At 36.9% G+C, this 506,754-nt stretch overlaps 56 protein-coding genes, 4 long non-coding RNA genes and 1 other non-coding gene across 101 annotated transcripts; 40 read left to right on the top strand and 21 right to left on the bottom strand.

Moving 5' to 3' along the window:
• Positions 1-930: 930 nt before the first annotated feature.
• On the bottom strand, positions 931-4,663 carry LOC149709369 (ornithine decarboxylase-like). Its single transcript, XM_089864731.1, has 8 exons — positions 4,409-4,663; positions 3,669-3,745; positions 3,414-3,589; positions 2,575-2,712; positions 1,851-2,016; positions 1,420-1,567; positions 1,269-1,351; positions 931-1,202 (listed from the first exon to the last, which is right to left on the bottom strand). Exons 1-8 carry the CDS (start codon positions 4,512-4,514, stop codon positions 990-992), a joined length of 1,107 nt encoding a protein of 368 aa, XP_089720857.1. The 5' UTR covers positions 4,515-4,663; the 3' UTR covers positions 931-989.
• Positions 4,664-5,051: 388 nt separating this feature from the next.
• On the bottom strand, positions 5,052-9,187 carry LOC149709370 (ornithine decarboxylase-like). Its single transcript, XM_089864730.1, has 9 exons — positions 9,099-9,187; positions 8,903-9,011; positions 8,348-8,424; positions 8,103-8,278; positions 7,880-8,017; positions 7,049-7,214; positions 6,760-6,907; positions 6,620-6,702; positions 5,052-5,826 (listed from the first exon to the last, which is right to left on the bottom strand). The coding sequence occupies exons 2-9, from the start codon at positions 9,009-9,011 to the stop codon at positions 5,614-5,616; spliced, it is 1,110 nt and encodes a 369-aa protein (XP_089720856.1). The 5' UTR covers positions 9,099-9,187; the 3' UTR covers positions 5,052-5,613.
• A 2,447-nt stretch (positions 9,188-11,634) lies between these two features.
• LOC149709371 (uncharacterized) lies at positions 11,635-15,264 on the bottom strand. Its single transcript, XM_089864734.1, has 6 exons — positions 15,026-15,264; positions 14,862-14,955; positions 14,018-14,330; positions 13,306-13,523; positions 12,625-12,929; positions 11,635-12,003 (listed from the first exon to the last, which is right to left on the bottom strand). Exons 1-6 carry the CDS (start codon positions 15,082-15,084, stop codon positions 11,766-11,768), a joined length of 1,227 nt encoding a protein of 408 aa, XP_089720860.1. The 5' UTR covers positions 15,085-15,264; the 3' UTR covers positions 11,635-11,765.
• Positions 14,796-20,710, top strand: Gmppa (GDP-mannose pyrophosphorylase A). Of its 2 annotated transcripts, XM_089864733.1 has the most exons (10): positions 14,796-14,965; positions 15,040-15,145; positions 18,211-18,605; positions 18,687-18,746; positions 19,527-19,657; positions 19,721-19,855; positions 19,912-20,056; positions 20,116-20,208; positions 20,279-20,450; positions 20,517-20,710. In XM_089864733.1, the coding sequence occupies exons 3-10, from the start codon at positions 18,330-18,332 to the stop codon at positions 20,615-20,617; spliced, it is 1,113 nt and encodes a 370-aa protein (XP_089720859.1). In that variant the 5' UTR covers positions 14,796-14,965; positions 15,040-15,145; positions 18,211-18,329; the 3' UTR covers positions 20,618-20,710. The 2 variants fall into 2 exon arrangements, with proteins under 2 accessions (XP_089720859.1, XP_089720858.1); XM_089864732.1 differs by lacking the exons at positions 14,796-14,965; positions 15,040-15,145 and adding an exon at positions 17,131-17,277.
• A 904-nt stretch (positions 20,711-21,614) lies between these two features.
• Positions 21,615-23,533, bottom strand: RpS3 (ribosomal protein S3). Its single transcript, XM_089864738.1, has 5 exons — positions 23,414-23,533; positions 22,952-23,176; positions 22,174-22,268; positions 21,923-22,110; positions 21,615-21,837 (listed from the first exon to the last, which is right to left on the bottom strand). The coding sequence occupies exons 1-5, from the start codon at positions 23,444-23,446 to the stop codon at positions 21,650-21,652; spliced, it is 729 nt and encodes a 242-aa protein (XP_089720864.1). The 5' UTR covers positions 23,447-23,533; the 3' UTR covers positions 21,615-21,649.
• A 481-nt stretch (positions 23,534-24,014) lies between these two features.
• Positions 24,015-27,303, top strand: LOC149709374 (uncharacterized). Of its 2 annotated transcripts, XM_089864736.1 has the most exons (4): positions 24,015-25,223; positions 25,698-25,723; positions 26,393-26,521; positions 26,887-27,303. In XM_089864736.1, the coding sequence occupies exons 1-4, from the start codon at positions 24,263-24,265 to the stop codon at positions 27,229-27,231; spliced, it is 1,461 nt and encodes a 486-aa protein (XP_089720862.1). In that variant the 5' UTR covers positions 24,015-24,262; the 3' UTR covers positions 27,232-27,303. The 2 variants fall into 2 exon arrangements, with proteins under 2 accessions (XP_089720862.1, XP_089720861.1); XM_089864735.1 differs by having other exon boundaries at positions 24,017-25,223; positions 25,698-26,521.
• An 882-nt stretch (positions 27,304-28,185) lies between these two features.
• LOC149709375 (LETM1 domain-containing protein 1) lies at positions 28,186-30,742 on the top strand. Its single transcript, XM_089864737.1, has 9 exons — positions 28,186-28,362; positions 28,512-28,699; positions 28,791-28,903; positions 28,963-29,045; positions 29,116-29,302; positions 29,382-29,483; positions 30,175-30,318; positions 30,383-30,479; positions 30,573-30,742. Exons 1-9 carry the CDS (start codon positions 28,319-28,321, stop codon positions 30,650-30,652), a joined length of 1,038 nt encoding a protein of 345 aa, XP_089720863.1. The 5' UTR covers positions 28,186-28,318; the 3' UTR covers positions 30,653-30,742.
• A 1,065-nt stretch (positions 30,743-31,807) lies between these two features.
• Positions 31,808-38,760, bottom strand: LOC149709376 (uncharacterized). 2 transcript variants are annotated; one of them, XM_089864740.1, is made up of 10 exons: positions 38,609-38,760; positions 38,179-38,347; positions 37,911-38,087; positions 37,602-37,840; positions 36,204-36,627; positions 34,674-35,549; positions 33,469-33,551; positions 33,215-33,377; positions 33,001-33,149; positions 31,808-32,401 (listed from the first exon to the last, which is right to left on the bottom strand). In XM_089864740.1, the coding sequence occupies exons 2-10, from the start codon at positions 38,237-38,239 to the stop codon at positions 32,165-32,167; spliced, it is 2,409 nt and encodes an 802-aa protein (XP_089720866.1). In that variant the 5' UTR covers positions 38,240-38,347; positions 38,609-38,760; the 3' UTR covers positions 31,808-32,164. The 2 variants fall into 2 exon arrangements, with proteins under 2 accessions (XP_089720866.1, XP_089720865.1); XM_089864739.1 differs by having other exon boundaries at positions 37,911-38,090.
• Positions 38,761-38,851: 91 nt separating this feature from the next.
• Positions 38,852-42,207, top strand: LOC149709377 (U6 small nuclear RNA (adenine-(43)-N(6))-methyltransferase). The gene is made up of 7 exons (XM_089864741.1): positions 38,852-39,238; positions 39,781-39,921; positions 39,999-40,257; positions 40,329-40,398; positions 40,466-40,558; positions 40,639-40,770; positions 41,741-42,207. Exons 1-7 carry the CDS (start codon positions 38,929-38,931, stop codon positions 42,158-42,160), a joined length of 1,425 nt encoding a protein of 474 aa, XP_089720867.1. The 5' UTR covers positions 38,852-38,928; the 3' UTR covers positions 42,161-42,207.
• A 1,523-nt stretch (positions 42,208-43,730) lies between these two features.
• On the bottom strand, positions 43,731-57,145 carry LOC149709378 (lissencephaly-1 homolog). The gene is made up of 11 exons (XM_089864742.1): positions 56,987-57,145; positions 56,132-56,327; positions 54,295-54,373; positions 54,135-54,209; positions 53,766-54,069; positions 53,521-53,695; positions 51,450-51,546; positions 50,942-51,073; positions 50,753-50,854; positions 49,665-49,821; positions 43,731-48,474 (listed from the first exon to the last, which is right to left on the bottom strand). The coding sequence occupies exons 2-11, from the start codon at positions 56,167-56,169 to the stop codon at positions 48,401-48,403; spliced, it is 1,233 nt and encodes a 410-aa protein (XP_089720868.1). The 5' UTR covers positions 56,170-56,327; positions 56,987-57,145; the 3' UTR covers positions 43,731-48,400.
• Positions 57,146-57,794: 649 nt separating this feature from the next.
• On the top strand, positions 57,795-64,491 carry LOC149709379 (uncharacterized). Its single transcript, XM_089864743.1, has 5 exons — positions 57,795-57,976; positions 60,836-61,384; positions 61,556-61,762; positions 62,977-63,039; positions 63,106-64,491. Coding segments are annotated over exons 1-5 (1,794 nt in total). The 5' UTR covers positions 57,795-57,975; the 3' UTR covers positions 64,080-64,491.
• A 2,915-nt stretch (positions 64,492-67,406) lies between these two features.
• Positions 67,407-70,430, top strand: LOC149709380 (uncharacterized). Its single transcript, XM_089864019.1, has 3 exons — positions 67,407-68,843; positions 69,228-69,547; positions 70,193-70,430. Exons 1-3 carry the CDS (start codon positions 68,802-68,804, stop codon positions 70,428-70,430), a joined length of 600 nt encoding a protein of 199 aa, XP_089720145.1. The 5' UTR covers positions 67,407-68,801.
• Positions 70,431-71,422: 992 nt separating this feature from the next.
• Positions 71,423-79,920, top strand: LOC149709381 (uncharacterized). 2 transcript variants are annotated; one of them, XM_089864744.1, is made up of 6 exons: positions 71,423-71,602; positions 71,948-72,057; positions 72,128-72,559; positions 72,636-72,999; positions 73,396-73,713; positions 79,530-79,920. In XM_089864744.1, the coding sequence occupies exons 3-6, from the start codon at positions 72,159-72,161 to the stop codon at positions 79,899-79,901; spliced, it is 1,455 nt and encodes a 484-aa protein (XP_089720870.1). In that variant the 5' UTR covers positions 71,423-71,602; positions 71,948-72,057; positions 72,128-72,158; the 3' UTR covers positions 79,902-79,920. The 2 variants fall into 2 exon arrangements, with proteins under 2 accessions (XP_089720870.1, XP_089720871.1); XM_089864745.1 differs by lacking the exons at positions 71,423-71,602; positions 71,948-72,057; positions 72,128-72,559; positions 72,636-72,999; positions 73,396-73,713 and adding exons at positions 76,835-77,660; positions 78,133-78,549; positions 78,696-79,059.
• Positions 73,911-76,689, top strand: LOC149709382 (uncharacterized). The gene is made up of 3 exons (XM_089864747.1): positions 73,911-75,407; positions 75,469-75,832; positions 76,290-76,689. The coding sequence occupies exons 1-3, from the start codon at positions 75,007-75,009 to the stop codon at positions 76,668-76,670; spliced, it is 1,146 nt and encodes a 381-aa protein (XP_089720873.1). The 5' UTR covers positions 73,911-75,006; the 3' UTR covers positions 76,671-76,689.
• Positions 79,921-79,929: 9 nt separating the features above from the next.
• Positions 79,930-84,151, top strand: LOC149709383 (uncharacterized). 2 transcript variants are annotated; one of them, XM_089864749.1, is made up of 4 exons: positions 79,930-81,136; positions 81,520-81,947; positions 82,095-82,458; positions 82,876-84,151. In XM_089864749.1, the coding sequence occupies exons 2-4, from the start codon at positions 81,547-81,549 to the stop codon at positions 83,254-83,256; spliced, it is 1,146 nt and encodes a 381-aa protein (XP_089720875.1). In that variant the 5' UTR covers positions 79,930-81,136; positions 81,520-81,546; the 3' UTR covers positions 83,257-84,151. The 2 variants fall into 2 exon arrangements, with proteins under 2 accessions (XP_089720875.1, XP_089720874.1); XM_089864748.1 differs by lacking the exon at positions 79,930-81,136 and having other exon boundaries at positions 81,389-81,947.
• An 837-nt stretch (positions 84,152-84,988) lies between these two features.
• LOC149709384 (uncharacterized) lies at positions 84,989-87,311 on the top strand. Its single transcript, XM_089863534.1, has 3 exons — positions 84,989-85,462; positions 85,984-86,347; positions 86,451-87,311. The coding sequence occupies exons 1-3, from the start codon at positions 85,062-85,064 to the stop codon at positions 86,829-86,831; spliced, it is 1,146 nt and encodes a 381-aa protein (XP_089719660.1). The 5' UTR covers positions 84,989-85,061; the 3' UTR covers positions 86,832-87,311.
• Positions 87,312-88,187: 876 nt separating this feature from the next.
• LOC149709385 (uncharacterized) lies at positions 88,188-90,927 on the top strand. The gene is made up of 4 exons (XM_089864746.1): positions 88,188-88,487; positions 89,184-89,608; positions 90,084-90,447; positions 90,510-90,927. Exons 2-4 carry the CDS (start codon positions 89,208-89,210, stop codon positions 90,897-90,899), a joined length of 1,155 nt encoding a protein of 384 aa, XP_089720872.1. The 5' UTR covers positions 88,188-88,487; positions 89,184-89,207; the 3' UTR covers positions 90,900-90,927.
• A 2,535-nt stretch (positions 90,928-93,462) lies between these two features.
• Positions 93,463-97,062, top strand: LOC149709386 (uncharacterized). The gene is made up of 7 exons (XM_089864020.1): positions 93,463-93,863; positions 93,935-94,298; positions 94,680-95,877; positions 95,997-96,088; positions 96,165-96,207; positions 96,472-96,557; positions 96,921-97,062. Exons 1-3 carry the CDS (start codon positions 93,463-93,465, stop codon positions 95,070-95,072), a joined length of 1,158 nt encoding a protein of 385 aa, XP_089720146.1. The 3' UTR covers positions 95,073-95,877; positions 95,997-96,088; positions 96,165-96,207; positions 96,472-96,557; positions 96,921-97,062.
• Positions 96,498-99,881, bottom strand: LOC149709387 (uncharacterized). Its single transcript, XR_016381361.1, has 2 exons — positions 98,903-99,881; positions 96,498-97,034 (listed from the first exon to the last, which is right to left on the bottom strand). It is a non-coding gene; the product is annotated as an uncharacterized LOC149709387 (long non-coding RNA).
• A 1,256-nt stretch (positions 99,882-101,137) lies between these two features.
• Positions 101,138-117,388, top strand: su(f) (cleavage stimulation factor subunit su(f)). Of its 2 annotated transcripts, none has more exons than XM_089864754.1 (20): positions 101,138-101,336; positions 101,433-101,639; positions 105,444-105,476; positions 105,543-105,640; positions 106,994-107,095; positions 108,539-108,665; positions 108,737-108,895; positions 109,611-109,692; positions 109,754-109,863; positions 109,928-110,044; positions 110,490-110,564; positions 110,645-110,788; positions 110,881-110,983; positions 111,043-111,112; positions 112,100-112,196; positions 112,279-112,383; positions 113,799-113,979; positions 114,048-114,142; positions 114,234-114,297; positions 116,655-117,388. In XM_089864754.1, the coding sequence occupies exons 1-20, from the start codon at positions 101,322-101,324 to the stop codon at positions 116,870-116,872; spliced, it is 2,202 nt and encodes a 733-aa protein (XP_089720880.1). In that variant the 5' UTR covers positions 101,138-101,321; the 3' UTR covers positions 116,873-117,388. The 2 variants fall into 2 exon arrangements, with proteins under 2 accessions (XP_089720880.1, XP_089720881.1); XM_089864755.1 differs by having other exon boundaries at positions 101,139-101,336; positions 112,100-112,184.
• LOC149709389 (uncharacterized) lies at positions 117,371-120,173 on the bottom strand. Its single transcript, XM_089864779.1, has 2 exons — positions 120,058-120,173; positions 117,371-118,466 (listed from the first exon to the last, which is right to left on the bottom strand). The coding sequence occupies exon 2, from the start codon at positions 118,372-118,374 to the stop codon at positions 117,475-117,477; it is 900 nt and encodes a 299-aa protein (XP_089720905.1). The 5' UTR covers positions 118,375-118,466; positions 120,058-120,173; the 3' UTR covers positions 117,371-117,474.
• Positions 120,174-120,995: 822 nt separating this feature from the next.
• Positions 120,996-132,262, bottom strand: LOC149709390 (nitric oxide synthase, inducible-like). Of its 3 annotated transcripts, none has more exons than XM_089864752.1 (19): positions 132,129-132,262; positions 131,623-131,763; positions 128,428-128,573; positions 127,967-128,221; positions 127,561-127,702; positions 126,783-127,097; positions 126,122-126,223; positions 125,693-125,887; positions 125,482-125,561; positions 125,148-125,397; positions 125,017-125,078; positions 124,403-124,792; positions 123,707-123,882; positions 123,463-123,626; positions 123,178-123,388; positions 122,972-123,056; positions 122,506-122,857; positions 122,082-122,273; positions 120,996-121,654 (listed from the first exon to the last, which is right to left on the bottom strand). In XM_089864752.1, exons 2-19 carry the CDS (start codon positions 131,761-131,763, stop codon positions 121,448-121,450), a joined length of 3,465 nt encoding a protein of 1,154 aa, XP_089720878.1. In that variant the 5' UTR covers positions 132,129-132,262; the 3' UTR covers positions 120,996-121,447. The 3 variants fall into 3 exon arrangements, with proteins under 3 accessions (XP_089720878.1, XP_089720877.1, XP_089720879.1); XM_089864751.1 differs by having other exon boundaries at positions 131,961-132,228; XM_089864753.1 differs by having other exon boundaries at positions 132,113-132,217.
• Positions 132,263-139,487: 7,225 nt separating this feature from the next.
• On the bottom strand, positions 139,488-150,612 carry LOC149709391 (ATP-binding cassette sub-family C member 1-like). The gene is made up of 21 exons (XM_089864021.1): positions 150,236-150,612; positions 149,965-150,141; positions 149,727-149,840; positions 149,538-149,675; positions 149,333-149,470; positions 146,614-146,672; positions 146,194-146,487; positions 145,729-145,903; positions 145,420-145,674; positions 145,127-145,330; positions 144,797-144,943; positions 144,120-144,347; positions 143,536-143,934; positions 143,229-143,396; positions 142,850-143,025; positions 142,674-142,779; positions 142,060-142,615; positions 141,420-141,639; positions 141,175-141,301; positions 140,015-140,781; positions 139,488-139,949 (listed from the first exon to the last, which is right to left on the bottom strand). Exons 1-21 carry the CDS (start codon positions 150,278-150,280, stop codon positions 139,838-139,840), a joined length of 4,605 nt encoding a protein of 1,534 aa, XP_089720147.1. The 5' UTR covers positions 150,281-150,612; the 3' UTR covers positions 139,488-139,837.
• Positions 150,613-151,738: 1,126 nt separating this feature from the next.
• On the bottom strand, positions 151,739-162,113 carry LOC149709392 (ATP-binding cassette sub-family C member 1-like). The gene is made up of 21 exons (XM_089864022.1): positions 162,069-162,113; positions 161,825-162,001; positions 161,568-161,681; positions 161,364-161,501; positions 161,078-161,296; positions 160,586-160,644; positions 160,213-160,476; positions 159,685-159,859; positions 159,370-159,624; positions 159,063-159,266; positions 158,400-158,546; positions 157,979-158,069; positions 157,445-157,815; positions 157,127-157,294; positions 156,733-156,908; positions 155,806-155,911; positions 155,205-155,729; positions 154,511-154,710; positions 154,233-154,359; positions 152,860-153,629; positions 151,739-152,790 (listed from the first exon to the last, which is right to left on the bottom strand). The coding sequence occupies exons 1-21, from the start codon at positions 162,111-162,113 to the stop codon at positions 152,679-152,681; spliced, it is 4,443 nt and encodes a 1,480-aa protein (XP_089720148.1). The 3' UTR covers positions 151,739-152,678.
• On the top strand, positions 159,577-169,614 carry LOC149709393 (uncharacterized). Of its 8 annotated transcripts, none has more exons than XM_089864789.1 (5): positions 159,577-166,684; positions 166,761-166,878; positions 167,220-167,452; positions 167,521-167,786; positions 168,443-169,614. In XM_089864789.1, exons 3-5 carry the CDS (start codon positions 167,273-167,275, stop codon positions 168,678-168,680), a joined length of 684 nt encoding a protein of 227 aa, XP_089720915.1. In that variant the 5' UTR covers positions 159,577-166,684; positions 166,761-166,878; positions 167,220-167,272; the 3' UTR covers positions 168,681-169,614. The 8 variants fall into 8 exon arrangements, with proteins under 8 accessions (XP_089720915.1, XP_089720917.1, XP_089720919.1 ...); XM_089864791.1 differs by having other exon boundaries at positions 159,577-164,943; positions 164,994-166,684; positions 166,761-167,452; XM_089864793.1 differs by having other exon boundaries at positions 159,577-164,740; positions 164,847-166,684; positions 166,761-167,452.
• Position 169,615: 1 nt separating this feature from the next.
• On the top strand, positions 169,616-173,373 carry LOC149709394 (putative glutamate receptor). Its single transcript, XM_089864778.1, has 9 exons — positions 169,616-169,950; positions 170,009-170,488; positions 170,626-170,742; positions 170,920-171,020; positions 171,536-171,629; positions 172,284-172,448; positions 172,508-172,625; positions 172,688-172,920; positions 173,078-173,373. Exons 3-9 carry the CDS (start codon positions 170,704-170,706, stop codon positions 173,348-173,350), a joined length of 1,023 nt encoding a protein of 340 aa, XP_089720904.1. The 5' UTR covers positions 169,616-169,950; positions 170,009-170,488; positions 170,626-170,703; the 3' UTR covers positions 173,351-173,373.
• A 12,773-nt stretch (positions 173,374-186,146) lies between these two features.
• LOC149709395 (uncharacterized) lies at positions 186,147-190,714 on the top strand. The gene is made up of 3 exons (XR_016381365.1): positions 186,147-187,815; positions 189,320-190,112; positions 190,190-190,714. It is a non-coding gene; the product is annotated as an uncharacterized LOC149709395 (long non-coding RNA).
• A 1,392-nt stretch (positions 190,715-192,106) lies between these two features.
• Positions 192,107-193,817, top strand: LOC149709396 (glutamate receptor ionotropic, kainate 2-like). The gene is made up of 7 exons (XM_089864023.1): positions 192,107-192,115; positions 192,263-192,427; positions 192,500-192,617; positions 192,685-192,908; positions 193,205-193,470; positions 193,532-193,730; positions 193,806-193,817. Exons 1-7 carry the CDS (start codon positions 192,107-192,109, stop codon positions 193,815-193,817), a joined length of 993 nt encoding a protein of 330 aa, XP_089720149.1.
• Positions 193,818-194,917: 1,100 nt separating this feature from the next.
• On the top strand, positions 194,918-199,619 carry LOC149709397 (uncharacterized). The gene is made up of 8 exons (XM_089864024.1): positions 194,918-196,956; positions 197,017-197,313; positions 197,373-197,501; positions 197,557-197,837; positions 197,909-198,025; positions 198,079-198,295; positions 198,358-198,713; positions 198,795-199,619. Exons 1-8 carry the CDS (start codon positions 195,449-195,451, stop codon positions 199,616-199,618), a joined length of 3,729 nt encoding a protein of 1,242 aa, XP_089720150.1. The 5' UTR covers positions 194,918-195,448; the 3' UTR covers position 199,619.
• A 319-nt stretch (positions 199,620-199,938) lies between these two features.
• Positions 199,939-201,117, top strand: LOC149709398 (uncharacterized). The gene is made up of 2 exons (XM_089864777.1): positions 199,939-200,495; positions 200,550-201,117. The coding sequence occupies exons 1-2, from the start codon at positions 199,939-199,941 to the stop codon at positions 201,115-201,117; spliced, it is 1,125 nt and encodes a 374-aa protein (XP_089720903.1).
• Positions 201,118-203,014: 1,897 nt separating this feature from the next.
• Positions 203,015-203,580, bottom strand: LOC149709399 (uncharacterized). The gene is made up of 3 exons (XM_089864799.1): positions 203,446-203,580; positions 203,229-203,372; positions 203,015-203,151 (listed from the first exon to the last, which is right to left on the bottom strand). The coding sequence occupies exons 1-3, from the start codon at positions 203,563-203,565 to the stop codon at positions 203,053-203,055; spliced, it is 363 nt and encodes a 120-aa protein (XP_089720925.1). The 5' UTR covers positions 203,566-203,580; the 3' UTR covers positions 203,015-203,052.
• A 4,072-nt stretch (positions 203,581-207,652) lies between these two features.
• On the top strand, positions 207,653-208,957 carry LOC149709400 (uncharacterized). The gene has a single exon (XM_089864026.1). It carries the CDS (start codon positions 207,653-207,655, stop codon positions 208,955-208,957), a length of 1,305 nt encoding a protein of 434 aa, XP_089720152.1.
• A 281-nt stretch (positions 208,958-209,238) lies between these two features.
• Positions 209,239-211,279, bottom strand: LOC149709401 (uncharacterized). 2 transcript variants are annotated; one of them, XM_089864797.1, is made up of 3 exons: positions 210,591-211,279; positions 210,331-210,521; positions 209,239-210,267 (listed from the first exon to the last, which is right to left on the bottom strand). In XM_089864797.1, exons 1-3 carry the CDS (start codon positions 210,832-210,834, stop codon positions 210,214-210,216), a joined length of 489 nt encoding a protein of 162 aa, XP_089720923.1. In that variant the 5' UTR covers positions 210,835-211,279; the 3' UTR covers positions 209,239-210,213. The 2 variants fall into 2 exon arrangements, with proteins under 2 accessions (XP_089720923.1, XP_089720922.1); XM_089864796.1 differs by having other exon boundaries at positions 209,239-210,521.
• A 56-nt stretch (positions 211,280-211,335) lies between these two features.
• On the top strand, positions 211,336-215,533 carry LOC149709402 (glutamate receptor ionotropic, kainate 2-like). The gene is made up of 9 exons (XM_089864027.1): positions 211,336-211,439; positions 212,643-212,736; positions 212,958-213,122; positions 213,194-213,311; positions 213,383-213,594; positions 213,869-214,134; positions 214,193-214,396; positions 214,457-215,355; positions 215,429-215,533. Exons 1-8 carry the CDS (start codon positions 211,336-211,338, stop codon positions 214,506-214,508), a joined length of 1,215 nt encoding a protein of 404 aa, XP_089720153.1. The 3' UTR covers positions 214,509-215,355; positions 215,429-215,533.
• Positions 215,534-215,713: 180 nt separating this feature from the next.
• On the top strand, positions 215,714-217,322 carry LOC149709403 (glutamate receptor ionotropic, kainate 2-like). Its single transcript, XM_089863543.1, has 5 exons — positions 215,714-215,785; positions 216,024-216,188; positions 216,246-216,363; positions 216,442-216,674; positions 216,761-217,322. Exons 1-5 carry the CDS (start codon positions 215,771-215,773, stop codon positions 217,085-217,087), a joined length of 858 nt encoding a protein of 285 aa, XP_089719669.1. The 5' UTR covers positions 215,714-215,770; the 3' UTR covers positions 217,088-217,322.
• A 1,889-nt stretch (positions 217,323-219,211) lies between these two features.
• On the top strand, positions 219,212-220,590 carry LOC149709404 (uncharacterized). Its single transcript, XR_016380302.1, has 3 exons — positions 219,212-219,756; positions 219,823-219,923; positions 220,360-220,590. It is a non-coding gene; the product is annotated as an uncharacterized LOC149709404 (long non-coding RNA).
• A 342-nt stretch (positions 220,591-220,932) lies between these two features.
• Positions 220,933-239,620, top strand: LOC149709405 (putative glutamate receptor). Of its 5 annotated transcripts, XR_016381363.1 has the most exons (11): positions 232,993-233,193; positions 233,267-233,438; positions 233,502-233,602; positions 233,752-233,845; positions 234,088-234,252; positions 234,891-235,011; positions 235,093-235,316; positions 235,670-235,935; positions 236,439-239,126; positions 239,419-239,489; positions 239,563-239,620. XR_016381363.1 is itself a non-coding variant. In XM_089864768.1 (9 exons), exons 2-9 carry the CDS (start codon positions 233,400-233,402, stop codon positions 236,707-236,709), a joined length of 1,281 nt encoding a protein of 426 aa, XP_089720894.1. In that variant the 5' UTR covers positions 232,993-233,193; positions 233,267-233,399; the 3' UTR covers positions 236,710-239,448. The 5 variants fall into 5 exon arrangements, 3 of the variants coding, with proteins under 3 accessions (XP_089720896.1, XP_089720894.1, XP_089720895.1); XR_016381364.1 differs by lacking the exon at positions 239,563-239,620 and having other exon boundaries at positions 236,439-238,753; positions 238,868-239,448; XM_089864768.1 differs by lacking the exon at positions 239,563-239,620 and having other exon boundaries at positions 236,439-239,448.
• On the top strand, positions 222,170-223,632 carry LOC149709406 (uncharacterized). Its single transcript, XM_089864798.1, has 2 exons — positions 222,170-222,453; positions 222,515-223,632. The coding sequence occupies exons 1-2, from the start codon at positions 222,278-222,280 to the stop codon at positions 222,762-222,764; spliced, it is 426 nt and encodes a 141-aa protein (XP_089720924.1). The 5' UTR covers positions 222,170-222,277; the 3' UTR covers positions 222,765-223,632.
• On the top strand, positions 224,431-225,815 carry LOC149709407 (uncharacterized). Its single transcript, XM_089865007.1, has 5 exons — positions 224,431-224,559; positions 224,617-224,734; positions 224,813-225,045; positions 225,132-225,397; positions 225,608-225,815. Exons 1-5 carry the CDS (start codon positions 224,431-224,433, stop codon positions 225,813-225,815), a joined length of 954 nt encoding a protein of 317 aa, XP_089721133.1.
• On the top strand, positions 227,318-232,195 carry LOC149709408 (putative glutamate receptor). Its single transcript, XM_089864750.1, has 9 exons — positions 227,318-227,424; positions 227,475-227,599; positions 227,678-227,778; positions 228,135-228,228; positions 228,961-229,125; positions 229,198-229,315; positions 230,385-230,617; positions 230,675-230,940; positions 231,116-232,195. Exons 2-9 carry the CDS (start codon positions 227,561-227,563, stop codon positions 231,339-231,341), a joined length of 1,242 nt encoding a protein of 413 aa, XP_089720876.1. The 5' UTR covers positions 227,318-227,424; positions 227,475-227,560; the 3' UTR covers positions 231,342-232,195.
• Positions 239,621-240,529: 909 nt separating the features above from the next.
• On the top strand, positions 240,530-242,984 carry LOC149709409 (uncharacterized). Of its 3 annotated transcripts, XM_089864787.1 has the most exons (6): positions 240,549-240,653; positions 240,725-240,836; positions 241,206-241,323; positions 241,393-241,622; positions 241,681-241,946; positions 242,574-242,984. In XM_089864787.1, exons 4-6 carry the CDS (start codon positions 241,422-241,424, stop codon positions 242,824-242,826), a joined length of 720 nt encoding a protein of 239 aa, XP_089720913.1. In that variant the 5' UTR covers positions 240,549-240,653; positions 240,725-240,836; positions 241,206-241,323; positions 241,393-241,421; the 3' UTR covers positions 242,827-242,984. The 3 variants fall into 3 exon arrangements, with proteins under 3 accessions (XP_089720911.1, XP_089720912.1, XP_089720913.1); XM_089864785.1 differs by having other exon boundaries at positions 240,530-240,836; XM_089864786.1 differs by having other exon boundaries at positions 240,530-241,323.
• Positions 242,985-243,124: 140 nt separating this feature from the next.
• Positions 243,125-247,105, top strand: LOC149709410 (putative glutamate receptor). 5 transcript variants are annotated; one of them, XM_089864776.1, is made up of 9 exons: positions 243,125-243,436; positions 243,487-244,327; positions 244,393-244,486; positions 244,545-244,709; positions 244,909-245,026; positions 245,547-245,785; positions 246,386-246,462; positions 246,551-246,766; positions 246,830-247,105. In XM_089864776.1, exons 3-9 carry the CDS (start codon positions 244,472-244,474, stop codon positions 247,101-247,103), a joined length of 1,104 nt encoding a protein of 367 aa, XP_089720902.1. In that variant the 5' UTR covers positions 243,125-243,436; positions 243,487-244,327; positions 244,393-244,471; the 3' UTR covers positions 247,104-247,105. The 5 variants fall into 5 exon arrangements, with proteins under 5 accessions (XP_089720902.1, XP_089720900.1, XP_089720898.1 ...); XM_089864774.1 differs by having other exon boundaries at positions 243,487-243,613; positions 243,705-244,486; XM_089864772.1 differs by having other exon boundaries at positions 243,487-244,486.
• Positions 247,106-248,524: 1,419 nt separating this feature from the next.
• On the top strand, positions 248,525-254,133 carry LOC149709411 (putative glutamate receptor). 4 transcript variants are annotated; one of them, XM_089864766.1, is made up of 9 exons: positions 248,525-248,661; positions 248,739-248,836; positions 248,902-248,995; positions 249,059-249,223; positions 249,753-249,870; positions 250,030-250,262; positions 250,329-250,594; positions 250,946-251,996; positions 252,081-252,129. In XM_089864766.1, exons 1-8 carry the CDS (start codon positions 248,623-248,625, stop codon positions 251,217-251,219), a joined length of 1,287 nt encoding a protein of 428 aa, XP_089720892.1. In that variant the 5' UTR covers positions 248,525-248,622; the 3' UTR covers positions 251,220-251,996; positions 252,081-252,129. The 4 variants fall into 4 exon arrangements, with proteins under 4 accessions (XP_089720892.1, XP_089720893.1, XP_089720891.1 ...); XM_089864767.1 differs by lacking the exons at positions 248,525-248,661; positions 248,739-248,836; positions 248,902-248,995; ... (2 more) ...; positions 250,030-250,262; positions 250,329-250,594 and adding exons at positions 252,555-252,719; positions 252,931-253,048; positions 253,208-253,440; ... (1 more) ...; positions 253,643-253,766; positions 253,845-254,133 and having other exon boundaries at positions 251,229-251,823; positions 251,899-251,996; positions 252,081-252,174; XM_089864765.1 differs by lacking the exons at positions 248,525-248,661; positions 248,739-248,836; positions 248,902-248,995; ... (2 more) ...; positions 250,030-250,262; positions 250,329-250,594 and adding exons at positions 252,555-252,719; positions 252,931-253,048; positions 253,208-253,440; positions 253,501-253,766; positions 253,845-254,133 and having other exon boundaries at positions 251,229-251,598; positions 251,657-251,823; positions 251,899-251,996; positions 252,081-252,174.
• A 488-nt stretch (positions 254,134-254,621) lies between these two features.
• LOC149709412 (putative glutamate receptor) lies at positions 254,622-257,888 on the top strand. Its single transcript, XM_089864761.1, has 9 exons — positions 254,622-254,684; positions 254,822-254,920; positions 255,006-255,103; positions 255,387-255,480; positions 255,546-255,710; positions 255,927-256,044; positions 256,221-256,453; positions 257,022-257,281; positions 257,605-257,888. The coding sequence occupies exons 1-9, from the start codon at positions 254,646-254,648 to the stop codon at positions 257,876-257,878; spliced, it is 1,380 nt and encodes a 459-aa protein (XP_089720887.1). The 5' UTR covers positions 254,622-254,645; the 3' UTR covers positions 257,879-257,888.
• A 2,346-nt stretch (positions 257,889-260,234) lies between these two features.
• On the top strand, positions 260,235-264,061 carry LOC149709413 (glutamate receptor ionotropic, kainate 4-like). Of its 2 annotated transcripts, XM_089864763.1 has the most exons (9): positions 260,235-260,377; positions 260,445-260,542; positions 260,879-260,972; positions 261,031-261,195; positions 261,746-261,863; positions 261,930-262,168; positions 262,433-262,698; positions 262,774-263,103; positions 263,964-264,061. In XM_089864763.1, exons 1-8 carry the CDS (start codon positions 260,339-260,341, stop codon positions 263,081-263,083), a joined length of 1,329 nt encoding a protein of 442 aa, XP_089720889.1. In that variant the 5' UTR covers positions 260,235-260,338; the 3' UTR covers positions 263,084-263,103; positions 263,964-264,061. The 2 variants fall into 2 exon arrangements, with proteins under 2 accessions (XP_089720889.1, XP_089720888.1); XM_089864762.1 differs by lacking the exon at positions 263,964-264,061 and having other exon boundaries at positions 262,774-263,951.
• Positions 264,062-264,307: 246 nt separating this feature from the next.
• On the top strand, positions 264,308-269,068 carry LOC149709414 (putative glutamate receptor). Of its 5 annotated transcripts, XM_089864782.1 has the most exons (9): positions 264,308-264,441; positions 264,800-264,897; positions 265,036-265,129; positions 265,193-265,277; positions 265,616-265,724; positions 265,797-266,023; positions 266,594-266,686; positions 266,755-266,868; positions 267,384-267,405. In XM_089864782.1, exons 1-6 carry the CDS (start codon positions 264,403-264,405, stop codon positions 265,933-265,935), a joined length of 564 nt encoding a protein of 187 aa, XP_089720908.1. In that variant the 5' UTR covers positions 264,308-264,402; the 3' UTR covers positions 265,936-266,023; positions 266,594-266,686; positions 266,755-266,868; positions 267,384-267,405. The 5 variants fall into 5 exon arrangements, with proteins under 5 accessions (XP_089720908.1, XP_089720907.1, XP_089720906.1 ...); XM_089864781.1 differs by having other exon boundaries at positions 266,755-267,522; XM_089864780.1 differs by lacking the exons at positions 264,308-264,441; positions 264,800-264,897 and having other exon boundaries at positions 265,094-265,129; positions 265,373-266,023; positions 266,594-266,868; positions 267,384-269,068.
• Positions 268,872-274,054, top strand: LOC149709415 (putative glutamate receptor). The gene is made up of 8 exons (XM_089864771.1): positions 268,872-268,998; positions 269,339-269,433; positions 269,526-269,619; positions 269,681-269,845; positions 269,901-270,018; positions 270,291-270,520; positions 270,726-270,994; positions 271,589-274,054. Exons 1-8 carry the CDS (start codon positions 268,960-268,962, stop codon positions 271,809-271,811), a joined length of 1,233 nt encoding a protein of 410 aa, XP_089720897.1. The 5' UTR covers positions 268,872-268,959; the 3' UTR covers positions 271,812-274,054.
• LOC149709416 (putative glutamate receptor) lies at positions 273,512-276,792 on the top strand. Its single transcript, XM_089864028.1, has 8 exons — positions 273,512-273,550; positions 273,738-273,835; positions 274,196-274,289; positions 274,355-274,519; positions 274,993-275,110; positions 275,183-275,412; positions 276,128-276,393; positions 276,469-276,792. The coding sequence occupies exons 1-8, from the start codon at positions 273,512-273,514 to the stop codon at positions 276,725-276,727; spliced, it is 1,269 nt and encodes a 422-aa protein (XP_089720154.1). The 3' UTR covers positions 276,728-276,792.
• Positions 276,793-277,942: 1,150 nt separating this feature from the next.
• On the top strand, positions 277,943-446,368 carry LOC149709417 (protein king tubby 1-like). 5 transcript variants are annotated; one of them, XM_089864759.1, is made up of 11 exons: positions 277,943-278,261; positions 285,612-285,855; positions 437,254-437,455; positions 437,518-437,631; positions 443,111-443,547; positions 443,633-443,745; positions 444,047-444,176; positions 444,246-444,344; positions 444,931-445,018; positions 445,095-445,178; positions 445,877-446,368. In XM_089864759.1, the coding sequence occupies exons 3-11, from the start codon at positions 437,302-437,304 to the stop codon at positions 446,008-446,010; spliced, it is 1,353 nt and encodes a 450-aa protein (XP_089720885.1). In that variant the 5' UTR covers positions 277,943-278,261; positions 285,612-285,855; positions 437,254-437,301; the 3' UTR covers positions 446,011-446,368. The 5 variants fall into 5 exon arrangements, with proteins under 5 accessions (XP_089720885.1, XP_089720882.1, XP_089720884.1 ...); XM_089864756.1 differs by lacking the exon at positions 277,943-278,261 and adding an exon at positions 280,066-280,238; XM_089864758.1 differs by lacking the exons at positions 277,943-278,261; positions 285,612-285,855 and adding an exon at positions 305,934-306,749.
• On the bottom strand, positions 317,638-321,364 carry LOC149709418 (uncharacterized). Its single transcript, XR_016381362.1, has 4 exons — positions 321,078-321,364; positions 318,986-319,076; positions 318,240-318,359; positions 317,638-318,124 (listed from the first exon to the last, which is right to left on the bottom strand). It is a non-coding gene; the product is annotated as an uncharacterized LOC149709418 (long non-coding RNA).
• Positions 325,955-326,753, bottom strand: LOC149709419 (uncharacterized). The gene is made up of 2 exons (XM_089863557.1): positions 326,674-326,753; positions 325,955-326,365 (listed from the first exon to the last, which is right to left on the bottom strand). Exons 1-2 carry the CDS (start codon positions 326,741-326,743, stop codon positions 326,043-326,045), a joined length of 393 nt encoding a protein of 130 aa, XP_089719683.1. The 5' UTR covers positions 326,744-326,753; the 3' UTR covers positions 325,955-326,042.
• Positions 328,452-330,173, bottom strand: LOC149709420 (uncharacterized). The gene is made up of 3 exons (XM_089863564.1): positions 330,128-330,173; positions 329,081-329,174; positions 328,452-328,947 (listed from the first exon to the last, which is right to left on the bottom strand). The coding sequence occupies exons 2-3, from the start codon at positions 329,145-329,147 to the stop codon at positions 328,625-328,627; spliced, it is 390 nt and encodes a 129-aa protein (XP_089719690.1). The 5' UTR covers positions 329,148-329,174; positions 330,128-330,173; the 3' UTR covers positions 328,452-328,624.
• On the bottom strand, positions 355,210-357,029 carry LOC149709421 (uncharacterized). The gene is made up of 3 exons (XM_089863569.1): positions 356,709-357,029; positions 356,179-356,255; positions 355,210-355,734 (listed from the first exon to the last, which is right to left on the bottom strand). The coding sequence occupies exons 2-3, from the start codon at positions 356,246-356,248 to the stop codon at positions 355,412-355,414; spliced, it is 393 nt and encodes a 130-aa protein (XP_089719695.1). The 5' UTR covers positions 356,249-356,255; positions 356,709-357,029; the 3' UTR covers positions 355,210-355,411.
• LOC149709422 (uncharacterized) lies at positions 392,727-394,339 on the bottom strand. Of its 2 annotated transcripts, XM_089863581.1 has the most exons (4): positions 394,049-394,339; positions 393,801-393,925; positions 393,600-393,676; positions 392,727-393,209 (listed from the first exon to the last, which is right to left on the bottom strand). In XM_089863581.1, the coding sequence occupies exons 1-4, from the start codon at positions 394,169-394,171 to the stop codon at positions 392,905-392,907; spliced, it is 630 nt and encodes a 209-aa protein (XP_089719707.1). In that variant the 5' UTR covers positions 394,172-394,339; the 3' UTR covers positions 392,727-392,904. The 2 variants fall into 2 exon arrangements, with proteins under 2 accessions (XP_089719707.1, XP_089719702.1); XM_089863576.1 differs by having other exon boundaries at positions 393,801-394,339.
• LOC149709423 (uncharacterized) lies at positions 395,326-397,030 on the bottom strand. Of its 2 annotated transcripts, XM_089863593.1 has the most exons (3): positions 396,763-397,030; positions 396,343-396,467; positions 395,326-395,770 (listed from the first exon to the last, which is right to left on the bottom strand). In XM_089863593.1, exons 1-2 carry the CDS (start codon positions 396,966-396,968, stop codon positions 396,431-396,433), a joined length of 243 nt encoding a protein of 80 aa, XP_089719719.1. In that variant the 5' UTR covers positions 396,969-397,030; the 3' UTR covers positions 395,326-395,770; positions 396,343-396,430. The 2 variants fall into 2 exon arrangements, with proteins under 2 accessions (XP_089719719.1, XP_089719714.1); XM_089863588.1 differs by lacking the exon at positions 396,763-397,030 and having other exon boundaries at positions 396,343-396,570.
• Positions 404,068-405,342, bottom strand: LOC149709424 (uncharacterized). The gene is made up of 2 exons (XM_089863602.1): positions 405,084-405,342; positions 404,068-404,562 (listed from the first exon to the last, which is right to left on the bottom strand). The coding sequence occupies exons 1-2, from the start codon at positions 405,163-405,165 to the stop codon at positions 404,285-404,287; spliced, it is 360 nt and encodes a 119-aa protein (XP_089719728.1). The 5' UTR covers positions 405,166-405,342; the 3' UTR covers positions 404,068-404,284.
• A 4,611-nt stretch (positions 446,369-450,979) lies between the features above and the next one.
• LOC149709425 (kinesin-like protein KIF2A) lies at positions 450,980-455,644 on the top strand. The gene is made up of 14 exons (XM_089863609.1): positions 450,980-451,130; positions 451,792-451,886; positions 451,958-452,036; positions 452,703-453,158; positions 453,523-453,685; positions 453,757-453,847; positions 453,916-453,979; positions 454,053-454,359; positions 454,425-454,671; positions 454,728-454,795; positions 454,850-454,955; positions 455,016-455,208; positions 455,332-455,394; positions 455,464-455,644. The coding sequence occupies exons 1-14, from the start codon at positions 451,061-451,063 to the stop codon at positions 455,538-455,540; spliced, it is 2,079 nt and encodes a 692-aa protein (XP_089719735.1). The 5' UTR covers positions 450,980-451,060; the 3' UTR covers positions 455,541-455,644.
• A 587-nt stretch (positions 455,645-456,231) lies between these two features.
• Positions 456,232-460,916, top strand: LOC149709426 (neuronal acetylcholine receptor subunit alpha-7-like). The gene is made up of 9 exons (XM_089864029.1): positions 456,232-456,289; positions 456,357-456,496; positions 456,566-456,624; positions 457,302-457,502; positions 458,257-458,468; positions 458,530-458,655; positions 459,072-459,239; positions 460,752-460,839; positions 460,910-460,916. The coding sequence occupies exons 1-9, from the start codon at positions 456,232-456,234 to the stop codon at positions 460,914-460,916; spliced, it is 1,059 nt and encodes a 352-aa protein (XP_089720155.1).
• On the top strand, positions 460,801-463,796 carry LOC149709427 (acetylcholine receptor subunit beta-like 1). The gene is made up of 6 exons (XM_089863618.1): positions 460,801-461,408; positions 461,520-461,629; positions 462,328-462,528; positions 462,601-462,812; positions 462,883-463,008; positions 463,442-463,796. Exons 1-6 carry the CDS (start codon positions 461,385-461,387, stop codon positions 463,747-463,749), a joined length of 981 nt encoding a protein of 326 aa, XP_089719744.1. The 5' UTR covers positions 460,801-461,384; the 3' UTR covers positions 463,750-463,796.
• A 154-nt stretch (positions 463,797-463,950) lies between these two features.
• Positions 463,951-464,021, bottom strand: TRNAG-CCC (transfer RNA glycine (anticodon CCC)). The gene has a single exon. It is a non-coding gene; the product is annotated as a tRNA-Gly (tRNA).
• Positions 464,022-469,318: 5,297 nt separating this feature from the next.
• Positions 469,319-475,054, top strand: LOC149709429 (uncharacterized). Its single transcript, XM_089864030.1, has one exon. The coding sequence runs from the start codon at positions 469,319-469,321 to the stop codon at positions 475,052-475,054; it is 5,736 nt and encodes a 1,911-aa protein (XP_089720156.1).
• Positions 475,055-506,754: the final 31,700 nt, after the last annotated feature.

Consider the following 506,754-nt stretch of genomic DNA (forward strand, 5'->3'; position numbering starts at 1 on the left):
GCATAAAATACAATTAAACAACATAAATACATATTAAACAGCATAAACACACATTAAACAGCATAGAGCACAATAAAAAAGCAATAAAAAAATAAAACAGCATAAAACACAATAAAACACCTTAAACACACAATAAAACACCTTAAACACACAATAAAACAGCATAAAAACACAATAAAACTGAATAAAACAAAATAAAACAGCACAAAACTCAATAAAACATCTTAAACACACAATAAAACAGCACAAAACACAATAAAACAGCACAAAACAAAATAAAACAGCTCAAAAACACATAAAACAGCATAAAAACACAATAAAACAGCTCAAAAAGACATAAAACACCATAAAACTGAATAAAACTGAATAAAACAGCACAAAACTCAATAAAACATCTTAAACACACAATAAAACAGCACAAAACACAATAAAACAGCTCAAAAAGACATAAAACAGCATAAAAACACAATAAAACTGAATAAAACAGCACAAAACTCAATAAAACATCTTAAACACACAATAAAACAGCACAAAACACAATACAACAGCTCAAAAACACATAAAACAGCATAAAAACACAGCTTCTGGTGATAAAAGTGGTAAAAATGTTTTAATGAGTATGACTTTTCCCATCACACGAATGACAAGCTACTAAATATAATACAAAGAGGATTTTGGCGCCTAAATTTAATTCAAAAAGCTGAAAGATAAAACATGTGAAATTGAAATTTGGAAAGTGGCAAAGTATGTCCAAAAATTATATCATTTTAGTGATTTCTACCATATCATATTAGTGATTTCTACAATATCATTTTAGTGATTTCTACTATATGATATTAGTGATTTCTACAATATCATATTAGTAGTGATTTCTACAATATCATATTAGTAGTGATTTCTACAATATCATATTAGCGTTTTTTACTATATCATATTAGTGATTTCTACTATTTCATATTATTGATTTTTAATTTTCATATTATTGATTTTTAATTTTCATTTATATAACGCAATGTTGGATTTGGACATCCAGAGAATTCTGGTGATTTCCTATTGAAGATGTAAGCCCCTGCATTGGTTATTCGAATTGTTTCTCCGATTTCAATCAGAGGCCATTGCCGTTCGACGATCCAATCCCTTGGGTCGCAAGTCGGTCCCCATAAAACAGTCTTTTCAACTATTGGACCCTTTGAACGCCTTGGCTAAAATTTGCAAAAGGTGTTGAAAACGGAACTGGTAATATTTACTTAAATGAACGAATTTGTTACCTCTATAATTTCAACTTCAGCGGAATACCAATCAAGCATATCTTTAGTAACGCAACTAAATATTCCGCAGTTAAGAAATACGTCTGGAAAAAAGAAATTGTTCGGTGAAACAAATCGAAAACCATACCCTTTAAAAGTTAGGCCTAAATACCTTGGTGTTTAAAATTTCTTTGACGGACTCCAATAACTTTGGCGATGACAGTGATGCAACTGCAGACCAAAAATAGTCCAGGTTCACCGATAACTTTGACGCCTTCTGGATGTACTTCTTTTATGATACGTCGGATTTCCGGAGCTATCTATGAAGAAAAACAGGTGTAAACACTGGTTATTGTGAAGAGAATAGGCAAACAAGTAATTGGATGTGACCATAGCACAGGGAGCACCGAGGAAGTAGAGTAAGCGGAGACAGCTATGAGTATGATATTGGTAACCCCCTAGCATGTTTTGATACTCAAGGTTGCCTACCGCCGTTTTTAACATATAACAGGCTTATTTCGCCTCTCTGTTAGTGCTCATTGCACAGTGCCTTGAAATGTCGTGTGGCCTTGTGCTAATGTACTACTAACAAAAACGACCTACCTTGATAAAAATATCTTCAGTTCCAGTTTGCCCTGGAAATCCTCCACCGATATCCAATAATTCCATTGAATGGCCAAGCAGTTTGCCTTGGTCGAAAACAACTTTCGATTCTTTAATAGCAGCTTTGAAGGGCTCGGCCGAAGTATTGCAATGTCCAACGTGAAAACTACGTTTAAAGAAAAAAGACAAACCATTATCTGGAGCTGTGATTGATGTATGTCCTTGTTCTTGGAACAGTACAATAGTACAGATAATTTTAGCTATAACACCCCTAAAGCGTTGTCCTTTAATCTATTATATAAAATAATTTTGACGCCTCAAAGTTTCATCACATTCTGGCCAGAATTAGTGGAGGGGGTACCACCATGCAAAAGCGAATAACCCTATTTAAGTTTCCATCATTATCCCGAGCTGTGATTAATGTATGTCCTTGTTCTTGGAACAGTACAATGGTTCTGACAATTTTAGCCATAACACCCCTAAAGAATTTTCGTTTAGTCTATGAAATAAGAGTTTTGACGCCTCAAAGTTTGAAAATATTCTGACCAGAATAAGGGGAGTGGGTACCACCATAAGCGATTAACCCTCTTTAAGTTTCCATTATTATCCCGAGCTGTGATTGATGTATGCCCTCGTTATCCGTTCCTAGGGATCTTAAGGGTTCTCGCGTAGAAACATTTGTCCATAGTGGAAAACCACGAGTATCCTATAAGCTCCAACTTACCATATTCCATGGACATCCAATCCTAATTTTGACGCAGCTTTCAGAAGTTCTATCGCTTCTTTTGTAGTACAACCAAACTTTTTGCCCATGTTCACGCACTTGGTTGCCTCAAAGCGTGGGACTATTCTAATTAGACATCTGCATTTCGAAAAAAATAGAGAATATTGTAATAATATGTTAATTTCAGTCATTGTTCGAGCCAGTTTCGTAAAGTACTTAATAGTCTTTTAGCTAAAGGTATGACTCGTTTGTTAATTAAACACAAACAAAGGGTAGTAGAATGGAAATACAGTAGTTTTGGGGGGGGGGCGATTTTGAGTCTAAAATGTTCTATGACTATTCCCACGGAACGTTCACCCCCTAAGACAAGTAATGATCATTCAAATGTATTACTTATGATTCCTTAAATTTAAGTAATAAACTGAAAGACAATGTGAATCATAAGGCAAAATGTCATGGAACATTTTAGACTCAAAATTGGCCATAGAACCTTATATACTTCGGTCCTACCAAAATATCGGGAAACACACTGTATTAGTAACTGAAAGTCTGAAAGTGTGTCACTTGAGTGACTTTCAGAAAACGTGAATCAGAAGTCATCGTCGTTCACGCTTTTCTTATTGCAGTGATTAACAAGATGTTCAGATCAAATTTAAATTTAAACACAAAACTGATTTACTGAAACCTCCCATAATTCATTAGTCTATTATTGGTTCACAGTTATCGGGAGTCAATAGATGGCGAGCACTAAAGAGGCATACACACAGACAGACAGACACGTCAAGTGTAATGCCTCTCCGTGACGCCATCGTCACTAGGAGAGATAAAAATCTTCTCACCTTGGTTTTCCTTTAAAATTGTTTTTGATTTTCATCATTTCTTCCTCGCAATCAAAGACCAATCTGTCAACTCCAATTTCACCCGCGTATTGGATATGAGTGGCGAATTTTTGAGGAGCAGTGAAAACCATGCGGTCCGGTGATACACCCATGTTGAACAAAACCTCCATTTCGATCTTATGTAAGGAAAAAGGGTCTTTGGTTCATGGCGGAATGTACCGAATGTTATCTTTGGTAATCGTTATCGTTTCTTACCTTACTGGCACAATCAAAATTTGATCCGAGTGAGTTCAAATGTTTCAGAATAATCGGATCATTATTGGCTTTCACAGCTGATAAAAGACATTACACGCGTTGAGTGGCTTAATTGGTTCACAAATTTTAATTCATTGCTTTTGGTGTATATTATAGCAGAAGTATATAATACTTCTCTTCGAGAGAAGTTTACCACCACAAAGTGGGCTAATTGTAACATGATTCTTCCCAACATCAGAACTAAAACATTTGGAGTTCACAAGGTTACTAAACCGAATCACATACGCCATAAATAGTTCTCTCATCATTACTATATCTATTAGCGCTGAACTATTTGCCAAGGAGCATGCGCTTGTGGATTAATTTTTGCCCCACGTCAAGACAATCAAGGTTTCTGGGTTGATTGTTGAGGATTTAGTAAATACCAAACAGTTGTGATAGAATTCACCCTAGCACGGCGCGATAGTTACCCATCTGAAGTTTGATGAGCGGGAGAGCAAACCAAAAGGGTTCCCTCGCCTGGGAAGAATCATGTTACATACAAGAAAACAGAGTTTCATCCTTCTTCTATTATCCCCTTCTGATTTTTACGTATCTAGTCATTTGTGGTGAACGGGAATCGGGGGGAAAACCATTTTGGGGCAATAGGTAATAATTTTGGGTGAAATATAACGATTTAGGAATTTAATGCAATTGAGAGGAACACCAAAAAGGTTATTGAGCCTTTCAACGTGTCTTACCATAAAAGCATTCAATATCGGGCAAATGTTGCTTCCATAACTGATATCTTTTCGTAACTTTGTCAAGGTCACAGACTGCAAATGGTTCCTCTTCTTTCTCAAACATCTATTCCAATATCGAATTAATTGTTAGAGATGGGCCGATACCGATACCATTCGGTATCGGTTTAAACTGGTATCGAACCATCTCTATTAATTGTTTCATATATAATTATGGTATTGAAATTACTGACACATCAGTTTGCCGTTCAAAATTGGTGTATCGTGATTTAATTTATCTCAAATTAAAAATTTTTGACCAAAAATTTATCTCAAGTTACAAATTTTTGACTAAATATTTATCTTAAATTACAAATTTTTGACTAAATATTTATCTTAAATTACAAATTTTTGATTTAAAGTGCACCTCAAAAAATACCTCAAATTGCGAATTTTAAATTAAAACTGTAGCTCAAAAATATCTCAAATGGGTTTTAAATCAGATATAACCAAAATTCTTACCTCGAAGCACAACCTTTCAATCTGAAAATTATTTTAACAAAAAAAAAATCTTCTGATCTCACTATTAAATACTAATATGTCCAAGCGCTGACTTCTACTACAATGAAGGGCAGAATAATCATCTCACGGGAAAATATTCCATTGTATAGGTGCATTTTTTAATGTACACGTCTGTATTTACATAATATGTAGATCAGAAAAAATGCATAATTATTAGTGATTATACCAGTGGTTTTCAAAGTTTCCCACGTTGCGAGTCCCAATATTTTGCAATATTATAAATATATGACGTATCTTGTTTACTAGGGAGAAGGTATACATTCGCCACATTTCTAGCTTTATCTCCAGTCCAAACGTATAGTAGGTCCGGAGTTAATCCCCGCCCCTAAATTACAACCAGCACCTCATTGGTTCTTGAAAATACGTTTTTTTCCGACTGGGGAGAGGCGAAATAGCCCGGCCTCCTTTTACGTGTCCCCCTGGTATTTTGAAAGGGGGACTGGGACTATGGTGCGCGAATACTTGGGCATCTTATACCTTCACCTTCTCCCTAGTAAACTAGATATCCCTTCTTGATAATAGTTTATAGATTTTTAACTCGTTCAATCTTTATTTTCAAAGTGATTTGCCAAAATTCCCCGTGATTAAGTTACGCAAAATGCTAGTATGTGCAGCTTTCGAAATACATTTGAATCAATTAATTTTTAATTTTCATTGATATAACTCAAGGTTGGATTTGGGTATCCAGAGAATTCTGGTGATTTCCTATTGAAGACGTACGCCCCCGCATTGCTTATTCGAATTGTTTCGCCAATCTCCATTCGAGGCCATTGTTTTTCCGCAATCCAGTCTCTAGGGTCGCAAGTGGGTCCCCATAACATTGTCTTCTCCAGTAGTCGATCATTTGAACGCTTTGGCTAAAAACAAAGGTATTTTTCAATGCTTAATTTGAAAATAGTAAGAGTAGGTTTTGAAGGATCTATGACATTTTGCCGTCAGGGATAGATTCAATTTTAGAAGTATAGGAATGGAGAGCAGAGTAATCGGGGCGCGTCAAAGTCCGGGACTCCCTTCCACGGGACGGAGGGGGAGATATGAAAGAAGAGGCGGGTGGGTCATAGCGACAGAGGTAAAAAGGAATTACGTACGTATTTTTCGCCGTCTCCGTCAGCAACGTCATCAAAACGTAGTTTAAGTGAGCCAATAAGATAATTTAAACTTTTCGTTACGTGTTGGAGGGAGGGACTCTATGGGTGGTCTATGAGTCGGAATAACTGAAGTAATAATAATAATAATAATCTAAGCTTTGTCTATGAAGGTATGTGTCTACACTAAGCCTGAGGCTTATTTACAGGTGGGTCCCTTTACAATGCATAGAGGGGTGGTGGCTAGCCCCTATGCCACAGCTAACCGACAGCGCCCTATACTGACTATTACCGTTAACCTCTGCAAGTTTTGATGGAAAGGAGAAACCGGGTTAGACCGCGGAGGAAAACTCCTTTTAACAAGCGGGGAGAGAACTTGCAAACTCTACGCAGAAGGATTTGTTCCCAGATTTTCACCCGGTGCCACAGTCCGGGATCGAACCCGGGATCCTCTTGCTGCGAGGCGAAAGCGCTAACCGCTACGCCACCCCACCTTAAGTAAATACTAACCGTTACGTTCTCCATTCCTACTTGTAAAATTAAATCTATCCCTGACTAAGCCTACCTCAATAAGTTCAATTTCTGGAGTATACCAATCTAGTAAATCTTTACTGACGCAACTAAACATTCCACAGTTAAGAAATACGTCTGAAAGATTGAAAATGCTCAGTAAAACTAATTTAAAAACAGACGAAAATAAAGTACCTTGGTGTTTAACGTTCCTTTGACGGACTCCAATTACTTTCGCGAAGATAGTAATGCAATTGCAAACCATAAAAAGTCCAGGCTCACCAAAAACCTTGATACCTAGTGGATATACTTCTTTAATCGTCTTTCTGATTTCCGAAGCAATCTATAAAGAAAAATTATGGATAAGTAGATCTTTCACCATGAACTTTCAAGAGACCAGCAAAGAATAATTTTTTGTGACACTGTACCGTTCTTGATTGAAAATGGCTGATGGTAAGTTATGCTACTTATAAAAATGACCTACTTGGACAAAAATATCTTCAGTTCCCGTTTGCCCTGGAAATCCTCCACCGATATCCAATAATTCCATTGAATGACCAAGCAATTTTCCTTGGTCGAAAACAAGTTTCGATTCTTTAATAACAGCTCTGAAGGGCTCGGCCGAAGTATTGCAATGTCCAACGTGAAAACTACGTTAGAAAAAAATACTATTATCTCGAGCTGGGATTGATGTATGTCCTTGTTTGTAGACAATTTTAGCTATGACACCCTAAATGCGTTTTCATTTAGTCTATAAAATAACAGTTCTTTCATATTCTGATAGAACTATAGGGAAAACTACCATAAGCGCATAATACTCTTTAAGTGTCCATCATGGGTGTTTTGGTGGAACATGTTCTACCCCCATCCTAAGAGAAATCGGATGCCAAAAATACAAGAGGGATTTTTACTTCCCTGGCACATGGCTGAGTGAAGAATATATGGGGGTGCAATGACTCTCTTGGGTGGAATTTTTAGTTTTTCGTGGGCTCTTTCTCCCGCTATCTCCAACCTGTCTTTTTCATCAGAATCATGCGGTAATTTTCTACCTCAACTGATTTTTTTACATTTCAAAAGCAAAACCGCGCAATAAACAATTTTGGTGGAGAATATTTCGGAACGACAATCTCCCCGTCAATCGAAGGAAGGCTTTCGATTAATTTAATACCAGTTTCTGGTGAGACGGATTCTAGTCAGTAGGGGGGGACAGACTAGTCCTCTACAGATCGCATTCAGACATAGAAACATAATGGTAAATGATCAACTTATGGCTCTACTCTGAAATATGTACATAAAAATAGATTTAATTTTGTACCATATTCCATGAACATCCAATCCTATTTTTGACGCCTTTTTCAGAAGTATTATCGCATCTTGTGTCGTACAGCCGAACTTTTTAATCATATGCGCGTAATTAGTCGATTCAAAAGGTGGAACTATTCTAATTAGGCATCTGCAATTCAGTAAAAATAACACACATGAAAAAAAACCACATGAACTATGATTATGCTCTGACACAATGCGAACTGAAAACTAACTTCGGTTTTCCTGCAAGGTTTTCTTTGATTTTCAGCATTTCTTCCTCGCAATCAAAGACCAATCTGTCAACTCCAATTTCACCGGCGTATTGGATATGACTGGCAAATTTTTGAGCAGGAGTGAAAACCATGCGGTCTGGTGATACGCCCATGTTGAACAAAACCTCCATTTCATTCTTATGTAGGGAAAACAGTCTTTGGTTCAGTACCGAATGTTATCTTTGGTAATTTTTAACGTTTCTTACCTTACTGGCACAATCAAAGTTTGATCCAAGTGAGTTCAAATGGTTCAGAATAATCGGGTCATTATTGGCTTTCACAGCTGAAAAAAATATTACACGCGGCTTAATTGGTCTCAAAATTTTAATTGATTGCTTTTTGTGTATCTTGTCATTTGTGGTGGACGGAGAATCGGGATCAAGTGGTAATAAATAATTTTGAGTGAAGTCAGGGATAAATTTAATATTAAAAGCAGGAATGGAGAACAGAGTAATGTGGGCGCGCGTCAATGTCCCGGACTCCCTTCCACGGGACGGAGGGGGTATGAAAGAAGAGGCGGGTCATAGCGACAGAGGTAAAAAGTAATTACGTATTTTTCGCCGTCCCCGTCAGCAACGTCATCAAAACGTAGTTTAAGTGAGCCAATAAGATAATTTAAACTTTTTGTTACGTGTTGGAGGGAGGGACTCTATACTGGGTGGTCTATGAGTCGGACTGAAGTAAATACTAACCGTTAATTCTCCATTCCTACTTCGAAAATTAAATCTATCCCTGATGAAATCTAACGATATAGAAATTACCGTAAAAGCATTCAATTTCGGGCAAGTGTTGCTTCCATAATTGATATCTCTTAGTAACTTTGTCAAGATTGCAGACTGCAAGTGGTACCTCATGAGAAAGCTCATACATCTATTTCAACAGTGAAATAATTTTTCATATATTTATTGTCAAACGTTTTAGTACTACTAATTTAAATTTTTTTATCCAAAAAAGTACCTCAAATGGCAATTTAATTATTTTTTATATGTATTTGGTGTCCAATTTGTTAATCTCAAATTACAGCTTTTTGATCAAAATCTCAAAGGACCTATTGAAGCAAAAGGTACCTGAAAGGTACCTGAAATTACGATTTCTTGATCTAAAAAGTACCTGAAATCATTAATTTTGATCTAAAAAGTACCTCAAATTACTAATTTTGATCTGAAAAGTACCTTAAATTACTAATTTTGATCTAAAAAGTACCTCAAATTACTAATTTCGATCTAAAAAGTACCTCAAATTACTAATTTTGATCTGAAAAGTACCTCAAATTACTAATTTTGATCTAAAAAGTACCCCAAATTACTAATTTTGATCTGAAAAGTACCTCAAATTGATAATTTTGATCTAAAAAGTACCTCAAATTGCTAATTTTGATCTAAAAAGTACCTCAAATTACTAATTTAGATCTGAAAAGTACCTCAAATTACTAATTTTGACTTAAAAACAAAATCAAATAACTAATTATTTAATTTTTCCATAAATTTGGTACCCATAGTTTTACCCCAAATTACAGCTTTTTAATGAAAATTTTTATCTCAAATAACCTATTGATCCAAAAAGTAGAGGCCTACCTGAAATTTCGATTTCTTGATCCAAAAAGTAAATGAAATTATTAATTTTTGACCCAAAAAATTATATTAGCCAACAAACACGCAACAAACAGATGAGTTAACCGCGTATAAACGAATCACAACACTGACGTGGGTTTGTAAAGTAACACATGTACCTTACCAAGCGCATACATTTACATTTAAACAGACAGATTATAAACCTTGAAAAAAATTTTCAGTAAAGTGCATTTAAAACATTACAACAACGACCAATGGAAGATATTAACAGATCTAATAGATTTAGATCTTACATTCAAAATTCTCACCTGAAATTACGGATTATAATAAAAAAACTTGTTCAAATGCGCGTAAAGAAAGAAAAAATGTAAACGTGTTTACTGTTCATTGCGCAACGGCTAAACTTTGAATTGACATCTAACCTTGTACATACCACTTGTATTCTTCATTTACATTCAAATGTAATCCGACGCACTTACATTGTTCTAAAAGGTAGATGGTAAAGTATATTTATAAACCTTCCGTTTTTTACCATAATTCCTGACTCAAGCGTTATTACAACTATACAACAAATTATACAGAAAACCAAAGCGTATATACTGAAGTTACTCATTATGTTTTTCCAGATAATCGAGTTAGTACACAAGAATATAGGTCGAGTTAAACAGTGTCTTTATTATTACACTTATACACTTACACAAAGAAGTGATATCTAGTTTATTAGGGAGAAGGTATTCGCCTGCACATTTCCAGCTCTTTATCTCCAGTCCAAACGTAGCCTGTCCGGTGTTAATCCCCGCCGCCTCTAAATTACAACCAGGCAGCATCTCATTGGCCCTTGAAAACTAACGTCAGCGCGGCGACGCGAATGACGAAAAATTACAGTCATATTATCCGACTGAGGAGAGTGTAGCGAAATAGTCCGGCCTTCTTTTACGTCCCCCCTTGTATTTTGAAAGGGGGACTGGGGACCATGGCGCGCGAATACTTAGGCATCTTATACCTTCTCCCTAATAAACTAGATATCACTTCTTGGTAAAGCTATATACTGAAGTTACTCATTATGTTTTGCAAGGTATTCGAGTTAGTATACCGGTATACAGTGTCTTTATTATTACACATATACACTTATACATTGTGTTTTTGACATAAATTATTGGGCGTGTGCTATGGGTTAATCCATAAGTTCATAAGATACGTTCCATAAGTTTGTCACTGGTTACTGATGAAAGTTTGTTATGAAGTGACGTAGGCGTAGATGCGAGGTAAAGTGACGCCTAGTGAAGCGCTGTCAAAGGCTTAATGCAGACCTAATAGGAAAATGGACTGCAAAATAAACAGAGTGTAGGACTTCAATTCTCGCTTCCGTCGTTCTCGAACTAGCTCTCAGTATGCCTCTAGCATTACGAAGTATAGGTATGTGTCATACTCATGGAACATATCTTATAAACTTACGGTTAATCTGAGTTGAAAGTGTCTAAAACATTTGGTGTTGGAGATATATGGGCTCTCAAACATTAACTAGTTCCTAAAACAAGGAAATAGTAATAACACACGTTGAGTAATTAATAAGCTTTACTTTACCAACATACGCGTACTTCTAACCATTAAATAGTACACTTCATCATCGTGACCTGTGAAATCAAAATGTGTCATAGCATAACTTCTTAAGATATGTTCCATAAGTTTGTCACTGGTTACAAACTGGAGCTTGTCATGAAGTGAGTGAGGTAGGTCATAGATTCGAGGTAAAGCGACGCCTGGTGAGGCGCTGCTGTCAAAGGCTTAGTAATGCAGACTAAATAGGAAGATGGTAGTCCTGCAAAACTCCGTGTAGTCTTCAATTCTCAAACTAGCTCGAACTGTAAGTCTCTCAGTAGCATTACGAAGTATATGAAGTGTCGTACTTATGGTTAATATCTAATAAACTTATGATCGTGCTAGTTTCATTTTCAACAGAAAATTTATTTCTAATATAGAACCGTTCCACCTTACTTCGATTTCTAGAATTAATCTCCATTTTTGGAGCACCCAATTAACGTTATTGATAAATTCAATTTTTCAAACAAATTCTTAGAATTAATCTAGTAATGGTTTCAAGAACCAGGGTAGTTAAAGCCAGCGAAATACCGTACAACCAGGCGTAAAATATCAACGACAACTCGGCGATACTCATCTTATTGAATTCATTGACGTCGACTGATTTTTCATGCAATAAAAACGGACTGATGTTCAATTCATCAACCTGCGAAATTCGGTAGTATTGAGCGGTTTCAAAGTATCGGCAGATCCTAAAAAAAAATAACATTGCTCTGTGCTAAATTTCTTAAGAAATTAAGGTTTTTAGTTGTGCATGAAAACCAGAAAATTCTAAGTAAAACAAGTTGGTAAACCGAAATTAACCTCTCCAAGTCGAGACGTGGGCTTTGGGTATCTACCCAATTAAGAGGTTCTTCTTAAAAATTAAATAAATGTATGATATTAATTATTTTAATCATTAGTAACTTGCCTAAATGCTAGTTAAATGCTTTTAAGAAACGTTATTGCTAAAACCATTTGAAACATAGCTAATTTTAACGTTTGAATTCTAGCGAACACCTTTTTCACAAATTTTGTAAATTTAGGTTATTGATTCCCAGTAAATGATAAGAAGAGCCACAACAGCGTGAACCTTTGGTGGAAGCCCTGTCATTGGGAGGCTAGACGTTTCTCGTAACCCTAGTCCATCGCCGCGTACATCTCAACCCTAACGATGATAATGGAGTAGAAGCCAATTGCTTTCTGTGAACTGCGAAACGCGGTCCGGATATTGCCAATACGTTTGCTCCCATTTGCCAACTGCGAACGCGGTGACAGACACACAGATATCCAGTGTAATACCTCTCGGAGAGGTAAAAAAAGTATGCACTTACAAATAATCAATGCTTTCCAAGACGCGTTTGGGCATTCTTCGGTTGAAAGGCATAACCCCGTAAGACGAGGAAAAAACCTCTTTCCCGATGTATAACTTTTGATCGGTCTCCTCCAAATGACTTCGAATTTCGTCATAATGAAAGGCGACACCTTTGATCCCTGCAACACCATCCATGACGGCGAATTTGCTCGTGCCATTGGTAAAAGTATCAAACGTTTTTGGGCTAAACTCTGGATACCGATATCCTCGGGAATCCACGAATTTAGCCATCTCAAACATTGGATGATCTGGAATTTCCGCCACCTATAATTTTAAACCATCATTGAAACGTTTCAAAAAAGACTAAAACAGTTTTTTTTCCATTTTTTTTCGAAATTTAAGGTGCGCATTTTTTTAGCTGATTCCGTGGGAACTGTTTAGTTGGATTTCTTAATTAAATTAGCATTGTCTTTCAGTTTTTTACATAAATTTAAGGGATCATTGACCAAATAGCCCATAGAAGTCGCTGTAACGCGGTCCTACCAGCCTTTTTGCAAACCCTGTATTTTCTGTTTGTCTTTGCATTAGGCATTTACGATAATTTAAATGTTTGGTAAGAATATGATTTTGTAGCTTAAGTTTAACGAATTCGTTTTTGGTAGAGTATTTTTAGGTTAGGGTTTGTAGTAATTAGGCCTACCTGTAGTACAAGATCCAGGAAAGGAGAAGGTTGTCTGACGGCTGGTCTTGTCCCAAGACTCTTCTTTAAATCGTTCATGGTGTTGATTCGAAATGATTTCGTAACGGTCATTTCACTCTTCATGTTGCCCGAGTAACCTTTCATCACTACCATTGACCCCAGTAAAAAACCACTCAATAGAAACTTAGCAGACAATTGTCTTGGAAATAGATCCGGTGCTGAGAATGTTACAAAACGGGAAACGTAAGTTTAACAGAATTTTAATGAAAGTGCCCAATAAAATTACGTTTACGATCGACTTAGACCAATCAAGTCTTTTGATAAATCAACCTATCAGCTCCCTGATTCAGCTCTCTACTTTATTGTTATCTTATCATTTTTAATCTGTCTCCCCAGAAAATAGCAAATAGACCATTCCCGTAATTACTTGTAGAGAAACCAACGCTCAGGGACGGGTCTCTTCCGACTCACCAAGAGGAAACGCCAGAGGATAGCCAACTCGCATTGCCTTTAACGGTGCGTCTTGACTCACCTCTACACCCTGTAGTAAAGTTCACCCATCGTTTACGTTCCCACCCCCTCATACGTAGCAGGGGGGATAGACTATTCTTCTATAGATCCCCTTTAGACGCATAAACTTAATGGTATATTATCAATTTATGATAAAACATATTGTGGAAAATTAAATTTAAATTTAACAAAAGTACTCAACGGTTTTGAAGTACGTAGGAGGCGTAAAACCAAATATAATCCAACCACATGTGACGTTTCAGTCGTCCAAGCGGTGATTTGATGAACCTTTGAAATAGCATCGAGAAGCAGGACAATGCTAGAACAGAGCCCAACAAGGCTATCCAAACGTCGTCTTGAACTCCACCCAATGAAAACGTTTTATGGTAAACGACTTCACTTTTGGAGTTGACAGTTGTCACAATTCGAATCTCTTCGGCGCTGAATGTCGGGGAGAGGTGGTATTGCTCCGGCACCACCGGAGAGCATATTATAGGTCCATACAAGTCCAGTAACTAAGGGAGATTGAAAAATTCACAACATCGCGAAAGTCCTAATCCAGTTTGCGTGACACGTGACTTTTGAGAAATTAATTTTGCGTGACCTTGATATTTCAGAAAAATACAATACTAAAGGGACTGTAAAGAAGGCAGTGGTGGGTGGGTAAAAATTATTTGAAACACGTCAGAGGCACGTGACTGAGGAAAGGCGACGTGGTTCATAGGAACTTACTTCGTTTATTTGGAAAAATTGGACTTTGGGGAATTGGCACTGGAGTTTTGCGAAAAACAAGGACATGGTGACTAGTCCCACTCGCCACTCCATACGGAGTCTTTCAATCTTGACGTCACGTGGTGCCTGTGACGTATTGAACTAATGTTTACCCACCCAACGATGCCTTCTTTGCAGTCCCTTTAAACAGTGATCTCTGAATGGCCTTGGTATATTAAAATCCCTTTCTTAATTTTAATTCTGCGCATTGTATTTTAACATTGACAAAGAAGTCACTCTCCCCCTGGGTTTATACTATCCATGGTTAAACTTACCCCATCTCTTACGGTCCAGAATGGATTGGCATACTCGTCTTTATAATAACCATCTATTAAGGCTTGGAGAGTTTTCGTTTTAAGGAATGTAAGACTGTCTATTGGTTAGTATAGTGACACCATATTGAGAAATGTGCGTGCATGCTTTCAAAATGACAACTTACTTCACGTTACGCAGATTCGGTAAAACAAATTGGGCCACTGACTTTGGCATTCGTGACATGAATTTTCCTGATAAAAACTCGTGAATTTCTCGTTCAGACCAATCATAGGCAGTCTAAAAAGTAAGAGTACCAATACGAATATTACATGCAGGGAAAAAACTGGATAATTTCCTTCGCGTCAGAAGATACCGCAAGAGGCATGCCCGAGTAGGCTATCCTCTCACATGCATTGTGCTGGTAATGGTGTCTTCGTGACGTGTGGGAAATTATGCAGCATGGACGTGTGCCCCTGAAAGTTTGTTTATCTGTGTGTAATATTCGTATTGGTCTAATGGAACTTTTGCTTACACCAATTTTGAATTGGTATATTTCTTGCTCATCCATGGTTGTGTTCGTGTTATCGTTTTAAAGTTCAGATTTTAGCAATCAGGGCTAAGTCCGGAATTTACACAAATAAGACAATAGGGCGCTTTGAAATACAAACACGAAAATGGCACTAGAGGCCGATTGGAGTTGGTATTTGCTGTTTAGGAACATCTTTAGCTAGGCTTATCGAGCGGCTTGGAAACCCTCATTTCTGCGAAAAACACTGGAATACTCCAAGGAATAATTATCCTAAAATGTTAATGTCGGTTTTGTATTGCTTGGAAACTAGTATCTGCTACCATAAGTTCATAAGATATGTTGTAAAGTCTGGTTACAAACTGGAGCTAGTCATGAAGTGATTGAAGTAGGTCAGCGATTCTCGTAAAGCGACGCCTGGTGAGGCGCTGTCAAAGGTTTAGTAATGCAGAATATAAATAGAAAGATGGAAATTCTGCAAAATTAACCACCGAGTGTAGAACTTCAACTCTCGCTTCCGTCGTTCTCGAACTAGATCGAGCTGCAAGTCTCTAGCATAACGATGTAAAGGTATGTGTCATGGAACATATCTTATAAACTTATGCTGTTGCTAAGGCGTACTTTGCGTCCTTTTTGTTTAATTATGAAAAATCCAGTCTTTCCATTTTTGATGAGCGTTTTACAAAAATACTTATGTACCTAGCTATTATCGACCAGAGAACTGTGCCAAGCGAAATCTTTCTTTAAACAGATTTCAAAACCATTGATGAAACTTGGAAAAATCTTAAAATCTTTGAGAAAATAATGAAATTGTGGGGAAAATCCCGAAATCTTTGAGAAAATCATAAGATCTTAGGGAAATCATGAAAAACTGATTTACCTACTACTTCTGTTGCTAAGGGCCGCTTTGTGTCGTTCATGATTAATAATGAAAAATCTAGTCTTTCCATTTTTGATTAGTTTTTGATGAGCGTTTTTTATAAATACTTATATACCTAGATATTATCGACCAGAGAACTGTGCCACGCGAAATCTTTCTTTAGACAGATTTCAAAACCGTTGTTGAGATTTCTGGAAAATCAGGAAATATTTTTAAAAATAATGAAATCTTTCAGAAAATAATGAAATCTTTCAGAAAATAATGAAATCTTTCAGAAAATAATGAAATCTTGGGGTAAAATCACGAAATCTTGGGGGGGGGGGGGAAGAGAAATCTCGAAATCTTCGAGAAAATAATAAAAACTCTGATAAAATAATTACACATTGAGGAAAAAAAATTGGAGGAAAAATCACGAAATCTTTGACAAAATCATAAGATCTTGAGAATAATTATATAATCTTTGGAACAGCATTAAATCTACAAAACAAGACGGCTTAAGGCCATAATAAAGTACATCACATTGTCCACCTCTTTGGCGTATTACTGTGTTGAAAACCACCGCGTCATAGTGCGATTGGTGATAAAATGCGTCATGCTTAGTAAAAATTTACTACAGTTACTAATAAAATACACTAAAATCATTAAAACTGATTATTTTCGATAAAACTTCAATTGATTTATTTCTGGCGATTTAGATGCTAAACAACTGGACAAATTTTGTTAAAAAATTATTCATTATTTTTCAATCGCAAATTACCGTTTTCTATACTTTGCTTTAAATAGAATTAATTATAGCTTAAAATAAATATTATTCTATTTTTTTTAGTTTGGTCTGAAATTAGTTTATACCTATTATTACCACACCGAGTCGAACCCGGAAATCTACTTCTAGCACTAGCAGACGACGTTGAGTTTGTGCGTATTAGTGATTTGTTTCGGTAAAGGCAGTCGTTAAATTATACCGACCTTAATTAATAAAATTAAGTTAAAATGTTGAAAGCAGTCATATTGATCGGCGGACCGCTTAAAGGTGCCTTGTGAATATTTTTTTCCCGTTCATACATTAAAGTTTGGCAAATAAAACTAAACAAATTATAGCGCTATTATTTTAGTAGAAACTGTAAAGCAAGTCGCGGCCGTGCTTTAATTTAAACTAATGCCAGTAGATGATCCCATAGTCGAGGGGTGGAGTTGACAGGTCTCTAAGGTTAGCGAAATCTAGTTTTAGCTCCGCCCTCAGAGTCGGGACGAGCTCTGATTGGTGCCTGCTTTTTGGCAAGGTAAAATTGGTGGGTAGAAGGTTAGCCAGCATGTTAGAGGCGCCGTACGAGCCGACATATGCTTTAAAAGATGGCGCCATCTTTTAACTCATTTAATAAATATTCCGTAGCGATGTCACCACTAATTAAAAACTGGTTTTCTACTGACCAGCACACCTACCCTTTATAGAAAACTACTTAAAAATCCCTTTCCCCATTAATTACTGCCTTCTCTTGGTTACTGATTAACCTTGCCCCTTTAAAATTAATATGACCTTTTGTCCTCAAATCCTTTAAGAAGCTTACATAAAGACCGCTCTTATGGTTCAACACACAGAACCACTTTAACAGAATTCTGCAAAATTGCCAATACTTGCATTAAAAAAACTAACAATGACTGTGGTTTAGTTGAAACAAATGCCACCAGATGGCCCCATAGTCGAGGGGTGGAGCTAGCTCGGCAAAGGCTAGTTTAAGCTCCGCCCATGAGGACGCGTTATGATTGGTTTTTGTCTTTGGCGAAGTAAAATTGGTGTATAGAAGATTAGCTAGCATGTTAGGGGCTCCACAGAAGCCAACACTTGCTTTAAAAGAACTGACAAAAGAGCAAAACGTGTTCCTAACCCCTCCCCCCGTCTTTGAACCAATTAGCATTCACTTGTGAGCCCCTTTAATTTTTAACAACAATTTTCTTGTTCTTATAGGAACCCGTTTCAGACCACTATCATTTGATGTTCCGAAAGCGTTGTTCCCAGTGGCGGGGGCGCCAATAATTCAGCACTTAATCGAAGCGTGTATTAAAGTGCCAAACTTGAAAGAAATTATGATTATTGGTTTTCAACAAGCAGACGACGCCCTAACCAAATTTATACATACCATGACGAAAAAATATAGCATTAGCATAAGATACCTGCAAGAATACGCGTCCTTGGGCACGGCAGGGGGTATCTACCATTTTAGAGATCTGATTAGAAGCGGAAATCCCGAAGCCTTCTTTCTAATCAACGGAGATGTTTGCGGAGATTTCCCATTAACAGAAATGCTGGAATTTTCCAGGAAATTAGGGAATCAGAATCTAGTTACCGTTCTCGGCACAGAGGTTATAGTCCATCTTTTATGAATGAACTGCTCGATAAAATTGTAAAAGATTTTAGCTAAATCTTTATTTATATAAAAATAGGCAACGAGGCAACAGTCCCTTAACTATGGATGTATCGTTGAAAATAAAGAAACACACGAGGTAGTGATGGCAAAATTTTAAAATTCACACTGTGGATTCTAAAATAACCACAGAACACCAAAACTCTCTTTGAAAACCTGCATTAAAGGGACTGTAAAGTAGGCATCGGCGGGTGGGTAAAAATTATTTGAAATACGTCAGAGGCACGTGACCAAGGAGAGGCGTGGTTCAAAGAAGCTTAGTTCGTTTTATTTCGAAAGCCACCACTTCATGGAATTGGCACTGCAATCTCGCGAAAAACAAGGACTAGATGTCCAGTTCCACTCCATGAGGAGTCTTTGTATCTAGGCATCACGTGATGTCTGTGACGTATTTCAAATAATTTTTAACCGCCCGCCGATGACTTCTTTGCAGTCCCTTTAATGCTAATGTCTGCGCCCTTGGCGCCCCCAACATGTTGACTAATCTTCTACACACCAATTTTACCGTTGACAAAGGCAGGAGCCAATCAGAACTCGTCCAAGAGGGCGGAGTTAAGCCTTTGCCCTAGACTATGGGGCCATCTAGCGGCATTTGTTTGAACTAAACCCAGGCCGAGACTTGCTTTAAAGCAAAGAATGGCAACATTGTTACTTTCCAGTTACACAGAAGGTTAAGCTTGGCAATGGCTAGTTTTAGCTCCGCCCCTGTCCTCGTATACGAGTTCTAATTGGTTCCTGCAAGGAAAAATCGGTGTACGGAAGATTTGCCAGCCTATAAGGAGCCATGATTTGCATTAGAGATTATTTTGGTGGCTTTAAAGTTGCTCAAAGACTAAAGTACCCGGTATTATATTAACAGATTGAACATTACGTTGAGAAACCATCAACATTTGTTAGCAATATAATTAATTGCGGTGTATATTTATGCTCCCTCGATATATTCTCGGCTCTCGCTACCATCTTCAAGAGCAAGCAAGATAACAGCTTTAGGTACATACAAGGCATACACCCCAATATAATAAAAGCAACGAATTAGTAGTTTCTTAATTGCAGCGAAGACTTTACCCAAGACACAGTCAATAAGGACTGCATTCGTTTTGAGCAGGATTTACTTATGCCTTTAGCAGGCTCAAAATGTCTTTACGTTTTTCAAACCACTCGCTGGTGGAGCCAAATTAAAACTGCCGGGTAAATGTCCTCCTTACTGAAAAATATCTTATATTTAACAGTTGTCTCGCGTAAAGGTCTGCCATTTACGCCAATCGCCATTATCTGGAGTTATATCGACATCATCACAGTGAAAGACTTGCGCAACATAGCGATAAAGGTCCCATAATTATTGGGGACGTTTTTGTGCATCCGACAGCCACCGTTGACCCGTCTGCTGTGGTAAGACTAAAAATACTTGGGGTGTTTTCATTTGTTTAATATGGGAACGCCCATTTTAGCTGGGACCTAATGTAAGTATCGGAATTGGAGTTACTGTTGGTGCCGGAGTTCGAATCAGAGAGTCGGTTATTCTCGGTAATGCAGTCATACAGGTAATATCGTGGGCATCGGAGGAAATTAACGAAATCGCGGGCCCCTATCAAGATTTATTACCATTTGCAGGATCATACGTTAATCCTGCATAGCATAATTGGTTGGAACAGTACAGTAGGGTGTTGGGCGCGTGTTGAAGGCACTCCTTGCGACCCAAACCCGAATAAACCTTTTACCAAAATGGAAAACGTTCCACTTTTCAATTCCCAGGGACGTTTAAACCCTTCCATTACTATTTTAGGTTTGCGTGACTTGAACAGAACTTTAAACGCGTTTCACGAATGTATAATTCACCTTTTCTGTTTAGGATGTAATGTTCAAGTTCCAGCTGAGGTTGTAGTCCTCAATTCCATTGTTTTACCACACAAGGATTTGGGACAAAGCTACAAGAATGAAATTATCCTCTAATTCGAATTACGCTAAAATTAATTAATTAATTAATATAACTTTGAGACTTTGTAAAAGAGCTGGGGGTTTTGGTAATAAACATTTTGTAAAATATCAACGTTTATTATTAAACAGAGTACCCTAAAAGTTGTAAGGTCTTGTCTGTGGTTTAGTTTAAACTAGTGCCACTAGATGTCCCTCATAGTAGAGGGGTGGAGTTAACTGGCCCGCTAAGATTAGTAAAGGCTAGTGACGTTAACGAGTTCTGATTGGCTCTCGGTTTTTGGAACTGGTAAAATTGGTGTATAGAAGATTAGCCAGCATGTTAAGGGTGAAACTGGAGCAGACATTTGCTTTAAACTGGGGGTTGTGAACCAGTCTGGGAAATAGCACACTTCCTCTGGTCCAAAACCAGTTTATTAATTGCTTGGACTAGTTTTTAATTCAAGAAGTGGGGGTTACTGGTCCTCAGGACCAGTTTATTAATTGCAAATCGATTGGAGAGCAAAGGCTGGGACCAGTCCGGAGACCAGTTAATTATTTCGGGGACTAGGGGTGTCACTGGTCCCAAGCAGTCTGGGAAATAAGGATAATTTTTAAACTAGTCCTTGGGACCAGTGACCCCCTAGTGTCCTAAATAATAAACTGGTCTCCGGAGTGGTCCCAGCCTTTGTTCTCCAATAGATTTCCAATTAATAAACTGGTCTCGAGGACCAGTAACCCCCACTTTCTGAATTAAAAAACTAGTCCAAGCAATTAATGAACTGGTTTTGGACCAGAGGAAGTGTGCTATTTCCCAGACTGGTCCCAAGGACTAGTTTAAAAAATATCCTTATTTCCCAGACTGTTGTGAACACACTTGTCTCAAATCAAGTGCGACGTCACCCATGTTATTTGCCCATAGAACCAAAGCGGTAGTAACCAAACATGGCCGCCCACTGCCTAAGCTAAGCCCATGACGTCACAATTGAGAATGCAACTCTCTTTAAATAGGAAGGCCAAAGAAAAAACAAAAATGTTTTGACAAAAGATCTTTTATTAGTCTTCTATAATTTATTGAACAAGAGGTGGCGCCACTTTAGGGACCGCCTTCTCTCCCTTTGGTTCACTGTAAGGGGCCAATGGTTGTTCCTCTTCCTTGGGTTCAATGATGTTAACATTATCAGGCAAAGGTTTCTTGGGTCCAGTTTTGCCATTAGGATCAAACGGCAACATGATTTTAACCTTAATACCTAAAACACCTATTCACCAATAAGAAAACAAGACTCCTGGTTCAATTCAGTTCATCCTGGTGTTAGAGACAAAGAATACGGAACTCTTTCTTACCTTGCCTGAGCAAAACGTGCCTTACAGCAGTATCTACATAATCATTAGTGGGTTCACCACTGTGAATCATCAAACCATCGACGAATTTCATGGATTTGGCTCTCTGGCCTCTCAACTTTCCACTGACGACAACTTCGCAACCTTTAGCTCCACTTTCCATGATAAAACGCAAAACACCATAGCAAGCCCTATTTTTAAATTTAATTAGTGTAATTTTAACTCAGTTTAAATTTAAATCGGTTTAAACAAACCTCCTGACAGCCAATCCTCCAATCAACTTGTAACGTAACGACTCGCACTGAGCGATAGCGCAAAGTCCACGAGCCGCTACTTTTTCAGCATAAAGCTAAACACAAATAGTAATATTTATCTTAATGTTAATTTTAATTTTAATTTGACAGCAATTAAATGTCACTTTTTGAAACATTACAACATATTTTTTCAAAAAACTTATTGCACGGGAAACTGGCCATAGAGTAATGGCACCTTCTTGCCTTTGACTGTATTAAGCTCTATGGGTAGTTAACATGGAGTGCCACTACTCTATTTAAATGAACCAGGGTTCGTACAAAACTTTTGGAATGAAATTCCCTGACTTTTCCAGGTTTTCCCTGACTAAATTTAACAAATTTTCCCTGACCATTGCAATAACGTACATGGCAAACGTATATGAAAACCAATCTATATTCACTCAAATAACTTTTGCACGAGTTATTTTTATAAAAATTAGCCAATTAATTCGTTTAAATTTAATTTAAAGTAAATCATAAATAACCTGAGCGAGCGAAGCGAGCTCCGTGAATTTGGGGCTTTGCTCAAATCTCAGACAAAACTTTTTCTGATCACCATTATACTTTAAATTTCCCTCCAATATATTTTTCCCTGACATTTCCCTGACTTTTTAGGTCCATTTTAAATTTCCCTGACTTTTTAGGCCCATTTTCAATTTCCCTGACTTTTCCAGGTCGTGTATGAACCCTGTGAACATGCACATCCCCACTATGTCTTAAAAGTTGTTTAGATTCTTACTTCAACGGTTCCTTCTGGAAAGCTGAATCTTTTTTGGACAACAGACGTCAATTCTCTGATCCTACGTCCCTTCTCTCCGAGTACACTTTGGGTTCTGGTAGCCAAAATGATGATTTCGGTGCGTGCTGGGGTAACACGAACTTCAACACCGCTGTACCCATCTTCGGCTAATTCTCGCCTCAAAAATTCGTTCAATTCGGCTTTGAACACTCCATCAGCGACAAACTAATCAAATAATTAAATTTAAAACCATCAAATTAATCATTTAAAACACTTTAAGTGATGAAACCCGAATCTAGCATAGATAACCCTAAGCCTTGTTCATTTTAAACATCACATTACATCGTTAGCCCTAACTTCAGTAATTATATAAATAATTCTTCCAATAAATTTATTAATATTTAAACTACATTTTCTGGGGATTATTTGTGTTAAATTATTTAGGATTTTAATAATCTTTACCTTGCGCTTTTTAGAAATCTGCGTTGTTGCCATGTTGGAAATGATTTACAAACCACCACGTTCGTTTGCACGCATAAAAGGGATTGGAAGAATCGTCTGCTCTTTATATGAAAAGGCAAGGAGTATTAAAACTCGTAAACAGGATTTAAAGCTATAATCATTCTCCACAAGCGATTCAACACATCGATAATTTTCTAGTGTTGTTAATAATTTTTAAGGAAGATGAATTTATCAAGAAAATTTTAATTCTTTATTAAAATATGTTTTTGTTCCTTCTTTCAATTCTTACTGAAGCTCAGGGCCGGAAATAAGGGAAATTTCTTATAGGACAAGTGTCCAGTGACGCCCCTTTGACTGGAAAAATTATAGGACATTGTCCACTGGAGTGTGCAAAATAGTGTCGCATCTTCATAGTCAAACTATCAAAACTTCGGAAAATTTATTGGTCAAAATGTCCAGTGACCCCCTTAGTTTTTAGAAAAATTATGGGACATTTTAAAAATTTATTGGACAATGTCTAGTGTCCTGTGCTTATTTCCGGCCCTGCTGAAGCTGTTCCCCATTGGCTGCCTATGTTGGCTGAAAGTTTTTGCCACCACGGAGTAATATTAGTATTAACAAAGCTTTATTTGAACCTTCTACCGAGCAATTTTTCATTTCAACTCCACTAATGCTACTCCACGTAAAAGCCGATGGAAAACGACCCCTATCCTTTCTCTGCTGTTGTCTAGCCCCCATTAGAAAGTTTGACAGTATATGTGCTCATAGATCTGCTCATGTATCTGCTATAAAAAGGCTACTCTCGTCACGTGGTTCGGTTATTTTTGAACGAGATTTCGGTTAAGAATAATGCCAAGTGATCCCGGGAAAGAAAGAATCGCGATTTCACATTTTGTGGACTCGCTTAGAAATGAATTTTCATTATATGGTGGGCCACCGGCAAATTTGTGCGTAACAGGAGGCATATGGAACACTTTACCAAAAGATATCCAAGGATACATTAGAAAGGAATATGTTTCGCCTGTCGTTCGAAACTTCCTCGAAGCTCATCCCAAAATATTCTTCATTAGTGGTTCCGGAAACGCAACCACTATCGACGTTGCCTCGCAAATCGAGGTTTATGAATATTTGAAAAACATTTTATCGACGCCTAAAATTGTCAAAATCCAAAATGATAATATCGAAATTGAGGTGCAAGCGATTAATTATTTCACCTGCGTCATGCAAATGCTATGGACCGATTCGGGTGTTGTAATGAAAACGAACTTTGGTACAATATATTGCAACGCTCCTCAGTATATCAAAAACTTTGTTCAGAAAGAATACGGAAATTTAAACGAATTCGTAGCCACGCACCATGAAATTTTCCCCGAAACTCGAAGTGGCGCTGGTGTTCGAATTAATCCAAAAATCCAAGAATACATTGTACAATTGCGCCAAACCAAAACATCAGAATGGGAATCTAAGTCTACGCAATCCGAATCTGGATCAAATTCCACTTACGAAGATTGCGATGAAAAAACGGCCATTTTTCATTTCGCTAACGAATTTCGCAAATATCATTTAGTTTGGATAAAGCACGAATATTTGTCGGTTTTTTTTAACAGAGCCCCGAAAGAAATTATTGATTATTTAAAACACGTTTACGGCGAACGATGCTTTGCTAAATTCCTAGAAAAGCACAAATCTATATTCCCCAAATCGCCTTGCAGTATTTTTGTTAGAGTCGTCTCGGCTGACGTCGTATCGAATTATGTAACTAGGCTGCCAAGTTGGAGCTCAAGTTCTTCAAATTCTTCAAGCTCTAATGGTTAGTATGGAACCCAAATCCCCCCACTAGTTCACGTTACAGTGCCAAGATGACGTCAAAAAGAAACAGAGCTATCTCAGTTGTGACGTCAGTCCCTAGGTAAAACGTCAGGGGCTTAGCTCTGGCAGTGCGCGGCCATGTTTGGTACCACTTTGGTTCTACGGGGAAATAGCATGGGTGACGTCACACTATGGCTTCTGAGTGCATCATGTTCTCGCTTATTGGCGACAGGTGGCGTTCGAACCCGATACTATGAAGCGCCACCTATCATCAATAAGCGGAAGTGTGATGTGTTCCCAGTCCTTATCCAAAATAAAAGAAAGTACTGTGACGTCATTGATGGTCTATTGGCACTACTCGGTCTAAAGATACTCTAGTTCACGGGAGCGATTTTTACAAGTGTCTATGACGTAGTGATAACGTTTCCACAATTTATGCTAAATATTAATTTCTTTATATTTGGTTTCATTACAGAACGAGGCGCAACAGCCTCTAATGCGGTAAATCTTGAAGATTTCTTAGCTCCTACCCTAAACACTAAATCACCGAATAGTTTACTTGGACCGCCCCCCAGTATTAAACCAACAATTACTTCAGTTCCTCCATTAACTAGCTCTCATGGTATTCAAAACGCGTTCACTTATAGTTCAGGGAACAGCCATACATTAGCTGCAACCAGGAACATCCATACATTCGCTGCAACAACACTAACTAACACCACTACAAGTAGTTTACTCGGACAACCCCCCTTAAATACCTCTGTTAAACCCACAAATACCACAGAAATCAGCTCCTCCGCCTATAATAGCGCTGCCAACACCTTCTACTATAAATTTGGCAATTTTAATGCAAATACAGTCGCTGCAACAACACTAACTACCACCACCACTACAAGTAGTTTACTCGGGCAACCCCCCTTAAATAGCGCTGTTAAACCCACAAATACCACAGAAATCAGCTCATCCGCCTATAATAGCGCTGCCAACGCCTTCTACTATAAATTTGGCAATTTTAGTGCAAATACAATCGTTGCACCTCCGTTAACTAACACTGGCAGTTTATTAGTTCATTCACCAGTCATTACCCCTGGTGTTGGTACCGCGCAAAATAACGCAGTGTTGACAAATCCAATGAACACTCTTATTTTCACGCCACTCGCTACAAATCAGGTTAATTCAAGTACCATTGGTCAGCGTTTACCAAGTTATGGAGCGTTTGTAACTAGCACGCCATCTGTACTTCAAAATTCCAGTTACAATCATCAGAAACAAATTAATTCTACTAGCAACAAGTCATGTGTAAGTTTTATAGTACGACGACGACATGCTACTTTTCTATTCAAGGCTTATTTTAGTTACTCTGTCTACTAATGATAACTATAAGTCTCGGCTGTGGTTTAGTTTAAATAAATGCCACTAGATGCTCCCATAGTCGAGGGGTGGAGTTTCATCGCCCGCTAAGCTTAGCCTATAGTCCTAGACTTGTTTTAGCTCCGCCCTCGTGGATGGGTTGCGATTGGTTCGTGCATTTGTCAAGGGGGTGCCGAAGATTAGCCAGCGTGTTAGAAGCGCCACTTGCTAGAACTTTATAAATTTTTCCACGAAATTTACAGTTTCTTGCGTAGATGTTATTCGTTAACTAATTAACTGTTTGTGATTAACAGGCGAGTTCCTCAACTAACCCTCTAACAACAACAAAAGCGAATTCAGTTGAGAAGGTTAAAACATCGTTAATTAATTTTAGCGAAGCGCCCTCGCAACCCTCCAAGTCTATATTCACTTCTGCTTGGAGTTCTGATAAGACTTCCGATAATGCATCGCATTTGCGCAAGGACAAAGATTCTTTTGTCGATGGCAATTATGAAATTGATGATACGTTGCTAGATCTTTATTCAAAGCTAATAGTGGCTACTGATACTGAAACGTCTGCCAAGCCCTCAGTACACAAGAACATTGAATGCCAAACTATCTCATCGGGAGAAGTATTCAGTTTAAAATTGTTTCATTGAAAAAGAAAATTGTGTATTTTCTTAATAAAAATATTTGTTTGATCTGAAAATAAATTGTTAAAAACCGCTTAATGAGTGATTTTTATTGAGAAATCAGGGTCAAAACCACTTTATTCCCGATGCATATGCCAAGGCTTAATGAGTGATTTTAATTGGGAAATCAGGGTCAAAATTGTGCGTCGTCTGCTTCAGAGTCGAAGATATTGGAACATTTCGCCTTTCAAGCAGGCGCCGCCTCATTTGGACCAAGATTTCTCAGTAAAAAATCGCGTCTAAAGCCTCGGGAAAAAATTGGATTATATGAAGTTTAGAGTATTCTTATTTGCCTCAATTCTTTACATTCTATTCCAGGCTTAGTTATGGTTTCTAAAAAAAAAAAAAAAAAAAATTGACTTAACGACAATGACATGCGAAAACATGCTAGTTCACAGTTCCAGCTACATTTACCCCGCAGTTGTGAAAAACTGAACCGACCTAGTTTTTTGTAGGCGAAATTAGCCAACTTGTTTTAACTCTTCACATTTTATTACAAACTTCTAGGCTGAGAAGCTAAAAATGGTTTTAAGAAATAAAAAAAAAAATTAGGCTTACCAATAATGACTTGGTAAAGCCTGAAAATTTATAGTTTCCCAATCAAAGATGCTCCTTGACTTCAGTAAGTTCAGTGATGAGAACTGAACCGACCTCGTAGTTCGTAAGGCCGTATGCTGATTGGCTGCTTAAGCAGTCTTGGAAATAAGTATTTTTTTTTTTGTAACTAGTCCTCAGTACCAGTGACCCACAACCTCTACAAAATTAAACTGGTTTTTGGGACTGTCTATTTTTTTCCAATCCTATTACAAGATTCATGGTCCCATGGAGTATATTTTTGTAGCAAGAAAGGCGGGAACCAGTCAAGGCTAGGAGTGTATATCCATGAAGTAGAAGCTGAAGCCGACTATGCAAATATCGTCTGCTACAGTGTCTGCTAAATGGTGAAATATAATTGGGCGTTGGTTTATTTAAAGAAATGTTAAATTCCGTTAATAATAATAATAATAATAATCAACCCGTAAATTATGAATCTTAAGAATTTAAATACATCGATATGATTAAAAGTTTCTACGCAAGATCAACTGCAAAAAATGCGTCGTAAGTTTACCTAAGTATTTAAGCATATCATAAGTAAATATTTTAGTCATCGTAATAAGTATAACATACCTTAACATTTTATTGCAATAATTAATCCGCAAGGGAGCGCTTTGAAAATTGAAAATAAATTTTTATGAAATATTCTTTAGGTTGTTGTTCTATCATGGCAGAAATTTGTCACAAAAATCGACAGTACCAGGAAGTCGATATGTGAAACCTCTAGTCGGAATTAAGGAATATTTTATCCAGAAATGCTTTAAATTTATACGTAGCTATGAATTAATTTTAGAGAAGAAATTTCCTAGGGCTTTTAAAGTTTATCAAGTATTTTCCGTAGGTACGTGCATATTTTAAGTCTAACGAGTGCTCTGCGTAGGTTTTAGGTCTCTTTCCGCAAATAATAAATATTTTGGTAATATCGGTTATAGGAACGAAAGAACTATATAGCGATATAAAAGAGTATATTAGAATATCGCAGGAATTGCGAAAAGGCAAAGCTGTTAGGGATCTTAAACGCAGAGAATTAGAAATATATTTCCAGGTAAAACAATGAAAAAAAAAAAGCCAAACACCGAACCCTAAACAACATTATCTCATTAGGTTCCTAAAGATCTGTTAAAAGTTTCTCCAACACTAGCAATTGCCGCGTTTCCATTTGCCAATTATGTTATATTTCCATTAGCGTAAGAATGCATGGTTTAAATTGAAATCTGACGCAATCTATTTAAAAAAAATTAAAATTATTAACTTCAGATACGCCTTTCCCAAACAATTTCTTTCATCCCATTACTGGAGTTTGCAACAAAAACTAGATTTTTCGTTAAAATCGCAACGTCGAAAATTACTTCACTATCGACCCGTTTTCCGTATTATTCAAGCTAAAGTTAAACAAGTGCAGGATGCGACTCTTAATGACGTCTGCTCAAATATATTCTATAAGGTTGATTAACTTACGTATTTCTTGTGGTATAAAATTGGCCTATTTTTCCGGCACAATGTTTAATGATTTTCATTAAAAGATTGGAAGTGGCGATCATCCAACAATTGCTGATATTATCAGAGTGAAGCCATTATTTGAAGGCCGTCCTTATTCGTTGTATTCATTAACATCAATGCACTTGGTATGAAAAAAAGCTTCCTTGAAGTTTGCTTCTGTTAGGGCACATTTTGATGGTCACTGTACTTGGTCAATGTTGTCTACTTATTTGAATTTTATTCCGATTGCTTTATGTTGTCAGCTTATATGACCTTCTGAGTGGTCTGTGTTGTCGTCTAATTATTTTACCTTTCTTCTGATTGGTCTGTGTTGTCGTCTAATTATTTTACCTTTCTTCTGATTGGTTTATGTTGTCAACTTATATGACCTTTCTTTTGATTGGTTTATGTTGTCGACTTTTATGACCTTTCTTTTGATTGGTTTATGTTGTCGACTTTTATGACCTTTCTTTTGATTGGTTTATGTTGTCGACTTAGTTGACCTTCCTTCTGATTGGTTTATGTCGTCGACTTAGTTGACCTTTCTTTTGATTGGTTTATGTGGTCGACTTATTTGACCTTTCTTTTGATTGGTTTATGTTGTCGACTTAGTTGACCTTTCTTTTGATTGGTTTATGTTGTCGACTTATTTGACCTTCATTCTGATTGGTCTAAATTGACGTCTATTTATTTGACATTCATTGTGATTGGTCTAAATTGACGTCTATTTATTTGACATTCATTGTGATTGGTCTTTGACCTTGTAAACGACCTTGACCAACCGTGAAACGGACCTTCCTTTCACCAAAAACCTTAATTGGTATTCTTTCAAATTAGGCAGGGCTTTGTCGAATGCACGACTTAAGTACTAGATTAGGGAAAAGGCACAGATTATGGAACCACGCTGGTATTATGCGAGAAATGGATCTAGCCATTCTTAGAGAGGGTTTAAATGAAATGTCATTGGAGGAGTTACGAAGAGTACGCTAATTACTTTCAATTCCTCGCGATAATTTGAAAGTAAATACAAACTTAACTATTTTAGGCTTGTTTCCTTCGGGGTTTAAATCCACTGGGGCAAAGTAAAGAGGAAATCTCCGCTTGGCTGCAACAATGGATAGACGTATCTATTAACCTCGATAGTAAGTAACCTTCACGACTAAGGTTATTTTTAAGGGTTATTGGGTACATTAATTTTTGTGGGTTTTCCGTTCTCTCCTCTTTTACGTTTTTAGGAAATAGCTTGTCCTTGCTTCTGCATTTGCCATTGTTCTTGGCCTACAATCGGCCAAGTAATTGGGGTTTGATTCATTGAGAAAATTCTGCCATCTTTTAGCGTTTCTTCAGTAGCTTATTACTGTACATATGAGTCATGTAAAATAAAAAATATTTATTTGAATGTTTCTATCTTGAGTCCTGATTAATAGTTTTATCACCAAATTCCGAGAAATGGTGAAATGTTTAGCAAAATTCCGAGAAATGGTGAATGTTCAGCAAAATTCCGAGAAATCGGGAAATGTTTCGCAAAATTCCGAGGAATGGTGAATGTTTGGCAAAATTCCGAGAAATGGTTAATGTTTAGCAAATTCCGAGAAATGGTGAAATGTTTAGCAAAATTCCGAGAAATGGTTAATGTTTAGCAAAATTTCGAGAAATGGTGGATGTTTAGCAAAATTCCGAGAAATGGTGAATGTTTAGCAAAATTCCGAGAAATGGGGAAATGTTTAGCAAAATTCCGAGAAATGGTGAATGTTTAGCAAAATTCCGAGAAATGGTGAATGTTTAGCAAAATTCCGAGAAATGAATTTTTAGCAAAATTCCGAGAATGTTTAGCAAATCCCGAGAAATGGTGAATGTTCAGCAAAATTCCGAGAAATGGTGAATGTTTAGCAAATCCCGAGAAATGGTGAATGTTCAGCAAATTCTGAGAAATGGTGAATGTTTAGCAAAATTCCGAGAAATCGGGAAATGTTTCGCGAAATTCCGAGAAAACGTAAAACGTTTCGCGAAATTCTGATAAATTGGGTGATGTTTCGTAAATCCCGAGAAATGGTGAACCGTTTGGCAAAATTCTGAGAAATTGGGTAATGTTTCGGAAATCCCAGGAATGGTAAAACGTTTCGCAAAATTCCATATCGTTAAAAGTTTCGCAAAATTCCGAGATACCAACGTTTAGTGTAATGCTATTCCTATGGAGGGGGTTGTTGGTTTACGTTTTGCTCAATTACTCGGCCCCTGTTTGTCGTAGCCCTAAAATTTTAGTATGGTTGGATGGGGACAAATTGGACTATAACATACTCGGCCCCTATTTGACGCAAATTTCCCTGAGGTTTTTGTCAACTCTTTATTTCCCTGATTTTTCCAGGTTTGTATGAACCCTGTTTGAAATTGAGAATGTCAAACTCGTGTAGAAATTGCAGAGACAGCATCATTTCTAAGGACAAAAAAAATTGTAGCACAATCAGAAAAATAATTTTGAATATATTAATTTAATATTTTATTTACAATTAACCCTACTACGATAATCAATTTAATTAATTCCTTTAACATTATAGTTAAATTTATATATATATATATACACAATTATGCAATAATTAACTCTATCCTTACCAATAAGTTTCTCTCCTATAGTAATAACGCAAGCAATCCCTAAAAATCAATATCATTTACACGTTACTTTCAAATCGAATATATATATACAGAAATATAATATAATATATATGTGTCAATTGGTTAATATATGTCCTAAAAAATAAACCTTAACTATTAGTAGTAGGCCTACTATCGCAGCAGCGTTACAATTATAATCCATTAAAAGAAATCTTTTTCATAAAAGTTCGGCATTTTGCAAAGCTGGAAGAAGTAAATCGACGCAATTGACCCAAACATTGGCGCAACTAGAATGATATTGACGACCACCGTACGTTAATTTACCGCATTCATCTTCCCCAAATATTCCGCAATTAGCGTCAACGTCTAATAGACAAACGCCGCATGATTTACACAATGATTCTGTTGTTGGGCTTAAAACGGCTGAAGAAAAGTCCAATTTGATCTTTTCGGGCTGAAAATATTCAAGTTATTTTTCAAAAACTGAAAGCAAGGACATGTTAATTTTCACCCCAAATCGTCCATGTTAATTTTCACTCCATATCTTCCATGTTAATTTACACCCCATATCATCCGTGTTAATTTTCACCCCATATCTTCCATGTTAATTTTCACCCCATATCTTCCATGTTAATTTTCACCCCATATCTTCCATGTTAATTTTCACCACATATCTTCCATGTTAATTTTCACCCCATATCTTCCATGTTAATTTTCACCCCATATCTTCCATGTTAATTTTCACCCCATATCTTCCATGTTAATTTTCACCCCATATCTTCCATGTTAATTTTCACCCGATATCTTCCATGTTAATTTTCACCCCATATCTTCCATGCTAATTTTCACCCCATATCTTCCATGCTAATTTTCACCCGATATCTTCCATGTTAATTTCCACCCCATATCTTCCAAAGTCGAGGGTAAGTCCGCACAGCAACGTAATGTTTTCGTGATGCAAAAGTTATCATAGACAATGATTTTTTTTAGCTCGTAACTGAGAGCCGGAATAGATACGCAATGATTTCTATCAGCTGCATGTTATAAACTTACCAGTTTATAGAAAGACGAAATTCCACCGGCTAATTCCTCCCAAATCAGATCATTTTCGTTGAGCGAGGCTTGAATATTACCCAAGTATCGGCCAGATGCCAACGAAGATGCATAGATGCGTCGAACAATGCAGAAAACTTCAGTTACATCTGAAAGATAGGCCTGCATTTACGATCTACTTCTTAGTAAAGTCGAAGACATCTCCCGCACTTACTTTCTAAATAATCGCCAATTTCGTCCGTTTCAAAAAGTTCCTCTAGACTTTCTTGGGAAAGTTCGTTACATGCAAAGTAAAACGTTGATCGAGCTTCGTCTAAAATATCCCTACATTTTTCAAGACATCTTATCCAATCCGTCGCTACTTTATCTAAACACACCTGATTTTTGAAAAGATAATAATCATAATTCCTTCAATACCTTATGCTTACTACTATTATTTTGAATTTAAAGATCGTTTTTTTAACATACCGGGGTTTGACTTCTAATATAACTATAACGATCAGTTATTGGAAATGTATTTACACTAGTTGAATCGAAATTGACTTGTTCTCCTGCGAAAGAATGCGATAATTTGCGTCAAAAACACCATAATTTGCGCGGAAAAACGTAAAAATTTGCGCTGAAAACAGTATGCGTGAAAAAATACTAAAATTTGGGCGAAACACGGAAGAAGTTGCTTTAAAAAGGCGAAATTTGCAAATTAATCAACGAAATTATATTGGTTTGCTTTGACCTTCAAATAATCTCAAGGTTATTATTTCCTATACATAAAATACGAAACAGTGCACTGATTTCTTCAAGACTTCATCGTAGTGCTTCAAAAAGTCAAATTTCGATAATCTAGCTGAAAGCTAACTTAATACCATCATGACCTTGAAGTGACCGGGGTAAATGAAGGTCATATATATAAGTTACTAATAATTTTGCTCAAAACCAACTCGTAATCAACACAATTACGAATTTGCATATTCTGTCAAATTTGAAAGAATAAACCACTGATAGTTCATGGTAAAAAGCCATCATGACCTTTAACAGGTTTAAGAATCATAATAGCTATACGCAAAAATTCGCTCAATTAAAATCTCACCTAAACATTTTACAACTATAAATCAAGGTCAAAGATGCATTTAGACTGAACTTTAACCCCATCGCAAAGAGCCGTAAATACCTATCAGCAAAGTCATAGCTAACTCAACTTCCCGAGAGTCATCATGACCTTGAAGGTCACAAAGCCTTTGTAAACAGTAATAGCAAACAAGCACAAATAAGGGCAAAGACTTTAACCCGATTGCAAAGTCTAATTCCCTATCCACAAGGTAACTTAACGTCCCGAAGGTCATCATGACCTTGAAGGTCACAAAACCTTTGTAATCGCAAAAGCAGCAGCTGCACTAAGACTGAACTTCAACCTTATCGCAAAGAGTCGTAATTCCCTATCAGCAAGGTCATAGCTAATTCAATGTCCCTATAAGGTCATCATGACCTTGAAGGTCATCATTACCTTGAAGGTCACTAAATCTTTGCAATCGCAAAAGAAGCAACTGCACTAATACTGAACTTCAACCCTATCGCAAAGCGTCGTAATCCCCTATCAGCAAGGTCATAACTAACTCAATGTCCCGAAGGTCATCATGACCTTGTAATCGCAAAGAAGCGCAAATAAAAGCACGTACCTGTCTCAGTTGAGGACGACTCGTGGGAGCTAGTAGAAAACGTGGCACTATGATCATTACTACCATCCCCACCAGCAGGACCCATACTAATCTTATCAAAGGATATATCATCCTCGGCATACACTTTCCGACTCCGACTCGGACTATGATGAAACGAGGATATGGACAATGCGTCCAAGTTATCGGACTCGTAAAGATAAACGGGTGACTCTAAACTGTTAACGGAACCCTTATCGGAGAAAGTTGACTTCAAACCGTTACCAAGATTTAAATGGTTGTTTGTTTGGGGGTAATTATGAAAGCTTTCATCAGACGACCGATTTGTAGTTTGACCTATGAACTCTAAGGGAGAATCGCTCGATTGCAAAACGGTAGGTGTAGTTACGTCAGCGCACAGAAAATCTCCGAACTCATCAGCATGTTCTTTCACGTCACCGACTTCATTCGGGACTTGGGGGATAGTTTGAAATTGCGTCACCGGTTCTGGTTCAATCGTGGCAATTGGTGGATCAGGTTCAGATGTTACCTCTAGTGTCTTAAAGACGGCGTATTTATCTTCAGTCGCGTTCAGTTTCACCGTGCCGTTAAATTGGGCAAAGTTGTTAACGGGTGTTTGGTTTATGGGTGGGAACACGACAACCATATTGTTAGATTTGAGACTAGAATCCGCAAGCGGGGGTATTTTAGATTGGGAAGGTAGAAATTGCTGTTGCTGATGTTGTTGCTGCAAAGTTGTAGTTGGTTGATAGGAAGTTTCGATAGTGTTAGTAGGAAAGGATGAAGTCATATCGGCCTGTTTGAAATCGTCAAAATCGTCGGAGTTGCTTTGGTTTATTTGCGCAGGAGCGCTAGATTGAAAGTCTGCGAAGTCGTCCTCTGTAAAGAGGATTTCACACTATTAAACCGGGAGAACGTTACGGCGCGCCTTTAAATTACCGGGAGAACGTTATAGTAAGTTTAGATTACCGGGAGAACGTTATAGGGAGTTTAGATTACCGGGAGAACGTTATAGGGAGTTTAGATTACCGGGAGAACGTTATAGGGAGTTTAGATTACCGGGAGAACGTTATAGGGAGTTTAGATTACCGGAAGAACGTTATAGGGAGCTTAAATTACCGGGGTATCGTTATCGCGCCTTTAGATATTGTTATAGCGCCTTTAAATTACCGGGATATCGTTATGGCGCCTTTAGATATCGTTATAGCGCCTTTAAATTACCGGGATATCGTTATGGCGCCTTTAAATTAACGGGATAACGTTATGGCGCCTTTAAATTACCGGGATAACGTTATGGCGCCTTTAAATTACCGGGATAACGTTATGGCGCCTTTAAATTACCGGGATAACGTTATGGCGCCTTTAAATTACCGGGATAACGTTATGGCGCCTTTAAATTACCGGGATAACGTTATGGCGCCTTTAAATTACAGCGATCACGTTATGGCGCCTTTAAATTACCGCGATCACGTTATGGCGCCTTTAAATTACCGGGAGAATGTTATAGCGCGTTAAACAAGTCCAAATTCTTACCTGACGCATTTGTTGTATTATAAATGCTGTTCGTTTGCTTGGCAGCAACACCATTTTGATAATTAAGTACATTTGGTCCTCGATCATGAATTGGCAACTGTTGAATGGAACTAGCCATTGACACTGAGTTGGTCCTAACGTCAGGATGGACTAGGTTTAATCGCGGACCCCCACTTAGTCCCACTTGAGCATCAGTTGGAAGATGAGCCGCAAAATTAATTGGAGGTTCCATTGAAGGTACTTGCGGAGGTTGGACAACCATATTTGGTTGGTTATAAGGTTGTTGAGGAGCTACAGCAAGAGGGGGAGATTGCGCCATAACATCTGGACCTCCTTGGGGAGCCAAAAGTGGAAACCTCAGAACTGGTACAGGAGGACACGGTAATAAATGTAGGGGGTCCAAAGTCTGCACAGGGTATCCAGCCTGTTAAATAAATATTTTGTTTGTTAAATTAGGAATTCCCTGACTAGTCCCTCCTTTTGATTTTCCCTGAACTATTTAGGTCAAAAGACAGTTGTCACCGTTAACAGGGATATTTGATAAGAATATTTGTTTTAAATAAACAAGTCAATTCTTAATTTGGACAATTATCTGTTAAAAATTTCCCGGACCTTTTTGGGCTATTTTAAAATTCGCGGGACCCTTTTGGGCTATTTTAAAATTCGCGGGACCATTTTGGGCTATTTTAAAACCCCCGGGACCATTTTGGGCTATTTTAAAACCCCCGGGACCATTTTGGGCTATTTTGAAATTTCCGGGACCATTTTGGGCTATTTTGAAATTTCCGGGACCATTTTGGGCTATTTTGAAATTTTAGGGACCATTTTGGGCTATTTTGAAATTTTAGGGACCATTTTGGGCTATTTTGAAATTTCCGGGACCATTTTGGGCTATTTTGAAATTTCCGGGACCATTTTGGGCTATTTTGAAATTTCCGGGACCATTTTGGGCTATTTTGAAATTTCCGGGACCATTTTGGCCTATTTTAAAATTCCCAAGACCTTTTTGGTCTATTTTAAATTTCCCAAGACCTTTTTGGTCTATTTTAAATTTCCCAAGACCTTTTAGGTCTATTTTAAAATTCACCAAGACCCATTTGGTCTATTTTAAATTTCCCAAGACCTTTTATAACCCGTGACCTTTTTGGTCTATTTTAAATAACCCGTGACCTTTTTAATCTATTTTAAATAACCCGTGACCTTTTTGGTCTATTTTAAATTTCCCAAGACCTTTTTGGCCTATTTTAAATTTCCCAAGACCTTTTTGGTCTATTTTAAAATTCCCCAAGACCTTTTTGGTCTACTTCATAAATCCAAGAAATTTTTGGTCTATTCTTAAATTCCCAGACCTTTTTTGGTCTACTTTTAAATTCCCAGAGTAAGAAATAGCGGACTAACCTGGTAAAGTGCCACAACAGCCAAAGTTGCATAAAGTTCCTCTCGAGTCAAGACACCAAGATGAGTCTTGTTTGTCATTTCCCAAATGAGCCCCAAAACTTCCCTAGTAAGTCCAGATGATAAAAGGACTGGTAAAAGAAGATTATTGGCAATTTCGTGAGCTCCATTGGATGTAGTGTAGTTCTCAATATGGCGGTAAAGTGCCGGAACCATCTCGGTACAACACCAGGGTGGTAATCCTTTAATCATGAGATGAGAAATTTAGGGTCGTATCTTCTCTTTAAACCTTAAAAACTAAAAAAGGCTAACCAGTAGGCTTTAAATTTTTACTGGGCATTGCTGCAAAGTTAGAATTAGCGGAACCACTCGGCATCATATGCACTCCGTGATGGTGTGAATCAAAAGGCACCTTTCCGACTGTTGTTCTATGCTGGTACTTTTCTTTCGCTATTCTGTTAGTACATTCTTGCATCATCTGTTCTAAGGCTGCTAACATATTTTAAATGTATTTAAATACATTATTTTAGAAGGTACTTTCAATCCCAATTTAACGGAGATAAAGTGTTCTATGGCTTACATTTTTTATCTTTTTGCTTAAATTCCTCATTTGAGAAGCCAGATCCCTTATTGGCTGACATGATCGTCTATTTTAAATTACTTGTTCTACAATATTTAATTAACTTAAGCCGCTTTTAACAATCATAGTGAGTCATTGGTGATAAAAGCATGATGAATTGAATACATAACTAAAAGAGAAATATATAACAGTTGGACTGTGTAAATTAATGAATTGGTTTATGTTTTGTATCTAAATGTAATTATCTTTCTAACGGTAAGCCGAAAAAAGTAATTAATTCACTATTTTAGGGAGCAGGTGCAAATGCAAATTAAGTGATTCAGAATTTAAGTTGCCAAAGTTGGTAACAGATGCTAAGCCTTGGCTAAAAATACTATGCTATTTTGGTTTCGGTACCGTTTAACTTCGTAAATAATAATTATATTCGAACCTTCATTTTCAGGATCACTAATATAGATAGAAGAATCAATTCTTGTTTATCTTATCTCAAAAATGTAATCACAATTATCTTTACATGACCTCAAAATTACATGAACTTTCGCCCACAAAAAATAATTTTTATATGAAAAATTCTAGCAGGCAGGAACGGAAATAAGCAAGCTACGTTGTATAACAGACGACGCTAAAATGTGTCAGAATTGTCTGCTACAACTTCTTTAAGACTAAATATTGCTAAGCCTTATCTCACGTGTTTACGTTACGATTTATTTCGATGCTGTTAAGCCTGTTATTGTTAAACTCAAAATAACAATGCATCCCCGTAATAAATACAAAGAACAGCCTGATTTTAAGGAATTAGCGTTAAAATTCCCTGATTTTAGACAATACGTTACGCAAGACATATCGGGGAGATTTAAAGTTAATTTCAAAGATCCTCTAGCGTTACGAAGTTTGACTAAATGCCTCTTGAAAATGGATTTTGGTCTAGAAATTGATATTCCAGAAAATCACCTAATACCTACAGTGCCTCAAAGATTGAACTATTTACTATGGGTCGAAGATCTACTAAATATTTTACCAAAAATGCCCTCCGACAAACCATTCCACGTTATAGATCTAGGTATAATTAAGGGAAAAGTTCAACTAACATAACGTTATACCTTAAAAGAACGGCCTTTTTCTAAATATAAAAGGAATTAAATATTAAGAACAAAATAAATGAGCTCTTATTACAAAATAATAACTAGCAATTAATTAGTCTTAAAAACGAGGACTACTGAGCCATCCGCCATTGGTTTAGTGGCGTCTGCTAGCCCGAACCCCTTAGACTTGCGTGATTGGTTTAATTCTCACAGGCTAAAGAGAGGTTCGTTTTAGCACACCCCAATAAAAAAATGGCGGCGCAGTAGTCCACATTTTTAAGACTAATTAAATGCTAATTATTTTATAATAAGAGATCATTTATTTTTATATATATATATTTAGAAAAAGGCCGTTTTTAAGGTACAATGTTATGTTACCTGAGATTTTCCTTTAAATCTTAGTGCTGTTTAGTTAAATGTACATTAGATTGAGTTATTTCAATCCTAGCGCCATCTAGTGCTAAATAAATTTACACGCAGTAATTAATTAACGATACAGCTTAATTATTAAACGTTTTAGGAACTGGACCCAGTTGCATTTTCCCATTATTAGGAAGTAAAACACAGAAATGGAAATTCTTAGCGTCAGAAAGCAATGATGAGGGTTTTTATTGGGCCAGTAAAAATGTAGAGAAAAATAATCTTCAAGACTTAATTAACGGTAGACTCAAACAACCTGAATTTGAAACTGAAACTAAAACTCACGCAACAAGTTCTAAAAAAATCATGTTATTGTAGTTGTTAAAGTAGAGCGAGATTCTTCATTGCTTCAACTATTGGAAAACGATGAAACTCAATATGACGCAACAATGTGCAACCCTCCATTTTTCACTGACGCGAATGATGCTAATTGGGAAGCCAAATCCCGCACGAAAAAAAGACCTCCTCCTAACAGTTGCAACCCGGCTCACAAAGAGGAAATCATTTTTGACGGAGGCGAAGTGGCATTCGTCAAAAAGATGATTTCTGATAGCCAAATATTGAAAGAGAAAGTTAGGTATGATATGAAGCTGAGGCACCCAACAAGATTGACAACACGGTTGTAAAACAACATTGATTTTTAAATAGAATCTACACAACTATGTTGGGAAAGAAATGCAGTTTAAAGGAAATTAAACATCACTTGAACGAACTCAAAGTATAATGAAATCAGGCGTTGTTTAATTCTGATGTCGTAAATGCGTTTCAAATCATGTTTATTGTAGATACCTCATTTTACGACGACGGAGTTTCATCAGGGAAAAACCATGAGATGGGGAATAGCTTGGTCTTACGTCAATAACATATCTTTCAATAAAGTAATAGCACCAACCATATATGATGAGTTTTGGACACATGGGAAATTAGCTAGATAGTATCTCAACAAATTTTTTCACAGGTTTTCAGACCAGAAGTTGCTGTTAAAAAACCGACACCCGTCAGTTTCTTCATACCAAGCAACCTAAAATCAATTGATTATACTCTAGAGGCGTTAACGAAGAAATTACTCCAGCATTTTGTCGAAATAAACGTGAGAATTTGTAATTGTCTTTTTCCAGGTTGTTTTCCCATATATTTCCCCAGGTTTTTTCCCATACATGGAGTACCCCATGGAGCGAATGTTAACAAACATTTTGCTTAATTACTCGGCCTCTGTTTGCTGTAGCCCTAAGTACTTAGTATCGTTGGAAAGGGAACAAATAGGACTATAACATACTCGAAGGAAATCTCCGTATCTCTAATAGAAACAGAGTTATGGTCCTTCAAAGTTGCGTGTAATTAAGCCCATGTTAATCCCTTGGAGGGAATGTTAACGAACATTTTTCTTAATTACTCGGCCGCTGGTTGCTGTAACCCCAAGTTTTGAGTATCTTTGGAAAGATGGCAAATAGGACAATAACATACTCAAAGGACATCCCCGTATCTCTAATAGAACCAGAGTTATGGTCCTCCAAAGTTGCGCGTAATTAAGCCCATGTTAATCCCTTGGAGGGAATGTTAATGAACATTTTCCTTAATTACTCGGCCGCTGTTTGCTGTTACCCCAAGTTTTAAGTATCTTTGGAAAGATGACAAATAGGACAATAACATACTCAAAGGACATCCCCGTACCTCTAATAGAACCAGAGTTATGGTCCTCCAAAGTTGCGTGTAATTAAGCCCATGTTAATCTCTTGGAGGGAATGTTAACGAACATTTTGCTAAATTACTCAGCCCCTGTTTGAGATAACCCCAATTATTAACTGTCGTTGAAAAGAGGACAAATAGGACTATAACATACTCGAAGGAAATCTCCGTATCTCTAATAGAACCAGAGTTATGAATGTCCAATGTTGGGTGTAATTAAGCACATGTTAATAACAAAGAGTTTTGTGTAGTTGAAGCAACGCCTTCAGAGCAAGCTTACTCAAACCTCAGAAAATTCCCTGATTGTACTAAAAACTGTAAATTTCCCTGAGTTTTCCCAGATATGAACCCCTGAGATACGTTTTTCTTTACAGTTGCAGTTTCAGTTGCTGAAAGGTTCAGATACCGAAAATGTATGGAATATCAAAGCCAAAGAAAATACCTGGTCACATCAGAGACGTAAACGTAGACAAGAAAAGAGATTACAACAAATGACCGTATCGGCGGAGGAAGCCAGTTCCTCAACTTCTAGAATGGATAACGGAATTAACCAATCAAATAAGAGGGAAAATGTCGACGATGATTTAACAAAAGCGGGCCCAGCAACGAAAAAAGCTAGAGTTGAATTAAATTCTGTTGTTGATTCGGAACAAGATGAATTCATTTTAGATTGTACTTTAACACTCAAACTTGTCGGGAAAAATTTTGTTCTGGAGTTGCTGGCTTTGAATAACAGCGTTAAAAAAGAAGTGGTTCATCAAGTTTTACAGTTTTTCAAGAATAAATTCCCTTGAAGTTTGCCTGGAAAAACTATGTTTTAAATAAAATGAATCTAAATGCCTCTTGATGTTTTTTTACCCATGGAATATTATTTTAGGCCAATAGTTCTAGGTTTTGAATTCAAGACAAAATTTCATTCAAGGTAATGTATTTCCGTATAGGTTTTATGGTAATTTTCCCAACCAATGGCAATTTCGTCCATGTACCTGCATTTACTTTTCCTGGACGCTATATCGTTTTTTCCTGGACGCCATATTGTTTTTCCTGGACGCCATATCGTTTTTTCCTGGACGACATATTGTTTTTCCTGGACGCCATATTGTTTTTCCTGGACGCCATGTTTTTCCTAAACGCCATATTGTTTTTCCTGGACATATTGCATTATTTTGTTGGATTTACTTTTCCTGGTTGCTGTATATTTTTCCAGGATACTGTTTTTACATTTCCAGGACGTTTTACATCCTTTTCTCCAACAAGTATTATAACACTGGAAGAAATATACCATAATCTAAAAATCTGAAATAGAAACAGCTTCAAAACGATGTTCTATTCATTTTTCCAGGTTGTATTTATTTTTCCTGGACGTAGGCTAGCATTTATTTTTCTTGGAAGTATATGCTACTATTTATTTTTCCTGGACGTACGTTAGTATTTATTTTTCCTGGACGTACGCCAGTATTTATTTTTCCTGGGCGTACGCCAGTATTTATTTTTCCTGGACGTACGCCAGTATATATTTTTCCTGGACGTACGCCAGTATTTATTTTTCCTGGACGTACGCCAGTAATTATTTTTTCCTGGACGTACGCTAGTAATTATTTTTCCTGGACGTATGCTAGTATTTATTTTTCCTGGACGTATGCTAGTATTTATTTTTCCTGGACGTACGCGCCAGTAATTATTTTTCCTGGACGTACGCCAGCAATTATTTTTCCTGGACGTACGCTAGTAATTATTTTTCCTGGACGTACGCCAGTAATTATTTTTCCTGGACTTACGCTAGTATTTTTTTTTCCTGGAAGTACGCTAGTAATTATTTTTCCTGGACGTACGCCAGTATTTATTTTTCCTGGACGTACGCTAGTATTTATTTTTCCTGGACGTACGCCAGTATTTATTTTTCCTGGACGTATGCTAGTATTTATTTATCATGGACGTACGCCAGTATTTATTTTTCCTGGACGTACGCCAGTAATTATTTTTCCTGGACGTACGGCAGTAATTATTTTTCCTAGACGTACGGCAGTAATTATTTTTCCTAGACGTACGGCAGTAATTATTTTTCCTAGACGTATGCTAGTATTTATTTTTTTCCTGGACGAATGCTAGTATTTATTTTTTCCTGGACGAATTCTATAGTATTTATTTTTTCCTGGACGAATTCTAGTATTTATTTTTCCTGGACGTTGCATTTATGATCCTTGCCGTTGAATTTAAATTTTCCAGGACATCATATTTAATCTTTCAGGACACTGTACTTACTTTCGTGAAATAATTTTCACGCAGGAACAAACAAACCTTTGCTTACTTTTAAAATCTAAAAACCTGAAATACAAACAACATTAAAACAAAACGGAACACGCATTTAAGTATTTCAGTAAATAATTTTATTAAGGTACATGAAAACTTGTTTTTCTTCTGGCTTACTTTTTTTATAGTAGTACCAATGTGTATAATACATGTACATTGAGACAGCTGCTATTTGTCAATAAAAGAAATTAATAAACTCCAAATCAATAAATTAAAAAAACAAAAAAATAAACTGACCATAAAAAATAAGAAACATAAGCGGCATTTTTAATTTACAATTTGTTAGATGTTTTGCTTGCTAATATCAAGATATTTTATGGGGGGCAACAATAATTAATATCCACGTATATACGAACGAACTTTATATAATAGACTTTAATTAGGCCTAGAAACCACTTACTTAATTACAAGGTATTTTATTTAATTATTAAAGAGATGTTTTACTTCTATTTAAGCTAATATTTCTTTTATCCAACATTTTAAGCATGCAGCGTTATTATATGTATATATTTGTATGTACCTAGGTATGTTTTAAAATCGACTTACGAGGTTATTTCTACACCTCATTTCAATAAAAAGAATTCTAACGTTAAGTTGTTGTATTTTATTTTGGGTTTTTTATTTGTAAATTAAAGTGAAAAACTGTGAGATGAAAATTGTTTTAATTTTGGTGTCTGAAACGATCTATTTCAAATAAAAATGGGTCTCGAAGCTAAGCCTTGGACAATATTTCGTATTCGTATTTGAATTTGATACAGGTTTATATTACTAGCTAGAAATATAGGCCTAACCAGTTTAAAATTCTGTATTTTATTTTTGATTGTTAACTTAAGCCTAAGCAAATGGAATTCTGCATTTCAGAATTTAGCTTAAGCAATTGAAGTTCGTTTCAGACTTAAATAACAGCGAGCCAATTAAAATTCAGGCTTTCCGACCAAAATTTGATATAACCAATGAAAACGCGAGGTTCGAACTCGAAATTTCGACGTAGCCAATCAAAATTCAATGTTTTAAACGGAAATTCCGACATAACCAATCAAAATCCAACGTTTTATACCGAAATTTTGTCTTATCCAATGAAAATGCGAGGTTTGAACTCGATATTTCGAAACAACGAATCAGAATTCACTGTTTTAATTTACCCGAAATTCCGACATAACCAATCAAAATCCAATGTTTTAACCCGAAATTACGACACAACCAATCAAAATCCAATGTTTAAACTCGATACATCGACATAACCAATGAAAATTCAATATTTCAGACGTAAATTGGCAAATTAAATATATTTGACCTTGACCTCACCTTGAAAAAAAGTCTCCGTCCTAGACCTTAAATCCACCAATCACAAGCGGAACTTTACATTAACCCGCCCAAATAATCAAAATCGGCATTTCAGAGATCACAATTGACAATTTTCAGCTCAAATTTCAACACTTAATTACATGATGATGTTTTTTATTTAATTGTTAATATGGTAAATAGGCTTAGCGTAGAACGGCAATAAGCTGATAATATAATATATATATATATTTCTAACAATACCTTGGCAAAATTTTGCGTTATCTACATCAAAGACACGCTTAAGATGAAGGTTTATAGATAGGTGCTTATAAGGGGACCGTACTTTAAGTGCAGTTTCACCGTTACGTTTACAATGGGGGGAATTACGTTAATTAAGTTTTAATTTCGACTATATGGTACAGTATATGATGTTTAATTATAATTAGTTTGTTGGTTTTCTAATCACCAGTTATTTATTAATTAGGGGGATTTAAATTAAAAGTTTATTCTAATTAAGGTTTCCGTAACCATTTTGATCAAAACCTAATTTCTTTTGACATAATGAAAACTATACTTTTAAAGATCCTATGTATATTAACTTAAAATTAAAATTAATAAAAAAAATATTTAATTGGCAAAATTTTAATTACTTAAATTATATCACTTGAAAGCTCGGGCTAAATCATGGCGAACCAGTTGACAAAAAATATTACTGTAAAAGTGTAACCCTACCGTTGTGAAATTTTTCTTGCGTTCGTTGGTAGGCCTAGTTACTGCATGATTGCGATAGGGTTTAAAGTGGGTTTCAAAATTCGGCAAATATGGTCAAAATCAGTCAAAAAAGAGCAAAAAAATTATTTTTTTTATTTTCACAGAAAAATTCCCTGACTTGATAGTTAACTAAGTAGGCGAGTAGCTTCTCCTGATAATTTTCCCTGATTTTATTTTCATAACTTCCCTGATTTTGTTAATTACTGAAAAATCTAAAATATTTCTCTTGATTTCCCTGATTTGAATTTATTTTTTTTAAATTTTACTGAATATCTCAGTAATTATTTTTCTGATAACGTCCCTGATTTCACTTTTCCCCTGAAGAAATTTGATTTTGACACAAGTAAACTGATTTCGCTTAGAATTTGCCTGATCTTGAAACTGATTTTCTAACCAACTAATAAAAATATTCTAATACTAAAGTAAAGATTCCATTGTAATTTTTGACTGACTTGGATTATTTTGATGAAAATTTAACAGACTGATGTCGCTTAAAATTTACCTGATCTTGAAACTGATTTTCTAACCAACTAATCCAAATATTCTAATACTAAAGTAAACATTCCATTGTAATTTTTGACTGACTTGGATTATTTTGATCCAATTTTAAAAGACTGATTTCGCTTAGAATTTACCTGATCTTGAAACTGAATTTCTAACCAACTACTCCAAATATTCTAATACCAAAGTAACCATTCCATTGTAATTTTTGACTGACTTGGATTATTTCGATCCAATTTTAACAGACTGATGTCGCTTAAAATTTACCTGATCTTGAAACTGAATTTCTAACCAACTACCCCGAATATTCTGGTACTAAATTAAAAACATTAAATTGTAATTAATTTTTGACTGACTTGGATTATTTTGACCAAATTTTGACAGCCTGATTTCGCTTAGAATAGACCTGAACTTGAACTAGAATTTTAAACCCAACTTCCCTGAATATTGAATATTCCGTTAGTAAATTCGGGCAATTTAACTTTTGACTGACTTTGATTACTTTGGTCGAATTTTGACAATAACTTTAAACCTTTTCACAAATCAGCAACTACACCTAACCCCACAATATATTTCACAAACTTAATTCGAAATTTAATATCAACGTTGAATTTGTTAATATTATATGGCTGCAGTGATTAATAATTTCCGAAAAAAAATAATTAAGTTTGTTTCTTAATCATTGTACCTTAATTAACTTAGTTTAATTAACAGCTCCAAATTTTTTTAAATTTGATTGGAACATTGTAGCCGTTGCGAACATTAAGCGCTTAAACATAGGAGTAAGATTTCAAACGTTCCCAGGATGATTAACTTATTTAAATATTGTTAATGTTAATTAATATTTATATTTATTATAACGGGTGACCAAAATTCTCGATAAGACTTCAAGATTAATATAGAGATAATTCCAATGGCTTTAATCTTAATGACTTATTATTTTAATTAACTTAAAAATGATGTCATCTCTATGAAAACCAATAAACTTACTCCAAAATGTCACTTTTAACATTAAATATATCATTTCCTACTACTAAACCAATCAGGCCAAGGCTTAACTTAAAACTGAGCCCTCTCTATGGAAACCAATAAACATTACTCCAAAAAGTCACCGTTAACTTCAAATACGTAGATGACATCTTTTCCTACTAACCTTTAACTTCAAATACGTAGATGACATCTTTTACTACTACTAAACCAATCAGACAAAGGCTTAAACTAAAACTATTGAAACAGAAAACCTTACTCCAAAAGTCACTGCTAGCTTTTAAACCAAGTGAGCAAAGGCTCAACTTAACCAATCAGACCAAGGCTTAAATTAAAACTACTGAACAGAAAACCTTACTCCAAAAGTCACTACTCACTGCTGGCTTTAAACCAAGTGAGCAAAGGCTTAACTTAAGCAATCAGACCAAGGCTTAAATTAAAACTACTGAACAGAAAACCTTACTCCAAAAGTCACTGCTAGTTTAGTTTGAACCAAGTGAACAAAGGCTTAACTTAAAACTACTGAAACAGAAAACCTTACTCCAAAAGTCACGGACTCACTGCTAGCTTTAAACCAATCAGACCAAGGCTTAACTTAAAACTACTGCCTGAAACGTAAAACCTTACTCCTAAGCTTAGCGTAAAATATTCGCGTCGCGTCGTAAACCTATTAACACGGGAAGGGAAGATAAAATAAAATGTTATTTAAGCGACTGAAGAAAAACAAATAATAAAAAACAAAGGCTTAGTATATTTACATAAAAAAGAAACCTTAATCTACAATATTCCAACTTTAATTTTATTTTATATCAATAATAATTAATTAATGTTCGAGAAAATTTAAACTTATTAAAGTTTCATTTCGTTTGGTTTTCCCCTTTTTTTTAAACCGATGTTCCTATAAATCGCTGAAGCCAACCAATAATATTAATTTATACTGAAGCAGACGACAAAGGAACAAAAAAGTTTTTTTTTTTTTTTTGACTAACAAAATCGTTCTCGGGGCCAAAAGGGCTAAAAACCAAAAATTACTTCTTTTAACTGTTCGGTTTTTTTTTTGACATTCTCTAACGATGAAAGAGAATGAATTAATTCATTTATTTTTTTTTCTTAATTTTTCACACCCCCCTTTTTTAATAATATTTCTAAATATTAAACGCGTTCTCTCCGTTATAATTAGTTTAGCGGCACTCCCAAATTTTTACCGTTTGGTCCACGCTGCCAGTCACAACGTAGGGTGACACGCGGTGGAAATCTGTACACGAGTAATTAATAAACATTTGATAGTTATGCATAATATTGAGGAACATGGATTGTGACCAATGTGAAAGGCATTTTGTCTAGACAATCGCGAACAATTTTTTAAAGCGCAAGACTGAAAATTTGTGACCAATTTGAAGCGCAAGTCTAAAATTTGTGACCGATTTGAAGCGCAAGTCTAAAATTTGTGACCTTTCTGAAGCTCACAAGTTTAAAATTAGTGACCTTTCTGAAGCTCACAAGTTTAAAATTACTGACCCCAATCTAAAGCGGCGCACGTTTAAAATTTGTGACCACAATCTAAAGCGGGGCACGCCTAACATTTGTGACCACAATCTAAAGCGGGGCACCCCTAACATTTGTGACCACAATCTAAAGCGGCGCACGTCTAAAATTTGTGAACACAATCTAAAGCGGCGCACGTCTAAAATTTGTGACCAATCTGAAGCGGCGCACGTTTAAAGTTTGTGACCAATCTGAACCGTAAGTCTAAAATTTGTGACCCCAATCTAAAGCGGCGCACGTCTAAAATTTGTGAACACAATCTAAAGCGGCGCACGTCTAACATTTGTGACCAATCTGAAGCGGCGCACGTTTAAAGTTTGTGACCAATCTGAACCGTAAGTCTAAAATTTGTGACCCCAATCTAAAGCGGCGCACGTCTAAAATTTGTGACCCCAATCTAAAGCGGCGCACGTCTAAAATTTGTGACCCCAATCTAAAGCGGCGCACGTCTAAAATTTGTGACCCCAATCTAAAGCGGCGCACGTCTAACATTTGTGACCACAATCTAAAGCGGCGCACGTCTAAAATTTGTGACCCCAATCTAAAGCGGCGCACGTCTAAAATTTGTGACCCCAATCTAAAGCGGCGCACGTCTAAAATTTGTGACCCCAATCTAAAGCGGCGCACGTCTAACATTTGTGACCACAATCTAAAGCGGCGCACGTCTAAAATTTGTGACCCCAATCTAAAGCGGCGCACTTCTAAAATTTGTGACCAATCTGAAACACGAATCTAAAAACTGAGACCAATCTGAAATGTACTGTTATTATAAGAGCCATAAAATAAATATTACGAAAACTTAAAAAATAAATAACAATAATAATTGGCTGGTCACAACTCACAAAACATACCAAACCCAACAAAATCATGATAAAATAGTTAATAGTGGCGGCGTCTTACCAACGGATGTGCAAAAATGAGTGTGAGCTTCCAAAGTTTTGCAACATCTCTTGTTTTTGACGTCCCAAATTCTTAAGGTTTTATCGTCCGAAGCACTGACTATATATTTGCCACCGGGATGGAACTTTACACCGCGAACCCAATTGTCATGTCCCACCTACACCCACAAAAATAGACAAAAAAAGAAGAAATCAACAAAACGAGACGAAAAGTCGTCATCGTCAACAGAACAAGACAAAACCATGGACAAAACGAGACAAAAAATCGTCGACAAAACGAGACAAAAAATCGTCGACAAAACGAGACAAAAAATCGTCGACAAAACGAGACAAAAAATCGTCGACAAAACGAGACAAAAAAGTCTACAAAACGAGACAAAAAAGTCTACAAAACGAGACAAAAAAGTCTACAAAACGAGACAAAAAAGTCTACAAAACGAGACAAAAGTCTACAAAACGAGGAAAAAAGTCGACAAAACGAGACGAAAGTCGACAAAACGAGACAAAAAAGTCTACAAAACGAGACAAAAAGTCGACAAAACGAGACAAAAAGTCGACAAAACGAGACAAAATCGTCGACAAAACGAGACAAAATCGTCGACAAAACGAGACAAAAAAGTCGACAAAACGAGACAAAAAAGTCGACAAAACGAGACAAAAAAGTCGACAAAACGAGACAAAATCGTCGACAAAACGAGACAAAATCGTCGACAAAACGAGACAAAAAAGTCGACAAAACGAGACAAAAAAGTCGACAAAACGAGACAAAAAAGTCGACAAAACGAGACAAAAAAGTCGACAAAACGAGACAAAAAAGTCGACAAAACGAGACGAAAGTCTACAAAACGCGACAAAAAGTCTACAAAACGAGACGAAAAGTCTACAAAACGAGACGAAAAGTCTACAAAACGCGACAAAAAAGTACAAAATTGTCTACAAAACGCGACTAAAAAGTCAACAAAACGAGACAAAAATGTCTACAAAACGCGACGAAAACGTCGACAAAATGAGTCGAAACCGTCGACAAAACCAGACAAAAACATCAACAAAACCAGACAAAAACGTCAAAAAATACCTTTTCAAACTTACCAGGGTAAATAGACAAAGTCCAGTGCTTACGTCCCAAATTTTGATAGTTTTGTCACGAGATCCGGATACTAAGAATGGCCCTGTTCGAGCCCCGCGTTTGTTCTACTCAACAATTACACAAGTACAAAAATATCACCCAATTAATTCTTAATCAGGTTAACAGCAACACAACAATCTTCCTGATCTTACATCAGCTCCGACAGCTTCGTTAATTACAGGAGCGGCTGATTCGGGCGCCCAAGCGATACACTCAACAACATGATCGTGTTCTCGCAATTCCAGCTTACATTCCTTCGTGGCAACTACCCAAACTCTCACAGTCTAAAATGAGAGAGAGAGAGAGAGAGAGAGAGAGAGAGAGAGAGGGGAAGAGAGAGAAAGCGAGAGGGGGGAAGAGAGAGAAAGAGAGAGCGAGAAGGGGAAGAGAGAGAAAGAGAGAGGGGGGAAGAGAGAGAGAGCGAGAGGGGGAAGAGAGAGAGAGCGAGAGGGGGAAGAGAGAGAGAGCGAGAGGGGGAAGAGAGAGAAAGAGAGAGAGGAGGAGAAGAGAGAGAAAGAGAGAGAGAGAGAGAGAAAGAGGGGGGAAGAGAGAGAAAGAGAGAGAGAGGGGGAAGAGAGAGAAAGAGAGAGAGATACGAGGGGTCACTTAGAGGTCAATTTCAACAGGAATGTGTGGTCAACCTGAAAGAAGTCAACTTACTTGATCATTAGAGCAGGTTGCGATTATGGAACCATCTGGATGAACTCTAACCATTCTGACCCAGTCACGATGACCCGTAAATGACTTTACGCAATAGCTGCAACATTAAATAAACGAAACAAAACCTTCAACATAAACTAGGGCAAAAATCGTCTTGCAATATATACTGTATGGTTTCCAATATGTTCCGTAAGCATGACACTACCTATTTGTGGTGTTAGAGGCCTACTGAGAGCTAGTTCGAGGGAGAACGAAGGAAGCGAGTCAATTGAAGTCCTACACTCGGTGGTGGTTAATTTTGCAGGACTTTCATCTAGGTCCTATTTAGTCTACATTACTAAGCCTTTGTCAGCGCCTCACGACACTACCTATTTGTGGTGTTAGAGACTTACAGCTCGAGCTAGTTCTAGAACGACGGAAGCGAGTCAATTGAAGTCCTACACTCTGTGGTACTTAATTTTGCAGGACTTCCTTCCAAGTTCCATCTAGTCCTATTTAGTCTACATTACTAAGCCTTTGTCAGCGCCTCACGACACTTCCTATTTGTGGTGTTAGAGACTTACAGCTCGAGCTAGTTCGAGAACGATAAGGGAGAATTGAAGTCCTACACTCGGTGGTACTTAATTTTGCAGGACTTTCTTCCAAGTTCCATCTAGTCCTATTTAGTCTACATTACTAAGCCTTTGTCAGCAGCGCCTCACCAGGCGTATGTCGCTTTACCCTGAATCTATGACCTAGGCTACCTCATTCACTTCAAAATTACAAGCTCCAGTTTCTAAGTTACCAGAGATTAATTAAACAAACTTATGGAACATGAACATATCTTATGAACTAATCTATATCTATATAAATCAAAGTCCTGACTGACTGACTGACTGATAATCAACGCCCAGCCCAAATTCAACCGCTTGCCCTAGAAAGCTGAAAATTTGTAGGAACGTTACTCGTAAGTAGTAGGCGTGTACTAAGAAAGATTTTTCCAATCCGCCGCCATCTTAAAAAATGGTGCCCAGAAATGTAAAAAATCTTCTCTATGCAACCAAGTCCGCGCCGCGTTTCAACCGATTTCGCAAATATTTAGTACACTGGTTTCCTAAATTTAACCTATAGACGGGCTGAATAGTCTTTCAGGTTCGATTTGTCGCCATCTTTTTAAATGGCGGCCAGAAATTTAAAAACCCTTCTTTATGGAATAATGTCCGCGTGAAAAGTAATAATAATAAAAAATGCATGCCTAGGGGCTGACGGGCAACGCCGAGTGCCTTCGCTCCTAGGGTGCTACAAAAATATTAGTCATCGGTAAAATCTACCCTTTCTTTATATCATTTTGATGGAAGTTCTTATTACACGCGAGCGACGCCGCGGGTAAACAGCTTGTGGTGTTATAAAGCAACCAACAATGTGCTAAGGCTATACTGTGGCTCGTGTACATTATGTGTGCAGCGTGCCACATAAACTTGATAAATGCCTGACTCGCGGGATACAGTAATTGTTCTAAGCAAAATGCCTTGTGGAACCCATACTATATTAGTGTTCAACACATATCCATGTTGTTACATAATAAAGAAAGTCATGTCTTACCCAGTTGCTACTTCCCACATTTTAATGGATTTCGGCCTATTTTTAAATTCCCTGACCTTTTCGGCCTATTTTTAAATTCCCTGACTCTTCCCTGACCCTTTTGGCCCATTTTTAAATTCCCTGACTCTTCCCTGACCTTTTCGGCCTATTTTTAAATTCCCTGACTCTTCCCTGACCTTTTCGGCCCATTTTTAAATTCCCTAACTTTTCCCTGACCTTTTCGGCCCATTTTTAAATTCCTTAACTTTTCCCTGACCTTTTCGGCCCGTTTTTAAATTCCCTGACTTTTCCCTGACCCTTTTCGGCCTATTTTTAAATTCCCTGACTCTTCCCTGACCTTTTCGGCCCATTTTTAAATTCCTTAACTTTTCCCTGACCTTTTCGGCCCATTCCCTGACTTTTCCAGGTTTTCCCTGACCCATGGCAACCCTGATAATTATCCACCCCTTCTAATAAAGGTTTGTTAATAACAAAGAAAGTCGTATCTTACCCAGTTGCTACTTCCCACATTTTAATGGATTTATCTCTAGAGCAGGAGATTATATGATCACCGCTGGGCATAAAACACACCGAGGAAACATTATGGTCGTGACCCTGCATGGTCCTGATGCACTCGTACATTTGGAAGTCCCAAAGCTTTACCGTCATATCAGCCGAGCATGAAACTGAAAACGACGGCTCAATCTTTTAAAACAGCTGTCCAAGGCTTAACGGAATTGTAAAGCATCTTCATACCAAGCCATTTCCCAGTGTGATCAAACGCAACGTCTTGAACGGAATCAGTATGTCCTTTCAGCGTCTTTTCAAAATCTCCCGTTTCGTAGTCCCATACTTTGATGGTGGCATCTTCGCTGGATGAGATGACCAGACTGAATATTGGGTGGAAGATGACCTTAGTAACAGGGGCCCGATGTCCCGTCAAGGAATATCTCTCTGGAGGTCTCGGTATCCATTCGGTTGGTGATCTCTTGTCCCTAGTCGGGGCCCCGGTAATGAATTCCTTCTCGGCCTCTGCCAATTTTGCCTCCAGATCCATTACCTTCATTCGAAATGGGAGACCAAGGCTTAGCGACGCGTTTAATCTGTGGTCTTTGTTTAAGCTACCTTCTTTTGTAACCTTATCACAGACGTCCATTTCTTTTCTAAGAGACCAGAGTACTTCTTGTCTATTTCTCCTGGCTATAAGAGAATAACGTGAACGCGAATTGTACGGAGAGTTCTAAGGGTATTTAGGGTTTTAATTGGTTTAAAAGAATTTAGGTACCATGTCCGTATCCTTTTTGAAAGCCTCTAAGGAATCCATGTAGCCACTTGAAGCTAGGTAGTCGGCTATGGCTTTATTTCTAAATTTTATTTAAGTAGTTTATGATATAGTCTAGTAGGAGTTAGAAATATTGGGGTTAGTAGGCCTAACTTGGAACAGTTCTAATTTGGAACAACTTTCTTAAAATCGTCATAACTTAAATGGTTACACGCGATTTATCATCTACCAAACTGATTTCCCCCCAATTTTCATCTACCAAAACGGTTACCCGCCATTTATCATCTACCGAACTGATTTCACATGATTCTTCATCTACCGAACCGATTTCACACGATTCTTCATCTACCGAACCGATTTCACACGATTCTTCATCTACCGAACCGATTTCACACGATTCTTCATCTACCGAACCGATTTCACACGATTCTTCATCTACCGAACCGATTTCACACGATTCTTCATCTACCGAACCGATTTCACACGATTCTTCATCTACCGAACCGATTTCACACGATTCTTCATCTACCGAACCGATTTCACACGATTCTTCATCTACCGAACCGATTTCACACGATTCTTCATCTACCGAACCGATTTCACACGATTCTTCATCTACCGAACCGATTTCACACGATTCTTCATCTACCGAACCGATTTCACACGATTCTTCATCTACCGAACCGATTTCACACGATTCTTCATCTACCGAACCGATTTCACACGATTCTTCATCTACCGAACCGATTTCACATAATTATCCATCTACCGAACCGATTTCACATGATTTCCGATCTACTGAACCGATTTCACATGATTTCCGATCTACTTAACCGATTTCACATGATTTCCGATCTACTTAACCGATTTCACATAATTTTCCGATCTACTTAACCGATTTCACATAATTTTCCATCTACTGAACCGTTTTCACATAATTTCCCATCTACTGAACCGTTTTCACATAATTTCCCATCTACTGAACCGTTTTCCCATAATTTCCCATCTACTGAACCGTTTTCACATAATTTCCCATCTACTGAACCGTTTTCCCATAATTTCCCATCTACTGAACCGTTTTCCCATAATTTCCCATCTACTGAACCGTTTTCCCATAATTTTCCATCTACTGAACCGATTTCCCATAATTTTCCATCTACTGAACCGATTTCACATAATTTCCCATATACTGAACTTATTACACACAATTTTTCATCTACCGAACCGATTTCACATAATTTTCCATCTACTGAACCGATTTCCCATAATTTTCCATCTACTGAACTGATTCCCCATGATTTCTCCCCTACTAAAACGGTATTCCATGATTCTTCATCTACTAAACTGATTTCCCATAATTCTTCATCTACTAAACTGATTTCCCATGATTCTTCATCTACGAAACTGATTTCCCATGATTCTTCATCTACGAAACTGATTTCCCATAATTCTTCATCTACTAAACTGATTTCCCATAATTCTTCATCTACTAAACTGATTTCCCATAATTTTTCATCTATTGAACTGTTTTCCCAAGATTTATCACCTACAGAAACAGCCCCCCCCCATTTATCATCTACAGAAATGGTTCCCCTCCCCTTTATCATCTACAGAAATGGTTCCCCTCCCCTTTATCATCTACAGAAATGGTTCCCCTCCCCTTTATCATCTACTGAAATGGTTTCCCCCCTCCCCCCCAATTTGATCATCTACAGAAATGACTTTCCCAGAATTTTGGGCCCCTCCAAAAACTTGGAAAACTTTCAATTCCCTGACTAACTAACATGAGTTATTTAACTTTAAAATTTAATTAAAATTAAAAATTTAGTTGTGAACTTACAGTTCTTCTCGCTGTCTTTGTGACAACACCATTTTCATGCTTTTAAAGTGTGGTGGCTAAATGGGAGAAGGTAAAGACCAGTTCCAGCCTTGGTCTCCTCGGATACTTTGGTCCTTCAGTCGAACAGTCACTAAAAAGTGACAGATGACTAAAATAACAATTTGAGACTAGCCAAATTCAAACACAGGCCATCTTTCTGCAAATAAATAAAAATTGCATTGAAAATTTGACAAAAAGAACTAGTAAAACTATGGATATTAAACTACATAATTAATTGATAAAATTCCAAAACTCATGAAAAACTAAAGTAAGTCTATTTTTTGAATTAAGTAGGCCTATTTCTCAATCAAATATAATTTAATTGTGCTTAAAATTAGGTTTGAAATCATCAGAAACATAAAACACATAACCACAACATGAAAATACAGGTGTACAGATGACCACAGCCCTTCGAACTTCATCAATATTGCGCTCCCAATCTCAAAAACCCATTTTCAATCACAAAAACCCATATTATTCATTAAGTGTATCCCATATAATCCTTTTCATCCATTTAGAACAAAATTCAATTAAAACTGTAACATTTTTCGCGAAATGATGTCAGATCTGTCAAAAACTAATCCATTTTAAGCCTTGGTAGCATGGTATGAATGACTCATATTTGTGGTAATGGTAAACTAGCCCTTGTAAATGAAGCCACAACCATAACTCTAGACTACACTACAGAGAAGCCCTTTAAGCCTCGGCCTCGTTCGTGATCATATAATAAATACGTAATAACTAATATTATCAATTTATTTACCTTCAATTAAAATCGAAATATATTTGAAAATTAGGCTTAAAACTACGCCTTACCTTAATTTAGACAACAGCGTAGAAATTTAATGCCATTTATCCTTGGCCTTAATGATATTCAAAAACGCGAACAGTGAAAATTCGATCTTCGAGGTGACTACTGGTGGTAGCACTAACCCTGGACCCTGGTTAGCTACCCCTGGACTGGTCACTGTTACGAAGACTCTCATAGAGCAGTTGGGACGCGTAGTCGAGTTGGTAGTCTATGTACCACACCAAGTTTCATTATTCCTCTAAAGAACTGAACTGATTCAGGCTCTAGATGACGCTATCCAGGGTCAAAGCTAACCGAGTAACGACGTACTGCCATTAACGGTACAGAACACTGAGAACAGTACTCCAAATTCTCCTTGCAAATTGCAATCTTCTTATGAAAATAAAATTAAAATAATCTCGAGATTCCTTTATAATTTACCAGCTTTTGTCTCGAGCAGCGTGGGATATATGGCGGTGGCACAGGCCAAATGACCAGTTTAAAAATTGCCTGGACCAGTTTAAAAACTAAATCGGAGGGGGGGGGTAGTGGTCCACAGGACCACTGAGAAAATTCAAGGGTTTCCAGAATCCAGACATTAGCTCATATATTTTAATTATCCACTTCTTCAATTTAGCAGACGACGCGCCCTGGCCAGTGGTCATGGACCAGTTTATTTATTCCAGGCCAGAGGGGTCGCTGACTCGCTGGCCCAGTGTCCAGTTTTAAAAAATCCTTATTTCCCACCCTGGTCTCGAGTTTTATAAATATATTGCGACATGCCAGACGTTGGAACTTGAGATATATGACGTCATTAGTAATTTCTTCTCTACTTTGTCGGATTTGACTTTGAAAGACTGGGAGCATTAAGACCGTTGAGAGGAACTCAGAGGATCTCGTTCCATTAGTGCTTTTGAGTTTGTAGTCGAAATGAAGTATTGAAAGAATATTTAGAAATTTAATGTTTATTCCGTATTTTAAGTATATTATTAATCCTATCTCTCAGTAAATAATCAGTAAGTTGACATTTTTGAATATCCGTTTCGCTTTTTGTCGGTGTTTTTTGAAAATGCAAGCACCAGCCATTTTTCTTCAGTGTTTAAGACCTCCATGTTAGGCCCGTTCTGTTTTTGTGTGTGTTGTGTGAGAGTTGTGGAAAGCATGGAGGATTAATAAATTCCATGCTCTATGTTAAAGTTTAATACAAGAATTAATTCATTTTTTGAAAAGAATTGACGACGAACATTATTTAAGAGAAACCCTTTCAATTTGACACTAGCTGAACCAAAATTGGTCTCCAGTACGAAACACATTTTAGGTTTAGCTACAGAGCACAGACATATCTCATTTAGCTTTGCAATGATCTTATGTTAAAACAATAGAAAATATTAACCAGACCACTGCCTTCTCTAATACTAGGCCTTGCGATAGGAATAAAAGGGGGGTGGCAGTTAGGATTTCACAAATGGCGCTAGATGTCGCTTTTCTGAGGTTTTAAACTGGCGGCAAATTCAAAACTTCGGGAATTGTTAGCAACGGCGAAGTGTAATCTGCTAAGTTCGGCCCGAAAAAGAAAGCAAAAAACCGGTCAATAAACCGGTTCATTATGCTGAACGGTTTCCGTGTTCGAAAAATAAAAGTTTAAATTTAGTGTACGTTTTGACACGTGTCAATAACATCTGCATGGAAATTTCAACCTATCACAGCCCTTACGTTTTTCCCAAAAACTGCCACTGCCAATGAAATGCCTTAAGTTTGATTTGGATTGACCAATGAGCGAGCTTAGGAGAGGTAGGAGGAGATTTCTTTGGCAGCTGAATTCGGACACAGACATAATAAACTCCAATATTTTAAGTGCCCACTTCTCTAGTTTAGCAGACGATGTGCCTAGGTCAATGGTTAGTAGTTTAGAAAAACCCTTATTTCCCACCCTGGTCCGCCATAAGCGAAAGACGTGACGTCATGCGAGACTGCGCAGTACGAATTTAATTTCGTCATCGTGAAAATTCGCCTCAGAAAAGAGCCATCTAACGGTTACTAAGCGCAAATTCAAAATGTCACATAAAAAATACTTCTGTCGTACATTTCAAGGCCTAGTATTAGAGTTGGCAGTGACCAGACTAATTACTTGGGTTACAATTTCTTGGAGCTTCCTAAATTCCATAGCTAATAAAAGATATCAAGAATGGGTCAATAGAACGGCTGAAATAGTTAAGAATTAATATAATAATAGCGCCGGGGGGTGGGGCTATGCCCCCCAATAGATTTATCTCAGTTGTGACGTCAGGTCTTAGGTAAAACGTCAGGGCTTAGCTTGGGCAGTGGGCGGCCATGTTTGGTACCTCATTGGTTCTAGGGGCGAATAGTATGGGTGACGTCACTTTAAGGCTTCTTACATAACCCTATTGCATTACACCAAAATAATGTTACACCACAAGCCTATCATATTAATTCAGGGTTGCGACATGTCAGGGAAACCCTGAAAAAGTCAGGGAATTTCAACATAGTCAGTAAATTTAATTTAAAGTGTGAAAATTTCATGGATTTGTAAAAATTTATGCGATGGAACCCTAAGCCTTGGACGTTCCTTGAAATATTTTGTTGAAAAATAATTGTACAAATAAGGAGTTCACATTGTTTATTACATGATAATATTCGTAACAAATATCCCTGTTAACATTTACATTAGCTTTTTTGCCACAAAATATTCTGGGAAAAATAAGCAAGTGATTTAGTTCAAAAAAGTGACACTAGATGCTCCCATAGTCGAGGGGTGGAGCTTGGCAAAGGCTAGTTTTAGCTCCGCCCTCTTAGACGAGCTCTGATTGGTTCCTGCCTTTGCCAAGGCGCTGTATTGCCGATATTAACGTTAAAAATCACGTAGCAATAGGGACTTGGCAGTACTAAGTCATGGAACGACCTTCCATTAGTCCTAAAAAACATACCAGAAGGAGGGCTTATATAGCTTTCATTCTGTAAAATATAAATAGGGAGCTAACAACTGGCTAGGGGGAAGAGATAGTCTGACGTCACGCAGCCCCTCTCTGGTTGGAATTTTCGCGCGTCGAATACTGTTTCCAACCGTTAGGGGGGATGAAACTCCAGTAAGAGATAGAAGGGTGTGACGTTTCAGGGTCAGAACTGTTAGCTCCCTATAAAAATAAAATACCATAATGGCGCTGGGGGCGGAGTTAAGCCCGAATTGCCAAGTCCCTAAATAGAGTAATATCGGTTACGGGGAGGGTGACATTAAACTCCGCCCATTCGCCTTTTTGGAGGCAGAATTTAACATGAGCTCTATAGCCACCAGAAGGTGACTCCATCGAATACTGTTTCCAACCGTTAGGGGGGATGAAACTCCAGTAAGAGATAGAAGGGTGTGACGTTTCAGGGTCAGAACTGTTAGCTCCCTATAAAAATAAAATACCATAATGGCGCTGGGGGCGGAGTTAAGCCCGAATTGCCAAGTCCCTAAATAGAGTAATATCGGTTACGGGGAGGGTGACATTAAACTCCGCCCATTCGCCTTTTTGGAGGCAGAATTTAACATGAGCTCTATAGCCACCAGAAGGTGACTCCATCTGTTGGCTTGTTAATTTCATTGGCTGAAAAACCAATGACGTCTCACCCCCCTCAGCAAATATAACTCTATAGCTATATCAGAAGCCAAAGTATGACGTCACCCATGTTATTTGCCCATAGAACCAAATTGGTACCAAACATGGCCGCCCACTGCCAAAGCTAATCCCATGACGTTTTACCTAGACACTGACGTCATAACTGAAGAATATAGCTGTATTTCATGATCTGAAATTTGAATATTTCTAATTGAGGCAAATAACAGCAAAACTCTTTGCACTAAATTTGTTTTATAGTGGATCAAATTATAATAAAAGAAGAAGGAGAAATGCCTAGCACAAACGAAATATTGATGGAAGCCATTAACGCTACTGAAGTCCCGTCAGAAATGGTTACGACTCAAGAAACAATTGAACAATCCGAACATCAGACGATAATGTACCAAGAGTCATCTGAAATAATAACGGCGGATTCAAACGAAGACATTGATAACATTAACAACCAAGAAATCACCGTAGTTGTCGAATCAGGCAACGAAGATACGATAGCCATACACGATCCCAGTCAATCTGCAGCTGCTGCCTCCGTTGTTACCACGGAAACTGCGAATGTCACTTTCTCCGAGGCTGCAACAACCCCAGGTAGTGAGGGTATTGTCAACGTTCAGAAAACGCAGCCGGAGAATATTCAAATTATTGCTGGAAATTTAACATCAACGGCTGGCAGCTCGCAACCAGGGACAAGCAGCATTTTACAGACGTATATTTTGAATCAGAATCAGAACAGAAGTAACGGATTGCCCGTTATTTCATCCGTAGCTGGGTCGCCCGTTAGGCCAACTGTAGGTTTGTATCATGAACGAACTGTTTGGTGTAAAATAGACTAAAAATAGGCCAAAATGGGAATGGGTGGGGTTTAATTTAATAATGTATTAAGTACCGATAGGGGGGGGCGTATGATAATGTAATTGTCAAATTTTAGCGCCGTATTTACGATATTTTTAAATAACTTCCAAGCTAAAACGGTCAAAGTGGCGCCAAAACCCGCAGTGCAGCAGCAGCAAATGATTCCAATCGCAGTTTCGACCAATCAGATTGCTGGTGGGACTGTTGTTTCCATACCACAAGCTAAAGGGGTGCCTCCTAAGAAAATAGTTATTTTACCTCCGCCAACAGGTGGAGGTGCTTTTTCACCGAATTCTGTTCAGAGATGTCTTATCAGACGTAAGAAATTAATTGTCATTTAGTTAACTACGTTAACTTAATTAATTTCCCTCTAAAATGTACACCTAAATCAAAAGATCCTATCAGAAATACATACAGTTAACATATAATATATATAGTAACATATAATATATAGATAATAACACATATGTATACATAGTATAATAACACATGTATACATAGTATAATAACACATGTATACGTAGTATAATAACACATGTATACGTAGTATAATAACACATGTATACGTAGTATAATAACACATGTATACGTAGTATAATAACACATGTATACGTAGTATAATAACACATGTATACGTAGTATAATAACACGTATGTATTCATAGTATAATAACGCACACGTGTATGCATAGTATAATAACACACACGTGTATGCATAGTATAATAACGCACACGTGTATGCATAGTATAATAACACACACGTGTATGCATAGTATAATAACGCACACGTGTATGCATAGTATAATAACACACACGTGTATGCATAGTATAATAACGCACACGTGTATGCATAGTATAATAACGCACACGTGTATGCATAGTATAATAACGCACACGTGTATGCATAGTATAATAACGCACACGTGTATGCATAGTATAATAACACACACGTGTATGCATAGTATAATAACACACACGTGTATGCATAGTATAATAACGCACACGTGTATGCATAGTATAATAACACGCACGTGTATGCATAGTATAATAACACACACGTGTATGCATAGTATAATAACGCACACGTGTATGCATAGTATAATAACGCACACGTGTATGCATAGTATAATAACGCACACGTGTATGCATAGTATAATAACACACACGTGTATGCATAGTATAATAACGCACACGTGTATGCATAGTATAATAACGCACACGTGTATGCATAGTATAATAACGCACACGTGTATGCATAGTATAATAACGCACACGTGTATGCATAGTATAATAACACACACGTGTATGCATAGTATAATAACACACACGTGTATGCATAGTATAATAACACACGTGTATGCATAGTATAATAACACACACGTGTATGCATAGTATAATAACACACACGTGTATGCATAGTATAATAACACACACGTGTATGCATAGTATAATAACACACACGTGTATGCATAGTATAATAACACATATGGACACATAATATGATATAATAATTGAAATTTATAACTTATTTAGCTCAGACTAGTGGAATTCAAGTTCCGCAACTGATTTTTATCCCAAATACAACTACGTCGCCTGGTAAAATCAAAGTTTCATTTCAGCTCAGCAAATCAGCAAACTAAATTTCCACGAATATTCATCTAGGTGTTGTTCAACAAGTTCAAAACATAACAACCGTACCCTCTGCAATCGGTACGAGTCCATCAGTGCAAGTAATGACCAGTTGTCTACGCCCTAACACGGCAATCAGATCCGCTGCCCCTACAGCAACTCGCCCGATTAGAGCAACATACAGCGGCACAAAAATCCGCGCTGTTGCACCAACAGCAACAGCAACGGATAAATTATGCGATAAATGCAAAAACCCAATCCCAATTAGCGCCGGCAAAGGCTTAGCGAAAAAAGACACTCAGACCCAAACACCGAGTCAAACGTTTCGTACGAATAATACAGCGCCTCTTATAAGTGCCATGCAACAACGTTGCAAGAAATATAATCAAGCTGCAAGAGCTTTTAAGGCAAAGATTAAACGTCTCGAAGGCCGTATTGAGAGTTTACAAAAACACGTTAAATCTAACGGAAAACCCGTTAAAACCATCGATAACATCATAAAGGCATCTAAGCCTTATTTATCGGAAACAGCCCATGATTTATTTCGTCTGCTACTTAGTTCCGATCCCGATAAAAGTAGCACTTGCACTCGTTACGCTGATTGTACGAAAGATTTCGCGCTTTCCCTTTATTGTTGTAGTAAAACAGCCTACAGAGTTTGTCAATCCGTTTTAAAATTACCAACGCCGCATGGTTTGATGAGAAAAACAAGAAATGTTTCCGATAAAGTTGGTGGATCGAGCGCCGGAGCTTCCGGGAATATGGATTCTAATCAAGACGATGATGAAGATGAATTGCATGAAGATGAGAATGAGCTGGAGAATGACGAGGAACCTGATGAACCCGAGGAGGAAATGGAAGATGAAGCGGAAGTAGATGATGGGGAGAATAATGAAGATGAACAAGCGGCCAATGAAGTTGTTGAGTTAATGCATTGCGAAACTGGAGCAGGGTTTGAGGATGGACAATTTGAGATAATTATACCTGGAAGTCATGGGAGAACGTAATTTCCTTTCTTTCATGTAATCTTTAAGTTTTGTATTAAAAGTTATGATTAAGTAAATGACGTAATTGTTTTCCTTTTTTTCGTTTAAAATGAATTGTAAAGTCATGAATTAAATTTCAAATTTGAAAACACCATTTTTCCAATTATTTATCGATTTATTTCTGTTCCTTCCTTCCTAACTAACTTTTAACTGTGTATATAAAATTATCAAAATTTGTGCGCTATCACGATTGGGTTTTATATTAGACCTAGACGTTAATGTACGTTAAAGATAAAGCATATATATTGTGGATTATACACATAACACGAATGAATTCAAAACTTATTGTTACTGTAACTTTCACCATGTATATTGTTTATGTAACGCATTTTCAATTGAAGTTTATTGCAATTAAAGTTACAATGAATTTTAACGTCGTTGCTTATTATTATTTCATGAGGTTTCAGATGTCGTTAGCCGAGTGTTAATTGGTTTTAAATGCAAGTGGCGATGTTACCTCAACTTTGATGGATTTTTGGTGAATTAAAGGTCATATTGTCAGTCGTGTTAAATGGATTAAAATTTAAGGTGGAATTCATAAACGTCGGACGCAACGCAATTTAGTACAGGCAAAGGCAGGACGTCGTGCGTAAAAGGCGGAAGTTTGCGCACGACGTCCTGCCTTTGCCTGTACTAAATTGCGTTGCGTCCGACGTTTATGAATTCCACCTTAAATCGTTAAAAAGAGTTTCCTCATTGGCTTAATTGCACGGACTTGGCGTACAGTTTTATTTATATTACTGCGGGATTTTGGTGGCAAGTATAGTTTTATCAAAAGGGGATAATTGAAGAACGATGGCACACACATTCTTCCCAGGCTGACCCTTTTTGTTTGGTCTCCTGCTCATTCTACACTGTTTGGTATTTACTAAATCCTCAGCAATCAACCCACAAATCTTGATTGTCATGCGCCTTGACAAATAGCTAAGTGCTAAAAGAGTAATGATGAGGGAACTATTTACATGGCGTATGTGATTCGGTTTAGTAACCTTGTGCACTCCAAATGTTTTAGTTCTGATTTTGGGAAGAATCATGTTACAATTACCCCTCCCGCTTTGTGGTGGTACACTTCTCTCGATGGGAAGTGTATAGAAATAATAACAATGTATGTTGTTTTCGAATATTTCTCTAACTTGAAAGACCCAAATATAAATAATTTCCCATAAGCCCTCGTGCTCCAGAAGACTGTCCTACAGATATGGGTCGAAGAGATCTAAATTTGGACGAATCAAATGCCAGACAATTTACTATAAAACATGGGATATATGGGGGCGCTGTTTTCACTAATTGCTTTTAACGAAAACCGATAACCTTCAATAATGAAATGTTTTATTTTAAAAATTGCTAATCTACGAAACCATTAACGCTAATTATTCTAATATGATTGTCAAATAAATCATTACTAATTTTAGATTGACCTAGAACTTTTAGCGAAAAACAATCGGAAATTCATTAGAGGGTAATTAGCGCAATCATTTATATTTAGTGCGCGTGTAAGACGACCGTCATTTCTGGTCAGGGATTGGTTTAAGATAGGTCCGCGAAAACGTATGAAACATTTAGATTTTCGAAGTATTTTGACTGAAGTGAAATTTCTTTCTAAACTTCGTATTAATTATGGATGATAATACACTATTGGAAGACAATTCTTTTGAGCTTCTTTACCCGGATCGGTCGTTCAAATACAGGCAAGAATTATGTGGGCTTGTTCTCTCTTGGAATTATACAAAACGTCTGGGTTTTGTATTATATCAAGAGCAAAAATGTTAAACTCCAAAATATTAGGCATTTGCGTTAACTCGCACACGAGTCCAAGTACTCAATTTCGGACTCGATACCCGTTTTCATAGGAATTGGCGAGCACTCATGAGTTCTCTACCTAGGTTGATAACAGTACTGAGCGAGTCCATTTTTTCCCCTGAGCCAGCTCATTTCTTCTTCTTTCAAACTAGCTATCATTATTTGTCTTGATAGCATTCTACAGCCCCTGGTTGCGTTGTTACTTGCCAGTAGAGGCTGTTCAGTTACTGTACGAAGGCAGTGACTGTACACACTGAATTATGGTAGTCGTAAATATTTTGGCGCCTTTTTTGAACTAGTATTATTGTTAATTAGTTTCTAGTGGTTAATCGTTAGTTAGCTCGTATTGGACTCCTCTTTAAAAGGATTTAGGTCTCGGCTAACTAGGTTTGACGTTGTTAAGGACTCGATGGACTCGTGAGTACTGGGAAATTGGACTCAAAAACAAAGCGAGTCCAGTTTTCCACTACAGTAGCTTGGGCTCACAACCTAAAAATTAGGATTTGCACACCGCTACAATATATTAAGACATATTTCAGCAACGCTTGTATACTTATGGTTATATTATGTTTAGATTTACAAATGCGTTAGCCTTGACTTTTGCAACGATTGAGGTAAGTTTCGATAAAATTTAACTTAAGAAATTCTTTGAGAAAGCGGTTTGTTAGTTTGTTCGCGTGTTTCTTCGTGCCAATTCGTTAATTTCCGAATCTGTTAACCAAACTGCATGATTGAAATTGATTTGTAACACTAGAGATATTAAGGTCCATTAGAATTGGTTTGTTTGGTTAAGCTCTTCTCACTGTTTGGACGGGGTAGGCGGACGGACCCCTAATCATTAAGCCGCTTTTAAGAACGACCTAATCTAGACCCCACCAACATAGCATCGTAGATTAAACGAAACTAATTTTCCAAGGAATCATGGGAATTGGAAGATCAAAAAATGATGTACAATATCATGAAAGAATGGAATTTACGGGCTCACAATGTCAGGTGAGATTTGATAATTATTTCACAATCAATTATGATGATTTTTAAGAAACAAATTGTATTAATGCAGCATTGAATACATAAGACTGCCTTTCCTCGAATTGATTGATTTTCTGCGTAATCCCGGTGATATCGCGGTAAGATTAAAAGTGTGGTAGGACGCGAGTGCAGACGTGGGTTAGTTGGGCTATTTTGAGTCAAAAATGTACGTAACATCCGTGACATTTTCCCTTCAACATGGGACACCCTAAACAAGTTAAGATTAAATTTAAGTAAGAAGCTGAAAAATAACAGTAAGTAATTTAGGGATCATCCGTAAAACACTCTAATCATAACTTGGAAAAATGGGGAGGAACATTTTCGACTCGAAATCGCACACACCTTTTTGGAACACGTCTCTGTTAGATAGTAGATCTTTGAGTCGTTTGCCAAAATAAATGAAAACGAAATTGTTTCAGAACATATCTGGTCTTTATATAACAATGGATGAAGGTATTTTATATGGTCAAGATATTTGGATTGGAACAGGGACTGTTGATCTGTCCGAAATGAAGATACTATCGCCACCTCCCATAGCAGCTCTAATCTCATCGACCAAGATATTGTCCATGACAAACGGAGTGAATCTTTGCTAATTATTCTTATGATAGCGCTTAATCGAAAATTATGGAGAGTTGTATATAGAGTTTGCCTTTAGCCACTGAAGTCCCCAATTGCACAGGCGCTATTTTAGAAGTTGAAAGCGTAATAAACCCTTTCATTTTGAGCCCCGGAACTCTTACATTAAGGCTGTATTGTATGAAGATACAGACTCCACGATCTAATTCCAATCTATTCCTTGTCGTTTGCTTTTTATAAAATTTATTAGAAAATGTGCAATAGATAATGCGCCATTACTAACTCAGTGGATTAAAGTTGATTCGACTGTAAAAAATGAAATAAGTAGAAGACTTGTAAATTATGCTGTTTGAACAATTTTGGCAGAGTATGATCACGCTTATTTTGGCTTTGCTGCTCTTCGCCGTGTTGTTTGTCTTCAATGACTGGAAACAAGTTACTTACGGAAGAAAATTGCATTCCAAGTTTAAATATACTCCAAGTAAATTGATCATTAAGTTTTTCAAAATGCTATGGGATCTGCTGGCAATGTTTGTGGTCGAAGGTAAGGTCTCTTCAATAATTAATTTCTGACGTGGAAGACAAAAATCTACGGAAAGCTATTTCAAAAGAACGTGCAAGACATTCTGATTTAATTGGGGTTGAGGGATGGAGGAATGTGGTGAGCTAAGTTTTTTCCAAGAGACGTTACTAGACCAGGAGTCTTTTGAAAACGCCCCTCTGTTCGATAACTATATCCTTCCGTTGTGGGATTCTTTCAAGATCTCAAAAGCATTTAGTTAGAAGGGAGGAGAATTTTCTTCCCTTTTTACGAATGTCATTGAGTATTTTAACTAACGGGATTCGTTCATAAGGTATGTTCCATAAGTTTATCAATGGTCATTGAGAGCTTGTCAAGGTGGACTGCAAAACCGAGTGTAGTCAGTTCTCGCTTGTCGTTCTCGAACTAGTTCGAGCTGTAAGTCTCTAGCATGACGAAGTATAGTTAATGTCATACTTATGGAAAATATTTTATAAACTTATGCTAACAGGGATGGGCGATACAGAAAGTCTTAAGTGTTCATTAACTTCTGTTTCTAATAAAATAACACCACAGCTTTTCCAAGAATCACTTGGGACATTACTGAGCGCATTCTTTCGGGATTTTGGTTTATCGGAGTATTTTTCATATCCTGCATTCTGGGTTGTTTCTTAAAATCGGAGTTTTGCGACGAAAAGTACTCGTACATTGACAATCTTCAAGATTTAGTGACGCAAGATTACTACAAAGCTAAAATGATTGAAGGCGGATTTTCAGAAAGATACCTCCGAAATTACGTAAATACAAACCTCGTTTATATCAAAAGCAGATAGAAATAGGAAAAAGTGAAGAAACAGTTATCTTGATTCACGTAATTGTCTCTGAGCCAACGAATAAATACTAACTGCCCCACCCGATTTACAAGGGGAAAAGTGGCGTATGAATACTTGTACGAGAGAAAACCGAAAATGTTACATTTGCTAACCAAGTTTGCTTACATTACATTACCTTTAGCTTCTCAGCTGTGCATCGAGTTAGGTGCGCGCATGCGCATGAGATGCTATTCAAGTAACTTTCCCCCTTCTCTCTTCGACTCTCCCGTCTCTACTTCCTCCTAGCTAACTTTCTCCTATTTCTATTTGCTTCTGGTTCTACCGTTCTCAAATAAAATTTATTTTTAGTCCAATTTAAAAGAAAACGAACGAGATTGGCTAGATAATTTGGACAAGGAGAGCTTTTGCTCTCCGGTAGAATTTGTTTTTCTGAATGGATTTGAAGAGATGATTGAACAGAAAAGATCTTTAATTATATCGGAATTGTTGATTTTGTGGTTTCTGGGAGGGAGTCTCAATCAAGACTTACAACAAAGGAGAGAATTCGTAGAGAAATACGACGGCTTCTATTTCTCCAATGGAAAAATGAGAACCGAATTTTTGACCTTGCCAATTAGGATTTCGATAGCCAAGAAATATAAGCTGTTCTTCGAAGAGTACTGTAAAAAGTATAACCGCAGTTCATTTCTATACAGTAACTCAGGGCTCCCACCAAAATCTCATAAATAAATGGAACTTTTCACATTTGGAAATTACCTGCACCAGGTGTAGATTTAATTTTAGAAGTAGGAATGGAGAACGGTTAGTATTTACTTCAGTCCGACTCATAGCCCAGTATGGAGCCCCTCCTTCCAACACGTAACGAAAAGTTTAAATTATCTTATTGGCTCTCTGAAACTACGTTTTGATGACGTTGCTGACGGGGACGGCGAAAAATATGTAGTTTCTTTTTACCTCTGTCACTATGACCAGCCTCTTCTTTCATACCCCCTTTCCCGTGGAAGGGGGTCCGGGACTTTACTCTGTTCTTCATTCCTACTTCTGAAATTAAATCTATCCCTGCCTGGGTCGCCAATGGGGTATTCTCACTCTCACCAAGAAGCACCGCAAGGTGGCTAGCCTCCCGCGTATAGTGAACTCGGGCTCCGTCTGGTCTTGCTTCTTGGCGCAAGGGAGAATACCCCAATTGCTCTCTCGCCCCCTGGGTATTGGTTCATCTGTATGTAAATTATCCTTTATTGGGAACACCAGTATGTGACACACTGAAGATTCAAGAACTTATACTAATTAGTTGTCTTCGGGTAAACGTTTAGGAATTTGATGATACTGGAGTCGAAAATCTTGGATTATTTGGATTTTAACAACCGATACGCCATGCGTCTGGTCAATTGGGTGAAACCGGAGAAAAGCGCAACTGTTCTACAATTGCAGAGTTTGGGATTCCCATTTTATTTGCTTCAAATTGGAATGGTTATTTCAATTGCAGTTCTTGTCATTGAAATTCTGCTGGAAAACAAATTGTTCCGTTTGAAGTGTAGATTCATTTACTGAATGTTAGAAGATTTAGACGTTAAAACATAAGTATCTAGTGTCTTCTAGGTTTTATTATACAAAGGTATAAACAGTGGCTAATTAAGTGTTGCACCTAAAATTTGGGTTTTTATTAACCTGATGTTTATTCGTAAACAATGTTTTTAGTCCCCAGGTAAAAATGTAGTGAATAAAATGATCACGTGTAATAGAACTATGATCATAGCAACTTAGTAGCACATAGTAGGTCCTACATTATAAGTTCACATAATTTAGCACAGTCATTATGCTATTTATAACTCTGGAATCTGACTGACGCAAAAATAAATGTAAATTAATATAAAAAGGCAAAACAAAACTATCATTGCGTTTACTACGTCAAAACCAGGGTTGTTGATTTTTTTGATTTAAATAGGATTTTTTTTTATTTTAATTGATTTATTTGATTTTTATTGAACTACTAGATAGTAAATTACCAACATGAAAACTTTTGAGTCAAAATTAACCAAAAGCAAAATAATCATGACATTTAAGCAGCTATTGGATATTGTTACTATTCAAATGCTTGTATAAAAAGACTAGCTTGACCGCTATTTCATTTCCTAGCCTTTCCAGCAAGACAAACTGGAGTTCTGGGAAAACCTTAAACTGAACTATACCAAAACCATAATTATTTTTAATTTTAGGTCTTTTCTAGTTAAGTTTCTTCTCGAGTTTCTTAACCTACTTCTTGGAATCTTAGAAAACATTTTTTAAAAATAAAAATATATTCTAGATTTTAATCAAATGATTTTTTTAAAAAAAATCGCTTGATTTAAATCAAACAACCCTGGTCAAAACTCCTAAATGTTAATTGTTACTTTCCTCAGTATTAAAAGTACGTTAATTGATTAATTGAATTAGTTCCCGTGGTTTCTTACACAAACATTATACCTCGAAAATTATAGAGGTTGTACGAACAGTAGGGTTTAGAAATGGCACGCTATATATTATTTTTCCCGTGGCTTCCGCGTTGTACGGTTGTTGTATATACACGCATTTAAATAGTGCCAATGATGTAAGTGTAGCTTCAAAATTTTATCTCTCGTCGAGTTTTAACTTTGGAAAAAATAAAAATCTAATCTAATTATCGTTCAACTGTTTTCCGAAACGATTTATATTGTACACAGTGTTGGGTGGAAACTACTGTATTGGTAAGTTTCATTTACTTATCGTTAACGACGTTAAATAGTCACAAGCAGTGTAGAACAAGGCTTAAGGAATATTTTTATTAGCAAAAAAAGGGTTATACATAGATTTCAGACGAGGAGAATTGATACCATATACAACAGGGAGATTGGCTGCTTAGTACTACACTTTGTCCGCCAAGTAATCTGATCTCCTACTGTAAATGGTATCATAAGTTTATAAGATATTTTCCATAAGTATGACACTACCTATACTTCGTAATGCCACTGAGAGACTTACAGCTCGAGAACGACGCGAGAATTGATTACACTCGGTTTCGCAGTCCATCTTTAAATTTATTCTGTACTAAGCTTTTGACATCGCCTCACCGGGAGTCGGTTTACGAGAATCTATGACCTACGTCACTTCATGAGAAGCTCTAACTAACCAGCAACAAACTTATGGAACAAATCTTATAATGGTATCAATCCTCGTAGTCTGAAAACTATATACACTACTGTAATTCTATTAAACTTTTAAAATTATTTCAGATAGAGTAAAATATTTAAATTGGATTACACAATGGAGCGTGACATTATGGGTGACAAAGACATGCCGTCTTCGGTGATGTGGTGTGAAGAAGAGATTCAAGTGTACCATTTTCAGTACCGATCCATTTTACAAAAATTACTGACGCATCTCCATAGCGTTATGTTAAAATTTCTATCGCGTCATCCGTACAATTCAATTACGTCAGTCGTTCGGTTCTACGAAGCTTACAAGAAACAGAAACTGCCATTAATGGACTTTTACGAGTTGGAACACAAGGCGAGTATCACCAAGGATAGTCAAAACTGCGTTGGACGCGCTCTTTATTTGAGAAAGAAGTTGTTGAAGAATTTGTCGAAGGAATATCCTGATCTCGATAAATATATTTATTTGGTCACGGCTAATAAATATCCAATAACAGAAATACCTGACAGGTGCGCTACAAATATTGCTCATGTATGTACGCTATAAATGTGCCATATGTTAATAAGTATGCAAATCTTGTTTAAGGTACCAAACATGTCCACCATTGGATACTGCTTTTGCTAAAGACCATTCGGCCCTAGTGATAAAAATCACCCTGGAAAACGATGAACGTCCTGGCTACGTTATAATGGAACCCGGATATTTGCTAGATTTCCCCGTTGTTGTTATGGAAGACGCATTACCACCACACACTGGAAACTTCACTTTTATTAGTCGACATGGCGACAAAAACTTTGAATTCATTTATTACAATGAAAACTACGTTCGTTGGAGCATGAAAGCTCCGCGGAGATATGATAATGAAATACAGGACTATCGGACAATTCATAGATGGTTTTATGTCGGAAAGAAATTGAAAAATGTTCACCAAATCAACAAACGCAACGTGGTAGGTAATCCCAAGTAGCTTAAATCATAAGTTCGTAAGATATGTTCACCATAAGTTTGTAACTGGTTACAAACTGGAGCTTTTCATGAAGTGAGTGAGGTAGGTCATAGATTCAGGGTAAAGCGACGACTGGTGGAGCACTGTAGTCAAAGGCTTAGTAATGCAGAATTGCAGACTAAATAGGAAGATGGAAGTCCTGCAAAATTAACCACCGAGTGTAGTCTGCAATTCTCGCTTTTCGTCCTCGGCTGTAAGTCTCTAGCATTACGAAGTATAGATAGTCATATACTTATGAAACATATCTTATGAACTTATACTTAAACAGACGCTAGAGTAACGAAGAAATTCTATGCGACAGTCATTGTTACTAAATATGTTAATGATAATTCTTTGTAGCTTGATATATTTCATGCCATAGTGTTTGGCGAAATAGCTGGTCTTTCCGTGGCTTTTTACACGTTACTTAATGAAAAAGATCACGTGATTGTTTCTTTCCCAACAAATCAACTGAACCAAGAACAAACTCAAACATTAAAAACTGAAAGTAATTTCGTCCAATATAAAATTCCATTTTCGTACATTTTGACCAATAAAGAACCAAGAAACGAAGAGTGGGAATTGGCCCTAAAGATTCTAAGTCGGAAATACCCTTACGGTGATGATTTCCGTGATTTATTGCGGAAATTTGCCGTCTTGGCAACTGATGTCGAATTTGTAAGTCAATTGGCTGGTATTAACAATGAATGGGAGGTAAACATCGAAGAATCACTTTCATCATAAGTAAAATAAATGATAATATGTTGTGTTCAGTGTCGTCTTTATACACATACACCTACAAGCATTTAGTTCCTTAGTATGTATTACATATTTATGACTATCACCATAAGTATGACGCTACCTATACTTCCTAATGCTAGAGACTTACTGGGAGCTGGTTCGAGAACGACAAGCGAGAATGGACTAGACTCGTTTTTGCAGTCCATCTTCCTATTTAGTCTGCATTACTAAGCCCCATTTGAAAGCGCCAGTCACCAGGCGTCGCTTTACGACACTTCATGACAATCTCTCAGTAACCAGTGACAAACTTATGGAACATATCTTATGAACTTATACTATGACATAGTCAAATGCTTCTCCCGCATATACAATTTTTTTATTGTGTCGAAATAATTACTCAATGACATTTCAAAATCATATCCTTCAATTATCAAAATACTCTCGATAAGAATGTGTCAAAAGAATATTTGCTTCAAGCACGCGAAAGGATAGAGGTGCGTCTTGTATAGGGCAAAAGATAAAACCGTACTTATGTCAAGGAAGATCAAACGAAGGAAGCTTCGTGTAATGTTATAACTATAGGGTCGCCCGAAATCTACCGTGCAATTTTCTAACGCATCCTACTGAGGCAGACGACAATAAAGCATTTCGATGTAACAACAAGGGAAAGACACTGGGGTAAAACTTTGTGTTCCATCTCACTCTCGTCATTTTGTATCATGAGAGTACCCCTTTGTATGTCCCGATATTCAGAGTTTCCTATCCACTTCTTTTACGTCGAAAAGGTCTGTTGCGCTCCGATCATGCGCAGTTAAAACTAAAGCCGAATAATAGTCGCGAACGATGACCCGCAAACTTCCCTCGCTTGATCTTCTTTGCTTACGTATTGTATATACGGTTGTGCTTTTACATAAATTGTGATGACGTCATTGATGTAAGAGTAGCATCGTATTTTTATCTCTACTTCGTCCTTCGAATTTAACAACGCGGATTATTTAATCTAGTTATTCGTAGAACTCGTTTCGAAACGGCTTTACCTAAGTATTATAGAGTAGAGTTAAAACTAAAGTATTATCGCATCTAGTATCTGAGGAAGTTAGTTATCACTAGCGTTGAAAACCTAATAAGGTTCAACTTATATTTTTCATAGCTAAAGGCTCTATTAACATAGTTGAACTATAACTTTATAATTATTTCAAATAGAGTAAAATATTTAAATTAAACTACATAATGGAGCGTGACATTATGGGTAACGAAGACATGCCTTCTTCGATGATGTGGTGTGAAGAAGAGATTCAAGTGTACCATTTTCAGTACCGATCAATTTTGCAAAAGTTACTAACGCATCTCCATGACGTTATGTTAAAATTTGTGTCGCGTCATCCGTATAATTCTATTACGTCAGTCGTGCGTTTTTACGAAGCTTACAAGAAACAAAAATTGCCATTAATGGACTTTTTTGAATCGTCACACAAGGCGAGTATCAACAAGGATAGTCAAAACTGCGTTGGACGAGCTCTTTATTTGAGAAAGAAGTTGTTGAAGAATTTGTCGAAGGAATACACCGAACTCGATAAATACATCTATTTAGCCACGGCAAATGGATATCCAATCACGGAAGTAGCTGACAGGTAATATTAACTGTAAATGGCGCATTTATTAATTGTAAACGTTGGCGTTTTTGCCATTAAGGTACAAAATGTGTCCACCGTTGGATACTGCTTTTGCCAAAGACCATTCGGCCCTAGTGATAAAATTCACGTTGGAGAACGAAAAACGTCCTGGCTACGTCATAATGGACCCTGGATATCTGATAGACTTCCCCGTTGTAGCTATGGAAGACGCATTACCACCGCATACTGGAAACTTCACTTTCATTAGCCGGCAAGGGGATAGAAACTATGAATTTCATTATTATAATGAAAACTACGTTCATTGGAGTATAAAGAATCCACCCAATCCACATGATGAAAAACAGCAAGATCTGCAATTGCATCGATGGTTTTACGTAGGAAAGAAGTTGAAAAATGTTCGCCAAATCGAAAAACGTAACCAGGTGAATAATAGCTCCGAATTACTTTTATGTTCCATAAGTTTGTCACTCGTTACTGAGAGCTTGTCATAAAATTAGTGACGTAGGTCATAGATTCACGGTAAAGCGACGCCTGGTGAGGCGCTGTTAAAGGCTTAGTAATTCAGACTAAATAGGAAGATGAAAGTCCTGCAAAATTAACCGAGAGCTTGTCATTAAGTGACCTAGGTAGGCCATAGATTCTCGTAAAGCGACGCTTGGTGAGGCGCTGTCAAAGGCTTAGTACAGACTAAATAGGAAGATAAAAGTACTGCAAAAATTAACCACCGAGTGTAGTCTGCAATTCTCGCTTGTCGTTCTTGAACTAGCTCGAGCTGTAAGCCTCTAACATTAAGAAGTATAGGTAGTGTCATTCTTATGGAACATATCTTATAATAAACTTATGCAGTTATTAAATTATGTCAATGATAATCATTTCCAGCTTTATCCATTTCACGCCATTGCATATGGGGAATTAGCCGGACCTTCGGCCAGTTTTTACTCAGTACTGAATGAAACTGAACATATAGTAATCGCTTTACCAATAAGCCAACTGAACGAAGAACTAATATTAAATTCGACAACTGAAAGTAATTTCATCCAATATAAAATTCCCTTTTCGTACATTTTGAGCAACAAAGAACCAAGAAACGAAGAGTGGGAAATGGCCCTAGAGATTCTAAGTCGTAAATACCCTTACGGTGACGGCTTCCATGACTTATTGCGGAGATTTGCTGTCTTGGCAACTGATGCCGAATTTGTAACTGAATTGGCTTCTATTAGTAATGAATGGAACACAAATCTCGAAGAATCACTTTCTTAATAAATAAATTATGATGAAATGCGCATGAATACAATTATTTTGTACTTGAGAAAGTAGTTTTTATGCACTGGTACAATTCGTTAGCGAATTTGTCGAAACTACGTGGTTGGTATCAGTAACACTCTGTATCACTAGTAGAAGGTTTTAGATGTGAGTATACCCTTGGTTTGCTTCAGCTCCTCAACGTTGGGTCCTCGAACCCCTGATTATTTAAGCAAATATCAGCTTATGGGGTGCCCCTAACATTCTGGCTAATCTTCTACACACCAATTTGCCAAAGGCATTAACCAATCGGAACTTACAAATCATTTTCGACTCAAAATCGAACAACGAATACCTCCTATCAGTTTTGAAAGGCCTTTGAGAAGCACCCTGTATAGGTGGATAGGGAAGAAGTACGGGTTGCTATAAAATATTTGTCACTAGTGAAGCGACATAATTTTATCTCATATCCATCCTTCAAATTTAATATAGACTGAAGTATATAATACTTCTCTTCGAGAGAAGTGTACAACAAAGCGAGGTAAAGTGTAACGTCATTCTTCCCAACATCATTTTACATTTGGAGTGCACAAGGTTACTAAACCGAATCACGTACGCCATGTAATTAGTTCCCTCATCATTAGTCTATTAGCGTTTAATTATTTGGCAAGACGCGCTTGTGGATTTTTGTCCCACGTCAAGACAATCAAGGTTTGTGGGTTGATTGCCGAGGATTTAGTACTAAACTGTTACAGAATTAACCATCCCACGGTGCGATACCCATCTGAATTAAGTTTGATGAGCGGAAAAGCAAACTAAAAGGGTGCATGAGCCTGGGAAGAATCATGTTACATAACCGAAGTTTTAAGAGGATACATAGTGTTACCCTTCTTCTATTATCCCCTTCTGATATACATCATAATCTAATCGAATTGTTCGTTCAACGCGTTTCGAAATGTTTCTTCTCAAGTACAATAGCGTGAAAGAACACCTGTGTCTTAAATCTCGGTAAGCTAAATATCATTACCTGCAAATTAGTGTTTTACGGACGACACCTTTATTAAATTAGCATTGTCTTTCAGTGTCTCGTGTTAACTTTAAGGGGTCATCGGTAAAACACTAAAATGGTCATAACTTCTATAGGGTGCTCCTTATGTCAAAATGCCGTAGAACACCAAGGATGATGGGGGAGTGCTAACTGTGGCACAGCTCAGGTACGGTGGGACTCCAAACAATGGGGTAGGAAAAGACGGACTCAATTGTAATTGGTTCGTCTTAGCCCTTCTTAGCCAATTACCATTGGGTCCGACTATTCCTCCCTCTTTTTTTGGTGTCCCACCCAACCTGAGCCGTGCCACAGTTAGCGCGCTGATTTCTCTCAGACAACGATCCTCCCCACCAATCCTTGACAACCGTTACAGAAAAAAAAAAACCCTGTATTTTCATTGATTTTACCAGATCTCTTAATTCTTTGATAAAGAATAACAAAGTGGAAAATGGAGCGTGACATTATGGGTGATGAAGACATGCCTTCTTCGATGATGTGGACTGAAGAAGACATAGAAGTGTACCATTTTCAGTACCGATCAATTTTGCAGAAATTATTGACGCATCTCCATGGCGTTATGTTAAAATTCCTATCGCGTCATCCATACAATTCTATTACCTCAATCGTGCGCTTTTACGAAGCTTATAAGAAACAGAAATTGCCATTACTGGACTTTTACGAGTCGGAATTCAAAGCGAGTATCACCAAGGATAGTCAAAACTGCATTGGTCTCGCACTTTATTTGAGACAAAAGTTGTTAAAGAATTTGTCAAAGGAATATCCAGATCTCGATAAACACCTCTATTTGGCAACGTCAAAAAAAGTATCAATACCGAAGATACCGGAAAGGTAAATGAAAATTCTAACATACATAACGTTCCCTGTAAATGTTACCAAAGGCAAGAAACACTAGTTTAAATCTGTCAAACTGCCATGGATAGTTCTGAACGTTTTGAGTAGAATTGTTGCAATAACCGTACAAAATCTTTATCAAGGTACCAATTGTGCCCACCATTGGATACTGCTTTTACCAAGGACCACGCAAATATAGTAATAAAATTCACATTGGAAAACGATAAACGTCTTGGTTACGTCATAATGGACCCTGGATATCTGATCGACTTCCCCGTTGTAGTTATGGTAGACGCATTACCACCGCACACTGGAAGATTCAATCTTAATAGCCATCAAGGCGGAAAGAACTTTGAATTCATTTGTTACAATGAAAACTACGTTCACATGAGCATGAAAAATCCACATTATGAAGAGAATGAAAAACAGAAGGCTCGGACCATTCAAAGATTTTTCTATCTCGGCAAGAAGTTGAAAAATGTTCGCCAAATCGAAAAACGCAACATGGTAAGTGAATAATAAGAGAGTACCAACTTGATCAACCAGACTGCATAAGTGCTTCGTTCGTATCAGTAAAACCTTAAGTTAATAATGTATGTTCCAAAATGTCACTGGTTACAAACTGGAGCTTATCATGAAGTGAGTGAGGTAGGTCATAGATTCATGTAAAGCGACACCTGGTGAGGCGCTGCTATCAAAGGCTCAGAACACACTAAATAAGAAGATGGACTGCAAAACCGAGTGTAGTCAATTCTCTCTTGTTCTCGAGCTAGCTCTCAGTAAGTCTCTAACAGTACGAAGTAAAGGTAGCTTCATACTTACGAAACACATTATAAACGTATGATATATTTCTAATCGGGTAAAAGATGGGTACAGGCAACTTTGGGAAACACTGACTCAAACGGACGCGACGAGTTAAATTCAATCTTATGTTACGTTTCTTGTTACTAAATTATGTCAATATTGATTATTTCCAGCTTTTTCCATTTCACGCCATGGCGTTTGGGAAATTAGCCGGACTTTCGGCCAGTTTTTATACAATACTGAATAAAAAAGATCATATTGTAGTCGATGTACCCAAAAGCCAAATGGACGAAGAACTAACGACAACTGAAAGTAATTTGGTACAATATAAAATTCCCTTTTCGTACATTTTGAGCAACGAAGAACCAAGAAACGAAGAGTGGGAATTGGCCCTAGAGATTTTGAACAGAAAATACCCTTACGGTGATCGTTTCCATGATTTATTGCGGAGATTTGCCGTCTTGGCAACTGACGTCGAATTTGTAACTGAATTGGCTTCTATTAGTAATGAATGGAATACAAATCTCGAAGAATCACTTTCTTAATAAATAAATTATGATGAAATGTCGAGCTCAATTATTTCATATTAGAGTAAATGGTTTGTTGGTTTGTTTTGATGCACTGGTACAATTCGTTAGCGAATTTGACCAACTGAATGATTGATATCAGTAACACTAGGAAAAGGTGGTTAACTCTGGTTTGCTTGAGCTCCTCAACGTTGGGTCCACGAACCACAATTCTAACCTCGTAACGCATTAGCTTTATGAATAACACCTAATTAAGCGCAGTTTTATTGAATTTGAAAATCGCAAAAACTTTGTTCCTTAGAAAAACCTCACGCAGATATTTCATTTGGGTCTACAAAGACAGGAATATCGACCCGGTATTAAATCACCCGGGAAACTACTACTACTAGCTTCTTTAGTATACAGGGTATTTTTTAAAAGTCTCTCGGAAATTTTGGGGGTTGTTCTTTGACCGATTTTGAGTCAAAAATGTTTTATAGCATTTTGCCGTTCAGGCCACTGTTTTCAAGTTAAGATTGGAAAATTTTACGCACGACCCCTTAACTTAATTAAGAAACTGAAAGACAATTATTTCTAATTTAATTAAGGGGTCATCCGTAAAACACCAGATATTTCATTTGGGTCTACAAAGACAGGAAACCCGAAACGGTATTAAATTATCCGGGAAACTACTACTACTAGCTTCTTTAGTATATAGGGTGTTTCTAAAAAATCTCTCAGGAATTAAGGGGGTTGTTCTTTGACCGATTTTGAGTCAAATATGTTTTACGGCATTTCGCCGTTCAGGCCACCATTTTCAAGTTAAGATTGGACAATTTTACGGATGGCCACTTAACTTTATTAAGAAACTGAAAGACATTTATTTCTAATTTAATTAAGGGGTCATCCGTAAAACACTCACTTCAAACATAGCTCGATAACGGTGGCCTTTAGGGCCAAAGGTCATAGAACATTTTTGACTCAAAATCGAACAAAGAATACCCACTATCATTTCGAACAGACCTTTCTTTCAGAAACACCCTGTATAATTGGATAAAGAAAAACTGTACGGGTTGCAATAAAATATTTGTCACTAGGCCTAGACGTAAGTGTAGCGACGTAATTTTATCTCAAATCCGTCCTTGAAATTTAATATAGATGAAATTGTTCCTTCAACGCGTTTCGAAATCATTCTTCTCAAGTATTGTAGCGTGAAAGAACACGTGTCTTAAATCTCGGCAAGCTAAATATCAACACCCGCAAATAAGCAAAAGGTGCGTAGTTCCCACAAGGGCTTAGTAGAAAATTTTAAAATTTTAAATTTTACCTGTGGATGTTATTTGAGCGATTTTGAGTTAAAAATGTTCAACGACATTTTGCCCTAATGGGCACTGTTTATAAGTTATGACTTGAGTGTTTTAATGATGACCCCTTAATTAAATCTGCGTGGTCTTTCAGTCTCTCAAGTTAATTTTAAGGGGCCATACGTAAAACACTCCAATAATCATAACTCGTCAAGGGTGCCCTTATTTCAAAATGTCATTGAAAATTTCGACTCAAAATCAGCCAAAGAACATCTCCACTTAATTTCTGACAGAACATTCAGAAAAACTTCTTATTTTCATTAATTTTACAATTTCTTAATTCTTGCGCAAAGATTAAATAAATTGAATCCAAGTGAAAAATGGAGCGTGACATTATGGGTGACGAAGACATGCCATCTTCGGTAATGTGGAGTGAAGATGAGATTCAAGTGTACCATTTTCAGTACAGATCCAATTTGGAAAAACTTCTGACGAATCTTCACTTGGTTATGTTAAAAATCCTTTCGCGTCATCCGTATAATTCTGTTACGTCAGTCGTGCAGTTCTACGAAGCTTACAAGCAACAGAAATTGCCATTACTGGACTTTTACGAATTGGAACACAAGGCGAGTATCAACAAGGATAGTCAAGACTGCATTGGTCTCGCACTTAATTTGAGACAAAAGTTGTTAAAGAATTTGTCAAAGGAATATGCAGATCTCGATAAACACCTCTATTTGGCAACGTCAAACAAATTCCCAATCGCTAAGATACCAGAAAGGTAAATTAAAATTTTAAATTACATAATGTTCGCTGTAAATGTTACCAACGCTAAAAACTCATGTCTAATTGCCATGGAAGGCAGTTCTGAACGTTTTAGAGTAGAATTGTTTTAGGTTGCAATAACTGTACGCAAATCTTTATCAAGGTACCAAATGTGTCCACCATTGGATACTGCTTTTGCCAAGGACCACGCGACTCTAGTAATAAAATTCACATTGGAAAACGATAAACGTCTTGGCTACATCATAATGGACTCTGGATATTTGATCTACTTCCCCGTTGTAGTAATGGTAGACGCATTACCACCGCATACTGGAAGATTCACTTTTACTAGCCATCAAGGCGGCAAGACCTTCGAATTGAATTGTTACAATGAAAACTACGTTCATATGACCAGGAAAAATACACGTAATCAAGAAAAGGAACAAACGAACGATGGGACTATTCATAGATTTTCCTATGTCGGCAAGAAGTTGAAAAATGTTCGCCAAATCGAAAAACGAAACCTGGTAAGTGAATAATAAAAGAATCCCAATTTGATTAACCAAACTGCATCCGTGCTTCGTATTAGAAACACTATAAGTTTGTCACTGGTTACTGAGAGCTTATCATAAGTGACGTAGGTCATAGATTCTCGCCTGGTGAGGCGCTGTCAAAGGCTTAGTACAGACTAAATAGGAAGAGTGTAGTCAATTTTCGCTTCCGTCGTTCTCGAACTAGCTCTCAGTAAGCCTACCATTACGAAGGATAGCTGGTAGTGTCATACGTATGGAACATATCTTATAAGCTTATGATATATTTATAATCGGGCAAAAGATGGGAACACGCATCTTTGAGAAACACTGATTGAAACAGACGCGACGTGTTAAATTAAACCTTATATTACGTTTATTGTAAATTAATTTGTCAATGATGATTATCTCCAGCTTTCTCCATTTCACGCCTTGGTATTTGGAAAATTAGAAGGACTTTCGGCCGGTTTTTATACAATACTGAAGGAGAAAAATCATATTGTAGTCGATGTACCGAAAAGGCAACAGAACGACGAACTAACATTAAAATCGACAACTGAAAATAATTTCACTCAATATAAAATTCCCTTTTCGTACATTTTGAGCAACAAAGAACCAAGAAACGAAGAGTGGGAATTGGCCCTAGAGATATTGAACAGAAAATACCCTTACGGTGATGGTTTCCATGACTTATTGCGGAGATTTGCCGTCTTGGCAACTGACGTAGAATTTGTAACTGAATTGGCTTCTATTAGTAATGAATGGAATACAAATCTCGAAGAATCACTTTCTTAATAAATAAATTATGATGAAATGTTGAGCTCAATCTTTATGCATACGAAAACAATTATTTTATACATTTTGAGTGGTTTGATGGGTTTTAATAAGGTTCTTTGTGAACTGGCAGAATTTGTTAGCGAATTTTCCACACTGTATGGTTGGTATCAGTAACACTATGAAAAGGTGGCGAACTCTGGTTTGCTTGAGCTCCTCAACGTTGGGTCCACGAACCACCAGGGTGTAAAGAACGTCCTATTCTAACCTCGTAACACATTAGCTTTATGAATAACACCTAATTAACTGTAGTTTTATTGAATTTGAAAATCGCAAAAACTTTGTTCCTTAGAAAAACCTCACGCAGATATTTCATTTGGGTCTACACAAAGACAGGAAACCCGAAACGGTATTAAATCATCCGGGAAACTACTACTACAACTACTATTAGCTACTTCAGTATATAGGTTGTGTCTTAAAAGTCTCTCACGAATTAACGGGGTTGTTCTTTGACCGATTTTGAGTCAAAAATGTTTAATGGCATTTTACGGTTCAGGCCACCATTTTCAAGTTAAGATTGGAGAATTTTTAACTTAATTAAGAAACTGAAAGACAATTATTTCTAATTTAATTAATGGGTCATACGTAAAACACTCCAAACATGACTTGAAAACGGTGTCACAGAACATTTTCGACTCAAAATCAAACAACGAATAACCCCCATCATTTCTGACAGACCTTTCTTTCATAAACACCCTATATAGTTGGAAAGGGAAAACGTACGGGTTGTTACAAACTATTTTACAATAGACGTAAGTGTAGCGACATAATTTTATCTCATATCCGTCCTTCAAATTGAATATAGATTATTATCTAATCGAATTGTTCCTTCAAAGCGTTTCGAAATCATTCTTCTCAATAGTAGCGTGAAAGAACACGTGTCTTAAATCTCGGTAAGCTAAATATCAATACCCGCAAATAAGCAAAAGGTGCGTAGTTCCCACAAGGGCTTAGCAGAAAATATTAAAATTGCTAAAGGTAAATACATGGTTTACCTGAAAGGTCTGTGGATGTTCTTTGAGCCATTTTGAGTTAAAAACTGTTATATAATAGAGATGGGCCTATACCGATACCATATCGGTATCGGTACCGATATTTGGCTTTAACCGATATATCGGTATCGGTTAAAAATGAACCGATATTTTTACCCGATATTTTTTGAAGAAAATAAATACTTATGTTGAGGGTAGATGGCGCCATAAGACCTAAACTCTGAGACAGCACAGTTTTTCATCTATTTTTGGATAACGTAACTAGTGTCTAAAATGGGTTTTTCGTATGAAAAGCCAGTTTTATAGTTTCAAGTACCGAAATTGGATCGAGAATCATCTATAGAGATGGGCCGATACCGATACCATATCGGTATCGGTTTGATATCGGTTTAATCGAAGGATCGGGTAATATATAGGTATCGTTACGTATCGGTTTCCCAAGTATCGGATCATATCGGTATCGGTTAAACTGGTATCGGCCCATCTCTATTATATAACATTTTGCCATAGGGAACACCGTTTTAATTAAATTTTCATGGTCTTTCAGTTTCTCATGTTAATTTTAAAGGGCCATCCGTAAAACACCCCAATGATAATAACTTGTTTAGAGTGCCCTTATTTCAAAATGCCATTGAACATTTTCGACTCAAAATTAGCCAAAGAACATCTCCACTTAATTTCACACAGAGATTTGAGAAAAACCCCGTATTTTCATTAATTTAATAATTTCTTAATTCTTGCACAAAGGTTAATTAAATTGAATCTAAGTGAAAAATGGAGCGTGACATTATGGGTGACGAAGACATGCCATCTTCGGTGACGTGGAGTGAAGATGAGATTCAAGTGTACCATTTTCAGTACAGATCCATTTTGGAAAAACTACTGACGAATCTTCACTTGGTTATGTTAAAAATCCTTTCGCGTCATCCGTATAATTCTGTTACGTCAGTCGTGCAGTTCTACGAAGCTTACAAGAACCAGAAATTGCCATTACTGGACTTTTACGAGTTGGAATTCAAACCAAGCATCAATAAGGATAGTCAAAACTGCATTGGTCTCGCCCTTTATTTGAGAAGGAAGTTGTTGAAAACGCTTTCTACGGAATATCCAGATCTCGATAAACACCTCTATTTGGCAACATCAAACAAAGTATCAATCGCTAAGATACCAGAAAGGTAAATTAAAATTTTAATTTAAATAATTTTCGCTGTAAATGTTACCAAAGCTATGGGGTGCCAAACCAGACAAAATTAATCGACTGAGAGAGAGTTGAATTTTTTGGGAGAACGTTGAATTTTTTGGGAGAACGTTGAATTTTTTGGAGAGGGTTGAAATTTTTTGGAGAGGGTTGAAATGTTTTGGAGAGAGTTGAAATTTTTTGGAGAGAGTTGAAATTTTTTGGAGAGAGTTGAAATTTTTTGGAGAGAGTCGAAATTTTTTGGAGAGAGTCGAAATTTTTTGGAGAGAGTCGAAATTTTTTGGAGAAAGTCGAAATTTTTTGGAGAAAGTCGAAATTTTTTGGAGAAAGTCGAAATTTTTTGGAGAAAGTTGAAATTTTTGGAGAATTGAAGATCTCAGAGAGAGTAGCAACCTCGAAGTGCTTAAATTTGTCTAATTGCCATGGATAGTAGTTCTGAAGGTTATCGAGAATTGTTTTAAGTTGCAATAACCGTACCGTACGCAAATCTTTATCAAGGCACCAAACATGTCCACCACTGGATACTGCTTTTGCCAAGGACCACGCGACTCTAGTAATAAAATTCACCCTGGAAAACGATAAACGTCTTGGCTACATCATAATGGACCCTGGATATTTGATCTACTTCCCCGTTGTAGTTATGGAAGACGCATTACCACCGCATACTGGAAGATTCACTTTTACTAGCCATCAAGGCGGCAAGAACTTCGAATTCGTTTGTTACAATGAAAACTACGTTCACATGACCAGGAAAAATACACGTAATCAAGAACAGCAACAAAAGAACGATGGGACTATTCATAGATTTTTCTATGTCGGCAAGAAGTTGAAAAATGTTCGCCAAATCGAAAAACGTAACATGGTAAGTGAATAATAAAAGAATCTCAATTTGATTTATCATTAACCAAATACCATAAGTTCATAGTTTATTGTAACTAAATTATGTCAACGATGATTACTTGCAGCTTTTTCCATTTCACGCCATGGTATTTGGGAAATTAGAAGGACTTTCGGCCAGTTTTTACGCAATACTGAAGGATAAAGATCATATTGTAGTCGATGTACCGAAAGGTCAAATAGACGAAGAACTAACATTAAATTCGACAACTGACAGTAATTTCAACCAATATAAAATTCCCTACTCTTACATTTTGAGCAATGAAGAACCAAGAAACGAAGAGTGGGAATTGGCCCTAGAGATTTTGAACAGAAAATACCCTTATGGTGACGGTTTCCCTGACTTATTGCGGAGATTTGCCGTCCTGGCAACTGATGTCGATTTTGTAACTAAATTGGCTTCTATTAGTAATGAATGGAATGTAAACCTCGAAGAGTCACTTTCATAATATGTGAAATAAATAATGACAATATATCGTGGTCAGTGTCGTCTTTATGTAAACATCAAAAACCCTCTGTCCCATTCCTTATGTAGCCGGTGTCCTTTTTTACTACCTCTACGAGTGACGATGACGTCACGGAGAGGTATTACACTGGACGTATCTGTCAGTGTGTTTGTTACCGCGTTTGCAATTGGCAAATGGGAGCAAACTTATTGGCAATATCCGGACCGCGTTCGCAGTTCACAGAAATAACTATTGGCTTCTATTCCATTATCATCGTTAGGGTTAAGATGTACGCGGCGATCGGCTAGGGTTACGAGAAACGTTTAGCCTCAAAATGGATGGGCTTGCACCAAAGGTTCACGCAAATACGGCTTTTCTTATCCCTTACTGTAAATCAATCGCCTTACATCCCCGAAATTTACAAAATGTTTGAAAAAGGTGTTCAATAGAATTCAAAAGTTAAAAATAGATAGTTTTCACACATGGAGGATTCATACCATTTACACCAGGAGGCCGGGCTATCTGGAGGACAAAAACGCGTCTGCTTTTGTCCTCCAGTTAGCCCGGATTCCTGGTGTAAATGGTATGAATCCTCCATGTTTGAAAACTATCTATATCTATGTTAAAAATTATTTTAGGAATAACGTTTTTTAAAACGATTTAGCCAAAAGTAGGGCAAGTTACTAACGATTAAATTATTTAATATCATATATATTTAATTATTTAAGAAAAACCTCTTAATTGAGTAGATAGCCCCTAGTATCGCAACTCGGAGAGGTTTATTTTGGTTTCCCAACTTGTTTTAATTCTAAGATTTACAACAAAAGGTACTTTGGAAGATTCCCACCACGCCGCCAACGCCAAGTCGCCCACGCGGCTGGATAGAGAAGTACGTAATCAATATACCCTCTCCTCACTGGAGCCCAGACTTAAAGCAAATGTCTGCTCCATTGGCGGCCCTAATATGCTGGTTAATCTTCTAAAGGGTTGCCACGAAATTTTCAGATTAAGATTCCCTGACTTTTCCAGATTTCCCATGACCTTTATTTTACGATTTTCTCAATTTTATTGTTCTAAATAAAACTAAACAATTGCGTTTAAATACATAATTAATGTAAAACAATTTTTGTGTTTGGTCAAACGTGATTTCGCTGAAACGTCGTTTAAAACTTCATCCGGCTGGATGGCTGAACCTCAGATATTTTAAACATTTTAATCAAATTCTCTGACTTCGTTGAAATTCTTGATATTCCCTGACCCTTTTGGCCGATTTTTATAATTCCCTGACTTTTCCAGGTGTTCCCCGTGGGTGTTCCCTGACCCATGACAACCCTGTTCCACACACCAATTTTACCTCGCCAAAGGTAGGAACCAATCAGAACTCGTTAACGTCGAGGGCGGATCAAAACCTAGTCTTTGTTACGCTTAGCATGCCTTCCACCCTCGACTATTTCAGCATCTAGCGTCATTTAGTTTAAACAAAACCACAGCCGAGACTCGCTTTAAGTGTCGCGTCTGTATTTTATCTCCCGTTTATCCTTGAAATTTAATAACGCGCAATATGTGATCTAATTATTCGTTCAATTCGCTTCGAAGCGGTTCTTCTGAAGCATTGTACAGTAGCGAGGATTAACGTATTGCATCACATCTTAAATTTGGGTAAGTTACTTGGGTAAAATACCCATTATTATACTACACGATACTACGGCAGAATTTAGGGTCCATACATTCTTTTACCTTCGGTTTTTGCTGTGAGTCTCTGTTTATACGCCGCTAGGCTGCGTAAAAGTTACCAGATCTCGGTTTTCCTGTACGCGAGATATAAAATTCGGTTTTTACCTCTCCGAGTGACGACTGCGTCGAGGAGAGGTATTACACTGGACTTGTCTGTGTGTCTGTCACCGCGTTAGAAGTTGGTAGAGATGGGCCGATACCAGTTTTAACCGACACCGATATCATTCGATACTTGGGAAACCGATACGTACCGATACCGATATTTTACCCGATCCTTCGAATAAACCGATATTAAACCGATACCGATATCAATAATAAAATAGATGCTATAATATAGGTTGTAGAGATGGGCCGATACCGATTCCATATCGGTATCGGTACCGATATTTGACTTTAAACGATATATCGGTATTGGTTGAAAATGAACCGATATTTTTCCTTAAAAAATATCGGGTAGAAATATCGGTTCATTTTTAACCGATACCGATATATCGGTTTAAGTCAAATATCGGTACCGATACCGATATGGGATCGGTATCGGCGCATCTCTAGAAGTTGGAAAATCGAAGCAAACGTATTCCCAATATCAGGTTACATTATAACCAAATAATTTTTTTGCAGAAAGGAAAAAGTCAAATACTTAAAATGGAGCGTGACATTATGGGTGACGAAGACATGCCGTCTTCGGTGATGTGGTGTGAAGATGAGATTCAAGTGTACCATTTTCAGTACCGATCCATTTTGCAAAAATTACTGACGCATCTCCATGGCGTTATGTTAAAATACCTATCACGTCATCCGTACAATTCTATAACATCAATCGTGAGGTTCTACGAAGCTTACAAGAAACAGAAATTGCCATTAATGGACTTTTACGAATTGGAACACAAGGCGAGTATCAACAAGGATAGTCAAAATTGCGTTGGACGAGCTCTTTATTTGAGAAGGAAGTTTTTGAAAATGCTTTCGACGGAATATCCTGATCTCGAAAAACACCTCTATATGGTCTCAGGAAATAAATTAACAATCACCGAAGTACCTGACAGGTAATTCGTAACCCATAAGCTCATAAGATATGTTACTACCATAAGTCTGTCACTGGTTACTGAGAGCTTGTCATGGAGTGAATGAAGTAGGTCATAGATTCTTGTAAAGCGGCGCCTGGTGAGGCGCTGTCAAAGGCTTAGTACAGACTAAATAGGTAGATGGACTAGCTGCAAAAGCGAGTGTAGTCAATTCTCGCTTGTCGTTCTCGAACTAGCTCGAGCTGTAAGTCTCTAGTATTACGAAGTATCACACTTATGGAACCTACATGTAGGCTATAAAAATCTCCAAAAAGCAGGTAATACGCTCGCCTTAGTCCGTACAATTGTTATAAACACTCGAATTAAGTCGTTTTACATTGAGAGAATCTGATCTGACACTCCGTAACATGGCTTTGTAACCTTGAAGAGTCAATTATCCCCTTGTGATATCGCTTACGACAAAAGCCGAAATAACCATATGCAAATCTTCATTAAGGTACAAAACATGTCCACCATTGGAAACTGCTTTTGCCAAGGACCACGCGGCTCTAGCAATAAAATTCACATTGGAAAACGACAAACGTCCTGGATACATCGTAATGGACCCCGGATATCTGATCGACTTCCCCGTTGTAGCTATGGTGGACTCATTACCACCACATACTGGAGTATTCACTATTATTAGCCATCAAGGCGGCAAGAACTTTGAATTCGTTTGTTACAATGAAAACTACGTTCACATGAGCATGAAAAATCCACATTATCTGCAACAGGAACAACGAAAGGATAAAACAATTCATCGATGGATCTTTGTTGGCAAGAAGTTGAAAAATGTTCGTCAAATCGAAAAACGCAACATGGTAGGAGAGGTTTATCATAAAAGAATAATAACCCGAAATAACTTCTTTATAATTATTTCCAGCTTCGAGAATTTCGTGCAATGGCAATTTGCCAATTGGGCGGACCTTCCGTCAATTTCCACACGATGCTTCATGAAAAAGATCACATAATACTCTCTATACCAATAAGCCAGTTGGACGAAGAACAAAGACAAAAACTAGCAATCGGAAGTAACTTCCTCCAACACAAAATTCCCTATACGTATTTATTGACCAAAAGGGATTCGGAGGAAGCAAGAAACGAAGAATGGGATTGGGCCCTCGGCATCATGAGTAAGAAATACCCCTACGGCAATGATTTCCATGATTTAATGCGCAGATTCGCCATCTTGGCGACCGATTCCGAATTTGTAAGTCAATTGTATTCCATTAGCAAGGAATGGAATACAAACCTCGAAGAATCTATTTCTTAATATGAAAAATAAATTATGATAAAATTCCCGTCTTCAGTGTCGTTTTTACGCGTATATTTATAACTTAGTAAAGTTTGATAGGGAAGGAGTAGAGGTACCGAATAATCTCCGCGCTTTTCACCTCATTTTTTTTTATCTCATGAGGACGATGAGTTTTAACAGCAGTTATTATCCGTTTGTTCCTTCAACTGGTTTTGAAACGGCTCTTCTTAAGTATTATACCACAGCATATTGCATCACATCTTGAATGAAAAGTAGCAAGTTGATTTAGGTCCATGTAAAACATAATTATGCTTTGTACAAGTCGATAATAAAATTACCAAATATAGGTAAGTTAATTATAATTACCAGCCAGTAAATAGACACTAGCGTGTGGTTCCAACAAAGATTAAGATCACTAGTTTGAAAATTATTTTATGTATTAATTACGTAGTCCTCAATTTCATTAGGTACTTGTTCTCAATTTTTTAAAGTAGTTGTTCCCAAATTTTTTTAGGTAGTTGTTCTCAATTTTATTTAGGTAGTTGTTCTCAATTTTATTTAGGTAGTTGTTCTCAATTTTATTTAGGTAGTTGTTCTCAATTTTATTTAGGTAGTTGTTCTCAATTTTATTTAGGTACTTGTTCTCAATTTTATTTAGGTAGTTGTTCTCAATTTTATTTAGGTAGTTGTTCTCAATTTTATTTAGGTAGTTGTTCTCAATTTTATTTAGGTAGTTGTTCTCAATTTTATTTAGGTAGTTGTTCTCAATTTTATTTAGGTAGTTGTTCTCAATTTTTTTTTGGGTAGTTGATCCCAAATTTTTTTAGGTAGTTGTTCTCAAATTTTTTAGGTGGTTCTTAATTTTTTTAGGTAGTTGTTCTCAATTTTATTTAGGTAGTTGGTCTCAATTTTATTTAGGTAGTTGGTCTCAATTTTATTTAGGTAGTTGTTCCCAAATTTTGTTTAGGTAGTTGTTCTCAATTTTGTTTAGGTAGTTGTTCTCAATTTTATTTAGGTAGTTGTTCTCAATTTTTTTTGGGTAGTTGATCCCAATTTTTTTTAGGTAGTTGTTCTCAAATTTTTTAGGTGGTTCTTAATTTTTTTAGGTAGTTGTTCTCAATTTTATTTAGGTAGTTGGTCTCAATTTTATTTAGGTAGTTGGTCTCAATTTTATTTAGGTAGTTGTTCCCAAATTTTGTTTAGGTAGTTTTTCTCAATTTTGTTTAGGTAGTTGTTCTCAATTTTGTTTAGGTAGTTTTTCTCAATTTTATTTAGGTAGTTGTTCTCAATTTTTTTAGGTAGTTGTTCTCAATTTTTTTAGGTAGTTGTTCTCAAATTTTTTAGGTGGTTCTTAATTTTTTTAGGTAGTTGTTCTCAATTTTATTTAGGTAGTTGGTCTCAATTTTATTTAGGTAGTTGTTCTCAATTTTATTTAGGTAGTTGTTCCCAAATTTTGTTTAGGTAGTTTTTCTCAATTTTGTTTAGGTAGTTGTTCTCAATTTTATTTAGGTAGTTGTTCTCAATTTTTTTTGGGTAGTTGATCCCAAATTTTTTTAGGTAGTTGTTCTCAAATTTTTTAGGTGGTTCTTAATTTTTTTAGGTAGTTGTTCTCAATTTTATTTAGGTAGTTGTTCTCAATTTTATTTAGGTAGTTGTTCTCAATTTTATTTAGGTAGTTGTTCTCAATTTTATTTAGGTAGTTGTTCTCAATTTTTTTTGGGTAGTTGATCCCAATTTTTTTTAGGTAGTTGTTCTCAAATTTTTTAGGTGGTTCTTAATTTTTTTAGGTAGTTGTTCTCAATTTTATTTAGGTAGTTGCTCTCAATTTTTTTTAGGTAGATGCTCTCAATTTTTTTTTAGGTAGTTGCTCTCAATTTTTTTAGGTAGTTGCTCTCAATTTTTTTTAGGTAGTTGCTCTCAATTTTTTTAGGTAGTTGCTCTTAATTTTTTTTAGGTAGTTGCTCTCAATTTTTTTTAGGTAGTTGCTCTCAATTTTTTTTAGGTAGTTGTTCTCAATTTTTTTAGGTAGTTGTTCTCAATTTTTTTAGGTAGTTGTTCTCAATTTTTTTAGGTAGTTGTTCTCAATTTTTTTAGGTAGTTGTTCTCAATTTTTTTAGGTAGTTGTTCTCAAATTTTTTTAGGTAGCTGTTCAAAATTTTTATGTTAGCTGTTCAAAATTTTTTTAGGTGGTTGTTCTAATTTATTTAGGAAGTTGTACTCAATCTTTTTTAGGAAGTAGTACTCAATCCTTTTAAGAAAGTTGTTCTCAGTCTTTTTTAGGTAGTTAGTCTCAATTTTTTGGCAGTTAGTCTCAATTTTTTTGACAGTTATTCTCAATTTTTATGGCAGTTGTTCTCAATTTTTTTGACAATTATTCTCAATTTTTATGGTAGTTGTTGTCAATTTTTTAGGTAGTTCTTCCCAATTTTTTAGGTAGCTGTTCCCATAAATCAAGTAGTTATTCTCATTAATTAGCAAAAGATATTTAATCGATGAGCTTTCTATTATAGTTTTATTTTAATCTTATAGTTCCTTGCAGAACGGATAATTAAGAAGCCTATTTAAATTACAATTACACAATATGGAGCGTGACATTATGGGTGACGAAGACATGCCATCTTCGGTGATGTGGTGTGAAGAAGAGATTCAAGTGTACCACTTTCAGTACCGATCCATTTTACAAAAATTACTGACGCATCTCCATAGCGTTATGTTAAAATTCCTATCGCGTCATCCGTACAATTCGGTTACCTCAATCGTGCGCTTCTACGAAGCTTACAAGCAACAAAAATTGCCATTAATGGACTTTTATGAATTGGAACACAAGCCGAGTATCACCAAGGATAGTCAAAACTGTCTTGGCCGTGCTCTTTATTTGAGAAAGAAGTCGTTAAAGTATTTGTCGAAGGAATATCCAGACCTCGATAAACACCTCTATTTGGTCACAGGAAACAAATTAACAATTACGGAAATACCTGACAGGTAAATCGTAGCCTAAGTAATGTTTGCTGTAAATATCGACACAATATATAATCGTATTCAAATCTTGAAAGGTACAAAACGTGTCCGCCCTTGCATACTATTTTTGCCAAAGACCACGCGGCTCTAGTAATAAAATTCACCCTGGAAAACGATAAACGTCCTGGCTACGTCGTATTGGACCCTGGATATCTGATCGACTTCCCCGTTGTGGCTATGGAAGACGCATTACCACCGCACACTGGGAAGTTCGAATTCATTAGGCGTCAAGGCGAAAAAGTCTTTGAATTCACATATTTCAATGAAAACTATGTACATTTGAGTACAAAGAACGCACCAAGCCAAGAAAACGAAAAACAAGGTGATCAGCAGTTGCATAGATGGTTCTATGTCGGAAAGAAGTTGAAAAACGTTCGCCAAATCGAAAAACGCAACATGGTTCGTTCATCATTTATAAGTAGATAAATAAAACCGTTTCAAAAGTCGGGGAACTGAAGACTAACGAAATCTGAGAGAAATAGGCACGCTAACTGTGGAACAGCTCAGATCCGGTGGGACGTTAGAAATAGGGGAGGAATACTCGGGAAAATGGCGGACGGTTTACGTAATTCGTTGACATAGACCAACCGCCATTTTCCCGAGTATTCCTCCCCCATTTCTAGCGTCCCACCGGGCCTGAGCTGTTCCACAGTTAGCGCAACTATTTCTTACAAATTTCGCATCCTACCCCCCTTGATACCACCGCGGATATTCCGTCTTAAGCAGACGATACTGCAGCCCCTCTTTTGAAAACAGTAATCCCGAACAACTTATTTACAGTTTCGAGAATTTCGCGCGATGGCATTTACCGAGTTGGCTGGGCCTTGCGAAAATTTCTACACGATGCTTCATGAAAAAGATCACATATTATTCTCCATACCAATAAGCCAGCTGAACGAAGAACAAAGACAAAAACTGGAAATGGGAAGGAACTTCATCCAATATAAAATTCCCTTTTCGTATTTATTGACCAACAAGGACTCGGATAAACAAAGGAACATAGACTGGGATTTGGCCCTGCAGATTATGAGTAAAAAATACCGCTACAGAGACGGTTTTCATGATTTAATGCGCAGATTTGCCATCTTGGCGACTGATTCAGAATTTGTAAGTCAAGTGGCTTCTATTAATAAAGAATGGAGCGGAAATGTCGAGGAATCATTTTTATCATAAATAAAATGAATAATGAAATATGATAAACCGAGGCTCCGCTCTACCTTTACGTCAGTGCCTAAGAGAAGTCGGCCCCAAAGATCGAACAAAAGATTTTTCTTTCCCTGCTGGTCGGGCTCAGTTTTTTTGGTCTATTTTTGATCTACTACTACTACTACTACGCTTGGAGAGGTACAGGAAGATGTGAGCCATAACAATTGCGGTTACTTCGAGAGAGATCTGTACCAAATTTGATTTAATTAACTTGGAACATGTCAATCACCGCTATGCGGAACATAAATCTAATTTAGATTAAAATTGATTTTCAAGTATGATTATTCCACAAATGAGCTTATTGAGTGTAGTTACTTAATTCTGGAGTATGATTGGTCAAGGGAAAATTGAGCGATTGGAAGAAACATAAGAAGCACTGGCTCAGTAATACACAACGTTAAAAGCAACATTGGCTAGACAACTACAGTCTAAATAGCGCCAAGTTCACGATAATGTGAAACGAGCCCATTGTTTCAGACATTTGAGATAGTCATGAGTCATATTCGCAATATTATTTAAGTACCATTTACAAAAAAATTATTTATCTCCTAAACAAAAGAGGAGATGTAAAATATTATTTAAATTATGTTTTACGACATTCGTTAAAGGCGTCGTGAAAGAGTTTCAACGCTCTTTCATCATTCCGAGAAAACATTTTGTTTCAGATAACTGTTTCGTGGACTGTTTTCCTTTATTCAAGATGGATGCAGTCTTAAAAATTAAGATATTTCTACTTATGAATAGAATTTAATAAATTAAGGAGGAATTTTAGGTACGTTTTTGAATATTTAACTTGGTCACTGTTCCTTTAAACCGTACTTGTCATTGTCTAGTAATGTTTATTGCCTCCCCTGATTTATTTCAAACCGAATCATATAAAACCGCCTGTAGGTGAAGCCAATGCCAACTGTACAAGTTCCTAGTCAACTAACCAACGACAATTTCTCGCCGCTACTGTTCATCGTCATCGCTTCTCTAGGCTGGTAAGTACAACTATAAGAGAAGTTCTCTTTACTGGTAAGTACCTAAGGCTTCGCTTAAAGAGGAATTCTTTTTTAGCCGCATCGTTTGACGTTTTGAAACTCCATTGCCAACAGCTTTTGTAAATATCTATTTATCTTCAACACTATTACTGAATTATCGGTAAAACTTTACAAGATAAGCGCTTTAAAGATATCCAGTTCTATTGGTTTTGGACGTTTCGCTAATATTTCTTTTCGAGACATATCGTTGAACAATTGTCCACCTTTTAAGCCAGCATTCCTTTACAACCTCTTAAGCCTTTTAGTCTTAAATGCTCCTAGGGTCTTTGATTATTGGTACACGTTTTTAGTCTTTATTACAACTACTCAATCTTTTACCTCAGATAGAAAATGCTGTTCAAATATGCCCTTTTCATTCTGGTGCTGTTCGAGCTTTGTAACTGCCGTAAAAGACCTAATTACCCGTTCAGTAAGTACATCTTACTGTAATTCGTTAGACGAATTTTGGCAACAAAAAAAATTTTGTAGTCGAAATTTAGATTTAAAATTTTTGTACAAGCTCTCCGAGTGACGAACGTCATGGAGAGGCATTGTTCTGGACGTCTCTGTCTGTCTATTTTCACAATAATCGCAGTTTGTATTAATCTTGCTACTAGAGCTTGACATTATCTTTTAATTAGTGATTTTAACATACAACTTCGGTGGATAATTATAGTTTTTATGTTAAGAAACGTTAGGTTAGGCTAGGTCTTTGGAGACAGTCGTCTCGACTCGGAGAGGAATTATTTTGGCCTTCCCAACATGTTTCTTTTTTGATTTACTCAAAACGCAGGATGTCCCGAAGATAGGTGGAAACTGTGTACAAATGAGACGATGCAATGCCCGAAGGAAACCAAGTTGGAATGCGTCATGCACGTACCAGTAATGACTCCTAGAATGACTTCATCTGAATTCGAAAGATTTAAAAAAAGAAATAGTCCAGTGGAGCATTCCTGTCATTGTATGTGCAAAGAGTTTTATCAGTGCAAGGGCTTCCCTTGCCACAAAAAAACTGCCCCTTACAGCCATTGCTTTTATGGGCGTGAGAGTTATCTGAATTATTTAGGTTACAAACAAAATGATGGAGCCTGCCATTGTAGGCCTTACGAGTAGTAGCCACTAGCTCAATCGCTATCTTCCGAAATACGAAAATGAAAATAACCCGGTTCACATTTCTTGTTTAATATTAATCTTTCAAATCAGTAGATTTAATGCACTATAATAACAATTAAGCGTTCCCCTAATTATTTTCTAGGGGAAAAACTAAATTATAGTAGAATAATACTACAAGCCCCTTCCCTTGCACTGTTTGATCTGATCATCACAATTATAATACTAATGGACCAGGTGCACATTCTTAATAATAATTATATTGTTTTTGATTTGATTGAAGTTTGGTTAACTCACACTCTTTGTAAATTCACGTATCTTCCATATAATAAACTGTCAATTAGTAAAAATTATGATTTCAATTTTTTTCAACTATAATAAAAATAATTTATATTAAAATTGATATTGAAATATGATTTTTTCCACCGCCGAAGTGAAACACTTATCGAGGTTAGTTACTTAATTCTGGAGTCTGATTGGTCAAGGGAATTCAAGTAAGAGTACCGTATAGTGTTTCAAAAATCAAGAAAAAATCTCACTTGGGCGACTGGAAGAAATATCCGAAGCACGGGCGCAATAATACAACGCTAAATCCCCCTTTGACAATTAGGGGCACCTACGTACTTAATATTTCAGATTTTTGAAATAGGCATAATTTTCGTATAACTTCAAAAAATGCATCTTATTGTCTAATGATGTTTATTGTCTCCTACTGTTTTAATTCAAATCGAATCAGATAAAAACGCATGACGACGGAGCCATTGCCAACAGTACAAGTTCCTCGACAAGTAACCAACAAGAAACAACAACCGAATCTGCTCATTGTCATCCCTTCTCTTGGCTGGTAAGTACAACTCCCTCAGTGTTAAACCAAAAGTGGATGAGAGGAAAAGTATGAAAATGGCCAAAAGTCGCGAGTCATCAGAGTTTCGCCGTAGTTGACCGTTTTATTGGCGTAGCTATACTGGGCCTGTTCACTCCCTTAAAATAGGTCCTGTGTTAATTCGCGGTTACGCGGTTACCGTCGTCTGCTATTGTGTATGCTAGAACTTCCTCGATTTGTGTTTATAGTCGGAACAGAGTAGCTGGTAATGTTTTAAAAGGTATTTGAAGGTATAATATGGATTTAAGTAAAGTTATCGAAGCAATAGAAGAGCACATAAAACTAGATACGTTTAAAACTTATCTCGGTAATTTAGCTATAGCGCGAGCAGCTTGCGTCGTGATGCGCGTGATCGAGTGAGCTATGGTTAAACCAAGGAGCATAAATGTCTGAACTACTTTCAGTCGCAAGTTTGCAAGTCCATCAGTCACTAGTAAACTAAATAGTTATTGGCGAAACTTTGATGTCCGCGTTTTTTAACACAGGCTCTATGACCATTATCATACTTTCCCTCTCATTCACTTTTGGTTAAACGTATTGCTAGGAAGTTGGAACTTCTGTGTCCCGAGAAATATTGGTGATGGATCTTAAAACGCGACATGTGAAAATCTTCATTTACCCATATAATTGTACTGCCGTGCTCCCAGATTGGATTAAGTACATATTCACTTGCCTTAACTATAAATGAACGTGATCTCTAAGTCTATATTTAGCACAGTCATCTTAAATTGGCTTTCTTCGGAACAATAATTGAATTAAATTTAATCTTGGAAACCACATACTTAAACACGTAATATCTCCTAACATCTTTTGTCGATAAATAACTCGAAACTCTTTCACCATCACTTGAACGACTCTTGTAAGTCATGGTTTTTTTTTTTAAAACGTGGCACAAGTTTTAATGTCTAGAACGTGTCGTCCTAAATATTGATTGGAAAGCAATACTCCATTGTTAAATTGCTAACTAAAAGCAATAATAAACCATTTGAATATTTGAATAAGATGTTTCATGGAACAGAATGAATAGGGCCTATCATTATCATATCAATTAGGTGCAGGTTAAAGTACCAAAGGTTAAAATCCATCATAGAGGTTCTCTAACAGAACAGGAACCCCAGGTTTGGTCATGGGTTAAAGGGGCTAACCGGACCTCTCCCGAGGCAGTCTGCCTTTAGGGACGGGGGAAAACACTCAGCTTTTTGGCTATAGGGAGTGGCGCCACTGTCGCGGCGGGGGGGCTAGGCATTATGCTTCGCAACAGTTTGACCCCGCAAGCCTCCGGTGGCGCCCTTTAATGATGCCTGAGGCCGTGACTCTCTATACAAACATGCAACTCTATACTAAAAAATACACAGCCTGTTTGGCAGCGCAAAAAATTGTGGAACGCCTTATGTGAAAAAAATACTGGACAATGACTAGGAGTGGACATTTAAAAAACCGCGCTACAGTCGCTGTTTTCCATAGCTAGGAACATCACAGAAGTATTTAGTATAGAGTAATGGCACCTTCCTGCCTTTGGCTACGTTACGCTCTATGAGAAATTAACATGGAGTGTCACTACTCTATGGTTTGGTAGGATACCAATAACAAAGGAATTCGCTGTATCTTTCATTCATTTCATACAAATAAACTACAAGTTTTGGCTTAATAATTGGATGGACCGTTGTCCTTCTTCAATGTTGATGTAACACTAATTGACCTCAATTTCCTACTAATTATGCTGTAACCATTGCAGCTGCAGTGTGGAACCGAATAGGTCAAATTTTAAAGATGGCGACATGGCGTCGCAAGTTCGCAACTTCCCAAGAGACCCAAAATTTACAGCGCAATGGGCGCATGCGCTCCACTCCATGTTGAAAATTAAAATATCCTCCTTGTTAGAAGCCATAGCAGACTCGATCACGCACTCAACTCAAGCTGCTCGCGTTCAAGTGGGCTAAGGCCGGCACTCAAAATTTATTTTTTTTTGCATGAAATGCGTTTTGGGACTTATGCATTATATTTCAGGCATAATTAAATCTCCATTCCTTGAAATAATTAAGTACACAAGTGAAGTGATTCATAAACGGACACCCGCAGAAACAAGAAATAACTAGTCTTGAAATTTGCTTCTGGCTCAGTGGGATTTTGCAATCCACCGTGTTCGTGGACTCGTTGCATGGTGGCACCACGGTGGTGCTTCGTTGGCTTATTATCAGCACCAATGAGATAGATAAGTTCACAGCAGGGCCGAAAATAATGAATATTTCTTATAGGACATGTGTCCAGTAACCCCCCTATAGAGCTATTTCAGTGGGGGAAAAATTTCGTCTGCTACGAAAATTGGGCCTGCCTTTGATTGTAGAGGGCGGCCATTTTGTGAGGGTTTCTCTATGGGCAAATAGCATTGGTGACGTAGCGATTACCCCCTCTGAAATAGCTCTATTTGACTGATAAAGTTATTGGACATTGTCCACTGGAGTGTGCAAAAATAGTGCCGCATCTTCATTGTCAAGCTATCAAAACTTCGGAAAATTTATTGGTCTGTGGGCAATTGTATTCTATAAATAAATAAATAAATAAATAAAATGTCCAGTGACCCCCTTTCTTTTTAAAAAAATTATGGGACATTTAAAAATATTATTGGATAATGTCCAGTGTCCTGTGCTTATTTCCGGCCCTGCTAATTCTTCTCGCTACTCTTTCGTGGACTCGTTGCGTGGTGGCACCACGATGGTGCTTCGTTGGCTGACTATCAACACCAATGCAGGGTCGGAAATAAGAAAAATTTCTTATAGGACATGTGTCCAGTGACCCCCTATTTGACTGAAATATTTATAGGACATTGTCCACTGGAGTGTGCAAAAATAGTATCAAATCTCCATAGTCAAGCTATCAAAACTTCGGAAAATTTATTGGTCAAACTGTCCAGTAGCCCTCTATGTTTTTAACAAAATTATGGGACATTTTAAAATTTTATTGGACAATGTCCAGTGACCTGTGCTTATTTCCGGCCCTGACACCAATGAGATACTCTTTGCCAATATTGATGTTGTTATTTGTTAATGGCTGACTGATAATTAACTAATCCGTTTTTGCTACAACTACTGGACGCTTGGACCTGGTGTTAATTAAAATATTTAGCTTTTATTTAGACTAGATAGATATAAATCATTCAATTAGGGTTAATCTTAATATTTGAAAACTGCCGTTTTGTAAATAATGGCTAATAAAGATGTGAGTAGAATCATATAATTGAAAATATACTCTAAGCCTTGGCCTTGTTTTTTTAAGTGTTTGTTAATGAATTTATATTAACACTATTAATTTTAGGACCCAAATAGTCAAGGATATATTCCTGATAGACTGAAAAAGGCCGAAAAACGTCTGGAACAAAAACCTTTTGACGTTGAAGCGTGGAGTATTCTGATTAGGGACGCTCAAACTAAGAAAATAGAGGATGCTCGTCCAATCTACGAGAAACTCATCCAACAGTTTCCGAGCGCTGGCAGATACTGGAAGTTATACATAGAACATGAGGTCTCGTATTCATTTAAAACCTATTTCTTTTCATAGTTAAACTAAGCCTAAAGAGAATGCTTTAATTTAATTCTTATATTAATATTAACATTAACATTTTGGGTTCCGTTAACGTAGCGTAGCCTTTGAAGGTCAGCGTTCTCTTTGGGTGTTTAACCTTGTTTTTAGTGTATTACTTTTTATCGTTTTGGTTATGTTTTGATGATAAAACCGAACCAATAAAGTTGGGTTTTCATATGATAGAAAATTTTCAAAGAAAAATTGGGTTGTTAATATTGAAACAACAAAATTATTTTTTTTTAAAAAAAAACGTTCGGGGGGAAAATATTATTATTATTGTGTGACGCCTCATTTTCTTTGAGTCCAGTCTCAATTTATTGGTGTCTTGTCATTTTCTCTCTTACTCGATAAGTTTATCAACAAATTTATTTACTTTTCACACATCCTACTGGTTTAAACGTTTCCGTAACGGACACTTGGCTCAGAATGGCACTAATTGGGAATGCAAAAATAGGTGAAAAAAACTGAAAACTTAATAATCAGGCCCTTGTTTATCTAATAGGGAAACTCCTCAAGTATAGTTCCTAAAATTGTCTACCATTTTGAGGGAAAGGGGAGGAGTCAAAGGTGGCTCTAGTGGAAACCCTGGTCTCTGTAAAAGCTGTTGACCCATGGGAAACCTGCCCTTAGTAATTAATTAGACTTTTCACTTATAACCCCGTCTTGTACTTTAAACATTAACAAATAACCTTTGACCCAATGAGCTAATATACATAGTTTTTCAGGCTAGGAGGATCGATACCATTTACACCAGTAGCCCATCCTCCGGGTATAAATGGTATCAATCCTCCTTGTCTGAAAGCAACGTATTCCGGATTATTAGGCCTATTTTTGTGGCGTTATACAAATAGCCCTCCCTAAATTAACAACCATCATGTAACTTATTGGATATGTGTATATAATTTCGAATTTTCAAAATCATTTATTGAATGAAGAAGATGGATATGTTAGTCATATTGTATACTAGTTTTCATTGTTAGGCCTTTGAGTTATTGTTGTTTTGTGTCTTAGATTTTAATGATAGGATGTCTGCGTTTACTTTAGTGCGGGTTTGGAAGCTAAATTGGCGCTTTTCACCTCCAATATAAGAATACAACAAGTGTTTCGATTGGACAAATTGGTTATGTAACATTAATACATCAATGGTATTGATTCTCGAAGTGCTAGAATAAACTAGGCACACCTTTCCTCAGTCACGTGTCTATGACGCGTTTGAAATAATTTTTACCCACCCTTTAATGTTTGTCGAAAGACTTTTCTTATCTTAATGCTAATGCATTCTGAGCCAAGTTGCTAGTTCACTTATTGAGGCATATTCATGGCAAAAGGTCATTTTTAGTTCATAACTGTGGTTCCTTAAAAGTAATTTAACTTGATAATGTAATCTAGATGAAGTGGGTTAAAAATATGAGGTGCAAGATGATAAATTACTTTTGTGGGATACAGTTATGAGCCTTTTGAAATTGGTCATTCAACCTTCCAAATTGGTTTTATACAAGGAAAGGTAGGTTTGAGTGTTGTTCTCCGTAGACACTTAAGATGGCGCTGGGATTAGATTTATTTTCAAGGTGTTGCCATAGTGCCCTATAATTCATAACTTGTAAAGACTTAATGATGTAATTGGTGTGCAAGGAATAAGAGTGTGACTGGCCCCTGTTGTGTTTGTGACCACAGGACTTAAAAGGGAGACTGAAATTTTTTGAGAACCATTTTTTAATGCTTTCATATTGATAAATAACATTAAAATCATTAATGAAACTTCCACCAAAAACCCTTTCTGTTAATTTCATATTATTTTACGAAACTTTCAAAATTAAGTTGGCTCCTAAGCCATGGACTGTTTTTCCAAGACAATTAGCGAATTTTCAACGGTTTTTTTTTTTTTTTTTTTTTTTTTGGAAAAGAATCTCGAAGTACAGGGCTCGCGCACTTTTCTTTGCGCAATAAAGCACTTGAGGAGGCTGTGGCTAATTGGTCACTTTCATTATTTCTTTATTTATTATATAAAACAGTCTTAGACTTTGCGCGTCAATTTTTGAAACTTTCAAAAAATAAAATGAAGGGAAATGTTTTGGAAAGATTTATTTATGGTTTTGAAGTTACTTTATCAATAGAAATCTATTAAAAAGATGGTTGTCTGACCATTTCATTCTTCCTTCAATGCAAGTCTCGGCTGTGGTTTAGTTAAAACAAATGCCACTAGATGCTCCCATAGTAGAGGGGTGGACTTGACTGGCCCGCTAAGATTAATAAAGTATAATTTGAGCTCCACCCTCATGGACGAGTTCTTATTAAGTTATTCGTGTCTGCCTTTGGCAAGGGGTGTGTAGAAGATTAGCCAAGATGTTAGGGGTGCCACAGATGCCGACATTTGCTTTAACGGAAGACCGAATGGAAGAGTATGATAAGTTTTCAGTGTGAAAATGGCAAGCCTATAGTAATTTCACGTACAACTTTTTAAGTACTTGGTTTGTATCAAAAACCGGTTTTTATAAGGTGCTAAAGTCGTTTTAAATGGACTTAGCGCTTAGTACATACATTAGAAATCATTTGGCATCCCAGTAATATGAACTTATGTTAGACAGAGAGTGATTTTTCAGGAGAGTAGGAATACACGCTATAGCAAACTGAGATATCTCCGTGACATTCCATCGTTCTGTGATATAGATATGGTCAGCTAATAGGGCTAATCATTTGACTAATTTTACCTCGCGAATAATGTATTTCGCTGCACCTTGCGCGCGCCTAGGAACTAGCGTTGCTACCAACCAATGAACAGGGTTTGTACAGAACCTGCTAAACCTGGATAAGTCGGGGATTTGGAAAATAAAGGGGGTCCGTCCGGGATTTAAAGTTTTGTCCTAAAAGTCAGGGATAGGTAAGAGGTTTCATTTGGTATATGAAACCATGATTTCTTGGAGCCTAGCTAAATATGGTACAGGTGTTATCATGAAGTGGGCTCTGGTAAACACGTACTTATAATAATGGTCCCATGGATATGGGCAAAATTTTGTCAGGGATAACCGGGAAAAATCGGGGATTTTCAATATAAAAATTTGGGTCCGAACCCTGCATTGAAGTCGCGGTTAAAAAGACGTCAGAATTATGGGGCGTGACAAATTGTACTCCAGCCCGGCCCACAAAGTCCGAATAGACATTAACATGGAATATATGGGAGCCCAAGCTGTATTTTTTTCTGATATGACCAATAAAAACGAATTTACCCCTGAATTGTAGACATTAATTTTAATCTGAAAATTAGTTTGTATTACTGATTTTCATGATTGGTAATTTAACAATGGTTTCTCTAAATTACCGTTGGCATTACCACCCTATATTTTTATGTTTCAAAGAAATTAAATTATGCAATTTCACGTACATCTTTATACCACAGGAATATTTCTTGCGTATTAACGTTTTAATCACGATCTTAACTAACTTCATTTTAATTTAAAGCGAAAGAATAAATTAGGATTAATAGTTAAATGTCATCTTTATCAGAGCATCGCGTTTGTATGTTTAAAAAAGTTTTCAATAAACCTTTAGAACGTAATTACTGAAATTACATGGGCATTTTATTCTTAAATAAGTTAGCACATTCAAATATAATAATTACTTCAATTAAATTAAATTAAATTTTATTTTATTTTATTTTGAACTTGCTAACTTAAATTAACACTTAACTAATCTTAATTTTCTTTTTAAATTTGGAAATATTTTGTTTTGTATTCTTTTCATTTTTAGATGAAAAGTAGAAACTTCGAACGCGTCGAAAAGGTAAATTATAGTAATTTCTTTAGATATGACCGGAACTTCATTTAGCGTACATTTCAAATCTGTCAGCTCTTCCAACGATGCCTAATTAAAGTACTAAGCATTGATTTGTGGAGATGTTACCTCAACTACGTCAAAGAAACCAAGGGCAGTCTCCCAACATACAGGTTAGAAAACTGGCCTAAAGATGGCGCCACTAAATCGTTATTTGTCCAATGTGTGAACTCGCCAATTTGAGCTCGACAGTCATTTTTATAATTTAGAGGATAGCCTAGTATCATTTAATTTCATAGTTTAAATACGGAGCTACGGATATTTTTCACACCAGATGGCGTTTGCTCCATAGACAGGGTTCCTATGAAAATGGCGGAAAAAGTCAGGGATTTTGTTTAGTGTATCACGCCATGCTTCGAGCAATGATAAATATGGGACAGGTGTAATTATGAAGTGGGCTCTGGTAAACACGTACTTAAAATGGTCAGGGATATTGGTAAAATTTGGTCAGGGAAAAGCTGGACAAATCAGGGATTTTCAATATTAAAATTTCGTCCGAACCCTAATAGACTACGTCGCCCTTTAAAGCAAAGGGCGGCTCCGTTGGTGCCCCTGAAAGATGCCTTTTCTGCTATACGTTGGCTAAGCTTGACAAAGGCTAGTTAAACCAAAGGTAGGAACCAATGGGGCCTAATGCATTAGGTCTGATTGGTTCCTGCCTTTGGCAATGTAAAATTCGTGTCCAGAAGATTAGCCAGCATGCTAGGGGTGATAATGGAGCCGCCTGTTACTTTAAAGTTACGGGACAACGTTTAAGTTTCGGTTTCTTTAATATAATGTCGCCAGAAAGGTTATTTAAACCGCAATATATCTATTAATTAACAAAACATAACGCCATCTGACGGCGGAGATATGTAACTCGCGATTGGCTTTTTCACTCCATAGTGTGCCACCTACGACGCCCTACTATAGCAAGAGGTCATAGCCTTTTAATTTAAGATGTCGCCTGAAAGGTTATTTAAACCGCAATAGATAATTAACACAACATAACGCCATCTGACGGCGAAGATATGTAAATCACGATTGGCTCTTTCGCTCCATAGAGTGTGCCGCGTACGACGCCCTACTATAGCAAGAGGTCATAACCTTTTAATTTAAGAATTAAGATGTCGCTACAAAGGTTATTTAAACTACAATAGGTATTTCTGAAAATTGTTGCCGCCATCTTGTGGCAAAGATCTTTATCTCCCGACTGGCGTTCATTAGGGCCTAGAGTGTGAACGCCCACTATAGAAGCAGTGTCGTTTTATAATTTAAGATGGTGACACAGATTATGTAGGGTAAACCGATATAAACATTTCTGAAAACAACGCCATCTGGTGGCTAAGATTTGTACCTAGCGGCTAATATTTGTTTTATAAATGTTTCGATCAAAATTTAAAATTGTGATCTAATTATACGCTATTTTCCCTTTAAAAATAATAAATCTTTATGTCAAACACCTATTTCAATTATTTATCGTACAGAGAAAAAATGGCACAAGCCTACGATTTTGCTTTGGATAAAATGGGCATGGATATAATGTCGTATCCTGTATGGAATGATTATATCGTATTCTTAAAAGGAGTGTAAGTAGTAATATATTTATGTATCTAAACTTTTAAGAAGTGATGGCTGATATCATAAGTTAATAATGCCTCTAAGTACACAAATACGGGTTAAAACTGGGCATCTTCTGCAGGCTTCTGTGACGTCAGAACTCGTATAGCGCTAAGATCCGAAGAGAGAAAATTTTGAAATTTCTGTCGCGGTGCAGCCGAAAAAAATCATCCAGTGGAATAAAGGAGATTTTTACGTTTCGTATAGACAGGCATTGGGGGGGGGGGAACGAATTTTACTTGAGCAACCCCAAATCCCTCTCTCTCTCTGGTGAGATAGAGGCGGTTTCAGTCCTTAAACATTCTGAAAGGGATAAAAGAAACGCTAGGCTAGGTAGCAAAATTTTGTATTGAAGTTGAGGTGATAAATGATACGGAGAGAGTATAGGGTTTCATTAAAGGGAGCCAGACAAACACTATTGCCATAGAAGTGGAAGCGATTTGTGTACTTAGAGGCATAATTAACTTATGCTGATATCAATGTTTAATTGGAACCAATACCGATTTTAAGCGTTTTCTTAAACTCCGCGAGGTAACTGATTATTTTACCCAATGTAACCGATATCGAAGAATTTTTACCGACTATAAAGTGGTTTTTACCGATTATCGAGCACTTTTTAACGATTATCGTTTTTTTTTAACGATTATCGGGTATTTTTTAACGATTATCGGGTATTTTTTAACGATTATCGGGTATTTTTTAACGATTATCGGTTTTTTTAACGATTATCGAGCGGGTTTTACCGATTATCGGGCTGTTTTTACTGATTATCGGGCTGTTTTTACCGATTATCGAGCGGGTTTTACCGATTGTCGAGCGGGTTTTACCGATTGTCGAGCGGGTTTTACCGATTGTCGAGCGGGTTTTACCGATTGTCGAGCGGTTTTTAACGATCGTCGAGCGGTTTTTAACGATCATCGGTCGGTTTTTATCGATCATCGGTCGGTTTTTATCGAATATCGAGCGGCTTTTACCGATTATTGACTGGATTTTTCCGATTATCGAGCAGGTTTTACGGATTATCGGGTTTTTTTTAACGATTATCGGTCGGTTTTTATCGAATATCGAGCGGCTTTTACCGATTATCGACTGGATTTTACCGATTATCGAGCGGGTTTTACGGATAATCGGGTTTTTTTAACGATTATCGGGCGGTTTTAACGATTATCGAGCGGTTTTTACCGATTATAGAGCGGTTTTTACCGATTATATAGAGCGGTTTTTACCGATTATCAAGCGATTTTTACCGATTATTAAGCGATAGCTCGGTAAATTAACTTCTAACCTAGTAATCGATTAAATTGCCATATCATCCCCCGAACCCGATATCATATCAGTCTGTGCTCATCACTACTTTTTAAATAAGGAATATAATAAATGAATAAATTCAAACCCAAATCATATCAAATCAGGGAAGCTGTTGGCTCATATGCTGAAAATCAAAGAATTACAGCGGTTAGAAAAATATATCAACGTGGTATCGTCAATCCTATGATAAATATCGAGACCTTATGGAAAGATTACATAGCATACGAACAGGTTAATAACTCTGAATTTAATGGGATGTTTTTTTTCGTACCACGTGACTAAATGTATCCGTTAATTTTTAGGGCATCAATCCAATTATTGCGGAAAAAATGATTATGGATCGTAGCAGAGATTATATGAACGCGCGTAGAGTTGCTAAAGAATATGAAGCGGTTACGAGGGGATTGAATAAAAACGCCCCTTCAGTACCGCCACAGGGAACTGCCGATGAAGCCAAACAGGTATTGAGAGTTGCAGAAAAATCTTTCTTAATTGTATAAAAATATCCACGTAATTAAGCTAATTAATGTTTAATTTACCAAGGACAACCTTTATTTTTAATAGTTAAGGTGAACACGTCGTGATGTAACACGATTAGGTTTAAGCTTACTTCCTCGGAACCAAACAATAATCTTAGACAATTATCTAAAAATATCTGCTTAATTATGTCAATTAATGTTTATTTTACCCCGGAAAAGCTTTATTTTTAATAATTAACGATTAAAGAATATGATTTAAATGGATTAGATTTTAAGTTATTAGGTTTACGCTTACCTCAAGTGACCGAGGCTTAATATTAAGTGACCGAGGCCTAAAAATGAAGTGACCGAGGCTTAATTTTAATTGACCGAGGCTTAATTTTAATTGACCGAGGCTTAATATTAAGTGACCGAGGCTTAATATTAAGTTACCGAGGCTTAATATTAAGTGACCGAGGCTTAATATTAAGTTACCGAGGCTTAATATTAAGTGACCGAGGCTTAATATTAAGTGACCGAGGCTTAATATTAAGTGACCGAGGCTTAATATTAATTGACCGAGGCTTAATATTAAGTGACCGAGGCTTAATATTAATTGACCGGGGCTTAATATTAAGTGACCGAGGCTTAATATTAAGTGACCGAGGCTTAATATTAAGCAACCAAGGCTTAATAACAGTGTTTTCTGCTTGTAAAGGTGGATTTATGGAAAAAATATATCCAATGGGAAAAGGGCAACCCATTGAGAACCGAAGATCACGCAACCATAACTAAAAGAGGTAAATATTAAATAGCTTTAATTAGTTTAATCCTAATTAACTTAAATGTGTTTTTTGGTAGTTATGTTCGCGTATGAACAATGCCTTCTGTGTTTGGGTCACCATCCTGATATTTGGTACGAAGCAGCTCTCTTTTTAGAACAGTCCAGTAAACATTTAACGGAAAAAGGAGTAAGAAATTAATGTTAGTTGTGGATTTAATTACGAAAAATTGAAAAATTAATTAATATTTTAGGATTTAAACGCCGGTAAAATGTTCAGTGACGAAGCGTCGACGATGTATGAAAGAGCGACCACGTCACTTTTAAAACATAACATGCTTTTATATTTTGCTTATGCTGATTTTGAAGAGGTAAGAAAAGTTCATATATTAAAATAAAATTAACAATTAAATTAATTAAAATTGACGATTAATTGAAATTAACGATTAAATTAATAGAATTAATAAGTAATTAAATGAAAATTAACGATTAAATTAGTTAAAATTAATCATTAAATTAATTAAAATTGACGATTAAATTAATGAAAATTAACCATTAAATTAATGAAAATTAACCATTAAATTAATGAAAATTAACCATTAAATTGATGAAAATTAACCATTAAATTAATGAAAATTAACCATTAAATTAATGAAAATTAACATTAAATTAATTGAAATTAACCATTAAATTAATTAACATTAAATTAATTGAAATTAACATTAAATTAATTGAAATTAACGATTAAATTAATTAACATTAAATATTTAATTAAAAATCGATTTAATTATGAAATGAACTCTTTGAACTTTTTAGAGTCGAATGAAATACGACAAAGTTCATCAAATTTACACAAAATTCATTGATTTGACTGATGTAGATCCAACCTTGGTAATTAAGCATTGATTACACCAGATTTAGTTTTAGTTATGAAATAGACGTAATGACGTCATTACCCCTTTGGTTTTTAGGCCTATATTCAAAATATGAAGTTCGCACGACGCGCTGAAGGCATCAAAGCGGCGCGACTGGTTTTTAAAAAAGCCAGGGAAGATAATCGAACAAAACATCACGTTTACGTTGCCGCTGCCCTTATGGAATATTATTGCAGTAAAGTAAGAAAGTCATTTATTAGATTAATTAATTTTAATTTACTTTAAAATTAATTACAATTATTTAAATCTTAGTTTTAAATTAATCTTTATAGGATAAAAATGTAGCGTTCAAAATATTTGAACTTGGTCTCAAAAAATATGGCGATAGTCCAAGTTATATCTTAGCTTATATTGACTATCTTTCGCATTTAAATGGTTAAGTATAGTTAGGTAATAATTTTTAACACTTAATTATAATTAAATTAATTTTTCAGAGGATAATAATACGAGGGTTCTTTTTGAAAGAGTTTTAACATCTGGTCAGTTGCCGCCCGAAAAATCCATGTAAGTATGATAAGGATTGGCATATTCGAATATTCTGGGCTATTTTCGGGGAATTATAAGCCAATGGTCCGGGCTATTTTCGGGGAATTATAAGCCAATGGTCGGGGCTATTTTTGGGGAATTATTAAGCCAATGGTCGGGGCTATTTTTGGGGAATTATTAAGCCAATGGTCGGGGCTATTTTCGGGGAATTATAAGCCAATGGTCGGGGCTATTTTCGGGTAATTATAAGCCAATGGTCCTGGCTATTTGCGGGTAATTATAAGCCAATGGTCGGGGCTATTTTCGGGGAATTATTAAGCCAATGGTCGGGGCTATTTTCGGGTAATTATAAGCCAATGGTCCTGGCTATTTGCGGGTAATTATAAGCCAATTGTGGGGCTATTTTCGGGGAATTATTAAGCCAATGGTCGGGGCTATTTTCGGGTAATTATTAAGCCAATGGTCAGGGGTATTTTAGAGGTATTATTAGCCAATATTCTAGGCTTTTTTTGGGCAATTGTTAGCCAATATTCTAGGCTATTTTTGGGCAATTATTAGCCAATATTCTAGGCTATTTTTGGGCAATTATTAGACAATATTCTAGGCTATTTTTGGGCAATTATTAGCCAATATTCTAGGCTATTTTTGGGCATTTATTAAGCCAATGGTCGGGGCTATTTTCGGGGAATTATTAAGCCAATAGTCGGGGCTATTTTCGGAGAATTATTAGTCAACAGTCGGTGGGTATTTTAGGGGTACTATTAGCCAGTATTGTGGGCTATTTTCTAGGAACTATTAACCAATAATCGGGGCTATTTTCGGTATATAGTTAGGCAATATTCGGCCCTATTTTCGGAGTATTGTTAGGTATTATTCGGAGCTATCTTAGTGTCCTTAATAACTGTTGTAAATAGTCGATATTCGGGACTATTTTAGATAAGTTTAATAGGAAAATTTCGGGCTATTTATGAGTAAAACCCCCAAAAATATTTCGCATATTTTCAGAGAAATTTGGAACAAGTTCCTAGAATTTGAATCAAACATTGGAGATCTGTCTAGTATCGTGAAAGTTGAAAAACGAAGAGCCAATGTAATTGAAAAGGTCCGATTTATACAGGACTTTTCATATTCTTAAATCAATATAATCAAAGTACATAGATTTTCCTAACTACCTTTTTTGTTAGTTAAAAGAATTCGAAGGACGGGAAACTGCCTTATTAGTCGACCGATACAAATTCCTCAATCTCTACCCTTGTACGACGTCAGAATTGAAAGCTATTGGCTACAGGGTAAGTTACTCCCGTACTCTACAGTTTCTAACCCTTTTTACTGGGTTTTGCTAATGGCCAATTATGGATCGAGATATGACGTCATATTGACGAATTTAATTGAAAAAGACATTATATAAACTTCATTATGATTTTCTGCAATATCTGACCCCATTTTACGGGGTTTTGTTATTGCGATTAGTGACATCTGGTGGCCAATTAACGAATGAGATAAGGCGTGTATGACGTCATCATGACGTTTTTAATTTGAATAGTTTATCTTTAATCTGATTTTTCTACAATATCTGACCCCATTTTACCGGGTTTTGTTAATGCTAAAAGCGACATCTGGTGGCCAAATAACGAATGAGACAGGGCGTGTATGACGTCATCATGACGTTTTTAATTTAAATAGATTAACTTTAATCTGATTTTTCTACAATATCTGACCCCATTTTACTGGATTTTGTTAATGCGAATACTGCCATCTGGTGGCCAATTAAGGAATGAGATAGGCGTGTATGACGTCATCATGAAATTTTTAATTTAAATAGATTAACTTTAATCTGATTTTCTTCAATATCTGACTCCATTTTATTGGGTTTTTGATATTGTGAATAGCGACATCTGGTGGCCAATTAACGAATGAGATAGGGCGTGTATGACGTCATCATGAGGTTTTTAATTTCAATAGATTAACTTTATTCTGATTTTTCTACAATATCTGACGCCATTTTACTGGGTTTTGTTATTGCTAATAGCCCCATCTGGTGGCAAATTAATTAATGAGATAGGGCGTGTATGACGTCATCATGACGTTTTTAATTTAAACAGATTAACTTTATTCTGATTTTTTCTTCAATATCTGACCCCATTTTACTGGGTTTTTGATATTCTGAATAGCGCCATCTGGTGGCCGATTAACGAATGAGATAGGGCGTGTATGACGTCATCATGACGTTTTTAATTTAAATTGATTAACTTTATTCTGATTTTTCTACAATATCTGACCCCATTTTACTGGGTTTTGTTAATGCTAATAGCGCCATCTGGTGGCCAATTAATTAATGACATAAGGCGTGTATGACGTCATCATGAGGGTTTTAATTTAAATAGATTAACTTTATTCTGATTTTTCTGCAATATCTGACCCCATTTTACGGGGTTTTGTTATTGCGAATAGTGACATCTGGTGGCCAATTAACGAATGAGATAAGGCGTGTATTACGTCATTATGACGTTTTTAGTGATAGTAGAATATGAAATAAGCTATCATTAAATTTGCATCAAAACCCTTCTCCTTTTTAATGTATTTGGCGTCCAATTAAGGAATGTATGACGTCATCGTGACTTTCTTAATGTGAATAGCGACATCTGGTGGCTATATGACGTCACGATAACTTCACCGAAATTAAACTGTACTATTTGTGTTTTAGAATGTCACAAGTGCGGTATCAAATGTGGTCGGTCTTCCTACGTCACTCTCGGTTGTCGCTAATGTCAAAAAAGAGAACGGAGCCAACCCTGCTGAGGAAGATGACGACATTGGCCCTAAATCGGCTTTCCCCAAACCAGACACTAGACAAATGATACCGTTTAAACCGAGACAAATATACCGTATGATATCCTACAATAATATTAATTGTATTTCATGTTTCGTTTTTTAACGCTGTTTAATAATTTAGCGAGTGGTGCTCATCCAGTTCCAGGTGGAATTTTCCCTCCACCTCCAGTTTGTTCCATATTATTAACGCTTTTACCGCCACCTGGATGTTTTCGCGTAAGCTTATTATTATTATTATTATTATGAAATATTGTTTCGCAGCAGCGCCATCTATCGTTAATTAAATTTATTTGCCATTTTTTCTTAGGGTCCATTTGTTGGAGTTGATTTACTAATGGAAAGTTTCAGAAATATGGCACTTCCCGAGAAACGTAAGTAAAGCATTAATTTTTCTAATATTTCAATATTTAACCAATAGGGACTTGGCAATTCGGGCTTAACTCCGCCCCCAGCGCCATTATGGTATGTTTTTTTTTAACAGAATGAAAGCTACATAAGCCCCTCCTCCTGGTATGTTTTTTAGCACTAGTGGAAGGTAACCTGACGTAGTACTGCCAAGTCCCTATTCGCGATTCATCTGCCAAGGCTTAACGGGCATTTTCTAACTGCCAAACCCCGGGTAAAAACTATAGGGAGTGGGCCAAGGGGTGTAATATTTCCCCAGCTAATCGTCACGCCCTTGCTTGGCCAATCAGACTAATTCCCCCCTAGCTTTCCACTCTATTAAGTTCGCCGCCATTTTGGTAGAAAAAGGAAGGAGCAATTTTAAGCCACACCCCTGAGGCCTCTCCCTATGCGTTGTCTACTTCAGAGTCGAAATATTGAAACGTTTCAACTCTGAAGCAGACGACGCATCATTTTGATAAAGATTTGTCAGTTAAATAAGACGTCTTAAGCCTTGGCACACCCCTGAGGCCTCTCCCTATGCGTTGTCTACTTCAGAGTTGAAATATTGAAACGTTTCAACTCTGAAGCAGACGACGCATCATTTTGATAAAGATTTGTCAGTTAAAAAAGACGTCTTAAGCCTTGGCACACCCCTGAGGCCTCTCCCTATGCGTTGTCTACTTCAGAGTCGAAATATTGAAAGGTTTCAACTCTGAAGCAGACGACGCATCATTTTGATAAAGATTTGCCCGTTAAAAAAGACGTCTTAAGCCTTGGCACACCCCTGAGGCCTCTCCCTATGCGTTGTCTACTTCAGAGTTGAAATATTGAAACGTTTCAACTCTGAAGCAGACGACGCATCATTTTGATAAAGATTTGTCAGTTGAAAAAGACGTCTTAAGCCTTGGCACACCCCTGAGGCCTCTCCCTATGCGTTGTCTACTTCAGAGTCGAAATATTGAAACGTTTCAACTCTGAAGCAGACGACGCATGATTTTGATAAAGATTTGTCAGTTAAAAAAGACGTCTTAAGCCTTGGCACACCCCTGAGGCCTCTCCCTATGTGTTGTCAACTTCAGAGTCGAAATATTGAAACGTTTCAACTCTGAAGCAGACGACGCATCATTTTGATAAAGATTTGTCAGTTAAAAAATACGCCTTAAGCCTTGGCACACCCCTGAGGCCTCTCCCTATGCGTTGTCTACTTCAGAGTCGAAATATTGAAACGTTTCAACTCTGAAGCAGACGACGCATCATTTTGATAAAGATTTGTCAGTTGAAAAAGACGTCTTAAGCCTTGGCACACCCCTGAGGCCTCTCCCTATGCGTTGTCTACTTCAGAGTCGAAATATTGAAACGTTTCAACTCTGAAGCAGACGACGCATCATTTTGATAAAGATTTGTCAGTTAAAAAAGACGTCTTTAGCCTTGGCACACCCCTGAGGCCTCTCCCTATGCGTTGTCTACTTCAGAGTCGAAATATTGAAACGTTTCAACTCTGAAGCAGACGACGCATCATTTTTATTTATTATAAAGATTTGTCTGTTAAAAAAGACGTCTTTAGCCTTGGCACACCCCTGAGGCCTCTCCCTATGCGTTGTCTACTTCAGAGTCGAAATATTGAACCGTTTCAACTCTGAAGCAGACGACGCATCATTTTGATAAAAGATTTGTCAGTTAAAAAAGACGTCTTAAGCCTTGGCACACCCCTGAGGCCTCTCCCTATGCGTTGTCTACTTCAGAGTCGAAATATTGAAACGTTTCAACTCTGAAGCAGACGACGCATCATTTTGATAAAGATTTGTCAGTTAAAAAAGACGTCTTAAGCCTTGGCACACCCCTGAGGCCTCTCCCTATGGGTTGTCTACTTCAGAGTCGAAATATTGAAACGTTTCAACTCTGAAGCAGACGACGCATCATTTTGATAAAGATTTGTCAGTTAAAAAAGACGTCTTAAGCCTTGGCACACCCCTGAAACCTCTCCCTATGTGTTGTCTACTTCAGAGTCGAAATATTGAAACGTTTCAACTCTGAAGCAGACGACGCATCATTTTTATTTATTATAAAGATTTGTCAGTTAAAAAAGACGTCTTTAGCCTTGGCACACCCCCGAGGCCTCTCCCTATGCGTTGTCTACTTCAGAGTCGAAATATTGAAACGTTTCAACTCTGAAGCAGACGACGCATCATTTTGATAAAGATTTGTCAGTTAAAAACACGCGTTAAGCCTTGGCACACAAACGGGAATAAGGTCACACTATCGATTTTAGTCTTGAGTCGAGTGCTCGATAGTAAAAATGTTTTGACCTCGAGTTCTAAACATTTTTACTCTCAAATTTTAGCCCCTCATCCCGGAGATAATGGCTACCCAAAAGAAATGGCCGCTCATTTTTTCGAGAACCCAATAATGGGATTAAACGGTCACGGTGATCTCGGTAGAAAAAGGAAACTCCTTAACGAGGTCAGCGCCATGAATGACGATAGTGAGGATGAAGATGGTAATGTGGCGCCACCTATCAAGGACATTTATCGCGCCAGGCAACAGAAAAAAGTCAAGTAGTCTTTTGTGTTAAGCCTAATTGTTAATAAATATATAGAAATGCGCGCGAACGCGGCGTGTTAAGGTAGAACTATCAATCAATCATGAGTGAAGTTTTTTTAATTTGTAAAAGACATCTCCTGAAATCCTTTTTCATCTTCATTGATTTCTTATTTTTTTTTTTTTTTTTTTTTTTCAATTAATGGGCCGCGTGGCCCCGGGGTTTGTGTCGTCTGCTAAAGAGTTCCAACAATGGATTTTGAGGACAATTTTTTGCCAAGGCTTAAATACTAATCAGATATGGATTAACTAGAAATGGTTAGGGAATACAGTGATTAGGAATTGTTGTTGGAGCTCTTTAACGGTTCGGAATTTTAATTTTGGAAGCCACGTGATTCCTTAGGATTTTTTTTTTTTTTTTCTTATCCCGGACTTTCATCACATTGCCTCAAATAGATTTTTTTTTATCGAAAATAAAGAATGTACCCTAATTCTTGTCATGGTCATTGTATTAATAAATTTTGTTAGAAAACTTAAGATTTTGTATTTATTTAAGTTGAAATATACATATTTCGTCATAATTATAGGCTTAATGTTCAGCAAAGTTTACAGTGTGTTTTCAGTTAAATGACCGAAACAGCAATAGCCCTATGCAAATTATCAAGAACATGGCCATAGTTGGCAGGTAAAGACACTTTCCGTTCAGCACAAGCTTTCCGGAAATAAGCAAAGGCTCCGATGTTCATGTACATTTTCAGACTGGCAGGTACTAGCTTGGTTGGAGATATCCTTCTGTGGCGCATATCCAACAAGAGTGCATGTGCACCAATGTAGTAAAGGACGCCAGGGAAACGGTTGACATCAACTGGCCAAATCTCCTTGACAGTTAGCTGAGCGAAAAAAGCTGATTTGGGTTCAGTTATTGAGGTAGGATCGTCTTTCTCCAGTCCTTTGACAGCGTCAATGACTTCTTTAAGAATCTCTGGTGTCAGGTGTTCATAAGCCGCACACCCTGCCGCATCCCAATCCGCAGTTCCAATTTTCTTTTCAGTCATCACCGCAAACAAATGATGGGAAAGTCTGCCATAGCCGCAACTTCCCGCAATGGGCAGACTGGCCATTTGCTTGGTCTTTGCAATAATGTTCTCAATAATCAAATCAGCCGCGACTATTTTGAATATTTCAACAGTTATGTCATAATCAGTGACGTGAGTCTCGTCATTGGGAACCATGATGACCATAGTGAACTTAGTCAATCCATCCGGGGCTCCTGAAAGGGATGGGAAATCATATCCCTTTTCGTTGGCCAAAGCCTTAAAGTCTTTGTAAGTTGCTCCTTTGTTAAGAAACACGCATTGGTCAAACTTGATGTAGTAAGTGACAATTCTGCCACTGTTGCTTTCTTGAAATTGCCGCCCTCGCATGACAACTTCAGAAAAAATGAATCGAAATTGACCGGGATACAAGCTTGCCATTAGTCTTAGTTCCGCCAATAAATTGATGTTGAAGAGGTCAGACGACATATCACAGCTTTATTTTTGTGAAGCTAGCTGCTACTCCCTTGGACACAGGGTTGGCAAGTTTTAAACAAATTGTTTTAAACTTTGGTTTAAAACTTGTTTTAAACAGCCATGAAAAAAAAACATTAGTTTGTTTAAAACGTTTTAAACAAACAGTTTAAAACATGTTTTTTATGGTGAGGAATTTCGAATATTTTAAACTCGTTTTGTTTGAAAATGAGCGAAAATATTAGAATAATAATAGAAATAATAAGCTTCAGTCAAAACCTTGCAATAATTTGACTGTTTCATATGAGTGTTTAATTGTTTGGAAACCCTACCAGTTGATTTATCCGTTACCAATCTGTATTGAAGACTGATATTCAATAATTTGATTAAGAATAACTTATTTTGTCGTTAACCTAAGGTAAAGGAACAACGTTTTTCTACACTGTTGGTACATTTTACTGTTCTAAAGTGATTACGCGAAATATTTAAAGCCAGGCCCTTGACAGCGCTAAAATTAATACGCTTAATCCGTAAACGGAAAACATGAAGCGCCTACAAAGTAGAAAGGGGTGGTGAAGTTTCAAATGTATGAGTTCTGACCAAGAAACTCTGCAGTATGGAAGCGAAAATTCCTTAAAAGTGGCCCCAAAAGAAATCAAGCATTTGGACATTGGGGTTAATTGAACAATTTTACCCATCACCCTCATTTTGTATGCGCTATTGAAAAATTATATTTTCGCTTTGAAAAGATCTCTTGATCTTTTAATACAGTCAGCAGAACATTTCAAATATTCAAATTTGATCCCTCAACACGTACTCCCTTTTAAATAATTAATTTCATGATAAAATGTTTTCGCAAAATCTAATTTTAAATCGTGTTTTAAACAATAAAAACACAGCTTTTTTTTACTACATTTTTGCCAACCCTGGCAAGGACCCTTTCTTACACCTTCAAACTCTAAATTTTAGGAGCTCTTGATTTCGTCTTTTCTTGTTTTTCTTCTCAATACGTTTTCGTGGTCCATTGGTCAAGCTGTATGATACTCGCTTTGGGTTCAAGTGGTCCCTGGTTCTAATTCCACACGGATAATTTCTTACACCTTGAAATTCTAAATTTAAGGAGCTCTTGCTCTTTTTAAACAGTCAGTAGAATATTTCACATATTCTGTATTGATCGTTTAACACGCACTACCTTCAAAATAATTAATTTCATAAAATAATTTCGGAAAATCTAATTTGTTCTTGAAAAAGCTCAAATATGTTATTTTTCAATTAATTTGGAGGGAATAAATCGATTAACAATTAAATAGGTTGATTGAATTAAATTGTGATTAAGGAATAAATTATATAAATAAAGAAAAATCGCAATATCGGATCTTCAGTCAATTGATAAACGTCACTCTCATTGTTTGTTTTTTCTGTCTTGGCCAAACCAAGACCTTTTTTAATCAGGTAGGCTGTGAAAATAAGCGCCTTGCGCTAGCGGGAGTAGTGGCTTAAATGGAGAGCCGCGATGTATAATATATAGGCTATTAGATGGGCAAGAGTGATTTTAAACATGTTTTAAACTAGGTTTTTTTGTGTTTTTTACTGTTTTTTTCTACTTGTTTAAAAAACAGTTTAAAACAACAAATCGTGTTTTAAACAATAAAAAACACAACTTTTGTTTTTTTTAAAAAAAACTCAATTTTTGCCAACCCTGCTTGGACAAGTCAAGTAGTTAGGCCAATTTGAAGAAGTTAAACTTCTGAAGTTTTGACATGGATTAATGATGCGCGTGAAAAACGCTCTGTAGAATCAAGTGCAACTCTCTATACTACAATGAATACAAACTAAATGCAGTCAAGTCGATACTAGTGCCGCCTGGCTACCAGCAGTCTGGGAAATAAGAATATTTTTTTACACTAGTCCTTGGGGGACCAGTGACTCCCCTCGTGTTCGAAATAACAAACTGGTCTCCGAACTAGTCCGCGCCTTTGTTCTCCTTTAGATTTGCAATTAATAAACTGGTCCCAAGGACCAGTAAACCCCACTTCTTGAATTTAAAAACTAGTGCAAGCAATTAATAAACTGGTTTAGGAGTAAGGTGAGTTTAGTTTTTGAAGAAGGTATTCAATATAGGCATCGTTATTAGGCTTAGCAATAACCCGTCCGAAAAGCCAAGTTAGGACAATTTGAGGACATTGAGCAGTCGCCATTTTTAGGGCAATGATGGCACTTGATACCACTTGATCCTATGCACTTGATAGACGCCGATTTTTAGTTTGACTTTCAAAGTTTCAAGGGCATGAACCTCGGTCGATAATTCTTTTTTGAGACTTTAAAGACATTAAAGTTGAAAGTGCTTATAATTTGTGTCAAAATTAGTATAAATCCCGATTATTTTGCTGCAAAAAACGCCCAACCAGTGGATCTTCCGAATATAATAAATTTCAGGTCGAATATTTAAGGTGAGTTTAAGTTTTGAAGTTGGTATTCAAAATACGCTTCGTGGACCGTTAGGCTTAGCATTATTCCGTCAGAATTTCATTTTAGGCCTTGGTCATCTTAGTTAATAAAGTGAGGTAGGGAACCAATGTAATAGAAGAAAAGAATGACATTGCAATATTAAAAACATAGATAAAATTAAAACAAAGTTAGGAATAATCTTCATTTATTATTTCAAATATTTAAAAATATTTCAGGATGGATGTATACAATAATGAATAATTTTAATTATTCCTATAATAAGTACGAGACCTAAAAATTAGTTTAAAGTATATTTTGGGAACTTAACATTTATTTTCCCAAGCCTACATAATGCGATAAGGCGATAAATGAAGCTATAGTTGACGAAATGCCAAGGCTTAATACAGATATAAACGCGCATTGTAGAACTATTTTAGGCATTATGCTCTACAATTTATTAGTTCAAATCAGTTCAGTTTCCAGTATATAAGGCAATCTACGTTATATCGCGAATGCAGCAAAGTCTGATAGAAGAAAGTAAAGTAAAATTTAAATAACGCGAAAATGGAGATGATACAGGATATATTATTATTATTAATAGTAAGAGGGCGTTGTGAACTTTGACCTCCGCCTCTTAAGGTTAGGGTCTATAAACATAAACTTTACTACTACGCAATGAGGTTCTTCTTGACATATCCGTCGAAGACTTCCTTCTGGTTTTAACATTAACCGCCTTCATGTGTTCTTGTGGTTTGGCATACGTGATTTGCGGTTGTTGCCAACTCATTTCGATATTGTCGCGACGATGCAAAACTCCAAATACGTCCTCGTGGTATCTACCTTCATCCTGGTCATTTAAATATTCAAATAATAATTAGTTTCTTAAAGTAATTTTGCCCTATAAAGCATCAAATTCAGCTTTGAAGTCTTTCTTCAAAGTTATTATGACAAGTTTAAAGTTGAGATGGGTTATTCTTAAACAGAGTTAGACGAAGGGAACATTACTAAGCCTAATCTAAACCCCAAACAAACCTATAAGTAAATTTAATTTTTATCCCGAAAAACGGAGCCCCATTCCTAAAAAACCTAACTTAAAATACTATGAAGGTCAGGATGGCGGTCATCATGACCTTGACTCTTTTCTTAGAGGTTATGATAATAATTCCTCAAAGTGCAAGGCCTAATTGATTTTTTTTTAATAATAATGTCCGCGGTCATGATTGAAAAATTATCATGACCTTGAAAGAACTTACGAAGGTGAAAGGTTATCTTACCCATAATGATTGTATCAAGGTATCGACTTCCTTCTGAGCTTGACTCGATTCGAGCTCCATAATCATTTTAATGGCGGTTTTAACGCCATCGGACATGACCGCGTCACCGCAGACGTACAAGTGACCTTTTTGTTTCACCAGTAATTCGTAGACCAAACTGCTTTCTTGCAATAGAGCGTCTTGAACGTAAACCTTAATAAGTTAAAATAATTTATCATCATTACTCGCTGTTTTAATTTGTCAATAAAGTTGTCACACGTCAGGGAAAGTATAAAATAGTCAGGGAATTTAGAAATAGGCCAAAAAGTAATTGAAATTTAGGGATTTAGTTAATTAAGGAAAAACAGAGTGTTTTAAATGTCACCTGACAATTTCATCATCTGAAAATTCAATTTGTGACAACCCTCTCTGGTTAAGGTTTTACCTTCTTCTGTCCCGGTTGTCTGGAATAAGCCGTGACCACTTTTTGCAGGACACCCTTTCGAAGTAACGGAGTTGTCTCGTGGCTATAAATGTTGTCAACGTTGGATTGTCGACAACCGAAAAACAGGACGGTCTTGCCGAAGGGACCATCTTGCGTCGTGCCGGCCACTTCATCTCCTTCGTCCTCTTCGTCGCTGGACTCGACGATGTCCGCCGGTTCCTCAATTGTTCCTGACATCTTCAAGTCGTGTTCCCTTTGCTGCCAGAAACTTCGGAATGGAGCGATGCCGCTACCGGAACCCACCATGATGATGGGTAAGTGCTTGTCTTTTGGAAGGTGGAACGAGTTCGCACTGTCAAAGAGATTCACAAAGTGACGCGATTAACAATAAGTAGCTTACGATAAGGGAGTATTTATTAAGTCTGCGACATTATTTAAGTCATAGTGTCAATACATAAGTACTTACTGTTTAACAAAACACGGGACATCTTCTTGAGGGAATCCGTAAAAGTACGATGTACACACTCCTTGATGCAGAGGTCCTCTTCCCTCTGTACACAAAACGACAATTGGACAATTACTTTATCGCTGTCTAGCAATGACTACGGGGGCTTTTTGACCCTGACTCTACGGGGGGCTTCCAACCGTCACTTTACTGGTGACCATAATTACCTTGGGTGTGGTAGTTCACAATGGACATTGTTAAATGTACTTCATTTGGAGCTACGACTCTGGAGCTACTAATACTGTAATATCTGGGTTGCAAGTACGGTAGTTGAGTCAAAATGAAAGCGGGTGTCAACTTAATGGACGGGAATTCTTCAAGTACTTCCGCGAAGGTTGGGTACTTGAAATTTCTCCATAATTCAAATTCATCAATGTCCTGTAATTGCGAGTTATTTATAAGTATTAAGTACTCAACACGGTGTGTTTTCATGTGGTATTTAATATAATTACTTTGGCCAATCTTCTGAGCCGGTACTTGTCCCAATTTTGAGACGTCATATCGGACAGTAGATTCAGGATATGGGAAGATGGGGGTGTTGTAATGTCCAAGTATCTGGTCAGGGCAGTTTCCAAGGAACATGGTGGCAATTTGGTGATAGTTTTCCATGCACCGGCTACCAAACGGAAGTAATTTATTAAGATTAGGTCAACAAGTTAATTTTGCTTCAAGTCAGCCCATTTTAAAATATCTTACACGAAAGACATTCGACTTTGACTACGTCATCTTCAAAACCGAATTTTCTTAAATGGTCCAATATCGAGTCGACTTGTTCCGCTGGGTTCGCCGGGAATACGCCCAAATGGTCACCGGGTTCATAATCCAGATCTTTAACACCGCGGGTGTCCAAACGTACCAATATGGTCTGTCGACTACGTACAACAAAGCAAATTAACACTTGAAGGGCAAATCTCATTCAAACTGCAATTTTTAAGTCTAATTTTTTGAGGTAGAGAGTATTCTTCTCTTTGAAATAAGACTTAAAGCAAAGCGCGGGTCCAGTGGAACCCCTTCAAATGTGACTTTCCTCCTGAACTCCTTGTTTAGCTTGGGAAGCACCAAGATACCAAACAAAACCGGTACCGAACTTTGGCTAAGTCCTAAAGTTCCGCACTTGCTCAAACGTCACAACAGAGAGGAAACAAAAATCAGAGAGCTTTCTTTACGGCCACTATTCTTAACGAATCACGTGACGCCTCGACTGTGCGCCGAGCTAGGTGCGCGTGAGAGAGATATTAGGCTGTGCCGTTATAGTTATCTTCCCCCCTCTATCTATGACTCTACTGGGGGTCTACACTATTCTGAGGGAATAATGGGGTATCTTATGAGACACCACGAGCCAACTTAACGAAGTATACTTTTTATTTCTATCGATGAACTTTTGAGACTTACTCGGAATGCCTGGCTTGTAATCTGGCTCGTGAGAGCACCCTACACGGATGAACTTTCTTGTTATGTAATCGGGACAATTCCGCGTAGAGGTTATGAACTTCGGTTCCACGGACTCGCATGATTCTGAAGTTCTTTGGATCCCAACTTTCGTCTTTCTCGAAGACGGCCAATGAGTCATCCATGTCGATGTTAATGGCGTATGACGTGCAGGCCACTTTGTATAATTGCTCGGCCCATTGGTTGAAGGTTTGTTCTTGACCTCTTAACTCGTCGCCCAAGCCCACCGGAAGTAGTCTATCACCTCCTAAGGAGGCTAAGGCGTCATCAACGTCTTTTCCAAACGCGCAGAATGTCGGGTATTGAGTTGATCCAAGGGCAAATACTGAATATCTATTTGCAATGATAAATATAAATAGTGAACAGAGTATTTAGGCATATTTTGAAAATCAGAAGTATATAATGCTTCTCCTTGAGAGAAGTGTAGTGTACCACAAAGCGGGAGGGGAACTTAAGTATTTAGAGGATACAGAGTGTCATCCTTCTTCTATTATCCCCTTACTATGGTAATTAACATCTGTACGTGGTGAAATACCACCGCGTACTTGCAATCTCACCTTGTATCTTGAAATTGCATTGACTTTGTCTTCTGCGCTTGTTGCAAGTCTTTCCAGAATGCCTATATAGTAAATAGTAGTAAAATAATTAGGTTTTTTTAGTGTACCTATTTGTTAATTGGGTTAATTACTTTTCCATTGTCCGGTGCCTCTCCGCTACCAAAAGTACTGGCAACCACTATGATCAAATTCTCCTTTATCAAGTCGTCAACCTCGTAATCGGACATGCACATTACGCGGACGTTGAAGGCGTTATGCAACAATTTGCCTAATCTTTGAGCGTATGTCTCTGATTTTCCCGTTTCGGTCGCGTACAATATGACGCATTTAACTCGTTTGTGTCTCACGAGGCTCATTAAGGACGTTGCGAATAACGTTGCCCTGCAATTGCAAATATGTAGTTGAATTGGGCCTACCATTGGTTCAAGACAACTTTGATAAAAGTTGCATTTAGGTTTAAATTACTTGAAAATGGAACCCGTTCTGTATTTAAGCGCTGAACTCTTCGATGATTTTCGCCATTTGTAGGTGATCCACGCTTTAACCTTTAATAGTGAAGTAATGACAAAGTTTTAGCGCATCAAGGTTAAGTAATATATTACCATAAATTACCGATGGAACGGTAACTTCAATTTTAAATTACCGTTGTTAAAAATAATTCCGAGGGAAAACCTACCTGATATTCGTAACTGGGTTTCAAGTTGTAACAGATCATTTCTTGGTGGTAAACGGGGGTAATACTACCACTTATGGGTGGAACCACCCATACCCAATCGGCGGGGCAACCGCCTCGAAGCTTCTGCTCAGTTTCCATGTGTTTCATGAACGTTTCGGCAGCGGTGTGGTGGTCCACGATGGTAACTCGAGCTTTCTGTCATTTCATGAATAAATTTGATAGATAATACTTTATGAATATAGACCATTCCATTAATTCCAGAAGAGAAGCAAACACCACAGGGGCGGGGGAAGTCACCTTCTTGGGCTCCGTCTGGTGTTGCCTCTTGCTTGGCAACTGGGAAATAACCCAAGAGAACGCCCCCTCCCGCCCCTTTGTTTGGTTTCTCTGCAAGTATTTAATGGAATAGTCTATATCAAAATGACTTACTTGATAACTGTATAATACTGCAACATTGACTTCAATAAGGACTTTGTCCTTCCACAAATTAGTTGGGGAGGACATGTCTATACCCATTTTCGCCGCAACTTCCTGTAAGTGTTACCATAAGTAATTTATAGACACAATAAGTAATACGTTTCCCATGTTCGTAATGTTCAATTTCCCCTAAAGGGCAAGTCTCATTTAAAAACAAATTTCGTTAAAATCGGTTTCAACAAGATACTAATTTTTGAAATAGTTTAAAAACCCCGTTGACCCAAAAATTTAGCGTGATTTTCGAAACGAACAGGAACTATTTTATTTCCCTTTCTGCGCCATAATTACGTAACAGTCGCGCGCTTCAATTTAAAGTTGCAAACTAGGCTTAGCAATAATATTACGCATAAGAATAGGCCTAAGAATAAGCCTAAGAATAAGCCTTATTTCTTGTGTAATTTTCACCTTCACGTCACCTTAAGGTAATGTGGGATTTTGAAGGTTTTGTGTTGCGGGAACAAAATTTCTTATTAGTAAATCTAATGTTTGATAAGGTAATATTTTTTTAAATTTTTAGAAAAATTATGATTGTTGTATTTATGACGTATTTCAAACAATTTTTACCGACCCGCTGCCGATGCCTTCTTTATTGTCAATTTAATGTGTGACTTACTTCGATTATGTTGTATCTTTGAGGATCGCAAAGATCCCTGGCCCCAACCTCGGAGCCCATGTACCATCCGCTGAAGGGTGCCGCTGTAAATTCGATACCGCCGATGTCGAACATCATATCGGAGACGGCGGGTACCGCGTACCATTCCAAATTCATTTCGGCAAACCACGGGTAATTGGGATGTTCCAATTTTATTCGTAATACCAGTTCTTCCGGAATGTCGAAGAATGTCGGCTCTTCACCGGGAGCCGAAAATACCCACGGTAAAATGTCGAATTTGCCACCTTTGCCCTTCCAACCAAGTCTTTGACAAATCTAGAAATTTGGGCAGAAAATATAATACAGTTAGTAGAAACAAAGGCACCCGGCGTTGCCCGTCAGCCCGCACTGGGGCGGACATTTTAATTAGTTTTTGGGACGACATTTTTTTCAAGATGGCGGAAATTCAAGCCTAACACCATTATGCCCATCTATAATATATAGGTTACCACTACACTAAATATTAGTTAAATCGGTTGAAACGCGCAATGAACGTTATTTCTTAACGGTTTTATATTTTACTGGCCGCCATTTTTCAAGATGGCGTCAAATCGAATTCCAAAAGCCATAAAGCGTGTCTATAGGATATATTGAACCAGTGTACTAAATGTTGAAGAAATCCATTGAAATGCACGAACGCATGTCTAAAAAAATGGTTTTCTGGCCATATCCCCTAATTGATAACCTAATATGGTCTTATTGGGAATTGTTTGTCAACGCACTATGGTTTCGCACATACCCTAGTGAATTGAACTTTTCCTGGATCTCCAATAACACTCCCATCCTCCTGTTGGTAACCGGCGTAAGACAACATTTGCGGTGACCAAACTCTGAAGTCTTCACGACCCTCCATTCGTGGTGGAAAAATGGTTATCATGGACCTAAAATAAAAAGACGTGTTCAACAGACTACGTTTTCAAAAGTCCGCTGTAGATCATAGAAGCTAAATCGCGAGAACTAGCTTTCTCTTTTAAATGGAACTAGGCGGCAGCGCTTAACAATCCCCTACTACCAAAGGGTAGGGGCGTGTGCAAGGTACGCTGGGAGACATTCATTTCCGCGTATGGCCCACTAACATTGCAACTCCATTTCAAATCTCTCTCTATCAGTTTCAAAACATGACCCGGTGTTATTTGTTATTGTACCTAATATTGCCACCATTGGTAGCGTACTCTAAATGTTTGCACAATGCCTTGAACATATCCTTTCCACAAGTGGCGCTACGGGCGTCTTGTAATTCCAGGTTTTTCCATTGAATTCGACCGATGCAACGAGAGGCGTTTCGCCAAGCTAGTTTGGCACCGTAACTGAGTTCGTCTTTTGTCGGTTGCCATATACCCGTTTGTTCGATTTCGTTTTTAACTTCTTCTAAACGGTACTCGTAATCAGCCTGGTTTAATCTGAATTAAAAATTAGTATTGTAATTAAGTCTGTATACAAATTTTTAAGACTATGAGGACTGGTACCATTTACACTGCAGGAGACCAGGCTACTTGGTACTGTCTTTGTCCTCAAAGTAGCCTGTCCTCATGATGTAAATGGTATCATTCATTCTAATCTGAAAACTGTGTATGGGTAAAGTGATGGTACGCTATTGAATGTTTACCGTTTTTGTCCTTGGTAATAAACTTCGAGAAATTCCTTGGCTTGCGTAACGACTTCCTCGCGTGGTCGGGGTTCTCCTGGTAAACGAGCCTTTGATTGGCCAGCCATCATAGACCCGACGCAGAATTTTTCCTGACATTCTATTTTCTGCGTTAAATATATTTTAAAAGAACTTAAGTTTCGAAACTAAAACTAAACAAGAAATTATATTTGTAAGTGACATAATTAATTCATAAATCCGTAAGATATGTTCCGTAAGTTTGTCACTGGTTACTGAGAGGCTACGTTAACGGTAATAGTTAGTATAGGGCACTGTAGGTTAGCTGTAATAGTTAGTATAGGGCGTTTGTAGGTTAGCTGTAATAGTTAGTATAGGGCGTTGTAGGATAGCTGCGACATAGGGGCTAGCCACCACCCCTCTATGCATTGTAAAGGGAACCCCACCTGTAAACAAGCCATGGGCTTAGTGTCGACATCCCTTCATAGATTATTATTTTAATTTTAATAATTACCTTAAGCAAACAATAAAACGAGGTTAAATAAACATAAAATACTGCAGTTTATCTTTTTTTTTAAAAAAATAGCCTATAAACGTTAATAATCTTTCAAATTAGATTAATAAGGTAGTCGTCATAAAGTAATCGTCACTTCAAGTGATTCATTAATTAACCAGGTATCTCTTATCGGTCGTTTACGCATTTTAAAGGCCGAGTTTCAGCGCAAAAAGGGTTCTAGCGAATATGAAAACCGTACTTGGAGATGAACAAATGGAGTCCTTGTTGGGACAATATTTTGAGGGATTCTGTACCTAACTGAAAGCCGTGCATTGCGTTTCTAACTAACTGAACATAAAAAATATTAGAGGATTTCCCGTCAGAGGGGCGCAAAAATATGGGTAGAAAATTTAAAGTGCTTTCTAGTGTTTGTCTTCAGTTAGCTAGAACAAGGACAAAAGAGGCAAGATGGAGTAGAAATAATGATGGTTTTGCTATCTGCGGCGATGAACGTCTCCCAGTGTACCTTGCGCACGCCCCTAGCCTTCGTTAGGCGATTGGTTAGTGTTGAAACGTACCGCCCGTGTATTTGTATAAGAACTAGCTTCCATTTTTAAGACACAGGTGGCGTCCTATATAGAGGCAACGTTAGAGGTATGGGGGTTTCAACTCCATCCATCTCTCCTTCATGGCTTGAACCCTTGCAACACCTGGGCATTGTTAGTGTCGATGCTAGTTTTTCAGAACCTCGTTTGCATGGACCTCGGCCTTTAATTGCTTTTAGGATTAGCATAATAAGGTAGCCATAAAAATAATCTCCGCTGTTAAGTGATTATTTAGATTACATATATTAGTCATATGACGTATTTTTTCGTCTGGAAAAGATAAACTTGTCTCAACAAACACGCAATAAATTATCAAATGTAGGAAATGGTTTTCTTTATGGACCAGAGATGAAGCGTTTCATTTCTTCTCAAGGACGACTTTTCAGCTTTATTTAATTATTGTTATACAATATCGACATGTTAGATTGAGAACCTCTAAACTGATTGCGTCCGCCTTTACTAAGCTCGTAATTTTATCTAAGGTTGTTCATTGTCGATGTGATTGAAATGGTCTGTCGAAAATCGCACGCCTAGACAGCGTGACACGTTTTTTTTACGATAGACTTAATCTCTTATCTTTATTGAAACGTTATTGTTAAGTCAATATTAGTTTGATAAGATTTATTATTTAATACCTTTAATATGAAAATTATTTATTAATTATGTTTAATTTGATTTAATTTCCATTTGAATTAAATCAAATTAAATTAATTTTTGGATTTTAATTTAAGCTTGCGTGGACGGATATTAGATTAGATCATGATTAATGAAAGACTCTGTTAATTTATTGAAGGGGTCATACGTAAAACACTCCGCTAGTCGTAATTTGTGTTAGGGGTGTATCCCCTGTTGGGGGGAAAATGCCATAAATATTACGTTTTCAAGACGAAATTGGCCTTAGAAAGACACATTGTACTTAGGTAATTTAATTACCATCCCTAATTAGACCACAGTGTATGTAAGATATGACTGCTACAAGTCTGACCTTCAATCCTTACGTAGCATTTATGCTAGCTAGGTAAAGTGAAAATTATTTTGGGTATATATTTGAATTTAATATCGTGTCACTAGCACTTTAATTTTATTCAGGAACCTTTGTTGATAATTAGTGATAATGTATTTTAATATTTTATCTAACGGAAGCTTAATTATGAAATCTCTCTCTTAAATCAGAAATACTCCCTGTTTGTCAAGTATTTCTTTCGAAACTTACCGCACCCTTTCAGTTCCCCCCAGGAAGTGGTGTGATGATACACTAACTTACTTTCACGTTTGTTATCGATAACATACTAAAACATTAGTTGCTTCTACATGAAATTTAACACCTCACAGGGTGACCAGACTTCCTATTTTTTCTTATACTTTGAAAAACCTTTTATAGTTGAAGGTTTACTCCCATATTTCACTTAATTCATATCATTATGTTATTAGATTGTAAGTCAGCATTGGACTTTTTTAATTTTATTATTGTTTAAAATATTGCTCTTCGAATTTTACTATTTGTTTTGTGAATGGTGTCCCAAATTTAACTCGATGTTTAATGGTAGGGTCGTTTTTAAGGGGAGGTCATTGATTAGCTAGGTTTATTCGGCTATATCAAGGTCACTCGTAATTAATTCCAGAGCTCTGCTTTAATGTTAAATCATATAACTACAGGGTTGGCTAGATCAGGAAGTTTAATGTTATTGGGATTAAAAGTTCGGAGTATTTTAACAATTTTTATAAAACAAGGTCGGGGTATTTAAGTTTGAGTAAAATTCTCGAGTTTACTCAAATTTTTGATAAACTTTGTACAGTGTTGAAGCAGCATATAGGATCTTACAAAAACAGGGTGTTTCTGATAAATCTGCCATATCAGATGACATTGTTTATAACGCAATAATATTCTATATTCAAATACCTCTTTTAACAATAACAACTATGGCTCTTATTTGGCCCTATAAATAATTAGGAGAAAATGAACTGCTGGAAATAAAGAGTTTAAAAGCTAACTTTGTGTGCCACCTACCAATTTGATAATTAAAAAGAAAAAATTACCCAATTATGGCAACCCTTAACTACAATTACTTAAAAATTAATATTAATAATCAAGCTTACCTTTGCGAAATAACTGCTGTGCAAGGTATCGGCGAATTGCTTGCCAGTTATAAAATTGGTCAATTTGAAACCTTCGGACATTGGACAGCGGCTAACCAGTTTACGATCATCGTTGACCTTCTTCTCTTGATCAATCTTCATCTTGATTTTTTTTTACAAAAATAAAATAAATTTGTTAAAAAAAATAATTAAACAATTTTTTTTAACGAGACCCGGTGCTCGAATTAAATCAGGAAAATTCAATGAAAAATCATTAAATTTTCAGGAGATGATAATATGTTAAGTGAAATTCCCCTGACTTAATAAGAATGTCAGGCAATTTCAGGTCTGTTTTATACCTCTATTTACACCCCTGCCTCGCCCCCCTTTCGTTATTTGTCAAAAGAACGAAAAATTTTAAGGCGATCTTTTTTTTTTGTTTAATATTAACACTGTTCGTATGACGTCATTAGATCCGCGCAGGCGCAGTAGTTATCTATTATTTTATTACTTTCTCCGGTATTTACTTCTTACGGATGATTGAGGTATCTGTAGTTACGGTGTTTTTTGGTTTTGATGTGGTTTGGTTTGGTGTGAAAGAAACTGTAGGGTTTTTTGCGGTTTTTGTTCCGTTCGAGGGGTTCGTAACTCCGGTTATGCGTCATCAATGTCATGGGTACTAAACTCAAGGGTAGAGCTTTTAAGATAAAATTTCAAAGTGAGTATGAAATGGACAGACAACTACGTGTTGATTAATTTAAAGATTTAAATCATTAAAGAAACTTGCCACGCATGGTCTGTTTATTATATTGTTTTAATGTTTAAAAGTCAGAAGGAATTCAAAAATTTGCGTCGGGAATTTGAAAATATACGTAAATTTCTTGTACCAGGGATAGATTTAATTTCAGAAGGAGGAATGGAGAACGGTTAGTATTTACTTCAGTCCGACTCATAGACCACCCAGTATAGAGCCCCTCCCTCCAACACGTAACGAAGAGTTTAAATGATCTTATTGGCTCACTTAAACTACGTTTTGCTGACGGGGACGGCGAAAAATACGTAATTCCTTTTTACCTCTGTTGCTATGGCAGGTTTCATACCCCTCTGTCCCGGGGAAGGGGGTCCGGGGCTTTGACGCTCGCCCACTTTACTCTGTTCTCCATTCCTACTTCTAAAATTAAATTATCCCTGACAATACCAAAAATCAGTATAAGATTATTTATATACCGTTTCACTATCCCTTGAAAAAATAATGAAGTTACTTGGTTTTTCTCGAAGATAACGACATAAATAACAATAAATTTACAAATATGGGAATACAGTTAAGGGGAGGGCGGCTGTATTGTCCAATGGCAGGAGTTTCTTATTGTTGCTGATTGAAAATTTCCCCCCGTTTTATTGACGTAGGCGGTATAGTCGAGTGTTTTTACCTCTCCGAGTGACGATGACATCGCGGAGAGGTATTACACTGGACGTTTCAGTAAGTGTGTCTGTTACAGCGTTCCCAGTTGGCAAATCGGAGCAAACGTGTTCGCAATATCCGGACCGCGTTCGCAGTTGACAGAAAGCAATATTAGCTTCTACCAGAAGTAAATTTACTTCTGCTTCTACTCCATTATCATCGTTAGGGTTGAGATTTACGCGGTGATCGGCTGAAGCAAGTAGTCCACTTAGCCTTGCGTAACCGTATCGTTACCGTTTTAAGTTCGTAAATCATCCGAAAGAGGGCGTCCATTACCTAAGTCCGAAAGCATCGTTTAAGAAACGCTATCAGATGGCGTTCTGTACGTATTTGGATACGTGACGTTACGATAACGGTACAGTTTCACAAGGCTTAGTGGACTACTTGCTTAAGGTTACGAAAAACGTCTACCCTCCCAATGGCAGGGCTTCCACCAAAGATAAGAAAATGCGGGTTTTCTTATCATTTACTTTGAATCAATCGCCTTATAAATTTACAAAAATTGTGAAGGTGTTCGCTAGAATTCAAACGTCAACAATAGCTATGATTAAAATGATTTTAGGAATAAAGTTTCTTAAAACGACTTAATTAGAATTAAAGTAGATTACTGACGATTAAAATAATTAATTTCAATTATATTTATTTAATTATTTAAGAAAAACCTCTTAATTGAGAAAATAGCCCTCGTCTCGACTCGGAGAGGTTTATTTTGGTTTTCCCAACTTGTTTTCTATTTTGACTACAATTCGTGTCGGCCCATCACGTAATTTAGTTCGGCCCCAAACGGATTCACCCTATTTCCCTGTTATAACAGTTACGTGATTTATTTAATGTTGTTTTATTTTCATTTTGGTATAAAGCTTTTTGTTTTCGGTTCCGGTTGGGAGTTTAAAGGTGCAGTTCTGAACTGAGGTGGAATTTTCGTCCACGAACGAGTAACAACAACTCGAAAATTATAATAGTCTTTCTATTAGTAACGCTAAAATTATAATAGTCTTTCTATCAGTAACGCTAATAGGTAATAGATATAACTGAATGTTGGCCTCTCCAAGTGCTCAGTAAGCGCTCAAAAGAAAAATCAAGTTTCTTTGCCCTTTGGTTGATAAATCGGGTTGTTATTATCTATTTAAGTCAAAGTTCTATGTCTGATAATCAACGCCCAGGTCAAATTGCTTATATCTAGAGGGCTGAAAATTTGCAGGGAGGTTACTCTTAAGTAGTTGGTAAAGTTAGGCACTAATAAATATTTTTGTTAATCCGTCGCCATTTTGAAAAATGGCGACCTGAAATGTAAATAAACATTATTTATGGAGTAAGGTCCGGGTGTTTCAACGGGTTTCCCTTATATCTAAAGTTCATAAGCTATGTTCACTCCATAAGTTTGTTAATCTCTGGTTACAAACTGGACTTTGTAATTTTGAAGTGAGTGAGGTAGGTCATAGATTCGAGGTAATGCGAGGGAGGCCTGGTGAGGCGCTGCTGTCAAAGGGGACTTAGTAATGCAGACTAAATAGTAACTAGATGGAAGTCCAGCAAAATTAACCACCACCGAGTGTAGGACTTCAATTGACTCGCTTCCGTCGTTCTCCCTAGCTCGAACTAGCTCAAGCTGTAAGTCTCTAGCATTATGAACTTGTATTGGTAGTGTCATACTTATGTAACATATCACTTATAAACGTATGCTCAGAGGCAATGATTTTTGCTATTTACTTTTGAAACTTTCCCTTTGGTTTTGAAGAAGGTATAAAATTTTTAAGATTTATATTGGGGTGAAAGTTTTCTTCGCCGGATTTCACTTTTAGCCTCGAGCCGCGTCGCAATATTTGCCAATGAAATTTTCAACACCCCGTTTTCATCAAAAGCAACCAAGATCCTCTTTTTAGTCCTTTATTTACGATTGATCGTGACGGGAAAATATTTTAAAATTTAAAAGGGAAAGTTCAGATAACATAACATAACATACCTTAAAATAACGTTTTTTTTCTAAATATAAAAGGAATCAAGTATTAAAGGAAATAAATAAATCGTGTCTTATTACAATATGATAATTAGCATTTAATTAGTCTTAAACATGGCAAGGACTACTGCGCCAACCGCCATTGCTTTAGTGACGTCTGCTAGCCAGAACCTCTTACCCCTTACCTCTCTCAGCCTGTGACAATTCAACCAATCCCGTAGGGGTAAGTGGTTCGAGTTAGCAGACGCCACTAAACAAATGGCGGTTGGCGCAGTAGTCCTTGATTATTTTTAAGGCTAATTAAATGTACTAATTATTTTCTGATAATAGAGATCATTTATTTAATTTTAATATTTAATTCCTTTTTATATTTAGAAAAAGGCCTTTCTTTTAAATTAAGGTATGATCAATTATGTTACCTGAATTTTTCCTTTAAATCTTAACATTTAAATCTTGTGTAATTTCTTAATATTGCGCGGTTTGCATTGAAGCCAAAGCTAAGGGACGTTATACATTAATGTATATTTTCGTAGAGGAAAAAGTAGTTCTTGAATTTTGAAGCTCGTAAAGAAGTTACTATATAACTTGGATAAATTTATTGAAAGTAATTGTTCAGTTAATCAGTTAATAGAATTTTCTATCAATGATCACTAATTTTTAAGTAATTTTTGGGTTTTTTTATTGGTTTTTAAATGGGTCATTGCCTCCACGCGTTAGGATTGCTGTATTTCTAAAAATACTTAGGGTAGCCTACATTTTATTTGTAATGAAATTTTTGTAAAGGTGCTTCATTTGCATTTGCATGTGCGCATTTTTGGAGATTTAGTACCTGAACTTTGTAAACTTTATGTTTCGTAATTTTAATAGGTATGTGTTAACGTACGCAATTCTAAAACAATGTTTAATTTCGTAGAGAGATTTTGATGCAATTTTGTGTTTACTATTATATTTAATTCAATTGTCGTATAAACTAGCCGAGGAATTTCATATCAATTCGGTAATTTACTTTTATGAAGTCAAAGTACTGACAAGAAGTGATATCTAGTTTATTAGGGAGAAGGTATAAATTCGCCGGCACATTTCTAGCTCTTTATCTCCAGTCCAAACGTAGCCTGTCCGGAATTAATCCCCGCCTCAAAATTACAACCAGCTTCTCATTGGTTCTTGAGAACTCACGTCAGCGAGACGCGAATGACGAAAATTACAATCATATTTTCCGACTGAGGAGAGGCGAAATAGCCCGACCAAGGATTATTTAAAATGTCTAAGGATAGAACGCACACACAGATCTCTATAGTAAGGGAATGTTCTCTAGTTGTTCCGAAATTTTAACCCATCCCCCTCTTCTCCACCTACTGTTTTGGTGCGTCAAACGGAAAAGAAGTACCGATATGGCGCCACCTATCTTATTATCGCGGAAGCATAGACGAAAGAGAGATAGTTTTCGAAAGCATGCTGTATAGTTCTTGTTCGAATTTTTAACGGTCGTTAAGAACTATTAGTTCAAGATTCAAGAATGAGGTTAGTTCCAAAAAATAATAATTTAATTTTAATAGCAGATTAAAGCAATTATCCTTGATTAAAGCAAACATTCAGTTCAAGAATATATGAGGTGAGTTTACACTAATTTAGTTTAATAGGAAGGCCTTGTTTGAGTACATCTGCTAGAGCAGACGAGAGCGACAAAACTTTCAAGAATCCGATCACGTGTTGACGCTTCAAAATGTTGGCCTTCCGGTTTGCCGATAGTGCCCGCTAGGTACCGTTTGGAACATCTACCTTCGATATTTCCTTCTCTGCGTTTTATCCTTAGACATTTTAAATAATCCTTGGCCCGACCTCCTTTTACGTCCCCACTTGTATTTTAAAAGTGGGACTATGGCGCGCGAATGCTTAGGCAACTTATACCTTCTCCCTAATAAACTAGATAACATTTCTTGGTACTGAGATTGCTGACTGACTCTTATCAACGGGCAGACCAAACCGCTTTACACTTGTAGGAACCAGCTTGATTGTAGGCGAAAAGAGATTGTGACATGCTCGGCAGCATAAGTTACCCATTATGCATTAGTTTACTTGGGCCTAAGATTGCAGCACCATCTATCGCATACCTCAGTTTTTAGCCACAAAATATCAAAACAAGTGTAAATTGAATTTGTTCATAGAAAATAACTTTGGACGGTTAGAGAAAGCCTTTTTTAGAAGTCAGAAAATTTTGAAATGAAAAATAAAATCTATGTCAAATCAAGAAGGGATATCTAGTTTATTAGGGAGAAGGTACAAGATGCCTAAGTATTCGCGCGCCATAGTCCCAGTCACCCTTTCAGAATACAAGGGGGGTCGTAAAAGGAGGCCGGGCTACTTAGCCTTTCCTCAATCCGAAAATATGACTGCAATTTACGTCATTGGCGTCGCCCTGACGTGCACGAGTTTTCAAGATCCAATGAGATGCTGGCTGGTTGTAATTTAGAGCCGGGGATTAACTCCGGACCTACGTTAATTTTGGACTGGAGATAAAGCTAGATTATAAATGTGGCGAATTTATACCTTCTCCCTAATAAACTAGATATCACTTCTTGGTCAAATATTACTAGTTTTTATGTAATTTTTCCAAATTTTAATGCCTTTAAAATTTTTATCGTTGAAATTTAAAACTATTTAAATAGTGCCATCATATAGAAAAATTACCGCAGTAAGTAGGTAATTTCTAAGGTAGATCCGGACTTCGTTCGTGATGCTTGCTCCCACCCAAAGGTCAAGGTCAAATTGATGACGGGGTATTTCCCATGGAGATTTATTTTTTACCGGGTACACAATCACCATCGTAAAATAATACCTTTATTATATGAATTTATAATGCACGATTTAATGGCCTTGTATTTAATCACAAATTGATATTGTACTATTGAAGTAAAAGATCCCGTTTCTCCACATTATAACTTAAATGAACGGCATTTTTCTAAATATAAAAGGAAATATATTAATTAAAATAAATGATCTCTTATTATTGAAAAATAATTAGCATTTAATCATATTTAAAAATAATCAAGGACTACTGCACCATCCGCCATTGCTTTAGTGCCGTCTGCTAAATCGAACCACTTACCTTACCCCTACGGGATTGGTTGAATTCTCACAGGCTAAGAGAGGTAAGGGGTAAGAGGTTCGATTTAGCAGACGCCACTAAAACAATGGGGGATAGCGCAGTAGTCCTTGATTATTTTTAAGACTAATTAAATGCTAATTATTTTGTAATAAGAGATGATTAATTTATTTTTCATTTAATATTTATTTCCTTTTATATTTAGAAAAAGGCCGTACTTTTAAGGTATAATCAGTTATGTTATCCGTGAATGTCGATTGAACCTTTTTACATATTTTTATTTCCTGGTGATTCTAGCTACAAAGCATTCGGTTTTAATCGGAATTTCGGAGGGAGGATGTAGGGATACGAGTAGATTAGTTTATCAGCTCGGAAAACGTATCTTTCTAAACTCATTTCGTAATCTGTCTCGTATCATCTACGGATCTAAACTAAACGTTTGCTTTTTTTCGTTGACGGAAATAGAAACAGTTCCGTCTACGGAATTTTGTTTACTAATTTTTGTCTTTAGTAATAAAACCAGACATTGAAAATTGGGAAGACCTCGTAATTAGTGTAAATTATCTTGAAAAATCATTGAAAATTTGGGAAGAGCGTAATTATTTTTAAAAAAATTAGGGAATAGCATAACTATTTAGAAAAATTTGGGAAGATCGTAATTATTTTGAAAAATCGGGCAAAATTATAAATATTTTGATGATTTCCCTTTGCTTTAACGTACTTAACCTAATTTAACCAGGCAATTAACACCTCAATTAATTGACTACCTGCATATTAAAGTACGCAATCCTGGGGTGGGTTTAATAATTATAAAAAATTAATTACTTACCACTTTAAGAAGTAATTATTAATTTGGAAATTAAAATCCATAATATTCTTTCCAATAATGTCACCATTTTTGATTTTAACAAGAACTTATATAAACCACTTTACATTAAAAAGGAAATTTATCTAAATTTTAAAATTCGGCTTTTGAATTTTTAACGCCAAGTAGAACCAGTTTAAGACGTTTAAAACCAGTCGCTAATCATGACCCATATTAGGCAAAAAAGAATTTTAATTATACAATTAGTAATTGAATTTGATACGAATGAGCGCTACGAGACGTAAAGTATTTTATTAAATACACGATTCGGGTGATTGGCCATAGACTTCTTAATTGGTTTTAATATGACATTTAATAATTGAAGAATTTGAAGGTAAAATGGAATTTATTGAAAATGTTTCTTTATTGAAGTTTTTTAACTAATTCCTAAATCGAGGATTTTTTTTAAATAATAAGGTTAACAATTTTAATTCCTTTTTAAACATATTTAGTGGAAAACTAGTTTTTAGCCCCATCGTATGACGTATCTACACTGAGGCTAGTAGTTTAACCTGTCGTGGTAGTAGTAGTAGTAGTCGTAGTTGTCGTAGTGTAAAAGTGTTCGTTCATCATTTTTTAATCGTGGGAGAAAATTTACTCTCTCATATAGTACACATTACAGCTTCTGAAGAAATTTTGACCCCTGTATTTCTGCATTTACGAATTTGAAAACGCGTACGCTGTCGAAGACAGTATCGAGATGAAAATATAACCAGTTCTTCGGTAGCATTAGTGTAGCAACCGACTCTGACGTGCACTATGAGATCTCCAATAATAATTATAATAGTTAAGGATATTATAGGCTATTCGTTATAGTTTTAATATATAAAACACTGAGTGAACGGTGAACTATAGAATATTGGCATCTTTAGCCAAATCATGGAACATTGATTTTTCATTTTTCATGAGAGATTGCGGTGAGTCGAATTCCGCAATTCGACCCTGATCTAGAACCATCACCCTATGAAGGGTTAAAAGACAACCAATTAGACGCATTAAGCCAGTTTAATAACTGGATATACTAACTTATCGTAGTCCAAGATGGTGTTTATTCTGTGCGCGATGGTTATGATGGTAGAGTTGGCGAATTCTTTCTTGATGGTCTCTTGAATGAGATCGTCGGTGTCCATGTCGACCGAGGCCGTCGCTTCGTCCAATATAAGGATCTTGGTGTTCCTCAACAAGGCTCGAGCCAAACAGACCAACTGACGCTGACCGACGCTTAGATTCTGCCCTCCTTCGGCCACGGGGTGATCCAGCCCCTGCTCGAGTGATGCCACGAAGGGCTTCAAGTGCGAGTGTTCTAGGGCGGCCCACAATCGCTGGTCGTCTTGTTGCCCAAAAGGATCCAGGTTGAGTCTGAGCGTGCCCGAGAAGAGAACGGGCTCTTGGGGGATGATGGTCAGCCGCGATCTCAAATCGGACAAGCCCAATCCCTCCGCTTCCACACCGTCTATGACGATCTGACCACGTCCCTCGATGAGACGGAAGAGGGCCAGGGTCAGCGACGACTTTCCACCGCCTGTCCGTCCCACGACGCCTATCTTCTCTCCGGCCTCGATCCTGACATCGATGTCCTTCAAGACCAAGTCCAATCCTTCTCGGTATCTGGAGCTGTAGTCGCGGAATGTGATTTGTCCTCTTTGAGGCCAATCAGATGGAGGTTGTGATTCTGGTTTCTCCCACTCGGCCTCAGATTTCAAACGACAGTATTCATCAACTCTTTCTATGGAGACGATGTTTGATTCCAAACCCGTTGAGGCAGCGATAAACACTTTCAGAAATTGCAGGAGCTGTGATTTCAAAATATTAAATTTTTAGTTTGTAGAAAATAAATTAATTGTTCCACGTGGAAGAAAAACCTGCGCAAATTCTATTCAAAATTCAGGGGAATTCCCATTAGCAAATTAAATTAAAGAATTTAGTACGATTTATCACAGATAGACTTGATAAGGGCTTTCATGTAAGGATAATGGCATATCAACAAAAGTACATAGAGGATGTGTCTGCTAAATTAAAGGATCTCAATCAACCGTTCAAACCCCTACATGCAATTCCATTTCGAAATATTCTTCGTTTATTCAATAACCATGGGTACTTTTTGTATCGCGTTTCAAAGTTAAACGGAAAAACAGCAAAGATTTTAGCTTGTGAAAAAGATTTTGATTTATTCTTGTCTAACTTACCCGATCTGCATTAGATAAGATCAGTCCTACAAAATCAGCTGACAGAGTCCCTTTACTCAAAGTTATGAAAATTGCGGTGCAAAACATCAAGTAATTGCCCAAGATATTGTAGCGTACTGCCAGCCATCTGGAATGAAAGTGTATTTTATTGAATTGGAAATGCCGGCTTTGCATTGCATTCACAGCGCTTTACAATGTAGTGTAGGTGCTGGAAAAGATGTCGCTTTAAAACGAAAAAAAGATACCTTTGCGCCATGTTCATCATGTAGTTAGCGGCGGTGCATTCATCAATCAGTTTGAGGAAGTGTCGTTCGAAGATCTCTTCGGCCTTACACGCCCTGATGACAGTGCTGCCAGCCACTGATCCTCCCACGTGCGAAAACAAGAAGGAATTTCTCAAGCTTGTTATCCTCTTGAATTGACGATTGCTCGACATCAAGAAACGCTGGTAAAAATATGGGAAAGCTTCATTTTAAACTCTATAGTGCGAAGTAATTCCCTTCTACAAAATTTTTGCAATAAAATATGTTAGTGCCAAAACACTTATAGCGGTTCAATATTTCAAAGAATTGTAGTTGTTTTAATGTCGCGGAGAAAAATCTGGGTAGAGAAGTCTTAGTACAGTCGTGGGCCCAAGGCCCGTCGCTTGTAGGGCCTTTCTACGCTTAATATAACTTAATGTAAAAAATCATAAAATTTCTGTTAATATTAGGTCTTTTCGATAGTAATCTTGACTATGTTTAATGTTCATTGGTATCATTTCTATTTATTCGAAGAGGTCTAAGCTCTGAAATGTAGCCAACTGCCAAGTTATTGAAGATGAAAAGCCGCAATACGAATTCCGTGTTTAACCACGACAATTGACAATTGGTACTAAGTAATTACTTATGACAGGAGACTGAAATCGAGTTCGTACCTGAAGTAAAACGTATCCAATGACAACAACAATGCAGGGAATTATGAATAATGGTAAATATATTGCAATTCCAAATGTGAAAACAACTAAAAATAGCAATCCGCTATTGGTTGATCTTAACATTGCGGGTAATTGCTGGTCGAGGGCGTCGATATCTTGGGAGAAACGATTGAGTATCCTTCCAACGGGGGTTGTGTCGAAGAAAGACATGGGAGAGCGAGATACGCTGTCGAGCATTTTCTCGTGTAGACAGTTTGCCGCTCGTAGACAGCGAAAGTAGTTGATGATTACCATCAGAAATACTGTAACGGATTGGTTTAGACCCAGTACGACTAAGACTGCTATACGGGTTGCCTTTAAGTCTGGATTCGCTTTAAAATCTTCCTTGGAGTCCGCGCACCACAAAGACAACCAATACACTGACGCGAAATTAAGGACCACTGAACTGAAGGCTATCACTTCCGAGATCGCAAACCATGTTATACCATATGCTTTAAAATATTGTTTGTATTGTGATACGGATATCTGCAAATGCCAAATATCATTTTAGATCCCCTGAATCCAACTCATGTAGAGTACATACATTTCCTTTCTTCAGCGTCTCTTTTGTCATGAGTTTTGCCTCATCTTCACGCGAGGCCTTTCCTTGGAATGCAGGATGAAATATCTCAATTTTGACATTTAACGTACTGCAAAAATTTAGTTTTCTGTTACGTGCATGGCCGTAGAGATTGTAGATATAGCTCAAAATTCACTCACGACTGTTCTTCTTGGTTTTCGTTGCTCATGTGTTGCGCGAAATAATCTCTGTCCATTCCCTTACGACTCATGATTTCGTCATAGGTTCCTCTCTCGATGATTCGTCCGTTGTTCATGAAGAAGATTTCGTCCACTTCTCGTATGAAGCTCAAGTTGTGCGTCACCAGAACTCTCGTCTGCAACAAATGGAAGGTAAAAAGTATTTGTTGTAAGGGTTTACAGCATCAGTTTCACGGTTTTAAAAAAATCTACACGGCTTAATTGAATTCTTTTCGAGCCGTCACACTCAACCACTATCGTGACTTAAACTACACGTCGACCACTAATTAATAGACGCTATGCGCTTGCGTAGAAAATTTTAAGTGTGGCAGTTATTTACTTTCTTTCGAAGTAATCCCTTTGGTCCGATGACTTCGTTGAAGAGATGTTTGGCCACGTGCGAATCAACCGCGCCCAACGGGTCATCAAAGAGATAGACATCGTCATTTCGATAAATTGCTCTGGCCACGTTGACCCTTTGCTTCTGACCACCACTCAAGTTGATACCCTATCACGTAAAATTAGTAAAGAAACACACTACTAACGAAACTTTGAATAAAATGTCGCTAAATGGCAGTGCAATAAATCATTAGGGAGTGCGAAACGAGACGTATTGTGAAGTCAACGAAAATGAAAATAATTCATACTCTTTCTCCGATCTCAGTTTCGTCGTGAGCGGGTAGCTGGTCGAGATCTGGTTGGAGGGCGCATGCGCGTATGACGCTGTCATATCTTTTCTGATCCATGTCGTCGACGAAGAGTATGTTCTCCTTGAGCGAGGTGTTTTGTATCCAGGGTTGTTGAGTGACGTATCCAACTCTTCCGTCCACTCTCACCTCCCCCTCTGTCTTCCGCATTTCGGAAACCAGAGAGGTCAAGAGGGAGGACTTTCCACAACCCACCGGACCCACCACGGCCACCAAGGAACCACGGGACACTTTCAAATTGATGTCCTGAAGAGACGCCGCTGCCGGATCTTCAAGGTTCCAATGAAATGTTCCGTTCTTAATCTCAATTGCTGAAATTTTCATAGAAATGAGTTGATGTTAATAAATGGTCAAAATTGACCATTGTGAGAGGCTAGTTCAAAAATATCTAGAAACAATCTAAAAGCGACTTCATCCCTTTAATTCATATTGATTACCAATAAGATTTTTTAATGGAGATAGTTTTGTCCTTGTGGGACTTCCTCGTGAAGTTGATTATTGCGCTAACCCTGAGGCTATCAAACCCAGAATTCATTTTGACCCGTGGTATAGGCCAAAGGTAATTTGTGATAAATTAAGTTCTGAAGAAGTTCTTCAATTGTCTCTTTCTCCGCGCTCAAGTTCGCGTTTCTACCAATTGATTTTGACATTAAATTCATACCATATTTGGCGTTGCTAGCCATTTGCTCCACGTAGGGCTTGGTTTCGACACGACTCAATAAGTTTGCTATTCTTCTTACCGATACGTGTGTCTGTAACGAATTACTTCGTTAATTTTGCCTCATTTTGAAATGTTTTTAACTAAAGGGAAGGTCAACGTGATAATCCTGTACGATGACAATCATTATCATAAGTTCATAAGATATGTTTCATAAGTTTGTCATTGGTTTTGTCATGAAGCGACGTAGGTCATAGATTCTTGTAAAGTAACGCCTGGGCAAAGGCTTAGTAATGCAGACTAAATAGGATTTAGATGGAAGTTCTGCAAAATTAACCGAGTGTGGTCAGTTCTCGCTTGTCGTTCTCGAACTAGGCCTGGCTCTCAGTAAGTCTCTTGCTAAAACAGCCTGTGTTTGGGTTAGAGGTCGTCTTGCCTTGTCTACAACTTTCAAATCTTTGATTATTGGAAAACCTTCAATTAATTTAGTAGAAAAAGCTAATGGTAGATTTATCTTTTGACCCTCCCTGACACTTTTCTCACCAAAACAAGGGTATTTACTAACTCCGGAAACGTATTCATTGACGTCCCTAATAATCGTACCAACTGAAAGGAGACGAAAGCTTTTCTCGAGGTGAGAACGTTATTCTCATCGACTAATACGTACATGGCGAAACACGGTGAAGTAATCTGTGAAGATTTAGAAAAATAATATTTGTAGGAACTTAAAATCACTATTGAGGTGCTCTAAAAGGTCATGTGATACTATTGATAAAGCGTAATCCTACCGCTTGGCGAACAAGCTAATAGTGAGCTGAAATCCCTACACCTCTCTATGATCGCTAATAGATCTACTTTCTCTAAAATATTTACCAAAACCGGTATGATAGCAGCTATGAAATTGTTTGTGCCTTGTAAGAGGTTTTGCTTCTTCATGAGTGCAATTTCTTTCTTCCTGATTTCGAGAACGATTCTCTGGAATGACTTCTCCCAGGCGTACAACTTCAAGACGCGGACTCCGTTCAAGATTTCGCTCATCATTTTTAATCTCTTATCCTTCAGCTTCATCAGCTCAATCTTGTAAACGAGATAATTAAAGAAATAATTTTTATCGATGCGTTCTACTAGAGACTGTTGTTGAAGTGTTTCAGTGGGATAACATTTACCTGCAATTCTTTGTATTTCTTTGTGCTGAGATAGTTCAGTGGAAGAAGAACGGCAATAGGTACGATGCCAGCAAAGGCTGAATAGCCCAGTTCTTGATACATGAAGGCGAAACACAGTACTGTTTGTACCGGAACCGACCACAAGAGGCCCAATTGCGGCGACAGAATTTGGAATCTGTTCGTGTCGACGTACATAGTGTTCAGTATTTGGCCCATTGTCACGTCACGTCGGTCGCTGCTCGTCAAGCGAAATGTCTGTTTCGACGAATCTCATTAATGAATTCTACTATCGCGTTAGTGCTGACTTACTTTTTTGTACAGAACGTGCATGGTGGCGGATTTGAGTCTCAGTCCTAGTTTGGTGTGAAAAATGGCGCTGCCTTCTTGTAAGTAAGATTGCGCGAAACCGGCCACACCGTAAAGACTAGCGTAAAAAATTCCCTTCCATAATGGATCTTGACTCGACGAGTAATCAATGATGGAACTGAAAACGTATGTTCCAAAGTTTACTTAATTCATTGCCAACCACTTGCAATCTCAACCTCAGTTAGAATCAGTTTTAAAGAACATCCCGAGGTATGAAAACATTCGGCATAACACACGGCTGACCCATAGAAACAGATTGCTCGTGTTCTCTCTAAGCTTCATTATGAGTAAAGAACTAATTGGCAGCAACAAAGGAACATAATTTCACATTTTAAGTGAAAACCATGTACAATCTCTATCTTGATTTACCGACGTTTATTATATGGTTGAAATATTGAAATTGTTTACCCTGTCAAAATGGCAGGACCGATAGACACTATGTCCGATAGAACTTGTAAAAACAGTCCAAGAATCAAGAAAGGCCCCACTGTCCTCAACAAGGGCCAAGTTATTGACTCGCTTCCGTTTCGTTCTCCCGAAAATCTTTTTATTTCCATTTTAAGGCCGTCATTCTTGGTCTTAGCTTCTTCGTGTTTCCAGTATTTTTCGAAAAGGCGTGAGACGGTCAGTGCTCGATCCGAGTCATTCAAGTCGTACACGTCCGATGGCTCCAGGTTTTTCTTCCAACCTTTCCACAGGGCGCTGCAATTCGTTTAAAATTTGAAAAGATAAACATTTTTAGTTAGAAATAAAATACAATGAGCAGCGCTGTAATAATTTCTTCAAGTAAGGCCAATAAACAGCAAGGCAAAAACTGAACTGATTTACCTGGTAAGCCACGAATGAACCACGCGTGAACAAAACGATGCTTCATCTTCCCTTGATTTCTTAAAGTTTTAAAATAATCATATACATTTTGTTAAGGGATATATAGGGTGTTTCTGATAAGTTTGCAGTTCTTTGTGTTAGACTGAGTGAAAAGTGCCACCCGAGGGGCTAGCCACTTGTGAAATCAAGTGTACACTCGACATGAAATCATTTTGAAATCAAAATAAAATCTTGAAATCATTTTGAAATCAAAGTGAATTCTTGAAATCATTTTGAAATCAAAGTGAATTCTTGAAATCATTTTGAAATCAAAGTGAATTCTTGAATTCGTAGTGAAATCATATTGAAATCGTAGTATAATCATATTGAAATCGTAGTGAAATCATAATGAAATCGTAGTGAAATCATAATGAAATCGTAGTGAAATCAAAATGAAATCGTAGTGAAATCATAATGAATTCTAGAAATCGTCTTGAAATCATTTCGAAATCAAAACGCAGTCTTGAAATCATTTCGAAATCAAAACGCAATCTTGAAATCATTTCGAAATTAATATGAAGTCTGGAAATTATTTTGAATTCAAATTGAATACTTGAAATCATAGTGAATTCATAGTGAAATCATTGTAAATTCTTAGTGAAATCATTGTGAATTCTTGAAATCTTGGTCTATATTGGTTAAATCATTGTGAATTAGTATTAATCCTATAGGTAAATTCGAATACTACCCCAACGTCCATGTTTCTCTTTACACAATAATATTCAAATTGGTCTATTCCGAAGTATATTTAAGATGTTTGCATGACTCAGGCCGTGGGAAAATTCCGCGCTCGGTTCCGCGCCTAGTGCGGCCTAGTGGTGATTTTCCGAGGGGTCGGTCATTCATGAAATCCCGTACGCTACCCGTGAAATCCAATTTAAGAAATCCGAAATCAATGCTGATTTCGAAATCAAATAAAAAATCCGAAATCAGCAACGAAATCACAAAATCGGTAAAGAAATCATAAAATCAGTAAAAAAAATCACAAAATCAACAAAGAAATCACGAAATCAACATAAAAATCACAAAATCAGAAGCAAAATCAGTAAAGAAATCGTGAAATCCATTACAAAATTCACGAAATCCAAAATCAAAAGAAATCACAAAATCCGACGAAATTACGGGGAAAAATCTCAAAAATTTAGCAGAGCGTGGTTTCGATCCACGGACCTCTGGGCTATGGGCCCAGCACGCTTCCACTGCTCCACTCTGCTTACATGATCATTGTATGAATAAACTAACATATATCAAAATAGCAAGTGATTTCCTTGTAATTCTTGTGATTTCCTTGTAATTCTTGTGATTTCCTTGTAATTCTTGTGATTTCCTTGTAATTCTTGTGATTTTTTTGTAATTCTTGTGATTTCCTTGTAATTCTTGTGATTTCCTTGTAATTCTTGTGATTTCCTTGTAATTCTTGTGATTTCCTTGTAATTCTTGTGATTTCCTTGTAATTCTTGTGATTTCCTTGTAATTCTTGTGATTTCCTTGTAATTCTTGTGATTTCATAAAAATTTAGATTGAATTCATATGAAATCCTTGGAAATCAGACTGAATTCATATGAAATCCTTGGAAATCAGATTGAATTCATATTAACTCATATGAAATCAGTTTGAATTCATATGAAATTATGTGAATTCTTTGGAAATCACATGAATTCTTTGGAAATCACATGAATTCTTTGGAAATCACATGAATTCTTTGGAAATCACATGAATTCTTTGGAAATCAAATTGAATTAATTTGAAATCAAATTGAATTCAGTGGAAATGAAATTGAATTCATTGGAAATCAGATTGAAATCATTTGAAATCGCTTGAAATCTTTGAACTCGCTTGAAATCATTTGAAATCGCTTGAAGTCATTTGAAATCGCTTGAAGTCATTTGAAATCGCTTGAAGTCATTTGAAATCACTTGAAATCTGAAATCACTTGTACACTTTTTCGCCCAGTGGCAAGCCCCTCGGTGCCACCAGAAAGTGGGGTTTAAAACATTTAATTTCGGAGGCCCCCAAACATTGATTGTCCCCTAAAAGAAGGAAATTGGCACACATGTGGAGTAAGAAATATCAGCCTGCCCATCTTGTTTAGACAATTTCAATAGCTTCCAATGTAAGAATGTTTGTTGAGCCTTTATCTAGCAGAAATGTACTTTTAAAGGTAGAAGTGTGCCTTAAACTGCAATGTAAAAGTAGTTCAAAGTGTAATAGCACAAGAGTTTCCAGTTAATGTTTTTTTTTTTTGGCTTATCAACATCCTTAGGTTGGAGGCTATTGAAATCGTCTAAACAAGATGGGCAGGCTTGTATGTCTTACTCCCCATATGTTTCAATTTCCTTGTTTTAGGGTACAATCAATGTTTGGGGTCTCGTACCTCCGAATTTAAATGTTTTCGATCCCAAGTTCTTTGAAACTTTTCACTCAGTCTGACCCGAATTTAAATGTTTTCGATCCCAAGTTCTTTGAAACTTTTCACTCAGTCTGACCCAAAGAACGCATTTATGACAAACTTCTCACAAACACCATGCACCGCCTATTTTCCTTCATTACGAGTTGGAAACCGATTAAGGATCTCTACTTAACCAGTTTCTTAACATACTCGTTTATCGCGTACCCGTAGCAGACAACAAACGAACAAATTTGAAGGCCAGATTACGTTTGTAAAAATGTGGATCATTACCATTTTGACTTCCACTGTGTACGTATGTTTTCCGTATTCCGGAGAGGTGTCACTCATTGCGTGTAATACGAGGGCAACTACTACTAATGGGTAAATTACCGACTCAATTACCATCCCAAAATAATCAACTTTGTCGTTCTGAAATATTTCACGTTTTAATTTTAACGTAATAAAATTGTAAAAAAGAAAGAAAACCTTGGCTCACTTGTAAATAGTATTTCATGACGGTGGATCTCAGTGTGATAGTTTGCGTTAGTGTTAAAAGGAACCAAAAGATTGTCAGGATTCCCGACAACACAATGTCACCCCCACTGCCGTAAATCACCAGGAATAACGCCAATATCTGCAAGACGCGAGTTTAATTTATTTCCTAAAATCGTCAGATACAGCTTACGTAAGTTCCAAATTCAAGAACGACCGCCAAATTATCCACGACTTGAAAATCGCCAGAGTATATTTGTTTACCAAATTTTAAGACGCTAATTGTGGCCAGTAACAAAACCACGAGCTGAAAAGGCAAAACAGAACTATAGTACCTGCGCTTTAGGAAATTTTCGGGAATAATCTGCGCCAAGAATGTGCTCATACTGTTGTTGCGGTACAACGATGATCCTTGGTCAACTAGTACTCACACTTTTCATAAAGCAAAGATGAGAGCGTTGGACGCTTCGCCCATCGGACTTGGCGATCAACGCGACTTCCATTGGAAGAAACAACCAGAGTATGGCGCATGGCACCCAGACCAGGATGGTCTTTTGAAAACACGGAGTCAAGTCCGGATCGTCCGTGTACCATGTCAAATTGGCGTCCTGTTGAAAATAATTACATACTTTGTAATTAAAGGCAAAAACCATCTATTAATATATTCACTGTCCTGGTAAAGCAATAAATCTCGTAACATACCCAAAATGGAGATCCGCAAAAGTCATCCAAAAGGGAGAAGCCCATTTTAAGATGATTGACTCTAAAATCTTTGCTAAAATAAAATTGTTTGAGCAATTTATTTAACAGGCCCGTCGCTTTGATGTTATCTGGCGAAAAACTAGTCCATTCAACGTTTTCCAATCAAGAGCGTAAAAAACTGTACATTCAGACCTAGATTGATCCTCACTCGCTTGACACAAATGGTTTTCATGACGAATTCGTCTAGCCTACATTCGAGCTGAATAGCAAAATGCCAGAATTCAGGCGATGAACTGTACATTTTGTCGTTAATATTAGCGTGAAGACTGAAGATAATATAATAATCTTTGGATAGCTGATTACAGACTATTTATTTATTTAACAAATTTCCTGCAAAGATAATCGAATCCCTATATGAATAGAAGAATTCATTTCAATTTTGCCTAAGATACGATAGGTCTTAATCTCAAATTACAAAGAAAACCAAATCCAAGACGAAAGAAGTCAAAGCTTTAGGACTAACAGTTGGACTTATTTTTTGCCATGGTTATCGTTTGGGAAACCCCATATCTACCTTAATCCATCGGGGCCCTTCTCACTTGCCTACTGTGGATAATGGGTAATTCCCACAAAGTAGCCTTGAGGCCCCAAAATTTAGTGATTCATTTTAAAAATCATTCCATCAAGATTAGGCCTATTTCATTTCAGCAGTGAGTTTTTATAATTTTTCGTTTTCAAGACAGTTGATGTTTTCAACTTTTTGGAATAAACTGTGAATGTTGATAGTGGAAAGAAGTACAATCCTCTGTACTGAGACCTTTTGCTAATCAGGAATGTTCTGCATCGAATGTGAAACTTCAAACGCTTTCATCGCACCTTTTAACAAGCGTTAGTTTTTATAGTATATGGAATTAACATTACAATGTTATGTTTGTAAATATAATAACTTTCTTCAGATTACACCCAATCGCTGAGATATAATAAATAAAATGTAGAAGATAAGGTTCAATTTTGATAAGGGAAAAAGAGAAGTCACTTAAAATTGACTGTGTCTGTTGAAAGCTTGCGCATTTATTATTATCAGTCGCGTACGCACGCTTCTTGAGACTTTTCCTTGAGATTTTGACTCCCGAAATGTCGACTTGGTTTGAAATAAATATGGTTTTATCCTGTAAAATAAATCCCTATGGTTGTCTGGTGTCATCGCCTTGTTGTAATATAATTCTTTGTTACGTGGGTGGCATATTGAAATATTGTTTCATAATTCTAAGAAAGAGGAAACAGCATTCATTATCTTGTTTACATATATAGTTTCAACTAAAGGGGATTTTGATGTTCCTACAGTGTTGTCAGGTCTTTGGTGTGTGAGAAAGGTTAGCGGTTCAGTTTTGACCAGCTTGACTAACAGAGTGCTTGACAACACTGCACTAAAGTTTAAACTGAGAGAGGGAAACGTATTTTCTGTAGCCCCAACAGTGAAAATTAGCTATTGCGTATGTATAGAAAAATGGTTTTAATTTCAAAAATCGGCTACATTTATGCCACATTGAAATAGTAATTATGCTGAAAAAATATGCTCAAATGATATTTGCCTTGGTATATTTATACATAAATTGAATTTGATTACTTTTATAACAGTTTCCAATGCAAATATTTTAATTTCACTCTATGATTAACATGGGCTTAATTGCATTCCACTTTGGAGTGTTATAACTCTGGGTTCATAAGCGATACATGGACATCCTTTGATTATGTCATAGTCCCAATTATCCCCTTTCGAAAGATGTTAAATACTTGGGGTTTTATCAATTAGACATCTATTAATTAAGCAAAATGGTCAACAACCAGAAACTTAAAACGAGTTGTTAATCATCATCCATATCGGTTAAATAATTATTAAAAAGAACTTTGATTACTCTATTAGTAATTGAATTGATACGAATAAGCGCTTAGTGATGTAAATGCAGGTATTAAAGTTACGTATTTTATTAAATACACGATTCGGGTGATTGGCCATAGGTTTCTTAATTGGTTTTAATGTGACATTTAATAATTGAACATCCCGGTATTTCTGCATTGTCGAATTGAAGACGCGTAAGGTTTCAAATATTATAGGCGAAGACAGTGTCGAGATGAAAATAAAAGCAGTTCTTCGGTAGCATTAGTGCAGTATGGAATAAATCGACATCTTTTCGAGATGCAATAAATATTTCAGTTTTAAAAATATTTGAAATTTTTAAGTAACAAAACTTAATTGAACATAAATTTCACATTACAAAGTATTTAAACTACCCAAACATTTACTAGGTCTACTCCTCGAAACAGTAAGGACCGCGACTGTATAACTTGCACTATGAAATGTCCAATAATAATTATAATAGTAAAGAATATTATAGGGTATTCGTTAGAGTTTTAATATATAAAACACTAATTGAAAGGTGAACTATAGAATATTGGCATCTTTAGCCAAATCATGGAACATTGATTTTTCATTTTTCATGAGAGATTGTGGTGAGTCGAATTCCGCAATTCGGCCCTGATCTAGAACCATCACCCTATGAAGAGTTAAAAGACAACCAATTAGCCGCATTGTTCAATCCAGTTTAATTACTGGATATACTAACTTATTGTAGTCCAAGATGGTGTTTATTCTGTGCGCGATGGTGATGATGGTAGAGTTGGCGAATTCCTTCTTGATGGTCTCTTGAATGAGATCGTCGGTGTCCATGTCGACCGAGGCCGTAGCTTCGTCCAAAATGAGGATCTTGGTGTTCCTCAACAAGGCTCGAGCCAAGCAGACCAACTGACGCTGACCGACGCTCAGATTCTGCCCTCCTTCGGCCACAGGGTGATCCAGCCCATGCTCGAGTGATGCCACGAAGGGCTTCAAGTGCGAGTGTTCTAGGACGGCCCACAATCGCTGGTCGTCATGTTGGCCAAAGGGATCCAGGTTGAGTCTGAGCGTGCCCGAGAAGAGGACGGGCTCTTGGGGGATGATGGTCAGCCGCGATCTCAAATCGGACAAGCCCAATCCCTCCGCTTCCACTCCGTCTATGACGATCTGACCACGCACCCCCTCGATGAGACGGAAAAGGGCCAGCGTCAGCGATGACTTTCCTGCTCCTGTCCGACCCACCACGCCCACCTTCTCTCTGGCCTCGATCCTGACATCTATGTCCTTCAAGACCAAGTCCAATCCTTCTCGGTATCTGGTGCTGTAGTCGCGGAAGATGATTTGTCCTCGTTGTGGCCAGTCAGATGGAGGTTGACATTCTGTTTTCTCCCACTCGGCCTCAGACTCCAAACGACAGTATTCGTCAACTCTTTCTATAGAGACGATGTTTGATTCCAAACCCGTGGAGGCGGCGGTGAAGATTTTCAGAAATTGCAGGAGCTGTGATTTCAAAGTATTAAATTTTAGTTTATTAGTAGAAAATAAACATTTGTTCCTCGTGGGAGAAAAAGCTGCGAAGTTATCCACTTGTGGAGTGAGACATATCAGCCTGCACATCTTGTTTGCAACTGTGTAAACAAGATTGTCAAGCTGATATTCCTTACTCCACATGCGTGCCAGTTTCCTTTTTTTTAGGGGTCGTATCCGTAACTCCGAAACTAAATGTGTTAGACCCTGTGTTCTTTGACAATTTTCACTCAGTCTGACCCAAAGAACAAACCCTTAATTTATGACATACTTGTGAGGAACACTTCGTACTTAATTTAACGGCCGAACTATCTTCTATTGTTTTAGGAATAAAAAAACATACAAGAATGGCAGAAGTAGATGTACCTAACCTAAAATTAAATCGTCGCTAAACTTGATACAGCGATATCAAACTCCTACAAAAATTCCATCTAGAGAATTTCTTTGTTAATTTAGTAAAGTTCTATTGGTCCTTTTTTGTATCGTCCCACTTTAGCGACGTATCAAAGTTAAACGGAAAAACAGCGGAGATTTCAGCTTGTGGAAAATAATTTGATTTATTCTTCATTTTCTTACCCGATCGACATTAGCCAATATCAATCCTACAAATTCAGCTGACAGAGTCCCTTTGCTCAAAATTATGAAAATTGCGGTGCAAAACATCAAGCAATTGCCCAACATATTGTAGCGTACTGTCAGCCATCTGCAAAGAAATTTAAATTTATTTAATTGGAGTAGCGATTTGGAATGCCCGCTTCTCTTTTCATGCGCAGAGCTTTGAAAGTAGTGTAGTTGAAAAAGCTGTCGCTTCAAATCGAAAAAGGCGCAATAACAAAATTGAATGAATGAGATACCTTTGCGCCATGCTCATCATGTAGTTAGCGGCGGTGCATTCGTCTATCAGTTTGAGGAAGTGTCGTTCGAAGTTCTTTCCAGCGTCACACGCCCTGATGACAGTGCTGCCAGCCACTGATCCTCCCACGTGCGAAAACAAGAAGGAATTTCTCAAGCTTGTTATTCTCTTGAATTGACGATTGCTCGACATCAAGAAACGCTGCAAAAGACTTGTGGGTCAGGGACAATTTATACTCATACGGGACAATCGAACAATGCGAAATTCTTCATTTAGAGGACGAGTTTAAAAAAAATTCTACACTTCTACAAAATATTATAATATACGTTTCACAATTCCTTTTAGGACTCATCGTCAAACTGAACTTCAAACCCTTTCTCGTGCCACAATTTTTTGAACTATCCAAGCTGTCACTTTCACCAATTCCCTTTACCATTGCAATCAAAATCCACGGAATCGCGTGCACTGCCTTTTCGCATGCATAACACTAAATAACTAACTAAATAACTGGGTATCATCGCATTACCCTCTAGGTTATTACATAACCTCACGGAGTTAAAAATCATATTAAATTTTTGGTAACTTTAGGGAATGACGAGTTGACGACCATAATCTTGACTATGTTTTTTAACTCTTTGTTTAACCACGACAATTAACAATTGATATTGAATGGCATGTGGAAATCGAGTTCCTACCTGAAATGAAACGTATCCAACGACAACAACAATGCATGGGATTATGAATAATGGTAAAAATATTGCAATTCCTAATGGAAAAACCATCAAAAAATGCAATCCGCTATTGGTTGATCTTAACATTGTGGGTAATTGCTGGTCAAGGGCATCGATATCTTGGGAGAAACGATTGAGTATCCTTCCAACAGGGGTAGTGTCGAAGAAAGACATGGGAGAGCGAGATACACTGTCGAGCATTTTCTCGTGTAGAAAGTTTGCCGCTCGTAGACAGCGAAAGTAGTTGACGACTACCAACAGAAATACCGTAATGGCTTGGTTTAAACCAAGAACGACTAAGACCGTTATACGAGTTGTCTTTAAGTCTGGATTCGCTTTAAAATCTTCCTTGGAGTCCGCGCACCACAAAGACAGCCAGTACACTGACGTGAAATTAAAGACTACAGAACTGAAGCATGTTATTTGCGAAATCGCGAACCACGTTACGCCATAGGCTTTAAAATATTGCTTGTATTGTGATACGGATATCTGAAAATGCCCAATAACATTTTAGTTCTCAGAAAGCCAATGAAGTCCAAAATTCCCTCGTATGTAGAGTACATACACTGCCTTTTTTCAGCATCTCTTTTGTCATGAGTTTTGCCTCATCTTCATGTGAGATTTTTCCTTTGGATGCAAGATGAAATTTCTCATCTTTGACGTTTAACGTACTACAAAAATTTCATTACCAAAATTAATTGATAAATTAGCACTTATTTAAAAATAAAATGGCTGTCTTAACGAACAATACACGCCATGACGGTTGCCCACAAAGCAATTTGCTTTTTTATTTTGTTCAGTACACGCTTAATTTCTATGACTTTAATAGCGATTTCCACTGACTGCTCCAAAGAGTGCTCTCAGTGTCAGGATGACGTAACTGCCCTCAGCGAGTTTTGGAGAGAATAGTTTCGTCAGTGGAACACGATCGAGAGGTCAGAGCGCGCTCTGAATAATCAAAATTGGCGCCGGAGACGAAATTGCAATAAAGTGTGTATATCTTGACGCAAATGGGCCGAAACCAATTAATAGAATTAACATTTCAATTAATTTTCAAAAAATCTATTTTGAATAATGATCGACAACGTCTCTGATATAATTATTGGTTTTAGGAAGAGGCGTAATATCTTTAAAGTAATGATAAAACCTCGTATTCTTCATCTTCAGAACTTTAAGAAGATGATTCCAGAAATAAATAAGCATAAGCGAGAGCCTGTCTTCTATGAGATACCCCATGGTCCGCCATTTTAATTTTATTACGTCATACTCGAGCACCGTCGCTCCGTCGAATTTTTCAGAGCACGAAAGAGCAATTCTCGGGCAGTTTTTGGGGTCAGTGGAAAACGCGATTCTGGGCGAGTGTTGCACTCGTGTTCCCAGTGGCGGACGAAAACGCGCCGAGAGTGCACTTAGAGTGCTCTAGTGCAGTCAGTGGAAATCGCTATAAGCTTTTCTACTAAGAAGTTGTACATACAGGTTGAAATTTACTCACGACTGTTCTTCTTTGTTTTCCTCGCTCATGTGTAGCGCGAAATAATCTCTAGCCATACCCTGACGGCTCATGATTTCGTCATAGGTTCCCCTCTCGATGATTCGTCCGTTGTTCATGAAGGAGATCTCGTCCACTTCTCGGATGAAGCTCAAGTTGTGCGTCACCAAAACTCTCGTCTGTAACAAATTGAAATAATATTTGTAGCGCGTGCGAGGATTTTTCGAACAGAAGCAATTTTCAAAAGCGATCGTCGACTCGTAAGGGTTAACAGCATAGTGTAGTTTGATCACTTTTCTAGCCACTATAACTGAAGTTGCTCCGAAACGACACGTCGACCACACATTAATGGATGCTAAGCGCTTTCGTAGAAAATATAAGAGTGCTAGTTATTTACTTTCTTTTTAAGTAATCCCTTTGGTCCGAGGACTTCGTTGAAGAGATGTTTGGCCACGTGCGAATCAACCGCCCCCAACGGGTCATCAAAGAGATATACATCGTCATTTCGATAAATTGCTCTGGCCACGTTGACCCTTTGCTTCTGACCACCACTCAAGTTGATACCCTATCACGTAAAATTACTAAACTAAAGCATAACTGGCGAAATCAACCGTCTATGGAACTGTGAATAAAATGTCGCTAAATGGCAGTGCCGTAAATCGGAGACTTATTGCGAGGTCAACTAGTATTCGGCTAAAATGAAAATAGTTCATACTCTTTCTCCAATCTCAGTTTCGTCGCCAGCGGGTAGCTGGTCGAGGTCTGGTTGGAGGGCGCATGCGCGTATGACGCTGTCATATCTTTCCTTGTCCATATCGTCGACGAAGAGTATGTTCTCCTTGAGCGAGGTGTTTTGTATCCAGGGTTGTTGAGTGACGTACCCCACTATCCCGGCCACTCTCACCTCCCCCTCCGTCTTCCGCATCTCGGAAACCAGAGCGGACAAGAGGGAAGACTTGCCACAACCCACTGGACCCACCACGGCCACCAAGGAACCCCGAGACACTTTCAAATTGATGTCCTGAAGAGACGCCGCTGCCGGATCTTCAAGGTTCCAATGAAATACTCCTTTCTTAATCTCAATTGCTGTAATTTGTTGTTAACAATTGGTCAAAATTGACCATTGTGAGTGGCTAGTTAAAAAATATGTAGAAACAATCTAAAAGCGACTTCAGCACTTTAAGCCATTCCTTCAAAAATTGATTATGGCACTTACCCTAACAATATCCTTAATTATTAATTGGCTTACCATATAAGACGTCGCTAGGCATCTGCTCCACGTAATGCTTGGTTTCTCCACGACTCAAGAAGTTTGCAATTCTTCTTACCGAGACGTGTGTCTGTAAAGAAATTATTGGTGAATTTTCGCCATTTTGAGATTTCGTCTTAACTACTATTCTATTTCTGTACGATTAAAATCCAATGACACTTAATATCAAAAGAATATTTATATTAAAACCAAAAGTCTCTATTGGGATATAGTGCCAGGTCATACCCATATACCCAATTTGCTACCTCTTTTGTTATATTACAATTACCCTTGATAATGTTCAAAAATTTTGTACCAAAAAACGCAAAATAGTTCAAATTGTTCCGGAGTCAAGATACTTTCGTATTTTTAACTATCGGAAAATCGGTAATTTAGTAGCAGATAATAGCACAGTTCTTACCAAAACAAGGGTATTTACTAAATCCGGAAACGTTGCCATTGACGTCGCTAATAATCGTACCAACTGAAAGGAGACGAAAGCTTTCCTCGAGGTGAGAACGTTGTTGTCGTCAATTAATACGTACATGGCGAAACACGGTGAAGTAATCTGCATAATTAGAGACAATATGGAGGTAAAAGAGTATAAGCCATGAAGATTACTTAAATAGAAAGAGATGACGTCAAACAATAAAACCCGTCTTCTAATTTAGTTTTGAGTTAGGTCGGGTTAGGTTCATTTTGGTTAGGGTTCAGGTTCGTTTGAGTTTTGTTAGGTTCACGTTAGTTTAGTTAGACTTAGTTAAGCTTTGTTTTACTTTGGTATGATGTAAACTATAAAAATTGTTTAGATTTGACAACCCACGAATTACGCCCTGCCCATATACTAAAATTACCCCTTCATGAGACTTCAAAATAGTTTTTGGTCAGCTTCCGGTGCACGAATTGTTTTTTAAATTAAATTCCTTGTGCTCTGAATAGTCATGTGATACTGTTATTTCACGTGACCCTAGCGCAATGATACCGCTTGGCGAACAAACTAATGCGGAGCTGAATTCTCTACACCTCTATGTGTCTCCATCATCGATAATAATAATCCACCACTTGTAATTTTTTACGTTCGTACCAAAAGTGGTATCACAGTAGATATAAATATGTTTATTCCTTGTAAGAAGCCTTGTTTCTTCATGAGTGCAGTTTCTTTCTTCCTAATTTCAAGAACGATTCTCTGGAATGACTTTTCCCACGCGTACAACTTCAAGACTCGGATTCCGTTCAAGATTTCGCTCATCATTTTCATTCTGTTGTCCTTCAGCTTCATCAGCTCAATCTTATAAACGAGATAATTTAAGAGACCATTCGCTGCTAACATTTCATTGATGCGGGTTCTACTGGAGACTGTTGTTGTGGTGTTTCAGTGGGACAACATTTACCTGCAATTCTTTGTATTTCTTTGTGCTGAGATAGTTTAGTGGAAGAAGAATGACAATAGGTACGATGCCAGCAAAGGCTGAATATCCCAGTTCTTGATACATAAAGGCGAAACACAGTACGGTTTGTACCGGGACCGACCACAAGAGGCCCAGTTGCGGCGACAGAATTTGGAATCTGTTAGTGTCGACGTACATCGTGTTCAGTATTTGGCCCATTGTCAAATCACGTCGATCGCAGCTCGTCAAACGAAATGTCTGTTTCGACAAAACTCATTAATGAACTATCGTTCCACTATCACCATAACGCTAACTTACTTTTTTGTACAAAATGTGCATGGTGGCGGATTTGAGTCGCAGTCCTAGTTTGCTGTGGAAAATAGCACTGCCTTCTTGCAACAGAGATTGCGCGAGTCCGGCCACACCATAAAGGCAAGCGTAAAAAATTCCCTTCCATAAAGGATCTTGGCTCATCGAGTAATCAATTATGGAACTGAAAACGTATGTGTGTAAAGTTGTTAACTCGGTTGCAAAGTTTACTTAATTCATTGCCAACCATTTGCAATCTCAACCTCTTAGAATTAGTTTTAAAGAACATTCGGATTAACGCGACAGACCCATAGAAACAGAAATTATTGTTGCTCGTGTGATTGGACCTTTCTCTAAGCTTCAGTATGAGCTAAGGACCAATTGACAGCGTCGAAGCAACTTAAATTCACACTTTAAGTGAAAACCATGTACAATCTCGATCTTTTTATTTGAATTTAATGTTATAGTCTTGATTTACCGTCCATCAATTATCACTTATGACGTTTATTATATGGTTGAAATAGTGAAATTGTTTACCCTGTCAAAAGAGCAGGACCGATAGAGACTACGTCGGATAGAAATTGTAGAAACAGTCCAAGAATCAGGAAAGGCCCGACTGTTCTCAACAAGGGCCAAACGACTAAATCGCTTTTCATTTTATCGTCGTCACTTTTGGTCTTAACTTCTTTGGGTTTCCAGTGTTTTTCGAAAAGGCGTGAGACAGTCAGCGCTCGATCCGAGTCATTCAAATCAAAGACATCCGATGGCTCCAGGTTTTTCTTCCAACCTTTCCACAGGGCGCTACAATTCGTTTAAAATTTGAAAAGATAAACATTGTTAGTTAGAAATAAAATACCATGAGACGCTCTGTAATAACTTCTTAATAACGCAAGAACGGAAACAGATTTACCTGGTAAGCCATGAATGAACCACGCGTGAACAAAACGATGCTTCATCTTCCCTGGATTTCTTAATGTTTTAAAATAATCATCTTTTTGTTAAGGGATTCTAATAGAAAAATATAATTTATATGGGAAGTTTCTGATAAGTTTGCCATGAATTAGAGGGTGTGGTCTTTGTGTTAGACTGAGTGAAACGAGTCCAAAAACATGGGGTACGGGCCCCCATACATTGTCAGCCATAACAAGGAAATTGGCACACATATTGAGTAATACAAATCAGCTTAACGTTCTTGATTTAGGGCCCAGGGTTTGGGGGGCGCGTACCTCCGAAACTAAATGTTTTAGATCCCATGTTCTTTGAAACTTTTCACTCAATCTGACCCAAAGAACACATTTATGGTAAACTTCTCACAAACACCATACACTGCCCATTTTCCTTCATTACGAGCATGAGTTGGGAACTGATTGAGGATCTTTACTTAACTAGTTTCTTAACATACTTGTTTATCGCGTTCCCGTAATTGACAACAAACGAACAAATATGAGCGCAATATTCCTTTTGTAAAAATGTGGAGCGTTACCATTTGGACTTCCATTTCGTACGAATGTTTTCCGTATTCCGTAGAGGTGTCACTCAGTGCGTGTAATACCAGGGTAACTACTACTAATGGGTAAATTACCGACTGAATTACCATCCCAAAATAGTCAACTTTATCGTTCTGAAATATTTCACGTTTTAATTTTAACGTAATAATAGTGTAAAATGGAAAGAAAACCTTGGCTTACTTGTAAATAGTATTTCATGATGGTGGATCTCAGTGTGATTGTTTGCGTTAGTGTTAACAGGAACCAGAAGCATGTTAGGATTCCCGACAACACAGTCTCACTCCCTCTGCCGTATATTAGGAGGAGTAACGCCAAGAACTGCAACACGCCAGTTCAATATATTTCGTCAAATCGTTAGATATGGAGTTATTAAAAATGTCTTACGTAAGTTCCAAATTCAAGAGCCACGGCTAAATTGTCAACGACTTGAAAATCAGCAGAGTGTATTTGTTTACCAAATTTTAAGACGCTAATTGCGGCCAACAACAAAACCAAGAGCTGAAAACACAAACCAAAACTAGTATCTACTCTTTAGGAACTTTTAGGACATTCGCTAGGTTATATATTTGCCAAAAACGTGCTCATCCTGGACAGTGTAATTGTTGTGGTACAACGATGATAATTGGTCAACTAAAACTTACACTTTTCATAATGCAAAGATGAGAACGACGGACACTTCGTCGCTCGGACTTGGCGATCAACGCGACTTCCATCGGGAGGAACAACCAGAGTATGGCGCATGGCACCCAGACCAGGATGGTCTTTTGAAAACACGGAGTCAAGTCCGGATCATCGGTGTGCCATGTCAAATTGGCGTCCTGTTGAAAATAATTACATACTTCATTATTAAATGCAATTAATAGAGTGATTTATTTCTTAACATACCCAAAATGGAGATTCGCAAAAGTCATCCAAAATGGTGAAACCCATTTTTAGATGATTAACGCTAAGATTTATTTAACAGGCCATTCGCTGTGATCTTTTCCTACGACGAAATAATCCTTTAAAAGTTCTAAACCACCGCATAAAACTGTATACAGTTCAGACCTTGATCGAGCCTCACTCGCATAACACAAGTGGTTTTCAGAACGAATTCGTCTACATTGGAGCTAAATAAAGACATTCGATAAAGCTGTTCTTTTATGAACTATACATTGTGTCGTTAATATTGGCGTGAAGATATAATAATCCTTGGATTGGTGATTAATTTATTTAATAATTTATCATAGAACTAGTAAAGATAATCGAATCCTTATATGAATGGAAGAATTCATTTCAATTTGACGTAAGATACGATAATTCTTAATCTCAAATTACTAAAAAGAAAACCATTTCAAGGCTGTAAACCAATGCCAAGACAGTAGGCCTCGAGGGAAGTCAAAGATTTTACAATAGGACTTATTTCTGACCCTTTTGATCCTTTGGGAAGCCCATATTTACCTTCGGGGGCCCTTGATACGTTCCTACTGTGGATAATGGGTAATTCCTGCAAATTGAGGCCTCAAAATTTAGTGGTTCATATTAGAAATAATTCCATCAAGATTATTTCATTTCAGCAGTAAGTTTTCAAAATTCTTCCTTTCCGAAGCAGTTGATGATGTTATCAATTTTTTCGAATATACATTGACAACGTGTAGAGGCAGTACAATCCTCTGTACTGAGACCTTGTTAAACGCGATCGAGTGTATTGCACCAAAAATAAAACTCAAGGTTTCTCACTTTAAATGCTTTCATCTCACCTTTTACCAAGCGTTAGTTTTTGGATATGGAATTAAGATAATAATTCATTGATGTTATGTAAATGTAATAACTTTCTTCAGATTACACCCAATCGCTGAGATCTTTGAAATAAATTGTAGAAGATAAAGTTAAATTTTGATTAAGGGAAAATAAAGAAGTCGCTTATAATTGATTGTGTCTGTTGAAAACTTGGGCATATATTATTATCAGTCGCTTACGCAAGCTTCTTGAGACTTTTCCTTCAGTTATTGACTCCCGAAATGTCGACTTGGTTTGAAATAAGAATGGCTTTATCCTGTAAAATAACCCCCTATGGTTCACAGGTGTCATCACCTTGTTGTAATATACTTAATTCTTTTTAAGTGGGTGGCATATTGAAATATTGTTTCATAATTCTAAGAAAGAGGAAACAGCATTCATTATCTTGTTTACACGTAGTTTCCACTAAAGGGGATTTTGACGTTCCCACAGTGTTGCCAGGTCTTTGGTGTGTCAAGAGATTGCGGAGAGAAAGGTTAGAGGTTCAGTTTGAATCAGTTCTTGATCAACTTGACTTGCAGAGGTCGTGACTACACTCCACTGAAATTTAACCTGAGAGACTAATTAAATGTTATTTATTTTGTAATAAGAGATCGTTTATTCTTTTCAATATTTATTTCCTTCTATATTTAGAAAAAGCAGCCGTTCTTTTAAGGTATAATCAGTTATGTTACCTGAACTTTTGCTTTAACATAATTAGCGTTCAAAAGGTAGAAAACGTTATTAGTCCGGCTTGCTCAACACTTTTATTGATCATGGAAATCTTATACATATTTGAATATTTCCCCGCACTTGTTTCCCAGGGTTCATACAAACCTGGAAAACCTGGAAAAATCAGGGAAATAAATAGTTGACAAAAACCTCAGGGAAATTTAGAATTTTTAGTAAAATTCAGGGAAATCAGGGAAATTTGCTTCAAACAGTGGCCGAATAATTAAGCAAAATGTTCGTAAACATTCCCTCCATAGGATTAACATTACACTATATATGGAGGCTCATAACTCTGGTTCTACTGGAGATACGGGGATGTCCTTTGAGTATGTTATAGTCCTATTTGCCCCCCTCTCCTTCGTTAACATTTGCTCCATAGGATACCCCATATACGGGAAAAACGTGGAAAACTCAGGGAAATAAATGGGGAAAAAACCTGGAAATCTCAGGGAAATTTGTTTTTCAAAAGTTGTATGAACCCTAGTTGTTTCCCCATTCTGAAACGAAATGGCGCAACGCGAAAAACTTCAAGCGTACGTTGTAATGTCGTTCTTACGAATAAAGCCGTAATTAAATGCATAATTAAACATACGGTATTGATTGGGCTTTCGAAAAAAATATCACGGACCTTTACAGTTCAGAAGGGCTTCGTGGAGCGAGAATGTGTGAAAATAAGACGCTTATCGTTGCCATCCGTAAAGTAAGGACCATGAAGTTATTAAAAAATTCTATTAACAATAATTAATAATCGTTTCTCGTTTGTATCTTTTTAAATCAATTTCATGGGTGATAATAGCACATATCATTCCGATTTCGGAACAATAGCGAAGGGATTCTCGAATATAGTGGAAGGGACTTCAATATCTTGCAATTTTTGGCCCACGTTCTACATTTCAAGTATTTTACACGGATTTGATTTTTCATTTATCTTATGGCGAATTCCAATGTACTGCTCTGAGATCGCTCGCGATTTGCTCTATTTCGCCATCAAATCCGTCAAAAAGCGATGAGATTGGTCTCAATTTGACGCGTCATTTAGATTTACCGAGCGATCCGTAATACCAAAGGTTTGTAGCACTTCTCTTCGAGGGAAGTGTACCATCACAAAGCAATATAATTGTTAGTTTGTAACGTGATTCTTCCCAACATCATTTTACATTTGGATTGCACAAGGTTACTAAACCGAATGACATACGCCATGTAAATAGTTCCCTCATCATTACTCTATTAGCGCTTGTGCTGATTTTTGCCCCACGTCAAGACAATCAAGGTTTGTGCCTGATTGATTGCTGAGAATTTAGTACCAAACAGTAAATATAGAATTCACCCTGCGATGCCCATCTAAAGGGCATGAGCCTGGGAAGAATCCTGTTACATTACTGAAGTATTAAGAGGATACAGGGTGTCTTCTATACAGATCGGCTCCGAGAGGAACTCTGTCCGAGCGCTCGTCAAATGGAAGATGAGAATCCAATCCAAGGTAGAAGTGATCTCGATTTAAATATGGAACACCCAAAATATTTTCAGAGCACTTCTAGCAGTCCAATGGGATTCGCTATTAGCGACCTATACCATAAATCCTATAGACCATTTTCATTCAACCTAATGAGTTTTTTTGAATCCTTATCTTAATTGTTAGTCTTAGAGTTATTTTTAATATAGATCAGTAAATTCATGTATTGTCTACTCAATGTAGGTTTAAAATTACAACGCCTGCAAATGGCAGGTGGGGTGGCTGTACGGTTTCGAATAAACGTTGCCGTGGACTAATAGGAATGGTAGTGGAGAAGGTATCTGGATTTTGAATAATCTTGTCGCACAATCAATAGGTGGGGTAACGAAGCGGTTAGCGCTTTCGGTTCGCAGGATGAGTGTCCCAGGTTCAATCCTTGATTAAAGCTTGAAGGAGAGAGGGATGAAGTGGAGATCCCCATACCTGTAATTTTGTCTCTGTACCCCCACCTACGGAACAGCACCGAAGTCCTTCCAACATCCTCAGTCGTACAGTACGGAACTGTAAACAACGCCCCCTCTTTATTAAAAGTACAAGCTAGCTCTCATACAAATACAATTGCAACACTTAACAATCGCCTACCGAAGGATGGGACATGCGCGAGGTACACTCATTTATCTCTGATCGTAGCACAAGGTGAAAACCTTTCCGCGTAGAGTTTGCAGTTCTCTCTCCACTTGTTGAAGTAGTTTTCCTCCGCGTTGTTACCCCGTTCCGACTTTCCAATAAGGGCGAACGAAAATACTCATCGCTATCTTGACGGTGTAGTTAGCAGACTGACAACCCGGGTTCTGTTTATTTTTTGCGTAAACACCGACTGTTTTTAGTTTTACGCTCCTTAGAACTGAAAAACTTCTCATTGCGGCTGGGCATCTTTCTTCGATTCATTCTTCCCCATTTTTTGGTGTGACCTATTTTTTCGAGCGAAACTGTAATATGGCCGGGGCCATCTTGTTTAAATTTAAGTGGAGACTTACGATATCACACCGCCAATATGGCTACCATTCGCGGCGTGTTATTTAAATTTCTAACCCTCCTTACGGGATTTGGAACTTTCCGTGACAACGGCAAACCCCGCCTTAAGATGCACAATATGTATTGGCAGAGGCTAGTGAATGTATTTTTAAATTCGAATTTTGATGAGGTATAGTTATTTTAATGCAATTTAAAAAATGTTAACATTTCTATGTTCTCATCACGTATCGACTTTCAAAACGGAAACCATTTTCAGAATTCGGAAAATTTTCATCGCCTGCGCTGTTCACATTAAAAGCATTGCTCATAATAACTTACTATATTGTATAACATATCCGTGTTTCTGTTAAATACTTAGAAAGCGGATATGGGCATTTCATCGATAAATATATCACCAGATCGCTCTGCTTTCCTTGATTTTTCTTGTCCTTATTTGCAAGATGTGGTGACTTTCGTTACCAAGTCACCCAACTTTTTCAGAGTGTCAAATGACACGTTTCTAATTGAACCATTGCAAATTCAAGTATAATAACGTTGATTTTTTAACATAAATAGATCAAATCTTAGGATAAACTTAAGTAAATTTCCTTTTGTCTCAGGCTTGGATATTAATTTTGTGTTTCTTGATTGGTATAATTTTGCTCGTGAAATTTGCAACTTGGTTGTTCAAGGAAAAAAATATGTTATGGTATTGTGTGAAAATAATGTTACGTCAAGGTGAGAATATCAATCATGAATAACAGCATAAATTTATAAGATATGTTCCATAAGTATGACACGTAATGCTATCTGGGACTTACAGCTCGAGCTAGTTCGAGAACGACGGAAGCGAGAATTGAAGTCCTACACTCGGTTTATTTTGCAGTACTTCCATCTTCCTATTTAGTCTGAACGAAGCCTTTTAAAGCAGCGCCTGACCAGACGTCGATTTACGAGAAAATCTATGACCTACGTCACTTAGATACAATCTCCAGTTTGTAACCAGTGACAAACTTATGGAACATATCTTACGAACAAGTTATTTCAGAAGAATATTTACCGTTCTGTTATAAAATCAGGTATTGAAAGTACGGAAAGTCCATGGAAATCCACGAGTTGAGTCATTGTCGCTATGAGCATTTTAATTTTTGGAACGGTGGAATCTTTTTACGGTTCTTATTTGACTTCCGCTACAAGTATGGCTCCAGTCACTTCACCAATCGACAAATTCGAACAAATTATCCACTTAATCAAATCAGAAAGTTACTTTATCAGTTCGTTAATAGCAACCTCGTTCCAGAAAGGTTTACTGGTAAATTTCAGATCTACTCATTTACAACCAATAGTTACAATTTAAAAGGGCAACAATTTTGAATTTAGAAATCAGACATCGAATATTTTAAGTTATTCTCAAATTCGACTAACAAAGCCGGTTTCAAATTACCCGTAACGGAAAAGGAGGCTTTGCAAATGGTTTTAAATGAAAAGTACGCCTTCATTTTCCCGAAAACAATGATCGAAACCAACATCATGAGAATGGGATTGCCACTCGAAGCTTTTCATTTTGCTACTGAAAATTTATACATTGATCACGTGGCCATTGCTTTTCATAAGTCGTTTCCGTGCAAACATGGCATTAATAAATGGTGTGAATCATCAAGATATGTTCCATAAGTATGACCAGGGATAGATTTAATTTTAGAAGTAAGAATGAAGTCTAACGGTTAGTATTTACTTCAGTTATTCTGACTCATAGCCCAACCAGTATAGAGCCCCTCCCTCCAACACTTAACGAAAAGTTTAAATCATATCTTATTGGCTGCTCACTTAAACTACGTTTTGATGACGTTGCTGACGGGGACGGCAAAAAATACGTGGTTCCTTTCTTTTTACCTCTGTCGCTATGACGCGCCTCTTCTTTCATACCCCTCTGTCCCTTGGAAGGGGCTTCGGAACTTTGACGCGCGCCCACAGTACTAGTACTGTTCTCCATTCCTACTTCTAAAATTAAATCTATGCCTGGTATGACTTTGCCTATGCTTTGTAATGCTGCTGAGAGACTTACAGCTCGAGCTATAGTTCGAGAGCTACAAGCGATAATTGACTACGCTTGGTTTTGCAGTCCATCTTCCTATTTATTCTGTACTAAGCCTTTGGCAGCGCCTCTGCAGGCGTCGCGTTACTTCGAATCTATGACCCACCTCGTGACCTCCCTCACTTCATGACAAGCTCTCAGTGTCCAGTGACAAACTTATGGCCAACACAACTTATGAACTTATGCTTGAACTAACCTCGTTTTCAGGTTAAATGTTTTATCGTGTTCTGGATTGATACAAAAATGGGAATCCGACGATTTACGATTTTTGTCGATGGATAAAAATATTACGGAAATAGAAAGGAGCAACGAAATTAATTACATCAAACTGGACGATCTCAAATTAGTATTTTACATATTAGTAGCCGGGTGGATCTGCGCAAGCGCCTTACTAATCCCACAGATTATAAGGTGGCTGGTACGTGCTTTAGATTGTTTCAGCTAACACACTGATGAAGTGAAAACCCAGCTTAAGTCCGCTATAGACGGTTCATTTCCTTAATATTTTGAATGGAAAATATTTTACTCCTTGTGCGCAGACGCTAATGACGTTGCTATTTTATGACCACCAATTAAAAAATGGCTTCGGTTTTATATTAACGAATTACTTTGAAGTTAAGAAATACATTTTTAATTTTTTTGTGTAAATTATTTTATTTAATTAACATGGCTTGGAAATAAAGTAACTTTTAATTCTGGAGTTTATTTTATTTGACTAAAGTATCAATCAGACTGAGTTAAAATCATAGATATATATACGGGTCTAGATACCCTACTGAATCGGGGAAAATACGGAGATGACAGCTAGCAGTCGACGCGATTTTCCCGGGGGAAGATACCTAGTGCGCCATCTATCGCTGAACTTTAAAAGCTAAACAATTGGATAAATAACTTTTGCCAGCGGGCGTGCTGATGCTTTGCTATTGTATTTGGTAGTTATAATGTTATTATTTGGTTTCGAGGTGGTAAACAAACTTTTAATCATACTTATGAAAAGATATTGCTTTTCCAGAAGTTGATAAATTATGACAATGTGTGAAAGAACAACTGTTAACCATCTTTAATGCCTTATTTCACTAACATTTCATTAAAAACACTACTTCTTTTACATAAAAACAATTTATTTCACTTAAGAACATAATTACACGTATAAAGGAGATCAAAAATACGTAAAGCTATTTGAAAAGTTAAGCCTAATTCGAATTTCCCGCGCTTTCCATATTTGAATTTTTCGTTTTTTTTGTTTCTTGAAACTCTCAATAGATGGCGTTTGGATCTAATTCCCCCGCCGTAAAGCGTCGACTGCTAGTTCTCACCTCCGCATTTTTTAAAGGGCCTAACAGAGGGGAAGTGTATCTAGACCCGTATATATATCTATGGTTAAAATCCCGAGACATATTCAAAAGCATTGGCTCAAAAATCACCGTACACGCGACTCGTTTGAAGTCGTCTGCTCTCACGCCTGATCAGGGAAATGAACTTACCAACGCGACCGAAAGGAAAATAATGAGACGACCGACGGGAACAAAAGATTTTGCTGTAGTCTCAATGGGCCTTTAAAGACTTGACCATAACCTGACCGGGACCCACGGTGATATCTTGTTTTATAAGTCGTCAGGTGTGAGCAGCCTCGGAAGGAGTTGAACGCCTGGGAACGCTGTAACAGACACACAGAAACGTCAAGTGTTATACCTCTCATATCGTCACTCGGAGAGGTAAAGATGACATTAATTATCTCTCCATTCAAAACCATGTGACACTTTCAATTTTCAGTGTCAGAAAAGTAAAATCAGAGGCTGAGAGGCTTAATATATTGATTGAAAATAACAGAAATTAAAAATAAATATGACGCTTGTGGCAATTTTCTCTATCGTTCGGGGCAATTAAAGTTTCGGAAAACTCACCAGACCGGCCAATGTTTTGTTTAATTGCGAGAAATTTCGCAAGCTGTGTTCTGGAAATGCGTGACAACATTTTCATTTATACGTTGAGAAACGAAGCTCTCGTTCAATAGGCCACTCCATTAATAAGTTGCAAAGAAACCAACACCATCAGACGGAGGCCGAGTTCATAACCAACTCGAACTGATGCCTTCAGCGGCGCTTATTGGTGCCAAGAAGGTGACTTCCGCCTCCCCTGTGGCGTTGCACCTCTTCTGGAATTCATGGAATAGTCAATAAGGCGAGTTACAGAAAACGTCCTAAGGCATGTTCTTGATTTCACAGCGGAAGTCGGCCTTTAAATTTTAAATAGGTTTTATTTTTATTATTTTTTATCTTTGACCGAAAACTTTAATTGTATATTTGTGACATGAACGTTGGCGTGACTCGTAAAGCCGTAACTATATTTTATAAATTAACCAATAATAAAATAAATAATTAATTACCTAGACTTTGTAACGGTTCTATGAAACCTTTCCGAAAAGTACCGTAAGTCTTTATTATTGTGAAGGATTTCGTTGAGCGAGAATGTGTGAGAACAAGACTTTTACAGTAACCACCGTTGACGTAAGGACTTAAAAGTTTTAAGGTGGAATTCATAAACGTAGGACGCAACGCAATTTAGCGGAAGTTTGCGCACGACGCCCTGCCTTTGCCTGTACTAAATTGCGTTGCGTCCGTCGTTTATGAATTCCACCTTTAATTGTTTCTGATCACGTGTTTAAATACATTTTATGGCAATAGCACATTTCCTGGCGATTTCGGGCGAACCATGACGGGAATCCCGAATTTCGTGGAAGGGATTTCAAAATACTGGAATATTTATCTAAGCTTCTGTTTTTCAAGTATTATACCAAACGTTAATAGATAAAAACAAAAAGTATACTTTATTGAAGTTTCCTCGTGCCATGTAATATCAGAGCCCCCTTTTACTCCCTCTGCGTATGAATACCTCCACTACCGTAGCACAGGGATCATGCGTGAATATAATAGCAGCTCCATTACCAAGAATTAACGTTTGGATCGCCACCATAGAGCACTAAAACCAATTTTCTGTAAACCTCTGACCCCTAAAAAGCACTTTTCTGATTGGTTGGTTCGTGTAGGGGTTGAGAGTAAGGTCATTTGCTTCTCATTCTAAATGGCGTCTACAACCAAAGGCTAGGGACTGTGAATGAAGTATTCTTTTAGGTTTTATCTATGAAGTTTTGTTATACCTATAAATATTCAAAAATGTTTAATGTTTCACATTACTTTTATTGAGTTTTTTTACCGCTGTCTCCATGTTTAATATTTTGATTACCGTATGGAGGCAAAAATTATGATTGAAACAGAACAGTATATGTTTTTGTCAATGTAGATATGAAATTGTAACTCCGTCTGATGGCCAATGGGGATTGTGTAATCTAAGGGCCAATCATTGCACTGGACTTGTGGGAATGGTTGCGCGAAAGGTACGCTTCCTTCAATTTTGCTTTAACACTATTACGGACCTTGCAATAGCAGGAAAACACTAGATTATGGTAGCGTTACTATTGACCTGAAACGGTCAATAAGCTTTCCAACGGTAACCTGTTTCATAGCGGCTATCCACCCTCTATGGGTCGATGTAAAGGCATTCAACTGGAAATAAGCCACACGCTTACTGTTTACATAAAGTTTAGATTATTATTGTTATTTAGCTATTTATGTTCCCTCAATAATAGTACTTGAAGAAGGGTGACACTCTGTATCTTCGTAATATTTCAGTTATGTAACATGATTATCCCCATTGTTTGCTCTCCCGCTCATTAAACTTCAGATGGGCATCGCACCGTGCTATGGTCAATTCCATAACTGTTTGGTATTTACTAAATCGTCAGCAATCGATCCACAAACCTTGATTGTCTTGACGTGGGACAAAATTCCTTCCACAAGGGCACCTTGGCAAATTGATAAGCTCTGATAGAGTATTATGATGAGGGAACTATTTATTGCGTTTGTGATTCGGTTTTGTAACCCTGCTCCAAATGTTGGGAAGATTCACTTTACAATTACCCCTCTTTGTGGTACTTTTCTCCGTGGTTCATTGGTTACCTTTTTGGTAATTTCTGTAATTAAATTCTTAGGAAGCGGATATAGGCATTTCAACAATAACAATAACCACAAATCGAAGACCTTTCATTGATTTTTCGTACCCATATTTCCAAGATGTAGTCACTTTCGTTACCAGAGCGCCCAGCGTTAACAGAGTGACCAATGCCTTGTTTTTCATTGAACCTTTGCAAATTGAAGTATTATAACAATGACTTTTTAACAGAAATAGATGAAATAAATTTGCATTTGTTTGTAGGCGTGGCTATTAGTTTTTTGTTCGTTAATTGCTATAATTTTTCTCGTCAAATCCGCAAATTGGTCTATGAAGCAAAATCACGTGTTATGGAATATAGTGAAAATAACGTTACGTCAAGGTGAAAATATCAACACTAGTTGTTATTCAACAAGAATTTTGAACATTCTTTCTCACAAACAGGGATTGAAATTACGAGAAATCATTTTAAATCCAGGAGTATGGTAGTTTTCTCGATAGCTATTGCGGTTTTTGGAACAATGGAAACACTTTATTGTTGTTATTTGACTTCGGCTACGAGTTTAGCTCCGGTCACTTTGCCAATTGACACCTTCGAACAAATGGCTTGGTTAATCGAATCGCAAGGCTACGTTGTCAGTTCGGTGGAAGGAATGTCTTTCCAGGATACTTTAATGGTAAATTACACGTGGTTTTTTTAAATTATAATTAAATCAGCTTTAATTAGCTAGGAATTGGTTTAAAGCTGCTAGAAAACTAGAAACCAATCTTGCTCTTAGTTTGGGTATTAATGAAAAAACACCAGCAACAATTTAAATCACCATTAAAATTTAGACTTCTGACATCGGATATTTCAACATATTCGCTAATTCGTTTAAAAAGGCTGGTTTCAAATTACCCGTAACGGAAAAGGAGGGCTTAAAACGGGTTTTACAAAAACCATACGCTTTTATTATGACGAAATGCATGATCGAATCTACCATCCTTGACATCGGATTACCACTGGAAGCCTTTCACTTTGCTACTGAGAATTTGTACATTGATCAAATCGCCATCGCTTTACATAAATCGTTTCCTTGCAAAGATAAAATCGATAAAAGTAGTTAACCACCTAAAATATGGAGAGTTAATTAGGTCATTTAATTGGGTCGCCAGCCTTCTAGCGCGCTAGACTCGCGCGTGTATACTCGCGTGAGTTTAAAATGGGGGAACACCGGTTTTTTATCCGGGGGGGTTTCTCTGAGTTCGTTTATTGGTCGAGAGTGGGGGTCGCCAATTGATTAGGTCTTTGTTAATTGGTTAAGGGCGGGAACTTCTTTAGTCGTGACGTAATCGTCAGATAGAGTTTGTCTGATAAGACATTACTCTCTTTATCTCGGTTATTCGCCTTGAAGAGAGCAGTGACTTCTAATGGATCTCTTCTTACACACTATGCGTTATATAGTGACGTATCAACGATTCAAAGGGCGCGAGGATTTCCAATATATGGTCGCGTATCTTTTAGATCAATGCACTATGTATACAATATGTTTCGAACACCGAGTATCTGAAAGTGGGAAAATCGCTCGTGTTACTAAGAAATGCACGATATATGAAGATAAACCTCCTGAACATCAAGATATCGAATACCAGAATCAGGTGGAAATTTTGAAGCGATTAATATTTGATAGTAGTGACATTATTTTGGAGGATTTACATGACGGACTTTTATTTACCCGATTGGGTCACGGTATAAATCAAACAAGAGTTAAAGCCCCGGAAACGGATTCACCGGCGCCATTGTGTTTAGAAGAAAAAGCCGAATTTTACGGAAATGACTTTATAAAATGTTTACGGGAAGAATTGAGGAAATTAGGGACTCTCGATAGTATCTACGAGGAATATTTATCCTTTTTATTTCCCGGTAGTCGTTAATGTAATCTATTCTATAACCGTCAATTGATTAGGTCTTTGTTAATTGTTTAGGGGTTTTTAGGACGTGTCTGTACTTGTCTTTAGTCGTGACGTAATCGCCAGACTTAAGAGAGTGTTCGCTTATGTATTATCTGTTAACGTCTCGAATTTCACTCGAGACAATTTTCTTTACTCCTACATATTATCCGTTACTCGGTCATTGCGCTAGAAAGATATTACTATCAGAAAATTGACTAAACAAGATGTCGCGAATACGTTTAATGGTATTGACAGCGCTGTGTTGAAGAGAATCCCTATTTATCATATATAATAACGTAAATAAAGGCTTTTTTCGGCGATAGGACAAGTTAGTTATAAATTGTCGATAACAAAATTTAGCCCTATGGTTATAAATGAACAAGTTGGATAAAATAAAGAGATATGGTTGAAGACTTGGAAAAATAAAAGATGAAATTTAATATCACTGTATATGTACAGATATAATGATGAAAAAATAAAGGCGTTCATCGGCGATGGGAAAATCTTATAAATTGTTTATAACTAAGTTTAATCTTGACCCAAGGTTTAACTCGAACTAGTTGGATAAAACTAAAGAGAAGCAGATATGGTTGAAGGTTTAAAAAAAATTAATATTATTGAATCCATACCCCCACAGTAGCGATAATAAGTAATATGACTCCGCTTAAGTGTAATCAGAAAGAACTATTCATACCCTTACATTAAAGGATAGATATCTTTGACTTAAAGCTAGAAAAGACAACGCTCATTTAATATAAAAGATCAGACTTAAAGGACGATATTCATTCGTACCGAAAAAATACTTTACTAACAATTTGCGATAACACATTTCTATAAAAAGGTGAGTACTTTGTACTTTTCAAATGGACTGGAAAATTTAGTAAAAGGGAAATAGTTATTTTATACAGCGAATCAAAGTAAGAGACCGAAATGGAAGAAGAAAATATAATAGAATCCCCGAGAAAAAAACAAAAAATAGAAGACGTTAAAGTAACATCTTTACAAGATATCGCTATAAATAATTTAATGCATGTTTTTAAATATAAGTTTCATAATGAAAGATATTTTAATTTTAACGATGTAAAAAATTTCATACCGAAAACCTTTTGGGGACACATAGAATCAGTCTTTTTTAAAGCCGCCGAAGTAGATAAACATCGAGCACCTGGAACTTTCGAAGATTTGGATATAAGTATATCAAAATCGTCTATAGAGAGAGAAATAGTGTTCGACGAATTCAGTCCCTTAACGTTCGAAGAATTTGAACTAGTGCATCGCAACCGGATAGAAACGCCACCATTTATCTTATCAAATGAACAAAATCATTTACATTACCAATATTACGTAAAAATATGCTATTGTGGTTGCCCGCAAAATTATAGACGAATATGTCCCGCTTGCTATTTTCATCATAGTTTAAACGATTGTTTAAACGCTAAATATGAACAAGTAACTGATCACTATCAGGTTAATAGTAAAGACGTGCTACGCAATTATATCTGGAACTATAATAAAAGCTGGTGTTCCAACTGCATTTTACAACCATTATTCTCATTAAAAGATGCTGACGATTGCGAACAAACTACAGATTGGCATAGTCCCTCAAATAATTATCCCTTCGAACACGGTTTTATCGGGGAAGACATTAACCGTAACACTGTTCCAAGACCTACAATAGAAGATGCGTTCTAACAGTTAATCACTCCAACATGGTGCTATTTAAATATCTTAACAATGGATTCATTTTTACGGTTCGAGCCTCGTAACCAGAAAAGGTTCCATTGAGGAGAAGGAAAAGGCCTGGGTTTTATTATTGGTTAGTAACGCCCATGCCTTTTCCTTTTCCCATACGGTTCTATAATCATCTCTTCGAAAACGGTTTTATCGGGGAAGATATTAATCGTAACATTGTTCCAAGATCTAAATAGAAGGTGAGTTCTAACGGTTAAAATATATAAAAGCACGGCATTAACGGATGAAATTCATTCGTGTCGAAATAACGATACTATCAACTAGTTTTTAAGATTGGTGAGTACTAAATATTTTCATTGGATCATTAAATTTCTGGGAAAATTGGTATTCATTTGCTTTCGGAAAGAAATATAGATTTGAAGTTTTTTCCCGCTAAAAAATGTCGGACACTTCATCGTCGGACACTTCATGGTCAGACGATGAGGTTAAACCAGTCGATTTAGCTACTAAATTTCGACCAGAGCTATATTATACGATAGATAAAACATCAAACCGTGTATCTAGGAAATATAGATGCGTTACAACCGAATATAACGTTAAATTCCGCAACTTAGAAGAACTTAAATTAATAAATATTCACGATCAACTTTCCCAAATTTTGAATTCTCTCATAACTCATGTTACGCAAAATGCTGAAGAATATAATTTAATAAGATTCGCCCTGAGCTCTGACGCTTTAGAGAACCCTATCAATTTAAGATTCATGGCTATAAATGAATTAACTTCTGATCGGTTACTAGCTAGTATTGAAAAGGTGGCGCAGTCTAAGCGTAATCTTATACTTGAGGGTACCCTAAAAATTGATGTTATTCTTCTAAAATGTAAAGTTCCAATGGCAAGTACCTTCCTTATCTAGTTTTTTGGGCTTATCTGTTAAAGATATTTAAATCATCAAGACCCGTCTGCCACGTCAAATGAGAAAACGGACCACTAAACATCGGGTCACGTTTTCCCACCTTGTTAAAGTGAGAGTGATACCGTACGAAGATCGAGTCAACTACGAGTTCATAGACGATATTAGAGAACGTTTTAAAAATGGAGAACGGGTTAGAGTATCGCCTCCGCTTAGAAACACCGATGACCATTTTACTGGCTGGCCCAAGCAGCTCGGGGAAAACAACGTGGGTAATAAATTTACTCAAATATAAAGACATTATCATGGACAAACCTCCTGATAGAATAGTCTATTGCTATAGTGTTTATCAGGACATTTTTGATGAACTGAAACTCTTTTTACCTATTGAATTCCACGAAGGACTAATTCCTAATGATCCTGATTTTTTTGATAAGAGAATAAATAATCTTTTAATCCTAGACGATCTAGCTAACACCTGTACCAAACAGGAGTTTATAAGTAATCTTTTTTGTGTCGGGAGTCATCATTTATCTTTAAGCATCGTGCTGCTGTCTCAAAATGTCTTTAACCCAGGTAAATATTCTAGAAATATATCATTGAACTGTTCTTATATCGTTATGTTTAAAAATCCTAGGGATAATAACCAGGTTCGCTATTTAAGTCGTCAGCTTTTTCCTACAGACACCAAACGCCTAACAGAAGCGTACGAAGAGTGTACCGAAAAAGCGTATTCTTATATCTTAATAGATCTAAAACAAAGTACCGATAATAGTTTAAGACTTAGGTCCAATATATTCCCTAATGAAGGACCGATGGTAATCTACGTTAGAAAATAATAATCCATAAAATATAAATCTCAATTTATTTAACCTCATTTCGAGACATGCCTTTACCCGTGTCGGTTAGGAATCAATTACCCTTTTTAAATCTCTTGCGTAAAAGCGGTGTGAAACAAAGAAAACTTTTAATATCAAAGTGTACGCGACCCCAATTGGATTGTATAAGCGGTATTTGTTATAATTTGAAGAACGGAGGTATTCCATTGAATCGACATAAAAAGAAAAGACTTCAACGTTACAAAAACGTTATAAGGTATTTATCTAAGAGAGGTTTAAGCGACAAAAAGAGGCGACAAGTGTTAATTAAACAGGTAGGAGGATTCTGGCCGGCGTTGCTTTCAATGTTAATACCGACAATAGCTTCGGTCTTTACTAGATAATGAAAAAGTGCGTTTTAGTACCAGCGGCTTTACTGACGGACAATCAAAAGGAAGTTAACAGTTTAGACAACGCCATTAAAGAGGTACTGAGAAAACCTGGTTCTGCCGAGGAAAAATTGAAGGAGTACCTTTTAACTCTTCAGAAATATTTATCTTTAAAGAGTTTAGCGGAGCCACCAAGCGTTACTATCTTGCCACCTACAACGAGTTCGTCTTTTCCAGCACCCGGAGTGTCAAGCAAGATACAGCCTCTAAATCCTTCATCCTCGTCTTGGATTCCTCCATCGTGGCCTACCCCTATCCAGAATATACCTATTAATATATCTACCCCCTCCCAAATTGTCCCTACTAATGTCGCTACCCCTCCCCAAAGTATCCCTTTTAATATCTCCTCGAGTCTGACTACCCCACAGCCTATAATGAGTAGTACAGCAATGGGTCAAACACCGGCGATATCGTTTACTACGCCAGCGTCACTCTCTCGAACGACCAGTATGCCAATTTTAACACCCATGGGACCCGTGGTACCGAAACAGTCCGGGACGTCTCAAACGCCTAGTATACCAGTTTTAACACCCATGGTACCGAATCAGCCCGTGGCGTCTCAACAGGCCTTATCAACGAAGGGCGCTTCTGGTTCAAAGTTCCGGAAACTTAACCCTAACGATGAGACTTCGCCGAAAAAAAGACTCGCGAAAATTCCATCTACGAAACCAAAACCGTACCCTACACAAGCCAAAATAAAAAAAGATCGCGAAGCTAGCTTGAAAGAGCTTCAAAAGCCCGAATCTAAGATCGAATGGGTAACTTATAGAAAGGCAAAAAAATAACCTTAATAATGATTATTACATTAAAAGCAACTAACTCATTATATTGAAAAACACGTATCTGATTATATAAAAGCATGTATTTGAGTATATAAAAAATCATGTATCTGATTATATAAAAAAGCATGATAATAACAATTTATATAAAAAAATTATAATCGAATAATAAATATTTTTATTCTCGCATTCAATACAAGTGTATCTGATTATTAAACATTACAACTTTAATATTTTATTGGTTACATTTTTCATATCTATGTCTTAACAAGTGAAGGCAGATATTCCATAAAGATAAGGCGTCGTTAATTTCCGTTTTATTTTCGTACATTTTCAGAACTCTATGAAACGAATTTCCCAGACATCTTTGAATAAGGAAGAATATACAATGAGGTCCGCAACAAAGGGAGAACATATCTTGAATTAATTTATCGTTATAGATCCATCTGGACGCGTATTTGGCCAGGTTAATTTTATACGTATCCGGGCTCTGCCCGTAGCTGCAGAAAAAATTGCCTTCATTGTTTTCAACGTAAATGGCTACCCAATGAAGTCCAGGATCCTCGGCTCTCTCCGTGTTCAGAACAAAACAAAATTTCTTCTTTCTAGGTTTCCTGGGAAGCATGTCTCTAGGAAAAGTACCTAGGTAGTAGGGTTTTGTCCTCTGGTCGCATGATAATATTTGATTTATTTGTAACGTATTCATATCACTTTAGATAGTTCGTATTCGTAAAACGTTCCTTTAATTATCTCGTTATTTTTGTCTTTAACGACGTATACTGGAGGATTACGGTATAAAACCTTATCAATAATAAAGATCTCTTTTGTAAAGTAGCCTTTATATCCCTTTGAAAAGGTTTTTTCAAATTTACTCAACCTTACTAAATCACCTTCTTTTAGCTTTGGTTTTGTCCCAGGTTTAATGGTACCGAAAAGACGGTACCACACCTTATGCTCATTTTGTAGATTAACATTGACTGGCGCGATACCCGTTGAGCGGTGTATCGAGTGATTGTAAGCCTTAACTATTTTTGGTAACGCACCCAGATAACTACGAGTATCACCGCTAGTCATGAATTTATGTATTTTCTCTTGAACCGTTCTGTTAAATCTCTCGCAGATCGCAATTTTTTTATTCCCGTAAGCTACGTAGTGATGAATACCTTTCTCTTTAAAATATTGCTGAACTGGTTTAGCTAAAAATTCAGAGCCAGCGTCCGTATTTATATTCGTGGGTACAACATCTTTATGTATTATTTTAAAAGCTCTTATAACTTCCGCGGAAGTCTTGTTTTTAATAGGTATAACGTAGGCGTATTTACTCAAAACATCTATATTACTTAACAAATATTTCATACCCTTGTTGTATCTGGAAAGTTTATCTAAAACTATTAAATCAGCCTGATGAGTCTCATCCATAGATGTCACTGTAATTTTATTGCGAGGAAACTTTAATCGACGATAACGATGAATAGTATAAGTGGGTTGTTTTAATAGAAAACTCTCAACTTCTTTCCTCGAAGACTGAGGAACTCCTTTCGTTAATTTATCCAATCCCGAAAAAGAGGAGGGATTTTCGGGGTCGTAGTACGCGTTTGAGAGAGACATTTTTCTAAACAAGATCGAAAATGATATCTGATAATATAACGTAGTTGTAGGGTATTATATAAGAGGGAGAGATACAATTTTCTGGAATATTTTCTAAATAAGGAAAAAAAATTGATATATAACGTAGGTATAGGAAACGCAACAATACGAGTAATTTATATTTTATTCGGTTACTTAAAAATTAACAATACATTGTTTTTAGACCGACAAAATTTCCAAGAATATATTTTAAATAGATACGTCATTAAACACTGGATCATTTAGGACATTAGCTTCGGTAGTGGTTGTTCTCTGGCGAATATCTCCTGGTCCCTTGGCACCGTTTATCGAGTAATTTCGATATTAAATTCATTTTGCTCTTCTCCGAGGTAACGCATTCCAACGATTTCAAATCCTCTCGGAATATTTTTAGACGCCTTAGAGTAATCCATGACCCAATACACGCGAGATAAGAGTGATATCTATTTTTTAACCGTACATTAGTTCAGTTTTTAGACCGACAAAGTTTCCGAGAATATCGTTAAATAAAATAGAGACGTCGTCTTCGTAATCTCCGTATTCCTCGACAAAGGATTCTAGAATTCTTTCGTAGTTAAGCAACGGAATAGCTCTAATTAGGTTTTTCTCCACTCTCTCGCTCCAATTAGTATCCGTGGGTAAACAAGTGATATCGTGGGCGATTTCGTTATGACAGCTGATATTTTCGCACGAATCAGTGAAATTAAATAAAATATTGGTCAAACTGTCCAAGATAATCTTCTTCATTATTTCTCTGGCCTCTTCTTTTCGCTTTAATTCGCTACCAATGACATTTTTCAAGTTCTTTAACCTTAACCAACTGTCTTTATTTAATGAAAATCCTTTCGATGTTGAGAATAGAATATTATATCTATTATTCGATCCTCTAATATATTGACGAATGTCAACTATTTTTCCTCTCTGACATACGAAGCATTCCAGTTTAACTCTCTGAGTACCGTCAACTAACCAAGTCAGAAATCGTCCCGTTATTCCGTTAAAGAAAGCGTCAATATCCGCTTCAAAAGTCCATATACTATTCCAAATACAACTGTCGAAAGACGCTTCGGTTTTAGTATCGAGTCGTTTGACATTGAAGACGGGAAGAATTCCGCTTCCAACGTAAATGTTTTGTTTCTCCGATAGGTAGTGTACTTGATTCATCTCTAACCGGTTATGAGAGAATGCTTCTTAAATCAGAGGTTATATAGAGCCTTTTTACTCGGGATTAAATAACACCGAGCGATCCCTAGTTATCATAATAGAATTTTCGAATTCGGAATAAATTATGCACGTGACATTGTGTGGTAAATTGTTTTTAAATTTCATATTGATACGTAGATTTCCTTGTCGGGGTAAAGAAAGATGACTAGCCCCCGCATTTTCATCCGGGCTTAAATCTAGGCAATACAAAGCGTAACCTTTTTTGTACTCTTCGTACGTGATAAAATTTCCCTTGTTTTTTCTGTATGTGTTTAGAGAGGTGAATAACGACATATACTCTCGAGTGTATAGATTGTTTTCGTAATCAGGCGTAAAGGCTTCCGAAGGATAGGTATCGGTACCGACGTTGACGGATAGGTAATTAAGATCAAAGGTTTCAAAATTAAAGGGGTTTAAAGAATGATTACCATTAAAGGCCGAGGTTCGAACTAGACCTATGATTACTCTTTGAGGTATTTTACCTAAGAAGACGTTTTCTCGATTAACGTCGTTCATTCCAGCTGGAATTGAAAAGGTTTTCACGACTGTTTGATTCAAAGGATAGATGGCGCTGGTTTGCTCTAATACCGTAGCGTGGGCTAACATTATTTCGGGATTTATTTTTAGTCTTTTAACGTACAACGAGGCATTATCGATAATCACTTTATATTTCTTATCAGCGGCTTCTTTCGATATTACGCAAAACTCTGGTTTGGATCGAATAAGTCTAAATCTAACGTCTACATTATTCAATAGGAAACGATTTAGGCGACAAATATCAACGTGTAACGGGGCGTATAAATCTATCGTACTCGATACCTTGGCTCTCTCGGCTCTTCTTAATATCCCATTGGTAGTAAGATTTTTATTGGCTGCCACCCAGGCGGTATCGGGATCGATCGGATTATCCTTATAATACAACCCTAGATTTAGTTGGCTTTCTTTAGCATCTATACCGTAATTTAATAAATTCTCGAGATAAGCGATATAAGGGGCTCCTTGGTTAGGGGACTGAACGCTCGTGTTTCCTAAAAAGACGTCTATTTGGGAAAAGAGGGCGGCGTGTAAAAGATTAACCGGAGCTACTTTGGTTTCAGCGGCTGGTACGTCGGTGCCGTCCAAATGAAGCACCCTGACCTTCAGCCTTAACCTAGTTTTAGAAAGGTCGATATAATGTTCGCTCGTGCCAGGGACAAAAAATTCCAAAGGTCCACTATCCGTTACGGAGCTTAAAGGTTGATAACTTTCGTCGCTACTAGTTATAATGTTAGCGTTCAAAGGGGGTGTCGCGAATAGGTCTAATTCCCCCATCATCCCTTCGAATTGAGCCATCTTGTTTTACGATAAAAAATCGGCCTTTGATCTACTTTTCTTCTTTCGTATCTTCTGACGTTTCCGTCGAATACCAGACCCGTACTGAGAATTAGCCAGACTATCACCCGCTTTATGAATTAAATTTGAGCCGGCTATTTTTAGATTCCTTTTGAACGCTCTCTTGGGTTCTTCTCCAGCGCTTAAATCTTGAATAAACCTACCACCAAGTCCTAAAGCTTCTTTACCCACGCTCTTAGCTATCGGTTTCGCTAGAGGAGTTAACATTCTCATCAAAGCTCTAAAAATGCCTCCCAAACCAAATCCTTTCTGCACTAATACACCTGGTGGAGATCCAAGGAACTGATCCTGATAATAGGACACGTACCTATTAGGTCGAGACATGTCGTCTAAAGTGAATTTTGATAATGATGCGATCCGATATAAAGGATATAGGAGCGTCGGCTTCGTCTCTAATATCAATTTTGATAGTTTCAATTTCGTTGGATCTTATAGGATAATAGTCTATAGTATCGTATGTGATAATTTTCTCCGACGTATCGTTTTTAGTGGGAATGACGCGTAGAAGAGGTTTGAAACCAGAGCCTATAAACTGGGGGTATATCAGATCAGTGTAAACGTATAAATATTGACTGACTAAATCCGGTTTGAAGTTGGCGTTTGCAGACCCTAATAGACGATTAGTTTGGTCACCGAATCCTAACATAGAACCTAATTTGTTACGAACGCCTCTAAAAAGCACGGTGCACTCCTTATCAGTCGTTATTCGAACGGTACCGTTATCGTTTAATGAGAAATTAAACCGAGATTGATGAGCTTCGGGTATCGCTCTATTCATGGCTTCCAATAGGGCGTCGACGCTATAGGGTCCCTCAGGAATCTTTACCGTTACCATACGATTTTGAAGTTTTAAAGTTTTTTTCAATTTTATCTCGATATAATTATTGGTGTAGTTTATCGTAATATTTCTAGCTTGTTGAGACAATGGAATGGGACAAATGTATTCCCCAGTAATGTACTCGTCCGTTTCGAATCCTAAAACCTGAGCCAGAGGGCCAGGAGCTAGCCTGGCCTGGTGACCGGCATCGACTGATAATTTAACTCTCTTGATAGGAGGCCCAGTCGGGACTGACATATCTATAACCTGTATTTTCACGGGAAAATTCTGTTTTTCAAGCTGAACGGTTAAGTCACGCACCAGTTTATTCTGCATTGAAAAAAATACGGCGTTTCCATTTTTATCTTTCGAACCTTCGTACTTTTGCGGTATTAACTCCACTCTTCTAATGTCCCAGCCATCATTCGTTAAATATCGTTCAGGTACCTGTATTTCGAAAGAGTTACAGGTATTGTCTATTACGGTTGAAATTTTCGGTGTTAATATTTCCGATAAACCAATTTCCCATTCGTTTGAAAGAATAATTGGTTTACCTAATTTGACCGTGAAAGACGATTGTGAATTATCGGGATATTCATCAGTTTTATCACTTAACAGAGTAACGAAAAAAGAATTGACCGACATAATTGATATTTTATTTAAAAATGAATGAGGATTTACACGTTATCCAATTTTATTTAGAAATAAAAGGTTGAACTCGATGTGATGGTTAGAGCGGGGTTCGATCTCGCGATCTATTGATTGGCGAACAAACGCGCTAACCACTACACCGAGAGCAACCTTAATCGCTTCCTACGTTTTAGAGAAGATTACATTAACATATACTTGGAAATAAAACGGGTAAATGTTCATGATAAAAACTATCGGGAGTACCGAATTTACTCATTTGTTCCTGTATGTATTTTATAAAGTCATTTCCGTAAAATTCAGCTTTTTCTTCTAAACACAATGGCGCCGGTGAATCCGTTTCCGGGGCTTTGGCTCTTGGTTGATTTATACCGTGACCCAATCGGGTAAATAACAGTCCGTCATCTAATTCCTCCAAAATAATGGTACTCCTAGGTAATATGAATCGTTTCAAAATTTCCGTCTGATTCTGGTACTCGATATCTTTTTCTTGAGGCTCTCTATCTTTAAACATCGGGCATTTCTTCGTAACACGAGCGATTTTTCCATTTTCAGATACTCGGTGTTCGAAACATATTGTATACATAGCGCATTGATCTAAAAGATACGCGACCATATATTGGAAATCCTCGCGCCCTTTGAATCGTTGATACGTCACTATATAACGCATTTTGTAAGATCTCCCTCGGAAGTCACTGCTCTCTTCAAGGCGTTCGTCGAATAACCGAGATAAAGAGAGATCGCTCTCTTATCAAACAAACTCTTATTTAAGTCTGGCGATTACGTCACGACTAAAGACAAGTACAGACACGTCCAAAAACCGTTTAAGCATATAGAGGGGAACTTTTTAAAATTATTTCCAAATTTTTGGATTCATTATCGCAGAATTTAACCATGATGTAATCAGTACATTGTTTTTAACATTTTATTTCAAAATTTGATTGGTTTTTTACACCATTGACATATTCGTTTGTTTATATATATGTCAGGAAATAGTGAATATGGTAAAATCAAAGGATAGAGACCAAAAAGCGCAACTACTGGGTTCATCGTCAACATTCCCAAAATAATTCCTACAGGTACAGTTATAGGAAGTAGAATAATATATGTTCCAGCTATAAAAGAATATTTGATTCCAACCTGTATAACCCGCAATATACAACATCTATTATTACAATATTCTTTAGTCTTGGATTTGTTTGCACTTGAAACGTATTTCTCCGTTACTGACACATCTCTCCCAGACTCGTCGTTAGAACAATTTATAGGTATGTTACATGTTGAAAACCCTTTAACAAGCGGACATTCCGGGGAATATTTTCGATGCTCCTTATTCTCCATTAGAAGTCACTGCTCTCTTCAAGGCGAATAACCGAGATAAAGAGAGTAATGTCTTATCAGACAAACTCTAACTGACGATTACGTCACGACTAAAGAAGTTCCCGCCCTTAACCAATTAACAAAGACCTAATCAATTGGCGACCCCCACCCTCGACCAATAAACGAACTCAGAGAAACCCCCCGGATAAAAAACCGGTGTTCCCCCATTCTAAACTCACGCGAGTATACACGCGCGGGTCTAGCGCGCTAGAAGGCTGGCGACCCAATTAAATGACCTAATTAACTCTCCATATTTTAGGTGGTTAACTACTGATAAATGGTGTGATATCCTTTGCTTTATTTGCCTTTTACTTGAACCATAAGTTCATGAGATATGTTCCATAAGTTTGTCACTGGTAACTGAGAGCTTGTCATGAAGTGAATGAGGTAGTTTAGAGGTAAAGCGACGCCTGGTGAGGCGCTGTCAAAGGCTTAGTAATGCAGGAGGTCTTGCAAAATTAACTGAGTTTATTATTGCTTGTCGTTCTCGAACTAGCTCTCAGTAAGTCTTTAGCATTGCGAATAATATGTAGGCCTAGTGTCATACTTATGGGAACATTACTTATAAACCTATGCATGAACCAAGCTTGTTTTCAGGTTAAGTATTTTATCGTGTTCTGGATTGATACAAAAATGGGAATCCGACGATTCACGATTTTTGTCGACGAATAAAAATGAAACGGAAATCCGAGGGAGTGACGAAACAAATTACATCAAACTGGACGATCTCAAATTAGTGTTTTACATTTTAGTATCGGGATGGATCTGCGCAAGCGCCTTACTTCTCCAACATATTGTAAGGTGGTTGCTACTTAAGATTTTACAGCCGAAAATCTCTGATGAAGTGAACACAAAGCGTTCAATAACTGAACAGATTGATCTTAAAATGTAAGCCGTTTTCTGCGCTGAAGCGAATGACGTTGCTATTTTATAACCACCAATGGACAACCGGCTTCGGTTTTATAACAACGAGGCATAATTTCTTTCAAATTAAGAAATAAATTTTAATTTTTGGCACAAATTGTGGCAATAGATTAACATATGTTAGAAATAAAGTACATTTTTATACTCTTCGTGTCTCCTTCTACAAGCGCTTACTGATAAAACCATTTAGGGTTACAACAAACCTGTCTCGTGTACTACTCTACATCGAAATAATGCATATAACTCTTTCACTTTTTAGTGTCAGAAATGTAAAAAAACTGAACAATATCCTTTGTTGCTGAACGTCAGAGACTCAATATATTGATTGTGGAAAACTGAAATTTAAAATACCTATGACGCTTGTGGTTTTTTTTCTTCACAATTTCTAGGTAGGCCTAAAGCGTTCGGGACAATTATAGTTTTGGAAAACTCGCCAGGCATGGCAATGTTTTGGATAATTGCGAGAAATTTCTCAAGCGTGACGATTTTCTCATTTATACGCTAGAAGCCAAGCTCGCGTTTAATAGACCATTCCATTTATTACTTGCAAAGAAGCCAACACACGGGCGGGAGATCGCCCTCTTAAGTTGTTTCCCTGGCGTCAAGAAACAGCGCCATCAGACGGAGACCAAGTTCACTACACGTGGAGGGAGGCTAACTGACTCGCGCTGATGCCTCTAGAGAGTAGAGATGCTTCTTGGCGAGAGAAGGTGACCTCCCCTCGTCCCTGTGGTGTTTCCTTCTTCTGGAATTATTGGAATGGGCCATAAGGCGAGTCACAGAAAGCTCCTAAAACCTGTTCTTTGTTTCTCAGCGGTTTTGCATGAAAAATTTCAAACGCTAATTCACCGAAGCAGTGACTTTTCAACGATTCGTAATACCAGAAGTAATAAAATAACATCTCAACTTTGAAGTGTCATAACTCTGCAGGTTTTATATGAGACTCGGAGAATTGACTCGAGTATGTGATAGGCCTAGTTGAAGCCGTCATTAAGTCAGGTGCGTTTCATCATTTGACACGTTTTCCTTCAGAAAGAGTAATATCTAAAAACAAAAGTGGATGGGAAAGTATGAAAATGGCCAAAAGTCGCGAGGCATCAGAGTTTCGCCGTAATTAGCCGTTGAATCGGCGTAGCTATATTAGGCTTATCACGGCCTACTTAGATCATCTCCTCCGTCGCCTGTAAGGCCGTCCGATTTCGTGGGCGCCCTATGCTAATGGAAAAGTAGCGAAATCCCGCTAGTGCGGCAATTCTCGGGTAGGGGGCGCTCGCATCCGGGACAAACGTCTTAATACATTACTATGGGGAAACTATGCCTTAAAACTGCACTTTTCCATCGGAATTTTTCTATATTTTTTAGATGTTTTAGGAATCTAATTTTTACACATATTATTAAATCAAGTAAGAGCTATCTTTTGAAACTTATTTCATAATTTTCCGTCCATTAGTTTTGCTGCAATCGTTATCGAAACATTCGAAGTTTCTAGCCGCGAAGTTCGAGTTTATCCGCTTCGAATGTTTCGATAACGATTGCAGCAAAACTAATGGACGGAAAATTATGAAATAAGTTTCAAAAGATAGCTCTTACTTGATTTAATAATATGTGTAAAAATTAGATTCCTAAAACATCTAAAAATATAGAAAAATTCCGATGAAAAAGTGCAGTTTTAAGGCATAGTTTCCCCATAGTAATGTATTAAGACGTTTGTCCCGGATGCGAGCGCCCCCTACCCGAGAATTGCCGCACTAGCGGGATTTCGCTACTTTTCCATTAGCATAGGGCGCCCACGAAATCGGACGGCCTTACAGGCGACGGAGGAGATGATCTAAGTAGGCCGTGGGCTTATTCACTCCCTAAAAGTAGGTTTTGTGTTAATGCTTGGTTACGCGGTTACCGTCGTCTGCTATTGTGTATGCTAGAGCTTCCTCGAATGTGTTTGTAGTCTGCACAGAGTTGGTAACTGGTAAGGTTTTAAAATATTTAAAGTTAGTAGTAAGGTTAGTAGTAGAAAAACAGTTATCCCTGATTTCCACAGATCCAGGATTAAGAGAGAATTGGCTTTATCTTTATTATTAAAGGCTCGTTTGGTTTATTTTGGCAAAGGCTTAACATTTTATCTGGATTCTCTTCCAAATTTCTCTTAATAACTTTATCATTGTGGTCACTGTTTCCTGGAAAATGCATAAAGAGCCTCTTTACAGTAATGCATTGTATTTCACAGTTGTTTTCGCCAAATTTTTTTTATGTTTCTTGTGCATATTGTGATGAGAAATCAACCGAGGTTACTATCGTCTCCATTTTGTTTTGTAATCGCTTCAACGCCGAAGGTTAAACAAAGGAGTACTTTCAGCCGCGAGTTTCCAAGTCCATCAGTCACTAGTAAACTAAATAGTTATTGGCGAAACTTTGATGTCCGCGCTTTTTAACACGGTCTCTATGGCCATTGTCATACTTTTCCGCTCATCCACTTGCTAATATATATAAAATTTGCATAAATCAGGTTATCCCTTTCTCACCTCAAAACCCGAGCTCGAGGTCTGAGCCGTTATAAAAATTCAAAAGATTTGTTGCTTGGGTCTATTCAGTCTGCGCAGTTGAAGAAAATTATCCGATGCGTGCGATCCGTCCGTTGACGTTAGTGAGCGCTAGCCTTAAATCAAACGGTGCGCCGTACTGATGAAGTCTGTGCTGTTTCTTATTGCGCTTCGTAATAACAAGTTGGGAAACCAAAATTAACCTCTCCAAGTCGAGACGAAATTGAGAGGTTTTTCTTAAATAATTAAATAAATATAATTGATGGTAATTATTTTAATCGTCATTAATTTAACTTAACTATCGTTAAATCGTTCTAAGAAACTTTATTCCCAAAATAATTTTCAACATAGCTATTGTTGACGTTTGAATTCAAGCCTCTATAACAATTTTTTGGAAATTTAGGGTATATAAGGCGATTGATTCGCAATAAATGATAAGAAGACCCGTAATTGCGTGAATATTTGGTGGAAGCCCTGTCATTGGGAAGCTAGACGTTTCTCGTAACCCTTGCCGATTGCTTTTTTCTTTTTAATCCTTAACGATAATGATGGAGTAGAAGCCAACAATTGCTTTCTGGGTACACGTTTACTTCGAGTTGCCAACTGCGAACGCGGTGACAGACACACAGATACGTCCAGTGTAGTACCTCTCTTTGACGTCATCGTCATTCGGAGAGGTGAAAAGAAATATCACTAGCCTGCACAATTGTTAAAGCGAAAATGTGTGAAAACCAGACGCTGATCGTAGCCGCCATTAATGTAAGAACCCTTAAGATTTCATTTTCTGATATGTTTAATTGTTTCTCAAGCGTTTTAAACGCCCTTAATGGCCATAGCGTACTTCCTTTCGATTTCAAAGAGAGGATAACGGCAATCTCGAATATCACGGAAGAGACTTTAATATTTTGGATTTTTTGTCGAAATCTCTATCTTTCAAGTATTGTTGAAATATCATAATTGCCTTATTTATTTTCCATAATTCCTTCAGGTCCATTATCATTCAATCATTGTGTTATTCATAAGTTCATAACCAAGAACGACAGGAATCTTTAATTTAGTGGACGCGATTTCATTATCTTTCAATTTATTTTTTGGTCAAAACTTTCATTGTTCAAGTATACTGAATATCAAAGTTGCTCTTTCCTGGCGTTTTGGACATTTTAAACATAATACCTTTCGACCTTTTTCATTAAACATATTCAGTTTTTTTGCTCCTGATCGTATCTATTTAAATATTATTTATTGTGTTATTGTTTAAACATTTTATTTATTGTGTTATTGATCAAATATATTTTTAGTTGCGTTTTTGTTCAAATATAGTATTTACTGCGTTATTGTTCATATTATATTTATCTCGTTATTGTTCAAATATTTTATTTACTGCATTATTGTTCAAGTATATATATCATTGATTGCGTTATTGTTCAAATATATTATTTATTGCGTTATTGTTCTAATATATTATTTATTGCGTTTTTGTTTAAATATAGTTTTTATTGCGTTTTCGTTTAAATATAGTTTTTATTGCGTTTTCGTTTAAATATAGTTTTATTGCGTTTTCGTTTAAATATAGTTTTTATTGCGTTTTCGTTTAAATATAGTTTTTATTGCGTTTTCGATTAAATATAGTTTTTATTGCGTTTTCGTTTAAATATAGTTTTATTGCGTTTTCGTTTAAATATAGTTTTTATTGCGTTATTGTTCATATTATATTTATTGCGTTATTGTTCACATTATATTTATTGCGTTATTGTTCACATTATATTTATTGCGTTATTGTTCACATTATATTTATTGCGTTATTGTTCACATTATATTTATTGCGTTATTGTTCATATTATATTTATTGCGTTATTGTTCAATTATACTGTGTATTGTGTATTCAATGTAGATTTGAAATTGTAACTCCTGAAGATGGCCAATTTGGAGCGTGCAATCTAAGGGCCAATTATTGCACTGGACTTGTGGGAATGGTAGCCCGAAAGGTACAATATATTTTTAGTTAATCGAGATAAGTAAATAGGCGATTCGTTAAATTCAACCAGATCACTTTTTACTGTTTTGCTCTTTCGCAAACTGAAAAGTAAACTAAACTATAAGTGCAGCCATGTAATTTGACGACTTGGTGAAAATTTAAACATTTGTGATACTTGATCCTTACCATATACGAAAACGGCAAACCGCATACACACACGATAGAATCAGGGACTGTAAATTCTTGATGTTAAACGCTTTGTCCATATTAGGCTTGCATCTTCGCGACAGATCATGAAAAACATCTACGCTACTGTTCAGATACATGCAAGTATTTTGCTTTTTCTATAGAGAGCTTTCAGTTGGAGGAGGAGCGTAGTCTCGTGACAATTTACGCTGTCATATTGGTGGGTTTAAAGCAGGGAATGAAGCTGCGACCACCCAATATGGCTACCAGAACAGCGGTAAGACTTGGGAGGGTGTGACGTACTACTAACCCATCTGAAAGCTCTCTATTCTGAGAGAAAATTAAATTTGAGCAATCAATACGACATCTACGTTGTCCATATTTATTAATAGTGACTCGACTGATCTGCAAGCGGCTTCCGCTTTTGTGAAAAAAAAAAGAAAACTAAACTAATCGACGCCCTCTACACCCTACCCTTCTTCTCATCTGTGATTGGTATTTTTCTCGCGAAGGCTCGAAATTCTTGGCCTAGTCGCGAGAAATTTGTATCTCCGCGAGATGAGGACACAAAATTGGGAAAATCCAATGTGGAATGACTGTAGTGCGATATTGCAAACAAGCAAAGCGAAGATGCGAACGCGCAAAATGTGTCAGTCTGGACTCTGGACTGGCCTTTAGACTGATGTTGTGACGTTTTTGGTTGGGTATCATTGTTAATTGTTCCAATTGTTTATTTACTTCGGTTCAGGAAGCCGATATCAGTATTTCAACATTATCTATAAGCGAAGTTCGAGCGCAATTCGTTGATTTTTCATATCCTTATTTCCAAGATGTAGTGACGTTCGCCACCAGAGCGCCCAGCCTTTTCAGAGTGAACAATGCCTTGTTTCTAATTGAACCATTGCGAATTCAAGTATAATAACATTGATATTTTCAACATAAATAGATCAACGCTTACGATAAAATAAATTTCCATTTATCCCAGGCTTGGATATTAATATTATGTTCGTTAATTGGTATAATTTTGCTCGTGAAATTTGCAACTTGTTGGTTCAAGGAAAATAACATGTTATGGAATATAGTGAAAATAATATTGCGTCAAGGTCAGAATATCAATAAAGAATAACACGTTATTTGACGAGAATATTTAACATTCTGCTATAAAAACAGGTATTGAAAGTCCATGGCAATCCACGAGTATGGTCGTTCTCGCTACCACCATTTTGATTTTCGGATCATTCGAAACACTTTATTCGTCTTATTTGACTTCGGCTGTTAGTTTGGCTCCGGTCACATTACCAATTGACACTTTGGAACACATGGCACATTCAATCAAATCACAAGGTTACGTCGTCAGTTCGGTGGAAGGTCGAGCTTTTCAACAAGCTATTATGGTACGGACTACAAATGAGAAAAAAAATGTTGGTGGGCCAAGCGCGGCAAGGAAAGTCTCCCAGAATACCTCGCGCATGCCCCTAGCTTTGATAGGGGAATGTGAAGTGCTGGGGCCGGCCTAGTTGGGAATACATAATAAGTTAGTATTTATACATATCCATGGCCAAACCAGGGATATGTCTGTATACTATATAGCATTCATTCCACGCGTACATTTGATTAGAAATGTGGCTGTTGTTAAATTTAAATTGAATCCCTACGTTTTATGATTTAAATCGTCTTTTATTAAATTTAGACTTCTGACATCGACAGCATTAAATTATTCGCTAATTCAACTAAAAAACCCGGTTTCAAATTACCTATCTCGGCAAAGGAAGGTTTGAAAATGGTTTTGCAAAAACGTTACGCTTTCGTTTTGACGAGAAGGTCACTTAAGTTCTCTATTGCGAAATCTGCATTACCACGGGAAGCTTTTCACTTTGCTACTGAGAATTTATACGTGGATCACATCTCCATCGTTTTTCATAAATTGTTTCCTTGCAAACAACGCATCAATAAATGGTGTGATTGCCTTTTCACTTTTCACTTTATTTGCCTTTACTCGAACTAACTTCGTTTTCAGGTTGAATATTTTATCGTGTTCTGGATTGATACAAAAATGGGAATCCGATGATTTACGATTTTGGTCGACGAATAAAAATGAAACGGAAATCAAAAAGAGTGACAAAACAAATTACATCAAACTGGACGACCTCAGATTAGTATTTTACATATTAGCAGCGGGATGGATTTGCGCAAGCGCCTTACTTCTCCAACAGATTGTAACTTGCCTGGTACTTAAGATTGTACAGCCAAAAAATCTTTGGTGAAGTGAACACAAAGCGTAATTCCGCTAGGGGGCTCAATAACTGAATTGTTCGATGTTAAAATGCAAGCCGCTTTGCGCGCAGACGCGAATGACGTTGCTGTTTTATACCCACCAATGGAAAAATGGCTTCGCTTTTATAACAACGAGGCATAAGTGCTTCGAAATTATGAAATATATTTTAATTTTTGACACATATGTGGCATTAAATTAACATATGCTACGGATAAAACCATTTAGGGTTACAACAAACTTGTCTCGTGTACTTTTTAAAATGGTGTTAATTCTCTCTCCATCGAAATCCATATGACACTTACACTTTTTAGTGTCTGAAAAGTAAAAAAAAATAACAGAAAAATATTCTTTGTTGCTAAACGTCAGAAGCTCAATATATTGATTGTAAATAAATGAAATGAAAAATTAAATATGACGCTAGTGGCTGTTTTCTTCGCAATTTTCTATATCGTTCGGGACAATTATAGTTTTGGAAATCTCGCCAAGCTGGCAATGTTTTGAATAATTACGAGAAATTTCGCAAGCGTGACAACTTTCTCTCAAACCAAGCTTTCTCGTTTATACGCTAGAAGCCAAGCTCTCGTTCAATAGACTTTTCCATTAATTACTTGCAAAGAAACCAACACACGGGCTGGAGGGGGCTAACTGACTCGCGCTGAGGCATCTAGTGGCGCTTCTAGGCGCCAGGGAAATAATGCAAGAAAGTGACCTCTCCTGCCCAGTGGTATTTCTTTCTCTGCTGGAATTATTGGAATGGTCAATGAGGCGAGACACGGAAACCTCCTAAAACGTGTTCTTTGTTTCTCAGCGGACTTGATGTTTTGCATGAACAATTTCACACTGAATTAATTGAAGCAGGGACTTTCCAACGAATACCAGAAATAAAATAACATCTCAACTTCGAAGTGTCAGAAATCTGCAGGTTTTATATGAGAACCGGAGAATTGAGTTGTATATGTGCTAGGCATAGTTGAAGCCGTCATTACGTCGACCCTAACTCATTTTTAAAAGAAGAAGGACAATTTTTGAAAGCAGATTTTGCTATAATAACGTAAATGAAAAACGATAGTGGCTTATGGTCAGGGAAATTGTGCAAGTTTCAATATTTTTCTCGCACTTCAGTTAGTAGTGAGAAAAGGGGGGTTCTAACTCAGGAACCACCATGTTAAACCTATGGGGTTTTCCAGAGTACCACCATGTTATTTCCCATAGGGAACCCATATGGAACCCATAGGGAACCCATATGGAACCCATGCTATGTATTTTCTATGACGTCCTCGTTTTTTTTTTTATGACGTAAAGATCGGGGGGGGGGTGTTAGTGGTAAAATGGACACGTTTGATTTCCTGACCTATAAAAACCAAAATGTGGGTTATTTAAGTATTGAAGGAGGGAGGGGATGTGATTTAAAAAGAATTTTTTTTTACGACGTAAAGATCAGGGGGTGGTGTGAATATCTTGTGTCTGGGCAGTTCGATTTCCTGACCTATAAAAACTAAAATGCTGATTATTTTTTAAAGTATTAGAGGAAGAGGGGATGTGATTTAAAAAGAAAAAACCCCTCTGCAAATACAAGACATAAGAAAATTTATCTCACGATTATGTATAAATACCATCCTACTCGAGAAAAGACCCGCACTTTAAGTTTCAGTTATCATCATGAATTTCATCTGTCCGGATTGTAATCGGGAGTTTAGTTATAAGAAAACATTAAATAGACATATACGCGAAGTTCATCAAAGAAACAAATTAACTTGTAAAGTTTGCGGCGCGACATTTTCCCGCTGTTACAGATTAGAAAAACATTTAACCATTCATAAACGACTAAAACAACTGAGAAAGAATTACCCCGATCGAGGGAAGGATGATGCGGACCCATCTAGCAAAACTAATCAACCGAGTACTTCACGTGGTAATTTGAATCAACCTAGTACTTCACGTGGTAATTTGAATCAACCTAGTACTTCACGTACTAACACATCGAGTGAAAGGAATTTAAATCAATCAGGAGTTAATGACTTAGAGTCGAATGAAGTTCCGATTTTACGTAACGCTCTAGTAACAACACGGATAGAGGCGAATGAAAATGAAGTTGATATTTTAACGTTTACTAGTAGACATAGAGAAGCAATATATGCGTATTTGAAGAAACATTTGACTGAAAGACGAGGTATTAAATGGTACCTTGTGGTTAATGTCCAGTTTAGTCGACAATTAGTTAATTCAACGCAGGAAGTCTTAGAGTTTCCCTTCTTTCGCGGTTATACAAATACAACTTTAAGCGAGGATGAGATTTATGAACAAATAGAGAGAAGTGTTCAGAAAATTAGGAACTCTTTGGAACAATTCCAGAAAGGTGGTAGCAACTGGGTTTTGAACAAAATTCTGTTTTTACAAGTAAATATCGTATCATATCATCCGCTAAGACCAGCGTCATATTTCAAGCTACCCCCGTTTTTGAAATCAAAAAAAGCGTTGATAAATATTCGAAATAAGGATGAGAGATGTTTCGAATACTCTATTCTAGCTAAATTACATCCTGTTGAATTCAACAGTGAAAGAGTTAGTAACTACACGAGATACTTGAATGAAATAGACATGGGAAATATTAAAAGTCCATTCAAAGTGTCACCGAGTGAGCTAATTTCCTTCGAAAAGCGTAACAATTTAAGTATCAATATTTTCGGATTCGAAAAGTTTGTCTACCCTTTGTTCATCAGTGAATACGAATGTGAAGAACGGCGTCAAATAGACCTGTTGCTAATTTCTAAAGGAAGAAAGAAACACTTCTGTCTGATTAAAAGTTTATCGAGACTTCTTTCTAATTTAACTAAAAAGAAAGCCACGACATTTTATTGTCGGAGATGTCTACACAGATTTTCGAAACAAACATTAAGGGATAAACACATCGACGGCTGTAAAAAACACACGCCGACATTAATAGAAATGCCGGAAGAACAAGAATTTACTTTTAAGAATTATGAAATGAGGGAAAAAATACCGAGATACGTTGTTGCCGATTTCGAATCTATTCTATCTCCGATTGCAGGCCCCGAACAAGATAACAAAGTTTCGCACACGCATAAAATTAATCAACATATCACTTGTGGTTTTGCATACATCGTTATGAATAGCGATGGTACAACATCAAAACCGTTTGTTTACAGGTACATTTTTTAATTTCCAATTACTTTTAACCGGTTCTAATTGAAGCCCCCTTTAAACAGAGGATTGGACGCTGTTAGTGTTTTTCTCAAACGAATGCTAATAGAGGCTGACATTAATAGTTACATGCTCTCTATAAATATTCCACTAATTATGACGGATAAACAGGAGAAAGAGTTTCAATTTTCAAGTCACTGTAGGGTTTGTAAGAAGAATTTCGCCGATGATGATGATGATGACCGACCAGTACGTGATCATTGTCATTTAACTGGTCAGTTTCGTGGAGCGGCGCATTCATCATGTAATTTGAAAATCAAACCCCCTAAATATCTACCATGTATTTTTCATAATCTCTCCAAGTAATAGTTTGAATATGAAATTCTAAAATAGGATTAAAAACATAACACTATTTTTTCAGCTATGATTTACATTTAATTCTTCAAAAGGCTGGATCTTTCAAAAATGAAAAACTGTCCTGCATCCCCTCAAACACGGAACGTTACATTTCGTTTACGTTTAGTAATATCCGATTTATTGACTCATTTAGGTAAGATATTTCATTATTTTACTCCTGTAAAAGTGATTATAGTAATTGTTTTTAGATTTCTAAACACTTCATTATCCAATCTCGTGATGAATTTGGGTAAAGAAGGGGCGGAAAAATTTAAGGTTCTTAATAACCTATTTGAAGAGGACAAAGCGAAATTGCTATTAAAAAAATTACCGTATCCATACGAATACGTAACTTCCTTGAAGGTTTTCGATGAGACAGCGCTTCCGGATAAAGAAGCGTTTTTCAGTACTCTATCGGATAAAAGTATTGATGAAGAGGATTATGAACACGTGAAATTAATTTGGAATACATTCCAATTGAAAAATATGGGTAATAGCTTTTTATTTCTAACAAAAAAATCTAAAGGCTGAAGTTTTTAAAGGATTCATTTAAATATCTAGGTGACCTCCATGATCTATATGTGCTTACCGACTGTGTTCAATTATGTGATGTTTTTAACGAGTTTAGAGACAAATGTTTTCAATTTTACAACCTCGATGTTCTACATTCGTTCACACGTAAGGTGTTGTTAATGTAGTTCTTAAATACTAGAAAGTAATATTTTCAACAGTACCAGGTTACGCCTGGCAAGCGATGCTTTTCAAAACTGGGGTGAAACTAGAGTTATTATTAGACATCGATCAGTATCTCTTCCTAGAATCGGAAATCCGTGGAGGAGTTTCTATGATAACACACCGATACGCCGCTGCCAATAATCCGCTTATTCCTCAAACATATGTTAATGATAAACCAACAAGTTACATTCTCTATCTGGATTGTAATAACCTGTGAGTTACTTGTTGATTTTTAAAAATAATTACACGGGGTTAATGTTAGTCTATCATTTCAGATATGGGACAAGTTTAAGCGATTATTTACCAATTGACGGTTTTAAGTGGGTCCCCGAATCGGAATTAAATAGTTTAATGACAAAAATCCCCAAAATACCCGATGATAATAATCTAGGATACATCATCGAATGCGACCTTCTTTACCCCCCGGAAATTCATGCTTTTACATCAGATTTCCCTTTGGCTCCCGAAAGATTGAGCGTTCAGGTTTCCCAACTTTCACCATATTGTCAAGATGTGTTAGCAGAATTTAACATACCTCCTAAAGAATCAAACCCAAAATTAATTCCCAACCAAATGTCTAAAACGAAGTATGTTCTCCATTATAGAAATCTAAAACTTTACTTACAACAAGGTATGGTCTTAACAAAAATACATAGAGCGTTAGAATTCAGACAAGAGCGTTGGCTTAGACCGTTTATTGAATTCAATACAGAACAGCGGAAGCTAGCGCCCGACGAATTTACACAATCATTGTTCAAGCTAATTGTCAATTCGTTATTTGGTAAATCAATGGAAAATTTAAGGAAAAGAATAGTATTTCATTTAGCGCACACAAAAAAAACATTGTTAAAGAAAGTTAGTCAACCCTCGTTTAAAAGTGTGACGGTATTTAACAAAGATTTAGTGGGCGTTTCCATGCGTCCCAAAAAAATTACTTTAAATAGACCAATTTACATAGGGTTTTCTGTTCTTGAATTATCAAAACATCTCATGTTCGATTTTTACTTCAATTTCTTAAAGCAAGTATATAATGATCGTGTGAAATTGTTATTCACCGACACTGATTCATTCTGTATTGAAGTTCAAACGGAAAACGTGTATAAAGATTTAGAAAGACACGGTGATAAATTTGACTTTAGCAATTATCCTAAGAACCATTTTCTCTACAATGAGGTCAATAAAAAGGCGTTGGGGAAGTTCAAAGATGAAACTTCGGGGAAGCCCATTCACGAATACGTAGGGCTCCGTAGTAAAATTTATAGTCTTTTGTTGAGTGAAACGGAAGAAAAAAAAACGTTGAAAGGGATTTGTAAAACTGTTGTGAAAAACAAAATAAGACACGAGGACTATAAAAATTGTCTTTTCAAAAGGAAACGTACGTCGGAGACCATGTATCGATTCCAGTCTGAGAATCATGAACTTTATACCTTGAAAGTTCAGAAAGCCGCGTTATCGTGTTATGATGATAAACGGTATATTTTGGAAGATGGTGTTACTTCATTACCTTACGGGAATAAGGATATAGCGGAAAAATAACCCTATTTTGTAATGTGTGATAATAAAAAAATATTACTAAGATGTTTATTGTTCCTAGTTGCGTTATTTTCCTATAAATATCAAGTGTATGAATAAACCATACTCATTCAGAATTTGGATCCATGATGTTACGTAAGAGAATTATAATAGTCCCGTCTAAGGTTTCGCGGAAACTTCTATCAGGTAGGAGGGTAGTTAGACGGGGGAAAAGGTTTTGGAATGTGAATAAACATTTGAGAAAGACAGTAAAGAGAGTGAATAGACCAAGAAAGGTGAAAGTTTAGGCGGTGATTTTTTTTACGTTGTGAAAAGGATACGAGATGGAAAAGCGTAGAGCAGAGGAGACACGAAACAAGGGGAAAGATTGGGGGAAAATTCGAAGCATTTATTATAATAGTAAAAGCCCGGGGTCCTACGCTAGTGTCGCTGCTCTCTTTAAGGAAGCGAGGAATTTTGGTTATCGGGTACGAGATGTTAAAGAATTTCTCAAACAACAAAATGTTTATACTCTACACAGACCAGCTAGAATTAATTATTTGAGACCGCGAGTTATTTCATTTGGTATTGATCAAATTTGGGGTTTGGATTTAATCGATATGCAAAGCTTAAAAAGGTATAATAAAGGGGTCAGATATATTTTAGCTTGCGTGGATTATTTTTCAAAATGGGGTTCGCTAGTTCCGATTAAAAATAAGAGGGTGGAGACGGTGATTCAAGCTTTTAAACATATCCTATTAAAAAGCAATCGACACAAACCTAAATTAGTTACTAGCGATAGAGGTTCAGAATTCGGTCCTCGTTTCCAGATATATTTAAAAAGTAAGGGTATAAAATATTATACAACGTTTTCGGAAATGAAATCGTCCATATGTGAAAGGTGAGACTTTTTATTAAATGGAAGGAAGCGTCTAACTTGGGTTTTTTTATATAGATTTATACAAACTATGAAACATCGAATTTACCAGTATATGACAGCGAATAACACGTTTAACTACAATAATGTATTACCGAATTTAGTAAAGGCTTATAACGACAGTTTCCATAGAACAATCGGAATGAATCCTAATGAAGTCAACAGCGAAAACTCTGCAGAAGTTTGGTATAGAATGTTTGGTAAAATCGATTTCAGCCCCCCTTTAGATTCGGAAGATATATACGTGGGAAACATTATTAGAATTTCCAAACAAACAAACGTGTTTAATAAAAAATTCAAGCCAAGATGGAGTGATGAACTATTTAGAGTGCTTGAGGTTTTAAATACGCAACCGAGGACCTATAAGATTGAAGATCTGAATTCTCGGTTGATCGAGGGCACTTTCCTTCAACCGGAAATGCAAATTGTGGGGAAAGATTTGAATGATTGCGTTTTCCGTATTGAAAAAATTTTAAAAACGCGTAAAAAATCTGATGGTACTAAAGAACATTACGTTAAATGGTATTCGTATGACGAATCCTTCAACTCGTGGATTAGCGAAATCGATTTAATAAAGAAAAAATAATAATCATGTATAAATATCGGACACGGAACATCATTCCATCCATTGTTAAAAATGAACTCGTGCTATCTGAAGTTTCGTCACCCTAGCAACTACGCTATTTACGGACCCAGTTTATCAGGTTACGTCAATTTCGTTGTTTTTACAATTAATACGATAGTTATTAACTTTAAAACTTAATTTCAGGTAAAAGCACGTTCGTTTTTAAATTACTACGTAATCACGAGTTTTGCATAACCCCGAAAATACAGAGAATAATTTATATGTACGGTTCGTATCAAACCGAGTTTGAAAAGTTACTAAAGGAACTTCCAATTTTGGAATTTGTTAAGGGAATCCCCGATGATCTTGAAAATTTACTAGACTGTAATGTAAATAACTTGATTATTATCGATGACCTTCTAAACGAATTGAAAGACAATAAAACTGTCGGAAATTTATTCATTAAAAATGCGCACCATAAAAACGCCAGCTGCATATTATTAAGTCAAAATATGTACAAGCAAGGTTGTGTATGGATTTTATTTGTGTATATGTTATTACCATACTTTGAATATGTCTAATTTTTTAAAGGTTCCGTAATGAGAGATATCAGCCTGAACACGCATTATTTAATTTTGAAGCGAATGATGCGTGATAAGAATCAGATTGCTACGCTTTCCAGACAGGTCTTTCCCAAACAACCCAATAAATTATTGTTGGCGTATGAGGATGCGACTAGTTTATCGCCGTACGCGTATCTAATTCTGGATCTCAGGGTGGATTGCCCCGATGATTTGAGGTTAAGAGGACACGGAATTTTGGAAGATCTACCGATGATATTTTATAAATAGCTATATTTAACAATTAATTTCATCATTATGTCGAGAACATCGAGGAGATTTAGTAGTCTAAACGGTCTTCCTCTAAGAGGGGTGGACTGCGTAAACGATCCGCAACTTAAATTCATATGCCAACTATCAAGCAACTTAAAAAAAGGAAATGTTATCATAGATAATAAAACAAGGAGAAAATTAGTCAAGTACAGGAATTTGATACGTAAACTAGCTGATAAAAATATTTCGTTAAAAAGAAAGAAGTCTCTTCTGAAATTGAAACAACACGGGGGTTTTTTTCCGCTAATTTCTTCGCTTTTACCGAGCATTATCAGTGGTATTTCTACATTACTCGGACAATGAATACTCTTCAAAAATTAATTCTCGTCCCATATGATCAAATTCGATCAAATCAAGATCTAATTAACAATGAAATGACGGACCTTGACCGGGAAATGTTCACGGTAATTCGAACAAAAGGTCTTACATCGAGAGAAAAAACTCGACGGTATCAAGAATTGCTTCAAAAGTATCAGTTTTCTAAAAAACACATTGTTCCGAAAACGGTTAGCGTTAGCAATCTACCATCAACCCCACCGAATATACAATCGTCACCTATAATTATTCATTCTAACCCTTCCACCTATACACCTCCTCCAACTCCTCCTCCTCCCCTTCAAACCCCAACATTTCAAACTAACGCAGTTCAAACCCCCGCAGCTTCGACTTTTACTCCCACTAACACGAAACCAATCGTAAAAAAATCACGAAAATATAATGTCTCGGGTAAAGTGAACAGAAATACCGGTCAAGAACCGATTATAACTAGAAGCCAGACGGAGTTATTGGAAAAGAAGAAACCACCGACTATGGTTAATAAGAAAACCAGAAAAAAAGTTGTAATAACTTCGCCCCCAATTTTAATTGATTGGGATGATGAAGATTTTTAAAAATAAAATGTTGTAAAAAAAAATAGAGACTTTCCATTACTTGTTTAATATTTAATTTATTTCAATATTCAATTTATTTTATATATATATTTTTTTTAAAATTTTTATTTCCATGATATTATATGTGTATATATATATATTTTTTTTTTTTTTTTAAATTAAATTTTTTTTGGTTACACTCCGCTGCCGCTACCCCGGCTCTCGAAATAGTCTTTAAAAATGAAAGCCCGGGCCCGTTCATGTGGTAGGATGAACGTCTCTAACTTCATCACCTAGTGAAGAAATAAAGGAAACATGGAATAATGATGTAATTAAGCGAGAGAGAGAGAGAGAGAGAGAGAAAACATACCTTTACAATACTATTTTCACCCCCAATTCTTCTAACGAGCCGGTCCAGGTTCGGATGGTAAGAGACGGAGACATCTATGGACGATATCTCCGGTCGTAAGTCGAACTTGATTACAAAACCCACATGTATCGATCGCACCAAGATCTTAAATGAATAAAAACGTTGTTGTGATATTTAATTTTTAATATAAAAATGAATCAATTTGTTAAATTCTTACCTCCAAATCCCTGAACGTGAATTCAGGTAGCTCATCTCGTCCAGGTATTGGGCCTAATGTGGCCGTGTACCGTAGGATAGCTCTAACTTCTTCACCGACGGCGATTGGGGTGACAGTCATTTTCTATCTTAATGTTACTATCTCTAGAAATACTATTCGAGAATGATGGTTCTAGAAGGAAGGACCGATACTTTTATACTCGCTGGAACGAATAAATTAGTATAGTATAATACATATACAATCTGAAAGAATTCAAACTTACCTAACTAGTTTCATACGTGGTCAAATAGGATATTTAAAAATACCATAAACTCGTGTTTTCTACGATAAATCACGTAGGACTTATTTCCGTAAAATATCCGATATACATTAAAAACCGAGGAAATGACTATCCACTATTAATCCACCCGCAAAGCTTAATCCGATACCTATAATCCTTATTGATGTAATTTAACGTTTTTATCACTAGCTAATCCCACCTCGAAATAGTTTCGTATGTGGGTCAAATAGGATATTTAGTTTCTATGGTAGATCATGTAGGACTTATCTTCATAAAATATCCAATATACATTAAAAACCAAAGAAATAACTATCCATTATTAATTCACCCACAACGATTAATCCGAAAACACGTCCTCGCATGTAGTTTCGACGTTTATTAAAATGAAAAAAGTTCGTTTCGACAATATATCCGTAATATATTATATTGAACGTGAAAATAGAATAAACTATTTCTTATACAATGTCATAAGATTTAAGCATCTTATTTCCGTCATGAATTCGAAATTGGGTCCGATTTTTTAAAAAAAAAAAAAAAAAAAAAAAGTTTGAGAGTCCAGGAAATCGGAACTAAAATCACATAAGAGGAAAGGTTGAGGTTAGAAGCTTTCATTCTTCTTCAATTAGTCAACGCGTGAACAACGCTAAAAATGGCTCAAGAATCACTATTTTGGTAATTGGATGTTTTTCATTTTACCGAATATTCTGTTATATTTATATAGCTTTATATAGTGTTAATGATTTGCTTCCAATTACAGCCCGGATCTTATACAATGTTGTAAGATTTAAGCAGCTTATTTCCACCACGAATTCGAAGTTGGGTCCGATTTTTTTTTAAAAAAAAAAAAAAGGTTTGAGAGTCCAGTAAATCGAAACTAAAATCACATAAGAGGAAAGGTTGCAGTTGGAAGCTTTCAGTCTTCTACAATTATCCAACGCGCGAACAACGCTAAAAATGGCTCAAGACTCTCTAATTTGGTAATTGGATGTTTTTTCATTTTACCGAATAATCTGTTATATTTATATAGCTTTTTATAGTGTTAATGATTTGACGTCCAATTACAGCCCCGATTTTTACAACATGGACGTAGCCGATCCCGTGTTTCATGACAATAAAAGTGGCTTTGACATATTGTTTAAAGCGCCATTAGGATCAACATATAGAAAGAAAGATGGAACTTTGGTCAAATACGCTACTATTTCCAGACAAAACAACAATGGGAATATGTTCTTAAACATACGCTCTTTCCGTTATTCGTCTGAAATCGGAAGATGGTTACCAACACATGATGGCGTAGTTTTGACCGACACACACATCGTGAAACTTAATGAAGCGAAAGAAAATATCAGACTTTCTAAATCATTTAGAGGTCATAACAATTTACTTTTGACACCCGCTCAATTAATATACCCACTGTCGGACCATAATAACGATGGAGCGTGGTTAACTGTTTTAAACGCAGGTGTTGAACATAATGTCGCTATAACACGTCAGAAAAAAAAATCATGTAGTATAACCGGGATAATGATGACCCCTGACGAATGGAATTATTTAAAATATTTAATTCCAACTATACATTTCATATTTTTCCCACCTAAATTGACAGGGGACTTTGAAGCCCAACAAACGTTGGCGTATCTCCTCATAAGGGAAATAAATAAAATAGCAGAGAATTCGTGTGTTGGTTGTCAAAACTCATACGAAAACCAACTGGGCCATCAGTGTGTGACCCTAGATTGGAGTGATAGGGTTTCTTCGTTCTATGATCAGGCCGTCCAAAATTTACAGATGAGCGAAGTATTAAATTATATTAACTTTTACCAAAGAGTTTTAAGACGTGCCCCCGGAAACGCTCAAGAAACTATCGACATTATTAATAGTTTGTTAAAGTTAGAAGACTTTAAAACCGACCTCATGAATAAAAAAAATAAACAAGTTAAAATTTCTTCTCGCTTCTTCACTAGTTATGAAACTGAAATTAAGTATTAATTACCATTTTAAATTTTTAATTGTGTTTTGTAAGTTTGTTGGTTTTATAACAACGTAATTATATTTTTGATATTGCATTTGCAATTCGGGAAAAATATCGGTTTTTATTCAGGTTTTTTAATCATGATTCCCCTTGTGGAAAAATTTTGGTGTGTCTGTTTTATATCAATAAACATATTGAAATCTATATATGACGACTCTTTTTATTTATCCTGATCATAAGATGATACGACTCACATCATAATGGACGCGTTTTATATTCATTGTATATCAACCGCGTCTTTGGATGTTTTCAATGACAATTCTAGTAGTAAGTTTAAGATTTTATTACCAAAAGAAATACATTTACACGGGAACTACGAGTGTGGGTTGAAAGAGTTGATAATGCCTTTGCAATATGAAAATGTCCCGGATGACTGTACCCATTTTCACTTAGTTTCATCTGAAAAAGTTATTGAAAATTCCTCAACACACGTCATGGACTGGGAAAAATTTGGGAAAGGTAAACGGTCCGCGGGGGGGTATGAATTATACAGACTTTTAGAGGAATGGCTTCACAATCTCGGCTACAGTAATTCCGACGGACGATTCAATTTTAGACTTTTTGAAAGTAAAAGATTTACTACAGATTCGAATTCTAAAGAGATTAAAACTATAATGAAAATGTACGCTGAAATTGAAGTTTCAAATGGGGTTTTGGTTAAATTTAGTCCTGAATTGGCTAAATTATTACGGTTTAAAAGTAAAGAGGATAATGAGGGTTGGGTCGTATTTCGGGGGATAGTTAGGTCTGATGAATTACCGCATGTTGAGGACATGGAACCGGGGGTAATTATAGACTCCGAAACGTCATTAATTTGCGAAACGCAGAAAATTTCCCACATAGACGAATCTCTCGAACTCAATATCACACCCGGCTACTATGTTAGTATAGAAGAGATTTATAACTCCATGATCCAGGTAATTCCCCGTGAATTTAGAAATAAAGTAACAATATCTAAATCGTATGATGGGAAAACACGGATAGCTACTAGCGAACCCGTCTCTATAAAATTCCCCGAATCACACCCTAATTTGGCGTACATTTTAGGTTTCAGTTCAGATCAGATTAACGTGAAACTCGAAGGTCTAATTCGATCAAACCGGGTACACGATGTACGATCCGGTATTCAAAATTTCCTAATTTACTCATCTCTAGTCGAAGAAAGCCTGTACGCTTCAACAATGGCTCCAATTTTACGGACCGTCCCCATCCCGCGAAATCTCGAAAGAGAGGAGGTTTTAGTGAAAAGTTATGATTTCCCCGATTATTATCCCTTAAAATGTAATTCTTTCGAAGCTATAGAAATCAATATTAGAACTAGTTACGGTGACTTTCTAAAATTCTTAAAGGGCAAAACCATTCTCAAACTCCACATAAGAAAAAAACCTTCCTCTTGAATATAAATAGGCTTGTCTTCCCATAAACCTATTTAATTCATGAATGACTCATAGTGTGTTCGGTACATAAAAATCATAATGGATTCTAGCGACAATCCTTATATAATATACTTTTCACGATACCATAATAGTAACAACCAGACTGGGGGAGATTTGCCATATTTTAGTTCCGTACCGTATTATCAACATGGTGGTTCGTTCGGTTCGGTTTTTCGATCACTATTTTCATTTTTAAAACCCATATACAAACCTATTGGTCGAGTTTTAAAAAATGAGGCGCTACGTGCTACTTCGAATGTGTTAGGGGATTTGGCTGAGGGCGCTAATTTCAAAGAAGCCGCTGTTAAACGATTGAAAGAATCAGGGATGAATGTTATAAATAATCTTCAATCCGGGAAGGGCGTATATAAAAGAAAAAAAAAACGTCGTAGCACCACATCTAATCCTAAGAGAAAAAGAACCAGACGTCTTCCAGACTACTTGGATTAAAAAACAAAAATGGCCAATAATACCACGTTACTCATGAGCTCGCTCGATTTTTTTTCCGAACCGGCTACAAATAATTGTTTGGACGCGAGTGAATGCGTTTTAATAAAACCATTGAGTAATTCATTTACCGCCGGAGTTCCGTTAGAATTCTTCGTTCATGGTTCAGCCGATCATTATCTAAAATTAGATGATACTTTATTATCAGTAAGCTTTAAGGTAGTTAAAGCCGACGGCGATAACCTTCCTAACGATGCTAAAGTGGTTACTGTTAACAATTGTCTATCCGCTTTATTTTCTAATTTAGATGTAGCCTTGAATGAGGTCAGTTTGAGTAGTGGTCTACCGACGTATAGTTATAAAGGGTATATAACAGATCATCTCAATTTCAATAGAGAAACCAAACGAACTCAAATGTCGACTAGATTATATACACATGAAAATGAAGGTTTAGATATTGACAACCTTTTTAACTCTACCACCTCAAACGGTTTAAAAAGGAGAATGCAAACTATATCTCAGTCGAAAATTGTAACTGTCTTCGGTCCAATTTACCATGAACTGTTCAATATGAGTAAAGCCCTATTAAATGGGGTTTCGCTTCGATTAAAATTTAATCGAAACCCCGATGAGTTTGTTTTAATGACACCCTCAACCAATAACGATCAATATAAAATCGAAATTGTAGATAGTAGTCTATATGTTAAAAAATGGAAATTAAACCCCGATTTGGTTCTCGGACACATGTTAACGTTAGAACATAGACCGGCTGTCTATAACCTAAACCGCAGTGAGGTCAAATTTTTCACTCTACCTCAGGGGACTATCGAAACGTACAGAGACATGGTGTATAATGGTACCCTACCCAACAGATTAATTGTCGCAATGTGTAAGTCCACTAATTTTAATGGTAATATACACACCTCGCCTTACACATTCGAACATTTCGGTCTCACTCACTTAGAGTGTATAATAGATACTCGTCGGTATCCTTCCCCCGCATTTACCCCGAACTTCGCTGAGAAAAGATATCATAGAGAATATCTCAGCTTATTCACGGGATCTAATAATTATAATATTAATTCCGGATCGAATATAACATATGACGAATACGTTAGTGGAAATTCATTTTTCGTCATCCCTCTAACCGCCGATGAACTAGGGGGTTTGGAACATTTAGAGCCGATTAAGACAGGATCTTTACAGTTACTTTTAAAATTTAAAGCGGCTTTAACTGACAATATAACAGTCATTTTATTTTCCGAATTCGAATCAACATTGAAAATATCCAGGGACAGAGGTATTACGTATAATTAGACAACCCCTCATAACTGAGGAAAGAAAATGGATACCCTGCAGCTAGAATCTATTCTTTCCAAAATTTGCGGTAGAAAATTTTACGGGGTTTTCCCTTCCAATTTCATCGCTAAAAAAAGGAAAGGTGATTACTATATAGTTTTTAACAATCAAACGAGTGATCAGCCTGGACAACATTGGATTAGCTTGGGTGTCAAAGCTAATAAAAAAGGGGGAAAAGCGATTTTTTTCGATAGTTTTGGGTTAGGACCCGAATCGTACAATTTGAAAATACATCATCTAGCGCGTCAGTTTCAAATACAAAATAAACAAATTCAAGACTTTAGATCTTCAACATGCGGACTATACTCAATTGATTTCATTCATAAAATGCACAAAGGGTGGAGTCTGAAACGGATTATTAAATCCTATACAACATATCCTGTTTTAAACGATATTCTAGTTTGTTATTACGTTTATAAAATACTAAAAAGTTTTAAATGTTTTAAAAAAAATACCGTAAAGCGTCGTTGATTACTAGATTTTGTTATAAGAACCATCTACTCTATCGCTTCGAATTCATTCGGGAAAAATGCATTACATCGTTACATACACACGTTTTGAGGGGAGAAATGAATTCCAGTACATGGTAATCTATTGTCTTCAAATGCCATGTATGTTTACCATTTACTTCGAACATGAAACGAGTGAGAAAGGAAAAATTGCTCGAATAACGAAACAAAGACCTCCATTTGATGAGAAGATGATTCGGACGAGGGATTTTGAGTACAGAGATCAGGAAGAAATAATTGGAAAAATTATTCGCCCCGCAAGTACCATCATTCTCGAAAATATCAGAGATGGAGAAATTTTCAGTCGTTTGGGTCATGGACTTAATGCAACCATAGCTGAAACCCTCAAAATGCCCAGCCCGTCGCAACTTCTGGAGGAAAAGGCGAAATTGCACGTGGATAATTACTTACTTTGGGTGATGCGACAAATGAATGATATTAAAACCCCGGACAGCTTTTACCACGAACATTTATCTTTAGTTTTAAAGTAAAAACAAATTTGTAATTCATATTCCAAAATAAACAAATTTGATTGAAATATTTTTGTCTTTATTTAACACATTACAAGTTTTGCAGATAATTAATATTAAGTGGTACATAAAGTTTTTTTTTTTTACCACTAACACCACCACCTCCCGATCTTTACATCATAAAAAAAAAACGGGGGACGCTTTTTTATTCGATTCTCGTATGAATTTAAATTCGTTATTTTCCAGTTGAGCCGAAACCGTTCATCCCTCTGGCGGTCATTTCAAGAGACTTGAGGGAAGAAAATAAGGTTATACTCCAATATAAAGTTGTTTTGAAAACGCGTAGTTTTACCTCACATACTAACAAAACAGGGGACACAATAACTTCACAAATGAGTTGAGCAATACGATCTCCCTTCTCAACGATAAACATCTCGTTTGAATGATTAAATAAGATAACCCCAACGTTACCAGTATAATCTCGATCTATAACTCCACCTCCGATGGAAATTGAGTTTTTCAACGCTAAACCCGAACGTCCGGCTGAAAAATTTAATTAACTTTAAAAATACACCCCTTTTTAGGATGATGGTTCGGGAATTAAAACCATACCAATGCGGACGTAGCAATTTGAAGGAGCACGTATTTGAAGATCTGTTTCTATCAACATAGTTGATTGAGCAGGAATTTCATAATTTCGAGGAGAATACAAATCAAGTCCGGCTGAATTTGCAGACCCTCTAGTTGGAATAATCGCTTCTTGAGAGAGCTTAACAACTTCCAACGTATTCATTTCAACGTTTGTAGTGTAAATACAAATTTTCCCATTTTCTCGAGTAAGATGGTATTTATACATAATCACGAGATAAATTTTCTTATGTCTTGTATTCCCAGAGGGGTTTTTTCTTTTTAAATCACATCCCCTCTTCCTCTAATACTTTAAAAAATAATCTACATTTTAGTTTTTATAGACCAGGAAATCGAACTGTCCAGACACAACATATTCGACTAATTTTTTACCACTAACACCACCTCCTGATCTTTACGTCGTAAAAAAAAAATTCTTTTTAAATCACATCCCCTCTTCCTCTAATACTTTAAAAAATAATCCGCATTTTAGTTTTTATAGGTCAGGAAATCGAACTGCCCAGACACAACATATTCACACCACCCCCTGATCTTTACGTCGTAAAAAAAATTCTTTTTAAATCACATCCCCTCCCTCCTTCAATACTTAAATAACCCACATTTTGGTTTTTATAGGTCAGGAAATCAAACGTGTCCATTTTACCACTAACACCCCCCCCCGATCTTTACGTCATAAAAAAAAACGAGGACGTCATAGAAAATACATAGCATGGGTTCCATATGGGTTCCCTATGGGTTCCATATGGGTTCCCTATGGGAAATAACATGGTGGTACTCTGGAAAACCCCATAGGTTTAACATGGTGGTTCCTGAGTTAGAACCCCCCTTTTCTCACTACTTCAGTTAAATCTATTTTCTTGTCCTTAAGCGGATAGAAGTCCAAATTATACTCCCCAAAACTTCATTTTTGCTCGTAAAACGAAATTGAGATGCGAAATGGCGTGACGCGAGAAACTTCAAGTATACGTTTCAATGCAGATTTTACGAATCCAAAGAATTGTAAATAAAACGGTGTGCGTTACTGATAAAGCCAGACGCTGATCGTAGCCGCCATTGAAGTAAGAACCTTTAAGATTTTATTTTCTGATACGGTTAATTGTTTCTCACGCGTTTTGAATACATTTTATGGCAATAGCATACTGCCTTTCGATTCCCGAGAGAGCTTAATGGGAATCTCGAATATCATGGAAGAGACTTTAATATTTTGGAATTTTTTTCGAAATCTCTATCTTTCAAGTATTTTTGAAATATCATTATTACATGATTTATTTTCCATAATTCCTTCAGGCCCATTTTCCTTGAACCATAAGTTCATAACCAAGAACGACAGGAATCTTTAATTTAGTGGACTCTATTTCATTATCTTTCAATTTATTTTTTGGTCAAAACTTTCATTGTTCAAGTATACGGAATATCAAAATTTCTCTTTCCTGGCGTTTAGGACATTTTACCCATAATACCTTTCGACATTTTTCATTAAACATATTCAGTTTTTTTGCTCTTGATCTTATCTATTTAAATATTATTTAATATGTTATTGTTTAAATATTTTATTTATTGTGTTATTGTTTAAAAATATTATTTATTGCGTTATTGATCAAATATATTTTTTGTTGCGTTTTTGTTCAAATATAGTATTTATTGCGTTATTGTTCATATTATATTTATTTCGTTATTGTTTATATTATATTTATTTCGTTATTGTTCAAATATTTTATTTACTGCATTATTGTTCAAGGATATATCATTGATTGCGTTATTGTTCTAATATATTATTTATTGCGTTATTGTCCTAATATATTATTTATTGCGTTATTGTTCTAATATATTATTTATTGCGTTATTGTTCTAATATATTATTTATTGCGTTATTGTTCATATTATGTTTATTTCGTTATTGTTCATATTATGTTTATTTCGTTATTGTTCAAATATTTTATTTATTGCGTCAATGTTCAAATATATTATTTATTGCGTCAATTTTCAAATATATTATGTGTTGTACATTCAATGTAGATTTGAAATTGTACCTCCTGAAGATGGCCAATGGGGAGCGTGTAATCTAAGGGCCAATCATTGCACTGGAATTGTGGGAATGGTAGCCCGAAAGGTACAAAATATTTTTAGTTAAATCGAGAAAAGCCAATAGGCGATTCCTAAAATCCAACCAGATCTTTGTTTACGGTTTTGCTCTTTCGCAAACTGAAACGGGAAACTAAACTATAAGTGCAACCAAGTAATTTGATGCGAACGCGCAAAATGTGTCAGACTGCACTGATATTGTGACGATTTTGGTTGGGTATCATTATTTTTTTGTTAATTTCTTTTCAGGAAGCCGATATCAGTATTTCAACATTATCTATAAGCGCAGTTCGAGCGCAATTCGTTGATTTTTCATATCCGTATTACCAAGATGCAGTGACGTTCGCCACCAGAGCGCCCAGCGTTTTCAGAGTGACCAATGCCTGGTTTCTAACGGAACCATTGCAAATTCAAGTACTGTAACATTAAGTTTTTAACACGAATAGATCAAAGGTTACGATAAAATAAATTTCCATTTGTCGCAGGCGTGGATTTTAATTTTGTGCTCGTTAATTGGTATAATTTTGCTCGTCAAATTTGAAACTTTGTGGTTCAAGGAAAAAAAATTGTTCTGGGATATAGTGAAAGTAGCACTGCGTCAAGGTAAAAATATCAATGAAGAATAACACGTTATTTCACATACAAGAATATTTAAAATTCTGTTATAAAAACAGGTATTGAAAGTCCATGGAAATCCACGAGTATGGTCGTTCTCGCTACCGCCATTTCACTTTTCGGAACATTTGAATCGCTTTACTCGTCTTACTTGACTTTGTCTGCTAGTTTGGCTCCGATCACATTACCAATTGACACATTGGAACAAATGGCTCAGTTAGTCAAATCAGAAGGTTATGTCGTCAGTTCGGTGGAAGGTCAAGCTATTATGGTACGGACTAAAAATGAGGAAAAATGTTGGTGGGCCAAGTGCGGCAATAAATAAAAGTCTCCCAGAGTACCTCGCGCACGCCCCTAGCTTTGGTAGGGTAATGTGAAGCGCTGTAGGCCGGCTTTTTGGCCTAGTTGGGAATACATAATATACATTAATTTTTATAAATATCCATGGATTCATTCCACTTTTTCATTTGATTAGAAATGTGACTGTGGCTAAATTTGAATCGCATCCCTACATTTTTATGATTAAAATCGTCTTTCAAATTTAGGCTTCTGACATCGACAGCATTAAATTATTCGCTAATTCAACTAAACAACCCGGTTTCAAATTGCCCGTCTCAACAAAGGAAGCTTTGAAAATGGTCTTACAAAAACGTTACGCTTTCGTTTCGATGAAAAGAACGCTCAAGTTCGCTATTGTGAAATTTGAATTTGCACGGGAAGATTTTCACTTTGCTAGTGAGAGTTTATACGTGGATCAAATCGCCATCGTTTTTCGTAAATTGTTTCCTTGCAAACAACGCATCAATAAATGGTGTGATCTTATTTCTTTTCACTTTTGTTGCCTTTACCTGAACTAACGTCGTTTTTAGGTTGAATATTTTAGCGTGTTCTGGATTGATGCAAAAATGGGAATCCGATGATTTACGATTTTTGTCGACGAATAAAAGTAAAACGGAAATCAAAATGATTGACGAAACAAATTACATCAAACTGGACGACCTCAAATTAGTATTTTACATCTTAGCAGTGGGATGGATTTGTGCAAGCGCCTTACTTCTCCCACGGATTGTAAGGTATTTTAAATTTTCAGCAAAAAACTCAGCTAGGGGCTCAATTACTGAATATTTTGACAGGAAAATGTCAGACTACTTGGGTATAGACTCGAATGACGTTACTGATTTCTGAACATGCGCAGATAAATCTCCAAAATAAATTGAAATTGAAATTTTTGACACAAACGTTTTCTATAAAAAGTGACTTAGAAGAAGTAGAAAATCAAAAGCATCCGAACTAGTCTAACTGCTAATACAACGTAAAGAGAATAACAATGTTATTAGTCCAGCTGGGGCAACGCTTTTATTGATTTTGAACAACAAACATTGTATCGCGGTCATAGAAAATACGCGCAGCAGAATATACAGGGTGTATCAAAAAGGGCAATTATAGGACCGTAGTAATGTGGTTTCAATTTGCCATTTTGACTCGAAAATGTAACTTCAATGACATTTTGACACACAAGGGACAATCCCTAAACAGTTATAATTAGACTGTTTCACAGATGACCCCTTAAAGTTAGCTAAAAAATTGAAAAACGATTCTAATTTAATAAGGGACCATACCTAAAATACTCCAACGATCAAAACTTGTATAGGAGGTGTCCCTTTTTGGAGACAAAATCGTTCCTAGAAGTTATATTTTTGACTGGAAATTTCCCACGGAAACCTTTTTTGAAACACCCTTCCAAACACTTGTTTTTAAAACCTTTATTGATCTTAATGAGTTCAATACCATATGTTGTACTCCTTCTCAAAGTTCAATTCTGCCACGAACACGTTATAAAATGACATTATAATATCGTTCTTGTCAATAAAGCTATAATCTAAAAGAATAAGTATCCAGACGGTGTACACTATATTGATTAAAACTGTGCTACTTATATTTGCACTTTGAATAAAATATAACGAACATTTTTGAAGGATTTAATAAAGCAAGAATGTGTGAAAATCAGACTCTGACGGTTGCCGCCCGTGATGTATGTTATTTAGAATTTCTAATATGTGCAATTGTTTCTGATCACGTGCTTTAAACACATTTTATGGCAATAGCACACGTCCTTCCAATTTCGGACCAACAATGATGGGAATCCCGAATATAGTGGAAGAGACTTCAATATCTTGGAGAGTCTGGCGAAGATTCTACATTTCAAGTATTATACAAATCCAAATTGCTTTTACAAGGATTTTTTAGCATGCACCGTTTTACATATTTTCTTCAGACAATTTGTATTTTGAATGTCAGTGTTTAAATACAAATTGTTGAGTGTTACGGGAAATAGATCAGTATATATTCTATCGCGTATTCAATGTAGATTTCGCATTCTAACTTCTCAAGATGGCGAATTTGGAGTTTGTAATCTTAGGTCTAATCATTGCACTGGAATTGTGGGAATGGTAGCCCGAAAGGTACTAAAGATTTTACTTAAATCGAGATAGCCAATTGATTGAACGTTGTAGTTGACAAATAGTTATAAATTAATATAAAGTGAGGCACTGAGGTCAGCCAATCATCGATCTTCTTTAATATTACGTTATTTTTCCTCTCTTCCACATGTTGTTAATTAAAAACCAGTTCCCTCGATATAATTTTTATTAATTTTTCTCGCTTGGTTTGAATATTCGGTAATTTTTGTTCAATACTTAGGAAGCGGATATCAGTATTTCAACAGTAACTATCACGATGAATCGTGCACCGTTTGTTGATTTTTCGTATCCGTATTTCCAAGATGCGGTGACATTCGTTACCAGATCACCCAGCGTTTTCAGAGTGACCAATGTCTTTTCTCTAAGTGAACCTTTGCAAATTCAAGTAATCTCATTAAGCTTTTTTGGAAATACCTGAAATATTAAATCGTATTTATCGCAGGTTTGGATATTTATTTTGTGTTTCATGGCTGTGATAATTTTATTCGTCAAATGTGCAACATGGGCGTCCAAGGATAATAACATGTTATGGAATATATTGAAAATAATACTTCGTCAAGGTTAGAATATGTTATTCAACAAGAACAGTCCACGCAAGAGTTAATTGGACAAGAAATTTCACATTCTGTTGAAAATAGGGATTGAACGTGTGACAAATGAATGGAAATCAAGCAGTACGATTGTTTTCGCTGTCACAATTTTAATTTTTGGAACTATGGAATCATTTTACGGATCTTACTTGACTTCGGCTACGAGTTTGTCTCCCGTCACTTTACCAATTGACACCTTCGAACAAATGGCTCAATTAATCAAATCACAAGGTTACGTCATCAGTTCTGTGGAAGGCAGCGCCATCCAGTACAGCATTATGGTATAATATATCAGAGTGCATGCTGAGTGCAAACTGAATGTCAAATCCCTGCATTTCACGATCTGAAAATGGTATTTCAAATTTAGACTTCCGACAACGATTATTTCAACTTATTCGATAAATCATCTGAAGTAACCGGTTTCAAATTACCAAAATCGGAAAATGAGGGGTTAAAACTAGTTTTACGAAAACCATACGCTTTTGTTTTGTATAAATGGGTAATAGAATCCAACATCTTGCAAATGGGATACCCGCTCGAAGCCTTTCACTTTGCTACTGCGAATTTCTACGTTGATAACAACGCCATTGTTTTTCATAAATCGTTTCCTTGCAAAGATCAAATCGATAAAAGGTTTGTCGACACTATAGGCCTAAATATTTTCATTTTAGTTGGTACAACTGATAAGGAATAGTGAAAATAGTATGACTTAATCAGGCATTCGAAGCCTTGAAGTATTTTAGCTTATTGGAGATTATCGTTGATTTAGTAATGCGAAATAATTCAAAAGCTAGGTTCCAAAAGTATACCGGGTCTTTATGCTGCATCTGTTTGTGTTATCTCTATTTTTCTTTGTCAGGTTAAAAATTTTATCGTGTTCTGGATTGATACAAAAATGGCAGTCCGACGATTTACGATTTTTGTCGACGAATAAAAATAATTCGGAAATGAAAAGGAGTGACGAAATTAATTACATCAAACTGGACGATCTCAAATTAGTATTGTACGTTTTAGCAGCGGGATGGGTCTGCGCATGCGCCATTCTTATCCAAAAGATTGTTGGCTGAAAGTGCCTATTGTTATAGGGATCTAAGCTGAATGCTTTAATAGAAAACTGTAATTCGCGAATGTCGTTGATGCTTTGCGATTGCGCAAAAACAAGTCACTTCGTTTTTATGGCTCTGAGTTTGTTGTAGATCTCTTTCTTGGATAACTATAATCAAAAGTGGATGAGAGGAAAAGTATGAAAATGGCCAAAAGTCGCGAGTCATCAGAGTTTCGCCGTAGTTGGCCGTTTTAATGGCGTAGCTATACTGGGCCTGTTGACTACCTTAAAATAGGTCTTGTATTAATTCGCGGTTACGCGGCTACCGTCGTCTACTATTGTGTATGCTAGAACTTCCTCGATTTGTGTTTGTAGTCAGGACAGAGTAGCTGGTAATGTTTTAAAAGGTATTTGAAGGTATAATATGGATTTAAGTAAGGTTATCGAAGCATCAATAGAGGAGCACATAAAACTAGATACGTTTAAAACAAATCTTGGTAATTTAGCTATAGCGCGAGCAGCTTGCGTCGTGATGCGCGTGATCGAATGGGCTATGGTTAAACCAAGGAGCATAAATGTCTGAACTACTAAGCAAAACATCCAATAGCCAAAGAGAAATTCACTTTAATCTCAGGGCTCAGACGTCGCCGCATCATGCGACACTGATACGACTCGGCTGACAATGCTTTCTTCGAAAGATAAATGTTTTGTCTAGACTGCCGCTAAGCTACATCTCCTGGCCTCGCGTTGAGAATCAGAAGGAAAATGTTTGAAAGCACATTTTGCTAAAATAACGTACATGGAAAACAAGTTGGGAAACCAAAATAAACCTCTCCGAGCCGAGACGAATTTACTTTCTAAACACAGGTCCACCAGCCAATGAGAAAAACCGGAAATACATAGTTCAAATTGGCGAAATATTGCCAAGGTCTTTAGAAAAGGCTTAAGCGTTTAACAATTTCCTTTGTATTCTCAATGATTCTAATGAGGACCTAAAATGTATCACTGAAGGGTGTATTTAACATTCGGCTCACTCTGAACCGTTAACACCTCCCATAAGAGAAGGCGAAACAAGGTCATTTCTAGTTTAATCTAGGGTATTTTATTTCACTGACCCAATCGTTTCAACACTTGCGGATAGATGAAGATTTAACACCCATATTATCTTATGAATATAAAAATGCGATTACACTATATATAAATGTAGTAAAGCTGAATTAAAAAGTAAACACCAAATTTGAAATGTTAATATCTAAAGATGTTCTTGGAATATTAAGATGAAACAGAGCTTTATAGCTACACAACTTCTTAAAGAATCGTAATGCCGAAAAATATTTAAAATGTTTCCATTTAATATTCTGCAAAAAGGAAATGTTATCGTTTTGTAAGAGATCTTATCATCCTACTCGCTTTATATTATATATACGATTCGTTTCCATTATAATAATAGATAAAAACGCATTCGCGTGAACCGATGGTGGAAGCCCTGCCATTGGGAGGCTAGACGTTTCTCGTAACCCTAGCCGATCGCCGCGTATATCTTAAAACCAAACGATAACGATGGAGAAGAAGCCGGAATGGACAAAGACCTGAAGATGGTGTTGCATAGAAGCTGGTGTCAATGTGGGATTGACGAAGAACAGAAGATGGTGGTGCTTACGAGCCAGCAAGTACAGGCTAGTGTCCATGTAGGATGGACAAAGACTAGCAGATTGTGGTCCTTAGAAGCCTGTTAGTAAAGACTGATGTTGGCAGATGAATGGCTAAATTTCCGTGAACCGCGAACGCGTTCCGGAAATCGGGTATTTGTTTGCTCCGATTTGTAAACTGCGAACGCCGTCACGTGGGGTGTGACAGACAGACACACAGACACACACACCCACAAGTCCAGTGCAATACCTCTCCGTGACGTCATGTCACTCGGAGAGGTAAAAAAAAAGATATCAAAAAGTACTCGAGCTAGTGCAACGTCGTTATTGATTTTAAACGCTAATGTCTCATGGTCACGGAAATTGAACATATTTGAATATTTTTCTAGCACTTAAGTTAAACCCATTTTCTTATCCAAGCTATACTCCCCCAATAGTTCATTAATGCTCGGAACACGAAATTGAGTTCCGAAATAGCTTGACCCCAAAAAAACAACAAGTGTACGTTTCAATGCAGATTTTACGAATCCAAAGAATTGTAAATCAAACTGTGCACGGTACTGATAAAGCCTGTGCTATTTCTTATTGCTCTTCGTAATAAAAGAAGCCTGTTCAACTGTTAAAGCGAAAATGTGTGAAAATCAGACGCTGATAGTAGCCGCCATTAATGTAAGAACCTTTAAGATTTATTTTTTGACAATTCTCACGTGTTTTGAATACATTTTATGGCAATAGCATACTGCCTTTCGATTTTCGAGAGACCATGACGGGAATATCCAACATCACGGAAGAGAGTTTAATATTTTGAAATTTTTGTCGAAATCTCTATCTTTCAAGTATGTTGAATACCATAATTGCTTCATTTATTTTCCATAATTCCTTTAGGCCCATTTTCATTGAACCATAAGTTCATAAGATATGTTTCGTAAGTTTGTCACTGCTTACTGAGAACTTGTCATGATGTAACGTAGGCGAAACGTCATAGATTCTCGTAAAGCGAACAAGAACGACGGGAATCTCGACTTTAGTGGACGTGATTTCCTTATTTTTCAATTTTTGTCAAAGATTTTGAGTGTGCTAAATACCAAAATTGCTCTTTCCTGGCGTTTAGAACATTTTACCCATAATACCTTTCGACCTTTTTCATTCAACTTATTAAGTTTTACTGCCCCTGATCTCATCTGTTTAAATGTTATTTATTTCGTTATTGTTCCAATATATTATTTAATGCGTTATTGTTCAATTATACTCTGTATTGTGTATTGACTGTAGATTTGAAATTGTAACTCCTGAAGATGGCCAATGGGGAGTATGTAATCTAAGGACCAATTATTGCACTGGACTTGTGGGAATGGTAGCCCGAAAGGTACAATATATTTTTATTTAAATCGAGATAAGCCAATAGGCGATTCCTAAAATTCAACCGGATCATTTTTTTACTGCTTTGCTCTCTCGCAAACTGAAACGGAAACTAAACTATAAGTACAGCCAAGTAATTTGACGACTTGGCGAAAATTTTAACTTTTGTGTTACTTGATCCTTACCATTACTGCAATTTGCACTAAATATACGAAAACGGCAAACCACATACACGCGATAGAATCAGGGACTGTAAATTCTTGATGTTTAAAGCTTTGTTCGTATTAGGCTTGCGATCGCGTGTTCGCACTTCGTCTATTCGCATCTTCGCAACAGATCACGAAAAACATCTACGCAACTGTTCAGATACACGCAAGTATTTTGCTTTTTCTTTTCTGAGAGCCAATGAAATTTGAGCAATCATTACGACATCTACGTTGTCCATATTTGTTAATAGTGAATCGACTGAGCTGCAAGCTGCTTCCGCTTTTGTGAAAAAAGTGAAAACACTAAACTAATCGACGCCTTCCACACCCTACCCTTCTTCTCGTCTGTGATTGGTATTTTTCTCGCGAAGGCGCTAAATTCTTGGCCTAGTCACGAGAAATTTGTATCTTCGCGAGATGAGGACACAAAATTGCGAAAATCCAATGTGGAATGACAGTAGCGCGATATTGCAAAAAGCAAAGCGAAGATGAGAACGCGCAAAATGTGTTAGTCTGGACAGGCCTTTAGACTCATATTTTGACGTTTTTGGTTGGGTATTGTTCCAATTTTTTATTTGTTAATGTCGGTTCAGGAAGCGGATATCAGTATTTCAACACTATCTATAAGCGAAGTTCGAGCTCAATTCGTTGATTTTTCATATCCGTATTTCCAAGATGTAGTGACGTTCGCCACCAGAGCGCCTAGCGTTTTCAGAGTGACCAATGCCTGGTTTCTAACTGAACCATTGCAAATTCAAGTACTGTAACATAACGTTTTTAACACGAATAGATCAAAGGTTACGATAAAATAAATTTCCATTTGTCGCAGGCGTGGATTTTAATTTTTTGTTCGTTAGTTGCCATAATTTTGCTCGTGAAATTTGCAACTTGTTGGTTCAAGGGAAATAACATGTTATGGAATATAGTGAAAATAACATTGCGTCAAGGTAAGAATATCAATAAAGAATAACACGTTATTTAACGAGAATATTTAACATTCTGCTATAAAAACAGGTATTGAATGTCCATGGAAATCCACGAGCATGGTCGTTCTCGCTACCACAATTTCACTTTTCGGAACATTGGAAACACTTTACTCGACTTATTTGACTTCGGCTGCTAGTTTGGCTCCGGTCACATTACCAATTGACACATTGGAACAAATGGCACATTTAATCAAATCACAAGATTACGTCGTTAGTTCGGTGGAAGGTCAAGCTTTTCAACAAGCTATTATGGTACGGACTACAAATGAGGAAAAACATATTGGTGGGCCAAACGCGGCAATGAAAGTCTCCCAGAGTACCACGCGCACGCCCCTAGCTTTAATAGGGGAATGTGAAGCGCTGTGGGCCGGTTTTTTGGCCCAGTTGAGAATGCATATTACGTTAGTATTTATACATATCCATGGCCAAACCAGGGATATTTCTGTATACTGGATTCATTCCACGCGTACATTTGATCAGAAATGTGACTGTTGTTAAACTTGAATCACATCCCTAAGTTTTATGATTTAAATCGTCTTTTAAATTTAGACTTCTGACATCGACAGTATTAAATTATTCGCTAATTCAACTAAAAGACCTGGTTTCAAATTACCCGTCTCGGCAAAGGAAGGTTTGAAAATGGTTTTGCAAAAACGATACGCTTTTGTTTCAACGAGAAGGTCACTTCGGTTCAATATTGTGAAATATGAATTACCACGGGAAGCATTTCACTTTGCTACTGAGAATTTGTACGTGGATCACATCGCCATCGTTTTTCATAAATTGTTTCCTTGCAAACAATACATCAATAAATGGTGTGATTGCCTTTTCACTTTTCACTTTATTTGTCTTTGCTCGAACTAATATTTTTTTCAGGTTGAATATTTTATCGTGTTCTGGATTGATACAAAAATGGGAGTTCGACGATTTACGATTCTTCTCGACGAATAAAACTAAAACAGAGATCAAAAGCAGTGACGAAACAAATTACATCAAACTGGACGACCTCAAATTAGTATTTTACATCTTAGCAGCGGGATGGATCTGCGCAAGCGCTTTACTTCTCCAACAGATTGTAAGAAAAAACTCTGATGAAGTAAAAACAAAGCGTAATTTCGCTCGCTAGGGGGCTCAATGACTGAATGTTTTGATGGGATAACGTTGTGCGCAGACTCAAATGACGTTTCTGATTCCCGAACCTGCAAAGACAAGTCGCTATACGATAAATTGTAATTTTCGACACAAATGTTTTCTATTGAAGAAATAACAAATGTAACAAACGCTCAAAACCCTCTTCACCTCCAAATTTCTTTTTGCCAGACAGGTGCGACACAACATTAAGTAGAAAGTTTGAGCGGGGCCCCTTGTTGCCAGATAACCTTATTATTGCCCTTAACAACGCAAAGAGATTAACATTGTTATTAGTCCATCTGGTGCAACCGCTTTTATTGCTTTTGAACCAACAAATATTGTATCGCGGTCATAGAAAATATGCACAGCAGAATATACAGGGTGTATCAAAAAGGGTAATTATAGGACCGTAGTAAAGTGGTTTCAATTTGCCATTTTGACTCGGAAATGTAACTTCTATGACATTTTGACTCACAAGGGACAATCCCTAAACAGTTATAATTAGAATGTTTCACAGATGACCCCTTACACTTAGCTAAAAAATTGAAAAACGATTCTAATTTAATAAGGGACCATACCTAAAACACTCCAACGATCAAAACTTGTATTAGGGGTGCATCCCTTATGGGGGCAAAACTGGTCATAGATGTTGACTCGAAATTGTACATAGAAACCCAATGTACTTCAATCCTACTACCCTATTTGGGACACCGTGTCTTCCACACACTTATTTTTAAAACCTTTATTGATCTTAATGAGTTCAATACCATATGTTGTACTCCTTCTCAAAGTTCAATTCTGCCACGAACACGTTTTCTGAAATGACGTTGTAATATCATTCTTGCCAATAAACCTATAATCTAAAAGAATAAATATAAAAACGGGATACTGTATTGATTAAAACTGCTATTTTTATTTGCACTTTGAATAGAATATAACGAAGCTTTCCGAAGGATTTTTAGGAGCAAGAATGTGTGAAAATCAGACTCTGACGGTTGCCGCCCGTGATGTAAGTTATTTTGAATTTCTAATAAGTGCAATTGTTTCTAATCACGTGTTTTAAACACATTTTATGGCAATAGCACACGTCCTTCCAATTTCGAACGAACAATGATCGGAATCCCGAATATAGTGGAAGAGACTTCAATATCTTGGAAAGTCTGTCGAAGATTCTTCATTTCAAGTATTATACAAATCAAAATTGCTTTTACATTGATTACATATTTTCTTCAGACAATTGTTGAGTGCTATTTCATTTAGATCAGTTTATTTTCAATCACGTATTCAATGTAGATTTCGTATTGTAACTTCTCAAGATGGCGAATTTGGAGTGTGTAATCTTAGGTCTAATCATTGCACTGGAATTGTGGGAATGGTAGCCCGAAAGGTACTAAAGATTTTACTTAAATCGAGATAGCCAATTGATTGAACGTTGTAGTTGATAAATTGATATAATATAATGTAAAGTGAGGCACTGAGGTCAGCCAATCATCGATCTTCTTTAATATTACGTAATTTTTCCTCTCTTCCACATGTTGTTAATTTAAAACCAGTTCCATCGATATAATTTTTATTAATTTTTCTCGCTTGGTTTGAATATTCGGTAATTTTTGTTCAATACTTAGGAAGCGGATATCAGTATTTCAACAGTAACTATAACGATGAATCGCGCACCGTTTGTTGATTTTTCGTATCCGTATTTCCAAGATGCGGTGACATTCGTTACCAGATCACCCAGCGTTTTCAGAGTGACCAATGTTTTTTCTCTAAGTGAACCTTTGCAAATTCAAGTAATCTCATTAAGCTTTTTTGGAAATACCTGAAATATTAAATCGTATTTATCGCAGGTTTGGATATTTATTTTGTGTTTCATGGCTGTGATAATTTTATTCGTCAAATGTGCAACATGGGCGTCCAAGGATAATAACATGTTATGGAATATATTGAAAATAATACTTCGTCAAGGTTAGAATATGTTATTCAACAAGAACAGTCCACGCAAGAGTTAATTGGACAAGAAATTTCACATTCTGTTGAAAATAGGGATTGAACGTGTGACAAATGAATGGAAATCAAGCAGTACGATTGTTTTCGCTGTCACAATTTTAATTTTTGGAACTATGGAATCATTTTACGGATCTTACTTGACTTCGGCTACGAGTTTGTCTCCCGTCACTTTACCAATTGACACCTTCGAACAAATGGCTCAATTAATCAAATCACAAGGTTACGTCATCAGTTCTGTGGAAGGCAGCGCCATCCAGTACAGCATTATGGTATAATATATCAGAGTGCATGCTGAGTGCAAACTGAATGTCAAATCCCTGCATTTCACGATCTGAAAATGGTATTTCAAATTTAGACTTCCGACAACGATTATTTCAACTTATTCGATAAATCATCTGAAGTAACCGGTTTCAAATTACCAAAATCGGAAAATGAGGGGTTAAAACTAGTTTTACGAAAACCATACGCTTTTGTTTTAAGTAAATGGGTAATCGAATCCAACATCTTGCAAATGGGATATCCGCTCGAAGTCTTTCACTTTGCTACTGCGAATTTCTACGTTGATAACAACGCCATTGTTTTTCATAAATCGTTTCCTTGCAAAGATCAAATCGATAAAAGGTTTGTCGTCTCTATAAATATTTTCATTTTCACTCATAATCAGTAGTGAAAATAGTTTGGCTTGTCAGGCATTCGGAGGGTTGAAGTATTTTAGCTTATTGGAGATTATCGTTGATTTCGTAGTGCGAAAGTATTCGAAAGCTAGGTTCCAAAAGTATACCGGGTCTCTATGCTGCATCTGTTTGTGTTACCTCTATTTTTCTTTGTCAGGTTGAAAATTTTATCGTGTTCTGGATTGATACAAAAATGGCAGTCCGACGATTTACGATTTTTGTCGACGAATAAAAATAATTCGGAAATCAAAAGGATTGACGAAATTAATTACATCAAACTCGACGATCTCAAATTAGTATTATATGTTTTAGCAGCGGGATGGGTCTGCGCATGCGCCGTTCTTATCCAAAAGATTTTTGGCTGAAAGTGCCTATTGTTATAGGGATCTAAGCTGAATGCTTTAATAGAAAACTGTAATTCGAGAATGTCGTTGAAAAACAAGTCACCTCGTTTTTATGGTTCTGAGTTTGTTGTAGATCTCTTTCTTGGATAACTATAATTAGGTACTACCTACCTTTAAGAAATTTCCCTTCATATTAATATTTTTTAACGTTTGGTGCAAGTCATATTTACACCATGATCTGAATGATAAATATGTTGATTGCAAAGTTTGAAATAAATATAAGAACTTTTTTCAAGTCGCTTTAAAAAGGCCTTCGATATTGACACGAAAGACATCGAACCGTGTTTTTCTAGTGCCATATTTTGTTTCTCACAGTCCTAACTTATTTTGATTATATTTCCACATCAATGTTAGTGCTATTTGAAACCAATTGTTTATCAAAGTAAGTAGCGCGAAGTTTCAACTGCAAATTATCGAAATGAATAAGTAATAACAGAAGGGGATAATAGAAGAAGGATGAGACTCTGTATACCCTTAATACTTTAGTTATGTAACATGATTCTTTCCAGGCGAGGGAATTAACCTTTTTGTTTGCTTTCCTACCAGAAGCGCATGACATACGAAGTGATTTTCTAGACTCTTTGGTAGACCCGTCTCATACGGAAAGATTTTTATTTGAGTCGGCACTAGCCACCTAAGGGGGATACTGACAAGAACTGCATCGATTTATTAGGGTTGCCGTCTGGCGAGAATAAGGGGAACTATTTCTAGACGGTGATATATGCGTACGCACCTACAAAATCCACCCGAACCCCACCCGCTTGGATTTCTCGGCGCGAGAGGAAAAATAAAGTTGGAAAGGGGGCTGACATTCCCCCCCCTTGATGGTAAAAGCTTTCCGTATAAGACGGCCGCTATGTTATGCATAATAGAAAATCACTTCGTATGTCATGCGCTTCTGTTCCTACTCATCGAACTTCGGATCGGTAACTATCGCACCGTGCTAGGGTGAATTATATTACGACAGTTTGGTATTTACTGAATCCCAGCATGCAATCAACACACAAACCTTGATTGTCTTGACACGGGACAAAAATTACTCCACAAGCGCATGCGCCTTGGCTAATAGTTAAGCAACGCTAATAGATATAGTAATGATGAGGGAACTATTTATCGCTTATGTGATTCAGTTTAGGAACCTTGTACACTACAAATGTTTTCGTTCTGATGCTGGGAAGAATCGTGTTACAATTACCCCGCTTTCTGGTGGTACACTTCTCTCGAAGAGAAGTATTATTTACTTCTGGTCCGTCAGAAAGTCCAATGTTTGGGATAATTGTGAGAAGTTATTATGATTGCAGGTGCGTTACTCTCAGCCAGGTTTGTATTGTGACGTTAGTCATAGATACCTATCAGATGAGGTTTTTCTCTTGCACCCAACCAAGCCCAACTAGATTATTTTTGCAAAAACAATTTTCCCACTTGAAGGTTCTTTGGTTTGCAACGATATCTAATACTTGGAGTTATAACAATCATTATTTGAGTACTGACATCACGGTCAGAGCAAAGATTTCATTGTATTGTGTTGAGAGAAATTTGACACGTTTGTTAAACCCCTTTATTGATCGAGGTACCCAAAATAAAGTCATCAATAAACCAATCCCACGTTGTATATTATAGTGTCATTTTCAAGCATGAAGCTATATTTTGATGATAAACAAATCATACGGTGATTTTGCAATTGAGAACAACTTCATACAGACACAATGTGTGAAAATCAAACGCTTACCGTAGCCGCCGCTGACGTAAGCATCATGAAGTCATTTTAAATTTCTACAAAGTATAATTGTTTCTTATCCTTTGCTACAATTTATTTGCAAAAGCACATATCCTTCCAATTTCCAACGGTGCATAACGGGAATCACGAATTTCGTGGAAGGGACTTCAAAATCTTGCAATTTCTGTCGAAAATCATGTCTTTCAAGTATAACCATAAGTTTATAAGATATGTTCCATAAGTATGGATGCACTTCCTATACAACTCGTAATGCTAGAGACTTACAGCTCGAGCTAGTTCGAGAATTGCAGACTACACTCCGTTAATTTTGCAGGACTTCCATCTAGGTCCTATTTAGTCTGCATTACTAAGCCTTTTACTGCAGCGCCTCACCAGACGTCGCATTACCCTGACCTACCTCATTCACTTCATGACAAGCTCCAGCTTGTAACCAATGACAAACTTATGAAACATATCTTATGAACTTATTATATTACCCCAAATTTTCTTTATTTATTTTTCCCATTATCAATCATATTTATTATTGTTTATGATTCATGTAGATTTCATATTGTTGCTCCTGAAGATAATCAATGGGGAATGTGCATTCTTAAAACCAATCATTGCACTGGAATGATGGGAATGGTAGCCCGTAAGGTAAATTCGCACATTAGGGCTAGTTGAAATGGTATTTTCTTCAATTGCTTACATCATAAATACTAAAGTATTGTGGATTCACAACTAGACCAAAAAGCTGACAATCAAATGCGCGTTGCACCCGTATAAAAGAACTATATCTCTCTGAAGCAGGCTAGGAAATAAGACAGGTTTACAGGTCAAAAACCAGTTTATTAATTGCTTGGACTAGTTTTTTAATTCAAAAAGTGGGGGTTACTGGTCCTCGGGACCAGTTTATTAATTGCAAATCTATAGGAGAACAAAGGCTGGGACCACTCCGCAGACCAGTTTATTATTTAGGACACTAGGGGGTCACTGGTCCCAAGGACTAGTTTAAAAATTATCCTTATTTCTAAGCCTGCTCTGAAGAATCCTGAGTCGTGTGTTTGAAATTTTGGCCATGCGCAGAAAGATAGAAATGCGAAATTCCCTCTCACTCACAAGGTTGGGGGTCGAGTTGCTAGTCACATTTATCTCTGCTAAATGAGATGGTGATCCATAATGCATTAGTCTTTATGTACATCCACTCTTACATGTGGCAGTATTATACTACTAAAATCTAGTGGGTTTTGAAACCCCTTTGATGACTTTCGTACCAGAATTTAGTAGAAAACAACTACATTTTTGTCACACGTGGCTGATGACATCAACAACGAAAAGTTTTTCATTTCTGGTTAATTGTTCTGAATTTTTTTGTTAATTTCTGTTCAGGAAGCGGATATGAGTATTTCAACAATATCTATGAACGCAGTTCGAGCGCAATTCATTGATTTTTCGTATCCGTATTTCCATGATGCGGTGACGTTCGTTACCAGAGCGCCCAGCGTTAACAGAGTGACCAATATCTTCTTTCTAACTGAACCTTTGCAAAATGAAGTATTATAACATTGTTTTTTTTAAAGCAAATAGATCAAAGCTGATGATAAAACAATTTTCCATTACCCGCAGGCGTGGATTTTATATTTTTGTTCGTTTATTGCTATAATTTTGCTCATGAAATTGGCAACTTTGTGGACGAAGGAAAAAATTATGTTCTGGAATATTGTGAAAATAGCGTTACGTCAAGGTGAGAATATCTATCAAGAATAACACGTTATTTCAAATACAAGAACTTTTAAAATTCTATTTCAAATACAAGAACATTAAAAATTCTATTTCAAATACAAGAACTTTTAAAATTCTATTTAAAATTCTATTTCAAATACAAGAACATTTAAAATTCTATTTCAAATACAAGAACATTAAAAATTCTATTTTAAATACAAGAACATTAAAAATTCTATTTCAAATACAAGAACATTAAAAATTCTATTTCAAATACAAGAACTTTTAAAATTCTATTTAAAATACAAGATCATTAAAAATTCTATTTCAAATACAAGAACATTAAAAATTCTATTTCAAATACAAGAACTTTTAAAATTCTATTTAAAATACAGGAACTTTTAAAATTCTATTTCAAATACAAGAACATTAAAAATTCTATTTAAAATACAGGAAAATTTAAAATTATATTTCAAATACAAGAACATTAAAAATTATATTTCAAATACAAGAACAATTAAAATTCTATTTAAAATACAAGAACATTTAAAATAATATTTCAAATACAAGAACATTTAAAATAATATTTCAAATACAAGAACATTTAAAATTCTATTTCAAATACATGAACATTTAAAATTCTATTTCAAATACAAGAACATTTAAAATTCTATTTCAAATACAAGAACTTTTAAAATTCTATTTAAAATACAAGATCATTAAAAATTCTATTTCAAATACAAGAACATTAAAAATTCTATTTCAAATACAAGAACTTTTAAAATTCTATTTAAAATACAGGAACTTTTAAAATTCTATTTCAAATACAAGAACATTAAAAATTCTATTTAAAATACAGGAAAATTTAAAATTATATTTCAAATACAAGAACATTAAAAATTATATTTCAAATACAAGAACAATTAAAATTCTATTTAAAATACAAGAACATTTAAAATAATATTTCAAATACAAGAACATTTAAAATAATATTTCAAATACAAGAACATTTAAAATTCTATTTCAAATACATGAACATTTAAAATTCTATTTCAAATACAAGAACATTTAAAATTCTATTACAAAAACAGGTATTGAAAGTATTGAAAGTCAACGAAAATCCATGAGTATGATCGTTCTCGCTACGGCCATATTACTTTTTGGAGCAATCGAATCGCTTTACTCGTCTTACTTGACTTCAGTGACCAGTTTGGCTCCAGTCACTTTACCAATTGACACTTTGGAACAAATGGCTCATTTTATCAAATCTCAAGGTTACGTCGTCAGTTCTTTGGAAGGATGCGCCTTTCAAAAATATATCATGGTATATATTTAAATAGAAGTCTTACAGTTGATGATTTAAATCGTCTTTTAAATTTAGGCTTCTGACAACGAATTTGTTAAATTATTCGCTAATTCAACTAAAAAATCCGGTTTCAAATTACCCTTATTGGAAAAGGAAGCGTTGAAAATGGTTTTACAGAAACGGTACGCTTTTGTTTTGACGAAAAGCGCACTTCAGTCCATTATTATGGATATGGGATTACCACAAGAAGCCTTTCATTTCTCTACTGAACATTTATACGTGGATAACAACGCCATCGTTTTTCATAAATCGTCTCCTTGCAAAGATGAAGTCAATAAATGGTGGGACGTCCTTACTTTTACTCTTTAGTTGACATTACCAGGGATAGATTTAATTTTAGAAGTAGGAATGGAGAACAGAGTAATGTGGGCGCGCGTCAAAGTGACTTTCTATCATTGCTATCATCTTTTGCTATTACTTGTTGTCGTCTATTTCACCTTGTCACTATAATTTCAGGCTCAGAATTTTATTGTGTGCTGGATTGATCCAAAAATGGAACAACGACGATTCACGATTATTTTCGACGAATAAACACAATACGGATATCGAAAGAAATGATTACATTAAATTGGTCGATCTCGAATTAGTATTTTACGTTTTAGCAGCGGGATGGATCTGCGCAAGCGCCTTATTTGTACTACGGATTATAAGACGGCAAGTAATTGCGCGTGTTCTTTCATAAAAGGGAAGACACGTTGTGCGCAGACGCGAATGACGTTGTTGGTTTCGCAACGCGTATGTCGTGCTCTGCCACGCGCGGGAACTTTCAGATTCTGTGGCATATAGAGCAGTGTATTATACAAATGTACTGATATGGAATTCAAAGGAGGAGCATTAATATATTAAACTGAACTGAACTGAACTCCTTAATTTAGTTAACCTTTTAAAGCGATTGCAACTTTAAGAACCTTGGAATTTAATATTTCATACTTGATTACAAAGCGTATTTCAGTCTCCATTTTGACGTATGGGGAAACACGGACAGGTGTAACAATATAATCGGCGCCGTTAACAATATAATCCGTATTTCAAAAATATCGCACTTAAATTGTGTCAAACCTGTAACTCAGTTATTTTCGTTAAAGTGGTAGTGCAAGCGAAGTTACCTCATTGTCTACAAAGGCAGTTTTACACTCACTTTAATTGAAAAGTTTATCTTCCACTTCTACTTGAAGCGAAAAACTCCATGTGTTAATAATTGAGTCTGATATTTCGTAAACATACCTGGTTTAATAATAAAACAAAAATACGTACGAGATCGTGTGTACTCAAATAAGACCATTTCGATCTAAAGCAAGTAACCGTATATTACGTTCCTTTGTAAGAGGCTAAAATACTAAGTGTTTTACTACCTTTTTCTAAAGTCGAAAAGGTCCGTTATACCTCGCTTAGTTATGAATAAATAAATATTGATGTCATAGAGAATTATAATTGAAGCATGTTCTTTGAACTATTGTCTCGTTTTGAAACAAATCGATCGGTTCGTGTACGTCAAAGCATTAAGGACATATGGTTGCGTCTCAAGGTGTAGAAGGGTTCGTTCAAATATGGATATCTCGGGATTAACTTTGGTAGTGATCTCAATGAAACTAAGACCTAGACTCCGGCGGGTATATTAAGTATCATCCGCAATAGGCTTAGTGAACCAAAGAGTAAATAATTGAGGCCTGAGGTGAAGTAAACTTGTGGCTTTGATTTTCGTGTCTGAAATGAAGAGACATCAACGGTTCAGAGTGAGCCGAAAGTTAAATACACGTTTAAATAATCAGGTTAAGATTTTATAATAGAAGAAAAGATCATGGTGGCAATTCGAATAGTAAAAGGGCTAATGGTAAACGGGTAGTAGCTACAGACATTTAATTCTCTTTATGGTGCGCATTGACTATTAGTGCGTCTAGCTACAATTTAGCTTTGGTGTTATTTAACATTAACATTCATGTTGGCAAACTAAGAATATTGTTGAGGTGAGACGAGACGATAGTGTTTACACTGCAAACCAGTTGTGAATGTAGCTATCAGAATATACGGTAAACAGCTGAAGCGTAGACTTCATTTCCTGATCTTTTCCCCATTGACTGATTTCCATGTGTCCAAGATTTATCCTTATTGGATGTAAAATGTCGTCTGCTTTACTGTATTATTCGCTATGCTTGGAATACTGCTTCAATATTTCGTAAATGTTTACTTCAAAAAAGAGAAATAATTCCATATCTAGGTAAATAAGTTTGTAGTAGTAGACCTCTTGACTCGGAGAGGTAATATTTTGGTTTTCCCAACTTGTTACTCACTCGCACCGATGTCTCTTTACAGTCCCTTTTTTTTAAGCTGAGAAAGGGAAGGATTTTTCTATTTTCCCCCGACCATGAAAACCTTTCTGCAAAAAACATGGGAAATAACGGAGAAAAAGGTTTTCAAAATAATCTATGAACCATGATCTAAAGTAGGCGGATTCGAGTTCATAATTCAATAGGAATTGCCAATTGTTAGCGTTTCAAAGTCAATTTTAACGATCAGTATTTGGCATCACACAAACGGTACAAAAGCCGTTTATGTTGAACAGTAGAAGAGTTTGTAACAAACCTCGCGCTGATATCCGTTGATTTTCAGTTCGAGCGTGATATATTATTGGAGTTGTGTATATTCATGGATAACTCGACTAAATTCAAGAAATAGCAGCCTTTACGTCTGGTGCAGGTCGAAGAGCAAAACATATTTATTGGGTTTTAGGCATTTTTCGGCAATGTGTGAAAACAAGACCTTAATTGTAGCCGCGAATCATGTAAGGATTTGATAATAATTTTAATTGGAATGTAATTAAAAATAGTATTACGTTGTGGTAAAGCACTTGGCGTTTGAAAATCGGACCAAGATTGGAGGCCATCGCGAATATGGTGGAAGGGATTTCAATATCTTGAAATTTCTATCGAAAGTTCTATCTTTCAGGTATTTAATTTCTATTAATTACATTTTAAACCTTTTACTATGTTTGAGCCATGGCGCAGTAGCATGCAATTTATGAAAACCGTGCTTATGGCTCTAATTAGCAAAAAGGTAATTTATAAATGATTTTAATAAGTGCAAATTCAATATAGCTTTGAAGTTGTATTTCCACAAGATGGCAAATGGGGCGTGTGTAGTTTAAGCAATAATAATTGCACCGGACTTGTTGGAATGGTTTCCCGAAAGGTATAATTATAATTTAAATGACAATAAGTTTATCGATTAAAACACTTAAAGTCAGTTTATTATCGTCAAGCTTAATTACACTTCGATGATGCAATTTGGAAATTGAAAATAGCTTTTTAAATAACGATTTCAATCGCTTGCAATTTAGGTTAGATTATAGGCACAAATACTTATTTTTTAAAATAGCCTAACAGTCACTAAAACCCAATTGCTTTCAATAACATTTCAATCCATAACTATAGGAAGCGGATATGGGAATTTCGACAATAACACGAACAGTTGAACGAGAGAACTTTGTCGATTTCTCGTGTCCTTATTTCCAAGAAGACGTCACTTTCATAACCAAAGCTCCCCATTTATTACGAGTTCACAATGGTTCATTTCTAACGGAACCGCTGCAAATTAAGGTAAAAGATTGACATCTATATTTAAACTTATGCTAGCGTGGATATGTAAAAAACTAAGGTATTATGGACTCCCAACTAGACCGAAAAGCTTGCCATCAAATATGAGTAACTTAAGCCCGCGGATGTGAGACCGACGGCTGTAAAACGGGGCGGAAATAGCTAGGTCACGTGGGGGAAAGCAAGACTATTATCTCACCCGAGAATCCTTAGTGGTGGGTTTGAAAGTTTGCCCATACGCAGATAGATAAAATACGAATTTCCCCCTCTCTCTCACCAGGTTGGGGGGAGTTCAAGTCTTATTTTTTCTCTGATAAACGAAATGACCTGTGGACAGGGCCGGATTAAGCAATTTTGCACCCGGGGGCCCCCTTAAGCCGAGAAAAAAAGGAACAGCAAATGTTGCTGAGGGGAAACAGTTTAACTCAAAGCGCCCCCAAAAGCCTTGCGCCCGGGGGCCAGTCCCCCTCGGCCCCCCTCCCTTTAATCCGGCCCTGCCTGTGGAATGTCAGATATGGGAATCCATAATAATACGTTAGTAACACAACATAACATAAACATTGTGGTAGTAGGGTTATGTTAATATCTTAACTCCAGACTTTGGTCTGTGGCGAGATACTTGCAATTCACTTTCTCTTTAGGTCTGGATATTCGGATTATGTTTATTTTCTACAATCATTTTCATTGTCAAACTTAATCAAGTTTGGTTGTCGAAAGAAAGGGACCAATTATGGAAAATTGTCAAAATAACATTACGACAAAGTGAGATTATTAATTGCAAATGCATTCGCACTATCATGGTTATGAAATGCAACTCATTTCTTTTGTACTGTTGTGTAATAGATATAGCACAGACCGGATCAACAATGTATATGGTTGTCCTTGCTATTGCCATTTTGTTCTTTGGAACGGTGGAGACACTTTACGGTTGTTATTTGACTTCAGTGACTAGTTTGGCTCCTGTTACTTTACCAATTGACACCTTCGAGCAAATGGCGCGGTTAGTTCAAACGGAAGGTTACGTCGTTAGTTCGATGGAAGGCCACGCTTTTCAACAGGCTATTATGGTACGAACTGGAAAACAAATGAAGTACAAATAGAGGAGATAAATGAGATGTTGTTTGGCCAACTGCAGCAATGATAGTCTCCCAGAGTATGTCGCGCACGCCACTATCATTGGTGTAAGGAATTGTTAAGTGCTGCCGCGTAGCGCCATTTAGAAATAGAAACTAGTTCTCGTGAATAAGTTTCTATTTTTAATGCACAGGGGGCATTGTCGACGTTATAGTACCGTACGAAGCTTAGACCTGACTGTTTTTTTGTGGTTAGACCTTTTTCTGATTCTTGACAAATTTTTGTGGAACCACAAATTTTGCAAGCTACGTCCATAAACAAATTAACAATTTTATTTCACCTTTAGAATTCTGACATCGAATACTTGAAATTATTTGCTAATTCATCGAAGAAAATCGATTTTCGATTACCGGAATCGGGTATTGAAGGATTGAACTTGGTTTTACGAGAAAATTACGCTTTTATTAATCGTAAAGCTGATTTGAAATTTACAATTTCCGAATTCGGTTTTACGCTCAATAAGTTTCACTTCGCTCGTGAGAATTTCTATGTCGATCAGAATTCGATCGCTTTTCATAAATCATTTCCGTGCAAAGATCAAATCAACAAATGGTACGTCATTTCCTTCATTATTTTTAAGGCCCGTTCAGACTAGGCAAATCTTTACGTCGGTTAAGCCGTTTTTTTCGCTTAATTAGACAAGTGTTAACGACTACGTAAAATATTCGTCCGTTTATTTTGAAAATATTCAATTTCGTCGGGCAGTGTCAAGATGGCACCACCTCGTTAGTGCCTTTCCTGTAACCATAGTTAACACGTGATCGAGTGAGCTATGCCTTAGCAGGCAATACATAAAACGTTTCAGGATTCTTGGCGGTATTTGTTATTTTGGATTCGGGTACTTTAGTAAGTTAAAAGTCTTGGCTTGAAAATCACCATATAGGCAACTTGTTTTAAGTCGTCTTCTCGCGTGTGAACAGGGCAATGAACAGTACCCTCGCGACCCAAGAGAAGTTAACGGGGCAACCTACGAACACTTAAGATTTTACTTTAGTCTGAAATGTCCTTTAGACGCCTTTAGAGTCAATTTTTGGTGTAAATCGATTTGTTTTTAGGTTGAATCTATTAACATGTGTTGGATTAATTCAAAAATGGGATTTCGACGATACAAAAAACTACAAAAATGGGGGAAACGAAGGAAGTATCGATAATGTTAATTACATCAAACTTGACGATCTCAAATTAGTATTTTACGGCTTGGCAGTTGCAGGATGGGGCTGCTCATGTGTCTTACTCCTCTCACAGATTGTGATTCAAAAAGCAAGCAGATGGAGATTTTGTAATCGTGTAGTTTGCTTGAAAATATCGACCGAGCGTTTCCTATAGTAACATAAGTTCATAAGATATGTTCCATAAGTTTGTCTTTCGTTACTGAGAGCTTGTCATGAAGTGACGTAGGTGAACCGTCATAGATTCCCGGCGAGTCTCTGTCGAAGGCTTAGTAAAATCTAAGTTGGAAGATTGACTGCAAAAGTGAGTGTAGTCTGCAACAGCGTGGGAAATAAGGCGGTGGCACAGGGCAAATGACAAGTTTAAATATTGCCTGGTACAGTTAAAAAATTAAATCGGAGGGGGGGAGGTCAGTGGTCCACGAGGCCACTAAGAAAATTCAAGGGTAACCAGAGTACTATTTTAATTGTCCACTTCTTTAGTTTAGCAGACGACGTGCCCTGGTCAATGGTCATGGACCAGTTTATTTATTCCAGGCCAGGGGGTTCGCTGGCCCAAAGTCCAGTTTTCCCACCCTGGTCTGCAATTCTGGCGTCGTTCTCGAACCAGCTCTCAGATAGTCTCTAGCACTACAAAGTATATGAAGTTTTCATACTTATGGAACTTGTCTTATGAACTTATGATAGTTGCAAATAGAAATAAAAGAAAGCAAGGCAGTTGTGGTTAATCACTAAGAAATATTTTATTATAATCCGCCGCCATCCTAGAAAATCGGATTGGGAACCTTCTATACAAAATGATCGATCTAACTATGAGTGCGTTCAGCGAGAGTACCGACCATATAACCGGTTTTTTTCAGTAATTACGACTGAAAGCGTGCGCTTTTGGTTTGAAAGACGTACGTGAACAAAAAACTGAGAACACAACTGCGCTTAATATGAACAGTTTGTCTTTGGCAAACAGAAAACGCATGTATTTAATTTTTCTTTAAGGCGTACATTACCGTGTAAGACAAATAATTTCGCATTAAGGTTTTTGCAACTTTTTTTACCTCTCGAGCCTGATAATGTGCGTGTGTGTACATTAGAGAAATGAAAATGTATTGACTGAAAAGATATGTCATGTACAATCAATGAAACCAGAAAAAATCTGTTTGCTCGTTGTTCTACCAGGAATACATGCGACTAATAGGAATAATTGTGCCCCATATCTCCAACTTTAATTTCTACGAATTAATTTTTTTGTGGGCCGGGCTTGAGAACTTACTATCCGTCATGTTTCATAATTCTGACGTTTTTCTAACTGCGATTCCATTGAATGGTAGCGTAGTAACTCCAATTCCTAGGCGCGTGCAAGCTATGTGCAACTGGCAGCGAGAACGATCGATTATTCGCGAGGTAAACGTCGTCATACATAATTATTGTAGCTCTTTCCACAAAATTCGCATATATCCGATGAGAAAATGGTCGCACAAAAATGTAGAACTGGTCTGAGTTACAGTGAAAGCTGTATGTTCGGTCAATTAAGCTTCTTGCTTCAACCAAATCCATACGTCTCGCAACGAGGGGCTAACACCTTGGTGAAACTTCTGCACGACATTATAAAATTAAGGCCTTCTACATAGGTGCATTGTATTAAAACCAAACGCTGCAGTTGGGACCTCCACGAAATTAGGTTGTGTTACGCCACAGGTGTTTCCGCAATTATCTTTCTAACTCCAAAGTTTAGCGGGGAAAAAAAACACAATTTTCTGCTAAGTTCGAATAAGTGACGTAATCGCCTGACCGAACTCAATATTTTATTTATACACTCGTACTCGGACAATATGCATACATAGGAATACATACACCTAAAAGGAATAATTGTACCCTCATATCTCCCATGTTAATTTCTAAGCGAGTTTTATGTTACGGGCTTGAGTACTATTTGTCGCGTCTCATAATTCTCATGGGTTTCTAACTGTGATTTCATTGGTTCAGACAGCGAGTTATATAATTCGCAAAATTTCAACAAATCGGCTTCGATACAGCCGTCCCTCAAATTAAAACTAAACTTGAGGGTTACTGGAAAATAACCCGTTGATTTCCCAATATTTCCAAGAGCCGCAAGAGGATCTTTTCTTAACAGGGATCCCAAAAAACTGGTTTTACGTCCATCCGAGGTCAGGAAAACTGCTGTAAACTCGTACCATAGCGCTAATGTATTTCCTTTCGCAATTCTTTCACATTACGAGTTACAAGGTGGTATAGAGGATCTTGCATTAACCGGTTTTCTATCCATTCTTGTTTTTCGTGTACCTGTGGGCTACAAACAGACACACAGGCAAAACACCATCGCAAAGCTAGGTCTGGTTACGTAACGACACCTGGCGAAAATGGATTGGATACTATTCCAATTGGCTGTATTTATTCTTGGTGCTACCAGCACAGTACCGACGCGTTTCTTGAGCTAAAATAATTTTTTTTTTGGTCGATACATGAGAAAGGCGTCGGAGAGAGACAGCGTGTGAAATCCGGGCTCTAACCATGGTTTTAATTGCAAAGCGCGTTGCGTCAGATTGTGGTGGAACAAAGGTAAAATAGACTATATTTCTATTATCTTGGAATTTTTGTGAAAAACTCTTGATTTTAAAACTCCTTTTAATTTTCGTGTTGAAATTGTAATTTCCCGTGATATATTTAAGTGTAATTTTCGCTATCTAATTAAGCAATAATTAAATGAATTAATAATTAAACGGTTTAGGATATTTAACATTTAATACGCCTTCTGGTTTAGGGGTTTAAATAAGTGGGCATTTTTTAAAATGGCGACCGCCGTAGCTTAAACCAGTTCTACATTTTGATGTTTGTGAAATTTTCGGTGCAGTTTATTGAAATAAACATATCAGTGGATTCATAATGTGTGAGAATCGGACTCTGACTATTGCCGCTTTGGACGTAAGGACCTTAAATTAGTGTTAAAATATGTTATTATATCTGATGTGTATTTTAACATATTTCTTGGCAATAGCACATATCCTTCCAATTTCCAACAACAGATGACGACAATTCTAATTTTCATGGAAGGGACTTTAAAATCGTGGAATTTCTGTCCAAAATACTTCATTTCAAGTACACTCGGTGTTGCAAAAAGGGAGAGTGATTATTGGACCGAAGCACATGAGTGGGATGGTTCTATCGAGTCGAAAATGATCTATACTTCTATGACCAGCCGATGTTGTCCCCACAATGGATGCACCCCCTATAACACAAGTTATGAACATTATAGTGTTCTACAGGTGAACCCTTAAATTTAAGTAAGAAACTGAAGAGATAATGATTGCTAATTTAATTAAAGAGTCATCTGTAAAACAAAGGACAAAATGTCATGGAACATTTTAGACTCAAAATCGTCCTAGAACTCGTAGCACTTCGGTCCCATCACCATTTTCTTTTATAACATCCTGCAACTAATTTCAACGTTATTTTATTAAATTTCATGTATTTAGTTTTAGAATCGTCACACCCCTCGATGGTCAATGGGGAGTGTGTAATGCCCATACAAATCATTGCACCGGACTTGTTGGTATGGTTGCTAGAAAGGTATGGTCGCTAGAAAGGTATAGTGTGCTTAACTGGAATTAACTGGAGTTAAGAACTACTTAGGAAGCGGATTTGGGTATTTCAACGATAACTCAAACCCTTGCTCGTACGACATTCGTCGATTTTTCACCTCCTTATCATCAGGATGATGTCACTTTCGTCACTAAAGCGCCCGCGTTACTCAGAGTCACTAATGATTTGTTTCTAACTGACCCATTTCAAATTCAGGTATTAAATATCACCACAGATAAGAATTCATTTATTTTACTAATAATATGGAGAAACCATGGATATGTAAAAATACTAACATGTTATGGATCATGGATGCTCAATTAACTAGGCCAAGCTTTTCTCATCAACCGGATGTGAGACGGTTGTAAATCGAGGTAGAAATAACTAGGTCACGTGGGGAAAGGAAAACTATATCTCTGCGGAGAATCCTGAGTGGTGCCGCTGGTGCGTTTGAAATTTTGCCCATGCGTAGAGAGATAAAATACGAATTTCCGTCTCACTCACAAGGTTGGTGGAGAGATTTACAAGTCTCTTATTTTTTCTCTGCTGAACGGGGGCCTGAACGAAACCCTTTGTAGAACGTAACAGATGGGAATACATAATACGTTAGTATTTACACATATCCATGGAGAAACTAAAATTCTAAAGTCATCCTCATTAACATTTACCACGTGACTGCAAAGACAAATAGTAAGTGACACAGAAAATGTAGTGAATGTTGTCGTTTGTGAGTTCTAGGTCAAAGTTCTTTTATATACTTAGCAATGTGAATGAATTATTGCCACACGTAATTTAAAGACGTGTGGCAGGAATACATACAGCTAATTGGAATCATTGTGTATCCATTTTCAATCAACGTATTTCGGCGGATTTTCCTCGCGAATAATCTACCTCGTTGACTTGGAAGCCGGGTTGGTACCAACCGATGAAATCGTGTGACGGATACTAAGTTCTCAAGCCCCGCCCATAAAACCGCATAGAAATTAACATGGAGCACAATAATTCCTATTAGCTGCGTGTATTCCTGGTAAATGTAACAAATTTTCGTTTTGCGCTCAGGTCTGGATATTAAACGCGTGTTTATTAGCTGCAATAATTATAATAGTCAAACTTGTAACTTGGTCACGGAAGAAAAGAAATATTTTATGGAACATACTGGAAATAATTTTACGTCAAGGTGACAAGGCCTTTTAAAGTCAAGGTTGACTATAATAATGACACATCATACTGTCCTCCTTTCAAAAAGGTTTCACATCAAACAACAATCAATCGTCGATGTACATGATCATTATTGCAACTACCATTTTACTATTCGGAACAATGGAGGCACTTTACGCTGGTTATTTGACTTCGTCTACTAGTTTGACCCCCGTGACCTTACCAATTGACACCTTAGAACAAATGGCCCGGTTAATGAAATCACAAGATTACGTTGTCAGTTCAAGAGCGGGATCCGCTTTTCAACGTGATATCATGGTATTAAAATAAATGACAAAGAAGTAAATTATACAATTTCTTAATTTATTTTTTTTAGACTTCTGACATCGAGTATTTGAAGTTATTCGCCAATTCCTCTGAGAAAGCTGATTATAAATTGCCCAAAACGGACGTTGAAGGCTTGAAACGAGTTTTACTAGAAAATTTTGCTTATATTTATACTAAATCCGAACTGAAATTAACCATCATGGACACGGGATTGCCAATAACCGCTTTTCACTTTGCCCGTGAAACATTGTTCGTCGATCATAGTTCGATTGCATTTCATAAATCGTTTCCTTGCAAAGATAAAATCAACGAATGGTAATGATACAGAACATAGTTCGATCATGGATATGTATAAATAGTTGTATATTACGGATTTGCAACTGGACCCAAAACCACCCACCAAATATATGTAACACCCGCTGTAGTGAGACGACTGTAATTCGAGGCGGAAATAGGTAAGTCACATGGGGAAAACGAACTATATCTCTCATCGGAGGTTCCAGAGTTCTGAGTGGTGGGTTTGAAACTTTGCACATGCGCAGAGAAAAAAAAATACCAATTTCTTTCCCTCTCACTCACAAGGTTCGGGGGAGGGGGTGCTACCATTCAATTTACTTGTTCTTATGCCTCGTGGAAGGTAAGAGATGGGAACCCATAATACGTGAGCTAATTATACATATCTATGGTGCTAGAAGTTAGTAACTTGACGCCCCCATTCAACTTAACGAAACATAACATAGGTTGCGGTCTTATCCTCGAACTGGGGTCCGCGGTGATATACTAGCAATTTACTTTCTCTTAATTCGGATTATCTTTATTTTCTACAATAATTTTCATTGACAAACTTAATCAAACTTGGTGCATTGAAATTTTGAGTGATCTTGATGCACTAGAATCCTAACGATCCTTTATAATGATATCCATGGTTTGTTATATTTTCAGTTTGAATGTTTTAACTGGTTCAGGATTGATTGAGAATTGGCAGAACGATGACTTAAATAGGGTGTTTATGAAACATTTCAATATTTCGGCAATCGAATCGAGTGACCAAATTAATGATATTAAATTGGACGAACTTAAATTACCGTTTTACGTTTTGATAGCGGGATGGATCTGCGCAAGCGCATTAATGATCACGCGAATTGCAATGTGGCACTCTACGAAACCGAGAATAACGTCGCAAAATGAAACATAATAATAATACCAGAACTTAGTAATAAACTTCCTTCGTAAACCCCATAGTAACTTTCCCTTTCTGTTGTGTTGTACCGACATATCTTTGGTTCAATAACGAGCACTTTGTAAAACTTTCACTATTACCATGGTCATTAAATTTCATTGATTTTATACGCATACAGTAGCCTACATTCCCGTAAGGTTTATTGTTACTGAGCCTTTATTCGCACGGTAAGCCACTAGGAACGGCTTATAGAAACAAGTTGGGAAACCAAAATTGACTTCTCCGAGTCGAAAAGAGAATTATCTGCCCACTTAAGAGGTTTTTCTTAAATAATTAAATAAATATAATTGATATTAATTATTTTACTCGTCAGTAATTCATTCGCCTTAATTCTAGTCAAGTCTTCTTAAGAAACATTATTGCTAAAATCATTTTAAACATAGCTATGGTTGACGTTTGAATTCAAGCGTATGCCTCTTTAACAACTTTTGGAAATAAGTCGTCGTCACTCGTAGAGGTACAAATAGGTCTGTTTGTTTCAAAATTAGACTGCGTAGCCACGAAAACAGTTTACGCTTTCCTCCAAATGTGCGAGAATAAGACTTTTACTGTAGCGGCGAATAACGTAAGAATTCCAGTTACTTATAAAGTTCATTACCTAATTTAATTAAAAAGGTCATTGTTGAGACCCTTTATTTCCAAAGCATTTCGCTTTCCGATTTCCATTGAAGGATGCTAAACAAGGATATAATGGAAAGGACTATAAAATTATGGAACTTTTATCAAAAATACTACATTTCAGGTATTGTACTGATTTTAAACATATTTATCACAAAAAGGTTCTAAATAAATTGCACTATAAGTATTAACATAAGCATATAATCTTCTTTAAGTGTGCATCATTAGGTCTTGGGTGGAACGTCTCTTGTCCCCCTTCCATTACGTCAGTGCCTAAGAGAAATTGGGCGACAATAATATGAGAGAAATTTTTATTTCCGGGGTACCGCCACTAGTGGCCAAGAGAAGTACTTATTTAGTGGGTCTGACTCTCTTGGATGAACATTTTTGTTTAGGGTCTCTAATTTTATCGTTGGCTTTGTCTCCCGCTATCTCGCACCTGTGTTTTTTACCCGAATCACGTAACTTTTCCACCCCTACTGATGTTTTAACGATTCGAAAGAAAACCAGGGCAAAAGACAAGTTATTTACCATGATTTTCTAAGCAATCATGCTTATGTATAGACATTTGGAGGACATTATAACATTATTAAAACCTCGCTGGCAATTGAGGAGAAGTTTTTTATCACCTCTGTCGTGTCATACTAAGATTAAACTGAAGGGAAGCCTTTCACGGCGGTAGTGTTAAAATAAATACCAGGTTTGGGTGATACGGATTATGGTGGGAGGGAAGGCTTTCACAGCGGTAGTGCCTCACATAACTTAATACCACCTTGTGGTGAAATGGATTACTGGCAGCAGGAGGCAGACTAGTCTTCTATAGATCCTATTCAGATATGTAAACTTAATAGTAGATTATCAATTTATGGTAATAATGGGAAGCCACTGTGTGTGTAAATTTAGTTTTGGTATTGTAACATCGCACGATGGCCAATGGGGCCTCTGTAATACGCAAACTAACCACTGCACCGGACTTGTGGGAATGGTCGCTCGAAAGGTAAAATTAAATTGATTTAATGCTACATTATTCACTATAGCGATAGTTGAATCCTTAGGAAGCGGACATGAGTATCTCGACGTTAACTCGAACGATGAATCGAGCGAAATTCGTCGATTTTTCAACTCCTTATAACCAGGAAGACGTGACTTTGGTTACCAGAGCGCCCGCCTTACTCAGAGTCAACAATGACTTGTTTCTAACTCATCCATTGCAAATCCAAGTATTAAAACTGACTAATATCATCTGCTCTTCTAATATAAATTATTGAGTTTTTGTTCATATTATTACCAACATTATACTTGAACAATTTCTTGTTTAACACTCAATTTTCTAACAAAGATCACTTGGCAAATAGTCTTTCCAACTCCTGTGATAAACTTAGCATTCCTTTAACTTTAAGTAATCGATTAATGTTTAAGGTCTGGGTTTTCAATATCTGCTTTTTGGCGACAGCGATCATCTTGGTGAAAATATTGACAAGGAAACGGATTGAAAACAATTACTTATGGAACATAATGCGAGTAACATTTCGACAAAGTGAGATTACTTGAATCAGAAATATATTACCTTACACGAAGTTAACTTCAATAATGGTTAGTACCGTGAACATCATCTATGAAGAGAAAACCCGAAAAAAAACTTTGCAAGAGTGAAGAGGCGTGAATTTTTCCCCCTCCCAACGCGCGCTAGTCGCGAAGAGAAAAAGTTTTTCTCTCGAGAGAGAACTGTGATAAATGGCCACTGCCAAGATAATCTGACGTTTCCTAGAAACGGCGGGATTCAACTGTATTTCGCGCAAGTGAGAAGCCGCTGCATACGATACAACCATGATACGATTGTAAGAAAAGCACATTTTTCTCACTACGCGACGCTAGTGTTTTTATTTTCTCCTCTCTGCCTCGCTGTTCGGGAGGAACGGTACCGTTTCTAGCCTGTAAAAATACTTCATAGATGATGGCCGGCGCGAGGTAGGGAGAAGTGAACTTCGTGTAAAGTAATACATTTCTGCTTGAATTTAATACTTCCTTGAGTGAAATTCTAACATTAAAAAAAATAGGCATGGAAGAAACGAAATCTGAAATTCTGTCGACATCCACTTTCGTTGTTATCTTTGCCTTTGCGATATTGTTCTTCGGAACGATGGAATCTTTTTACGGTTCTCACTTAACTTCGGCCACCAGTTTATCTCACGGTTCTCCACCGATTGACACTTTCGAACAAATGGCGCAATTAATCGAATCTCAAGGCTACGTTATCAGCTCCGTTAATGGAAGCTCTTATCAGCAATTGGTTATGGTACTTAGCCTTATTTCCTCTTCTTTGTCAAAAGTAGATATCGTGCAGTATACCACGAGTTAACGTCGCACTAGATTTTCTTTACGTTTTCATATGAAATAATAAATACCATAAGTTTATCATGCCTCTAAGTACACAAATACGGGTTACAACTGGGCATCTTCTACAGGCTACTGTGACGTCAGAACTCGTATAGCGCTAAGATCCGAAGAGAGAAAATTTTGAAATTTCTGTCGCGGTGCAGCCACCAAGCGGTCGAGACGATTACTAAATCATCCAATGGAATAAAGGAGATTTTTACGTTTCGTATAGGCAGGCATTGGGGGGAACGAAATTTACTTAAGCAACCCCAAATCCCTCTCTCTCTCTCGTGAGATAGAGGCGGTTTCAGTCCTGAAACATTCTAAAAGGGATAAAAGAAACGCTAGGCTAGGTAGCAAAATTTTGTATTGAAGTTGAGGTGATAAATGATACGGAGAGAGTATAGGGTTTCATTAGAGGGAGCCTGACAAACACTATTGCCAAAGGAGTAGCAGCCATTTCTCTACTTAGAGGCATTATAAACTTATGTAAATACTGATTTCGGGACTTTCCCGCTAGGGGCAACGACAGGCGATGCCATTAGAAGAACGGGGGGTTTTAGCTCATCATTCCAGTCCTGTGTTTAATGGTCTTAGGTATTTGTCAATCTCATTTGAAATCATTTCATTTCCAGAGTTCTGACATTGAACTCTTGAAAATATTTGCCAATTCCTCGAAAAAAAGCGGTTTTCAGTTACCATGCTCAGAAAACGAGGCCATAGATCGAGTTTTTAGTGAAAACTACGCTTTGGTTTTTCCTAAATTACATGTGAAATTAACCATCCTGGAAATGGGATTTCCAATGAACACGCTTCACTTCGCCCTTGAGAATTTGTTCGTTGATCATAGTTCGATCGCCTTTCACAAATCGTTTCCCTGCAAAGATCAGATCAACAAATGGTACGTCACTTGATCAGGAAGCTGATTTTTCAACAAATGATTGACCTTTAACACCTTTTTCAGGTTGAATATTTTATCCTGTTCAGGATTCATTGAGAAATGGAAGTCAGATGACTTATCTGAGCTGTTAATGAAAAATGATTATCATTCGGGAACCGAAGCAAATGATCCGATTAATTATATTGGACTGGACGATCTTAAATTGCTATTTTACTTATTGATAACTGGATGGATCTGCGCAGGCACGTTAATATTCACGCAAATTGTAACGAGGCAAGTATCGCTTCACATTTCTGCGTTGGAAATCAAAAATGAAACTAACGCAATATGCTACTGAAAAACGTGTAAATCATTACTGACATGCAACTAATTCATGGCTCCCTGTCTCTATGTGTCTAGTCTATGGTGACTTTGTTTAACACATATTAAATGATATTTACACCAACCATTTTCGTGGTTTAAGGCAAAACCAACTATAAATTGTTCAGGATTTCACTTTCTGAAAGTCAAAACAACTTCACGTTAAAAGATGTGTCAATTATTTGTAATCGGGCCCAAGATGTGTCGCGCTTAGAGCTCAGCTTTATCTATCCATTAACCACATAATTTTACCCTTATCCGTACCAGAGAATTATCCATAAAAGTTGTATGTTAAATCGTATTGTATCCGCAACTTTTCTGATAATTATGTCGTAAATTAAAAGGTGTGTTCTTTGGATCAGACTGAGTGAAACGTGTCAAAGAACATGGGGTCTAAAACATTTAGTTTCGGAGGTACGGGCTCCCAAACATTGATTGTTCCCTAAAATGAGGAAATTGGCAAAGACAAAGCAGCCGGTCTAATGGGTTCGTACGGAACCTGGAAAACCTGGATAAGTCAGGGATATGGAAAATAGGGTAAAAAGTCAGGGATAAGTCAGGAATTTGAAACTTTTTCCTAAAAGATCAGGGATAAGTCAGGGATTTGAAACTTTCTCCTAAAAGGTCAGGGATAAGTCAGGGATTTGAAACTTTTTCCTAAAAGGTCAGGGTTTTCGTTTGGTATATTAAGCTATGCTTCAAGCAATACTAAATATGGGCTGCAAGTGTGATGAAGTGGGCCCTGGCAAACACCTTAAAATAGTCAGGGATATTTCCAAAATTTGGTCAGGGATAACCTGGAAAAGTTCAATGTAAAAATTTCGTACGAACTCCGTGTTTGGACAATTTCAATAGCCTCCAATCTTAGAACGTTAATGAGCCTTTATCTTGCAGAAGGGTACTTTTAAAGGTAGAAGTGTGTCTAAGCTGGTATCGTAAAAGTTGTTCAAAGTATTAAATAACGATTTTAATTTGGTACGAATAAAAAACTTCAACTGTCGAAAGAAGATGGGCAGGCTGATGTGCCTTACTCTCAATGTTAGACAATCGTTCCGCACTCTCGGAAAAACTGATCTAAAAATTCCAAAACTGAATATCTTACCGATGAATTTCTGCAATCATTAACCCAAAATAAATTAAACATACTTATAAGGTGTACTTTTTCGCTTAGAACTCTTTCCCGTCATTCTTTATTTATTTATTTATTTATGTTCTGTTTTTTTTTTAATATATTTTTGACACTACAAATACATATTGCAATTTTTCTATGAAAGGCAAAATTAGAGGGCAACGCCCAATATCGAAAGATAAATTGGACACCACCCTATGGCCTTTTCCTAGCGTAATATTTCAGTTTTGAGCAACAGTCGAGTTCAAACGGTAGAACCTTGCAAGACCCTGCACCTTACGGTGTTTTAATCGCGATAGGTATTTATTTTAAAGATATTGTTATTTTAAATTGCTATTTCAACCTTAATACACGAAAGAAAAGTAAAATGTGTGAGAACGAAACATTTAGAGTGGCGGCCGTACATGTAAGTGCATAATTTAAGAACTATCCTACTACACAATACAATTATTAACTTGAATTTTATCCAAACTTTGCCCATAGCACTGGGCATTCAGATTTCCTGGTAAAGAAGGAAATATTCGATTTGGTGGAAAGGACTTCAATATTTTAGAATCACTTTCGCGGGCGCTCTTTTTCAAGTAGGTTTTGACAATCTGAAAATTTAAAATTTGTTATTCATCATCACTTATGGTTTCGTGAATAGTTTTAACATTGTATCTCCACTCGATGCCCAATGGGGTTTGTGTAACCAAATGACCAATCATTGCACTGGAATTGTGGGAATGGTAGCCCGAAAGGTACAAATACATTTTTTATTTCAAGTTTGGCCAGTGAATATTTTCAATGGTTTGAATACTTAGGAAGCGGATATGGGTATTTCAACCGTGACATTAACGACGGGACGAACGACATACGTTGACTTCTCTTTCCCATATAACCAGGATTCAATGTCTTTTATTACGAAAGCTCCCAGCTTCAGTAAAACGAGCAATACCTTGTTTTTAAAAGAACCTATGCAAATTCAGGTATAATATTTTTCAGAATATTTCGATGCTTAGATTATTCGTCAATTAGAGTAAAAACTGCGATATTGAAATCAGCAACGCCAGAAGCTTATAATTCTCACCAAAGTTCACATCAGAAGCCTCTTCCTACTCGATGATGTTTTCTATGCGCTCTTAGGCGGAATTTTCTATTCTAGTCTGCCGAAAATCAAATGAATAAATAAGGTTCCATTAGGCAATAGAGGCGTCGCCTTTTTTATTGTGAGATCCAGAGAAAAAGAGAGGGAGAGCAAACATCATTCTGCCAATAAAAAAATGCAGGCAGAGACTTTTGAATGGTTTTCGTTTTATGCTATTAAGAGCTGGAAAACTATTGTTCCTAGAACTTGCGGCTTGGCAAATTTCTAAGCCATTTTTTTGTGGCACCTGATGCATTTTTTTTTAATTAAATTTCCCCTCTGACTGCTTTGGTGAGGTTCAATGCGCAACTGCGATCTGCAGTAATTGAAATTCACCGGTAAATTTTTTTTTGAAAATTTATACTTTGCAGGCTTGGATTTTAAATTTTTGTTTCTTGGCAATTATCGTTCTAATCGTGAAACTCGTAACTCGGACGATGAACGAAAATATTATGTTATGGAACATAGTTGAACTAACACTTCGTCAAGGTGAGAATAAGACACGTATTTTACAGAGGACAACAAAGTAGTATCATAGCCCTAATCTCTCTTGTGTCATGATTGTTGTATCGGTACGGATCCCCCTTTGTTCCTATGCTCTGTAGTGTTTATAATGTTAATGTTGACGTATTCTATGTTGAAAAAAAGGTATTACAATTAAAAGTGGAGTTCGATCAGCCATTAGTGTGGTCGTTCTTGCCACCGCCATTCTGCTTTTTGGAACCATAGAAAAATTATACGAATGTTATTTGACTTCGGCTACGAGTTTGGCTCCTGTAACTCTCCCAATTGACACCTTCGAACAGTTGGCTCATTTAGTTAAAACGAAACATTACGTTGTCAAAGGCAAGGTTGGAAGCGCTTCTCAAGAAATTCTAATGGTATATTGAACGACGAGTCTGGCACTTAAAGGCTTCAAGTGACCTTTTCATTCTTATTGTTTGTAGAATTCTGACCTGGAATACCTGAAAGTATTCGTAAATGCGACTAAAGAAAGTAGTTTTGCGTTTACAAAATCGGTCGGCGAAGGTTTGGATAACATTCTACGAGGAAATGTCGCTTATTTTGCATCTAAATTTGACTTTGAAGTTTTCATCTCGACGGCCAAGTATCCGAGAAATATGTTCCATTTGGCTCGTGAGGCATTGTGTATGCAATATAATTCCATCGCTTTCCACAAATCGTTTCCTTGCAAAGATCAAATCAGTAAATGGTATGACGTCATTCAATTCCTACGTAATTAGTAGAGGCCTATTCATGCTATCTCGGGAGTAGGGGACCAGTATCTTTGCATAAGTTAGTTCCTCCACAGAGCCTAAATTTCACGTGTGAAGAAGTCCGCATAATCCTACGAGTCCACAGTAACAGTTATTTTTCTGCGTTTCTATGGCGACTCTCTATTACCTCTCTCATTGCCTCTTAAGAGGGGATGTGGTTTTCTGACAAGGTTTATATGGGGGAACAATGATTCCTGGTTAAACTTGTTATCCTAGTTCACTACGTCATATATTATTTACTGTAAAATTAAACAGTTAATATAGAACTCAACTAACTTCATTTTCAGGTTGAATATTTTACTGTCTACTGGATTAATGAACAAATGGACCTCGGACGATAAACTCTACACATCCAGAAATGGTTACCAACCGACTTACGAAATAGAACCTGATTCAGTTAATTACATTGAAATGGACGATCTGAAATTAGTATTTTACGTCTTGGCAGCCGTGGGATGGGGCTGCGCCTGCGTCATACATATCCTACAGGGTGTCACGTGGCAAAGACGTAAAAAGGTTACACCGAGCGGGTCAGCTTATGAAATGGTGACGTGTCCGTGAAGCACGCAATAGGATGTACAGTATAGAGGAGTTGACAATTGTGGTATTCAGTTCTCGTTACATTTCTAGGAGCTATTTCCGGCGGTATTGGACTTCTTTGTAGACACGTGATTCCCCGGTGTTTTAATAACTCTTTGACCCCATAATCCCATAATGTACCATTATTGGAACCCATAGCCATTATGACTCTTTCAGTTGTCCACCATTGAAATACCACTATTTTAAAATTTCATTCTTTCCACTGGTGTATGAAAAACTTTGTACCTAACTGATTTTATTTTTTAAAGCTTGAAATATTTTTCCTGCCACTCTAAATAAGAAAAAAAATATTGGAAATGTTTTGTAAGAAAATTTAGCGGGCAACGCCCACAACAGAACGGTAAATTGGACACCACCCTTTGGACTTTTTGTCACGTACTAGGCTTATTACGATTTAGAATCAACAGTTGAGTTCGAACAGTGGAACGTTGCGGGACCCTGAAAACTTCAGGGAAATAATTTACAATATTTTATTTGCGATTGGGTATATTAATTTTCAAAGTTAATGTTATTTAAATTTATTTAAATGTGTGAGAACAAAACATTTACCGTAGCTGCAGTACACGTAAGGAAATAATTTTAGAACTTGGATTAAGCGATACATTTTTTAACTTTAATTTTTTGAACACTCTGGCCAAAGCACCCGGCGTTCAGATTTGCAGGTAAAGAAGGAAATGTTCGATTTGCTGGAAGGGACTTCAATATTTTAGACTCACTTTCGCAAGCGCTCTCTTTCAAGTAGGTTTTTCGATCAAAAATTCCAAAATTTGTGGTTTAGTCACATAACATCAATAAGTATTTGCGGTCTGGTTTCACGAATAGTTTTAACATTGTATCTCCACTCGATGCCCAATGGGGTGTGTGTAACCAAATGACCAATCATTGCACTGGAATTGTGGGAATGGTAGCTCGAAAGGTACAATTACATTTTTAATTCTAGTATGCCAAAAGTATATACATATAGTAACAAAAAGTACACTTCATTAACAATTCTGTAAACTGAGAAGCAAATTACCCTCCTCTCAACCCCTACACAAAATAAACAACATGATGCTGGCGATCCAATCGTTAATTTTTTGTACTAGAGCTAGCATCTGCTGCTTTATGAGCCTATTCACGGCTTGTTCCCTGTGTCTGGAAGGTAAAAATACGCTGAAGGGGTCGACACTATTCTGGGATGAAGGAGGGCTTCTCATATACGGGCACGAGAAAGTTTCAACGAAGTGTACCTTTTGTTTTTATATCTTTATACTTTTGGTATGGCCAGTGAACATTTTCAATAGCGTAAATACTTAGGAAGCGGATATGGGCGTTTCAACCGTAACATTAACGACGGGACGAACGTCGTACGTCGATTTCTCATTCCCATATTATCAGGATTCACTGTCTTTCGTTACGAAAGCTCCCAGCTTCAGTAAAACGAGCAACACCTTGTTTCTAAAAGAACCCATGCAAATTCAGGTATAATATTTGATATTGGTGTTTAATGGGGATCTATTCCCTTAACTGGCCAACACCGAAGAGTGTCACTAGTAATGCGATATGCGCAATTCCCAGTTGCAAATTCTTATTCATTTGCAATAGTTCAAAGCGAAACAGCCCTACCTTGCAATTACCATTGAAGTTACTTTCAATTTACTGATAAAAATTTTAATAAATTTAAATTCTGCAGGCTTGGATTTTAAACTTTTGTTTCTTGGCGATTATTGTTTTAATCGTGAAACTCGTAACTCGGACGATGAACGAAAATATTCTATTATGGAATATTGTGGAACTAACACTTCGTCAAGGTAAGAATAAGACACGTATTTTACAGAGGACAACAAAGTACTATCATCGCCCTAATCTCTCTTGTGTCATGATTGTTGTATCGATACGGAGCCCTTTTGTTCCTATAATCTATAGGTTTTAAAAGATTAATGTTGACTTATAATTAAGTTGAAAAATAGGTATCACAATTAAAAGTGGAGTTCGATCAGCCATTAGTGTGGTTGTTCTTACCACCGCTATTCTGCTTTTTGGGACGATGGAAAAATTATACGAATGCTATCTGACTTCGGCTACGAGTTTGGCTCCTGTTACTCTCCCAATTGACACCTTTGAGCAATTGGCTCATTTAGTTGAAACGAAAAATTACGTGGTTAGTGCCAGGGATGGAAGTTCTTCTCAGGAAATTCTAATGGTATATTGAACGACGAGTCTGGGGCTTAAGCTTCAAGTGACCTATTCATTCGTATTGTAGAATTCTGACCTGGAATACTTGAAAATATTCGCAAATGCAACCAAGGAAACTAACTTTGAGTTTGCACATTCGGCCATGGAAGGTTTGGAAGACGTTCTTCGAGAAAATGTCGCTTGTTTCATGTCGAAATTTGACTTTGAAGTTTCCATTGTGATGGCTAAATATCCGAGAAACTTGTTCCATTTGGCTCGTGAGACATTGTATATGCAATACAATTCCATCGCCTTTCACAAATCGTTTCCTTGCAAACATCAAATCAGCAAATGGTATGTCGTCATTATATCAATGATATAATTGATCGATAAACGTTACATCAGTTAATGTAGAACTAACGTCATTTTCAGGTTGAATATTCTACTGTCTTCTGGACTAATGAACAAATGGACCTCTGACGATAATCTCGATGCATCCAGCAATGATATCCAATCGACTTACGAAATAGAAACTGACCCAGTTAACTACATAAAAATGGACGATCTTAAATTGGTATTTTACGTCTTGGCAGCCGTGGGATGGGGCTTCGCCTGCGCCATACATATCCTACAGGTTGTCATGTGGCAAAAAAGTAAAAAGGTCAAACCGAGCGGGTCAGCCTATGAAATGGCGACGTGTCCGTGAAGCACGCCATAAGATGTACAGTATAGAGGAGTAAACAATTGTGGTATTCAGTTCCCGTTACATTTCTTGGAGCTATTTCCGGCGCCATTTGATTTCTTGGTAGACACGTGATTCCAGGTGTCTAAATCACTCTCTGCCTATACATAATGTACCGTTATAGATCATGTCGAAGTAAAAAGGGGTAGGCAAAACAAGGGGATAAGCAAGGGGGTTGAAACATTGCCTTCTCTGCGAACTCTCACGATACATAATTACTACAGCGCAGGCGCCAAAAAGCGAGATGGAAGGCGGAATTTTACCCTCGTGTCTTTCCCTCTTAGTTACATTGGAATCCATAGCCAATCTGGCTCTTTCAGTTGTCCACTGTTGAAATAAAACTATAATCAAATTTCACTCCATGCACAGGTGTATCACAAACATTAGGCCTACCTGGCTTTATTTATTAAAGGTTAAAAAATGTACATGCCATCCTGATTAAATAAAGAAATAAATTAAATAATATAAATAAAACATATTGGAAATTTTATATGAAAGCAAAATTTCCGGGCAACACCCACAACAAAAAGGTAAATTTGACACCACCCTTTGGACTTTTTGTCACGTACTATTACGATTGGGAAACAAAAGTCGATGTCGAACGGTAGAACCTTGCAAGACCCAGAGAACTAGAGAGAAATAATTTACCATGTTTTATTCGTGTTAGGTATTTTTATTCTCAAAGATATGTTATTTTAAATATGCTATTTCAACTCTACGATTGAAAATGTGTGAGAACAAGACATTTAACGTGGCTGCCATAAACGTAAGGAAATAATTTTAGAATTACAAAAAATTGGACTACACAGTTCAATTATTAGCTGGTATATTTTAAATCCCTCTGGCCAAAGCACACGGCGTTCAGATTTCCAGGGTACGATGGAAATCTTCGATTTGCTGGAAGAGACTTCAATATTTTAGAATCTCTTTCTCGAGTATTCTCTTTCAAGTAGGTTTTTCGATCTGAACATTTAAAATTTGGTGGTTTCATCACAACAGTAAGTGTTGCGCTCAATTACATACGTTAATTATTAGCTGGGTCAGTTTTAAAAATCAAATGATTGGAGGGAGGCGGTCTACTGGCTCTGTGGCAAATTAATTAGTTAAAAACGTTCCAAGATTTATAATTTTAAGGGGCCAATATCTAGTTTATTTAATTAAAGTGCTTGGGTTCTACTGTTTTAAAACAAATCCTTGCTTTTATGTATTTGCGTGTATGGTTGCACGAATAGTTTTAAAGTTGTACCTCCACTCGATGACCAATGGGGTGTTTGTAACCAATTGACCAATCATTGCACTGGAATTGTGGGAATGGTAGCCCGAAAGGTACAATTATATTTGATAATCCAAGAATTGTCAGTGAACATTTTCAAAACGTTTTGAATACTTAGGAAGCGGATATGGGTATTTCAACCGTGACATTAACAACGGGACGAACTCCATTCGTCGATTTCTCCTCTCCATATACTCAGGGTTCAATGTCTTTCGTCACGAAAGCACCGCACTTTTGTAAAACGAGTAATACCTTGTTTCTAAAAGAACCAATGCAAATTCAGGTATTATATTTGATATTGGCGCATGTTTAATTGGTTTTCATTCTTTTAACTGGGCAACACCGTAGAGCTACACTAGTAAGGTGATATGCTCAGATCGTAATTGCGAAATCTCATTAATTTGCATTAATTCAAAAGCGTAATAGCACCACCTTGCAATTGCAAATGGCCCTAGTTTTTGTTCACCCATTAATTTTGGGTTCTATTTCAATTCTGCAGGCTTGGATTTTAATTTTCTGTTTCTTGGCAATTATGGTTTTTATCTTGAAACTCGTAACTCGGCTGTTAAACGAAAATGTTCTATTATGGAATATTGTGGAACTAACACTTCGTCAAGGTGAGAATCACACGTGGAATTTTAATATAGTTAACTGGGTGTTGTTAACCAACCAAGTAGTAATTGTTTTTCCCTCAACATAGCCCTAATCTTCCCTTCCTCTTGCCATGGTTGTTGTATTACTTTGTTCCTATCTTCTGTAAGATTAATGCTGACATATTCAATGTTAAAAATAGGCATAACAATTAAAAGTGGAGTTCGGTCAGCCATTAGTATGGTCGTTCTTACCACCGCTATTCTACTTTTTGGAACGATGGAAAAATTATACGAATGTTATTTGACTTCGGCTACGAGTTTGGCTCCTGTTACTCTCCCAATTGACACCTTTGAACAGTTGGCTCATTTAGTTAAAACGAACAATTACGTCGTCAGTGCCAGAGATGGAGGTGCTTCTCAGGAAATTCTAATGGTACGTTAAACGAATTGTAACAAAAAGGCTCTGCACACCATTTTGAAAGATGGCGTCACATTCAAGCCCAAAGCCCACACGGTTTTAAGCATATCTTGGAATAGGAAATTTGTATCTGGAGTAGCATGCTCTATGGCGCTAACACCATGCATTAACATACTCATAGTAGCTAAATATCTAGTTGGGCATAAGCTTAAGGTGCCACCTGGCTATAGAAAAGAGAACTTCTATTTATACGTGACTTCGCAACTAAAGTATTTCCACCACAAGGTGACTGCACCCTTTCACGAAAAGCACTCTGGGATTTTTAAAGTGCGGCAGATGACCCATGGCTATACTTTGAATGAGAGAGGGATGGAGTGGAAACCCCCATACCTATAACACTGCCTCTGTACGGCCACCTACGTAACGGCACCGAAGTCCTCCCAGCATCCTAGGTGGGCGTTTCGGTAGGGTCGCACAGTACAGAAACGTAAAGGACGCCCCCTCGTGCTTAAAAGTAGAAGCTTGTTCTCATACAAATACAATGGCGCTACACGGCAGGACTTCCATTTTATTCGATTTACAGAACCTGGAGTTCGTGAAATTATTCACAAATGCCACTAAGAAATCTAGCTTCGTGCTTGCAAAATCGACCATGGAAGCCTTGGAAGACGTACTACGAAAAAAAGTTGCGTACTTTATATCGAAGTTTGACTTTGAAGCTTCCATTGCGACGTCTAAATATCCGAGAAACATGTTTCATTTGGCTCGTGAGACGTTGCATTTGCAATATAATTGCATCGCCTTTCACAAATCGTTACCTTGCAAAGATGAAATCAGTAAATGGTATGACGTCATTCAATGCCTACGTAATTAGTTGAGGCCTATCTCGGGAGTAAGGGGACCGGATTATTTGCATAGTCCTACTTGTCCAATAACAGCTCGAGCTAGTTCGAAAACAACAAGCGAGAATTGACTACACTCGGTTCATTCAGTAGGACTTGCATTTTCCTATTTAGTCTGTATTAAGCCTTTGACAACGCCTCACCAGGCGTCGCTTTACGACAATCTATGACCTTGTTCACTTGATGACAAGCTCTCATAGTAACCAGTGACACACTTAAGGAACATATCTTATGAACCTATGATAGAACTAACGTCATTTTCAGGTTGAATATTTTACTGTCTACTGGATTAATGAACAAATGGGCCTCGGATGATAAACTCTATTTATCCAGCAATGATTACCAATTGACTTACGAAATAGAAACTGATTCAGTTAATTACATTGAAATGGACGATCTTAAATTGGTATTTTACGCCTTGGCAGCCGTGGGATGGGGCTGCGCCTGCGCCATACATATCCTACAGGTTGTCACTTGGCAGAAATGTAAAAAGGTCAAACCGAGCGGGTCAACATATGAAATGGTGATGTGTCCGTGAAGCACGCGACGCGACGTGTTCTAAATACCTGACAGAAACTTAATGAGAATAATAATATACTGCGGTGAAGTTGTCATGTTTGTTGCGTGGTTTTAAGAAGTAGTAAAGCTCACGCAATATACACAAAAGCTTCTAATGGAATAAAACCACTTATTACAATCGTTGATAAAAAATTGAGAGAGTGCCCAGGTTCGTTAGAACAGCCGTTGTGACTTAAACTGTGCAAGCATCATGGATATGCATTAATGCTAACGTGTTATGGATTCAAGACTAGGCCAAAAAGCTGGCCACCCACCAAATTCGCACTGCACTCGCTGATGTAAGACAGCTATAATCCGAGGCGGAAATTGCTAGGTCACGTGGGGAAAAGGAAGACTATATCTCTCCGGAGAATCATGAGTGGTGTGTTTGAAATTTCGCCCATGCGCAGAGAGCTAAAAATACGAATTTTTCTCTTACTCACAAGTTTTTGCGTGTGTATGTTACGAGGTGAGTTGTAAGACAACTTTTTCTCTGCTAACTGGCGCCTCAGCGAAGTGACTTATGGAATGTAAGAGATGGCTATCCATAATACCTTAGTATTTATATATATATCCATGGTTGTCGCATGATACAATTGGACAGCATTTCTTCACAAACAAAATTAGGTAGCTAACTCTCTACTTTCTGTATTTCTTTATGCACTCTCGAATGCGCAAATGAAAGTTAAAAGAACAATACATCGATTGACATAAAAGGCCTTAATTATACGTCAAAACAATGTAATTTCCTTCGAATGTATATTGACATTGTGTTCCGAAAATGTAGGTTTACTGTAAAATGTGTGTTTTGTGAAAGTTGGGCGTTACTTCAAGTGAGAGTGAAACCCGTTTTAAAAATGCAAAGGTGTAATCGATAAATAATCAAGTTAAAATGGAGTTGTAACACCTTTCTATGTCAGGGCTTTTCTTGGGATACTTTTACTGACGTGTTCGTATGTGGGCGTACAGAGAAAGAAAAATCAAAAACAAAATCAATATCAATATAATCGAAGAGTTAAAAACGCAAACTAAAGTTTTTAAATCAGACTTAATGGAAGGGAAGAAGCAAACACACGATAAGAAAGCAAATGAAACGCCTAAAGTACAGTGTGGAAAGGTTATTTTGAAAACAATGTCGCAGAACTACTCGTGAAATCAGACACGTTATTCTTATTTCTCTCTTTAAACGCAATGACTTCATAGGTCTGACATTTATCATATTAACAGCAAAGGAACCTGGTATTGTCCGTCATGACATTTTGGTTTGTATTTTGCCACCATTTTAAAAGATGGCATATTTTAAGTTGAGCCCCAAAGTCCATAAAACTCTTCTATGAGTAATTGATATCAACCAGTAACCTAAATTTTAGCGAAATCGGTTGATGTTATTGCGTAATGTCGTTTTTACATTCCTAGCCACCATTTTTCAAGATGGCGGCGGATTGATAAAAGCTTTATAATAAATACATAAGAGTAACGTGCCAGCAAAATTTCAGCCTTCTGAGTAAAGCATTTTGTGCTGGGTGTTGATCATCAGGCAATCATTCAGAACTTTTACTTATATACTGCACTGTAGATAATAGATAATTTAACACAAAATTAGAGTGTGATCTCGTCTATTGCACGCTGTAGTATTTTAAATATCATGATATTTTCAAGCATTCATCGGACTTGCTACTAAAGTTGGCAATAATGTTTTATGAAAGTGTGTGACGGTTTCACTTTAAAACGAAGAAATAATGATAGAGCACTATAGAGAAGAAAAATTGAAGTTGCTTTTCCATTAATATACAAAAATAAGTATATTTTGGTCACGTTATTTTCGCTACACATAACTACTGTTTATTTATGTTCCTTATAACATATTTTCTCTCTGCCATATAAAGGTAAAAACTGAGCTCGTGTGTTGTCCTTTCGATAACACTATTCTTACTCAGTCCTGGTAGAAAACACCAGTACATTTTCTCCAATCAATGTATAGCAAATTTCGTATTACTCTTCGGAGTATCGACTTACCAACATCGTGTTGTTATCGGGAAATTCCATAAATAAACGTCAAGTCCAGACACGTTTTTTCACGGTTTTTGTGTTCCTTTTTATAGTTTAAATTATTAATTATGATTAATCATCAAAGAGTTAAAACTAGCTGGTACTAGTTTACGTATATCATTTGTGTGTTGTTTTAATTTCACGAGAAATTTTGCAACGGATTCGACTGAAATTTTGCGTACCTGTTTTTAAATTTTATAGCGGAGCTGCATGGATTTTGGTTTAAATCGGTAGCCATTTTTGAATGAAATTTTGCATACTAGTTCGTAATACACTTTAAAAGAGCTGAAAATAATTGTGTTTAAATCGGTTTCCATCTTGAAAAATGTCACCCACAAATGCCATGTGAAATATTCGTGTTTTTGTAATATGTTAGGTAGCAAGTAGGAAAATGTGCGATAACAAGACTCTAACAGTAGCCGCCATAGAGGTAAGTAATGTTTATGTATTTGTTATTGAAAATCCTTTAAAGCTCTACTAATCCGTGAATTATGTAGCACATTGCCTTGAGATTTCCAAAACAAAATGGACATGCAGAATATGAAGGAAGAGACTTCAAAATATTGCAAGTCCTTTCTAAACGTCTATGTTTCAAGTATGTATCTTATCATAAGTTTATGAGATATGTTCCATAAGTTTGTCACTGGTTACTGAGAGCTTGTCATGAAGTGACGTAGGCCCAGGATTCTCGTAAAGTGACTCCTGGTGAGGCGCTGTCAAAGGCTTAGTTCAAACTAAACAGGAAGATGGACTACAAAACCGAGTGTAGTCAATTCTTGTATGTCGTTCTCGAACTGGCTCGAGCTGTAAGTCTCTAGCATTACGAAGTGTAGGTAGTGTCATACTTATGGAACATATACTATAAACTTATGATTCAACACAAAAATGTTTGTAAGTTTTGAGCATTACTGAACTACAATACATTCCTAAGTTTTGAAATTATAACTCCACCAAAACTCACATGGGGAGTTTGTGACATCAAGGCCAATCATTGCACCGGACTCATAGGCGAGGTTGCTCAAAAGGTATAATGTCATGATTGATTCATTAAGGCTAGATTTATCAGTACCTTTGTTCACTTAGAAAGCGGATATGGGTATTTCGACGATAACTCATACGCTGAAACGCGCGGCGTTCGTAGATTTCTCGTATCCTTATTTCCAGGATGAAGTGACGTTCGTTACCAGAGCTCCCAGTGATTTCCAATCGCGTCATAACATGTTTCTAACAGAACCATTGCAAATACACGTAAGTTGAAATGGTATTCGGTACTACTGGAATTCTGTTTACAGTGGTAGATTTTCCTCGTGTTCTTAATATACCAGAAACAAGTTGGTGAAACCAAAATATAACCTCTCCGAGTCGAACGGAATTATTTTTCTTATTTACTCGAATGTCCAACTATTGCTATTTATTGATAAGCAACTGCAGGTGTTAGAATTAAATATTGAATTATTCAAGGGTTATAGAAAGTTTCAGTAAACATTTTGACAGACACACACACATAGAGACGTCCACTGTAATATCTCTCCATGACATACGTTACTCGGAGAGACAAAATTACAGATCCCCACCCCCATTTCGCGCCTAACTTCGAACAGTAGTGTGAAACTTAGAAGGACCTTGATATACTAGAATCCCAATCTTAATTTATTTGCTCATGCATACTTTTTCGTGCAGTTCACCCAGTTATAATCCCCTACTATGTTGTTAGTGCGTTGTCACAGCAGTAATGCAGTTGCAATAAAACCAAAGATTTAACAATTTCAACTGATTCCTTTTCTTTCTTTTTTTACAGGCCTGGGTATTTATTTTATTTATCTTTGTAACAATTATATTAATTGTTAAATTTCTTAATCGAAAATTAAATGAAAATATTCGTTTGTGGAATATTGTGGAACTCACCTTTCGACAAGGTTGGAACAGTTTCTATTACTAGAACTCAAAAAATTATAACTTTCTTTTTAAAAAATTTATTGTAGGTATTACAAATGAAAACAAAACTCAAAGGACAAATACAATTAGTATGGTCGTTCTTGCCACCGCGATTCTGCTTATTGGAACTGTGGAAACATTTTACGGGTGTTATTTGACTTCGGCTACGAGCTTAGCACCCGTCACTTTACCAATTGACACCTTCGAACAAATGGCGCGGTTAGTTCAAACGGAAGGTTACGTCATCAGTTCCAATGACGAAAGCGCTTCGCAACAAGCCCTTACGGTACTGAACTGTTTGACAAATGTCGGATTGGAAGCCATAAGTGCAAGCATGGATATGTATAAACACCAACACATCCCATCTGTTACGTTCCATAAATCATTTCGCTTAGGTGCCCCGTTCAACAGAGAAAAAATTTGACCAGCTTTTAGGCCTAGTTGGGAATCCATAATATATATCCATGGTGCAAGTTATACTTTCTTTTATTTCCGTATGCTTTTACAACGCTGTTTGTGCATGGTCATTTTCCACGATTCGTATTTGCAGAGTTCGGACATTGATTATATGAAATTATTTGCAAACTCTTCGGATAAACCTAGTTTCAAATTTCCAACTTCGGCAAAAGAAGGCTTGCAACGAGTGCTACAAGAAAATTACGCTTACATTCAACCTAAAACGGAATTGGACATTGGCATCTTGGAGATGAACGAATCAAGTAACAGGTTTCACATCGCCAAAGAGAATTTTTATTTCGAATACAATTCAATCGCCTTTCATAAATCGTTTCCTTGCAAAGATGAAATCAGTAAATTGTACGACACCATTGATGTTAAGCCACTTAACTACATGATATAACTAGTTAATTTAAACTTGAAACTTGTTTTCAGGTTGAATATCTTAACATGTTCCGGATTAATTCAGAAATGGGAATCCGATGATATAAAAACGTTTAAGAAAAATTTCAATAATTCCGCAATTGCCGAAATCAATTACATCAAAATGGAGGATCTACAATTCTTATTTTTCTTATTGGCCACAGCGGGATGGGGCTGCGCCTGCGCAATAATTATCATACAGATTGTGAAGATGAGAGTCAGCGCCATCTATCCAATCAAAAGAAAAATATACATTGATCAGGAAAATCTCTCGGATGTAGCAGAGACGAACAATGAACACGTTGTCAGTTGGCCTTCTTAGCGGATGGAATCTCCAAAAAAGTGAATTAGTAGTAGTAACAAAAGTGGATGAGAGGAAAAGTATGAAAATGGCCAAAAGTCGCGAGTCATCAGAGTTTCGTCGTAGTTGACCGTTTTATTGGCGTAGCTATACTCACTCCCATAAAGTAGGTCTTGTGTTAATTCGCGGTTGCGCGGTTACCGTCGTCTGCTATTGTGTATGCTAGAACTTCCTCGATTTGTGTTTGTAGTCAGGACATAGTAGCTGGTAATGTTTTAAAAGGTATTTGAAGGTATAATATGGAAGTAAGGTTATCGAAGCAATAGAAGAGCACATAAAACTAGGTACGTTTAAAACAAATCTCGGTAATTTAGCTATAGCGCGAGCAGCTTGCGTCGTGATGCGCGTGATCGAGTGGGACATGGTTAAACCAAGGAGCATAAATGTCTAAACTACTTTCAATCGCGAGTTTGCAAGTCCATCAGTCACTAGTAAACTAAATAGTTATTGGCGAAACTTTGATGTCCGCGTTTTTTAACACAGGCGCCGCTCTATGGTCATTGTCATACTTTCCCTCTCATCCACATTTTTTAGTAGTAATGCGGACTGTCGTTTGCTCATTGGTCATTCACCAAGTCTTATATAAGTCTTAATGGGAGAATGAAATGGGAAAATTCTAATGTAGAATACTGTTAACATCTTAATTAAATGAAACAATTAACTCTATTTAGTTCTGAAACTGTTTAAGCCTACCATCGACATTCAAAATGTACTCATCAACATCATAATGAACCGCGAGGTTCTAACTGATTAGTTTTTCAAATAATTATGGTTTAATTTATGGTTCACGATGTCCAATTTTGCCGCCACTTTTACAATGGCTGCCCGAAAACAAATGAAGAAATGTCGACGGATTGACGGCCCGGATAAACCTTTGCTACAAGTCAATGCGTATTGATTGAATGTGTTTCTAGTTCTCGTGTTTGAATATGTGCCAACCAATTATTTCAGTCACGGAAAGGCGTGTTTTTCTCCACTACGGTTTCAAGTTTACCAACTTAATTAGCTTTTTACTTTGTACGTTTTCTGCTAATGGAAAATTTATCTTATTTTCGAGGAGGTCGCTATTGAAGTGTTTACCCTAATTTCGAGTAGGCTAGTTTGTGGTGTTGCTGTGTCATTTCATCGAGGTACTATTCCCTCGTGTCCCACTTTTCAAAGGATATTCATATTGATTCAGTTGACACACCGAAGACTTAAGTCAACTAGAACCACTTGCACTGTTACCAGCAGTTCTTGTCCTCGTTTATATAATTCGGTTTCAAAAACAGGCGTTGATAATGTGTGAAAATCAGACTCTAACTGTGCTAACTCGTAATGTAAGTGATTGATTATTGTTGCTAGAAATATTTTTACAAATCAGTTATAAAGTAATGTCAATGTATCATAAGCTTATTAGGTACGTTCCATAAGTTTGACACTATCTATACAAGTTCGTATGGTAGAGACTTACATCTCGAGCTAGTACGAGAACGAACGAAGTGAGAATTGACTACACTAGGTTTTGCAGTTAATCTTCATATTTAGTCAGCATTACTAAGCCTTTGAAAACGTCTCACCAGACGTTGCTTTACGAGAATCTATGAAGTTTGACCTACGTCACAGGCTCTCACTAAGCAGTGACAAACTTATGGAACACATGACATATGCTAATTCTAACTCGTCTTTATGCTAAAGTGCCTCTCATTCATATTTCCGTCGGCAACTGGAAAATCTGTATTTAGGGGAGAGGAGTTCAACATTTTGCAAATACTCTCGCAACTACTATCTTTTAAGTAAGATTTTTCAACTTATTGTTCCCACGGTGTTTGTCATGGTATTTCGCGTTTGACACCGGCTTTAACCTAAACTTTGTTTCACCCAATGGCTATCTCGAAATGGGAAATAATTTCATAATCAGATTCAATTTCTAGTTTTAACATGGTAACTACACCTGATAGCCAATTAGGAGTGTGTGACCTCAAGAGCAACAATTGCACAGGATTTTTTGGAATGCTAGCTCGACAAGTGAGTGTCCAATACTGTAAGAATCTGTCGCGACGGTTTACATAAACTGTCTTAAAATCATAGGAAGCTGATATGGCTTTTGGTGCGATATCTCCAACGGCGGAGCGATTGAAATTCGTCGATTTTTCCTTTACATATTTTCAGAGTGGTAACTGTTTAATTACCAGAACACCCAATGTTTCCATAGTAAACAATGACTCGTTTCTAACGGAGCCACTGCAAATTCAAGTATTTTATCACTAGCGTTCATCAGAAGTTTTTTGCTATTGCTTATTGGGTCGATTTAATATCAAATATCGTTGGACTTCATGCTTCTTGGAGATTGTTATCCTAGATTTCGTAGAGCAAATCTGGTTGGCAAATTCTATTCCAGTTTGCACCATGTCCATATGCCAGTCATCGGGGACAATTCTCTTACTTTACTGGACATCCCACTTTCCATTATACTTCAATTATAAATTGTCTAACTACAATTTTTATTAACAGGCCTGGTTATTAAACGCTTGTATATTAGCTGCAGTAATTGCAATCGTGAAACTTGTAACTTTGTCACGGAATGGTTTATGGAACATAATGGAAATAATATTGCGTCAAGGTGACAAGGCCTTTAATGGCAAGGCTGTCTGTAATAATGACACGTCATACATTCTGTCCTCTTTTGAAAAAGGTTTTACTTCAAACAACAATCCATCGACGATGTACATGATCATTGCAACTACCATTTTGCTTTTCGGAACGATGCAAACGCTTTATTCTTGTTATTTGACTTCGGTTGCCACTTTGGCTCCCGTCTCTTTACCAATTGACACCTTCGAACAAATGGCCCGGTTAATCAAATCACAAGGTTATGTTGTTAGTTCATCGGAAGGAAACTCAATACAGCGCAGTATAATGGTACGGGAAGCCCTGAATAAGCAGTTCCCGTATGAGCTAATCCCTTAATAGCGGTCCTCATAACCGCGGTTCCTCAAATAGCGGTTTCCTGAAACCGCAGTTTACCCCAAAAGAGCAGTACAACCGAGAAGTGAAAAACGATTGTCGATTATGAAGGTGTAGCTTTGGTTAGTATAGGTTGGGATTTTTTAGGTGTGGTTATTTGAACCCCTGTAGTATTAGGGTCAGTTTAGGTATTATTATTCCAACCGGAATAGTATTAGGCAAAGTAAGGTAAGGTTAGGTTAGGTTAGCGTATGATGATTTTGCTGTATTTAATAGGTAAGGTAAACTGTAGGCTTAAGAATTGTTCAAAACTCGAGCTAAAACAAGCTATTTCCCAAAACAGCAGCCGCTATTTCAAAAAAAGCAGTTTTGAACAACGCCGTATTTTTTATGAAATCGCAGTTGCTATTTCGGGAACTGCTCTTTCGAGAACTGCTCATCCAATGTACACCTAATGGTACAGACCGACATGACATATTCCTCATAAAATTGTTTTATTTTAATATAAAATTTATTTTAATTTAGACTTCTGACAACGAGAATTTGAAAATATTTGCGAATTCAATTAAGAAACCCGGTTTCCAGTTACCGACATGGATATATCCAGGCTTAAATCGAGTTACGACTGATAGTTACGCTTTTTTGGGAAATCAAAAAATGATCAGCATTTTCCTTGCGCTCTGTAGGCCTAAATTATTTCCACTCAACACGTTTCACTTCTCCGAAGAAACTTTGTACCTCGAACTAAGAGCCATTGCGTTACGCAAATCACTTCCTTGCAAGGAAGACATCAATATATGGTACAACCTTCAGAAGGCGATAATAGAAGAAGGATGACACTCTTAATACTTTAGTTATGTAACATGATTCTTCCCAGGCTGGGCCTAATTTTTTACTCTCCCGCTCATCAAACTTCACATGGGCATCGCACCGTTTAGGGTGAATTCTATAACTGCGTGTTTGATAGTACTAAATCCTCAGCAATCAACCCACAAACGTTCACTGTCTTGACGTGGGACAAAAATTAATCCACAAGGGCATGCGCCTTGGCAAATAGTTAAGCCTTCGCTAATAGAATAATGATGAGAGAACTATTTATCGCGTACGTGATTCGGATTAGTAACCTTGATCCAAATGTTCCAGCTGCTGTTGGGAAGAATCATGTTACAATTACCCCTCCCACTTCGTGGTGATACACTTCTCTCGAAGAGAAGTGCTATGTACATCTGCTTAAACTAAGAATGAAGTCGAAAATCAAGGTTATCGGTCCAAGCAAACACTGAATCTATTGCCCGTTGGACCATTACCGTTACAGGTTGCATGTATTAATGAGTTCTGGGATACTTCACAAATGGGAGTCGGAACTGACAGGTGATTGGATGACAGAATATAAAGCAACAGAAACCGACAGAATCAATTATATCAAACTGGACGATCTCCGATTAATATTTTACTTCTTGGTGTCGGGATGGATCTGCTCTTGCTTCTTTCTTGCCATGGAAATTGTAAAACATCGACTAAAATGATCAACAGAATGACGTACAATATCCGCTTTAAACTTTAAAACAACACGCATCGATCATCCCAAAAGAAATACATCTAAGTCTACCATAAATTAAAGGCTCAGACTAAATGAAAAGTGTCAAAGAACACTCCCCTTAATTTATGGCAGACGTATCAGAAACACCCTGTATAACAATAATAAGTAAATAATCTTAACAAAGTTCTTAATGACTTACTGACATTCAAGACTTTCAAGACCTAGTTCAAACCAGCTTACTTAAGAAGCCGACGTAGCAAATAGATTACCCTTATGGATTTTTTTGCGTTTAAATACGCCGCCATCTTTTAAAATGGCGCCCAGTTAAATGTCTAAAGCTTCAAGACCTAACCACTTTGCTACGGGACATGAAGTACTAAAATATTCGTTAATGCACAATCGATAAATGTGCAAAACAAACGAATGATTTAAATCTGTAATGCACACAACTAATTGGAATCATTACATTTTCACTGACGTCTGTAAGCGGATTTTATAGGAAGAGCTAGACTAATCATTATATATGACAAATTGTACCTCGCGATTAATCTATCTCGTTGGATATGCACCTTTTGCGTCTGATGGGACGCTAGAAAATCGTTGAGGAATACACAGAAAAATGGCGGGAGGTTTTCCTGATTCGTCTGACGTAGACCGCCCGCCATTTTTCCGAGTATTCTTCCCCCCATTTCTAGCGTCACACCGGACGTGAGTCGTTCCGCAGTTAGCGTTCCAATTTCCCCTAGATTAAGCATGCTCTCCATCGTCCTTGGCGTTGCTTCCAACCAACGAAATCGCAGTTACAAAAACCTCAGAATTATAAGTTCACAAGCCCGGCCTACAAAACCCGCGTAGAAATTAACATGAAAGATAAGGGGACACAAAGATTCCTGTTTGCTGTATGGATTCCTGTTTAAATTGATATTGCGCTATGATATTTTCTGAAAACGAGCGTATAAATATATTATTATGTTTGGTCCCGCGAGTGCGTTGCTTTTCGAACTAACCAGTAAATGGTGTTTTCGCCAATATACTTTGGAGTTGGAAAGATAATTGCGGGAACACCTGTGGAATAACACTATTTTATTGTTCGAACTTGGTAATTTTATGGAAGTCTAAACTGAAGCGTTTGGTTTAATTTTAAAATGACGTGCGGAAGTTTCATCAAGGTGTTAGTCCCTCGTTGACAGACACATTGATATTGACCGAGACAAGACGCCAAACTGAACGTTTAAATGAACTAGAACAGCTTGCACTGTAACTCGATCAGACCAGTTCTATGTTTTGAGTTTGTCAAAATTTTCGGTGCAGTTTTTTTTTTAAATAACCGGTATTAATCCATAGATTAACAATGTGTGAGAATCAGACTCTAACTGTGGCCGCTATGGACGTAAGAAATTAATTTTTATCATTAAGTTTTATATTTTGTTATTAAAGACACTTCAAGTGACTAAAGCAAATTTGGCTGTGGTTTAGTTTAAACAAATGTCACTAGATGCTCCCATAATCTAGGGTGCAGTAAATGCAGTTGACTGGCCCGCTAAGCTTAGCAAAGGCTAGTTTCAGCTGCACCCCTCGACGTTAACGAGTTTTGATTTGCTCCTGCCTTTGGTAAGGTAAAATTTGTGTGTAGAAGATCAGCCAAAATGTTAGGGGTGCCACAGGAGCCGCCATTTGCTTTAAAGTTGATATGTTTCTAACAAAAATATTTTAAAAACTTAATACTTAAGATTCCCTCATTCGTATTTCCGACTGGAAATAATTCTGAGTATTATGGAAGGGATTTCAATATTTTGAAATTTCTCTCGACGGTACTGTCTTTTACGTAAGATTTTCGACTTCTAACTTCAAACTTGAAACATCACAAGCAAGTTGAAGCAACTCAGTGATTGGTTTTCTTTATGATTCTAACTATAGATTTAAGATTGTAACTCCGTCTGATGGTCAATGGGGAGACTGTGACCAGAAGAGCAATAATTGCAGTGGAATGGTGGGAATGGTAGTTAAACAAGTAAGTATTAAATACTGTAAGATTCAAGTACTTCAGTGACTTACTCGGATTAAATGTGTAGGAAGCGGATATGGCTATTTCGGTACTAACACCAACAGTCAATCGAGCAAAGTACGTCGATTTTTCGAATCCGTACCTTCAAGGTGGTATCACTTTAGTTACAAAAGCACCAAGTGTTTTCAGAGTCAACAATGAATTGTTTCTAACTGAACCTCTCCAAAATCAAGTATTTGCTTTATCTAACCTCACTCTAAACGCATTAAAAATGCTTTTGCCTTCAGGTCTGGACATTGAACGCGTGTTTATTGGTTGCGATAATTTTTATCGTCAAATTTGTAACTTGGTTTTGGAAGACGAAAAATCATTTATGGAACATAGTGAGCATCATTTTAGGAGAAGGTGAGAAGCCCTTTAAAGGGAAGCTAAAATCAAGTCTCGGCCGTGGTTTAGTTTAAACCAATATCACTAGATGCCACCATAGTAGAGGGGTGGAGTTGACTAGCCCGCCAAGCTTAGTAAGGCTAGTTTTAGCTCCGCCCTTCTGGACTAGTTTTGATTGGTTCCTGCCTTTGACAACGGTGAAATTGTGTCTAGAAGATTAGCCAGCATGTTAGGGGCGCCACATGAGCCGACATTTCCTTTAAATTATCGTAATGTCTCGTTTTTAAAAGGTACCATATCGAACAACATTCAATCGGCAATATACATGCTCTTTATCGCAACTATTATTTTAATTTTTGGAATGACACGTTCACTTTACTCTGGTTTTTTGACATCGGCTGCTAGTTTGGCTCCAGCCACGTCACCAATTGACACTTTCGAAGAAATGGCCCGGTTAGTCAAAACTAAAGGTTACATTGTCAGCGCCGTGGAAGGAAGTGCGGAATTCATCAATATTATGGTATACTGAACTATTCGTTAATAGACCATTTTCAAAAGAGTGTTGGGCTCTCAGTGTCGTCTGCTTTATACAGGGTTAAATCGAATTATCTGATATGTGTGGGATAGATAGGTCTATGTTCTACGCGGGTTTTGTGGGCCGGGCTTAGAACTCTATCAGTCTGCTGTTATAAGAAAATTAATATTTCATGAATTCTTATTTCTAGAATTCTGATAGCGACTTAATGAAAGTGTTCGCTAATTCAGGGAAAAAACACCGCGGTTTCCGGTTCCCAAAAAACTGGACAGACGGCTATAACCGAGTTTTGAAACAAAAGTTCGCCTTAATTTCGCACAAAAGTGGAGCGATTATGACAATTTTGAGACACAAATGGCGACTCAACGAGTTTCATTTCGCCGAAGAGAATTTCTACATTGATCACAGCGCCATCGCTTTTCGAAAATCATTTCCTTGCAAGGAAGAAATCAATAAATTGTACGTTTTAAAAATCGATAATCTGAAGAACAATTAAGCAATTTGCATTTGATAAATCGAACAAAAAAAGTGTCACCAGTGTCACCAGGGATAGATTACATTTTAGAAGTAGGAATGGAGAACTGTTAGTATTTACTTCAGTCCGACTCGTAGACCACCCAGTATAGAGCCCCTCCCTCCAACACGTAACGAATAGCTTAAATTACCTTATTGGCTCACTTAAACTACGTTTCGATGACGTTGCTGACGACGACGGCGAAAAATACGTAATTCCTTTTTACCTCTGTCGCTATGACCCACCTCTGCTTTCATTCCCCTCCGTCCCGTGGAAGGGGGTCCAGGGCATTGACGCGCGCCCACATTACTCTGTTCTCCATTCCTACTTCTAAAATTAAATCTATCCCTGTACATTGTGTTCCAAGAGGGGAAAGTAATTATAGGAGCGAAGTACAGTGGGATGGTAACAAGTGCAATATGTAAGATAGAGCCTCGGTATTCAATACAATAGTTTCCCCTATTGGTGGATAACTCAATTAACAAGTTGACAATGAATCAAGTATCTAAAATATTAAACCTTAAACCGTTCTCATGCAGGTTGAGTATTCTAATCAGTTTTGGGATAATTCAAAAATGGGAATCGGAGGAAACACAAGATTGGCTGTCGGATTACAACGCAACTGCCATCGAAGGGAACAATTACATCACGTACGACGATCTCGAATTGATTTTTTACGTCTTGGTGTCTGGATGGATCTGCGCATGCTCCGTTCTTGCGTTGCTAATTGTAAAACACAGAGTTCAACCGCGACGTCGTTAAGAAGATCCTCAAAATCATAACAATGCTTTAAAATTAAAAACAAAATGAACCGACATAAGTGGTTATGTCACGCTTTTGTTAAACACACTAAAAAGAAATAATTTAACCAATATATGTAACGTTAAATTCAAAATTCTCTAGCTTTTTAACTTAAAATTAACAGAAAAAGGTATATTTAAAACCAAAGAATATCCGCTGAAACAAGGAGTATCAGATGGAAACTTCAAACAGATGTACAATCCGTTATCAAATAGAGCTCTACTGGGCATGCGTGAATTTCGTACAATTATCAGTGTTGTTGTTGAATCTATCAGCCGATTCATTCCAATCTTACTACAGTTCTTGATACGCCCCTACATAACATTATTGTACATCCTTTCAAAAAGGGGTGTTTTAGTATTGAACCAAAATGTGTTAAGTTCAAACCAAAGTCATCAACGAATTCAAACTTATAATTGTTCAGAATAAAGCTTAGGCACGTTATTATTCTAGTTTTCACTGATGAATTCCCTTTTTGACTGTATTCAAAAGTTCATAGGTAAAACATAAAGTATGCTTCATTGAAGCTGCACGCGCCATGTAATATGAGAAAACCCACTTTTACCTCTCAGAATAGTGTCGACCCCCACTCCTTTGCGTATAGTTATCTTCACGACCGTAGCACAGAAAACATGCGTGAATAGGCTCGTAGCAGCAGTATGTGTTAACGTTAGGATCGCCACCATTGAGTACTATTTTCTATAAACCTTTGACCTCCAAATAGCTCTTCTCTGATTGGTTGGTTCGTGTAGGGGTTGAGAGGAGGGTCGTTTGCTTATCATTTTACATGGCATCTACGAAGTATACTTTATGTTTTTAGCTATGAACTTTGGTGCATTGCAATTTTATTAGCCTTCGTTGCTACTAGACGTATTAATGCATTCATGAAGGCTCAATCGATAAATATGAAAACTAGAGCAATAATATAAATAGGATATTTCAACAGTAGAAGGGAATATCTCATTGTGTTTGATCACGCAAAGACGTTTCTTTTTCGACCACATTTCTGGCGTGGAGAAGTTCTCCGAAAAATTGACTATTGTTAAGTTAGGTAATATAATAAAGTGAATTGACCATTGTTGTTAAGTTTTAAGTTAGGCAATACAATTGAGTGACTGACCATCTGTGTAATGATATATTTTATATAAGCCCTTACTGTCATTTCGAAGAGATACTTTAACTGAAATATTAAAAGCGATGCAGTGTATCAGTGGATTCATATGTTCCATAAGTTTGTCACTGGTAACTTAGAAACTGGAGCTTGTCATGAAGTGAGTGACGTAGGTCATAGATACGAGGTAAAGCGAATAGGCCTGGTGAGGTGCTGTCAATTGGGGCTTAGTAATGCAGACTAAATAGGACCTAGATGGAAGTCCTAGCTGCAAAATTAACCACCGAGTGTAGCACTTCAATTCTGGCTTCCGTCGTTCTCCCTCGAACTAGCTCTCAGTATGTAAGTCTCTACCATTACGAAGGATAGGTGGTGTCATACTTATGGAACATATCAACTTATGGTGGAAAGTAAAGTTTCGTGCGCTACATTAATCGAGATGTTAGTCCCTCGGGCCGAAACATATTGATTCGGAACAGAACTCGCTCTAATAAACGACAATATAGCCTGAACTGGAGTTTCGCCAGTTTTGGTTGAGACAACATCGTCGATGTGTGACAATCAGACTCTAACTGTAGCCGCTTTGGACGTAAGATATAACTTTTTGTCGTTAGATGTATTTTTGCTATAATGCTAAAATGCACAGCGGTCAGTGGAGATGCACATTGATGTTAAACCTTGTAGAGAACATTCTCAATGTTATACTTATAGTAAAATCGGCTTGAAATTGAAACATTTTTAACTAAAATAACGATTTTTAACACGTTATATTGAAGTCGCCCTCGTTCAAGATTTGGACGGAAAATGGAAATTCTGAATTTAGTGGACGGGAGTTTAACATGTTACAAATTCTCTCAGAAATACTGTCTTTCAAGTAAGAGTTTTAAACCAATTTGAACAACACGTGCATGGCCACATATCCGCTATGTTTATTTTGTAAATTTTTTAACTCAACCCACAAATCTTTACTTGCTGAATCCAAAATCAAAAGTACCGCTAAGAATCCTAAAACATTTCATATATCATCTGCTAAAACGTAGCGTGCTCGATAATGCGTCACTAAGGCATGATCGAGTGAGCTATGACTAGTGGATGGCGCTAACGAGGTGGTGCCATCTCGATGCTCTCCGACAAAATTTAAAATTTTCAAACCTGAATGCGCCTTAATTCCAACTTTAGTCATCAGACACTTCTGAAATATCTATTTTATTAACGTCTTTAATTCCAACTGCAGTTTTAACATTGTAACTCCATCTGATGGCCAATGGGGAGCGTGTCATCTCAGAAGTAATTATTGTTCTGGAATGATTGGAATGGTATCTCGTCATGTAAATACGCAATTACCTCAAGGTTCAAGATGGCTAAGTTTAATTCAGTTTTGTTAAATACTTAGGAAGCTGATATGGCTATTTCGTCAATTTCTATAACGGTAGATCGAGCGAAATTCGTCGATTTTTCCAATTCTTATTTTCAGAGTAGCGTATCTTTAGTCACCAGAGCGCCCAGTCATTTCCGAGCCAGTGATTTGTACTTTCTAACAGAACCTCTGAAATATCAAGTATTTTACCAGAAACCTTTATCATTAGCAGCTTTTTTAGTTGAGTTAAAGGAAATTCAAATCTAAGCGCATCTAGACTTCCGTATCTCTGCATTTCTGAACTCATAATAAAGTCTAACAATCTGATATTCATCACAGCTCCTCAATGACAAATCAAGCAATTAACTTTAGTTTAAACACGATTAACTCACGAAAGCCCGTGATAGACTTTTTTCAAAAGCGGGTGGGCTTGCTATTGGGTTAAGATATGTGGACAACAAAGACGTTAGACAAGGCTTCAACGTTACCAGTCCACGAAAGTCCCCTTTAGCTTCAAGCCAAATTTAACGTCTTTGGATGATCCAAAAACTGAATGTTTCGTCCTAAGAAAACAAGGTGATCCCCTGGTGGTGTGCCCCGACATTTTAAACCAGAGTCTATTCGGAAATTTCCCAAACTTCTGTATGTTCGATTAATATATTTCACGCGTTCAGGTCTGGATATTAAACGCGTGTTTTTTGGCTGCAATAATTGCAATCATCAAACTTGTAACTTCATCGTGGAATAAAGGAAATCATTTATGGACCGTAGTGGAAATAACATTACGCCAAGGTCAGAATGTCTTGAATGGCAATTAAGTCTGACCCTTTAAATTGTACTTCAATATGTTCTGTTTTTCAAAAGGCGTTATACCAAACAACATCCAGTCGAAGTTGTACATGATCGTTCTCGTAACTACAATTACATTTTTCGGAACGATGCATACGCTTTACGCGGGTTACTTGACGTCAGTGACCAGTTTCGCACACGTCAGTTCACCAATTGACACCTTCGAACAAATGGCCCGGTTAGTCAAATCAGAAGGTTACGTTGTCAGTTCGATGGAAGGAACCTCTAGTCAGGAAAATATAAAGGTATGGTTAACATCAGGAATTTATAAGTTAAAAGAATCATTGCGTATCCATTTTGTCAACGTATCTAGGCGGGCTTTGAGGGAGGAGCTAGACTAATCATTATGTATGATGTATGATACATTTTGCGTCACGAATTATTTATCTCGCTGCATGTTGAACATTGCGAAAGCTTCTGACCTCGCGTTGCTACGTCATATCTAATTTTTTCTCGCGACTTTATTGCTCATGTGCAAGGAATATAAGCAGACAATTGCCAACCAATGAAGTCACAGTTAGAAAGACGTCATAATTATCACGTGTGACGGAGAGCTCTCGAGCTCAGCCCACAAAACCCGCGTAACATAAGTTTATAAGATATGTTCCCTAAGTGCGACACTTTCCATACTTCGTAATGCTACTGAGAGACTTACAGCTCGAGCTATAGTTCGAGGGAGAACGACGGAAGCGAGAATTGCAGACTACACTCGGTGGTTAATTTTGCAGTCCATATTAGTATTTAGTCTGCATTACGAAGCCCAAATTTGACAGCAGCGCCTCACCAGGCGTCGCTTTACGAGAAAATCTATGACCTACTTCAATCACTTCATGACAAGCTCTCAGTATTAACCAGTGACAAACTTATGGAACATTATCTTATGAACTTATGTTTACTTATGGATTCCTGTTACCATAAATTTTAATTGAAAAATTTTAGTATTAAAGTTGTTATTTCTAGACTTCTGACAACGAGTACTTGAAAGTATTCGCTAAGTCGATTGAGAAACGTGGTTTCCAGTTTCCTGTAACGGAAGAAGACGTCTTGAATCGCGTTTTAGAAGAAAATTACGCTAATGTTGGAAACCAAAAGATGTTAATGTTGAATATTTTGGGCTTGAATTATTCACTCAACGCCTTTCATTTCTCCAAAGATAATTTCTACGTCGATCAACACGCCATTGTTTTTCACAAATCGCTTCCTTGCAAAGAACACGTTAATAAATGGTAAGATTGAAGACGAAAAACACGTCACTTCAAATCAAATCAAAGCTAACGCCATTGGCCTATTATGTTTCTCAGGTTGAACATTTTAATGAGTTTTGGACTATTTCGAAAATGGGAGATGGACGAATTCCGTGATTGGATGACGAGTTTCAACGAAAAACCAATTGAAGGGAGCAATTACATCAAACTGGACGATCTCGATTTGATATGTTACGTCTTGATAGCGGCATGGCTCTGCGCATGCTTCCTTCTTGCCTTACTAATTGTAAAACAGCGAATCGTCGTAAAATTAACAAGAGGCACAAAATGTAGGAAGTGTGGCGCTGTGAAGTAAGCAAAAGTGTGACGAAGTCAGGCAGACCCGCCCTATTATAGATGCATTGGTGACTTAACGCTAACAGCCCCATACTGACGTCACAACCCATGTAGAGCTAGCATACTTTAACCCGCTTACCTTGGAGGTACATAGCAGGGCCGGAAATAAGAAAAAATGTTTATAGAGCATGTGCCCAGTGGTACCCCCTTTGACTGGAAACTTTATAGGACATTGTCCCGTGTCCTGTGCTTATTTCCGGCCCTGTCTGATAGCGCTCATACAGGAATATGAGAATATGTATATAGGATACATGGAAAATAATCTCGCTAAATCATAACATTGCTTGAATCATAACGAACATACAACGTATGCATACGTCACACTTTCTGTGTATATTTATTGCAAATAAAGTAACTTAAATTCATATACTTAAGTATTCTAACTTATAATTACTCGAAACAATTTATGATTTCAACCTAAATACTAAATTAATTTAGAAACTAATACCGTTTTTCATTGACTGCAAGCAATCTGCGATCACGGAGCAAAATTAAATTAGACATAGATGCAGTTAATGCATTATTAAAGATATGTTCGTTTTTCAATACAACAAAATTACTCCATGCCAATGGAGAACGTCGTAAGTGTAGTATTTAAATTACAATTGGAGTAATGATGCGGTAGAAAAAATACCGATTTGTGAGTAACGGTACCACACACACTTCCTCTGGTCCAAAAACAAGTTTATTAATTGCAAATCTATAGTAAACCAAAGGTGGGGCCAGTGGGGAGACTAGTTAATTATTTTAGACACTAGGGGGTCACTGGTCTTAAGGACTAGATAGCGTGAGTAGCTTGTACAGGGCCGGAAAATTCTTATAATACAAGCGTCCAGTGACCCCCATGTTTGACTGGAAAATTTATAGGACATTGTGCACTGGAGTGATCCAAAATAGCGACGCATCTCTATAGTCAAACCATCAAAACGACGGAAAATTTATTGGTCAAAATGTCCAGTGACCCCCCTAGATTTTAAAAAAATTATGGGACATTTTAATGTGCTTATTTCCGGTCCCGAGCTTGCGCCGTGATGCGCGTGATCGAGTGGGCTATGGTCTAAAGAGAAGCCCAAGTTCCAAGAAGAAGGAAGCTAGGAAGGTCCGTCCGCATGGCATGATGGCGGTTGTTCGTTCGCGATTTTCTATTTAAAAATTTTAGATAATTAAATAATTTATTTGATTGTACAACTAAGAAATATGGGCGCGTCATGAGGTAAATATTTAGCTTAAATTTTAGAGAAAGGTAGCGGAAAGTTTAGGTTTTAATTTTAGAAAATAATTAGCCAAGGGTTAAGGGGATCGTAAGATTTTCGCCTCAGGATGGAGAGGCCGGGAGAGCATCCATCTTTGCGTCCATCGAGCCAGACCGACGCCTAGAATTTTTGAGGAACGCCGCTCCAAAGGCCCCAACTGCTGCCACGTTTCCCGCGCATAATTAGCGAATGAATTTATTGAAGAAATCCTCTCAAGAAATGGCCGATATTTTTAATAAGGTAAGTTTATTAAGTTTTTCAAGTGCCTATTTTTTTGGGGGGTTCATACTTAATTATGAATCAAGTAAGCCTTGTCTCATCTTCGAATACTGGGCTTCGAAAACAACAAATCGAAGTTGTAGTCTATTGTTTGAATTGAACTTTGAAATTCTAAAGAGGATCTGTTAAAGAGTATTTTGGGATTGTGGCTAGATTTTAGTTTAGCTTAGCAAAGGGAATGCGCCTCAATTTCATTTCAGTGTTAGGAATTTTGAGATACCGCAGTGGTATCTCATCTTTTTTAGATTTCGGGCCGCCATTTTGAAAGATGGCGGCAATCGAACCCCAAAGGTTATAAGGCCCGTCTGTAGGATATAAGTAACCAGTGTACTTAATATTAATGTAATCTGTTGAACTGAACAGACGTTATTCCATAAAAAAGGTGTGGGTTACATTTCTGGCCGCCATTTTAAAAGATGGCGGAAATTCAAGCTCCCAAAAGCAATAACGCGTCTAAAGGGAACAGGGGACCAATATACTAAATATTAGTGAAATCGGTTGAATTGCACGGACGTTATTCCATAAATTAGGCTATTTTACAATTATGGCCGCCATTTTTCAAGATGGCGGCAAATCGAGCCTTAAAGTTACAAACCCCCTCTTTAGGATATAGGGAACCAATGTACTAAATATTAGCGAAATCGGTTGAAATGCACAGACGTTATTCCATAAATTAGGCTATTTTACAATTATGGCCGCCATTTTTCAAGATGGCGGCAAATCGAGCCCTAAAGTTACAAACCCCCTCTTTAGGATATAGGGAACCAATGTACTAAATATTAGCGAAATCGGTTGAAATGCACAGACGTTATTCCATAAATTAGGCTATTTTACAATTATGGCCGCCATTTTTCAAGATGGCGGCAAATCGAGCCCTAAAGTTATAAACCCCATCTTTAGGATATAGGGAACCAATGTACTAAATATTAGCGAAATCGGTTGAAATACACGGACGTTATTCCATAAATTGGGCTATTTTACAATTATGGCCGCCATTTTTCAAGATGGCGACAAATCGAGCCCTAAAGTTATAAACCCCCTCTTTAGGATATATGGAACCAATGTACTAAATATTCGCGAAATCGGTTGAAATGCACAGACGTTATTCCATAAATTAGTCTATTTTACAATTATGGCCGCCATTTTTCAAGATGGCGGCAAACCGAGCCCCAAAAGTTTTAAACCCCCTCTTTAGAATATAGGGAACCAATGTACTAAATATTAGTCAAATCGGTTGAAATGAGCGGACGTTATTCCATAAATTAGGCTATTTTACAATTATGGCCGCCATTTTAAAAGATGGCGGTGGATTTGAAAAATATTTCTTAGAGCGTGCCTACTACTTAAGAGTAACGTACCTGCAAAATTTCAGCCTTCTAGCTAAAGCGGTTTGAGCTGGGCTATTATTTATAATTATCAGTATAATAAATACAGTATAATATCCGACCCCTCGGCAGCCATTTTGTTAACCTTGAAATTCCGGGTAAACGCGACGCGTTCGACGTCACGTGTTTCAAGGTGCAAACACCCCTAGGCCTAACGGAAGGAAACACGAAACACCGCTGTTCTGTTTGATACACGGGTAACGGGTTCTAAGTTCAAACCGGGCGGGAAATAAACCTTACTTCCGAAATATGGGTAAAGGCGCGTGGAAACGGGCGCCCTCTACAAGAGCGCGCGCGCGCGTGTTGTAGCAACCGCGTGTCACGTGCTACGTTGTAATGTTTGGCGCGTTGCCATGACAACGACCATGGTGCGTTTCTAACACTCTTGAATCCCCGATTGTCTAAAAATAAAGATACAGTCGCGATGCAAACTTAATTTAGGTTTCTTAAAAATAGAGTGCAAACGTTTAATTCTTTATTAAAAACTATGAACACGGTTTGAACACGATTTGTGTGGTATCGCGTATATAATGTGGTCACGATCGTATAACAGGTATTTGTTTTACTATCTAAACTTACTGTGATTTTTTTTATTCCCCCTAACACGGTGTGATCTTTATTTACGTTAAGCCTTGGTTAGTGTGTTAAGTTATTGTAATTAAGTCGTAGTATTATTTATTTATTTATTTATTCAGTTTATTTAAAAATATGATAGGGTTTTTTTATTTTATTTATTAATTTAATTTTATTGCGTTAAATTGAATTTTAACTTGGTTTTTTATTTATTTATATACTAAATTGTCTGAAGGGTTCAAAGGTTAATTTATAGTTGTTTATATTCGTTTTTAGGTACGTAATTCTCATTAAAATAATTAATTAGGTTTTTTTTTAGGGAATTAAGTGCGTTCAAAGATTGGTTTATTTTTATCTCTGTTGTTTATTAGTAGTCTTATCTGTCAAACTCAATATTGACTTAACCAGAAGTAGATTAATAGAAGTAGAAAGGGGAGCCTAGTGTCGTCTGATTGATAAATGGTTTAAAGTACTTGGGTATGTGGACGCAAAGACTAATGTCTTCAAGCTTACTAGTCCAAGAAAGTCCAGTGGTCCTATAATTCCCATAAAATCCTGTAATTTCATGAAAGGACCTATAATATCCTAGTAGTCTTAACTTTTCGTATAGTTTAGCATAAAATTTATCAAAATTTAGTTAGTTCTTTTATCACATCTAAGATCACATTTGACTAGATTTGACCGAAATTGCGGAGTTTTCTCATAATTTGTTATATAATATAATTTAAGTTCCTCTGAATTTTCAAGTTAAAATCCAATTTGTTAAAATTTTTTGATAATGTTCTACATAGTTTAAGCGAAAATAGTATTATAATAGTATTAGCATTTTTATTCCTATATTTTCCGATAAAAACACAATAAATTTTCTCCTATAAAATCCTATAATTCCTAAAAAAATCCTGTTTTTCCTACAAATATTTTTTTTAATTTTTGGCTCTGCTTCCTGCCTTTTGTTTGAAGCCATATCCTTAAACACATTAATTACAACAAGATGGTCAACACACGTACCAACCTCCATAAGGGTTCATACAAACCTGGGAAACCTGGAATAACTAGGGAAATGAATAGTTGACAAAAACTTCAGGGAAAATTCAGGGAAATTTCGAATTTTTAGTAAAATTCAGGGATTTCAGGGAAATTTCGAATTTTTAGTAAAATTCAGGGATTTCAGGGAAATTTCGAATTTTTAGTAAAATTCAGGGATTTCAGGGAAATTTCGAATTTTTAGTAAAATTCAGGGATTTCAGGGAAATTTCGAATTTTTAGTAAAATTCAGGAATTTCAGGCAAATTTTGAATTTTCGGGGAAAAACCTCATGGAAATCTCAGGGAAATTTTGAATTTTCGGGGAAAAACCTCATGGAAATCTCAGGGAAATTTTGAATTTTTGGGGAAAAACCTCATGGAAATCTCAGGGAAATTTTGAATTTTTGGGGAAAAACCTCATGGAAATCTCAGGGAAATTTGTTTTCCAAAAGTTGTATGAACCCTGTCCATTTGACCCCGGACTTTTGAAACCAAGGCCTATTATGCTGTTTGTTTGTGATATTATTAAGGCTTAGTTTTACAATAATTGAAATGGGACAAACTTGCAGACTTAATCAAATCAAAAATGTGAAAACAATGCGAAGACAGACAAGACAGTTCTTATTGGGATGCCATTTAATTAGATTAGCATTTATTTATTTTTTTTTTCTCAATTCATAAGCAGATGACTGTTGTCTAGACTTCTAGTTCTTTCTTATAATTCAATTAATGTTTTAATACCAGTAAAAGGTTCTCAGTCGAAACTACATTATATTTTAGTTCAGGGGTAGGGCCTGCTAGGCTGCTACCATTAGTCCATTACTGGACACTATATAGTTTAACGGTGAACTTTATGAGTTTTTAACACCGATAAACTACAAGTATGTAGGCCTACAGGTATTTTTTATTATCAGGGTTCATACAAACCGGGAAAACCTGGAAAAATCAGGGAAATAAATAATTGACAAAAGCCTCGGGGAAATTTAGAATTTTTAGTAAAATTCAGGGAGTGTTTTACGGACGACCCCTTAAACCTTGCCTGTTCAGTTTCTCATTTAAATATAAGGGATCGTCCCTAAAACACAAAAATCATAAATAGTTAAGACTTTTACTCTAAGGGCTAAGTATCATAGCACATTTTCGACTCAAAATACTGTACTTCAGTTCTATAATTACCCTTTTTGGAACACCCTTGTATGACTTTCACACTTTGAACCGTTTTGGAAAGTTCGAAATGTCATATTTAACTGTTAACATTAGATATATATATTGAAGAAAATTATGTAATTATTATATTAAATTGGATTATTCTTTTCCATACATTTTAAAAACTGTTTCAAAGTGTCTAAGTCTGTAAACGTGCATGGCTTTAGATTTTACCGTAATTGCTAAATTTTCCCCAAATAATTCTTTACATGTTCTCTGGAAATTACATTACGGTTTACTATCTTTAGTATCTAAGGCGTAATGATTTCATTTGTAGCTTTCGGAAATTTTGTATCCCAAAACTTGTTGCCTTGATTGTTGCTGAAATGTTAATGAACTAATGTTTCCATTTAAAATAATGTAACTTTAGTAATTTAAATTATAAGAACTAATATTTTTATTCTAAATATCATAATTTTAAAAAAAAATAGAGGTCAACATAGAAAATAGTACTGGAATAGAAGTACTGGAAGAACTATTAAATCCGATTCTTAAATAGAAATCGATCTTTATTTGTTGAAAAACGTATTTAGAATTTTCATTTCATCACAAAATGTAAAATATGCCTTGAGCCCCTTGTTATTATACTTTGACGCTACACTGACCTAATCGCCTACTAGCCTAAATTCTAGGGGTATCTATATTCATAAGCAACGTAATAACAAGAAGTATGACACTTCATACTGCTTCCCATAACGCTCAATTCCTTAAAGTTTGTTCTCTATCATCAAAAAAGTATACTTCATTGAAGGTTCCCAGCCTAGACTCCATGTTAAATTAAAAACAAATTAACGGCTCTCATCTCAACCCCTACACGAATCAACCAAACAGGGAAAAGCTTTTTTGAGATCAAAGGTTATACACAATAGTACTCCATAGTGGCGATCTAAACATTAATTCTTTGTACTAGAGCTAGCATCTGCTACTAAATTGAGCCTATTCACCCCATGTTCCCTATGCTATGGTCGTGAATGTAATCATACACAGAGGGGGTCGACACTGTTCCAGGGGGGAGTTTCTCATATTGCATCGCACGAGCAAGCATGAACGAAGTATACTTTCTGTTATGATCTATCAACTTTTGCTATAATGTTATAGATAGATGTTTTGCCTGAAAAAGGTAACGCTAGCAAGTTGGGGCGACTCAAAAGTCATGACGTGTTAGGCCTACTCCTTATTGCCTCTTCCTCACCCTTGGGGTCGCTTCTACAAAACCGAGTTTTGATTATCAAATAGCGAATTTAAGTTATACTCACAACGCTGTATCATACCAAGGATATATTTAATTTTAGAAGTAGGAATGGAGAACAGAGTAATGTGGGCGCGCATCTTAGTCCCGGACCCCCTTCCACGGGACGGGACAGGGGGGTGTGAAAGAAGAGGCGGTGGGTCATAGCGACAGAGGTAAAAACAGGAATTACGTCACTATTTTTCCCCGCCGTCCCCGTCAGCAACGTCATCAAAACGTAGTTTAATTGAGCAGCCAATAAGATAATTTAAACTTTTCGTTATTACGTGTTGGAGGGAGGGGCTCTATACTGGGTGGTCTATGAGTCGGAATAACCAAAGAGAATATACCATTCTCTTTGAAATAACTGAAGTAAATACTAACCGTTAATTCTCCATTCCTACTTCTAAAATTAAATCTATCCCTGATCATACTTAATATTATTATGTTCTTCATAGTGTAATTTATAGCCAATCCAATTTAATATAGTATAAACGCCTGCAAAAGCTGTTTCGAATCATATATCACGTGGGGTCGGACATCGTATAACTCAAAATGTAATTTTACGCAAAATCCCTTTACGTAACTTATTAGTAATAAGAACTCTTGTCCTAAGCCTCGGTTTGGTTCTATATCAGCTTATGGTCGGTCTGTCGTTGTAATTAAGCCCTGGTCTCTCGATAGCTCATAATGAGCTCGCTCCGGGAGTTGCTGTTTCCATTAGAGCGTGTCGCTCTTTTCACGGTTGAGTGACATCTAGCGGGTCTTTTTTAAAAAATCATGGAAACGTGTAATTTGTTTTGCTGTCTCTTTCCTCCTCTCGTGTTTGACAGCGTGCCGCCCCAGCTCTAATAATAATTAGCTCCCCCCCTCTTATCATCTCTAACTAATTTGGAAAATAACTTACTCTTTTTTATTTGCTGTTGTGAAACGTCTGTCACAATTTTTAATATAATGGTTTTATGTGCTGTTTTTAAACTGTCAAGCACAATTGCGTTCTTAATTTTGTTTTGACTTATTTTAATTTTATTTTATTTTATGGTGATGAGTTTGGTTTTGACGTTAAGTAATTTAACTAATTTAATTTTATAAAATTAAATTGGATTTATTATTATTTAAAGGGAGAATGAAGTGGTTAGAATATAGTAATATTTTTAATGATATCTATATCTATATAAATCAAAGTCTTGACTGACTGATAATCAACGCTCAGCCCAAACCGCTTGCCTAAATAGAAGGCTGAAAATTTGCGGGAACGTTACTCATAAGTAGTAGGCGCGTACTAAGAAAGATTTTTTTAGAATCCGTCGCCATCTTAAAAAATGGCGACCAGAAATGTAAAAAAATCTTCTATATGCAACAAAGTCCGCGCGTTTCAACCGATTTCGCAAATATTTAGTACACTGATTTTCTTTAACCTATAGACAGGCTGAATGGTCTTTTGGGTTGCCATCTTTTTAAATGGCGGCCAGAAATTTAAAAACCCTTCTTTATGGAAAAATGTCCGCGTGAAAAGTAATAACAATTTAAAAAATGCATCCCTAGGGGCTGACGGGCAACGCCGAGTGCCTTCGCTCCTAGGGTGCTACAAAAATATTAGTCATTACCCATTCTTTATATCATTTTGATGAGAGTTCTTATTACACGCGGCTATTGATAGTAAAACTAAATTTTTTATGTTGATTTTGTTTTTGACATAAAGTAATTTAACTAATTATGGAAAATCAAATCAAATTGACTTCGTTACTAATTAAAGTTTTAAAAAATAACACTAAAATTGTTAATTAAACTTTAACCAAAACCTTTCGGTTGATTTTAGATAATTTAATTTAAAGTTTCAAAAGTTGACTTCTAAGTCAATTGATTTCAATGTTTATGATTAATTTTTCCGTAGTTCCGACCGCAGTCCAAGTCCTCCGTCGGATTTCCGTCCAAGTGCAGTATCGGGAGTATCGTTAAATGGCCCCAATGCTTCGTCATTGACTGGATTTGGTGGACAGAGGAACAATAATTTCAACCAATCAACCAGCCTACAATCCCCGGATGAGGATACATCGCGTCAAATTCATGATTCGTTCGAAGTACCCGGAGGCGTGGCTTCGCCCAATAGCATTCGACAAAGGAAAATCGAGAAACAGGTAGGACCCATGATTTATTTTGTTTTAATTTAAACCGGTTTCAACGCGTTATGGATCGTGCTTTTACCAAAAACCGTGGATACACTGGAAAAAGGTAGGACCTACAATTTGATTTGTTTTAATTTGAACGGGATTCAATGTGTTAATTACGGTGATTTTACCATAATCTTGGATACACTGGATTTTACACGCGGCTGCCGCGATTGTTATGTGCGGTTATACATGTTATGTTCAATATGTAGGCATATAAATTTTACTCGTGTAATTCTTAACACTCTTGGCGAATTTTTCTGATTCTCTTGAATCCGTGTGTGTGAGATTCAGTATTGGATTTCACATTTTTTTATTTCTTATGGGTTTCGCAACTTAGTTTTCCGAATTTTGCGAAATTGCTTCAAAGTGATCAATCATACTTCTCATTTTCACTTGATTTTCTTTATCCTGAAGTACCAGATTTCACGTTAATTTATTTTTCCCGGAGTTTGAGAAAGTTCTCAGATTTGATGTTAATTATATTTACACTGAAGTTCAAGATTGTCTTCCTATAACCTTTCTTGAATTCCGTGTTTCTTGGAATTTGAGAAAATGTCCCCCATTTCACATGAAGTTTATACCCTGGAGTTCCATTTTTCACGTGCATTTTATTATTCCTGAAGTTCGATATAGTACTTCAAATTCCACGTGCAAATTTTATATTACCTGAAGTTCGTGAATGAAATCCAGATTTCACATGCATTTTATTAATCCTGAAGTTGGAGAAAGAATTCCATCAGAATTCACATGCATTTTATTAATCCTGAAGTTGGAGAAAGAATTCCATCAGAATTCACATGCATTTTATTAATCCTGAAGTTGGAGAAAGAATTCCATCAGAATTCACATGCATTTTATTAAAACCATGAAGTTTGAGAAAGAAATCCAGATTTCACGTGAATTATTTTAAAATCATGAAGTTCGAGATATAGTAATCCAGATCCAGATTTCACGTGAATTATTTTAAAATCATGAAATTCGGGATATAATAATCCAGATCCAGATTTCACGTGAATTATTTTAAAATCATGAAATTCGAGATATAATAATCCAGATCCAGATTTCACGTAAATTTTATTACAAACCATGAAGTTCGAGATATAATAATCCAAATCCAGATTTCACGTGAATTTTATTACAAACCATGAAGTTCGAGATATAATAATCCAAATCCAGATTCCATTGAAGAATTTCTATTCTGATTTCACTAGAACCCATCCAAAACCAAATAACCAACAGTTGTATCATCGAAAATTAGAATCTGTCCTTGGTAAGGTTTTTATCCTTGTACCTATTTCTTAGATGTTCAGACAACGCAACGCAAGCGTTTTGTTTAATTCGAACAAAAGAATTGCGAATAAATGAAGTCTAGACACAGACCTACTTCTCTTAGTCTTAGTCTCGGCATCGCGTGCCTTTGCGAGTAGTTTCAGTTACTCCAATCTTCTTTCTTTACAAGTCTTTTCGTCAATTGTTTGAACGAAACTAAGTTCATTGTCTTCGCGTCACTTTGCTACTTTACCATTAAAGGATTTTAAGAGATCGTTGGCTTTTTTGATTTTTCTTTTTTCAAGTTGCCACCACGATTCTTTACTATCGATTGATTTTTCTCGACCAAACGATATCGAGATAGTTTTTTTTTTGTTCCTTCTCCATCGGATCACGCTTGTTACCATCATCCTAAGATTGCAATGCAGTGTACTGTGTTATTAATAAGGTTGCAACGTTAATAATAAATGGGGTTCGTGATAAGTATGCCTTAAATTCAATGGTGTGTTGTTAGGGTCAAACTTAGTAGTGGAATGTTTCACCAGGACATGGGGGTCAAAATATTTAATTACTTGCGGAGATATTGCAGGGTTCGTACGGAACCTGGATAACCTGGAAAACCTGGATAAGTCAGGGATATGAAAATTAGGGGGAAAAGTCAGGGATAACGGTGGGTTTCCATACGCGCTTGAAAGTCAAAAAGATTGAGCTTGAGCGTTTCAAAATCCGCGCGTCTCAAGCGCTCCAATAACTAGTGCCATCTTGCGCCGTAGCATAAGTATGAGCACAAGCGTTACCTGTTTCCAACGAATATAAAAATAGCTGCTTAGCTCGCGTTGCAGTTCAAAAAATTCTGAAATCAAAATGGTGATTATCAATCAGCGGAAACGACGTTTGCTTATTAAACGGAATTTGTTGCTAATTCAGTTGTATTATCAATTAATTTCAAAGTTCAAGCCAAACAAAAATAAACACATAGATTTACACGTGTCCTCAAACTTTCAAAGGCTATTTGAATAGCAAAATACCTAGATAAAACCTATATTGAACCTACTTGATAATTTCATTTCAGTTGCAATAAATTTGCAGTGATATTCCACGGTATCTATTTTCTTCGTATATCCCAAATTGCTGCTTATTTATAACAAGATAAATAAATATTTCTTTCACCACCACCGTTTCTTTATTTCCCTGCTTGCTTTTTGATTAATTCTTTCAATTCGCGTTGTGTAGGCATCTTCATTTCTCAATCCGAGTCCGAACTTACAAAAACTTGGGCCTTGGCCATATGGAATTTGATTCTCATTGGCCGAAACGTCTATGACGTCAAGCTTGAACCGCCTAAGCTCAAGCAAATATCTACTCACGACAGATACAAGCTTGACGCGATTTTCAAGCGCAAGCGGGCTACTTTTCAATCGCAAGCTACTTAAAAAGCGAGTATGGAAATGGTCCCGACCTGGAGCTTAAGCGTAAACTTGAGATTTTCAAGCTTGAGCTCAATCTTTTTGACTTTCAAGCGCGTATGGAAACCCACTTTTAAGTCAGGGATTTCGTTTGGTATATCAAGCCATGCTTCGAGCAATGCTAAATATGAGACAGGTGTAATTATGAAGTGGGCTCTGGTAAACGTGTACTTAAAATGGTCAGGGATATTGGCAAAATTTTGTCAGGATAAGCTGCTGAAAAAGTCAGGGATTTTCAATGTAAAAATTTCGTACGAACCCTGTATTGGTTTCCAAATATTGATGTTACCTTAAAACAAGGGAAATATGGCCACACCTGTGAAGTAAGACATTAGTCTTCAATTAAGAACGTTATTGAACCTAAATCTAGCAGAAGTGAACTGTTAATATCGGTAAAAGTAGAAGTATATAATATTCTTCTCTTCGAGAGAAGTGTACCACCACAAAGCTTGCTGATTGTAACATGATTCTTCCCAACATCAGATCTAAAACATTTGGAGTGTACAAGGTTACTAACCGAATCTCATGCGCCATGTGTAAATAGTTCCCTCATCATAAATCTATAAGCGCTCAACTATTTGCCAAAGCGCATGCCCTTGTGCAGATTTTCGTCCCGCGTCAAGACAATCAAGGTTTGTGGGTTGATTGCTAAGGATTTAGTACCAAGTAGTTGTAATAGAATTCAACCTAGCACTGTGCGATAGTTACCCATCTTAATTAAGTTTGATGAGCGGGAAAGCAAACAAAAAGGGTAATTCCCTCGCCTGGGAAGAATCATGTTGCATAGCTGAAGTATTAAGAGGATACAGAGTGTAACGCTTCTTCTATTATCCCCTTCTGGTAGATGGAAACGTACGCTAATTACTGCGCATGTCTGACTATTTTCGTGGTTTCAGTTACCAATGTGGCAATTAATGTGTAGGATCCCATATTTCTGTAGGTAAATGTTTAAGATCCCATGTTCTGGTGACACTTTCGACCCACTTTGACCCTTAGAGCACACCCATTAATTTTTGGCAGACTTATCAAAAACATTAAGTTTATTAGAACACGGGGTTAATCTCGCTGTAATCCCCGAGTGAGATAAACTATGGAATTTATCGGCGATTCGAACAGTTTTCGATTAGAAGAGTCAAGAAGTTTTAAAGCCAAAATATCCGATAAAGTTGCTTCTGGATTTTCAACTTCAGTTGAGAAATACTATTTTCTTTTCTATAAGGATTATCATTATTTATTAATACGCCGTAACGTTTCTGTGTTTTATCAAGTTAGGCTCGTTATACACGGGTGGGAATCGATTATCGGAATCTATTTTCTCTAATCTACTTTTTATTATATAGAAGTAAATCCTAAATATCGTATATCACTACGCGTTTCTAAGGATTGGTTTTTAATTTTCAACAAGTATTTTTATTATGAGAATTTGATAAATGGTGGACCAAAATATTTACCATTGGGAATCAAATTTTGATCAGTCTGGATCGTATTTTTATCTTTATTTCGTCTGATTTTGGACCGTGTTTTACCTTAATTTGGTCTGATTTTGGACCGTGTTTTACCTTAATTTGGTCTGATTTCGGACCGTATTTGACCTTAATTTGGCTCTATTTCGGACAGTATTTGGCCTTATTTTGAACCGTATTTGACCTTAATTTGGCCCTATTTTGGACCGTATTTGACCTTAATTTGGCCCTATTTTGGACCGTATTTGACCTTAATTTGGCCCTATTTTGGAGCGTATTTGACCTTAATTTGGCCCTATTTTGGACCGTATTTGACCTTAATTTGGCCCTATTTTGGACCGTATTTGACCTTAATTTGGCCCTATTTTGGACCGTATTTTTATCTTAATTTGGTCCGATTTACGACCGTATTTGTATCTTAATTTGGTCCGATTTACGACCGTATTTGTATCTTAATTTGATCCGATTTACGACCGTTTTTGTATCTTAATTTGATCCGATTTACGACCGTATTTGTATCTTAATTTGATCCGATTTACGACCGTATTTGTATCTTAATTTGATCCGATTTACGACCGTATTTGTATCTTAATTTGATCCGATTTACGACCGTATTTGTATCTTAAGAGTTTGCATCATTGTTTTACCTTAATTTGATTACTGTCTGGATCGTAGCTTTGCCATAACTTTATAAGAGTTTGGATTACAGTTCTTTCATGAAAATCTTGATCCAACCTATAGTTTTTAAGATGTTTGACATACACCAAAAAACCGGATTTATATTTAATTTAAAGATATTCTGCTTCACATAAACCACGCATGCATGTTCAGAAACACTCAATCATATACTGACCATACTTAACAAATACAATTTTGGTTCAATATATATATTTTTTTCACAAGGGTTAGATACACTACGTACTTTGGTGGGGGATTATGTCTAAAAGTTGACCCGTGAAATTTGATATCCGCTATTAATATTTCTTTTAACGGTTGAGTTGTATGAGGGGGTCTGTATTATTGAGCAATGAACCTCGCGTGTCATATCTTCCGTGAAACCTTTGGCTCCGTACCATCCTTGGGTGCATTTTGACAGCGAGCCCATTACCGATTTACTAAAGCCCGAGACCCCAACAGTACACTGTAACGACGCTCATATATTTTCCTCAAGTTTCGCTCCGTTTGAAATAGCCATAGAGTGCCTGTCTTATAGAAAATGCCTTATACCTTCACTGTCAAAGGAACAGTCTAACCTAACGCAAACTACAAAGAACTGAAAGTTGAATGGGTGTAGGCGACAATCACGTGATTCGCAATCATTGTCTCTGAGCCAGCGAAAATGTAGTTACAGTCTCCGAGGCATTCTAGGGGTGTTAAAACTGATCGCTTATGAATACTAGCAGAGGTATATAATACTTCTCTTCGAGAGAAGTGTACCACCACAAAGCGGGGTAATTGTAACATCGGCGAAAACATTTGGAGCGGAATTACTAAACCGTATCTCATACGCGATAAATAGTTCCCTCGTCATTACTCTATTAGCGAAGGCTGAACTATTTGCCAAGGCGCATGCGCTTATGGGTTTTTGTCCCACGTCAAGGCAATCAAGGTTTGTGGGCTGATTGCTGGGGATTTAGTATATGAAACAGTTATAGAATTCACCATAACAAGGTGCGATGCCCATCTGAAGTTTGATGAGCGAGAGTGTAAACAAAAAGGGCTCCATGGCCTGGGAGGAATCATGTTACATAACTAAAGTATTAAGAGGATAAAGAGTGTCATCCTTCTTCAATTATCCCCTTCTGACACTAGTCATACGCGAATACTCAGGCAAACCTAATTACATTTACCAGCACCAGGTGTCGCACTACGAAATATTGCTATGATAATCTCCAAAAAAGCAAAAGTATGATTTATAACCCATTCCCAGATCAATACCTTAAAATTCAAATGAACAATCGAGTTGGCAAAATATTTTTGGTCTTTAGTCGAAATTAGAAAAGATAACGCAATGTTAAAGTAGAGCGTTGATTGGTTATTAGTCCAAGTACTTAGCTGATGAGAAAGAGATGAAGACATGCAGTACGTTGTCAACATGATACTACGTCTCTCTATTAAATCTATTTACCTTTGAAATGTGTTGCAAAGAAGAAATAGAGACTGAATTCAAGTGTGAGTAAAGCAAGTAGTCCACTTAGCCTTGCGTAACCGTATCGTTACCGTTTTAAGTTCGTAAATCATCCGAAAGAGGGCGCCCATTACCTTAGTCCGAAAGCGTCGTTTAAGAAACGCTATCAGATGGCGTTCTGTACGTATTTGGATACGTGACGTTACGTTAACGGTACGGTTTCACAAGGCTTAGTGGACTACTTGCTTTAGTTCTACTCGAAAACATGACATTGGTAATACACTAGAATTTAATGTTTTCATTTACCTCCCCATGCTAGTGTTCAACGTTCAGTTACTTCATATTTTACATTGTTATTTGGTTCTCGCTGGTTACCGAGTGTGGTACTAACCCTTTAACGGACCTTGCGGTGATCTTTATATCGAAGACAGGCCTGGGTCTCCAAAAATTGCAGGAATCATTTAGGTTGAGCCTTGAGGCGTGCGATTGCCATGTACTGTTCCATATACCATCGTAGAATGAACAGTTCTCGGGGCGCGTACTGAAGGCTCCCCATCGTGAAAACCCAACGATGCTCGACAAGAAAATGCATTTCGCTCGGTGCCTTTGCACGAATAATAAGACTTCGCCAATCGAAAAACTCACAAACTAAAAAAAATATTGGTGAACTTTCTTAAGGTTTGGTTTATAAATAAATAAAAAAAGACTTCGTGGAGTCAAAAGTCTTGTTATCGAGGATATTTTTCTTCGAGGACTTTGACCGTTGACTGTCGGTCGCATTAACTCCATGGTTGTGTTGTTAAGGGACACAAGTCCAATATGACCTAACCACAGCAACTAAAGAGTTGGATAATGCCGTTGTACTTAGTGTGGGTCAAACTGCATTGAAGAAGGTTAAGGCTCGTTCAGACAAATGTCTTACGTGACTAATTCCGCCACCAAATTTTCATATATCATCTGTAAAAGCGTAGCTCACTCGATCACGGGTCTGTAAGGCATGATCTAGAGAGAAAAAGCGCTAACGAGGTGGTGACATCATGTCCAAACTGTCTGACGAAATTGGAGTCTCAATCTCTTACGTAGTCGTTGACACGTGTGATCAGTTTCTTTAAGCGAGAAGAGCGAGTTCACCGACGTGAACATCGAATGGACCTTCATGCGGACACTAAAGATGGGTGTTCTTTCCTTCATCTAATACGTGAAATAAAGTTTCAAAGAGTTTAATTTTGTATTGGCACAGAATGGTGAAATAAAGCATGGTACGGTAAAATCGTTCGATGAGTTGTTTATTTTAATTGATTGTCAGTTGGTTTTATGTATTTCATTTAAAAAATTAAAGTTGGTTTGTAAATATCATTTAAATTTTCACTGAACGTTCTTGGTTGATTTCCGAGCAACGACAATGAGTCATTTTATTTGTGTCTGTGTTAATTTATTGTTGTTACTGTTTCAATGTTTCTTGATTCCGATTCACAAGCCAAAAAAAAAGTGTGTTTATAAATTTTTTAGGCTCCGATTTGTAAACCTTGACCAAAACCAAAAATCAACAGTCCGTCTAGAACGTTCCCATTCTCTATTTCAATTCAATATATGGTTTGAACGCTGCGTTGCAATTCCACATTAAACTTTGACGACAATACTGAAAACCGAGCTTTCTGTACAAGATTTAAAAACTTCAAAGCTCCAATACTCTTGAAAACCCTGCCCAACTTTCTTTACAGGATTTAGAACATTCAAAACTCCAATACTCCTGAAAACCCTTTCTGTACAATATTCAGAAATTTCAAAACTCCAATAATCCTGAAAACGCAACTTCATGTAAAAAATTTAGAAACTTCAAAACTTCAAAACTCCAATACTCCTGAAAACCCAACTTTCTGGACAAGATATAGAAACTTCAAAACTTCAATACTCCTGAAAACCCTGCCCAACTTTCTTTACAGGATTTAGAAACTTCAAAACTCCAATACTCCAGAAAACCCTGCCCAACCTTCTTTACAGGATTTAGAAACTTCAAAACTCCAATGCTCCAGAAAACCCTTTCTGTACAATATTCAAAAACGTCATAACTCGAATACTCATGAAAAAACAACTTTTTGTGAAAGATTTTGAAATTTTTAAACTCCAATACTCTTGAAAACCCAACTTGCTGTACAAGATTCAAAGAATTCATCTCAAATTACTTTCAATTGTCAGTAGTTTTTCTTGAAGTATGATTTTGAGATTTCTGTTGTAGAAACAATATAACAGAAGACTTAACGTTGACGTAAAATAATTATGCTCAAGCAGCTCAAATCTCACTCCGCACTTATTTGCACGCATATATTTCTGAGCGAACAATCCATCGAGCTATTTATGCGGACACAAAAGATGGGTGTTCTAATACGTGAAATAAAATTTCAAAGAGTTTAATTTTGTGTAAGCGCAGAATGGTGAAATAAAACATAGTACCGTAAAATCGTTCCAAGAGTTGTTTATTTTAAAGATTGTTAGTTGGTTTTATGTATTTCATTTAAAATATTAAAGTTTGTTCGTAAATATCATTTAAATTTTCATTGAATGTTTTTGGTTTGTTTTATTTGTGTCTGTGTTAATTTATTATTGTTACTGTTTCAATGTTTCTTGATTTCGATTCACAAGCCAAGGAAAAAGTGTGCTTATAAATTTTTTAGTCTCTGGGCCAAAACCAAAAATCAACTGTCCGTCTAGAACGTTCCCATTCTATATTTCTATTCAATATATGGTTTGAACGCTGCGTTGCAATTCTACATTAAATTTTGACGACAATACTCCTGAAAACCCTACTTTAGATACAAGATTTTGAAACTTCAAAAACTCCAATTCTCATGAAAACCCTACTTTAGGTACAAGATTTTGAAACTTCAAAAACTCCAATTCTCATGAAAACCCTACTTTAGGTACAAGATTTTGAAACTTCAAAAACTCCAATTCTCCTGAAAACCCAACTTTCTTTACAGGATTTTGAAACTTCAAAAACTCCAATTCTCCTGAAAACCCAACTTTCTTTACAGGATTTAGAAACTTCAAAACTCCAATTCTCCTGAAAACTCTGCCCAACTTTCTTTACAGGATTTAGAAACTTCAAAACTCCAATTCTCCTGAAAACCCTGCCCAACTTTCTTTGCAGGATTTAGAAACTTCAAAACTCCAATACTCATGAAAACCCAACTTTCTGTGAAAGATTTTGAAATTTTAAAACTCCAATACTCTTGAAAACCCAACTTGCCGTACAAGATTAAAAAAATCCAACTCCAATTACTTTCAATTATCAGAAGATAACGGTCACCTTATGCCATACTTGAAGTATGATTTTGAGATTTGTGTTTTAAAAACTATAAAAACCAAGGCTTATCGTTGACGTAAAATAATCACGCTCAAGCACCTCAAATATCACTCCGCACTTATTTCCACGCACATATTTCTGAGCGAACTACCTCATCTGGCTTTTTTTCCGTACCAAAGAAATCAAAAGAAAAAAACCTTCCCTTGAAGCTCAAAACGGATCTGAAAAGTTTGGTTGAAGCTTTTCCGCTTTTCAACGACTCGGCCGACGTGACCCCAACTGAATATTCAACGACCTGGACCCCTTCATCTCACCCCTATAGTACAGCGACATTAAACGGAATATCCTTAATAATTTAATAGGATTATTGTAAGCCTTTGACTTCGTTGAAAGTTCCCCTTGACTCGAGGTTTGTTTGGAGAAGTTCTTTGTGAAGATTCTTTTCCAGTTGAGAAGCTTCGAAGGAAAATTTGGCAAGCAAATAAAAGAGCTCTCCTACTTGATTTTATTCAACTTATATTTGTGCCTATATTATCGTGTATACTTTTCGCCTAAGGTTTGGAGTTATTCATTTGAGAAAGCATTAGGTAGTCTTCTTTAAGGGGTTTACCTTGCATTTGCGTTATGTAGGGGCGTGTCTCGAACTATATGTATTTTGAACAATTTCCGGAGTTGTGATTGGTCAATGACTGTCACGTGATTTTGAACGACTAATGACTCGGCTGATACATACGAAGAACGGAATTGCGGATGTCGATGTCGATTCCCAATGTGCTCATGAGGGCAACGTAATTCACGCATGCCCAGTAGAGCTTTATTTGATGGAAGATAAGCCAGATTAATGCCCCGCCCCTACGTAACGCATTGTTCATCCCTTTGAAGTAGATAAGCGGCGTTCGGTAGAGTTTACGTCTTTCGAAAATCAACCAATCATCGCTCTACTTAAATTAATATTGCCAGTTATCTTTTTTGAATTCTTTCCTCGGAAAATTGCCAATTCGCTTGTTCATTTGAATTGCGATACATTGATTTACTACTGTGTTACATATCAAATTTTTGTTTTTTGGAGATTATCATACTAAGGTTTCCTAGTGTGACACCTGGTGTTGGTAAATGTAATTATTTTTGCCCGAGTACTAGCGTATGACAAAAGTATCAGAAGGGGATAATAGAAGAAGGATGACACTCTGTATCCTCTTAATACTTTAGTTATGTAACTTGATTCTTCCCAGGCGAGGGAATTGCCGTTTTTGTTTGCTCTCCCGCTCATCAAACTTAATTAAGATGGGTAACTATCGCACCGTGCTAGGGTGAATTCTATAATTACTGTTTGGTATTTACTAAATCCTCAGCAATCAACCCACAAACCTTGATTGTCTTGACGTGGTAGAAAAATCCACTAGCGCGTGCGCCTTGACAGATAGTTAAGCGCTAATAGAGTAAAATGATGAGGGAACTATTTACATGGCGTGTGTGATTCGTTTTAGTAACCTTGTGCACTCCAAATGTAAAGTGATGTTGGAAAGAATCGGGTTACATTTACCCCGTTTTGTGGTTGTGGTACACTTCTCTCGAAGAGAAGCATATTATATACTTATGCTAGTATCCATACCAGTTTTTAAATTCCTCAACTATACCCCCTTGGCTCAGAGGCAATGATTGCGAATCACATCATTGTCTCCTACGCTTTTCTTAATTGCTTCCTCACTTTCTGTTATTTTGCATTTGCCTTTGGTATACCCAAGTAAATTGACTTACTGCTATTCAGTTTTGTAAGAAATAACCTAACGAAAGATGGAACTCGTACTTAAGTGTATCTGCTAAGCAATAAACCACCGGTTAAATACTTACGACCTATTTCGTATTAAATACATCCTTTTTACAATAAAACCGTTTATAAGAAGGAATCATTAAGGCACTGTAAAATGTAAAACTTAAATTATTCAGGCAAGTAAAAATGTATTTGAAGTGCAAAGTAAAACTCAATTTAAACTTTGGGATACGTTTCTTTTAATTTTTGATAACTGTATAGTTGGAAGTTTCAAAAGGCCCATTCAGACGTTGCCGTCGGTTGCCTCGTTAATTTCGTTTCGGTACGTTCATTTTCCTGTTAAGACGTTGAGCAGACGACTGAAAACGAATCGCGTATATGGTGTTATTTTTAAACCAAGACTTTTAATTACTAAAATAGACGAATCCAAATTGACAAATACCGTATCGAGAACGTAACTCACTCGATCGTGCGTTGGTAAGGCATGATTGAGTAAGCTATGGCTAAGAAAAGGCGCTAACGAGGTGGTTCCATCTCGATGCACTGCCCGACAAAATCGTAAATTTTCTAACTAAACCCGTGCACGAATCTTTTACTTCAGTCGTTGACACGTGTCTCATTCAGCGAGCAAAGCGACTTCGCCCGACGTCTGAATGGGCCTTATTGCATTCTACTTTGTAAACACCAGAACTCGTACGTATAAAATTTCCATAATATATTTTATACATCGCGTACGTACATACGTAGCTCGGGTTAAAACCTTGCTCCTTAGGTCAATGGCAAGGCAGCCAAATAGAACCAGCTATATAAATATTCCTTCTCATCATAAGTCAAGTATATCACCACTAAGTCTCTTCTCTTACTTTTCGTTCGTCGTTGTGTTGGGGTATTATTTGCCAAAGTTTTAAATGAATTTCAACGGGGTTCGTGGTCTTTAGTAACGTTGAATCAACTGCAACAAATATTAGTTGTTCTTCTTATAGTAAAACTATGTTAGGCGTGTATGGTTCAGTTTCAACTGTTTTAGTCCATGTCGAGTATCAAGCCATGAAGACTTTGGTGGCAAATGGAAGATATTCGGTACTGAAGGGGTAATGCAGGGCGACAATTTCAAGTAGTGCTGGAACTCTCCCAGTACACGTCGCTCACGTCCTAACCCTTTAGTATGCGAGTGTTAAGTGCTGCCACGTAGCGCCGTTGTATTTGTATGAGAACCAGCTTCTATTTTTAAGACAGAGAGGGCGTCCTTTACGTTTCCATACTGTACGACCCTACCTAAACTCTGAGAATGCTGGGAAGACTTCGGTGCCGTTTCGTAGGTGAGGGTACAGAGGTTACCTCTCCATCTATATCTCCTTCAAGTGCGTCCAACAAACTCCATGGAGCGTTCTGGTCCACGATGAATTATCAACTTTGAGAATAAGTATTTGACTTATGAACAGAAAAGAACTGAGATGCTCCTATGAAAATCATTCTGCTATAAAAAAAGAAGAGATCTGGTAGGAAATCCGTGCTTTATAAGGCATAAAGAGTCAAGTTTGCCCCATCAATCAATAAGGCAAAAGAGCCTGTGCTCGGTCTCTAGGCCTTTGCCTGTTCGAGAGGGAAATCCCACACCGGAGCTTCGAATCTCCGAGAAAACGCAGGCAGCATATGGGCCCGGTTCGATTGACCGAAAAATAGAGAAAAAATCAAATAATGCACTTTTCGATGTTAGATGGTTTCTTGAAACTTGTACGAACTATACGGACGTACCTCGCCTTGCCTTTAGCAAACTTCATGAATTTTTCGCTATTCAATCCTCCGGAGATGTAGCGACTGTAAAATGCATTTCCCCCCTCCCCAAAAAGGAAAGGAATCACGTGGCTATTTTTGACTTTCTAAGTCTGGCCTGGAAAATTTGATTTGGAAAATTTGACAGCGCATCGAGCATACATAGAGCTTCTTTCGCTCCGAATGTTCTGGATGGAATAAGTTTAATAGGGTAACGGTGGTGCAAGTATAGAAAAAGCATTGGATAAAATATGGTTCCGACGCTTAATGGCAGCCTTAACATGCTGGCTGATCTTCTACACAACAAATTTTACTGTTGCCAAAGATAGGAGCCAATTAGGACTCGTTAACGTCGAGGGCGGAGTCAAAACTAACCTTTGCTAAGCCTAGAGGGTTAGTCAACTCCACCCCTCGATCATGGGAGCATCTAGTGGCATTTTTTCAAACTAAACTACAGAGACTTGCTAAAAGGCAGCGGCCGGTGGGTGGAAATTATTTGAAATACGCCACATGCACCATATGATTTTGAACTGGTTTCTTTGTAAACATGTTATTGAGCAATTTACAATAATTAATTGGGACGCGGTAATGTCAAAAACCAACGATAGATGGAGCTGTAATGTATTTAAAGGTATTTGGGTTCCATATAACGTTGACTTTCAACATCGTTATTTTTGCATTTTTGTATCCAAATGAGACTCGTGTTGCGAATTCTATTAGCCTTAATCTTAGGGGGTTTATTCATGTAAATTTATTCATCTTCATATATTCTTCGTCCCATCGTCATCCCTAGCAATTCTACTTGGAATGATTTGTCTCTATCGTTTCTTTTACGTGAAATGGGATTTATTGCATGCGAAGAATCAAAGCACTTTACATTTTAGACACCCGAAAAGATTTGGAATTGTCTTACATTTCATCATAGGTTTATCACAAGCCCTAAGTCTTCGTCGTGATAATAGCGAAAATTTATAGAGCGTGTTCGAAAAAGGGACCGAAGTACAGGGGGATGGTTTTATGGGAAATAAGTTTTTAGTTGAAAATGTTGTAACTTCTATGACCAGCCGATTTTGCCCCCACAAGGGATGCACCGCCTAACACTAGTTGATGATCATTGGAGTGTTTTAAGGATAACCACTTAAAGTAAGAAACTTGAAAGACAAGGCCCATTTAGTTATTGGGGTATCTGTAAAATACTCTAATGTTCGTAACTTGCTTGTGGAAAAATGTGACTGAAGTTATATTTACGACTCGAAATCGCTCATCTTTGGTCTTAGTACCCTATTTGAAACACCCTGTTTAGTGCAAACGCAACTTAACAGTTATTTTGAGTGAATCACGTGGCTGTTGCCTACGATCTCCATTATGCTCCTATTCTGATATTTATATTTTTGCCATTAACATTATAAATTTAAGTTCGTGAAGTTGAAAACAAATATTGCGTTAATGTCAGCCGAGAAGCCCTAGGCGCAGTATTTCTTGAAAATGAAGTACAGTCGAACTTCATATTTATACTAGACGAAGACTTACTGATTTAATAAACCTATGATTGAAAAATATTATTATGATGAAATGATGCTAATCGGCTTTGAAATTCTATTCGGTTTTTGGAGTAAAAACAAACAGTATAATAACCTTCGTTGTAAGTGAATCAATATACCCATTTCTTCTACATATTTGCCCCTAACAATTGCAGAACGGCAACGCATCTCTGGCAAAATCTTGGAGGAGAGAGGTGAAATGGAGTAGAAATATGAATACCTATAACCAGAAGGGGATAACAGAAGACGGATGACACTTTGTATCATTTTAATACTTTAGTTATGCAACATGATTCTTCCCGGGCGATGGAGCCCCTTTTGGTTTGCTCTCCCGCTCATCTAACTTCAGATGAGTAACTATCGCACCGTGCTAGGGTGAATTCTATAACTTTGGTATTTACTAAATCTTCAGCAATCAACCCACAAACCTTGATTGTCTTGACGTGGAACAAAAATCCTTCACCAAGCGCATGCGCCTTGGCAAATAGTTAAGCCTTTGCCATTAGAGTAATGTTGAGGGAACTTTTTACATGGCGTATGTGATTTGGTTTAGTAACATTGTGCACTCCAAATGTTTTAGTTCTGATGTTGGGAAGAATCATGTTACAATTACCCCTCCCGCTTTGTGATTGTGGTACACTTCTCTCGAAGAGAAGTATTATGTACTTCTGCTATAACGTAGCCTCTGTACCCCAATCTTCGGAATGAAAACGCAGTCGTCCCAGCATCCTCAGTAACGTTATGGTAGGGTCGTACGATGCCCCCTGTGTCTTAATAATAGAAGCTAATTCATGAGAACTAGCTTCAATATTTAAATCACTACGCGACTGTGCTGAACAACCCAATATCAAATAAAAGTAGTGTGCCTGAGTCCGCGAGGCACTCTGGGATTCTTTCTTGACACAAATATATATTTCTCCTCCATCGCACCTCTTTCCTCCAAGGCTAAATCCAAGGGATACCGAACCCGGGATGGATCAGGCAAAGCTCCTTAATGTTAAAATTCTGAAATCTTGTGAGGGAGTTGAGATCGATAGCGCATTATTATGCGGCGGACGGAATACATTGAAAAACAAAGGCCGAGTTTCCCTATCCAAGCCCGTTTTTGATGCTTGCATTAAATTGCATTTTCCGCTAAAATAAAAGAATCTTGAAATCTCTTTACATTTTCTGAGGAAAATAAGATAACCGTACTGTGTTTGTTTTAACAAGAAATTTTTCTCAAGGTTTCTTTATACTGACGTCTTCCAAAAAGGGTCTGTGAAAGTTGAGCAAAAAAATAAATAGTCTTATTTGTAGTAATTTTTAGTTTCTAAAGAGATGATGAAGTTGGTAAAATACTGAACTAAATCATAGGGTTTGTGGAGGAAAACATTTTAGACTCAAAATTGATTTTCCATAGAACTTTCCCACTGCATGTACAGAACTTCGCTCCTATAATATATCCCCCGTTTTTACAACACTCTGTGTATAACCAAGAAGTGATATCTAGTTTATTAGGGAGAAGGTATAAGATGCCTAAGTATTGGCGCGCCATAGTCCTGCAGTCCCCCTTTCAAAATACAAGGGGGGACGTAAAAGGAGCCCACCGGGCTTTTTCGCTACACTCTCCTCAGTCGGAAAATATGACTGTAATTTTCGTCATTCGCGTCGCGCTACCGTGAGTTTTCAAGAACCAATGAGATGCTGGCTGGTTGTAATTTAGAGGCGGGGATTAACTCCGGACATGCTACGTAACGTTTGGACTGGAGATAAAGCTTGAAATGTGGCGCCAATTTATACCTTCTCCCTAATTAATAAACTAGAATGTATCCCAGAAACTACTAATAAAGAAAATACTTGAGAGTAGAATTAGTTATTCGAAGATCTTCAACCGAGTTAAGCTTATCATGCAAAGATAAAAGAATTTGATTATGGGTCCAGATAATCGAATTTCGGGAGACCGACTTGAATCTAGCTTAAGGCTGTATGTAGAATCTCCTTTAGTAGAATCAAATGTATATAACAAAAGAAAAATGGCTGGCTTCCATACTGAGTGGGTTAATGCTTTTAATGTAGTATTATCTTGCTTTCTGGGTATTTTTCCAAAGAACCCTTTTAATTATATCAAAGTTTTGCCGAATATAGGGATGTTCGATCCTCTTGAGCTAATTTGTGTAAAGGTACTAGAACTTCCTTCATCTTTATTTAATATATATAACTATCTATGGTTAATTTAAGACAAGGATGGTTGTTGCGGAAGTTTACCAAAGGAAGTATTTAGTAGCATTACACCATAAGCGAATAATCCTCTTTAAGTGTACATCATTAGTTCGTTGGTGGAACGTCTCCTGCCCTTTTCCATTGCGTCAAAAATACTAGAGATTTTCTTTCATTTTAGCGCCTCTCGTGGCTAAGAGAAGACTAGTGAGTTCTATGACCGATTTTGAGTCGAAAATGTTCTATGACGTTGTTCCCTAAGGAACACCGTTTTCAAGTGTGGATTGTTTTTTAATGACCCCTTCAATTTTAATAAACTTTGTCTGTTCAGTTTCTTAGTTATATTTAAGGGTTAATCCATAAAGCACTCGAACATTACGTTAAAAACGGTTATGTCATAGAACATTTTCGACTCAAATTGCTCAAAGAACACCCTTAAATAGACCCTTTTCGATATAAAAAAGGTGTAAGCAGCCCTCAGTTTCGGGACGTACATAGTGTGTTGAACTGTTGACACCTTGCCATTCTTCTCCGCATACTCTCATGATTCAAAAGACTACAGCGCATGTGCCAAGAATCGTGATGGAAGGCAAAGTTTTATCCCCTCTTAGCTACATCGAAATGATCAATTAGTTTCTGACAGACTTGTGTATTGTTGTATCGACGTAGAAAAATCAATGTCCCAGTTTTCCAAGCCCCTATTGACTTTATTGGATCCATGATCAGCGCCTCGATCAAGAAACGCTACTGTTCTGTGGTTCCTAATTGGGACCTTTATTTCAATTAACTAACTTCTGTTTGAACGGGAATATATTGACTAAGAGAGTTTCAACGATACTAGCTATAACTCTATATCCATTCTGTGGAGAGATATTTCGAGGGGTTAGTCACTTCAACTGATATCTGTAGAAGTTAAAAAATGTCCTGATTGAATAACTGACTGATAATCAACGTCCAGACCAAACCGCTTTATCTAGAAGGTTGAAATATTGCATTGTTGTTACTCTTAAGTACTGAGTACGTCACAAGAAAGAATTTTTTCAAATCCGCTGCCATTTTGAAAAATGGCGACCAGAAATGTAACCTACACCTTCTTTATGGAATAACGTCCGTGCATTTTAACAAATTTCTTTAATATTTAGTGAACTGGTTCCCTATATCCTAAAGAAGGGCTTTATGGTAAGCTTTTGGTGTTCGATTTGCCGCCATCTTTAAAAATGGCGACCCAAAACGTTGTACACCTTAATGCAATAACGTCTGCGTATTTCAACAGATTTATTTAATATTTAGTACACTGGTTCTCAATATCCAATAGACGGGCTTTATTAAAAAAATTTGGGTTCGATTTGCCGCCATCTTAAAAAATGGCGACTCGAAAAATGATAACAATATCATGACTGGCAACGCCAGGCGCATTTAAGTTATTACAAGTATCTTTCAAAGAAATACTCTTTTTACATGGAAACACGTAACCCTTAATCCATAAACGGTGTAGTGGGAATCAGAGTGAATATGCCCTCGGGGTTCGGGGTCTGATATTTGCCCTTAAGTGCCCAGGGCTTCGTTTTACGGGGCTCTAGATCTAGGTAAAGAATCCCATTATGGTGTAGCTTTTTTCCCCGACTGGGCCAACTTCATCTTAACTTTCTCGGGGCAAAAAAGCTAGCTAGCCAGCATCACAGTATTTTTCTTTCTATTAGTGACCCTGCCAACGTATATTTCTCCCTGCTTTACCTTTTTACTCTTCATCTTCCAATCAAAAACGTTGTAACTTCTCTTTTTAGATATTTAATTAACTAAATGCGTAAGTTTATAAGGTGTGTTCCTTCCATAAGTATGACATACACTTCCTATACTTTGTAATGCTACTGAGAGACTTACAGCTCGAGATAACTAGTTCGAGAAGGAGAACGATGGAAGCGAGTCAATTGAAGTGCTACACTCGGTGGTGGTGGTTAATTTTGCAGGACCAAGTTCCATCTAGGTCCTATTTAGTCTGCATTACTAAGCCCCCTTTGACAGCAGCGCCTCACCAGGCCACCTTGCTTTACCCTGAATCTATGACCTGACTCACTCACTTCAAAATTACAAGCTCCAGTTTGTAACCAATGACAAACTGATGGAATGAACATGTCTTATATGAACTTATGCTAAGGACGTTTTAACTTTGATTAACCACTCATAGAGTGCTGTCAGAAGCGCCGGTGTGACGTCACCCATGCTGTTTTCCCATAAAGAAAAAACGGTAACTGTCATGGCCGCCCATTGCTAAAGGCAGACTCGTGACGTTTAACCTTGGATCTGACGTCACAACTGACAGCACTCTATTACCCACTAATTAGGGGTGATATTTTTTTATTGAAATTGAAGCTTGTAAACAAACTAATTTCTAAAAAAGATTTTTTTTTTAAAAAATGAAGGCCTTTGATAACAAACCCTTCAAAGGTAAAAGATAAGTCCTGAAAATTGTTTGGCTGAAGTAACAGATATTAAAATTTTAAAGGCATTGTTATAAAGCATCAATTATTTTAAAAAATTACTTGTCTTCTTTTTGTTGACGTAAACAAAGTAAACTCTTTATGGTTTCCAGTCCATAGTTAGTATAGGGCGCTGTAGGTTAGCTGTGGGGGCATAGGGGCTAGCCACCACCCCTCTATGCAATGTAAAGGGACCCACCTGTAAACAAGTCACAGGCTTAGTGTTGAAATCCCTTAATTTTAGACAAAGCTTAGATTATTATATTAAAGCACCCGGGTCAACGCCGTCTAGCTTATCTATTACTTGATGTATATTTTGTTTGTGGACTTCCACCAACCAATATTGACCAGTGGTCAGTTACGATCAAATTGCTGTAAGAAGGGCTAAAACTTTCTCCGGTAAGCCTTACTTTTTTCCTTCGCTTCTGAATTGTTTCTCGGGGCATCGGCCGATGATTATCAAAGGGACAGAGAGATATCCCTGACTGGAAGCTCCAGAGGCAAAATTTCAGTTTCACGCAGCCTACCGCTCCATCCCCCTCTCCTCCTCTCGCTTCCAACCTCATATCGCAACTCTACTCCCAACTCTAGCCTCAAGATCAGTCGAAGGCAATCGCTGGCCTTAAGAGGACGTGCTTATTTACAGGCCTGAGGTCGAGCGCGATTTAGCAACCTCGTGTTTCAACTATGAACTCGAGCTTGTTTTTCCGTTTCGGTCGAAAGTCACAGCTTCCTTGCTGGCTGATTCCGGTTTCGGTCGAAAATCAGTGTCAAGCTGTAGTGTGCTTTTGAGTTTCGGTTGAAAGTCATAGCGTTCTTGAACTATGAACTTGCTTTCGGTTGAAAGTCATAGCGTTCTTGAACTATGAACTTGCTTTCGGTTGAAAATCACCGTGTCCTTGAACTATAAACTCTAGCTTGCTTTTCAATTTCGGTTGAAAATTATGGTCTTTGAACTATGAACTCTAGTATGGTTTACCGTTTCGGATGAAAATCACAGCGTCTTTGAACTATGAACTCTAGTGTTATTTTCCGTTTCGCTTGAAAACCACAGCGTTCTTGTACGCGCTTTCGTCTGTATTTAGGTTGAAAATCACGGTGTTCTTCAACAGTACAATTTTCTATTACCATTTCGGTTGAGCATCCATGAACTAAGCTTCATGCATTTTTTATTTCGGTTGAAAATTGTAGCGTCCTTGAACTGAAAACTGGCAGGCATTTTTCAACTTGCATTCGGTTGAAAATCACAGCGTCCTTGAACTATGAACTATCGCGCACTTTCTCTTTGAAAATCACATACGTGCTTGAACTTACAATGAATTCGCGCGTCCCACCCAACCATTGACGCATTAACTGGACTTTAGTGTGATTAGTTAATTTTCATCCATAGTTTGAAGTATTCACTTATTGACCAGCGCCGGTATTAATTAAAAAAATTTCAATATGATGCCATTAATGCTCATTTTAATGGTAAGAATAATTTTAAGTAATTAAATGTTTCATTTATAATAGAGATAGTGTGCATGCACTAGAGCGACTACTCGTTTCTTAACTTCAACCGCGGTTCAGGGTTGCCAGTCATCTCGGGTTTAAAACTGAATTATACTGAATCGAAGCTTTCAGTCTGTTGCAGATAGCTGTTGAATTGCACAATTCGCAATTGCTATGGCAATTACCACCAGTTCGCACATTATCTGTAGAACCCTACTCAAAAACATAAGATCGTTCAAGTCGAGTTAATATAGTTTATAACTTCCATAAACTCTTTGTTACTTAAGTTTTATGAAGAGACAAAAACACCAATCGCGTGTTAATGTTCAGTTACACCGTTATAAAAAATTGAACCACTCCTCTATGCCGTTTAACTCCTATTATGTGAAGCGAAATTCCAGCCTAACTACTTTATTGTTTAAACATTGCGTTATCATACGCCTTGAACTCAACCTCGCATTATCCCCAAAGAGCAGCAAATCACACCTTTGACTTCATTTCTTTTTCGTTTCATATACTTTTCTAAATTTAATTAATTTCCTTGGTACAACTTGTTGAAGGTGTAGTTGTAAAATTCCTGCATATAGTAGAAACGTTGAAACTTTAAAAATACTTGTTTTAAATTGTACATACCTTAAAGGTAAAATACCGTTTTCTCTTTTATCTTTTTGGTGTAGGAAATCTCGTTTATAAGCTGATTTGCATCTCATATTATTTTAACGCGATGTTTCTCGTTATTAATTTAATTTTGCTTAATGTGTGACCCGGAATATATAACGGTCTCGGACACAGTTAGTTGACGATAAAAGTTGTCAAATGGTTATGTTGGACAAAGAAATAAATAATAATAAATGCGGAGTAGTTAGCTTTACTTTAAAGGGTCTGTAGTGATGGTAGGAATTGGTATACTGGGGAAAATCATTTGAAATACGTCATAGACACGTGACTAAGGAAGGGCGTGGCGTGGTTCAAAGAAACTTAGTTCGTTTTATTTCGGGGAATAGACTACCATTTCAATGTAACTAAAAGGGAAAGACGGGGTAAAACCTTGCCTTCCATTTAGCTTTTTGGCGCCTGCGCTGTAGTCTGTTTGTGTCACGAGAGTGCCCAGAGACGGATGGCAATGAATCAACCCCCTTTTACGTTCCGATACTTAGGGTTGCCTACTCCCTTTTTTACAACGAAAAGTTTTATTGGCCCTGCAATCTCGCGAAAAACAAGGACAAGGTGTCCAGTCCTACTATATACGGAGTCTGTGGAGCTTCGAGTCACGTGGTACCTTAACGTATTTCAAATTAATTTTAACCAACCCCCCGAGGCCCGCTCTACAGGCCAGTAGACACTTCTGCTATTGATAAATGTTGAATAACGCTCTCAGATTGAAGACTGGCATGTCTGAAGAGCCAATATATGTTTGGAACTAAACGTTGTAAACCCCAGCATGTTCTTCGATACTTGTCAGTCGTGCACTTTGACCCTAAGAACCCTTTAATTTATGGCAGACTTATCACTCAGAAACGCAATGTATAACATGCACAATCATTTCAAAATAGTCCAACTGGCAAATAACCACCTTGTAACTTTACATTTCATTTATGTAAACTCCATTTTAGAATAGCGTAAAACCATCGGGTTGGTTTTGGGTTAAGCGATGAATGCTCCTAAACAGTTCTTGCTTCTGTCGCAGCAATTTATTCGAGTCATTTTTCTTAAAGTGTTCTGCCATTCCATTTTATTCCATGACAGCTAGAGCGACCATACTGTTTTGGTTTCAACTGTGAAAGCATCCAATTTCACCAAAGTCTCCATCCAACCCTCTCGCTTTTCTAATTAATTTATGATCGCAGTAACGTTGTTTTCCTTTCTTAACAAATACACGACCTACAATGAAAAACATTTATTTTTCCAGCCGTGGACGAATGAAATAAGAAGAGTTTATTTATTTCAAACTAGTAGCCCGTCAGCCCGTCGCAACATTTTTATTAGTTTTCGTACCGCCATTTTTAAATATGACGGATAATGGAGACTCAAAAGCTAAATGGGCCGTCCATGCGATATATTGACTAATTCGGCAGACATCTTGGAAAATGGTGGAGATAAAATCCTCTTGGTGACATTTTAGCCTATTGGAGTGATATTTGGCGCACACTTAATCTATCCCATAGCGAAGCTGTACAGAGTGAGAGTGTTGTTTGAATCTGGCGCCATCTTTGAAAATGGTGACATTTTAGTCGATTTGAGTGATATTTTGCACACTTATTCAATATATGCCACGTAACAAAGTTCTGCAGTTTGCGGTTTAAATCGGGCGTCATCTTGGAAAATGGCGACATTTTAGCCGGTTTGAGTGATATTTTTGCATACTATATCAATTTATGTCATAACAAAGATATACAGTTCGTGATTTAAATCAGTGGCCATCTTGAATTAAAAACCAGACCAAGAAATCTAAGCATCCAATTTGTCCCTTAATCCTGCGAATTTCAATTTAATCGTATCCCAAAGCACATCTGTATTGTTTGGGTTTAATTCGACGGCCATCTTGGATTTTAAATTTCACTCAAATTCGAATAAAGTTACTTGAAATAATCCTTTTTAATTAGTCCAAGATTCCCAGCCTATCAAAATACGTCATGTATTCTTTTCTGAGAAGATTCAGCTTTCGGGCTATTTCTATTTAAGTTTCATCTTCTTAAAGAGGCGAACCGAACCGAGCGATATTCGGCAAAGAAAACGCCTTTTCTTAAGCCATTAATTAAAGGCCCGTGGGGCTTTGCCCCCCCCCCTCCATAATTTCACTGGCATTGTTCGGGAGATTCCCTTGAAAAGACTTGACATGAAATATTGTATGATTTATTTTACGAGCTTCTAATTTTCTTCGTCTATTGTTGTGTTATACACAGTTTTAGAAATAACTTTAAATTTGATAAGAAAAGCTTCTTAAAATGAAGTGCTTGTGTGAACCAGATTTCATAATAATAAATTAGCAATCTCCTTTGAGAGAAATACTTTCATTATGCAAGAATTTAGATACGTAGTTGTGCTTTTTACGTCACTTATGATGTAATTGTAAGTTACTTCTGTTGCTCATAGCTTACGTCCTTTTTCATTCGAAGTTGTTCAAATATTACGTCTCGTTTCATTCGAAGTTGTTCAAATATTACGTCTCGTTTCATTCGAAGTTGCTCAAAACTTACGTCTTTTTTCATTCGAAGCTGCTCGAATATTACGTCTTTTTTCATTCGAAGTTGCTCAAAGCTTACGTATTTTTTTCATTGGAAGTTGCTCGAAGCTTACGTATTTTTTTCATTGGAAGTTGCTCGAAGCTTACGTATTTTTTTCATTGGAAGTTGCTCGAAGCTTACGTATTTTTTTCATCGGAAGTTGCTCGAAGCTTACGTATCTTTTCATCGGAAGTTGCTCGAAGCTTGCGTATCTTTTCATTGGAAGTTGCTCGAAGCTTGCGTATCTTTTCATTGGAAGTTGCTCGAAGCTTGCGTATCTTTTCATTGGAAGTTGCTCGAAGCTTACGTCCCTTTTCATTCGAAGTTGCTCGAAGCTTACGTCTCTTTACTTGCGAAGTTGCCCAAGACATGGCTGCCATGGTTCACCTGAACAAGTCAGGGAATTCGAAGAAAATTCTTCATAGAATTTGATATTAATTTGGGAAAACGTCCTTCGATGTTACTCAAATTGCATTCAACGTTGATGAGTGTTCCAGCATTGTTAAACGATAATTGTTCAAATTAAGAATTGACTTGTTTATATTATAACACAATACTCTTAACTAATAACCATAACAATAAAACTGTCTTTCTATCGTTTACCAGCGCAGGTATTTAGAAAGCCACACTCACCATGGAAGTTGTCCTCAAATATCCAAACCATCCTGTAACCACGTTCCCAACATTCTTTATAACCCTAAGAAACATTGGACACGTTGATTGTTATTTTTTGTCCTTAAGTTAATACGGGGAAAATTAGCCCGAAACCACAACAGAGGCGCGAGTAACGCTCTCTTAATTAAGCTAAGCCGACAAACATAGCAAACCTAATCTTAATTTTCAGTCGCTACACGTATGCGCTCGGTGCTTCAAGCCCCTTATTTTTTTGTGTTTCCTTCAGGGAGTAAACGAACAAGAAAATAATTACCCCGAATAAAGCAAGTGTCGCTAAAGCTCCAATTAAGAAGCGCTTAATGAGTTTTGTGATGTTATGAAACGTTGTATAACGTTTTAAATAATTGATTCTGAGATAGAGCTAGGGGCTCTGCCACTCAGGATTCAAGCAGAGATATGAAACATTGTAAAAAGAATATTAGCATTTTGATGATAAGCATTACCAGGGATAGATTTAATTTTAGAAGTGGGAATAGAGAACGGTTAGTATTTACTTCAGTAACGGAAAGGTTAAAATATCTTATTGGCTCACTTAAACTACGTTTTGATGACGTTGCTGACGGGGACGGCGAAAAATACGTAATTTCTTTTTACCTCTGTCGCTATGACCCACCCGCCTCTTCTTTCATACCCCCTGTCCCGTGGAAGGGGGTCTGGGACTTTGACGCGCGCCCACATTACTCTGTTCTCCATTCCTACTTCTCAAATTAAATCTATCCCTGGCATTGCAGAGAATTTTTGAATTTGGTTAACCAAACTTCATGGTTGAAATCAGTTTTATGTGGAATAGATAGGTTTCTTCTGTTTGGAATCTTTAACAGATCATATTTTGGGCCTTTCTGCTTGAATAAAGGGGAGGCGGACCTCTGACGTCATGGATAAAATATTTGAACTTAGAAACCACGTGATATTGATATTGATGTAGCTAGCGACCTGCGCCGCATTTCTATGCGTGCTTTATGGGCCGGGATTGAGAACTAAGTATCCGACACGCCTCATAATTCTGACGTCTTTCAGCTGCGAATTCATTGGTTGGCGGTCGTCTGCATATATTCCTAGCCCATGGGCAATAAAGTATCGAACTCATAGGACTGTGATATAACAACGCGAGGTCAGGAGCTTGCGCAATGTTATTAGATAAATTATTCATGACGGAAAATTCGTCATACGTAATCGTTAGTCTAGCTCCTCCCCCAAAGCCCAACTAGATACAATAAGTGAAATGAAAATGGGTACGCAATGATTCCAATTAGCGGTATGCATTCCTGTGCTCGTATACATCGTTATTGCAGGTCTATTTATATCTATTTTGAAGTCTTGTATTAAGAAACGTCTTTAGAAATCCGGGGAAATGTCCTGTTAACGCTCTGAAGAAGTCGCTATCTGAAAGCTGGAATCTGATAAGAAATTCAAAGCGCGTTTCATGGGTGTAGATTCTGAATTTAGGGGGAGGGGGTGGTCGTGCAATTCGATTTCGGCGTACTACCAAATAAAGTCCCGCTACATCTTCTCCCGTTACGTTACGACTCGTCTCGTCTCGTAAAGCATTGGACCTTGGCTAGATTACCTAAGCCTTTGCCTTGGAACTATCTATGTATATTGCTTGGCGACTATTGGTTGTGAATGTCCGTTCCTTTTTTTTGGCTATATCCAGTAATACCAGCCAGGGTGACAGTCCCGGAATGTCTCGTTGAGTTGAAGAAAAAGTTAAAGAAAACGTATATGTATAAAAAGAAAAACCAATTTTCTGTAGCTTTCTATACGATATGTTTTGTGTTTTTAGTTCCGCCTGCTAAAGGAAAGTAATACAATTGTGTGATGTTGTTGTTGTTGTAGTTGTAGTTGTAGTAACGTTGAAAATCAAGATATTGACACGATTGTTGAAGTTTAAAACGTAAGTTACCCGTTAATCTTTTGGTAACAGAAACTTCTAACGTGTCCTAACCTATCCTGCAGTCATAGCCGCCTATATTATTATTTAGGCCATAATCTAAGCTTTAACATATTTTTTTTGTAATTAAACATAGTAAAGCTATTACTTTGAACTCCAAAATTACAGTGAAACTATTTAACTTCCTTTATAACTTTCAAAGCATCTATATCGAAATGAATTATATTAAATTGGCGAAAATGCAAAATAGTATGAAAACTACTTTTAGGTGTAAATCTACTGTATCTCCAAGTGAGAGGAGAATTTTAGGTTCTATCTGATTTAAAAATATGAAAGCTTTTCATTAGTAGCCTAAAGATTGATTTTATCCCTTGAAGATGAAAGTAAACAATTTCAACTGGTTTTCTTTATATTCTGTTGGGTTAAGCAATGGTTATCAATTTTAGCACAGTTACTTATCGCCCAATAAAAGGCTCTTTAGGGATAGCGCCATTCCCTGAGGTCTGTAAATATTTATTAATAGGCCGTCTGCACCAAATGCAAAAATCTGAGGGGCTTATTGGGAGTGGCCTCGTCACCTCACCATTACCAGTGACTCCCCTGGGACCCCTCATGCTGAGAGTCGACAGTGATAACTTCAACGCCTTTTCCACACCCCAATAAGACTAGGTGAAACTCTAAATAGTACACGCGCAACCTTCTTGTTAGTTTGTGTACGTTTTGTTTGAATTGTGAGGAGGTGGGATCTGCGATTGTGGCTTGCAATAGATTTAATAGGTTGAAACGCGATAGTGATATCGAAAAGGACGGAACCAATATTGAATTACCAGTTTTTATTTACAAACGGAAGGGAATTGGCCCCTTCCATTAAAAACAACAGTCACGTTGCTTCGGCCACTACAAGCATACCCTGGACAATAACTGTCCGATAAGAATGTTGGAGACATGGTTTAAAGGGATTTATAGACAATATCGTAATCAGAAAAAAATGCAATTAAATTAGGCAATATTGTGACGGGGGGCGTGTCACAGTTTGGTCCTTGTGACCAGTGACCCCTCGTATACTGGCCGAAAAAATAAACTGGTCCGCGCCTTTTGTTCTTCTACTTATTTGCAATTAATAAACTGGTCCCAAGGACCAGAAACCCTCACTTCTTGAATTCAAAAACTAGTCCATGCAATTGATAAACTGGGTTTTGACCAGAGGAAGTGTGCTGCTATTTCCCAGATTGCAGCGGGCTGGGTGGTCGCTAGGAGCGCCATCTATTGCCGTCGTCTGCTACAGGATAAAGGATTAGTTAATGGAGATGGTGAATTAGGCTTAAGTTATGTTGAGAAAATGTCTACACAATAATTCCTTTTAGCTGTATGAATTCCAGTTCGAACCTAAAGCCTTTAAATAATAAATTACGCAAAATGGAAAATTTCCTAAAAATTTTTCTTTTCCGAACAACTTCTTTTCAAAGTGGATTATTTTCCAATTTCGAAAAATGTCTCAAAATTTCTTGTCCATCATAAAAGAAAAAAAAACCATTTCTAAAAAAAAAAAAATACCAGAAAAAATGATTTAGCAAATAAAAGAAATTTTTGTTTGAATTTCCAATTTGGCAATTGCCATTGCAAAATGGGCAAGAATGAAATAGGATCATACGATATAGTTGGAATATAGACTGCCTATTTCAAGACGGATTTTTTGCTCAGCTGGTTTTTTTTTAGTTTTTACTTTTTACTTTTGACCTGTAGTACCTCCGAAAGGTGGAGTTAGCTGCCAGGCAACGAGTGTGCTTGTCTTCAACATAAGTAACCTAACAATTATAAGTTGGGATGATCTCTAAATTAAATTAGGTTGATCCTTCAGGGTTCAGTTTCTTAATTAAAATCAAGGGGCCATCCTTAAAGCACACCAATGTAAATAACTTGTAAACAGTTTCCTGGACGTCAAAATTGGTCATAGAAGTATGGAACATTTTGGACTCGAAATTGATTTCTCACTGTACTATAATGAACTTCTCTTTTTGGAACTCCTTTCCTTGATCAGGGATAGATTTAATTTTAGAAGTAGGAATGGAGAACAGAGTAATATCTGGGCGCGCGTCATAGTCCCGGACCACCTTCCACGGGACGGAGTGGGGTATGAAAGAAGAGGCGGCTCATAGCGAGCGACAGAGGTAAAATGGAATTACGTATTTTTCCCCACCGTCCCCGTCAGCAACGTCATTCATCAAAACTTAGTTTAAGTGAGCAGCCAATAAGATAATTTAAACTTTTCGTTATTACGTGTTGGAGGGAGGGGCTCCCAGACTATACTGGGTGGTCTATGAGTCGGAATAACTGAAGTAAATACTAACCGTTAGACTCCATTTCTACTTCTAAAATTAAATCTATCCTCATCAAAACGTAGTTTAAGTGAGCCAGCCAATAAGATAATTTAAACTTTTCGTTATTACGTGTTAGAGGGAGGGGCTCTATACTGGATGGTCTATGAGTCGGAATAACTGAAGTAAATACTAACCGTTAGACTCCATTCCTACTTCTAAAATTAAATCTATCCCTGGTTACACACTAATGTTTGTATTGTCATACTTATTGTAATTGGGGTTACTTAAGTCTTCAATTCTCTTTTCGAGATGAGGTGGCAAGAAAGTTTCTTGACTACTACTTTTCAAGGGATCACTGAAAGAAAAGAAAGAAATGGTGGGTATAGGGGGCGCTGCGCTAGTTTTCATGTCGTTTGCGCGATTGATTTCGACAGTCCCGAAATCGGATTCTTTTCTTCCTTTTTTTTTAGTTCCGATAGTTCGATATATAGGGCCAGGGGTAAGCGCCATACTTCCCTGTAAAGTTGGATAAGATCAAAATGACCAAAGGTTCACCGTCAACTAACGATATAATCAGATTATCTTATTATGTAGGGATATTAAAGGGATGGTCAGTACAATGTGTTTGTAGGGACGGGGTCCATAATATGCTCATCTTTCATTAAATAGAGCTCTACTGGGCATGCTTGAATTTCGTAGCGTTATCAGTGCATTTTCATTTCTGTTGAATCCACGTCGAGATGTCGTTCCACGCTTTCAGTCACGTGATATTGCCCAATCACTACTGAACGAAATAGAAATACTGCTACTTAAAAATATAGTTCCCGACACGCCCCTTCATTACGTATTGTTTGTTTCATTAAGAGATGTGTCGTAGCGCCCTCTAGATGTAACGTTTCTAAATGTATTTAGTTTCAAATTTGGCTTAATGGTGTGCACAATGTATGCATATATATGAGCTCTCAAATTGTATAATGGCATTGAAATAATCGAGGGTTTAATTAATTACTGGTTACTTAATTAGATGATTAGACTTCATACCTTAAAAACAACAATCTGATTTATTCCCGATGCGTGTGCCAAGGCTTAACGAGCGATTTTTAACTGGCCAATCTGGTTCAAAATGATGCATCGTCTGCTTAACAGTATAAACGTTTCAATTTGTTCGTCTTTGAAGCGAACCAAGCATCATTTTGGGCCTGATTTGTCAGTTAAAAAATAGTGCGTTAAGCCTCGGCACACGCATCGGGAATAAGGTGGACTCCCCCAATAAGTATAATTGTATTAGTTCAACGAAACGATTGAGTTAGAGTCGGAACTAAAAAGTTCTTTGGGTTGTCAGCTTGTCGAGTCTTCAACAATGAAGAGTAATTTAGCTGAGTTGGGCAAAGTTGATGTACTGTTTGTTGGGTTGTATGGGGGCCCGGCCCGCGTTAAACTCTGTTTTCTTCTCTCATACTGTCCCCACTCTTGCGAAGTGAAGAAATTTTAGCCCTGTCTTTCGTGTTGTATATATATAGACCGTAATGTATGTCTTCTCTATTTGCTTTATCTGTTCCATTCGTACTATTTGTATTTGTACAGACACGAACAACTGTCTTCGCTCGCACTTTATTCCGACAATGCTTGATACCTGCTATATACAGTGTACAGCTTGGTTTAGATATCCGAGCAGACAAAATTGTTCTAATTTTTTAATTAGAGGAAAGCCCATTTAGGAGATGAGACGGCAATCTGACAGTACCCCATGGTATTCAAGGTGTGTTAGGTGAAGTTAATTAAAATTAGATTTAGGTTTTGTTAGGTTAGGTTTGGTTTAGGTATTGTTTGGGTTTAGGTTTGGTTAAGCTAAGGTTTAGGTATTGTTTGGGTTTAGGTTTGGTTAAGCTAAGGTTTAGGTATTTTTTTGGTTTAGGTTTGGTTAAGCTAAGGTTTAGGTATTTTTTTGGTTTAGGTTTGGTTAAGCTTGGGTTTAGGTTTGGTTAAGCTAAGGTTTAGGTATTTTTTTGGGTTTAGGTTTGGTTAAGCTAAGGTTTAGGTATTTTTTTGGGTTTAGGTTTGGTTAAGCTAAGGTTTAGGTATTGTTTGGGTTTAGGTTTGGTTAAGCTAAGGTTTAGGTATTGTTTGGGTTTAGGTTTGGTTAAGCTAAGGTTCAGGTAACGTTAGGTCATGCTCGGTTCAATGGAGAAGGGTCAGGTTACTTTCCTGAATTCCAACCCCATATAACTCGGTTATTGTTCTCGTGTAGATAACCCAGTCTATATATGTATGGATAACAAATGCTTCTCGTCTCAGGGTAAACACGTCGTCCTCAGAATCGTTGGACATTTCATTTACACAAAATAATTCAGGCTCTGAAATATTTCACCTTTTTTGCTCTGTCAGTTTCTGACCCAAATAATTAAAACTGCACACTTATACACGCAATAGGTTGTTCGTTTGTTAGTTAGTTAGTGAGTATGTTGTTCTTTATTCACAGTCACAATCGTTACCCAATTCAACCAAAATGCATTGTTAATCAATCAATAACACTAGGTGAAGGTTGATAGTAGAAGTGACTTGCTAGAGTTCTTCTCGAGGTTGGGACGGAGTTGGATAAGCCCCTTAAGAACGGGTCCTAATTTTGCTCCCTAACAAACACTTTATGAATAACCCCTAATTTAGAATCGTTTTATTCGATTTGAAAGTTGTTAAAAAGGTTAGTTTCTAAAAAAGCAATATGCTGATATTCATTATTCATATAAGTGGGCCAAGGAATATATAGGGTTCCTACACGGACAGGAACCTCTCGGTGGTTTCACTCCCTTTAACATCCAAGCAGCGACGGGTAGCTTAGCAAGTTCATTATAAACCTACCTTCTTGCTTTTTGACCATTCTTTATCAACTTTAAAAGTGTCATTTATACATCAATAATTTTTAAAGTATTCGCTTTCCAATTACAAGTTTATTATAATTAAAAATATATTATTTCACAAACGTGCAAGTTACTAATAAAATACTTTCGTATATCTAAATGAAACAATTGTATTTTGCGAAGTGCCTTTACACTGTGCATAATTATCATGAAAAATAAATCAAAACATGGACGAGATAGAAAATTACATGCCCCCCCTCCGACACTCACACGTAGCTACTACGAAATTATTTTCGTGACTTGTTTTTATCATCAACATTGCTATTGTTATCTTCAATCATGTTCACGCTTCTGCCTCTTCGCTGCGTTTCGCTACACCTCCTGCATCCTGCTGTTGAAATAATTAGGCTCTATTTATGAAACTATAGTAAAGTTACAACTTATACGTGTGTTTTTCTACCTCTGATTGAAAACATGTATAAAATAAATAAGGGAAAAATAATTACATTGAAGCAGTTGGTTTAATATGTATTTTTGCATGCCATAACCCAAGCTCTTCAAAAAGTTAATGTACGACTGGATAAAAGACCTCTCGGGTCTGTCCGCGAACAAGGCCTCGGCAGCTTCTGTAGAGAAAAAGGGCCTTGTTTCGTAAAGTTACCACCAGGATTACGAAGATTTCTTCAACTTGAAATCTTTAAATGGTTTTTTTCTGGGGCTTCTGCTTACATATATACTTAAACTAGCTGTTACACGGGGCGTCGCTCGCGTGTAATAAGAACTTCCATCAAAATGATACAAAGAATGGGTTGATTTTACTGATGACTAATATTTTTGTATACACCCTAGGAGCGAAGGCACTCGGCGTTGCCCGTCGGGACATTTTTTATTACCTTTCACGCGGACATTATTCCATAAAGAAGGGTTTTTTAGTTTTTGGCCGCCATTTAAAAAGATGGCGACAAATCGAACCCAAGAGACCATTCAGTCCGTCTATAGGTTAAGGGAAACCCGTGTACTAAATATCTGTGAAATCGATTGAAACGCACGTACTTGGTTACATAGAAAAGAGTTTTTACATTTCTGGGCACCATTTTTAAGATGGCGGCGGATTAGAAAAATCTTTCTTAGTACGCGCCTACTACTTACGAGTAACGTTCCTGCAAATTTTCAGCCTTCTAGGGCAAGCGGTTTGGGCTGGGCGTTGATTATCAGTCAGTCTGTCAGGACTTTGATTTATAGATATACTTACGGTTTTCCTTGTCCCTTTGACCGCAATTAAGCTTGACCAGTACCAGAATGACAAAGAAATACTTGAACAACATTTTTTTTCTTCCAATGTTCTGAAATTGAACACTTTTAAGTCAAAAGCCTATATAGGATGCTTCGAAAAGGACTGTGTTTAAAATTGCTTAAAAGGTGCGTTTGGATTAATTTTTTTCACGCAAAATTGGTGCGTTAATGTGACAAATTATTCTTAACCGTTGGTGAAATGTCACGATCTTCCAATATTAAGAAAACATTAAAATTTTATTAGTTTAGATTTAGCCCAATATAAATTAAAATTTCATTGAAATGTTTAAAAGTTCACGGAACTTCACGCGCCACAAAACGACAATTTTAAGCGTGTTTTCAGAAATACAATCCGAAGGGTCGGTCATTCATGAAATCCCGTACGCTACCCGTGAAATCCAACTTAGGAATTCCGAAATCAATGCTGATTTCGAAATCAAGTAAAAAATCCAAAATCAGCAATGAAATCACAAAATCCGTAAAGAAATCATAAAATCAGTAAAAACAAATCACAAAATCAACAAAGAAATCATGAAATCAGAAGCGAAATCACAAAATCAGTAAAGAAATCGTGAAATCCATTACAAAGTTCACGAAATTCAAAATCAGACGAAATCACGGGAAAAATCTCAAAATTCGATGAAATCCATTGGATTTTATCGAGTTCTAAAATCAAACAAAATCCGACGAAATGAAATGAAATCCGACGAAATCAAATGAAATCCGACGAAATCAAATGAAATCCGAAGAAATCAAATGAAATCCGAAGAAATCAAATGAAATCCGAAGAAATCAAATGAAATCCGAAGAAATCAAATGAAATCCGAAGAAATCAAATGAAATCCGAAGAAATCAAATGAAATCCGAAGAAATCAAATGAAATCCGAAGAAATCAAATGAAATCCGAAGAAATCAAATGAAATCCGAAGAAATCAAATGAAATCCGAAGAAATCAAATGAAATCCGAAGAAATCAAATAAGATTTCGAAATCCCGTACGCTTTTTCCTAAACGTCCGACCCCTCGATACAATCTCTCGTTCTTTTTCAGAAAATTTTATTAATTTGTATAATTTTTCTTTCAAAATTCTAATAAGAGTTTTATTACAAATATTAGAGTGGTTGTTTAGATTTCGAATAGTTCAAATCGACAAGGATTTGTAACCTTTTAAGCTGACCGAACACGTATCAACCATTTTGGCCAATGTCAATCACATTGGTAGTTGACGTTGATAAGAAGCGCGAAAACACAGTCCTCAACCTTATCAATATTGATGCTGTTTGTTGAGATGGCCATACGATAATATTAGGCTTTATATGTCATGCACACTATAAAGATAAGTTAAATCATTTGTGGTACCTGTATACGCCTGGTCCTAGCCATCTTGCCCTAGCAATTGAACTAAGTTTCCTAAAGTAGTCTGTTTTAAAACTATTAAAATGACCTTCATACCTTCGATTCCAAAGTGGCATATGATCTAAATATTGTGATATTATTTACAAGCATTTGGATATGTACTGAAAAAGGATAGCTTATAATATTTATATAGAGCACAAGATCTAACTATCCAATAGCCAAGTCTTGCTGGCATCCAACACGCGCTATATTTTTTATCTACAATATTTATGAACTCATATAAAAATCTACAACTATCTTCTCGTGCTCCTTCCACTCATTCTTGGACTTCTTGGTTATACCTTTTTCATTTTTCCCCATATTTTTATACTAATATCAAACAAAACTACGAGTTATTGCGCATAAAGAGTTCGCCATATTGCTGCCTCAGCATCTAAGCACGTGATTAGACGTTTCCTAATTGGCTAGTTGCCTCATCAATCGAAGTTGATGTCGACCGCAGTAGACTTGAGTCTACTGCGGTCAACCATCAATATTGATCCTCAATTTAGTTGATATCAACTAAAATGAACGAAAAAACCGTCAATTTTAGCGAAAATTGATACGTGTTCGGTCAGCTTTAGAGATTTATCACCAATATGTCTCGTGAGGCCGAGGGTTCAAATTTCTAGCCAGTACACTTAACGCTGTACTTACCAGTCTAGAGAAGCGATGACGATGAACAGTTTCGGAGAGAGTTTGTCGTTGGTTACTTGACGAGTAACTTGTACAGTTGGCAATGGCTTCACCTACACGCGTTTTTGTGTGATTGCTTTTGAAACAAGTTTGTCAAGACAAAAATATTAGCCACATCGTATGATCGTAAAGTACGTAAATTAGAACAACGAGATCAATTGGAAAACTTCTTCCCGGTCGGTTAAAATTTATGTAATATACTTTTTGCGTCTCCTACCGCGAAGTTATATCTCCTTGCCTCAAATAAGATCATGGCTCCTAGTTGAAGAGATAGAGAGAGAGGGGAAGGGGACCCTGTCTCTGACAAACTCTCCGAGACTAGTCCTCTATTCGCGAGCGTTTCTTAGCAAGCGGTTTTAGGCGAGGCTGCTTAGTACTGGGCTGGCGAGCGATAGGTCCGCGGTTCGATTCTCCGTAGTGGAAGAAAATTTAAAAAATATAATCTCTTCCCTGTATCAAGTTTAAAACTCCACCTGTGAAATGTAACGTTAACTAAAAGGAAAAATATTTTCTCGACGTTCAAAAATGACGAACGATATATCTATGATACTGCCTAAGGCAGGACTGTGGCACTACTACTACTACTACGAGAATGACAACAGGGCAGATCAAACTAAGAGCCTCATCGTATACTACGATGTGGCTAAAAAAGTGGCGAGGGGATAGACATGACTAGACAATGACAAGTACGGTTAATTTAAAGGAACAGTGACGAAGGTAAATATTTCAAAACCAACCTAAAATTTCTCCTTAATTTATTAAATTTCGAGTGATGGGAAGAAGTAAGTTCATTTTTAAGAAAGCAGCCATCTTGAATAAACGAAAACGCCAGTAAAACCCAGTTTTCTCAAACAATACGTTTTTTCACGTAATGATGAAACCGCGTGAATATTAACTAGAAACTATTTCACGATGCCTTTAACAGTCTCGCAAACGTAATTTAAATAATGTTTTTCTTCTCATATTGTTTATGAAATGATTTTTTTGAAATTATGCGAATGTGACGTATGCCCAATAGACCCAACCAACAAATATACCAGCTGGTTTGGTCTCGTCTCCATCTAAGGGATAGAATCACGTGACGAAGTTGAGCGACGAAAATAAATCTCTTATTTTTCTGATTGGATTAGAGTCTGATTCTTGGGGTAAAACCGGTTCTGCGCATGACAAAATCAAGCCAATCAGGTTATCCCTTTCTCGCCTCAAAACCCAAGAACGAGATCTGTGCCGTTATAAAAATTCAAAAGATTTGTTGGTTGGGTCTATTGAAATGACTCGGACGTTAAGCCCCAACAGCGTGTGAACTGGGCACTCCTTAGACTGTAGTTTCCCAGCCACAGAAGTAATTTAGCCGAAATTGTTCACCTCAACCACTCTGTGCACGCGTATACCTAAAAATGGCTTCCCGCACACAGAATAAAAAAATGCTCTTAAAGTTGAAACAATAAATATCGATCTTGAACTATCTTTAAAATGAAATTATTTCAACATTTAAACTCATCAGAATTGAAGATTTTTAGAAGTCGATTTTTCAACAAAAAAATCAGATAACTATTTTTAAGATTATACTCTAATAATAACAAGTTTATTATATTTTAAGATACATTAATTCACAAAGTTAATTACTAATAGACTCATTTCGTGCATATTAATGGAACAATTGTATTTTGTGAAGTGCATCAGTTATATTATCAAAAATAATTCAAAACAGTGACGAGATGGAAAATTACGTGCCCCCTTTCGACACTCACACGTAGCTACCACGAAATTATTTTCGTGACTTGTTTTTATCATCAACATTGCTATTATTATCTTCAATTATGTTTACGCTTCTGCCCCTTCGCTGCGTCTCGCTACACCTCCTACATCCTGCTGGTGAAATGATTAAGTTATATTTATAAAATTATTGTAAATTTTTCAATTTAATCAGGGTTATTCAGTTCTATGATTTTTCCTTTTGGTGTTTTTAATGGAAAAGACTAAGTAACAAAACATTATACCAAGAAGTGATATCTAGTTTACTAGGGAGAAGGTATAAATTCGCCACATTTCCAGCTCTTTATCTCCAGCAGTCCAAACGCAGATCCTGAGTTAATCCCCGCCTCTAAATTACAGCCAGCATCTCATTGGTTCTTGAAAACGCACGTCATCGCGACGCGAATGACGAAAATTAAGTAATTTCCGACTGAGGAGAGGCTGCGAAATAGCCCGGGGCCTCCTTTTACGTGACCCCTTGTATTTTGAAAGGGGGACTAGGACTATGGCGCGCGCGAATACTTAGGAATCCTTACCTTCTCCCTAATAAACTTGATATCACTTCTTGATTATACCTTAAATATTAAAAAAATTATCTCTTATTTCAAATTAATTTGCAGGTAATTAGCCTTGAAAACGAGGACTACCGCGATGCTATTGGTTCAGTGGCGTCTGCTAAATCGAAGCTCCCCTTACCTCTCTTAGCCTGTTAGAATTCAACCAATCCCGTATGGGTAAGAGGTTCGATTTAGCAGACGCCACTAAACCAATGGCGGATGGAGATACAGTAGTCCTTGATTATTTTTAAGACTAATTAGATGTACTAATGATCATATTATAATAAGAGATCATTTAATTGTTTTTAATATTTAATTCTTGTTATATTTAAAAAAATACCATTCTTTTAAGGTATAACTTTCATGAGTTGTAAATTAGTTTCAACTCATGTGTCTTTTTGTAACTCTGGTTAAAAACATAAACCAAAAACCTATTAAGTTACAACATATGAGAAAAATAATTACAATTAAATAGGTTGCTCAATGTGTCCTTTTGCAAGCCATTTCCCAAGTTCTTCAAGAAGTTATAGTACGACTGGATACGTGACCTCTCGGGTGTGTCAGTGAGTAAGGCCTTGGCAGCTTCTAGAGAGAAGTATAGGAAGTACATCCATACTTATGGAACATGTCTTATAAATTTATGATTTAGCTAGTGAATTCTTCACCGCCTGTAAGCTTATATTTTCAAAATCTGGTCATGGTTACACTTTTTTAGCCTTAAAACTTAGGGCGGTAAAGTTTTTGCGTTTAAATAGCTTTAGAATTAGAATCTACAATATGAAATTCGCCCCAGCTGATTTGTTGGTTTAGACTTCACTTATGTGTTATATTGAAGTTAGATACACTTACCGTAATTAAGCTTGACCAGCATCAGAACGAATAAGACATACTTGAACTGCATTTTACTTGATTGAACAAAAAAACCGGCCTTTTTCTAAATATTGTAGGAAAAATATTAAAAAAATAAATAATGATCTCTTATTACAATATGATAATTAGCATTTAATTAGTCTTAAAAATAATCAAGGACTACTGTGCCACCCGCCATTGTTTTAGTGGCGTCTGCTAAATCGAACCACTTACCCCTTACCTTTCTCAGACTGTGAGAATTCAACCAATCCCTAATCCAATATGGCGAGACGCGCGGTAGTCCTTGATTGTTTCTAAGACTAATTGAATGCTAATCATCATTAATTTTATTTTTTCAATATTTTTCCTTTTATATTTAGATAAAGGCCGTTATTTTAAGTTATATAATGTTATGTTATCTGAACTTTTCCTTTAACAAAATTTTTCCAGCGAACTTAGGATAGAATTTAATTACTAAAATATATTGGAGTAATTGGCATCAGGGATAGATTTAATTTTAGAAGTAGGAATGGAGTCTAACGGTTAGTATTTACTTCAGTTATTCCGACTCATAGCACCCAGTATAGAGCCCCTCCCTCCAACACGTAACGAAAAGTTTAAATTATATCTTATTTTCTCACTTAAACTATACGTTTTGATGACGTTGCTGATGGGGACGGCGAAAAATACGTAATTCCGGTTACCTCTGTCGCTATGACCCACCCGCCTCTTCTTTCATACCCCCCCCCGTCCCGTGGAAGGGGGTCCGGGACTTTGACGCGCGCCCACGTTACTCTGTTCTCCATTCCTACTTCTAAAATTAAACCTATCCCTGTTGGCATGTTAAATGGCCGAGCGCACTTACTTGAATTGGGAAGCTGTGACGATAATTGGGTTCGTTTTTAAAGCCACATGTGAAACTGCAACGTTACGTTATGCTCTTTTATGGATTGTTTCTATTTTTTTAAATAAATCCAAGGATGGTGACAATGATAACAAAAACATGTAGCAATTGAATTGTTCAAAGGAACAACGAAGAAATTGAGGTAACGTTAACGAAACTGACCTAATCACGGCGGGCGGAATAATACGCAACGTTAAGCTCCGGCCCTTTTGTTAAACAACTACAACCTAAGCGGTATCCTGCTCATGTACCCCGATACTGTAAGCAGTCAACTTATTCGTACGCGTGCTTAATCATAAAAACATTACAACTGTACTGCCTTACACACGTAAACAAATTTTATGTTTTCTAATTCGCCTGGCAGGAAATACAGGTGACGTCACTGGCATGGATTTTCAAAACTAATCGCGTATGGAATTCGTAATGGATTGTGAAACTGTTATTATAGTTATTATAGTGTTCATACGAAAAGTACATTTCAGTGCATCGAGAGGTCTATGGTCTAATTCCATTTTATCTAATCTACTTCAAATGAATAATTGACAAATATTTTTAACCACTTTATTATAATTCAAAATACATCAATTTACAAAACGTGCAATTTAACCACACTTTGATCAAGTCAAAAATAACATAATTAATATATGTTGTTATATAGGCCTATTTGGTTGTAGTATTATTCTACCATTATCTAGAGCCTTTCCCTCTGCTACTTTCAACGGAAATAGTAACTACTTCAAATCAATTCAATTCAATTCAAACCGTGAATGCTTGGGTGTATTGTGAATTGAAAACAGTATTTTGCAATAAAAAACGTGCATGGAGAACCGTGTGCATGGGGAAAAGCAAAGGCCGATAACATTAACTATATTTGCTATCTCTGCAGTCGCAAAATCCATTGGAATATTTTTCAAGATCTAATCTTACGTAATTAATTTGGATAACGTTGTGACTGCAAAATCTGTATGGTTCATTATTGGGGCACGCGAACCCTTTACAATGGTCATCATCTTTACAATGACAGAAACATTGATGTACCAATGGAGCTGGTGCTTCTGTTGGTACATAGACGTCACTTTCATCTCCAAAATCAAAAACTTGCTTGTAGAGGCATTTTACCTTCGTTTTCTGCGGACATTTCATTGTCTCATTTGGACAGAATTCATTCGTTTTCTCGCGACAACCTGCGATGAAGTATACCGTGAGACTCAGCGTTTTTTAGGGGGTGTCCCATAAATAATGTTTTGTCATAGTGAGGGGGTCATCTACGACAATCTTCTTAGTTTTTAACCGAGGCCGGATTGGATTAGGGGGGGGGGCGCCGGCCCCCGGGTTCAAACCTTGTTGGGGGCGCATTGAGTTAAACTATCCCCCCTGTCCTAGCAACATTTATTGTTCCTTTTTTTCGGCGCATAGTATCTCGGGCCCTTGGTGCAAAATTGCTCAATCCGGCCCAGTTTTTAACGAAATGCAGTTAGAAATTAATATTTACCAATCTTGATGGTATAGCAGTAGCTAAGCTTGACCAACATCACAAAGACAATGAGGTACTTGAACAGCATTTTTGGAAAGGATTGAGTAATTGGAATTCTGGGGTAATTAGAGTCAAATGAGAATAGTTTAGACATTAAACAAAAATAATTAAAAATGCGCCAAGGCTTTTCAGTTTTCTCTATCGGTATTATCATGAGTTCCATAAGTTTGTCATTGGTTACTGAGAGTTTGTCATGAAGTGACGTAGGTCATAGATTGATCTCGTAAAGCAACGCCTGGTGAGGCGCTCTCAAAGGCGTAGTATAAATTAAATAGGACTAGATGGAACTTGGTCCTGTAAAATTAACCACCACCGAGTGTAGGACTTCAATTCTCGCTTCCGTCGTTCTCCCTCGAACTAGCTAGCTCGAGCTGTAAGTCTCTCAGTAGCATTAAGAAGTATAGGTATTGTCATACTTATGGAACATCTATATTATAAACCTATGATGTTATCTTGAAAGATGGTAAAATTCCCAATTTGATTTCAAACCAAAAATTTATCCGCTTTGGCGAATTATATTCAACGGTGTCTCCACGAGAAATAAATATTAACGAAATGTTACGAGCTTTGGACCTTCATTAGTCCGAATAAAAAACTTATATTTAAATTCAAATTCTAAAAATAATGATATTAATATTAAATTAAATGTTTAAAACACGCACCACGAAACGAGTTTTTCGGCTCTTAAGCTATTATAAATTTTTAAAATTAGTTAAATTTTTCTTCTAAAAATCAAACTACATTTTAACTCCAAAAATGATAAAGATTCTAAGTAATAGTTTCTAAGATCCATCAGCAATATTTCTCGGGACATGAAAGTTTAAAAAGGATTTACCAACTTTTTAGCAATACGCTTTTTTAAAAAATTTAAAGTTGTTCTTACCAGACTGGAGAAGTAGCGATGACGAGCAACTGTTTCGACCCGAGTTTGTTGTCGGTTGGTTAACGAGGAACTTGTACATTTGGCAGTTGCTTCGCCTACACGCGTTTATATGTGATACGTTTTGAATTGAATTAGTGGGGGGGGGCAGACATGGCTAGACAATGTGAAGTACGGTTTAAAGGAACAGTGAAGAGAGTATAGTTTCAGTCGCCATAAATATTAGTTAAACCATACAACTTTTTTATCATTGTCTTTTAAAACGACCATGCACAGGCCTTCTTCAGAACTCTAAGGAATAATTCAATCCTCCACCATATTTCAAAATGGCTGCCGGGAATGGTTGAAAACCTTCATTGTGGAATAACGTTGCGAGTTAAAACGGATTTCAGTAATATTTAATACACTGGTCCCCTATATCCCATAGATGGGTTTCAGGACTTTCAGGGCGGCCCAAAAACTAATAAATATGTCTTGACGGGCTGAAGGGAAACACTGTGTGCATTTGCTTTTAGTACTAAATATTAAGTATTGTCTTTGATTGTATCATCGTCTCCGGCATTTGAAGTGACCCCACGTCTCATTTCCGATCCTTACCTGTGAATAAAATTTCATCTACTGTAGACGGCCCGGCTACACTGTTACATTTCAGAACTTCAGGGGGGGGGGCTATGGACTTCTTCCATTTTTTTCTAATCAACTTCAAATGAATAATTAACAAGATATTTTTAACAACATATCAATCACCAGTTTATTATATTTCAAAATACATCAGTTTACAAAATGTGCAAGTTAACCACACTTGGATCGAGATAAAAATAACACAATTCATATTTATGTATCATTAGTTAATTTATCATACACAGCTTTGTTGGTTGTAGTATTATTCTACCTTTCCCTCTGCTACTTTCAACGGAACTAGTAGCTACTTCAAATCAATTCAATTCAAATCGTGCATGCTTGTGTGTATTGTGAATTGAAATTAACAATAAAAAAAACGTGCATGGGGAAAAGCAAAGGCTGATAACATTAACGATAAATTGTATCTCTGCAGTCGCAAAATCCATTGGAAAATCTTTCAAGCCCTAATCTAACGTAATTAACATCGTAAGTCTGGTGACTGCAAAATCTGTATGGTTTATTATTGGGACACGCGAACCCTTTACAATCGTCACCGTCTTTACAATGACAGAAACATTTATGTCCCAATGGAGCTGGTGGTTCTGTTGATATTGGTACATAGTCACCTTGATCATAATAGTCTACTTCGCCGTAGACACAAGCTACCTTCGTTTTCTGCGGACATTTCATTGTCTCATTTGGACAGAATTCATTCGTTTTCTCGTTACAACCTACGTTAAAGTATATCATAAGACTCGGCGTTGTTTAGGGGGTGTCCCATAAATAATGTTTTGTCATAGTGAGGGATCATTTACGACTACCTTTTTAGTTTTTAACCAAACACAGTTAGAAATTAATATTTACCAATCTTCATATAGCAGTAGCTAAACTTGACCAGCATCACAAGGACAATGAGGTACTTGAACAGCATTTTGGAAACGATTGAATAATTGGGATTCTGCGCAATAGCGTCCGGGATAATTCGAGTCAAATGAAAATAGTTTAGGCATTTAAGATATATAGTTAAAAATGCGCCAATGCTTTTCAGTTTTCTCTATCAATATTATCAGAAGTTTATAAGATATGATCCATAACTTTGTCACTGGTTACAAACTGGAGCTTAGAACTCATGAAGTGACGTAGGAGAAACGTCATAGATTCTCTTAAAGCAACGCCTGGTCAGGCGCTGTTAAAGTAACAGGCGGCTCCATTATCACCCCTAGCATGCTGGCTAATCTTCTGGACACGAATTTTACCTTGCCAAAGGCAGGAACCAATCAGACCTAATGCACTAGGTCCCATTGGTTCCTGCCTTTGGTTTAACTAGCCTTTGGCAAGCTTAGCCAACGTGTAGCAGAAAAGGCATCTTTCAGGGGCATCAACGGAGCCGCCCTTTGCTTTAAAGGCTTAGTACAGACTAACTAGGAAATTGGACAGCAAAATTAACCTGGTGTAGTCAATTCTCGAACTAGCTCGAGCAGTAAGTCTCTAGCATTGGTAGTTATGGAACATATCTTACAAACTATTGATATTCTCTTGAAAGATAAACAGAGCTCTAGTCAAATTCCCAATTTGATTTCAAACCAAATATTGACCCGCTTTGGCGAATTATATTCCTCGAGAAATAAATATCAATGCAATGTTACGAGCTTTGGACTTTCATTAGTCCGAATAAAAAACCTATATTTAAATTCAAATACTAGAAATAATTATATTAATATTAAATGAAATGTTTGAAACACGCACCACGAAACGAGTTTTTCGGCTATTATAAATTTTTAAAAATAGTTAAATTTTTTCTTCTAAAAATCAAGCTAGAATTTAACTCTCGAGAGTCGAGACACACCAGAGTTCGAAAGAGATTTACCAACTTCTTAGCAATACGCTTTTTAAAAAACTTTATGTTCTTACCAGACTGGAGAAGGGATGACGTGTAACAGTTTCGACCCGAGTTTGTTGTTGGTTAGTTAACGAAGAACTTGTACTGTTGGCAATGGCTTCGCCTACACGCGTTTTTATGTGATTCGTTTTGAATTAAAACAGGGGGGAGGGGATAGACATCACTAGACAATGTGAAGTACGCTTTAAAGGAACACTGAAGAAAGTATAGTTTCAGTCGCCTTAATATTAGTTAAGCGAAACAACTTTTTTATCATTGTCTTTTAAAACGGCCACGCACAGGCCTTCTTCAGAACTCTAACTATAGCTAGTTTTATCAAGAAAATGATTGAAGTCGTTAATGCATCGTGATATTTATTAATACGTTTTGAACAGCATTAATTAAGAATAAGTAACTATTTCACAATACCTTGAATTAGTCTCGTGCGAGATTCGTTTTGCATATTATACCTTTGACGTCGATCGCAAAACATGTCAAGTGAACATCAAAACTTAATTTAAATATTATTATTCTACTCGTATTGTTTACAAGTTTTTGAAGTTAAGGCGAATGCGACGTGGTACGGGCTGTAAAGTCTGGAATATTATGTGAACATCTCTTAGACTGTGACTATACAATGAAATTGGCATTTAACGTTGTGTATTATTACGCCCAGGGTGCACGCTTTGCCAATTTAATACAAGTCACGAAATCCGTCGTAAGCTAACGTGATAGCCCCAATGTTCATCCTTCCACATCACAATTGCTTCACAGTACGAGTTGGAAGCTGCTTGAGGAACTTTTCTTAACCCGCTTATAGAGTCTATTGTTATTTCGTGTGCACTAGTACCACAAACACACAGACAAACAAACAAACACTAGAGTATATAGGTACTTGTGGGATATAACACACGTAGCTAAAAAAGTAAGATGTGGTGCAACCACAGGGAGATAAATGAATTTACAAAGAGTGCGAGTTAATTAACCACACTTTAATCAAGTCAAAAACCATATAATTATAACCAGGAATATGTATAATGTCCATTATTATTTACTTTAGCTCAAACAGTGCAAGGGGCTTGTAGTATTATTCTACAATCATTTAGTGATTTCTTCCCTATAAAATAATTAGGGAGAATCATAATTGTTATTATAGTGCAATAAATCAACTGAATCGAAACATTAGTATTAAATAAGAATTTTAAAGAGTTATTTTCCAAGAGATTTTTGTATTTAAATCATCGGTTAAGCCTTAAGCGGGAATGGTCAAGTTTAAAAGCACATTTCTTTAGGTAGAACTACAATTGCAGTATCCGTTTTTGCCTCTGTAACCTAGATCTCTCAGGTTCAAGTTGAAGGTAGAAAAACTGCAAAAGGTGTAACGGACATCTTTGTTGGGGCAAGGGTACCCCTCGCACTGATCACGGTTTGTGCAAATGCAAAGACAGGAGTGCTTCATTGGTTCCTCTTCTTGTTCAGTGCCACGCCTCTTGTAATAATCCATGACGCATTCCAACTTCGTGTCGTTCGGGCATTTCATCGTCTGATCGCAGAGTTTCTTCTCTTCTTCGGGACATCCTGCGTTAAAGTAAATTATAAATAAAACAAGTTAGTTATGCCAAAATTATACCTCTTCGTGTCGAGACGAATGTCGCCAAAACCGGAGCCTCCGAGATGATGTAGGCCCGTGCCTATCGCGAAGTGAGAATATTTTTTTAACTAGCTTAGCTCGCCGTGTTTTCTCGCTTGGGGGCCCTTTTAGTATCGTAAAATAAAAATAAGTTCAGCCTCGTGACCCCGTCGACTGCTACAATACTAGGGCAAGGCATAGACGTAGAGCGGTGAAGCCGAGGTCGCGGACAGTAAAAAAATGTTTTAGAAAATTTGCGAAGACCTTTGTTAAACAATCATGCCAAAGAAGTAAAGGATAAAAAAGCCAAGGTTAAAAAAATGAAAGGTTATGAAGGAGTAAAAAAATTCCTCTTATTGTATAACTTTAGGAAGTTTTGTTTAACTAAAAAAACAACAATATTAAAATCTCATAATTAATTTTGTTGTCCACACAATCTAACCAAAAGATTCTATAAAAAGTAAATAGCCCTTAAAACAATTACGTTAATTTCTTTCATAAAATTTTTGTAATTGGCCCCTAAAATATCAACGAAAATTTATGTAATAAAAGCGCCATCTAGTACACATATTGGTTGAAAGTATTTCCTCTATAAAACTGAACATTTCCCCAGATAAAAATCGACACTCACGGGCCTAGAACATCTCTGAGGCTCCGCAATAAGTAATAGGAACAATGTTTTGGAAGTTTCTTCGCTATCAGGAATGCGTTCAGCTACTAGGAAACATAGCGTAGCCATCCATTTTGACTCAACGTATCTAGGCGGGCTTTGTGGGAGGAGCTATAGACTAATCATTATGTATTACGAATTCATTCCTGATCCTTAAAAACATTCTATTTTAAATCATGATGGAATGTCCAATACTTCGTACCTAATGAATCAGTTTAATTTTGCTGCTTAGCTTTAATTTTAATGTTAAGTGTACTTACGGTATATTTTCGCGAAATTAAGCTGGACCAGCATCAGAAGAACAATAACGTACTTGAACTGCATTTCTCTGAGAAAAATGTAAAATGTTGAGTAACTATAAATCTGCAGACTTGCGGGATGGGGTATAAATAAATTTCTAGTTAAAATCCTTATTCCAATTAAGTCAATATTGAAAAACACATTTATGAAATTTAATCACTAATCAGGGACCCTCCAAAGGTTGCGCCAACTATCCTTAACATTTTTGTGTCTTGCAATATTATACTAAAACTTTAGTTTAACTAAACGGTCTCTGCTTTACGTTAAGCGTTATAGTTGTACTTACTTCAATAGAGAAGTGGCAATTTGTCCTTATAGCGACTTGACGGTAGTCGAGGCACTTGGAGGGATCTGGTTTGACTAAGGATCCGCGTCATGCGTTTATAAAGGATTATTTTTTGGGTTAAACAGTGGGAGGGGGACAGACCTGACAGGATAATGAAGTGCCTTTTAAAGGGGTAATGAAGATAGAGAATAACAAAATTGACATTAAGATTCTCATCTCAATTTACAATTAGTTCGATAGGAAATAACACACAGCTTAGATAAGAATCATTTTGCAGTCATTTTTTTCTCTGAACGTATGAAGACGGATTTTGTGGGAAGAGCTAGACCAATTTTACCCGGCGAATAATCTTTCTTGCAGCGCTCGACCTCGCGTTGCTACCGACCAATGAAATCACTGTTTTAAACACCAAAACCCCCCTCACAAAATCCGCATAGAAATTAACATCGGATATATGGTGAACAATGATTCCTATTAGCTGTATATATTCCTAGGAACGGGTTAAGCAATTTGCACCCGGGGGCCAAGATAATATGCGCCCCCTTAAGCCGGAAAAAAGGATTAGCAAATGTTGTTAGGGGGAATATTTTCACTCAATGCGCCCCCAACAAGCCTGGTGCCCGGGGGCCAGTGCCCTTTGCCCCCCCCCCTTTAATCCGGCCTTGTTTTAGTGACCTGCTATCTTGAAACTGTTATCTTTATTTCTATAGTTATTTCTGTTCAACATTTTTAATCGTGCAGTTGTTGAAGTTTGACTTATCTTGATAATAAGTCATCGTGATTTTTAATAATATGTTTTAACAGCAATAACCAATTAAAAAATTACTGGTCAATCTTCATTATCACTTTTAAAGGGTTACGTGTAAGGTGTGTTTTTAAGTTTAAGTGTGCCGCCAATCTCAATTAATGCCAGATGTGTTTTAAAATAAATTATGAAAAATTATTCTTTTTATTATCTAATATTGTTTACCAGTTTTTATTTTAACGCAACAGGTTGTAATGTCTGCGAGATTAATTGTTTGCCCGTATCGGGGTAAGTGACCAGGACTCGGTTGTTGAACTAAATGAGTTTAAAGTTGAGTATTATTGCGGCCTAGCTTCAAATGAAATTTAGCATTACCTAAATCTGCCCAATTTTAGATTTCAATTAGCTCCTCTAAAAATTTAGGGTTTCAATGCAACCTATAGGTGTCCTTCAGGGAAGGAAAAGAGGTTTACTTGAGAGATGTGTTAATTCCCTGACTTTTCCTTGATTTTGCTAACTTTTTTTTAAATTCCCAGTCTTTTCCCTGACATTTTTGGCCCGTTTTGCAATTCTCTAATTTTCTCTGACCTATTTGGCTCACTGTGCAATATACCAACTTTTCTCTGACCCTATTTGAAATTCCCAGGTTTTTCCTGACCTGTGACAAGTTCCTACCTTAGTGAAGGTGAGGCAGGTCGGTAGAACCGCGCCCCCTCCACGTAACGGGGTCTACGGAGGCGGTGGTTACGCCACTGTTGGGATATTATTGTTAAGTACTGCCACGTAGCGCCATTTGAAGCTTGTTTTCATGAACCCGGCAGATGGGGTTACAAAGGCTACATTATAAGTACTAAATTTCACCTCTTTTCTCTAAGATGGAGGAGATGAGCAGTGTTGTTATACGAACCCTCGCACCATTTTAAGGAACCCACATTTCCCAAAATACAACAACTATTGATGTCATCGTATCACCACGGATTAACTAACGCTAGGGATAGTTCGTTCCCCCCAAAAAGATAACGCATGCATGTTCCAAACGCCCCCTAGCAGCAGCTACTATCCCTAACAGGAAGTTATAAGAAAATTGGACCAAATATCACGTGGTCTATGACGTCAAAATTGAAATACTGCCTAAATTGGGCAAAACGATTTATTTTGCCGAGAGATGGCGCTATATCTACATCCGTTTTGGTCCAATAAATTGGGTAAATGAAGAGGGGAATCAAGGAATAATTCGGAACATGTAGTTGGCGATAGAATTACATGGGAAACCCAGTTAGTGAACAATCCCTAGCGTTAGTTAATCCATGGTATCACGCTAAATACGATATCGATTATCGACCTTTTCTAATCAATTTTCAATGAATAATTGCCAAATATTTTTAACCACATATCGATCACCAGTTTATTATATTTCAAAATACATCAATTTACAAAACGTGCAAGTTAACCACACTTTGATCAAGTCAAAAATCACACAATTCATATTTATATATCTTTAGTTAATTTATCATACACAGCTTTGTTGGTTGTAGTATTATTCTACCATTATCTAGGGCCTTTCCCTCTGCTACTTTCAACGGAAGTAGTAACTAGGCCTACTTCAAATCAATTTCAATTCAAATCGTGCATGCTTGTGTCTATTGTGAATTGAAAACGGTATTTAACAATAAAAAAAACGTGCATGGAGAACCGTGTGAATGGGGAAAAGCAAAGGGTGATATCATTAACCATATTTACTATCTCTGCAGTCGCAAAATCCATTGGAATATTTTTCAAGCCCTAATCTAACGTAATTAACTTCGTAAGTGTTGTGATTGCAAAATCTAAAAGGTTCATTTTTGGGACACGCGAACCCTTTACAATGGTCATCGTCTTTACAATGACAAAAACATTGATGTTCCAATGGAGCTGGTGCTTCTGTTGGTCCTGGTACATCGTCACCGTGATCACCATTATCATATTCTTCCTCGTAGACACAAGCTACCTTCGTTTTCTGCGGACATTTCATTGTCTCATTTGGACAGAATTCATTCGTTTTCTCGTCACAACCTACGTTAAAGTATATCATAAGACTCGGCGTTGTTTAGGGGGTGTCTCATAAATAATGTTTTGTCATCTTCTTAGTTTTTAACCGAGGCCGGATTAAGGGGGACCCCGGGTTCAAGCCTTGTTGGGGGCGCATTGACCCTCGGTGCAAAATTGCTTAATCCGGCCCAGTTTTTAACGAAATGCAGTTAGAAATTAATATTTACCAATCTTGATATTATAGCAGTAGCTAAGCTTGAGCAACATCACAAAGACAATGAGGTACTTGAACAGCATTTTGGAATTCTGGGGTAATTCGAGTCAAATGGAAATAATTTAGACATAAAAGAAATATAATTAAAATTGCGCCAATGCTTTTCAGTTTTCTCTATCGGTATTATCATGAGTTCATAAGATAAGTTCCATAAGTTTGTCACTGGTTACTGAGAGTTTTTCATGAAGTTGGGAGGTCATAGATTCTCGTAAAGCAACGCTCTCAAAGGCGTAGTACAAACTAAATTGGAAGTTGAACTACAAAATTAACCACCGAGTGTACGACTTCAATTCTCGCTTCCGTCGTTCTCAAACTAGCTCGAGCTGTAAGTCTCTCAGTAGCATTACGAACATATATACAGTACTTATGGAACATATATATTATAAACCTATGATGTTATCTTGAAAGATAGTAAAGTTCCCAATTTGATTTCAAACCAAAAATTGACCCGCTTTGGCGATTTATATTCAACGCTGTCTCATCGAGAAATATTAATGAAATGTTTTGAGTTTTCGGTCTCATACTGATATTTAAATTCTAATACTAGGCCTAGAAGCAATAATAATTAAAGTGTTTAAAACACGCACCGCAAAACGAGATTTTCGACGTATTTCCGTTTGGACCAAAAACAGTATCTCTGTCTTAAGCTATTATAAAATTTTAAAAATATTGAAAATTTTCTTCTAAAAATCCAACTAGATTTTACTCCCAAAATTATACAGATTCTAATTAATAGTTTCTAAGATCCATCGGCAATATTTCTCGAGACATAACAGAGTTCGAAAGAGATTTACCAACTTTTTAGCAATACGCTTTTTTAAAAAACTTTTTGTTCTTACCAGACTGGAGAAGTAAGCGATGACGAGAAACAGTTTATGACGATGAACAGTAGCGGCGAGAGTTTGTCGTTGGTTAGTTGACTAGGAACTTGCGCAGTTGGCAATAGCTCAGCCTACTTGAGTTTTTATATCATTCGGTTTGAAATAAAACAGAGGAAGCTGATAGACATTACTAGACAATGACAAGTATAGGTTTAAAGGAACAGTGACGAAAGTAAATGTTCCAAAACTAACCTAAAATTTCTCCTTGATTTATTAAATTCCATTGATTGGTAGGAATATCTTAATTTTTAAGACTGCATCCATCTTGAATAAACGTAAACTCAAGAAAACAGCGAGGGGCTAGCCACTTACGAAATATGGTGTACAAGCCTTAAGAAATATATTTCAATATTTCGAGAAATATCGTAATATTGAGAAATATCGGAAATATAGGGAAATATCTGAAATAATGAGAAATATCGGAAATATTAGGAAATAATGAGAAATATCGGAAATATTAGGAAATAATGAGAAATATCGGAAATATTAGGAAATATTAGGAAATAATGAGAAATATCGGAAATATTAAGAAATAATGAGAAATATCGGAAATATTGGAAATACGAAGGAATAATGGAAATATTGGAAATTTAAGGGAAATATCGTGAAAATATTGGAAATTTTAGGAGAAATATCGGGAAATAAAGAAATACAAAAATAATAGAAATACTGAGAAATATTAGAAATACGAAGGAATAATGGAAATATTGGAAATTTAAGGGAAATATCGTGAAAATATTGGAAATTTTAGGAGAAATATCGGGAAATAAAGAAATACAAAAATAATAGAAATACTGAGAAATATTGGAAATACGAAGGAATAATCGAAATATTGGAAATTTAAGGGAAATATAGTGAAAATATTGGAAATTTTGGGAGAAATATCGGGAAATAAAGAAATACAAAAATAATAGAAATAAATCGGAAATATTTGGAAATAAGAAATCTGGTGTACATTTATAACAGTTATATGAAACAATAGCTTTCCACGGAATGATGAGTTAACATTGAATAATAACTATAAACTCTTTCATGACGCCTTTACGAGTCACGTAAAACATAATTTAAATAATTTTTTTTATTGTTTTGGAGTTGAATTTTTTGAAAATGGTACTTAGATAATAATGCGAATGTGGCGCATGCCTATTTGAAATGTCTGAAACAATAGGCTCGTTTCACATTAACGTGAACTTGGCGCCTTTTAAACTGTAGTTGTCCAGCCAATGGGGGATTTAACGTTGTTGTAATACTGAGCCAGTGCTTATGTTTCTTGCAAACGCCCAAGTGTGATTTGTTCTTGATTTTTGAAACACTATACGGTACTCTTTGATAAATTCCCTTGACCAATCAGAATCCACGTGTCACTCGAAAAGTGTTTCTTTCTCTTCGATGGTGGATAAAATCTTATTTCGATATCAAGTTTAATCTAAATTAAATTAATATTCCGTATGTAAATGATTGAGATGTTCCAAATTGATTAATTCAAAATTGTTCCAGATTACTCAAGAAATAACTCAAAATTATTATGACTGGCATCTTCCCCTCGCTCTGTAGAGCGTTACAGTAGATCAAAAATAGGCCTAAAGAAAAACGTAGTCAAACTACAGTGTAAGAACCACAGAAGTAATTGGGACGCTGTACCGAGGGGGTAGACACTTTGGATCTCTGTGTACACCTGAGTTCAAAAGAGTTCAGCTTTGACAGTGCATTGAGTTCAAAGCCTTCGGAACTCAGAGTTCAGCTTTGACAGTACATTGAGTTCAAGACATATTGTACACCTGAGTTCTCAAGTGTCTACCCCCTCGCGCTGTACACGCATATACCTAAAATAGGCTTCCATGCACCTTCAGTTTCGTTGGACAAAGATAATTCGCACTCCAATAGACCATTCCACAAATTATTTGCATTGAAAACAACACAGGGCTGGGAGGTTGCCCTCTTCGGTTATTTCCCTCGCGCCAAGAAGCTACGCCAGACGGAGCCCTATTTCACCACACGCATATTGAGGCTAGCCGAATCGCACTGCCTCTAGTGGTGCTTCCCGGCGCCATTGAAAATAACCCAAGAAGGCGACCCTTCATTACCCTATAGTGTCTTCGTCTCTTCTGCAATTAATGGAATGGTCTATTGAAATCATTTAAATGGCGTTAGGTTCGTGCTATTTGTCTTATCCATGGCAACTCTGGGTGGAATGAACGGGGCCAATGAGATTGTTTGAATTTCCCCGCCATTTTTCGTGACCCACGTACCAACCCGACGTCTGTAGCATAACCACGATTGACGTCATCATCAAGGCACTGTTTTTCAACACTTTATATTACGTTATATTTCCTTTCTTGGCCTTTTCATGTCGATTTGAAAAATAATTCAGACCATGATTTTTACCACGTGACAGTTTATTACTCATGAATTTACATAGAGTGCGAGTTAAATACACTTTAATTAAATCAAAAACAATATAATTATAATTAAGTAAGTGCGCATTGTATATTAGTGTATAAATCAGTTCACTCAGTGCAACGGGGTTGTAGTATTATTCTACTATCATTTAGTGTTTTTCCCCTATAAAAATAATTAAGGTGAAACGTAATTGTTATAGTGCATTAAATCAACTGAATCTAAAGGGTAGTATTTAACAAGTAATATTATTTTTCAAGACATTATTTAAATCATCAGTTAAGCGGGAAAGTGAAAGATTAAATGGACATTTCGGTAGGTTTCCTAAGAGATTGTGGCTACCGTTCGCGATCTTTACAATCGCAGGTTCCATCATTTTCAGTGTAACCCAAACTACGAAATTCATTTATTAACTGAAAGTTGCAATAAGGGTATTTATTGTCGGGGCAAGGGAGCCCCTTGCACTGAGGACCGTTTTTGCACATACAATGACAGGAATACTGAAAAAATTTTTTTGCAAACTCATCCGTGTCTGCATATGGAATAAAATGAACGATCTTAATTTTTTTATTAACGGACACGACGCATTCCACCTTCGTTTCCTGAGGGCATTGCATCGTCTCATTTGTGCAGAGTTTAATTTTTTCTTCAGGGCAAACTGTGTTAGAGTAAATCATTGCCGCTTATATCTTAACCTAACGACGATAATGGAACTGCGAACGCGACCCGTATATGCCTAAACGTTTGCTCTCTTCTAGCAGACGTAACAAGTTTGCTTGTCAAGATATATTCTCAATTGAAGAAATGCTATTTTGATAAACTGGTTACGCGCGTCTAACTCCGTTTTCATTTCTATTTTGTTAACATCAACTGTTGCCTACGTTAATCAAGGCCTGTGCGCCGCGCTGATTTTTACCTCTCCGAGTGACGTATGTCACGGAGAGGTTCTGTAACGATCGTGTGTGTCTGTTTGTGTGTGTGTGTGTTTGTGTGTGTGTGTGTGTTTGTGTGTGTGTTTGTGTGTGTGTCTGTTGTTACACCCACGTGACCGCGTTCGCAATTTCCAAATCGGAGCAAACGTGTTCGCCATTTCCGAACTGCATTCACAGTCACGGAAATGGCTCCTCTACTTGGGTTCTCACACCACCATCTTCTGGTCTTTGTCCATCCCACACGGACAACAGTCTGTACTTACTAGCTTCTAATCACCACCATCTTTTGGTCTTTGTCCATCCAACTTGGACACCAGTCTGTACATACTGGCTTCTAATCACCACCATCTTCTGGTCTTCGTCCATTCCACTTGGACACCAGTCTGTACATACTGGCTTCTAATCACCACCATCTTCTGGTCTTTGTTTTTGTCCATCCCACATGGACACCAGTCTGTACACCTGGCTTCTACACCACCATCTTCTGGTCTTTGTTTTTGTCCATCCCACATGGACACCAGTCTGCACACCTGGCTTCTACTCCATCGTCATAGTTTGGTTTAAGACTTTCGCGGCGATCAGCTAGGGTTACGAGAAACGTCTAGCCTCCCTAGGGTGGGTTGTCCACGATAGGTTTTCGCAATTGCGGTTGTTCTTGCTTTTAACTGTAGTTCGACACCCTTATATACTACCTATTTGAGTAAAGCGAAGCAACCGGCGTATGCTTCATTTCAAACGCCAATATTAGTCAAGTCTCTCAAGAATGTTTAATTGTTCTTTTTTAAAACGATGTAACGTTCAATAAGGCGAATAACTAACGAAGAAAATATTAAATATTAATTATATTTATTTTAATATTTAAGATAATCTTGTTTCTCAATTCAAAATTAATACGGAAAGAGTTAAAAAGCAGTCTATGTTTTTGTCTGTGTGTGTCCGTCCGTTGTTACAGTAGTGCGCTGCGTTAGAAGTTCGTTTTGTTTTGATGTGTAAAGGAATCCTACAGAACCATAATATTCCCTTTATCCTTAATATAAAGTGAATATGTGGAAATATTTTTCGTAATTATGATCCATTTAGTACTTTTGTAGCTTTAAAGCTCTATTTCATTTTGATATTCCAAAGATTTTTTTTAATATTATTATTTAAAATGGATGTTTATATATTACTTAAGCTATACTACATCTGTTTATAGCATAATCCTTTCTAAAGTGAATACAAGCACAACGCTACTATGATGGTCAAATGAACTTTTATTTGTCAATAGACCTAGTGAACCAAAAAGTAAACGTTTGGGTTCGGATTTCGTTTCTGTAATGCAGAGACATTAACGGTTCAGAGTGAGCCGAAAGTTAAATGCACTTTAGGTTTAGATATTATAATCATGGTGGAAATCTGGGCCGCGTTCAGCAGAGCCCAGCGCTGTTAACAGTGTCCTACTTAACGGGATGTTGTTTTTGGATTTTGACGTCACGGTTCTTAGCGCTTAGCTAGCGCGGTCTTCAAAGAAAATAGTCGGCTCTTTGGTAACGTGACGTAAAACGCGTATTTCTCAGCTTGGCGAAAAAACCATGGAGGAATTAATACAAATAGCTCTATGGGACTACAGCTATTTAATTGGCGTGAAACCAGTTGATCACGCGAGAATTTTAAGAGATATGTTAGTTTCTAATTTTAATTAAAAAAGTTGTTATCTATCTCTATAAATATGTTATCATCCAATTTTTGTTAAGCCTTGGTACATTGCACGCTTTATTGCGCTAGCGTCATTTATAAAACGCCGATGACCGGAGAAAAGCTATGACGACAGAGCTCACCGGTAAAATTTCCATATTCCGCTGTCTTTTTTGGTGAGCTCTGCTGAACGCAGCCCAGACCAGTGAAAGGTCTGATCGTAATCGGATAATAGCTTCGTGTTTTCATGCTTTTTATGGTACGCATTTACTTTCAGTGTGTGTAGCCACAAATAAGCTTTGGTGTTATGTAACGTTAACAGTCATGTTGACAAACTAAGAAAATCGTTGAGATGAAACGAGAGGATAGTGTTTACATGGCAACCCTGTTGTGAATATGGCTTTGAACATAGAGGGCATACAGTTGAGGAGTAGAAAATTGGGCCTTTACAAACACGTAAAGGTAATATCCCTCCAAAGTTTTATCTCTTCATTTCCCGTTTTTCCCCCATCGGATGATTTTAATGTGTACAAGTATATCCTTATTGGATGTAAAATGTCGTCTGATTTACAGTATATTTGCTATTCTTTGTATACTGCTTTAATATTTCATAAATTTTAACTTAAGAAACATTTCCATATCTGGGTAAATAAGTTTGTAAGTAGTCGTCTTGACTCGGAGAGGTAATATTTTGGTTTTCCCAACTTGTTATTTTTCTTTTGGCAATTTAAGTTGCCAAATTCTCTCACCTGAGAGCGCTATTAGTTGGGCTTAAGGGATTTCAAATGTTCATTTTCTCGCGCTTGGAATTTCAAATGTTCATTTTTTCTCGCGCTTGGAATTTCAAATGTTCATTTTTCTCGCGCTTGGAATTTCAAATGTTCATTTTTTCTCGCGCTTGGAATTTCAAATGTTCATTTTCTCGCGCTTGGAATTTCAAATGTTCATTTTCTCGCGCTTGGAATTTCAAATGTTCATTTTCTCGCGCTTGGAATTTCAAATGTTCATTTTCTCGCGCTTGGAATTTCAAATGTTCATTTTCTCGCGTTTCGGTCCAGCTATCAATGAAATAAGAAGTCGCGTTTCTTAAAAGTCGCCTCGTTCGAAATTACCGCGCACAGGCCTTGATTAACGTTGGCATTGCATCAACATTTACTATTTTAGAATTCTGCAATCCTGCCAGCAAATTTCGTTCCCAAATATTAATTTATTTTTTAAAAAATTTGAAATGAAAAAATCTCTTGAAGTTTTATTATATTCAAATTAGCTATACTTACGGTATCTCTCGCCCGAGCAGTAGCTAAACTTGACCAGCATCAGAATAACAAAGACGCACTTAAACAGCATTTTGTATCTGATGCAAAAGATTGATTAATTATAAGTCTAAAACAATACCATAATCAAAGAATCTTTAAGACATAAAATGAATTGCGCAAATGTTCTAAGTGAAACATATCTCAGAAGCCAAAAGATTCTAAAATTAAAAAGACCCATAGAAACAATAATTCTAGGAGCTAAAATGATATTTACAAAGTTTTTGGCTATGCTTTTTTAAAATACGAATTCCGCTTCAATTCGAGTCTTATGGTTGCACTTACCAGCCTAGAGAAGCGATGACGATGAACAGTTTCGGAGAGAGAGTTTGTCGTTGATCAGTTGACGAGGAACTTGTACAGTTGGCAATGGCTCCGTCGTCATGCTTTTTTATGTAATTCGATTTGAATTAAAACAGTAGGAGGCAATAAACATCATTAGACAATAAGAAGTACAGTTTAAAGGAACAGTGACGAAGGTAAATATTCTAAAACTTACCTGAAATGTTTCCATAATTTATTAAATTCCAGTGATGGCTAGAATTAACTTCATTTTGTAAGACAGCAGCCATCTTGAATAAACGAAAACGCGAGAAAAACTGTTATCTGAAACAAAAGGTTTTCACCTAATGATGAAACAGGATTGAATAATAACTTGAAACTTTTTCACGAGGACTTTAATGAGCCTCGTACAACATAATTTAAATAATATTATTCTTCTCGTATTGTTTATGAAATGCATTTTTTGAAGTTATACGAAAATTATGCCTATTTCAAAAATCTGAAATATTAAGTACGTAGGTGCCCCCAATTGTCAAAGGGGGATTTAGCGTTGCATTATTGCGCCCGTGCTTCGGATATTTCTTCCAGTCGCCCAAGTGAGATTTTTTCTTGATTTTTGAAACACTATACGGTACTCTAACTTGACCAATATGACTCCAGAATTAAGTAACTGACCTCGATAAGTGTTTCACTTCGGCGGTGGAAAAAAATCATATTTCAATATCAATTTTAATATAAATTATTTTTATTGTAGTTGAAAAAAAATTTAAATCATAATTTTTACTAATTGAAAGTTTATTACATGGAAGATAGGTACATGAATTTACAAAGAGTGTGAGTTAACCAAACTTCAATCAAATCAAAAACAATATAATTATTATTAAGAATGTGCACCTGGTCCATTAGTATTATAATTGTGATGATCAGATCAAACAGTGCAAGGGACTTGTAGTATTATTCTACTATAATTAGTTTTTTCCCCCTATAACGTTCGTCACTCGGAGAGCTTGTACAAAAATTTAAATCTAAATTTCGACTACAAAATTTTTTTTGTTGCCAAAATTCGTCTAACGATTTACAGTAAGATGTACTTACTGCTCGGGTTTTTATACGGGTTTTTATGGCAGTTACAAAGCTTGAACAGCACCAGAATGAAAAAGGCACATTTGAACAGCATTTTCTATCTGATGTAAAAGATTGAATAATTGTAAAAATGACTAAATATTTGTACCAATAATCAAAGACCCTAGGAGCATTTAAGACCAAAACGCTTAAGAGGTTACAAAGGAATGCTGGCTTAAAAGGTGGACAATTGTTCAACGATATGTCTCGAAAAGAAATATTAGCGAAACGTCCAAAACCAATAGAACTGGATATCTTAAAAGTCCTTGTCTTGTAATGTTTTACCGATAATTCAGTAATAGCGTTGAAGATAAATAGATATTTACAAAAGCTGTTGGCAATGGAGTTTCAAAACGTCAAACGATGCGGCTAAAAAGGAAGTCCTCTTCAAGATAAGCCTTAGGTACTTACCAGTATAGAGAACTTCTCTTACGGTTGTACTTTCCAGCCTAGAAAAGCGATGACGATGAACAGTAGCGGCGAGAAATTGTCGTTGGTTAGTTGACTAGGAACTTGTACAGTTGGCATTGGCTTCACCTACAGGCGGTTTTATATGATTCGGTTTGAAATAAATCAGGCAATAAACATCCGAGGCAATAAACATTACTAGACAATGACAAGTACGGTTTAAAGGAACAGTGACCAAGTTAAATATTCAAAAACTAACCTCAAATTCTTCCTTAATTTATTAAATTCTATTCATAAGTAGAAATATCTTAATTTTCAAGACTGCAGCCCTCTTGAATAAAGGAAAACAGTCCACGTAACAGCTATCTGAAACAAAATGTTTTCCCGGAATGATGAAAGAGCGTTGAAACTCTTTAACGAATGTCGTAAAACATAATTTAAATAATAGTTTACATCTCCTCTTTTGTTTAGGACATAAATAATTTTTTTTAAATGGTACTTAAATAATATTGCGAATGTGGCGCATGGATATCTCAAATGTCTGAAACAATGGGCTCGTTTCACATTATCGTGAACTTGGCGCCTTTTAGACTGTAGTTGTCCAGCCAATGTTGCTTTTAACGTTGTGTATTACTGAACCAGTGCTTCTTATGTTTCTTCCAATCGCCCAATTTTCCCTTGACCAATCAGACTCCAGAATTAAGTAACTACACTCAATAAGCTCATTTGTGGAATAATCATGCTTGAAAATCAATTTTAATCTAAATTAGATTTATATTCCGTATAGAGGTGATTGAGATATTCAAAATGAATTAAATCAAATTTGGTCCAGATCTCTCTCGAAGTAACCGCAATTGTTATGGCTCACATCTTCCTGTACCTCTGCAAGCGTAGTAGTAGTAGTAGTAGATCAAAAAAAGACCAAAAAAACTGAACCCGACCAGCAGGGAGAGAAAAATCTTTTGTTGGATCTTTGGGGCCGACTTCTCTTAGGCACTGACGTGAAGGTAGAGGGCAGAAGACGTTCCACCAAAGACTTAAGGATTGATACTTAAAGTGGATTATTCGCTTATGGCATTTATTGTTTAATGAAAGAGAAAGCAGTTCTTTTCCAATCACACACCAGTTTATTATATTTCGAAAATACACCAAATTACAAATGAACGAGTTACTACTTTAATAATAACAATTATACAATAATATAATTATTATTAGGTTTGTGCTTCCTGTATATTTTTATATATTTCATCTCAAACAGTGAATGAGGGTTGTAGTATTATTCTATTATCATTTAGTGACTTTCCCCTATAATATAATTAGTTAGATACTTAATTGTTATAGTGCGTTAAATATTTTTCAAAAATGCTTCTATTTAAATAATCGACTAAGCTAGCAAGGTGAAGATTAAACGCAGATTTCGGTAGGTAGCGAAAGACCTACTAAGCGTAATGCCTACACGCACAGGTTCCATCATTTTTAGTGTAACCTAAACTAAGCAGATACCTCGAGCGGAAAAAGAAAGTGCAAAAGCTGTAAGGGATTTCTTTGTCGGGGCATGGGAACCCCTCGCACTGATGACCGTCTTTGCACATGCAGTGACAGGAATGCTCCACTGGAAGTTTTTTAAGTTGTTCGAATTTAGCCGGGGTCATTCCACGAGTCATTTCTGGTACGTGCATGACGCATTCCAACTTCGTTTCCTTCGGGCATTGCATCGTCTCATTTCTACACAGTTTCCACCTATCTTCGGGACATCCTGCGTTTGAGTAAATCATAAATGAAACATGTTGGGAAAGCCAAAATAATTCCTCTCCGAGTCGAGATGACTATCTCCAAAGACTTAACCTAACCTATCATTTCTTAACATAAAAACTTTAGCTAGCAAGTAGGGCTAGGTAATTTTACGTCATTTTGTCTCTTTCCCAGAATTATCCACTGAAGTTGTATTTTAAAATTTATTGTAGCCACAGCTTTATTTTATAAATAATCGGTAAGTCACTAATTTGAAGATAATGTCAAGCTCTACTACGCAAACTGTGATTATTGTGAAAAGAGACAGACACGTCCAGAACAATACCTCTCCGTGACGTTCGTCACTCGGAGAGCTTGTACAACAATTTTAAATCTAAATTTTGACTACAATTATTTTTTTTTGCCAAAATAAATGATCGTCTAACGAATTACAGTAAGATGTACTTACTGTACGGGTTTTTATAGCAGTAGCTAAGCTTGAACAGCACCAGAATGAGAAAGGCACATTTGAAGAGCATTTTCTATCTGAGGTAAAAGATTGAATAATTGTAAAAAAAGACTAAAAACTTGTACCAATAATCAAAGACCCTAGGAGCATTTAAGACTAAAAGGCTTAAGAGGTTATGAAGGAATGCTGGCTTAAAAGGTGGGCATTGTTCAACGATATGTCTCGAAAAGAAATATTAGCGAAACGTCCAAAACCAATAGAACTGGATATCTTAAAAGCGCTTGTCTTGTAAAGTTTTACCGATGATTCAGTAATAACGTTGAAGTTAAATAGATATTTACAAAAGCTGTTGGCAATGGAGTTTCAAATAATTGCCCATGAAACGATGTGGCTATTGCTAAAAAGGACTTCCTCTTCAAGCTAAGCCTTAGGTACTTACCAGTAAAGAGAACTTCTCTTATAGTTCTACTTACCAGCCTCGAGAAGCGATGACGATGAACAGTAGCGGCGAGAGTTTGTCGTTGGTTAGTTGACGAGGAACTTGTGCAGTTGGCAATGGCTTGGCTTACACGTGGTTTTATATGATTCGTTTTGAAATAAAATAGGGGAGACAATAGACATTACGAGACAATGACAAGTACGGTTTAAAGGAACAGTGACGAAAGGTAAATGTTCCAAAATGAACTAAAATTTATTAAATTCAAGTGATTGCTAGGGATATGTTCATTTTAAAGACTGCATCCATCTTGAATAAAGAAAAACTTCAGGAAACAGTTATCTGAAACAAATGTTTCTACGTAATGATCAAGCAACATTGAATAATAACTATAAACTCTTTCACGATGCCTTTAACGAATGTCGTAAAACATAATTTAAATAATATTTTTTTTTTCACCTATTGTTTAGAAGTTGAATTTTTTGGAAATGGTACTTAAATAATATTGCGAATGTGACGCGTGGCTATTTCAAGTGTCTGAAACAATAGGCTCGTTTCACATTATCGTGAACTTGGCGCCTTTGAGACTGTAGTTGTCTAGCCAATGGGGGATTTAACGTTGTTTTATTACTGCTCCAGTGTTTCTTATGTTTCTTCCAATCGCCCAATTGAGATTTGTTATTTTCCCTTGACCAAGCAGACTCCAGAATTAAGTAACTACACTCAATAAGCTCATTTGTGGAATAATCATACTTGAAAATCAATTTTAATCTAAATTAGTTTTATATTTCGTATAGCGGTGATTGACATGTTCTAATTGAATTAAATCAAATTTGGTCCAGATCTCTCTCGAAGTAACCGCAATTGTTATGGCTCACATCTTCCTGTACCTCTCCAAGCGTAGTAGTAGTAGTAGATCAAAAATAGATCACAAAAACTGAGCCCGACCAGCAGGGAAAGAAAAATCTTTTGTTGGATCTTTGGGGCCGACTTCTCTCTGGCACTGACGTTCCACCAAAGACTGAAGGATTGATGCTTAAAGAGGATTATTCGCTTATGGCATTGTTTAATGAAAGAGAAAGCCATTCTTTTCTAATCACTTAGAAATAATTTAATTGATTTTTGATAACACACCAGTTTATTATATTTCAAAATACACCAAATTACAAATGAACGAGTTACTATATACTTTAATAACAATTATACAATAATATAATTATTATTACATTTGTGCTCCCTGTATATTTCTATATATTTCAGCTCAAACAGTGAATGAGGGTTGTAGTATTATTCTACTATCATTTAGTGTTTTTCCCCTTTAAAAATAATTAGGGGGAAACCTTTAATTGTTAAATCAACTGATTCGAAAGATTAAACAAGAAATGTGAAGGGTTATTTTTTCAAGTAATTTTCGCATTTAAAACATTGGTTAAGCGGGAAAGAACATTTCGGTGGGTAGCCCAAAGGCTTGTGGCTACTAATTGTAATACCTACACCCGCAGGTTCCATCATTTTGAGTGTAACCTAAAGCTCTCAGATGCGTCGAGAGCCAAAAATTGCAATAGCTGTAAGGGGCATCTTTGTCGGGGCATGGGAACCCTTTGCACTGATGACCGTCTTTGCACATACAATGACAGGAATGGTCCACTGGATATAGTTTTATTTCATCGTACTTAGCTGAAGTCATGTGTGGGGTCCGTTGTCGTATGTGCATGACGCATTCCAACTTCGTGTCCTTCGGGCATTGCATCGTCTCATTTGTACACTCTCTCCGAATTCTATCGGGACATTCTGCAATGAAGTAAATCAAAAATGAAGCATGTTGGGAAAGCCAAAATAATTTCTCTCCGAGTCGAGACGACTGTCTCCAAAGACCTTATCGGTATTATCTACGTCATTTTATCCTCACTCGTACTCGAAAATTATCTACTGAAGTTGTACCTTAATATTTATTGTAGCCAAAGATTTAATCGGTTAATCACTAATTTGCGCATAATGGACAGATTTCGAGCTCTACTACTAAGCTTAAAACGAAATCAACGACTATTGCAAAAACAGACAGACAGACAGAGGGACATGAATAGAAACGTCTAGACCAGTACTTCTCCGAGACGCGCGTCATTCGGAGAGTTAATTAGCCTGCTTGTGCAATAGTCATAAATTCGACTTTCCAAATTGAACGATAGTCTAAGGAATTCCGGTTATACTTACTGTGCTTGTAGATGGTAGGGTAGATGTTATCATCGCAGTAGCTAAGCATGACCAACATCAGAATGACAAAGGCACACTTGAACAGCATCTTCTATCTGATGTAAAAGATTGAATAATTGGAGGTCTGCAAAACTAAAGCATATTAAAAGACAAAAAATCATTAAGTCATAAAACAATTTGGGTTATTAAAAATGGACATTCACTTCAATCCCCATTCGTTTTTCCTTCCCAGCTTAAACGGACCACCGATTACATCCCCATTGTTCAACGATGTCTCGAAAACGAAATGTTATAGCGAAACGTCACGAGCGTGATAGCCCTGAACATCTTAAAAGCCATCGTCCTGTAAACTTTTACAGATCCTTTAGCAATAACACTCGAGACATCGAAGTTAAAAACATATTTACAATAGTTCTTGGCAATAAACTTTAAAAAATTCTCGCCCATCGTTTAAATGTACATCAAACGATGTTGCTAAAAACGAATTCCTCTTCAAGTTGAGACATAGTTGTAGGTACTTACCAGCCAAGAGAAGCGATGACGATGAACAGTTTAGAAAAGAGAATGTCGTTGGTTAGTTGACGAGCAACTTGTACAGTTGGCAATAGCGTCGCCTACACGCGGTTTTATATGATTCGGTTTGAAATAAAACAGAGGAAGCTGATAGACATTACTAGACAATGACAAGTACGGTTTCAAGGAACAGTGACAAAGTTAAATGTTCCAAAACTAACCTAAAATTTCTCCTTAATTTATTAAATTCCACTGATGGCTAGAAAAATGTTAACTTTTTAAGCCTGCATCCATCTTGAGTAAACAAAAACTTTAAGAAATAGTTATCTGAAATAAAACGTTGTCCCGGAACGATGAAACAGCATTGAATAATAACTAGAAACTCTTTCACGATGCCTTTAATGAATTTCGTAAAACATAATTTAAATAATATTTTTCTTCTCCTATTGTTGAGGAGCTGAATTTTTTGAAAATGGCACTTAAATAATAATGCGAATGTGACGCATGCCTATTTCAAATGTCTGAAACAATAGGCCCGTTTCACATTAACGTGAACTTGGCGCCTTTTAGACTGTAGTTGTCCAGCCAATGGGGGATTTAACGTTGTTGTATTATTGCGCCAGTGTTTCTTTGAAGCGCCCAAGTGAGATTGGTTCTTGATTATACGGTGTACTCTTTTACAAATTCCCTTGACCAATCAGACTACAGAATTACGTCTTTGGACTCAGAAAGGTTTTATCTTTAATTTGTTTTTGATAATTTACCAGTTTATTATATTTCAAAATACATCAAATTATAAACGAGAGATTTACTATATTAACACTTATATAACAAAGTAGTTCCCATTAGGTTTGTGCTCCTGTATATTAATATATATTTCAATTTAAACAGTGCATGAGGGTTGTAGTATTATTCTACTATCATTTAGGTGTTTCCTCCTTTATTATTACTGGGGGGAAATTAATTGTTTGACATTTGAGTGCCTTAAATCAATTGAATCGGCTAGATCATTAACTCTAACATGGAATATGAAGCGTTGTTTTTCGAGACATGGTGCTTTCAAATAATAAGTTAAAAGACAATGTTAAGATGGGGTAGTGCAGGGGGAAAACTGCTATTTAGTGTACCTTCAAAACTTCTTTTTGCATGAGCAGAACCCATCAATAAAAACTTTGTAATCTAGTTTCTCCATGTTCCTCTTATTAAGTTCTTTAGAGCAAAAACTATCGGGTTTATCTTTGTCAAGGCACTGAACCGCTTTGCAATGTTCCCTTTTTTTGCAAACACATATACAGTAATGGTTCTCCGGTTCTACTTCATTTTGGCGTTTTGAACGCACCGGTTCACGCATGATGCATTCCAATTTTGTTTCCTGGGGGCACTGCATCGTTTCATTTGTACACAGTTTCCATGTTTCTTCGCTACAACCTGCGTTGAAGGAAATAATATGAGTAGGGGGAGCCATTGGGTACTATGTACATCCGAGTAACCTCAAAAATACCATGAAAGTTCGCGCAACTACACAGCTTACAACCAAATTACACGAAAAGTAGTACCAAGGTTACTCCCGGTTACTCCACTTAAACTTACCCCTAAAGAATGGGAATTTTTGGCTCAACTATTATATGGTTCTCCACGCGCCCCCGCACGACAGGAAGGGAAGGTAAATTAACGAATGAATTCCATCAATATTCGAGTTACATATACTTACGGTATCTCTCGTCCAAGCAGGAGTGTAGCTTGACCATCGTCAAAAGGACAATGACGTATTTGAACAGCATATTACTCTGATGGAAAAAGAAACCAGATTTTCACCGCTTGTATTTTGGGAAAAATATCCGGCTTGGTTTTATCAGGGATAGATTTAAATATAATAGTAGGAATGGAGAACAGAGTAATGTGGGCGCGCGTCAAAGTCCCGGACCCCCTTCCACGGGACGGGGGGGGGTATGACGGGGCTGTCATAGCGACAGAGGTAAAAACTGGAATTAGGTATTTTTCGCCATCGTCCCGTCAGCAACGTCATCAAAACGTAGTTTAAATGAGCAAATATGATAATTTGAACTTTTCGTTACTGGGTGGTCTATGACTCGGACTGAAGTAAATACTAACCGTTCTCCATTCCTGCTTCTAAAATTAAATCTATCCCTGGTTTATAAATAAGTAAATCTATTATCTTTTGAATTTTACTTTAAACTTCTAATCAGAATTTAATTGCAAATATTACGGAGGTGGTTTGGAATAATTACAAGTGATAAAGTTGTAAAGTTTTAAAAACACTTTTAGAAATAATTATGAAAACACCGAAGTTTAGAGAGAGATTCAAAATGTTTAGCGATACTCTGAACGCTGAGTTGTACAGTACCTACCAGCCTAGAGTAGCGTTGACAAAGAAGCAGTTTCGACGCAAACTGTTGGCTTAGACTCCGCGACACGCGTTTATAAAGGGAACTGTTTGAGTTCAAACGGGTTGAGGGAACGGACGTGTCATGAAAATATGGAGTGCTTCAAAGTGATAATGAAGATAGCAACAAATCGAAACATAAAGTTTCCCTTCTATTCTGTATATTATTTTGTGTGATCACTAAGATTTAAAATAATTTGAACGCCTAGTTAGTTTCATTGAAACACGCCTCTCCTCTATCACGTGGTGCCTGTGACTTATTTTAAATAACTTTTACCCATCCATCACTGCCTTTTTATAGCCACTTTAAGGAATATTAGTTATAACTCAAACTACTTTAATCGTACAATTGTTCAAGTTCGGATTAACTTGATAGTTAAGCGTAACGAGCTTACAACAATAACCTATTCGGATTTCGGAAATAGTGGTCGAACTTCATTCTCACTACAGAGTGTTTTTACAATCTCAATAATTGCCAGATGTGCTTTAAAAAGTTTCAGGTGATATAATTTTTTTTGTTCTAGTATTGTTTACGAGTTTAGTTAATGCGATTATGAAGTAGAACAAGTTGATTGATTTCCATATTGGAGTACACGACCTGGATGTCATTTGGATTGCAGCTGTTCAACCAAGGAGTGTTGTGTCTAGTGCTTGGACTCTCATTCAATCTCCAAAGTTCAATTTTGTTCTTGATTTGAGAACATTCCCTTGAACAATCACGGTATCATACTGCCGAGCCCTGATCCTACTTGAAATTATGTTTTGCTGACCTTTCCATTATTACTTGAACAGAAACCAACACACGGCTAGGGCGGGAAGCCGCCCTCTTTTGGTTATTTTCCTGCCATTAACAGTGTTGGGCACATTTATTTCGATATATCTTTTTACCTATCAAAATATTTTTGTTTTCGCCCCTATCAATTTTTTACCTATCAAAATATTTTGGATTTCGCCCCTATCAATTTTTTACCTATCAAAATATTTTGGATTTCGCCCCTATCAATTTTTTACCTATCAAAATATTTTGGATTTCGCACCTATCAATTTTTTACCTATCAAAATATTTTGGATTTCGCACCTATCAATTTTTTACCTATCAAAATATTTTGGATTTTGCACCTATCAATTTTTTACCTATCAATGATAGGTTTTTACAAGTTCCCGTGATGAAATAGATAACAGAAATAAGGAGAAGGAGCTTAGTTACTAACTTACTACCGCGAAATTTCCGATTAATTTTATGTGTAATTTCTTTTGACTGATCACTAGAATAAATAAACCGATTCGCGGAAACAATCCAATGAATCTGCAGGCTAGCTTCGGAGGGAGAAATACCGTGAAAAGGGACAGCTTCAAAATAACTGAGGAGTTACAGCCTTTCATTTCTTCGGCATATTGTCCATCGCTTGAAACTTTCGTTCACACCGGGAGGGTGGGAACCGTCGGAGGGGTGGCGAGAGTTAGCAGATTCTGGGTTAGAGCCCTGAGACCTAACCGAGGCTTTTTTTTTCAGGCGCATGCGCGATTTTTTTCTCCGGACCGTCGGCCGCTAAAATTTACTCTCGCGTGAGTCGCGACGGCGCGAGTCGTTAGGCTTAGAAATTTGAAACTTGGTTTTCTCTTTCTCTAACGTCAGTGATGACGTACTTGCGCACCGCTGATGCGTAGTAGCTACTAGTCGGCCTCGGGTAGATCTCTCTCCAGACCTACCGGGAAGAGGGAAGGAAGGAATTCACTAAAATTTTATTAAATATATTAGAAATATCATTTTTGCTTTCAAATATTTTTAATAGGTAGCGATACCTATCAAATTAAATTTTCTTAAAAACTAATGAATCAGGAAAAGTATCAAAAAAATTCCTTAGGAATCGGAACTTTCAAACTCAATTTTTCAAGCCTATCATTTATAGGCTGATCTATCACTATCAAAATCGGTCAAATGATAGGTAGATTTTTTTCAACTATCAAATAAAGTATCAGATTCAAAAAAGATATGATAGTGCCCATCACTGGCCATTAATTGGAGACGCCAGACCGAGCCCGAGTTCACTACACGCGTAGAGCCGCTCACATTGCCTCTAGTGGTGCTTTCTGGCATGAGGGAAATACTCCAAGAAGGTGGCCCCGGCCCAATGGTGTTTGCTTTTCTTGTGCTTTGGGACCGCTGGGTTCGCGCCATTTGTCTCTTCCTTGGCAACTCTGGGTGTAATGTACTGGACCAATGAGGTTGTTTGAAAATCCCCGTCATTTGCAGTGACCCAAGTACCAACCCGATGCCTGGCACAACCACAAATGACGTCATCATTAAGGCAGTGTTTTGTAAAGCATATATTATGTATCATATCACTTCTTAATTGGCCTTTTCTTATCGAGGGTTATTTACCAACAAAAAAATATTGAAAGCATGATTTTTACCACGTGACAGTTTATTATATAGGAAGATACATGTGTTTAAGAAAAGTGCGAGTTAACCACATTTCAATCAAATCAAAAACAGTATAATTATTATAAGGAATGTGCACCTTAATTTCCATTAGTATTAATTCACGTGCAGTGCAAGAAGGTTGTAGTATTTTTCTACTATCATTTAGTGTTTTTCCCCCTCTAAATTTACCCATACGACTTGTAACTTTTACAATTGCAAAATCCGTCATTTCCACCGTAACCTATCTTTACCTGATCTCTACTAATTGGATAAGAACAATAGGGGTAAATTTGACCTTTGTACCCGGAGCACTTGAAATCATTGCACTCAGGTTTGTCATGGCACATACAAAGACAGGTGTGCTTCACTGGAAGTTTTTTTATTCTTTCGAATTCCTCATCAGTCATTCTAGGCGCCCTAATTGGGACGTTCATGATGCATTCCAACTTTGTCACCCCCGGACATTTCATTGTCACATTACACTGTTTGTACCTTTCCTCGGGACATTCTGCGTTAGAGAAAAAATCATCCATTAAACATTTTGAGAAAGCCACAATACTAAATCGAAATAATGGTCTCCAAAGACCGAACCTATCCTGTCAGAATGTGGAACCTTTAGTAACTATTGCTAGCCATAATAATACCTCTCTGAGTCGAGACGACTTTCTCCTAAGACCCACCCTTTTTTGTCTTAAAAACTGTTGCTAGCAAGTATAGCTCGGTATTATCTACGTCATTATATCTTTATCTATATTCCGGAATTATCCACTGAAGTTGTTTGTTAAAATTAATTGAAGTCACAACTTTATTTTATAAATAAAGCTCGATTTCCACTCGACCGAAAAACCCAGCGGAAATTACGCCTACTTGTTCAATAATTAAGTTCGACTACCAAAAAAATGCTTTGTCAAAATGAATGATTGTCTAACGAATTCCAGTTAGATGTACTTACTGTACGGATTAGCATCGCTGTAGCCAAGTTTGACCAGCATCAGAATGGCAAAGACCCACTTGAACAGCATTTTCTATCTGATGTAAAAGATTGAATAATTGTAAGTCTGCAAACAAAGGTCAAAAATCAAAGACAGTTGAAGCGTTTAAGACAAAAAATCTAATTGCGCGAACGCGTTAGAGGTTGAAAAAAATGCTGGCTATTAAAAGATGGACATCCACTTCGATCCCCATTTATTTTTCTTTCCCAGCTTAAACTGGCCACCGACTAAATCCCCACTTTTCAACGAAGCCTCGAAAAGATATATTAGTGAAACGTCCAGAATTTGTAGCCCTGAATATCTTAAAAGCCATCGGTTTGTAAACTAACAGATCGTTTAGAAATAATTCCGTAGACATTGAAGTTAAAATATTATTTACAAATGTTTTTGGCAATAAACTTTTAAATAATCGCCCTTTGTATAAATGTACATCAAACATTGTGGCTTAAAACTAATTCCGATTCAAGCTTAGATTTGTAGTTGTACTTACAAGTCAAGAGAAGCGATGACGATGAACAGTTTCGGCTAGAGTTTGTCGTTGGTTAGTTGACGAGGAACTTGTACAGTTGGCAGTAGCTTCACCTTCTCGAGGTTTTATATGCTTCGTTTTGAAGTTTAATAGGGGGAGGCAATAACCATTACTAGACAATGACAAGTACGGTTTCAAGGAACAGTGACCAAGTTAACATATTCCAAAACTGACTTAAAATTTCGTCTTAATTTATTAAATTCGATTGATGGGTAGTAATATCTTAATTTTTAAGACTGCATCTATTTTCAATATACGAAAAATTCAAGAAACAGTTATCTGAAACAAAATGTTATCCCGGAATGATGAAACAGCATTGAAACTCTTTCACGATGCCTTTAACGAAAGTCGTAAAACATAATTTAAATAATATTTTTCATCTCCTATTGTTTAGGACATTTCCTAAACAATAGGAAATTGTACTTCAATGATAATACGAATGTGACTCGTGTCTATTTCAAATGCCTGAAACATTAAGTGCCTTTCACATTAACGTGAACATGGCGCCTTTGAGGCTGTAGTTGACCAGCTAATAAGAGATATATAGTTGTATTATTGCGCCAGTGCTTCTTATGTTTCTTCCAAGCGCCGAATTGATATTTGACCAATCAGACTCAAGAATTACGTCACTGGACTCAATAAGCTTTTTTCTTTAATTGAATTTTGATAGCATACCAGTTTATTATATTTCTTAATAAAAATAATCGAGCCGTTTTTTCGACTCGAGTCGAGCCGAGCTTTTAAAAAGCTCGCTCAGCTCGGCTCGTGAATAGTCCTATACCAACCCGACACCTGGCTCAACCACAAATGACGTCATTAAGGCAGTGTTTTGCAAAGCATATATTATGTATCATATCACTTCTTAATTGGCCTTTTATTGTCAAGCGTAATTTTCCAAAAAGAAGAAAAATATTGAAAGCATGATTTTATTACCACGTGACAGTTTATTATATAAGAAGATACATGAATATAAGAAAAGTGCAAGTTAACCTCACTTCAATCAAATCAAAAACAATATAATTATTATAAAGAATGTGCACCTTGACCAGACCATTAGTATATAATTCAGCTCACACAGTGCAAAGGGGTTGTAGTATTATTTATACTATCATTTAGTGTTTTTCCCCCTCTAAATTTACCCATACGCCTTGCGATCCCTACAATTACAAACTCCTTCATTTCTATTGTAACCTATGCGCTCCTGAAAATTATTTTTCGGATAAGAACAATAGGCGTGAACTAAACTTTTGTGGCGGGAGCAGTCGAACCCAGTGCACTCATATACGTCATGGCATATACAAAGACAGCTGTGGTCCATTGGAAGCTTTTTCGCTTTTTCGTATTCCTCATCAGTCATTCCTTCCCACCTATATGGGAGGTTCACCATGCATTCCAACTTCGTCACCCCCGGGCATTTCATTGTTTGATTACCTTTCCTCGGAACATTCTGCATTAAAGAAAATCATAAATTAAACATGTTGGGTAAGCCAAAATACTAAATCTCCGAGTCGAAATGGCTGTCGCCAAAAACCCACCCTTTCTTAATGTAACAAGACGATCCAAGGTCTCGTAATAGTAGCCTCATCGTACGAGTGAATAGCCCTCTATACCCTACCCTAATGAGTGGATAGCCCCTATATAACCTACCCTAATGAGTGGATAACCCCTCTATACCCTACCCTAATGAGTGGATAACCCCTCTATACCCTACCCTAATGAGTGGATAACCCCTCTATACCCTACCCTAATGAGTGGATAACCCCTCTATACCCTACCCTAATGAGTGGATAACCCCTCTATACCCTACCCTAATGAGTGGATAACCCTTATATACAATACCTTAATGAGTGGATAACCCCTCTATACCCTACCCTAACGAGTGGATAACCCCTTTATACCCTACCCTAATGAGTGGATAACCCCTCTATACCCTACCCTAATGAGTGGGTAACTCTTCATACCTTACCCTAATGAGTACAATGCTTAAATGATTTACCGTGCATAAAATCATAGTGAATAGCCCCTCGATGCCCGACCCTGAACAGTTATAAAATTATTACCCGTATAAATTTACATTTTATTTTTATTTATTTTATCTTTAGCAAAGCTTAAATGATCAAGCGCATAACGCTCATTTAACTTTACAACATAAACTTATGCCAACGCATACTTATTGCATCTTATTAACTTGATAATTTCGACTAACAAAAAATAATGCTTCCCAAAATGAATTATAGTCTAAAGAATTCCAGTTAGGATAGGTATACTTACTGTACGGATTACCATCGCAGTAGCCAAGTTTGACCAGCATCAGAATGGCAAAGACCCAATTGAACAGCATTTTCTATAGATGATTGAATAATTAATAATTATAAGTCTGCAAACTAAAGTCAATAATTAAAGACAGTTGAAGCATTTCAGACAACAAAAAAATTGATTTGCGCGAACGTTTTAGAGATTCTAAAGCAATGCTGGCTATTAAAAGATGGACATCCACTTTTATCCCCATTTATTTTTCTAATCTACAACATCTCCATGGTTCAACGATGTCTCGAAAAGATATGTTAGCGAAACGTCGTCAGCTTGTAGCCCTGAATATTTTAAAAGCGATTGTCTTCAATGTCTTGTGAAGTTTTAGAGATCGTTTGGTAATAACTCTAGAGGCATCGAAGATAATTACAAAGTTTTTGGTTATGCTCTTTTAAAATAAGAATTCCGCTTCAAGCCGACGAGTCTTATGGTGTTGTACTTACCAGCCAAGTGAAGCGATGACGATGAACAGTTTCTGCAAACGTTTGTCATTGGTCAGTTGACGAGGAACTTGTACAGTTAGCAATGGCTCCGCCGTCATGTGTGTTTATATGATTCGTTTTGAAATAAAATAAGGGGAATTGAATAGGCATTACTAGACAATGACAAGTACGGTTTCAAGGAACAGTGACCAAGATAAATTTTCCAAAACTGACCCAAAATTTCTCCTAAATTTCTTAAGTTTGATTGATGGGTGGGAATATCTTCATTTTTAAGACTGCAGCCTTCTTGAATGAAGGAAAACATCAAGAAACAGTTATCTGAAACAAATATTTTCCCAGAATGATGAAACATCCCTGACTGATAAATTGGTACCATTTCACGATACCTTTGAAGAGACACGTAAAACGTAATTTAAATAATATTTTTCATCTCGTATTGTTTACGAAATAATGTTTTTTTGAAATTATTCGAAAATTATGCCAAATTGATGCATTGTCTATTGGAAATATCTGAAATATTAAGCGACAACAAGGCGCCTTTTAGACTGTAGTCATCTCCAATCATGATTATATTTTGCTTTAACACCGTCATCTTTAATTGGCTTTATTTAGAACTATAATTAAATCAAATATAATCTTGGTGTTTTAATTATGATGTTTTGATAATATCTTTTAAAATGGTTTGTTGATAAATAGCTAGAAAATGTTTCACCATAACTTGAACAAGTCATGTACGTCATGGGTTTTTTAATTTTATGTCTTTCACCATAACTTGAACAAGTCTTGTACGTCATGGGTTTTTTAATTTTATGTCTTTCACCGTACCTTTAATGAGTCTTATACAAAATGAGTTTTTAATTTGTTTTTAAGTAAAACGTAGATCGCAAAAACATGTCAAGTGAACATCAAAGCATAATATCTGACATTTTATATTACTCTGCTCGTATTGTTTACCAGATGAATTTTTTTTTAATTATATGAAATTTATGCAAATTTCTGGAATATTAAACGATTTCAGTACGTGAACTAGACTGTAGTTGTCCAGACAATGGGAGATTATACGTTGATGTATTATTTCGCCAGTGTTTCGGCTATTTCTTCCACGAGCCCAAGTGAGATTTTTTCTTGATTTTTGAAACACTCTTGAATAATTTCCCTTGACCAATCAGACTCCAGAAGTCACTAAACTCGGTAAGCTTTTCTCTTCAAAAATCATATTTAATTATAAAATTTAATCTAAATTAGATTTATATTCGGTATGGAGGTGATTGAGATGTTGAAAATAAAATAATGTCAAATAGGGTCGAGATTGGTCAAGAAATAACCCCAATTATTATGGCCGGCATCATCCTCTCGCTCTGAAGTGCGTTACAGTAGATCAAAAATAGGCCAAAAGATTAACGGAGTCAAACTCTCATCTGAAATTGATGGAATAGTGTATCATAAACAGCCTGGTGCTTTAGGTGGCGCTAACATTGAGCCATTTGTCACTTCCATAGTTACTCAAGGTGTAATGAACGGGACCAATGAGGTTGTTTCAATCTTCCCGCTATTTGTGTGAACCACGTACCAACCCGACGTCTATAGCACAACCAATATGACGTCATCATTAAGGCAATGTTTTGCATGTATTTACCTCTTTTCGGTCTTTTTTCGTGTCAACTTGAAAAGCGTTATTTACAAAAACAAGATTGAAAGCTCGATTTTTACCACGTGCCATTTTATTATATAGGAAGATACATGAATATACAAAATACTTCAATTCACACTGTGCAAGAGGGTTGTAGTATTATTTTACTATCATTTAGTGTTTTTCCCTCTAAGACCAATACGTCTTGTAATCTTTACATCTGCATTGCCCATAACCTGAAGGGTAACCTAAATATCTCACGTCACTCGACGGATAACGAACGCAATAGGGGTAAATGTGACCTTTCCGTTGGCACTGGTACCCCCCGCATTCATCGCGTGCCCAGCACAAACAAATACAAGTGGGCTTCCAATTATTCATATGATCCTTGATGCATTCCACCTTAGTTATCCCCGGACATTTCATCGTCTGATTACAGTGTTTCTTCTCGTCTTCGGGGCATTCTGCGTTAGAGTAAATCATAAATAAAACAAGTTTGGTAAGCCAAAATAATACCTCTTCGTGTCGAGACGACTGTCGCCACAAAACTAATCTATACTACATATCAGAACGTGTAAACTTTGAGACTATCGCTAGATTGTAGAGCTCAACATTACCTAAGTCATTTTATATTTATTCTTATTTCAGATATTAGACTGAAATAGTGTGTTTAATCATTGGAATAATACGCAAATTAAGACTATTTTAAAAACAGAGAGCCACATGTTCAAAAACGTCCAGAACAGTTTCTCTCCGTGAAACACGTCCATCGGAGAGTTAATTAAGTGTGCTTGTACAATAATACTAAATCTTATATTCTACAAGAAAAAAATCTATATTTTGCCAAAATGATTGATCGTCAAATAAATTCTAGTTCGAAATACTTACTGTACTTGTTTGCATCGCAAATGCTAAGCGTGACCAGCATCAGAATGACAAAGACCCAATTGAACAGCATTTTCTATATGTTGTAAAAGATTGAATAATTCTATGTTTGGAAACGAAACTCAATAATCAAAGACAGACAATTGTCTTAAGACAAACTTAATTGCCCGAACTCTGTTTTAAAGGTTATAAAACAATGTTGGCTATTGATAGAAGGACATCCACTTCTACCCCGTTTTGTTTTTCTTTCCCAACTTAAACGGACAACCGTCTACATCATTATTGTTCAACGATGTCTCAAGAGGAAATGTTATACCAAACCATCACTGGCTTCTAGCCCTGAATATCTTAAAAGAAATCAATCATCTTGTAAAGTTTTACAGATCCTTCAGCAATAACACTCGAGACATCGAAGTTCAAAAGATATTAACAAAGTTTTTGGCTATGCTTTTCTAAAATACGAATTCCGCTCGAAGCCGACTGACTAGTCTTATGGTTGTATTTACCAGTTTAGAGAAGCGATGGCGATGATCAGTTTCTGCGAACGTTTGTCGTTGGTTTGTTGACGAGGAACTTGAACAGTTGGCAATGGCTCCGCCGTCATGCGTTTTTATATGATTCGTTTTGAATTAAAACAGGGGGTGTGGGTATACATCACTAGACAATGACAAGAAAGTTTGTCGTTGATCAATTGGCGAGGATATTGTACAGTTGGCAATGGCTTCGCCGTCTTGCGTTTTTACGTCATTCATTTTAAATTAAAAAAATACACATCACTAGACAATGAGAAGTACGCTTTAAAGGAACAGTAACGATTTTAAAATGTTCCAAAACTTAATTCAGAACTGACCTGAAATTTCTCCCTACGTATTTAATTACCAGTGATGGTTAGGAATAACTTCATTTTTAAGACTGCGGCCATCTTGAATAAAAACGAAAACGCAAGAATCACCCAGTTTTCTCGCACAATAGGTTGATGAAACAGCGTTGAATTATAATTTGAAGCTCTTTCACGATACCTTTAATGAGTCTCGTACGACGTTAAATTTTAATATGTTTGTACGTAAAACGCAGACCGCAATACCTGTCAAGTGAACGTCAAAACATAATATTTGAAATTTTATATTATTCTGCTCGTATTGTTTACGAGATCAATGTTTTTGAAATTATACGAAATTTATGCAAATGTTTGGAGTATCAATCTCTTTCAGTACGTGAACTAGACTCCCTTAGACTGTAGTTGTCCAGACAATGAGGGGATTAAACGTTGTTTTATTATTCGTAAATGTCTTCGAAGGTCCCAAGTGAGATTTGTTCTTGATTTTGGGACACTCTTGAATAACTTCTTTAGACCAACCAGACTCTGGAGTCTCTAAACTCGGTAAGCTTTTCTCTTCGGCGGTGGAAAAGTCACATTTAATTATAAATTTTAATCTAATTTAGATTTATATTCGGTATATATATAGGTGATTGAGGTGTTGAAAATAAAATAATATCAAATTGGGTCGAGATTGGTCCAGAAATAACTCCAATTATTATGGCCGGCATCTTCCCCTCGGGCTGTAGTGCGTTACAGTAGATCAAAAATAGGCCAAAAGAAAAACAGAGTCCAACTCTTCTGAACTCAATGGAATAGTGTATCGAAATCATAAACACCATGGTGCTTTTGGTGTCTCTTCCATGGTTACTCAGGGTGTAATGTAAGGGACCAATGAGGTTGCTCCAATATCCCCACCGTTTGTAGTGAACCACGTACCAACACGACGTCTATAGCACAACCAATAACGACGTCATCATTAAAAGCGTTATTTACAAAACAAGATTGAAAGCACTATTTTTACCACGTGACAGTTTATTATATAGGAAGATACATGAATTTACAAAGAGTAAGACTTAACCACTCTTCAATCAAATCAAAAAGAAAATAATTGTAATTAAAAACGTGCACACTGTATATACTTCAGCTCAAACAGGTATATCTCAAAATACTCCAATTTACAAACGGTAACAGCATAATGATTGGGCAGATTAATTTAATATATACTTCAGTTCACACAGTGCGAGGGGATTGTAGTATTGTTCTACTATCATTTAGTGTTTTTCCCCTATAAAATAATTAGGGGGAAATTTAATCGTTATAGTGCATTAAATCAACTGAATCAAAATATTATTATTAATTAAGAATTAAGGAATGGTTATTTTTTCTATTTATATCATCGGTCAAGCGGGAAAGGTCAAGATGCACATTTCGGTAGCTAAAGAAAAGGCTTGTGTCTACCCATTGCTAGATCGGCATTCACACCTTCCATCATTGCGATCGTAACCTAATTCATACAAACGAAACGCTAATCCAAAATTGCAAAAGGCAAAAGGAACATTTTTGTCGGGGCACGGGAATCCCTGGCACTGGTGACCGTCTCGGCACATACAATGACAGGAGTGCTCGATTGGAAGTACTTCTTCTACCATTGAAACTAAAGCAGAGCTGTGCTAATTAGCTGACAACTAATTGAATTAGAATTAGCAATTAGGTGAATATTTATGAACTAATTAATTAGCCAATTATCAATTAGACATAGAAACTAATTCAATTCAATTAGAAATTAGGCATTTATTTATCAAACTAATTAATTAGAATTACTAATTTCTAATTAATTACTTGTCTAATTAAGGTAAAAAAGAGACCATAAGTAAACATAAAAGTTTAAAAGTGCCCATGGATTTAGTACTTTGGTAATGCAAAGTTTAATGTTTTAATGCCATTGAAAAACGGGTACGGAAGCCATGAATTATTCTCGAAAAATGAGACAAGCCTCGAACCTTCCGTCATGTTAAAATTTGTCTCTTTTCTTCCTATAATGGACTCCTGAGTAGTAAATACATGCGCACTGCTATTAATTCGAGTAGGTAAAACAGTCGAAATTTCGAAATGGGGCAGTTGCGAACTACGAAATTTTCTACTAGTACTAGTATTCTCTCATGTTTGAGGAGCTGAAAAATTTAGAGTAGCACTAAGGTTTCCTCATCGTTATAATAAGGCTTTTTCATATTCAAATAGATGAATCAAGAGTTAATTCCTCGATTTTTTTACAACAAATTGGCGTAAAAGATTAATTGAAAATTCAATTGGCTAATTAGTTAATCCTAAATCTAATTAAATTTTAATTAGATAATTACCTTTCCTATTCATACTAATTAATTAGAATTACTTCTCAATTAGCACTAAGGTAATTTAAATTCAATTACCATTTTCAATTAGTAAGTTTTGCTAATTAATTAGAAATTCAATTAGCAAACTAATTAATTAGCACAGCTCTGAACTAAAGTATCCTTATATCGAAGACGTGGTGCGTGAAAGACGCATTGCAACTTGGTTTCCTTCGGGCATGTCACCTCCTCTCTACAGAGTTTCATCCTGTCCTCGGGACATTCTGCGTTAGAGTAAATCATAATTAAAACAAGTTGGGAAAACCAAAATATCACCTCTCCGAGTCGAGACGACTTTTCAAAGACCTAACCTATCCTATTAGAACGTGGAAACTTCTAAACTATTGCAACAATTAGAGATCTATCAGCGTCCTTTTTTCTATATCCGTTATCTGAAGTTTTATGGTAAAATTTATTGTAGCCATAATTTTAATTTATAAATAATTGGTTAATACTAATGGATTGATAATGCCGAGCTCTACTAGCAATGATAATACACAAACTGAGACTATTGTAAAAACAGACACATGGACAGAACACTACCTATCCATGATGTACGGTACTCCTAGAGATAATTATGTATACTCCCAATGAAAAGAAACTCATTGGATGGAAATCCCATTCGCTATAATTTCCAGTCAACAGACGAACCATCTCAATGATCAGAAATTCATTTAAAGAAAACGGTCCATATGAACAGAAACCCGATTTATTGTACCAGAAGTTCATTAAATTAGCCTAGGAAGTGAACAATTACAATGGCTGGTATAGCGTACGTCTCTGCTGGGATAAAAACTCCTTCTAGCTCCATGGATAGGGGGTTAAATTTTCCCCCTTTCCTAACACAGTTAGAAATCTCGAGCTCCTCTCTCGAAGTCTTTCTTGACGTGAGCGGAGCGTGACTTCTTCAGCCCATGAACGCTGGATTAGATAGGGTAGATTGTTTGCATTATAAAAAATTAAAAAAAGGAAAGGCCACGGTTGTTAAAGGGAGGGTGAAGTAGAAAATCAAGTGGTTTTTTTATCGATTCTTCTACTAATTATAAAAAGGCAAGGGGTTACGCGATTGGTCGGACGTCCTTATTTAAAATTATCCTTTAAATCTGAACCTTATTTGAATTTTAAAATCACTCGGAAGTATTTCCTGAATGTTTGGCTGTGCGGACTGGTCTTGTAATTAGTAGAAGAATCGATAAAAAATCACTTGATTTTCTACTTCACCCTCCCTTTAAATAGTTTTTTTTTTCAATAGGTTTATGAAGAGTCATAAAAAAACTGAATGACCTTGACTGTTCCAAAATTCACACCCGCATCCCTTCTCCTATGCTAAAGAGAGCTCGGTTTTACAGTGGAAGGGGCGTTTTCGGCCAATAGTTTTTTCTCTCTCGATAGGGCAAATTTTGGCGTACGAGTCGCACTTAAACCGGAGATCTGAGAAAAATTACCTCGAGGTGGCGAAGGTGTCGCCCTTCTTCATTATTGCTACACAAGAGAGGGGAGTCCCAAACCCCGCTTTTGGTTACTTCCTAGGCTAATTTAATGGACTTCTGATTGTACTAATTTTAAGTAGGCATGTCTAATCACCACTATACCGTTTTAGGGCTAAAGAGTTGCAATTCAGAGACACGTGTTCAACCCCCAATTAATTAGTTTTCACCTTTTGCAATATATTGGCCCTAATAATTAGTTGATACCTTTCACAAAATATATGCCCAAACATGCCTTTGCTAATTTTCTCTTGACCGTTCTTTGTAAGCCTCGTTCAGGCACAATGAAAACAAAGCCTTGGGCTGGTGCTACTTTTGTACTTCTGTTCAATCGGAATTAATTTCTGCTCATTGGGACCCATTTGCTTTTTATTTTCGTTGAATTGGATTTCTACCGTACGGGACAACAGTGTTAATTAAGCCTCCGTGACCAATAATTGCAAATCTTAAATTTGCCAACGAGAACGTTTTTGACAAAAAATGCGTGATCGCCTAAGTATATCGTTGATGTACTTACTAAACGGGTGTTCAACGCAGTAGCTAAGTTTGACCAGCATCAGAATGACAAAGACACACTTGATCAGCATTTTCTATCTGATGTAAAAGGTTGAATAAATTGTAAGTCTGCAAACAATAGTAAAAAATCAAAAACAAAAGATTCATTGCGCGAATGGTTTTAAGATTATAAAACAATATTGGCTATTAAAAGATGGACCTCCACTTGAATCCCCAATTGTTTCTGCTATCCCAACTTAAACGGACCACCGACCACATTCCCATTGTTCAACGATGTCTTGTTACACTTTTAAAATATGAATTCAGCTACAAGCCGAGTCTTATGGTTGTACTTACCAGTCTAGAGAAACGATGACGATGAACAGTTTCGGAGAGAGTTTGTCGTCGGTCAGTTGACATGGAACTTGTAGTGTTGGCAATGGCTCCGCCGTCATGCGTTCTTATGTCATTCTTTTTGAAATAAAATAGGGGGAATTGAATATACATTAATAGACAATGACAAGTACGGTTTCAAGGAACAGTGACCAAGTTAAATATTTCAAAACTAATCTAAAATTTATTAATTTTTTAAATTCGAGTGATTGCTAAGGATATGTTCATTTTTAAGACTGTAGCCATCTCAAATAAACGAAAACGCAAGAAAAAACGGTTATCTAAAACAAAAGGCTTTCACAGAATGATTAAACTGCATTGAATATTAAGTGGAAACAATTTCACGATCCCTTTAATGAGTCTCGTAAAACCTCATTTAAATATTAATTTGTTCTCGCATTGTTTTCAAAGTGTGACGTATGCCTTTCTCAAATGTCTGAACCATTAAGCGCCTACAGTACTTGATAGAGGCGCCCCTTAGACTATGGTTGTAAAGTCAGTCGAAGGGAGATTTAACATTGTGTATTATTAGCACCAGTACATTGGCTATTTCTTCCAAGCGCCCAAGTGAGATTTCTTCTTAATTCTTAAAACACCATAAGGTACTTCTTGATGAATTCTCTTGATCAAAAAGACTCCAAAAGGCATTGGACTTGAAAAGTATTTCTCTTCGACGGTGGGAAAGTGTTTCAATATCGATTTGCCTTAACTATTAATGAAAGTGATCTCTAAGACTAACTATATTTAGCACAGTCATCTTAATTTGGCTTTCTTCGGAACAGTAATTGAAACAATCTGGGAAAGTACTTACTTAAACTTTATGATATTTTGATAATATCTTCTAAAAAATCTTGTTGACAAGTAACTAGAAACCGTTTCACCATCCCTTGAACGACTCTTGTGAGTCATGGTTTTTTAAAGTTTATGCCTTTGACGTGGACTTCAATAACTATTAAGTGTTAACAGATCATAAAGAATTATTTGAAATATTATATTATTCTTCCATTAAATTTTACGAGATTGTTTTTGTAAAACCATTCGAATTTCGAAGTTTATACGAATGCGACGATGTGGCGCAAGTTATGATTTCTAGAAGATTAAGTACATGATTTTTGCCACGTGACAGTTTATTATATATGAAGATACAGGAATTTACAAAGAGTGCAAGTTAATCAAACTTCAATCAAGTCAAAAACAATATAATTATTACAAAGAATGTGCACCCTGTCTATTAGTATATAATTCAGATCATACAGTGCAAGAGGGTTGTAGTATCATTTAGTGTTTTCCCCCTTAGTTATTTCCCATAAGTTATTTTGTGATCTTTACATACGCAACTTCCATGAGATAAAGTGTAACCTATATATCTCACATAACTCGAGGGCCAAAAAACGCAATAAGGGTAAATGTAACCACCGCGTGAGGGGCACTTGAACCCCGCGCATTCATTACGTTCTAAGCACACGCAAATACAGGTGGGCTTCCATTTACTCCAGGGATCCCTGATGCAATCCACCTTCGTTATCCCCGGACATGTCATCGTATTATTACAGAGTTTCTTCTCTTCTTCGGGGCATCCTGCGTTAGATTAAATAATAGAAAAACAAGTTGAGTAAGCCAAAATAATACCTCTCTGAGTCTAGAGTTCGGATTAGGGTCTCCAAAGACCTACCCTGTCCTGTCAGAACGTTGGAACTTAAGAAAACTATCGCTAGCAAGTAAAGATCGGTATTATCCAAGTTATTTTATCTTTATTCCAGAATTATCCACTAAACGTTTTTGTACCCACAACTTTATTTCTATAAATAATCGGCTAATCACTAATTTGAGGAGAGTTAATGCCGAGTCGTTCTAGTTAGATTAATACGAGAACTGCGACTATTGTTAAAACACCCAGACAGACAGACACATGGACAGAACCGTTCGGAACAAAACCTCTCCGTGACATACGTCACTCGGAGAGATAACTAAGCCTGCTTGTGAAGTAAATATTAATCTTGAATTCGGCTACAAAAATTTATGTTTTGCCAAAATTAATGATTGTCTAACGAGTTCTAGTTTTTATTATTATTATTTTTATTATTATTATTATTATTATTTACTTACTGTACTCGTCTGCGTCGCAGAAGCTAAGCTTGAACAGCATCAGAATGACAAAAGACCCACTTGAATAGCATTTTCTATCTTGTGTCAAAGATGGAATAATTGTAAGACTGCAAACTAAAACCAATAATCAAAAACAAAAAATAATTGCGTAAACGCTCAAGAGGTACAAAACAATGTAGTCTATTTGAAGATTAAAATCCACTTCAATCCCCAATTGTTTTTCCTTCCTAGCTAAACGGTCCACCGACTAAATCCCCATTGTTCAACGATGTCTCGAAAAGAAAAGTTATCGAAACATCACGAGCTTGTAGCCCTGATTTTCTTAAAAGCTATCGTATTGCGAAGTTTTAGAGACAATTCAGCATTAACTTTCGAGACATCGAAGTTCCAAAAATATTTACAAATATTTTTCCAACACACTTTCAAAATATGAATTCCACTACAAACCGAGTCTTACCCGTTAAGAGAAGCGATGACGATGAACAGTTTCGGCGAGAGTTTCTTGTTGGTTAGTTGACAATAAAGTAGGCAATAGCGCCACCGACATACGTTTATAAAGGATACTTTTTGATTTAAATAACGATGCCATGTAATATATTTGACAAGATGACAAGACAGTGCAGTCAAGTTCAAAGGGATATTGAACTAAGTACATATTCACTTGCCTTACTACTAATGAAAATGATCTCTAAGTCTAACTATATTTTAACACCCGCCATTTTAAAATTACAACGGAACTATAATTGAAACTAATTTGATTTTGTAGATGTTAAACTTCATAACTAAACATCATGTTCTTTGATAATATTTTGTTACATCTCTAGCTAAAAATAAATAACTAGAGATTGTTTCACCATCCCTTTAACGAGCCTTGTAAGTCATGGGTTTTTAAAGTTTATGCTTGCAATAACTTTTAAGTATAGGCATGTCGTAAAGTAATATTTGAAATTTTATTATATTATTCTTCCATTATAGTTTACGGGTTAATTTTATTTGAGCGAATTCGACGTGGCACACTTAAGTTTTAATGTTTGGAAGATTAATGCTTTTTGTCTGAACTTGGCGTGCCTTTTACTGCGGCTGGCAGACAAATGGCCCGGGAGTTTCACTTTGTGTATTATTCCTCTTGTGGTTCGGCCAAGTGACCATGCAAGTTTGATTTGTTTTCTATTTCGTAACACTGTACGCTACCATTAGGTGAACTCCCTTGAAATTATGTGAATCATGCGCCTTCCTAACCCAAAATACAAGAACCACGAGTAATGTCACCATTAGAGGCCTGCAAAGGCTTAGGGAGAAGTGTAGCGCTAACGCCTGGAAAATTTATCCAAGAAAACGGCCTTCCCCGCCTCTGGTGTTTGCCTCAATTCTGTAATTAATGATATGGTCTAATGATATCATGAGAACCCTTGTGCTGTCATGGTATGGCTAATCTGGGTGTAATCAAAAGTGGATGAGAGGAAAAGTATGAAAACGGCCAAAAGTCGCGAGTCATCAGAGTTTCGCCGTAGTTGACCGTTTTATTGGCGTAGCTATACTCGGCCTGTTCACTCACTCCCTTAAAATAGGTCTTGTGTTAATTCGCGGTTACGCGGTTACCGTCGTCTGCTATTGTGTATTTGTGTTTGTAGTCAGGACAGAGTAGCTGGTAATGTTTTAAAAGGTATTTGTAGGTATAATATGGATTTAAGTAAGGTTATCGAAGCAATAGAAGAGCACATAAAACTAGATACGTTTAAAACAAATCTCGGTAATTTAGCTATGGCGCGAGCAGCTTGCGTCGTGATGCGCGTGATCGAGGGGGCTATGGTTAAACCAAGGAGCATAAATGTCTGAAGTACTTTCAGTCGCGAGTTTGCAAGTCCATCAGTCACTAGTAAACTAAATAGTTATGGGCGAAACTTTCATGTCCGCGTTTTTTAACACAGGCTCTATGGCCATTGTCATACTTTCCCTCTCATCCACATTTGGTGTAATGCAGATTCGAAAATATCGAAGGTAGATGTTCCAAACGGGCACAAGCGGCAAACCGGAAGTCTATTTATTTTGAACAGCGTGGGAAATAAGGCGGTGGCACAGGGCAAATGACCAGTTTAAAAATTAAATCGGAGGGGGGTCAGTGGTCCACGGGATCACTAAGAAAATTCAAGGGTGACCAGAGTCCAGACAGTAAGCCAAATATTTTAATTATCCATCCACTTCTTTATTTTAGCAGACGACGTGCCCTGGCTAGTGGTCATGGACCAGTTTATTTATTCTAGGCCAGGGGGTCGCTGGCCTAATGTCCAGTTAAAAAAATCCTTATGCCCCACCCTGATTTTGAAACGTCATCACGTCACCCGGTGTTCCAATGCTTCCTCTCTCTCGTCTGCTCTAGCAGATCTACTCGAGTGTTCTTAGATAAAACGTCAGACGCGTGTTTACGTGAAAATAGTATTTATGATCGCTGAAGGTATTAATTTTAATGTAAGATATTTTTTTCATTAAGAAATAACGGAAAATTTGTCTTTGAAGATATGTCTCCTGGTAAGTTATTTTTCAAATTTAACAATGAAAATTTCAATATTGCCCTAAGCCTTGGTTCTAAAAATAGCTTATTAAGCTTTTGCGATAATAAGAGAGATGGCGCCGTATGAGGTATTTCTTTTCTGTTTGACTTACCTAAAAATAATTTTGAGATGAGAGGGGGGGGGGTTAAATATCGTAACAACTAGATATAATGACAATGGATTACTACTGAGATCTGTCTGTGGCCTTTGTACTTAGATACTTTAAATAATGCTTGGTGTAATGTACGGGACCAAAGAGATTGTTTGAATCTTTCCGCCATTTGTATTGACCCACGGTAACAACCCAACACCGAGTACAACCACGAATGGCTTCATCATTAAGGTCTTTTCTTATCAGCTTGAAAAGCGCTAATTACGAAAAAAAAATTGAAAGCATGATTTTTACCACGTGACAGTTTATTATATAGGAAGATATGTGAAATTACAAAGATTGCGAGTTAACCACGCTTCAATCATTTCCAAAACAATTATTTATAATTAATGATGTGCAAATTGTCCATTATTACATACTTCAGCTCACACAGTGCAAGGGGGTTGTAGTATTATTCTACTATCATTTAGTGTTTTTCCCCCTACAAAATAATTAGGGGGAAACTTAATTGTTATAGTGCATTAAATCAACTGAATCGAAAGATTAATATTAAAAAAGAAATATGAATGGGTTGTTCTTTTCCAAGACATTTTTGTATTTAAATCATCGGTTAAGCGGGAAAGGTCAAGTTTAAAAGGACATTTCGGTAGGTAGCCAAAGGGCTCTGGCTACCAATCCGAAGATCTACAAATGCAGTATCCCTGATTTTCATCGTAACCTAAACTCATCATTTCGGCGCTACGACCAGTGCAAGCGGTGTAAGGTTCACTTTTGTCAGGGCAAGGGAAACCCTTGCACCGATCACCGTGTTTGCAAATACAAAGACAGTTGTGCTTCATTATAGGTTTCTTTGCATGCTCTTTTTCCATAGTTTCACGATCTAGTTCCATGATGCATTCTAACTTCGTTCCCTCCGGGCATTGCACCGTCTCATTTGTACAGAGTTTCCTTTTGTCTTCGGGGCATTCTGCGTTAGGGTAAATTATAAATGAAACAAGTTGGAAAAGCTGAAATGATGCCTCTCCGAGTCGAGACGACTGTCTCCAAAGTTCAAACCCAGGGGTGACCAACTTGGTCGTCTAAAGCGCCGTTCGAACAACGTCGTGGGCAGCGAGTTTCGAATTTAACATAGCCCCGAAACTATTAACATAACCACTTTTTTAATTTAAATTTCAATGCTGCACAAAGCGCAATAATAACCTTTCCAAGTTGTTGAGACTTAAAGGGAGGGTGAAGTAGAAAATCAAGTGTTTTTTTATCAATTCTTCTACTAATTACAAGACCAGTCTGCATAGTGAAACATTCAGGAAATACTTCCGAATGATTTTAAAATTCAAATTATGCTCAGTTTAAGGATCATTTTAAATAAGGACTTCCGACCAATCGCGTAACACCCTGCCTTTTTATTAACAAAATCCGCGTGGCACGTTCCGTGCCGAATGAATTTTATCATGTGATTTAATAAAGTTTTCGCGCGAAGTGGCAATCGTGGCACGAGACATGGAGCGTGCCACGAGAATTTTCTTAACAGGAAGGCAGGGTCTTACGCGATTGGTCGGAGGTCCTTATTTAAAATTATCCTTAAAATCTGAACCTAATTTGAATTTTAAAATCATTCGGAAGAATTTCCTAAGTGATTTACGTCACTCGCAGATAAAATTAAGTCTGCTTGCGCAGTAATTGTAAATCTAAAATTCGACTGAACTACGAAAAAATTATGTTTGACCAAAATCAATGATCGTCTAACGAATTCCAGTATACTTACTGTAATTCATGGAATAATCATAGCCGTAAGGGTCTCCAAAGCCATAAGGGTCTCCAAAGCCGTCAGGGCCTCCAAAGCCGACACTGTTTCCATCGCAGTAGCTAAGCTTGACCAGCATCAGAATGACAAAGACCCATTTGAACAGCATTGTCTATCTGATGTAAAAGATTGAATAATTGTGAGTCTGCAAACTTGAACCTATGATCAAAGACAAAGAAATTAGTTTCGCAAATGGTTTTAAGGTTTTTAAAAAATGCTGGCTATTTAAAGATGAACATCCCAATTTTTTCCCCTTGTCCAGCTATCCCCATTGTTCAAGGATGTTTCGAAAATAAATTTTAGTGAGCTTGTAGCCAGGAATACTTCAAAAGCGAACTTCTTGTAAAGCTTTAGAGATCCCTTACTAATAACTCTTGGGACATCGAAGTTAGAATGATATTTACAAAGTTTTTGTCAAATGCTTTTCTAAATTGTGAATTCCGCTTCAAGCCGAGTCTTATGGTTGTACTTACCAGTCTAGAGAAGCGATGGCGATGAACAGTTTCGGAGAGAGAGTTTGTCGTTGGTTAGTTGACGAGGAACTTGTACAGTTGGCAATGGCTCCGCCGTCATTCGTTTTTATGTGATTCGTTTTTAATTAAAAAAGGGGGAATGGGATAGACATCACTACACAATGAGAAGTACGGTTTAAAGGAACAGTGACAAATTTAAATATTCGAAAACTAAATTCAGAACAGCTGACCTGAAATTTCTTCTCACGTTTTTGATTCCAATTGATGGGTAGAAATAACTTTCTTTTTAATTCTGCAGCCATCTTGAATAAACGAAAACGCAAGAATCACCCAGTTTTCTCGCACAATAGGGTTTTTCACGGTAAGATGAAACAGCATTATAAATTGAAGCTCTTTCATGATACCTTTAAAGAGTCTCGTACGACGTTAAATTTTAATATGTTTATACGTAAAACGCAGACCGCAATACCTGTCAAGTGAACGTCAAAACATAATATTTGAAATTTTATATTATTCTGCTCGTATTGTTTACGAGATTATTTTTTTTAAATTATTCGAAATTTATGCAAATGTCTCAAATATGAATCTCTTTTAGTACGTGAACTAGACTCCCCTTAGACTGTAGTTGTCCAGACAATGAATGATTTAACGTTGTTGTATTTTTCGTATATTTCTTCGAAGCGCCCAAGTGAGATTTGTTCTTGATTTTTGGGACACTCTTGAATAACTTCTTTAGACCAATCGGACTCTGGAGTCACTAATAAACTCGATGAGCTTTTCTCTTCGGCGGTGGAAAAATCATATTTAATTAGAAATTTTAATCTAATTTAGATTTATATTCGGTATGGAGGTGATTGAGATGTTCAAAATAAAATAATATCATATAGGGCCGAGATTTGTCCAGAAATAACCCCAATTATTATGTCTGGCATCTTCCCCTCGCTCTGTAGTGTGTTACAGTTGATCAAAAATAGGCCAACAGAAAAACGGAGTCAAACTCTCATCTGAAATTGATGGAATAGTGTATTGAAATCATAAACAGCCTGGTGCTTTAGGTGACGCTAACATTATTGAGCCATTTGTCACTTCCATGGTTACTCAGGGTGTATTGTACGGGACCAATGAGGTTGTTTCAATCTCCCCGCCATTTGTAGTGAACCACGTACCAACCCGACGTCTATAGCACAACCAATATGACGTCATCATTAAGGCAATGTTTGCATGTATTTATCGCTTCTCGACCTTGTCAACTTGAAAAGCGTTATTTCCCAAATAAAAATTGAAAGCACTATTTTTTACCACGTGACAGTGCATTATATAAGAAGATACATGTGTTTAAAAAGAGTGTGAGTTAACCAAACTTCAATCAAATCAAAAACAATATAATTATTATGAAGAATGTGCACCTTGTCCATTAGTATATAATTCAGGTCACACAGTGCAAGGGGGTGGTAGTATTATTCTACTATCATTTAGTGTTTTTCCCTCTAAATTTACCCATACGCCTTGCGATCCCTACAATTACAAACGCCTTCATTTCTATTGTAACCTATCCGCTCCTGAAAATTACAAAGACAGCTGTGGTCCATTGGAAGCTTTTTCGCTTTTTCGTATTCCTCATCAGTCATTCCTTCCCACCTATATGGGAGGTTCACCATGCATTCCAACTTCGTCACCCCCGGGCATTTCATTGTTTGATTACACTGTTTGTACCTTTCCTCGGAACATTCTGCATTAAAGAAAATCATAAATTAAACATGTTGGGTAAGCCAAAATACTAAATCTCCGAGTCGTAATGACTGTCGCCAAAGACCTACCCTTTCTTAACGTAACAAGACGACCCAAGGGCTCGTAATAGTAGCCACATCGTACGAGTGAATAGCCCTCTATACCCTACCATAATGAGTGGATAACCGTTCTGTACCTTACCCTAATGAGTACAACGCGTAAATGATTTACCGTGCATAAAATCAGAGTGAGTAGCCCCTCGATGCCCTACCCTAAACAGTGATAAAATTATTACCCGTTTAAATTTACTTATGCTGTAATTGTAATATTTTAGTGATTATCCTCTCGATGAGTTACCCTTAGCAATGCTAAAATGATCAAACGCGTAACGCTCATTTAACTTTACAACATAAACTTATGCCAACGCATACTTATCGCGTCTTATTAATTTAATAGTTTTAGTGATTACCCCCTCGATTAGTCTAGAACATAGACGTAAATTTTTAACATGAACGTATGCCCAGAAGCGTTTGAAAGAGAAAGAATTCGGTAAAACACCCAACTTGAGTTCTTTCTTTGTGTAAAGAAAGTTTGGATTCTTAGAAAAGTCATGGCTTACAGTTTGAGAAATTTTAAAGAGAGAATGAAATTTCTCGTTTTAGGTAAGGCAATTAGATAAATTTGTGTGTTCATAAAAGACTACAGATATTACTATTTGTTCATTAATATCTTTGAAAATCAAAAATCCATCTTTTCACTCTCCCTTTAAAAAGACGAACGATACTTCTTCTTCTTCAGACTAAGTCAAACTAATACCCCCATCGTTAGATGTATATCAAACGATGTGGCTAAAAACTGTTACTAACAAGAAGAGTTCGGTCATTTTACATTTATCCGTACTCTAGCATTATCCACTGAAGTTGTACTTGAAAATTTATTGCACTCGCAACTTCTTTTTATGAATAATCGGTAATAATGCTGAGCTCTACTTGTAAAATTAATACTAATCTACGACCTTTGTAAAAACAGACAGACACATGGACAGAACGTCCAGAACAATACCTCTCCGTGACGTAGGTCATTCGGAGAGTTAATTGAGCTTGCTTGAATTATTATCTAACGAATTCCAGTTAGATACTTACTGTACTCGTTTGCATCGCAGTAGCTAAGTTTGACCAGCATCAGAATGGCAAAGACCCACTTGAACAGCATTTCTATCTGATGTAAAAGATTGAATAATTGTAAGTCTGCAAACAAAGGTCAAAAATCAAAGACAGTTGAAGCGTTTAAGACAAAAAATCTAATTGCGCGAACGCGTTAGAGGTTGAAAAAAATGCTGGCTATTAAAAGATGGACATCCACTTCGATCCCCATTTATTTTTCTTTCCCAGCTTAAACTGACCACCGACTAAATCCCCACTTTTCAACGAAGCCTCGAAAAGATATATTAGTGAAACGTCCAGAATTTGTAGCCCTGAATATCTTAAAAGCCATCGGTTTGTAAACTAACAGATCGTTTAGAAATAATTCCGTAGACATTGAAGTTAAAATATTATTTACAAATGTTTTTGGCAATAAACTTTTATAAATAATCGCCCTTTGTATAAATGTACATCAAACATTGTGGCTTAAAACTAATTCCGGTTCAAGCTTAGATTTGTAGTTGTACTTACAAGTCAAGAGAAGCGATGACGATGAACAGTTTCGGCTAGAGTTTGTCGTTGGTCAGTTGAAGAGGAACTTGTACAGTTGGCAGTAGCTCAGCCTACTCGAGGTTTTATATGCTTCGTTTTGAAATAAAATAAGGGGAATGGAATAGACATTACTAGACAATGACAAGTACGGTTTCAAGGAACAGTGACCAAGATAAATATTCAAAAACTAACCTAAAATTCCTCCTTAATTTATTAAATTCTATTCATAAGTAGAAATATCTTAATTTTTAAGACTGCATCCATCTTGAATAAAGGAAAACTTCAAGAAACAGTCATCTGAAACAAAATGTTATCCCGGAATGATGAAACAGCTTTGAAACTCTTTCACGATGCCTTTAACGAAAGTCGTAAAACATAATTTATATAATATTTTTCATCTCCTATTGTTTAGGACATTTCCTAAACAATAGGAAATTGTACTTCAATAATAATGCGAATGTGACTCGTGTCTATTTCAAATGCCTGAAACATTAAGTGCCTTTCACATTAACGTGAACATGGCGCCTTTGAGGCTGTAGTTGACCAGCCAATAAGAGATATATAGTTGTATTATTGCGCCAGTGTTTCTTATATTTCTTCCAAGCGCCGAATTGAGATTTTACCAATCAGACTCAAGAATTACGTCACTGAACTCAATAAGCTATTTCTTTAATTGAATTTTGATAACATCAGTTTATTATATTTCTTAATAAAAATATTCGAGCCGTTTTTTCGACTCGAGTCGAGCCGCGAATAGTCCTATACCAACCCGACGCCTGGCAAAGCCACAGATGACGTCATCATTAAGGCAGTGTTTTGCTATCGCTTCTCGGCCTTTTATTGTCAAGCGTTATTTCCCAAATAAAATTTTAAAGCATATTTTTTACCACGTGACAGTTTATTATATAGGAAGATACATGAATATAAGAAAAGTGCAAGTTAGCCACACTTCAATCAAATCAAAAACAATATAATTATTATAAAGAATGTGCACCTTGTCCATTAATATACAGTGTGGAAAAGATCAGAGTGCCCAAATTTTTCGGACATTTTATGAAAAAAAAACGCGAGATCAATGAGGAAATTAATTGTAGTACATTTTCCAGACTCATGGAAATTTAATGAAAGAATTCTCTGGCATCCACTAAACAAATCGTTCATGTAGTTTCAAATAATCACAAAAATGCGAAATTTTAATAAATCAATACAATAATGTTAATGAAAAATTTGCTTTTTATCATAAATGTTGCAAGATTAATCCTGCAACAAACAGGAAATTAATGTCCTTCTAACGACAACAAAAAAACACCTACTGCCATGAAAGGCAGAACTGTTGCGGCTGTTAACAAGGGTCAATGTGCATTAAGGGTTATTTTTTAGATTTGTGGCCTCTAGGCCGTAAATACGAGGTTATCTTACGGTAGTTTACTTCGGAAGTGTGCCCCACCTACGAATTAAATTAGCTTCGTTCTTCGTTATGATGGCGCGTTTTACTAATCGCGAAAAGTTCGATATGATTTACGTTATGGGTGAATGCCGAGGAAATTCTCGCCTGACAGTTATTTTGTAATGAATTTTATTTTATTATGTAATTATTTTATGAATAATCGGTAATAATGCTGAGCTCTACTTGTAAAATTAATACTAATCTACGACCTTTGTAAAAACAGACAGACACATGGACAGAACGTCCAGAACAATACCTCTCCGTGACGTAGGTCATTCGGAGAGTTAATTGAGCTTGCTTGAATTATTATCTAACGAATTCCAGTTAGATACTTACTGTACTCGTTTGCATCGCAGTAGCTAAGTTTGACCAGCATCAGAATGGCAAAGACCCACTTGAACAGCATTTCTATCTGATTGAATAGTTATAATTATAAGTTTAAAGTAAATAATCAAAGACACTTAAGGCGTTTAAGAAAAACAAAATCTAATTGCGCGAACGTTTTAGAGGTTCTAAAAAATGCTGTCTATTGAATCCCTGTTTCATTCCCAGCTGAAACGGACCACCGACTACATCCCCATTGTTCAACGACGTCTCTAATAGAAATATTTGCTAAACGTCTACAGCTTGCAGCCCTGATTTTCGTAAAGGCCATCGGCTTGTAAAGTTTTAGAGATCCTTTAGTAATAACTCTCGAGACATCGAAGATAATTAGAAAGTTTTTGGCTATGCTCTTTTAAAATATGAATTCCGCTTCAAGCCGACGAGTCTTATGGTTGTACTTACCAGCCAAGAGAAGCGATGGCGATGAACAGTTTTGGTGAACGTTTGTCGTTGGTTCGTTGACGAGTAACTTGTACGGTTGGCAATGGCTCCGCCGTCATGCGTTTTTATATGATTCGTTTTCAATTAAAACGGGGGGTGTGGATAGACATCACTAGACAATGACAAGAACGTTTGTCGTTGATCAGTTGAGGATCTTGTACAGTTGGCAATGGCTTCGCCGTCTTGCGTTTTTACGTGATTCATTTTAAATTAATAAAAGTGGGAGGGGATAGACATCACCAGACAATGAGAAGTAAGGTTTAAAGGAACAGTGACGAATTTAAATATTCGAAAACTCAATTCAGAACTGACCTGAGATTTCTTCTCACGACACGTTTTTGATTCCAATTGATGGGTAGGAATAACTTCATTTTTAAGACTGTGGCCATCTTGAATAAAAACGAAAACGCAAGAATCACCCAGTTTTCCCACACAATTGGTTTTTTCACGGAATGATGCAACAGCATTGAATTATAATTTAAAAGTCATTCACGGTACCTTTAAGGAGTCATGTAGGAAGTGATTTCTGGTTTTGTTTGTACGAAAACCTAGATAGATCGAAAAGAAATGTCAAGTGAACATCAAAACATAATACCTGACATTTCAATTTATTCTGTTAGTATTGTTTACGAGATGAATGTTTTTGAAATTTATGCAAATTTGTGGAACATCAATCATTTTCAGTACTCCCCTTAGACTGTAGTTGTCCAGACAATGAGGGGTGTAGTGTTGGTGTATTATTTCGCCAGTGCTTGGGTTATTTCTTATAAGAGCCCAAGTGAGATTTGTTCTTGATTTTTGGGACACTCTTGAATAACTTCTTTAGACCAATCATACTCTGGAGTCACTAAGCTCGATAAGCTTTTCTCTTCGGCGGTGGAAAAATCATATTTAATTATTAATTTTAATCTAATCTAGATTTGTGTTCGGTATGGAGGTGATTGAGATGTTTAAAATAAAATAATGCCAAATAGGGTCGAGATTTGTCCAGAAATTACCCCAATTATTATGTCTGGCATCTTCCCCTGATATTAACAGAGATTTTTGCAATACACTTTAAAAATACGAATATCGCTTCAAGCCGAGTCTTGTAGTTGTACTTACCAGCCAAGAGAAGCTATGACGATGAACAGTTTCGGCGAACGTTTGTCGTTGGTTAGTAGGAGGAACCAGAAGTGACATGAGACTAGAAGTGAAGGGCTCTAGCATTGATAGTAGATCCTGGCACTAGTGAACAAATTTGAGGATTTTATGCCGCTTCCCACGCGCCTACACTACTGAGAAAAAAAATTGGTCGAGTTCCAAAAACATTTCCTACCCCCTTCCCCTCAACCTAAAGCCGCGGAACACAGAAGCGGGAGCTTGAATCTAGTTCGGCCGTCTACCACCGCGAGCGTCTCACCGTTTTGGAGGGAAAATTCAGAAACCGCTACCAGAGGGCCAACCGTTGGTGTGTTATCAAGAATATTCACTTTCGCCGAGTGAAGAATTTGGTTAGCTCAGTACTTCTGGTCTCATCTCACTTCTGGAGGAACTTATAATGTTCGCAATGTTTTTGTCGACGTACGTTTTTAAAGGATCCTTTTTGATTTAAATAACGAGGCCAGAGAAAATATTTGACAAGGTGACAAGACAGTGCAGTTAAATGTAAGTCATGGTTTTTTTAAAGTTTATGCCTTTGATGCGTCGACTTCAATAACTATTAAGTGTTAACAGATCATAAAGAATATTATTTGAAATATTATATTATTCTTCCATTATATTTTACGAGACTATTTTTGTAAAACAATTAGAATTTCGAAGTTTATACGAATGCGACGACGTGGCGCAAGTTATAATTTCTAGAGGATTCAGTGGATGATTTTTACCACGTGGCAGTTTATTATATATGAAGATACACGAATTTACAAAGAGTACGAGTTAACAGAACTTCAATCAAATCAAAAACAATATAATTATTTCAAGGAATGTGCACCCTGTCTATTAGTATATAATTCGGATCATACAGTGCAAGAGGGTTGTAGTATCATTTAGTGTTCTTCCCCCTTAGTTATTTACCATAAGTTATTTTGTGGTCTTTACATTCGCAATTTCCATGAGATGAAGTGTAACCTATATGTTTCACATCACTAGAGGGCCAAAAAACGCAATAGGGGTAAATGTAACCTTTCTCTCTGCACTTGAACCCCTGGCATTCATCACGTTCTAAGCACACACAAATGCACTTGGGCTTCCCATAGAAATTATTGACGCAATCCGGCTTAGTTACCCCCGGACATCTCATCTTCTGCTTACAGAGTTTCTGCTCGTCTTCTTTACACTCTGCGTTAGATAAAATAATAGAAATTACCGTTCACGGTAATTTACGAAAATTCAAAAATTAAATTATCTTGATAGTTTTTAAGCTAAATAATGAAAAATATTACTTGAACACAGCTATTCTTTTTGTAGCATAGTATCTTACATTATTTAAACACCGAGTTTTGATGTTTGCAGCTCAAAATACTTTTGAACAGCAACATCCACTTTCTTCTTCTTACCCATTTTGCGAATTATTGCTATTTCACGTTTTAAGAACAAAATTCTAGAGAAGGGCTGATACCAGTTTAAACCGATACCGATATATCGGTTTAGCCAAATTTCGGTGCCGATATTGGTATCGGCATGGGCCCATCTCTTGAAATTTCTAACAACTACAGCTTTCCAGCTGAAGCAAACGAACTCGACAACAAGAATAGACGAGAAAATCAAATTTCATTTCCTTAATCAAATTTTTTCCACGCTTGCCGTTCGACCTTTTATGACTTACTCGTGTCTCATGGGAAGAAATAAGTGTGCATGCACGGATAGAGCAAAATATGGAGCTTTTAGACCATTTTCCAAGTGAAGGAAATGAAAATTCGGTGGTAATTACCGTTTTCGTAATTTACCATGGTAATTTACCGATTTAGAACCCTAATCTTGTGTAAAAGATTGAATAATTGTAAGACTGCAAACTAAAACCAATAATCAAACACAAAAAAATTGCCCAAACGCTCAAGAGGTTCAACAATTTAGTCTATTTGAAGATGAAAATCCACTTCAATCCCCATTTATTTTTCTTTCCCAACTTAAACGGACCACCGATTCCCATTGTTCATCGAAAATAAATGTTATCGAACCACCACATGTTTGTAGCCCTGATTTTCTTAAAAGCAATCGTATTGTGAAGATTTAGAGACAATTCAGCATTAACTTTCGAGACATCGAAGTTCAAAAGATGTTTATAAATATTTTTCCAACACACTTTTAAAATATGAATTACATTACAAGCCGAGTCTTACCAGCCAAGAGAAGCGATGACGATGAACAGTTTCGGTGAGAGTTTGTCGTTGGTCAGTTGACGAGGAACTTGCACAATTGGCAATGGCTCCGCCGTCATAAGAATTTATCGGATCCTTTTTGATTTAAATAACGAGGCCAGGTAATATATTTGACAAGATGACAAGACAGAGCAGTTAAGTTTAAAGGGATATTGAACTAAGTACATATTCACTTGCCTTAACTACTAATGAAAATGTACTCTTAAGTCTAACTATATTTAACACTGTCATCTTAAAATGGCTTTCTCCGGAACAGTAATTGAAACGAATTTAATCTTGGAAACTACATATTTAAACATTATGATATTTTGATTATATCTTCTAAAATCTCTTGTTGATAAACAACTAGAAACTGTTTCACCATCCCTTTAACGACTCTTGTAAGTAATGGGTTTTTTAAAGTTTATGCCTTTGATGCGTCGACTTCAATAACTAAGTGTTAACAGATCATAAACAATTATTTGAAATATTATATTATTCTGCCATTATAATTTTCGAGACTAAATTTTGTAAAACCATTCGAATTTCGAATTTTATACGAATGCGACGACGTGGCGGAAGTTACAATTTCTAGAAGATTCAGTGGATGATTTTTACCACGTGACAGTTTATTTTATATGAAGATACAGGAATTTACAAAGAGTGCGAGTTAACCAAACTTCAATCAAGTCAAAAGCAAAATAATTATAATTAGAAAAATGTGCATAATGTCCATTAGTATATAATTCAGATTATACAGTGCAATGGGGTTGTAGTATTATTCTACTATCATTTAGTGTTTTTCCTCCTTACCACCCATAATTTATGCGGTTTTGGCATAGGCAATTTCCATGAGATAAAGTGTAACCTATGTATCTCACCATACTCAAGTGATAAAAAACGCAATAGGGGTAAATGTAACCTGGGCGTTGGTTGCACTTCATCCCCCGGCATTCATCACGTTCTAAGCACACGCAAATACAGGTTGGCTTCATATTATACATGCGCTCCTTGATGCAATCCACCGTAGTTACCCCCGGACATTTCATCGTCTGATTACAGAGTTTCTTCTCTTCTTCGGGGCATCCTGCGTTGGAGTAAATCTTAAATAAAACAAGTTGGGTAAAACAAAATAATACCTCTTCGAGTCACCAAAGACCTAACCCGTTTTGTCATTAACTATTGCTAACAAGTAGGGCTCGGTATTGCCCACGTCATTTTATCTTTATTTTTTATCTCTATTCCAGAATAATCCACTGAAGTTGTATGCTTAAATTTATTGAAGCCACAACCTTCTTTCAGTAAATTACTAATTTGCGGACAATGCAGAGATAATACCGAACTCTACTAGTTAGATTAATACGCAAACTGCGACTATAGTGAAAACAGGCAGACACGAGGAGAAGTCTCTTTGTGCAATACGTGTTAATCTTAAAATCGATTTCAAAAATTTATGTTTTGCCAACATGAATGATCGTGAAACGAATTATAGTTATGTATACTTACTGTAGTCTCTTATTGGCTCTATATAGCAGTAGCTAAGGTTGACCAGCATCAAAATGACAAAGACCCACTTGAACAGCATTTTCTATCTGTTGTAAAAGATTGAATAATTGTTCATATGTTTGGAAACCAAGGTCAATAATCAAAGACAGTTGAAGCGTTTAAGACAAACTTAATTGCGCGATCTCTGTTTTAGAGGTTATGAAACAATGTTGGCTATTGAAAGAAGGACATCCACTTTAATCCCGTTTGTTTTTCTTTCCCAACTTAATTGGACAACCGACTACATCATTATTGTTCAACGATGTCTCAAGAAGAATTGTTTTAGAGAGCTTCTAGCCCTGAATATATTAAAAGCGTTCATCTTGTAAAGTTTTACAGATCCTTCAGCAATAACTCTCGAGACATCGAAGTTCAAAAGATATTTACAAAGTTTTTTGCTATACACATTTCAAAAACGAATTCCGCTTCAAGCCGACGAGTTTTATGGTGTTGTACTTACCAGTCTAGAGAAGCGATTACGATGAACAGTTTCGGCGAGAGTTTGTCGTTGGTCAGTTGACGAGGAACTTGTACAGTTGGCAATGGCTCCACCGTCATACGTTTATATAGGATCCTTTTTGATTTAAATAACGAGGCCAGAGAATATATTTGACAAGATGACAAGACAGTGCAGTCAAGTTTAAAGCGATATTGGACTAAGTACATATTCACTTGCCTTAACTATTAATGAAAGTGATCCCTAAGTCTAACTATATTTAACACTTTCATCTTAAAATGGCTTTCTTGAAGTTTCTTCGGAACAATAATTGAACTAAATTTAATCTTGGAAACTACATACTTAAACATGTAATATCTCCTAACATCTTTTGTCGATAAATGACTCTAAACTCTTTCACCATCACTTGAACGACTCTTGTAAGTCATGGGGTTTTTTTTTTAAAGTTTATGCCTTTGACGTGGACTTCAATAACTAATAAGTGTAGACAGATCATAGAGTATTATTTGAAATATTATATTATTCTTCCATTATATTTTACGAGATTGATTTTGTAAAATAATTCGAATTTTTTTGCGAATGCGACGACGTGGCACAAGTTTTAATGCCTAGAAGATTGAGTGCTTTTTGTCTGATCTGAGCGTGTCCAATATTGAGGCTGACCATCCAAACGGCAATTTAACATTGTGTATTATTCCGCCCGTACTTCGGTTATTTCACTCATGCGACCAAGCTTGGTTTGTCCTTAATTTCGACTAATAACTACATTTGTAGTGAGCCACGTACCAACCCGACTCCTAGCCCAACCACGAATGACGTCATCTTTAAGGCATTGTCTTTCAACACATTATACTTCTTGAAAGGCATTATTTACAAAAAAAAATAAAAGCATGATTTTTACCAAGTGACAGTTTATTATATAGGGAGATACATGAATTTGCAAAGAGTGCGAGTTAACCAAACTTTAATCAAGTCAAAAACCATATAATTATAATTAAGAATATGCATAATGTCCATTATTATATACTTTAGCTCAAACAGTGCAAGGGGCTTGTAGTATTATCCTACTATCATTTAGTGTTTTTCCCCTATAAAATAATTAGGGAGAAACTTAATTGTTATAGCGCAATAAATTAACTGAATCGAAATATTAATTGAGGTTTTTTTAAATCATCGTTAAGCGGAAAAGGTCAAGTTTAAATGCACATTTCGGTAGGTTGAGTTTTTGGCTACCAATCGCTTTTTCTACAGTTGCAATATCCATGTTGCTTATTGAAACCTGCTTATTACCTCTTCGTGTCGAGACGAATGTCGCCATAACCCTAACCTATCCTGTCAGAACGCGCAAACTTTAGAGACTAGATTGTAGAGCTAAGCATTACCTATCCATTATCCACGTCATTTTAGCTTAACCCGTATTTCAGAAGTTGAACAAGTATTAAATCATATTATTTTATAAATAATCGGTTAATTACTAATGTGCGGATAAATAATGCCGAGATGCACTAGTTAGATTAATACTTAAACTGGGCCTATTGTAAAAACTGAGAGACAGACACACGGACAGAAACGTCCAGATCAGTTCCTCTCCGCGTTATGTTAAATCATAAATGAAACAAGTTGGGAAAGCCAAAATAATACCTCTCCGAGTGTAGTCGACTGACTCAAAAGGTCTAACCAACCTGTTTGTCTAATGGGCCATTCAATCCATAGAATATAAACTAAGTAGCCGCTGTTGTGCGTCCACTTGAAGAGGCGAAAATGGTTTTTATAGAAACAGCTTTAGAAATTTCTGAGACTTAAGCGAGGGCCAACAAAAAATGATAGATTGTTCGCGGGCTGGGAGTTTAATGACAGATGGACACATGAACAGAAACGTCCAGAACAGTACTTCTCTCTGAGATACGTCACTCGGAGAGTTATTAGGCTCGCTTGTGCAATAATTGTAATTCTTAAATTCGTTTACTAAAAATTTATGTTTTGCCAAAATGAGTGGTCATGAAACGAATTATAGTTATACCTACTGTGTCGGGCATCACGGCAGGAGTAAAGCTTGACCAGCATCAGAATTACAATGACCCATTTGAATAGCATTTCTATCTTATGTAAAAAATTGAAGCCTGCAAGCTAAAGCATCAAAGATTCAGTGCGTGAACGCTTAAGAGGTTATAAAGCAATGCTGGCCATTTAAAGGTGGATATTAACTTCATTTCCGGTTTTTTTTTTCTTTCTCAGCTTAAACTGACCACTGACCACTACATTCCCATTGTTCAACGATGTCTCGAAAAGAAATTATACCTAACGGTACCGAGCTTGTAGCCCTGAATATCTTAAAAGTGATCGTTATATAAAGAATTAATCAACCTTAAGAATAAACTCTCGAGGCGTCGAAGTTCAAAAGATATTTACAAAGTTTTTGCAATACACATTTCAATTACGAATTCCGCTTCAAGCCGACGAGTCTTATGGTGTTGTACTTACCAGTCTTGAGAAGCGATGACGATGAACAGTTTCGGAGAGAGTTTGTTCTGGGTTAGTTGACGAGAAACTTGTACAGTTGGCAATGGCTTCGCCTACACGCGTTTTTATGTGATTCGTTTTGAATTGAAGCAGTGGGGGGGGGGAATAGGCGTCACTAGACAATGAGAAGTACGTGAACTAGAGTTCCCTTAGACTGTAGTTGTCCAGACAATGGGGCATTTAACGTAGTGTGTTATTGCGCCAGTACTTTGGCCATATCTTCCAGTCGCCCAAGTGAGGTTTATTCTTGATTTTTAAAACACTTTACGAAGCTCTTACATAAATTCCCTAGACCAATCAGACTCCATAATTAAGTAACTAACATCGGTAAGCTTTTCTCTTTGGCGTTGGGAAATAATATTTCAATGTAAATTTAAAACCAAATTAGGTTTATATTCGGTATCAAAAAGTGATTGAGAGCCCAAATTCAATACATGTGGAGGGAGGCTAAAAGACTCGCACTGCCTATAGCGGAACTCCTTGGCAGTTCCCCGCCTCTAATTAATGAAATGATGAATTGAAATCATTAGTACCCTGGTGCATAAGGGGACGCTATCTTTGCGCCATTTGTCTCATCCATGGACTCATGGTTACTCAGGGTGTATTGTACGGGACAAATGAGGTTGCTCCATCTTACGTTAATTTCTAGCCCCAGAAGGCAACGCCAGACGGAGCCCGATTTCACTACACGTGGAGGGAGGCTAAAAGACTCGCACTGCCTCTAGCGGAACTCCTTGGCACCATGGAAATAACCCGAGAAAGCGACCTTCCCCGCCTCTATGGTGTTTGCTGCTCTTCTGTAATTAATGAAATGGTCTATTGAAATCATGCCTTTGCACGATTTGTCTTTTCCATGGTTACTCTCGGAGTAATGTACGGGACAAATGAGGTTGTTTGAATTTCTCAGCCATTTTTTTGTGACCCAAGTACCAACCACGCATGACGTCATGATTAAGGCAAATTAAATCTTATATCATGCCGCTTCGTCAACTTGAATAGTGTTATTTACCAATAAGATTAAAAGCACGATTTTTACCACGTGACAGTTTATTATATAGGAAGATACATGAATTTACAAAGAGTGCGAGTTAACCAAACTTCAATCAAATCAAAAACAATATATTTATTAATAAGAATGTGCACCCTATCTATTATTATATAATTAAGATCATACAGTGCTAGGGGGTTGTAGTATTATTCTATTGTTATTTAGTGTTTTTCCTCCTATAAAGTAATTAGGGGTAAACGTAGTTGTTAAAGTGCATTAAATCAACTGAATCGAAATATTAATGTTAAATTAGAATTATGGTTTTATTTTCAAGAAAATTAGTTACTATAAATCATCGGTTAATCGGGAAAGGTCAAGGTTAAATGCAGGTTTCGGAAGGTAGAGATAGGTTTATTGGCTAATATGGTCTATTTCTACACCCGCATTTGTCACCAAAAGCGCAGTAGGTGTACTCAAGCTCCTTGGGGCAAGGCATCCCCTTGCACTGAGGACCTGCTGTGCATCTACAATAACAAGTGCTCTTCACTGGTTTTTTTTTCGTTTCCGTTTTCTCTTTTTTTGGACGGTAATTATAGTTATGAAATGGTTCGTCCTCAACGCAATAAAAATTCGTGTCCTTCGGGCATTTCATTGTCTCATTACATCTTTTTGATCCGTCCTCCCTACATCCTGCGTTAGAGTAAATCACAAATGAAACAAGTTGGGAAAGCCAAAAAATACCTCTCCGACTCCAGACGACTGTCTCAAAAGTCGTAACACAGGAGTGGCCAATCTTTTGGTCTAAAGGGCCATTCGAATTACGTCGCGGTCTGCCAGTTTTAAATTTAATATTAATAGCGCAGAAACTCTTAACCTAACCACTTTTTTCGATTAAATTTGATTGCACAAAGCGTGATAAACAGCTTCCTGAGTTGTTGAGACTTTAATAAGAAAAATCAGGGATTTTTATGGAAACAGCTTTTGAAATTTCTGAGACTTAAGTGAGGCCCTCAATAAATAAATAATAATAGATAAAGTTCTCGGGCCGGGAATTTAATTTTAAAGCGTGTTAGTGATGACTGACGGACACATGGACAAAAACGTCCCGATCAGTATCTCTCCCTCACGCACCTCACTAGGAGAGAGTTAGTTAGGCCTGCTTTTTCAATAATAACTGACACATTTTGCGAGTTCGCATCTGCTGTCCACATTGGGTTTTCGTTACTTTGCGTCCTCACCTCGCGAAGATACAAATTTCTTGCGACTAGGCCAAGAATTTCGCGCCTTCGCGAGAAAAGCACCAATCACAGACGAGAGGAAGGCTGGGGCGATTAGTTTCGTTTTTCTCTTTGGACAACGTCGATGGAGAAGAACAGATGGCGCAATGATTGCTCAAACATTATTGGCTCTCAGAATGAGAAAAGCAAAATTTTTGCGTGTATCAGAACAGAAGTGCAAATGTTTTTCGTGATCTGTTGCGAAGATGCGAATAGACGAAAGCGCGAACACGCGAACGCGAGTTCAATGTGGACAAAGCTTTAAGGTTATAAAACAATGTTGGCTATACAGAGATGGACATCCACTTGAATCCCCATTTTTTTCTGTCCCAACCAGACTTAGAAATAGCACACGTCCACTGGTCCAAAACCAGTTTATTAATTGCTTGGACTAGTTTTTTAATTCAAAAAGTGGGGGTTACTGGTCCTCGGAATCAGTTTATTAATTGCAAATCTATAGGAGAACAAAGGCTGGGACCACTCCGGAGACCAGTTTATTATTTAGGACACTAGGGGGGTCACTGGTACCAAGGACTAGTTTAAAAATGATCCTTATTTCTAAGTCTGGTCCCAACTTAAACGGACAACCGCCTACATCCCCGGGGAACCATTGTTCAACGATGTCTCGAAAAGAAATCTTATCGAGCCTATAGCCCTGATTATCTTAGAAGCCATCGGCTTGTCAAATTTTAAAGACAGTTCAGTAATTACTCTTGGCGATACCCTTTTAAAATGCGAATGCCGCTGCAAGCCGACGAGTCTTATGGTTATGCTTACCAGTCTAGAGAAGCGATGACGATGAACAGTTACGGCAAGAGTTTGTCGTTGATTAGCTGACGAGGAACTTGTACAGTTGGCAATGGCTCCGCCGTCACAGCGTTTTTATGTGGTTCGTTTGGAATTACAACAGGAGGAGTGGGTAGACATCACTAGACAATGGGAAGTATGGTTTAAAGGAACAGTGACGAATTTGAATATTCCAAAACGCAATTCCAAACAGACCTAAATTTCTCGTAATAAACGTATTTAATTACGAGTGACGGGTAGGAATAGCTTCATTTATAAGACTGCAGCCATCTTGAATAAACGAAAACGCAAGAAATTTAACTCCAGTTTTTCCAAACAATCGGTTTTTACGGTATGATGAAATGGCTTAGAATATAAACTAGAAACTCTTTCACAAACCCTTTAACGACTCTGGTACACAATGAGTTTTTAATTTGTTTATACGCAAGTGAACGTAAAAACATAATATTTGAAATTTTAGATTATTCTGCTCGTATTGTTTACGAGATTATTTTTTAAATTATTCGAAATTTATGCAAATGTCTCAAATATTAAACGCTTTTAGTACTTGAATTGGGCGCTCTTTAGACTGTAGGTGTCCAGCCAATGGGGGATTAAACGTTGAGTATTATTGCGCCAGTGCTTCAGATATTTCTTCCAAAAGCGCAAATGAGATTTCTTCTTCATTTTTGAAACACTGTATAGATTATTTCCCTTGACCAATGAGACTCGAGAAACTTCTCTTCGGCAGTGGAAAATCATACTTCATTATCAATTTCAATCCAAAATATTGGTTATGTTTAAGATAATTGTAATAAAATTTTGTGCAGTTGGATCCAGAAGTAACACCAATTGTTATGGCTGGTATCTTCCCTTTACTCTCTGTAATTGGGCCGAAATAGCTACCCCACTCTATACAAGCATAAACCTAAAAATGGCTTCCGCCTTCAGATTAGGTGGACGAGGTATTTTGAACTCCAATGGACCATTCCATAAATTACTTGCATTGAAAACATAACAGGGCTGGGAGGCTGCCCTCTTACGTTATTTCCCTAGCGCCAACCAAGAGCCAATGATAGACGGAGGCTACCCGACTGGCACTGCCTCTGACAGTACCTCTTAGCGCCGTGGAAATAACCCTAGACGGTTGCCTCCACCGCCCCGATGGTTTTTGCTTCTTTTTGAAATTAATGGAATGATCTTTCGAATACAAATACACCCTGGTGCTTTAGATGGCGCTAACTTTGCGCCATTTCCCTATTCCCTGGTAGCTCTGGGTGTAATGTAAGGAACCAATGAGATTGTTTCAATCTCCCCGCCATTTCTAGTGAGCCACGGTAACAACCCAACATCAAGTACAACCAACCATGAATGACGTCATCATTAAGGCAAATTATATCATGTGTCATATCGCTTCTCGGTCTTTTCTTGTCATCTTGACGAGCGTTCCCCCCCCCCCCAAAACATTAAGCAATGATTTTGCCACTGGGCAGTTTATTATATAGAAAGATACATGAGTATACAAAGATTGCCGGTTAACCACAGTTCAATCAAATCAAAAACAGTATAGTTAATATTATTATTAATGTGCCCACTAACCATTAGTTTATACTTCAGCTCACACTGTGCATGGAGGTTGTAGTATTATTCCACTATCATTTAGTGGTTTTTTTGGGCTTAGTTAACCCATGTAGTTCGTAATCTACACACGCGCAGTTTCCATGAAAAAAATTGTAACCTATATATCTCACATAACTCAAATAGTTAAAAACGCATAAGGGATAAATTTCATCATCGGTTGGGGGGCACTTGAAATCCTCGCATCCATGACTTTGTGTGCACACACAAATACAGGTGGTGATCATCTTACTCGTTCCTGGAACCCGGACGCAATCCTCCTTCGTCAACCCCGGACATTTCATCGTCTGATTACAGTGTTTCTTCTCGTCATCGCGACATTCTACGTAGGGAGTAAATAATAAAAAAACAAGTTGGGTAAACCGAAATAATACCTCTCCGAGTCGAGTGTTTGGATTTAGGTCTCCAAAGACCTAACCTATCACAACCTTTTTTTTTAGAAAAATTCAATTGTTAACTAATTTTCGGATAGTAAATGCCGAGCTGTACTAGTTAGATTAATACGCAAACTAAGACTTCTGTAAAAACTGAGAGATAGACGCGTGGACAAAGACGTCAAGAACAGTTCCTCTCCATGACAAACGTCGCTCGGAGAGGTAATTAAACCAGCTTTGTACAATAATTGTGAATCTTTAATTCGACTACAAAAAATTATATTTTGCCAAAATGAAAAGGCCTAATTGTCCAACTAATTCCAGTTAGATACACTTACTGAACGAGTTTGCATCGCAGTAGCTAAGCATGTCCATCACCAGAAAGACGAAGACCCACTTGAACAGCATTTTGTATCTTGTGTAAAAGATTCAATAATTGTAAGACTGCAAACTAAAACCAATAACCAAAAACAAAAAATAATTGCCCAAACGCTCAAGAGGTATAAAACAATGTAGTCTATTTGAAGATGGACACCCACTTCAATCCCCATTTATTTTTCCTTCCCAACTTCATCGGACCACCGACTAAATCCCCATGGTTCAACGATGTCTCGAAAAGAAAAGTTGGCGAAACATCACGAGCTTGTAGGCTAGCCCTGATTTTCTTAAAAGCGATCGTATAGCGAAGTTTTTCAATCAATTCAGTAATAGTTCTCGAGACATTGAAGTTAAAAAGACATTTGCAAATATTTTTCCAACACACTTTTATGATATGAATTCCCCTTACCCGTAAAGAGAAGCGATGACGATGAACAGTTTTCGGCGAGAGTTTGTCGTTGGTCAGTTGACGAGAACTTGTACAATTGGCAATGGCTCCGCCGTCATAAGTTTTTAAAGGATAATTTTTCATTTAAGTAACGAGGCCAGTGTGTATATTTGACAAGATGACAAGACAGCAGTTAAGTTTAAAGGGATATTGAACTAAGTACATATTCACTTGCCTTAACTACTAATGAAAGTGATCTATAAGTCAAACTATATTTTAACACAGTCATCTTAAATTGGCTTTCTTCGGAACAGTAATTGAACTAAAATTTAATCTTGGATACTACATACTTAAACATTATGATATTTATCTTATCGATAAATAACTCTAAACTCTTTCACCATCACTTGAACGACTCTTGTAAGTCATGGTTTTTTTTTTAAAGTTTATGCCTTTGACGTGGACTTCAATAACTATTAAGTGTTAACAGATCATAAAGAATTATTTGAAATATTATATTATTCTTCCATTATATTTTACGAGAATAATTATTGGTAGTTTATGCGAATGCGACGACGTGCTGCAAGTTACGTCTGGAAGATTGAGTGCTCTCTGAACTCACCATCCAAAGGCCAATTTAACGTGTGTATAATCCCACCCGTACTTCGGCTCTCTCGCTCAAGCGACCAAGCTCGGTTTGTTCTTAATTTCGAAACAGAAGTGTAATTTTTAATAAGTTCCCTAATCATTCTTGAAATTAAGTTTGAAGAGAAGCCAACACACTGGAGGGAGGTCGCCATCGTCGGTTATTGTTTTGGCGCCAAGAGGTAACGTCTGACGGAGCCAGGGAAATAACCCAGGAATTCGGCGCCACCCCTTAAGGTGTTTGCTACTCTTCTGTAATTATGGAAATATTCTATTGAAATCATGAACACCCTGGTGCCATAGAGGGCGCCATTTGTCTCTTCCATGGCAACTCTGCACTGAACCAATAAGGTTGTTTTAGTGTCCCCTACATTTGTAGTGAGCCACGTACCAACCCGACTCCTAGCACAACCACGAATGACGGCATCTTTAAGGCATTGTCTTTCAACACATTATACTTCTTGAAAGGCGTTGTTTACAAAAAAAGGCGTGACTTTTACCAAGTGACAGTTTATTATATAGCATTATACATGAATTTACAAAGAGTGCGAGTTAACCACACTTTAATCAAATTAAAAACAATATAATTATAATTAATAATATGCGTAATGTCAATTATTATGTACTTCAGGACACACAGTGCGAGGGGTTGTAGTATTATTCTACTATAATTTAGTGTTTTTCCTCCTATAAAATAATTAGGGGTAAACGTAGTTGTTAAAGTGCATTAAATCAACTGAATCGAAATATTAACGTTAAATAAGAATTAAGGTTTTATTTTCAAGAAAATTAGTTCTAATCGGGAAAGGTCAAGGTTAAATGCAGGTAGAGAAAGGTTTATTGGCTAATATGATCTATTTCTACACCCGCACATCCCATCAAAAGTGCAGTAGGTGTAATCAAGCCCCTTGGGGCAAGGCATCCCCTTGCACTGAGGAGCTTCTGTGCATCTACAATAACAATCGCTCCAGTCCGGTCTGTTCTCTTTTATTTGAGCTCTAGTGAGAGCACGTGGTCTGTCCTTAAGGCAATGAAAGTTTGTGTCCTTCGAGCATTTCACTGTCTCATTACATCTCTTCGATCCGTTCTCCCTACAAACTGCGTTAAGAGTAAATCACAAATGAAACAAGTTGGGAAAGCCAAAAAATACTTCTCCGACTCCAGACGACTGACTTAAAAGTCGTAAAACAGGAGTGGCCAATCTTTTGGTCTAAAGGGCCATTCGAATTACGTTGCGAGCCGCCAGTTTAAAATTTAAAATTAATAGCGCAGAAACTTTTAACCTAACCACTTTTTTCGATTAAATTTCATTGCACAAAGCGCGATAAACAGCTTCCTAAGTTGTTGAGACTTTAATAAGAAAAATCAGGGATTTTTATGGAAACAGCTCTCGATTCTGAAACTTAAGTGAGGCCCTCAAAATAAATAAATAAATAATCATAGATAAAGTTCTCGGGCCATGAATTTAATTTTAAAGCGGGTTGGCGATATGACTGACGGACACGTGGACAAAAACGTCCAGATCAGTATATCTCCCTCACGCACCTCACTAGGAGAAAGTTAGTTAAGCCTGCTTTTTCCATAATTGTAAATCTTAAATTCGAGTACAAAAAACTAATGTTTTGCCAAAATGAGTGATCATGAAACGAATTATAGTTATATATACTTACTTATTGGGTAGGCAACATAGTCATCATTGCAGTAGCTAAGCTTGACCAGCATCAAAATGACAAAGACCCACTTGAACAGCATTTTCTATCAGTTGTAAAAGATTGAATAATTGCAAGTCTGCAAACTAAAACCAATAATCAAAATTAAAAAGTAATTGCGTAAACGTTCAAGAGGTGTAAAATAATTTAGGCTATTTGAAGATGGACATCCACTTCAATCCCCATTTATTTTTCTTTCCCAACTTAATCGGACCACCGACTACAACATCCCCATTGTTCAACGATGTCTCGAAAAGAAAAGTTAGCGAAACATCACGAGCTTGTAGCCCCGTATTGCGAGACAATTCAGTAATAGCTCTCGAGACATTGAAGATTTCAAATATTTTTCCAACACACTTTTAAGATATGAATTCCCCTTACCCGTAAAGAGAAGCGATGACGATGAACAGTTTCGGCGAGAGTTTGTCGTTGGTCAGTTGACGAGGAACTTGTACAATTGGCAATGGCTCCGCCGTCATACGTTTATATAGGATCCTTTTTGATTTAAATAACGAGGCCAGAGAATATATTTGACAAGATGACAAGACAGTGCAGTTAAGTTTAAAGGGATATTGAACTAAGTACATATTCACTTGCCTTAACTATTAATGAAGTGATCCCTAAGTCTAACTATATTTAGCACTGTCATCTTAAAATGGTTTTCTTCGGAACAGTAATTGAATTAAAATTTAATCTTGGAAACAACATACTAAAACATGTAATATCTTCTAAAAAATCTTGTTGATAAATCACTCGAAACTCTTTCACCATCAATTGAACGACTCTTGTTGTTGTAAGTCATGGGTTTATAAAGTTTATGCCTTTGGCGTTGACTGCCATAACTATTAAGTGTAGACAAATCATAGAGTATTATTTGAAATATAATATTATTCTTCCATTATATTTTACGAGATTGTTTTTGTAATATTTTTCGGAGTTTATGCGAATGCGACGACGTGGCACAAGTTATAATGTCTGAAAGATTGAGTGCTTTTTGTCTGATCTGAGCGTGCCCAATATTGAGGCTGACCATCCAATGGGCAATTTAACATTGTGTATTATTCCACCCGGACTTCGGTTATTTCACTCAAGCGACCAAGCTTGGTTTGTCCTTAATTTCGAAAACAACCGTACTCTTTAATAGAGGGCGCAATTTGTCTCTTCCATGGCAACTCTGCACTGGACCAATAAGGTTATTTGAGTGTCCCCGACATTTGTAGCGAGCCACGTACCAACCCGACTACTAGCACAACCACGAATGACGTCATCTTAAGGCATTGTCTTTCAACACATCATACTACGTGGAAGACGTTAATTACAAAAAAATTAAAGGATGATTTGTATCACGTGACAGTTTATTATGAAATTACAAAGAGTGAGAGTTAACCACACTTTAATCAAGTCAAAAACCATATAATTATAATTAAGAAAATGCATAATGTCCATTATTATATACTTTAGCTCAAACAGTGCAAGGGGCTTGTAGTATTATCCTACTATCATTTAGTGCTTTCCCCCTATAAAATAATTAGGGAGAAACTTAATTGTTGCATAAGCATATCAAACCACCCGTAAGCGTGAATCGGCGGGAAATTAGCCACAGGCATTGTCTAGGTAAAACTCGGGAGACAAGTCTTCCTGGTGGCACAAAAGGGAAACTTTATTCAAATCGCGCAAGGGATGCTACCGGAAGCTTGGGAATAAATACAAGGATTAATATATATCTTACACTTACCTATTATAAGCTCTACCTCTATTAATACTTGTAATCATAACAAACATTGTCGTCTGCTAGTGGGGCTTAAACGTGGATTTTGAAGTTCGCGTAGTAAAGGCATGCGGCAACCTACACTTTTATCTTTTGTACTTATCCTATTCATAAGAAACCAGTTGTACTGTGTACACTTATCACTAAGAGTTTTTCCCATTTTCTTTAAAAATTCGAGATAATTTGCTGTTCCTGATCTTAAACAAACAACTTAAGTCTTAAAAGCCCGTACTAATTACCGCTGCCATTTATTGCAGAAGCAGATGACTGCTTAGATTTCCGGGTTATAAGGTGGTAGGGAGAATCGGGAAGGAGAGAATTGCTTCGTTTTCCCTCTAGGTGGCGTAGAACCTCAAATTTCTCTCTGGCGCCCTTGTACAATGGTGATTACCCGTGGTCTTATTGTGAATTCACGCTTACGGGTGGTTTGATATGCTTATGATTGTTGTTATAGCGCATTAAATTAACTGAATCGAAATATTAATTAAGAAATAAGAAAGGTTTTTTTTTAAATCATCGTTAAGCGGGAAAGGTCAAGTTTAAATGCACAAGAGTTTTTGGCTATCAATCGCTTTCTCTACAACTGCAATATCCGTGTTTATCACTGAAACCTGGGTTGTAACCTAGATGCCTCAGGTTATGCTCGGAGGAAGAAAAAGTGCAATAAGTGTAAGGTAAACTTTTGTCGGGGCAAGGGAACCCCTCGCACTGATTACGGTCTGTGCAAATGCAAAGACAGGAGTGCTCCACTGGTTTGTCTTCCATTTCCTCTACCTCTTCTTCTGGGTAGTCACTATACTTATCATGACGTGAACCCTCCTCCTCTTCTTCTTCTCGATGGTCACGAGAACGTTCTCTTTCTTCCATGATGCATGCCAACTTCGTGTCCTTCGGGCACTTCAACGTCTCATTACACTGTTTGTACCTGTCCTCGGGACAACCTGCGTGAGAGTAAATGATAAATAAAACAAGTTTGGCAAGCCAAAATAATACCTCTTCGTCTCGAGACGAATTTCGCCAAAACCCCAACCTATCCTGTCAGAACGCTCAAACTTTAGAGACTATTGCTAGATTTTAGGCTCAACATTACCTATCCATTATCCACGTTATTTTAGAAATAAAACTGAAGTTGTACAAGTGTTAAATCATATTGTAGCCACTATGTGTTTATATAAATAATCGAATAATGACTAATTTGCGGATAGGTAGTGCCGAGCTGCACTAGTTAGATTAATACGCAACTTGCTCCTTTTGTAAAAACTGAGAGACAGGCACACGGACAGAAGCGTCCAGATCAGCTCCTCTCCGCGTTATGGTAAATGATAAATGAAACAAGTTGGGAAAGCCAAAAAATACCTCTCCGAGTCGAGTCGACTGACTCAAAACGTCTAACCCAAGGGTGACCAAGCCGTTTGTCTAAAGGGCCATTCAATCCAAAGACTATAAACTAAGTAACAACTGTTGCGCGTGCACGTGAAGAGACGAAAAAGGTTTTTATGGAAATTTCTGAGACTTAAGCGAGGGCCGGGAGTTAAATGATAGACGGACACAGTACTTCTCCGTGACGTACATCATTCGGAGAGTTATTAGGCTTGTTTGTGCAATAATTGTAATTCTTAAATTCAACTACTATAAATTTATATTTTGCCAAAATTAATGATCATGAAAGGAATCATATTTATACTTACTGTATTGGTCAACATGGCAGGAGCATCAGAATGACAAAGACCATCTGCTCCTGCAAAGACCCACTTGAAAAGCATTTCTATCTGATGTAAAAAATTGAATTATTCTAAGTCTGCAAGCTAAAGCGTCAAAGATTAATTAATTGCGTGAACGCTTAAAAGGTTATAAACAATGCTGGCTATTACAAAGTGGAAATCCACTTCAATTCCCGATTTTTTTCTTTCTCAGCTTAAATATAGACCACCGACTACGTCCTTATTGCTCAACGATGTCTCGAAAAGAAATATTACCTAACGGTCCCGAGCTTGTAACCCTGAATATCTTAAAAGCGACCATCTTGTAAAGATTTAAACAACCTGAATAGAAAACTCTCGAGACATACAAGTTCAAAAGATATTTACAAAGTTTTTTGCAATACACATTACAAATACGAATTCCGTTTCAAGCCGAGTCTTATGGTTGTACTTACCAGCCTAGAGAAGCGATGACGATGAACAGTTACTACGAACGTTATCGTTGGTTAGTTGACGAGGAACTTGTACAGTTGGCAATGGCTCCACCGTCTTGCGTTTTTAAGTGATTCGTTTTGAATTAAAACAGGGGGAGTGGGTAGACATCATTACACAATGGGAAGTACGGTTTAAAGTAACAGTGACGAATTTGAATATTGCGAAACGCAATTTCAGACAGATCTAAATTTCTCCCTGCGGCCATCTTGAATAAAAACGAAAACTCAAGAATCACCCAGTTTTATCACACAATGGGTTTTTCCACGATATGATCATGAAACAGCATTGAATATTAACTAGAAAGTGTTTCACGATACCTTTAACGAGTCTCGTACGAAATGAGTTTTTAAGTAAAACGTAGAACGCAAAACATGTCAAGTGAACATCAAAACATAATATATGATATTTTATATTACTCTTCTCGTATTGTTTACGAGCTGAATTTTTTTTTTGAAATTATATGAAATTTATGCAAATGTTTGGAATATGAATCACTTTCAGAGTCAGTACGTGAACTAGACTCTCTTTAGTTGTCTAGACAATGGGGGATTTAACGTAGTGTATTATTGCGCCAGTACTTTGGCCATTTCTTCCAGTCGCCCAAGTGAGATTTGCTTTTAATTTTTGAAACACTATACGGTGACCCAAGTACCAACCACGTATGACGTCATGATTACGGCAAATTGAATCTTATATCATATCGCTTCTCTTCCTTTTATTTCGTCAACTTGAAAAGTGTTTTCTACCAATAAAATTGAAAGCACGATTTTTACCACGTGACATTTTATTATATAGGAAGAGACATGAATTTACAAAGAGTGCGAGTTAACCAAACTTCAATCAAGTCAAAAACAATATAATTATTATTAAGAATGTGCACCTGGTCCATTAGTATATAATTCAGATCATACAGTGCAAAAGGGTTGTAGTATCATTTAGTGTTTTCCCCCTTAGTTATTTCCCATAATATGTTGCATGATCTTTACAATAGCAGTTTCCATGACGTATATTGTACCCTATATATTTCACATTACTCGTGGGCCCAAAAACGCAATAGGGGTAAATATAACCTTGGCGTTGGTTGCACTTGAACCCCCCACATTGATAACGATTTGTGCACACACAAATACAGGTGGGCGTCCCAGAAAATTCGTCCCTGATGCAATCCACCTTCGTTTCCCCCGGACATTGCATCGTCTGATTACAGTGTTTCTTGTCGCCTTCGCCACACACTGCGTTAGAGTAAATCATAAAAAACAAGCTGGGTAAGCCAAAATAATACCTCTGTGAGTCGAGACGACTGTTTCCGAAGATCTAATCAGACTAATCTATCCTGGATATCAGAACGGGGACACTTAAGAGACTATCGCTAGATTGTAGAGCTCAATATTGCCTATCCATTATCCAAGTCAATTCAACATTATTCGTATTTCAGATATTAGACTGAAGTTTTGTGTTAAATAGTATTGTACCCACAACTTGTTTTTCTATTAATAATCGGTTAATCACTAATTTGCGGATAAGTAATGCCAATTTGTAAAAACTGATAGACAGACACACGGACAGAAACGTCCAGAATAGTTCCTCTCCGTGACGTAGTTCACTTAAATAAACCTGTTTGTGCAATAATTGTAAATACTAAGTTTGACTACAGAAAATTTGTTTTACCAAAATTAATGATTGAATGTAATGAATTTCAGTTAAGTGTACTTACTGTACGGATTATCAAAGCAGTAGCTAAGCTTGACCAGTATCAGAATGACAAAGAACCACTTGAACAGCATTTTCTATATATGATGTTAAAGATTAAATAATTGTAAGTTGTAAAACTAAAATCAATAATCAAAGCATTTCACACCAAAAATTAAATTGCGCGAACACTTTAGAGGTTCTAAAAAATGCTGGCTATTAAAAGATGGACATCCACTTCAATCCCCATTCGTTTTTCCTTCCCAGCTCAAACGGGCCACCAACTACATCCCCATTGTTCAACGATGTCTCGAAAAGAAATATTAGCTAACAGTCCCGAGCTTGTAACCCTGAATGTCTTAAAAGCGATCGTCTTGTACAGTTTTAGAGGGAATTTAGTAATAATTCTAGAGACTTCGAAGCTAAAATAATATTTACCAAGTTTTTGGCTAATCTTTTTTAAAATGCGAATTCCGCTTCAAGCCGAGTCTTATGGTTGTACTTACCAGCCTAGAGAAGCGATGACGATGAACAGTTTCGGAGAGAGTTTGTCGTCGGACAGTTGACGAGGATCTTCCGCAGTTGGCTAGACGTCTCTTACACGTGGTTTTATGTGATTCGTTTTGAAATAAAATAAGGGGAATGGAATAGACATTACTAGACAATGACAAGTACGGTTTCAAGGAACAGTGACCAAGATAAATTTTCCAAAACCGACCTAAAATTCTCCAAAATTTATTAAATTCGATTGATGGGTAGTAATATCTTCAGTTTTAAGACTGCATCCATCTTGAATGAAGGAAAACATCAAGAAACAGTTATCTCAAACAAAATGTTCTCGCGGAATGATGAAACAGCCCCGACTGATAAATTTACGATACCTTTAAAGAGACACGTAGTACATAATTTAAATAATATTTTTCATCTCCTATTGTTTACGAAATAATATTGTTTTGAATTTATACGAAACATTATGCCAAATTGACGCATTGTCTATTGGAAATGACTGAAATATTAAGCGCCAACTAGGCGCCTTTTAGGCTGTAGTTGTCCAGTCAAAGGGGATTTAACGTAGTGTATTATTGCGCCAGTACTTTGGCTATTTCTTCAAAGCACCCAAGTGTGATTTGTTCTTAATTTTTGAATCTCTATACGGTACTCAAACATGAATTCCCTTGACCAATCAGACTCCAGAAAAAATCATATTTCAATATCAAATTTAATCTAAATTAGATTTATATTCGGTATCTATAGAGGTCATTGAGATGTTCAAAATAAATCAACTTAATTTTGAACCAGAGATTGGTCGAGAAATAATCCCAATTATTATGGCTGGTATTTTCCTCTCCCTCTGTATAGCGCAGGAGTAGATCAAAATAGGCAAAATAAACTGAGTCCGATGACAGAAGTAATTGGGTCAGAATAGCTAACCCACTTTGTTAACGCGCATATCTAAAAATGGCAAACACGCTCAGAATCTTTGGACGAGATATAATTCGGATTACAATAATTACTTGCATTCAAACAAACACATACAGTGCCTCCAGCGGTACTCCTTGGCACCAGGGGAATAACCCGAGAAAGCGGCCTTCCCGGCCTCTATGGTGTTTGCTACTCATCTGTAACCAATAAAATGGTCTATTGAAATGATAACTTTTCGCCATGGTTACTCTAAGTGTGATGTACCGGACAAATGAGGTTGTTTGAATTTCTCAGCCATTTTTAGTGACCCAAGTACCAACACGAAGTCTACTCTATAGCGCAACCACGAATGACGTCATGATTCAGGCAAATTAAATCGTATATCATATCGCTTCTCTAACTTTTATTTTGTCAACTTGAAAAGTGTTTTTACCAATAAAATTGAAAGCACGATTTTTACCAGATGACATTTTATTATATAGGAAGATACATGAATTTACAAAGAGTGCGAGTTAACCAAACTTCAATCAAATCGAAAACAATATAATTATAATTAAGAATATGCGTAATGTCAATTATTGTATACTTCAGGTCACACAGTGCAAGAGGGGTTGTAGTATTACTCTATTGTTATTTAGTGTTTTCCCCCTTTAAAATAATTAAGGGGAAACTTAATTGTTATAGAGCATTAAAATAACTGAATTGAAATATTGATATTAAATAATAATTAAGGTTTTATTTTCAAGAAAATTAGTTCTTTAAATAATCGGTTAATCGGGAAAGGTCAAGGTTAAATGCAGGTTTCGGTAGGTAGAGAAAGGTATTTCGGCTAATATGGTCTATTTCTACACCCGCAATTTCCAAAAGAACTGCAAAAGGTGTAATCTAGATCCTTGGGGCAAGGGATCCCCTTGCACTGAGAAGCTTCTTTGCATGTACAATAACAAACGTACTCCAATGGTTGTTTTTTAATTTTTCTTTCCCCTTCTGTTGGATCGTCATACATTTCAGGGTAAGGCAGTGGTGGTTCTTCCTCTTTGCAATAAAACTTCGTGTCCTTCGGGCATTTCATTGTCTCATTACAGCTCTTCAACCCGTCCTCACATGCTGCGTTAGAGTAAATCATAAATGAAACAAGTCGGGAAAAAACAAACAAATACCACTTGGTCTAAAAGCCATTCAAACTACGCCGCGGTTCGATTAAATTTGATTGCACGAAGCGTGATAAACAGCTTCCCAAGTTGTTGTGACTTTAATAAGAAAAATCCATAGATCATAAACTAAATAGCGGTTGTAGCGCTTCTACGTAAAGAGCCGGAAGAGGTTTTTACGGAAACAACTTTCGAAATTTCTGAGACTTAAGCCAGGCCCTCAAAAATAATTAAATAATAAAAATAATAATAGATAAAGTTATCGGGCCGGGAATTTAATTTTAAAGCGTGTTGGCGATGACTGACGGACACATGGACAGAAACGTCCAGATCAGTATCTCTCCCTCACGCACCTCGCTAGGAGAACGTTAGTTAAGCCTGCTTGTTCAATAATGGTAAATCATAAATTCGAGTACAAAAAACTAACGTTTTGCCAAAATGAATGATCGTGAAACGAATTATAGTTATAATACTTACTGCTTACTATGGCAACATAGTGATCATAGCAGTAGCTAAGCTTGACCAGCATCAAAATGACAAAGACACACTTGAACAGCATTTTCTATCAGTTGTTTTTATTGATTGAATAATTGAAAGTCGACAAACTAAGGTAAATAATCAGAGACAGTTGAAGCATTTATGAGGAAAAAAGCTAATTTCGCGAACGCTTTAGAGGTTCTAAAAAATGCTGGCTATTAAAAGATGGACATCCACTTCAATCCCCATTCGTTTTTACTCGTGCGGGGGAGAATCCCCCCTCGCACGAGGTATTGGTCCCGGTTTTCAAGGTCTCTCTAGCGTAGCTTTGGGTACGTTCAGTAACCCTCTTTGATGACAGCGCTTACTAAGCGATGCCAGATTTTCACTACTGTACGCTTTTTCGCGTTTCCGGTTTTGACGTCATGATGCTCAGCGCTTGCTCATCAAAAAAACCATCTAAACGATATGGTTTTTTTGATGGCGTGACGTAGCGCTTGACTGTTGTTGGCGCGGGATTTAAAAATTAAATTCCAATAATGCTATTCCAACAGTAATTGCATTAGTTTTCTTTACAAAACTACTTCTACCATTCAAATGGACATAATTTTCTTAAACAATTTCATTATTTGCGAGCTCTATAATAGTGGAAAAGAACCATTTGCGCTTCGTAACGTTTTGAGGTCCAGTAAGACGTTTCTCCAAGACTCCAACCCCATTTTCGAAAACAGCGCTAACTTCAAAATGACACTTTCCGTTCAACAACCTTTTACGTCACTGTGACGTTTCGAGCCCATCAACCAAACATCAAGAAAACAGCGATTTCTTTGAGATTTTCGTTACTGAACGTACCCTTTGGCAATGCATGGCGACAGGAATACCGTGTGTTCGGGCTTTTCATTCCCATCATTCCGATTTCGATTTTTTAAAGTAAACACTTATTTGGTGACTCCACCAGAACGAACTCTAGCTGAAGCCGCAAAAAAGGATAAATAGACTCCGCCTCCTCCGAAGCACGCGCTGGTGCGGTGGGTTAAGGATGGTGGCGCGCGATGGTGCTAGTGGACAGCTTAAGTCTTTAGAAGGAGTTGTCTGCTGCGAGTTCAACTGTTAATATTTATTAGACTCACAACCAGGCTGGGAAATAAGGATATTTTTTAAACTAGTCCTTGGGACCAGTGACCCCTCTAATCCCCGAAATAATTAACTGGTCTCCGGACTGGTCCCAGCCTTTGTTCTCCAATAGATTTGCAATTAATAAACTGGTCCCGAGGACCAGTAACCCCCACTTTTTGAATTAAAAAACTAGTCCAAGCAATTAATAAACTGGTTTTGGACCAGAGGAAGTGTGCTATTTCCCAGCCTGCTCACAACTGGAGGTATGGCGTCTAGCAAAGAAGTTTTTATCTAATGCTCGCTTTTTTAGCCCCTATTGTTTAAATTTTTATTATCTTACATATCCCGCACGAGTGTCCTTTCTGCTGGGGCAGCTTGTTCTTTCCCAGCTTAAACGGACCACCAACTACATCCCCATTGTTCAACGATGTCTCGAAAAGCGAAACTTACAGAGCTTTTAACCCTGAATATCTTAAAAGCGATCTTCTTGTAATGTTTTAGAGACAATTCAGCAAAAACTCTCGAGACATCGAAGTTAAAATGATATTTACAAAGTTTTGACGATACTTATTTAAAATTCGAACTCCGCTTCAAGCCGACGAGTCTTATGGTTGTACTTACCAGCCTAGAGAAGTGATGACGATGAACAGTTTCTTAGAGTGTTTGTTGTTGGTAAGTTGGCGAGGAACTTGTACAGTTGGCAATGGTTCCGCCTTCATGCGTTTTTATGTGATTCGTTTTGAATTAAAAAAGGGGGAGGGGATAGACATGACTACACAATGAGAAGTACGGTTTAAAGGAACAGTGACGAATTTAAATATTCCGAAACGCAATTTAAAACTGACCTAAAATTTCTCCTTACGTATTTAATTACGAGTGATGGGTAGGAATAACTTCATTTTTAAGACTGAAGCCATCTTTAATAAACGAAAACGGAAGAAGAACCTAGTTTTTTTTTTAAACAATAGTGTTTATCACAGAATTGAATATTAAGTAGAAACTCTTTCACGATCCCTTTAACGAATCTCGTACGAAATGAGTTTTTAATTTGTTCGTACGCAAAACGTAGATCGCAAAAAACCTGTCAAGTGAACATCAGAACATAGTAGATGACATTTTATATTACTCCGCTCGTATTGTTTACGAGATGAATTTTTTGAAAGTAAACGAAATTTATGCAAATGTCTGAAATATTAAACGCTCTCAGTACGCGAACTAGACTCCCCTTAGACTGTAGATATCCAGCCAATGGAGGAGGAGTCTATTTGAACCCGAGATTGGTCCAGAAAGAACCCCAATTTTTATGGGTTGTATATTCTTCTCTAGAAGTAGATCAAAAATAGGTTAAAAAACTGAGTCCGACGGCAGAAATATTTGAGTCAAAATAGCTAAAGTGTTTTTACCAATAAAATTGAAAGCACGATTTTTACCAGGCGACAGTTTATTATATAGGAAGATACATGTGCGATACAAAGAGTGCGAGTTAACCAAACTTTAATCAAGTCAAAACAATATAATTATAATTAAGAATACGCATAATATTAATTATTATATACTTCAAACAGGTCACACAGTGCAAGAGGGGCTTTTAGTATTATTCTACTGTCATTTAGTGTTTCTTCCCCTCTAAAATATTTAAGGGGAAACTTATTTGTTATAGTGCATTAAATCATCTGAATCGAAATATTAATATTTAATAAGAATTAATTTTTTTTTTCAAGAAAATATTTTATTTAAATAATCGGGAAAGGTCAAGATTAAATGCAGGTTTCAGTAGGTAGAGAAAGGCTTTTTGGCTAATTTCGTCCATTTTTACACCCGCATCCATAAGGAGAGCAGTAGGTATACTCAAACTCCTTGGGGCAAGGCAACCCCTTGCACTGATCATCTTCTTTGCAACTACAATAACAAGTGCCCTTCACTGGTTTTTTATTCCATTCCGTTTCCTTTTTATTTGGATAGTATAAATTGTATCTGTCGTCGTGTGTGCAATAAATCTTCGCGTCCTTCGGGCATTTCAATGTCTCATTACATCTCTTCGACCCGTCCAGTGCGTCCACCCTACATTCTGCGTTAGAGTAAATCACAAATGAAACAAGTTGGGAAAGCCAAAAAATACCTCTCCGACTCCAGACGACTGTCTTAAAAGTCGTAACACAGGAGTGGTCAATCTTTTTGTCTAAAGGGCCATTCGAAGTACGTCGCGGGCCGCGAGTTTCTAATTTAGAATTAATAGCGCAAAAACTCATAATCTAACCACTTTTTTCGATCAAATTTGTTTGCACGAATCGCGATAAACAGCTTCCTAAGTTGTTGAGACTTTAATAAGAAAAACCAGGGATTTAACAAAATCCATGGAATATAAACTAATTAGCGGCTGTAGCGCGTCTACGTGAATAGCCGGAAGAGGTTTTTATGGAAACAGCTTTCTAAATTTCTGAGACTTAATAATAATAATAATAGATAAAGTTCTCGGGCCGGGAATTTAATTTTAAAGCGTGTTGGCGATAACTGACGGACAAATGAACAGAAACCTCCAGATTAGTATATCTCTCCCTCTCGCACCTCATTGGACAAAAGTTAGTTAAGCCTGCTTTTTCAATAATTGTAAGGGACCGTCCATAAACTTCGTCACACTCTTATGGGGGGGAGGTGGTCTCTAAATTTGTGACGGTCCGTGACAAGGGGGAGGGAGGGGTTCTTCTATGCGTGACGTCACATTTAGCATTGATTTTGTTACGAAGTCAGTAAGAGGCCGATTGGCTCTCTTATGTTATAGAAGAAGAATGACAGCATAGTTCACCGTTACAATAATTTACCAAAATTATTTTTCCATCATCGCTTAAATAGTACAAAATTTAAGCAATTTCTACTATTTACACCTTTTTATAGCCAATTTAAATAGCGCATTTAAAATAAACAGCGTAAAATCTCTTATGTCTCTGTTTATTCGCACCTATTATTTTTGAGTATGAATCAAATTCCCCTGCCGATTGAAATGGTTTCGTTTCTTTGGCAAATTTTCTAAATCTCAAGCTCGATTAGTCTGTTTTCGGTGACAGTGTCGAAACCTAAAAAGTGTGCCCCTTTAACTAAGCTTTATGGAACTTTTTTGAAGCTTATAAAAAGCACATCCAGACATTAAAATTCTAAAGGTCAATCAGAAGGAAAAAGCTTAAAACGGAAGAGAACTTCGAATTTTCAGCCGAGCAAAATATTTCTGAGGGGGCGGCTATACTCAAGAGATTAATCAAATCAAATTTGTAAATTAAGACAAATGATAGTGCGGAGGGGGGGTTAAAGAAATGTGACGTGGTTTTTAGGGGAGGGGTCTGAGAAAAGCGTGACGAAGCGTGATCTGGGGGGACGGGGGGTCAGAAAATGCTTTTTTTCGTATGAAGTAGTTTATGGACGGTCCCTAAATCATAAATTTGACTACCAAAAACTAATGTTTTGCGAAAATGAGTGGTCATGAAACGAGTTATAGTTATATATACTTACCGTATAATATGGCATCATAGTAATTGACCAGCATCAAAATGACAAAGACACACTTGAACAGCATTTTCTGTCTGTTGTTAAAGATTGAATAATTGCAAGTCTGCAAAATAAAGTCAATGACTATTGAAGCATCAAAGATTAATTAATTGCACGAACGCTTAAATGGTTATAAAGCAGTGCTGCCTTTTAATGGGTGGACATCCACTTCGATCCCCGATTGTTTTTCTTTCCCAGCTTAAACTGACCACCGACCACTACATCCCCATTGTTCAACGATGTCTCGAAAATAATTATTAGCTAACGGTACCGAGCTTGTAACCCTGAATATCTTAAAAGCGACCATCTTGTAAAGATTTAAACAACCTGAAGAATAAACTCTCTAGACATCGAAGTTCAAAAGATATTTACAAAGTTTTTTGCAATACACTTTTAAAATACGAATTCCGCTTCAAGCCGACGAGTCTTATGGTTGTACAGTTTGAACTTACCAGTCTGGAGAAGCGATGGCGATGATCAGTTTCTGCGAACGTTTGTCGTTGGTTTGTTGACGAGGAACTTGTACAGTTGGCAATGGCTTCACCTACACGCGTTTTTATGTGATTCGTTTTGTATTAAAACCTGACAATGACACTAGACAATGACAAGAAAGTTTGTCGTTGATCAATTGGCGAGGATCTTGTACAGTTGGCAATGGCATCGCCGTCTTGCGTTTTTACGTGATTCATTTTAAATTAAAAAAAGTGGGAGGGGATAGACATCACTAGACAATGACAAGTACGGTTTAAAGGAACAGTAAAGAATTTAAATATTCAAAACCTAATGTTTCTCATTACGTTTTTAATTCCAAGTGATGGGTAGGAATAACTTAATATTTAAGACTGAAGCCATCTTTAATAAACGAAAACGAAAGAAATTTAACCCCAGTTTTCCCAAACAATAGGTTTTTCACGGAATGATGAAACCTAGTTTTTTTCACATAATAGTGTTTATCATAGAATGATGAAACGGCATTGAATATTAAGTACAAACTTATTCACCATCCCTTTAACGACTCTCGTACGAAATGAGTTTTCACTTTGTTTTTAAGTAAAACGTCGACCGCAAAACATGTCAAGTGAACGTCAAAACATAATAGAATGACATTTTATATTATTCTGTTCGTATTGTTTACGAGATGAATGTTTTTGAGATTATACGAAATTTATGCAAGTGTCTGGAATATCAATCGTTTTCAGTATGTGAACTAGACTCCCCTTAGACTGTAGTTGTCCAGACAATGGGGGATTTAACGTAGTGTATTATTGCGCCAGTACTTTGACCATTTCTTCCAGTCGCCCAAGTGAGATTAGTTTTTAATTTTTGAATCACTATACGGTGCTCTTACATGAATTCCCTCGACCAATCAGACTCCAGAATTAAGTAACTAACATCGGTAAGCTTTTCTCTTCGGCGTTGGGAAAATAATATTTCAATGTAAATTTAAAACCAAATTAGGTTTATATTCGGTATTAAAAGGTGATTGAGAGCCCGAATTCAATACACGTGGAGGGAGGCTAAAAGACTCGCACTGCCTCTAGCGGAACACCTTGGCACCAGGAAAATAACCCGAGAAAGCGGCCTTCCCCGCCTCTATGGTGTATGCTACTGTTTGGTAATTAATGAAATGGTCTATTGAGATCATTAGCACCCTGGTGCTTAAGGGGACGCTATCTTTGCGACATTTGTCTCATCCATGGTTACTCTGGGTGTAATGTACGGGACAAATGAGGTTGTTTGAATTTCTCCGCCATTTGTAGTGACCCAAGTACCAACCCGTCAACGATGACAACCACGAATGACGTAGTCATTGAGGCACTGTTTTGCAACTCATTATATCATGTATTATATCACTTCTCGGCCTTTTTGTTGTCAACTTTACAAGCGTTATTTATCCTAAAATAATTCAGACCATGATTTTAACCAGGTGACAGTTTATTATATTGAAAGATACATGAATATAAGAAAAGTGCAACTTAACCACAATTCAATCAAATCAAAAACAATATAATTATAATTAATAATATGCATAATGTCCATTTTTATGTGCTTCAGGTCAAACAGTGCAAGAGGGCCTTTTAGTATTATTCTATTGTTATTCAGTGTTTTTCCTCCTATAAAATGATTAGGGGTAAACGTTGTTGTTAAAGTGCATTAAATTAACTGAATCGAAAATTAGTATTAAATAAGAAATAATATTTATTTCTTTATTTTTTCAAGAAAATGTTTTATTTAAATAATCGGTTAATAGGGAAAGGTCAAGATTAAATGCACGTTTCGGAAGGTAGAGAAAGGTATTTTGGCTAATATGGTCTATTTCTACACCCGCATTTGTCACCAAAAGCGCAGTAGGTATACTCAAGGTCCTTGGGGCAAGGCATCCCCTTGCACTGATCACCTTCAGTGCATCTACAATAACAAGTGCTCTCCACTGGTTTTTTTTTCGTTTCCTTTTTCTCTTCATTTGGATAGTAATCATAGTTACGAAGTGGTTTTTCCTCTTCGCAATAAAACTTCGTGTCCTTCGGGCATCTCATTGTCTCATTACATCTCTTCACCCCGTCATCATTACATCTCTTCAACCCGTCGTCCCTACATTCTGCGTTAGAGTAAATCACAAATGAAACAAGTTGGGAAAGCCAAAAATTACCTCTCCGACTTCAGACGACTGTCTCAAAAGTCGTAACACAGGAGTGGCTAATCTTTTGGTCTAAAGGGCCATTCGAATTACGTCCCGGGCCGCGAGTTTCAAATTTTAAATTAATAGCGCAGAAACCTAACCACTATATTCGATTAAATTTATACCACGACGCGTGAGTAACAGCTTCCTAAGAAAATCAGGGATTTATAAAGTGGGTGAAGTAACAAAATCCATAGAATATAAACTAAGTAGCGGCTGTTGCGCGTCTACGTGAAGAGCCGGAAGAGGTTTTTATGGAAACAGCTTTCGAAATTTCTGGGACTTAAGTCAGGCCCTCAAAATAAATAAATAATAGTAATAATAATAATAATAGTAATAATAATAGATAAAGTTCTCGGGTCGGGAATTTAATTTTAAATCGTGTTGGCTATGACTAACGGACACATGAAAAAAAACGTCCAGAACAGTGTCTTTCCCTCACGCACCTCACCGGACAAAAGTTAGTTGATTGTAAATCATAAATTTGACTACCAAAAAATGTTTTGCCATAGTAAGTGATCATGAAACGAATTTTAGTTATATATACTTACTGCTTACTAAGGCAACATAGTGATCATAGCAGTAGCTAAGATTGACCAGCATCAGAATGACAAAGACACACTTGAACAGCATTTTCTATCAGTTGTTTTTAAAGATTGAATAATTGCAAGTCTGCAAAATAAAGTCAATGACTATTGAAGCATCAAAGATTAATTAATTACACGAACGCTTAAAAGGTTGTAAAGCAATGCTGGTATTAAAAGGTGGACATCCATACAATCCCCGATTGTTTCTCCATCCCAGCTTAAACGGACCACCGACTACGTCCTTATTGCTCAACGATGTCTCGAATAGAAATATTAGCTAACGGTCCCGAGCTTGTAACCCTGATTATCTTAAAAGCGATCATCATATAAAGATTTGAACAACCTGAAGAATAAACTCTCTAGACATCGAAGTTCAAAAGATTTTTACTAATTTTTTTGCAATGCACTTTTAAAATACGAATTCCGCTTCAAGCCGATGAGTCTTATGGTGTTGTACTTACCAGTTTAGAGAAGCGATGACGGTGAACAGTTTCTGCGAGAGTGTGTCGTTGATCAGTTGACGAGGAACTTGTACAGTTAGCAATTTCTTCGCCGTCATGCGTTTTTATGTGATTCGTTTTGAATTAAAACCTGGGTAGGGGATAGACATCACTAGACAATGACGAGTACGGTTTAAAGGAACAGTAAAGAATTTAAATATTCAAAACTGACCTGAAATTTCTCATTACGTTTTTAATTTCAAGTGATGGGTAGGAATAACTTAATTTTTAAGACTGAAGCCGTCTTTAATAAACGAAAACGAAAGAAAACCCCAGTTTTTTTTCACACAATAGTGTTTATCAGAGAATGATGAAACGGCATTGAATATTAAGTAGAAACTGTTTCACGATCCCTTTAAAGAGTCTAGTACGAACTGATTTTTTAATTTGTTTTAAAGTAAAACGTAGACCACAAAACCTATCAAGTGAACATCAAAACATAGTAGATGACATTTTATATTGCTCTGCTCGTATTGTTTACGAGATGAACTTTTTGAAATTATACGAAATTTATGCAAATGTCTGAAATATTAAACGCTCTCAGTACGTGATCTAGACTCCCCTTAAACTGTAGATATCCAGCCAATGGAGGATACACTATTTGAACCAGATATTGGTCCAGAAAGAACCCCAATTTTTATGGTTGTATATTCTTCTCCAGAAGTAGATCAAAAATAGGTTAAAAAACTGAGTCCGACGGCAGAAATAATTGAGTCAAAATAGCTATAGTGTTTTTACCAATAAAATTGAAAGCACGATTTTTGCCACGTGACATTTTATTATATAGGAAGATACATGAATTTACAAAGAGTGCGAGTTAATCAAATCAAAAACAATATAATTTTATAATTCTTAATTATTTAAGAATACGCATAATATTAATTATTATATACTTCAAACAGGTCACACAGTGCTAGGGGTTGTAGTATTATCCTACTCTCATTTAGTGTTTTTCCCCCTATAAAATAATTGGGGAGAAACTTAATTGCTATTATAGTGCATTAAATTAACTGAATTGAAATATTAATTAAGAAATAAGAAAGGTTTTTTTTAAATCATCGTTTAGCGGGAAAGGTCAAGTTTAAATGCACATTTCGGTAGGTTGAGTTTTTGGCTACCAATCGCTTTCTCTACAATTGCAATATCCATGTTTCTTACTGTAACCTGGGTTGTAACCTAGATACCACAGGTTATACTTATGGGAAGAAAAAGTGCAATAAGTGTAAGGTAAACCTTTGTCGGGGCAAGGGAAACCCTTGCACTGATTACCGTCTGTGCAAATGCAAAGACAGGCGTGTTCCACTGGTTTATCTTTTATTTTCTTCTCCTCTTGTTGAATGCGACGCCTCCTGTGAGGAGTACGAGTTTCTACCTCCATGATGCATTCCAACTTCGTGTCCTTCTGTTTCCACCTGTCCTCGGGACATGCTGCGTTATAGTAAATGATAAATAAAAGAAGTTGTTTAAGCCAAAATAATACCCCTTCGTGTCGATACGAATGTCGCCAAAATCTTAACCTATCCTGTCAGAACGCGCAAACTTTAGAGACTATAACTAGATTGTAGAGCTAAACATTACCTATCCATTATCCACATCATTTTAGCTTTACCCGTATTTCAGAAGTTTAACAAGTGTTAAATCATATTATTTTATAAATAATCGGTTAATTACTAATGTGCGGATAAATAATGCCGAGATGCAATAGTTAGATTAATACTTAAACTGCGCCTATTGTAAAAACTGAGAGACAGACACACGGACAAAAACGTCCAGATAAGTTCCTCTCCGCGTTATGTTAAATCATAAATGAAACAAGTTAGGAAAGCCAAAATAATACCTCTCCGAGTCGAGTCGACTGACTCAAAACGTCTAACCCAAGGGTGACCAACCAGTTTGTGTAAAGGGCTTTTCAATCCAAAGAATATAAACTAAGTAGCATCTGTTGTGCGTCCACGTGAAGAGACGAGAAAGGTTTTTATAGAAACAGCTTTAGAAATTTCTGAGACTTAAGAGAGGGCCGCATAAAAAAAGTAGTGATAGATTGTTCGCGGGCTGGGAGTTTAATGACAGACGTACACATGGACAGAAACGTCCAGAACAGTACTGTGAGATACGTCTCTCGGACTCTTAGGCTCGTTTGTGCAATAATTGTAATTCTTCAATTCGACTACTAAAAATGTTTTGCCAAAATGAGTGATCATGAAACGAATTATAGTTATACTTACTGTGTTCGGCATCACGGCAGGAGTAAAGCTTGACCAGCATCAGAATGACAAAGACCCACTTGAACAGCATTTCTACCTGATGTAAAAATTTGAATAATTGTAAATCTGCAGTTTTTTGCAATACATTTTTAAAATGCGAATTCCGCTTCAAGCCGACGAGTCTTATGGTTGTACTTACCAGTCTAGAGAAGTGATGACGATGAACAGTTTCGGCGAGAGTTTCTCGTTGGTCAGTTGACGAGGAACTTGTACTGTAGTTGTCAGAAGCTCGTCTTGCGTTTTTATGCGATGCATTTCAAATTTAAACAATGAATGTGAGAAGACAATGGAGTGCGGTTCAAAGTGATATTAATGTTTGTGATCACTAGTCTAACCTCGTCAACTTCAGTGTCGACCACGTGTCGGTAACTATCACTGAAACTATTCAATCATGGAGATGTTTACCTTAAACCGCGTGATATTTTATAATACGTTTTAACAGTTATAATCGATTAATAAATAGAAATCGCTTCACTATCCCTTTAAAGAAACAGATAAGAGGTGAGTTTTGAATTTTTTTATTTTTATTGCGTTGAAGTCGACTGCAATAACTGTTAAATGCAGTTTAAAATGTAATTTTCGAAATATTCTATTGTGTACGAGATGAATTTTTTTATTGGCCGAAGTTTAAGGCGAATTTGACGTGGCAAAATTATATTGTACTTGCCGTTGTACACTATTGTCAGTGGTGTTGCTAGGGTTTGAAATTTGGGGAGTAGCTTAATCTGGAAAACAATTTAAAAGCTGTTATAAGAAATTAATAACAAAATTTAGCATAATTTATTCATTGGAACATGTGTAGACCTTTATAACCATCAGAAAAATTTGTGTCAACGTGAAATTAATCGTATTTTAAGGATATAGAAACTTTTTATTGATAAACAGTACGGAACCGAGTTCTTGACTATTATAATTTTATACACTATTATTGCTACAGAATTTTAGGGGGCTACGAGCAACTGTTTGGTAGGGTTTACGGATTATTTTGAGGGGGCTAACTTTGAAATTTTTGGGGGGACCTATATCCCCTCCCCCCAAAAAGGCCTAGTGACACCACTGACTATTTTTGAACAACCAATAGGGATTTTAACGTAGGTATTAATCCGCTTGGACTATTTCTTTCAACCGGCAAAAACCAGTTTGGTTCCTGATTTCGAAACACTACGTACGTTAGATGAATTATTTTAACCAATTTTGATTGGCCAAGAGAAATCATTACGGTGATGAACAGTACTGAAGTGGCGTTAAGTGAATCTCGTCGCCATTTGTAAATGACCCAGTACTACACGCCACCCAAAAATACGACCACTATAGAGTGCTGTCAGTTGTGACGTCAGATCCAAGGTTAAACGTCACGAGTCTGCCTTTAGCAATGGGCGGCCATGACAGTTACCGTTTTTTCTTTATGGAAAAACAGCATGGGTGACGTCACACCGGCGCTTCTGACAGCACTCTATTGACTTCACTATAGACCATACAGCTCTGATACGGCATTACTACTTGACCATTTCAAATCACTTCAAATGAATAATTGACACAATTAATAAGGAAACCATAATTTTAAGATTTATTTTAATTTCAAAGTACATCAATTTACGAACGTGCTGAGTTAACACATTGATCAAGTCAAAACACAATATTCGCGACATGATTGGACACGCCGTCCCTTAACGCATATGAAAACATTTATTTTTAATCATTATTCTACTATACTTTAGTGGTTTCCCCCAGTAATATTTATAGAGAGAATTTCATAATAACAGGGATAGATGTAATTTTAGAAGAAGGAATGGAAAACAGAGTAATCTGGGGGGTATGAAAGAAGAGGCGGCGGGTCATAGCGACAGAGGTAAAAAATTCCTATTACGTATTTTTCCCCACCGTCCCCGTCAGAAACGTCATAAAAACCTAGTTTAAGTGAGCCGATAAGATATATTTTAACCTTTTCGTTGCGTGTTGGAGGGAGGGGCTATGAGTCGGACTGAAGTCTCCATTCTAAAATTAAATCTATCCCTGATAATAAACAATAAATGGCCTGACTTTGAATTAATTCAAAGGTTAGTGGTGTTTCCACTGATGCAACGTGAGAAATAGAACGAGAAACGCGAAGAATAATAATTTTTTAAAGTGGGGGAAAACAGGACAGTGTATTGCATTATTGAACTATCATTGGCAACTACAATACCCACGCTCTCCTGGTTTGAAACCGAGATTAATGAGTTTGCTAACGCCCAGTCTACAATAGGCATTAGGTACCTTATCTGTGCACTTGTACCCCTTACATTGAGCACCGTTTTTACAACCACAATAACAGGAAAACTTCTCTATTTCGGCCGGCTTTGTATCATTTATTTTAAATGGTTTATTAATATCAAAAGCACCTGGTGCTTCCGGATCTGGTGCGTCCACGGCGCATATCAGTTTCGTTTCCTTTGGACATTTATACGTCTCAGTACAGTTTTTCATCTTTTTCTCGCTACAAACTGTGTATTAAAATAGACCATAAGTAAATATTGAACGACGTAATAAGTTTGCGCTTGTTAATTTCGAAATACAGTGTGTACCAAAAAGGCAGGACACGATTCGAAGTAATTAGAGAATCTATCATGTTGACTTAACTAACTAGTGTTCCCCCCCCTACAAAATAGCCCAACCAATCACGCTGCCAAAGTAATCATGGTGCCTAAGCGTTCTTTCCCCACCGACCCACGTTGCCAAAGTATGACGTCAAGGGGTCAAAGAACTATATTGCAAAGCCATAGAACGCTCTCGAAAATCGTTTGAGATGGGACTTTGAGAGCGCCACTCTGGCGGCAGGCACGAACTGGGCGCCACTGCCGTTCAATACTCTTTTTCCCACAACTCATGTTTTATTAAACTGGAAGATAATTTTACGAAATCCACTTACTAAACGGGTTTACATAATCGTCATCATCGCAGGATTGAAGCTTGACCAGCATCAGAAGAACGAAGACGCACTTGAATGGCATATTTATCTCTGAAAAATGATTGAAAGGGATATGCCGAAAAGTTCAATGAGTACCGAAGATATCAATTGGAACCATGTTTCTAACTACAATGTTAATGAAGATACAAGAAATTAAGTATCCGTAAAACACACTACGCTTTAGGCTTATCCACGAAACACTGGAGATTACCCCTATTGGACAAATCCATCAGGTGGTATTAGTCGTCCAATAGGGGTATAGTCCCCAGTACTTCGCGTTGTGTGTGTTGCGGAAACTTAATTGCTCGAAAACATGATTTTTGAAACTTTATTTTACGAAAAACTGAGTTGCACTTACCAACCTAGAAGAGTTAAAATTTAACAAGAAGAACGCTTTCTGCGTGAATTTTTCGTTGGTTAATTGACGGGGGACTTGTACAGATGGCAATAGCTCGGCCAATAAACGTTGAAAATTTGCAAGTTTCGCCTGGAAAGTGCGAGTTCTTGCCACAATTACGCAGCACACTGAGCTTTATACCCTTCGCAGTTGACAATGGTGCCGCCGTTATCGTTAACAAGATTGTGATGACGAGAACAATTTAAATAATTCATGCTCAAAGGCATAATGAAGAAATTAGAAAACACTACCATCGTCGTAGAAGTGCCAACCTTTCTTCATTTCTATAGTTTAATTATCGTGAAAACGCCCAAATCGGATTTAACTTGGTTAGTGTCATTTTATATTTGATAAAATATGTTTTAACAGCAATGCCGCATTCGCCGTACATTTTCACTATCGTTTATGGCAATTTCTTTACAAAATATAGTGCTTTTTCTATGGGAAGCTAACCCTAAAAAGTGTGATTAATTTTTTCGTTTAACATTGCAAGCGGGTATCAGGTCTTATCTACAAGGGCCTACCGGTACTGTAGAATTAACAACTAGACAATTATATTTGTTTCATGATACCTTTAAAAGAATCCTGTAGGATGTTAGAGTATGACGTGTACTAAGTTTTTATGATAACTATCTTTTGTGTTCCAGTTGAGTTTTGCGCCATTGTTTTGCGGTTTTATGCGAATTTGAAATGATAAGTGCTTGTACGCGATATAAAAAACGTCGTGGTAGGCATAGTTTTTCAAATTTTTATTATTCCTTTGTTCCATTGTTTCCCAAAGTTTTATAGGTAGCTACGCAATTTTATAAGCCATTACAAATATATGACACATATTTTATTGAGAAATTTTCATTGGATTTCAAAGAACTTTATTTTGAATAATTTTGGATTCCCAACTAGGCCAAATAGCTGGCCACCCTGTACGCAAATAACACCCGCGGATTTGAGGCGTCACGTGGTTAAAAGGAGAATCCTGAGTGGTGGGTTTGAATATCGCCCATGCGCAGAGAGAAGAAAAATACGAATTTCTCTCTCACTTACAACGGTTGTGGCTTGTGGGTTGCAAGTCGTATTTTTTCTTTAACCCAACGAAATGACTTGTGAAAAGTAAGAGATGGGAATCCATAATACTTCAGTATTTACACATATCCATGGTTAAAGGAAAAGGTCACGTGACATAACATATCATACCTTAATTAAAAGATCGGCCATTTTCTAAATATAAAAGGAATTAAATATTAAAATAAAATAAATAAATGATCTCTTATTACAATATGATAATTAGAATGTAATTAGGCTTAAAAATAATCAAGGAGTACTGTCTCGCCATCCGCCATTGCTTTAGTGCATGGCGTCTGCTAGCCAGAACTCCTTACCCTTACGGGATTGGTTGAGCCAATTGAGTATTTAAAGACCAAGTAAATGGTAATTACGTTTAAATAAAATATCCTTTATTTTTTCTAAGTATTTTGGTCTCTATTTTTAGAAAAATGGTATAATCAGGGATATATTTAATTTTAGAAGTAGGAATGGAGAACGGTTAGTATTTACTTCAGTCCGACTCATAAACAACCCAGTATAGAGCCTCTCCCTTCAACACGTAGCGAAAAGTTTAAATTGTCTTATTGGCTCACTTAAACTACGTTTTGATGACATTGCTGACGGGGACGGCGAAAAATACAGTAATTCCTGTTTACCTCTGTCGCTATGACCCACCCGCCTCTTCTTTCATACCCCCCCCCCCCCGTCCCGTGGAAGGGGGTCCGGCCGGGACTTTGACGCGCAACAAGATTACTAGTACTGTTCTCCATTCCTACTTCTAAAATTAAACCTATCCCTGGTATAATATTATGTTGCCTATTTACGATTTTCTGAGTCTAATCTTAAAATCTCAGGTTTGAAAATTAAACTACCATTCGTTTGAGAAACACTGGTGGTTAGCTTCATAATATTCGCGGATGTGCTGCACCATAAACATTTCTACAGGGGTTCATAAATTTAACATCGAAACTCAATCCCCTTAATGTCGCCTTTACCTATAGACATATATGTGTCTTTTTGTATTTAAATGATGTATTTCACATGAGAAAAAGCAATTTCGTGATAGTACCGTAATTGTCTCGATATATATATATTGATTTATTTTTAGACTCGGAGTTAATCGATTTTGATTTTTCTTCTTTGACAATATCGATCAATCATCCCGTGATCGTACCCGATTGAATGATCGATGCTGTGATTTAATTAAGACATCGTGTATCGTGAAATTGATGTCTTGTACCTTAGTAATCATTTGGTAACGCTTTATTTACACACTATACTTAACTCTCCTTGCTTTTACAAGTATTTACTATATTTAACTTCCATTTTCAAGTTTAGGTCTTGTAGCTTAGTGATAGTTTAGAAACACTTTATTTCCACTCTATACTTAACTCTCCTTACTTTTTAAATTTTTTACTATATTTAACTTCCATTTTCAAATTGACTTCTTGAACCTTAGTAATCGTTTAATAACACTTTATTTACACTATATACTTAACTCTCCTTGCTTTTACAATTATTTTCTATATTTAACTTCCATTTTCAAATTTACGTCTCGAATCTTAGTAATCATTTAGTAACACTTTACACTTCATACTTAATTCTCCTTGCTTTAAAATATCTTTATTCGATATTCAACCAGAAATATTTGGTTTTAAAGTCTTTTCTATATTTAAATCTCATATTGAAATTGACGTCTCGAATCTTAGTAATCAATTAGTAACACCCGAATTCCACTCCATACTTAAATATCGTTGATTTTACGCGAATATTTTCCGTATTCTGCCATTCATCTAATTATGTATAGTATTTGCAGGCTTCAAATTAACATCTTATAGCTTAGTAATTAATAGCTTTTACGACACCTGATTCCCACTGTATACTTAACTATCCTTGATTTTAAGTCTTTTTTCTATTTCACCTTCAACCATTATGTTTTTTATAAATATAATCCTTACTCTAACGTTTACTCAAATTTTAAAATTGAAGTTTTGTAATTTGTAGTTTAGTCTTCTGTGTGGACTGTCAGCTTAGAAGCCCTTTATAATGTCTTTGCATAAACCAACCATATGTTAAGTATGAAGCAGACGCTACTGAGGTTCCCGAACTCAATTTGAAAACGGTCTATTACTCTTGATTTTGTTTCTTGAGTTTATTCCACAGTCTATACGGCGAGAAGACGTAGTTGGTCCCTTGGAGACATTATTACCTTGTGATGAAAACCGCCATAAATTACTTGTGACCGAAATCGAAATCGAGATTGTGAAAACTAGAGCGTATCCCAAGAGTCGTAAATAACGAAACTAAACCATTAAAAGCTAAGAGGAAGATCCAACTCTAGAACCACATAGATTAAAACATTTATTCTTATATCTTGAGATCGAAAAGTTTTTTTTTTTATGTCTTTCGGCATAAAATATAGTCCGCAATAATAGTGCTCAATTATTATAGAACTTTAGTGGATTGTTTCCTACTGATAAAACATAATTTTCAATGTCGAATTTCAGTCAGGAACCAAGCCACTAAAGGACTATAACGTAGTCACTGTCCTGCACGATCCCAAAGATTCCGAATTTTCTGGCTAATTTGATAATTCTGAAATGGCTTTGATGTCACTCGAGTCCGAGGCATTTACTAAATTATTTTTAAGCTACGTTTTACGTTTTACGTTTTCAAAGGATCTCCTTGCTTAGGAAATTAAAGAGAGAGTCTCACTACATTAAAATGCTCTTGAATAATGAATATCGGCTGTGGTTAGTTTAAACAAATGCCACTAGATGCTCCCATAATCGAGGGGTGGAGCTGACTGCCCCTCTATGGCTAGTTTTAGCTCCGCCCTCGACGTTAACGGGTTCTGATTGGCTCCTGCCTCTGGAAACGGTAAAATTTGTGTGTAGAAGATCAGCCAGAATGTTAAAGGCCGACTTCCAGCAGCGAAAAGGGTTCTAGCAAACTGAAAACCGAGCATCGAGACTAACAATGAAGCGACCGTGCCGATTTTCGAAGCCCCGCTGGCTCAAAAGTTGGAAGGGTTCTCGCAAACTGAAAGCCGTGCAATGTGGTTCTAGCGAACAGAAAAGTAGCAATAGAAAAACTTTCAGATTTTTGCTTTCCCCTGAAGGAAATTCTCTATTGTGTATCTTCAGTTCGCTAGAACCTACATTGCACGGCTTTCAGTTAGCTAGAACCCTTCCACCTTTTAGCCCAGCGGGGCTTCGAAACTCGGCACGGTCGCTCCATTGTCAGTCTCGATGCTCGGTTTTCAGTTCGCTAGAACTCTTTTCGATGGAAGTCGGCCTTTAAAACAACTGAGACTACCCCTTTAGACGAAAGAATTAGGCATGGCAAATAAAGACAAATAACTTTTATTTGAAGTGCCTTTGAATTTGCAAACGTTAGAATAAAAAATAAAGATAAGCCAAGGCCTAGCTGGAAAACCCCCTAGGGTAAAAAAGTCGTAATTTTTTCAGACACATTTCCGATGCAACTTTTAAGAGTATAGGGTTATTTTGTAATTGCCATTGGCTCGGGCCTAACGACCCATGATTAGCATTTTATGGGAGGCACGGAATGCAATTTTAAAATGCGCGACAAAAGCCCGGCTTTAATGCACCTTCCTTTATTGTATCTGCGACTAAATGTATAGCGTTCCCCTTAAAGCCTTCAGGGTCCATTCTTCGAAACTTTGAATACCTTGGATTTAATCTGGCATAATTTCACGAAGACTACATTGGTGGAAAATTTACTCTTGACCGATAAAAGTATTTTTTAGCTTTTTAAATTTAATTTATACAAGTTCTAATTTAACTGTAATTTTTACTTAGGTAAGATAATTTTGTGCAGGTTTAATTTCACTGCAGTTTTCGTAGTACGTAGTAAATATTGCGTCATATCAGGAATATATTTAATTTTAGAAGTAGGAATGGAGAATAGAGTAATGTGGGCGCGCGTCAAAGTCCCGGATCCCTTTCCCCCACGGGACGGAGGGGTATGAAAGAAGAGGCGGGTGGGTCATAGCGACAGAAGTAAAAAGGAATTACGTATTTTTCGAGGGCAAAACGTAGTTTAAATGAGCCGATAAGATAATTTAAACTTTTCGTAACGTGTTGGAGGGAGGGGCTCTACACTGGGCTATGAGTCGGACTGAACTAAATACTAACCGTTCTCCATTCCTACTTCTAAAATGCAATCTATCCCAAGGCATGTTTTGTAATAGTTTCTGTCTCGTGATGCGTTATTATTTATACATATCCATGCACAAATATACTCCCGTCCCATGACGATTCAATGCTTTAATATCTCCCAAACAATCATTTACCTTAGCGTGCGCTATAGTTAGTTTTAGACACATCAACTGATTAGATTTTCGTGTCAATAGAATGATTAATGAACGCGACATCTGTAATTGATTAAATAAATAGGTGATTAATTAAAATTTATTATCTCATACGTATCTACTCGTATAACCATAAGTTGATAATATATGTTGGCCATCCATAAGTTTGTTAATCTCTGGTAACTTAGAAACTGGAGTTTGCAATTTTGAAGTGAGTGAGGTTGGTCATAGATTCAGGGAAAGCGAGGAAGGCCTGGTGAGGCGCTGCTGTCAAATGGGGCTTAATAAGGCACAGACTAAATAGGACCTAGATGGAAGTCCTGCAAAATTAACCACCACCGAGTGTAGGACTTCAATTCTCGCTTGTCGTTCTGCTAGAACTAGCTCGAGCTGTAAGTCTCTAGCATTAAGAACTTGTATGGGAAGTGTATGTCATACTTATGGAAGGAACATATCACTTATAAACTTATGGTATAACTAAAGGGGCTCCATTAAAAGTGGTCAATTAGTGAATCCGTAACAGACGTCGATGGGCTATGGGCGTTTATTATCGATTGCCAATTAAAATTGTAACGCAAAAGCCTCCAGCAATTTTCAGCTCAAAAGTTACAGGTGTTAATAATGACCACTTAACGTGCATTCTTCCACGTGAATAACGACGCTAATACTAATTAGTATAAGGATCATTTCTGGCAGACAAAGTTGTCTACCACGCTGGGTACAATGTCTTTTGTCGTCTGCGTAGTTTCATATAGCCCAGAGGTCCAGGAAGACTATGTACAGGCGAGTTTTGATCGAGAAACGTCTATGAAATTATGTAGAGCTGAATTCGGAAGACATTTCAAGTTTTTTTATTTCAAGTTGTGGCCTTTAAATTTAGTTCTTGTGAAGTTTAAAGTTCCTCAAGTTTTTTAAAATCAAAAATAAAGAAAGAGAATAGCAAGTAGCTTATTCTCTGCGCATCTCCTACGGCGCATTCCTTTGTTGAAGGGAGAACTTACAGTAACAAGTGATCGGTGTTGATAAGTCAGGGACTTAACAACTGATAAACACTACTTAAAAATTAGCAAAATACTATGTCCAAATAAATATTCGCAAAAAAATTATATTTTCATCATAAAAATGTGCAAAATAAGGTGTATCCCTCAAAATAATGCACAAAAATGGTGTCTTCCACATGAAAATGTGCAAAATATGGTGTCTCCCTGATGAAAATGTGCAAAAAAGGTGTCTTCCACATGAAAATGTGCAAAAAAAGGTGTCTTCCACATGAAAATGTGCAAAAAAGGTGTTTTTCTCAGAAAGTGCTCAATAATGGTGCCTTCATGAAAAGTCACGATAACGTTAGAGCAGCATGTTAAGGGTGTAAATACAATATGCCTCTCACCACAACACCCTCAATAGAGTCTGTTAAAGTAACCCAAATTAAGCTATCTCATGGGTTTAGTAGTTGTATCACGGATACAACAAAACTGACCTAAAGTAATATTTGTATGCGTCGAATCTGTAACTTATTAAGAGTATTTTTTCATTTATGGAATTTCTTAAAGCAGCTGAGGTCTGCGTGTGCATTGCTTTGCCATCCTGAGCGCCTTCTTTTGTTTTTTGGGGGTGGGGTGTTCGCAGTTGAGAGGTCGTCAAGACTCTTAATCCAACTTGAAAGGGGCTACTACCGTTCGGCTTAGAACCAATTTCCTTTCCTTATTTCTCAGCCAAGCCCGACCATCTCCTTTACCGACCTACCTACCCGACCGTTCCTCGTTACATTAAAACCAACTATAGGAGCATCATAATCCCGAGGGGTAAGACAACACGAGGGCCATATTTCGAGAAGCCCCAAATGAAAAGCTACTTCTGAACTTTATTTTAGTTCATTTCATTAATAGACCTAACCAAGAAATAAACAAGTTTACTTGGTCTCGTCTCCATCTGAGGGATAGGATCACGTGACCAACAAAGTAAAACGGGTTCTGCGCATGACAAAATCAAGCCAATCAGGTTATTCCTTTCTCGCCTCAAAACCCAAGAACGAGATCTGTGCCGTTATAAAAATCCAAAAGATTTGTTGGTTTGGTCTGTTACAGAAGTGTAGCAAACATCACAGGAGTAGCAACGCCTTCTTGGGTTATTTCCCTCGCACTAAGACGCACCACTAGAGGCAGGATGAGTTGGCTAGCCTTTCTCCGCGTGTATTGAACTCTGACTCTTTCTGACGTTGCCTTTTAACCTAAACTTAAAAATACACTTGAAATCATTCTGGAAATCAAGATTACAGACTATGGTTTTGTATTTACTTCTTTGAACACTAGATGGCATTTCATTTCATTTCAATTGACGAAATAGCGACTTTTACGCTTTAGTTTGACGCTAGATGGCAAAAGACGCAACTTTTTACTAACAAGGATTTGTATTTGTTTCTTTTGAACGTTAGATGTCTTTGAAAACCGCATTTAAATGCGCAAAAAATCCTGACTCTTATGCCTTACTTTGACGCTAGATGCCGTTAACATTAACGACGTACCAAAAGGCAATGGGAGCCAGATATTATTTCCGTTTTCAAACACGTATCACTAGAAGCTTTCGGGATGATTTCGCGTAAATGTCTGTCCCCTCGCATAATCCGGCTTTACTAGGGACTAAAGGAACGCGAACTTCATCCCCCTTCGCCCGGGTCTCATGCCCCGGCCGGAACGGGGGCTTACGAGGGATTGATGCGGGGTTTAAACCCCCTAGCTCATTTACGCTGTTGCTCACACTCCCCCCGCCCTCTGCCGACGGTATTCTACGAACTCATCGAGAAAGTAAATTTATTACCATCGCCAATTTTTTGAGTCAAACAAGGTCGGCAAGTTTATTTCAAAAATCATAAGTACTTCAAGTAGAGTACTGGGTTTCCCATCGATATCGAGATGGCTACGAATTATCATGGCTGAACCAATGAACCCCTTTTTAGACCGACTCAACACGACGCCTAAACTTAACTAATATTTAAGTAATAACATTTAATTCTAGTTTATTATCATGAAACTATGAAGTAAATTTATTGAAGCATCTACTGTCACCCGAGGAAAAGTGAATACATTAATATTCCTTAAGCCTTTCTTTCAGTTTTGAATTCCACGTGTTCTATGTCACGTGATTAGTGAATAGAGCTATCTCAGAAGCCACCAAATATGGCCGCTCACTACCAAAGCTAAGCCTGTGACGTTTTACCAAGGCAATGAGGTCACAACTGAGACAGCTCTATGCATTTCTCACTGCTGCAAAGGCTCACTTGAATAAACCCCGGTGCAAATCCTACCGACGAATTTTACACGTGACTGAGGTATAAAGTTTGTTTTTCTTTGAAAATTATATAGTGCGCAAAGCCATTTATTACTTTTAATGAAAATCCGATATTTGCGCATCAAGCTGGCAACCGTTTTTTTATCGCGATTTCAACCCCGCCTTCTTTGAATTACATTACACAGCGTTGACTTTAATGGTCACTTAAAAAAGTGAAAAACCGCCTCTAAACTAAGGCTTACCGTGCGATGCTAAAATAAACTAAGATTCAATCATTCATCGTTTAGATTAGTTCCTAAAAAATGTATTTATTTAGGAAAATGTCATTTCAATAATTAAAATTCAAAAATAAAAAAATTATCGGAGCTCGTTAAGTGAATGAATACCTCATCAACTTTCGTTAAGCCTTTGTTAAGCTAGTGCGCTGTCCGTGATTAATCAAAAAAATTAATTTATTTCTATTAGAGGTGCATGGTTTAGAATATTAAAAAATTGTTTAAGCTAGAAACAACCCTTGTTGAAAAATTATGGTACTTGTAATTGGGAAATTCAATGGGTCTGGTATGTAAATACTTTGTATCTCCTTTAATATTCTAGTTAAATAGTTTCAATTTTAAATTTTGAATACGGGATGCGTGTTTATCAGAAATTAAGGGGGGGGTTGATCTTTGGGCGATTTTGAGTCGAAAATGTTCTATGAAATTATGCAGTCTGTGTAACCGTTTCCAAGATATGTTTTGGAGTGTTTGGAATTGGGGAACCTTGTTGTTTTAAGAGGGAACTACACACGGTTTTGCAGGACTTTCATCTTCCTATTTAGTCTGCATTACTAAGCCCCCTTTGACAGCGCCTCACCAGGCGTCGCTTTACCCTGAATCTTATGACCTATCTCCCTCACTTCAAAATTACAAGCTCCAGTTTGTAACCAGTGACAAACTTATGGTGAACATATCTTATGAACTTATGATAGTACTTCCATTTTCTATTTCGAATATAAAATGAAAAAATTCCTAGGACAAGTATTTTATTTTAATAACGTTGTTTATCGCTAAGCCTTTGCATCATCGCGTGTCATACTCTTTTAAAAAATGTCAAAATGTCGTGACTCGGAAATGCAATGGCAACAGTTCGTGCAGAACAGACGTTCTTCGATGATTATTATTTACGGGTTGGAGGCATCAAACAATCGATCATTTTGAAATTAAATTATTTCGTTTTACCATAAACAACGTAACAATAATAAGTTTGACCCTCAAAGTTAATTAGATGCGTTTCCAAATAAATGAATTTTCGTAAACCCAATTAACTTGTTCATTTTTCTCCAATTAAAACTAGCTTTGGTAGAAGCAATCAACTCCTGGTGAGACAGAAGGGGTAATAACAGAAGGTGATAATAGAACAAGGATGGTACTATGTATCCTCTTAATACTTTAGTCATGTAACATGATTCTTCCCAGGCGAGGCTCATACCCTTTTTGTTTGCTCTCCCGCTCAACAAACTAAGTTCAGATGGGTATCGCACCTATAGGGTGAATTCTATAATTTCTGTATGCTACTAAATCCTCAGCAATCAAGCCACAAACCTTGATTGTCATGACGTGGCTGGGACAAAAACGTACAAGCGCATGCATGCGCCTTGGCTAATAGTTAACCCTGAGATATAGTAATGATGAGGGAACTATTTACATGGCGTATGGGATTCGGTTTCTTAACCTTGTGCACTCCAAATGTTTTAGCTGATGTTGGGAAGAATCATGTTACAATTACCACTCCCGCTTTGTGGTGGTACACCTCTCTTGAAGAGAAGTATTATATACTTCTGATGTTAGTTATAGTTTCACTATGGTTATTGTAACTCAATAGATGTTTTAAAAGCAAAATAGGCCTTCTTTCAAAGCGAGTCTGTACTTCTTTAAAAGGGTGGCAATGATTGACATTGAAATTTGCGTGGTATTTAAAGAACATAAGTGTTTAAGACAGAATAAATGGGTAATCCATAATTTTTCCCGATGTTGGTAATGGGGTGTTTTTTTTAGAACCAATTATTTCCGTTGAACGTGTATTGATTATTTGGGTGTGTATCATCTGGAAATACAGTACTCTTTCTTTATTTATTGATTAATTGATTCATTCATTTTATATTTAAAGAGTTAGCTAAAATATGGTTTCTTTTTATTTGAAACATTGTTATTTTGATCTCTGTTTGACGTAGGCGTTAGTATTTAGTATATTTTGATAGAGAACTTTTTATATTTATCACACGATAAAGGTGTTTCTCAGAATATTTTAAATTCTGACCACGCATGCAAAGCCTACAACCAGAAGTATATAATAGTTCTCTTCTTCGAGAGGAGTGTACCTTCCACAAAGCTAGGTAATTGTAACACGATGCTTTCCAACATCAGCTAAATCATTTATTATAGCAAGATAGATAACAGATTCACATACGCGATAAATAGTTCCCTCATCATTACTCTGTTAGCGAAGGCTTAACTATTTGCCAAGGCGCATTCGCTTGTGTGTTTTTGTCCCACGTCAAGACAATCAAGGTTTGTGGGTTGATTGCTGAGGATTTAGTACAAACAGTTATGATAGAATTCACCCTAGCACGGTGCGAAGTTCGATGAGCGAGAGAGAGCAAACCAAAATGGTGAACCTGGGAAGAATCATGTTACGTAACAAAAGTATTAAGAGGATACAAAGTCTCATCCTTCTTCTATTATCCCCTTCTGCTATGACTGATTTAACCAAAGGGAAGGAATAGTTACTTATAGCTCAGAGGCAATGATTGTGAATCACGTGATTATCGCTTACCCTTGGCTTTGTGCTTCACTGTCTACTATTTATATATTTTGCTTGAAGTCAGAAGAGAATTTGAACTTTGAAATCTTCAAAGGAAGACATAGTGAAACTTTTTGTTGAATTTTTTTTGTTATTAAATGAAAAATGGTTGTAGAATTATAATAATGTAACTAAACCATATGCTTACTTCGTATTTAACTTCACGAAATCGCGCTTTAACTCTTATATATAAATGGATTTGAAATTACGGTTCCTTCTGTGCCATTTGACAAACTGAAGTACGTATAGCGTCAACTGAACGACTGTTTCTTTTCATCGCTTAGTTAACGACCCGGAGACTGCCACATAGACGAGTTGCACGCGATCCTAGACATGTCGTACCTTGATGAAAATGATTGCCTTACCAAGGGCTGTGATACCTTAGCTGGAATGCCTAGTTGAAAGGGTCCATGTTCGAAAGGGAAAAGGAAACAACTAAACAAAGTAAAATATGGTACCCAAAAGAGTGCTAGAAAATAACTCAAAACCATTCGTTTTCCCCAAAAAACGATTACTACAAGATCGAGACCATTATCTAACTCTATAAAGATCTGTTTCATTTTTACCTTCAGATTGTACCATGGTTAAAGGCAAATGGGTTGAAAATATTTTGTTATTACGTGGGCTTCCATGTAGTCCAAATTGATCAAGGAAAACATTGCAGTTCATCCTCGCAATGCTTAAAATGACAAGTTGCCATGTTTCAAGTATTTTCATGAATTTCTACACTTTGAACATGAGAGCTTGAGAATGGCTCTTCCGTTGTCCCTCAAAATGGGGGAGATCTAAGTGCAGGGTGGAATTTATTAAGGGGAAATTTTACCCCTTTGCCAGTAGTGGTACCTATACCTATTTTGATCAAAATCCAAGATGTCACCATATGACGTCATCAAAATTCAATATGGCGGCCTTGAATTCATCACAAACTCAAACCAAAACTTTTCGCGCCAAAGTTTAAAACTCACCCAGAAACTCCCGCTCACGTGTTCACTACTTTTGCCAGCGTCTCATCAATCATATTGGCAAATGAACTGATATCCTTTAGACAAACTTTGCAATTGTTGCAATTGAACATACAGCGACACAATAGTCCTGAAGCGCAACGCCGGGTTTGCTGCTAGTTTTAAAATAATACCAAAAAGTAATTTGAAATGAAAACTATGTCCTTGCACGTGCTCTTTCCAAAATAATGCAAAATTTCATAATAAAATATTTTGGGCAAATCAAATTTTGGTGAAAAAACGAAGAAAAGTATTTTTTAGCCACATCGTATATAAGATGGGTTATTAGTTTGACCAGGTGTGTGGAAGAAGAAGAAGGAGATGATGATGATGTAGATGTTTCGCTCGTTATTTTTAAATAATACTTCGCAAAACCACTTCTAGGTGGCGCTAGCTCTATCTTCAATAATTTTTTTAAATAATTGAGGTTTTATAATCATGATTTTAAACTGAAAAATTTTAATATCTGGGACTTCAGTCATTCCATTTTGTTCTCTTAACATTTACTTTACCTATGCTAGTCTTTGTCCACTAAAAAAAAAATTATTAATGCCTATAGACGTGTTTAGAATTTTAGTGTCTGTATATTCTTAGTAACCCGAATTTATTCTTGGCAACGGTAGTGCATTCTCCTATATTTGGAAAATACCCATGGATATTTTTTTAGCGTGTCCGTATTTGATCCATTAATCATAAAGGGTTGGAACTTTCTTTAAACGATATTTTTTATCTCTCCCAGGGATTTTTACTCTTTTTCTCTCTCTCCCTCTCTCCCGGAAGAGAAAGGAACTATTAGGAAAGAGAGAGAGAGGAAATTGGGACCATGTTAGCCAGCCAGGGATCTCCTACAAATAATATCTGTCCCTGAGGGAATTCATTTCGCAGTTATTTTCAACCCAGGGACGTTATTACATAAATGGACAGCACATACTAAAATCATTATCGATTTTTAAACGATGAAACGAAATAAATTGGAACACGTTTTATATAGAAATGGATTCCAAAATATTTGATAAATATCGCCAAATTGGAATTTTTCTACCCTTCGGAGAGATCAAAGCTGGGAGAAATCAATAGAACCATTTTAACACTATTTAGTAAAGGCAAGAAGTGATATCTAGTTTATTAGGGAGAAGGTGCAAGATGCCTAACTTTGGTTATTTACTTCAGTCTTGAATGTTGATACCCCAAAGTATATTATTTACGACTGTTTACCCCTAAGGATTAAATTCAATGCTTAGCTTTAAAAACATCAAATTCAGGCTTTTTACCAAAACAAGGCTTGCTTGCCTGGACAGTGCCGATATAGATAGGTAGTAAACATTATGGACCTGAGTGTACATTGAAGCCTAAGTAACTAACAGCAATAAGTATGACAATCAATGAGATACGGTAGTTACGGAGTTGAACCAGGGATAGATTTAATTTTAGAAGTAGGAGTGGGGAACTGAGGAATCTAGGCGCGCGTCAAAGTCCGGACCCCCTTCCACGGGACGGAGGGGTATGAAAGAAGAGGCGGGAGGGTCATAGCGACAGAGGTAAAAAGGAATTACGTATTTTTCGCCGTCCCCGTCAGCAACGTCATCAAAACGTAGTTTAAGTGAGCCAATATGATAATTTGAACTTTTCGTTACGTGGTCTATGAGTCGGACTGAAGTAAATACTAACCGTTATCCATTCCTACTTCTAAAATTAAATCTATCCCTGGTTGAACGTAATTTTCACCATCATAAGTGCATGGTTAACTTTGTTATCAATCAAAACTAGCTTGATCGAGTGAGCTAACGATCGGTGGTGCCATCTTGAAACTGATGAACGAAACTTACAAATTTTAAACTAAGCCGGCGAATCTTTTAGGTAGTCGTTGACACGTATCTAATTAACTTAACCAAACGTGAATGGGCCTTTTGAATATACTTGAATGTTCTAAGAAATTTGGTGTTACACCAATGGTAAGTGTATATCATACTTTGCTTTATTATGTAACTCATGATATAGGTTGAAACTTCAAAGAAATCCTATGGGAAATATTTTTTTGTTCGCAAGGGATAATGCCCTGAAGATACAACATAAATAAACTATACTTAAAACCCATTTCACTTGACAGTACAAGCAAAGGCGCGTTGACCATCGCCTTCCCTGATTACATATCTCAAGTCATTAGGGTATAAACTACTCTCGGGCCCTTTAAACTTATTCCCTACTCCCTAGTAAGCGAGGCTTAAGAATGTTGTATGCATGACCAAGGCCCGAGTAGCCACTTTGAACTAAAGCGACCCCTGGAACTCATTAATCAAAAAGGCTCCGCTATTTTCTCCGTAAAGTGGACTTTTTAGCTGTTGTTATCGGAAATACTTTTTATAGGGAGAGACACTTCATTTGTAAGGATAAAGAGAGGCTGGTCAATTCAGTTGAGGCAATGTAGTGCTAATTGCTAACACGTGACATCAGGTAGTGATCAAGTTCAAGTGCATTTTGTGAAATTGAACGTCAATAACTTCAGGAATGTATACAGCTACTTGGAATTATTGTGCCTCCGTGTCTACCATGTTATTTTCTATGCGGGTTTTGTGGGCCGGGCTCATAACTGCGATTTCATTGGTTGCTAGCAAAGTGACTTCCTAGGCTAGGCTCGCGCAAGGTGCAAAGTGTAAAATTCATCATACATAATGATTAGTCTTAACTCCTCCCACAATATCAGCGTAAGTACGTTGAGTGAAATGGTTACACAATAATTCGTAGTAGCTCAATGTATTCATGCTAACTAATGTTGAAAACTTGAAGAGAGAGTGGGCTAAGGTAATTTACTGCAAGTGGTTCACTTAAGTACACAAATTTAACCACATTTTTGAAAGTTAAGTATCATTAGTTGTAGTTCAACTAGTGTTCAAAACAAAATGTTAAAATTTGCAGTTCACTAAACCTTTATTTAAACGTTAAAAAATTCGGAATGTTTGCAACTATTGAAATGTTAGAAATTCTTAGATTTACATTTCACTGAACTTCTATTCGGTTGTTATAAATTAGTAGATTGAAATCAGTTTTAGAAATTACATCAATTGGTTTAACCCTCGCTCGGGTTTAACCCTGGTTTTATACTATCTTTTAAAAAGTGTAATCTCAGAACCCTACTCAATTTTTTCCGACTTCCCTCCTCTAGTAAAGTACTTGAGAAGAACCAGAAAAGATATTCAAATTTTAAGGGGTTAACCCAGAAACAAGTTGGTTTTCGAGGTATAATGAATCTCCAAAGTGAGACGGTATAGGAGACTATCACTTTTACTTCTCAACTACAACTAATATTTATACTACTAATATTACATTTCCTACTACAACTAATATCAGAAGGGAATAAGCGAGAAGGGAGACATTAGAGCCTGCTATGGTAACGAGAGTCCGACCAACCTCAAGAAAACCGCGAAAACTTTGCGCAAGTACACAGCTTTTAACCAATTTACTGCAAATATAGTTCTTTAAGTTCTCCGCGGTATCAGGCGGCCTATTTGTCTGCTAGATTTTCATTCTCCAAAGGCTTAGGGCTGTCGATGTTTCGTTCATGTGTAATTATAACCTCATGTTTGTATTTTATTGAAACTAATTTTTATTTTTTTATTTTAATTCAGAATAATTAGATTTCATCTATTTATTACCTTCGAATTATCTGATTTTGGTATGTTCTCAATTCCCGTGCATCTAAACTAATTGCACATCTTGATTTCGTTTATCAACATGAAATTCGCCCATTTTTATCTCCTTCAATGTAAAGTTGTAAACAAAACTACTTTTTATTCGTCAACCGAGACGTCACCTTCTTATCTGACGTCACAGCTAAGACAGAAGTTAGATAGCCAATCAGTGAAGGGTAGTTGATTTGAGGTTAGTAAGACTGTTGTTACGAGTGTAAAGCATTATGGAGATATAAAGTGTGTCCCTTCTCTCTTATTCCCTTCTGCTAATATTACTAATACTGCAACTACTACCATTACTTTCACCAGGGTTAAATTTAATTTTAGAAGTAGGAATGGTGAACAGTTAGTATTTACTTCAGTCTACTCATAGCCCAGTATAGAGCCCCACCCTTCAACACGTAGCGAAAAGTTGAAATTACCTTATTGGCTCAGTTTTAAACTACGTTTTGATAACGTTGCTGACGGGGACGGGGCGAAAAATACGCAATTCATTTTACCTCCGTCGCTAAGACCCACCGCCTCTTCTTTCATACCCCCCCCCCCCGTCCCGTGGAAGGGGGTCCGGGACTTTGACACGCGCCAAGATTACTCTGTTCTCCATTCCTACTTTTAAAATTAAATCTATCTCTGTTATTATATACACAATAAACCAACATTATTTTATTACAACTACTACTACTACTACGCATAATTAGGGAAACAAATATATTAGTTTCACTGTAATCTCATATCTCAGTATACGAAACTAAAGCTTTGGCCGTGTTAGCCGGTAAAGTGAAGCAACGCCACTTAACTTTGAAGACGATCAATCAAATAGTGAGTTGCCATGCACTGCTAGTATATGCCTTAGTAAGAGATTTGCAATACATTGTATGCCATCATAGGACGGGATAAAAATTCAATCTGATTTTATAAGCACCCTTTGGCAAGAGTATATGCAAGAAGAAACCATTTTTCATCGAGACTCGTCTCGCCGCTGTTCCAAAAATATGCATGATACTTTATATTAAAATATTTTCCCTCATAAATATTAAATGCTAAACCTGAAGTCTATATATAGGCCTAGAATTGACCGCTTTTTAAAACGCAATATTATAATAATTATAGCTAGTGCGTATATTTCAAAATAAATTGCATTTCATGTTTGTGAGTTTGATAATATATTTTAAAGATTACAGTACAATGAAGCCGATTTGAATTAAATAACTTGTTTACGTTTAATTTAATTCTTTCTGTTGTACGTGCGACAAATGAGAGTTCGCCTTAGACATCGTGAACTTTGACCTCAAACATTATGCTAATTATTCAACGGTTCCGGATGCATTTTCTGTAGTCAGTTGCATTCATTGTTTATAAATTTCAAAATAGGTTTAAAAGAAGTACAGTAACCTCAACTTTAATGAACTTAATTGTTTGTTTATGTTTTAAATAAATAAATTAGATTATTGTGTATGCGAAAAAAACCGACTCTGCTGTAAACAGGGTGACCTATGACCTCAAATACCCTGGGTCATAGATCAACTACCTAACATTCAATATGAGTATCAGAATTTGAAAGTTAAAATTCACTGAAAATAAATATGCCACTAGTTTTCATTTAAATAAATAGGTTAAATACCAATTTGTATTTAAACATTTTTCATAATTCGTAATAGCAAATGACCCTTCAGCCAGGAGTGTAGCAAACTCTTGTAAGCCACGCTTCTGGGCGACAAAGTTTGAGGGCATGCGACACATGTCGACGACCTACATGTGCGGACTGTCCCGTGTCCGTCGGTGAAGACTTTGACCCCAGGTCACCCTTAGGTCACCTCCCAAGTAAACCTCTTTCCCTAACTGATTAGTCACGTTCCAAACTTCAATTTCATCCTTGCCGAGGACCCAATTCGCATTGAAGCCCTTAATTAAAAAAAACCCAGATAAGTAAACTTGATTTTCTTTCATTATAGCGGGAGTTGTTGGAGCACAAACAACGGCAGAAGCGTCAAGCTCCAGCCATGGTTCAAGCATCGGATAATCGACCAGCTTCGGCCAAGACATGGTGGTCATCCGCTGCCCAACAAGAAGAAGCGGCAAAGTTACTTCTGGACACACGCGGTGGCGCTCTCGAACAGTCTTTGAAGAAAAACAACTTAAACAACAATCTTCATGGTAAGTTTGCTTTAACTTTCATAGTGTGTAGTGATGTTTTTAAATGGACGTTTAACAATTAGGATATGACGGTCCTATGCAATTCACCATGAACTCGAACAACCCAGATTCGATTGTGACTAGCTTGCATACAAATCATAGTATGAAAGACGAGTCAATTTTGGGTCAAGATGTTGGTGAGTACTTTATTAAATGTAATTTTTGTCCTAGTGTCTATTGTGCGCAAGAGACTGCGCATTTTATTATGATTGGGCCTTTATTCAAAGAGAAATCGTTGTGCCTCATATATCATATATTAATCTCAATGCGGGTTTTGTGGGAGGGGCTTGAGTGCTTTCGGTCACGCCTCATAATTCTGACGTCTGTCGTTTCATTGGTTGATCGTCTGCTTATATTCCTAGCGCATGGGCAATAAAGTCGCGAGATGGTATGACTGTGACGTAGCAATACGAGGTCAGGAGTGGGCGCAATGTTCAACATACCGCGAAATAAATAATTCGTGACGCAAAACTTATCATAGATAATGATTAGTCTAGCCCCTCCCTTAAAACCCACCTAGATACTTTGAATAAATGTCAACACAATGTTTAATCTAAGTTAGTATAGGGCGCTGTTGGTTAGCTGTGGTCGAGGGGGTAGACACTTTGGATCTCTGTGTACACCTGAGTTGAAAAGAGTTCAGCTTTGACAGTGCATTGAGTTCAAAGCCTTCGGAACTCAGAGTTCAGCTTTGACAGTACATTGAGTTCAAGACATATTGTACACCTGAGTTCTCAAGTGTCTACCCCCTCGGCTGTGGTATCTCTATGCATTTTAAAGGGACCCACCTGTTAACAAGCCACAGTGTGTACATCCCTTCATAGACAAAGCTTAGATTACATTCTTCATTATTAGCCCACTCACTGATCTCGTTTTGCAAAAAAATACCACCGTTCTCATCATCGTTAGCATTAAATCCACGCAGCAACAATATTTCTTGCTTAACTACTGTTCAAATCTGATATTCAGAATACACTTGTATTTTAATTTTCAAGTTCACCTATATGTAAAAGCACATATACAGCACAGTAACAGGTGGTAACGGTAACGTCGCTTTGAATGTCAGTCAACGCAAATGTTATAGTAGTCGCGTCATCATACTCCGGGATAACAAGCGCAAACGTATCTTTTAGTATAACCCTGAAAACTTCGATCAATAATAGCGGGGGTCTGTTGCTCTACCGAATCTTTTATTTCTCGATTTTCAACCGGGATGAAATCGTTCTAGAGATTCCCCGCTAGCTAGCTCGGATAGAACATTAAGGAAGGTTCAGTTTAGAACAAAAGAAAAAAATCTCGTACCATAATGGCCTTTTTTCTAACAGAATCAATCTAAAAGTTTTTCCCCAAAAGTTTTGAAGTTTTAAAATATTTCGATTACCCTTTCTTTTGGTACTGATCGTTCAAAAAGACTTCCGATGTCTTCCCAGCGCTCCGCGTACCGTGACCTCGGTCTTCTCTAAATCGTATCGATTTTTCTACGCTATGTTATAGCGTGATAGGTTAGGCTTAGTAAATTGTACCTGGAAAGAATCACCTGTTGCCTACGTCCCGATTTTGATGGTGAAAACTGATTAGGTTCGTTTCCGTTTTTCCTTTGTTTATTATGTGTCAAGCTATGGACCATATCTTGTTATTAATGGTTGTGGAAACGATCTTTTATCTTCGTTATTTGTGGATGGGTTTGGTTAATGATGAAACGTGCTAATTATGAGTTATGTTTAATCTTTAACGTGAGGGATGATGTTACGTAAAGTGCGATAGGACAGTGAGATGGTTCTATGGGAAACCATCAATTTTGAGGTTAAAATTATGTAACGTCTCTGACCAGACGATTTTGACACCACAAGGGACGGACATACACCACCTAGCACAAGTTAGGATTTTTGTAGTGTTTTACGGATGACCCCTTATTTAAATTAACAGTGACTTTCAGCTTCTTAGTTAAATTTCAGGGACCATCCGTAAAACACTGCAATCATTACTTTATTGTTAACGGTGACACTTGATTCAAGATGTTCTATGACATTTTGCCCTTGGCCATACTAAGCAATTTTTGATAAATATAATTAGGTATAGCAAGGGATAGATGTAATTTCTGAAGCAGGAATGGAGAACAGAGTAATGTGGGCACGCGTCAAAGTCCCGGACCCCCTTCCACGAGACGGAGGGGGTATGAAAGAAGAGGCGGGGTCATAGATACAGAGGTAAAAAGGGATTACGTATTTTCGCCGTCCCTGTCAGCAACGTCATCATAACGTAGGGTTTAAGTGAGCCAATAAGATAATTTAAACTGTTCGTTACGTGTTGGAGGGAGGGGCTCTATACTGGGCTATGAGTCGGACTGAAGTAAATACTAACTGTTCTCTATTCCTGCTTCTAAAATTACATCAATCCCTGGTATATCTGAAAGACAATGCTACATAATTCTTGGTACAAAATGTCATAGGAGTTACATTTTCAACTCAAAATCGCCTCATGTAATTAGAGTAGTTTTGAGGTTAAAGTTCACATTCGCAAAATTGAAAGGAGTACCCCTGAGCGCTTTTCATTCATATTTCTGATTTGCAAATATTATAATCTCAATGCACTTCTTTATAATCCCAAAAACGTGTTATTTTACTTTGGCAAATCCAAATATTTCAATGCATGCACGTGTACCTTGGGAAAAGGAATGGTTTGTTGCACGTGCTGGCATTGGTCGGCGTAAATCAATGATCCGTCTAAACTAGAGTGGGAATCCACGGGGACTTTATATTAGCGGACTTTGGTCGAAGGGGACTGGAAGAGGGGGCTTGGAAATAATTGCCCTTAGACTAATTCGTTGGGCGAACTCGCGGGAAAACCCAATTTTCCTTCCGTGAGATTCCCGATACAACTTAGGGAAGATTAGCGTTGAAATATAATTTGATACGGGACCATATATTAAACCTTTCACTTCGCTACCATACGAACAGAAGTTCGTTACTCGAAGTCATTTTCGAGAACCATGTGGTATTCTAGTGATTTGTCGATTTGTAGCTGCACGGCAAGGGACACGGGGTTTGCTGACATTCAATTTGGGTGAGAGATTCAATAGCAATCTAACAGTATCGAAGTCCTCCAAGCATCCTCAGTGTAGTTTTGGTAGGGACGTCGACAATGCGCCCTGTGTCTTAAAAAATAAAAGCTAATTCGTGAGAACTAGCTTCTGTTTTTGAATGGAGCTGGGTGGCAGCACTTAACAATTCCCTGCCATATGTAGGGGGTGTGCCCAAGGTACTCTGGGAGACCTTCATTGCCGCACATGGCCCACCAGCGTTTCTTAGCCAGCTCTCAGAACATTTCAAGGAATCCATTTTAAAAGATGGCGTAGCTAGGCACGTTAATTTGCCCCAAACGCCATTAAGTCCGTAAAAGTATACATAGATATCACCCAGTATAATAAATAAGGCAAGTTTTTCATATCTGAATAGCCGCCATTTTTCAAGATGGCCGCGAACTCAAGGTAAATCTTTCTTAGATTGTACCTACTACTTAAGAGTCAGTTATGTTAAGGTGTTTGACCTGGGCCTTGATTATCAGTCAGAACTTTTCTTACATAGATACGAATCACACATCGCCTACGATTACCTACCTATTCACTTTCTGTTGTTTTATTTCCATTTGTTACCTAGTACATATCTGAACGTGAAAGTAGTACGCTGATAGCTCTTCTTCGAAACTGTTTATGGCTATTGATATAACCTTCAAAATGTGCAATAGGAATTACAGCGCATAGCGTCATGTATTGACGTATTTTTCACGGAGTTAGTTCTATTACTTCTAGTTATTGGTTTTTGATTACGTTATATGATATCGAAGCGTGAAGTGTTTCTGAAATTTGCTTGAAAAGCGTCGTACGTGTACATTATGCAGTTGGTTTTAGAATTAATGGGCTGCTTCTGCATTGCAAAGGCTTCCTTGAGCAATTGGGATATACGGGGCGCGTGGCCCTTTCCGAGACCTTCAGTATAAATGGACCGAATCGAAATATCAACATTATCGGAAATTAATGTCCATAATTTATGCATTACGTCCATCGGCCTACGCATATCTTATCATACCGCGCTTGAAAACACTGGCTAAGTCGCGTGATTTTACAGTCATGATCGATTAGATCTTCAAGTGCCATGGGAAATAAGGAGTACTCTTTAGAAATAATTACGAATTTAGTTACAACTAAATTTCGTAGCAAATTAAACGAAATTGGATGAAATGTTGACACTGTTTTAGAGTCTACTCAGTTTCAGAGACCTATTGTATTTTATTTTGAAAACTAGCAAACTTTGTCACGACATTTTTCAGCCCACCATGATCGCCATTTTTAAAGATGGCGGAAAATTTCGCGTCAAAGGCCATAAATCCCTCTATAGGACATAGTGAACCAGTATGATAAATTTTTGTTGATGTCGGTTGAAACGTTCGAAAGTTTATTCCATAATGGTTTTTATATTTATGGTCGCCATTTTGAAAGATGGCGGAATATTGAACCTTGAAAGCCTTTATCCCCCTCTAGTATAGTATATTTTTAATGAAATCGGTTGAAACGCTCGAAGCTTTATTCCATAAAGAAAGTTTTTTTTATATTTATTGTCGCCATTTTAAAATATGGCGGCAAATCGAACCCCAAAAGCCATAAAACTGGTCTATAGGATATAGCATAAGTAACATAATAAACATAAGTATGACTCTTCCTATTGTAATAATGCAAATTTCAAAATGAAACCTATAATCAACACTGACACTCTCACTTACATCAGGCCAGGACTTGCAACCCCGTCGAGTACTTCATGCTGGTCTTTGGCGAATGACATAGTTCTACAATATTAGCCAATCACAATAAACCTTCTCCTTGAACGTATTTGTGTCGGAAATAGCTCGTCTGCTATTTATTGTACAAGCTCGCGGGGTCGCGGTGTTTGTATGTTTCACTTTGAAAGTCGGAAATTTCAGCACCAAAAATGATAAGCCTTTTGAAGTCTAAATATTCGGTAACTAAACCTACCCAATGCAATTTTCAACTTCGTAATGTGGTCGCGCTAAACTCGGTAAAAAGTCAATACAAATCAACTATATAACCAAGGCTTAGGACCGTCGACTCAAATTTCAATGGCGTCTCTTTAAAACTCTGAACCGGATTTTCAATATGAGGCGGAAGTCGCTTCATTTTCCACCGCTAGGGGTCTCTGTGCTGGGCGCGAACTTATGATGACGTAAAAGGTCCGAAAATAGGTTTTTAGTTAGTTTTGGCTAATTGTCATACTTATGGTTATTATGTTACTTATGGATATAGGGAACCAGTGTACTGACTACAAGGGAAATTGGCGAAGGTTTATTCCAAAACTGTTTTTTACGCTTCTGGGCGCCATTTTTTAAGATTGGATAAGAATATTTCTTAATGCATGCTTACTGCTTAAGAGTAGCGTACATGGAAAAATTTCAGCCTTTTAGGCCTAGGTAAAGCCGTTTGGGCCGGACGTTGACTATTAGTCAGTCAGGACAAAATTCTGCCTAAAATGCAACCTCAACTTTATGCTCAAAATAAATTCTTCAATTGGGTTGTAATTTTGATATTCAATGTTATTCAATTTGTAGGAGTTGATCTTGAACGCAAACTAGAAGGCCTGAAAATGTCAACTAGACTTAACTTTGACGAAAGTCAAACAGTAGAAGACCTCGAAAGCAAGCCACTTAAGGACAGTGTTGACCCAGCGAAGAAGAAATCAAAGGATACGGTCCAAAATAACCGGTTGAGTACGGTGGCGAAAAGCCAAACACCGGCGAATCAAATGGTTCAAATCAGGGACTCTGGACTGGTCACGCTATCGGAAGGTGACGACAAGACGGAAAGTGGTGGAGCCTCATCTTCCGGACCCCTTGAAGATTTGCTAGAGAACATTCCAGAATTCATCACCACTCCTTGTCCTCAAGGACAGACAGTTCGTTGTCGAATCACTAGGGATAAGAAAGGAGTTGACAGAGGATTGTTTCCCACTTACTATTTACATCTTGAGAAAGGCGATGGTAAAAAGGTTGGTAGAAACTTAGATTGTGATTGCTAACTTACAACTGACTTACTTATCGTTGATTGATGAGTAATTTTCATTTTTATTGAAGGTATTTTTGCTGGCTTCCCGTAAGAGGAAGAAAAGTGCCACATCAAATTACCTGATATCAGTCGATCCGACTGATTTATCCAGAGGTGGAGATTCTTACGTCGGGAAAGTCCGGTTAGTAAAATTGTCGGTATATGATAATCCATTTCTGTCCATAGTACCTTCAGGAATAAAAGGGGACCAGTTTTTATTGTTTGTACATTTGAATAGGGGACCAGTTTTTATTGTTTGTACAGTTGAATAGGGGACCAGTTTTTCTTGTTTGTACAATCGAATACCGGACAATTGGTTTTTCTTGGTACCATTGGATTAAAGACACTTTTTTCTCCCTGCTACCATATTGAATTGAAGACAATTTTGTCTATTACACATATTTTAAGTCACTTGGTTATAAAAAGTCTATTTCAAATTGTAGATCAAATCTATTGGGAACAGCATTCACGGTGTACGATAACGGAATAAGTCCTCGAAAATCCGGAGCGTTGCTGTCCACTTCGTCGGATGACAAATCTGGTGCCAGAAGTGAAATTGCTGCTGTGATATATGTACGTTATTTCAAGTAGATTTTAATATAGATAAATACCGGATTCTACAAAAGTATCTTGCCTTTTTAGGAGACCAACGTATTAGGGTTCAAAGGTCCCCGGAAAATGACGGTAATTTTGCCTGCCATGACTGCGGAACACAAGCGAGTCGAAATCAGGCCATTGAGCGTAAGTACTTCATGCTTAAAGTGACCCCATACGTAAATGCCAATAGAGCCAGAAGCATGTAATGGTTCTCTTCGAGAGAAGTGTACCACCACAAAGCGGGGGAATTGTAACATGATTCTTCCCAACATCTCTTTACATTTGGAGTGCACAAGGTTACTAAATCGAATCAGATACGCGATAAATAGTTCCCTCATCATTACTCTATTAGCTCTTAACTATTTGCCAAGGGGCGTGCTCTTGTAGATTTTTGTCCCACGTCAAGATAATCAAGGTTTATGAGAGATTGCTGGGTATTTAGTACCAAAAACAGTTGTAGAATTCACCCTAGCAAGGTGCGATGCCCATGTGAGGTTTGATGAGCGGGAGAGCAAACAAAAAGGGCTCCCTCGCCTGGGAAGAATCATGTTACATAACTAATGTATTTTAAGAGGATACGGAGTGTCATCCTTCTTCTATTATCCCCTTCTGATAGAGCTAACAGAAAGTGAATCGCCTTCGTGTCCAGAGTGACGTTTACCACGCTTATGTATTGGTGTCTTGTCAAATAACGCAATGTTTAATTGGTTTGTATTGAATTATTTAACAGGAGAACGATCGTCTAATTGAAAGGTGGCAAAACGGTGTCATGGAAAATATGTTGGAACTCCATAATAAGACGCCAGTTTGGAATGATGGTAATATCCTAACATTATAATTAAATACCTAGATTTAAGTCTCCATGTTCATTCTTTGTTGGTTTTGTACTTTCAGACACTCAATCGTATGTATTGAATTTCCATGGAAGAGTGACGCAAGCGTCGGTTAAAAATTTTCAAATTGTTCACGACAATGATGGTACGTGATTGGTGAAGCGTAAAATTTTCACAAGGCACGAAATATTTTAGTTGCAAAATTTTGCGCCTTTTATCGCACGGGGATTCGTTCGCGAGCGCAATAGGCTATTTCAGAAATTACCTAGATGATTTCTCAATAAGTAATTTTCGAAATGATCCATTGGAAACTAAACTTAATGCGACTAGTAATTTGACAAATTAAACAAAATTCATGAATCGTTTGCTTAATTATCAGATAAACTAGGGGATTTCATTAAATGCTCAGTTAATTTTCAGAGAATATTGTAGATTTTATTAATTGGTCAGTGATTTATCAGAAAAAATTAATGGATTTTATTAATTGGTCAGTGATTTATCAGAAAAATTAATGGATTTTATTAATTGCTCAGTTAATTTTCAGATAAATGAATTTATTTATAAATTGCTCAGTTAATTTTCAGATAAATTAATTTATTTATAAATTGCTCAGTTAATAAATCAGATAAATGAATTTATTTATAAATTGCTCAGTTAATTTTCAGATAAATTAATTTATTTATAAATTGCTCAGTTAATTTTCAGATAAATTAATTTATTTATAAATTGCTCAGTTAATTATCAGAGAAATGTGCGAATTTATCAACATGCAAAGATATTTATTGAATAAGTTTAGAGACGTATAAAATTTTAATCAAACTTAAATAACATTTAATTTCACAGTGGATTACATCGTTATGCAGTTCGGTCGCGTCTCCGAGGATGTCTTCACGATGGATTACGGCTACCCACTTTGCTGCCTACAAGCCTTCGCCATCGCCCTGTCCAGTTTCGACAGCAAATTGGCCTGCGAATGACCACCAAACAACACAGTTAAATAAATATAAATAAATATATAACTATCTAAAAATACTACAGTTTAACAGGAAGATACTTTGGTTTTAATTTCTTTGTTAACCAATTAAAAAAGAAATTCTATATACAAAGAAATCAATCGATTTGAACTGAACACGTCTTTCCTTATGGCACTAAACTGTTACGTTGACGATTAAATCTCTGATTTCTATGTAAATTTTCCATGTACAATTTAGACAGAAAAGCAATTGCAAATGTTAACAATCGGAATTATTTTATCACATGTGTTATTTAATGTATTACGACAACAAATTATATCTAGTGATGAAAGTATATTAAAATTATAGAATCCTAATCAAATTTTGCGCTTAATGATTCAAATTATTATTTTCTAGCCGTGATATCTTATCAATATGACGAAACGCGGTACCGGTCTCTTCGGAGTGTGTATTGCGTTAATGTTTATTTTACCGTTTTTTTGCCTCAAAGGCTCAGTTAATTCTCTTGCGTGTGAACGTGCTATTCCTGCGTTTCGCATTTCGGCTACGTCGCATTGTTTTGATGTCGTTACTTTCAATGGCCATCAATTTGTTAAGAGTAAACCTTTGACTATTAAGCCTCTATGCAGCCAGTGCAGTAAGTTAACTTTTGTCTCCATTATTCTGATTTTATCGGGCGATATTGAGGTGAATCCGGGACCTACTCTTAAGAGTCGTTGTAAAGTCTGCCTCAAGTCTTTTCGTAAGCCTCAGAAACGTTTTCGCTGCAGTGTGTGTGATCTCGACTTTCACGTCAAGTGTGTTTATTCGAATGTTTTAAAAAAATCTCTTCATCTTGAGGACTCTGGCTTCGTGTGTTTGAATTGTGGTTTACCAAGTTTGAATGACTCTTTTTTCACTGAATTTACCTCTGGCGATAAAGATAAGAGGTCTCTCAATACTAACGCTGACAGAAGTACAAAGAGATCAAGATCGCTGATCTCTTTTCATGTGGCGAATGTAAGAAGTTTAAAAAATAAATTTCTCGACTTATCAGTTTTTGTGGAACGGAACTTACCCGATGTTATTGGACTTACTGAGACATGGCTTAGTGCGGATATTTCTAGTACTGAGTTCTTTACTGAAGACTATGTAGTGTTTCGTAATGATCGTGAAACTAGGGGTGGTGGAGTTCTTTTGGCTATTAGCCAAAATCTCTCGCCTGTCGAGACTGTCATTGATAATGAACTATATAAGACTGCCTCTGGCAAACGTCTTGAAGTCGTTTTTTCGTCCGCTAAATGCGACTCAAGATCAATTCTCTTTGGTTGCGTTTATGTCCCCCCTCCGGTTACCCAAGACTACATATTGAGTTTATGTTCTCTACTCAGTGAGATAACAGATATTATTAACAGTCATGATATCTTTGTCTTGTTCGGTGACTTCAACATGGCATGCCTTGGTGTTAATAGACCTGTCCCAGATAGTCTACCTTCGTTGGACTTTTATGAATGCGTATCCAATCTCGGTCTAACCCAAGTTGTCTCTGATAGCACTAGACTTGGCAATACTCTTGACTTGGTTTACATTAATGAACGTCGCTTCATTAAGGAAGTTAAAACAATCGATAATCTTCCTGGTTGCGATCATGATGCGGTGACTGGTCTAATCGCTTGTGAACGTGCAACGCCAAGAAGCTCATCCACGGAAGTTCTACAGTTGAGTCGCGCTGATGTGAAGGGCTTGAATGGCCTGATAGAGCATGCTCCGTGGCATTTAGCGTTTAGCGAGGACATTAATCAAACATGGGACTTTTGGTTACAATTGTTTTGGTCTTGTTTTAAGGACAGTGTTCCTTCAAGGACGGTATACTCAAAGAGATTTCGGCAGCCATGGATTTCTGGTGATATTGTTCACCTTGCTAATGTCAAAAGAACTTTATACAAACTTTTTAAGTCTAAGCCAACTGAGGCTAACAGAGCTAAATACAGACGGTCCTGTAATTTGATAAAAGCTAAAACTCGCTCTAAATTTAATGATTACGTGAATGACTTGTCCTCTAAGATTAAGGACAAACCGGATAAGTTTTGGAAGTTTGTCGCTCGCAAAACTAGAATACCTATACCGAACTTTATGAATATTGATAATACCCCTGTCACTGACGCTTCTTCGATTGCGACAATGTTTAACTCTTTTTTTCAATCTTGCTTCAATAAGTCTGACTCAATCCCTCTTAATGTTGCTTCATTGCCTAATCCGACTAGGGACCCAGATCTCGTTTTTACTCCCGGTTCCGTTGCTGCTGCTATAGCACGCTTAAAGTCCAGTTCTTCGTCTGGGCCCGATAGGGTTTCTACTAAAATGATTAAACTGTGCGGTACGAGCATATCTAAACCCTTGTCAGAATTTTTTAACTACTCTTATAGATTAGGTAAACTACCTGATGCCTGGAAGAAGGTCAATGTAGTACCCCTTTATAAAGGTGGTTCTTTGAGTCGTTCAGAGCTGGAATCTTATCGACCAATATCACTTTCTTCCGTCTTTTGTAAAGTAATGGAATCTATTATTTGTGAGAATCTCCTCGTGTTTTGCTCAAAAAATAATGTTCTTCCCGAGCGTCAGTTTGGTTTCCGTAAAGGATTTAGCTGTACAACTCAGCTTGTACAAGCTTTCCACTCTTGGGCTCTCACCCTTGACACCATTAATCCTCCTGACGTACACGTAGTAATTTTTGATTGGAAGAAAGCCTTTGACTCTGTACCCCATGATCGTCTCGTCTCTAAGTTACAGGCTCTAGGTATCGGTGGTAATTCCTTGCTCTGGGTCTCGGATTTTTTGAGGGATAGAATGCAGAGGGTTGTCTATCAGGGTCAATCCTCGAGTTTTCTTCCTGTTACTTCTGGGGTACCTCAGGGCTCTATTTTGGGACCACTACTTTTCAACTTATACGCTCATGATCTTCCGATGAGCATATCTGCACAAAGCACTCTCTGGCAATATGCAGATGATTCCTTTTTATCTCGTGCTATTAGGACACTGCAGGATTCCGTAACTCTTCAGAGTGACATTGACGCAATCTTTGAATGGGGTTTGCTTAATTTGCTTAATTTAAATATTAAAAAGTGTTCTTTCATAATTTTTACGAGGCGTCGCAATGTACTAAATTATGATTATAAGATTAATGATTTTTCTTTGCCTCGTGTTTTCAAGTGTAAATTGCTTGGTATAATATTCTCAAGTGACCTTAAGTGGTCTAACCATGTTATTTATATAACCGCTAAGGCCCGTCGCATAGCTGGTTTGATTCGTAGAACGTTTGGACGTTCGAAAGCGTCGCTTATATCTTTTAATGCTCTGGTTATTCCATTGCTACAATATGGTGTAGAGGTCTGGTCACCTTATTTAAAGAAAGATATAGATTCTATCGAGAGGGTTTTGCGTTATTTTACATCCTTTTACCTTGGTCAACCTTATATAAATTTTCCAATGAATCGCAATCGTGTAAGATTGGATTATAGTACTCGTTTGAAACAATTGAATTTTTTGCCAATGTATTTGTTAAGTCAAAAAGCTGGTTTAATTTTTTTGTTTAGAATCATTAACGGATGCTATTATTTTCCCCTTTTAGACTATATTAGTATTAACGAGAGGCATGAATGCTTAACTTTTTATATTTCTAAATGTAGATGTGATGCTTTTTTACACTCATTTTTTAATCGTGTTATTAGACAATGGAATGCGCTTCCTTTTAACATTAGATGTTCTATGACAATTTATACTTTTAAAAATGAACTTGATTGTTATCTCAAACAAAAGCGGTACCATGTTTAAAAATTGTTCTTTTTGTTTTAATTTAATTTATTCTAATTTAATTTTTGTATGTCTTGTCTTGGCAACCAGTGCGATAATGGGACTTGTCCTTAATCTGGTTGCCTTCAGTGGAATTTATTTTTTTACTGAAAAATAAACATTATTATTATTATTATTATTATTATATGATGATATCGACAATGCGCAACTGGTAAATTAGCAATTTGTTGTGTCTGGATGCTTGTATGACGCGTCTGTGTTTGGGCAAAGGACTAGCAGGTTTGGCTGGAGTGTTCTCGCTTTGAAAGTTTTCCTCTAAGCTTCCGCTGTGCGCGCGCATTTTTTTCTGCCCTCTTATTGGTCGAAATACGGTGAACCGGATACTTGGGGGAAAAAATAACAAATAAATGAAAAACTAAGGACGGAAATTGATAAATGCCTTGCCAAAGCTGCCAGCTTCAACCCCCCTTTGGTTTGGGGAGGTTCAAATTCCCAGCAACAGATTCTACCCCCGTCTGTAACGTGATCCATTGAAACAGTTTGCAGGCTATTCATCTAGAATTTTTCTTTGCACACACAAACCAACTTTTTTAGTCCAAAAATATTTCAACAAGGAATACATACAGCTAATAGGAATTGACCAGTTGCTTAACGTATCTATGCGGATTTTGTGGGAAGAGCTAGCTAGACTATTCATTATGTATGGCGAATTTCACCTCACGAATAATCTATCTCGCTGCACGTTGCACCTAGCGAGCGCCTAGGAACTGGCGTTGTTACCAACCAATAAAATCAAAGTTAGAATGACGTCAAACTCATGAGACGTGACGGACAGTAAGTTCTCAAACCCGGTATGCCCACAAAACCCGCTTTGAAATTAACATGGGAGATATGGGGGCGCAACGATTCTTATTAGCTATATGTATTCTTGATTTCAAAAATTGACCTTCGTCAAGATTTAACGGTAGTACTTTTTTACGTTATTAAAAATATATATGAAAATCTAAGTTGAAATTCCACTTTTTTTATTATTATTTTAGGTGAATAATAGGCCAATTTGAGGGGGGGGGGGTTCAAATAGCATAGGCTCTTTGTTGAGTCATTAACACGTGACTTTGTCTATATATAGTCTGTAATACTTCATAACAGCGCATTGTAGTTCATTCAGCGCGTTGTGAGTAACATTGTAACTGTACCGTGATTATTTTTACGTGATCCTAGTTTTTGAATCCTTACGCCATTTTAACCGTAGTTAATTTTAAAAATGGCCAACGTTGCTGGACCAGGAAGACAGTATAGGGAACAGGACGTAGTTAAAATAGCTCGTAGTGATGGTAAGTTAAAATGGTTATGTGCCAATCTTCGACCTTAAGTGCCTATCTGGGACTTCAGTTAAGTTGTATCTTTGCAATGGGTTTTATAAATTCTAAACGATATATTAAAACTGAGTGTTAGCTTTGTTGATACGGTATGCAAATCAATTCAGATTAGTGTCCTCGTACTTAAACAATCATACAAAACTCGTTGTTTAAAGTTAGACATGAGACGGGTGTGATCTAGAATCTGTTTCATTGGGAATTAACGGGCACTTTTTTGGATTGTCGATATTCGTGTTCAACATCTTGAAATTAGTCAGAAGGCACGCGAGTTTTAGTGTTAGGTTGAGGTTACTACTATTTAAAACAATAGATTTTTTGGTGGTTCAAAAACTATTTCCGATAATGGTTTACATTCGTTTTTAGCTGATTTGAGGGTGCTAAACTTTATTATCAATTTAAAAAGTTGCCCTGTAAACTGCACTTCTTCTTTTATGGTTTTTTCGAAGAGATCTTTGTCTAAAGATAGGGGGTCGTGGTCGTTATTAAAGTGTTCCTCAAAGCACATTGTGCTTTGGTAGTAGAAACTTTGCTGGTTTGATTTAAAATTACAAAGTTCAGGCTTTTGTGCATTCGTCGGTGACCTTCATGGCTACTGATATTGTGATTCAAACTTTAGGTAGAGTTCATGACGCGAAGATTATCGGTATTTACGAAGACAGAAAAATGTTTTCGGTCCAGTGGTACGAAGATGGTGAATCCAAAGGAAAAGAAGTGAGCTACTTTCATTAAGGTTTGCGCAACCTTGAGGAACTTAATAACACTTACCGTTCTTAACGCGGTAGATCGATTTCGACGTTATTTTCGAACTGAACCGACCCAATACTGAATCTGCAGGGGCGAGTGCCGCCACAAACACCAGAGGTAAACTAAACGTCTTTTTCATGTTGAAATTTTACTTAGCTTTGTATAATTTTGCTTTGGGGTATACAAGCTAAAAATTACTTATCATCATCTGAAGTATATGTTACTTCTCTTCGAAAGTGGGATAATTGTAACTTGATTCTTCCCAACATCAGAATATTTTGAGCTAGCTTACTTAACCGAATCATATACGCGATAATAGTTCCCGTATCATTCCCTCTGTTAACTCTTAACTCTTTGCCAAGGCACATGCGCTTGTGCAGATTTTTGTGATTTAGTACCAAAGAATTATAAAATTCGCCCCACGATGCGATGCTCATTTGAAGTTTGTTGAGTAGGAGTGCAAACAAAAGGAAAGAATCATGTTACATAACTGAAATATTAAGAGGATACATAGTGTCATCCTTCTTGAGTTATCTCATTCTGGCATCATATTACATTTCGCATTTAATTTTCATTACTTTGAGATATCCAAGTCAAACATATTTCAAAATAAACGTAAAATCAATATAAAACAAAATGGTTTTATGATAGGTATTATACTTTAATGAAATACACCGTCAAAGACCGGAAGGTTATGTTACTTGCAACTATGCCCCAAATTAAAATGTTTGTGTCCCTTCTATTGTATACCCCAATATACTAAAAATTCCTTCTGTATTGCAGCCAGAAAAGACCAGAGAAGGACAAAACTTATAGGAAACCATCAAAGGCGACAATTCGATGTTCGTACCGAAGTTGTCGATTTGGACATCCCCTTAGACGATGGGTACGAAAACGCCACCGCTGGCGCTACTGGTGGAGTTTCGTCTAGAACTACGAAACGTATATTAAGGTCCGCAGCTGGACCATCGTCTCTGGATGAAAGCCGTCGGCTGACCATGTTCGACGTGCAACAAAACCCACATCGACGTGGGGCGAGAATTCTATCAACCCACGAGGAAGAGGTTCGTCAACCACCTCCGGTTTTCAAGGTGGAGAAAGGCAACCCTAACTATGAATTCCAAAAAATGATCCTGGACTACATGAAAGCGGTACCCTACCGACCAATAAGCAAGGCGGATGCGGTTTTGGCGCGACGAATTTGTGTTGCGATTCGAAAGAGGCCCTTGAACAGAAAGGGTAAGGTTCCATAAGTGATTCCAAAAGTTCATAAGATATATTCCATAAGTTTGTATTGTTTACTGAGAGCTTGTCATGAAGTGACATAGGACATAGGTCATAGATTCAGGGTAAAGCGACACGTGGTTAGACGCTGTCAAACACTTAGTAATGCAGACTAAATAGCATGATGGATTGCGAAACCGAGTGTAGTCAATTCTCGCGTCAGTCTCGTACTAGCTCTCACTAAGTCTCTAGCATTACGAAGTATAGGTAGTGTCATACTTATGAATCATATCTTTTAAACTTGTGGTGTTTCACACAAAGTTACCTAAGATTATCAAGAACTATATCTCTCAGTAATTAAATTATCCCTTTTGAACAGAAATCCACCAAAAGGAAATCGATGTTGTGTCAATCCCAACTAAGGACAAAGTTCTTCTCCACGAGCCCAAGATTAAGGTTGATCTCATGAAGTACTTGGATACCCAAGAATTTCGTTTTGACTACGCGTTTGATGAAGCTGCCGATAATGAACTTGTCTATCAGTAAGTGGTTAACAGTATAAGCCTTGAACTGATGTTGGTTTCTAAGCGTTTCATTCCCACGTGTTTACCAGCTTCACAGCGAGACCGTTGGTCCATTCTATTTTCCAAGGCGGTATGGCGTCTTGTTTCGCGTATGGGCAGACTGGTAGTGGGAAGACGCACGTAAGTTTTAGAATCGCGTCTCTGAGCCTGTACTTAGTTATTCAAAACAAGAAATCCATTCGTTTTAGACAATGGGAGGCGATTTCAAGGATCGAAAACAAGTCTGCGAAACGGGCATTTACTCCTTGGCCAGTAAGTGAAATTGCAAAGGCCTAGAAGTTAGAAGAAATGAATTCTATGTTTTCAAATTAAATTCCCTTCGCAGCTCGGGACATTTTTGAACTTTTGAAGTCGAAAAAGTACGCCAGCGAAAACCTGAAGGTGACCGCCAGTTTCTTCGAGATCTACAGCGGCCGTGTGGTCGATTTAATGACCAAGACCCAGCTCAGAGTACTTGAAGATGGCAAACAACAAGTACAAGTCGTCGGATTGCAGGATGTCGACGTACAAAGCGTCGAGCATGTCCTCAAGATGATACAAACCGGCAGCGCGGCAAGATCCTCGGGTGTCACCGCCGTGAATCAAAACTCATCCAGATCGCATGCGATATTTCAAATAAATCTCAAGAAAAGGTTGGTGGTTAGGCTATGCTAAACTTTAATATGGTTGTAATTCTTACGTGTTTTTCCGGTTTCAGAAGTACCGGTGCACTTCACGGAAAGTTGTACATCATTGATTTGGCGGGGAATGAACGTGGTGCGGACACCATGAGCGCCAACAAGCAAACGAGGCAGGAAGGAGCCGAAATCAACAAGTCCTTATTGGCCCTTAAAGAATGCATTCGTGCCTTGAGCTTCAAGAGCGCTCATCTACCCTTCCGCGCCAGTACCTTGACTAAAGTATTAAGGGATTCCTTTGTCGGTGACAACTCCAGAACGTGCATGGTAAATTTATCACACGAGAGGCTCATAATTCGAAGTACTAGTAATTTACGTTGCAGATCGCCACTGTGTCACCAGGTATGTCATCTGGCGAACATACATTGAACACTCTTCGTTATGCCAACAGGTAAAGCTCAGCTATGTAGTTCCCAGTATTAAATTAACCATATGAATTGTGCAGAGTTAAAGAGCTTGAAGTCAACGAAAACGAACCCGAAAATGTAAAAGGCGCTGCGGAAGGCCAGACAAACGGTCATCATGATGTACCAGAGCACCATGAAAGTTTTGTAAGTGTTTTAATCAGCCCTAATTGGGGTTAGTTTAATTAATAAAACCATGATATAAAGGAGGACGATGAAGAAGAAATCGAGATTTCGGCGAAGTTAAATTCTTTCCACGAAATCCTGACTGAAGTCAGCGAAAAACAAGACGATATCGTCCAATATCATCAACAATTTATGGACCTGCAATCCAATTGGACCGATGTGCTTCTTAGCACGCTTGATGAAGCCATTACTTCTGGTTACGAGGATATGCATGGTGAGAGCTGAGTATTGTAACTATACAGACCGTATTAAGTTGTACAATTGCACCTTAAACGACATCTGTAGTTAGCTTTTGAAGTGTGTTTAGTGTAACAAAATTATGCTCTTATGGTTTAAGGTTACATTCAAAAATTGAGAATAATACTTCAAGAAAATTTGGAAGCCACACAGATATTTCTCGGTAAGGTGGTTTTACAAAGCTTCAGTTAATTTAATTTCAAATCGTGTATTTAATCTTTTAAACCAATAGATAAAACGGATAGCCTTAGCGATTGCCTGAGGAAGGAAGAAGAATGCTACAAGGGCCTCGAAAAAACTACCAAATAATTTGTAGTTAATTAATATTAAAACAATGTTTTCGTTCATTTTACTAACTTAAATTTCTATATTTTACAAACGATCATTAAAAATAAATTTAGATTTAACTTAAAGTTTATTTTGATTAATTACTGAAATTATTACGAATTTACAAGTAGATGCTGGATGTTATGTTTATTTACTCTACCATTTTCGGATATGGTATATTTATCCTTGCCTTTAATTTCTAAGCTTAGGAGCTCAAATTTATCTCGGTAAGCAACCGTCGCGTGCTGTTCCAAGGACGTAAGTTCGACTACCAGCTTGGCAGCTTCGAAGCAAAATTAACTTTAATTGCGAAAATATGAGAAATTACTCCACCCATGAGTGCCACCAACCACGAAATAGTAAGTCGAACGAGAAATATTAAATAACTTAAAATATAGTGTTTCTCTCAAGTCACAAGTAAACCAGCCACCCGTAAAGGATCGGTACATTACTTTTGCCTCTCTTAACATACGCGCAAAAGTAAAAGACACTACAAAATGAATTTAAAGAAAATCTAAATTTACTTAATACGATGGGGGCGTTTTTAAAATGATCACGTTACAACTTAAGAGTGTTTCCATTTCCAGTTATAGCGTTCATAAATCATAATTCAAGCTCCCAATTTAATTTGAACCTCTTACAAAAGCTCCTCAGTGTTTTTTTAATTATGAATATGTTATTGTTTATTTATTGTTTTCTGACTGTTCTAACGAACGTATTGGCTGACCATGGTAAGTATTATAATTTTGCGTTGTAATTAACCGATAATGTAATTTAATTTAATTTAAATTCGATAAGATTCGGACGAAGAAGCGTTACGAAATAAGTTACGAAATAAATTACTTCAAAATTATGACAAACGTGTCAGACCTGTAGCTCAATTTAACCAAACCACTAACGTATACGTTCTATTGTACCCCATTACAATCATTGGATTGGTAAAATTATTAATTAAAACCTTACGCTTAATTACCAAAATTTGTTAATGTGAATTAAATTTAAAATAGGATCAAGAAACGGAGAAACTAAAAACATACGCTGTCCAGTATTTTGTACGTATAATTCTGTAGATCCTGGCCTTAATAATGGCTTTTCTGTGAGAAGCTAACCCTAAAAGTGTGACAATTTTCGTTTAACATTACAAACGGGCCTAACGACCCTTTGGAATGTAAATTTCTCGACGATCATAAACACTTCCTAAACAATACAGTTTCATGAGATCCACCTCTAATTCTGCATCGATGCGTTTCGCTTTACTTGAATGGTATCTGAACTTGTTTTGTTTTAAATATGCTAGGTTTGGACCGACGAACATTTACGCTGGAATCCCATTGAACACAAGAACCTGACTTTCGTCAGAATGACCCGTGATCAAATTTGGATGCCGGACATATTTCTGTTTGACGAGTACGTGAAATAACCATTCTTGAAAGCAATATACACAGCGTTCATAACACGAGTTATGATCATTGGAGTGTTTTAGGTGTGACTTCTTAAATTTAAATAAAAAACTGAACACACAATGTTAGTTCAATTAAGGGGGTCATGCCTAAAATGCTTTAATCATAATTTATAAACTGTAATGAAAATTGCGCATCTGTACTTCGGTTCTACTACCCTGTTTTGTAACACCATCAATTGGTCAACAAAGGAAAACTCGTTTTTGTCTAACATAGTGACCATATTGAGTTTGGCTGAAGACTTAATTGTTCTCAACTAGTTTTTAATTTTCGTTATTTGCAGTTCTGGTCGCGACGAGAGAGACCGATCGTCTGTAGTTCATGTTAAATCAAGTGGAGAGATTCATCATTTACCTTCCAGTATAATCGAAGTTCCTTGTATCACTAATTACAAGTACTATCCTTTCGACACCCATTCGTGTACCTTCGAATTTGGTTCCTGGACTCATGGTAGCGAACGTTTATCCCTCCAATTTAAAAGTCCGTAAGTCAAGTCTTAAATGCAAGAGCTCGAAAAAGCGTTCTTTTTCAAAGCTATATTACCAAAGGTTTATATATTAAAACAAAAAGTGTCGATCAAGCTCGCGACAGAGTGCCATGTTATACCCGGTCCCCAAATTTTCTACCCCAGTCACTCACTCAAGGCTACACTTCCAATTCTGAGAAGAAAGCTAGCATAGGCACCCAATGAAATGAACAAGCGGTAAAGCGTTGGATTACTAAGATCAAAATATAAATTTTGAACTATATATTTGAACTGAAAAAGGTGAAACTGCCCGTGATTGAGCGAGAGTTCTACTTGCATAGTCTGCTACGTTTATAAGTTGGCAACCACATACAAAGTGAAAAATCAAGACTTTTTGCTATAATATATATATATACTTTTGATATGACAGTTATTACCCGTTACATGTCCTGATTGATAAGATAATGTTTCAGACAATGTTGTATATCATTTTTCTGAATACATTTTTCAAGTATATAGACCATTGCCTTAATTCCAGTAGAGAAACAAAGACCACAGGGGTGGGGCATCTTCTTGGGTTATCACAAGAAGCATCGCTAGAGGCAGTTCCAGTCGGTGAACTCTGGTTCCGTCTGGCGTTGCCTCTTGGTGCGAGGGGAAAAACTTAAGATATCAGTCCGGCCCCTGTGAGTTGGTTTCTTTGCAATTAACTAATGCAATGGTCTATTGTTATTGTTAAGGTACATTTGGTCAATTTTGTTTCCAAATTTAGAGAATTTCGTGTGACGAAAAGGCTTATCAAAAACGAATGGGATGTTGATGGATCTTCGCAGGAAATCGAAACTTATTACCACGAGGAAATGGATAATTTTGTCTATTCTTATCATACTCTTAAATTTACGTTGGTAATTAAGCGAATTGCATCCACCTACAGTTTAATTTGGACTCTTCCAATTGTGGTCAGCGCCCTGACAACGATGGCATGTAAGATCCTAGTTCTTTTCCGTTAATGACAACAAACCATTCAACTTCGGATGTCTTGTAGGCTTTTGGTTGGAATTAGGGTCAATTCCCAGGTTAGCCGTTGCTCTGGCTAACTTCATGGTGGTAGTGGTCAATTTGCTAAGTCTCGTGATCAAGATACCTTTTGGAAACCAAATACCATTATTGGGTAAGATGGTAAAATAAATGTATAACCAAGCAGTGATATCTAGTTTATTAGGGAGAAGGTATAAGATGCCTAAGTATTCGCGCGCCATAGTCCCAGTCCCCCTTTCAAATACAAGGGGGGGGGGAACGTAAAAGGAGGCCGGGCTATTTCGCCTCGCCTCAGTCGGAAAATACGTAATTTTCGTCATGCGCGTCGCACTGACGTGAGTTTTCAAGAACCAATGAGATGCTGGTTGTAATTTAGAGGCGGTGGGGATTAACTCCGGGCCTACGTTTGGACTGAAGATAAAGCTGGAAATGTGGCGAAGTTATACCTTCTCCCTAATAAACAAGATATCGCTTCTTAGTATAACTAATTGGTTAAGCGACGGAAATCCTTTACTCTATCTTTACTAATAAGCCCTTTTTTGTCATCAGCGCAATTTTTGGCGACAAATTGCGGTTTGACTGGAATTTTTATTTTGGAGACCGCAATACTGAGTTCAGCCTCCAAGAAACAAGGCAGTCCACCTATATTTCTAAGTAACATTGCCAATTCCGTGCCCGGTTTCTTGTTATGCTGTGTTGAAGACGAAATTACACCCAGTAATACAAATGATAATGAGACCGAAGCACCGCAGAAACCCAGCTCAGAATGGCGCAGAACTTGCAAAATATTCGATGACATATTTTTTCACTGTTTTAAAATCATTTTTGTAGTCGTTTTAATTTGTCGCCTTTGTCTGTAAATTATTAATTTCCAAAGTCTATTAAATGCACATCACTATTCAAGTTTGACAAATTTTCGTAATCTATACGTTAGGGCTGTGCGAATACTCGAATTTTCGAATAGTATTCGTTTAATTCGAATCGATTATTCGATTCGACGAATCGAATTTGCCATTTGGAGAAAAACGAGTATTCGAATTTTGAAACGATTATTCGAAAAGAAATTCGAATAACCGATTTACATACGAATACAGCTCACTAAACCGAGTAACCGCTTCCAATGGGCTAAATTCGAATAGAAAACGAGAATTCGATTGGAAATGGGAGGGACTGTGGTCACATGACATATATGAAGCTGTTTCGTTTATGGAATTTCATTGCGATTGCGCAATTCGCGATGTTTTGTTTTTCTCTCACCAATTACTCAGTCTTAGGAATAATTCCATTCTATGTGGAACTACAATATTTTTAGACTGCTACGTGTATTTAGGAAACGATTCATCGCTTTGAAACGAATATTCGTCTGGTAAAACCGATTAATCGAAATAAAACGAGTACTCGAACCAGAATTTTTGAAAACGAGTAATATTCGTTTGAACGAGTATTCGATTCGGATTTCGAATAGGAGATTTACTATTCGATTCGTATTCGATTCGGTTTGAAAAACCACTATTCGCACAGCCCTACTATACGTGTTAGCAGAAGCGGATAATCGAAGAAGGGTGACACTTTGTATCCTCAAATACTTTAGTTATGTAACATGATTCCTTCCAGGTTGACCCACCCTTTTATTTTGCTCTCCCGCTCATCAAACTTGAGATGGGTATCCGACCGTGCTAGGGTGAATTCTATAATCACCGTTTGATACTAAATCCTCGGCAATCAACCCACAAACCTTGATTTTCTTGACGTGGCACAAAAATCCACAAGCGCATGCGCCCTGGCAAATAGTTAAGCAGCGCTAATAGAGTAATGATGCGAGGGAACTATTTATCGCGTATGTGACTCGGTTTAGTAACCTTGTGCACTCCAAATGTTGATTCTGATGTTGGGAAGAATCATGTTACAATTACCCCTCCCACTTTATGGTGGTACACTTCCCTCGAAGAGAAGTATTATATACATCTGGTACAAGTTGACAAAGGGGGCGAGTTTTTAAAAAGATCTCGTTACAATTTGTGGGTGTATGTGAAATAGTTTTTGTAAATCGTAATTCAGTCTTTCATTTGAATGCAACCCTCAATATAGAACTTTTGAATTATGAAGCTCTTATTATTAATTTGTAACTTATTAATTGTCCTAATGAACGCGATTGCTTTTAATGGTTAGTATTATGTTTGTCACGTGTAAAATAGTCACTTAACGGCGGTCATGTTATTTAAATTACAGATAATTTGGCGGAAGAGACTTTACGAAATAAATTGTTGCAAAATTACGACAAACGCGTCAGACCAGTAGCTTACATAAACCAAACGACGTATGTTAGTGTTATGATCTTTCCACATACTATCATTGAATTGGTAAGTTTTGCTAAATTATAATCGAAGGGGATAATAATAGAAGGATGACACTCTGTATTCTCTTAATACTTCAGTTATGTAACATGATTCTTCCCTGGCGAGGGAATTGCCCTTTTTGTTTGCTCTCCCGCTCAACAAAGTTTAGATGGGCATCGCACCGTGCTAGGGTGAATTCTATAACTGTTTGGTACTAAATCCTCAGTAATCAACCCTTGATTGTCTTGATGGGGGACAAAAACACACAAGCGCATGCATGCGCTTTGGCAAATAGTTAAGCCTTCGCTAATAGAGTAATGATGAGGGAACTATTTATCGCCTATGTGATTCGGTTTAGTAACCTTGCTCCGAATGTAAAATGATGTTGGGAAGAATCATGTTACAATAACTCCGTTTTGTGGTACACTTCTCTCGAAGTGAACTTCTGTTTAAATGTATCTGGCACATCTAATTAAATATTTGTAATCTTATTTAAATTTAATAGAACAAAGAAACGGAAAAGCTTATGGTTAATGGTTACGAAATTATGGTATGTAAACTTAGGATCAAACTTCCGGCACAAATTGCTGAACCACCTCCAAGTATTTGATAACTTTCATTGAAACATTAAAAGGAACCCGTTTTGTTTTAAATTTGATAGTTTTGGCGAGACGAACATTTAAGTTGGAATCCTATTGAACACGAGAACCTAACTACCTTTGATGTGACCATTGATCAAATTTGGATTCCGGACATTGTCCTCTTTTACAAGTAAGTGATTAGCTCTTCGTTTTCGCTCAATCAATATAAGACGAAGTCCATGTCCTTAATGATTGATAATCAAAGCCCAGTCCAAAACACTTTACCTACAAGGCTGAAATTTTTCAAGTAGTAGGAACGTGGTGAAAGAAAACTTTCCCATCCGCAGCCATTTTGAGAAAATGGCGGCCAAAAATGTAAAAAAACCTCCGATTTCACATAAATTTGGTACACTGGTTCCCATTATACTTAAGACGGGCCTTTTGTCTTTTGAGAATCGGTTTTCCGCCATATTTTAAAATGGCGCCCGAAAAAGTGATAAAAAAGGTCACGACGGGATGACGGAAAACGCCGGGCGCCTTTGCTGCTAGCATTAGTTCATAAGTTATGTTTCATAAGTTTGTCACTGGTTACCGAGAGCTTGTCATGAAGTGAGTGAAGTAGGTCATAGATTCGAGGTAAAACGACGCCTGTAGAGGCGCTGTCAAAGGGGGCTTAGTAATGCAGACTAAGGAAGATGGAAGTCATGCAAAATTAACCACCGAGTGTAGGACTTCAATTTTCGTTTGTCGTTCTCCCTCGAACTAGCTCGAGCTGTAAGTCTCTCAGTAGCATTACGAACTTATATAGGAAGTGCATCCATACTTATAGAAGGAACATATCTTATAAACTTATGCTGCTAGTTATAACTGTAATGAAACGTTTTTCAGTACTGGTCGGAACGAAAAAGACGAACCAACTCTAGTTCACGTCTATTACTCTGGTACCGTCCGTGTCGTTAAAAATATTGTAGCCGAGGTTCCGTGTGAGACCAACTACAAATATTATCCTTTTGACACCCATTCGTGCATATTCGAATTTGGTTCGTGGACTCACGGTAGCAATGCTATACACCTCCGTGTTAACCCTGGGTAAGTCAATTTTTAATCCAATTTCGAATCTAGTAGATTCCACTTTTGCCATGATGATGTTTCTATTTTCAGATTCAATTATCTAAATAAAAAGGAATTCACTAGACAAACCAAGTGGGACGTTGTTGGCTATTCACAAGACACCGAAGTATATTACTTTGACGAAATGGACCAGCCCTCTTATCACACGGTAAAATATACGTTTCTCATCAAACGAAGGGCATCCATCTACAGTTTAATCTGGACTCTGCCGATTGTCGCGAGTTTCCTGGTCACACTAGCGTGTAAGAGCATCTTTCTTTATTTACCTACCGTTAACGAAGATAAAAAAATTATAATTCGGATGTCTTGTAGGTTTTTGGTTGGAATTAGGTTCCATTCCGAGGTTAGCAGTTGGTCTGGCTAACTTCTGGATGGTAGTGGTCAATTTGCTAAGTCTCGTGATCAAGCTACCTGGTGGAAACGAAATACCATTATTGGGTAAGATGGTTAATTAAATAACTAGGTCTAAATGTTCAAACTTACCTTAAATACTCGACGAAAAACCTGTCTGTAATCCCCTTCCCTTCTTTGGTTTATCTGTTTGCATTTCCCACCAATTGCCGAGTGTTTTTATGAGGTAGGCAATATAGTAGTGTCGGTAGAGGGGGGAGTAGACTGTGTATCCCTTCCTCTAGGCGCGCTTTTGTAAGAAGGGATACTGTTCGCGCCTGGTAGGGGGATGACACTTAGCTAAGAGATAGAAGGGTATGACGTTTGCATATGTAGAACTGACATTACTCTATATGCACTTGACACTTACCTTCGTCCTTGTTACATCTCCTCTTGGACATTACATCTAGTTTTATTTATTGGCCAAGTCCTGGTTGGGAATTTTTGGTATTACCACCTTATCTATTATTGTTGTTGTCAGCGCGATTCTTGGCGACATGTTGCGGTATGGCTGGAATTTTTATTTTGGAGACGGTAATACTGAGTTCAGCTTCCAAGAAACAAGACAATCCACCGGAATTTCTTCTTAACATTGCCAGTTTCGTGCCCGATTTCATGCTATGCGCCGTTAACGATGCAAATACATCTAGTACAAATGAAAATGAAACCGAAGCACCTCAGAAACCCAGCTCAGAATGGCGCAGAACTTCCAAAATATTCGATCGAATATTTTTTCACTGTTTTACCATCATTTATGTAGTCGTTACAATTTGTCTAGTTTGTCTGTAAAATGTTAATTTAATTTTTCAAGTCAATTAAATGCAAACTTTACTCTAGATGTTTTCTAAATGTATGTAATTGTCCTTTGTACTTAAACCACATCAGATTAAATACATCACCGAACACATTGAATAAAATGTAACTTAATGTGTAATCTGTTGGTTGAACTACCAACGATCAGACACGTGACTTGTTGGGGACAAAATAACTTGCATCTGCCGGGAATCGAACCCGGGTCATCCGCTTGGGAGGCGAATATTCTACCACTGAACCACAGATGCCTTAACTAATCCGGCAACTTTTTTGAAATCAATAAGGACCCAGACGTAGTAAAAAATTGGGGTGCAAGAGGCACCAAGAGTCCCACGAAAAACGTTCCTTATGAGCTGCGAGCTTTATCGATTTGCGTTATGGTGGTAATCAATATGACTTTGGGTAGACAAAGCTGGAAGGCTTTGGATGGTAAGGTCCAATCGATAAACCTTTAGCTCTTGGATGGGTTCTAGGCTAGACCGGGATCGTTCCTCATTGCCATCTGTGTTAGGTAGTGAGGATTTCAGTACCAATGTAACTTCATCTTCAACGACATTTGTACCATGATGATCATGTTACAACATGGGTTTACTTAGGCTACGTCATTATTCATGGAAGTCATGGGAGTCATGTTGAAAATATTCAATCGATATTAAATTTGATATTGATTTTATTTACGATACAGTTGTATATTGCTACATCTACGTTCAACAGTTACGCATATGACATAATTGACATTCCTGGATTTCTGATCAAGATATCATATCTTTAGTAATTAACGTAGCAACATTATGACACTCATAGCAAAGGAAGGGGGCTTTCGTAGAAGCAATGAATCTCTTGCAAGGCAGAGCCAATAAGTGCAAACAACAAGGATTAATGTGGTTTTCGAGTTGCCTATTCCATTTTAAAGAAAACACTCTATCAATATCTAACCGTTAGTCTGAGGAGTGTTTTTCAAATAGACCAAATTCTACCAGTATATAAGTGTCTGAAAGAGGTGTTGCCAGTCATCTGTGAGGGCAATTCAACCGCTATCTACAACAAACTGAAAAGTTTGTAGTTCTATTTGATTCAGTTAATTCAGATCCAAACCTGAGATGCTCTTATAACAAATTACTGGCAGCCCTAAAGCGCATGCGCAGTTAAAGTTAAGAAACTGGGGATGAAATTTCTCTAGCCCCTACCGTGCACATTATGTGTAATATTAATGCAGTTTCCATTGGTATTTTCTATGGAGTAATTTTCTTGTAGTGAGAAAGTAGCTGTAAAATTTCATTAAATGCATCTATGTATTTAATATTGGTGGCAGATTGCTAGCAACCAATGGAAAAAGGCATAAGCATTATCGAAGCAAGGTGAAACGGTTCCCCAATAATAGACTATGCTATTAGTCAGTAGACCTATTTTAATCATATTTAAAAAAAATCAATCTCTTAAATGAGGCGGTTATCACTTGGCGTATCATCGCGTATCAACACCAGTTGATCAACACTTTTTCACGGTCGAAATGGCAAATAGGTTTAACTTTCGAATAATTTAATACAATGAATTGAAGCGAAGAAAATAGGTCTTAATGTCTATTTTGGCCTAACACAATCGAGTCAAAAGAGATAAGATTTTTTTAAACCTAAAAATTGAATGCGAAATTGAATCTTTTTCGTCATTTTGTTACGCGGGTTTCGTTGTGTTCGGTTAGAAGTCGCGACTCGGCAATCAACAAATGTTTTACAACAAAGCGGTGTAAGTCCAGTAAAGTACTATTTATAATTGGTGAAAGCAACTGCGGACCATGAACAACGTTGAACGGCACCTTACCTTTACCTGTCTGTAAGTTAACGTTTTACACACTTAATTTAAAAGTCTTTGCAGTGCACATAGTGCATGAGTAAGAATAGATCACAAAGGCTCATGTGAAGAATGTAAATTACACCGAGACTTAGCTAGTTTCGCCATGTCATAAATGCGAACAAGACCCAGAATTTATTCTCTGTTAAATTTCCATTTTTTGGTAGTTGGTCGCGGATGCGTTTGAGATTTTAAGCGTCGATTAATTAGCTCATTAATATTAAAAGTTTTTAACCGGCGACAATCCGGCCTTTTAGTCTCTAGTACTTCTAACACCATAAATCTATTACGTTAAGTCAAGGGCTGCTATAAGGGGAAAAACCAACGCGAGTACGAGGCCAAACCAACTACCAGGTACTAGGTGTTGCACTACGGAATCTATGATGATCTCCAAGAACCAAGAACGATTGCACGACATTTCCAGATAAATGCCTCAAAAGTAGAAATGGTTATATAGACCAAATAAGAGAGGCTATAACCAAGAAGTGATATCTATTTTATTAGGGAGACGGTAGAAGATGCCTAAGTATTCGCGCGCCATAGTCCCAGTCCCTCTTTCAAAATACAAGGGGGGGGACGTAAAAGGAGGCCGGGCTATTTCGCTGCCTCTCCTCAGTCGGACAAATATGACTGTAATTTTCGTCATTCGCGTCGCACTCACGTGAGTTTTCAAGAACCAATAAGATGCTGCTGGTTGTGATTTAGAGGCGGCGGGAATTAACTCCGGACAGGCTACGATTGGACTGGAGATAAAGCTGGAAATATGGCGAATTTATACCTACTCCCTAATAAACTAGATATCACTTCTTGCTATAATTAAGAGGAAAAGATTGGTGTACGTCATAAAATGGACAACTTACGGAAGGTTGTCTTTAACATCCTCAGTGATCACTTGGTTTTATTTTTCTATTTGTATTTGATCGTAGCTGTCACTTATTAGGACTTACAATTAAAATAGTCTTATGGGTTATAAGTCAGGTTCGCGCCTTGGCATAATTTAGAGTTTGATCCGAATTCGTGTGTTGGCGGCGGGAACAGGCGTTTTTCTCAGTTCGAAAGGAAGGGCACTTAAGCGTGAACTATTAAAGTAAATTCCGCACTTTTTGATTTTTACTCTTGGCGCCCGGAACGAAAGCCGGGAAGTCTTTGTCGGACAAAATATCGACATCCAATTATGACAAAAACACGCCAAGAAAGGCTATCGGTTTTCAATATTCAACTTGGTCGTAATATAAAGACGTGCAAAGATGCTTTCAGCTTCGACGAGGTTCCTTTTCCGCATTATGGAACCAGAGTCAATGAAGACAAAGTTAGTAATTAATTTTCGAAGATTTTTTTGGTTACCTGTCATGGTGAGGCAGGTAGTGCCTCTACTTTAGTTCTAGCTGTAGGCGCAGTCTCATTGGGAAATGTAACATAACCTAACCTAACGTGCAGTAATTTCTCAATTCTTAACTACTTATTGTTACTGACTACCTGAAAATTTAGTACTTAATTAGAAGAATCGGAAAATTAATTTTATAAACTCTGTAGATGTTAGAGAAATCTATTGCTTTGTGGGTACAGAAAACATGAGGTCAAAAGTTCACAGATAGAATGAAAGTATACCCCTTTTAGAATCAGAATAGTGTTGACCCCTGCTTGTGTATGATTACCTTCACGACAGTAGAGAAGGGAACGTGTGTGGAATAGGTTCCTGAAGTACCAAGAATGAAAGCAAGTCTCGGCTGTGGTTTAGTTTAAACCAACACCGCTAGATGCTCCCATAGTCAAGGGGTGGAGTTGACTGGCCCACGTGGACGAGTCCTGATTGGTTTAAGCCTTTGGCAAGGTAAAATTGGTGTGTAGAAGATTAGCCACCATGCTAGGGGCGCCAAAGGAGCCGACATTTGCTTTAAAGTTTGGATCGCCATCATGGAGTTCTATTTTCTATAAACCTTCACCCAAAGAAAAAGCTCTTCTTTGATTGGTTGGTTCGTGTAATGGTTGAGATTTGAGAGGAGGGTAGTTTGATTCCCATTTTACATTGCGTCTACAGCCAAATGCTGGGAACTGTGAACGAATGATACTTTTCGTTTTTATCTATAAACTTTTGATGGGAGTCAGGTAATTCAAAATTCAATTTCAGAACTAGCTGTTTAAAATTAGACTCGCGTGGGAGGAGGTAGTAAATGGATGAATGTAATCTGTTAATGTGTTAGGATAGCAAATATCTTTTTGTTTATCCTGTTCGGAAATACATACTCCATGGGATGCATTTACCTTTAACTCTTTACTTGGTCTATATTGACTCTTCGTTTTTGTTACAGTTTTCCTATGATTTTGGTTTAACAATAGTTTCACGTAGCTAATTAAGAATATTGTTTTATTTATATTTTGAAAACCTACTTTATAATTGTGGAACATATTGAGAAATCGGGGTCAGCCTTAATTAAAGCTAATTAGATTAATGCCTCTGCACTAGGCAGTGGTGATATAAAACCAAACTCAAATAGTCTACGGAGAAGTGTTGCCAGCACGTTGAGACGTTTGCGATTCAATCGCTATGTACAACAGACTGAAAACCTTGTAGTTCTGTTCGATTCAAATGATTCAGTTCCAAACCTGATAGGAGATGCTAATAGATAGTTTCCACACATGGAGGATTCTTACCATTTACACTGTAGGAGGCCAGTTTACCTAGAGGACAAAAGCAGACAGGTTTTGTCATCCTGGTAGCCCGGCCTCCTGGTGTAAATGGTATGAATTCTCCATGTGTGAAAACTATCTATAACAATATACTGGCAACCTTCCCTAAAGCGCATGCGCAGTTAAAGTTAAGAAGCGGGGGAGGAAATTTCTCTAGCCCCCTCTTTAGTGTGCTGCATATATAGAAGTAACTGAAAGCAAGGTTTCCCCTTATATCAATGTCGTAACCTCTGTTTGTGATTGTTGGAACTCCAAAGAAATTCCAACGAATCTTTACTTTACTTTAGAATAATTCACTTTATAACATTTATATACTTCTGAAGAAATAGTTTACTTGTACTCGAAGAATAGATAAAATCGTCCATTTCCCTGGAAAAACTCTTTATACCCTAAGAAGGGCGATTTATATACTTCTGTAGAAACTCTTTATAATACCAAACCCTAAGAAGGGCGATTTATATACTTCTGGAGAAATATTTTACCTGTATTCTAAGAATAGTTAAAATCACCCCTTTCCCTAGAAAAACGCATGACAAAGCCAAACCCTATGTAAAGCCAAAATAAAAAGAAAACTTTCACCGATCGTAGGGAAAGGAGAGAAAATTTGAAAATAAGTATCAGAACGAATATAAAATTGAACCAGAGAAGACGTTCTCGAAAGTAGAATTTTTTTGTAACAAATATGTAACTGTTTGAATTTTAAACTATGTTTCTTATTAAAAACTAAAATTTAACAGAAGAGTTATTATTTCTAACCTCGTACATTATTATCATCGTATAAGATGTGTTATGGTGCCGTGACCAGGATACGTGTATAAGCGTAAATCGAAAGGATTATTGCGGGACGTGTATAAGCGGAACTTGCGAAATTCTGAACTGAACGGGCCGTGTATAAGCGGAGCTGTTGAATATAAGAACTGAACGGGAAGTGTATAAGCTCTCTCGACCGAACATTTATAACGAACGAAGAAGAACGAGGACAATTAAAATACGAACTCAAACAGTTACAATGGCAGATAACGAAAATGACAAGACAGAAGAACATGAAAACGAATCAAATGCCGACAGCGAAGAATCTCAAAGCGACCAGATGTCGGACGAAGAAAAGCTAGAAAAAGCGAAATCAACCAGAACTTCAACCAGAAGAAAAGTAACAAATTTATTGAAGAAAATAGAAAATGAAGTTCAGAATCCAAATATCAGTCTTATAAAACTGAAGGTTATGATGTCTCAACTGCTTGAGCACGAATTCATCATAAAGAAAATGGATAAAACAATATACCGCTTACTTCCGAAAGAAGATATAGAAAAAGAAATAGACGCTCGCGAGAAATGTGAAGAAGATATTGTGACTGCGCGTACTATATTAACGCATTACATAAGTAATGCACAAGAAACCGAACACACTACACCCTCGATGAGATCAGTGACGATTCCGATGCAGAGGTGGACCTCGACGGCAGGAACATCAGAGAATCAACCGTTGCCACCACCAACTCAGACAACTCCTGCAAGCAACGTACCAGGACCAGCAACTGTAAATACGACCCAAACCGCGGGAAGTTCAGTGTTTGGACAAACTGTGATTAATCCACCAAGTAACCCGGGAATATTTATACCGCCATATCAGGGAAGTCAGACTATGTATCCGCAAGTACCTATACCGCCATATCAGGGAAGTCAGACTATGTATCCGCAAGTACCAGTAACTTATTATTTACCTGCCCCACAAAGTAATAGTATTATGTTACCCAAATTAGAATTAGCTCCATTTTATGGAGATTTTACCAAGTGGTCAGATTTCTGGTCTCAATATGAATATGCTATACATAAGAATGAAACATTAACTAAGACCGCGAAATTTTCTTATTTAAAAACCTTAATAAAAGGAACGGCGGCGAATTCTATATACGGATTTTCCTTGACGGATGCTAATTACGACGCTGCTATTTATAAGCTAGAAACTAGATTTGGCAGAAAAGATGTTTTAGAAACGGCTCACATTTCAAAATTAAACAATTTGTCACCTTTACACAAATCGAGCGATTTAACTTCATATAGAAGATTTTTTGACATTTGCGAAACGGAAGTGAAAAGCCTTCAGTCGTTAGGCGTAAGAGCAGTAGAAAATTACGGAGTGATTATCTGTCCTTCTATTTTAAACAAACTGCCAGATGACATTAACGTTGAATTTAGTAGACTGGCAGATGTTAATGAAGAATTAGACTTAGAAAAACTAATGGACTTTCTAAGAAAAGACCTACAGAGTAGGGAACGAGCTCTCTCATTTAAATCGAAGCCCATAGAAGATACCGCTTATCCGTCAAAATTGCAGAATCAAAGCCGAGCTAGCTTGAGACCCCAGCCTAACATTAAAGAAAGTCATAGATATCAGAATACAAATAAACCTAGCTTGAACACTACGTCTTCAGCTTTAGCAACAGCAGCTTCGATACAAAATACTGGATTTTGTTTATTTTGCCAAAGAAGTAACCATAAATCAGAAACCTGTAAGACAGTTCGAAACGTGACAGATAGGAAGGAAATTTTAAAGAAGCTAGGTAGATGTTATATTTGCATAGTAGCGGGTCATCTTGCAAAGAATTGCGAATCGGCTATTAAATGTAACGACTGTAACGGGAGGCATCACGCAGCGGTTTGTCAGAAAAAAGGAAACCCCAAGGGGAAAGAAGAAAATAGAATGGTAGAAGAGAGCGCTAACCTAGAAGAAATAGGCAGTAACTCTGTAGTATTGAAAGAAAATAGAGAAGGGACAATTTTGCTCCAAACAGCCAGAGCTCAAGCGCATGGCTTAAATGACAGCGCTCGAGAAATAAGACTTCTAATGGATAGTGGTAGTCAAACCTCCTTCATTAAAGAAGAACTATCACGAAAATTAGATCTACCAGTGGTAGGACAAGTGAATCTAAAGCTCCATGTTTTTGGAATAGAAGAACCGAAACTCGTAACTCGAAGAAAGGTTAAGGTCACTTTGCGAAGCTTACTTGATGGTCAAACCTTAGAGCTAGAAGCAGTAGAAACCCCTAGTATAAATACAGCCACGTTTGAGACGCCCGGAGAAATAATAAGAAGAGACATGGATGCTAGGGGATTAATACTAGCGGACAAAAATCTTGAAGGAAACAGAAACAATGAAGAACTCGATGCACTAATAGGCGCAGATTACTATTGGAAAGTCATTAACGGGAATACCATCTACCTTACGTCAAAATTAGTAGCGATCCAAAGCATATTTGGATGGATTATCCATGGACCAGTAGAAGCATCTAGCGTTAGCACTTGCGTATCATTGATAGGAATTTCGTCAGTAGAAATCAATTATACAGAAGAAACCACTAAAGAAGAAGAACTAACAAAACAACTCAAGATGTTTTGGCAGCTAGAATCTATGGGGGTATCGGAAAAGGAATGCGTAGAAAAATCCGAAATGATAAGAATAGCGTTGAAGGAATTTCAAGACCACGTCACATACGACGGCGAAAGATATACCGTAAATCTCCCTTGGAATTCAAACAAAGAAGAACTGTCGAACAACTACTTTCCTTCTCTAAGAAGACTTCAATACTTGACGCAAAAATTTCAGAAGAATGACTCATACTATCAAAAATACCGAGAAGTGATCGAAGAGTACCTGAAGGAAGGAATTGTAGAGAAAGTACCACAAGAAGAAATGAGCATTAGGGAAAGGGTATACTACCTACCCCACTCGGGAGTCGAAAGAAACGAACGAACAACGACGAAACTTCGCGTTGTATTTGACGGGTCATCAAAAGAAAAGGGAAAAGCTTCACTGAATGAATGTCTTCTCACTGGAACTAACTTGAATCCCGACTTACTGGATATTCTACTACAGTTTCGTTTGCATAAGATAGCCTTCACTGCAGATGTGGAAAAGGCGTTCCTTCAGATCATCATAAATCACGAAGACAGAAATGCCGTTCGATTCCTCTGGTTCGAAGAACCAGCCAACTTTAAAGAACCATTAAAAATCATGCACCTGCGTTTTACAAGAGTTGCATTTGGACTAAATTCCAGCCCACATACGTTAGCAGCAGTAGTCCGTATGCATGCCAAAAAATACGAAGAAAGATATCCTGAAGCGGTAGACATGATTCATGATAATACCTATGTTGATGACGTAGCATCAGGTGCAACAAATGAAGAAAATGCTTTGAAACTTTGTACCGAAGCGAAAGAGATAATGAAAGCCTCAGGTATGAATCTAAGAAAATGGCGATCAAATTCCGAAATCCTGAGAGACAAATGGGAACAAGAAGGTTGCATCGAAAAGGAAAATGGAAAACCAGATTCTCACGACACGACTGTTCTAGGCTTGACTTGGGATACTTGTTTGGATACACTTTCCTTTCAACCAAGATCTTTGCTCGATTCACTCGCATCAATCAGCGAAACAAAAAGAGGCGTTTTGAAGACCTTTGCCAAAATCTATGATCCCTTAGGATTCATAGGTCCAAGCACGATTAGAATGAAAATATTATTTCAACAACTTTGGATTATTGGATTGGAATGGGATGAACCTTTACCGGAACCAATTTTGGGGGAATTCCGAAAATATTGTGTGGACTTGCACAATATTCAAGACTTTGAAATCCCACGTTACCTCCAGGAAGAAACAAAAGAAGAAAAAGTAATAGAAACTCAATTGCATTGTTTCTCGGATGCTAGCAAGAAAGCCTTCGGAGCGGTCATTTACGTCAGATATTTAACCGAAAAGGGAAACATTTCAGTATCACTTGTTTGCTCTAAGACGAAGGTTGCCCCAATAAAAGAAGTTAAATTGCCGAAACTAGAACTGCTAGGAGCTCTGATAGGAACGCGATTGACCAATAGAGTTAGGAAATTCTTCCCGAACGCAAAATTATATTTTTGGAGCGATAACATGGCGACAATCAAATGGATTAAAGGGGACTCTCATCGATGGGTTCCATTTGTTGCAAATAGAGTCAAAGAGATACAAGCTTGTACAGAACCCGAAAATTGGAGATATTGTAAGGGCATAGAGAACCCCGCTGATAGGTTGACCAGAGGAGAAACTCTCGAAAAGTTACGAAGAAATGACAATTGGTGGAAGGGTTCACTTTGGCTTCGAACATATGAAGAAGAATGGCCGTCTCACGCTAAACCAGAGCCGGACCACACTATCGAAGAAATTTTAGAAGAATCCCTTAGACCAAAGTTTAGGACTGTGGCACAGAATTTAAACGCACCCCGATTTATTCAACAACCAATCTTTGACCTTAAAAGGTATGGAAACATCAAGAGAGTAACTCGAGTTACGGGATGGATCAAAAGATTCATTTACAACTGCGTGAATGAAGAAAAGAAATCGGGGCCGTTGACGACTGAAGAAATTATAGCAAGCGAAACCTACTGGACTAAGGTTGTTCAAGAACAAGAATACAATGAAGAAATTGACGTCTTAAGAAAAAAGGAAAACCTTTCGAAAAATTCCAAGTTGGCGCAATTAAATCCTTTCCTCGATAAGGACGGAATAATGAGAGTGGGAGGGAGACTGCATAATACAGAATTCACCTACGAAGAAAAGCACCCGATTGTGTTACCTAGTTGTAACTATTACTCGGACTTACAAATAAAAAGAGCGCACTTAGCAACCCTCCACTCGGGTCTATCGAACACTTTAACTCAAGTACGGGAACGCTTTTGGATTATAAGGGGTCGACAACAAACGAAAAAGGTCATAAGCGATTGCCTACTTTGTCGAAAATGGAGAACTCAACCCAAAACCGAAGAAACCGCACCCTTACCGAGGGATCGAGTAATAAAGAACCAAGCATTTGAAGTCACCGGCATCGATTTCGCCGGACCTTTATTTGTCAAGGAAAAGAAAGAGAAAAATAAAGTATATCTAGCACTATTTACATGCGCAACAACACGGGCTATACATCTAGAGATAGTATCCAACCTCTCCACCTTAAATTTCTTGCTCGCCTTTAGGCGCTTCATATCGAGACGCGGCATGCCTTCAATAATTTACACTGATAATGCCAAAACCTTTAAGAAAGCTGAAAAGGAGTTGCAAACCCTTTGGAAAAAACTGGACAAAGGGAGAATGAAAGAGTTTTTTTCAGAAAGAAGAATAACGTGGAAGTATATTGTTGAAAGGGCGCCTTGGTATGGTGGATGGTGGGAGCGATTGGTAGGCTCCGTCAAAGTAATTCTCCGAAAAATACTTGGAAATGCTTTCTTATCCTACGAAGAACTTGAGACAGTCTTCACAGAAGTTGAAGCTGTAATTAACTCACGCCCTCTGACTTATGTCAACGACGAAGCGGGGGAACCATTCCCCTTATCACCGGCACATTTCCTCGTCGGTAAACGTTTAACTGTTCTACCCTCAATAATAGAAAACGCAGAACGTAACATCAAAGGAAACGAACTACGAAAAAGACACAAATATCGCGAAAACCTAATTAACAAATTCTGGATCAGATGGAAGAATGAATATTTGTTGAACTTGAAATCAGCTCATCAAGTTAAGAATAGTCAAGTAAACAAAGAAATAAAACAAGGAGATGTAGTTCTTATAAAAGATGATAACCTCCCCAGACAACTCTGGCGAATAGCGCGAGTAGAGGCCACCATGCGAGGACGCGATGGAAAATTACGGTCGTGTTCATTGAAAGTTCCACATGGGTCTACCTTACGTAGACCAATCGATTTATTATGCCCATTAGAAATTTAGAACTTTATATAAACTATCAGCAAGTTAGACATGCTGATAGGCGGGGGAGTGTGTTGGAACTCCAAAGAAATTCCAACGAATCTTTACTTTACTTTAGAATAATTCACTTTATAACATTTATATACTTCTGAAGAAATAGTTTACTTGTACTCGAAGAATAGATAAAATCGTCCATTTCCCTGGAAAAACTCTTTATACCCTAAGAAGGGCGATTTATATACTTCTGTAGAAACTCTTTATAATACCAAACCCTAAGAAGGGCGATTTATATACTTCTGGAGAAATATTTTACCTGTATTCTAAGAATAGTTAAAATCACCCCTTTCCCTAGAAAAACGCATGACAAAGCCAAACCCTATGTAAAGCCAAAATAAAAAGAAAACTTTCACCGATCGTAGGGAAAGGAGAGAAAATTTGAAAATAAGTATCAGAACGAATATAAAATTGAACCAGAGAAGACGTTCTCGAAAGTAGAATTTTTTTGTAACAAATATGTAACTGTTTGAATTTTAAACTATGTTTCTTATTAAAAACTAAAATTTAACAGAAGAGTTATTATTTCTAACCTCGTACATTATTATCATCGTATAAGATGTGTTAGTGATAAAACTTGAAAAAATTCGGCTCCATTAAGTTTTATTATTTATTTCTATGTTTCATTTTATGACTTCGTTGTGATTTTATGATAATATTTTTGTAAAAATAACGTATTATCATTTTTGCGGACGCTATTTGCTAGGCGAGTTTTTTTGTATTAAGAACAGGATGTTTATCCTTGAAATTGCAGAATGTTTCACGTGAAACTCAAAATTGGCGTATAATACTTAATTACCAGAATGTTCTAAAGTCGATTTTCAAGTAGCTCAAGTAACTGATATCAATGTGTAAGTATGGTTCAAAATATAGGGAAATCTAGTTTTCATTGTCAAATAACAAGTTGATATTGTGGAAACCCAGCTTCATTAAGGTCTTTTAACGAGTGTCATACTTATTGTCCGTTATGTTGTTTATGAGTGCAGGTAGATCATCATTTTAATAGACAAAAGAAAATCAGTTCTTAATGATTTCAATACGGGATTTATTTCAGCTAAATTAATCCTCATGTGAATTTTAAATTCCCATTTTTGGGATTAAAAATATTTGCATTTTTTTCGTTCACGCTTACTTCATAAAACATTGGAAACTTAAGTGTAGGGATACCCAATGTATAATCTCGTAACAAAGAAAGTAGTGTTGACAAGTACCGATTTAGTGGTATTACGTTTATAAGTTTATTTCCATAAGTTCAATTTTTTAAAGAGTGTGTAATGAATGCAGCGGCTAGGGACCAAGTATTTGAAATACGTCATAGGCACGTGTCTAAAGGCGTGGTTCAAAGAAGCTTTGTTGGTTTTATTTCGAAAACTACCACCTCAGGTAATTGGCGCTGCAGTCTCGCGAAAAACAAGGACTAGGTGTCCAGTGCCACTGCATGTGGAGTCTTTGTATCTTGGCGTTAAGTGGTGCCTGTGACGTGTTTCAAATATTTACCCACCCTTGATGGCCTTGAAACCAAATGTGTCGTCCATAACATGCTAACTAATCTTATACCGTCTAATTTTACCCTTGCCGAAGGCCGGAACCAATCAGAACTCGTTAACGTCGAGGGTGGAGCTAAAATAGCTTTTGTGAAGCTATAGTGGAGCACTTAAACCCCACCCCTCTAATATGGGAGCATCTAGGGTCATGTGTTTAAACTAAAGCCGAGAATTAATTACGTTATCAGAGGCTCGACGTTAAGCCTTTGAAAGATGAAGACTTACGTTCATTAACTTATGTAGGATCTATTTAGAGGTACGATTTTTGAAAAGGAGTTCTTAAGCCTAATGGAAAAATGCATCCTATTTCTCGAATACATATTCTTTGTTTGAGTATCAGCTCGCGTTCGTGTACCAATAGTTAATGACTCTAATAGGGGCATCGTATTAGCGCATGAACCATGGTGTATCTGAGTTCATTTATTACATATTTTATCGCGAACTTGTTTGTCAGGTGAAATTGATTAGTCGTAATCCCGTTGGAGTTGGATTCCTTTCGCCTCTTTTCATCAAGGTATGCGGATAAAGTATTAGGACTCTCTTTGAACAAAACCGTATTTCGACAAATATTTGATCTGGAATTATGCCGTTGACTTATTAGGGCATTAAATACAAACATACATACACGAAAATTGATACAAAAGAATGGCACCCACGCGAACCTTCTTCATTAAACACTATTAACACACTTACGCGCTATAGGGAATTCGTACAACTGCTACGCTGTTTGTCAGGGATTATTTTGTAGCGTGCAAAAATCGAATAAGAACTATAGGTGGAGGTACGAATACATATAGCTAATAGGAATTAATGCGGAGTCATTTTCATTCAACGTATCTAGGCGGGTTTTGTGGGAGGAGCTAGCTAGGCTAATCATTATGAGTGACGAATTTTACCTCGCGAATTTATAATCTACCACGCTGCACTTTAAACCTAACGTTACTACCATCCAATGAAGATACAGGTAGAAAGGCGTCAGAATTATGAGGCGTTACGGAAAGTAGTTCTCAAGCCACGCCCACAAAACGCATAGGAATAAGGGGCACAATGATTCCTATTAGTTGTATGTATTCCTGTTGGAGTTATAATTAAATGAAAGACAAAAATTGCTTAATTTCAGTTTAATTGTGAGATGTACTTGACCTAGTTTTGTAATGAGGTTTATGTTCTCAAGTACTAAATTTTCACGAAGAACTATTTAGCGGCCATTTTGAAAAAATGACTGATAGATAAGTTGCTGTAATTTCTTTCCATACCCTGTAAATATTATACTGTTTATTTTCTTTGTTCTATTCAGAACAGAGAGTCCTCGTTCTTTCAAATAACACTATTACAATTACAAACGCGACCCTTCATCGAGGTAATGTCCAAGCTCCCTTTAGTGAATACTATGCAAACTCGAGTAATATCAATATCCGTTAAAAGTATCGTGATACTTGAAGAAATTTATCCCATCTATTTCGTCCACGACAGGTTTACTTAATATTGTAGCGGTTTACATTGAATTTGACCACAGGTTGATTCTCATAAATATTATAGTACCTATGCGTAGACACTGTATGTATATTTGCTCTTGTTCGAGACGCCTCCTGGCTCGACTTCCGGTTTGGGAATTGACGTCCCTACTTGTACTAAAGCTCCAAAAGTCCATAAACAAGAGTTAAACTTCACTTGTAGTTCATAGTATCTGAGCTCGAAGTCATGATATGCGTTATAGAATCTCACCAAATGTTTCCTGCATTTATTTATGAACCTGGTACCATCGGGTGTAATAATTCAGGTTAGCTTAGCTTAGGTTCTGTCTAGGTTTGGGTTAGGCTTAACTTCAATCGGGATTGAACCCAACCTATTGCTTTGGTCGGATTGTCGTCTTATCCTCAACTATGATAGTTAAGGAAGTTTCTTGCTAAGCCTAACGTAACTGCGTCAAAGTAATTGCAGTCTTAGTAATATCTCTTGAACTGCAAGATCGTTTTCCGATTTGCGCCTGCGTTAGAGCTGGGTTGGTTCTACAATAGACTATGATTGGCTACAATTATACTGACAGTTCGAAACGGCTTATTTCCAATTTGACTTAGAGTTGCGTACTCTTGTATAAATTAATTTCAAAGTATATTTTAATGTTCTAATTGCACTTTTCTGCATTGAGACGGCAACCAGATCCACTGATCCTAAGCCAAACGCAAACCTAAACCTAAACCTGAACCAAACCTAAACCCGAACCTAACCAAGCCCAGCTTAAACATAACCAATCCTGAAAACATGGGGGTTACGTTGCAGTCTTACCCACATTACATAAATTTTCTTATATTTAGATCCGTTTGAAAAATGAGAATACTCTTTAATGTAGACTTCGGGTAATGAGCTTCGATTTTTATTTGTAATATTTGGAAGCTTTGGAAGCATCTCTGTATAAGTTTTACATCGGCAATTCAAAATTGGCTTTGCAACTTGAATGTCGCGAGACTTTCTCGTCGGAGTAAAAATATATTTAAATTGGGATGTACGGGAATTTAAAATCCTCTTGAGAAAACTCCTTCGTGGCGATGCGGGATTTCTTTGCCCAATTCCAATACCAGACCCAATGCACTTCTATTGTACGCCCCGTAAAAGTTATCGAACAAAAAAGGATTTGTGATTTTGTGGTGCACGGTTCCCAACTATATTTGTCGAGGACATTTTCAACAGGTATACCGCGACTGAGCTAATGGTAGAGTCAAATTAACTTTCACTTCCATTCATCTGTGTTATATTTTCTACTTTCGTAGATATTTCTAATTTGCCATAGTGTTGTTATATATGTTATGACCTTGTCTTCGAGGCTTCTTAGTTCTTAGATTTAACTTCGATATTTTTCAATTTTTGATAGTTTAAGTTTCGATACTAATAATCTAAAACATTCAGCTTCAATATTTTTTAATATTTATTTTTTCGATGCTTCTAATTACTAATATTTATTTTTTCGATACTTCTAATTACCAATATTTATTTTTTCGATACTTCTAATTACTAATATTAAATTTTTCGATAACTTCTAATTAGTAACATTTAATTTTTCGATAACTTCTAATTAGTAACATTTAATTTTTCGATAACTTATAATTAGTAACATTTAATTTTTCGATAACTTCTAATTAGTAACATTTAATTTTTCGATAACTTCTAATTAGTAACATTTAATTTTTCGATACCGTCTAATTTGTAACATTTAATTTTTCGATAACTTCTAATTTGTAACATTTAATTTTTCGATAACTTCTAATTTGTAACATTTAATTTTTCGATAACTTCTAATTTTTAACATTTAACTTTTCGACACTTCTAAATAACGTTTCATATTCCTATATTAAAACGTTTCTAATTATGTTTCCAATTTAGAAACACGATACGAAACACTTCCTTTTAAACAAATATCCCGTTATAAACTTCTCTTTTAAAACATAGCCCTAAACATAACCCTAATTTAAAACCTTAAATGGTGTGCGTGCATAATGAGACACAACCGATTCATTTCCCTTGAACGAAAATATGTCACCGATAAGAATTAAATAGAGGACGATAAACACGACATAGAAAAGGCTCCAATATGATTTTGAAGCAATCCCGTATGACCAAGAGAAATCCATAATACTATTAGTATTATTATCCACGTATTGAATCGGAAATCCCACAGGTATTTCAATGTCTCTCAGGTATTAACTTCTTCGCGCTACGAACGACTTGTCCAATTTAATTCGATAAGTTGGCAAAATCGGTTAGCTTCTGGTGCAATCATGGACTTTCTGGTTCTAGAAGGACTAGTTAAAAAGAAAATCAAGTGATGTTTTGTTATAGATTCTTCTACTAATTATAAGACCAATCTGCATAGTGAAATATCCATTAAATGCCTCAGAATGATTTTAAAATTGAAATTAGTTTGAGATTTCATAGATAATTTAAAATTGGCACCTCCGACCAATCGTAGGACGCCCCGCCTTCTTCTAAAAATGGAGCGGTGAAGAGGAAAATGAAGTGGTATTTTTATTGGTTCTTCTAGTAATTCTAAGACCAATCTGCATAGTGAAACATTAAAGGAAATATCTTCGAATGATTTTAAAATTACAATTAGTTTGAGATTTCATTGAAAAGTTTAAATTAGCCCCTCCGACCAATCACGTAACGCCCCACCTTTATGTTAACAAAATTCACGTGCCAGCTCTCCGTGTAAAACCAGCTTTAGCGCGAGATGTGACTAATCGTTGCTCGAGATACAGAATGCGTCACGTGAATTTTGTAAACTAGAAGGCAGGGTACATGATTGGTCGGAGGTGCTAATTTAAACTTTTCTATGAAATATCAAACTAATATGAAATTTAAAACCATTCGGGGGTATTTAATGGATCTTTCAGTGCTAATCTTAATTTCCTTTCTCATTAAGTGGGTTTTGGTATCGACAAAGATATCACTGTCGTGGTTTTCATATCCCTCATAGGGTATATAAGATCCGTGGTGTTACGGTCAATTCGAGGTCGTAAATTGATACCCTGTTTAGTATTACCTCAAGCTTAAAGAGCTTACCTGCATTCAACGATGATGGTGTATATGTTATAAGTGAGTACTGCGCGACAGGCTTTCTAATAACTTTCCTTACCTGGTCAACTACGGATAATAGAAACTAAGTCTCGTTTTAATTATTCCGCTATAGAACTAACACAAGTCTTTATTGACAACTGTTAGATAGTTGGCGGTAGAAATAATAAATTAAAGAGACTTAAAATTACTTCAAGTACGTCATAGTCACGTGGGTAAGGAAAAGTTCGGCTTATAGAAACTTAAGTTTGATTGGCTCTTCAATCTAGCGAAAAACAAGGACAGTGTTCAGTCTAACTCCATACTTTGTCTTTGGATTCTGGCGTCACGTGGTGCCTGTGACGTATTTCAAACAATGTTTACCCAGCCTATGTTTTTTTTTGTAGTCAGTGATATAGCTTAGGGGGTCCGCGAACCCCAACTTGGACCATGAGTTGAAAGCCAGGATTTTAATCCCTTTTGGTTATGCACGCTTACAGTGGATCTGATAGACAAAATTTGGAGAGATGAAGTAGATATTAAATTTAACCATGGGTGGAATTTCTTGATTAAATATTACTTTTTCCATTTTTATTCAAATTAGAAAGTGAAAAACCTGTCTCAAGAAGTCAATTTAAAAAGCCATTAATGGATTTGATTTCTTAGAGTTCTTTAAAAAATTGAAGAAAAAAAATTAAATTAATTCCAATGATTCTGTTTAATACTTTTAACACCTTTTAATGAGTCTGAGTTTGCCCATACATAAAAATAGCTTCATCGAAAATTTAAATAAGATTAATATGATGCCCATTGTGGGAGGGAATTAAAACATTTGGTAAAAGCAAAGTACTTACATAACACTAGTTAATCTGACCAACATTGACTGGGGGTATTAATGGATGGGAAACCATTAAGATTTGCATGTTTTTGTAGACATTAAACCCGAAACCAGAGATAGATTTAATTTTAGAAGTAGGAATGGAGAACGAAACGGTTAGTATTTACTTCAGTTATTCCGACCCATAGACCACCCAGTATAGAGCCCCTCCTTCCCTCCCTCCAACACGTAACGAAAAGTTTGAAATATCTTATTGGCTCACTTGAACTACGTTTTGTTGACGTTGCTGATGGGGACGGCGAAAAATACGTAATTTCTTTTTTACCTCTGTCGCTATGACCCATCCGTCTCTTCTTTCATACCCCCCTCCGTCCCGTGGAAGGGGGTCTGGGACTTTGACGCGCGCCCCCGCATTACTAGACCTGTTCTCCATTCCTACTTCTAAAATTAAATCAATCCCTACCCCAACAAAAGTTAAATACTTTCATGGTGTTGTTTTTAGAAACATCTTTCAATTTCTTTAAAAAATACCATGCTTAATTATAATTATTCCAATGCCTCTTCAGCCCTAACCTTGAGAATAATTAAACCAAACAATTAAACCTCTTCTAATGAACGTAAATTTCCCAAAATATAATGTTACTGATATAAAATATGCAGTTCTATCCAATCAAATGAACGAAGAGTATAGTATTACATACTTCGGGCTGTCTGTATGTATGAATTACATTATTAGAGAGTTACTATGTTTTGGCCCTGAGTTCCAGCTGCGCGTAGGACGTAGGTGGTCCAGTGATGGACCATATTGTTCGTGCAACGATTGTATATTGATTGAGGCAAACACGGGAGAAAGGCTACGTGCAGAAGGATGACGTTATAGATAGCGTGATTTGGAAATAGGCTCGTAAACACGGTCTTGCCCCTAAAGGACGCCGTTTGCCTGTTGACTGTTAAGCATATATCTATCTGTATGTATGTACAACGATTCATTACACGCCTCTTCCCGTGTCTTTATCTCGCTTTCGGTACGGCTCCTTTGTTTCACAATTAATTTGCAAAGCGTAATGTTCGCTATGGACCCCCGCTCTTACCAAACCATCTTAAGACGCGTATGAGCTATTCGAATGCAAACAAGCAATTCATCAGAAGCCTCTAATCAAGCGCCACTAAAGTTGAAGCGTATGAATACGCGATGTTAAGTCTCTTACCAAGGGCAAATTACATAATAGAAAGTGAGTGAAGGATATACAGTTTGGAGCTACTTTCTAGTGGCATTTGGTGTCCTGGTAGGCAAGTGATTACCGGTGTCTGAACCATTCTACGCCCCCATAAAGTATATGCAGTAAAGACTTATCTTACCAAGGGTAAATAACATAATAGAAAGTGAGGTTTTCTCTAGTGTCATCCCATAGAGGATATGCTTTTGTTTGAATTCTGTTCAAGTTAAAGTTATGGAGCTACTTCTAGTGGTGTTCGGTTTCCTTGTAGACAAGTGATTACTGGTTTCTAAAATACTCTATACCTCGATGAAGAATAAACAGTAAAGCAGACGTCTCGTTTCAACCAATTAGGACGTGTCTGATATAGAAGGCAATCAGCCAATGGCATGAAAGAGATATGAAGGGTATAATCAATGAGCTCATGTAGCTGAGACAAATTCTCTGTTAGCCCCCATTCAAAACCGGTGTTAAGCACTTACTTGGTCTTTTAGTTCTGCACATGTGCAATACACGCAACAGAGATAAATTTGTTTGCAACCCCGAGGTAGTGCTAACTGCTCTAACCGTATTTTAAACCATTTTGATTTCCCTTAACTTATCACGTGACGTCTGGCTCCTCCGCTGTGCGCCGGCGTAGGTGCGCGTGAAATACAGTGACGACTGTGCTGTTGAAGTTACCATCTCCCTACATTTTTCACTTTCCTTTCTCTAGATTTGCCTTTGGTCGATACGAATACCAAGTTGAACATTTTAAAAATGACACAGTTCTGTTTTTTATAATTTAACTGCAAACCTTGAAAGTTCTTATACCGCATGCATCTGTGTCCATTCCCTTAACTTACCATATCCTTATTCACGATTGCATCGCGTATACTGATATATGTATGAATGATTAAGGAGTTGTTTAAGCAGAAATGGGACGTAATTATTGGCGCGGAGATAGACATTATTAAAGTGCCTTGTCGAAAGAGCTCTATTTTATAACACCTTGCCTACTTGGTCCGTTAAAGAAGCAACGTAGAAACGAAAGTATGATTTTCACTGCAACGTCAAAAAATATTAAGCTATGATTTCGTTAAAATCTAGATTTAATGATAGAAGAAATCAACGCCTGGGGAGGGTGGGCTGTAGAGCCTATAGGCATAGAAATTATTTGCCCCTTGTTAATATCTATGCGGGGTTTGTGGGCTGGGCTTGAGGACTGTCCGTCACGTGACGCTTCGCAATTCTTTCGTCTTTCTAACTGTGATTTAATTGGTTGGTAGCAACGCGAGATTGGATAGAGTATTGATATTGGAACTATTTATCGCGTATGTCGTTCGGTTTAGTAACCATGTGCACCCCAAAATGTTTTAGCTGATGTTTGGAAGAATCATGTTACAACTACTCCGCTTTGTGATGGTACATTTCTCTATGTTATATACCTCTGGTCATACTTATTGTTACTATGTTACTTTTGGTCCCACTGTCTTACGCAACACAAAGTAAAATGTCCCTTAAATTGAAGGTAATATTAGGTATAAAATCCCGTTTTCTAGTTTATATCTCATATTGGGGAAAACAAATAAGTGAACCACTAGCTTGATTGCAATTTTAAGAATGACTAATATAAGGCTTAAACGAGCGTTACAAAATTGAAAATGAATTGCGTTAATATGAGAATGGCAATAATATTGATTGAGTTTGCCAATAATAGTGTATTTAAATGGAGTGGGGTGGTTTCCACGTTTCAACGCAAGGTTTTTAAGTTGTTAGTGAATCATAGAGGAAATACCTCCTCATGAGTAAATTGAAATTTGCACCTCTGACCAATCGCGAAACGCCCTGCAATCTTCTGACCAAAATTCTTGTGTCGAATGAGATTTAGCGCGCGAGATTTGATAAAAATCGCGTGACATATAGAGCGTGCCACGTGAATTTTGCTAACAAGAAGGCAGGGCGTTACGCGATTGGTTGAAGGTGCAAATTTCATATTATCCTTGAAATCTAATTGAAAACTATTTCGAATTTTAAAATCATTTGGAGGTATTTCCTGAATGTTTCACTGTGCATCTAAGGTCTTATACTTGATAAAACAATAGATAAGAAATCACTTGATTTTACATTTCACCCTCACTTAAACTAACAAACAATAGTAACGCAGCTATGAGCTTTTTCATCTACGTGTGGTTGTAGCTATTGATATCAATATCATTCTTTGTTTGTGGGTAATTGTGATCTACTGCCAAAGATAAAAGAAAAGGATTGTTTCAAATTGTCCATGCTTTATATTAAGAACATATCAATAGAATTTACTGAAAATTATTCCTTAATTGCCCATCCAATTAATTAAAACTCTATTTTAATCTATTTTAATAAATTCAACTGCGAAAATTGACGTCACATAGAGACACGCCCAATATGTAGTTAAATTAAGGGATGTTAAAACATCAAGGGATGAAGATTTAAACTCGAAAACCGATCCAAAATTAATTAAAGTTCAAAAATTATAATTTGCATATATTTCTTTTAACAAGTCAAAACAGAGCTTAATTTCTCCTAAATTTTCCGTTCGGGTTTCTGAGTATATTGCCTAATTCGATTACCAATATTCTAGCTTCTTTTACCCTTTGTTCTCTCTGTCCGTTCACTTTGACCCCTTTAAGAGAACCAACTACTAAAGTATCTTTTTACTAAACAGTAATTGCAATAATATCTCATTTAGATTTTACTTCATTCACTATCTTAAAGTGAACGGACTGTAATAGACTGATACAAAAGTTCAAAAGAATAACTTTTCTCATACTTACGTCATTAGAGGTGCACCAATACAGTCTCTCACTTTATGCAAGGGTAAATAGAAAATAACAGGAAGTAAGATGGTAATGGGAGAGCAGACGATAATCACGTGATTCAATTCAATGCCTCTGAGCCAATGAAAAACATTCGTTACCCCCTGTGGTTTATTAAGGGTAAACTCGTTTATGAATACAAGCATAAGTGAACAAGATCATAAGTTCATAAGATATGTTCATTCCATCAGTTTGTCACTAGTAACTTAGAAACTGGAGCTTGTAATTTTGAAGTGAATGAGGTGGGTCATAGATTCGAGGTAAAGCGACGCCTGGTGAGGCGCTGCTGTCAAAGGCTTAGTAATGCAGACTAAATAGGACCTAGATGGAAGTCCTGAAAAATAAACCTCCTAGTGTAGGACTTAAATTCTCGCTTGTCGTTCTCCATCGAACTAGCTCGAGATGCAAGTCTTAAGGCTTTGCTAAGTTTAGCACACTACTACACTAGATAACTCCACCCCTCGACTATGGGAGGGCCATCTAGTGGCATTAGTTTAAACTAAACCACACTCAAGAGAGGCTTTAACTTTTAGTATCAAAACAGTTGTCCACGAAGTGATTAGAAAACACTGAACACTTATTGTAATGTACCCAGAATGCATTGGGCACTTCGTCCATTATTTGCAACTATCTATTTTTGGTGGGCGGAGGAATCAAATAAAAGAAATATTGTAATTAATCAGGTCTTTTCCGTGAAAGAGCCGAAAATATTGAGTTAAAAACGGGTCAAACGAATTTGGACGAATCACACACTCGAAAGAACCCGAATCTTTCACTCAGTGGAGATCCCTAGACTCGATTAAGCCTTTGTTTAAAGCCGAAGAATACAGCGCATGCGTAAAAAACTGTAACAGAGAGATGAATTGATTCCGTGAATAAAATAATATCGCTGTGTTTTTCCCGATGATGATTACGAGCTTTTCATTGGCCCATATCAAACTGTAATTAGTAACCTAGATCTTTTTCCAAGTAATTTAGCTATCATTCAATTTGGATTTATATGAAAGTATATTAACTCCATCTGCACCGGTTGCGATGGATTGATGGATAACTTGGATAAGTCAATTTTATTAATAGTCAGATGTAGAAATATTTAATTAGTAGTTAATTGAATTCTAAGTCGGTATGTGGACAACAAAGTCATTTGATATGACTTAAAACCATAAAGACTTTGGTGCTGGACCCGTCAGCAACGTCATCAAAACGAAGCCAATAAGATAATTTAAACTTTTCGTTACGTGTTGGAGGGAGGGGCTCTATACTGGGTGGTCTATGAGTCGGACTGAAGTAAGTACTAACTGTTCTCCATTCCTACTTCGAAAATTAAATCTATCCCTGGAATTATCTACAGTAATACCAGTATTTTAAATATTTGTTTTAAAATTTCAAAAATAAGCCTTTAGTTCCAGAATGCAGTGTTTATATATGCATATATTATAGAATTCCATTAATTATCTCAAACTGTTAATTGTTAATGGTAAACTAATGTCCTTCGTTAAGAACAACACTTGCTTTGTCTAGTTCCGTTGCGAGAGAGGGCCCGAAACAGGGACTTGAAAGAATGACGAAACCTTGTCTACGACCACCTCCGTTGCCTGCTGTAGGACTATCAAGTCTTCCTGTCTCAGAGTGGGTCAGGTGCAAGGGGGCAAGGTGCTTGCTTCTAATGTCAAACGAACTCAGGCATCTCACTCTCGCTTCGTCAGAAGGTGATATACAAATCGAGGGACTGCCTGCCTGGCTGAATACCTACGAGCAACAAACCACGCCCTTTTTCTCCCAAGGAGTGATATAGTATCGTAAATGAAACCAAAAGTCGGGGGTAAAATCATGGATATGTGTAATTACTGATGTATTATGGATTCCCAACTATGGCTAAAAGCTGGCTTTACAATATGTTAGTATTTATGCATTCTAAAATAGTCTGGTGTTTTAGAACCATTCTTTGCCACGAAGGAACATGTGGATCATGAAAAGACATTACATCTGAGTTCAAACGAAAGGGCTTTAATGCGTGACTGGTAACTTTGAAGGCCTAGCTGATGTATTTCAATCAACACACCCTCTGTCAGGGCCGTAAATAAGCTCAGAACTTTGGACATTGTCCAATAAAATTCTAAAATTTAAACTAAGGCGGTCACTGGACATTTTGACCAATAAACTTTTTCATAGTTTGACTATGAAGATGAGACACTATTTTTTCACACTTAAGTGGACAATGTCCTATAAATTTTCCAGTCAAACGGGGAAGGGGTCACTGGACACATGTTCTATAAGAAATTTTACTTATTTCCGGCCCTGCTCTCTGCTCCGTCCAAGCAGACGATACTACGCCCCCATCTTGAAAAGGGGCTATGGTGAAACTAGACTTAGGACTAAGTATGATCGAAGAGATAAGGCCAGTGTCTTTCACTCCTGGGAAGGGGAGTTAGGTGGATTGTTGCTTGTGAGTAGAAACGCGGTCGCTGGAGGATTTGGGAGTTGTCTCGCGGGATTTGCCTTCTGGAATTTTAAAAGAAGTTGAGTAAAAGAAATCCTTGTTTACTCTTAAAACAGGAACATGAAACTTTTCGGCTTCCTGAATAAGTAATACGCAATCTAACCACTGATGTATCTTACTGACTTTGATTACCAAACCTCGCAGTTCAATGCAAACAACACGTAAAAGAAATGAGTTCGACTTACTAGTTAATTGTACTGAAAAGCTTGAAATTTCTAGTAAAATTTTGATGGGTTTATGATGTGCAGATACAAATGTACTTATTTTGGCGTGTAATTACGCATAAATCATGTGTAGGCATAACTTTAATCCAAAAGAAGTTGCTTTTGTTACCAAATAAGCAATTGCTGATAAGCCTTTGACAGCGCCTAACCAGGCGTTGCTGTACGAGAATCTATGACCTACCTCATTCACTTCATGACAAGCTCTCAATAACTAGTGAAAAACTTATGGAACGAGCATATCTTATCAACCTATGCCAATAGACTTATTTTGTAAACAATGTTTTGTCTATAAAATAAGTGATGTTTTTTAGAGGAAGTACTCGGGCACTAGAGTATACAATAGCGTCCCCGTCATTCAAATATTTAATCCCTATTTAGCTTAATGAAGATTAGTGCCAGCTTCACTTTACATCGTACCCACCTTAACGTCTAAGACACCTAAGACTTAAGAAGTTTTAAAAGGTTGCGGCCATTATTTATTGGCGAGACAACGTAATCTGTTTCGTATATTTGACGATAATTGATTGTCAACTATACCTTAAGTGAAAGTAGTATGACGCTAATCCCTTATAATTGAAAGTTAAATTCAAGTACAGGGTTGAACCAACCCCTCTCTGGCAACAAACCAGTCTGTATTTCTAATAAGGTATCGGTGGTGTCCAGGGTCAATTAGCGTCCACAAACTCTGGATTGTCTGAAAAAGGATGGTAGGATTGCAATGCAGTTTGGGGATGAATTTTGACACTTCGCATTAAAGGACACCCCTAAATGAGTAACGATGATCATTGGAATGTTTCTTCAGTTGACCACTTAAAATTAAGTTAAAAAACTGAGCCTGCAATACTACCTATGATTAAATTAAGAGGTCAATTCAAAGTTCGTTAACTTATTTGAGGGTGTTCTTGTGGTGACAAGATGCCATTATAGAAGTTACATGACTGGTGCTATAACTACCATCCCTGTTTGGATTACCTTATGTAATAAAAAAATTTAAATGATTAGCTAAGTGGTCTCCAATTTAGTCACCATAGAAATATATAATCACAGCATGCATTGCAATTAACTTTAAGTTATTAAGTAATTCATTTCAAACAACCACAATACCATACAAAGAAATGTAACAACACTACCCCAAACAAAATCGTGTAGAGAAAGAAGTTACAACTCGTGTCGTGTATGACACAACACCACATCGCGACACAAGTCACACCTCAGTTGCATCTTCCAACTAGAACTCAAACTCTCTCTCTTTCTCTCTCTCTCTCTCTCTGGATCTCTCCCTTGGTGACGTCACACGGTCCACGCAAGCGCTATCCCTTTTACTAATATCTCTCTCTACTCTGTGTCTCCATTCAAAGGGACGGAACAAGTTTTCTCTCTTTTACTTTTGAATTTGAACCCTCTCTCTCTCTCTCTCATCTCACCTGCCTTGCTCCGGACTTTGGTAGGTTGGTGCCCAGTTTAGAAGTCTTTTGTAAGTTGACTCGCAAAGAGAAAGGGTGACTTTCATCGCGTCTCCTCCGTACCTTACCATACAAGTACTTACTGTCTTTTCAATATTTGATCCGTTGCTATATCCGCTTTGGTTGTCCCGGAAAACTTGCAAACCTCAGTCGGTTTTATTCACAACGAGAGATTACGGAATAAGATATACTTTTCGTTCAACGCGTCTTGTTCTTCTTCTACGACGTCTTTTTAAGTTTAAATTGTCTGAGCGGGTGGTAGGCCTAGTCGTCGGGTAATTGCGAACAATAGAGACTGGTGGCACCACCGGTAAGTTGCTACTGCTTTTAAAATAGATTCATTGATTCATCGTCATACAAGGGGTTGATTACTTGGTTATGCTTTATTTAAGATTTGACCACTGTATCAGAAATAAGTTTCATTAAATGTCAAATTTATTTCAAAGTTTCTAATTTTATCTGCGTTTTATTTCTGAAATTGAAAGGCGTTATCATGTTTGTGAGCATCGAATAACGATTTTTAATATTCGCATTAAGATAATCATAGTTTTAATGTAATTAGTATTCATATTAGATTAATCATTCTTTCAATTTAAATAATATTCATATTAGATTAATCATTGTTTTAATTTAAATAATATTCATATTAGATTAATCATTCTTTCAATTTAAATAATATTCATGTTAGATTAATCATTGTTTTAATCAAACTAATATTAGCATTAAATTAATCATTATTTTAATATAAATTTAATTGTCAAACCTGTGGGTCAAAATTTTCTTCATATTTGGAATTGGTATGATGTAATAAACAACATTTATGCAAATGAAGGAATGTTTGTTTACCCAAAATGTTCATCAAAATCAAATGTTTATCAAATTGGTATTTTTATATTATAATTTGGTGCTTACTTAACTTTTAAAACACTTAGAATCGAATTTATAATTAGAAATATTCTGTATTATGAATTTAATTTTAAGTATCCTACCCCTCGAAATAAATATATTTAGGCTTTTTGCTGACCTATATAAAATTGGGACTTGATTATTGAAGACGAACCTAATTTTTTATCCTTGTAATTTGACCATTTATGTTGGAGTTAAGGTCCGAGTTGGAGATATAAATTTTCGGTTTAATAAGTTTCAAATTGAAATATTGTTGCGAAGTTAGAACTTGTTTGCTATTGTTAAAATGAATATTTGGCAAAAAAACCGGAGATATTTTTTATGATTGGCATAATTTAAATTACGTTTAAATTAACTACTTTATTTCACTAACGCAAAGCATTCAAAATAGTAGCCCAGTTTCCCCCGAATTTCATTGAAAGTTCCGAAAATGATTTCGAACATAGGATAAGATTTCTTTCGAATCGAAATAAAAGTAAACTTAAATAAATACGCAACCCCAGTTTTGATTTATTTCTGTGTTGTACAGAGTGGGTTAGCTACGCGAGTGCTTTCCTAAGGCCTAATATGGTCTCTTAAAGCTAATTTTGAGCAGATGCGCTAAAACAAAATTTGGAACTTTGCGCAAATGCTTGCAGATTAATCGGTTCGTGATTAATTTAACGATTTCTACCAGATAATGAATAATTAATTGATTTATAATAATTGCTGAAAATTGTTTGATAAACAGTAAAAATTGTTTGATAATCGATAAAAATTGTTTTTTAATCGGTATAAATCGGTTGATAATCGGTAAAAATTGTTTTTTAATCGGTAAAAATTGTTTTTTAATCGGTATAAATCGGTTGATAATCGGTAAAAATGTTTTTTAATCGGTATAAATCGGTTGATGATCGGTAAAAATTGTTTTTTAATCGGTATGAATCGTTTGATAATCGGTATAAATCGTTTGATAATCGGTTTAAAACGGTTGATTGTCGGTAAAAAGTCTGCCTATATCGGTATCACTGGGTTAAATTATTTAAATCTGTGAAACTTGGTATCGGTTCCTGTAAAACTGGGATATTAACATTCATTAATTTGCGATATCGGTCATGACTAAATCTAAATTTCAGTTAATTTCATATAAATAAATCGAATTAAGTTTCAAACCTTGACTTTCCCATAAGGAAACCACTAGAAATCGGTTGCATTCGAATAGCTAAGCTACTTTGTATCGCGTAAGATTTATTTCATAACGTCAGTCGTGAACTTTCTTATATGGGATGCAAAAATATTTTTGATAAATGCTGAAGTAAAGCTGATCGGACACATCTTAAGATCTTGTAACGTCAGCGTAAACGTCTAGCGATACACTCGCTACCTTACTCCAGACGTTGCGGTTTCCGAATCCAAAGATGTCAGTGGGTAATTTAAAGTCCGTAACTTGCCGTACCTTACCGTTATAAAATTTAAAATACCGCTGTAAATTACCGATTTGTAATGTACTAGACTGCAGTCAGAGACTATAAAAATTAGCCCATTTTACCTCAATTTCCCTTTAGTTCGCGCTGATTAAGCACCACCTAAACTAGTTATAATGTTCTTACAATTCAGCATGGTTTTATGGACTACATGTACGTGAAACAAAAACCATTTAATCGGAAATTTGCCGATAATTTAACCGGTAATTTTAAGCTAATTTACCCGGTAATGTATGCGTAATTTAATCGGTAATTTTAAGGTAATTTATCCGGTAATTTTAAGCTAATTTACATGGTAATTTATGCGTAATTTATCCGGTAATTTTCACGGATTTACCCGGTAATTTATGCGTAATTTAATCGGTAATTTTACACTAATTTACACGGTAATTTATGCGTAATTTTTCCGGTAATTTTCACGGATTTGCCCGGTAATTTATGCGTAATTTAATCCGTAATTTTACACTAATTTACCCGGTAATTTATGCGTAATTTAATCGGTAATTTTACACTAATTTACCCGGTAATTTATGCGTAATTTAATCGGTAATTTTACACTAATTTACCCGGTAATTTATGCGTAATTTTTCCGGTAATTTTCACGGATTTGCCCGGTAATTTATGCGTAATTTAATCCGTAATTTTACACTAATTTACCCGGTAATTTATGCGTAATTTAATCGGTAATTTTACACTAATTTACCCGGTAATTTATGCGTAATTTAATCGGTAATTTTACACTAATTTACCCGGTAATTTATGCGTAATTTTTCCGGTAATTTTCACGGATTTACCCGGTAATTTATGCGTAATTTAATCGGTAATTTTACACTAATTTACCCGGTAATTTATGCGTAATTTAATCGGTAATTTAAGCTAATTTACCCGGTAATTTATGCGTAATTAAGACGATAAACTACAGCTTTTAATTATTACGGTAATTTCACATCTCAATGGCCAATCTCACAGCCTTTCCTCAGAAAATGTGGCACCCTTCCTTTTGATTTTAGCATTGCTAGCTTGTTGAAAACATAGTTGTCGGGACTTGGGTTTGTTTTGTATTTACGAATAACTACATTACCATTATATAGGAGTTTAGAACTTTGTCACAGTGACTTGTTAAGTTGTTAGTGACAATATTCTTGTAAAAAAATAAAAACCGTTTTTCAGTTTTATAAAAATAACTTTAGTCACTCTTGAGAGTATATATTTGTCTCAAACAATACTACTTTAAGCAAAGCTATTTATTTCGATTTCTGGTAGTCTTTAATTTGACATTTTGATGGGTTAAGTCTTGCCTTTTATTTCTGTTATTTTGTAGTAAATCACAATATACTGTTGTTAAATTATTGTTGTTAGTCTCGTGGCTTAGCTATTTGATTCCACTAGTTGCAATGTAGGCACGAAACTCTGCATTGTCAGTCCAAAACTTTTGGAATCATGTCGCCAAATAATTCCTATGTTAATTTTTAAACGGGTTTTATGGGCCGGGATTGAAAACTTACTATCCGTCAAAAGCCTAGTAATAATTCTGACGTCTTTCTGTGATTTCATTGGTTTGTAGTGCAACACGAGCTCCTAGGCACGCGCTAGGTGCAAGGCGCAGCGAGATAGATTATTCACGAGGTAAATTTGGTCATACATAATGATTAGTCTAGCCTTCCCCGCTAAATCAGTCTAGGTACGTTGAGTTTGAATGGCTACGCAATTATTCCTGATTTCTACTAGTTAAAAACTCGTTAGATAATCTAGTTTATGAATTTTGGTGGCGTAGTTTGAAACTACTGCATTATAGTAGAATTACTACGCCTTAATATCTAACCAAACATGGCCATTCACCGGTAAATATAGGTTTACTAAAACCAAGAAGTGATATCTAGTTTACTGGGGAGAAGGTATGAATTCGCATCCACATTTCCAGCTCTTTATCTCCAGTCCAAACGTAGCCTGTCCGGAGTTAATCCCCGCCGCCTCTAAATTACAACCAGCATCTCATTGGTTCTTGAAAACTCACGTCAGCCTGACACGAATGACGAAAATTACAATCATATTTTCCGACTGAGGAGAGGCGAAATAGTCCGGCCTCCTTTTACGTCCCCCCCCTTGTATTTTGCAAGGGGGACTGGGACTATGGAGTGCGAATACTTAAGCATCTTATACCTTCTCCCTAGTAAACTAGATATCGCTTCTTGCTAAAACCTCAACCCTAAATATAATATATCATTTCAACAGCATAGAGTTAAAAACTCTAGACATAGTACGATAACACTATACCAAAATGACTAGTCTCCTCGCAGACCTGTAGAGATCGAAAACCCTTATGATTTCTTCAAACTATCGAGAAATCTCTCTTAATATAATTTTAGTTGAAATACCCCAAAGCGTCTTTCACATTCTTGAATTTCGAGGTAAGGAACTTTCCTCACCAATTATTGAAAAGAGGAACCAGGGACTTCATTCGGAAGTGCCATTCGTATGACGATACTAATATACTTTAATTTAATTTATTCAAAGAACTTTTATTCCAAGTTTAAACAAAAATTATTGCGAGTGGTAAAGAAATATATAATACAGGGTGATTCAAAAATGGTGGGTAATTATAGGATTACTAGCTGTTACCCGCGGCGTCGCTCGCGTGTAATAAGAACTTCCATCAAAGGCTATAAAGAATGGGTAGATTTTACTGATTCAACTAATATTTTTATAGCACCCTAGGAGCGAATTAGGCACTCGGCGTTGCCCGTCAGCCCCTAGGGATGCATTTTTTAATTACTTTTCACGCGGACATTGGGGTGGCGTAGCGGTTAGCGCTTTCGCCCCGCAGCAAGAGGATCCCGGGTTCGATCCCGGACTGTGGCACCGGGTGAAAATCTGGGAACAAATCCTTCTGCGTAGAGTTTGCAAGTTCTCTCCCCGCTTGTCAAAGGAGTTTTCCTCCGCGGTCTAACCCGGTTTCTCCTTTCCATCAAAACTTGCAGAGGTTAACGGTAATAGTTAGTATAGGGCGCTGTCGGTTAGCTGTGGCATAGGGGCTAGCCACCACCCCTCTATGCATTGTAAAGGGACCCACCTGTAAACAAGCCCAAGGCTTAGTGTGGAAATCCCTTCATAGGCAAAGCTTAGATTATTATTATTATTATTATTATTTCCCAAAGATGGGATTTTTAAGTTTTTGGCCGCCATTTAAAAAGATGGCCACAAATCGAACCCGAAAGACCATTCAGCCCGTTATAGGAAACCAGTGTACTAAATATTAGCGAATCGTTTGAAACGCGCGGACTTTGTTGCATAGAGAAGATTGTTTTTACATTTCTGGGCGCCATTTTTTAAGATGGCGGCGGATTGGGGGGAAATCTTTTTTAGTACGCGCCTACTACGTATGAGTAACGTTCCTGCAAATTTTCAGTCTTCTAGGGCAAGCGGTTTGGGCTGGGCGTTGATTATCAGTCAGTCAGTCAGGACTTTGATTTATATAGATATGGGAAATCATCAATTTTGAGTCAAAAATGTAATCTATTCTTCTATGACCAGACGATTTTTGCTTTCACAAGCGATACACCCCTAACACTTTTTTGCAACACCTTGTACGTAACATTGAAGCTAGTTGAATTTTTGACCAAAGTCGTGACTAACATCGGATGAATCCCAAATGATGAAACTTTGAAAAATATTTGTAAACTATCGACCTCAATAATGATACTGTTGCTTTGAATTTTAATGAGAGGAGAAAGGAAAGATGAGCCAATTAATTATGGGTCAAACTACGCTACGTTCTTATTTAACTAAAGTTTTATTCAAAACTTGTTCGTAACAAAGACAAATAGAAACAAAGAAGTGAGGGTTATTACGAAATTGATTTGTTGCTTGTAAGGAAAACTAAGGCTTAGATAAAGGCATATTCAGACGATACAGTTTTTGACTCAACTAGATGGGTCAAAAAGTGATGATTCAACTTGCAATCCAACTTCTGTTCACAACGACCAAACCAGTTTACTCAACTCAAGTTGGCTTATCTAAATGAGTCAAAAAATTTTTTAGTCTATAAAGGCCTTACGTGAGAACAGATGTTGGTTGGACAAATTGAATCACCAAATTATTAATTGATCACTGACCAATTTTTACTGAGTAAATTTTTTGACCCATGTAGTTGCGTCAAAATTTGCATCGTCTGAAGAGGCCTTTAGAAAGGACTTAGTTTGACTGTTAGACCAAATACAAATAGGATTAACAGAAAGTGAATAGGCAGAAAGGAGAGCGTATAGACGACTAACACGTGACCCACGATCATTACCTTTTAGGTTTTAGCTAAAGGAAACGTTTTTGTGCAAACTGGAAATGTTATAGTTGCAGGATGAAATTTTGCAGGGACGTTACTCTTAAGTATTAGGAACGTGCTAACGAAGGTTTTTTCCAATCCTCCGCCATATTAGAAAATGGCGCCCAGAAATGTTAAAAAACTTCTTTATGGAACAACAGATATATATCTTATTTATTACGCTGGTTCCCTATATACCATAGACGGTTTTTAGGGTTTTTTTGTTCAATATACCGCCATCTTTAAAAATGGCGGTCAGAAATGTTAAAAATATTCTTTATGGAAGAACCTCTGTATATTTCAACAGATATTTCATATTTAGTACACTGGTCTCATATATCCTATAGACGGGCCTTATGGATTTTGGCTTCGATTTGCCGCCATCTTTAAAAATGGCGGCCCGAAAACGAAAATAAAATATCCCCAGTACAATACATAATTATATAGTAGTAAAGTAGATCGCTGATTGGTCAAACAATGAAACTAGAAAGAGACCAAGAGACCAAGAGACCAAGGTTTGACTGGAGTATATCGTAAACATCATACTAGGCACTACTAGCCTACTTCTATAGCTTTCTTAACCTCCCCACTGTACATATGTGCCTATAGCTCACTATCTCATATTTCTAATTGATATTATTTTGAAACTTCTGTCATTATAAAACTTTTAATAAATTCTGTACAACGTGTATCTACTTGGAACTTAACCGCTGCACGCGTAGACATTTAATGGAATAATCAATTCCTAATTTGAATGGCCAATTAGGACTAGATAATTTTAAACGCAGACACGTGACTCGCTATTTGAGGCGCTAACAAATATGAGATCATAATCAACCCTACACGACACTTAGCGCGCGCGTTCTATCTATTTACAAGCACATACCAAATATGTATGCAAATTTATGTAGACCAAACTCAATTTCAAGAGCAGTTAATAAAATAACTATAACGATTTATTAATATTCTGTGTAAGAGGTGTTCCTGACGATGGTAAAGTAAACCTGATTACTCCAAATCTCTGGCTATTTTCCTGTTTTAGCGAGGCCAGGGATAGACTTAATTTTATAAGTAGGAATGGAGAACGGTTAGTATTTACTTCAGTCCGACTCATTTCCCAGTATAGAGCCCCTCCCTCCAACACATAACGAAAAGTTTAAATTATCTTATTGGCTCACTTAAACAGCTACGTTTTGATGACGTTGCTGACGGGGACGGCGGGGAAAAATACGCAATTCCTTTTTACCTCTGTCGCTATGACCCACCCGCCTCTTCTTTCATATCCCTCCGTCCCGTGGAAGGGGGTCCGGGACTTTGACGCGTGCCCACAATACTCTGTTCTCCATTCCTACTTCTAATATTAAGTCTATCCCTGGCGGGGCAAATAAATGTTTGGTCGCCCATACCTACGTAACTGAATGTTGTAGATACCATGATCTTTTATGGCAGATTCATCAGAAACACCCTGTATAATATCATGGTTATAATATATGCTAAGGGGATATAGTATCCTTCCGCCGTAGCTTTCTACCTACTATTAAACATAATTGCAACGTAAAAAGGAACTAACAGGAATCTAAGTTTTCAAATTAAAGATTTCTTTAAAAATCAACTAAAAGTTCTTGAGTGTTGGTTTAAAAAGAATGTCTTCTATTGTTAAAAAAATTATTTTTAATTGGGCAGAACTTTTTTGGAGAAGGATCAAGTTACTACTCTACTCTCAATTTCATTTGTTAGTTACTACTTTTTTATCCGCGTAAATTAATTTATGGTAACCTTCCGCTGTAGTTTCACATTTGCTAAAATGGTAAAGTGCAATTTTAAAAGCTCTTAATTCTAAAATAAATAAATTCGCCACGGAAGTTACTTGGATTTTGAACTATAGCATTTAACCATTAAATTTCAAGCACGATTTCCTTTAAGTATGGACTTAAGACGTAGTTTTCTTTTTCCTATCAATCGATTATTTTACTTTTTCATAATAAAATTCTTCGAGATATTCTAAATTTCTATGAAATCTGGTTTTTATTGTACTAGGACATATACTTAAATATATCTTCCATCCTTTCTATTTTCAAAATCGGAGAGAGGCTTTAGCTATGGCTCTTGTTTAAAAATAATATACTTAGTCTGATTCCTAAGAGCCAGATTTATACTTTTTGGTAAAATGGCCGTATATTTATTGGGATGTAATGTAAATTGGTCGGTTGTAACGTTTCGCCGAGAAAAATAGTTCCATTTTAGTTAATAACAGGATCTGTAGAAGTCAGAAATTGAAATGTGGATTGATTTGCCCAAAACCGTCCGGGAATTTGATTTTAGTTTGCAAAATTTTGGTAAATTTTATCAAGAAAATTTCAATGTTGCAGTAAATCATTGGTTAAAAGATAATTGTTCAAATTATGAGTTGCCGCTATTTATAAAGCAATATAATTCTTAAATTAAATATATTAGTAACTTAGCTTTTGGCCTTAAAATAATTATGGGAAAAAACATAGAGGATAATTAGGAAAAACCTGGAAAGGTCAGGAATTTGAATTTGACACTTTGGTGACAAATTATACTATGTAAAAATGGATTAAAATAAGACTTAATGGTCGAAAATAAATTCGCAATACGATACATTAAATAATAAGACTAAAAAGTGAAATAAAATGGTCTAAAATTAACTATTAAGGCTGAAAAGTGAAGTAAAATAGACTAAAAATAAACTATTAAGACTGAAAAGTAAAATAAAATGGTCTACAATTAACTATTAAGGCTGAAAAGTGAAATAAAATGGACTAAAAATTAACTATTAAGGCTGAAAAGTGAAGTAAAATAGACTAAAAATTAACTATTAAGGCTGGTAACTAATAACACTGAAAATTGATCTAAAAAATTTGTGATTAGACTAATGAAGACAAATATGTCTTATTTGTAATTTTTTTTAAACCACCCAAATCGAAATTTAATGTCTAAAATAGAAATTTCTAAATAATTAAGAAAAATCTTCATTTTGGGTCTTTGGCCCTATTTAAAAAATCTTCAGCGACATGGTTTAATCTAGCGAATGCGAAGAGTAATTAATCTTTTAACAAATACGTTTTCGTTTAGCCAAAATATCGTTCCTAGACACACACAAAAAAATTTAATACTAAAAGTAAAATTCCACTTGCAGAATACACCGCGTTACTAAGGTTGAAAGCTAACCCATTACATTCATACCGTTTTAATTTCACATTGGGTTATTAGTACTGCATTTTCCACGTGAGATGAAAGAAGAGGTTATGACAGGTTGGACCGATACCACCACAAGGCCATTAGATCTGCTACGAGCTCTTATCGTATGTAGCTTTTTTTCTAAGGTTGTACCGAGGGGATAGCTACTAAATTGTTGCAACTCAATTCCCAGAGGATGCAAGCACAATTTATTTGAAATCTTTTCATTATACAACGACGTTCAACTATTCGGGGAAATTGAGGTCCAACTATAACGGAAAACATACAGGGTGTTGCAAAAAGGGATAGGCTGTATGTGAAATCCATCAATTTTGAGTCCAAAATGTTCTATACTTCAATAGAGTAGTGTCGGTAGAGAGGAGAGTAGACTGTGTATCCCTCCTTCTAGACGCGCTTTTGTAAGAGGGGATACTGTACGCGCCTGGTATGGGGGATGACACTGAGCTAAGAGATAGAAGGGTATGACGTTTGCATGCGTAGAACTGACATTACTCTATTGGCTGTTACCCGCTGCGTCGCTCGCGTGTAATAAGAACTTCTATCAAAATGATATAAAGAATGGGTAGATTTTAGTGATTCGACTAATATTTTTGTAGCACCCTAGGAGCGAAGGCACTCAGCGTTGCCCGTCAGCCCGTCGGGATGCATTTCTTATTACTTTTCACGCGGACAGTATTCCATAAAAAGGGTTTTTAATTTTCTGGCCGCCATTTAAAAAGATGGCGACAAATCGAACCCAAAGGTCCATTCAGCCCGTCTATAGGTTAAAGGAAACCAGTGTACTAAATATCTGCGAAATCGGTTGAAACGCGGCGCGGACTTTGTTGCATAGAGAAGACATTTTACATTTCTGGGCGCCATTTATTAAGATGGCGGCGGATTGGAAAAATCTTTCTTAGTACGAACCTAATACTTGTGAGTAACGTTCCTGCTAATTTTCAGCCTTTTAGGGCAAGCGGTTTGGGCTGGGAGTTGATTATCAGTCAGTCAGTCAGTCAGGACTTTGATTTATATTTTATTGTTGATAAATGTAGCAGTGAGATAAATTATTTGCGAGTTAAAATTCGTCATATATAATGATTAGTAGGTTGAGAAAATGGTTACACAATGTTTCCTATTAGCTTCCTATATGGGCTTCACACTTTGGGACAGTGTCTTCTCCCTCGGGTTTTGCGTAAAAAATGGTCGTAGAGTCTTAATGAAGCCTAATGGCAAATGTTCGCGATGGTCTCGTTAATGAATACGTGTGGTACGTTGTGGAAATTGTTGCAGACTTTGTAACTACTGTTGCATTAATTGGGATATGGCGAATGTTAGCTAAGCGTCACTGCGGTTGCCGCTTGGTTTTGCTGTTACAAGTACACTATTAAAATGAACCGCATATTTTAAAAGGTGAATATGTTAAACGCTCAAATGATAGGTGGAATATTTTGAAGGGTTTATGACACACACGAAAAATAAAATGTTTCAAGTTCATTTTCTTTATGAAAATATCGTTTAAATTTATGTATAATAAACACAATTTGAACTTCAAAATTATATTATTATTTAGCAACAAGGGTAGATTTAATTTTAAAAGTAGGAATGGAGTCTAACGGTTAGTATTTACTTCAGTCCGACTCATAGTCCACCCAGTATAGTGCCCCTCCCTCCAACACGTAACGAAAAGTTTAAATTATCTTATTGGCTCACTTAAACCACGTTTTGATGACGTTGCTGACGGGAACGGCGAAAAATACGTAATTCCTTTTTACCTCTGTCGCTATGACCCTCCCGCCTCTTCTTTTATACCCCTCCCCCTTGTCCCGTGGAAGGGGGTCCGGGACTTTAACGCGCGCCCACATTATGATTACTCTGTTCTCCATTCCTACTTCTAAAATTACATCTATCCCTGTAGCAACCAAAGAAATACTTAATTATGAATGTGCCTTAGTAGAAAATTAGTCGACAATGGTGATTCAAAACTCTTTAGATTTCTAAACAAATATCAGTTCAAAAATTAACAAAATGTTTCACATAAAATAAAATTTTTAACATGAACCAACAAAGTTTAATTTTGGATAATTTAAATAAATTTAAACGTCGGAATCTTTTAATGTTTTGACATTGAAATATTTTAATTTTTTTTAACATAAAATATGAAATATGCTTCATCATCTCTTTACGGATCTCGTAACCCAGTCTGATGATCGATTTGGATGCATAAAATATTTTAATAAAGTTCCATGTAAGTTTGTCCATTGGCTAATAAACAATAGTGTCAAAGCTGGGATAAAACGATACACATTATCAATACATACGTATTACACCTTACCTTCCACTCTATTGCATCTAAAACATTGAACGTCTGAATGCGCGAGCGGTTGCCTAAGTAATAGCGCGAGCTCTAGTGGGTCAAAAACGTGCAAAACAAAATTGTAATTTCAAAAGGCGCAATTTATTAAAACCATGACGCACTTTCTCATTTTCCCGCTAAAACTTTACGCGCCTTTATTTTTTTATTTTTTTGGCGGGAGATATTACCCTGATCTTTCCTTGTAGCTTTTAATGAATCTGGGTTCGTCGCTGACTCGCTGGGGACCTTCTATTGACATTGTAAGCCAACGAGCCAATTTAAATTGCCATTTAAAACTGCATGGCTGCATTCAAAGCGAGAGAAGCTGCAACCATGGATAAACTAAAAGCTAGTGTTACTGGATTAACCGCTACCATAAGTTTGTCACTGGTAACTTAGAAACTAGAGCTTGTAATTTTGAAGTGAATGAGTGAGGTAGGTCATAGATTCGAGGTAAAGCGATGATTGCCTGGTGAGGCGCTGCTGTCAAAGGCTTAGTAATGCAGACTAAATAGGACTAGATGGAAGTCCTGCAAAATTAACCATCCAAGTGTAGGCAATAAATTCTTGCTTGTCGTTCTTGAACTAGCTCGAGCTGTAAGTCTCTCAGTAGAATTACGAAGTATAGGTATTGTCATACTTATGGAAGGAACATATCTTATAAACTTATGCCGCTACTACCTTCCACCGTGCATTTAAGAAAGGTCGTGATTAGGGTAAAAATGTAAATACGTCATCGGGAAATAGCCAATGAACAAGGACCGAGAAATACTACCGTTTGTTCCAGGGCAGAGCTTCCGGTCCGAAGTTTTGCACTTTTCTCGCCAGCCGGCGCTGAAGGTTATGTTGAAAAAACGATGTCCGCGTCTCACGCTCAGTTATGAATCCAGTAACGCTAGTTATTATTATATCCATGCTGTGACCTTTTCAAATATATATATATATAAACAAACACGTGTTGATTTCGGCCAAGGCTTAAAAATAGTTGTTATACCTTTAGGGTCTTTAACGCTTTTTAACATTTGAGGTGTGTTACTATAAAGGGTGTAGGTCTATTTGAGTTCAACCTATCCTTTTTAAGCCGCGTTTACACTATGGACACTTTCAAACCGTTTACAACCGATTTAGAAAGGCCTAACCCATTTTCTAAAAACCATAACTAAGTCTATTGCAGACACTTTACATGTTTTTCCAAGCTTTGACAGATAACTCTTGATTCTGTGTACGTCATCAAAAATTGAAGAGTGTTTTAGTTATTTTATTAGTGATTTATGTTCTGTCATTACATCTGAACATTTGCACAAAGTTTGAGAGAATTAGCTTATGTAGAAGTTGGTAAAAAATGGGTTGTGATCAAGACAGACAGATGGACAAAAGTCAAGCCAAGAAGTGATATCTAGTTTTCTAGGGAGAAGGTATAAGATGCCTAAGTTTTCGTGCGTCATAGTCCCAGTCCCCCATTTCAAAATACAAGGGGGGGGGACGTAAAAGGAGGCCGGGCTATTTTGCCAACTCTTCTCAGTCGGAAAATACGTAATTTTTGTTATCATTCGCGTCGCGCTGACGTGGATTTTCAAGAACCAATGAGATGCTGGTTGTAATTTAGAGGCGGACCTACGTTTGGACTAGAGATAAAGCTGGAAATGTGGCGAATTTATACCTTCTCCCTAATAAACTAGATATCACTTCTTGGTCAAGCTAAATAAAAGAGAAATAATTGCATTTTCTCATATAAGATTTTACGTTTCGACATTTCCGAATCGGTTAAGAACGGTTTAAATGTGCGCTGTGTAAACATGGCTTTATTTCTATGCCTACTATGAAACGTTTGGATTTGTTATTTTGTGTAGTATTGTTATTGTGTAAACGGGTAAGAAAGGTCGATACGACAGTAGTGTAGTTTCAGTTTTAGGCCCGGAGGCATTTCAATAAAACATAGTAAACAAAAAGGAGTAAAGGTTGCTCAACAAGTCAAGTGTTTGAATAAAATAAATAAAAACAAAATTGTGTAACAATCAAACTGTCTCAAAATCTACGTTTAAATCGTGTACTTAAAGACAAATTTGTTTAGAAACTCAATTAGAAACGTTTAAATCAACGTCTGGGTTAACGTCTAGCACTGTTCTGAATGGTCAGATAATTCAAGTTTAGTTCTAGAAGGATAATACCACTTGTTTATATAAACTTCAAAATAGGTTAAATTCAAATTAAATTTAAACTTAACCACATTAGAGAGACGTTAATGTCTAGTGTTGCTCTGAATTGTCAGATTACTATTCAAATTTAACTCTAGAAGGGTAATACCACGTGTCTATCTCAAAATAGGCTAAGGCTTAACGTTTAAAAATTCTAATTAAACTTAAACTTAACGACATTAGAGAGAAGTTAACGGCTAGCTTTGCCTGAATGGTCAGATATTTCAAGTTCAAATCTAGAAGCATAATACCACGTGTTTATTTAAGGCTTAATTTCTAAAAAAAAATTTTAAACTTAACTACATTGGAAAGTTATAGAAATTAATTTAAAACTGCGTTCGAAAGGGTGTCATGATTATCGTGAAGCAAAAATAAGTTTTCTAACAAGACACTCCCACTCTCAATTACGTCTCAAAATTCAAATGAATAAACCGAATTGGCTATTTTTTGGGCAGATATAAGATATTAAAATAGAGCTGATTGGTTAATTTTTTTTCAAAGAAACGATAATGAGAAATAAATCAAGACCTGATTGGTGTGCGTCACAAACATACTGGGAATATACTATTTCTACGCTTTTGTTAACCTAGTTTACTTTCTATTCTTTTATATTTGCATTTGGTACACATTGAATGCACACGTTGGCGTACACGATTTGTCAGTCAAATTTAAAAACTATCTTGGTAATACATAAAACAAGGGCACTTTCGTAGAACTGTATAATTTGTTTATATTATTTAACCGCAGTATGTTACCTTTTAAGTGAAAGCAATGGGGTTAAGCAGTCTGCCGATCTTTCTGGGTTATAGTTAATAATTGTACTTTAATGATGCCTTTTAAAGCACATAACGAAACTGGTCTTTATAAATTATGTAATTTACCGTCAAAGGAAATAAGTCCACGATTGAGCAAATATTAATCCGATAATGAAATATTTAAAATAAAACCGGTTTTTAAATGGACAAACCATGGTACTTAAAAGACTACAACGGAGTTTCTAAAAGCCCTTTGTGAATAAATTATAATTTATTTATCCATAAAATAATATTTAAGTTGTTTAGAATTCAAAGCGAAAAACGTGTTTTGTATTTATTTCAAGTAGTTCTTATTTTTTTAATTTAAAAAATTTTAATTTTTAATTTTTCACTTCTCTGAGTGACGATGTCAAGGAGAGGTATTACACTGGACGTGTCTGTGTGTCTGTCACCACGTTCACAGTAAGCAAATCGAAGCAAACGTATTTGCAATCACGCAATAACGGTTTTTCTTATTATTTATTGTGAATCAGTCGCCTTATATATCCTAAATTTCCAAATATTGTTTAAGAGGCACACGCTTGAAATCAAATGTCAACAATAGCTATGTTTAAAATGATTTTAGGAATAATATTACTTAAAACTACTTAACTGGAATTAAGGTAAATTAATGACGATTAAAATAATTAGTATCAATAATATTTATTTAATTATTTAAGAAAACCTCTTAAATTTGTTGATAAATAGCCTTCGTCTCGACTCGGAGAGGTTTATTTTTATTTCCCAACTTGTTAAATGAAGGAACAGTTTCAAAATTTGATTATTTTTCCGAAGCACTTGGACTTCTGTTGAGATGCAGACACACACAATCATTTGGAAATATAAACTACTTTCATATTTAATTTAACAGCAATGTTAATCAATACTATTTGTTATTGATTAACTATATTTGATTATTTATTCAAATACACGGTACAAGGAAACACTTTTAGATAAACGTACAAAAAAACAATGGACGTAACCGCCAATTTGAATTTTTATGGGAAAACAAAGCGGAAGTTCTTCTATGCAAGGCCAATTATCTCGAATCCTTCGGTTAGGATAATATTTGCATGCAATGGTCAACCTCTAAATCAAATACTGTATTTTATACCGCAAGACGCGATTATATACTCGTTGCAAACGCAATTGATAAGGACTACTTTCTTTCTTACGCGATTATGCATTACATATTCATGCGCCTTTCATTGAACATGTTTGAACTTGAATATTGTTGGTTGAATCACCGGTTACTACACGATGTCCTGA

Source organism: Phalangium opilio, unplaced genomic scaffold, assembly GCF_054372755.1.
Source record: "Phalangium opilio isolate 3A_F unplaced genomic scaffold, DU_Popi_V2 ptg000013l_1, whole genome shotgun sequence".
Taxonomy (NCBI): domain Eukaryota; kingdom Metazoa; phylum Arthropoda; class Arachnida; order Opiliones; family Phalangiidae; genus Phalangium; species Phalangium opilio.

Excerpts from the sequence above, each read along its gene's own strand:
- LOC149709383 (XM_089864749.1), top strand. The coding sequence starts at position 81,547 with ATGGAGCGTGACATTATGGGTGACGAAGACATGCCATCTTCGGTAATG. Across the intron at positions 81,948-82,094 it reads ATCGCTAAGATACCAGAAAG|GTACCAAATGTGTCCACCAT; the intron begins GTAAATTAAAAT and ends ATCTTTATCAAG. Across the intron at positions 82,459-82,875 it reads AAATCGAAAAACGAAACCTG|CTTTCTCCATTTCACGCCTT; the intron begins GTAAGTGAATAA and ends GATTATCTCCAG.
- LOC149709426 (XM_089864029.1), top strand. The coding sequence starts at position 456,232 with ATGTTATTGTTTATTTATTGTTTTCTGACTGTTCTAACGAACGTATTG. Across the intron at positions 456,497-456,565 it reads CCATTACAATCATTGGATTG|GATCAAGAAACGGAGAAACT; the intron begins GTAAAATTATTA and ends AATTTAAAATAG. Across the intron at positions 456,625-457,301 it reads TATTTTGTACGTATAATTCT|TTCTGGTCGCGACGAGAGAG; the intron begins GTAGATCCTGGC and ends CGTTATTTGCAG.
- LOC149709424 (XM_089863602.1), bottom strand. The coding sequence starts at position 405,165 with ATGCTGTTCAAGTGTGTCTTTGTCATTTTGATGCTGGTCAAGCTTAGC. Across the intron at positions 404,563-405,083 it reads CTATGTTGCCATAGTAAGCA|CATGTGAGGACGGGTTGAAG; the intron begins GTAAGTATTATA and ends ACTCTAACGCAG.
- LOC149709380 (XM_089864019.1), top strand. The coding sequence starts at position 68,802 with ATGATTGAAGGCGGATTTTCAGAAAGATACCTCCGAAATTAC. Across the intron at positions 68,844-69,227 it reads AAAGATACCTCCGAAATTAC|TCCAATTTAAAAGAAAACGA; the intron begins GTAAATACAAAC and ends ATTTATTTTTAG. Across the intron at positions 69,548-70,192 it reads TTCGAAGAGTACTGTAAAAA|GAATTTGATGATACTGGAGT; the intron begins GTATAACCGCAG and ends GTAAACGTTTAG.
- LOC149709400 (XM_089864026.1), top strand. The coding sequence starts at position 207,653 with ATGGCCAATAATACCACGTTACTCATGAGCTCGCTCGATTTTTTTTCC.
- LOC149709414 (XM_089864780.1), top strand. The coding sequence starts at position 265,703 with ATGGAAATAATATTGCGTCAAGGTGACAAGGCCTTTAATGGCAAGGCT. Across the intron at positions 266,024-266,593 it reads CAATACAGCGCAGTATAATG|ACTTCTGACAACGAGAATTT; the intron begins GTACGGGAAGCC and ends ATTTTAATTTAG. Across the intron at positions 266,869-267,383 it reads AAGGAAGACATCAATATATG|GTTGCATGTATTAATGAGTT; the intron begins GTACAACCTTCA and ends TTACCGTTACAG.
- LOC149709384 (XM_089863534.1), top strand. The coding sequence starts at position 85,062 with ATGGAGCGTGACATTATGGGTGACGAAGACATGCCATCTTCGGTGACG. Across the intron at positions 85,463-85,983 it reads ATCGCTAAGATACCAGAAAG|GCACCAAACATGTCCACCAC; the intron begins GTAAATTAAAAT and ends ATCTTTATCAAG. Across the intron at positions 86,348-86,450 it reads AAATCGAAAAACGTAACATG|CTTTTTCCATTTCACGCCAT; the intron begins GTAAGTGAATAA and ends GATTACTTGCAG.
- LOC149709376 (XM_089864739.1), bottom strand. The coding sequence starts at position 38,239 with ATGTCAGCCAATAAGGGATCTGGCTTCTCAAATGAGGAATTTAAGCAA. Across the intron at positions 38,091-38,178 it reads TAAGCAAAAAGATAAAAAAT|CAGCCTTAGAACAGATGATG; the intron begins GTAAGCCATAGA and ends AAAATATGTTAG. Across the intron at positions 35,550-36,203 it reads TAATACAACAAATGCGTCAG|AGGACGACTTCGCAGACTTT; the intron begins GTAAGAATTTGG and ends TCCTCTTTACAG.
- LOC149709393 (XM_089864788.1), top strand. The coding sequence starts at position 167,273 with ATGAGCATTTTAATTTTTGGAACGGTGGAATCTTTTTACGGTTCTTAT. Across the intron at positions 167,453-167,520 it reads CGTTCCAGAAAGGTTTACTG|AAATCAGACATCGAATATTT; the intron begins GTAAATTTCAGA and ends TTTTGAATTTAG. Across the intron at positions 167,787-168,442 it reads AAACATGGCATTAATAAATG|GTTAAATGTTTTATCGTGTT; the intron begins GTGTGAATCATC and ends CCTCGTTTTCAG.
- LOC149709411 (XM_089864766.1), top strand. The coding sequence starts at position 248,623 with ATGTGTGAGAACGAAACATTTAGAGTGGCGGCCGTACAT. Across the intron at positions 248,837-248,901 it reads TCGCGGGCGCTCTTTTTCAA|TTTTAACATTGTATCTCCAC; the intron begins GTAGGTTTTGAC and ends TTTCGTGAATAG. Across the intron at positions 248,996-249,058 it reads TGGGAATGGTAGCCCGAAAG|GAAGCGGATATGGGTATTTC; the intron begins GTACAAATACAT and ends TTGAATACTTAG.
- LOC149709401 (XM_089864796.1), bottom strand. The coding sequence starts at position 210,834 with ATGTATAAATACCATCTTACTCGAGAAAATGGGAAAATTTGTATTTAC. Across the intron at positions 210,522-210,590 it reads AAATTGCTACGTCCGCATTG|CCGGACGTTCGGGTTTAGCG; the intron begins GTATGGTTTTAA and ends TAAATTTTTCAG.
- LOC149709375 (XM_089864737.1), top strand. The coding sequence starts at position 28,319 with ATGATTAAAAGTTTCTACGCAAGATCAACTGCAAAAAATGCGTC. Across the intron at positions 28,700-28,790 it reads TTATCAAGTATTTTCCGTAG|GAACGAAAGAACTATATAGC; the intron begins GTACGTGCATAT and ends TATCGGTTATAG. Across the intron at positions 30,480-30,572 it reads CGTATCTATTAACCTCGATA|GAAATAGCTTGTCCTTGCTT; the intron begins GTAAGTAACCTT and ends TTACGTTTTTAG.
- LOC149709413 (XM_089864763.1), top strand. The coding sequence starts at position 260,339 with ATGTGCGATAACAAGACTCTAACAGTAGCCGCCATAGAG. Across the intron at positions 260,973-261,030 it reads TAGGCGAGGTTGCTCAAAAG|AAAGCGGATATGGGTATTTC; the intron begins GTATAATGTCAT and ends TTGTTCACTTAG. Across the intron at positions 261,864-261,929 it reads GGAACTCACCTTTCGACAAG|GTATTACAAATGAAAACAAA; the intron begins GTTGGAACAGTT and ends AATTTATTGTAG.
- LOC149709421 (XM_089863569.1), bottom strand. The coding sequence starts at position 356,248 with ATGCTGTTCAAGTGGGTCTTTGCCATTCTGATGCTGGTCAAACTTGGC. Across the intron at positions 355,735-356,178 it reads CAGCGATGCTAATCCGTACA|AATGTCCCGAGGAAAGGTAC; the intron begins GTAAGTACATCT and ends TCTCTAACGCAG.
- LOC149709425 (XM_089863609.1), top strand. The coding sequence starts at position 451,061 with ATGGCCAACGTTGCTGGACCAGGAAGACAGTATAGGGAACAGGACGTA. Across the intron at positions 451,887-451,957 it reads GTGAATCCAAAGGAAAAGAA|ATCGATTTCGACGTTATTTT; the intron begins GTGAGCTACTTT and ends TTAACGCGGTAG. Across the intron at positions 454,360-454,424 it reads CAAATAAATCTCAAGAAAAG|AAGTACCGGTGCACTTCACG; the intron begins GTTGGTGGTTAG and ends TTCCGGTTTCAG.
- LOC149709407 (XM_089865007.1), top strand. The coding sequence starts at position 224,431 with ATGAATCGCGCACCGTTTGTTGATTTTTCGTATCCGTATTTCCAAGAT. Across the intron at positions 224,735-224,812 it reads GAAAATAATACTTCGTCAAG|GGATTGAACGTGTGACAAAT; the intron begins GTTAGAATATGT and ends TGTTGAAAATAG. Across the intron at positions 225,046-225,131 it reads CCATCCAGTACAGCATTATG|ACTTCCGACAACGATTATTT; the intron begins GTATAATATATC and ends TTTCAAATTTAG.
- LOC149709398 (XM_089864777.1), top strand. The coding sequence starts at position 199,939 with ATGGAAAAGCGTAGAGCAGAGGAGACACGAAACAAGGGGAAAGATTGG. Across the intron at positions 200,496-200,549 it reads AAATCGTCCATATGTGAAAG|ATTTATACAAACTATGAAAC; the intron begins GTGAGACTTTTT and ends TTTTTTATATAG.
- LOC149709402 (XM_089864027.1), top strand. The coding sequence starts at position 211,336 with ATGGGTTCCATATGGGTTCCCTATGGGTTCCATATGGGTTCCCTATGG. Across the intron at positions 213,312-213,382 it reads GAAAGTAGCACTGCGTCAAG|GTATTGAAAGTCCATGGAAA; the intron begins GTAAAAATATCA and ends TTATAAAAACAG. Across the intron at positions 213,595-213,868 it reads TGGAAGGTCAAGCTATTATG|GCTTCTGACATCGACAGCAT; the intron begins GTACGGACTAAA and ends TTTCAAATTTAG.
- LOC149709386 (XM_089864020.1), top strand. The coding sequence starts at position 93,463 with ATGGAGCGTGACATTATGGGTGACGAAGACATGCCATCTTCGGTGATG. Across the intron at positions 93,864-93,934 it reads ATTACGGAAATACCTGACAG|GTACAAAACGTGTCCGCCCT; the intron begins GTAAATCGTAGC and ends AAATCTTGAAAG. Across the intron at positions 94,299-94,679 it reads AAATCGAAAAACGCAACATG|TTTCGAGAATTTCGCGCGAT; the intron begins GTTCGTTCATCA and ends ACTTATTTACAG.
- LOC149709397 (XM_089864024.1), top strand. The coding sequence starts at position 195,449 with ATGAATTTCATCTGTCCGGATTGTAATCGGGAGTTTAGTTATAAGAAA. Across the intron at positions 197,502-197,556 it reads CGATTTATTGACTCATTTAG|ATTTCTAAACACTTCATTAT; the intron begins GTAAGATATTTC and ends AATTGTTTTTAG. Across the intron at positions 198,026-198,078 it reads TGTTCTACATTCGTTCACAC|TACCAGGTTACGCCTGGCAA; the intron begins GTAAGGTGTTGT and ends TATTTTCAACAG.
- LOC149709379 (XM_089864743.1), top strand. Across the intron at positions 61,763-62,976 it reads TCAGAGATGTCTTATCAGAC|CTCAGACTAGTGGAATTCAA; the intron begins GTAAGAAATTAA and ends TAACTTATTTAG. Across the intron at positions 63,040-63,105 it reads AAATACAACTACGTCGCCTG|GTGTTGTTCAACAAGTTCAA; the intron begins GTAAAATCAAAG and ends ATATTCATCTAG.
- LOC149709403 (XM_089863543.1), top strand. Across the intron at positions 216,189-216,245 it reads GTGAACCTTTGCAAATTCAA|GTTTGGATATTTATTTTGTG; the intron begins GTAATCTCATTA and ends TATTTATCGCAG. Across the intron at positions 216,675-216,760 it reads CCATCCAGTACAGCATTATG|ACTTCCGACAACGATTATTT; the intron begins GTATAATATATC and ends TTTCAAATTTAG.
- LOC149709381 (XM_089864744.1), top strand. The coding sequence starts at position 72,159 with ATGGAGCGTGACATTATGGGTGACAAAGACATGCCGTCTTCGGTGATG. Across the intron at positions 72,560-72,635 it reads ATAACAGAAATACCTGACAG|GTACCAAACATGTCCACCAT; the intron begins GTGCGCTACAAA and ends ATCTTGTTTAAG. Across the intron at positions 73,714-79,529 it reads TGGCAACTGATGTCGAATTT|CTTTTTCCATTTCACGCCAT; the intron begins GTAAGTCAATTG and ends GATTATTTCCAG.
- LOC149709385 (XM_089864746.1), top strand. The coding sequence starts at position 89,208 with ATGGAGCGTGACATTATGGGTGACGAAGACATGCCGTCTTCGGTGATG. Across the intron at positions 89,609-90,083 it reads ATCACCGAAGTACCTGACAG|GTACAAAACATGTCCACCAT; the intron begins GTAATTCGTAAC and ends ATCTTCATTAAG. Across the intron at positions 90,448-90,509 it reads AAATCGAAAAACGCAACATG|CTTCGAGAATTTCGTGCAAT; the intron begins GTAGGAGAGGTT and ends AATTATTTCCAG.
- LOC149709396 (XM_089864023.1), top strand. Across the intron at positions 192,428-192,499 it reads TTGAACCATTGCGAATTCAA|GCTTGGATATTAATATTATG; the intron begins GTATAATAACAT and ends CATTTATCCCAG. Across the intron at positions 192,618-192,684 it reads GAAAATAATATTGCGTCAAG|GTATTGAAAGTCCATGGCAA; the intron begins GTCAGAATATCA and ends CTATAAAAACAG.
- LOC149709369 (XM_089864731.1), bottom strand. The coding sequence starts at position 4,514 with ATGTTTGAGAAAGAAGAGGAACCATTTGCAGTCTGTGACCTTGACAAA. Across the intron at positions 3,590-3,668 it reads ATTTTGATTGTGCCAGTAAG|ATCGAAATGGAGGTTTTGTT; the intron begins GTAAGAAACGAT and ends TCCTTACATAAG. Across the intron at positions 2,713-3,413 it reads AATTTTAAAGGAAAACCAAG|ATGTCTAATTAGAATAGTCC; the intron begins GTGAGAAGATTT and ends TTCGAAATGCAG.
- LOC149709417 (XM_089864756.1), top strand. The coding sequence starts at position 280,216 with ATGTGGTCACGATCGTATAACAG. Across the intron at positions 437,456-437,517 it reads CTTAAACAACAATCTTCATG|GATATGACGGTCCTATGCAA; the intron begins GTAAGTTTGCTT and ends TTTAACAATTAG. Across the intron at positions 443,746-444,046 it reads TCTTACGTCGGGAAAGTCCG|ATCAAATCTATTGGGAACAG; the intron begins GTTAGTAAAATT and ends TTCAAATTGTAG.
- LOC149709370 (XM_089864730.1), bottom strand. The coding sequence starts at position 9,011 with ATGTATGAGCTTTCTCATGAGGTACCACTTGCAGTCTGCAATCTTGAC. Across the intron at positions 8,279-8,347 it reads ACTTTGATTGTGCCAGTAAG|AATGAAATGGAGGTTTTGTT; the intron begins GTAAGAAACGTT and ends TCCCTACATAAG. Across the intron at positions 7,215-7,879 it reads TTGGATGTTCATGGAATATG|TTTTCACGTTGGACATTGCA; the intron begins GTACAAAATTAA and ends TTTCTAACGTAG.
- RpS3 (XM_089864738.1), bottom strand. The coding sequence starts at position 23,446 with ATGGCAACAACGCAGATTTCTAAAAAGCGCAAG. Across the intron at positions 23,177-23,413 it reads AGATTTCTAAAAAGCGCAAG|TTTGTCGCTGATGGAGTGTT; the intron begins GTAAAGATTATT and ends TTATTTGATTAG. Across the intron at positions 21,838-21,922 it reads GCACGTTTTGCTCAGGCAAG|GTGTTTTAGGTATTAAGGTT; the intron begins GTAAGAAAGAGT and ends ATTGGTGAATAG.
- LOC149709420 (XM_089863564.1), bottom strand. The coding sequence starts at position 329,147 with ATGCTGTTCAAGTACCTCATTGTCCTTGTGATGCTGGTCAAGTTTAGC. Across the intron at positions 328,948-329,080 it reads CTACTGCTATATGAAGATTG|GTTGTAACGAGAAAACGAAT; the intron begins GTAAATATTAAT and ends ACTTTAACGTAG.
- LOC149709416 (XM_089864028.1), top strand. The coding sequence starts at position 273,512 with ATGTGTGACAATCAGACTCTAACTGTAGCCGCTTTGGAC. Across the intron at positions 273,551-273,737 it reads TAACTGTAGCCGCTTTGGAC|TCGCCCTCGTTCAAGATTTG; the intron begins GTAAGATATAAC and ends GTTATATTGAAG. Across the intron at positions 273,836-274,195 it reads TCAGAAATACTGTCTTTCAA|TTTTAACATTGTAACTCCAT; the intron begins GTAAGAGTTTTA and ends TTCCAACTGCAG.
- LOC149709394 (XM_089864778.1), top strand. The coding sequence starts at position 170,704 with ATGTGTGAGAACAAGACTTTTACAGTAACCACCGTTGAC. Across the intron at positions 170,743-170,919 it reads TTACAGTAACCACCGTTGAC|CACATTTCCTGGCGATTTCG; the intron begins GTAAGGACTTAA and ends TTATGGCAATAG. Across the intron at positions 172,449-172,507 it reads TTGAACCTTTGCAAATTGAA|GCGTGGCTATTAGTTTTTTG; the intron begins GTATTATAACAA and ends ATTTGTTTGTAG.
- LOC149709389 (XM_089864779.1), bottom strand. The coding sequence starts at position 118,374 with ATGTCGTCTGACCTCTTCAACATCAATTTATTGGCGGAACTAAGACTA.
- LOC149709405 (XM_089864769.1), top strand. The coding sequence starts at position 233,400 with ATGTGTGAAAACAAGACCTTAATTGTAGCCGCGAATCAT. Across the intron at positions 233,846-234,087 it reads TTGGAATGGTTTCCCGAAAG|GAAGCGGATATGGGAATTTC; the intron begins GTATAATTATAA and ends CCATAACTATAG. Across the intron at positions 235,012-235,092 it reads CAAAATAACATTACGACAAA|ATATAGCACAGACCGGATCA; the intron begins GTGAGATTATTA and ends GTTGTGTAATAG.
- LOC149709412 (XM_089864761.1), top strand. The coding sequence starts at position 254,646 with ATGAAAGCAAAATTTCCGGGCAACACCCACAACAAAAAG. Across the intron at positions 254,685-254,821 it reads GCAACACCCACAACAAAAAG|GTATTTTTATTCTCAAAGAT; the intron begins GTAAATTTGACA and ends TATTCGTGTTAG. Across the intron at positions 254,921-255,005 it reads TTAACGTGGCTGCCATAAAC|CACACGGCGTTCAGATTTCC; the intron begins GTAAGGAAATAA and ends CTCTGGCCAAAG.
- Gmppa (XM_089864732.1), top strand. The coding sequence starts at position 17,238 with ATGTTGAAAGCAGTCATATTGATCGGCGGACCGCTTAAAG. Across the intron at positions 19,856-19,911 it reads AGCCAAATTAAAACTGCCGG|GTCTGCCATTTACGCCAATC; the intron begins GTAAATGTCCTC and ends TCTCGCGTAAAG. Across the intron at positions 20,057-20,115 it reads CCGTTGACCCGTCTGCTGTG|CTGGGACCTAATGTAAGTAT; the intron begins GTAAGACTAAAA and ends CGCCCATTTTAG.
- LOC149709390 (XM_089864752.1), bottom strand. The coding sequence starts at position 131,763 with ATGAAGATTGATCAAGAGAAGAAGGTCAACGATGATCGTAAACTGGTT. Across the intron at positions 128,574-131,622 it reads ACAGCAGTTATTTCGCAAAG|AAAATAGAATGTCAGGAAAA; the intron begins GTAAGCTTGATT and ends TATTTAACGCAG. Across the intron at positions 123,627-123,706 it reads CAAAGTCGAATGTCTTTCGT|CCGGTGCATGGAAAACTATC; the intron begins GTAAGATATTTT and ends TCCGTTTGGTAG.
- LOC149709419 (XM_089863557.1), bottom strand. The coding sequence starts at position 326,743 with ATGCTGTTCAAGTACCTCATTGTCTTTGTGATGTTGGTCAAGCTTAGC. Across the intron at positions 326,366-326,673 it reads CTGCTATACCATCAAGATTG|GTTGTCGCGAGAAAACGAAT; the intron begins GTAAATATTAAT and ends ACTTCATCGCAG.
- LOC149709415 (XM_089864771.1), top strand. The coding sequence starts at position 268,960 with ATGTGTGAGAATCAGACTCTAACTGTGGCCGCTATGGAC. Across the intron at positions 270,019-270,290 it reads GAGCATCATTTTAGGAGAAG|GTACCATATCGAACAACATT; the intron begins GTGAGAAGCCCT and ends CGTTTTTAAAAG. Across the intron at positions 270,995-271,588 it reads AAGGAAGAAATCAATAAATT|GTTGAGTATTCTAATCAGTT; the intron begins GTACGTTTTAAA and ends GTTCTCATGCAG.
- LOC149709408 (XM_089864750.1), top strand. The coding sequence starts at position 227,561 with ATGTGTGAAAATCAAACGCTTACCGTAGCCGCCGCTGAC. Across the intron at positions 228,229-228,960 it reads TGGGAATGGTAGCCCGTAAG|GAAGCGGATATGAGTATTTC; the intron begins GTAAATTCGCAC and ends ATTTCTGTTCAG. Across the intron at positions 230,618-230,674 it reads CCTTTCAAAAATATATCATG|GCTTCTGACAACGAATTTGT; the intron begins GTATATATTTAA and ends TTTTAAATTTAG.
- LOC149709409 (XM_089864786.1), top strand. The coding sequence starts at position 241,422 with ATGTACATGATCATTATTGCAACTACCATTTTACTATTCGGAACAATG. Across the intron at positions 241,623-241,680 it reads CTTTTCAACGTGATATCATG|ACTTCTGACATCGAGTATTT; the intron begins GTATTAAAATAA and ends TATTTTTTTTAG. Across the intron at positions 241,947-242,573 it reads AAAGATAAAATCAACGAATG|TTTGAATGTTTTAACTGGTT; the intron begins GTAATGATACAG and ends TTATATTTTCAG.
- LOC149709399 (XM_089864799.1), bottom strand. The coding sequence starts at position 203,565 with ATGACTGTCACCCCAATCGCCGTCGGTGAAGAAGTTAGAGCTATCCTA. Across the intron at positions 203,373-203,445 it reads TCACGTTCAGGGATTTGGAG|ATCTTGGTGCGATCGATACA; the intron begins GTAAGAATTTAA and ends TATTCATTTAAG. Across the intron at positions 203,152-203,228 it reads GTGAAAATAGTATTGTAAAG|GTGATGAAGTTAGAGACGTT; the intron begins GTATGTTTTCTC and ends TTTCTTCACTAG.
- LOC149709391 (XM_089864021.1), bottom strand. The coding sequence starts at position 150,280 with ATGGGCTTCTCCCTTTTGGATGACTTTTGCGGATCTCCATTTTGG. Across the intron at positions 149,471-149,537 it reads TCATGAAATACTATTTACAA|AACGACAAAGTTGATTATTT; the intron begins GTGAGCCAAGGT and ends GAAATATTTCAG. Across the intron at positions 141,302-141,419 it reads ATGATGAACATGGCGCAAAG|ATGGCTGGCAGTACGCTACA; the intron begins GTATCTTTTTTT and ends CTTTCATTCCAG.
- LOC149709406 (XM_089864798.1), top strand. The coding sequence starts at position 222,278 with ATGGTTTTGCAAAAACGATACGCTTTTGTTTCAACGAGAAGGTCACTT. Across the intron at positions 222,454-222,514 it reads AAACAATACATCAATAAATG|GTTGAATATTTTATCGTGTT; the intron begins GTGTGATTGCCT and ends TATTTTTTTCAG.
- LOC149709377 (XM_089864741.1), top strand. The coding sequence starts at position 38,929 with ATGCATCCCCGTAATAAATACAAAGAACAGCCTGATTTTAAGGAATTA. Across the intron at positions 39,239-39,780 it reads ATTCCACGTTATAGATCTAG|GAACTGGACCCAGTTGCATT; the intron begins GTATAATTAAGG and ends TAAACGTTTTAG. Across the intron at positions 40,399-40,465 it reads ATCACTTGAACGAACTCAAA|ATACCTCATTTTACGACGAC; the intron begins GTATAATGAAAT and ends TGTTTATTGTAG.
- LOC149709392 (XM_089864022.1), bottom strand. The coding sequence starts at position 162,113 with ATGGGTTTCACCATTTTGGATGACTTTTGCGAATCTCCATTTTGG. Across the intron at positions 156,909-157,126 it reads AGGGATTACTTAAAAAGAAA|ACGAGAGTTTTGGTGACGCA; the intron begins GTAAATAACTAG and ends AATTTGTTACAG. Across the intron at positions 154,711-155,204 it reads TTGGATACGTTTCATTTCAG|CGTTTCTTGATGTCGAGCAA; the intron begins GTAGGAACTCGA and ends AGTCTTTTGCAG.
- LOC149709378 (XM_089864742.1), bottom strand. The coding sequence starts at position 56,169 with ATGAAAATGGTGTTGTCACAAAGACAGCGAGAAGAACT. Across the intron at positions 54,374-56,131 it reads CAAAGACAGCGAGAAGAACT|AAATAAAGCCATAGCCGACT; the intron begins GTAAGTTCACAA and ends AATAAAATTTAG. Across the intron at positions 48,475-49,664 it reads TCATTTTTGCACATCCGTTG|ATTTCCACCGCGTGTCACCC; the intron begins GTAAGACGCCGC and ends ACTCGTGTACAG.
- LOC149709427 (XM_089863618.1), top strand. The coding sequence starts at position 461,385 with ATGGTTAATGGTTACGAAATTATG. Across the intron at positions 461,409-461,519 it reads TTAATGGTTACGAAATTATG|TTTTGGCGAGACGAACATTT; the intron begins GTATGTAAACTT and ends TAAATTTGATAG. Across the intron at positions 462,529-462,600 it reads CACCTCCGTGTTAACCCTGG|ATTCAATTATCTAAATAAAA; the intron begins GTAAGTCAATTT and ends TTCTATTTTCAG.
- LOC149709410 (XM_089864772.1), top strand. The coding sequence starts at position 244,355 with ATGGTAATAATGGGAAGCCACTGTGTGTGTAAATTTAGTTTTGGTATT. Across the intron at positions 244,487-244,544 it reads TGGGAATGGTCGCTCGAAAG|GAAGCGGACATGAGTATCTC; the intron begins GTAAAATTAAAT and ends TTGAATCCTTAG. Across the intron at positions 246,463-246,550 it reads CCTGTGTTTAATGGTCTTAG|CGGTTTTCAGTTACCATGCT; the intron begins GTATTTGTCAAT and ends CTCGAAAAAAAG.
- LOC149709429 (XM_089864030.1), top strand. The coding sequence starts at position 469,319 with ATGGCAGATAACGAAAATGACAAGACAGAAGAACATGAAAACGAATCA.
- LOC149709374 (XM_089864735.1), top strand. The coding sequence starts at position 24,263 with ATGCCAAGTGATCCCGGGAAAGAAAGAATCGCGATTTCACATTTTGTG. Across the intron at positions 25,224-25,697 it reads AAATTCTTCAAGCTCTAATG|AACGAGGCGCAACAGCCTCT; the intron begins GTTAGTATGGAA and ends GTTTCATTACAG. Across the intron at positions 26,522-26,886 it reads CTACTAGCAACAAGTCATGT|GCGAGTTCCTCAACTAACCC; the intron begins GTAAGTTTTATA and ends TGTGATTAACAG.
- LOC149709382 (XM_089864747.1), top strand. The coding sequence starts at position 75,007 with ATGGAGCGTGACATTATGGGTAACGAAGACATGCCTTCTTCGATGATG. Across the intron at positions 75,408-75,468 it reads ATCACGGAAGTAGCTGACAG|GTACAAAATGTGTCCACCGT; the intron begins GTAATATTAACT and ends TTTGCCATTAAG. Across the intron at positions 75,833-76,289 it reads AAATCGAAAAACGTAACCAG|CTTTATCCATTTCACGCCAT; the intron begins GTGAATAATAGC and ends AATCATTTCCAG.
- LOC149709422 (XM_089863576.1), bottom strand. The coding sequence starts at position 394,171 with ATGAAAAATTATCCTTTAAAAACTTATGACGGCGGAGCCATTGCCAAT. Across the intron at positions 393,677-393,800 it reads AAAAATAAATGGGGATTGAA|ATACAAAATGCTGTTCAAGT; the intron begins GTGGGTGTCCAT and ends CTTTTACACAAG. Across the intron at positions 393,210-393,599 it reads CTGCGATGCAAACTCGTTCA|AATGTCGCGATGACGAGAAG; the intron begins GTAAGTGTATCT and ends CTCCCTACGTAG.
- LOC149709423 (XM_089863588.1), bottom strand. The coding sequence starts at position 396,424 with ATGCTGTTCAAGTGGGTCTTTGTCATTTTGATGCTGGTCAAGCTTAGC. Across the intron at positions 395,771-396,342 it reads CTATGTTGCCTACCCAATAA|TTTGTAGGGAGAACGGATCG; the intron begins GTAAGTATATAT and ends CTCTTAACGCAG.
- LOC149709371 (XM_089864734.1), bottom strand. The coding sequence starts at position 15,084 with ATGTCACGAATGCCAAAGTCAGTGGCCCAATTTGTTTTACCGAATCTG. Across the intron at positions 13,524-14,017 it reads CTCCTACGTACTTCAAAACC|CACCGGATCTATTTCCAAGA; the intron begins GTTGAGTACTTT and ends TAACATTCTCAG. Across the intron at positions 12,004-12,624 it reads TTGGAAAGCATTGATTATTT|GATCTGCCGATACTTTGAAA; the intron begins GTAAGTGCATAC and ends ATTTTTTTTTAG.